Raw genomic sequence first — 496,031 nt, 5'->3', positions numbered from 1 at the left:
CCAGATAGAGTAAATTCACCACTGACCGACTGGGAAAAAAACCCCCAGCAGGTAAAATGACATACGCTAATATGAGGATCTATTCCAGGTGGTGCAAGAAGAACCATTTGCGACACAACTGCAGTTAGACCAAGAAGCTGGGAGGGCCTCATCACCCAGGATGATGAGTTTAGTCACCCTTGTTCCTCAGGCTCACATCAACACCTCACTGACCGAGGCTGATAAAGTGGAAGCGATGGACAAGTCAGAGTAGACTATCTGGGGGAGGCCGGGGTCTGCAAAAGATCACTCAATGTGTTCAATCAATCAGAGGCGGTCGACAGCACCCTTCGGGTTTGTGGTGGGTTGCTGAGGGGGAAACATTAACATTAATATTAACACAAAAAAAAAGAAGCGTCTATCGCAGAGTTCCCATCAATATATTTTTGAAGTTCTGTATGATAAAAGTTTTTGCGCTCTCTCGAGGTTGTTTTTGCCCTTCTCGAAAAAATTATTGATTTGCTCAAGGTGAGACGGGCACACACAGGACTGATCAGCTGTTTCTTCTCCAAGGGAAGAAGTTGTCGTTTCCTTCGGCGGTCAGTATCTTACCAAATTAGTTATGAGACCTCAGCCATACGTAATGCAGCCTGTATCGCCAACTTCTGATGAAGCTACTGGTCTAATTCTTTCTCTGTGGCAACATTCAAAAAGTTCACTTCAACAACAATCAAAAAGGACATAGAAACACAGCTAATGTCAGCGCGACCCATGCTGACCTAAAAAGGTCTTTTGACTGACATTAAGAACAACCAGTGACAGACTTTGACATGACATTGCACAGAGGTTCAGTTCAACTTGAAGTCATCACAGCTACAACAAAGATCCTTTCAGACACAGCCATTTACTGTTGGTCTTCATGCCATTCTTTATTTCAATTACTTAAATAATTTGAATTATCCATCATGTACCAACTACTGGACTGTTAGGGCCCCAGTATGCTGCAAGTAAGTGATTGTCAGATTCAAATTCAGACTGCCTGAAAGCCCCTTTTTCATTGATAGGGGGTCAAGGGGTTAGATGTGTGAAGTAAGGCAGGGTTTGAACTTCTCTCTTAAGCTCTGCTTCTGTTTCTTCCTTGTATAACCGAGTGCAACACAACGAATGCCTTCGGAGAGCCACAGTTCATTGGTACGATTTATCACGTCGAGACTACAAAGACATGCAAAATACAGAATTCTTGGAGAGAGATCCGAGATGCATCTTAAAGGAAGCGATCCCGGCAGGCTTCTTACAGGCATGAGTTCTTGATTGTACCGTATATGTGTGCTGGCACATAGACTTTGTTCTATTGAATGCAAAAGACAAGTTTCTCCAAAAGGAAAAAAATAAAGGCCAATAATATAATCTAATCTAGTCTAATTTTATCTGATCTAATGTACTCGGATGTTCATTTGAAGCATACTGAGATCTTAAGTTACTGTTCCAGCTAATGACACTTTTCACTGCAGTTGTGCTGGAAGATGGGTCTTTTTTCATTAACACTTTTCTTCAAGTCACATTTTTTGCCTCAAATGTCCAGCTATGCATCAGATTGGTCTCACCAAATGGCATATAAATTAACACACCGACGTCTTAAGACATTTTGAACACATTACAGCCCACTTTTTGCTTTTCATTTGTCATTTAATGCCATTAGTCCTATAATGTGTAATATTAGGTGTAAATGTCATAGACTAAAATATGTTGTAGTAAAGGTGATGTAGTGTAAAGGGCGAGACAAACATACACAGGCCTTTCAACCAGGACACTGGTGTTTGAGCCCTGTGTGAAACTAAAAGTCAATGTTGACTCCCTGAGTTAAAATGTGTAACATAAGAAATGTGAGTTTACTTATTTTGACCCTAACCATGATTGGTTCGGGTTGTCCTCAACTAAATAAAATTTCGTGGCCTGAACCTAACCAAAAAATATTTTTTATACAATGTTTTTATTATTGTTAACAGAAAAGGTCACCTGACTATGAACATGAATGACAAAGTTCATCTCTGCACTTGCAAAACAGATAAAATGCAGACAGCCTTCGACACTTGAATGCTATGCATGCTATATGCCCTTCCATGAGATTACTTTGTACATAGAGCACTTTCATTTGAAACATATTGTTTTTTCTCATTATCAGAGTCATGTGAATACATTAAATTAGTTTTATGTTGGTTTTGAACATTGTTTGACAGACTTGATTCTCCTGAGAGATTAGCAAATTTTAATGTTTTGAAGCTTGAAAAGGTTAGGTTCGATGCAAACCATTGTCTTTGAAATGCCAATTCAAATGTGGGCCAACAGGAGGAGGACCTGTTTGTCGGGAGCCACCATGGCTGACCGCGATAGGCTGAGACACAGGTCAATCGAACTTGTGGATCAATGATTCTTACAGAAAAGACTCACATCAGAAGAAAATTTACTTTGCCAACCCATAAATTGTTTTTACCAGTATTATTCGCAACCTCAGTGTGTGAATATATTTCCTTACACAATACAGTCCCGAATATCTGCAATATTCCTTTGTCCTATTTGCAACTATAGCACTCACCTACTTTGCCACACCAAAATTATCAGTGTTTCTAGTCTTTCCTCCAAAATAAATTGAGGTTATTTTGACAACAAAAGATGTTGGTGCTAGACTGAAAAATCAGTAAAATCTCAATTTAGTTGGACAAAATGGAATCCATTCATCCATTCTGGAAAACAAACATGTTAATGTTGGTCTAGATTAGGTGTTAAAGCAGCTGAGATAATTGTTTGCATTTAAATTTTTACTTTAATGGAATACAAAAACAGGCATCCTTAGCAAAATATGTTGATTAAAAATTCTGTCTTCCTATTTATTTTAGTTTTAAAACAGCAACAGGCCTGGGTTCTTGCACCAGGTTGTTAGTAGTCACACAGTTTGTAGCTGTTTCAAAATGGAAAGCATAGGTTGGAAGGGGGCTTTCAGGGAAATCTCATTTCCTTTAAAATACAGTGGTGCTCTGGGAATTTTTAGATTCATCCGGGCACGGATCACAGAGTGCTTCATTACCTTTGAGCTGCGTGCTGTGCAGGCTTACCCAGGGATAAAGAAAAAGGCACTCCTTAATCTGGCAATAATCCACCGTTTTACGGAGGGAAAGGAAGATGAGGGCTAAATTATAAAAAACCAGATCATCACTGCACTTTAAAATAATACCAAGAGTTAGAAAAAGATGGGTTGCCTGGAGGAAGTTTTGGTTTGGAGCTGAGGTTAGAAATGGGGCCATTAACTCTCAGCGAGTCAATGGGGGCTCCTGTGTGATTCAGGGGTTTGGTTATACAGCAGGCTGTGTGTGCTTCAGTTGTGGTCCCACAGATATATTGTATTTTGTTCTGTGGATGAAAAAGCGTAATCAGTTGGTAACGCTAATATAAATTCTATATTCAATGGTGTTCAATTTAAAACTAAAGGAACCTTGAATGTACACAATTACTAGTAATGAAATATTCAATTTCTTTCTGCAGATATCTGTAACAATTGAAGTTTGACTCACACCATTTCTCCTTAACTTTCTACATTAATTAGCTGTTTTCCTACTAATGGTAACTGTTAAGGTCTATTTCAAGATTCCTACTGTAGTACTGAAAATAAATAGAGTGTTGCAGATTTGTTCTGAGGATGTTGAGGGAACAATAAAGACTTGACAAAAAGAGTCCCCCGAATATGTGTTAATAATTGAAAAACAAAATGAGGATAACATGCTTTTTAAACATAAAGCTATGAATATTCCACATTTTCTAAATGTTTTAGAAAGAATTGATCCTATGAACAAGTAAAGTCTGTGAAGCCATCGAGCTCTATTGTCCAATAACTAATAAAAAACCCCATCACTGAGCCACTGGGTGACACGTTTCTTCATTTTCATGAGCACAAGTAATGTAGTTTATTTCGAGTTGATCACAAATGCAATTTCCCGCTTCTGCAGGTAATCGAGCACCAAATGTGTATTAATCCACTGCTGAAAACAGTCCCCAACAGATTGCACTATTTACTTTGGTTTACATCTTCAGCAGGAATGAAAAGGCTTGAGGCCAAAAAGCTAGAGACAGGTATGAAGTTGGGAATTATTGATAGATGGACTAATGTATTGTTAGTTTCTGGTGTTTTTTAACAGGATAGGTTGACAGTAACAAAAAAAAAACATGCACACTAACACAAGAATAATCTTTTACATTTTGTGCGCTTTCACAATGATTTGCCTTGTCCAGTCAATATCAAGTTATGCACTGTTTATTTCACGCATCATCTGAATTGTTACCTTTGTGTTTTTGTCCTTCTTACATCGCTATTTATCCTTCATCGGAGTGAAGCACCATGTCGCATTTGAAAAGCACTCTATGAATAAAGGTTAAGTTATCAGATGATAAAAAAGGAGGAATTTGTCGTCCATTCTTGTGTAAATTGCAAACAAAAATGTGTTTGAAGAGGCAAATCTGGGTGACATTTCTGTTCTAATGAAGGAAAGTATTTCAGGTTAACATGGTGACCAGAAACCCCCTCATTGTCTGTGTCCTGTGTAGGCATGGCGCTTGGAGGAGGTGTGTGTGTGTGTGTGTGTGTGTGTGTGTGTGTGAGAGAGAGAGAGTGTGTTTGTTGGGGGGGTATAGGCCCCACACAGTGGACCTTTGTGAAACTCTGCCCATGCAGCCAGACTGAATGGACTCTTTTTACACTTGTGTAAACCTGGGGGCGTCTCCGGCACTGAGGCCACGCCTCTCTGACCCCTGACCCTCACCTCTGACCTCTGCTGGATTTAGTCGGGAAGTAGTCTTTGCTCGCCATGTGCTCATGGCTAAAGCCAAAACTCACACTGTTAGGATCTTAGTTTAACCCCCAACCACTCAAATACATCACTGCAAATCAAGTGTACATTATGTTGATAGTAATAAAGTTTGTAAGAAATATTTTTATTAAGCAAGAATTGATAAATTCCTACAAAACCAAAGGAAAGGTGAGAGTAGGAGACTGAAGAAAGGGATGAAAAATGTTGGTGCCGTCTGATAAACAAAAAAGAAAATGACTGTAAGTGCTTCCTCCAATCAAAGCCAGTTCAGTTCGAACTATCCTGACCCCTGAATGACCAAACTCTTTGTGTTTACCTAGTTACAGGTTTGCCCACTTCCACTCTCGCACTGTGTAACCTCACAGAATGGCCAAACCTGCTTCAGGTTAATGGGTGGACTGGTCATGTTGACCTAGGTGTTGTATTTACCAAGTTCCTGTTTACTTCTTCATTCCAATCCTTCAGCTGCTCCCTCAGAGGACAAACTACAGCGCTTAAGAGAATCCTCCGGATCAATACTCCTCTTGTCTTGAATGGTGAAAGAATGGCAGCCCAACAAACGGGGTTTGTGTGGTCAGTTTCAGGTGAAGAGTACCTTGACCTGAGACTCATTGGTTCAATCATTTCTTAGCTAAGCAATCATAGACCGTTACAACATGGGGAATCTGGGTTGTGTGAAAAGGATGGCTGTTAAGAAGGTGATTATCTTGCCAATGATAAGACAATAAACTATCATCTGAAGATATCTTTGAAAGGCAGAGTGCACTTTTCAACTCAGAAAGCAATAAAAAGATGTCATAATTTCATGATACATTCTCATACATACATGGCCAAACATATGAGATTTATTCCCCCTCGACACAGCTACAAAAACAATCTTTCAAATGCTGATTTAATTAATGAAAGATAAGAAAGGATTCTTCATTGAGAGTCATTCTTGGATTAGAAAATGTCTACTGAACAGGGCTTTAAGGAGCACTTTAAGAGCACTCGTATCCAGTGTTTCAAAAGGTTTTTTAAGCAGCCCAGTATCCCGAGTATCATACTGGAAAGTTGTCCTGCCCTCTGTTCACTTTCACGTCTGGGGTCAAAGCTCTAAAATGAAAAGGGACGTCACCTTATAAGAAATTCACTGGTATTTAAATGTGCACATAGCCAGGGCTAGGCATTACTACGCATCTATCCTGATTGCCAGGGTGCCATGGCAGCGACACGTCATTTACATGCCAAAAAGCATACCCTGCTTCACTGTCGATTTCACTCTAAATAGGAACATAATTTACAAAATGAGCATCTCAGCTATTGAGACTATAAACTGACCATTTTACACAGCCTGTGCCATTCTGTAAAATGGTGAAAGGTAGGCAGGTACTAACTGAGCTGTCTTGCAGGCAGCCACACCAGATGGAAATACTGTTGTGTTACACACAACGTCTATTTTGCTTCTGAAACAATGACATGCTATCCAAAATCACACACTGGCACCAGATTATGGTTATGTAAAAAAAAGCAGAGCTGCCAAGATGACGGGTCTTTGTTGCAACATTATTGTTGGATCTCGGTGTAAAAAGGACTGGTGAATTCTATACAGCCAGACTTCTTCTAGCTACCAGTTGAGTTGCTCCCTGCAAGAAGTGGCTCTGTGTGGCTTCTTTTGCACTTAGGAAGCAAGGAAGCAAGACCTGAGCTGGTCTGGTTTTGGAAACCACAGCCCCCCTTAATTTCCAACCAGATGTCGCAAAACAAAATGTTCTTTACCCAAATTGTTAAGAAAACGCTGATCCAATGTTTTGCTGCAGTGATGTAGAAGTGTACTCTGTGACATCACAGACATCAGTTCTGGTATGTAGCCATTAAAAAGTCTCTCCAAAATAAAAGGTAACAACTGCTACCACGTTTCAGCTTTGTACCATCAGTGACCAGGTTAAGGTTATTTAATGTCAGTGTGTAGGTTGCTTGCTTGCTCGCTTGACAGCGGAAGAATTGAGAATGCAGCCTGAAATGGTCGCCCGATGGCAGGCTTATACCACAGCCTAGATCTTGTGACTCAGTTTAAATTATATATGTCCTGAAGTCTGTGAGGAGATTTAGATTAAGCCAAAACCCTAAAAAAAAAAACATGGCCAGCTCAAAACCAAACACAAGTAATTCAGTGAACATTCCAACACTGTTGGAACACTTTCTCCTTCTGACAAGACTTTGGGTCATTCATAGCAACATTGACGTAATGGGTGAGCCTTTGTTATATCCAGCCACGTTATTTAAGAAATATAGTCCTTGCATTGCAACTGGCCACAGCGCTATCACGAAAAAACCTGTGTGTATGTAGATATTCTGTATATGTGTGTGACAGGCTGCCACATTGAGACTGCTGTTTTTTAGGGGAAGACAAAATTAACTTGATGATTCATCTCAGCGCAAAGCTCGCATTTTCACTCCCGAGGAGATTATTCATAACAAAACAACAGAGCAAGAACACCAAAAGAATAAAAGCATCAGAAGAGACAAGGCGAGCAGAGGACAGAGAAAACGCTGTTTCTCGAGAAGCTTCATGTTTATCTATGGACCTTTGTATCTGTGAGTACACAGCCTACTCATCTCGTTTTTCGCTGTATTCTTTTTATTTGGTATTGGAGCCCTGATAAGGCTAATTGTACTAGAAAAAGAAGATCAGAGTTAATCGCAGCTTTTGTTTACCGATCGTTTTAATATCATCCCTCGCATATGAATTTCTTATTAAATTCTCAGGTCTGTTACAAAGCTTCAAGGCTTCAATCTATTCTGGTTTAGACAGGTAATACATATGAAAGGGAGTCTGACACAAACCTGCCCAGACAAACACAAAACCCCACATGGACTTTGGTGGGGTAATTTTCTCATTAATAATTAACGTATTTGAACCCATTTACACTCTCCACCGATGTGAGCCGATCTCCTTGGTTGAGGAAATCACAACAGAGAAGTGGTGATCTGAGAGGAGAGGGCCCCAGTTACAGTCTGACAGGAGATCAATTCTCTCCCATGCCTCAGGTAGTCCTTATGCCTTGTACAGTGAGAGTGGATGAGGCAGACATTGACCAAATAAATCAGAGGGATTTCACTGTACATCGAGTCTTTCCTCAGGGAATCCCGTCCCACAGCCTTCAAGCATGTGGGAAATACGTGGGCCTTTAAAGATGTGGTCTACAAAGAAAAAAGGGTTAAAGATACAAGACTAGATGTGCTTATTCACTGGGCAACTGTTTCAGACTCATCCGTTATAAACCTTATCAAATCATCTCCTTGAAAATCTTTTTTATTACGATTTAGTTTTTACAGTGGGGGCGGGGGATACAAAAAACATGTTCATTCTGTCATTTAGTACAAAAATAAAGATCATCCTCTTTCAGTTATACTACATACAATTTTTGTCCTGCACGATCAAAGGCTAGAGCCAGAAAACCACACCTTGTCAAAAACACACAACACATCCTCACACTGACTCAACAACAGGCTGATTGCCAGTGACGCCCAGAAAAAACACATATCACCATTCCTGAATCAACATGGTCGTCACAGCGTACCAGCGTCACAGATACCGTATAATATTTGTCGGAACATCTGCAGTTTTGTTAGGTTTAAGTAAGAAAACTACTTGGTTAGGTTAAAGAAAACATTGTGGTTAATGCCTTAAAATAACCACAAACTTCACTAACGACTGCTCTGAGTTACGTACATAACTTCACGCGTAGCTTTTTGACAGGCAGTGGGAAGCGCCTGAGTTATGTAGATGTTACACTTTTATACTACTTAAGAATGTGCACAGATCAGCCAGAAGTAGTCGGGTTGATCGGCACACATTCCATTTGCTATGTTTTCTGTGTGCACTGTGTTGAATGCACAGTATGTAACTTCTGCCTCATACTGTACATAATGTCTGACTTAGTTTGACGACTTCCAGAAGAAGCGTGAGATCATGGACGTTGTTTTGATTATTTTTAAAGACAACCACCGCTGCTGATGAAAATGTATCTGATGGACCCGGGCAGACATTTTCACAGATGCGATAATGTTTGGAAGATTAATTGTTCCGTTGAGTCACATTTGTCGAATTCCTTTCTCACACTATGACATATCTTTGTTGTTTCCCCTTGATGTTAGTGACATCAAGGGGAAACATTGATGCAGATGGGTCCCTTCTAATGACATTATGACAGGATGAACATACTTGTTTAAGAGATTTTCTTTCTTCACTGTTCAAATGTAATGTCACTTATATCAGTGATTTCATAGCAGTTATACCTGTCTGCACTTGGCAAATCTGCAAGTATCAAGTGCAATCGCATTTCTGTAATCCTACCTGTCATGTTCTGATTTGAAAAATTCTTGGTATCAAACACAGCTTGGCCTCAACAGTAGAGAGCATTGTTATTTCTCCTTTGTGCTGAGCTCAATCAGCAGACTAACTATTTCAACAGTGTGTTGTCTTTTTTCCCGCTCTCTAATGAAGCAGAAAAAATGTGTAACCCCACTAAATGTTTTCCGTGCTAGTAACTATACACTTTAGATATTGAATACAGGAGGTACTGAATTAAAATGGCAGATGTAAAGAAATACCATTACACAAGCACACACACACACAACCGCGCATCTCAATTTCTTTCCCAGTGTCACTGTGTGAATTTGTTTGTCTACCTGTGTTCAATTGCCCTCAGTTTGATTCCCTCCATCTTTTTCTTGAAGGGCTGCTTAATAGCCTCTTTCCTTTCAGAGGAGATTGCATGGACATCTCGGAAAGGGCCAAAAAGCCCACAGATAGACTAGTTTAGTGCGAAGTCCGCGTACTTAAATTAATCTCACATCACTGTAATGAGTAAAGGAAGGACTCAATGGTGAAATGGTGGGTGAAGAAAATAAAGGTGGTAAGACAGGCGGTAAGGAGAGAAGAGGAGATTGAAAGGAAAGGAAAAAGATTAAAATGTAGCTCCAATGATCAGTATAATGTTCTTTTAAATTCAATGTAATACGGAAAAAACAGTGTCCAATAAAGCCCCTTAACCAGCAGTGCTATGTCGAGCAGTCTGTGATGCTTCATAATATCCAGTCAGCGCAGTAGATACATGGTGACTGAAGAAAAACAGCGACGGAACCGAATAAATCCATCATCTCGGTTATTATTTATGAAAGGAAAATGATAAATAACAACACATCTTCACATATAAACGAGACTGTCAGATCAGTGTATACCCACAGCCTCCTCCTCATCAGTCTAGTGTGCTGCCCAGCGCTTACTCTGTCTTTTCTTCCCACTCCAGACATGGCCCTGTGGTGAAAGAGACTGGAGGCTTTTCCTTTCCTCTTGGACACTGCGCATAGTGAAGTGACCCAGTTAACACAGACACTGAAATCCTTTTAAAACTGGGAAATCTACAGTTCCCTTTCAAGTTGAATTTTTGGGGTAAAAAAAAACAAAACAGAAAAAGCACATGATCATGTTGTCATTAGTATTAGAATAATGTATCTTTCCTTAAGTCATCAATCAGATATGGTGCAATCAGTGTGATCAGCAGGGCGACCATGTTTCAAACGTGTTCATGCACGCGCAGTTTGGACAGAAGACCATTATTTCTGCGCCTCTTACAACTACTGAGTGTACCTTTCACACCATGGACATCGTGAACACAGCATTTTTTTATGTCAGATACATTGCAAATAGAGGAGTAAGCCCGGAGAAAGGGATCTTGATCTTCTGCAGCTAACCATTAGCATGCTTGCATATTCTGTGTGTAAATGAGTCCCCATCTTCGGCGTGATGATGTTAAGTGTTTCTGACAGCCTCTGTAGTCTCATTTAGGCACTTGTTAGCAACAGCCTTTTTTAACAGACGTAAATGCTTTTGAATTCTTGTGTGGGTTATTGATTGACGTATTGTGTCGTAGAACCGACTATATCTTTAAAAAAGAAAACGTGTATGCACTTGTATTTTCTTATTGTTTGCACTTTAATCATAGCACTTATGCACTTAAGGTGTACTTAAAAAAAAAAATGTACTCATTTGATAAATAGCAGCTACGATTAGAGATGGTGCCGATCGATCGGTAACTGATCGGATTGGGCCGATATGGTAAAAAAACGATCGATCGGGAAATCCGATAAAAGGTTAAAATCACCGATCCGATCGCATTATACATATATTATACATGTGCTTGTGTTTGTTACATTCTGGATCCAAAGGGGGCGGTAGTGCGCCAAACCGCTGCCGCTTCAAAACAAAGAAGAAGTGTTGTGTTGTGGTCACACTGCCTGCATGCACTGCTAACATGTCAGTTATATGGAAGTTCTTTGAAATATGTGAAACAGATGTCACACACGCCAGCTCTAACGCATGCAAGCGTTTAGTGCCTCGTGGGGGAAACAAACCAAGTAGTTTTAATACTACCAATTTAATTCGGCACTTGAAGTCGTTTCACAGCAAAGAACATAACGATTTCCTGCAACTAACTAGCGAATAGAAAAAGACAACGCCGACCCCACAGGCACTGCTGCAAACAACATTGGAGAGCACGCAGCCCTACAACCCTTGCGGTGAGAAGGCCATGGGAATCACAAGAAGAATGATGGAATTCATCTGCCTGGACGACCAGCCTTTCAGCGCGGTGGAAGGTTTCGGATTTCAGAGACTAGTCGCTAAACTCGAATTAATGGGGGAAAAAGAGTAAAATAATATAAATATTAATAATATCGTTCCACGTGATCGATCGGTTCTGATCGGTAATCGGATCGGTGAGGCTTTAGGTGATCGGTGATCGGTATCGGTCCCCAAAAAACCTGATCGGACCATCTCTAGCTACGATGCTCGGATGAGGGCTTGACGTTTGTTTCTATTTTTTCTTTTTATCTCAATTGACGGTGATATGTCATGGTTTCTTTTTTGTGAGAAATATACTTATTGTAACTGTTGTCACTTTGGACAAAAGCATCTGCTAAATGCTCTAAATGTAAATGTTAAGTTTGTGTTGACTGCAGGCTTTATTTCAAGCAGTTCACCCATTAAAAAAAAACAACAAACAAAACCCTGTAGACAATTGTGTTGTTATAGCTACTGTTTGACCACACTGTGTTGCCGTACCTGGCGAGAGTCTCACAAGAGTAAACAACGGGACTTGATGTTTTAAGTTGTTGTACACATGGTGCCTGTACCTATGTCTCTCTGCCGGCTCATACGGTTCCTGTGAATAAACGCCATTCGACATTTCATATGACTCACAGTCATTAAACAGCATGGTGTCAGAAGTCGGCTGAGATAGTAACAAGTCAAAGATCATGCCATGCTAAGCTGACAAGTGAACAATGGTGGATGGATTTCGACATCCAGACCCTCTCATCTTCGATGGAAATGTGGCAGAGAACTGGCAGAAGTTTGAACGAGAACATGAAGTATTCATTGCTGCCACACACAGTGATAAACCTGCTAAAACCAGTGTTTTCCTCAATCTGGCGGGACCCGAGGCTATTGAGAGAGAGCGGGTCATTCACATATGCACCTGTCGGAGCAGAACAATGTCATAACACCGGCAGAGTCCAGGGAGGATCCTGAATGCCTAAAGAACAAGTTTAAGGAGATATGCAGCCCAGAGACTACCAGGTACCAAAACCCGGTGAAACAACTGAGGCATATGAGAATGCATTAAAAAGCCAGGCTAAAACCTGCAACTTTGGAGCATTGCAAGACGAGATGAGGGATGAGACAGAGTTGTTTGTGGAATTAGCAGTGACAGTGTAAGACGTGCCTTACTCAAAGAGACTAACCTCACACTAGCAAAAGCAATGCGCATCTGTCAGATAAGCGAGCTCACTGAACAGCACAGTAAAGCCCTCTCTGCACCAAAGCATGCGACTACTGCCAGTGTGGATGCCGTGCAGATAAAGCGCAGTGGCAAATTCAAGGGCAAAATGAAACATGAGATGAAGCTAGACAATTCATCAACAATCATTTCAACATGCAAAAATTGTGGTGGCACTCACCCAGCCAAACGAGAACAATGCCCAGCTTTTGGACAGGTGTGTCACAAGTGCAAGAAACAGAACCACTTCAGAAAGCAATGCAGATCAGCAAGACATGGCACATTTAGCAAACAAGTGAATCATTTAGCAGCTGAAACATATTCTGACGGTAAAGACACATTCACTATTGAAGGCTTGTCACTACATGATGATAGTGATACCTATGTTCCCCGGGTCCTATGTTCCCCTTTTCATGTTTTAAGACTAATAAACCCTAACCCTAACCCTAACCCTTTGGGTGAACAGTGGGGAACATAGGACCCGGGGAACATAGGGATGATCCCATAGTGATATAAACTCAGCATAAGCCAAAAAGAAGGAAGGACATTACACAGTGAAGGCGAACAACGAATCCCTCAAGTTAAAAGTAGACACCGGGGCTAAGTGTACAAGCCACACAAGCAAGTTGAACTTGTTGCTTTTGGAGGAGCCCTGATCAATCCAATTGGTGCAGTGAATTTACAATGCATGCTAAATGAGCAGTCATACAACCTGCAATTTCAAGTTGTGAAAGAAAACATGCGTTCCATTCTAGGTCTAAAGGATAGCCTAAAGATGAAATGGGTCACTTTCAGTAAAGAAGTACTGCACATAGACACTGCTCAGCAACAAACTCCATCAGAGAAAGTGTTTGAGGACTATGCAGTTCTATTTAAAGACGAAGTTGGTGACCTACCTGTGACCTGATCAATGAAAATCAATCCAAACGTGGTACCAGTGGTCAGCCCCCCACACACATCCCTGTGCCGATGCAAGGAAAAGTGGAAAAAGAGCTCCAGAGAATGCAAGCACTAGGAGTAATTGAAACTGTGGAAGATCCTACACAATGGGTTTAAAACATGGTTGCCACACATAAAGGGACTGACGATGTTCGCATCTGCATAGACCCGAGAGACCTAAACAAGGCACTGATGTTCCCTCACCATCCCATGCACACAGTAGAGGTCGCAGCACAAATGTCAGGCACTACTGTCTTCTCAGTCCTGGATGCTAAAAGCTCTTTCTGGCAAATCAAACTGTATGAAACCTCATCCATTCACATTACATTCACAACCTCTTTTGGCAGATTTAAGTTACTGAGGATGCCTTTTGGCATTAACACTGCCTCTGAAGTCTTCCAGAGAGCCATGGAACAAATATTCACTGGATACCCATGTGCCATAATCATGGGTGACATTATCGTTGGTGGCAATGGAGTAGCGGGCCATGGCAAAAACTTAAAGAAGGTGCTGGACCGAGCCAGACAAGTGAAGCTCAGGCTCAATCCAAAAAAGTGCAAATTCAGGCTCAGAGAGGTGAACTATGTTGGACACGTGTTTACAGACAAAGGACTTAAGGCAGATCCAACAACATTCACAGCAATCAGTGAAATGCCACCCCAGAGGACAATACAGCTCTCCAATGCTTCCTCGGGATGGTCAACTATCTGGTGAAATTCATCCATGAGTGAACTGTCAACACTGCTACGCCAGCTGCTACACAAGGGGGTAGTGTGGAACTGGACACAGCATCAACAAGAAGCTTTTGACAAACTCAAGATGTGCAGTCCACCTGTGCTTCACTATTACGTTGTGTAAGAACCAGTGATTCTCACCTGTGATGCATCCCAGCATGGTCTAGGAGCTACCTGCCTGCAGGATGGCGAACTGGTGGCATATGCATCACGCACACTGACCCAAACAGAGGTTAGATATGCACGGATAAAAAAGGAGTTACTAGCAATGGTTTTTCGCATGTTACAAGTTCTATGACTAAATCTATGGTAAGCAGTTGAGATTGAAACTGACCACCAGCCTCTGGTTACAATTCATAACAAATCCTTTCACACAGTCCGAGCACACCTGCAGTGCATGATGCTATGATCACACGCACCAAGGTGCAACATCTGTCCTCATAAAGAGGAACTGCATGAGTTTGGAGTAATGGCAGTTCAGCTGATCTCCCCACAGCGGCTTGAGGAACTCAGGAAACACACATGAGGACACGACCCTTCAAACAATCTCTAACTTCATTCAGAATGGATGGCCAAGATGCTCATGTAGCATTCCTGCGCAGGTGAGACCATTCTTTGGTTTCCGTGATGAACTCTGTGTTGAAAACAACATGATCATGAGAGGATGCAGAGCAGCCATTCCCACATCCCTACATTCTAAATATCTCAAAACATTGCATAAAGGACACCCTGGCACGGACTGCCCAAAGAGGAGGGCGAGGGAAAGTGTGTTCTGGCTGTCACTAAATGACACTAAATGATGCAATTCCCTATCTGCCATGGCCTATTGTTGCTACAGACATATTTGAATGGAACAACCAACATTATCTTGTGCTTGTGGACTCAGGATGGTTTGAAATCGACCAGCTCAACAGTTTATCATCCCTATGTGTAGTCAACATGCTAAAACGGCATACCACAGAAGCTGTACTCAGACTATGGCACCCAGTTCATGAGCCAAACCTTCTGTGACTTTGCCAGATCTTGGAACTTCCTGCACGTGACCAGCAGTCCTGAATACCCTCAGTCTGATAGTCACAGCTAAAGAGCTGTGAGGAGTGCGAAAAAAACTGTTAGAGACAACAAACTGAGACAGAACAGACTTCTATCTGAACCTGCTGAACATAAGGAACATGCCACGGGACAAGATCCTGGGTTCACCTGCACAGAGACTTTTGTCCAGCTGCAAAAACAACGGCCAGCATCAAAGCCCAGCTCACAAAGAAGCGCAGAGTACAGAAACAATACTATGACCAAACAAGTAAACCAATAACCCCCCTAACACCTAACCAAGTGGTAAGACTCCAAACACAAAAAGGACACGACAAAGGAGGAGTGATAAAGAGACTCTGTGGCGATCAACGCTCATACGTAGTAGAGGTCAAAGAGAAGGAGTGCAGACACAACTCACGTCACATTCTTCCAGTGATGGAGCCCCAACCTCCAAAGCCTGTCACACATGCACGTGACCCAGATGTGTTGAGCCACAAATGGACAAAACGCAAAAGACTGAAAAGCCTGGTAATGTTGAATATACATCATCAGCACAAGGTCAGAAACAGACAAGTGCTGTAAAGACTCTTAATGGACTGTCACAGAAGTGTGTTGAGACAAGAGACAAAAAACCTTGCTCAGCCTACTACTTCTATGTATGTCACTAGATGTGGTCGAGTGTCTAAGCCGAATGCTTGATACTTAAACTAAACAAGACACAAGTCATCTACTGAATAACCATTAGAACATGCATCCTTTTGTTTTGCATTAATTAACTGAGCTGATGCTACTGCAGTGTAAAACTGTGGTGATGATGATGCACTTTAATTTCGGACTTTTCATTTCTTGGTATAAGCTGAATGCAGCCTGAATTGTTAATGCATCTTGTTCTGTATTTCGTTCCATAACATTACCTTCTATTACATTAATTTGGTCAAGTACCAAAGCTAAAGAAGAAGGATGTAGACAGTTGTGTTGTTATACTGTTTGACCACACTGTGTTGCCGTACCTGGCGAGAGTCTCACAAGAGTATACGGGACTTGATGTTTTAAGTTGTTGTACACATGGTGGCTGTACCTATGTCTCCCTGCAGGCTCACACGGTTCTTGTGAATAAACGCCATTGAACATTTCATATGACTCCCAGTGATTAAACAACAGCCACTGACTATGAGGCAAGGGAACCAGAAGTGCAAAAATGCGAACTTACACCTCGGTTGTAGGACTCATTACTACAGCACTCTGATTGTTTAGGTTATATTGAGTGAGGCAGAACATGATAAAACATCCATGTAAGTGGTGAAAACAGGTCAAATATTATTACTATTATTTCACCTGTCGAGAAAACGGTAACTTTTCAACGCCTAGACATCTGGTAGAAGTAAGTAGAAGGGGTAGCAACAGGAGGGTGACTGCTTTTACTATTACTTTGTGTGTATCTGCATAGCCAGCTAGGCTAGCTGACAGGCTAAACTCGCTAATTAATAATTAATAAAACAGCTACTTCATTGTCTAAATGTTCAAAAAATGAGATGCAGATGAAAAAAGCACTCATATAACGTGTATTGTCGAGTTGGCACTGGAAGCCAAAGGATGTGCAGTTTGCAAAGCTACTTGATGTCACATTACATTGTCCAAGTGGAGAATATGGTAGGACTACAACCATTAACAGTAGGCAGATACAACCAGGGCTGTATGTTAACTTTTTTAGCACATAGCACTAGTGCTACAGAGGCTGACAGTTTTTTAGCTCAGGACCGGAGAGTTGTAGCACACCCTAAAAATGCCCGTCACCTCTACAGAGGACAATTAATGCAGCTCATCACTTACACAGTAACATCAAGTGTAATTCATATATACATAATGTAATACAATTGTATAATAATTACTCGAAATGTTTTCAGATACAGAAGAAGGATCTTTTTTACGCTTCAATGCTGGTTGTAACGCTGTTACTGTGATGATAAATTACACTTGAAGCGAAACTCTCGCCAAAAAGCAACCAAGGCTTTATTTGGGATTGAATACGAGTTAAACCTTTGTGTAAAAGCATAATTACAACGAAAGAGGCACTTTTAAGATTGACTGTAGTTTCCGTTTTGGGCACGTTAATTTTGAACGGGAGAGCTAGGGGCATGACACGCTAGCATCAAAATCGCTATTTTTAGAACAGTAAGAAGGCTCGACACAACATGAAACTTTGCTCGTAGCATCACCAGGGTCTCTACTCATTAACACAAGCATTGAGAACATTGTTTGTGTACACAGAGTTTATGAAAAAGAAGGTTTTTGAACTACTCACGTTAGCTGCTGCATCTCCTGCGCGTCGCCGTCATGGCAGACAAAAAGTGTTGATCCCCGAGTGCGACCTGACAGGCAGGAGAGTAATGGTGAACCGCTCCTCAAGCGTGCCTGTCAGGTCGCACTCAGGGATTGACACATTTTGTCTGCCATGACAGCGACGTGCAGGAGATGCAGCAGCTAACATAAGTAGTTCAAAAACCTTCTTTTTCATAAACTCTGTGTACACAAACAATGTTCTCAGTGCTCGTGTTCATGTGTAGAGACCCTGGTGATGCTACGAGCATGGTTTCATGTTGTGTCGATTTTGATGCTAGCGTGTCATGCCCCTAGCTCTCCCGTTCAAAATTAATGTGCCCAAAACAGAAACTACGGTAAATCTTAAAAGTGCATCTTTCGTCGTAATTATGCTTTTACATGAACGTTTGACTCATATTCAATCCCAAATAAAGCCTTGGTTGCTTTTTGGCGAGAGTTTCGCTTCAAGTGTAATTTATCATCACAGTAACAGCGTTACAACCAGCATTGAAGTGTAAAAAAGATCCTTCTTCTGTATCTCACACAAGGGTGTCTGGCATCTTCATGACTTGGGCTGGTTTTTAGTGGATTGGGCGGGTTCTAAGATCTGATTGGGCTGGAAACTGTCAATCCGATCTGGCAACACTGCATAGCACCCATGCTACAGGGCAGATTCATTCTTAGCACAGGCATGTTTAGATGTAGCACGTGCGATGTCGCACTGTACAGCCCTGACAACTAGAGGTAATATTCGCAGTAACTTTCAGTGCAGTAAGGAGATGAATAAATAGTGTAAAAGTAACAAGTTGAAATTCTTACCAGGCTTTGGAGGGGAGCTTTTCATCTTTGTGTGCTTTGTTGAGATGTGTTAGCTTGGCTGGTTAGCCTCTGCTAACAGAGGGAATAGCTTTCCTTCCTGCATCTCTGTTTTTGTTCACATGGCCCGTCCTCTTAGCTAGCTAGCGCGCTACTTTGTTGAGAGTTGCAGGGTGTTTGAACTCCATGCCACACACGCACTCACCGCGACCAAGCTAGTTGACTCTCAGTAAACAGCTAGCACCAACGGCAAGTGAAAACTGCTAGCTGCTTACTGAGAATCAACTACTGCAATCAGTTACTGCATTGCAATGTCACAGGAATGAACTTTGCTCCGTATTATTATCATTATTATTATAAAATCATAAAACTTTATGCGACTGCAACTTTCTCAAGATGAAAAAGTGTTATTCATGGAAAAATTCAAATGGGATCAAAACAATTGTTTGTCTCTGCATTCTCTACCATACAAAATTTTTCTGAGTTAAGGTCCCATGGAGCAAACCGGAAAAGGCCTGACTTCAGCTTTCTATACAATTAAAGTAAATGAATACTACATGCTTTTTATATCATACTGACTGTTTCAAATAATGGTAGAGCTTGAGATGGTGTTTTTATACAAACATGACTTGGATTACTGGCTGTATTTAGAGTGCTTTAGTAGGTAGTCATTTCGAACACCAGAGCGCCTGGACTGTTCGTAAGTGCTGCTGAAATACAGGTGGCCTGCTGTTCGGTTATTTAGAGCACCGCACTCTCAGGGCAGTGCAACAGAACTCCAAGACCAGTCAGCGCTTCATGAACAGATATAATGGCAGACCTAGCTACATGTAGCAGCTGTGGACTGATGGGTGGGTGAGGAGAGAAGAGTGATCTGTTTGTATGTGTACAAATATCTAACTGCTAGCTGTTACCCGGGGTTTCTTTAACCTATTTTCATAGATATCTTGTTGCAGTAGCATGTCTGATCATCTCTTTCAATGCAGTCCTCCTCACTGTTGCACAAGACACACTACATTTCGTATCAATCAATAGTAAGGTTTGTCTTTCATCCAGTTTCTGACAGTCATCGCATTTGTTAATTTATACAGAAGGAGCAAGGTCTACTTCCGTCAACACTTACATTCTTATTTAAACATAGACCATCAGACTAGATTTACAATTGCACCTTCAGTAAACTTTTTGTCAGTAAAGCATCATACATTGCACAGCTTCATGCAGTTTAGGCGCAGTGTTTGTGTGTGTGTGAGTGTCTACCTCCACCTCTTGTCCACAGCTGGCTTTCATTCAGGGAAAACAATGAACCACCTCTCTCCTCCACATCGCCAATTTCTCCATCTTTTACCACAACAACAACAACACACACGTACACATACAATACTCTCGTTTTTCCTCTTACATCTGCTAAATGAAAGGCATGTAAAAACTCTGATTCCCATTGTACCGAGCGGAGGCAGTCAGGCTCTTGTGTCCATAGTGCTTAACCACTGGACCGATGGCAAACGACACAGTAATCACCTTACAGTGTCCGTGGTGTTCCTGGGAAAAAGAAGGCCTGCTCGCCACAGGGAAGCTCCTCACAGCTAATCCTTCAGCACATCTCTCTCTTTCTTTTCCCCCTCTTCTCCCTTCCATCTTGTTCCCAATATTTGTGCGAGAATCGTTTAGGATAACCTTGATTCACTTATCCTCAAACTCAATTTAACGTGAAACTCCTCCATCATACTCCTGTCACCCCTCCCTTATACCTGCATTATGTTAGGTGTTATGGCAGGCTGGAGATGGTTTTAAAGTCTCAAAAAAACCTAGCTGAATTTAATGTGAAATCTGTCTGCTTTATTACAACTCAGGTTTTACTGGCGTAGTTCTTGCCTTGATTCCTGTCGTTGGTGACAATATTGCACTCAAGCAGCCGAATTGCTGAGACGTGGCTAAAACGGAGTCTGGCATTGCAAGTCAGGGTGAATGAATGAATAGAATTGATGGACAAAATTGACTTAAATAGCTCACAGTTACTGAGCCACACTGATGAAAACCAAGTGCTGTGGCAGAGACCAAACAATTTCCAACATTAGTTCATTGAGCTACACAGCCCAGCTTCATCAGCCATGTTTCTTCATCGTTTTTAATTGCCATTATTAATGACTTGGACTTTACTTAGTGTAAAAACCCTGTTTGTAAGGGGAAAGGGAGGCGACAAAAACCTGTTATGTTATTGGTTACCATCAGACTACGGAGCAGCTTCATTCTACAGATTAGGAGGCTCGATACAACATAGCTTTCTTTTTTGAAGTCATTGTGTTGGGAAAAAATGGCATTAATTTATCCAGTAACCTCAAAACAAAGTTATTTTTTACCAGGACCTCAGAAATGGCCTCAACCAAAGATGGGTGAACTGCAATGGAAAGTGCTAATGGGCGCTGTTTAAAACAAAGAAAATTATGAATATTACTAAAGGAGAACTCTTGAAGAGTCACTGTCTATTCTTAAATTAAACCAGCTGTGTTAGTAAAACTTCACTATCTGATCTAGTCAATGTGGAACATCAACGTACGAGCAAGCTCTCTACATACATCACCAGATGTGAAATATAACCATTTAGTCCTTCATGCATAGCCCTTTATCCACCAAGTTGCTATGCGACGTAAATGACTGGACTGGACATTGTGGGCTTTGTTATATTATGTTATACCTTAATATCCAATAACTAAATTTTCCTTTGTGAGTTTTCAAAGAAAACATCATACAACAGAGACACAAAGAGGCCACATCTGAGCTTTAATTACAGATGTATTAATCAACAGCATGTCCTGGTCTGTCAGTATCAGCAAACTGATTCGATGATGAGGTAGAGCTTTGAAAAACCCTTCGAACCAAGGGTAAATCCAGACAATCAGCTTCAGTGGAGCCACAGCAGTGCATAAGTGGCTGGCAAACGCTGCTAAATGGCTTGCAGTATCATGTAACTCATTCATGCAAACATATTGCAACCCATTGATTACTATTCAATGTTTACTATTCAGCACACATTTAGAAAAAGGAAGGGAACAATGGATCAGTGAGCAGGCAGAGAGCATGGTCTGAGTGGTGAAGCAAATGTGGATGTGCCTTAAGGCTGTGATCACACAGGCCAGAGGTGCCACAAAAACTCTGAAAATAGCTCAACAACAGGTCTGATGACACAGTGCATCTCTGTATTCCCTTGACTTGCTTTAAGCCAAAATAGTTGCCACCACCTTTACGTATATACTGGTCTAATAGCCAGGACCATTGCTGGGAATTCTGTACCAGCAAAACAGGAGTTTTAAAGCTGGTGTGTTTCAAACATGGTGAACTCATCTGTAGTTTTGCAGGAACATACTTAGTTAACATTTATTCTGGTGATTGGACTGGTTTAGTTTGTCATGTTGTCAGAGTACAACCAAATAAATGTAAAAAATAAAAATAAAAAATGCTACAACAACATATCTGACTTTAACAGTCATGGTCAGATACAACAAGGGGTGAATGAAAACTAATATTTTTTGTGATTTTGGTGGATGGACCCTTTGTCAGCTACACCAAGGCCTCCTACAATATCCTTATATACAGTGGATGATCCAGCTTTAATAACTGACATAGTTAGCAGCAAGCCATGAATCTTCTTCTTACCTTTCAGTCTTCGTCATAGTACCTGAAGTGTGTATGTCCATGTCAATATATCGTCAACAATGACATTGTATGAAACAGAGCAGTAGCAGCACAACAAACCCAGGCTAACTTGTCACTTTGTTGGACATAGATTTTACAACTACAAGTTGTCTCTGCTCACTTGTCAGAAACAGTACTGATAAGTCACCGCACCCTTGGATGCTGAGAATGTGTCCTATTGTGCTGTAAATATGGTTTGACCGTGAGTTTGATATTGAAGAGCAGCCTTTTTGCTGCACCGCAAGGCCACTTCTCACAAAGGAGCGGTCCAGGTGAAGAGATTCCATCTCAAACCTGCGGTAAAGGTACTGTAGCAACAACACTTGACCCCACATTCAAAGAGCTGACATGCCTACACCGAACCAGTTGAGATGAGTTCAGGAGACAGATGGAGGTCAGAGGAACAGTTGACGAGGAGCAGCAGCAAAAAGAGAGCAGGGCTTCAGTTATCTATTTGGCAATTTACAAAATACAACCTGTGACTGGAGGTATATCTTGGGAGACTGAACCTTTGTACAGACAACCTATAGTGGTATCAGACCATAAAACATATGAATCATTTTATAGCAGTCACTTGTGGTGATGGAGTGGTGTCCTGCTGGCATGTCGGCACATTTTTAAGTGCTAGTGGGTCATTTTTTGAAAGCATTGACGTGTGTTTCATGATTCGGTTTGGACCTCAGGCAAGTTGCCAGGATATGATATAAGCAATTAACATTTCTGCAAACCACAGATACTTTGAACGTTGACGTTTGTACCAAATGTGGCGTATCAAGCGCCCTTAACATCAGGAGCAGGAGGAGACGGTGGCTGCGTTATTCCAAGCCAACAAGGCTGCCAGACAGCTGACATTAGTTCGAGTCACAACACTGGATATTCTTGAGGACACCTGAGGATGTTTCCAGCCATTTTTGTGGTGGCAAACAACAGCTATTTTTCACCAGAAGTTGGGCAATCTTCATCTGTGATCATCAAACAGGTATTTTAAGCCAAACGATGATTTTTTTCTAACCCGAACCAAGTTGTGTTTTTTGTGTAAACCTAACCGGAGCATAAGCACAGCGTTGTGACTAAAGAGGAATAGAACAATTCAACCATGACAAATGAATTTATCTGTAGTGATGCAGAAACTAACCCAGCTGACATTTATTCTGGCAATTGGGTTGAATTTATCAGATAACATGCAGTGTACAATGCAGCCAAAAAAACTTTTTTTTTTTTTTTTTACCTGCAAACACATTATAGGAGTAACACTGGTGGTTGCCCTTTAATTGAAGAGCGTGGTAAGTGTGGCCACTGTAGTAATTGACCACAATTACAAGTTTTTCATAAGCAACATTTTCTGAATTCTGTTTGTGTTTCTTTTTATGTTCACACCTTTATTGATGATTAGTGGCCTGTAATGCTATTCAAACATTCTGTGGTTCATTAAAGCAAAAAAGAGAGCCAAACATCAATTCTTTGGTTGGGCTTTTTATCCCAATGATTAAAAAAAAAAAAAAAAAAAAAAAAAACACATGGAAAACACGCCATTCTGAGAAATTAAAGAAAAAAAAAGAAAAAAAAAACAATCCACCAACACCTTGCCAAGTCAGACACTGGTGTTGAGTAGGAGCGAGGACAATAATTGCAGTCGTTTCATGTGTTTGTACCTGTTGTGTCAACCCCCTCTATTGCCCTTCATCCCCAGTCTGTCTGTTCTGTGGCCAGAGGACGAGAGTGGGCAACAATACTGCCAGCTGCGGCCACAAGCTGTGAGCAAAAGCCATTCATTTAAGAGGAGTTTTTGTTCAGCTTAAGAAGTGAAGTGGGAAGTTATTTCTTTGAAGAAGCCCCCTTCTGAAGATTTGCTGATCAAAAACCGAAGGTCCTGTAATTTGCTGGAACTCCTGGTGCATTTCTTTGAAAGGTCCAGTGCATTAAGAGAATGGGCCGTCTCAGTGAAACATCTGTGGATACACTAAATATTTACACGTGTGAATTTTTTCGTCACGTGGACTATAAACAACCAACTTCAATGTAAAATGAAGTTTTTCTGAACACAGATAAGGAGTCCATCTTGAAAAACAGTCAAATTAGTTATCTTTATTATCATTATAGTATGTTGGGTCAGAGCCTACACTGTGTACAAAAGCACATAAGCAATGGCTGCTTACACCTAAAGGAGCTTAACAATAATGAAAGGAAAACTGAAAAAAATAAAAAATTACTGTGCATTAATGATCTCTTTTGTTTATGTCTCCTTCTTTTTGATTAAGTAAGTAAAAATGTACGGTCATCATCAAGCAAAATACAGCGGTAAGCAGCGTTTTGCGTCATTAATTTCAATCATTATGGTTCTGTTTTCTCTTTACCCATCTATACCTCCTTTATTTATTAGGTTTCATTCATACGTACCAGCTATATAACAATATGTTGAGCCTGCTATCTGTGAGTGTGTACTTTTATTTCACTTGTTTCATTTGTTAGAAAAACATTCAATGGCCTTATCTTTCTGTGTTAAATTGTTTGTATATATATATATATATATATATGTATATATATATATATATATGTATATATATAATTAATGTAAATGCTTTTTGTATATATCCAGTTATACACTTGAATTTGATTAATCAAATAAAAAAGCATAATTTGTATATATGCCTACCTTAAAATACAACTACTATAATTGATAATAATTGAATAATATAACTTTTTTTTAATTATTATTATGATTATGATTATGATTATGATTATTATTATTATAAGTATTACTATTAGAAATCTTATTATTATTGGTGTTGTTGTTATGTTCTTATGTTGCTTACTTATTACGCATTTCTTCCAGTTTATATTACATGTGCTTCATAAGACGCTGTATAACACAGCTGGTTTTATATTCAGGCTTTTAGAGTATCAGCCATTGGATAAGATCATAACATTTATTGTACAGGGGAATAAGGCCTGACCGGTGTCAAACACATGTTACTGATACTTTATATCATATATATTTATTAATGGCACGGGTGGGTGCAGATTACATGGAAAAGTTGTGGATTGTCCAAAAAGCATTTGTAAAATGGCCAAGAGAGCTTTCTTGATTTCTATCAACACCTTTTAACTTTCTCACCACAGACACTTTAAACACTGGGCTTCATCCCATGATATTATTATGTCTCGTTATTAAATCTATCAACTGGCTCCAGATTTCTTAGCCTTTAGGCCTCGCTGAATCGGCACCATCTGTAAATCTACTAGTGCTTACTTACATACTTAAGGCGAAAAAAAAAATGCTGATTGTGATAATTATGATTATGACCAGGTGTGAGGTAGTTTTTTGTTACATAAGCACATTTATGGATGTTTATCCTTAATGGACATCGAAAAATGGGAAGGATGAGCTCCTCTGAGTGCAGCAGTAAGTGATGTCAGTGTGTTCAGACTGAGCTGTGAGTTTGCAAAGAAGGACAGAGAGTGTCACTGTGGTAACATGGCAACTTAGTGAGGAAAACAAATATACAAAGAAACAAAGAACCCAAATATTACTGAACAAAATTCGATGCCGCTCAGGGAACATCTTAATAATGCAATCATATTTGGTGAAATCCTCACTAGAGACATAACATACGGTGAGGTAAACAAAGGAACAACATTTTTAAAATAAACCATTTTAAAAGGGAAAAAGGTAAATAGTCCATCATATCTGGAAAAAGTTAACCTAGAAATACGTTAACATTTGTTAATAACCTACAGTTTTTATTGATTGCTTTGACCTGTTTAAACAAACTGGAATCCACTCGGTTTTCATCATCACTGTCTCAGCAGAGCACAAGACACCTCTTGCAGATGTCTTAACCCTTTCTCATTGGATTGACACATTTTCCCCACCCTTTTGCAGAACAGTTAACACGGATGTCATTCAAGCAGTTTAAACTCCATTGTTTTAGCTATGGTAACCAAACAGAAACCATTTGTTCCTAACTATTAGAAACTACCTACATCAGTATGAAATCACTGAAGCACCTGTTTGACCCTCCTAAACACAAATAGTCAATGAACAATCTATCTGCAGGCCTTAAAAAGTGCAGGGTCTGTGTTGTTCTTTGCCAACATGGATTGAAGAGGTCTAAGGCAGATGAGAGTGAGAAATAGGTGCAGAGGAATGTCAAGGTTGGATGGCATGCAAGAAGATTTTTCCCTTGGTGCATTGCAAGAGAGGATAATGAATGTGATGTGGATGAGGCCATGTGGCCCCATCGTCAAGACAGAAGAGACTGAGTATCAATAGTGGCTATTTCACATACTCTACAGTAATAGATTTTTATACTTTACTGTAATATGTTATACCTTTAACTTCTTTTCTATTTTTTAAAACAGGTCAGTTGTTCAGGAAAATGCTTGCTGTGAAGCTGCAGAAATGTTTTGTGAACTATGAGACTACCAGCTTTCTTATTTTCTTATACTCTAATAGATTTTATTTTGGTTTCCATGTATTTTGTGTAATATTTACAGTATTTCGGTTTTCAGCCACAGTTCGAAAAAAAGAATCAATGGAATCAAAAAATGCATCAAAAGAATTTCTGAGTGCTGTATTTTGTATTTTGTTGTCCACTGTGTAATGGTTGATTGGAAGAGCTCATACACTTGTTTGCAAGTTGTGTTGTTTGAAGGCAAAATTAGCTTTTGTTGCATATTTTAAATGTTTTGGCACGGTTAGAGCCTTTTGCAAACAAAATGAGTCATTTTGACCATGAGTGCCACTGTTTCGGCCTGTGTGTTAACTGTTTTGAAAATGTGGAGTTTGAGTTGACTGCTGCATCAAAGCAATCAATAAAAACTGTAATATACTAATGCATTCTAGTCTTTGTTTCTCATTTTGTTTTTAATGAAGGCTATTTTTGTGTCATTTATGACTATAAAACATAATCAAATAAGTCTGCTGCCACGTGAACATAACATCCCAGGGAACCTTCCTCCCAGTACATCGAGGAACCAGCTCTCTGTGTCCATCCAAAATATCTTATTACATGCAGAACAAAAACGTCTGCAGCAGAACAGTTTCTTCTTGTAGGATAAAAAGATGTACATGATGACTCCGCAGCCGAAAGAAGAAAAATAGAGGGGAAGAGATTGTTTGAAGAGAAAGTTTTTGGCATGGTCATTGCAGTAGGAAGTAAGTATGAGTGTGTTCTCTCTCTGTGTGTGTGTGTGTGTGTGTGTGTGTGTGTGTGTGTGTGTGTGTGTGTGTGTGTGTGTGTGTGCCTGTGTGTGTGTGCTATGATGTAACACTGATGTGATTTAAAGGTTGGGAAGCACAGATGAAGCAGAGTGTTCTGGATAGGAATGCATGGCTGGCTGGCTCTTTTGCTGAGGCAAAAGCAAAAAAAAAAAAAAACAGGGATGAGACAGGAACAGCCTGGAAATGAAAAAGGCTGAAACGTGGCTCTGCATGAAAAAACAAATATTCCTGAACAATGTGGGGGGGGGGGGGAAGGGGGGGGGGGGGGGGGGGGGGGGGGGAAGGAAAGAGAGAGGGAATGTGTTGTGCAAACATCAAAACAAACTGCAGCTCAATCTCAGGTACATTCAGCCTGCACTCTAATCTTCTCAACAAAGCTGACCCTGATTAGAAGTGTGCCGTCAGCTTCACTTAATACACTGGACTGTTTATACCAGTTTGCAGGCTTTTATTGTGGAAAATTATTCCACTGTCTGGCACACAAATATTACCAACACTGTACTGCAGAATATAATCATAGTGCTTACAGAGTGTGCACAGATCCACCTAGTGCTGAAAATGCACCCTAACTGACAGGACTACAAAACTCTGCATTAATATAAATAAACTGGAATAAACAATTTCTCTTGTTGAAAGGACATTTCCACCTGTGTTCTCTCACATTAAGAAGATATTTTAAATCTAAAAATGCGGTACCTCTTCAAAACTTGAACATCCGCTCACCTGCGGAGAAACCTGCTCCACCTTCAACCCAATCACCAGGTTAAATGGTAGCTTTGTGCAGTACATTAATGCAACTTTACATTTGTTTACATGGGATTTTCTATTTTTCTCTTGTTAGAATGCTGTGCTTGTGCTCTGCTTAGGTTTACACACAAAAAACACTGAGGAAAAAAAGCATGGTTTGGCAATGAATACCTTGTTTGGTCACCATGATAATGGGTGGTGATGGTCGGACTTCCCTTGATAAATAGCCAGTTTTGGTCGCCACAAAAGCGGCTGAAATTATCCGCAGTTCTCCTAAAAACCACCTGGTTTTAACACCACAATTACGTACAAACTTGCATAGTGGCGTGTTAAGCGTCCACCCACAGTGTATGGCACATGGATTTGTGAGGGAATTACAAAAATGGGTCATAAAAAGTGGATTATATGAAGACACCAAAAAACTCAAGCTGTGTGTTGAAGGTCTTTGGCAAAGCCAAGGAATCATAATCAGTTCAAGGTAAGATGCACCACTGATTCAGCCCAGTCACCAGAATAAAAGGTTGACATTGTACATTTCATCATACCACGCAAACGTTAAATTCGCATGAATCTCATTCATCATATCAGCTTTTGAAGCGATACTTGTCATATTAGATGTCTGCCAAGTGAGAAACCACTCAGACAGTTTCCCAGCTATGTAAAAGACAACAGAACTGACTAATTTTGATGAGATGTCAGGAAAACTTGCAGCAGAATACCTAATATTTATGAATGAAGACCACTTACAGACATGCTCGTGCTGACCATACTAGGTCAGCCAACACATCTTTTCTTCAACCAAGTGTTTCTTTTGGCCTAAACCTAAGACCTGAAGCACAGCATTGTCACAACATAAATCTGAAAATTGAACATGAAGCAGTTTCAACATACAGTATCTGAAAATTGCAGAAGCGCAATGTCCATATTTATTGGCGTCTTTTAGCATTTATCTAGCGATTGGTTTGACTGATATCTGCATGGCTGTTGACTCACCCCCTAAACTCTTGAATGGTCCATCTCAGGAAGTTCCTGATGTTATCACACAAATGTCAGTTCTTAGGGAAGTCAGTGAGGAAATGTTGAAACAACCCTTGAAAAGAGGAACGAAGGTGTCATGAGACAGATTATTGCAAATCCCTTGGCCATACAGTAGTTTCTTGCACATTATTTACGCAAGAACTTTACTCTCAATCTTATTGTGCTAAAAGATCATCTTATTAGATGACTGTTTGTGTTTGTTACCCCGTTGGACTTCATCATAGCAATTAACTCTGATGAGAACAATGTTATTATTATTATAATTGATATAATTGATGGCCAGTGATCCAAATGTAACAAGCCAACATTATTCTTTAATTTTAAGATTGTGATCTTTGACAGTGAATACATTTTACATGCTGAGACACAAAGATCTTCAACTACTAGATATCCTCAGGACCGACCCTATGATATATTAAAGGAACGCTCCACCAATTTGGCACATTAAAGTGTCTTTTGGAGTACTACGGCATATGTGGAAAAAAATAGTATAAAGTGTTTTGTGGCTCCAGAGGAACCTGTGTGTAATCCCATAAATTGCGTCCAATGTTGTCACTCAGTGGTGAATTTGCATTGTGGGCAATAGACTGAATGCATGAATGTAAAGCAGTCCACTGGTCTAGCATTGCACTCTTATAACACTGTTGGACTCATCATGGACACCTTTTTCATTCAACAAAGTATTTTTAACTTGTAAAACCTGGTCCCTACATTACCCACAATGCAACATGGCTGCTGAGTGACATCACCAGACACACATTTATGTGCAATTTATCTGATTTAGTGCAGCTTCCTACAGAGACACACAAGGCTTTATACCATTCTTTTCACATATGCAGACTTTCTACCCAAAACCTGTAAACACACTTTAATGTGTAAAATTGGTGGAGTTACCCTTTAAAGATGACAAAATGGGTGTATAAGAAGGCCTTATTTTTGCTTGATTGACAGGTATCTTACCTTATCATTCTCAGCTGTATTTTGCTTTTTTTAATTTTCTGTCTCTAAAAGAAAATGTTACTTTTCCTTTCTTTTCTTTTCCTTTCCTTTCTTTTCTTTTCTTTTCCTTTCTTTTCTTTTCTTTTTCTTTGTTTCTAGTCCTACAATTGCATCAATCCAACGGTGATTTAATGCTTAAAACGAGCTGCACATGGCATCTTTGATGGCGACAAAAGCTAGACAATAAGCCACATAAATGGCACAACCACTTTACTCATTAACTCATTACCACACATTGACTAATGTCCCCTCTAAACAAGAGATAGGTGAGGTGTGTACCTAGCAGCTTAACACAAGGCTTCACTGCAGGCTGTGTGTGCGTGTGACTGCACAAGTAAATGTGTGTTAAGACAGGTAATAGCCATGAGGCTGGACTCTCTGCCTTCAGCTATCTGTGTGTAGGATCAGTCCCAGGCCATAGAGGATCACACTGGACCATTGTTATAGTATGGGGGAGGGATGGCTCCCCTGAAAGGGACCCTAATCTGGTGTGTGTAAAGTTGGGGTTTGTGGTGGAACAGTGAAATGAAGTCTACCGCAGAGGGGAAGAGGAATGACACGAAGCTTTGAGGATGTGTAAATGGCAAACAACATTTTGACTCTGAGTCGGATCACATTTACTACACAACTTCTGTAAAGCCCCATAAATATTTCAGCTGACATCTTTTGAGTCTAAACACGCTCAAAAAAGTTCTGTAAATGTACATAAGTTTTGGCAGAAGAAAAGAACTCAAACATCAAGAGGAGGAGTGCTTTGGTGCCGTGGAATTATTTCTTTCAGAATACTAAATTATTAATGAATTTGCGCACAAACAAATGAATGTTCCAGTGACGTCCTATCTCCTCTGAACATGAACATTCTGAGCATCATACAGGATCACATGAGTTTAGTCTTTTTCAAACACATTTCTCTTTGAAATTTAGTGGAATAAAGGAATTTGATGATTTTTTTTAATTCAAAGACTTCCCCCTTTTTAGATTTTTAAACTGAAATTAACCAGCAGTCATGGCTCAAGCTATCCAGTCATTCAGATAAACATGTGGAGAAGATCCAAAGAGGCGCTTCATGGTGCTCTCTGGAAGTCTTTTAAGGATGAAAAACCCTTCAAATTGTGTATTGTTCTTCTGTGACTCATTTGAATTTAAATGAATATAAAACTGCATGTATAATCATATCCCTAATTTAGAGAGACGCAAAACCAACATTTGGTTGCTGTTCCTCCACAGAACATGTGAACGTTTCTGTTGAATTGACTTAGTCTGCCACCTTTTGGACAAATCGGACAACTACTTTAGCTCAGTGGAGACTTTTCAGGAGGTCTTTAGGAAGCTCTGATTAAGCACAAAGATGAGTTCCACAGACTTGCGTGCATCACATCCAGGGATCCATGCACTCATGATTGTTAATTTAGTATCAAGCTGTGTGTAATGTAAGCTGGGAATGTTGCTCTGCTCAAAAATCTGCAAGTGGATCCTCTGAATTGAATAACTGGTGGCTTGTAGTTGCTTAATTCATAATGACAGAACAATAATAATGGATTTAACATCATATGCATATAAAGACATGAGTCTGCAGTCTGCTAATGCAGTGATGGCCCTTACTCCACGTCAGGTTCAGTCTGTATCTTGCACGGGAACATGCTGCACTCTAGTGGTCAGTTACAGAACTGCATGATAGTACATGATGCATAGAAAATACATCATTTGATAACATGGTACAGCATTCTGGTCGGCGTAATTAAATCACTCATGACCTGGGTGAAAATACGTCTTTGGATGTATACAGCTTCTATTTGTATTTCTCTCCATGCAACTGAGAAGAAGAAGAAGAAGAAGAAGAAGAAGAAGAAAAAGAAGAAGAAGAAGAAGAAGAAGAAGAATATAGAGTTTCATAGTAACCACAAAGGGAAAACTATCAAATAAATCATGTTCTATTTTTCTTTTACCAATAGATAGATAGATCAGGTTCAGTGCTAACATGGAATGCAGAGTGGGTATAATGTATTTCATTTCACAAAGTGAAGTGAGTGAGAGTGAAGTTCTGGAAGTTTTGGTGTTGAGTTATTATCCCTCATCCAAAGCTGAAGCATGAGAGAAAAAACTTATTTCATAGCTTCTCCCGGTGTGTTCAATTACTGACACAAAGCCTGAATAACTTTCACCCAATAATGAAAATTCTGCCATTATCTCTCGAAACTCCAAGATCCCAAATTATTATAACTATTTTCAGACCCACTTCCGACATTATCTGTTTTTCCCATTTTTTCACTTCACTTGAACTTTGAATGAGTCTGAGGAGATGATGACATTGACACAATTTTTGGTGAACTTATCCTGAATGGAAGTTGTGTTGCCCATTATTATTGTATTCTATTACATACAGTATTTCAAGACGTATTGATGTGTATATGCTGCTGTCTTCATCGCAGCATCTTACTTAACATTGTTTAGATCTGCAGAGAAGCACATGAAGAACAGTTCGTGGTTGAGATGCGAGCAGCGTTTGTTCTTCCTATTTGTTATTCCTATGAACTTATGTACTCTGCATATAATTTAAGCACACACTATACAGCAGTATTTTTAAAAGTTTTATCAAAGTATTAAGTAATAGTAGATATGCTAATCCTGTTTGTAACAGATTCTCTATTCCTATTTTTTCCAACTGATTTAAGAAGAAATAAAGCCAAAATATTTATGTTTTTTCCAGTACATATAAAACGTGTACTGTAAATTATTTTCATTACTGATCTGATGCGAAAAATGGACTTTAACTGCAAATATTCATGATGCTGAATTTTTTTTACTGTAAAATAAAAAATACAATGCCTTTTAATGTAAAAAAATATATAACATTATGAATTAAAAGTCGTTATATGCTAGAAAGTATTGTCAAAAATATAAATGTATTGAAAAATATCTATTCTGAATGGTTTGAATACTCATTTTCAGTAGTATTGACCAGGACCAGCTGTGTTTCTTTTGTTTTCTTTCATTATAAGTGGTTGATTTTTACTTGTAGTATCGTTCATTGTTCAAATGTTGATATTTTTCAAGGTGCTGTATAGTATTGTATTTACAAATTCAAGTAGGAAACCACACAATCTTTGTAACTGAAGAATAAAAGCCTTACAAAGTTTTTTTTAATTTTTCTTTACCTTTATTGAACACAAGAATTTCTGGCAGAATGCAAGGTGTGTTTTCCTTCTTTCCTCAGGTAGTAATCAGTATTTACACCGGTGACAGTGGACAGACAGACAGACAGACAGACAGACAGAGGGAGGAGTGGCAGCCAACCAATGTCTGAGCGACAGTAAGAGCTCTGGATCAAAAACAGTGACAAGCTGCTGTCTGACTGAATGTGAAAGCAGAGGGGTGTTTTATTATTACTGTTATTATAGGTGGGTACACAGTTGTGTGTTGGTGTGAGACACAGATCCTTGGCAGGGTGTTTTTCACTTTTTTCAAACCCTGAAAAATTCATGTTGCTTTGTCTCCATGCAACCGCGGAGCAAGATGAAAAATCCGCTGGATGTCTTTTTTCTGTCTGAATCAAATGGCAGCCTCAAAGGGAAAAATACAAGGCTGCGTCTGTGTCATTCCTGCACTTTTGAGCTAACTGTACAAGAGAACTGAACTTTCTCACACGGTGTCCTCCACAAATGAATTTTCGGGAGCCGCGAGTAGAGAAAGTTTTCATGTCAACTTGCACAAGAACTCGGTCCCACATTTGCAGTTCCGGAATACATTGCCAGCTTGATTTCTGGTCAAAACAAAAAGGCTCACATGGTTCTTTTTGTATATTTTCACACTGTATTTCAGCAGAAACAGTAAAACTTGCGTACGACACGTCTCCCTTTTTGTTTTCTTTATTACATTTCAGAGCTTTGTGAAGCAGAAACAATTTTCTTTTGAAGCAAAAAATGAAAAGTTGGGCGAACAGGACACAAGTTACACAACACTTGGAAAAAAAAGGTCAAATACAACACATGAAGCTTTCATTATTTTTTTCCATATCGAAAACTGTGATGATATTATCCTGATCTAATATAGTTTGCATGCTTGCTCTGACAAATCCAACAATTTCAGATAATTTAGAGAATATGGGACCTGAGCAAAGTGTCATTGTGTCTTAGATGGAATGGTTTGCTGGATGTTGTTCTCACGTGATGCCAGCTATCTATGACATGTTAAGTGTCTCCAAGTGATTTACTTTAAGGGTAATTCTGGTTTATCACATATTATTTTTTTATTTGCGTCATTATTTTTCTATTTGTTTTTCTAACACTGTTCTTACCAACGCAAGCAGTCAGAGAAGTTGTCACTTTATTTCAAAATAAAAGTGAAAGTGAGCGCGCCTGAAATATCGGTAACATATCGGAGTCATGTCCGTAACTATAGTGGATGGCGATGCTGATGAAACCAATCATTTCGCATTGCTCTTCCTCAGGTGTCGCACACAATACAACTTCAGTTATGACCAGTGGCACGGCAGACGAGGAGCTTGTGCCAAAAACAGAGAAAATCCAATGTTGTTTTTTGAAAGTGTCCAAATTGGGAAATTGATGGGTTATTTCAGGTCCGGCTACAGTTGCAAATTTCAAAGTTGAGAAAACGCATTGCATTTTACATCGTCAGTCTTAATTGTGATTAAATAGACTTTTGGGGGGATTTTTTTTTTTCACTCCTTGTTCATGTGTTGTTCTCTGATTAACAACACATTATTTTGCATTTTGAGGTGACAGGACTGAAGTTCTTCTAACAGTCTCTTCAAGATGACCTCCAAGTGGGGAAACACAATAACTCAGATTTGGTCAAACTCAATGAGAAGCTTAAGAAAAAAAGACTAAAATAATTTGTGTTTTTATTTTTTCTACCAATTCAACCAACCCAAGGTCTAATTCTCTAAGTTTTTCTGTTTTCTTCTGCTGAAAATATATTTATGCATGTCGGAATTTGTGTACCTGGGTGCACTGGCTCTTGTCCACTAGACCACAAAATGGCTGGAGGCTTTCTTTACAACCTGTCTGACTGCCAGGCAGGAGATGGCGGGGAGGACGGCGGTGGTGTTACGGCTAGGCGAGATTTTCCAAACCCTAGACGACAGCTCGTTCACAACATGAATTTGAAAACTGTACTCAAAGATAACTGTGGTATGCAGAGTGGTAAATGCCAACATTTTTTCTCGGGCAGCCTTTAGGAGATGTTTCCACTTTCTCAGTTCTTAAGTAACTTTGTGAGAACGCTGTTGACGAAAAAGATAGAAAATGATGAAACAAAAAAAGATAAACCAGAATCATCCTACACGGACAGTGTGAAGGACCCATCATCGATAACGGAACACACTGTGAAAATACGACACGATTCTAACAATTTCTTTTTTTACACCTGTGGAATGTAGTGAATGGTAAAGAAAATTGGCAGGAAGGGGGAGATGTGAAAACCTTTAATGGACAGACACTGAGAGGAATGGAATGCATGCCATCATTTTTCTTATTCAAAGGCACTGTGTCTTTCCAGTTGGCTGCTGTCAGACTTCTGTACGTTGACGTCAGGAATTCAAACTAACGGCTACATCTTTTCACAATCAAACTATTTGCTCAACTCTATGACAAAGGACACAATGGATTCACACATTCACAGTGTACTAGCTTGCAGTCTAAAGTAGGAGGAACACTGTACAAAGAAAAGATGGTCGGACTTTTTTTTTTTTTTTTTACCTTTTTTTTTTTTCCCCAGACCTTTCAAATCCACAGCAGGGCACTATGGCTTGCGAAAGAACATTTTGAAATCCTTTCATTTTTACGTTCGATGCATAAAAAGAAACCTTTAAACACCACATAGCAATTTTCCCTCCTCCTTAGTTAAAAGAGGCCACATTTCTTTCTTCATTCATTTTTGGACCACTGAAAGGCTGTGATTAAGTGGCTTGAGAGTGTACATTCATTTACAGACACAGAAACGGTATTAGCCTCTCTAATTTAAGCCGAATTTATGAGTTATGTCAGTCAGCACAGTTCCTCGGTGAATCCTCAGAACCTGTGACTTTTTCTTAAAGTTTGGCTGAACCTCATCATGGTAGTTTAACTCGAAGGTAATCGTACGTAGAGGACTGGTAACACGGTCACCCCTGTGTTTCTGTTCAGTGTGCATGCTGAGATGTTAACATGCGCTAAATAACCATAACGAGCTGATCTTCACCGTTATTACAAGAGTACAGAGCGGACTAGTTGGCCTTCTGTGCTGGTCTGTGACTGGTCCTAGCTGGACAGAGATACTCTGCTGCTGGTGGGAGTCACACGTAAGATCACAGCTGTTGGGAGAAGATGTCAGCATGTGCTCGGCTTTACCCTGATGATCAGAGCAGGACTAGCATAAGCTTCCTCCACTGGACGGATGGTTACACATCAGGCCGATGATGACGAACACCTGACTTGCCTACGGAGCATTTTTGGCAGTGTTTTTGCTGGTGAGACAGTTTAACCTGACTTTCGTAAGTAGAGAAACTACCATGAAAAGAAATACATTTCTCACAAAGTGTTCTTTTTTTTTTCCTTGGGTTATGCTTCATTTTTATTCCATTGTTTCCCCTTTGAAAATCCCCATTTTAAACGCCTGGAGGCTTTTAGACTTTAATGTCTGCATCGAAATTAGGTAAGAATCCAGGATTAGACTAGCCCGGCCAAACACGGATGCTGCAGGAATGCTAATCGCCGCCACATGCACAACTAAATTCATTTTCCTGGCCCCGTTTTTCCTGGTTTTAGCATTTTCATGGTTTTTTGTTTCAGCAGTAAAATGATTACCTGTATTTACATGAAATTAAACACACTACAGCTGCCTAGCATGCTACGTTCAGTTACACTGCTGTATGAGGGTACTGGACATGCACAATGAACAGACACAGTTAAAGGAGACACAGACGATGATCATGTAATCAGTCCTCTCACTGAAAGAAATCAGAAAATCCCTTAAAATGATACTGCCGAAGTCAAACTTGTCCAATTCCTAAACCCATGTTAAATAACACAATGTGTGTGCTCGCTTTGTGGCTTTCTTTAACTCGACGAATCGGGATTTAAGCGTGTCTTCAATCACAAAAAAAGATCAACATCTGTAGGCCAACTGTGGCTCGTTTAATAACTTCCAGACTTGTTCCAGAGAATTTCCAGTAAGTGGACCTTGTGTTGAGAGTATGTTGACACGGTGAATGCTGAACAAAGTGGTCAACTGTACTAGACCTACAATACATGTCACATCACTGCAGGCACGAGCTAATGAAAGACGGAGATGAAAGGTGGTGGAAGCAGTGGTGACACAAACGCACGCTGACAGCAGTCGTGGTGAAAGAGAGAGGACGACGGCCGAGGGCTGTCAGACGTTTGGTGTAGAAATCTCAGCAAGCCGAGCCCTCAGACCGATCATTTAGAAGCAGTGAACAATAGTGGTTAGCACAGAGAAGGCAACAATGGCTATGAACCGGAGAAGAAGGTAAATATGGTTAACCCCAGGAAACAAACGGAATAGGATATTCGAGGCCAATCGCAGGCAAGGGAAACCGATGTGTCAAGATTTTAACGAGTTTGCCTTGCGAGGGGCTTGTTTACTTTCGACAAACATGTCTGCCTCTCAGTCCAAACCTGCTGACTGAAATTGTTCTGGCAGAACACTTACGGCCCTTCGAGTCACTGTTAAAACCCCCAAACCTCAGGTAAAGAGCTGGTCCGGAATGCTTAAAGGAGATATCTGGAAAGAGTGAGTTGTACGCGCGTGAGAGAGAGAGAGAGAAGGAGATAAAAGCGTGTTCTCGCAGTGACCTAAAGAAATTACAATATAAACAGCTCACACATTTATAGTGTGGTTTATAGTTGGTTGGCATTGAAGTCTAGCGAGCTCCCGAGATTAGGACGGACTACAGAGGATTCACATCAGCATAATTTCTAAATTCAGATCGCGAACTTCACACGCACCATGACTAAATAGGTGGTCCTCATCGACTTGGGAGGGCAGAAATTACCAGCAGAATGTTGCCCTCGAATGCCCAGGAAGGACACAGTTCAGGCGTTTCATTTCATGGCAAACGGTGTGCCATGTTAGTGGAAAATCTATCCATATAATTTGATTAACATTTACTCCAAGAAGTGCCTGGCTTCCTTTACCGACATTCTCCGGCATCTTTTTAGATTGATCCTGCTCACGTAACATACAGCGCTAGATTTGGTCACGTGATCATTTTCTGACTTCACGAGTTGATGAGGACAGAAAGCAGTGTGAACAGTCGACTGGTGGATTTTTAGGATACATAAGACACACCAGAAGTTTCCATCAAATTTAGGCAGAATAAGGCAGAATTTGTCCTTCGGAATTTAAAGCCCAAGCTGACCTGCGCTGAATCTCGATAATTGGGCTGTAAGGGACGTGGCTCCCTTAAAAAAGAAACACAGCTTTATTCTTCAATGTGACCATTTCTTTACCCGAAACCCAACAAAACCCTGTCTCCTTCAAAAAAAAAATATGTTCATATACAGCTCAGACAAAACAGCAAATACATTTTGAAAAGAACTTAATGTCATCCTGGCTGCAATGTTTGACATCACGTTTTTAATGAACGCATCTGGTGACGTTGTATTTCATTCGCTTTCCTGCAACGTCCACTGGGGCATGACAGGCGGTTTTATGGAGATGTTTGTCCAAGGCGTAGGACTTGGCTAAGGGCTAGGGAAAGATCTGGTTCAGCACAACTTTTTTTTACAAGATCAAACTCCACAGCACGGTGTCCACAATCTAAGAAAGGTCTGGCTGCACCCATAACCACCCGGGTATGGGGGGGGAAAAATGCTCTGACTTGTTTGAATTCCGAAGTCAGGAATGAAGCACTGGTGTCCCTGCAAAATCTGAACTTGTTTTGCAGGTGTCTGGGGCATGCGAGCCCTGGCATCAAAAAAGACCCACTGTGCTGTTAGCGACCGGGTTGCGGTTAAGGGCAGCTTGCCATTTTTAGAATTAAGGGTTGTCAGCTTTGGAGATCGTCGTTGTTTTCCGTAGCAACGGGGATTATAAAAACGGAAACGGCTAGATAGCAGAAAGGGAACAGAACGACATCATCCTTGTTTCCTTCATAATGTATTCGCTGAAAGCATTTACCGATATACACGTACTGTATAAAGAGTACTTTTTAGGGAGACAGGGTCGAAACCTCTGAACCTTGATTCTTCTCTCCTGTGTCTTCTTTCGCTTCTCATAGCTTTAGGCTAAAGGATTTTAAAGGACCAGAACCATATGGAGACAACATTTAAGGAAAAAAAAACAAACAAAAAACAAACAAAAAAAACGTCTAAAGAGGAACCAAATGACAGCAACATGTACAGAAATACAGTAACTTTGCAAAAAACAGGCATGCTAATGTTCTAATCTCTAGCCCTGGAAATAACACATTAAAAAAAAGCTAAATAGGCAGTAACTTCTGCACATTATTTAAACACAACAAAATATCGACAAAGGAATAAAGACCCATAATCCATTACCACGATGATGACCATACTGCATTAAGAAGAGTAGTATTGGTAATGTACCAGTCTTATATGTGTGTGTGTGTGTGTGTGTGTGTGTGTGTGCGTGGGCAGTAATCTGTGAAGTAAAGCTACAGTCCAACCATGTTCATCTAGAGGAAAATAGTATAGATTCTGCTCTGTATTAAACAGCTGATGGATTTAATATTACATACAGGATAGAGGGTGAACTACAAGTATGAATTTCTCTTTTTCATGTGACGAATAAACAAATAGAAATTGACGTAAAAGGAACTAAGGCATGTGCATGAGGTCTTTACATTTTCCTGGTCAGAAGACACTGTAGAAAGAGACCCATGATTTCTTTATTCTTTTTTTTCTGTTGCTTTTTGTTGGTTTTTTTTTGTTTTTTTCTGACGGGTGGTGTGTGACATTGCGTTGAGGTTTCAGTGACTGTGACCCCCCCCTTTTTTCTTTCAACCCGAAAAAAAAAACAAAAAACCCTCACACCCGACCACCCTCCCCAACCCCCAACCGCCCTCTTCTTCCCGCTGCTCTCGGACGGGGAAATTACGCTTTACTCTCGTTGCCGTTCGTTTGGGGAGCCTCGTTGGGAACCGTCTTCACCTCGGCCGTGGCGTTCTTCACCTCCGCCTCGCCTTTGGTCTTATCGTCCTTCACAGCCTTCCCGCTGCGGCAACAAACGCAGGAGCGAGGAAGAACCATAGGAGAGACAAAAAAAGAAGAGAGAGGAGATTCTGTTAACGGCGAACCACTAAGTCTTTCTCTCACAGCTAAACTGTCTGCTCTGAGCTGGCTTTTGTGTCATTTTTCAAAGAAAGAAAGAGGGGGAAAAAAAAAAATGGGGGGAAAAACATGCAGGATGCTTTGAGGGAATTTGTTTTCCCTCCTGGAACTGAATGCATTTCACACATAATGGGATCAAGCTCACTATCCTAGCCAGACATCAAATAAGAGTACATGGATGTCACAGCTATTTTCAAGGAACAATGGATGGCGATGTGGAATGAGACGGGGCTGGTACAGTAGGCACAATGCTTGAAGGAATGAAAGACTGAGGCATAACCTACAACACAAACTACAATACACAAGAGGATTACACGCCGTCTGGACTGAGCCAAGACACAATGGAAAGAGACTTTAAAGCTGTACTTCACTTAAGTCGAACATTTTCTGATGTTGGCGTATGTACGCCTGGAATATATTCTCCAGTAATGTGCTGCTGCTGCTGCTTCCATTTTGAAAATGATGCTTCACCGCTGTGTCACACACAGTCATCTCTTCTGCCCTCAAATAGCAATTTTAATCAATCTACTTCTCTCTCTTCTGCTGACACACATACACGCTCTCTGCGGGCCCTACAGAGTTAGGCCAGGAACTGCCCCAAATACAGGATCCATAAATACATTTAAACCTCGCAGCCTACAGACTGAGACAGCCTGTGTGTACATGTCTTCATGCTAGAAGTGATCTTTGAAAAACTTTGGTCCCCGATGTTACTTTAATAATGCATTATTGTCTATACAAACAAGCCTGAAGTCTGAAGCTCACTCCACTAGCATCCCCTGGAGGCTGCGGTGATCATTACACCCCCACAACAAGGGCGATGTGAAGCCAGGCCCGAGGGTTGAAAAACACGGAGTCTGAAAAAATACATTAATTCCCTTGAGAGCATTGTCAGCATACTTAATGGCAATTGCTGAGAATTTTACTTTATACCTGTCAAAGCTTTTTTTTTTTTTTCCCACAGATGAAGCTTAATTCAGTTTGTATTAGCTGAACTATGAGATTAGATTTATAATATCAAAGTATGATGGACTGGTTTAGAGAACAAGTGATAACACTGCACATTTTTAAGGCTGAGAGTCTGGGATGATCCATCTCCAATCCTCTCTTCTATGACAGACTCGCTGCAGCGTCTGACCGTTAAAGGGACATTCACCTTATTTATCCATCTAAATTGTTTTGGTGTGAGTTGCAGAGTTTTGTAGATATGGAGGTCTACCCTCTTTCAATTATCAATTATTAATCTTCAGAAATAATGACCCGGTTACTCAAGATAATGTACAAATTATTGTATTTCTACTTGCAAAAAAGTATTTTTGGGCCCAAGTGCAATGTTGTCATTACACTGTTTGGCCACTACTGAAGTTGGCTTCAAAGCCTGATGCAGGAAGCAGGAAGAAAACCTCAATGGCTTCCTACTTAGCTGAGCTGTAGGGTTGGCTAGCTCAATGGTGACGCACTCTGGATAGATAAATAACACTACAGACACGAGTGAAAATATGTATTTTTGTGATTTGCAGTTGAAGTGTCACTTTAAACTGTAAAATGCTTTCACTTCTATGTCGATCTAAAGTCAATGGGCACTACATTGCTCTCATGGAAGTGAATTATACTTCTAACTGATGCACTGCAGCAATCCAGGCTATTTGTTCTCTTGAATGCTCTCACATGTTCGAGAGCCATTCAGAGCTACTCCTACCGACTGAAACCTGCTTTTGAAACTTTGTTTTGAACCTTCTGGGTAGCGACGTCATAAGAGACATTATGTGTGTGATCTGAAGGCCCCCTATAGTCTGCCGAAAAAAAATCTACAAAGATACATCTCTACTCAAGAGAGAGAAATGGGTCTTGAGGAAGAGCGCGTCACTCAGAAATCCAATAAACCCTCAAGAAGCCTGACAAGACATTTCAGTGCTGGGATGCTGAAGAAGGATCACCACATTGATCAGTGGGAGAGCTCTGCTTCAGTCTTGTCAAAGAGTTATGAAGAAAAATCCCCCCAATGACAAGTTTGGTTTTATCAAGGTGATGTTGAGCTGACAAGAGCCCTGCTTCCAACTAGCTCTCAACTCCCCATACTTCATCACTGACATCTTCCTCTGGCCATCTGAGTGAGCAAAGTATAAGACGAAGGAGGCGGAGAAAGAGGACTGATTGTCAGTAAGCCTCTGTAATTTGTCTTCTGCCATAGCTTTCTCATCATCCTCACAGGGTGTCAGAAATCAGGAAGATCTGCACACTCTGTTGGGGCTAAAACCTACAAATAATAAGCCTTCAAAGCGCCTCGTATGAGGGCTTTCTATAGGACAGAAAACAGAAAACAGGAGGCGTCTTTGTGAGATCTTGAGATTGGCATTTTAATTGGCTTTCAGTATCCATTATCCTTTATCAAAATGTAGAGGACACAGAGCAGTGAAGAGGCACTGCTGGAGGTCACTTCGTGACGACTATTTAATTTACTTGAACAAGCTCATTCAGCCCTGCACAACTGAGAGGGACTGTGTTCGTCTGAAGAGTCCTCCACGAGAAGGTTCCTCTTCACCGTTAGTGAACAGTAGTTTGCCTGTTTTTGGTGTGCAGAGAGACTCCAGCTAAAACACTCTGATTTTTTGCAGCCTTGTGGTTCTTTTCATCTACAGTCAGCTATACATTACATGCTGTGGTTCACTTACTGTAGAATGGCAGGTAAATAAACCGAAGAATGACTGTCTTAAGTTTGTCAAAACAAACTGAGGGCATAATGGACATTTGCTTACACTATGTGGACAGGCATATGATTTGAATTTGAGGTTTATTTGAATGGTTTTGGCCATCAGTTATATCCGTTATAGTAACATTTCAGTCATACAAGTAACTTGGGATCACATCACCGAGCCATCATTAAACAGAGGCTAATGTGGCGAAAGAAATAAAAAGGAGGATAATCTACACAACTTTATTTGGAGATCTAAAATTTGTCCAAAATATTTACAAAGAATTACATGCGAAAGAAATGTCACAATTGGGTCAACGACTCAAATACTAATTTAAGATGGACAATAATCTGGGGTCACTTCTTATCAAAGAGTGCCTGTGATGTGTGAAGTTGTATTGTAAAAACAAAAAAAGCATCGTTCTGCTACATGTTGCCCAGAGCGATGCAGCATCATGTTAATCAGTGAAACATAAAGAGGCTGTATGGCAGGAGAGAGGTGGACTCTGTGACGTGAGCAAACAAACAGGTGGAGGGTGGAAGGGTGGAGGTGGCGGCTGCATGGAGACAGACATGCGCTGGCGGCATCCCGACGGATTGTGTGATTGCGCCATTTGATTTATGAAATGTTGCACAGATAACATTTGCATAACATTTGGCATTCTTAAAGGAAAAATTCCACCCTATAATGTTGCTACGATTATCATCAACCTGAGGAGGCGTTCAGTAATGAGCGATGCAGATAGCCTACTTTGGAGTGTGCATTTCTTTCATTTTCTCCAGGTTATTTTTTTGAATAGGCATTTAAACCCCCCCAAAATACTTAAATGTTTCCAATAAAAAGTGGATGTATGTAAAGCTACCGTATTACTGGTTATTCATGCAGCTTTTTGAAAACTGGGTCAAGCCACATTCACAGCTGTGCTCCCTCTTCAAACCGATTTTTCGGTCTCTCGCTGCATTTCATTCAGGGATAATGAGGCTTTTGTTAGTGGGAACATTGGTATCTCTGCCTCTGGATCTTTTTCCTAAAATATATATATTTATTGAACGCTGATGCCAAGCCCACGGCCAAACATACCTTCTGTGGGTGATCAGGCAACAGAATGAACTGAAAGGCAGCGGCGCTCAGAAGCGCTGATGAAAGTCGGAGAGACTGACACATTTTGCTGTTATTTTTAACTTGTTTTGGAACACTCCTTCAAAATATAATGGAGATGAGAACCCTTTTGATCTGAGCTACATGAATGTTTGAGGCTGACAAGCAAAACCACTGTGTCTATATTTCAGGTCTTTAAGTCTGCACACATACAGACATTAATGAAAACAGGTTCCTCCCCTCTGTGTTTTGGCCTCTCATCCAGACACAATCTTTTAGGTCACTTAAACGGAGATGTTTGACAATGCCTTCTAAGTTGCAGATTTTTCAAAAACTCTGGTTTTGGGGTATGTTTTCAGTGTGTGCATGTGTAACAGATTGTTTGGGTAATGATGGCATCATCACCTCAATTTACACATGCTGGTTGTTGCTTTGCATAAAGAGCCTGTGCCTGAAGCAGCAACAACACAGGAGCCAAGTCCTGACACTGCTGGTGTTCCCCCACGGGACCTTGTTTCTGCAAAAAACTACCGTCAAGGGTGAGAGGCAAAGACTTTTTTTTTTTCTATCTTGCTTTAATTGTGCCATGATTTACACATATGAGGTTTGTCAATTTAGAACATGATTTTACCAGGCGAGAAAGTCACAGTTTGTCATAAGAATAGTAAGATATCATTTAGTTTGTGAAACCATTCAGAGAGGTATCGTCTCACTCTATGTACATCCCCGGCACCAACATGGCCGTCAACGTGGCACAGAAAAAGCATCATGAAGCAAATCTGACCGTAAATCTGACCGTATAAAGAGTTAGAGCGTTTAAACGAGACATCAACGCTCATGAGACTGTCAAGTGTGTGGTCTTTCCAAATACACACTTTCGCAATCTCATACTTGATTAGACAAACTGTGGCTTTCTTGAGTTCTTGAGACTTTAAATTGACTAACATGTGTAGTTTATGGCACAATTAAAACATGATAAAGAAGATGTCTCTTGCCATTCATTACCACACATATTTTCTCTGATATAAGGTCCCGCAGTGGTCAACATGACTTAACCTCTCTGTGGTGGACCACTGATTTGTTCACGTTGGGTTAGCACTGCTCAGTCGTGTGCAAGAGAGTTGTCAAATAAATCAAGGTGAAGAAAAACACTACAAAAGACTAACTCATAACCAGCATGGTTCAATCAGAATGTTTATCTCTAGGATTTGAGGCATTGCTGATTTAGATTCAGATTTTATCGTCACCTATTGCTCCAGAGTTTTTGGAATAGTTTCTGCATTGTCATGTAGACACTTGTGGGGGATAAAAAACACCTTCTAAAAACATTTGATACGTATAGACAAGACTTTAGGGTGGTTTTTTCCTTTAAAAATGACACACTTCCAGCTATTGGGATGCTACCAGGGCAGAAGCTGAGGAGGTTGAGGAATGGGGACATGGCAGTGTTCATACTCATTTTGGGCCGGTGTGGTCGAGTCTGTGCACAGGGCACTGGGCGCATCCTTGGCCGGGCCGTCTACTTGTAAGTCCTTACTCTGGGTGCTGTCAGGGGCTTTGACTTGGTCGCACTGGCTCTGCTGCGCGTCAGCATTAGCAGAGGGCGGGCTGACTGGCTCTGAGGGTGTAGGGTTGGACGAGGGGGGAACTTTAGGGGTGTCGCTCAGGTCAACCAGGGGCCCAACATCAGGTTGGGTGTTAGCTTTAAGGGAACTGGGCTGGGCAGCAGGACTGTTTTTGGGGGAGGTCTTGGCAGGGGCGGCTTTGGTTGGGCTGGAGGCGCTGGTGGTTAGCGTGGTGCACTCACTAGCAGGACTGCTCTGTGCCGTGCTAAAGCTCTCGGCAACTGAGTTAGTAGCAGTGGAGGGGAGCAAGTTTACCACCGGGGAGGTGGTGTCTGCAGCCGCAGGCCTGTTTGAGGGGGAGGAGCGGGACAAATGAAGGAGGAGGGGGAAGGGTGAGGTGAGGGAAAGGTGAGGGGGAGAAAGAAAAAGGATAACGAGAGAAATATAAGGGGGAGAGTGCAGGTTAGGGCATAAACAAGGCAGAGTGAGTTCTACTGTGCTGCTGTGAAAAAGTAAAATCTACAATCAAAGTGTTAGCAACAAAACATTTGTGAGGGAGTAAACTGAAAATTACACAATAAATTATAGGAAGGTTGGAGGGATTAGGGTGCTAATAAGGTTTTCAAAATAAAACAAAGACCCAGAAGATAGCAGGTTTGTCTCGGTCTGAATGGGTCTAAAGTAGCTTGGTAGCCCCGTAGTGACACTGCTACATTTTGGTGTGAAAGGACAGACAGGTATCTACAGAAATGAAAGGTTAACTATAACGTCTTATAAAGTACGTTTTTACTTTTAGGCCTTACAGCCGAACCCCTAAAAGATAGGCCTAAGTCAGGGACGCCTCTCGACTGAAGAACAGGACCTGTTCCATACTTACTCAGGTTCTGTCAAAGGTGTGGTCTCGTTAGGCTCGGTAGGACCCCCTCCTTGGTTCGGGGTGTGTTCCTCCTCTGTTCTCACCTCAACAATGGGCTCCTTAGACTCGTCTTTCCTGTTGTCAGAGGGCAGCAGACAGTTAACGAGCTAATACGCTGACTTTATTTGCTATTAATACGTTACATTGCATCACAGAAGGGAGTGTGGCTTGCTTTTCTAGGTCAGACATGGGACTCGAGGTGTCCCACATACACGGTGACGCACATGTCTGCCCACCCCACACAGAAAAGGCTATTTAAAGCAATGTAAAAGTTGTGGTTAAGGGCCTATAACATGCAAAATAAACCATTGGAATAGTCCTTTAAGCTGTCACACATACTCTTTCATTCCAACATTTGATCACCCTCCACCTGCATCCACCTGCAGGCTCTGATTGTAGCTTTCCCCAGGGGGCTTGTCTGTTATAATCCCGCTGCTCTGTGATTGTGCCGAGCTTTAAAGTGTTTGCTTGCCGCGAGTGACAGCTCGGTGCCGAATATCAACTCGGCACATACAATGATTCATTTCTCAATAAATCTGTTTCATGTGAGCTGCCGGCTTGAAATATTTATTTGTTGTGCCGTGTTGTGGAGTTTGCGGCTGGCACAATGAGAGACAGTTGAATGTATTGAACAGAAGTTTTGATCAAACAGTGGCTGAAATGCAAAATTGACACGATGAGATGTTTACAAAAGTTATCTGTGAGATACAGAGATACTGTTTTTACTGGAAAAGCCAACCTCTCTGCTTGTTTTTCCACTGTTTGTATTTACTTATTACACATATTCAACTTCTTGGTAATTGTGCATGAAAAAAATCACTGCAGATGGACTGGGAAGTTTCATAAGGTACTACATTTTCAGAGATGAACCTGACAGGTGATCCTATTTAACGCATACATCTATTACTTTACTGTTTTCTTGAACATTTATCAACAATAATATATCGTAATTCACATAATTTTGACTGTAAAATCTAATTTCTTTAGAGTTTATTACAGGCCATTGTGTGGTATGGTGATACACAGGATTTTTCTGTTTTGACTTATTTATGTTCACCTTTTTTTTTCTATGAGAGCCTGAAGGGACTTCCTCAAATCAATTTTTTCGTCTAACATTTTAATCCCGCAAAACTCTTCATTTACTATCAAAATTGAGAAAGAAAAGTGGCAAATCCTCACATTTAAGAAGATGTTTGTCTTTTTTTCTTAAAAAAACTTCAACGGTGAACAGATTATAGTTGGCGGCTCATTTTCTTCCGATCGGCTAATTGACAATTCGAGTTATCTTTGTAGATCTGCTGTGGTTTGGTACTGGGTAGGTGGCAGTAGGGTTTTTGAGCATTTAAAAAAAAGAAAAAACAGCAACCAAAACAATGAGCTGAAAGACACTAGAAAGCTCCATAGAGGTACCGAGGATGAGTTAAACTTACGTGAAGGCTGCCTTGCCCTCCTCCATGTCCTTGCTCTTCGCCCCGGGCCCGGCCTTCCCACAGAAGTTCACAGCGATGCACATGAGGAGTCCGCACTTGTTGAGGAAGTAGCAGGTGACGTCCACGCCCACCAACAGCAGGAAAAAGACAACAATGAGGATGCCTACGATGGCTCCGGTGCCCAGGCCTGAGCCACCGCTCATGGCGTCTGAAGGGCGAGGACAGGGGGAGAAGGGGGGAGACACAAGCACAACAGGCAAGAAAGACAGGGGGGAGAAGAGGAGAGAGGAAAGGGTTTAACATGAAGGAGAGGGGACAGAGAGAAAGTTAGAGAAGAGAGAGGGAGAGAGATGATGAGGAGCGCAGTCAAGCTTTTAATACGCCGCCTCAGGTTTTCAGTTATCGAGACCTCGAGTGTGTCGTTCCTCTAAAGGTGGAATTTGGAGACAAATGGTACAACAGTAGCGGGAAACCAATACAGTGAAACACAATAAAACCCTCATCTCTGCTTTTCACTTTAGCAACTCGGTATTTACTCTCCGAAATCCTCATGGCCGACACACTTGAGATGTTCAATTTCACACACAGTCACATCACTTCCGAAGATTAAAAAACACACTCAGAACTTGTTTGTGAAGACAAACTGGATTCACGAAACGTCTACGGTTCTATACTGGTTTCTTTAGTACGAGGTGGGTGATAGCATACTATATACAGACCAATTATATAATATATCATTGTAGTGCTATAATCCTTCAGTGCTAATACCCCTGTTTGTCACATGGCTTTCATTGCACTTTTGCGGAGGCTTGCGACATGTTTTAAAGGCCCAGTGCATGAGATTTAGCGTCATCTAGCGGTGAGGTTGGAGATTGTACCACCACTCGTCTCACACAGGCGGTCTCGAGCCATCGTTGGGTTTGGCCATTCTGGGCTACTGCAGAAACATGGTGGTGAAACATGGTTGGACTCGGTGGAAGAGGATCAGCTCCCTCATGTAAGGTCACAAAAAAGTTCAGATTTTCAGGTAATTAAACACTGAAGAAAACTCAACTGCAATTAGAATATTCTTCTTCTGCCAGTGGTTCCCCTAAATCCTACACACTGGAACTTTGAGGCGATCATGTCTTTAATGTATATAGATTTCTGTACCAAATTTGATGACAATCCATCCAGTACTTGTCAAGACGTTTGGCGGAAAAAGGAAGACATCAGGATCGATCCTGTCTACTATGAATTATGTTTCTATACGACTCATTTGTTTTGTGGGTTAGGTTTTGAGGAGGATGCAATTACTACCAGGACTATGATTGAAGGAAGAGTGTTATGTTATAATGGCTTATATTGGCTATTAGTTAGTGAATGTTTTAAAAATATCTTCATCATTACACCTGTGCTGCATTGGAGACACATCTTAAAATGTTTGAAACTTGATGAAAGAAAATGGAAGACATCGGTGATGGAAACGTTCCCAATCTTAAACAAAACAGTGTAAATACGTCATACTGTATTTCCTTGATAATGCATCATTTTAAAGATTTCTTGGCCTTGAAACATAAGCCTGTGATAAACAGTACAACATTTTAGTGGAACCTTCAGTTTTAACATCCTGTGTTGGCTTGCTTTAGGAAATATTGCCTTATATAAAGAAAGATCCATGTTTTTACCCACGATTTTCAGAGGCAGACCACTGGAATAAACATGAGTTGTACTAACTATCAGCAGGGAACACATCAAAGATATGTGGTTCATAGGGCAGCCCTCTACTTACAGCACAACTCGTACACTCCCCATAAAGAGAGTTCCCAAACTAATAGCTTTCTGATTTTTTTTTCCCGCAGTTCCCATTCAATCTTTTCCTATAGCCTCTCCAAAACTTTCCTCGGGGAGCAGAAAGGTTAAAAAGGGTTATCTGAGCAGCTGTTTATCTCAGCGTATGCAAGCAGTCATCACATTAATTATTTCCACTATGAGTGCAAAGTGCAAATGCAGGTTATTTTCTCCAACAGATTATTCCACACAAACAAACGCTCAAGCAGTTTATAGACAGGATGGAGTAAACAGGATTTGGAGGTCCAAGGCAGCTCAGGCTTTTTACAGCTTTGCATTTCAAGAACGGCTCTCTCCGCTTTCATCATTCGTTTAGCCATTTGATGACATTTCTACAAACTATTAATTGGTAGCCACCTTTACGTCTTTGCATGCAAGCTGCAAGTGCATTTTCAATTAGAGATTATTAGCAGAGCAGTTTTAGGGGGAAAAAACAGAATCCATGCAGTCTTTCAGTGTCCAGTCAGGCAATCAATTCTTACTATAAGTGGTTACTTATAGTATTTTTTTTTTTTAAATAACACAAGCAGCAAAACTTGTTCTGATGCCATCAGTGGCCATCAAGGATGACTCAGTGCCCGGTAGAGCTGCACAGAACAGCATGCACTCCATGATTCACATGTTCTGAATTTAATTTTAGAAAAGCCACAATGACAAGCCATAAAAAACTCTTTTAACATCAGGCCAGACTTTTCACTCCACACAGACAAAACACAAGCTACTTACCCACAATACTTCAAACAGGACAAACATCTATGGTACAGTGTTTACTTACTCAGTGCTAAATGGATGTGCATGGACCCCAAAATGCAAATAATCACAGAAATATGATTACAAACAATCACATCAGCATGCCAGCAAGTCTTCACTGAGTATGCCCTTTACATACTTTACTAATTGGGTAGTTATTTTTGCACATTTCACCGTACAGGCACACATGGAAGTAGTTTTTCTCCCTCAACTATGTGTTAATAAGAGCTCATTTAAAGGCAGACTGAGTAGGATTTTACAAAAAAAACAAAACATGTACAGACTCTTGATAATGAATAGTGTATGGCAGGTCTGCATCTGCAGAGATCCTGCCCCTCTGTCTGCATTTTCTCATTGTACTGCATTCTGGCCAAACAGCACACCCCATGAAAATGTCAGATAAAGAGAAGCTGTTGAGCTGAGGAGATGGGGCCAACTTTGAAATGCTTTTACAAACAACAACTGACAAATCCTACTCATTCCACTTTTAAAAGAAGTCTTAGAGACCTGGGAAGCCATTAACCACGACAGCCCTGATGTTTTATGAAGTTGAGCGAGTAGAAAACAACTTTCTTTCCTTTTCATTGGAGAATCAGAATGGTTGTCACCGGGCTGTTAATCCTGTGTGTCAAGAGGAAATCTGCATGAAGTTGAATCTTTCTCGACTTACCCGCATTTTGCTGCTGGGCGCCATTTGAGTCTGCGCTTTTAAAAGTTACCGTGATGTTCTCCCATGAAAGGACATGAAAGTGGAACCGGATGGAAAGCCCGCTTAAAAATGTTCCCTCTTTATCAGTGGGTACAGTCCAACATCCCCAAATAATATTGCCTGATTCATCCTCTACAATCACTGGCGATCATGGCACTAAATACATTTACCATGTCAAATCTTCACAACCCATCGCCTGTCTGTATTAAACACTAAATCAAAACATTTATAATGTTTAAAACTGTTGCTTTTTTTTATTTTATAAAAGTTAATCACATAATAGAGCATTACTGCAGCACTTAATCATTTCAGAACCCCAATGAGACTTTTGGCTTCTCATTAAAATTAAAGACTCTCTTAGTTAGTGATGCTCTGCTTAAGGCAGTGAAGATTGTGGTTATCAATTGCTGGTGTCTGTTCAGGATCAAGTGCTCATCAAGCTGTCTGCAGAGAGCGCGAGCAGTGAGTACAGTCTGAGGGACGTCTTGAAGTTTATGTAAACTGGTATCATTAAAGCACGGATAAGGAGCAGGGAATAGGAACACTGCAAGTGTGATTTACAGTTTTTACTCACAGATTTACTGTGCCACTGGACCTACTGACTGAACCCGTATATATATAATGGCCTCTTCATAGCCCACAGCATACCATAGAAGCGTAGCGGAAATAAATGACAAAAAGACATTAGCACAGTCAGGAAAATTATAAGTCATGTACCTTACAATGCTGTGCCCATTGTGTTAATTAATGCTGTTATCTCAGAAAAAATAGGCCAAATGTAGACAATGCACTGTCACATCAGTACGTTTCCTGCAGCGACAGAAGACTTTGATCTAAACCATCAACTGTAAAAAAAATAAAAAAATAAATCAGGATTTAGTGTCAGTTCTGCCAAATTAATGTGCAGGAGTGTCTGGAGCTGCTATTCTGCACCGCTGATTGATCACATAGACGCACATTTCTCATAGAAGGGAAAAAAGCTTCCAGTTTTTCCACCGAGAGTTGCCTCCAAGGACCTGACTGCAGTGAAGCAAGTGGTTTGTTACACTCCCGCGTGTGCACTTCAATATAATATGCATAACCAACTGCGCTTCACGACTTCAAGATCCGGTGAAATAATACTACTAATAAATGTTTCCAACTTCCCACTCTTTGTGTTAAGGATTCTGCTATGTCTTGGCGCCATCACATTTTCATATAAGCGTATATAAAATGTTTCTTTGAGCATGTATAGATGTCATTTCTGCACCTGTGGGATTATAAGTACACACTTACTTAATTATACTTTCAACTGTGTCACTCTTGACTTTTAGCAATTAACTGATTTATTACTGAGGTTGACAGTATGAGTTGACATTTTACCTCATTACATGACTTCTCTCATAATATCTGGATGGAGGGATATAAACAACCTATGTAGCGAAAAGAATGAATCCCCCACTTCCATAACTCACATCCTGCAGTTACTTTGGTCCAGTTTATGTGACACATTTACCATTCGCATGTAAAATTTCCAGACAACTACGAGTTGTTTTGCCCTGAACGCACCATCAAACAAGCGCCTGACACAAATGTTGGCCACATCTCTGAGACGTAGAAGTGGGACAGCCTTAATGACACATATACAGGCTTAAAGGTGTCTATTTTGAAGTCTACATTTTAAGTATCCTATAGACGTTTGGCCTTCAGTGGCACGTGATTTGCACTCGCTTACACGTGTAAGCCACTGTGACACTGCAGTGACTGATAACTTTTCTTGGAAATCGTTTCCTACACCTCCACCCCCAACCTGTTTTCGTTTTTGTTTATTGCGCTTGTAAGACAGATACATTTTCCAGTGAGCGCACGGCCCATGGTCAGCCGAGACATTTCATTTATTTTCATTGTTTTCCCCTCCTTGGCTGCACAGTAATATGCAATCCTTAATTTCCTCTGATGGCTGTGATCAAAATAGCAGGAGCGTGCCACGGCTCTGTGTACTTATAGGCGACTTCAGTGTAGCAAACAACACTTGTTTTTTCCCTTTACCCATTGCTTCATTTGCATTTTAACAGGCACAATAAATCATGTGGCATGTACTCGCTGCCGCGGGGGGTTTCCTCACAGAGTGCTCTCACTGAGTGAGAAACCACAAATATATGTGTCAGGATGGACTGCACAAACATTTCTCTTTACAGGCTTGTCAGGTACAGTACTGAGCCAGTTCCCCAGAAGACTGCTGATAACAGAGTGCATGTGATAAGCCTCAATTTCACTGAAAACCACGGATGCTGAGGAATCAATACTTGGTCACCATCCAGCATAGACTATCTGCTGGACTTGTGCACCATTAAATTGATGAAAAACCTTTATATTGGCAGTCAATTTACATGTCATTACAGCACTGGAAGATGCAATTAAATAGCAGCTACTGATTTAAACGGAAGGCATACAGCCGGATACATACATCCTCTCTCTTGCCTGTCAACACCATGGCTCTTTCTTTACAAGCTGAGCTTCTAAGGATACCAAATATGCACGGCAGAGTTTGAGGGAAATAGTTATACATGGATGTCCAACACATCCACGGCATTTACAGGTGACTGGAGCAGCCATAAATAACACGGTCAAATCTAAATTAAACTATTCACCAGACTGCAGAGGTAGAGTTAAAGATGCTTTGTGTGTTACTAGGAGTCATCCTGGCAACCCATCCTAGATGAAACGTCAACAGCACATTCTCAGTGCTTTGAAGTACAGTGAGAATTGTGCAAATTCCCCACATGTGTGAGACGAGATATTGTAGAGGAGCAGACATAGTGTTCAAACATCTACAGACGAGGAGACACAGTTTTTCAGGACTAATATTTTCATATCCTAGACAGAGGGGGCATATGGTTCGACAAAGGTATAAAACAGGCTATTAGCATCCAACAAAGCTTAACACAAGTGGTGGTCGACAACACCACCCGTCCCCACATTTCTTTAACACATTTAGTTTAATCAGGCTCAAAAGGCGCTTAACCATTAGTACGTCCCGTTCTATACAGCCGCATTTTGTAGTTATTTCATACTAATATTCATATCATTATGTCTCAGAGGCTTCAAAAAATCTACTTTGCAGCAGCAGGTTATACCAGGATGTACAATAAACAGGCATTAATCATTTTTTTTGTTGTTGTGGTTTTTCAATATTAATTTTTTTCGAGCCACTTCCGCCTCACCAGCAAATTGTTTTTAATCAGGCGTAGCTGCAAGTAGCTCCTCTATTTCCTCTCAGCTTTGCGTAAGGGTGAAGAAAAATCGAGCGTTTTTAGTGTGCATCACCACCGCATACTTAAATTCTGTACGCCAGTCGGTCCTGTTGACACTCACATGACTGCCATATGACCTCAAAGACTCTCGAAGAGTTGTTCCTGGCTGTTTTAACCCATACAGGTTAATTCCACAGCTCCATTACTTCCATTTCAGTCTGTTGGTGAATGAGAAAAATCTACAGAAAATGAGAACATGGTGACCTGAACTTCAATATTTGATTCATTGAATTATACAAATATACATTTATAGTGCTAATCTCACAAAGTATATAAATTGGAGCAATAAACAAAATGTCATGATGAAAATATTTCTAAATTTGGAACATTACAGGAGGGAATAAAAATGTTTCACATCTATATTATGATTTCAAATGAGTGATTAGACTTGTAAATAGACCAATACATGTTGATAACATGTGACGTAATCCATATTTTAGTTTGTTGAAAATCTTTCAATCAACCACAGCTGTTCATCTGTGACATAACCGTGGGTTGTTGTTTCACTGTGTTCCTTTTGTTCTCCTGCTTCTCCTCTCCTTTGGGTGCCGCACTGACCTTGTTTGGTAGATAAAGTTTCTTCCATAATTTCCATGTTTTTGTACCCTGCATCAGAACTCTGCCACAGTGTGGCACTGCACCACCATTAAAATAACACAAACTTCAGATTCATTTTTGGGCACAGGGAAGCAGACTGATGCTGACAACTGACTCCCTCTGTGACTGATTAAGATCTTCGGGGAACTCTTCATGCAGGAAGGAGTGTGTGTGGCTGGATGAGATTTCAAGAATTTAAATGAAGATTTTCAGTCACTAGTGAGGCAACAGGCACTGCAAACTGATGTGTATATTGGCTCGAAAAGATATGAATTCTTATTTGTGAAGTTGAGGATGAAGGGGGGGAAGCATTAGGAAAAAGTTGAACTCTGTAATACATCTAATTTAATACAGACTGACAATATTGTTAAACCGAGATGATTAGTGTAGGCTTTCTGATTGTTTTATGCTTTTGCTGAACGCAAACTTCTTCGGTCAGAATTATCCCCATCTGATTACATCTGATTACTAAACAAAAACAACGAGAGGTCTTCTGTAATAAAAAAGCTATGTTGTGGAAAACGACAATTAAAATGATAGAAGACATGAGGAAGTGTGGAATAACATTAAATTAAGGGGCAAATACAACTTGCTTGATATCGTATACAAATCTTCTGATTTGATTTTAATTGATTCTATTCATATAAACATCTCATTAACCACATCAAGCTAACAAACTGAGAAAAATGTTTTTCGGCTGTGCAAACAGCGTGAATCTCAAGTTCCTGAACAACAGCAGCAGCTCTTGCTGTAGTCTGTATGCAGTGGGCGACTGCACCGTTCGCTTCGGGGGAAGAGAAATGTTCTGTTTGTATGCAATGCAAGTCAGTCTGATGCACACACTTAGAGGAAGATCCTGATTAGCAAAAATGAAAATCACTCAGCACTGATCAGCGCTATCATTACTCAGTAGGCACTGATGAACAACAGGAGGGACCAACAAGTGACAGAGAACACCTCAAGGGTGTCGTAAGCTCTTATTATCCTTGTGACAGAATTTAGTTGAGATTAAACAGCAGTGCCAGAGATAATAAACTGAAGGGATGCAAGTCTCATTTCAGATCCAAACCCAGGAAGGAAGGAAGGAAGGCGAAGATGGACATTTTTCAGACACAAGAACCGCCCAAAGGAAACCATGAAAAAGAAAAAAAAAAAACTATTTTATTTTCCTCTTCGCCAATATAATTCTTCATCCGACTTCTCATTCCTGTTTGGGGAAACAGGGCTTTACCACATATCACATGTTATTCTATCTCCAGGTGCTTCTACATCCTGAGTCACAGACAGAGAGCCTCTTGAGCTACATTCACCAGAGCATTCCCTCCAAGGGTTTAATGGAAAAACCTTTGACATTTGTTTATTTGGAATTTAAGTGCTCTATACTACGGGCCGATGCTGCTTCAGATGGAACCATGTCGGCCCATGTCCATGTTCTTTTGCTCTGTTAAAACACTTAAAAACCCATAAGAACATATTTGATAAGCAACTGACTGAAATAATGACTGATTTTATATGTTTTTGAATTTTCAACACCATGCTGAAGTACAAGACAATCTCATATGCACCACATCATTTGGAGTAACTTACAATTTTAGGTTTCAACCGCTAAAATTAAAGTAAACGACTGGATGTCTTTAGCCTTGACAGAAAACAATCTTGAAGTGTTTATCAGTGTTGACGATAAAGCACACTCGCCAGTGGTTCAATTACCAAGACAGAGAAAACAATCACCATTCACATCTGTCTGATTACTGAAAATGTATCAATGCTTTATTAATTGTCTCACATTGAATTGTTGTTGATCATGGCCGTAGGTGAGTATAGACTCTTCATTTATGCATTGCATCCTCTCACCTCTCATGACTCCGCAGGACTCAAGTGCTGAACAAATGTTTGAACAAATGGAAACTGTATAGAGGTCTTTGACTAACCTACACTCCGGTGGACTATTTTATGAAATCTATAGCTCCTGGATGTTACAGAAGAAATTTTGAGTTTGAGTTAAATGTATTGCTTGACTACCTCAATGGCATGACTGTCGTCATCTCAGGAAGAACGACAGAATCAGTTTGATCAAACACATAAAATGTCGAGTAGGAATTCTGACTTTCAATTTTGCCCAGTGGCCAACTGTGATGAAACACCATTATAGAAGAGAAGTCTGTAAAACCGGACACCTCGAACTAAACAAAGTCAATTATTACTCTTTCTATCATCAATGTGTTATCCATGGATGTTTCATGTTTGTAAAACTTTACTTGAGACGTGGAAAACAACTTAATCTGCAACGTTAAGACAATGTAAAGTCTATTTCTACTACACATATTCGGAGGTACACCTGGAAGCTAGAATACTAATTTGACATATGCACCATGAGAGCAGTTCTCATTAGACTGAATGGGCGCCATCTTCACAATCATTATCTAGTTGTATTTAAATTGATGTTTCCACCAAATACGAATAACACACCATCATTAAGATTTTTTGATTAACTCATTTTAGGAGCGAATGTCATAAAAAAAAAAAAAAAAAAGAAGTCAGGTGATGTAGCAGAAGCACTGAAAACGTATGGAGAAGACTGGGGTGGAAGGATGGGTCAACCCATGATGAGGCAACCTTTGTTAACTTACTTCAAACGATGATCTTTTCCTAGACCTTACTGAGTATTTTGGTCAATCCTAAACCTAACCTCACAACATTGAACATGTGTATAATTTTTACGATGGCGACAAATGTCTCCTGCATTGATACGCATGGTAGTAACTGACCAAGGAAAAGCTTAAGAAATATTTCTTAAAAGGGGCGAGCTATTATACGTCGTCCCATGAGATCACACTGAGCAACAAAAGAAAGGTCAGGCTGGATGTAATGTATGGGTGGACAAAGCATGCCTTGTTAACGCAGAGGGCTGCTATATGCTACCTGTTTCCTACCTTTCCGACTGTCACCACTGGTTTCTGTTAACCATGACTGCCATCTCTACTTTACGTTAGCTGCGTAGTTGTTCTTTTAACCGTGGCGATAAAGGTTCCCTAACCTTATCAGAGTTGCTTCACCCAAAACACGGTCTCTCAGTCAACCTAGCTAAGGCAAGGAAGAGCCTAACACTAATGAAACCCTAATCATAGCAGAGGGGTTATAAATGGCTTTGGAAAAACAACGTCATCCCACCGATATGGGTTTGATCAGAACACTCTTGGGTAGATTTGGAGGGCAATTACAAACATATATGTTGTTAAGTTAGGAGTAAATTTATGGCATTTATACTGATCAAAACTTCTGTGTTGTTTTTGACGGAGTACTGAACACACTGATTTCATGCTTAGATCATGTTAGCTTTCCAGCTGGGTATAGCAAAAATCAGCTATCAATATGGTGCTGCTACACATCTGATTTGTTTTTTTTAATGTTTGTTGCATATTAAAATCAATCCATCTTCTGCTTTATTAAGCAGTGTTTTTTATTATATTTGATCTATTTTTTAGAAAACAAACCCCGCGTGCAAAAACTAATTGAGTAACAGAAGCTGAGGTAGCTTGAACGTTTCTAGTTTTAGTGTCATAAAAAAAAAATAGTCATGTGTAATTTGCAAAGCCTCTATACAGTATATACTGTTTACCATTTGTTCATTTTTGTTCAAAATGCATATTGTAGGGCCTATCCTGTTCAATTAGGCTATAGCCAGGCTTCTTATCTTTCAACATCTGGGTTTAACAGTCAGGTGTGGTGTTATGCAACACTGAATGCAGAGTACAGACATTTTGTTAAAGCTCCAGGGGAAAAAAAGGGCTGAAATTAGCTTCACAATCCAGGCCTTGATCAGTCAGTACAAGACAGCACTGTGTCACACATTAGAGTATGTTTAGTTGCTAAAGCTTCAGAAAGCCATTACTTTCATGAAAGAAAAAGAAACACAATTTATTTCAACCCTACAATGGTTACATGGAAATACACTGATATGTACTTACAAAAATGTCAGAGAATAATTTCACATTATTGAAAATGAAATTTTTTAGTGTTTGACAGCTGTTGCATTTCTGTTTTTTTTAAAGACATTTCTCTGCTTTCAGGTAAAAAGAGAACATGATTTGTCATAAAAGAAAAAAAAATACAGCTGACTTCTTGTAGATTTCAATTTGAAAAGAGTATGTACACTTTGTCACAAAACATGATTAGTTTTTGTTTTTTTTCTGCACAACCTCACTTCCTTCTCCTAACAAGGTGGTTACATAATAATGAATTTGAAAGTGAGCATACTATAATGTCACAAAGAAATAAATTCTCTTGAAAAATGAATACTCTGACCGTAACCAATACCACATTTTTTCTGCAAATGTTATCTTTCCTCATTATGTTTGGCAGGACATTTCAAGCTTGTATCCAAAAGACAGAAATTAGGCACAGCATTTGTTACTCTGCAGTTAACACATTCATAATGCTTGACTGGGGAGCTTCAAAGCAGCTGCATAGCACATTCATGAATACTGGATCATGCCTCGTGTCAGCTTTCATGCAGTGTTCATGCTTTTACATGTCATTTGTGACATAGCAGTGGAATGACGTGTCTGTTTAATAGGCAATAAATTCCAAAATAAAAGTCTCTTTAATATTGCCATTTCTGGTTAGCGCATTGTAGACACATAATCAGACAGTGTGAGATAATTATTCTTTTGATCACCCCTCTAAAGATCACATTAAGGCATTATGAATGTGTTACTAATCATATCTAAAACAAAGCCGAAACACTTTGTCTACATTGTATCCCAATAGTGCACCCGAGTCCAACTAGTAACAGTGACAAAACCCTCTGCAGTTTTCCCTTTCTGAATCGATTCATATACAACATGAAAACGGATGAAAACAAAATATAACAGAATTCAAATCCCCAAAATTTGAGAATGACACAAGTACTGAGCACCCTGTAACAACATCATGAAACCAATGTCTTGACTCTTCTCTCATCTTTTTTTTTTTTTTTTTAAATCTTGTGTGTGGCTGCACAAGGGTCAAAAGGCATAGAAAGCAAAGGAGTCTGCGCCCAAAGATTTCAAAGGCTCAGACTATCCTCTTTCTCCTTGAACAAACTCAGTTTATGAGAGCCAGAGCGCAGTCAGCATGGACAGCAGAAGAGCTGCCAGACTGCACGACACACATTGGCAACCGAGGGTAGCTGAGGTTTTTGACCAACCGCAGGTGACAAATTAATATTTTCGATATCCACATCAGAGTTTTTTTTTGGGGGGGGGGAGGTGTGTGACAAGAAAAAGAAAACAGAATAAAAGCAAAAAACAGAGAAAGGAAATTTGTGCATATGGCAATGTCATGGTCCATAGGTGCCCAAGAAGATCACACATGGAGACAGGAAGAGGACACGGAGAAAAAGGGGAGAGAGCAGGAGAGAAAGAGGGAAAAAGAGGGAGAGAGATAGAAAAATAAGGTCAGAAATACAGAAAATACAAGTCTGGAAGGTTATTAGAGACTGAATTGGGGGAGTAAAAAAAGGAAGTCTAAGTTAGAGGATCAAAGTAAAAAGAAGTCATAGCATGTTAGCAGCACGGCAAATGACACATGGTTCATGGCAGGCATGGGTGGAGGGTCGCAGACATGAAGGTAATGAGAGATGACAACAGAAAGGAAGACATTTCAAAGACACGGCAGTCCGACCGCTCCGCTTTAAGCTTCGGTATAAACAGGACAGTTTTTAATAAGTCACGGTGCAGATTAGTAGAGTTTAGGATAAGATAGATGACGACCTGGATGCAAGAACACATCCACAAGAGTCAGGCTATAATCTCTCATTCAGAATGGCCAGTGGTGTAATGTAAGGTAAATGCAAGTATGCTTACTTGCCACTGATGCACAAACCTGGTCTAAAAGCCCCATTCATTCAGCCATTAGGTCGTTAATGGAGAAACTATGGACAGAAATGGGCCTCTAGAAAAACAATCGTTTCAGTCTCCAATCAGCAGCTTCCTTCTTAGCTTAAAGAGCAGCAGTAGAAATGGGTTTGTTGCTGCAGCATCAGCTGCGGACTTAATGTGCAAAAGCATCAGCACAAGCAAATATATCTTGTAATTAAGAGACATGGATTTTATTCTGATTATTTAGCTTTTTTTTATATATATAAAATTGGAACAGCTAATACTCACCTAATACTGACAAAACAGCAGCACTTGGTTAATTAGGTGCATTTCAGTTATGTTTTCCATTTTTCTAAACTTTGCAGACTCATTAAAAGATTTCCTCATTATGCTGAACTAATTTGGGCAGCATTTTGTTTCCTTCAAGACAAACAGATTTGCTGTGGCAATCTAGTGTTTTGGAGTACAAATGTCATTTTTAGGAGACAGTGTAGGGACAAAAAACAGGCATCTCCTGGATAGTGCACGTATTATAAAAGAGCAGAGATCATCAGGTCAACACTTTCTATAAAGACTATATCTATGGCTCCTTATGGGGGCATTCATGGTGTATTGTAGTGTATTCATAATACTTTAGGACTACACTCAAAAACACAGATAACGCTTTCTGATGCACTTTACCCACACATATTATAAAACAAAATAGATGTGATTAATAATAAATTATAAGTTCACTTGTCTTATGGATGCTGAACCTAAAATTGTCAAAAGCCTGCGAGAAACTGGCATCCATATTGAATGCACTATGAATGCACTCATAACACACGATAGATGTGGTGCAGTCATACTGATTATTATTTTGTGGCGATATTCTTTGTGTTTGATGAAAGGTAAACATTATTCTGACAAACACCTGTTTCCCTCTCATGATTCTCCAGCACTGAAAACACTAAGGCGTCTGCTGCCGTGGTACAGTTCTTCACCCGACAGGTGGTCGGGTGTGATTGTGCAACACGTAGAAAGGACAAGGCGGGGCAGAATTCACAGAAGAGCCACTTCTTCGGCTACCATTACACCACTGGTCATGGCAGGGAGAATGGCCCATGCAAAACCACACATCCAAAAACAGAAGCTGGTTATGGAGGTCAAGTCTATGGCATGGATGGATGGGTGATCTCATGTTACCCACACTGCAAAAGTTAATAGCTGTTTCTTTTTTGGTAGTTTAACTCCAAAGTCAACCTTAGCTGGGGAGATTTGGATGGATCAGTTGACGACACCTGCCACTTTTGTGTCTGTCTGAGCAAAATTTTGACAAAGACTGCGTTTGTTTTGACCCATGAGAATCACAACGCTTTACAGTATATGATACGGTTTGATCTCTCTTCAGCCGGGCAGCATTTTGCCTCCTCTGGGTCTGTGGGATGCAAATGCTGCCCAGCTCACCTGCAGAGAACAGGAATTATACAAGCCCAATTCTGAGAGGGGTTTTTGACACAACAGATTCAACAGAATACAATCCCAAAGAGGAAGTCACTTAGCACTAGGATGTTTTTTTTGGAGAGCCTTCATTTTGAAGCACATTCAAATTGGTCGATATGTTTTGTTTTTTTTCCCTTTTTTTTGTTTTTTTGTTGTGTGTGGCATTTTGTGAGTGTGACCGCTTCCTGAGCATAAGTTTGCAAAATGAAAAAGAGGAAATATTGGCACGGATTGAATCCGAAACCTCGAACCAAGCCGGCATTTACAATTTGCGTCACAGTGACAATTTGGTGCACAGGAACATTATATACTTAACAAAAAAAAGCAGCAGCTGTTTTAAGCCAATATTATCCCAAAACAGCTGTGAAACCTACTGAAATCAAATGCAGATGTCGCAGCTAAAAATAAACCTCTGCGAATTCCCTTGTGCTTTGAAGTGAGGAGAAAACAACAGCCACTTTGAACCAATACTAAACACTCCAAAACCAAAGAATTTCATGAAAGTAATTAGGAGAATTAGCGGGGAACTGACTCGGATAAAACCCATGTGGAATTCTGCTCTGGTGGTATTATAAGTGATCCAAACCTCCCACTGCTAGATGGCTGTTACCCAGCAAGCGCATGAAAACAGAAACATAACTGGTTTCTTTATGAGCCATGCACTGGCAGCGTTTTAAGGGGTCTCCGGGAAAGAAACGGACAAAATTAATCCAGTTGAAGGTGGCACCATGCAACAACTGTGAAGGGCTGCTTCCCCACCTAACTAGGCCACACAGTGTATATTCAGGTCAGAAGTGGCCCCTGAACTGTGAGAGCCACTACACCTGGCAGTGGAAGAGACAGAGAGAGGCAGATAGAAAGAATATAAAGAAGGGAGAACGAGGAAAGAGTTGAGAATGTGTCTAGATTTTATGTTTTACTGGTGGGAAGCCAGTGAGGGATAATGTCTTGCTAACTGTCTATCTATGCTGGGGGGAAAAGAATGTATCTCAGTTTTGCCTAATGATTATGCCATTGCTTAAACGATGGAGCTGGTGTTATTCCATATTTTTCATATTGTCACCAAATCCAGAGCCAAAATGTGTGCTAATTTGTCCGTAATTTGTCTTTCCTTCCAATTCTGTTAGTCTTACTGAAGATGCAAATATTTAAAAACAAGTCATAAATATATAGCATTATTTATACAGATGTTAATACATTTCCTGGGCACAGACAGAAAATTCTGCATTTTCTTTTTCTGTATTTTTAACTTTTTTTCCTTTCGCGAATGCATGTGCCGGTAACATACATGGCTAATAAACTATATACAACTACTTGTGGACCCTTCTTAAATCTATGTTTTTTAATCTGTCCAGCCCCTCCAGAAATGACCCTTGAGATAATGGTGAAGATTATGCCTTCCCAACACTGATCAATAATGATTAATTCTACTCTCATTTCTTCTCAGAGTTGTGTCTCATTTCTCACATGCGAGACACCAGTTCATTTATAATAAATGTTTTGTGTCGTTTTTTCAACTGATGCCTCGATGTTAACACTGAAAAGTGAATTTGAGTCGGTCGAGATCTCTTTTGTGAGGTAAATGGGCGGAGAGGAAGGTGAGGATGAAGGAAAGAGGATGATGCAGAGAGAGAGAAACTGGACTTGAGGTCTTTTTCAATACAATATAAAAATGTATTTCCATGACAAAGAAGTTTCACCTGCTGCACAGCTCAGGTATAGCGCAATGGGGAGGCAGCCCAAGTTAAAATGTGCACCGCACACACAACACAACAACAGAGCAAAGGCCGGCCGTGACCACCTGGGTAGAGAAATATTTTATACAAACTGGACAGAATGCTCTGGGTCTGACTGATATCTGGTCCTTCTTTATTGCCCACTGAACTTGAGCAGTGGCAGCTGCTTTATAGGCGCTACTGAAGAACCAGGAGAGCAGAGTGCCATGATGCTGAGTGTTATCAGCAGCGGCAGAGCATCAAGGAGGAGAAAAAAAAATACGGTGAGGCGCCTCTGCTCTTCATATGGATTCAAATATTAACTGCATGTCTAGTGCAGCCTGGAAATTTTGTGAAGTGAGCACAATGTTTTAAAATGCAAATAAGGTGGAAGGAGAACTCTATGTCTCCACGAGGAAGGGATTTAGTGTGGGAGACATACGTGGTAACAAACAGAAGTTTGGCATCAACAGTGGAAAGTAAGACAGTACAGGCCAGGGGTACATTTACTTTTCAGTATTTTAAAGAAATTCCTTGCATTCTTAAACTTACTACCCACATAATATTGTTTCCGATCTTGATTTCATTCAGTCTGCTGAAAATTAAATTTTGTCATTTTGTGAATGCTGTTTAGTCTAACAAATTATTCTGTCTTACAGCAAAAGTCTTTGTATTAAATACTGCACATAAAACAGAATCTGAAAATCTTGTCATTTCTACACCGAAATGAAAACACATATGTGGGTTTTTTTAAAAGTGGGTGAAGTTACTAAGACAAGTTGATTGACTCCCTTTCTCGCTGCCGATGAACAAGATTTCCTTTCTATTTTGATCCTGGTGTGTTGTTTCTGATGTCACAAACATGCCAGAAGACATGGCGCAGGAGAAAAGCAGCAGATCATATGACTGATCAGACTGCATCCAGAAGAGTAAAAACTGTTTTTTTTCCATCGCTGACGATAGAAGTAGTTTCAGGGGTGAGACATCTCACTTCTCTTTCATCTCTGTTGAGAGTTGCACATTACTGTTCAGCCAGTTGGCAAGGATCTGGTGCTGACATAAAAGGCCAGTGATAATGTGAGGGTGTGTACTTTTTTTTTTATATATTCTTAGCTCAGTCTGTCTTTGTATAACTCATTGCAGACTTAACAATGTTGGAGCGTTTCCTGGATGGCAGGAAAATGGCAGTGACATTTGCCGCAATGTATCAAATCACACCACAAAAAGGTGTGAAAATTAGCATGTTCACCCTTATTGCTCCATAACAGCCAACTGGAGGTGAGGCCGATGAAAATGATTGTATCCTTTACCACTAAGGACAAAAACAAATTAGTTAGTGGGTGTTAGTGGGGGTTTTGTCCAGTTTGAAAGGAGCTTTACCTCATTCTTAAACAACAGTTTTAAATGTAACTGTAACTTTAAAATGTCATAATTTCACATCCAATTCATATTATTGTAATGCAATCCTTTAGCAGCATTCTTCTGATTGTCATTGCCTACAATACCTCGTGTGCATTCTGGCGTTAGTGCTCACTTCACATAGTTTCATGAGACTGTGCTGTGTATCGTATGATTGTATCATACATGTCCAGTTTGTTACCAGTCGCACTAATACGGACAGTAGAAAACAATAGACCTCCCTCATGTGAAAGATGGAGACAGATGATTCATGCCAGAAACTACAGCCAGCAAGCTTTGCACAAGGACCTGGTAATAGTCAATGATCTAAGTAATACCGCCTTTTTCTGGTCACGGTGGAGGCCTTTTGAGCTCTGTGGCTCGTGTGTGTGTGGATGCTCGGGGTGGGTGGATGGGAATAGTACCTGGGATGGTAGTGGGCTCTGAAGCTGTTCTGATGGAGCGGATGCCGGGCTCCGACCGTCCCTGCTGATTCTCTGCCACCACGTGAACCTCATACTCTGTATTCCAGTCCAGGCCGTTCAGCACCACATACTCACTGTCATTGGGGAGGCGCATCTCTGGTTTCCAGTCAGATACATACTTCTGAGAAAGGAATGTAGAGGGACAGAACTCAAAACCCAAAGCGTTACTGTGGTCGTTCTGCACAGGCAAACAGAGGAATGATCATCTATATGAATTAGAAAAGAGATCACAATCTCAAGCTGGTCATTGTTCAGAGAGGAGTACATTCCTCTTTAATAATGTCACAAACTCCACAGCTGCAGAGTTCTTTGGCCCAAAGGAATTTGTAACACAACAGCACAAAACATTAAGCATATTTAACTTGACAATAATCATACAGTCTCTAAGACTAAAAATAATTCATCTGGGCTCATCATTTTTCAGTATCATGTCAGGGATGGTCTGAATTTATAAAGTTTGGAAAACCAGCTAATACAATACCAAATTCTGGCGGAAAAGTAAGGAGTATATTTACCTTCTCAGGCATTAAGGAATGATTCAAACATTTTGGCAGTCATTCACCCGCTGTATTCAATGTACAGCTATGCTTTATGAGTAGCATGTGGCATGATTGTGCTTTGCCAGGCAGCTATCTTTAAAAATACAAGGACAGTGGTGGATAAGCTAAAGCAGCAGATGATTGGCAGGCTGGGTGTCACAGAGGACAGGAGTCAATATTAAGTGGTGGGAAGCCATTGAGAGATCATGGCTCACTGATTGGTCTGTCTAGGCTGTTGACAACTTTTCCTCAACGAAAAGGATTTATACAGGGTGACTTTACAACAACCCCAGAGATGTTAATCGCACAATGTATGCATTATCTGTAGAAACATAAACAAGGAAATGATAACAAGCAGTAAGCCTACGCTTTGAAAATGCATAGACGTTTATACTGTATATTTATAGTTATTAAAGTCAGTTCAATTAGCACAGCAATTGAGGCTGGGTGTTAGAGGGAAAAATGTGTTGCCCTCCAAAAGTAGGCTTAGGCTCTGGTAGTGGTCCTTGTGACTTGGTTCAAAGTTATTGGTACTCAACTGTGGGAAACCATTCAGGGATAAGGGCTTACTGATTAGTCTGTTGACTCTGCTGATTTCTGTTAACAACTTGCCCAATAAAAAAACAGCTTATTCCAAATTGGTAAGAGAAAAATAAACACTTATGTGAATGATTATGTGGCTGCTTCAAAGAAGATAATTGGTCACTTGGGGAATGTAATCATATTTAAAAGGTACAAATTGTAGGAGCACAAACGTGGACTTGAAAGTTTGCCTAACTGGTCTTGGGAGTTATTGTACTGAGCATTAACAAGCACTGTTCATTACCAATGTTTTATGAAATTGTTGCAAGATGAGAAAAAAAGAAATGGCAAAACAGCAAAGTGGTACTGAGTCTCCTCCTCGCTCTGTATACTCACAGCCTTGTATCTGACCAGGTAATGTTTTATGGGGGAGCCACCATCGTCCTGCTTGATCCAGTTGACCTTCAGACTATTGCCCTTGTTGTGGACCTTGACTTCTATTTTGGGGGCACTGGGTTCCCCTACACAAGACAAACCAATGCATCACGATTAGTTGACATATACATGCATGTTGCATCAACAGCATCCTCAGCCTGTGCTTCTGACCTTTCCTCTGTGCTCAAATGTGCTTGGGTCTTCAAGGTCAACTAAGCTCAAACTTAAGTTGATTGCCAGATCAACCTATATTGTTTTGTGATTCTTTCTCTTCAAGCCGTAACAAGCGGTGCAATCAGGGGACAAGGCAAATGTGGAAGTAGTAATCACAGTGTGATTGAGGCTTTTATCCTGTGTTGGCCTAAAGTGACACGTACAGCTTCTGTGCTGTCACACTGCTCTACTATGCTGTTAGAGAATAGGAGCACAGACAATTACACGTTCAAATCACTGCAGATTACCAGTTCTCGTGCTCCATGCTATTAGTATGTAGTATTATATCATAGATATCCAGACATTTAAAAGGTTTTTGCCCTATCTTTTTTCTCCAAATTTACACAAACAGCTCCAAACTTGGATAGGGTTAGAGGGGTAGCTCACGGCACTGTTAATCAATATATATAATAAGCCCTATTCATAGGTCATGAAATACAACAGCACTTATTACCAATTATATAGTATTTGCTAAAGGGTTTTCATTTGGTTGGTGCAATACTAAAACCTGTCTTTTGATCAAGCTCTCACCAACTGCAGACTCGGAAAGCCGACCTTTAAAAACAAACTCATAGCTTCGAGGATTAAGATTGAATTTGCATATCTTATATATTGGTTTGACAACATGTAAGGCATTTTGATGCCTGCCACGAAAACTTTTGACTGAGTAGCAACTGAGTAGATCGCCGTTGATGAATGTGTTACGAAGTGTTAGACTAATACAAAGACTGTTGTTAGTTTTCATTTTCTCACCCTCGCTGATGGTTGGTTTATTCTAACCACCATCATAATCTTTTCCTAAACTTAACAAAGTAGGGATATTAGCCCAAGGAGTGACAAGGAATGTCCTCCTGCCTGTAGAGATGTACGGTCAGATAGTGATAATGCGGGTATTTTTTTTTTAGGAATAACAGCAGACTTTCATAATATTGATTACAAAAAATAAATAATAAAATTTGCAACTTTTAAAGCCTGCAGTGTAGTATCTATGATTAACAAAAATACATTTTGGTTGGAATATGGGTGGGAAGCCTTAATTGACAGAGGGCAGTGTGGTTGCCTCAGTGCCTGTGGCTCACATGTTGAGCCTCCTCATTATCTGCTCTGCCCCCTGAGTAATGGCTTCTGGGTTGCTGGATAATGACCCTGTAGGCCTTGGTTGGACATGTTACTCGCTTACATCTAATAATATATACATAGTCCTGTGGGACGGAAGGTTGAGGTGTTTTGTGTGCACGTGGAGTCATGTTGGCGTTTACCCTCACGCCACCCTGAGGGCTGTAGGGGAGGAGACTAACAACTCAAACTCATAATTATGTACATGTACCTTGTTAGCCTTGTTATTATGTTGACCACAGCATGGTTTTACAGCCTTCACCCTGCGCTTACTATCTGATAATAACCGAAAACCCATTACATCTTATATGAGTGAAGACATGATGCAGATTTGAATGCCTTTGTTGGTTAGTCATTGAGTAGGTAAGGAAAAAAACTACATAGCATACATCTGAAAGGGTCACAGAAAAAAAAGAAAGAAAACGCATTCATGTTTCCAGACCCAATATATAGCATTTCAAACATCAGTGTTAGTGGTTAATTAAATGAATATGCATGAAGGCACTTCTTTCCTATATGTAATCATCAGAGTGCAATCCCTGAAAAACCGCATTCCACAAGACTGGAGTGAGCATGACAGATGCTGCAAGTGAATCAGACAGTGTTAGTCAGTAACAGCGGCAGCAGCAAGGTGGCAGGTAGATATTGGTACGTTCAGAATTGCTATTCACGATCATCATTCTGTGTTAGGTGAACTTTTCTGAGGCTAAAAACAGAGAACAGGGTGGTTAGAATGAGAAGCTTCTACATGCAGGCTGGAAGTTTTGGGTGCTGCTAGACAGTTGGACAGGGAACATGTGGAGCGTTGCTCGTGACCTCACACTGACACATGTGTAGGACGTGTAATTCCACATGTAGCCTGACCTTAATGCAGTGCCCTCCCTCATCTTCCAGCGAACATTGAGAGGTAAGTGGATAGAATCAAACAAGAGTTATTGAAAACATGCCGTTGGATACAAAAATCCGTCATTTATGTTTTGTGGTGTCACTTGTGTGGGTTTCATCGTTCCGCTTAACACAATAGTTAGTACTATTTGTGCCAAAATTAATATTAATTGTTGTGAAGACTGAATGTGACACTAATGCTTAGACACTTAGCTTTTAAAATCCAGGATTGTCAATGCAAACTCATTATCAAACTGTCCAACTAAGATCAATTTAATGAAATATACATGTTCCCATACAAACACTGATATAACTTGTTTCTTGTTTCGTCTTAAATTCAGACCACAGTCAGATTATATAAAGTAAATGTGTTTTTGTCTGTCTCATAAATAAAAATGTGCATCATTTATTAGCACTATTGCGTTTTGTAAATTAAAGGCAAAATTATTTTAAAATATTGTTTAATTTCTTTGTGTATACCGCTTGTAGAATGCAAGTTCCAAGAAGATGTGACACTAAAGACAGACACATGCAGACAGGAGTGACATTTTCATTGGGAAACAGAAGAGGAGGAAGAAGACGGATGCAACAAGAAACAGGAAGTAAACTTGCATGCTGCAGTAATGCAATGGGCTGCAGTGAATCCAATCAGTGCAACACTGAGAGCTAGAAGCTAATTCGAGGGAAATTATGTAATAAAGTATGTGAGTACGAGGGCTACATTTAACAGTGCGAGCAAAGCAGATTGCAGTCAGTGGCACTTTGTGAGCGTGCTCCTGTGATGTTTAAATGCGACTGAAAACTCTGTGGTAAATAACAAAAGGGTAAAAAAGGCTGGAAGCTATTTTTTTCTAAGCACTATACAAAAATACAAAGGCAAATCTGTTGAAACCATCTCGTTTCTGATTAATATTCTGATCAAAGTTTTACATAAACAAGAAGGACAAGCAAAAGCACAACAGGGAGTCTAGAATTACAAGAAATAAGTGTTTTCTTTTAAAATCAAACTATTATCCTGTTTTGCCTGATTCTTTGTGTATCACTTAACAAATCAAGGCTTTATAATGCTGAATGATCTTCAATATTGTCATCCAGATAATACAGTTCTTCATTTATAACCTTGGTCTATTTTTTTTCCAATAACTTTGGTTTATAAAGGAAAAAGACATGAAATGTTTAAACCAGCCCTCATATGATGTGTGGCAGAGCACTTTGGTTGATTGAATATATATGTATATGAAAAACCTTAACAATCCCAGCTTCTAAGGGAACCAAAGTGAGAGAAAGAAGATGGATGAAATGTGTGAGCCCAATTAAAACCTGCAGCATATGTTTTGCTGTATCTTTGCAACAGCAAAAAAAAAAGGGTCATTGCAATTTAAAAAGGCCCAAAGGAACAGGTGTTTTGGTGCATTTCCAATAATACATGTTTTCTTTCTTGAAAAATATGTTGAGCAATCCATCTAACTTAAATGACCGGTGTACTGGTGCCTCTATGGAAAAGAGCAACCAAATGAGAAAATTACTTCACAGATGGGGACCATTAAATAAGTCTTGTACAAGATGTAGTTCACTTTGAATCAAAGTTGAAGAACATGCAGTGGCAAATAGCTTTAAATGTATTTTAGGTAGCTCAGAGGAACTCAAAATAGAGACCCTGTTGCCACTTGATATTAACACACAATCTGTATCTGGGCATCTTATCTGGATATGGACTAACGCATGTAAATGCATGTTTAAATGCAAGTAGAACACATAGGGTCGAAGAGTTAACAGCCCTGGTGTGTATTTCCAATATGTTTCCACTCCCAGCTTGTCATATATGGCATCTTGGTCGATGGCCTTGAGCTTTAAACTATGATGCTCTACTCACCTCTCTAGCAACGTCTGGTTAAACTTTCAGATTAAGCTTGCTGACACACAGTTCACATAATGATATGATAAATTATGACTTTTGGACTGTTATTAACATTGTGAAAACAGTGTGATTTGATTAGGTTTAGGCACCAAAAGTACTTGGTTGGGTTTATGCTAAGAAAAACCTACTGGATTAAATTTAGATATAAAAACTATTTGGTATGGTTTATTGACCAAAACAACTTGGTAAGTTTAAGGTGCAAAAACTGCTTGGTTAAGTTTAGGCACAAAAGTTACTTAATTTGTTTTTGGAAAAGTTGATTTCTGAAGTTGACTTTTTTTTTGTTAGTAGTACTAACTAAAAGTACCACTAAGCTAGTAGCCTATGAATTGAGTACACTAAGTTTCGTCACTATGACCCATAACCACCCCAACCACCCACAGACTCTGACTGACTATTCTGGCATTTATACTACTGCACTAGAGAGGCACTTCATGAACTGATGCTAGAAGGATACAGTGTCAAAGGTAGAAGCACAGGGCCATTGACCAGGCTGAGTGTCTGACATGTTAGGAGTGAGAATGGCCTAGTATTTCTTGAATTATGACATACTTCAAATACAGAATTAATATTTAAGGCACTACGAGGAAGAAAGTGTTGCATTGTTACTTTACAAATGCAGCGGAAATGGGCTGTGATTGTAGTTGGCTGGAAGAAAGAGAACATCTTAAGATGAATGGAGATGATGATATAATGTGGTGTACTAAATACTTACTTTATATCTACAGGATAGTCTAAGGATGGATAGAGTGTTCTAATGTCTCACCTATGAATCTCATCTAAGAGTCTGTTTTCTGAATGATCACTGCTGATCTTACGATCTCAAACTAAACAAACAATAAAAAATTACCTTCTGTTGGCCAGCGAAGACGACATCATCAGCACCATGCAAGAGCCATATGACAAAGTCACATGATGTGCACGCACATGATTGGTTGAAAGAAAAACATAAAGGAGGAGGCGGGGAGAGGCGGGGGGGCACATGGGAAACATACAAAACATTTTTGAAATGATGAAAACATGTTAACAGAATAAACAAATGAACAAGAATGGTTAAGACAAAATGACGAAAGGAAAACAAACAACCAGGAGAAATACATAAATTGATAAACAGATACTTTGGATACATATAAAAACATGTTGCTAAATGCATGAAGCAGTTGCAGACTTTTAGTTTCGTTTCTTGGAAACATGTCGCATAAATCAATAAACAATGATTTTAAGTTATAGATTTGAGATACAACCGAAACTATTTACCCAGAACTGCCTCATGCATCCAGATAATAAACAGCTTTTCCTCTGACAGATTTTCTTCAAAGTCTAATATTTTAAGAAGTGACATTCATGCCTGATCTGAATTTGAGATACGGTCGGCTTTAACACCGTGACAGCCATTAAAGACAAAAACACAGTTAGTTTTCAGGGAGGCAAACGAGAACTCAGGGTCAAGAAAATAGCAGAGGAAACTCTGCAGCTTTGAGCATACAAACCATGCCAACTAAATATGATAAACAACACAGCAGACAACAGTGTGAACACATGAAATTTTGGGAAAAAGAAGGTCTGCATCAGATGATAGTCTAAAAGCAATTTTGCTCTGAGTGATGCAATTGCAGAAAAACACAGGGTAGTTGCTGGAGCATAGATAACAACTACGTTGTTGGTCAATCTAAAGCCAAGGCTGCATAAGACAAACGCTGTTAAAAGTGTCGTCATAAGGAGAGATTGAGTTAGGGAACACTGCAAGGACACAATCATCTAAAACAGTACATCAGGATCTCAAAAGAAGCAACAAAAGACATGCAAAAGTTACTATGAGAACCTTGTACAAACACACAAGAACACACAAGTTATGTTTGGATACAGACTGCACACTGTTACCTCAAATGTAACTCTAAAATCTTTGTAAACCCCAAATTAGAGCAATATGCAGTCAGATATAGTTGCTTTAAGGCGCTAGAATTTGCATAAATACTGACAAAATATCATCATGGGCTTACAAAGGCTGATTTGTGTCAGTTTAAACAGGCAAAGGAGGCCTGGCTCTGTGCATTGCCTGGCTGTATTGTTGAGGGCTCACTGTCTCAGGAAGTAGATGAGTTTCCTTCACATTACTGTCTGCATAGACATGCCAAATCCTCAAGACTACTCTGCCATGAATGGCAGATGATCTGATACTCTGTCTGAGCTGAATGGACACAATGATGAGAAACACTGACGGGTTCTCAAGTAAATTCAGCATCAACAGTGACAGAGGGGTTGAGATTAGAACTATCGCAGAGAGGCAAATATCGGTTTGGCAGTTAGGAAGAAGTAAAAAAAAGTATTTTTACAGGATAGTACCGCACTCTTCTGTACAATCACTCATTAAGCTAGACTATCAGAGGGATATTACAACAAACCAACATTTAGATGAAAAAAAATAATACATTGACGAGCCAATTACAAAAAGCATTCTTGCCATCCCATAATCAAAAGTGGCAACTGCAAATTTTAAAAAAAGGGAAGTCTGACTTCCACACTCCAAACACTTGGTGTTTAGAGCAGACTTCCAGGGTGTAAAATAGTGTGTTTGACAAAATCTGTGTTTAGTGGCCTTGAATGACAGACTGGCTAATTAATCTTCCACAGGGTAGGACTTTTTAGCTGAATTTACCAGTTTGATGTTGACATTAACGGTGAGAGGCCAGGAAACGGCACCCACAGTGAGTATCATATGACACACACACACACACACACACACGCACACACACACACACACACACTCCATACTATGGAGCCAACTATCACTAAATGTTCATGCCAAATGCCATGAACGTGTTGTGTCTACCATCAATCAGCAGGCCACACCAAACATAGAATAAGACCAATTTAATCTAATTCATTCCACCACAATCAGAGCATTAAGTAGTCATAATAAAAGGACACACTGTGTTAAACACGTCACACACAACACTACAATCAGATGGTTAGAATGTGAATGAACCTTCATTTCTTTGACAAATGTTAGTAAAATCATAATCCATCAGATTTCAAGACTGTTAGCATAGCTAGTAAACTGCCACACTTAAATTGCTGTTTTGCTGTGGCTGTACTCTACAGGAGGGTGTATGACCTCGCCTATGAGCCACACCAGAAACACATGAACATCTACACTAACTGTGAAGCCAAGCAGGTAAGAGGTGAGGAGAGACACAGTGCACACTGTGTGACTGGCATACTCACTAAGGGCCATACTGGTGGCAGCGATAGGGGGTGGGATCTCTGATGAAACTGAAAGATGGTGAAAACATGGTGAGAGGAGCTGGAGTTCTCCTCGACAAGAGCCACCGGGTCAGCACTGGGTCACTTTAGTTTTTATACTGTCTCAGTGATAAAGAAAACTCCTCTGGAACACTCCTGTAGAACAATGACTCCTTTTGTTCTTCAGTATCTGTAAGCATGCTCACCCGGCTATCCACTGTGACGCAACAACACGGACATCTTATAGATTTTTTTGTGTTACATCATGTGTAATGGGAATAAGGGCCTTTTTCTCAATACAGAGTTTGCAGAGTTTAAAGTTGTGTTCTTGGGAGTTCAAACTCAGAGCAGAGGATTCAGTAACATCAATAAAGTTAGGATGCTTAAGAAGTTATCTATAACAGCAGCTCCAATGTTAACGGTAAAGTACCTTTACCAAACTTTATCTAGACTCGAGATTGTGACTCTGAGAATGTTTATTATCCATATGGAATAATATATTGTGTATAAACAGCAACAGAAAGGTAATTACTTGATATGTAAAGAACTATTGACATTGCCGAGGAGCAGGCCACAGCTCTTACTTGGGCTGTAGGGAAATTCTGAGGACGGAATTCCCCAAAAATACAACTTAAGGTTGAGAAGGAAAAGTTTTTCATTTCAGAGCTACTGCCTGTAAGCATTTAAGTTTATTTAACGCTTACTGTACAGAAAAGAAACAACAATGACAAACAAAGATAAGCAAGAACAATGACTGCATTCTTTAATCTGTTTTGCAGTGCTTGTAAGGCTTATCCATCCTGCGCTGCATTATTTGTTCAGCAGTGAGTGTACGGCGTCAGCTTCCTTTCCTTCCATACCTATGCCAGCTGCCTTTTTGGTGCCAGTGGTTTCGCTTACAGTAACAACTAGCAATTACTTCAAGTTGTCAGATTTCTACAAAGGCTAGCCTACACTCGTTGGGAGCTTCTTACAAGCACAGCACAAACATTATTATTCTCCTTAAAACAATAAATGCACATACATAACTTAGTGGTCCAAAACTGAATGATATCTATTAACAACAAAGATACACCTGTGCTATTTTGAGGGGTTTTCGTGAAGTAGAAAACCTGAATATTCATGCTGGTCATTTTCTGAATATGATCCAAACCAGGAAAAGACTCTTAACTGTGATCAGCCATGTCACAACAACAAATAAGCGACAGGGGATTTAAGAGCAATTTATAAAAACCTTTTCCTGTGAAGCAGTAAGCGTTTGGTCTGTCCAAAGACAGCTGCAGCTCCTTCCCCAACTGCATCTAAACACAAACTAGGAAGCCGGACTTTCTTAATATGCATTCTTGTGACCTCGCAATTGTCATTAATGGCCAATACCACAGATGCGAATACCTTACAGCTATCTGGGAATTGAAGATCTGCACATCTAGACTGTGTGGTTCCATTCTGGCAGATTTATGTGCAAAGTTACCCAACAGTAAATATTCTGATTCCATTTTATTTCCATAGATTAATACATTTTATTCCTCTTCCCCGTCTCTGAGGACAGAATACCTTCCTTAAAGACCTGATATAACACTCATTGGCTGAACTGCTGCAGTGCACAGGTGCATTTTACTTAAAAAACAGTACTAAATAAGCACTTACAACTCCAGTTCAGGTAAATCACTTGCTCCAAGCTGTAAGTCTGTCAAATTAATCGATACCACTGCTAAACAAACCTGAAGCTACATTAGTTACTAAACAGACTCCTGTCTGCAAAATTAGTACAACGGGAAATGAAATGAGAGCTGATTTTTGTTTTCTGTAATAATTTCTGATGATTTTTCATCCATGGAAGACACGTTGTGATCATTGTGACATGACCTGTTTCTTTACAAGGCTGTGCAATGGTGAAATCAAAGCAAATTAATGCAGTGGAGATGGAAACAAGTACAAAGGAAAATGGATAAGAGAAGACAGGGAGAAAAGAAACTTACTTGTCAAAGAATACCCTGAGAAGTCCAATGGAATACAGAACAGATGGAAAACCATGATGAGAAAACAATGGAGTAAAAAGAGTGAACAAAGGCAATGAAATGAGAAACATGAACAATAAGAGAGGGCAGCTCTGTCCGGCCACATCATTAACCCACCGTCACACAGCTACTGGGCCTTATTGGACTTGCTGTCAACAGCAAGTCGTGCTTCTGTTTGCTCTGCAGCTAACTTTCACTTTGATAACACTGGTACTGTATTACCATCCAAATTAAAAATGGGTCTTTTGACTTCAAGCTCGGATGCTACTTTGGTCAGAAAAGGGATTCAGTCTTTTCTTAAAGAGACATTGGGTTTATGGATGACAATCCTCCAGTGCTACTCTCAGCCCAGTCGCCAGAATAAAATGTCGGCATTTTCCATTTCTGCAAACCACGGACAGATTCAGATGTTTATGGTTCATACTTACCATAATGACATGTTCTACAATATTGCCATGCCCCATCAAATGGATATGAGCAGACTTTCAAATTGTGAGATTCAGGGGTGGTGGTGTTAAAGCTTGGTGAGATGGCTAATTTTAATGAGACAACTTATGAATGTACCTGTGGCGCTGAACCAGGCGAGCCTAAACTCAACCTTTTCCTTTATCTTACCCAGTGTTTGTTTTTTGTGCTTAAATCTAACTAGACCATAAGATTCAAATTTTTACCTAGCATTTCAGTGGTTTGCAGAAAGATGCATTGCGTTTAACTGATACAATCTAGTTAGGCTAGAATAAACTCTCTAAACACTGACCTTCCCTAAAACATCTTGAAGTAGGACAAAGTCTCTCTCTTCAGCTTTAGGGAATCAGGCCAAATGAAGAGGATGCGGAGGGGAGCTATTTCTACAGAAGCAGTGGGGTGATGAAGCACAGATGGAGGCATGACATAGAGGCGGGTACTAACTACAACAAAGATTTATTCATGACCCTGATTTTAAATGCTGAGTTAGAAATAGGTCTGCTGTCTAATTGTAACCGGGATAAATATGCTCTGCAGAGGATGGTTGGAGAAAAGGAACATTCTGGTTTAATACAGTTTTGGTATAATATATTAGGTATTTGGCTTATCATTTCTATTAATAAAAACAACATGTGAAGCTTCAAGGTAAATTGGAACACGGTCTGACAGGATGAGAAACACAGTCAGACAATCAGAGAACAGAAACTGGTAAACTACCACCAACTGTCCACTGTTAACATCCTGCAGAAATTACAGATTAACTGATTACATTACTGATCGTGTTTCCTGGCTTTGATGTAACAATGGAGCCATGTCCCAAATCACGGATGTTGCTTTGGTGATGACAATGGTGATGCTTTGGTGCAATCATAGCTGACTAGAATTACCACTTTGCAGTTGTATGACTCCACATTCAAGTCAAGTTTCTATTCCTGGGGTATGGCTTAGGGCAAGAACAATTTGTTTTCTTTACATAATTTTATTATATCACAGTGAAGCTAGCCTCTGACGTTTTTGTTATAAAATTTCATAACTTATGGACATCTATGTACATTTGTATTCTTGAGCAATGGCCAGGAATGGGTCTTGTGAGGTTACAGAGACCTTTGACCTTTGGCCAGCAAAATCTTATCAGTTCATTCTTGAGTCCAAGAGGATGTCTGTGTCATATTTGAAGAAACTACCTTAAAGTGTTCTAAAGATATGGCATCCACAAGAATTGGAAACATCCACTTGGACTCAACAATGAACTGATTAGATTTCGGTGGTCGTCGGTCAAAGGTCAAGGTCACTGTGACCTTTGGCCAGCAAAATCTAATCAGTTCATTATTGCGTCAGGGTGGATGTTTGTGCCAAATTTGCATTCCCAAGATTGGGACGGCAAACTGACAACCCAAGGACAAAATACCTCTGGCCACAGCTATCACAAGCACAGAGGCAGAATAAGACTGATTTGAGTTATGATGAAGCAGAATTATCCTTCAAACTCTTTGTGTGGGTTGATTAAATGTTTCTTATATTGCCTTGTTGATGACTTACGTAGTGCCTTATAATAATAAAGAGTGATTGTTTGCAACTGCTCAAGAACTAACACCATACGCCCGCCATGAGACATATGGAACAAGGACTGTCAAAGGTTCCATTATCACACTAATTATTTTGAGGAAGTGAGAGCACCTGTGTCACAATGTGATTGCCACTACTTGGTATTAAACACTTACTGGATGAATGTAAATAGATTTTTGAGATGATTGGGCCTAAATTATTCTTCAAAGAGAAAACATTATCTAACATAATTGCACATAAATAAACAGAGAGTTGACACATTTTATGTCAAGCTGACAGTCTGATTGGTGATGACAGGTGTTGTGCACCTGCTCCTTGATGTAAGGTTGCAAACGATGCCATATGTCTAACACAGCTGTGAATTTGACGCAGGACGATTCACCAAGAAAGACTCCAACGGCTTGTACAAGACACAGCAAGTCGCTCGATAAAATCTAGCAAACTGCTGCGGGGTGTCGTGGTCGTTTACAACCAAATGCAACATGGTTAAATCTTCCTTCATCTGCCTGACAAGTAGGCATTCTCCATGTATCTACCGTGTGACTCTTTCTCCTGCCATACTTTCTTCCAAATAGAAAATTTCCTCCTCCGCCAGCGTTTCATCATGCGCTGTCACGAAATATAAACAATCTTCGGCAGGGCTTGACCTGTGGCTGCTATATTAACAATGCGCACTGTCACTGAACTAGAAATATAGAGCTGACACTCCACACTCAAGTATAAATCAGCCTTAAGAATGCACAAGTAGTTCCCAGAATGCTTTCACTAAATCATCTGAGTTGAGAAAAGGCAGGACTCTGCAAAATGGAAGGATGCACAGTCCACACTCGTGAGGGAAAGACATAAAACACTGTTCAGTGATGAAGGATACACAAGTTCTACTTTTCAAAGTTAATTAACCACATAAGATCATGAAGTGGCAGTGGCATCGTGAGTTATTGTTCCTTGTGACCTAATAAGGACTGCACTGGGGCTTGGCGTGAGAATAGAGGACTGTAGGGGTGAAAGCATCTGGGCTCAGCTAGACACGAGCAGGCGGTGGAGGGAGCAACAGCATTAGGTTCAAAGCATTGGGGTCAGAGGAGCGCTTACTGGAAGCAGGGACACAGGCGGTGAGGGCAGTACTTACGGACTGGCTCCGTCTTGAAAGGTTTGGCCGGGGAGCTCTCACTTTCACCTTTGCCATTGATGGCGGAAATCCTGACCTCGTAGGTGGTCTCTGGGTTCAGGCCGAAGATGGTGATCTGGTTCAAATCTGTTGGAGGAGAGGTGGTGTTATTCCACGCAGGAGTGCAGGGAAGAAGTGCTGAATAAGGAACAATATATGTTATGGTAAGCTGTGCAAAGGGTAATTTTCTTCTGTAATAAGGTAGTGTACTCTGACTGCAAACATAGACCTTATTAGGCATTTAACCAAATACGAATGCAGTCTGCAACTGATCCACCTGCATAACATTAAAACGCAAAAAAAGTCCCTGAAACAAACACCAATTGATCTAAAATACATGCAAATTTGTTTTAAGTATTGTTGTGGTTTTCAGATATTTTTAAACCTTGTCATTTTTCAGAGGAGTTTTCTGGTTTACTCACTCAGTTTTCCTTTGTTTGTTCCACTGATTCTGTCTGATCTTATATTGCTGACAATTTTTATTTTTGTAGTTATTCCAAGGAGACTAAGAACCCCTTCGTGGAAACTAATTGAGTCTAATTTTGTTTACACAAAGCCTTGTTTTCCACTTATAATCATCAAAATGAGAACATGACTGAAATATCTTACGTATACCTGTATGCACAAGTCTTCCCTTGGTTACTATAATACACCATTGCAATTAGCTTGTCATTATCTTTTTATTTGTGCTGCGTTTGCTGTGTTTGTGTCTTTGGCTCCTTACTTGTTTTCTCCTCCTAATTTTTCACATCCACTACCAACATGTGTACAGTACTAAATCATGTAATATCCTGCTGTCTTGTGTCAACCAATCTGTACTCTATGATGTTCCACTGTGGTTATTCAAGAAAGATTTTTCACAACTCCAAAAGGATGAAAAATATGCTCTTGGATGTCTGTCTAGCTTGAAATGTTACTATTCTAAAGTACTATTATTAGTAGTACTATATATAATTATATATAGTATTTAGATATATTAGCATATATTATCTAGAGACAGAAAGTCCATTCATTGAATCTTAAATCTTAAATCCGTTTCATGCAAGTCACATATGTCCAGACCAGACGGTAGCTGCTGGCTGAGACTCGTCATGTTCATTCTGTGCATGAATTTGTCCATGGAGACTCGATCACCAATGGAAGCAAAAAAAGGCAGATTGTGCTGACCTATGGTATACCTGCATGTAATAGTAGCCATTGAGCTCAAGGGCAAAGCAGAGCGTCATGATGACAAAATGCCAAGAAAAGGGCAGGTTCTAATTATAGTGGGGTTCTGTGGTGTATGAGAATAAAAAATTAGAGAAAAACTGTAACACAAAAGTGTGACATGTAGCACAGAAAGATAAAAGCTATCAGGAATTTATCTAAACCAGTTATCACCCGACGAGACACATTTTGATAACTTCAAATACAATACAAATCATGTAAATCATTTCTTCTAGTGTCAAAATGTGTTTTTTTTTCTCCAGCGGCAAAAATAATAAAATCTCCTGATTGAAATACACGAGACATTTCTATTTCTATTCATTAGTATTTCATTAGACAGACAGCGTTATTTCCATATTAGCAAGTCACCGTAGAGATTTCAATCAGGATATACAAACGTGTGTCTGACTTTTGTCATAAAATGATATCTCACTGTGTAGTACAAAGAACAGTAATTTCATGGATGAGAACAAATTAAGGCCCCGGTGCAAAACAGCTCAGAAATTTTTTTTCGATTACACTGACTCTTAGAAAATTCTAAATGTGTTTCGCATTAAGGTCTCAATCAGAAACACTTGAATGGCAGAATGAGCCACGCGTAAGTGACTGCTGTATGAATACAGCGAAAAAGCAAGAGGCCAAATTAATTCACAACTGGTCTTTTAGCATCGCCAACATCAGTAAAACTGATGTCACTGCTGAAACCACTCATGTTCGGATGAGATTTCCAGTCGCTCGGAGTAATTTAGCACTGATTACCACCTGCCGGTTTCCTCAGCTTCTCCAAAAGGTTATCTCCACAAATCATAACAATCGTTACAAACTCGACTGACTTTGGTGTGTGTTAATCACTGTGATGCTACAGTGAAAGCCAGCAGCAGCATCAAACACTGGGTGCTGCCGTCTGAGAAATCTATCATTGAAGGTATTGCAGGCAACACACATCAGAAATGACGACAGTTAGAGGCAAAATTGGAGCTTTCTTGTCAGCGTGCACCCAAACTCAATGGACTCGAATGGAATTTAAATGTATAGTGCTCAGAGCATTGACAAATTTTGTTCCAAAAGTTTAACAGCAGTGTTTCAAAAATCTCCCAAAGCAGTTAACCACCAATAATGATGCATATACCTCAAATTCAACAGTTTTAATGTCCCATTTTGTTTAAAGTCAGAGATCCATGTCTTTCTTGCTGTTTAACATGAAAGCTTTATCCGTAACACAAAATACACACAGCGGGGGAGGCCTTAAAGAGCCAGGCACTAATAGAGTGTTCAGATAGAAGGTGGATAGAGGTTCTGCAGCTATGACTGCTATAAGATAAATCATGTGTTTTTTTGCTACATTACAGCATGTAAAACATTTTCTAGTAAACAGCCAAAATAAAATGATTAACCTACAGATGAACATAACGTGGTACCTATGTTCGACCTAAGAAATACTCCCAACAAATGAAAACTTCTCTCAGAGAGACTTTGTCCAGAGCAATAGTGAAGCTAAAGCTATAATATGTCTTTGTGTCAAGAAGCACTTGGTTTCTGTTCGTATCAGGAGTCTTGAATGCTAGGATCATAGAAAAGAAGAATCTCATGAGCTCAAGCGCAATAATAAACTTGTGTTTGAAAAAAAAAGAGAAAAGTTACATATCTTTTTACCGATGTAAAAACGTGTTTGTTTGTGTGGATTATGATAATGCTGGAAAATATTCTTTTTATTTATTTCTTTGTCAATAAATCCCACAAAAATACCAAAACCAACAATGACAAGTATCATTTGTGTCAGCAAAGCCTCATCTATCTTATTTTTCTCCTGTCATAAAACTCAATCGATGCACAAAAACTATTATAAACACATCACTGTGGCACACTGACATGTTGCTTCATTACCATAAACACAGCGACTGTAATTTATTTTGAATCAGTCCCACATGTATCTTCCTGCTGTCTAAAATAGTCCCCAGCAAAGGCACTGTTCATTTTACCACAGCTTAATTTCTTGCTAAAAAATGATCATGACCAGCTTTTTTATCAAATTATTTGATCAGTTAATAATCTAAACTATACATTTGTCACATGCTTTTCAAAAGATTTACATATTCAGGAAGAGTGGGTTCGGGACTTTTTTTTGTTGAAGATCTCAAAAAATTACACAAATGACAAAACCCCAATGTATTCAAAACCCTCTGTGCACGCTTATGCCATATTGAAATTACATTAAGCCTACTGTCTTTATGGTTTATGGTTCTATTAGCATCATACATTTAGCCACGGTGTATTGATGTTTACTACCGACCCTACTGTATATGATCCAAGCACATATTCAATGCATAAAACATAAAATTTGACGCCTTAATAAACATGTTTACAGGGTACAGTTTAAAGCATGGCACATGCCCTTTTGACTTGTAGCTTTATAAACCTTCCCACTGCAGATGTAGATAATGTTTACATGGACCCACAGTGATGGGTGTGGTATCTATAACAGGCAGTACTGCTTTCAAACATATGATGGCAGCCCTGGTTCACAATATCAAGAGAGACACTTGGAACTCAACAGTCATTGTGTTGACTGACACATTTTTATATTCTCAATAATTCTGTATCAGTGACAAAATACTTCCTTTATCACTAAATTGTTGTTGCTTAATCACTAGACCTTCGGTATTCCTGATTTAAAAAATGAATGTTACAAAGACAAAATACAGTGCAACAGACATGCACTTCATTCAGTGCATGTGGGTTTTGGAAAGGCTTTAATTTATCAGATGTGGAACAGCTGATGTGGTTGAAGGAGATATTTTTGCTAACGTTTCCTGTTGATGCATGGCTGCATGTGTTTTGTTTTGTGTATCCGCTCGCATGACAGGCGGCTCCTGGGCCTTGAGCTGACAGCGGAGCCTGTCAGCCCTTGACTGATACGTCCCATGTGGCAGACAGGACGAGAGGCATCCAGATTTGTAAGAGCCACAAACCCTCAGTGGGACAGGGATATTATCTGGGGCCTGTCAGTGTCTGAGCTGACTGTCATTTAGGCTGCACTGTGTTCCACCTCTCCTCATGACATCAGCCACTGTCATGTTTGGATTAACCGTTATTGCTGGCTCAAATGTTTTTCTGCAGCCCCGGCCCATATCTTTTATTTCACGTACGAGATGCACTCTAAAGAAAAGGAATCATAATAATAATTATCATTAGCTGTAGCTCAGCGGGTAGAGCAGGTCGGCTAGTGATCAGAAGGTCGCTGGTTCAAATCCCAGGGGTGGGATTGAGATGAGCTGCATGTCGAAGTGTCCTTGAGCGAGATACTGAACCCCAAATTGCTCCTGATGTGTGGTTGGCACCTTGCATGGCGGCTTCTGCCATCAGTGAGGGCCCTGAGCTGGCAACTTGTCCAGGGTGCACCCTGCCCTCGCCCAGAGACTGCTGGGATTGGCTCCAGCAAAAAAAAAAAAAAAACCCACGACCCCATAAAAGAGATAAAGTGGTTACAGACAATGGATGGATGGATGGATGGATAAAAGGTCCAATATTTCCATTCATTCAATAAAACCTAATCAAGTATCAAATAAAATATTTTTTAATCCTCCTAGATCTGTATTTTTACTCTCATAGATCCATGCATTATTCCCCGAGAAGTTAACGAAAATCTTGAAAAATAAAATATACTAAATCTACTTTAGTCTAAATCGGACCACAACATGCAAAATGAACGTGATGTTGTATCGAAAAAGACTTCAAGCCAGTGACTAAGACCATAACCTTGTTAGGAAACTGTTCACCGGGGTATTACATACAGTAGGAAGTAGGGTTATTTTCATTTATTCATTTATTTTCTTACATAAAATCTGACCTCTTTCTTGAAACCAGAAGGCACACTGTGTTAGCCCAGTAGTTTTCAGACTAGAAGCTCCGTCCTTATTTTCATACAGTCAATGTTTCCAGACTGATTTACTGATGTATTTTGTCAACAGACATTGGATATTAATGAGAACTTTCTCAGAGAGCCGGAGATGCGTCACGATTCATGATGCGTCTAAAATGGTCCAAAAGATGTTGTAAAGGTGTAGCTAATGCAGGTGATGCATTCTAAGAGACGACAGAAAACACTGAGCCTGAGGAGAGAGATTTAATAACATCCCTCAGATCCGTTTTTGCCTATTAAAATATTCTTTGAGGCTTTCAGTAGAAAATGTAAGTAAGTGTTGATGACTCAGGGACATCAAGACTCATTCAACACCGAATCACGTCAGAGCAGAAATCTACGTCAAAGCAGGTGTTTTAGTCAGTTGTATAAATATGATGCATCAGCCCAAACCGAGATTTCTTTTAAAATTAAGTCAAGAAGTAAAACAAGGGAGGGGTTTTCGATTAGGAAAGAGGGGGGCTCACCATCCTCAGCGCTGTACTCCTTTTCAGTCCAATCCTGGCCAGGCAAACGCCACTGCACTCTGTACTTGATAATGGGCACACCACCTGTGGCTTCAGGTTCGCCAAACTGTATCACTGCTGTGCTGGAGAAAGGCTCCACCTGATAAAGCTCCGGTGTTGTAGGCACATCTGCAAGGGACAAAAAAAAAAAAAACAACAATTTATTTTTTCTTTTCTCAAGCTCATCCAAAAAATAGCTCTGAAATGTATTCATAAAACAGCATGGTACTCTGAATGGTAATGCTCTGAAAGACTCTATTTGATCAAGATGTGCACTTCAGCCATGTAAACAGGATGTTTACAAGAAGATTTTGAAAATCCAGGTCACTCTGACCTGGCAGGGGTTTTCCTCTTTTCAAAACTCTTTCGATTGATTGGCCATTACACTCACTGCTCTGAGTCGTTATGACACAGATTGACATTAGATAAACAGCGTCGGCATACCTGTGTTTCCAAAACCACCTACGTACGTAAATAAACACAACAGCAACAAGTTCTATTTATTGATTAGTATCATATGCTAAATTGAAATAGGTGCTGTATTTATCTAGTTAGAACTAAAGAGAGCCTATTGGATGAGAGGAGAAACGTCTTCAAGAAACCTAAACAAGTCACGTTGCCTACGATACCACACAGAGATCTACCATGACCTGGATGACTGAGAGCTTTCATCAACATTATGTCAAATTGGATTTCCTACATAAATAAAACTTCACTGACAAACTAAATAAAATAATAAACATATTTCCTTAAATCTTGCGGTAGCCCAATATGACCAAGTGAATGGACTCCTTTACATTTGTTGTTTATACCACAAAAAGAGCCGGCATAACTCCAGCGCCTGCATCCCCGCGCTGGCTGCCTCTCAGACACAGGATTGACTTCTGGGTTCTTTTATTTGTTTTTAAAGCCTTACATCGTCTGGCACTCCTGTACATTTCATAACTTCTCTGATCCGACTCCAGTTCGAGGCCTCTTAGATCCTCAGAACACCTGAATTTAACTGTTCCACGATCAAGGCTATTGAGAGATCGCACCCTTGCAGTGGTAGCATTAAATCTCTGGACTAACCTTCTGCTTTAAATCAAATGTCCCCCCCCCCCCCCCCCCCCCCGCCACACTGACACTTTTAAGAAAAAAAACTTGAGAGTTACATATTTTAAAACCCTTTTGTTTGCTCTTTTATTACTCAGAATATTTTATTTTTGGGAAATTGTTTATTGAAGTTGACGAAAGTTCTCAGTCATCCAGGTCATGGTAGTTCCGGGCTGTATCGTAGGCAATGTGACTTGTTTCAGTTTCATACAAGCTTATTTCATCTCACATTTCTGCTTTGTATTTTTTTAATTGGTTCTTATTGTTGTTGCTGTGACTTTTTATGACATTTGCACAGCACAAGTATCAACTGTTGTTTTTAAATCAATTACTTTAAAACTCAACTGTGACATTTTATGATAAGCTACTCACTGAAAGATAATGAATACACAGCTGGTTGTTATGTGAGAGCCTTCAAAATAAAACTTATGAGCCTTAAGAGTAAACATGATGACAAGGGATCTCTATACGATGTAGGGTTACAGGACTATACAGTCATGTGTGCCTTACCACATTGCCTATGTGCCTTGGCAGGGAGTGAATCACATTTAAAAGCCTTAGCGGAGCTAATGGGCTTGGCTCACATTGATACTGGCCGCAGCAGAGGCCACTGATAATGTACTGTTCCCAATCAGCGCCTTTCACAATTGTGCTGCTGGCAACCCCTCTGGTCACCAAATTGGTGAAGATCTGCAGGACATTCCTGACTGAGTCTGCAGCGAGAGATTGAAGTCCGGCCTGAGCTGCACTTTGATTCATTCCAGTGGGTCACAGAAATGGTGCACCCTACACAATTTAGTGCTCTTCTGTGGACAGTATGGGGCTGTTTTTAAAAGTGCTTCAGTGGAGGGGCCTAATGATGGTAATCATCCGTGTCCGTGGGTGTTATGTCCATCCACTGAAATTTTCTTTAATGCCTCGATTTATAACATTTGATACACTCTGAATTCATTATTCCCAGGAAAGAGTAAACAATGACTCCCTGACCTTTCTACTGGTGCTTCTATCAAGCTCAAACGTGAGCATAATCTAATGGGCCGATTAACAAGATATTTATAAAAAAATAGTCTACTGAAAGCAACACAAGATGTTCCTCAGTGTTGATGAACAGGTCAACTAATCCTCAATCCATTTATGAACACCTACAGGCCCCTCACTAGTACCCTGCAAACATTATCACCACTGCATATTATCCTCTGACTGTAATGATAAACCTGATAGCGTGCCATTTGTATATCACAGAGACTGTTTAATCACCCAGGAAATGGAAAATTGCCTCACGCTACGTGATTTCCTCATTGACATATCAACGTGGAGAATAAGGTGTGAAGAGATATCTGAAGGGTTCTTTTCGGTACCCTTTTAGTGCAACTGTGGTTTGAAAGGGGTGACGTTAGGCATACTGATGAGTTATGCACCAAATGAAAAAAAAAGCAGAGAGAAAACACCTCAAAGGGCATACAGTACAGTGCACATTGGCAACAGAGGTTGTTAGCACAATTAATTGGACTTCACTTTATTCAGACAGGGTCCTGAGTGACTAGCTCCTCTATCAGGTCCCACACTGTTCTTGTAAACCAAATTAAGCACACAAACCACATGCAAAGAAAATTTGACTGAAAAAAATACTTAAATTTCTTCTCAGGACCTGCCTGCGCTGTGAAGTGCTATTCTGAGCATGTTCAGACTTTATTTTTCTATTTACATGCCCTCTTTTCTCATACATAAATGCAATATCAGTTTCAATTTTTAAGCAGCCAATGAGCAATAAGTTTCTCATCACAACCCGATTATGTATGTCAAGAAAATCAGCACCTTCCTGAATTGTTTTGTGACAGCCATAAGTGGATGTTTCAGATCTTTCCACAAGTACAAACAAAACCGAGATGCAACCGAGGTGTAATGCATTTTCAATATGTTTTGACAAAAATACTTAATGTTGCTGTTTTTCATATATTATAATACCATATCTTTGACAAAAAATATATCATTAAGTAATCAATATATGCAAAATACATATCTAAGTATTAGATTTCTAAATACATTTCTGATGTACAACCAAAATGTACACAGATTTTATTTTTTCTTGAGGCGAAATGACAATATATTGGCATGTATTGTAACTTGGGATTTTTTTTTATATTATACATTTTCTTAAAACTGATGTTTAATATGAAAAAAAAAACCCCTCCATACATTTAGTTCAATGCAACACTTATCAATCTGTGAACAGACCTGCTTCGATGAGGAGGAACTCCTTGTACTCGGTGCCCATCGCGTTGGTTGCTGAGCAGTTGTAACTCCCAAAGTCATCCTGAGAACTGGGGGTAACCTGAGATACGGAGAAAGAGAGCAACGCTGACAAAACCGCAGCTGATGTGGCCAGGCACTGCACATGAATGAGGACAAGAATACCACGAGGGGACAAAAGAGACCTCTGAACAACTTGAATATGTGCGTCATTAATTATTGTCTTTGAGCCATTCAGTCGGTTTCTCATGGCCGATCACTGGTGGTTCATTTGGAGAGTGGTCAGTATGCGGCGGTACAGATGTCCACTGCAGGAACAAATTATTACACAATGGACCATTAACATAGTGTCTAGAATTCTATACTCAATAACATATCTACTGTTGTCCTTGATTCAGAGTTGCTATGAGAACTACTTTTTAGCAATTCATTATTCAGGACACTCGCTAATCTCCCTGGAAGTATGTTTTTCTGCTTCATGCTATGAATAACAAACAGAAATTCCTTTTAAAATTACCACCACATTGTTTTCTTTTCCATTTTAAATCACTCCATTAGAAATGGAAACATATACAAGAAAACCTTTCATAAAGCGATTTCATAAATCGAATCACCCGACACTGACGTGGAACATAAAGCGAGTGAGCGTCACTTCTAATGGTTGATGTTTACAGCTGTTGCAGACACAACATCTAATAGCGGTGACGCGCCCTGCCACACAGTGGCGGTTCTAGACCAGTTTTAATAGGGGGGCCAGGTTGGGGCCGGCTTTTTTGTTAGGGGGCACATACAACCCGGGAAAAAAGATTATTTCCTCATTCCGACAAAACAGTGTTTACAATTTCAGCATTTTTGATTGGGTAGTAAACTGCTGAGACACTTTATATCTGCCTTTCCCCTCAAAACAAAATCATTGCAAGAAATCTGTCATTGTATTATTGATGCAGACTCCCTGTCGGGGGGGCCACAGGGGGGTCCAGACTCAGAGTTACGGGGGCACTGGCCCCTGTTGCCCCCCCTCCTAGAACCGCCCCTGCTGCCACAACTGCTTTAAACATTCTCTTTGTCTTCTATTAACTGCGCCCCTTTGTGTGTGTCAGTACGGTGCCACAGACCTCCAGGTAGCTGATGGTCGGTGTGGTGTAGATCTTCAGGTTGGTGAAGTTGGCGGAGGGCACCGGGAGGCCGTCTCTGTACCAAACCACTGTGGCTCTGGGGTGAGCCTCCACCTTGCAGCTGATGTTGGTCGGGTTCCCCTCCCACGTGTACCACGCCACGTTACCCTGGAGCTTCGGAGCATCTGCAGGCAACACACAAGGGGAGGCAAACTTGTAAACATCCCAGCAGGCATGTTTGTAACCCTTTGCTGATTATCTCAAGCCTTTACTCCTTCAGTCTGGGTCTTCTGGCCACTAGAGAAGGATGTCTGCAATCAACTGACCACAGGGAATATTCCAAAAAGAATTTCTGATTTTTTTAGACTATAGTAAACACTGAACATTCGCAATTTTAAAAGGCAGACTTTTGCTATGCATTTAAAAACATGTCCTTACTTTCTCCTGGTTTAACCACTTAAATTGGAAACTGTCTTAATGTAAAAAAATATTTGATTTAGAGAAAAAAATTCCATGAACAAAAGTTTATGCCAATGCTGTACACTACATCCAGACATTACTGCAAGTTGCTACGCACATATACCAGACATACTGTCTGCTGCACCAGGTAAGTGCAAATAAAATGAAGAGAAAACAAGTCACAAGTTGAAGTGCTTCAATGAAAAATAAAGGAAGAAAATGTAGAATAGTGATACACAAAATTCAGACAGCACCATTGAGATGAGGATATCTATTCAGCACGACCTTAACCCCAACACCGTGGATGTTATTTACTATACATGTTTACTTCTTCTTTTATTTATTAAGTCACAGCAGACATTCTAGTTCAGCATGAGGTTTGTTTTGCATCAGATCCCAAACAGGTATGTGGGACGAGCAAATCATGGCAAACACCGAGCGGACTCCCAGGCTTTGGTTTGTAGACTTATTCCGCCAACATCCAACAGAGACTGAATGTAATATTGCCATAATCCAGTGCTGAATCTTGCATTGATTCCGGGGAAAAAGGAGATGCTCTATTGATTCTATATCCCTTTTTACACAAACGTACAAGTTATCATCAAACCCAGCAAATCTCTGTACGAAAATTCCCCGGGACTGATAAGAATCAGTCAGCCGCGAGAGGCCACACAGAGTCTTCTATTGCAGGAGCAACTCATTTGTAGGCCGACAATATTTTCTTCCCTCCCCGAAGCTGCTTTTTTCTTTTTTTTCTTTTCTTCCCCCCAGCAGATCTTATCTTCGCTACCGGTGAGATAGTTCATTTGGAAATCTTTGTAATCAAAAAAAGTCATTTACGACACACTGCCGAAGACAGCTGGAGCAATCATGGCAATGCTGACGGAACTTGCAAAGTTAATGGTAAAAAAACAATGCTCAGTGTAGTCTAATGGCTGCATTTGTTTTGCTTCTATACATTTAAGGCCAGGTGGTTTATGACATCCATTAAGGTTTTAAAGACAACCTCTGCTAGTTTTATGGAACATCAGATTGCCTTTTTGCCTATTTCACTTGTGACAAATAGTAAGACCATGTAACTGACAGCTGCACAGGCAAGGGAATTACAAAGACCATTATTGAAAGTACTGTGCAAAATCAAGGTACTTGTACTTTACTTGTATTTCCCTTTTTAATACTTTATACAGTACTTCTGCTCCACCTCATTTTTTTCAGAGAGTTTTGGTTACTGGTTACTTTACATTTTTCACTGAACTACCCAACAGTCATCCCTGCCCACATTGAGACCTCAACAATTCAGGGCCAAAGCAGGTATCCAGAGGACTTCCCCCTGTGCCATTGCCTCTCGGCGGGGAGTAAGGAGGTGCGACCCCGGTGATTGACAGAAAAAAATAGACCTGGCAAATTTTACATCTCATTTCCCTTAAAAAAACTTTACATAAGAAACGGGAATTCTTCTCTCCAAAGCGTCTGAAATGTTCTTCAATATTCTATCTCTTCTTCATTTTTTTCTGCCTGTCTCTCACTGCTTGAGGATGACGAGGCGCAACAGCACGAGCGGACTACATGCTGATAGCCAGTAACGGGTTGTGATGAATAAAAGGGGAAAAGTGTGAAAAATTGTGTTCAATCAGAGGAAACGCGGGAGAATTGTGACCCTGGGAGGAAACCGAGAGGGGGCTGTGAAAAACAGGAGTCTCCAGGGAAATCAGGAGGTTTGGCAAGTGTGCCAACATTATATAAAAGAAGCTAAAATTAGCCTTTAACAAAAAATATGCAACAGACACCTTACTGCAGCAGTGATATTAATCCATAAACATCACATATAATATCAGAGATCATACTTTTGCTTCAGTATGGTTTTGAATGCAAGCGCGCAATCATGAGTTAGCCAAAGCATTGAGTCAACAGAGATAACTGAGCTGAACACCGTCAAATTGAAAATTCAGCCAGACCAATTTTAGGTTTGAAAAATACTGCGACCGCTCCGTATCTGATACTAATAACACTGCTACCATTCACGCTATGGAGTGAGCCCTATTTAGCAAGCTGCTTTGACATGCTCATCGAGTTGAAGTGATACCATATGGTGGAAACACTTCACCCTTAGCCTCCATTTTTGCCTCCATCATTGAGAGGGGGCTACAGCAGGAGACGCCTGTTTTCCTGCATTGTTTCCTTTTATTATATCCTGCTCACATCACTGAGCAGTGCTCCTGAATGCACTGAAGTGTGCTTCGCCTTCTGAGTGCTGTGAAATGCTGCGGCCCCTGACACAGCCGGGGCTTTACTTCTGACCCCGGATCCTTGAAAACTCTGCAGTGTGCTGCCGCTGGGATTGATGGACGAGGCCGAGTCAATAGATGCTCTGGCGCCTGCAGCTCTGATTAGACACTCGCTCCTTCTATCAATTCTGCTTTTGGGCCTCATTGACAGCCTACAGTGTTTGTGCCTGCCTCTTTGATTTCTGAAGCCCCCTCGCCGGGTCTAGGTGGTGATTGTCAATATGTTTGCAATTAGTGGAACTGTGTCTGTTCATGCAGGTCTAAACATAGTGATGAATACAGCAGTATCATTTATTAGGAGTATGTATATACAGGTAAGGTAAGTGCAGTAATTCAACTAGGAACTTAGGAATTAAAGGACCCATATGTAGCTTTTTGGGTTCATACTATTACCTTTGGGTGTTTCAAAAAATTTTGAGCTGCTTTTATATATAAAACAAGTCTGTCGCTGCAGCACCTCTATTCATCCTCTGCCTGAGCTCTCTGTCTTAGTGCCTATACTTTAAGGTTCCCCACCCAAAATGTGCAGTCTGCTCTGATTGGTCAGCTCTCAAAGGCCTGCAAGTGTTTTTGCAATCACAGCTGAGGGCGGTGACTGTACAGTTGTGACATCATAACCTCACGGTAGTCCTGGTGGCGAGCTTATAGGCATAGTTTTTTAATACGGACTTGTTGCAACTTGTACAAAAAAGATGACAGTGACATGACGGCGCATCATGTTTCTAATTTCAACATTTTTCTGATATATTACATTGACCATCACATGACATTGCTCTTCATGCACCTCTCTTTTGCTGGCAAAAATTCTTACAAGGTTCTTTTTTTGCAAACCTCTTTGTGTCACTTGTAAATCTATTCTAAAGATTACTGCAACCTTCTGGTCTTTGTTAGGCACTGCTCACATTATTTAACTCTGAATACCCCATATAAGAAATGTTCCACATGTACAATATTTATCCTAGAAAAGTTTCTGCATGAATTACAATGTCAGTGAAAAGAGATAAAGATATAGCAGTGTGAGCACCTGGGTACAATCTGATATTAGCAATTTATCTTAAAATACGTCAAAGATTAAAATTAGGCCAAGATCAAATCATTATGATTAAGGCTTTTATGTGGTGTTCACTCGGAATAAACATTTACTGAGTTGTATATCCTATTTACTTTTTGATTTACAGATAAAAGAAACACATTCATGGATAATGTTAACGTTAAATGAATGCACAAATTCTGATTCTACCTGGTCAAGGATACCTTGATATGAAAATGATCAATATTAACAGACTGATTGGCACCAAACAACATTTCTCTGCAGGTTAGATTGTATGCTACTCCTAGTGTCACCATTGCCATCATGTGTTTTGAACCTGGCAGCAATCAGAAAAAGAGGCGGGTTTCTCACTGTACAGCCAGCAGGATGGGGATGAGTACATAGGAAGTGACCTGCTTCCAGCTCAAACAGTGTTTTCATTAGACTTTCATGCAAAGCAAACCTTGGCCGCTGACAAAACAGAGCTCAAACAGAGAAGATATTAACACTTTCCTATCAGTCCTTCAGCAGCAAACCAAGACACACTCAGCCCAGCTAATGGGATCATGCTGTGCCACAGATAGGAAGTTCCATGCCTAGATAACGTCTTCATTGTGTGAGTGGGTGAGTGGTGATAGAGAGGACAGAGAGTGAGAGCTGTGCTCAAGACAAAGCACCTTTTCTTATCGATAATTGCTTGGCAACAGTGAATCAGCAACGTGATTACTCACTGATTACTCTAGCTAACTGCGAGCCCTCAAACAACTCTATCAACGCTGCATTGTGATTATATCTGGAGCAAATTGCTGGTGCATTGAGAGCAGGGCATATTAATCCAATTAAACATCCATTGGCTTTATTTATCTCTTTTATTTTTTTTTCCACCTAGGTAACAGATTCGATAGATTTAAAAAAGGAGATATAGTGTGATTTGGCTTCCATTATGGACTTCCAATCTTTCCAAGTATATATTTTGAGTATGCTGAGTTAATGATGCTTGCCAAAACACAACTCAGCAAGCTTTATATGAAGATATACAGCCTCTTCTTCTTTTGTCGCTAAAGTCCAGCACATGTAAAAATTGTAGCTCTTTTCATACGTAGCCCAAAAAGGTAAAAAAGGACTAATCTCGTCACGATTCACTCTAAATGTCTCGCCCACCTCCAAACTATAAAAAATCATAAACATGGTTAGAGTTGAAATCTTAACTGTCCAATAAATGTCAGAATACTTACAGAACGTAGCTACTTTGCTGGTTAGTGGAAAATAATCAAACAATCAAAAGTATTTGCCCCTTCACAGACCCTCGCTGTCATGCAGTGTAATACATAGAATATATAAAGTATATAAGCTTTACAGCGTTTCTTGAAACTATAATTTAGGCATGTCGTGACTCCTGCCACTCTCTAGAATATATATAAAACCTTTGATTAAAAAAGGCAAAATGGTTGCATCAGCATTTTAGTGCAGCGTCACCATGCTCAAAGACCCCAGTAATTAGAAGGCTGCAGAAAAAGTAAAGACTAAGTCGTTTTAAGGCTAAAAAGCCACTGCACCTCAAGGCTATGTCAGAATAAGACCTTTGTTTCCATGGTAACAAATCACAGTGGTACCACTGACCAACCACTCACCACTCGTCCACTCTTTATCCCCCAGAAACAGAAACTGCGTGTTCACACACATCTCGTTCCAAGCTGGTGTGAAGCCTATGGGCCTCCTCAGCTACAGGAGTTTCTTATTTGAATATTTATCTCTTTGCTTCCAGCCGTGTGTTATTATATGCTTTTGAAATGCCCCTATGGACTGCAGGATTACTTGTGAAGTAAATGCTGCTTAAGCCACAGTGTTGAGTCGTAATTTCCCCAATAGACCTAACATAGCCATTAATCAAAACAGCTTTGTGCATCTGATAACAAGAACCGTGTAGCCTCGTTCCAACATAGCGTGGTTTATGCCTTTAATTATGAAGACTTATGGTAACGCTTACGCCTTCCCAACCAAGTGAAAGTTATTCCTGAGTAGCTGGTTCTGTGGTGAAACAGTTAGAAAATTGATAGGTGTGCTAATGCGAGGAAAAATGTCTTTGATATGTACACCTAGGTTAGACTACATCACTTTGCAGTCATGCTGACACCGATGTGCACGCTGTGTCTCACACTATACGGATACTTTATGCTGCTTCACTTCGCGTGTCATGGGAATTACCACCGGCAGCACCTGGTCGCTTGCAACAGACACGTGTAACTGTGGAGGTGGCAACTTCAGCAGCATATTTTCCTCCAGACAGAAGTTTTTCCTGAGACTTTTGTTGATGCTGTTATTACCTCTAACAATATTTATGTGTGATACTGTTATCATTACCCGAGGGAAAAACATCAGAGTGCCAAGGGCGATGAATAAAAGACCTTTGAATTAGTAAAGAGGCAATGTCAGTGCACTGAAGACATTTCATCTAATGTTAGCCACTTGACACTAGATACTTTTTTTAAATAAAATGTCTGTTTTGTATGAAATTTCTATCACGCTTGCATCAACAGTATCCCTCTCTCTCATTTTTGGGAATGCACCGACTGACGCTCTCTGAAACGATGTTTTGATTGCGGAGGCAGCTCGGTTAAATCAGTAGCAGAAACGGGGCAAATGATCAAAGTAGCACGTTTAATGTGAAACTTACTAATTACAGCCAACAAGTAAGTGTTGACCTGCCCTTGAATTTACACTCAACACATTTGAAGCTGTTGCAACAGACTGCAGAACTCTTCTGAAGACGAAATACTTGTCCAGTCTTGAAGGTTTTCTCCTGGTTTTTTTTTCAGTCCGTCCAAATCAGAATCAGAAATCGACACCTTCTGTCTGGAGCTGCTGTTTTGCACAATCATTGAACCATCATACAAGGAGAGAGCTCTTGGAGAAAACTCTAAAAAGAAAGAATGCTAAAGGAAGGCAGCCACACTGCAGGTTTAAATATAAGTGCATGAGTCTCCATCTTTTCTTGACTAGAAAGACGTGCTCTCTTGCTCTTACTTTTATATTGCTTGCGCTATTGATTTTTCTGCCTACAGGCAAAAGCAACAGCTAATGAACAAATCCCTGAAAAGTTCTCGGGGCTGCTGTCAAACAACAGTTTAGGAAACAGACAAAATCACTAGCTGAGCAGAGACAGACTAATTGAGAAAAAGGTCTAGAAAATTACTCCTGGAATGCACCGAACATCACAGACTGATGATATATCACGGTCAAAGGATGTAATTTTACAATCTATGAGTTGTCACTGGCATTTTTTAAGGGAAGTTTGATAACTGTGACATTTTAGTTGAAGCGTATCCTGGGCAGATGCAGAGACAGGAGCAGCTGCAGCATCTGTTCCAGATCAGTACCAACCGAAGACAGATGTGCGCCTCTTATAAAGTTTCTGCAGAAGAATTTCTTTGAGTCTTAATATCCTGACTTAATCATTTCAGTCTCTCCTTTAGCTAAGCAATGAGTCTGTCTAATGCTGACAGTTATTCTTTGACTTATGTCAGTCCACGATACTGTATGTGTGGTAGGGGCAATTCGTTAAAATAGGACTCCGACATTGGAGGAAAGTATTTAAGTAAGTTTATTCAAGTATTGTACTTTTTGAGATATTGAGGATTTCCAAGCCACAGTGAACTTTCACATTAATATTTTAATAGAGAAAAATATAATAAGCTTATAAAACAAAGAAACTCACTGTCACAGATAAAGCTGGCTGTTTCCAACCTTTTCTGCTTGCGAGCTCTCACAACTTAAATCGGTGTGTAATTGGGCCTCTTGTCAGATCTCTTTCTTGCGCTTCCACCAAAGAGTGATTTGCACTCTGAACTTCCCACTTGGTCTCATTCAAATCATTAACGAGAGATGCAATGATCCATTGTTTACCAAGAGACAGCTGAAATTGCTGCAGCAAAATGAGTTTAACAGAACTATTCTCTCCCCTAATCACCTTATGACCCCTTATATCTATCTTGTGACCCTATGAAGTGGCTTGAGCCCTATTTTGGGAAGCATTGCTCTAAACTACCTAACTGTGAGTGTTATAAGTGGCTTCACCATGACTAGCTACAGTACAACTGTGCTACTCACAATTGTATAATTGTCATAATTGAATAATGTCATATATAATAATAACAATAATAATAATCATAATACTTCTACTACTACTACTACTACTACTACTGCTACTACTACTAATAATAATATGATAATCAACACGTTCTCACTACCAGCTTGTCAAACATGGCAGCTTGGTTAGTGGCCTTAAGCTTCAAACTATGACGCTCTACAGCATTAGACCTTGAAGGTCTCGGTAGTCAAGTGAGCAATATTACATAGGCCTATGCAACGGCTAGCTAACCTTTCAACATAAAGCTCACGTATTATGACATAATGCTACTTAAGGACTGGTATGTGAAACTGAGGCATCTTGATCGGGTTTAGGCACAAAATCAACTTGGTTAGGTTTGGGGAAAGATCATACTGTGGTTTAAAATAACTATGTAAATAATGACACAAACCACCTGGCTTTGGGGATAAAGTCCTGTGTATGACCCACCTAACCTACCAAACTACCCCCCCCCCCCCCCCCCCAATTTGGAATTTTCTTGCTGCTTTTACAGAACTACTGCAGAGGCACTTCCAGAAATTACACTACAAGGGTGAATACAGCATTTACTTCAATACTAAGGGAGGGGGAAGTTGCACTGGTACTTTTATGAGCTGAATACTTACGCTGTGAAAAAAAGAGAAACAAGTCCATTCTGTTTTCAATTTTGCTTTTCCAGCAAATGACTCAGCATTTTAAGAAATATTTGCTCTATTCTGCTGCGAGTATAGGGGAAAATGTACAAGGTAAATGTCATTATTCACAACATCTGGGTGCCTTATTCATTCAGCAGTTGATTATAACGTTGGAAACCAAAGGTGATGACTATGACAGCAGCGTTAAACCGCAAAAGCAAGTGTAGGAAGAGCTGGGCGACTTACAGCGGACCTCCAGGTACATGTTCTGGTCGTCCTGCCCGATGGAGTTGCTGGCGGTGCAGAGGTACTGGCCGGCGTACGTGAACTGGACGTTTTTCAAGGTGAGAGAGGAGACCCGTGCGTGGCTGCGTACCACGATGTTTCTATCGAGGCTCTGCGGGGAAGAAAAGAGGGTAATTGTTTTCACTTGACTTTTATTTTGAAAGAATACACATCTGCTGCTCTCAGTGATCCCCCCGAGCTTGTTTATGAGAGCTTTTTTTTTATTTTCTTCTATTTGTTGGTCTAAACACTGAGAGCTTCCTGCTAACACAGAGAGAAAGAGAGACACTGATGGGGTTATGTTTCTCGTTTGTTTGTAATAAACAATGTAAAAATAGAAGATAAACTGAGAACCCAAATTTAACTAACTAAACAAAAAACCAAAGAAACTGTGATACTGGGATGAACGCAGTTTGATTCAGGGGTGACCTTAATCGTGGTGCACATCAGAGAAAGCAAAAACAATGGGAGAAAAGAGGATTATGTACAGACTGGAAGTTGTTGCTTTAATCGTTTTTTATGAAATCGAAGGAAAAGGCTGGTGTCATTCTATGTTTTTCTTGTGTCATTTTCTTAGAATAGTATAGTGAGTGCTGGGGAGCTAGACAGATCTGACAGAATGCCTAATGGGTGATTGTTTTATTATTTTCCTGGGATTTGCGACAACAGGAAAAACATAGACACGCCAGCCTCAGCCTTCACAGTGTGCATGGAACTAAGGTTAAAGTTCTAGGTCAAGTTAAATGCCTCGTCCTGGTGAAGGAATTCAGGTGGCCAGTGTTCACACAGCAGTCCTAAAGTCATTAAAACGTACATGATAAATAGAACTTTCACACATACAAACAGTAACACGGTGGACATCGTGGCTACGGAGAAAATATCCCTGCTAGAACTCAGTGAGCGCGACCAATAAACTGTTAAGTCCTACAATATGTCGATTACTGTCCTCTCCATTTAGCAGTCTAGTTGCAGGTTAACAGGCAGTCTAATTGCAGCTGGATCAGAGTAATTGCAGCCGGGACAAACAGCTTGTTAAAACGTTGCTTTAATTTTCCTTCGCCTTCATTAGCCTGCCCTACTTAGCTGAACCTGGCGTGTTTGTGGATATTCGGAGTCGCTGAGGATATCCAGAGCGTTCAGCTCTCAGCACAGGTGTGCCGCTGACGTCCGAGCACACCCAGTGACCTCACCTGCCTTACTTGATCTGTGGTACGTTACCGGACACAAAGGTGAGGCCAAAGGACAGAGGGGCTCCGTGCACCCCTCTGTTTGTTCTCGGCCGCTATTTACAGTCACCTTTGAGTATCTTCTTGTGCAGCGCGTTGCCAGAAAGCCGATACGACCTTCCCACCAGGACGATAATTAAGATACATTCTCAAAAACACGCTGCAGAAGGTGGCAGGCGAGAGGAAAGACATCAATAATCAAGAGGAGCCATGTAGCAGGCCTGATAAAACTCAGACTGGTAAAAAAAATACAGCCACAGCTTACTTGCCTCTGGGCGCCACGCCGTTAAAACCAACAGGGGATATACATCTTCCCCCGAGCTGCCATGATTCTCTATCAATATTTCAGACATTCTAGGAGCTCAGGCGTTTACGTTTTATAAATAATTGAACGGTATTTGTTGTATTAGCATTATGCCGTGCGCTGTTATCCTACACAGAGCAGGGGAATGCAGATGTGGCAGAACCATTTTTTTTGCCGTTTGCTGAAGATGTGAGGGAGCGTCCTGGAACATTTTTGAAAGGGCAGCATTAATCTTGTCTCGCCGCGGTGACACGGGAAGGAGCTGCACTGGGCGCACAGTTGGAATGTAAGCGGAGATAAGGTTAATGGAGAATAATACTTTAATGATACAACAGAGGAAGAGGCAGACCCTTGAACAGGATTTATGAATTAATTCTACTAAATCGTTTGAATCAGACAACTCTGATTTGTTGCCAAATTAATTAGGACGGTTAAAATTATCTTTCACTGTGTCCCCTGACCGCGTAGTCAACGCTGCTATGCTTTTGTAGAGCAGGACTGACACCCTGTTACGTAACCTGTCAGTACACATGTTGAGCTTGTCGTGTATTCTGTACCACAGCTGTTACATAGGAGAGACTGCCGGACCGAGTCTTCACAGTGATGCAGGGAGCGGGCCCAGTTCACTCTTTATTTATGTGTGCTGCGTCTCTACTCCAGCGCCTCTCCTCCACCTACGGCCCTACTTTCTCTATAAAAAGATTGTAATGCTGCATTAATACCATAGTCGGATTCCTGTAAGTACAAAACATGCCGACTGAAAACAGCTGTTCGTGTCAGCATCCTACAAGGAGGGAATGGGAGAGCTTTCTAGCTCAGCAGTCAGGATAAATGATCCAATAATCATAACAGCTATACAGTTATCAAATGGTTAGTGTAAAAGTTATTAACAAGATTGAAACTAGTTAACTAGTGACAGTAGTGGCTCTGTTAAACTGTGCAGACACTGTGTGGTGTTGAGCAAAATCCCAGGCACGTGGAATCCATTGGGACTCAAGTTGACTCGAGTAGCTGTTTTGAGAATCTGCAACTTGACCCTGACAGATAAATGACTCGAGACTCGACTTGTCTGTGTTCATTCTATGTTTTCAGTGTCTTTTTTTTTTTTTAATTTCTGGCTCAATTAATAAGCTTCAATACAGTTTTGTTTTTTTTTGTTTTTTTTTTAGTTTGATTTGGTTTATTTCACTTACTATTAATTTTCAATACAAATTCGATTCAGTGTCGTGATTTATGACCTGGTTAGATCAGCTGGCCTTTTCTTTTAACAAGGACCCGATGCTGCAGGTAAGACTGTAGTAATTGGGGGTGGGGGGTGATTTGACTTGCCCCGAAAAAAACATCACTTGAGACTTGCTTAAGTTTTGGATCAATCAACTTAAACATCCCTGATTGACATGGAATTTGGGGAACTAGATAAACAGTGCAGGGATCACCAAATGATTCTGCTTTGCCCTGTGCATAACATAGATGTCCCAAAGTACAGGGAAAATCAACAGTTGCTGAAGCATTTCATATTTAATATTTTACTGGTTATAGACTACAGACTTGAGTGACTGTGCCACTGCAGCAACCTTAGATCCTGTAAGCTTAAACTTTTAATAGCCTTGTGAGACAACCTCTCACACAAACCAGGATATTTTGGAGACAGTTCATTAAAAAGCAGGGACATATTTTTTATGTGCTGTTTTTTATAGGCGAGGTAAGCGGTTGTGGAACAAAGGAGCAAAGGAGCTGAACTGATAGCGCCATCCGTTTATTGTATATTAAAGGCAGAATGCGTCGGATTTACCTGGGAAAACAGTGTACAGACTCGTACAAAAATAACCCCCCACAATCTGCAGCGCGCCCCGCCTTATGCCTGCAGCCTCTGGGAAGTGTAGCCCCCAGACAAACACAGCATGCAGGGTGTGAGGTAGTGACCAGGTACCACAAGCAGGTCAGTGGCCCATAACGGCGTGAAGCACGGGAAGTACTTCATTGTTTTTGAGCTGCTGCACACATTCTGATCCTGTCGTGATCGTTTGTTTTTCCTCATTTGTGTTTTCCCCTGCTTTTTGTGTCGCCGTGTTTATGCCAGACTGAGAAATCATCTGGTACGCATTCTATTTTCTAATTGCTGACTCCAGCTCCTCTGAATAGTTTCCTCGCTACGATCATAAATAAGGGCCGGGACAACTTAATTTGTCCAACAAGCATTCTTGATTGTTCTCTCATTGCCCTGGTCGATGCCGAAGCTGTGGCAGAATGGTTGTTAATGCAGTGTTTGTTGTTGTCATCCTTGTTGTTACGTCTTTTTTTTTACTAACAAGAACAACGGCAGTGCTGGGAACCCTTGGGAGTTAGAGTCATCTCCTTAGGAGTGCAAAAAATGTATTTCCAGGAAATTACAAAAGCAGATCCTGTGACAGAGCTAATATCTACATGCGTTTAGTACATGTTTTATTATTGAGAAAAGGACAGTCAGCAGATGTATGTATCAATAAGAAGACCTGAGCTTGACATGCTAATCCACACATGTCCTAAAAAGGCCACCGTAGATCGCTAGGATAAAAGGCAATGATTAGCTGTCTCTCCGGATTCGTGGGCTGGATCCTCCTGCAGGATGTGGCACATGAAGTTGAACCTCCTCCTGAAACGAAACCTGTCTGCTAAAACTGACGGTGCATTTAAGTGTTCCTTGTCAACTTATGTCCAACATTTTGACAGTCGGGCCTTCCTGGTGGCCTTGCTGTGAAGTCACTTATCACGAGCTCACAAATCAGTTCATAATGAGGTTAACAGTGTACTGTTAAGCATTCAGTTTATCAGTAATTCACTGGCTGCGTAGTTATCCCAGCCTTGATTCCATTGCTTGCACCTTGCAGTAGTTTGTTACTGGACTCGTTTGAGTACTACATTCTCACTGAAAGACCTCGATATACGTTCGAGGTAAATAAAAGAAGGCGATGCAATCTTTCCTCGGTTCATGAGTTGAAGAGGACTGCCTGAATGGACTATTCAGCACTGCTGGAATCAATGGCATTCAGCAGCAGGTTATTACAATCAAACCCTGGTCTTGGTTCAAGTGTCAGGCTGCCTTCTAAAGTGCACCTCCTGAAATTAAGAAATACTTCAGTGAGTTCAGCAGTTCTCTTTAGCGTAATACTACCTTTCAGGATCCATCCATCATGGCGGCTAATCATATAATGCCTGCCTGTTAGCGGCTTAATTTAAGTCTATCAAAGAGTTGATATCTTTCAACAACTAATGGAAGCAAGGCCAGAACTGTTGTGGGGGACTACAGAGTAGTTTGATCAATGCTGTACAATTCATCAACAGCTGGTGATATTGTGTATAGTGGGATAAATCAAAAATGTTTAGGCAACATTTCTGTCTGCACGACAGAGCCACAAGCTGACAGTATCCTCTGGTGCCCTCTTTATCGAAGCTATTTTTTGGTTGCCTCGTATTGAATGTTGTTTTCCACACTGCCAGATACAGAAAGCAGGTTAATAAACACACTGTTTACCACTCTTACACCTCTCACCCTGTGGGGACAAGCAGTTTTAGAGAAACCAGTGATAAGAATAAAAAGGGACATGGACTGCAAACATCTCCCTGGGCTGGCAGTCATCGGCTGACAAAGAGAAAAGCTTAACTGGGGCAATAGGCTGCTAACAGTATCTAGTTGTCTCCAGAATCAAGGGAGGACTACAGGGGACACACCATCAGGGACAGAAGATTTTCAAACAGAGAAAAAGCTGATTTTCTCGACAGAATCATAACCAGACAAGTCAGCTCCTATGAGACTGTAAATTGCTAAATAACTGAAAACATCATGAGACCATCGAATCATATAAACACGCTGCGGCTGTGGCCTGCAGAGCCTTAAATCACACAACCTGAAGGTGACTGTTCAACAATGTGACGAAACACCGGTCACGTGCTGGGATGTGTTAAACAGACCATGTGATGCAGTAATTGAAATCAACTACACAGAAACAAAAAAAGAGCAATGTGATTAATTCATCGAACCAATCGGTAGCAAACTGAATGTTTATATGAGGCCAAGATGAGCAAGTTGTTGCAGAGTTCTGAGCTGCACAAATTCATTTATCCTTTATTTAGTTTTTTTTTTTGTTTCATATCAGGTTAACATTGGTCCACAGAGTTCTTTCTGTATTTCACAGTGAAACATGGTAAGACAAATTATTGTGAGTGTGTCAGTGAGTGAAGTTAGCTTGTTATATCAGACAGTTTGTATCTACCGACAGTAGTTCGGACTTTGATATGGGCCAAGAGTTTGCATGATTCTTTCCACTGAAACGCTACAGCAGGGAGCTTGTGTACAAAAGCTTTTTTTTCGATTCATTATTAGATAACCTTGCCGTCTTTTCCTATGGCACGCTCGGTTTGATTCTTGAAAAAAGATTTCCAAATCATCTTCCCTTGTAATGTCTGTACCTACACTGAGCGCACCGCAAATGGAATTTCTTCCGCTTGTATTATATTGTCAGTGCACGGAATTCTCAAGATACACCGCTATCTCAAAATCTCAACAAATAAACTAAATCTCTCTGCCTGGCTCAATACCACAAGGGGTAAGTGAGAAAACCTGTTTTTCTTTTGTAATTTGGGTGAACTGATCCGTTAAGACTATTGTATAAATGAGGCCCCAGGTGACTGGACTCCCCCTCTGACCGGAGACATCAGCTGCTGTAGTGTGCAGTCGAAACAAAACCATGCAGACTCCTGGCTTATGATAGCAGTCCACAATGTTTTAAAAACCACTCTGTTAAGATTAAGTACAGCTTGGTGAGTTAGTGCAATGGCCGGCCCTCTGCAGAGCTGACTGTGTTTTCTACGTGAGGTTGTAGAGCTGCTGGCTGCCCAACAAACCCAACCCAGGAATCTGTTTTCTTCCCTGAACCAAGTCTGAGAACTAACCAGACCGTGCAGCAGGAAATAACAGCATGCTATATGGTAAAAAACAAACAAAAACAAAAAAAATCTATCTATCATCTACTTTCAGATACTGTGACTGGCTCTACATCTTGAGATGGAAAAAAAAAACAGCGACAAGTAAATAGGGCAAGTCTAAATGTGTACCGGAACTAAATGGATTAAATGTACTGTACTACGTGTCTAATGGTCTACATTTTTAGTGCATACTAAATATAGCGAGCATTAAGTGTAGGCAGAGTGACAACACTCACAAAAACACACACTAAATGGGATGTGTAAGTGCTGGGCTATCACAACTAGGGGTCAGGCTACCGTATTTCGTAGCCATACCTCATATTTGTCTGGTCGTGTCCAAGAAGCCTAGAGAGGACAAACACACAGGAAGCAAAGACAAACAGCCACACAGTGGAGCAAAGTAAGCGTTTGTAAAGGATCAACACAGAGTGAGTGCAGACTGGATTTACCTGCGGGAGATGAGCAGTGATTTCATGTTTGAAGGACCGTAGAGGTGATTGTGAATGCCTTAGCTCACTGGCTACAAACACATTGCTGCCAATCATTTTCCAGGGTACACCAGAGTGCATTTTCCTACCTTCCAGGTAGGTTTTTGATTTGCATCCATTTTCAGTTGGCGGGGAAATTAACTTGGAGGGGCTCTGAAATTGCTAGGTGAGTATGGCAATCCATCATGGTGAACTTTGTGGCTGCTTTGCTATTGTTTTATGTATGCTAAAATAAGTCCAACATGCAACAGTAATACAGCTTTGATAAAGACTAATGCAGACATAATGCTCAGTGTGATAGATTACCCAACTCAAGTCCGTGCATTGATTTTCATTCCCAAGTGGAATAAACGGAAACCAATGTTTGCCTGAAAGGTGGGATAACACATTCCAGCATCTTCAAGGCCATACAAACTGCGGAAAAGTGCAGCAGTAATGTATACATGGTGCAAAATCAATGGGCTTGAACATGGAAAAGTACTGGTTTTGATCTCAAAAAACAAAAACCTACACAGAGTTTGCAAAATCATTGATGAGGATTAGAGGGATTTGGTGAATGAAGCTGTATTTAGCACAATTATGTTTAAATCTGTCAAACTGTTCAAAATTGAAAACAGAGCATACGCAGTGTTAAAACCCCGACATCATTAAGTTTAAGAAAACGACTGCTCTGAGTTCAGGATTTCAGGCTTGGCAGTTCAACTGTGTTCCCGGATTTTACAGAACTGGTCAAAAAGCCAAACTGGAGCATATTTTCCTGAAGCGACATGGGGCCGTCTCAGTCGCTTATTAATTAATGCACTGTAATAAGGGAGAATTTGGAGGCGCACTAAGGAAAAACAGGGCACTGAAACTAATTATGAGACAGCCATTACCGGTATCTAGGGACTTTGTTTTTCTAATCAGAGGCTTTCTCATCACGGCATTCAGTGTTTTGATTAACTCGTTCATTTATGTACAGAACACAGGCGCGCGCCACTTATCTCCCGTTAATAACGAGAACATAAAGATATTTCTAATCTCTCCGCGCAAAGAGTAATATGCTACTCACGTGCAAGGAATCACATCACACTCCCTTCTCAGGATATGATATAGTGAGAACTATGCTCTTTACAAGCTGGTGAAATTCTAAAGAGGCGGCAGCAGCAGCTAGTAAAACGACTGTTCTGTCATTTCAGATCATCATGAATATGTCGGTGCTCTGGTGTGATGTAATACCGGGACGTGTAAGGACGACGGAGCGTGGCAAACAGGAAACGGACCAGTGGCGAACGACGATCTGCTGAAAAATTAGTGACAGCGATTACCAAATGAACAGCCGGATTTTCTGATTACAGCGGCATTAAATCAAAATTGATCTGACAGTGATAGATAGGAAAGAGAGGGAAGATGACGGGCTGTGAATGAAAGAAGATATTCAGTGACAACTGTGAGTGGCGACAGGCGACTCTTGCTTGCAGGTGGCAGATAAGATTCAGTAAAACAGCCCTGAACGCACTGAATGTTTCCACTGATTGGCAGCAACAAACGACACAGTTAATGGGAAAAAATCTGGGGGCACCCGGGCTGAATAAAAAAAATATCTACTGATAATCCTCCAACACAGAGGTGAAAGAAGAAGAGTCGAACAATCAGCTAGCATTGGATGAAAAAAAGAAAACACACTGACGATTGTATTATTTGTAGAACTTAAAAATGGACGGTTTGGTGCTCCAAAGCAAACCGTGAGGTCATTCAGACCAAAAGTGTATCTGTGTGTATCTAGTGCAGCTAAGACACCCTCAACACACATGTTACCAGCATTCTGCTCTCGTTCTTCTTAATCCTGTGAAATTTTCACCAATGGAAATGCCATTATGCCTTCTCTTTCCTGGCATGACACCGAGGTGAAGAAGTGCGCTTTTTTCGCATGCATCTCAGCTTTTGGCACACCCAGCTCCACGAGGCTGCACAGTCAGGTTGAAGCAATATCAGTTTCTGTGTGCATTCAGTTTTTTGGACTCATTTCACAGTGAGTAAATTGCTTTTGATGACTAATTCTGCTTAAAACTGAAACGCTTTTTCGACGTTTCATACCCATTAATATTTCATTGTTGATTTAAAACAATTAATCTGAGATTAGCAAAGTGGTTTTCAGAGCCTGTTTTACTGTAAACATGCCACATTTTGATGAATCACTCCTTTGAGCAAGATTTTAAACAGCTAAATGCTTTCTTGGCTGGACTGCATTGAAGCTGGACTCAGAAATAGAAAGCCGAAAGTTTCTGGATTTAATTTATAGTGTCTTCTGTCGACAAACTTTGACAAACAACCACTCGGCTTTTCACAGAATCTGGTTGAAAACTGCATAATTGTTTATTGGCACGGAAATAAGGGCGCTGTTCCTCCCGAAAGGAATCTAAAAGAAGAGGGAGATAAACTTTTCAGAGGTAACAGCAGATGGCGAAAGGACTTAAAGTGTAAGTTATTTAATAATGTTTATTCCCTCAAGTAAAGCTGAGGAGAAACCCCATGAACAAAGAAGCAGCACAGATTGTGACACAAAAGCTATTACATCTATGGGGATGTCTGATTGGCTTCCAGGCATATGGGTGGAATATAGGATGATATTAACACTAATTAAACCATATTGGACATCATCATTTATAGGAGGTGTTAGGGATAATGCATTGCCATAGTGTTCCATCATTTTAGACTTCAGCCGTGTCTCTGTCCAGGGGCCACACCGTTTCGAAGGCCACATTTGAAGGCCGAATGCGTCACAGCGATGTGACAAGGCCGTCCCATTTCGAAGGCTCCTTCAAATGTGGCCTTCCCTTCCTGTGCCATGAAGGATGCAACAGTTAAAACCTTTGCGGCCTATGGTATCCTAAGATTCTCCATGCACTGGTGATGGTTGGTGATTTCGTTTTTTTCAAAAGACAGCTATGGTGGACACACGTAGCGAAACTGCAGCAACGAAGTATGGGGCTTTGAAGCCACCTGAATAGCTAATGATACAATTATCAAAAAAGTCATGGGACCCAAATACTGTCAAGGTTGCCAGGCGACAGGAGCGGCGCTTTGTGACGCAAGGGTAATTATCTAACAACGCTCAGCTCGGCCTTGGCGGTCAAGGAAGGCAACGCCTTTTCAGACCATGTGCTGTGAGAGATGCGACCCCAGAATTAAGACAAAGCTACTGACAGGCTAATTGGTCTGGTGATGTTCCCAGTTTTTCTGGTGATCTAACCAGTGGTTGCTAGAAATGTCAATGAAGACACGCTCAAAAGCTACAAGATTCATAATACAATATGGTAGAAGCCAAAATGGCGATTATAGGCTATGACTTTGAAATATAAAGGTTGCAACTGCCAGTCCAAATGTGTCACTGGTTGGCTGTGCTTAAAAGAAAAACTATTCTTTTCTATATTTTGTAATTTGTCAAAAGTTGACAAAGGCAAACAAAGATGTTCCTTCATCACCACGAGCCAGACATATTTTATATCATCCTGCTGTAAACACTAGTAAATTCATCCCAACACAGTCAACACTGTTGACACTTTTCGTGGATTTTGCTGGCAAACACCTCATTCTGAAATTCTCTTTTTATCATTGACAGAGATACTTTATGTCTTGTGCTCTTTTTAGTTTGGAGCTGAATAAAGAACTGTTGATTTCACAGAAATATATCTAATGTTAAAAAATGGCAGCTTTAAGACATAATTCATCACAGTCGCTGAATACAGCCGGACAGAGTTGTGAGGTAAAGTAGGACAGCATGGCCCAAATATTGTGCAACTGTGTCCCGTGGTGTCCTTTGGGACAGGCCAGGACAGGTGCTTTCGCTGCATTTGCAGTGTCTCCGAAAATAGTGCACCTATTGTTACATTTGTACAGCATTCGTAACATCCACGCAACAACTGTGTTCGATAAGGTAAGGGCATGGGGTTCCTGCGGATCACTTCCAATTGACAGGTCTGCTGTGGGAGAGTGCACTAAAGAATAGAGAGAGTGTGGTCGAGAATAAAAGCCAAACCTTACAGTTTCTCCGCATTTCATAACGGTTACATCAAAAACGCATACAGACCTGTCAGGATTACTGAGGGAGTGGCCTCGCAGAGGTTTCATGAATGCCGAAAGGTGATGATGGGCTGGTTACCTCATGCGCAATGACCTACTTTAATCACAAATTTGTATATTGCACATAACACGGAGTGATTAAAAATTCAGCAGACTGAGCTGCTAGCGAATTTCGGTACCAGTACCAGTCCATAATCCATGATTATCAGAAGTATTATGAAGATGAATTAGAATTTTTCGCAGTGTCTAACGCGGGCTGAGCCATTAACCAGCATATGAGGTGTTCCTCCTGAATCCACTAACCTGCTAGAGGCAGCAAGGTAATTATCTTAATACTGTTTACTGCAGTCACAGCAGAAAATTACCCTGTGAAGTGACTAATCCATCTGCTGCTCACATGGTGCATGTTTTTCAGAATAGAAGTTAAAGATGGATTTTTTCAAAATTATACCATTTTAATGAGCTGATAAGAGCATAACAATAGATTTGGGGATGCGAAATCTCTCTTTAGGCTGGCGACTGCCAACACGCTGTGACCACTGTAATGGAGAAAATGCACAAGGACATGTATTCAGAGCTCACACGTCTTAAGAAGCCAGCATGTTCTATAGCCAAAGCTTTAATCCAGTGTTATCTCCAGTGCTCCTGAAGGACACGAAGAGAAAAAACCCGGCTATACACCAAAAGCATGACAGAGATGGGTTAGGGGCTTCTTTATTCTTATATCATGTTCATCCTGAGAAAAAAATTGCCCACTCATTTCCAAAGTGGATAATCACAGCAGTTTGCCAGAGTAGCATAGCTGAGCGCAGAACAGTCTGATCTGGAGATAGAGGGGGACTCTTCTGGCTTTTAACACAGCAATAATTAAGTTAATTTCTCCGAAATCATTTGCACTTAATTTTCTGTGAATTTCCGATGAGCACTTTTCATCGTCTTTTCAGAAAAATATTCTCTTTTAAATGCTAATGATTAATAGGGAGTGAAGTGTTACATATACTCTTAACAGCGCTGGGGAATATCACGCAACAGTGCTGCCTGAAAATTGGTTTTACGACAGTCCGCACACCCTTGCCTCTAGCAGTCACGATGGAAACATACAAAATCATTAGTACAATTCTAGCAGTGTTGGAGAAAGGCTGCTAAAAGTTTAAAGAGATGGCAGAATTCAAAACTTTACCATTCAAGGATAGAATTCAGGTGGCAATACAGGATTTAATAAGAAGTCTGAGCTGACTGGACAACTGCTTGGCTATTAATGATCCAGGATTGGAGGGCTGGAAATAAAACACAACAGCAGTCATTTCAAGATAAAGAGCAGAACTGCAAGTCAAGGGGACGACGACTAAATAGCCGGAATATCCGTGTGAATAATGGTGGATGTGTCAGCTCTGTGATGGATTGAGAAAATGAATGATGATTTTAGTAGAGGTTTGTTCAATAAAAGCGATCCCTCCAGTGGTCCACATACATAACAGCATCTGCAAGAGTCTGCGCCGCACTGCCAAAGTAAGTGCAGGTCATCATTGACAGGTGGCACACATTATCTTGTACAACGTGGGGGTTTATTTGAGCTCTCAAGTATTTGAGAACTTCAGGATTCTATTCAAAAATCATTGTCACTGGAATCTAAACACATTCGAATGCGGATACATATTTTGTATTTGTTATATATATAGTGCAGACATTCAACATTAAACATTCAAATTAACTGGAGTTCTGTGAGGCACAAAAAATGAGATGTTTGAAAAAAACATCCTATGTGAATTATTGCCAAAGGTCATTTAGAAAGTCCTCTGTTGTTATTTAACAATGTCAAGACTGATTTAGACTCTTTGTGGCGTGATGCGCGAGGACATGATGATTCATCCGGATGATAAAAAGCGTCTGAAGAAGAGTGACTATTTGAAAGCGATATGTTCACTTTTGCTGTACAATAAAGGAAGAAATAAACCAGTACCTGCTCTCCTTCACTGAACACCCTGTTTTCGAAACTCCAGGAGATGGTGGGCGTGGGGTCGCCCGAGGCCTCACAAGTCAGGGTGACTTGCTCCTCAAACTCCGAGACGGTCTGGTTATTCAGGTAGGTAATTTTGGGTTGCACTAGAAACGAGACAAAACAAATGTAACTGAAAGAAAACTTTCCAAACAGGGTTCCACTAATCAGGACACTGAGGACATATCCAGACATGAGGTATAAATTGTTGCGGTTTGCTGCCAGAATCTGGTAGCACTGTTGTCCATTGAAGTCTTGTCGTTATCCCACTAATACTGCATTCATTATACGGAGTGCTTCATCTTAAATCAAGCAGTTACATGTACGGCAAACAATTGCCCATCTGGCCACTTCAGTCTACCAGCGACTCAGGATGTGATCTTTAACAGCTTGTTGCTAAACAACAATTTCTGTTAGACAGTGTCTTTATCAGAGAGAAAACAAAAAAAAAAACAAAAAAAAAACTGCTGCCTGAAGCTCCTGAAAATGAGGCTGATGACTGTGGAGTTTGTGGGCTGGAAAACAACAAACAGAAAAGCTAAAAGAGGTTACAGAGCTCAGCAGGGCTGCTGCGGAGATGGCTGACTATTCTTTGTGGTTTTCCATCTCGTGACGTTACTTTTAGCCGTACATATTTATTATTCGGGCTTTAAGTAGTTGTTACATATTGTTAGTGCTATTGTAGTAGAGTGCCCAGACAGGCTTCATTAGGGTTGGTTTCATACCCCATTGACCTATAATAGAGCTGCGAGAACATGATTACATAAGGCCAGCGCAAATGTCCTCATGAAGAGAAACTCTAGCGTGATATCTTTCAATGTCCTGAGGGGTGGCTTAATTAGTTTTCAATAGGACACGCTTTTCTTTAAACCATATGCTTCACGCTGTGTAACACTGCATCCAGCCACTGGAAAAGGCTGTAGACAGCAAATGTCAATAAGTACAAAAGGAAAGGCCAGAGAGAGGGAGAAAAAAAAAACAAGAGCTACAGCGTTCTTTATGCTATCGTAAGCGGATGGAGTTATTCTCTTACCGAACACGTTCAGGCTGACTTCCTCGGCTTTCTCCCCCGCCTTGTTCTTGGCGATGCAAGTGTAATCTCCTTCATCCACTTTCTTGACATCTTTTATTACCAATTCTGAACCATCCTCGTTCAGGCTGTACTTATCACCCGTTTCAAGGACAATGTTGTTACTGTAGCAGAGGGAAAAAGAGGAGAAAGACATGTTGGGGCGTTCACATCACAAGTGTTTGCTTACACAACTTGAGGGGCCTACAAATAACTTTTTTAACTCACTGACAATGATCCGTTTGGGGCTTTATTTCAGGAGGAGAGCAGCTGGCGCACAACAAAGGCTGGGAGACCAAAAAAAGCTGTCCTGTTCTATATGCCTCTGAGAACATCCCCGACATTTCCACAGCTTTTGTTTGCCTCAGCTCTCCCTTAGCCCTTACACCGTCTTTTTAAGAAGGCCACGCACCAATTTGATGATGATGCATGTTTTAAGAAAACCCCTCTTTCGCTCTTGAGGAGCAGAAGTCTTCACCGGAGGTTAGAATCCCGTTTTCTGGAGAATTGAGAATTGTTATGCACGGCGGTGGCAGCCTTCCTGGAGCATTTTGCAGGCAGACAGTGAATGACAAACAACAAATAGAGCTTTACCCCTCTTTTTTTCTTTTTTCTTTTTTTTTTTCCACTGCCTCACCCATATGTCCTCCCTACAACCTGTCTTCACTCATTTCTGGCCAGGAGCAGCATCTCCCCTCAGCCTCAACACCCACATCACACACCGGCTTTTGCTGCATGGAAGACAGCTGTGCGGATCATCAGAGTCTTCAATAGTCTTATTCACTGGTGTCTCTGCAAAACAGCCTTTTAAGAACTCTCTGCACAGCGGTGGTGCCACTGAGTGACAGCAGAAATGGTGCGCCATGAATACGAAAATATATATCGAGACATAAACGTCGGTTATTTGTACTTGTCAGAACTGAGTGGCGATAAAGCGTCACCAGTTCAAACTGAATTAAGTTACTTAAGATATATTGTAGTAGCTAAATCCATTATCATCTTTGTGTGCAGAGGTATTTATCATTTCCTAAGGAGTAGTAGTTATTTTGGATCTAGATATTTCAGGGCTGTTCCCACTGTTTCTGAGTCGAGTGTAGTTCCAGGTAGATCAAATGGTAGTTTTTGTTAAAGACAGACGCTAACGCATCGGAAAGAGGAACCATTCTGTAACATCGTATTCATCAATCAAGACCTTTATTGTGAAGCTTTGAAAAAAAAGGCTGCGGTCCCAAGATAAATGTTAGCGTCAGTCGTATGTTTGAAAGCCTACACCACTGTCTCATTTACCTCACAGACAACCTTCAGTAGCGACATGAATCACGACAGAATTTAAAATGTCATTAAAGCTTGTTTTAAGTAGAAATGTGTAATATGACTAATAAAATCCAGGCTGGTATCACTAATACAGCTATGATACCAATATCGATTAGGGGTGGTTAATCAGCCCAATTTCCCGATTGGATTCGATTCCGATTATTGAAGTCTCGATTCGATTACAAATCGATTTTCGATTATTAACGATTGTTGATCTTCCATTTAACATCAGTCAGCTGCTGAATTATTTTACTTCTCTTTTGGGTAACACCTCACAGCACCTTCAATATTGTATAGTGTAACTGTAATATCAAAATTATTATTTTTTAAATTTGTTTTAAATGTAGTGTTTCACTGTTAAAAGAAAGCTGCCAAGCTCAGCAGCCGGACTCATGTTAGAAGCATTGTTGGTGACGAGAACCAGGGCGTGTTTCTCTATTCCCCACTCGTCTGCCATTGCTTTGAGAAACTCACACATATTTGCGCTTGTGTGGCTATCATCCATAGCTTTCGTCTGAAGTACTTAGGACATTAGCTTCCATTAACTGCTGACATGATGAGCTGTAACGGTCACCTATGAGACTGTAGCTCTGGATGTCCAGGCATCGCACGTTATTGCTACCCTGTGAGCAGAGTTGAGGGACACTTGCACGGAAAGGTTTGTCTCCTTGTAAAGATTTGGAATCGATTTAAGTGTGAAAAAGCTCTGGGATGGAATAACATATCTTGGCTCCAGACTGTTGACCATGTAGCGGAAGCCAGCAAGAGGAGTACTCCAGTTTGTATTACTATTTAAAAAAAAAAAAAAAAGAATTTTTTTTTTATTTATTTTTTTTTATCGATTTTTGGAAATTTAATTATCAAATCATAATCATCAATATCATAATCGCGATTAATCAATAATCATTTTTTTTCACCACCCCTAATATCGATACTTTGTCCAAAAGCACGTTAAAAAAGTATTTGTATCCCGCTGTTTGAACACACCCGTTTTGAACATTTAACACACAAACTGAAGCCGAGCCAGGCGAACCACTTTCCCATGGTCAACGACAGAGATGACCGTTGCCAATAGCGACACCTTCTCTCACGCTACACCTGATTAATACCTGCCAGTGCCAAAGGACTCAGTGAGCGAAGTCCGTCTCACCCTCGCAGCATCTTTTTTTCCTCCTCTGCTTTAAATAGCCGCTACATAACCTCATCAATTATCTTCTGTGATTAAATCTGAGATACTTAACAAGGTTTTGCAGTGGCGCCACATTACCTCACACTCCCCACACACACACACAAATCACACACAGCCTCTTTGCTGTCCGAAGAAATGAAAAAGCTCCACAGATGAGCCGCCGTCAATGCATGGAGACGTACTTCACAAATGACTTCGACAGACGGAAGGAGGAGTGGTTCCTGTCAACCGGGTGTTATTTGATCTAGATCCTGCTGATGGTAACGTCACTTTTTACTGTGTCCCTGTTGATGATAAGTCTCAGATTAACCCAGAATGACTGAGTTTAGATACCGATCTTTTATTATGAAAAGTGATCAAACAACAGAAACGTTTGGGGTCGGTGGATTTAAGAATTTCTATTTAATTTTGAGATAATGACTGTAAACCGTTATGCCATCCTGCCAGATGCACATTTAATCAATGTTTCATATCTTATACTGCTCATCTTATCTTCAGCTCATATTCACAGGCTATGGAGATAATTAAGACTCCTACTGAAAAAATGAAAGGGTTTTGGTTTCTTTGCCAACAAAAGCTGATCACAGATCCCATTCGAATTTGTGATTTTTAGTTATTAAAAAGGTTAAATCGGAACTAAATAGTTTTTTGATGAGTGATTTGTAGAAACTAAATTGGGTTAAAAGCTATCAAAACACTGATATCGTGTGTAAATAAGATCCTTGGAAACACCCGCGTCAAATCAGAACACAGTCATCACGCATCACATATCAGCCCCCCTCCCGTGTGGTAAGCTTGATAAAAATTGTTTTTTTTTTATTCTTTGTGTGTGTGCATGCAGCAAGTCCAGTCAACGTTAGGTCCGTCATGCTAAATTCGGTAGTTTATTCCTCTCACGGATACTCTCTCATAATTTCCTCGTTGTCATTATTTGAGGCCATTGGCTGTTCTTATCAGTCACATTGTTAGCCTATCATATTTCTTAAAAAGACACAATTCTCACTTCGCCTTTATTCAGTTCATGCGGCTGTTATGCCTGCCCTCCGTCTTCCCATCACCATCCAGTCTTCTCAGATTTCTCAGCCTCATCAGTCTTAGCAGAGTCATCAGCCGCCACCAAAATCTCCTTGTTGAGTCTAAGTGCCCAAGTCTTTCTGCCAAGACTTAATCATCATTTTTACCCGCCACAATAAACAATTTTCGTCATCCGCTTGTCTCTCCTGATTCATTTCTCATTTTCGGTCTCTATCCAGCCATATGACAGCTCCATCTCATATGTGCGATGTAATGTATGCTATAACATATTTGTTGCTACAGCCAGGCAAAGCTTAAAGTTACAAGCAGCAAAAATTAAACCGGTTGCAGATTGTGTGTGTGTGTGTGAGTGTGTGTGTGTGTGTGTGAGTGCCTGCTATATAACCACACCGACCACATCAGAACAGTATGCGATTTAAATAATGTGTGGAGAGTGGAAACCTGCCTAATAATGCTCATCAAAGCCTTTTTTTGCACTTGTTACCGTCACGCAAATGTAAATGCATGTAAAACTAATCACATCTCCCACACGACTACTTACAGGCAAGGCCGTGCAAATTCATATTTATGCCCCATTTACAAAACACATTTACAACACCAACTCCTTTAAATGTATGTATGTTATGCATATGAAATCCTTCAAATGTGGGACGGCCGTTTTGAAAAAAGAGTTCAGCCAGAGAGGCAGTGAGAGGCGTGCAGCATCAGCAGCAAGGGAGAGAGTTTTTCATTTTTTTTTTTTTTTTTTTATCTCCCATTTAATCAGAAGGCGAGATTCATAAAAAGGCTACCATCTCCAGTGGATTAATGCTAAATCTGAAACACGTAATTTGAACTCTCAGTGAGTGTTGAAGTACCCTTTCTGATTCCATTCAAAGGATGCAACAAAAAATAAATAAATACAATAATAAGTTCTTAGTTCTGTTGAAATTCTGAATCTGAAGCTGGATATTTTTTCATCATGCCTACAGTGGACAGGTGAGTAAATGAGGACGTCTTTTAGCACTTAACACAAAACATGACTCAGATTTAGCACAAAGTCGAGTCAAATCAAATGAAAATGGAAAGTTAAATTGAAGCACTGTAACACTGGAGCTGTCAGGCTGAGGCCACAGAGACTGAACTCACCGCAAACTCTTCATTTGTTCAAATTAATTACAGACATAAGAAATAAGCTACTCTTTCACACAAGCTCATTGGAAGCTTCGAATACCAATGTGTGCATCACATACCAACTGGAATTTGGAGAAGTAATGTTTTTTTAGCATCCTGCTGGACATAAGTACAACAGTAATTTACCGGATGTAACCTGTACCTCTAGTGTTATGTCTGTGGTGAGCCACTGTCATAATGTCCAGCAGCTGGAGACAGAGACGGGCTAAAAATATCCTCGAAAAAAATAACTCCTCCAGATTACTACATGGCCCTTTGATCCAGGTGGATGTGGCTGATAGAGTGTATCCTGCACTGGAGGGCACAGCCTCACTAAGTGTCATTGATAAAAATAAACAGCCTCCTGAAAAGATAAAGCAGAGGTCTGATTTGATAAGGAAAGTTTGTGACTAAGTGAACTGACCTGGAAGTACACCCATTACAGTAGATCCTGGTGTTCTTTAAATACTGAACGGAGTGTTGGTTTTTGTGTGTTTATCATTTTGCCTTACACTGCTGTACATCATCTTTATACAACTTGATCTTATCGGTCTGTTTTTTGACTCCTTAGCGGATTGCTTCTAAGAAGAAAATAGTGTCTGTAGGAATATACTGTACTGCCTTGATGTATGTGCTGTATTTTTGGCTTAGCTGTCTTTGAAGTTCTTAGTGAGGCGACATAAGACGGTTCAGTCGGCACTGTGTGTGTGTCTCTTTCGTTCTTTTTCTTCTCCTTGGAGGTCAAGATAAGGGGTTTAGAAAAAGAAAACAACAAAAGGGCTTCATCTTTGTGACGGCTCAGATCTACCCCTCATCCTATACTCATCAAAATAGACCTATGACAGCGGTGGGTGACGTACTGTGCCCAGGTGACGGTGGGTTCAGGGAAGCCGTCTGCATCACAGGCCAACAAAGCAGAGCTACCGACGTCTGCTGTAGCGTTGACATCCGACTGCCTGGCACGGATGGTGGGAAGGACTGAAAAAGAGATGAAAGATAAGTAATGAGTAGATGCAGCAAGTGTATTGAAAATCTGACAGGGTTTACTGAAGAGACCTCATCAAGATATATGGACTTAAACTCGTAATACGCAACCTTTGTAGGTGAATTGATTCTGTCATGATTGACGTAAGACAGCGGAGGCTGTTGCCAGTTATTGAAAATCTTTACACATTAATGTGTAATGTTGTTGATCCTTCCTGGAAAATACCATAGTACACCACCTGCTTAAACCTAAATCTCACCAGTGTCCGTGAGGAGAGAAACTGGCAGTCGTCAGCTTCATAAAGTGAGATAGAAATTAAGCCTAAATAGAAATCAAAATCAAAATCTTTACTTTACAAAATCTTTACTACAAGCCAAAACGTCTGCTTGTGCCAGATTAAAACCAAACAGTAAGTGGAAAAAATGATTGTCCACAATGAATATTCATATTCATCTAACAATAATCTTGCTAGAAGTTGTTGTCTAACATGTAAGAACATGAACAACATCTCCTAATAACCCTAATCTTAACCCTAACCCTAATTTATGAATGATTCCCAAAACAGCATATACCACCATTGGAGAGTAGCAGAGACAGGCGTTTCAAACAGGCACCAACACTGCTTGGTTAGTTTTAGGATAATATCATGACATGATGTACGTAACGTAATGTTGTTAGAAAGTCAACCCTGGCATTTGGGTTCACATGGTACACAAACATCAATCATGGGTAAAAGACCTGTGTTTGACCTATCCACCCAGCCCGACCACCTCATTCAAGAGACTTTGTCGCTATTTATACTACGTCACCCGACATTCTCTTTCACTCCTGTCCTAATTACTACAGCCTAACACTTAACACAAGTCTGTGCCTAACACTTAACACAAGTCTGTGCCTAACACTTAACACAAGTCTAAACAAAGTTGTAATAAGCCGCTCGCAAAGACATCCTCTACAGCCGCATGAGGGCAGACAAGACTGACGGAACTAACACTAATCAATCATATTTTGCATCTTTCAGGAACGTTCTCTGGTATCTCTGGGTCATCATTACTGTAACCTACCATGCTGAGCACCGGCTCCTTTATGAGAATCAGGACCGGCAGGGAGCAGAAGGTGAAAGAGGTGCAATGCTTACCGTTAACAACGACCTTGATCATCCTGAAGTCAATTTCTCCCCTGGCCATGACGCGAGCCTCGCAGTTGTACATTCCCTCATCTGTCTTCTTGATGCCGCGGATCTGCAGGTGGCCATTATCCATGATCTTGTATCGCACTTAAACAGATAAGGAAAACAGGAAATCAGTGACTGATCACAACTGGTTGTTCGGGATTAGGAATTCATTGTTGTCACCGGATCACAAAACTCCAAATGTCAGATGCTTGGATGCAATTGTTTCAAACTGCCACAGGAATCTCAGATCTAACAAAAAAACCAAGTAATGGCTCAGGAGGAACATTAAAGAACTGAAAAACTTCACTTAAGTGCTCAGACAGGAAGTTGGAGCCAGATTCGAGAGCCCCAATTATCCCTGGTAATCACGCAAGTGGCTGGAGAAACACAGAGCCCTGCATGACACCCTGGCTGCACCAGACATATTTTAGCAGTGTTAAACAAAAATCATAGTCTGACAAACAGTCGCACCTCTAATTACAGCGGCCATAAACACACGGTAAGAGGTCGAGCCGTCTTAACTCAGACCAGGTGTTGTTTCTCACACGTTTCTGGGGAAAAGCACCCAGCATATTATTAAAATCCAGCGCTCTGACCACATCTGATTTGAGAGCTGTAAGATGAGGAGCTGAGTTATGGTCTGATAGTTTCAGTCCCCAATTTGGAAAGTTGTGTTTTGCATTTATTCAAAATTTGTGACTGGACAGCGTGCACTTTAAAACTCACAGGATTAGACATTGTGGCTTTATTTTTTTTTTAAGGGCGTAACTTTCACAGGCAAGTGGACTTGTTGTTTGTTTGAGAACTCCACTGCAGGACTCCAGTGCTCCAAGTCCTGTGTCCATGCTAATGAGTCGGTGTAAGATTTTTATTTGTCTTTGTTTTTATTTCATGGAGAAGACCGCTGCTTCAACTCAAGAAACCCTGTGCGCTACAAAACCTCGACTCCACCCAACTACAGTGTTGTCACCATAGCTCCTTGATGGTCACAGAGAATAATCAAGTACATTTACTGCACCTCTACACTGGACAGAAATTAATAAAGCTGACTGTGATTGGTTAATTTGAATGCTTACCTCTCAGCCTAATATTACAATTCCACACTGGCTCCTCTAACAGAGCCAATTCCAATGTCTGGCTTTTTACCCTATCATAGCAGGACGTATCATAGAGCAAGCTTTAAGGTAGCTCAACAAAGTAGTAGCTAATGGTATTAACAGTGATCTGATGCTTGATATGATAATGCCCCATGGACCTCTATGATACAGCCGTTAATTAATTATTGTATAGATGATAATGAAACTCACTGCCTTAAGTAGAGGTAGGACTATCACCATCAATCCTGATAAATGTTACCATCACATCCAGCATGTGGCTCCCTCACATCCACCAATTACTTGGATCCAAGGATGTAAACATGCTCAACATATTCATTCTTGTTTCATTCTAACATTCTATTGAGGTATTTGATGATTAATATTCATGTGTGATGTCCTGTTCTATTGAGGTTGCAATATGTGCACTATAATGGTTATATTGTTAAGCGCTGTAAGGCTGGCTGCGTGGAGACCAATTATCCTGGCAGCTGTGCTAGTTATGTGCAAGTTTGGCCCCGTTGTTTTTTTAAACAGATAGCATGTTGAAGAAGTAGGTGGAACAGTACAGCAGGATGGACTGGATGATACTCTGACAGCAGGTGTAAAACATTGTAATGCAGACAAAACTATGAACATATGTCCCATGGCCAATTTCCACAGTGAAGATGTCCGTTTTCTGCTTCCTGTCTGCGTGCGCATGTCAATCAGTACAGAATCCTCCACGAGCTGTGAGCCACAATATTCAGTGTAGAAAGGGAGTGCAAAAGTAATGTCATAATATTTCTTTTTTTCGAGCTAAGTGTGGTATTCAAAAATGAGCTGCGCAATTTCTCAACCAGCTCTTAATCCATGTCACATCGTCACATATTACAATGACAAAGCTCTCATAGGAGTTTTTGAACAATGCAACACGCACCATAGGGTTAGGTCAACTGCTGCTCTGAGGAAAATTAGATAAACAGTTTTCAGTTTTCAGTGTCGGTTACAATTAGTGGTTTTTCCAGTGAAAAACACATTCCTTGACCAGACTCCAAGAATAAAGGCGGCCTTAGCACAACACTGTGGTGACTCCAGGCTCTCCAGCGGTCACCAAAGGAGGGGTTACTGTAAGGTTAAAAAAGGCTCCTTCCAAGTGTGAAAAACCGAACCCAGCCTCACTGCCTCAGTCTTCACACAGCGGACTAAAAGTTTCAGTTGAAATCTCTGAGGGGAAGCAGCTCTGAAGTTGCCAGATGAACTCGTTTACAAAAATATACTTATGAGAATATCTACTACGCCGTTTAGACCACCCTCGTCTTATTGGCAGAAGGGGCCGAATACTGAAAAGTTTGTGACTTTTCTGTTGATGTTTTATGCATTATGAATAGCAAGAATTCAGCCAAAGGTGTTTCTGTTTCTCTAAATCTCCCAACTCCAGCCCCGTTCTGCTCAGTGGTCATGGTCAACTCCCCAAAACCTGCGTCTGCTGCAGAGTTTGTTTTTTTTGTTTTGTTTTTTGAGGTCAGATTTTTCATTGGCCTGTTTGCGATCTGAAAGCCTTATTGGATACAAAAATGCAGATGAAAGGTTTTGCTATTAATTCAAATTATACTCACTCGTCAAGAATGATCTTAAACATCACTGAGTTGATTACATGGTGTAATGCATACTCAATTAAGTTAACTGAGTAAAATTACAGACTTGAAGAAATACACTTCAAGGACAATTACCCCAAAAAGTGACTTGATTACAGTAATTTAAGTAGCTGTAATTAGTTACTTCCACCCCTGGCGTCACAATGATGCATTCATGTGTTCATTAACGGTTCACAATTAATGGTAATACGACAGAATGAGTACTTCTCACTACAGTTACTTTAAGTATATTTTGGTGCTAACAAATGTGTGCTTCAGTAAATGTTTAAATGCATGTATTTTACCAGTAGCAGTATTTCTACACTGTATTGCTTCTTTTATCAAGTACAAGATTCGAGTACTTACATCTTTGCACAGCAGTTGCAATAGTTTCACAGTGTTGAGTCACAACAGCAAAACGTATTAACATCTTCACTTCTACAGTGTTTATCTGTATGTTCCAAACCCTCACAGTTTGACAACAGCGGGGTAAATACCTTCGTTACGTGTCACGCTTCATGGCTCGGGAACGTGTTTACTGGCAAATCAACAATTGTTTAGAGCACCAGGATCAGCAGAAGAGAGAAAGCTTAGAATGCAGGAGTGGTTGGAGAAGTTTCTAAGGACCTTTTGATGTTTTTGTTTTGTTCTTTATTACCTCTCCGCTGTGACTGTGACTCACCATTAGGATCCATGGTAACAACTGCGAATGGAAGCTGATTTACAGCTTCCGTCCTCTGGTGGAGGGCGAGCTACATACTTTTTTAAACCTCCCTTCAAGCCTAAAGGCAGAAAAGTATTTGATATACTCAGAAGAAGGATTTTCCAGCGGAGCGAGCTGCAGTTACAACAATGAGCAAACTTGGCAATCCAAATGATGGGCACAGGACTACATCCAACTGTGAGCTGTCAAAAACACTTCTACCACTGATGTGCTCCTAAAACACACATTTCTATTTCTGCATGTGTTAAAAACCAAGACGGCGAGGAAAAGGCTGGCAAAAATATACATAAAGAAAATATAAAATGACACTGACAGTAAAATGACCTGTTTTAACTTGCTAAACTAGTGAACTTGGTAGCTCTAGATTGCATTTTTTGTTAGTGACAGCAGACATAAATTACATTGTTAGCCATTCTATTCCCCTTCCACTTTTCTCTCTCTTTCTTCAGTGTTTTCAGATTATTTCAGCCTCCAGAGTCGTTTTCCTCTATTTGGGGAACTAAAAGTCCAATCTGCCCCAAGACATCTTTTCTAGTGACAATAACCACTTCTTGCTCGGCCGGAAAATACAATTTCCGTGTCCGTGCATCATCTATGAGGTCTGAAAGTTCCCCCAGCTGAAAATGCATGGTTTTTGTTCATAGATGATGGGCAGGAGGAGAAGAAGATGAGGAAGAGGGTGGCAAATTGATTGGAAAGCATGAATTGGCTGACATCATTGGCAGGAAGCTAAGGTGACTGCTCAGAGAGTCAGGGGGATGAGATGGAACGGCAGGCTGAAGGTGAGGAAGTGGCTCAAGCATTGGGACATTTTTATTTGGACTGGCTCACCGTCTTTGGCGACCTGGATCCTGGAGCCTTTATGCTTCCAAATGATGGTGGGCGGCGGCGAGCTGACCACATCGCAGACAATGTCGGCGTCGTCACCTTCGTTGAACTCCTGTGGGCTGGGAGCGCTCTCGAAGGTGATCTTTTCTGTAGGAAGACGCGACACAGACACATACATTACACGAGTCTATAAATACCTCATCCTTTGGACTGACACTCCTATGTGGCATATTTGCTCTGCTTAGAAAAATCTAACAGTTGATTAGCAGTGTAACACGGCACCATATGGCTGAGCTTCTGCTTCTCTAATAAAACGTTCTTCTCTGGTTTTGCTTTTTTCTAATCACAGATGGCGTGTGGAGGTAGCCGAGGTAAAGGCAGTTAGACTCTTAGTCTGCGTTCCATTGACCATAAAGATGAATGACATGACAGCTCCCCTGAAGTGGAGCCAAAACATCTCGATCGCCCCCTGGTGGCTGGCTGCAGCATGGATTATAAACCCTGCTCTTTCTTTTTTTAGTAGTTCGGACATGGGTCAAACTAAAAACTCCCCCACATGCGTCAGATAACATTTTGATTTCTGTCATGTTAGCTACTTTTCATCACTGATGTAGGTTCAAGTGTTCATTTTCCAGCTTATTTTGGTTTTAATCAGCTTTTTGATGCTATAAATTTTTTTTTTCTTCAAAAAATGTGTGATTTAGTGACAGCAGAATCAGGCAGGAACCCACTACCATGGCTCCACAAACCAATCGTGTGCAGACTCTGGCTCCAAACGATGTCAGCAGAGTCATTTTTTACACAGTGGGATGAGGTGAAGACGCGTCCTGTTTATTCAGTGATGTCATTCAGCAGGACGCTGCAATGGCCAGTAAAACTTTTGTTAATTAAACCTTAGTTGATAAACAAGCATGTAAATGCTATATAAACCATCAATTAAGTACTGTGTAGTTCATCTATAATCATTATCTGGATGGCCACTCATTACTTAATTAATATTGACTTATTGTTATAGAGTGCTAGCAATTACTTGTGTTATGGATGCTGTATTTCTGTTGTTTGCTGGCAAGAGTTGTGAAATCCTCCCGTGTTAAATTACAAAAATGCAGTGGAGTGGAACTTCTAACTTATTACTTCCAAACAGGACTTCATATTTCACTGACCCGCCTGAGACAGCACAGGCCCAAAAATGCAGCCCAGTGCATTTTTTGTTTTTAACACAGGGCTGCTTTTGGTATGATTATGAAGAGCTAGGGTCAAATATGTGAAGTAAGAGCTTCAGTCTGTCAAAACAAACTTGAGGAGAACATAGCGGAGGACATTTTAATGAATAGTTTTACCAAGAAGACTAAGATATCTTGCAGGACATATTCATGTTTCATCTTGTTTAGATTCACTTTATAGCCTTTAAAGCACATACTTTTCCTTAAATGGCAATGCTTCTAGGGTTATTAAATCTTAAATGTGGTTATTCTAAAACTAAAGCGTACAGTGTACAGCAGCAGTCCAATCCTGTCTCCTAGAACTTAGATTTATATTGTACTAAATGGTTTTGCACTCAGACTTACGGAAGATCTTCACTTGCACTGTGGCCTGGGCCTCCTTGTCTCCGTTCTTTGCCACACACTTGTAGATACCGGCGCTGTCCACGTTGGCGTGGTATATGGTGAGGGTCGACGTGGTCTCATCGCTGCGGCTCACAAAAATGTCTTGCCTGTTGGGAAGGATCTTCTCCCCACTGGGGGCGTACCAGTCTATGTCTTTAGCATCTCCCACCACTGAAAAACAGAACATGAAGAAGGAAGAAAGTGAGAACTCTTTAAGAAGCTGACACATAGAAAAACAACTGCAGTATGCAGATTAGATATTTAAAAAAGTAGAACTTTGCTTTGTAGCTTTGCAGTTTTCAATGAGCCTAGCTATGTCTCCTGCCAATCTGGGATGGATTAGAACTTTGGAAACAACTTGCATCTTTTCAGAATGCATGTTCTCATGTTTGATTATTGTATTCATGTTCAGTTACATCCCTGATGTATTACACAACTGTGCAACAACATTAACATGTTCAAGCAAGACTCCGTCTCATGTGAGTAAACATGTAACGATGAAAGACGAAACACAATCTACAAGCCACAAAGGCTCATATCTACGCCCTATTACTCAACAATTCTCTGTGTGAAGATAGCTCGGAAACATTATTGTTAAATCAAAACCAATCTCCACACAGTGGTTGCCTTTTTCCAGATCAAACTCAATATGAAAATGAAACATGAAAAAGAATGGTATGAATAATTTCTATTTGCTCAGTAGGACAGAAGATTATTCAGTAGGACGCAGCTTGCGCTAAAAGAAAAAATCAAACATCTTTTCCCCGTCATTTATGTTTTATAAAGACCAGAGCGAGCTGACACACTTCCCTGAAACATGCTAATACCATCTCATCAGTTCAAGCTGAAGGCACGCTCCTTCAAGCCACAGAGAAGAACATCACTAAGTACAATAAAAAAAATAATGTCAAGGCTTACATAAACATGGCATACGTAGGCATCCATATGCACAAAGTTATTCAGCATTGCTTTTAAAGACTTAATGGTCACAGAAGCCTTTTCTGCAATTAGCAGGTCAGTAGATGGAGTCAACTGGTTGCTGTTTCAGTCTGTTTCTATAACTGTTTTAAAGGGTCAGTTCACCCAAACTACAGACAACATATATTGATAGTTATTTTAAGTTAATTTGTATTTTAATCTATCCCTGCAGATAATTGGCCATGTCTATGAGATATCCACCTCCGACCCCAAATACAATTGAAGTCAACAGGATGGATGCTCTGGATCTATAAAAGTTACATTTAAAAACATTGTAACAGCGGCACATCTTTCCAGAGACAGTGCCCCCATTCAGGGTAGAACAGTCTACTGCATAATCAAAAATCTTGCATATTTTAGAGCAATTGTTGTCATGGTGATGTGAGGGTAGAAAAAAAAAAGAACACAACTGATCGCAGTTGAGGTGTACCAATGAAAGGGTCTCTGCAACGGGAATGAGGAGATCTGTGACTGTTGTTTGCCGCCTCCCTCATTCCCCACCCTTAGTTTCCTGTTGCTTTCTCATTGGATACGGTTTGACCGCTGTCTAACACTTGTCTGCAAGGTCCTCCAACTACAAGCACATTTGATTGGTGTTTTCGACACCCTTGACAAGCAAGATTGTATTCATGTACTGCATGTGCTATAATGTCACACAGCTGACCAACCTCATGCGATACCAGCTGCATCTCACACAGGTTGATATCTGCACATGTACACTCAACACTGGAAAGAGAAAGTCGAAGACTTCTCTGTCATTATCTCTTCAGACTGCACCTCTCCCACACCTCTCCTAAGCCCTCTTCCTTGCCTGCCTCTGATCTCAACTCCTCACTTCCACCTCTGAGTAAACTGCTCTATCTATCCTCATGTTTTCGTCGTTTTTTAGCACTGTCTTGTCTTTTGCATTTAATTGGATTTCTTCAGTGCTGAACTTGTAATGAGAGTACACGAGTATCATAACTCGACTTGTATCACTTCTATAAAATTATCTCAATGTTGTTATATGAGGTGACATTGCATCAAGTTGTGTTTCATAAGGCATTTTCCAGATCATTCTTACCTTCGCAGAGGAAGAATTTCGAGTCTCCCACACTGATCTCTCCTTGTGTTGGAGTGATTTCCACCTGGATGGCAGCTGGGGAAAAGGAAAAAAAAAGATGGAAGAAAATGTACATGAGAAGAAGGGTGACACAGGGGCGAAGCACATATAAAGGCGAGGCTCAAAATCAAATTGTTTTGCCTGCGCAGGAGAATAACCATTTTTCAGGCATGCCCTCTATGAATGAAACTCTGGGATGAAATTTCCATGCTCAGTCGAGTGCGACATCTCCATGTGCAGATGGGTTAGGAGTCAGGATTTTCTTCACAAGGAGATAGTTGAACTGCCAGGTTGTTAGTGGGTTCACTTTGTGGGTATTTATTGTACAACAAAGTCATTTGTAGCTGTGGTGGCTGGAAATCCCGACTTGTTAACAATATGTGACACAACAGCCCAGTCTCCAGGATAAAATTGGGTCGGTAATGTTTCTGCAAACCACCGATATGTTCACATTTGAATGTATCATAAGCGCCGACCATATTGACATTTGTACACAATGTGCCATATCTTGTATCATTTATTGATCTGACAGTTATATGGGGGAGGTGCAGAGGGTCTCGGTGGAGCAGCTGAGAAGGCTGCTTAGCCAGTGACTGCTGTTCAAGACTGTGTTTGAACATTTGTAAATGTATGTTCACTATTCATATTCTAAGGATGAGAATCCACAGCAATTGATATACAATACAAATATAAATGAGCGAAACAATTACTTGTTTCTACAGCAGTGCACACTTAAGTTGTCATTTTAACTGCTTCTCCTTTTTCACTTACATCATACATTAATCCAGACTGGATCCTTTGACTGTGACTTTTGGGAAATGGTGTTTTTGCAAATTATCGCTGATCTATTTCTTTTTTTATTTACCATTAGTGTCTAGAAAAATGGACTGAGCCACCCCACTGTCAACATAAACTTATCAGTGTATCTAGAATAAACAACTTAATGTCAATAGCACAAGTTGGCTCTGCAGTAACAGAAAAACAACAAAATAGCAGAGATGAAGGAGAGTAGCACTCCATGGACTTGTGATTCGATTATAAGGAGCTATATATTTTGCTCCCAGCACTTTGAAGTTGTAAGCTGTTAATGAATGTTGTACCTGTGACCTTGTGACAATCAACTGTCAGCCAGGTGTCAAAGTCAAGGCAGGCTGTAGGTACCTCTTGATAGTGTTAAACTGACAGGAAAAGAAGAGAGGGCACAGTGCGGAAGGGGAGCAGCTGTCCGACAAATTATCTGACAATCATTTAACGTCCCTTACCTTACAAATAAATATTTATGCGTCTCTTTGTTTGTCAAGCAGATAAATGTCACATGTAAAAGCTGTGAAAGTGTCAAATTGCTCGGTCCATTGCGATTTACACAGTCTGCCTTCAAATGAGCTATTTGGACTTGTGTAAAGCTGTGACAACTGTTCAGTCACCGAACTCAGCCACGCCCCCAGCACAGTAGCAGCCTGCTTAGGCATGTGAGAGCTGACCAATCAGAGCAGACAAGGCTTTCTTGGAGCCGGGTCTTAAAGAGACATGAGCCAAAATGAAGCGTTCAGCAGAGGTGCTGCAGCAATGGACAGTATATCCAAAATGTGAAATGTGAACATTGAAGCGTGTAATGGAAGAAGAGCCTGAAAATGAGCATAAAAGTTCTTGAGACTAAAAAAAAGAATTAGGTATTTTAGGTGCTGTGCAATTGTTCAGAGTCGGATGATCTCAGCAAATTTAAAATATATTCACTAACACTTTCCTAAGATTCTGTTTCAAGGTTCATTTTACTGAGTGAAGCCACCTGACTGAGTCATTGGGGGGGCTATCATACTCGTTTTTCGGCATCTCTGCTGCTCCTGGCAGATGCTTTTGAGGGCATAATGCCGTAAATCAAAGAATATCCTTTTCCTGAGACTGTAACGCACTTGATCTCTCAGCATCAGCTAAAGCTTCACTGACACAGATGAGATTTTGTGTAGAAAAAGCACCTGGTGTTTGTTCCTCCCCGGGTGCTCACAAATTCAAATGAAAAACTCTTGCATATTCAATGAAAAGTGTGCAAATGTGTAATAATTTTCAAAGACTTAATCAGGAAATTCTTCTCTCGCAAGTGTGCTCCGAGATGTGATGATTGTTAAATGTGACATGGTTTAATTTGAGACTCGTATCTGCGGTGACGTGCCAGTGTGTGGCATGGAAGTGAGGCAGGAACACCACTGAATCGTGATCCGGAGCTTGACAGAGAGATCCTGCTGAGCCTTCAGCGTGTCGCCACTTCACACAAACGAGTGAGTCAGTCTCAGCCCAATTCTCACCAGGAGATTCGGGGGAATGGTTTTTGCAAGGACTCGCCATTCAACGTCAGGTAGCCAACCATCATCGCAGCACAATGAGACAATGGCGTTTCATAATACAACAATCTCACGGCTATAGAAAAACATCCGTGACTAAGACGACCGTCAGAGCAGTGGCCCTCGCTGTTCAATTCCTTTATACACTTGAAAAATGTGAAAATCTGTCATCATTATGCTCAAATCAAAACCTCCTCCACAGAAGACGTATACAGCATTTTGAACGGTATAGATGTGCACAAAAGGCTTCTGTGTTAAGAAGCGTTTAGAGTGTCACCATGTTTAGTTGTTTTCTGCTGGGAAAAGTGGACGCTCTCGAGGAAGATAGTCCACTGTCTTCCAAATCATACAAAGAATAAACAGGCATGTACAATAACAAACACAGTGTTCAAAAGCAAGCGATCCAGGAGGTTTTTGTGGATCACCTAGATGACAGATCGCTTGCCAGGACGATAGGAACATAACGTAAGCATTTCAACTGACAACAAAAGCTGTAATTTTCCTGGTTGGGGCACTCTCGTGTATTGATTTCATTAAACTATTCAAGGTGAGAATAATATCTCCCTCACGGCTCAGTCAAGAAGTCATACAAATATTGATTTGTAGTAAAACACGCTGCCTCTGCCACTTAAATGACCTGGCCATTGTTCCAGGCTAGCATGCAAGCTTGAGAGGCATGGAAAACCACTACCCACAGTATGTTTGCTTTTACAGGCGGGAGGTGGATACAAAGAAAACAACATATCCATTTCTTTCCCTCATCTAGTAAGATCACAGATACCACGCTGCAAACCCAAGCCATGCCTCCTAAGACTAAGACAACTGGCCAAAAAATCAACTGATCATATCTGCAACACTAAAAAAAACAAAAAAGGAGTTCAGGCGGTGTGGGAAAGATTGCTATTCCCAGAGCCATTTTCTCAGTGCAAGTCTCTAATTGGTTACTTGTGCAGTATGTCTCCAGGATGAACTGGAGGACAAGAACGTGAAGGAAATAAGTGATATTGTGTCTCTGCTGAGAGAATATTATCAGAAGTAGAGTCGTAGTGGAAAAAGGAGAAAAGTTCTGAAAAATGTGCTTTTTTGCTCAGTCCGTTCCTGTTTAAACAACATTTTCTCTTTAGATAACAGTTCTGGCAATGATGTAATGATGGTCGGTCATTTAAGATCAATTTGGATTGGTAGGTGAGATAGAACTTTTTGAAAACTTCTTCAAACTCCAATCTTATGCACGGTTCATTGTCCTAGGTTTCATTTTAACCATAAAAACTAAGAAAAAATTATAAATTGTCTGTGGTGAGGGACCATGTTGGTGTTTATAATGCATCATAGACAACAAAAGTTTCTCTTGAAAATTTATATTCTTTAAACCACATGGAGAGGAACCAGTGGCTGCCTGGGGGAAAAAAGTAAAACAGAATAAAACAGAATAAAAACAGAAACATAAATTCAGAACTTTTCCTAGAATCATCCGTTGTTTGAACATCCATGCAAACAGGCCTGTAATTCGTTTAGCCTACTTTAAAGGTGCCAGTTTGCCAAAATGTTACTAAGTATAGGTTAAAAAGACAGAGTTCAAGTTATGATCCATGGCAACATTATACTGCCTCATTATCTCCCAAATGAACCATAGCTCAAAAGAATAATAACAGGAATGACAAAATCCATCATGTCAACTTTTTAATGTTGCACTATTCTTTTTTTTTTCTGAAAAAATATTAGAATAGACTGGGAGCCTATTGTGGATAAAAAAAAAATTTGGTAACAGAGCGTGACATACAAGGCAAGGTCATGTTCACAGTGATCTGGCCGACACCCCACTGTGAAAACTTATGAAAACGCAAATCTAGTCTGTGGTGTGTGGTGTTCTACTTCATTCTTCTTGACTGCCAAGCACAGGCACCCTACATTTTGAATGCATCCTTTGAATATGTAAAGGTGGTTGGCGTTATATTGCATTTTCATATGTTGTCTACCGTAGACTCAGTGGAAAGAGACTTCAATTTGGATGGAGGAGCAGTCATTGAATTGTAAATTGTGTCGAATTTGTTGCATAAAATGCTTAAAACATTCAGAAAAACACCCGAATGATGCTTTTAAAGTTTCATCGAAGCCCTGAAGTTGAGAAAGACTTGACCTGAGTTACATGAATAAAAAGGTAAACCGAGACCCGAGAAGCAAAAGAGATTCGGTGGAAGGAGGTGTAGATTAACAGGATGGACAGGAAGAAGTGCTCGGCACAGTGAGCAGAGAGCTTGGATAATGGATGAAGCTATCTGTGCCCCGACGTGTCTGCTCATGACACCAATCTAATATCTATCCACTAAGCCTGTCCCTCACTTTCACTCCTCTCTAGAGACTCATAAACCTCTCTTTCTGCTCTCAAGAGTCCTTTTCTCTTCAATCCGCTGCTTAGACACCTACAGTCACAGCACCCTGCTCTTTAACAAACAGCACTTCTACTATCATTCAGATCGGCATCTTTTCACAGAGATGCTGGTAATTTTTTGGTACGCGGGGAAAGAAAAAACCTGCACATCTAGACATCGGGGGGAAAAGAAAACGGCCCATCTGCTTTCCTTCTGTTACGGCGGAAAAGCCTCTGAATATCTTTCAGAATGACATCCTTTGTTGTCATATGCATTGGCTGCATGTTCGCGTTTATTTCATATTCGGCAAAAATACTTCAGAACGTCTTTATTCCGTCAGCGATGTTGGTGTACGGCAATGGATCCATTTTTAAGAGAAACGTGTTCCGAAAGATTGGAGCTGTAGACATGACATGGTATCAGCTTCAAGTCACAGAAAGGAGCAGATGAGACTTCAGACTGGAATGAAACAAACTTTCACCAAAAATCACATCTACAGTCAGGAAGACATTGTTTGGCCAGATTATTAAACCTGCCCAGTCGGGGGCCGAACCTCACAATTATTGGGCATCACTCTCTGAGAAACACCACTATCTCATTACTTCAGGATCCTGACATGTATTAGGTTGGAAAGTGAGTACAAGTAAGCTTAGCAGCTAGCTTTGTGGCTAGTCTTAGCCCTGGGCTGAGGTATTAAGCATGACTGGCCCTGTCAGGATGGTGTAAATAGCTCTGAGAGAATCTGTCTCATATTACTCATTGAAGCAAAAACATGTGTGGGATCAAAGTGTTCTTCAACACGGGTTTGAAAAGTGTATTTCAGTCCAAATTGTTGGGAAGGCCTGTTAAAATGTAATCTGTGGATGATGTTAGTCAGTGAAACAGAGAGAGCACGACCAAATGAAAAGAAGGAGGTCTGGAACATCCAGTGAACAAAGATCGAGCTCCTGCTAAAGTGAAGTTAGCTGCCAAATAATGTAGAAAAACTGAAAATCAAAAGGTCCAGCGTGCAGGGTTCAGTGGGATTGAGAAATGAGGCTGCCGATTGTAACCAACTGAATTGCCTTCCGAGCGTGTAGGAGAACCTGCGATGGCTTCTAAAAACATGATACACCCTCTCGTTCTGCAGATGCAAAAGGGTAATTCTACGGTAATTAAACATAATAATCTCAGTTTGAGGCGATTACACACTAAAAAAAATGAATTACAAATATTACATCCTGCTGATGAATCCCCCTAAATCCTACACTCTGGAATGCAAACATTTCAGTAAGATACAATATTGTGCTAAAGATGGTCACTGACTGTAGCTAAGAAACAACAATGTGTCACTAGATTGTGTTATTGACAGTTGTACTAACTTGCTAACTTTGGTACAGCAGCTCATATAGTTTCACTGCAGAAATCCCTGGAACATTGTGGTTATCTGGTCCACCCATTGTACTTCCAAGTCATTCAAGGAGAATATTTCTGTCTGCACGGAAGCTTTGGCTCTGACAAATGTTGGTATAAATAAAACTCCACTCTTGACTCTTTCTCCCTGTAGACCTCCTCTGCTATGTCCAGAGTATCTCCAGGTTTGACGGGAGCACAGCTGTATAACCAGAGATGACAGTTTCCACCACCAAATCTTTCTGGAACTTGTTCTTTTCATCCTGGGGAGAAAAAAAAAAAAAAAAAAAAAACCCAAAAACCCCCCCCCCATAACAAAAACGGACAGGTTGTTCCCTGAAACCATCCGCACAAGGCAATAAGAGGACCTGCAACCCAATACAGCAGAAGTTATTTCACTGCATCCACATGGAGGCTGGCACCCAACAGCGTTTGCCAGCAGCTCCTCCTCACAGGCACTGTTTGCTCACTGATATCTCCTTACAAACCCCGTGTTCTAAAAACCACATATATATCTATATCTTATTTGCAACAGAGAACACATATACACCAAACATGTACCACATGAAAGATTTTTTTTTTTTTTGCATGTACTGCTGAGCAGGACTTTAGCCAGGATTTTAAAAATACTGAGCTCAAAAGTCTAAATCCCCTCAGACGGTTAATACATACCCTCCAAACAACACAGTAATTGTAATAATCAAATCACCATACAGGTGACCTTAAATAAACACGAGAAGCAATGAAACCACATATGAAACCACTTCACTTATTCTCCCTAATTCACAATTTTGCTCTTCGAAACGTCTAAACTCACTTTTCATAAGCATTTAGGGCAATAGGATCCAAACGATAGCAAACAAAGAGAGGTATGAGCCTTCATAAGAGCTCAAGGAAACTGAAAGCACTAATTAACTCCCCCTTTTACTCCACACAAGAACACACATGTTTGCCTAGTTAATAGCTTGGCAGCAGTTTGATTATTCAACTTATACATTCGACAAAATTAAAGACAGAAGGGAGATGGAAGAGCGCGTCCCAGCCACTCACGGTGAGCTCAAAGTGGTATTAGAAATGGCGTATTAATTTGCTGATAATCCCTCCGCACTTATGCCTGCGCGGTTTTAAATAACAATGACCAAAACCACCGAGTGAGGATGTGAGTGCCGGCCATTTTGTAGCGAGTGAATTATGGACAGGATGCTACTGTAAACAGGTGTTTAAAATGTTAGCCTCGACACTGCAGAGTTCCCTAATTCCTGTTATGTAGCGGCGCAGATTCATTCAAAGCACAAGGCCATTATTATTTCATTTGAGGGCGTGTGAGTTTGTGGAGCGAACGAACAGGAAGTAGTTGGTTCTGCAGCGGAGAACTTGTAGTTTGAGGCAGCTTCTTTCCCGTCTTGGATCAGGAGGTTTGCATGCCTAATTGGAGCCTGGCAGCCGGTGGTGACTGGCTCTATTACAAGGAGGCCACAACAGTCAGCTGTTGGTGCTTAACATGCAAGTCATGTCGGAGCAAGCACACACCATGCAGGAGCAGACAGCACTGTGTAGGGCCACGCCGGGATGCGTGCATCACCAGCACATACGCTATGAGAGCACACTGTCTGAGTACGTACTATAGCAAAAAGAGTATCAGACGTGCTATTTTTCATTTTCCCAGAGCCATACTTTTCTCTGTTTGTACTGTATGTTAATTTGACTGCTGAATACTAATGCTGGAAAATCCCTGTGGCCCGAAAAAGGTCAAGACATTATTGATGAAGACAAAGACCTAAGCAAGAAGCCAGATCCAAGCACACATCGACCACCTACGTAATGTCACACTTCCAACAGGAAACTCATTCTGCTAAAATAGTCCAATTTTTCCACCTCTTACTAAATTGGGTAGAAAGGTTCCCCCTTAATTCCCCTCAGGTAATGGAGAAATGAATTATTTAGACATAATGAAACAATTCTGATCCTAAATTGAACCTACTTCATTTGATATGGATAAAATGGAATCATTTTCGCTATCATTTCACAGTCTATCTGACAGTGAACACAAACAGAAAGACGCACATGACAGGTGACAAAAGGTCCCAGACTGCAAACTCACAAACAGGTGTAAATGTGACACGCCTTATTAAATGGAGTCATAAGGACTTCTTTGAATATAAGTTGCTCTTCAAAATGTGATCTATGCCAGACATTTTGCCGCACTCTCCCCTCGACATGCTGGAGAGAGATAACACACTTGGAACCCTTTATCAAATGACTACAAGTGCTGCACAAATACAGTCATATTTGTCTGTCTTTGAGATTTGCAATCTCATGCAAACGTAGACACACTGCTGGCATAACTCCACAACATAATTTAAGGTTGATTAGGCCTCTCCTATCAGGTGGGGTTTAGTATGAGCTGGTATACTATTGTTCCCTAAGAGCACTAGGAGAAACCCATCTCTGAGACCAGGTGAAGCAAGCTGTAAAAGATCTATTCTTGGATTCCAGTGGGACTTTCTAATGCAAGCTTTCACCTCACATGGCCTGTAATGAGCGGGTACTGAAGCACAGCTTGGTGCTTAGGTGGGACATAGCTGGATCTCTGAATGAATCAAGCCTGACCACTCATTCTCAATAATGCAAGAAAATAGCAAATACCTAATATCACATGTGATAAGACTTCAGATTTTTTTCCATCAAATTTGTTCCAGTCTCCTGGTCTGAACTCTTTTTTTTTGCTGCCCTAACCTTCATTCATTTGCAGCACACTCCTTATAGAAACCTGAAATAGAATTAACTCATATCGTTTAAATGGGTTAAACACGCTTGCACACAATTTTGTGTATTAAACTGTTTCCTGAGGATGTTGTTGAGCAGGCGGATGGTGAACACATGAAGCCCCTCTGTAAAGCCTTCTTCTACCACGTCAAAGCTACGCCAGCCAAGTCAAATCCACTTGTATTGCTTGGTATCGCACGGAGTTGAATATTTCAATGGACTTCACAGACCTCACGCTCTCCCTCTAACCCCCCTCTAACCCTTGGAGACTCAGAGAAGCTTCTCCACAAACCTCAGAAAAGATTTCTGACAGAGTCCTAACCCTAACCCTAACCCTGCATAAACACGGACACAGCACTCCCATCATGCCTTCTTGGTACCAGCTCCCTATACACTCTACAGCTACCCTTTCTCTGACCTGTAGTCAGTGCTCAGAACCACCTTGAGCTGCTCCTAGTAATTCGTTATGGCCACAACCTCAGGGGGCTCTACACAGAAAAGGTAATGACCTGTTATTAGTAGTGCGTTTTATATAATTCAGTTAATGTCCTTTTTTGTCCTTTAAAAAAATAAATGTCTCATCTGTCAGCAATTTCATATATGCAAATGCTGAATACATTCATTCTTTGGAAGGTCCCCTCAGAACAGGTTCAACTTGTATTGTCATAGATCCTCTAAGTCTTTGAAGTCGTTAAGGAACACCATTCATCCAACAGATATTCTCTGCTCACGCACCGATCCCGAAATCTTCCACAGCAGTTCAATTGGGTGGTGATCTGGTAGTCATACGGTCTGATTCACATCATTTTCATGCCCCTAGGATGAAGACATTATCCTCACAGAAGACAGCCACTCCCATCTGGATAAGACCATCCATCTGAAGGGAACAAGTCGACCCAAGCTACGCCACGACAATGGCCTCAATGGCATAAAAGAGCCCCCAATCCCCCTCACTGTAGGGCTCAAGCATTCAGGCCTGTACCATTCTCTTGCTCACTTATTGAAAACATGATGAATGATCTCACTCTATTCTTTGTGAGTGAAGCTCCTGCCGCATGTGCCCAAATACTAAGACTCTTGCTGTCTTGATCCAGATAACACAGAGCATGACATGATGTGAGGTGCATTATTCCATCATGTGGAAACACCTGTAGCATATGAAATCATCACTGTAATGACTACGAGTGTAGTGTAGACTCCCTGAACTGTTAAGTGCAGGACATTTTGTTTGGTATTCAATATTTTCAGTTTGGTACGCTCAAGACCCACATATTACCATACGAATATTGAATTTCTGTATATAGTTTGCACGTATAGAACAGAAAATCCTTAGCGCAGAACAGAAATCTGTACACTGACACTGTTCAACTGAGGTCAGGTATATCTGTGGAAATATGCCCTGTATAAATGAGGGCAAGATTCGGCTGTACGGGAATTACCAACAGGTCAGAGTCTAAAGATAAGGCAATACTGACATTCTTTCCTCATTGACATCATGCCAGTATTTGAGTGCCCTTGGGGGACGATATGTAACATTTTTTGTTAAAAATTCAGTCACAAATGAACTGAAATTATCAACAAACTGTTATGAAAAAAGCGGTTTTGAAATCATGTGTATGTACTCTGCTGAGATGTCTACTGAAGTTAGCATGCTAACCAGCTAGCTCCAGCCAGCCCCAGTCCAAAAATCCTACTAGAAGTTTAAACACCAACACTCCACATGGTCCTGAGCTCCCAGTCTGGAAATGCTAGCTGCATAACTCGCTCAGCTAATTGGCTAACGATAGCGACAGTTAGCATCAGTAAATGTTTACACTGGTGATATGCTGCCCCTTATCTGCCTTGATTATGAATTGAACAGATGGCCAATTCTTACATATTGCGCCTTTAACAATAAGAATTACTGCTGGTATACCACTGTTAAATGTTTACATTCTTCAAAATGAAAGTCAAAAATGATAAGAACATGACCAAAAAAACTGAGATGAACCGTGAATTTTGTGCATCCCTATTTCACTAGTAGTACAGGTAGAGAATAAACAGTGGTGGTATAATATCCGTGGCGATTGTGAACGCTCTTCTCTTTTTCACTTTAAAGAAAAATTCATTTGCAGGTGAACAGTGTTACAGTGAGAAGCAGCTGTTTTATGAACCTCTGAACAGAACTAACTTTAAGCATTATGTTTCTAATTTGTATTTCAGAGACACACAAATTAGCCTTTCAGAAGCACATTGCAAACTGTCTTCGCTACTTATCATTAACCTGCTGTACTACGAGAGACTGCACAAAGCACTAAGCAGCCGTTTCCATGTGCCGTGTGTGGGCGTCAGGCCTTAATCAAATTGACATAGACGCGTCAGCTCCTAAGCTCCTTCTCCTCACATCTTTCAGTCATTCACCAGCACAGCTTTGTCAGGATTACGGCTGTTGCCATCATTCCCCAAACCCGCGCCACTTCAGTTGTCATCCAAGTGTATCACAACTGGAGAGGAATGAATGTGGAAGAGCACAAATGGGCGCCGCAGAAATCAACAGTTTGAAGTGCTTTTTTTCCACTAGCTTAGGGTGTAAAAAAGTTTGAGATTAACTGAAAACTACGCAGTCAACCCTGAATCTTCCTCTTTTGATCAAAACTGCACTGTCTCACCTCATCCTCACCAAATAAACAACTCAACAACCCCTGATATATTTCCAATTTCTGCTCCTTTTCTGCCATTAATAATGTCTGTTTATCAAATTGATGCCAAACAGTGAAAGGTCCTGTTTTACTTTGGCTCATTTTGAGCCTCCTCATTCTGACAGCACCTAATTACAAAACCTGGAGAGAATGCTACACAAAGGGCTAAAAGGCTGAAAAGGGCTGCAAAAGGGGACTTATAAACAGCTACAGAATGAAATCTGGCTTTGAACAGTCTACATGTAAAACCAGCCAGGGTAAATGTGGTGATGACTCAACAGTATCAAATGCAGGGCAAAGATCTAAAACTCTACTAGCTGCCTACAGAAGCAGCTGAGGAGTGAGACTGTACTAAGGAAATTCCACGCACATTAGGTGTTACAGTGGGTACAAATTTTGGCATGGTAGTGACACAAACCCTACAAATTTCCACATGTGTAATTTGCTTTTTGTGACAATCACAATTTCAACTGAATATTTTAACATGAAATCATGAAACCGGTGAGTTCCACATTTTTCGCATGACATCATTTCACAATTACACTGGTATTTTGACAATTACTTCAAATTGTTCACATATGACTGATATTTTCACATTAATCAGATGCATTTATCAGCTTTAAATCAAATGTTGATTTGATTTTTGAAGTTCATTTTTGAAGTTCCCTCCACGGTCTGATCGCGTCGTGTCTTTTGATGAATTTACTTCACCGTCTGGCACCATGTAAAACAAAGTCACAGTGATTGGGGATTCTGTTCACCTGTTAACTTACCTGGCACCCTCAAAGGGGGATTGTATCCATGCATCTGTGCACACTGAAAGGCAGGATGGCTGAAAACGTTTTGTGTACTGCCAGATGGATGATTAAGTAAATTCATCAAAAAGACAGAGAACGTGACTCTCTTTTCTCTGTATGGACGTGAAAACACATTTTTTTTTTAAATTCCACATGAAGTCCACATTTTCCACACAATCTCGCATGAGATTGTCTCTTTCCACATAGAATTCCCGCGTAAAATATTGACATTTTCACATGCGCCTTACACAGGTTGATACGTGACTGATCAGTTTTCATAGATACTCTGCCTGCATTGTACCATCTCTCAGAACAAAATGTTCGATGAAGGAAAATTTTGATCTGACAAAAAGGGGGTTTCCAAAATTAGGAATCATCTGGAAATTGATGAATATTCCTAAAAAAAATTTACAATTTGCCTCCTCTGGCAGTAGCTTTGTAGAACTGTGAGGCTGCTGGTGCAAACACTGTGTTAGCAAGTTATTTTATAATTTATTTTGCGAACTTTGTGATATACTGGACTAGTGCTGAAAACTCTATTGAGAATATTCCAACGGTGATACAGCACACTGACACCGTTACAAAGTGCTCTGCAGGGCTTTAATTTATTGTCCTCTTACACAAGCCCTACTCACTGCACTTCACAGCGTGAGAGGATCATGGAACGTATTTCCAAGTAATTTGAACCAGGTCTGACCTGAATATGCTTCATCTCCTACCAATTAACTTCCTGCGAGGTCTTCCTGTCACAGGGTCAAATCCCCTGGTATATTATAATTAACAGCAATACATCTGAGGCCAAGCTATAATTTGGAAGAAAGAAAATGCAATATGTTTTAAATGAAGAGAAGACAGAAGTTAGCCAAAACAACAATCACATTAGCGTAACAAAACACTGCCTGGATATGTTAATTTTATATTCAGTCGCTGATGACTGTTATTCACCTCTAACTTTATACAACATACCAAACAATGTGTACATGCAGGAAGTCACTTTGCATGATTGCGAACCAGCCTGACTATTCTGGTCTGCGCTGACTCTAATGTTTGCTGAAATATTTCAGCTCAGCGCTGCCAAGGATAAAACCAAACTGCGCTGTGCTTCTCTTCTTTAAAAATTAGAAAAAGAGAAACATTCCTACTCTTCGAAGATGAAAAACTAAAGCATGAAGTCGAGTGCCCTTTTGTTCCTTACACTCTCACCACTTACTTCTCTGCCTCCGGTACGTCTAATGGCTTTTAAGATGCTTTCCTACTTGGTCGTAAGCTTAATGCATCTTGCCCAAGTTAATGCAAGGTGTTGGCTCTCAATTCTCGATCAGAGACCTTTACAGAAAAAAAACATATAAAACTGAGAAATGTTTATGCCAGGAACGTTTATCACGAGACACAGGCTTTTGAAGCGGCTGTTTCTGGAGATCAAACTGGATAAACATGTCACCCAATCAGAGCGTGACGCCAATTCAATTGGTAAAGCTGAAGCTTCAGGGATAGCAAAGTGTTGTTGATGTTAGAAACACTCGATGCCCTTTTTTATTTCCTAAGTGGGTGTTTGAGAACTGTAAAGGGTTAAAGCAACAGTTAATGGAAAAGTATTTAAGGATCAAAGGTGTATTTTATTTTTATTTTTTTCTGTTGATTGTCATGCTCCAAAAAAGTCCACCACTGGACACATTTGCAACAGACAGAGTACAAGTGATGTTTTTTCAGCCTTTTCCTTGGCTCCTGGAAGTCTTAGATCCTTAAAATTTCAGCAAGGGCTGATTTGGAAACACCTGTGGATACAGCTGGAATAATACTGATCCACAGACCTGTTTGAAATGACAAATGCATAAACCCCTGAGGGCAGTGTGCACATTGAGCCGCTACTATCTGAGATGCAACAGGAGTAAACTGGTGCACAGCAGCATGGACACACAAATAGAGGGCTGAAACACAAGTCGTGATTGGATGCCATTCGCTGCAGCATTTCAGATGAGGCTTTTTGGCTTTGGGATCATGTCCAGGCCCATTGCGTGCAGGTAAAGAGTACTCAACCAATAACTATAGAAACTGCCATGGAGGGATAATTACATAGAAGTAATTTCAGAGTACAAATACAGAGAATGACTGTAGTCATAAATCATAAATAGATATAATGAGAATCTCAAAGATTCTAACTAACATTACATGGAGATATATGATGACAGCGTCTAGTTCAATAACCATGACATCTAACCTTTGAATTGTTCTTTTCCTTTTTCTTTTCTAAACCACAGCAAGAGCCATTTCTCAGCCTTCAATTTTAGTGTTATGGCAAAATCAGAGGACCTGACTTAGATTAATGTGTTATTAATGAGTTGTTAAAGTTGTAAACTAATTTGTTGCTGAATAAAATTACCTGCTGGTTTGATTGGAGGAAAAAAAAATGTTTCGCTCTCATTATACAACGGGTGGATTTGAGGTGAATTATCAAAACACATCAAGTACATATCCACTACAACCTTTGGCGATACACATGGCCACCATTAGCTGACTTAAGTGTTTTTAGTGTTTAGACTTAAGTAAAACTCTCATGACAGTTAAAGGGAAACCTGCATACATAATGAGGGAGAGAAGGAGAGTTGGTTTTCTTTTTCTTCTTCCATTCAGCTTTTGTTTTGGTCCTAGCCTAAGTATCTTTCGTGTATTCTCTTTGCATGCTCGGAGGCCATTGTGACTGAAATTGCCAGTCTGCACCCTAATTAACTAATGAGGCCAAAAGGGCTAAACTGTTGCCCCCATCCGCTTTCTTTGTTTGACCCAGAGGTGGCCCTGCATCTCACCAAGCTGATAATCACTGCAGAGCTGCAGAAGACTCCCTGGCATACTAATGCAAGAGAAACTCATCTACCAAGCGCAGCAGCAGTCGGTTTAGATCATCCAAACTACATTTAGGTCTTGTTCCTCTAACAGAGATCTTTTCACAAGAGTATTTTCCACACTTCACAGGAAACACAATCACTATCTGCAACTGAGAGCTCTTCCTTTCAGATCACGTTCTATTTAGCTTTTTATGAATCATGAACTCCCTTCGCTTCGCCCCTTCGTAGATCTGCTGGATGCAACGCTGTCAGAACTTTGAATGAATCCCAAATCAAACCAGTGCATTGGAAAATGTTTAGGACAGAGTACACCAGGCTGTATCTGATATGCTGCAAGCTTTTTTACATTGCTTAGAACTCCAAGGCCCTGAAATAAATAATACATGGATAGATAATGAGGCCTAAACTGGCTAGGCTTGTGCTCAGGTTTACCCAACCTTTTCTTTAAACAATAAATCCCCTGAAAAGGCTGCAATATTTGTATTGCAAGTGTTGTAATTGACTCAATGATCATTGATATTGGTTGTGTAAATGAATTCATAGTCATAATCAGAGCCAACAACAGCCAGGCAAAGTTCAAATCACACCAGAGGATAGTCTTAAGGACACCTGGGGATGTTTCCATCAGTTTTGCTGCGTCAAAAGTGGGTGTTTTTGTAAGCAGACATACAAACATTCTCAGCGTTTTTTGTGGCGACCAAAACTGCTTATTTCATGGGAAGTAAAGGTATTTTAAGACAAACTATGATGTTTTTCAGACCCTAATCAAGGTTTCTGTGTGAAAACCCAAGAAGAACATAAGCACAGCGTTGTGACAAGAGAGAAATAGAAAATTCAACCTAAACAGATGTAAACTTGTAACACAAAGAACCATTCAGTTTTAACTCATCTGTGGCTTTGCAGAAACAAACTGGGCTAACATTTATCCTGGCGACTGGGTTGGAATTTTCATGTCGTGAACTCAAAGCCTTTGGGCCCCTAGAGGGCCGCAGCCTGCTGGTAATTTCTTCCTACATTATAATCTAGACATATAGGATCCTCGACCAAAGTCTACTCAATAATATGGATTTAACACAAGTATTCATTTCATTGCGATTTTGATGCGAAACTCTTCAAGTTGCATTCATTGATTTATCGGCCATAGGGATGGAAGAACTCCAAAAACTACTGCCTCTACATACATTAAGCAATCTTGTAGTAAGGTTTCCAAACTGCAGGTCCAATCATCCTTTTAGCTCATCACAAGCAGACCAATGTGCAGGAAGGCATAGGTATCTAACAGGGCTCAACACATTTTCATTGCACATAGTCATTTAATCCTTTTCATTACACAAATGTTGAGAAGTGGAGCTGTAATAGCTTAACATTGTATATGATAGATAGTAAAAAGTGTCCTCCATATGAGCGTAGGAGATACGTTAAAACAGATTTAGTTTAGAAACTCTGTTCTTACTGGCTCACACAATGCTTTCGACTAAAAGCTTTCCGAGCATGCTGAGTGTCTGAGGAGCTGCCATTCTGTTATCCTTCATGGACCAGCAGCCTCATCTGAATTGTTGACAGTGGCTAAATGACCCGAGAGGCATTTTTGGCACCGAGTGGGTTAGATAAACTTGCTGAAATGGAGTCAGTCAGAGCTTCCCCTCCAGGCACCTCAGAGAGCCCCTTAGCACCTGGGTCGAATGGTTATCGCATCTACTCTACCAAAATACCATTCTCCAGATACATGTCACACTTATATGTTTGCACAAGAAGTGGAAAGATGATGTGCATAGCTGGGTGCAATTTTTATAAGCAATCTTAAAACCAGATATGGCAGATTTGATGTTATGAAACCCATTCGAGTGGATCTGTCCTGACCACAATTTGTAGAAAAATATCAGTGGCGAACCGTGCCTATCAGAACTGGGCCTTCTGTTTTCATTATATGGTTGTCATGAAAAGGTCACTGACAATAAATCTGCGATAATATCATCTCCACCTGCTGTATCAATATCATCTCCACCTGCTGTATCAATATCATCGCCACCTGTTGCCATTTTCAACGTTGGCTATCAATTACAACTAGCTAGTTAAGCTAGGTCTCGCGTGACTGAGCAAGCAGGCCTTCTGGAATACGCCCATTAGCTACAAATCCAAATATGATTGGTTGATCAAATTTTTAGTCCAAATGTACACTCTCATTACGTTTAACGGTCAGGGCATTCTATAAAGGAAATAGAATACCCTGGATGTAGGATATTCTCCCCAGCGGCACCGTAGAAAAATATCTGATTGGTTGATTTTTTTTTTCCAACACAAAACCACTTATATGCGCAGTGTATGGACAGAAAACTACAGAAACAAGTCGACATAATTTTTATTTAATTTATATAATTAATTAAGATACCCTTATTTTTTATCAGAGGATTCCAGGGTCTTCTCGGAATACCTTGAAGGCCTTGAAGATTCGCCACTGAAAAATATAAAAGATTGCAGCTTCGAGTGTGTAAGAGAAACTTACTTTCAGGAAAATCTTTCAGCCTTTCAAAAGGTCATCCAAATTAAACAGCTGAACCAAACAGTCAACACAAAGGTATAATGACTAAATTATTTCTGTCGCTCTGCCAGAGGACAGTATATGCCACAGATCACCAGAGGTGGAGAGGGAGACAATGAATCAGGTTGATCTGAGAGGGGGAACTGACCTCACCTCTGATAGAGATTTTACCATTATCAGTCATTCATGAAGTGGATGGCCTTCTATTATCAGAGTCTGCCCTTTTGGGTCGATGACATCCTTTTTAATTTTTGTGTCTTTGCAGACTGATAATGGGCCATGCAGGCGCGGGGCATGTGTGTGTAAGGTACTGATTTGGTCGGTATTAATAGGTTGCGTGCGAGAAAAACAGGGGAAGAGGGTCTCACAAAAGAAAAAATTAAATACTTATACAATTTTAATGTGCATAATACTTTTTTTATTTCATTGATTACAAATCAGATTTGGACATATCTCACAGTGAATTAAACTTAATGACCTCGTTTGGCTGCCCCCATCTCTGGTTTGTTCAGCGAGTCGAAAAGACATGGCTCTGTTCTCACTGACTGCTGTTGAAGAAACAGTTGAGCAATCAGAGCTTTGTAGGCAGGACTAACGATGGGGACAACATGTTCCTTCAAAGCTTACAGGTTGTTTTAAGATCACACTGATAAAACCTCTTCTAAAATACTTTCTTAAGGGTTAAAACTGACAAACATTAAGTCAGCTGCTCCTGGCAGAGGATAATATCGGTCCGTCAAAAATGGGCCCAAAATGAATATTTCTGCCAACATGACAGGCCAATGTGAGGAAACTTTAGTTAATGAATTCCAGTACAGGAGAAACTAAAATATGTAAATATACCGGCAACAGCAATTCACAGAAATGAGTTGGAAAAAAAGCATATCGGCTATCAGGAAAATTCCAAAATTGTGCATCCAAGTCTAGCGACCTGATTGCATCTTCAATGTTCACAATATATGACAATACCTAAGTGGGACAGATAGAGGACCTGCTACCGGTTGGGATAGGGTAAAACAAAACAAAACAAAAAAGACGACCAATTGCAAGTAAAACCTGAACCGTGGCGACACAAAGAGAGTCTCTTTTACAGCACAAATCAGTGGAAAGGTGCTGCTGTTCCATTAAAAACACTTTGCGCTTCCTGTTTCCTCATTAGAATGCAGATGGGCTATTTCAGCTGTTATCCCCATCTTAATCTTTTAAAACAAACATGCCCAGAGCAAGACACGACAGGAGGAGAAGGAGGAGAACAAGTAGCAATGTTTTCTTTGCAACACGAAGCAATGTAGTTCATAGGAAGTGATCTTGATTTAGAGAAAAACCACCAATAACAATACCCCTGGTGTGAGAAATAGCCTCAACCATGTTCTCATTTGTTGCGGGTAATTATACGTAGGTATCGCAATTAATTTGACAGTGATATATGGGTGTTTAAATTATGCTAGGCATAGCGCTTTTGAGGCGAACTGGGGTTACTTGCTACTATGTGTGTGTGGACTGGTTTTGGGTGAGGGGAGGATGAAAGGTACAGGCACCTCAACCTATATAGCCCATTGAATCCAAGTGAGCCCCCAGTGAGGATTGGATATGGCGGAATCCATGAACAGAGGCTAACCTCAAATCCAATTGAATCTTTTGCAATCGTTTTACAGCCTCTGGCCAGTTCTGTGCTTATTCCTCACACCATCCTTCATAGGACCAGAGACACTTCCTCCTGTGAGCGAGCCCCCTCAGTATCATCCCCACACAGGCGCAGACACATACCAAAGTCTGATTCACATGCCAGCGGATGATATAATAACGAGCCAGAGTAGATACTAAGAAACAGAAACTGTAACCGCCGGGACGTGGCTATGGATTTAGAAATGATGGGGATCGCACACTGGCTGCTCGAGGTAGAATAAAAACTCCTTCGCATAATTGAGAATGGCTTGTTAATTCATCCCTCTTGAGCCTTCCCATTTGACCGTTGCTTGCCGTGATGGAAGCTTCCGCTGACAGCTCCATCCACAAACAAAAAGGAGATTCATCTGTAAGCGTTTACACACACCACCGGGGTATATCTGAGAGTCAGCTACAGAACTTTCTTGTAACCTTTCCTGAACCCTTTGCTGTCTATCACCCGGCTGAGTGATGATACCGATCCCCTGAAAGACGACTTGCTCTCGCTACCGAGGCACTGTCTATCACTTACGCACAGCTGCAACCGAGATACCCTTCAGCTGTAAAAGGGGGACCGTCCAATCCCGCTCTATAGTTCGGCTGAGCTCCCACAGCTCATTTGCAATCTCAATTAAAGACAACAGCAGCCCACCAAGTGAGACAGTGGAGAGTGTTTGCTGCTGCATACAGATTCGGTAACAAGCTCAACATTAGTTGCTTGATATCAGACTGAACTGTCAACCTGTTACACTCTTCGCTTCCTTCTTCAGTCTGACATAGCCTCAACTAACCAATTTCTGTGGGGTAGGTGAGGGCGAATTTCCCGAACCAATCACTTCAGGCCAACATCCAGCTGAATATGATGTGATTTAAGTTGGAGCTGATATGCGTAGTCATGCCAGCATCGTGCATCAGCCAGGGTTTTAAAAGTGGAGTGGAGCGAAGTAAAAGCTTACGACGATGTAATGGCGATGTCAAGAGAACACGCATCACACTCGCCATTGTTATCACCCCCGTTTTTTCTTTCCTGTGAACAGCTTGACAACAGCGTCGGTCCTGCCTGCCGCACTTATTGGCTAATCGTCAGTCTGCCCGCGGTACCAATCGGCTCATCTTCTTTTTCTGAAGAGAGACCACTCTTTTCGTGTCACAATGCCGGATAAATCAGTTAACTCGGTGGAATGGATGTGTACAAAGGTCTGGATACAGGCAAAGGAGTCAAGGTAGAAAAGCACAAGTTGAAAAGGTATTAATTCTACACGTATAATAAAGCAATAAAAAATTGTCAGTGAGAGAATGAATATGTGGAAATTTGAACCCCGAGCAAACAATTGCTTTTTGCGCCAAAGATGACACTATGTCCGTAATGAGTCAACGCTGAAAACACAGAGACCACACGTCTAGAGTCACATCAACACACTGTGTACTGTGACAGCAGTTTCTAGGATGCCATTTCAGGATAGATGTTCTTTTTTAACGGGCATCTATCCTGAAATGACATCCTAGAAACTTAGACTTAGACAATCGTGACTTTTTCTTACAGGTCAAGAACAATTCAGTTTATTACTGTCCATAACCGGCTACACAGCCATTCTCCTCTGCCCTTACTCATTCATTTATTTATATAACGAAGATATCATTGTCTGTACTGATAAAGTTTTCATTATTGCTTTCAAGCAATCCTTAAATGACCGACGAGACAGATACCTCGAACGACCGTCCTCATTCTCAGAGCCGTGATCACCACCGCACATCGTTGAGTCACGCGCTGCTCCAACAGTGTATAATCTCTCGCCGCTTTCACGTTTTGCACAAACCTGTCAACAGCCTCCATCATCTTTACATACGTTTATGCACAAACTGACCATGTCAATCCTGGAAATCAAAACGCTAAATCCAACAACAGTGTGTTAAATAAGAAAAAAACCTAGATGTGATTTGTGAGGATTGGATCATTTTGTCACAGTTGAAAATGCAAACGATGACGACAGCCGTGCAGTGACTCTCATAGGTGCTTGATCAGCTCTCAAAAGCAGGGCGTATAACATGCTTAACACGTAGAGTTTGGAAAGAGAACGGTACTTCAGCCATCCATTTTGTATTGCAGAGGAATTACAAAGCACCCTTTCAAATGTTATAAATCAAAGTAGCACAAATGGGTGCTGATCTTATCGCTGCTCTGAAGCGCGGCATGAAGTGCCACTTTCCACCGAGCACCATAAAACATCATAATCATAAAACATCAGTATAGCATCGATATTGAATGCATTAATACTCGAATACTTGAAATCACTGTTTTTAAATCTGCATCACTCATTGAAGCAGCTGAAAGGGTTCGAATTAGCCTGCTGCATACAGTTGTGTGATGAACTTAAGCTTGTTAGGCATTGACAACTGAACTGAATGAAAACTGTATCAAGAGCATTAGCGCCATGTCAACTTCATTAGCCATGCAGCTGCACTTAACTTTTGTGTAATCACTGTGGTCACAGCACTTTATACCCATCGCTATTATCCAAAGAGATTCTCCCAGAATGCCTCCGCCTTAAAATAAACTGCTCACACAGACGACATAGGAGGAAAAGTGGTACATGTACTCACCATGAAATATATGCTAACTAATTTATGACAGTGCTTAAAATGCATTAGGCGCATATTTCCTAGTCCCCCCAGCCCACCGAATCTTTCCACCCGCGGTGTCACCCAATAAATTTGTCTGGTTTAAACATGATTATGAACATTGGTAACGCATAACTCCTACAGCTGGCTGTTTCAACTTTGGAGGATGGCTGCGGGGCATTAGGCTTTTAAACAGGTTTGAAGGGAGGACACACAGGATAGATGGTTTGTCTGGATGTTTGGCGAAGAAAATGTGCGATTTGCAAGTTATCTGGTAAGTGTGCGATATGGAGGGAGAGGGAGTCTGAATCCCCATATTCAATCCAAAAGAGATTTTGTTCGTGGCAGATTCCATTTTAATTGGATTTCTCTGTCCAATTCTTTCCGGAATAAATCTTCCTCAAAAGGACACCTGATCTGATGCTCGTCACCGTCAACAAAGGCCAGAGACCCATCGATTAAATAGTTGATGGCTCCCGCCTTTGCTCTAAATGCACTTTCCTGAGGCTCGGTTATAAGGCATAAGTGAATATAGCAGCTGCATTTTTAAATTCCTTTTGCCCTTTTCATTTCGATGATCAGAACACTTTCCAGTATGTTCTCAAAAATAATTTCAAAAGAGGTGATACTTCCTAAAAATCATCAGAAACTTGTAATAATATTCTAATATTTTGCCCACTACCATTTCCATTGTTTCATAACAGATATTACTTATGTGCCTCTAAGCTCATGCCATCACATCAGTTTGTAGGCATGTATATTTTTTGTGGATGTTTTTCTAAATTTAACAAGATGCCACTCTCCCAAAGACGTATCATATAAAACTCACATCATATGTGCCAGCCCAGCAGCATCCCCAAAACGTGTAATTGACCTGACGGTCCAGTAGAGCATACCATGTTAGTGTTAGGTCACTTGTTGCCTCACCTTGGCATGAAAAGTACACATTGCATGCTGGTGCAGTACCAGCAGGGGGCAATAATGGCTGGAGCAATAGACATATGTAGTATAAGGACGACAAAGTCTTCTAGTGAGGAGGTCCAGGAGGATGGATGTCTCAAAAACTGAAATTTTCTTTTCTTTATGATGGTTTGTCTCCCGTGTGAAACCAATCGCAGCATTGATTGTTTCAAGGAAATTATGAAAGATTATATTTTACCAAACCGTGATCATAAAACATGTTATTAAGATGGTGGACCAGCAGATCTTTACCATGTTTAGGTGTGATACCTGGTTGAATGAACATGACGTCTGTGTGATTCTCAAGACCTGAGCAGACGCTATAAAAAGTGTGTTAAATGTTTTGTGACCAAATTGATGTGGCAGCCAGGACAATATAAATTATGATAATCTTGAAGTGGAGTATTTTTCAAAATTGTAGCTTCACTGAACCCTGAAGCCCACCAGGGACTGAAATGAATGGATATGTCATTTTAAATGTACAGAGTGATTCAGTCATAGTGTCCGACAGCACGTCAGTTGTCAAAAAAAGGATTTGCCTTCATCTGCTTTCTGAAAAGGAGAACGTTCTCTGGAACAAGATCACTTTAATGAGTGAAGTGATGCGTCAGTCCCTCACCTGTGTTAATTACTGTGTTTACCATAAATGGATCCATTGTGTTGCCAAAGGCCATAGCAGTGACAGTGACTGTTCTACACCTGTAGCCGAAGGTAATAATTACAGAAAATTGGTTAATAATAACAGTAATTAACACAATCATATGTATTAGTATGCTCACTGCATGTATGACAGATGAACTGGTTCCAACTGAGTTCCAAATGCGTGACGGAACGGTGTATGAAGATAGACATGTTTGTTGAAAATAGAAGAACAACAGTACTGTCAATTCCAGCAAGTCATATATCAGAACATCAGAGAAGGCTGAAGTGATTGAAGGAGCCACGTGAGGAGCACAACAAGGACAGCAAAAGCAGCAGGTCCTTGTCATGCTAAATATGTCGACGAAGACATCCGTCACAAGAAAAACAGATGACTTTGACCCTACATGCTCCACCGACGTGTCGCATAAAAGACCCTTACACCTGCACTTTGGACTGTATATTACAATGAACACGCGACTCTAACGAAACATGAATACCAATGAAGGGACTTAACCTCAGCACTACCATTCATGCATTCTTACTGACAGAAGACATGGCCTTAATTCACTGTCTGTTGGCAATAGGAGTAGGTTGGTGCGTATGTTTCTACGGAAGCTATTTCCATATGAATGCGGCATAATGCAGCTGTTTTTGAAGCAGGGGATGAAGGGACATTTTTGCTAATTTGCTGAAAGGCGTGGAGAGAAAGTCATTGTGAGTGTGGATAACAGTGGGTGATGATAGGAATATTGAAGATTATTGCTGTAAAGTGAAGTGAAGCAAAGGCACCTAACATCTTCAATACTGATGCAGGAGATCAAATTTGATTGGTGAAGGGTAAGGACAAAAAAAGTGAAGGCAACGTCTGAATTCTCATTTCCTATTATTCAATAAAAAAGAAAAACAAAAAAAACACACAGGATGAGGAATACAAGCTCAACAGTGGGAGCCGGAGACAAAACAAGCCGACAGGGAAGAGGGAGGGTTTGTAAACAGCAAATGAAATCAGATTCCTGCACCACCTCTATATCCCACCCTATCTCATTTTCGCTGCGAGTATCCCATGGTGAAACTCGTCCGAAATCCGCAATCTGTCAGAGGATGGTGTCATCCTAATGACACACTTGGCATACTGATGACTCCCATCTGCATCCCCCTACATCCAACAGAGTGGATGTGCCGCTAACACATACATTATTTAACCTTCTGAATGGGGCGAAGGAGATTGGTAAAAATAACATGTCTCTGTGGTCCAGCTGGATGCTGAGACACTCTATTATAGCATTTTCACTCTGCAGATTCTTAAATAATGTATGTACATAAGGCAACAGGGAGGAAAGACAGAGCCAGTGCCAAAAAGGAGAACAGAGTAAAGAGTTAGATAGGAATAGACGGAGAGAAAAGAGGAAGAGAATTGGTAACTGCAGCCCACTGGTGCTGGCGTGAGGCAAAAAAGAGAAAAAAGAAAAACATGCCCTTGAAAAATGAGGACGAGCTGCAAGAACTAGGCTGACTCCAACTCCCATGTGAAAAAGTACATATGGCGGTTCTGACTCATATATAGCGAGGGCTCGTCATATGGATTTCTTCAACCATGCTTTTTGCTGCTGAGTATCATTATTATCTGCTTTTGTCAAATTGAGAAGACTAGAGTCTGACTGCTGAGAACAGATCTCATCAATAACTCTGACTCTTAGGGCTCAAAGAATGTTTAATTCTTTTCTCAATGTCTCCGGAGATTCTCAGTCATCTCGGTCTGTCGGCTGAGACGGAACGTCTTCAGACTAAAAGTCCAGCCGCCTGCTGGTAAAGTCTTGCTAAAAAATTGAACAGGGTTACGGTATTGCTGACATTAAGCTCCTGTGCTACTGAGGTCCAGTGTCCTGGGAATTACATTCACAGTGGAAGATTCTGCAGATCACAGTTCAACTTCTAGACCAACTTCACATTTCTTTAGGTGCAATTTAAAATTTACCAACAGTGTGCTTGTGGTCCTGTTAGTTTTAGGCACAAAAAACACAAGATCATGTTTATGACTTACAATAACTGTTTTTGTCACCAGTGGACAAGTCTCCGTTTTATATCAGTTGGTTTTTTTTTCATCGCCACAAACGCCGCTGGTATCGTAGATTGTAAAAACATCCAGTGGTGTCAGGGTTGGCACCCTTGTCACCGATGTCCCTCATCTTCCACCCTCCATATAAAACTTAATATGACATCTATTGAAGAAAAGCCAATACGGTGATCTATGTATGACACGTACAAACGAACATGAACCTGTCAGTGGTTAGCTGACACTTCTGACGACTGGGCTTAGAACTAGTGTATCGTCTGTGTATCAAGTAAGCGCGTGGAGGTCGTGATAACATCTTTTCTTGGCTTAAATGTGAGAGCAGACAGATGAAAATGCTAAATTCGACTTTTGAATAGCCAAAATATAATTATGTGTTTCATTAAGCAAACATGAAAGGACAAAAAGCACTTTTTTTTCCTCTAGTAGCATGCTGGTGCATCAAGGACGTCATTAACATAATTTTCCTGTGCCCCCAAAACTGTCAAAAAATCCCTGTTGAAAAATGAATTTTATAATGTTGTGAAGCTCATAGTTCAGGCACGAAAAAAAACATCTAGTAAGGTCTACAGAAACATCAACAACTACTACTTTGCTCATGTCCGGGGGGCACAAACCGCAAAACAAACAGGAAGCAAATAACAGGCTCGTACATTTAAAGTCCACCACTTACACAGTCCTTCTGTCACTCTTACCCTTTGTGCCTATCAGAATTACCACAGCTGCTAGACAGCTTTGACAATGGAATATATGTATACATACATATATATATATATATATATATATATATATATATATACACATATACAGCTGCATCGACTAATGCAGTCTTTGATCTTGGAAGGACAGTCTCAGAACAAGACATACCAGTGCATCATATACATTAAAACATGAGGGGGCATACCAGAGAACCCGTGTCACCAATTTTTTATGTATCTTTATCAAATAATATATGCACACATACCTACAGACATAGGGAGTCCATGACTGGAATCTCAGAATGCAGCAAGTGAAGTCTTGAAGCAATATTTTAAATAGGAGTGCCATCCTTTGCCCCCCAAGCCAACGGTTCTGCTGCTGCCTCATCTCCTCAATCTGCTGTTTGCAGCCTGGAGTGCCAACCCTGGCTGTCTCCCCTGACCAGTGTTATCAACAAAGCAGCAAGCAACACGCTATCTGGCCGCTTATCCTCACGGGAAGATTCCGATAACAGTAACAGTTTGCGTGCAGCATGGCTCTTGGGGATAGTCAGACTTTATGAAATTCATTTCAATATTCTTAATTATCATTTTCTCTGGTGTTCTCAGCGCTATGCTAAAGCCGAGTTTCTTAAATGTCGCACATGCTAGTTAAAAGGAAAGAAATTAGCATCTTGTGTTTATTCTTTTAGCATGGATGTCAATACAAGGACGATGTACAGAGAAGGCAGGATCCCATGGCTTTTTAATACCCTTTCATCAGTAAGCCAGAGCACTTCCATGGCCTAAAACTATTCCTTCTTCCTGGTTTGTTAATGTTGTTTTTCAGCTCGGATAATTTCTAACGGGGTAAACAGCTTGGCTTCCACACGAGCCAGCCTGAAAATCATCATCTACCGCACAAATCGTGGGAAACAACTGCTATCTTTCTATCCAGTGAAGTCACATATGGTATTAGTAACTACTCACACAAACATATAGATAATCATAACACAGTACATGTATATTTTGCATCGGTCAGCGTTTGTTGTAAGCCATGTTTTAATGCCCTTCTGAATAAGGAGTATTAGAAGACGCTCTGTAATTTCATGATAATGCTACAAACAGCTTGAGAGGCTAAAGATCTACTTACTGTGAGCAGCAAAATGAAGGCTTTACTGTTTAGAGCTTAGAGCTTAGCACAGTTCAAAGCAGAGAATCTTGAAAAACATATTTCATTTTTTTTCACTTTTGTCCGAGAATAGCTGCTGATAGCAACTAAACCATTATATAATGGCGGTGGTGTTTAGGCACTCTCAGGACTTGGTTGTGGAAAGGCTACGGTCTTGGTTAATACTGAAGAAGTTGACTATGGCGTAAAAGTCCAATTTGCAAGAACATTTTCTGTTTGAGTCTCATTCCCGGAGTGTCGAATACTGACGCTTTGGGACGGCAGCCAACCTGACCTGAAATCTCAAAGCATCAGCATTTGAGCAGTTGGGAGTGAGACTCAAAAATCAACTTTAGTACAAGTTGGACCTTTGAAGCATGAGAAGGAGGTATTTACGTAAGATGTGAACTGCGGTCTCTAGTGAAACTGGTTGAACAGATTGCTCTAATATAAAGGTAAAGTATTCTGTTCTGATTTTGAGGAGCGATCGCAGTAAAGCCATTGGAGATTTATTCTCTTGTAACTGTAATAGTCTGGAAAGCATGCTTGTCTTCAGTCCCAAGGATCAGTTTAATTGGATATCAACTGGGAATCATATGCTGGAACCCATTCCGAGGAACCGTTGCCAAGATATGGTAAACAGGATTCAATTTTTTAAACTGATTTATACAAAAATAATGATAACAATAATATTGGCTTTTCTATTAAAATAAATAAAAGCTAATTAAATGTAAGAATCTGAGTTATGTGTGCAGGGCTCATTGCATAGACTGATCTAATGCATCTGGACTGGTTTCAGTTTGATTTTTGGTTTATCTTTGTACTGCCCTCGACCACATGTCTGCTATAAGAGGTCATTTGAGGTCTTTGTGCTCTTGATTACAGCTCGTTGGCTTGATGTTATAAACGAGGACAGAATGGCATGCCTGGTGTCCGTGCCAAGAATCTTTGTACATGAAGTAAGAGCGAGGATGAGAAGGCACGAGAAGAAAGGGTTGAGACGACGCCACCGTAGCCCCCATCAGATGTAACTCAAAGGAGCCTCCACAGTGGTGGAAGAGGTTTCTAGCAGCAAGAGGCAAGTGAGTACTTTGATTTACTTCGGTTTTGCACCGCTTGCAAAAGACTGCTAAAAATATGAAGCAAAAGCTGACAGAAACAAAAGGATCTGTGTTTGGAACTCCCCAAATGCTTCCAATCTCTCATCCTGTGTGCCGCATATCTGTGGTCGGCTGTGGGTGGTGTGTTGCAGAACGGGGTGTGCGTTTCTGTATTTTCTTTGGGTTTATGTTTGTGTGTATGTTTATGCACATGTGTTTGTACACACTACACACTGTGTAGGCCTATGTAACTCTGTGTGTGTGTGTGTTTAGTCAAAGGATTTAGATGTTGGCGAGCTGTTTCGCCTGTGGCAGTGGTGACCATTCTGGGCCCTTCAGCTTTGTCATGGTAAACAGACACCTTTGCTAGTGTGCTTTACCCTGAGTATCTATTGTCTTCCTCTGGCCGCAGAAACAAAGGGAGGCTCCCATGGGTCCAGATGTACATAGTAAAAGCAGCCAAGGTTTGAGAGGGGGGGGGTCTACATAAGCACAACCTGGAGTTCAATGGAGCCTACGAGCATTTCATCCACATCTTGTCATCATTGTGCTCTTTCTGCCTTTTGTTCTGTTTTTCAGACAACTGTCCAGTGAAAACAATTTCCCCAACACCGGATTACATTTGTCCATGGTGGTACAGAACTAAGAACGTCATGGTTGTGAAGTGGCTTCATTGGGTGGCTGGTGCGTAAAAGTGTTTCTTCAAGCGTTTGGTTGTTGTCAGGGCAGAAGACATTCTACATAACATTCATACCACAAGAAAAGACACTCTGAAAGTGACACTTATGGGTTCTTTTAGGTGGGTCAGCAGATCAGACGGACAGGCTGCTCCATAGAGGGAGGAATGGCTCCAACTGAATGTGTCTGGCAAGAGTGGCGAGAGGTATTTAAATGCACATTCGTGTACCATGTCCCCGAGTTCTGAGTCCTCACAAATGACTAGATTAGCCAGTGCCGTTGAAAATGATGCATTTGGCCGCTTTGTATGAATGGTTTCTGCATAAAACAGACCGTGGTAAAATATAAGGAAGTGCAAAAAGACTGTGAAATAACACAGCAATGAGATATAACCAACTTTTTCCTCTAGCCTCTAGCAGAAGTGCCCGGCTGAGTATGTGGGAAGCTGAAAATCCCACAAGGAGAGCTCAACCGCTACTGCGAGTCATAAAACAAAAACGTATTTTGTTGTATTTTTGTATTTTGAATTTTAATATTCCTATCTCATATATACTAACCTTTGGATGAACCCCTGTCATTTGGACACTGTGTCCTGACTCTGTTTGCTCTAGTTCAAGAATAAAATATCAACATGTCCCCATCCCTAAAAATACAAACTAGGTTGCTTGTCAGTGTCTGCCAAAATGAGATCTGTGAGCATTTTCTGATCTGCCACCACTGCATGACAGTTTGGTATACTGAAGGTGACTACTTGGTAAAGGTAAGTGAAAGACTGATATCCACAACCTATCATCAACTCGGTTATGCATGAGTGTGTGTTGTTTCGTTTTGCACTTTTTGCTCGATCCACATTACCTTCCTCCATCTGTCAGGGAGCACAGAGGTCCACTATCTACTTCACTGATAATGACACGTCCCAACGTGAAATTGAAGTCTCATCTTCATGGAGAATAATCTGGCTGTATCACTCACTCTTTTAGCACATCTGTGCGTAAGCTACTAAGTACCAGTTTTTCCTCCTGTGAAGAAACACAAGTTCTCATTGCTTCCCTCCGTTTTAGCTTCAGTTTCGAGCAGCTCTACGAGGGCAGCTAAATTTACCCCGGTTCTCTGCTTATGTGGAGTGTGCCCCAATTCCCAAAGCCATTTATTTTGACTGCGACCGCTGTCAGGGAATTAATCTGAGTTATAGTGGTTTCTATGGCAACACCTTACACCAATTATGTATGTATGCATGTGAAACAAAAGGGAAATGAATTTTTGTGCTCTTAAAACCGTCACTCCCTCCAGACATGAACATGCCCCTGCCATATACACCCACTGTTGATGGGGTTTACATTTCAAAGAGACAGGATGAGAAGTAACTTAAAACCATCAAAACACACTTTGATAGACTTATGCAGTTCGGTTTGTTATTTAGGAGGCTGCCTTCTTTGTTGTGTGGTTTTCTTTGGTGTTGTCCCTAAAAAACCTCGGTGCCCGGGCCAAAGTTTGCTCTTTGATCGGCATTAGTGAAGAAAAAAAACAAGCGTGGCTTCTGCTCATTTGCTTTAAGCTATTCTGGCTCACGATAGCTCGAAGAGAAACATTATGTGGATGGATACAGAATGCATAAACCACGCTTGCTCTGACTCGTGGCACTTCCGACAATAAAGCTAATCCATTTAAGGGGTCATAAATTCCCATAAACTCAAAATGAAGAGTTAGTGCTAATATGTGGTGAGTGGAAAAGCAGTGACGACACCTCCTGCATTTATATGAGATTTTGAAACGGGAGGCTGAACTTTCTCAAGCAGGAGGGAAGGAACACAAACACTAACACAACAGTTATTCTAGACTGAGTCAACAGCAGAATAACTCAACAGATTGAGATTATTTTTATCCAAGTGGAGCTCATATGACCAGGAAATGAATTCCATTCTGAATGTGTGGTCAAAGCAGTATTGCAAAAGATGACTACGTCCCATTGCCTGCAGGGGTGGTCCAGTTGGACTGGGTACGACATGTCTTGAGAAACTGTTGCAACAAAGGATACACAAGCAGTTAGACTATCTGGTTGCAAACAAACCCCAGGATAGCTATTTCATTTGGAGGAAAAAATTAAGGTGAACAGTTCAAATATAAAACCAAACTCTCTGATATAAATTTGCATCACCATTTACACACCAACTTCCTGGTTCAACAAGTACGAGTAACAACATTTCAGGTGCACTCACTTTCAGCTACACCTTGAAAAACTCCAACTGTCTTTTTATTTTTTTCCTTCACCCTGCTGGTAGCGATGTTGCTATGTTCCCGGATCAATTTGTTTACACATGTTCAATGGGTACAATGTCTATTAAGCCAGCTGAGGCTTGTGCGTAGGTGGTAGTAGCTACAGTAATGAGATGAAAAACATCAGGCTCTGAAAATGACCATGGAAATTATTGATTACTGCTTGGGATAAAAACAATTCAATAGGGTGCATCCTTCACAGCTCAAGTTCAATAATCACAGTCCTCCACAGCATAGAAAACTTAACTTGAAAAAGTGCAACAATAAAGTTTTTCATTCTAGTCCCTTTGAAAGACTAAAACTGAGTCTTTCTTTATCTTAAGGGAAGAAAAATGTTCTTATTTTTTAGACATTTGCATTCCTCTGACAATACTGGAGCACAACACAACACAAGCACGGGGTTTCATCCACCATCTCCGGCAATTTGAAGCTAGCGTCATCTTTAAGAAAGCCTGCCAATTCCTCTTGTTAACCGCTGAGTCTAACTCTGGAGGGGTTTCCTCAAAGTGTGGAAACACATGGAAAAAAATACCAAACAACTGCATGTACTATGAAATGTAAATTTCAAATCAATAAAAGATGGTGGATGGCTTTTGTAGTGACATCAAAATGTAAGAAATACATTTCAAAAGGAAATTTTTACCGAAAAACAAATGAACCTCTCCAAAGAAACTATACAGTAAGAAGCAGACAGCTGGTAGAATGTCTGGGTAATGGAGTCCTCGTTCACTTCACGCTAAGGGCGTCACGACTGAAATTAAGTAAAAATCTCAAACTTCGGATTTAAAAAATGGGATCGTCGATGCTGCCACACCCCCATGTCACGTCTGGTCGGCTTGCCAAGCGGAAAAAAACACACGGTAAGTGTTGAAGTGCTGCGAGTCAACCTCCTATAACTTAGCTACTAGCTAAGCCAGCAGCTATTAGCTATCAGCTATTAGCCCTAACCCTAACCCAGCCAGCCAAACGATAGCATGGTGTTACACCATTCCTGTTCGGCTCCCGGACCGTGGTCGGGAAGCACAGGGGAGATGATTTCCTTTGGGGCCGAAGTTTGTGTTTACTGTCGGTGAACCCCCTTTCACATGTTAAGCTGGTCGGGAAATAATATCAGGGAGCTTTGCTGTATCTTGAGGAGCCGTCGCCTTTATTCACAGCCAAACTGCAGACTGTATTGTACACTTTACTGCTGTCGCTACAACTGCTACTGCTTTCGCTTTTCCTTCCTCTCCTATTCATTCACTGTCTGCACGTATACACGCTCCCTCACTCTCGCTCGCCCACTCACACCTTACGCACACACCTCACGCAACACCCTATTCCTGAAAGGGGCTTCGCCACTCTTACAACAATGGAGACCCATCGACGGAACATGAACCCCCTCCTCTTTCACTGAAGTCGCAGGTGTGGAAGTATTTTGGATTTCCAGTGAGTTTTGTTGACAAAAAAGCCACAGTTTGCAAGCTCTGCAGAAACTAGATGGCAGGTTATTCTGTTTAAGTTTCTAATTGACTGAATATATAAGTTATTGTTACATTATGTTGTTAATAAATGTTTTTTAAATTTGACAATGTAGTGTGGTGCATTGCCAACAAAGATCAGATATTATATATTGCATAAAAGTCTAGTCTAAAAATGGCATAGCAGCCTGTGCTTTAAAAAAAATAATGTAAAAATCGAGAATCGAATCGAACCGTGACCTTAGAATCCAAAATTAAATCGAATCGAGGATTTGGAGAATCGTGACACCCCTACTTCACGCCTCTACTTGAAGCCAACAAACGTGCAAAATGTGCAGCTAGAATTATCCACCATCCCTTTGACAATCCCTTCAGCAACGGGAAGTGGCTTCTCTCCAGCAAATGATGCTGCCCTGTTGGATGATAATTAACTAATATGTCTTCTATATATTCTACCTATCCACCTACACCTTCCAATTAGCGAGTCTACTGAGGACTGTTGTTTATGCCGTTACGTTATGCTTGATAGTTTCGTAAGCTTGTTATCTGGACAAATCACACAGGCACTGCGAGAGCACAAACGAACATGCACTTAGCGTGAGTTAGAACATGACACATTGTTATACCTCAGCCCCGCGGAGGAGAGACTGCATACTGTAGATTTGTTCAACATGGCAACAAGTCTTTCTATAATTAAAACCATCTACTGCAGCATATGAGTTACTGGTTATGTTTTCGCATAAATACTTTTAATGTGTCAATAATGCAGTGTGATGCTTTAGGGTGCGTTTTGATGGGATGCCAGGAGTCCACAGATTCTACAGGAAGCTTGATAATGATACTACAGACACAAATAACAAAGATTCTTTCAGGCAAATATTACTGATGTTATACCCAAACTGCAGTCTGCAAACATGATGGATTTCTGATTGCAATAACATCGTCTATCACACCACTCTATCTCGCACAATCAGCCAGCTGTAGCGTACGTGGGCTGAGAGAAATGAGACTACGTCATGTGTTTGAGTGCAGCAAGCTTCTGAAAGGCCCCATTTCCCCGCGTGACAAATTCATCAGCGGAAATCTTCAGCGGCAGACACGTGACATTTTCTCCAAGTATCTGAAAACGTCACGGCAACTGTCCCTCAAGTCATTTTCTATAGAACATATTAAGTCACGTACAGGAGAAAGGTCAAACCCCTCGTGGTGACTGTGTGGGTAATGAAGCTGCCATTAAACCTCGCTCTTTGCAATACCTTCATCCAAAAACAATGAGCAGATTTCTCATAACCCTTGGTTTGTAGTGTGCCTCTGAAAAACCTCCATTTAGAGGGCCATGAAGCCCTGACACACCACCTAAACCCCTCAGCAACTACTCGTACGGCTACGCAAAATAATCAGTATCATTCGTTTTGGTGCAAAAAACGTTATATCAACTTTGTCTTACAAAACTGGCTTTGCATATCTCAGTGAGTCTCTGATGAGCTGTAGGCCTGCAGAGTGTTTGATGAAAGACAAACGTCACATCACCAGTGCAACCCAGTTCCAGCAGTCAGAACACAGTCAACCAGATGGCAGGTATGCCGTCTCTGCAAGGACTCTAGTACATCCTGTGTACACACCAACCGCAGCTTGTAGTCCTACTGTTCAGACTTCTGCTTCGGTGGCAGTGAGATCTTTGCGTGAACATAGCTTCCATGTTAAACTATTTTAACAATATTTAACAGACCCAAAATGCTCAGAGCTTTCTTAAACAAATGAATAACCAATAGCTCTGAGCACGTCTGTTTCAGCTTTTAAGTTGTGTGGTCAAAGGACTCACATTGTTTAAAAAGTACAATTTTAGCTTTTTGAGCTGGTGGAGGCTGAGTAAGTTTGTGGGGTCAATAAGTTGTTTGGCAATTTGTAGAGTCTCTCTGAGTCAGCACCATGCAAATTCATGCCACTGCCCATTGCAATTTTTCTTGACAACACTGACCTTTGAGGGAACAAAATGAACCCCGATTTGCAACATGGAGAAAGATATTTTATTATTCTCAGGGCAGATGAGGCCTAGTATGACTTTTAGAAGGCAACGCAAAGTTAAACAATGCGCAATAGAATGATACTGATTGATTTGAGGGATTTTTTTCATCCACAGCCTGGGCATTATTTACAGCGGCATTTGGAAGAGGTTAAAGGGCCAACTGTTAAATATGTGATTGCCACTTCAGTAGCCTGTGTTACAACAGCGTTATCAAACCAAGCCAAGACAACCACAACAACAAAAAAACGAGCTGGCTGTAATAGCTGCTAAAGCTCCTCACACCACCTACGTATCCCACAGTTCTGAGGAACCATGAAAGGATCAGGGATTTTACAAGTTCAGATCAGAGGAGATTCTCAGTGGGGCTTTGGAGATGAGCCACTGAGTCCCTAAGGGTTGGCATTTTTTCGTCTTTTCTGACTGGAAACCCTCGGTGTTGCTATAATTATCCTTATCACTATTCATATTGGTGTCGCTGCCTTCACCTACATATATTAGGCACGCTGTGAAATGAGCAGCTGCCGTTGATGTAGATGAGGCGCACTGTAGGGAACGTCTTGACATGAAAGCACATGATAAGTCTTCATCAGAAAGTGGCTCCTGGAATGCGCGGAACATCACAGGCCTGAAACCTAAGGGTGGAAGTGAGGGTGGGTGTAATTTTCCTTTTGGTCCATTTCACACCCACTCAAATAGCTGAAAAGCTGCTCAGTGGATACCTGATAAATAGATGCCAAATGGGTCTCCTTGCTAAGCAGCTCCGGCCCTCAGACTCTGCCTTTTATGTGGCGAGCCAGCCAGTTAACCCCGCCGCCTTTATGGAGCGGCCTCTTCACTCTGATTTATTGCTCAAACTCACCTATAATGCCAACACGGACCACATTCCACAGGCCCTGCGTGTTTAACCAATCTTAGGTCCTCCTCTTTCCTAAATTCAACCTGACCTGACAAAAATACAGTATGACGGTTCGGGTCGATATTAGCATTTGAGAGAAAGAGACACAGAGTACCTGCCATAAAATGATTTCTCTTCATTCATCATCCTTTTTCGCCCCCCTAATGATTTCTTTAATACTGCATTCAATATCCCTGCCTCTGCTCTGAAGTGCTCGGTGGAGCTATATAAGGTGAAGCTATTTTCAGATTTTTATACTAATGTCATTTAAACAACACCCAAGGGTACCTTATGACAAAATGTGGCATCTTCGTGCTGCAGAAAACCAAATTTTAGATATTCAGATTTAGATTTAGATTTTTAAAATTTTTTTTTGTTTTTTGGTTACTGGTATTTAATTAAAGACATACCAAAATCAAAGAAGTGAAAATGACAATACCTCATTAGAGTTTTCTGGAAAAAAAAGAATAATTTTTAGAATAGAAAACAAAGGCATAATGTCACGTTATTCACAGGCAAGCGATGGCATTGAGCACAATCTTTCATTGTATGGTGGAAGGGTGGCAAAAACACTGTTTTAACAATTCCTTTACTGTACATGTATTTTTTTTCTTTTAATGGTATATTCCTAGCCTTGAAATGTCCAAGGCTGTCCATCGCTGACACTTAACAGTTGATGCAAAGGTGGGTGGAAGATAACACAAATAAGGCAGCACAAGGTGAGGAATCAATCCAGAAAGATGTAGTTATTTGACCTTGTCATAATTCATATACATAGAATGACCTGGTCTGTTATCAGGAAGCAAAATGTCACGGTAATATAGCCAGTGAATGTTAGACAGACATAAAGCCGATGACAGGTTTGTGACCTGGTCACTCTGCTCTGCAAAATCACTATGCACCAACAATATAATTACATAGTTTCATAGTTCTGTATTAATGCATACGCCTGTGTGAGCAATGCGATTACTGTCAGCTTCTATCCAACCATGCATTCAGCAAAGGCCTTAATAATGCATTGCAGTCGTTAAAAACTAGAGCCTTACTTTACTTATCATCACTTCCTATCTGCTGGTGGGCCATCTAATCTCTCTGCTTCTTTGAAAGCGTCCCTGCTGAAAATCCACTGTTGGGGAGCAGATATCATCTCATGTCAAGAAGAATCTACCTCATTCATCTCATCGGGGGGTAGACAACGCGCCTCACGCTTCCACAGACAGTTCACATACATGCACTGCAACTTTTAATAGTGTAGCCCGAGGTAATAAACACAGAATATGATAAGAAAGTCATCTGTTGTTGTGTTGTATTTTGGACTGCGCCGGGATCTGTCACACCAATTGCTACTTTTATGGTAACAGGCTCATTTTTGGCAGCTGTGTCTATTCTAGGGCTCTTTGTGAGTTATTTTAAACAGTTGGTGCACAGGATAAACTTTGTCATTTTGATACATGATGACATTAAATGAGGGGGAAAAACAAACAAACACAGACGTTTGAGATAGAAAAAGCAGTATAGTGACTGGGGTTCAGCAAAGCCATTTGCCTATAGAGAACAAAACAGTTCCATCACTGGATCCCCCCTGTCTTCCAATCATCCATTGTCTATATACCCACCTATTTTCTCTCAGTCACAGAAGGCTGGAGCCTGTAAGGGCACAGTGTGTGGTGCATTTCGGAAAAGTTGTCATTCCTGAATAGCATGAGGACAAACATGTAACACACATGTGCATTTATATAGCACTTTTCTAGTCTTCCAAACCACTCGGTGTGTTTCAACAGCAGTCGGTATCACCCATTCACACACATGTTCACACACATGTGGCAACTTTTAAAAAACAGTGGATTCAAGTTTTTGTGAGCTGAACTTAACAAGTCACAGCCTTGCTGAGAGTGAGCTTGGGCTTTTAGGGATGCGCGAAAAGTGCTACATTGTAATGTCAGGAGTGCGGAGGATTTTGAACACAAGACAAAACAAGAGCAACACTGCACTATCAAATGCAGCACAATAATGGCTTTATCCCGATTGTCATGTTGTCATGAGTGTTTAAAGCCAAAGTCGTTTATAGAAAATGATATTAAATCAATCAGCCCTTCACATCATTACAAACGTTCCGATATGTGCTCAGCTGGATTGATATCTGGTGACGGAGACAGCCATCGCATGGAAGCATCAATGTATACATTGTTGGAAGGAATAAAGAAAAAGAAAGAAACACAAACACGACCGCCATAATGAGAGCATTGAAAATAATGCCAACAGCTTTGATTGTAACCGGGGTGGTATTTACCAGTGTACAATGATTACAACATAAAGCTGCTATCCATAATGATGATGTCACCCTCCGCTAATTCCCTGTATGCTCTGACAGCGTTTTCAGGATGGGGATTGTCTCAGCGAGTACACCTCTTTGCCGACACACTGCCTGTTTACTAAGGTGATTAACACCACACATTTTTCAGGATAATCCTGGCGAGTAGTAATGTCATCATCGGTCACATGGCAGAGAGCAACAATGGATAGTGGCGGCACAAGACCTCACTAACAGACTGAATGCAACGGCGCTAGAACACAAACCATACGGCTTAGTCCACCATTTACATACAGTAAGAGACAGCTTCTTCTCACTGCACTTCTTGCCACCAGTAGGAATGGTTACTGCGCGTGTGTGTACATGCTCTGTGTGCAAAGGGCCAAGAGCTATGGGCTGTTAACCTAGTTTCAGTTGTAAAAATGGACACTAACTCTCAAGTGTTTTTTTTTTTTTTTTTTTGTCTTTCCTCTCTTTCCATGTCTTTCTCGCTCGCAAATACTCTCAAACACCCACACATGCACTCATGCACACACATTACAGCCACCAGGCCCCACCACAGCCCAATTGCCACTGCCTGCACTGCAGTTGCTATGGAAACACCTGCATCTCTGGTAATCCTGTGAATAGGATGCAATGAGCAGGGCTGCAGGGGGGGAAAACAGCTTAACACGGTGGCAGGTGAAGACAGTAAAACTGAAGCATGTCACTCAGAAGGACACTTGACTCAGATTCGCTCATAATTTACAAACACCTGTTCTTGTGCTGATGAGTGTTGGTTGCGTTATGCCTCCAATAGATAAAATGTTTCAGTACTTGTTGCTATGAATCTTCCCTTATTGGGATGCTTCAGCTAACTAGCTAATGTATTGGGCCCAAAGAGTCAGCACTGTAGCCAGCAATTCATTCACCTTTTTTTAATGTCAAATATATATGACAAAACATTGTCTGCCAGATTGATTTGGAATAATAATAAGACACATACCCCGATAAAATGACAGGGCGCTGGAAAGAATCAGCTTTGGACAGAGACAGGCTATATGCTAAGCCAAGTTAACAGGCATTAGTGTCATCTTTAGGGTACACGCAGGAGTGGTATCAATTTTCCCTCTCTAGAGGAAGGCAAATAAGTGTACTGCTAAAGATGTAGAAATGTTTCTCTAAGGGTTTTGGCTTATGAGCAAAAATGAGAAAAACGTGGATCCGCAATCAGGTGCCGAGGATATGTGAGAAGGTGTGGAAGCCTTAAACAGCTTGCGAAATCTTCTTAAGTTTCCAACATATGCAAAAAAGCTGCAGAATGGACTGAGAGTGGAAGGAAGGCACTAAGCTTTATCAGCAGTAAATGTGTGTTAATCATGTACCCTCATGTGACACAATGACACCACAAGACTCATCCTTTACTAACTACATGGTCCAAAGCATGCAACATTTTGTTGATGATAAACACCGTTTCTGAATTTCAGTGTCAGTTTGCATCAGTCGCATAGCACCATGCAGAGACCCTGCTCGTTGCAGGAACCAAGTGATTTATGTTGTCTAAATGGATGATTCATTCATTCATGTATCCTACCAGTATAGATGGACAATTCCACAAGTATGTATGATCGAATATGGATGGAAGCTGGCTTTGAAATTTAAAACTGACAGCACTAAACATGTGTAACAGATGTAAAAATGTCCCTCTAATTTCTACTGGAAAATTTGCTGAGGCATGAACGCTGACTCAGACAACCAGGAATGGGTCCAGTGTGGATTAAAATATGAGGGCAACACAAAAAAAACACCCATAATTGACTAGAGACTTACAGTAGACTATTATTATGCATGCAGCCCGATCACTTAGGCATACTTTGTATAATTTTCTAATTTGCCTCCAGGGCCCTTAGCCTAACATTCACCATAAATTATGGCCACCACTGAGAAGTTTGAAATTCTTTTCTCACTAACTGTGACTGAGTATGACTGGAAGTTTTTGGAAAGGACATGATTTGGGAGTGGATATGTTTAATTTAGAAACAGCTCAGGAACATGGGACGATGTGAAAAACCCTCGTGGTTGGAGAGGTCTCACTTAAGTCTTGCCTGACATGCTAAGGTCATTTGAAGTGAAGAATTTGAAATTGTTGTTAAAAACGTTTGAATTTATGATTACACTTTCAATTTATAATCTGAAATTTTAAGCGAGCAAACCCTCTCGGAAGATCGGGGACATTTGGTTTTATAACATGTTTCAGATTCATATTCAGCTTTGCTCAATGCTATATTCAAGGGATTAAAGGGAAAAGCAGATATGAAAACTTCCCAAATGCAAGCACAAAGGCTGTGAGCCCTCAGATTGCTGCCATCAGGCCAAAAGTTTACAAAAAACTGCAGCATTTGCTTGATTCTCTTTTCTTCTCATCCCCCAAAATTGTTGACACGATGACACCCAGAATCCTTTTCTCAATACAAGCATAACAGATCCAAACACTCTCAAAAAATAGAGATGTTTCCAAGGGAGGACAGACTTTCAAATTAAAAGCATCCCGCTATAATTTACTGCCGTCATTTCGCCTCCATCTGCCTTTGGAACAGGTCAATGGGTTTGTCAAAGAAATGAGAAGTGGCGGCTGTTAATGCACTGCTGCAGCTGTACTGTCTCACTTCTTGTCTCTATTCCTGTATGGACTTGTGTGGCTGCGTCTGCAAGCCTCAGCGCAGTGTCCACTGTAAGACACCCTTGTCTTTCTGCTTCTCACTCGGCTCACCCTCTATAAGTCGACGTGAACTGGAAACACACCGGAATTAAAGGTCAACGGGATATGATTTCTTTCCTCGGCCGTGAGCATGGGGGAGCCAAACTAGAGGTGTGAAAGCAACCTTAGGAAGGAGAGTTATAGCTTTGTCAGGGAAGAGGGGAGGAGTGGGGAGACGAGTGAGCGTGAGAGATTAAAGCCTGAGGAGCTGTAGAAACAGAAGAGATACCACGTAGGAGACAGAAGGGGAGAGAGATGAGACAGGATGGCAAAGATGAGGGAGGAACATTGAGAAAGAATGTGAATGAGATCAAAGTTAGGGCTTAGGATGTTTTTAATTTGACTCAAAAGTTTGTCTAAGAGAGAGTCCTGAGAGGACTGGTCAGGTGTCAGCTGGTGATGTCAGCCCCTTATCTCTTTTGAGGCTGGTAGACAATGGAGTGTTTGCTATCAGCAGCACTCCCTAATTCCCATCATGGACTGCACTCACTGCTTGCTACCATGGCACCAATCAACGACCCTGCTGAGCATCTGCTGATGATCAGACAAGTAGAAATGACTCGAAAAACCACAGTGGTAATGGGCTCTCTGTTGCATCACCCTGAACAAGATGATAGAGGGCACTTTTAGAGAGGGATTGCTTTCAAACTTAACCAAATGTTCTGCTGTGTCACAGTGACACAGTGGTTAGCGGCTCCGCAGTGTGCCACTATTTTGAAGGTGAAATGCAGGGGAGAAAACATCTGGGCCATATCCATCACCGTGCCAAAGAATAGCATGGGTATTTTTATTTGTGACCAGAGGCATAAGTCACCCTGTCAGTAACCTATCAAAACTTAAAGAGCTTTACTGCAACAATCTGTATCACTGTGAGATTAGCTTATTTAATACAGCAAATGTGTGCTTTATCACACATTTCAGGTTCATTTTAGAACAGAACAGAAACAATTTGTAGATTAATAGAATAACGATAGAATATAGATAGAGATGCAATAGAAATGCATCTTTGATGCCACCTAGATTTATCTGAATTGACATTTTGAAACCTAGGTATGACTTCACTATACTCTTTTTCAACCAAGAAATTCTACTACTTGGTCAAAGTAGTGGAAGCCTGATTGAAGCCTTGCTGGGATAAATGAGCAGTAGTTGCAACTGCTTCCTGTTCTACACGAGAGGCAAATGAAAGTAAAAACCTGAATGAATAACTAGGAAACATGGCAAACGAGAATGCTTTCATGAAAGACACAGCGATCCTTGAATGGTTGCTGCACAGGTTTATCCTTTAATCCTGAAATCAGTGTACGGCTGAATATGATCTGTAACTGAGGATATTACGTGATATATTTCATGTTCATGAATGTTCAATGTTCTTTTATGAATATGTGCCATATATGCAGCTCTATGTCTAACCTGTGAGTTGACTTCTTGAGGGGAGCTGCCTGCAGATGCAAGAAGAATTTCCAACAGACACAAATGTTGTATCGTAATGTATTGTATCATATCGTATCGTATTGCATCATATGTATCGTATCGTATCATATTGTACTGTATCACAAGAATGGAGAGGGTTCCAGAGAGGTTTAAGTTGTTTTTTTTCTCTGTCAGGATAAAAGATGAGACACCACTACATTGAACCCTGGGTTTTTGGGCTGTCATAACGAAGACCGGCATAAGCGTTGCACCATAAAAATTCAGCCTTAACCTTCATTTTATTAATACTTGCGAATAGTGGGTCGTGAAACAAAGGGCTTCGGCATAAAACTGCCAAGTCGCCTGGCAAAAAGGAAAAGAGCAAGGCCCCATTTTTGCAACAAGGACATGGAAGCGCACATTCTTGGTACAATGCATTGTAAGAAATTCTTCACAATTATGATTCTGTCATCACACTCGTGTGTGGTGATTGTAACTGACAATTGTAAACTGCCTCCACTATCCATGTAAGGTCTTTCCAAACGTGCCTCAAGCCTGTGTGGATTGCGGCTGAGATGCTTTGGCTTATTCAGCAGAAGAAATGGCCGCCAGAAAACACCTGAGAGCAATAACTGCACTGTTTGATTTCTAACTACGTACATTCCAATGCAACACAATGCAGCAGGGAGGCGGCTTTGATCGATTTCACAGGAATCATTCTGTCCATTCCTGATGCCCCATGGTAGCTGTGGCGCTTGCGGGTTAGGGAGATGAATTTCGCCGCAGTTCTTTTCAGGAAGTGTTTTCTACCTTAAAGAGTAGTCCCTGTACTCTCCTTCTCTGGGGTTCTGTCCCGGGCTGCTGTTTGATCGAGAGCTCCGCACTGATGTGAAGAACCTGCCGCCGACTGTAGGGCTGCTACCTTTGCTGATATCATGCCAGTATGGCCTAAAAGCTGACATGAATGACATTTTTATGATTGTGCAACGGAAGAATGCAGCATCCTGTGCCAGCATCGGTAATAGCTACCACATTGCTGACCCTTCATAAAATCAATACAAACCTTTGTCAAGAAGGGCTTTTGGATCTTTCGCTCGACCCAAAGGCTTTTTCTGTCACCAATGCCACGCTCTACCCCTCCCCACGTTAAACAGCCGAAGGTGTTTTTGTGTACATTTCCCTGAATTTGAGATAAACTGAGCAGAAAAGGGTGATGGACACAAGGGAAAACAATGCCAGCAAAAAAAACAAGAAGGAGATTAGACCCAGGACTGCAGTGGCAGGCTCTTGGGAGATAAGGCACTGAGGAAAAGCCAGATTCTCCTTTTGTGTTTCTGGTTCCTATTCTCGCATGTGTCTAATTGAATCTGCTTTGTTTCATAATGACGTCTGATCCAACGGGAGCGGAAATGTGCTTTAAATTGAAGTGAACTGCAGGAATGAACTCTGTGTGGTTACTTTGTGTGGTTTCCAAGTGTTTTTTTGCGTGGGGTCGATGGAACACTGTTGTACTTGGCAGAGGTAGAGCTCCAGTTATTTTGTTTACGACTTCCTGTCGTCCTCCACCACAAATTACACAGCTATGCTGGGGATGCGGTAGGTCGGCGTTGAGGATACAGCGTGTTATCTTAAAAGCAAGGCATTATTTTACTATGTGCATATGTTACTCCCACTTTAGTGTTTAAGTTTTGTCTGTTTCAGAACTCCCACTTCATTTCACATTCAGTTCCATTCATGGTAAGAAACAAAGGGAGAACGGATTTTTTTTGTCTCGCTCCGTGATCTGTGACAGATGTAGAACTCTATGTAGAATGCCTAAAAAGAACAGCAGCAAGGAGACCATGACAGTGCACAGGATGAGTCCCACAGGTCCTCTGACTGCATGCTTTGGAGGATGGCTAATCATGTTCACAGAGGCTGATGAGGCTGATGCTGTAACATATTCCGATATCTTTTTAATTGAATAGTGTACCCACGAGTAAGTCATTACCTTCAAAAAGAAGGAGCTACTATCAAAAGGCCCAGATGAGAAACATTCAGACATGCATTTAATTTCACCCAAACAGCAGCGTCACAGGGATAATCGAGCCTGATAAATTAATCTGTGCAATTTTTTTTTTTTAGCTCAAAAAACGCAACAGCAACACAGGCAGAAGAGCAGCTTTGATTGTTTTCAAAGGCAGCAAGGCTGATGGCTGGTTCCTAATGGCTGTGGAGGAGCTCGGGGGTTAGGGAGATTAACTTCAAACCTTCCCAGAATTCATTTAAGAATGTTTCACTTCTTAATAAGGGGGGCGCCTTAAAAACAAGCGCTTGTTTCATCTCTGTCCTAGGGGTTTCATGTAGTAGCTCCTCGTCTGAAGTAAAAAGACATATTGGCCAGAATTATGGCCCAGGAGTCCTGGATCTCTGGTTGTTTTGCTTTTCGAGGAAGGTTCATCATGTTCCACCACTTCTGATTCAACTATAATGACTTAACTGAGCACTTGCATCCAAAAACAAGGATACATTATTATCATATATTTCAGTGAATATACTATATAGCAGCACCACAGACGCTTATGGAAGACAAGATTCTTACCTTTAAGTAGAAATCACCAGGCAGCAGCAATGGGAAAGCGGGGATTGGGAGAAAGAGAGAGAGAGAGAGAGAGAGAGAGAGAGAGAGAGAGAGAGAGAGAGACTGTAAATTTATCATAGAAAATATTTCATCTGTTCACTGAATACAGAAGTCAGTTGTTCGGTGTGTCTGAAATTGTTTTCAGAGATGAATGGGTGTGATTTGAGGCGCAGTTACAAAGAAACCCACATACCTATACAGTATATGAGACAGCACTAGCAACACACAAAGCGTATTCATGGAAGGGGAAACATTTTCTCAAAAGCCTCGGCAGGGCAAAAGGTCCCGTCTTGGAGCGTTGTGGTTTTATTTAGGATTGTTAAAAAAACAAAACAAAGAACCCCTTTCTCAGTGGAGAGATGGCGAAGCAGTGCGACAGAGGCCCGGTGATGGCTCAAAGCATAGCTGTGACTTTTGAATATCCCAGTCATGTTGAACATCAGGATTGCTTATACTCTTATATTATGCATAATCATTTTAATGGATAAATGGACCAAGAAGTGAACAGAGAGGGCTCAGTTATTACCTGAAGGACAAGTACAAATGCAGCTATTACCAGTGTTGTAGCCAAGACCATAATTACTTTATTTCTGTGAAACATCAAAATCTTACGGGCAAGTTGACATGAATTTTGTGTGGGTGGCTACACCGGAAAGCATGCTGCACTTTGACATGAGGATTTAAAAAAAAAAAAGTCACAAAGGATAAAAATGAAAAGAAAACCAAGTCCAAAAGAAATATGTCTGCCCTTAGGAAAAAGAAAATGCCTATCAGTTGTATTTTTTTATGGAATTCTTCATGTTGTAATAACAATAATAATAAAAACAATTAAGGATTGCGCATTCTTGTTAGAGGTCTGCACTCTCTAGGTAACCTTGTATCGTCTTGGCTTCACATACTGCCCCAGTCCTGATCTCTAAAAATTGGGCTTTTGAGTATTTTCCATCTGACTGGGTTTTAATTTAACTGAAGAGAGGCAACAATCTACCTTTCTCATTTTACTCTGAGTCAGAGTTCTAACACTGCCACCATATATCCAGCGTTAGCTTATCCATACAAAACTAAGGCATTATATAAACCTGAAATAAAGCCGAAAACAGTGTGTTGGGGGGTGCGCTGATAAACAGCTGAAGACAAAAGGTTATTTAAACATTTGTCCCTGTATGGGAAATCATGACTTGAAATCCTTTTTTTTCCCTGCATGAAAATGTAGTGTGAACCCCTGGGGCAATCTCAAGTGTTTTCTTTAGAAAGAACAGCTATTTATTTGCACCAATAAAACAATTTTGACGCAGAGTCTGCTTCTAAGACGCTGCATAGAACCTTCACCCTTCTTTCCAGATGAGTAGCAGATATTAATGGCGAGATGTGGTGGCGTAGAAGTGTGTCAAACTAGGAGAGCAAACACGCTCAGCAGGGGAAAACCACAGGAAAGTCAAGACAAAAGAAACTTCTCTCTTCTAAGAGCTCTTTATGTGGGATGCCTACGGGTCAGAGATGAAGGCTGCTAGTTTGAATCCATTGCTGTCCTGGGAGGAGGTGGGTGGGAAAGGCTCATGAGTAACGCGCTCCCCTCTTTCAAACAGCATCTACCGCTTTGAACAAAGGTTCTTAAAGGATAATTCCAAGTTATTGCAAACTACGCACTTCATCTCACAGTTTTGGCCATCGTATCCACCGCATTTTATGACATTTCAAGGATCATCTTCGGTGTCCCCAGAGGCTGTTCTCAATTTGCCAACACTACACTTTTGAACTACGCACCCTGGGTTTTGAATAACTCTTGAGATAACCTACATCTAGAATTGCAGCCTTCGTATCAGGCATACAAACATTGCAAAAATGTTCATAAAGAATGGAAATGTTTCGTGAGCAATCTCTCTCTCCGAGGTCCTTTCGAATTTTGATACATTTGAATATATGGTGTATTAACTACTGTTTTTCTTTTTTGGCAAGCCTCTCTGGATAGAATGTATCCCAAGAGACTTCAAGGCCTTAAACAAAGAATCCCATGCCTCTTTACTGACCTGCACCAGCTGTAGATAAAGGTTGGGTGAGGTTTCAGCACAAAATCACTCGGTTAAGTAGAACAATTATGGTTATGGTAAAAAAAGAAACCGCTCTCGAACAGCTGTCCATTGTGTCGGAGTCACATGTTTCGGAAAACTGAGCGCACGCAAGAGGAGCATCAGACTCCAGTTGTTTTTCAGCCTCTGGATGTGTGCAGCTGATTTAATTTGCAGCGGGTTTCTGCTGGGAACGCAGGGCGCTCAGTCGGTTCCATACTAGAGGAAAATGTGCACTACATAAGTTACGCGTGTCTGGATATTTATCCGATCCGGTTATTTTATTCAAGGATCAGAGTGAAGCACGTGGAAAGAGAGTGTGGATATGAGGAGAGGAGGCCGACAAATTAGGAAAGGTGCAGTAAGCATTGGAAAGAAAAGGGAAATGCTAAAATAACCACCGCAGGCCCTCCCTCTCTCTCTCACTCTCTCCCTCTAATACAGCAAATTAGCACTGATGAATTGGCCATTGTCAGCAGCTCCTTTGCATGCTCTGGGCTACAGTTAATACGGAAAGCTGAAATTTTAATATCACTTAGGCAGCATTCTGAAACGTTCTATTTAGTGTTTTACTGTTCAGGGTCAATGGTAGAACATGTGTTCTGTAAGTTCAATGTCACCTTCAGAGGGTGCACACCTTCTAATTAGAGAAATTAGGAGGTAAAAAAAACGTTAAATTAGTTTTATGTTACTAGATTTGAGAGATTACAGTCTCTGTTTTAATGCTCAAAGATTTCAGACTTTAAAGACTGTGTCTGGTTTTTAATATCCAGTATCCTCTTAATAAATGCTGAGCAATGATCAGGAAGGATTTTGTGATTAAGAGTTCTGACAAAAACAGTCACTGTTAAGTAAGAACACAGTACAGTAAACTTCACAAAAGCTATATTTGTGCTGCATGCCGGCATAAATTCACACAGATGTACTGCATCTGTGAAAGAAAAACGACATCACAGTAAAATCTGGCTGCTGATATTGCCCTGATTTTGCTTTCTAGTCAGTTTGAGCAGCTGTTCATCACGTTAAGAACTTTGTAACAAAACTATGCAAGTCTGTGAACTCTGGACTGAATCAGCAGTGTGGTTTTTGACAGTTGACTGCAACAGCTGGAGTCTAAACAGAAAATCTCCTCCATGCGACCCGGTGAACAAGAAGAGAAATATGAACAGAACTAAGCCAACATCGCAACAACCAGAGCCTACACAGAACTCCCCAGTTCAAAAAAGTATACAGACTGTGCAACCCTCTGTTTCAAGTCAATAAAGTAACTTAAAATGTTATGTTTTCTATCCGCTATAGTGATAACAGATGGCACAGTGAAAAATGTCGGAGTAATTGGAAGTTTCGGTCATAGGACCATTTCTAGCATGCAGGTCATTTCTATAAAACTTCAAATTGGCTGTCAGACTAAAAACAATGTACAATCAGTAGAAAAGGGTGTTTTTCCCCAATCTCAAGTACTTTTTGCCTACAAGGACATCAGCCCTACAAGGACATCAGTATATACAACACGTGTACAGCATGTGCGTGAATACACTCATGTGCCACCTTATGGAAACTGACACAAAATGTTTATCCCGTATTCAAATATTTCACTGTGGCTTTTGACACAGTTGATCACATTATTTTATTTGACAGGTTGGCTAAGTGTATATCATTCTCTGATCCCACAGCTCCCACTTGCGGTAGAGGAAAATCAGCAATTTGACTTCTGAGCAGGTCAGCATGACCTGTGGAGTACCACTAGGATCACTACTTGCCCCCCTTCTATTCTATTCATGGATGCCTGCTATTTAGCCAGATCTTTCAAAACAATCCATTATCTAACCATTAGCTATGGCTGGAGCTGATCCCATTGACATTGGGCAGAGGTAGGGTACATAATGGACAGGTCACCAGGAGTTTGGACTGTGGAAAGAGGCCAAAGCACCCAGCGCAGTAAGGACAGAAAAGCACTAGAAGTCTTAACAGCATTGCAGCATGAGTTATCATGTCATAACATGATCTCTGAAATGACTCCACAAATTCATCTTGAGCAAATCAAATCATTTTAACAATAGTTTTCTCAGGGCTACCAGAGAGCTTTCAAACTATAGCGTCTCCAAAATACAGCTGCTGGTCTAAATATCACTGATTTTATTATTATTTTTTTCATTTATTATTATGCAACTGTAAGAATTTTGAATGAATATATTACCTCTTGGACATGTAATATATCAGATCATCAACCTTGACTGAAGTGCGTAAACCTTTCAAGATTGCTTGTCCGCTGTGGAATTATTTTTAATTGCTGAGGCAAGTTTTGGTTAGCTTTTTCCTGTACCAAAATGCCACTGCTCTATTTGTACAATGATAACACACTGCTCCGTTGAAAAGATAATGACAGGAATTAAAACCAAAGTGAGGAATGGTCTGAAGTACTGAAGTATATATATATATATATATATATATATGTAGGATGTAGGATATATGTAGGATATATATGTAGGATCATCTGGTTTCAAAAATCCCATAACATTATAAACAATGATTGAGCTCATACTGTGTGTCTGCTTCCCTTTTGCCACTACATATTTAGTGGGAGTTGCACACACAAAGTCGAGCACAGTTCTGGCCTTCGGGAATCTGTTTTAAACCAAAGTGTCAGCCCGAATCTGTCAACCCTCAACCACACAGTGAGAAAATGGAACGAGGGGAGTCAGACAGAGAACAGTGGTCAGTTAGCTGTAATTGACCTACATGCGAAAAGGGAGGGAGAGACGCCTCATTATGGCAAGAATGTAGTGTCAAAATCAAGAGCTTTCCAAAAAAGATATGAGGGAGATGTTGTAATGGTGCAGAATTATAAGTGAATACAACACTTTTACCCACAGGTATTTTTTTTTACCCCATGAGAAACAAGTGAAGAGACAACAAAAGGTCTTAATTCCGTACATTTCAACATGCGAGTCAAACAAACTTTCTGTAATGTTTCATCATAATGTCATAATATTTAATGTGTACAATTTTCTTTTACGCATTGCCATACTAATTACCATTCGTACCACGACGCACACCAACATGATTCATACGCAATGATTCATAAACATTCTGCATGAATCACTGAATTATGTACCAGAATTGGCTCGGTATTTCATGCACATACAAGGCAACAAATGTGTATGCACACAGAGCACGACCTTGCTTTTGTGCTCGCTCTCCCTCTCACACACACATTGCACACACATACACACACACACACACACAGATGGCGGCGAGTGACCTTGGAAACAGCAGGTGATCCATTTGGAAAAGTGGCAAAGTACTTTATTACTTGTTGAGCCCTGGACGTGACAAACTCGCTGTCTGCCAGCGGATGGAGGAGGGCAATTGATTTTTCAAGAGAGTAAACAAAATCTGACAATTGAATTTTTTGTGCACAAATGCAACCCTTACACTCACTCCCACCCTGATACATCAATACATGGAGCCGTGCCAAACATGCTGAATAATACAAAAAACAAAACCTGAAATCAACACACGGACCGTAACATCATACTTCTTTCTCTGACCCTCTTTTTCAGACGTCTACACCAAAAAATACTTGCCAGAATGTCAACTACGTAAAAAGTTAGTACTTTGATTTGTCACGATGCCCGGCAGCAGCCCTACAGCTCAACAGTTTGCCCTTGAATCACATGCAATTTGTATTACATTCGGCTCTGGTGTAAAAGCCCTGAGCTAGCGTATGAGCCCATCGCTGTCAGTCTCATGCCATCATCCCACATTCTGACAATGCGCTAGATGCTTCGCTAATGTGCTGACTGTACCCAGCGAGCGTCAACACCTCATGGGCGCGCTGCAAGATACAGCAGAGGGAAAAATGGTACTTACAGTTAATTTAAATGATTAGGTGTTTATAATTTAAACAATTGAAGTTTCTGATAGTAAAAGTTTATATTCTTTAATAATTTTTCGGACAATTCAAGTGAATGGTGCCGTCCCTCGCTATGTGTGGCCTCATTTCAATAATTGTTGTCTCGTGGGCAGAATTTGGTTGGATTTATGGGCAGAAATGTTAAATAATATATATCAACTATGCTTCAGTGGTCTTGTGTTTATCTGAAACTGAGAATGATAATAGTTTTTGTTACCTTTCAATGATACAAGAGTATGTCTGTGCTTGGCAGCGGACATATCTAATGATGATGAATGGCCCGACTAGCTGAGTCATTCAATGATCACAGGAACAGAAGGAGGGATTTAAAGGGTTGCATTCGACCCGCCAGTTGAATAGGTCTGTCCTACAATCAGTTTGCTCATAAACTCAAGGCCGCTGGCTTTTACCGAGCAGCGAGAGCATGGAATTGAAAAAAAAAAGGCAGAGGCAAGAGAATCACTGTAAAATGGAGTAGCATATAAAAACAACAAAAAGAATACAAAGAGTACATGTACCACTCAAGGATATCTATCATTCATTTAGTTGTTTACCTTTCAAATTTGATATTGCCGGAATAGCACCGTATTTGATTCGGTATTTAGTTGAGGCGTAACCTGTATTACTTGCTTGTTTAGAGGAGTGAAACACATTGACTTGATTTCCTTGTACACATTTGCATGCTGATCAAATTACTGCGCAGGAAGCAAAAAAAAACAAACAAACAAACAGGGGCTATGATGATACATTGGTAGAGATTTAGAAGCACCTGCAACATTTAAATGCCAAGTCTAGTCGCTGCCAGCAAAAGAATAAAACAAAGTCTACCATACGTCACGCGCTGCAGCACTCAAACCAACACACAGGAATGTCACGCTTCACACCACAGGGACGCGAAATGATCATCTGGAAGGCAATATTTACTTAATAATTCTACATAAAGTGCCTTTAATTACCCAGCAAGTACAGTGCAGTGCTCTAACAGTGCAGCTGAGTGTTAAAAAGCCTTGCTCAAGGGTTCTTCAGTGAGGAGGGAGGGAGTAGACAGTAGGCGAAGAGAGAGACCTTGTCTCCAGTCAGTGTGTTGATTGGAATCTTTGACCTTCTGGCCACAATTTCATCTCTCTATCCGCTAGATTTATCTCCTCATCCTGTGTACATTTTCATCACACGGCTGCTTCGCGCTTCTTCATATTTACCCCTCATGATACACAGCGTCTAGAAAATTGCAGGTCTCTTGTTGAGCTGGCTGTGATGACTGTCACCCCCCCCCTTCCGCATTTTCGAGTGATTATGGCCAGCACACTAGATGCGTCTCCTTCAATTATCTCGACTCCTTAACAGCAGACTGCACTCACTGCGCTGCGCTGTCACCCACAAAAGTCAAACTCCCTGACTCGGAGCTCACCAGATTGTTTTCTTCTTGTGCTGGCACACGGCGCAGCGAGTGAACTGGCACTGAGCCGAGAACGCAGCGCAGGGCTACAGCTGAAAATAATCCCTTTCTTTAAGTGGGTAAAGGGTGAGCGGACAGCCCGACCCCGCCGATGTAAACCGACGCTCTGACTGATGCGCTATTAAGCCAGATGTTGAATTAATCATAATTCCACTCCATTCTGCATGCGGCTGATAGTTCTTTTAAGTCATAATACCCTGAATTATTCACATTCCCCCTTCTGAAGAGTAATTTTCTCTCTGAATTATTGAATTCCACGATTCTCCCACACTCTGCCCGATTGGCCAGTTAATAAAGCAACTGTGCCTTCAACATCTCGCACATTACTGTTCCCTTTTTTTTCACATAATTGGGGTACCGCGTTCCTTTTTGAATTGCTGCCATTCTGAATCATAGTATGAGTCATCGCTCTTGGGATTAAGCAAATATTTCACTTCGGCGTGGTAATTTTTCAATATGCTCACCCACTGTGGCTTGTTACTATAGCTGTCACCTGCTCCATTGTGTATCATTAATATTATTTCCAAAAAGGGCAGCCAACACAGTAACAGTAGAGTGCTCAAACTGCTGGGACATTTTTGGCCTTTGTAAGGGACCACATTTGCCACCGTTGCTACATAATTGTTCCCTTTTAAGATGTAAATGTACGGCCGAGCCTGCAATATTCCGCCCAGGAGTGGTTATGCGAAGACGAAATCTGCTCTTTTTTGCTTCCTTCATTCCGCACAAGCTATTGAACTGAGCGAGTATCAAAAACGTTTGATTCATGACAAGGGGCCACCAATTTCCAAAGTTTGAATCGCACTGCCGAATATTTTCCAAGGCCATCAGGGAATGTTTCCAGGTGTTTTTGTTGCATCCATCACAGGATATTGGACTGTTTCTATACGTGATTGTGCCAACCAAAACAGGGTCGCCAAAGTACGATTTTCCCCTAGCCCTAACCAAGTGTTTTTCGTGCCTCACCCTAACCAGAGCATAAGCACCGCGTAGTGACGAGAGAAACAGATAAATCAACCTGCCTACCTCATGAGCTGCCCTCAATACCAATTTCAACTTTGCACACAAGATATAATATAACCCAAACAAGCATATTGTTGTGAACATTACTTTGCAAATTCAAGCTTTAAGTTGATAAATCGTCAGCACTGCGCATCATCAAGACAAATACTCACTACTGAAGCAGTTCTAAGTACGACAAACTCCTCAGTTTGTTGTTTGTTCCATCAAACATCTTCACATCGTGGGGTGTAATGAGCGTGGCTTAAATAGAGGAGGCTAAAAGGGCTTTTGACTTTTAGTTGGGGTTGTCATAACTTGTCTGACATCACTGTGGCATTATGAACCTGCACTGGAGTGGAATATTGCCAGAGCTGAGCTAATCTCAGCAAATTACTGTTAATGGTCTCTGAGCCAAAACCCTAATTCTCTCCCTGACATTTCATGCCAAATCACCTTGATTAGCACTCACATAATTTGTTTACAAATCTCTGTTGTGGATACCTCATTATACCTCATTTTTCAACTGCCGCGCCCCCCGTGGAGGCCTGGATGGTGTCCTGCACCCGCTGCTGCTTAGCCTCGTATATGATCGTGCAAACGTGTAATATGGATGGATGGGTCGGTTGGATGTGACTTGGAGAGGGCGCTGAAAATGTTATGCTTACGTTCAGACTTTACAAATGTTCTACTTCTGACACAGGATCAAGCTTATGCAAAGGAAAAGGCCTGACCGAGCTGGCTGTTTGAGTGACGGTTGCTCTTTGGGAAATGCATTACAGAAACAGAAAAACAATGAACAAACAGCCCTGATGATGGACATAAAATTGATGAAACAAGGATTACAGCGAGCATAACATGACTGCGAAGAGTGCCTCCTTTCTGGAAACATCGGCTTCAGAAAATGAAACGGAGATCGAGGCAGCTCTGAAGTATTGATTTGGCCTTTTCTAAATGCAGTTGTTGAGCTGTTGATTATTTCCATGAATTTCCCCATAAAATGTCTGAGATTGTATTGGTTGCACATCAGCGGGGCAAAAAAAAAAAAAAGAGATGTGACATTCTGTCAAAAATGTTGAGCGGGAAGGGACCGAGGCTAAAAAAGCCCTGCAGTTGTTTCACAGAGTGCTCGGCTCCCAGAAGCTCTCTAACATCGCTCTCATGAATATGAATGATGCTTAACCCCTGGGAGGAAAGCTGCCTTGTCAGACACAACTGCAGCATTGGCAAATTTCTCCAGACAGATCCCAGAACCAGCCTTGACAACAGGGTGTCCAGCACAGGTGATTCAGTCTGTCTGCACTTTCACAGCCATGCACACAAGCAACCACTGTTTTCCCAGCCAACGGTATTCTTTTATTTTCTCAACTTTGTGGGAGATTGATAGTACAATGAGGGACAGTGGCAAACGGAGTCATGGTGAAAAAAAAAAAAGATACTCTTTGATGCATCACAGATGGATCCCTCTAAAGGGCATGGCGGAGAATGTAACGTGTAAATTCACCCAGAAATCATGCTTCACAGTCAGGGTTCAAGCCCGATTACATCTCCCTCTGCAGCAAAACATAAATTGCTCCCATTACTTCAAGGATTCTGCCAAATTTACTGACCTGTTTTTCTGGCTGTTTCCCCATTTCCGCTGGGATTTTCCTAGTTATTCCTTTAACAATCACAGGAATAAAAATAAATCTACATAATATCTTAAATTATTTTTTCCCCTTTCCCTGGAGATCCTCTTTGTTACTTCAGTGGGTAAGTAGGTAATAGATCAGCTGGCCTCTGTGAAGTTGACAATCCAATTATTTGATTCTTTTTTTTTTTTCTTCTTCATATTCCAGGTTCTTTTCAGCGTAACCTGGCAAATTAAAAACCGGGGAAAGAGAAAAGGGGGTTTCGGTGGTGCCTCTCCGGAGCCCTGTCAGCTGCTGTCAGTTGAGCAATGATGTAAAAAGGAAGGTAAAAGAAGAGGGCTAGCGTAAGTGCAGGTACAGCCGTGTGTTCTTGTAAAGCTGGAGAAATCTCTTTTGTCATGGAGCTTCCCTGACACACACCATACCTTGAGCGAGGTCTGGAGGAGACCTCTCTGTCAGGAAAAATGATGCTAAGCAAGCAAGCTCAGTCACAGAGGCATAGGCACGCCTCGGATTCACAGAAACACACACCTGCCACACTGTCGGCGCCCTCGGGGGTACCTGCGAAAGTTTATAGCGACAAGACTAAAGCAGCGCGTTCCCTTAACCAACGCTTTGGTCTCAGACGGTTTTGAGGAGCAAAATGTGGACAGATCCTGAAACCTCGGAGGCAGAATGAGCGACTCAGAGGCTCGTTCAGCGTGTACAGTGTATAGAAAGCAGCGTACAGCTACATACTTATAGATACAAAATTGAATCTGGCTCTTTTCCTCAGTATTTGAGTGAAATGTTAGTATGTTAGTGCGATGACTCACTGCCACAGATGACACAGATGGATCTAATTAAAAGAATAATATAACATTTAGCTTGTGTTTTTATTTTAAGCTATTGATCTATTCAGAACTAGTGTTTGAAGGGCTTATATGAAGAGACCTAAATATATATATATATATACATGTATCTATAGGTATATCGATGTCGACATAATTGCATGGATGAAGGGCACAATGACATGAACATAGTATGCCTCAGCACAAACTACCGGGCAGAGATGGTTAATGTTCGCCCAAATCTGAATTTGAATCTGAGGTCCACTTATGCTGTTTTGGACAAAAATACTCTGCAGAAGCACACATTGTGCTTTTCCAGGACCATAACAGTGTTTTTTAGCCCATTAACTACAAATCCCATGTGCCGCTGACACTGCCAACTTCCCTACGTTCAAAAGGAGCTTGTTATTTAGGTTATTATGAAATAGATAATTCACTTGACAAGAAATCCTTCTCAATTTTTCTGTTTACTTTGTCTTTCTTTTTTTTGTTTTTTTCTTTTTCTGCAGCACAGAACTGTAGGGACAACATCCAAATCCTTCCTTAGCGGTGGATTTAAGAACATTAGAAGTAGTAGATGGCTGCCAAAAAGCATTGCATTTTATTGCATTTTATAATTTTTTTGTTCCATTAATAAAAAAGCAGCCCACACTCAAAGATTTTGGTTTGTCTATGAGAATCTTAAAATGCTCGGGTGAGGACATGTTCCATACATTTGCTGCTATCAACTGCATTATGCTAACATTAAATTTAATACAAACTAATGGCAAGTCACTGTTTTGTGATAGATTAGCCATTTGACCAGCGCATCCTCGTCAGTGCAACGACCACACAGTTCCACTGTAAAAGCAGCTAATTACCCATATTTGCATTTTTTGTTAGGCAGCGAACTCCCGCGCCCATAGTAATTATTACAGCAGCAAAGGAGGAAGTCAGACGGAGTAGTATAAAGAGCAACAAAAGCCACTTAGGTAGGAGGTCGGGGTGGAGCCAGGAGACCCAAGTTCTTATCAGAGCCTGACCAGTACTCGACTTTTGGGGCCCAACCAAAATTAGGAAGTAAAACTTATTCTGATATAGTATATCGGCAGATAATGTGGTCGTGCGTAAGTGGTTGCGCAACCGGCTCGCGGCCACCGGACATTCGCGGAACTGAGTACAAGATAAAAGGCACCTGTTGGCAATCCGTCGCAGCCACCGTACATTCGCGGAACTGAGTACAAGATAAAAGGCACCTGTTGGCAATCCATCTGGGATTCTTGACTTTGTTTCTACGGAGGGCTGACAATTTGTTTTAGAAAGATCCCTCAAATGTGATATCAAAACACTTGCAAGACAATATGTAACAAAAGCAGGGTATTTTCTTGCAAAGAATTAACTTAATTGTTAAAAATGGCACCAAAAACAGTAAATTTGGAGGGAACTTATTTATTATTAATGACCCCAAGCATCTTTTCCTTCAATATAATCTCTACAAAACAGAGTATTCATATCGACGCACATTTGGCAACACATACACCAATATGTTTGTTGTAATCTGGTAAAAACATCCAACCAGCAGTATTAGCCCCACCCCAGGCAAAGAACCGCTACACACTATTCTAATGTTGAATTGTAGCAGTGGTGTATTAGTGTACTTACGAACAGCTCTGTTCTGACATGTTATGTCTTGCAGGTTTCTAATCCTGCCACATGTTGTTGTAGCCCCGTTCACGTCTCCCCCCACCCTCAACATTGGCAGAGGAGCTTAGGATCACTTGCGTCTCCATAGGCAGGAGGCAGGTAGAATTTGCTGAGGGATGGAGGGAACGGAGGGATATGAAGTGGAGGGATGTTTGTGCAAGTGAGGGATAAGCAGGGCTGGATACGTGACAAGAAATAGGATCAATGGGAGGAAAGAAAGAGATAGGGAGGAAGAAAATCCCGAACCTAAGAAGAGACAGATGCTTCACAGCCAGCAGTGCTCCACCTCCAACACAAACATGGATGAGGGATAATGGTTAGAGGGGAGGCAGGGAGGCTAGCAGTTGGTTAAGAGGCTGACTGTACAGTGAAAAAAAAAAATAAATAAAAGAAAACTTCCCTGGCTGAGTTGTTGTCCATTGTCATCATCGTTGCGGTAGCCCATTCTCTCACACGCGCATTGCCCATTTTGGGTAATTAAAAGAGCTGCAAAAAATAACTCCAATTACCTAAGTAAAAACCTTATTTTAGCTGTGAGCTTGAAGAGCAGTGGGAAGATAAAAGACAGAACAAAGTCTATTAAAGCCGCGAGTCATGACGGTTTAATGAGCACATGGTATTTTTGTTTTTGATAACCAAAGGTTTGTTTATTTCAAATTGTCCCGAAGCACCGGAGGAGTAATAATCTGCCACATTCTCATGCGTTGATGTGATTTAGGTGCCCGACGTGTTTTGAAACTCATCATAGCTCACAGATAAGTTTCAAAACCTCGCTTGTGAGCCGGGAGAACATTTGCAGGATTGCAATGAAACGTGATCATGTACCAGGGGCGAGTGTCTGAATATTGTATTAACTACTGAACTGATTTAAAAAGTGACCCCTCACGAGACCCTGTTCAGACTGTATCCCGTATTTAATCCGCTCATCTCAAATCCTTTGGATTCTCTTATGAGTTATGAAGGTTTGGCTTTCAACATTTCTAAGAAACTGGAGTTATATTTTGATATTGAGTTGAAAGGCTTAAAGGATGAGTCCGACAATATTCTATATTATATTGTCAACAATTCCCATGAAACGACCCAAACCAAAAAAGCAGTCCTACATGTACTGTTTGTGTACGCATCCCACTGCTGTAAATACTATTTATACCAAATCCGCAGCTGAAAATAGTCCCCAACAAATGCATTATGTATGCTAAGTAGTAGTATTCATGACTGTAATGTATTGCACTCAGAAGCAATGATTGTCAAATATTTAAAAAATTATGTGGAAAAATGAATAAATATTAAAACACAATGAATTCACACTCAAAACAAATAGAGGGCAGCATATTGCTAGGGTAACCACTAACTGCTGCTAACTGTAGCTGCTTTTAGATAGTTAGCTCAGTCTACATAGACATCATAATGTGGAAGTCATCCACATATATTTGGCAATACATTCCAATGTATACTGCCATTTGACTTCAAGAATATACTACAAAATAAAATGAATGTAAAATGCAATAACCCGTTGGTAATATACCAAACCCATTGGTAAAAAAACTAAAATGTTAATACATATATGGAAAACGTGAGTGTGTACCAGATATATAATCAGAAACAGGACAAGAAGTGTGTGTTTCTATGTGTAGAACTATTAGACCCCTAAAATATTCTAACTTTGTTCGGTACTCATAACAGATTTGCCTTTCACGGCTGTCTGTTGGCAACTCATACGCTTCCACAAATAGCCACCTCATCAAGGCTTTGTGAAGTCAGGGAGATCCTCCTGGTGAAAAATGCTTTGGTGCACTGGAAGGGACGTGTTTAATGTCTCTGGCAGCAGCAACAGCGGTTTGTTTGGGCTGAACACAACGAGAAAAAATGAGGCACTTAGCATGAGCAACAATAGTCACCACGGCTGAGCAGACGAAGAAAGACAAAGAGAGACAAAAGGCGAAGAAAAAAGCAAAACCTTTGCTCTGAGGTGCTTAACAACAACAAGCCTTCAGGACAGGCAGAAGAGCTCGACTACAATCTCTGCTGAATAAAGCTGCTGTTCCATTATCAGCACACGGCTCCCCCCCCCCCCCTTTTAATCTGGTGAAATCTCATCGCTTGGAGGAAGCACCCGTCATCACCTTCTGTTTTTCTGCTGCATGACCACTTCCTTTGCAATTTAACAGATAGCTCCATATGAGAGGGGAAAAAATCAAAAACACCAGCGAGTGCAAATAAGGAGATGACAAATGGCGTCAAGCTTCATGATCTCAGCGCTCCCAGATTGAAAATTTCATTTGTATGACTATGAGATGTCCTGCTGGAGTATGGCTTTTGGCAATGTTTCTTCCAGCACTCAATCATAAACTGTTTGGTGATTTTTATCAGACTAAAGTGGCTTCTCCTCTCAAGCATCAGGAGGACACAGAGCCATGACAGGCTTATTGTTCTAAAGGGGACTTTTTCATTTAAATCGTTCTAAACAAGGGCACAGTGTTTACATAGCTGGGTGTGTAAATGACTAATAGGTACGAGATGTTTTAGAATTGGTCCAGTGGATTGCCTCAAGTTCGCCCACTAGAAACGCTTGTTTTCTGCCACTGACAGATTGAGATTGTTATTTCAAGTGTCTGGCAACTTTACAAAAAAGCATCAAGACAGAACATTTGTTAAAAAGTGAAACCCTGTTTAAGCAGAAGCAGCCACTATGTCGATCTCGCCAAATCCACCAGACCCCGTTTAAAGAAACAGTCATTTTATCCTCATACAACACGTTTCATTAAAAGTCATTCAAACCGTCTTTGTTCATCTCTCCACTTCTCCAACAACCATGTTGCGGTGGATGTAATAATATTGAGAGAAGAGCGAGAGGCTGGACATCAGAGATGCGGTGAGGGGCAACGGTGTGGAAAGCCAGAATATTTAATTTGATGGTCTAAGTTTTTCCTCGAGGATTAAATTGCAGCCATTACAGTCCACGTTGCAGCTGCAGGCTCAGGCCGTCTACTGAACTGATTCCAAAACGTATTTTATAACTTAAGCCATTTACACACCAAAATATGCAAACATAGGGCCCTGGATTGAAAAGACTGGAATGTCCCGTCAATGTTGACACTGTCAGGAGGTATGACACTCAGTGCGCAGTGATGTGCGCAGCGAGACTCGATCAACTAATTGAGGTCATTTGTTCGACAAGTAATACAAATAATCTGTGTACAGAATATAATGGAGTCTTGTTCATAAAAATGAAGCAAACAGGGTCTTTGATGTACTGGACACAGATGATGACTTATTGATAAAGTCATTAGGTTGTCTTCCATTAGTCAGGCCATGCATGTTTATGATAAATGACATGATTCCAAATTGGCACAGCCTTGTCTTTGGCTAAATGATGAATGGCAGGAGCCATCTTCTGTCCAATGTGTCTCATTATCTGCTGAATCAATTCACTCACATTGTCAGGTGGCTCTGCTATGCTTTGAGCTCATAATTTAAACAGCACTGTCAATCCTGCTCTCAAGCATAGATTTAATTTGACAAGTGGTTTTCAAGATTCCTCAGCCAGCACTTCTGAAATATACATATATCGATGCAACTTCCTTTTTTTCTATATATAGTACATTTATGACTGATGTGTGACTGACATATCATCATTAAAATTAGCCAAGATAGTTCATTCGTGTGTAACAGTGGAAGCTAAATGTAAAAACTCAAAATACTTTTGTGTATCACGATGGAACTGAACCCACGGAACATTAAATTTTAGTTTCGTCTTTATAGAGCTGGGATTTAGATGATGTTATATTTTTAACCTCTATTACAAAAAGTGATCGCAACACAATCGCGTAATGTGAAATATAATTGTCGAAGCCGCCAACAGCACCGCACACGATGATTACAATGTTGTGTATCTCCAGTACAATGCCGGTGAGTTCAAATATACACCTGATATTGTTACAGGGCAGAATATCAATGTCAGCTCTAGACTGTGTGGAGTTCTACAACACTGTACAAGGAGTACAAGTTAGCTTGAAACCATGGCTAGACTATGAGTCAGGGCAAAACTAAAAAAAAAAAACTCCATATGCATTTCCTAATGCTCATGATACTTCTGGTGCCAGAGATGGTAATGGGAAAACCACAGATGATAGAAAACTCATTCATAGCACATTCACTGACCTGAACTCTACTATGGATAGAGTGGGATGAATCCTCTGTAAGTGACACAAACTCCTTGGGCTTTTTATTCCCATGAAAACTGATGGTGTACTACAGAAGTTGGTACTGTTATTAAGGCAACAGCAACAGTCCTCTATGCCACTATTACACACTTTGAGCAATTATGCACTCTTATTTCCCCAAAATGAAATGAAGAACACATTACTTTTCCCGATGAAACTTTAAAAGTTCCGTTCTTTCTGTTCTTTACCCCGATTACTTTTTTTTCTTCTTTTCATCACTCAGGAGAATAAATTGTGAAATCTCCGGTAAAAGTCGACGCATTCCAAACTGTGTCTTAAATGTTGCGCTACCCACATCTCGTGCAGTGAATCAGTCTACCTGCACATCCAGTCATTGTGATATAGTGTGGTGAAAAGTCCTCTGAGCCTTGTTAAAGAGGGACGTATTGGCATTCTAATAAAGAGAATATTTCTCTGAGTGTGAAATACGATGTGGGGCACTCTGCCTAATAGCACTTTTTCTTCTGCTAAAGGTGTTTAGAGACCTGGGGACTGCTCAGCTCCCGTATTCCCATTGTCCTCCTGGGGAAAGTTCAGTGTTCTTTAGTTTCATTTATTTTAACAGCAAAAAAGTGCAAATGATGTTAAATTCATGATACGCTACGGGGCTGACTCTGGCTGGGAATTCAGGGGGAAAAAAATCACATGAGAGCCTGAGAGCTGATAGATTTAATGCAGGGAAGGCTCGCCATGTTATCATAATCAATAAAAAAATAGGCCAGTATAACCAGTGCAGTGCTTACCACTGCTGACTGGTTAACAGTGACTAAACGTACACAGCATTACACAATTTACAGATCTGCATGTGCTGCTTTGTTTCCAAAGCAGACGAATGCTGTACGCTGTGAACGCCGACTGACTGCGGGAAGGATCTCATCTTAAAATAGCCCCGTGGAATAATTAGCGAGTGATTTACGAGTTGCTGAAGGTGTGATATGCACATTTGCGGCGTAAACTGCTCCGGCGTCCTCCTGAACTATTTATGATGTGTAACACAACCAGCGGACGTCTGCATTGCACCAGGGTGACGACACACACGCGCGTATAAATTCTCACCCTGCTGAACATATCTGAGGAGCAGCTTGATGGCGTGGGAGAGGGCTAACGTGTGCAGAAATAGCATTTGTTGCAACGTGTTGTCACATGAAGATAAAAAAGAACCACCAGCTAGCCATGAAAAAAAAAAAAAAAAAAAAAAAAACCTGAGGAGGGAACCGTGTTTATGCCAGGAGCCTCTTTCTGTCCGAGTCCCAACAGCAGTGGCGGCAGTCCAGTCAGAGCGGCGGAGCTCTGCACACTGCACCCATGAATACACTGATAAGAGTCCCCCACTGAGGCCGTCAGGTTTCTTCTTCACTCCCTCTTATTTCCAAGGAACACTGCAGTTCATGTAACGGGTCAGAGAACCAGACGGGGATCCTTAAGTGCCATAGCCGCCCAGCTAATTACACGGGCAGGAACGAGAGCAGTTAGAGTTCAAATATGTTTGCTGCTGAATTTCTGAGTGGGTCCCATAAATTGTGCATGGTCTGTTTACCATAATAGCAGTAATTTGAATTGATGTTTTTCCGAGCTCATATTTGCGATAACTCTGGGTTTTTTGGGCGATAGCACAATCGGACCCTCATATTTCTGCAGGGCTTCATCAATACTGCACTGATTACTTATCAGTGAGAGACATGAGCAGTCAGACGGTCTGACAGGTTGTAAACAAACCCTCTGGCAGGCTCATTTGGAGCAGGATAATAAGTGGAATTGTGAAACTATTTCCCAAACTTCCTGCTACTTCACTGAGCACAATGTCACCATAATAGATAGACTTAATAGCCAAAACTTCAAAAACACACAACCCAAATTATTCCTTCAGATCTTGAAGTAGAAATCGTAGACAGTGGTCGCACACAAAGAAAAGGCCGGCTGCAACCGCACGTTGGGCTTCGACCGTCTCAGTGTGAGCAGGCCCGACTGGCGAAAAGGAGATGAAATGCACAGCTCTGACATACCATTATGACAGTCTACAGCAGGTCAGCAGTTTCACATGATTGTTATGTGTCCACTGGATTTTCTGGTCCAATTTCCATTCCAAGTGCAATCCGCACATTTCTTTCTCCGTCCTCATTGCTAATTTCCAAGGTGAATCAGTTTGAGGCTGGAGTTGTGGTAACAGCGAGAATGCACCCATGTGATCCAGAAGGGACGATCAGGACGCAGTGACTCTGCAGCCACCACGTGTGCACAGTGTCATTAAGAAAAAAAAAAGAAAAAAACAGTGCTGCTGACAACATTTCAGCCCTCAGCGGGGACTGATCTTATTTCCAGTGTATTGCTGTCTTTACTCTTCTAGTTTATTGTTTGTGTCGATTACAGGCGATTAGATGAGAGGCTGGTCGATTCCGTCTGGTCATATAGACGTCAAAAACAGCTTTGATACCTCAGTGAAAAGAGAATGCTGATTGAATTAGGAATGTTAATCAGAAGCATATTTTCTGTTGATGCGGACATGAGCGGAACATCTCCAACTATGATCTGCATGTACGACAACATGTCTCATTTATTTGTGGCCCATGAGAGCTGCGGTCATAAAAGATTGCGGCTGACGACCGGGCCTTCCCAAAGGCGTCGGTCTGGCCGTGGAGGGTTGGCGCGTTATGTGTGTCGACTCTACATTCCTGAGGCGAACACAAGCATCGCCCGGGTGAATCTACAGTACATCTCTGCTCTCCACCCCTGCTGGGCCTCTGCCCCATAAAAATGAGACAACTGCCTTCATGACAGACTGAGAAGGAGCAGAAGGAGCTTCCTGTCGTGACGAGGGCGTGTTATTCACCCGTGGATGCTGTCAAACAACTGCAAAGTTTATCACTTCCTCCAAGGGTCCGCTTGGGCCATCTCACGCGGATACGCTGATGAAAGGGTTTGCCTACTTAATTCTTAAATAACCTTTGTGCAATATTAAATATTTCATCTATCAGCATCGGATCACATTCAAGTCAAAGCCACAGACACAATGGCAGAGAGGAGGATGGGCACTTTGTGAAAATAAACTCATTAGCAGACTGAATGATAATCTGTGATCACTGTGCTCCCAGTCTGGCCTTAGGCATGAGTATTAAGTGATTATCACAGGCAGAAACCTAGACCCTGGGGGAAACCTTTAAAATACATTGTGTCGAAGGGATCCATTCATTAAAAAGCCTCATTCAGAGGGAGGCAGGGGAAACGACTGCGGTTGTGTAATAGAGGGAAATCAGCAATTCTGCTCAGAGAACCCCTAATGCTACGTTGGGTTGACTTAAAAGATGACTAATCGATTCCTCCGTGAGTTTTACTACTTGCAGCGCATGTCCGTGGTAAGTCTGTCTGTGAACACTGAAAAAGGAAGGGCTCGACTCTCACTTTCAAAAAGTCAAGAAGCCAACTATCTGTTGCTGAAACTGAAAATACGGCTGCCAATTTTGACCATGTTGTATTTAGAGTAATTAAGATTCTTCGTACGTACGCTTCACAATAAAAATGTGACATTAAAGATTGTTAAAAGCTTTAAAGCAGGAACCAAACACAACTCTTTGAGGTTTGTGTCTTATCTGATGCTTTATCATCGTCTTGAAAACACATCTAATGTCCGGGTCTGGTTCCATCGGTGACAGCAAAATAACTAATACAAATGTATTATTTTTGTCCCCCATATATCTTATATGTTAAAAATGATTGCCACTGGCTGACACCATTACTGCAGAGTCCTCGAATGCTATAAAATGCTCATAGTTGTTCCATTTTTGGAACTTAGGCAGACTTGATCGAACAAAAACCAAAATCAATCTGGGGTTTTTCCTCCTCTTGCCTAGAGCTTTAGCAAAGTCATCAGTGTGTTGTTCACCCCATCCAACACTGTCGCTTTTTTTAGGTGCAATGTATCGCCAGGCCTCTGGTTATGTAGTCTGCCAGCTCAGGTTTACATGTGTTGTCTCCAGAGAACAGAGAATGTAAAAGTGTCATTCATTTCATTTCTACCCTGCTGTCAAACTGAAACTATATTTTTCCGTAACCACGGCCGTGTCATTTCCCACCTCCTCCCAACACGCAGGTTGCAATAAAAGTACAGCGTTTGTACTGAACGCATGTCCTATTTGTTTATTTGCTTGTCTGGGAGGCGAGGGTGATGGGTATGACATCTGTTAGTCCAAATCTGCCAAATACTCAACAAACTAGAGCAAAAAAATGGTGGGATGAACAATTATTGATTGGCTGCTAACATTTCTAACATGGATGATGGAGCTACTATTAATGTCTCTGTTTGTTTACTGACCAGAAAATGTTTAGTTGTGCGACCGCCGCTGTAGACAGGAGTAACATATTTCAAAATCTCTGTAGTCCTTTGGTTGTTTTATGCCCACGACTGAGTACCCCCTCCCTCCCACGCTTGTTTTGCTCAAAGCGTGGTTTAATATACTCCATATCATCCATATTTATCTGCAAAATAGCCCCATATTTTTGTGGAAACCATTTCATCCTGTGCATGCTGAAGGGATTACTCTCCCCAGCTAACATCTTTCTTATTAAAGCAACGCTAAACGGATGAGCTATCGCCAGGGGTAAAATGCATGGCTGATGACGAACAAAAGTGACAAGTGAACAACAAATAAATTACAGTTTAAGGAAGGGTGCTGCCATCAAGGACAAAGTGAGGCCGGAGGTAACGCACTCCTTCAGTGACTGCGTAATATATCTCTGCTATGATACTGTCAAGGCAATATGTTGAGATTTAAACACAGCAATATCAGCGAGCAACACAACGACCAGAGAGATGATGTACTGCACAGATCTCAGATTGCACTGCAAATGTAAGTTGCTCCTTTCAGGGAAAGAAAATGGGGAACATGACAAAAGATCACCGGCATGTTCCATCTGATTTAAATAATAGTTTCACTATTTTCCACCCCAGAGCTTATTAAATATTGTTTCCCATCATTTATCATTGGGAATTGGACTAATGTGCTGATAGCTGTGGATGTTTGAACCCAGTCCTTTTCTGTGCAGCTTCTCACTTTCATAGCGGTTAGTTATATCTTTTGTTTTTAATAAAAGGAAGCTGGAGGCAGCCATCTTCTCTACCCAAATAAGACGTCGCACATGAAAACCCTGGCCTAGCTACAGTTCCAACCTTGTGGTGAACATTTACAACACCATAATAGATGGACTCAGGGCCACACACCGCAGAAATGGAAAAGTAATATAACATGTACATGGAGTCAGAAAAAACTCTCAGCACATAAAAAGAAGAGATCATTGGAAAATAATCAGCTTTTGTAATATTTGGCTTCTTTTCTCAGTAGTCAGTGTTTTTTTCCTCCCCATTTGGAAATTCAATTGCTGCAAAACTGATGCTACCCGAATCTGTTGGCACGTACCAACATAGTCTGAGGTGGTAGGTAGACTTACGTGGGCACAACATGTTTGTTCTGGCACATGCCTGCCCTCTGATGGGCCATCTAGCCAAGCCTCACCCCAGTAAGGTGGGGTTCATTTTTTGTAATTCAAAAGATGAGAATGTACAAGCAACTTTAAAACACAGCCAAATTACCTTTAAGAAAGTTTCTAACTCTGTAGCTGTGTCCTACTGGCCTTATTTCCCTTACAGTTTTGCTTCTCTAAGTACATGTACACACAAACAAAATAAGCCGTACCCAGTGCCAGCCCGGTAGTCCTGTCAGGGTAAAATAAATACTCGCTGAATAGGGAGCTGAATTAAGAGCCTGAGCTGGTAATAAGAAAGCAGGAGATGGTAAAAGTTTTAGCAGCTATTTTCTGCAGTGGCAGCTTTCCAGACTCCCTCCTCATTTGCAGCTATTAGGGTGTTGCATATTCATTATATAGGACTAGAGGCACATAATTCGACTCAGATTAACTAATGGGAATTGTACCTCGAAATACCATGATTGTTGGAACGGTATATACGTTTCAGCACACAGGTGGTGAACAAGTACCAGTGTCCATGATTCAGATAAACGAATACATTTTAAACTCCCGGGGGGAGGGGGATTTTATTGCAACAGCTGTAGACAGCATTGGTATTATGTAGAGGTAAGAGACAAATAGAGCATATGGAAAGTTTTTTATTTTTTTTATTTATTTTTTTTTACAATTCAATTATAGTGTTTCGAGGGTACAGATGGAAAACTGTATATTAGTTTTTTCAGTCCAGCCACCAGGATGAAATATTGGCAGTTAATGCTTCTGCAAACCACTGGTACGTTATCATGTGTACTTTTCACATGTACCAATGTAGTGCTGCTATACAATGAGTCATATGAAGTTCACATTACATGTTTATTACCTGACTTTTATATCTCGACGGTGGAGGAGATGGATGAAGTTAGAGGCGAGAGAGGTTGCCAAGCCAGGGACCGCAGTTTGAGAGTTTCTAGAGTCTTAAGTGTGACACCACCAGCTATTTTTAAGGAGACCTAGGGATAATTTCCAGCCGTGTTGAAAGAAATAAAGCTGCAACAAGTCTGTGGTTGCAGAAATGTACACTGCCAACATTTATTTTGCCAACTGGGTTGAGTTTTTATGCCCCAAATAAAACTGGATGTACAAAATCCTGAATCTTTAAAGATGACTCATCTTTACGACCCCCAGAAGACAGTCAAATTTATATGTAGTGAAAAAAAAAGAGCTACGTAGCATACTTAGCCTATTTTAAGTGCATTCAATGTGCAAATGAGTTATCGTAGAGTGACGTGATGTCTCTGTCATGCCAACAGCTGAGGTTTTTAAATAATGTTAGTGTCTCACTGAATCTTGAGAAACCACCTCACATGCTCCAACAACTTTTCAGCCCTGAGATGCCAGTCATTCAGAAATGACTGCAATTCATGATTCAGATGGTCCCTCATACAGGTTTTGGTTATGCAAATGCACATAGCAGAATGATGAGAGCACTGGCTCTGGCTGAAAGGTTTGACCACTTGCGGTAACCACGTGGAGTCCTCAGATTTCCAGAGCACTCGTTTTTCCTCTATGACTGGAAAAGCCAACACAGCATAAAAGAGGAAAGCGGAAATTCTAAGTGAGGATGAGGTATTCCAGATGTAATTTCTCCTCTGCTTCTTCTATGGCCTCACACGTTATTGGTTCCCTTTGCCCGAGAGGTTAAATAAAAGTTTTAGCCCTTCGTTGTGAGTTCTGCCTGCAGGAAAACTCTCAGAATTCAATATCTATGTAAAAACTGATCTGAGTAAGCCATTCAAAATCACAACACCATCCCGGCTTCCGTGCCACAGAGATCTTCAAAGTTTCCTCAAAATGCCTTGGGTAGCAGCACAAGAACAAGAAAATACAGCAGAGTGTTTTCCTAATTCCCTGAGAACTCAGTCCCAACTCAGACCGACAATATTATGACTGGAACCAACAGAGCTACTTTCCGGCTTGTGAGATTTATTTGTCTTTGTTGCAGGGAAGTGGAGACGATGTAAAATTCAACAAGAAAATTGATGAACTGAGAGAATGAAGTGACTGAACGCTGGTTACAGTCTGGGGTGTTTCATGCGAGACAAAATGAGCCTACACTAATTTTGGAAGTTCTGAGATAGCTCCGTGATCTCGGGCCTCCGGCTTACAGAAATAACTTTGTGATTGGAGCTGTGTGTGGCGTTACGTAAGACTGTGAGGCTGTCCCTACCAGAAAAAAAGACAACATTGGTCCTTTGTTCAGATGTTTTAAACAAATGACTGTGCTTATTTCTGACATGACACCTCTTGTGGTTGTGCGAGAATCATCTTTCCCCTCTAGTTTGCTGGTGGGTGGCGTGAGGGAAGTGTGTCAGCTCCGTTCTATTCTCCTACAGACGGTAAACATTGATTTTTGAGCCATGAACTTCATCTTTCACGAACATTAACCAAGTAGTTTCCGTTGTCGAAATGCACCTTAGTTGTTCCAGATCACAAAATGAAATGTTTAGAAATGCATGACCTACTTGTTTTATTACAAGGACTTAGAACAGGGTGAGGACAGCATACACCTGTTTTATAAGCCTGATCACACCATGGGACTCCACCGGAGAAAAGCGTGAGAAATATTTTAGTCAGCATGGTCACTTCCCCACCCATAATTAATTGAATCTTTTGAGTGAAATACAGTGCCTTCAAACCAGCAGTGACTAAGCACTCTGCCCAGGGAGAGCTGGACCGGTCCACACGGTTTTTTTGGAGGTTTTTTTTTTCAGCTCTTGGCACCCTCAGATATCTGAATCATGGACTGCCTATGAGTGTGCAGTTACAGTAACTGTTGAAGTCAGAATTTTGATGTTATTTCTCACTGCCATGTGGGGCCACAAGCATGCAAAGTTGGCAAATGCAGGGGTTGGTTTTCATCCTGGAATCAGCTTAGAAGGATGGAAAATTGGTCATGTGAGACTCACTCTGTCATACCCTATCACCCCCAAATACCTCCATTTAATTCTCTGCATGTCCCTCCTGAGCATGGTTCTCCATGTTTACTTGATCCAGTGCTACTGGGATCATTGTGATACTTTGCCAGTGAGCACAATTTTAATTAATTAGAAATGAAAACACATTTTAGTATTCAGGTTATACGTGGGTTGAAAACTGAACTGCAACTGTATTTCACAGTCTTTATTCAGTAAATGGAGCCGGCTCAAGTGTCATATTGTAACTTTAACTTCATCCTTTGGTTATGTTATAACAAGTGGTCATATAGTATATGGGGGAGATCGATCAACACAATGCTTTTTAGTATTGGAGGGAATAACCTTGTTGATCTTTCTACAGCGGTCTTCTGGGCAAAGACTGTAACACACTTCCATGAAAGGTTGCAGCCGCTTTTGGTGTTGGTGATGATGTTATCTGCTTCCAGTAATACTTCAATCCTGCAAATATATCCAGCTACAGCCACAGCACAAATGTGAAGGAGGCTGAAGTAGGTTGATCTTCCAAATACGGAAGAGGCCACAACCAACATTTCCCAACATTTGTTTTGAAGTTCTTTTAAGGAGGCAAATTACCAGATGTAATAGATGTAACTTACATACTAACCTAAATTACAAGAGCAAACGTAGTAATTTTAACCCAAATTATAATCCTTCCCTAAACTAACCAAACCTTGACCAGTTGTCAGCTTTAACAACAGTCCAAAAGTCAAAAGCGCTTTGAGCGGTCAGTAGACTGGAAAAGCGCTATAGAAATGCAAGTCCATGTACTATTTACCATAATATGCCAAAGAAGGTGAACTGTCTAACAGGACGTTGCATATTGCCTAATGTTAACTTCACTGTTGAGCTGTTCGCATGCAAAACTGACTCTAGACGGTTTAAAGTTTAAGGCCACTGACCAAGCTGCCATATTTGAATGGTTGGGAGTGAGAGCATGTTGAATATTAATCACATCACCTGCACTGTATATACCAGACTCCTTTTTTCTACCTTTGACGATAAGGTCAAGGACAGATATTGTTGTAGATCAAACTTTTTAAACCCTTTTAAATTTCATTTTGATCTGCTGTGATTTATTGTCCTCCTCAACCAACTCATTCTCCAGTTTCACAGCAGGTCAACATACACACACACACGTGCTTGTTATCATGTGACTTAAAGACCAGCTGAAGACTGCCAGAGGTGGTTGAAAGCTCTAAAAGTGAAACTTCCTACTAGAAACTGTAGCTGTTGTTTAAGCAGAATTTTAACGACTGAATTCCAAGGTTATCTAAATATTTGAACATACCTATTAAAATGTATACAACTATGTTCATGTGTGACAAAACTTTTCACTTTTCCACCGAACGTAACCCCGGGACTTTAATGACTTACCTGCAAGCCTGTAAAGTTATGACTGACATCGCCAGATCCCAGCCAGATGTGGCTGTTCAAAACTGCAACAGTGGAAAATAGGGTTTTCTGGAAGTGAGTATATTAAGACTAAGTAGAGCCACTGAACCAAGATAAACAGTGAATAAGGCAAAGTGAGACCTTGGAATCTTGAGGGGCACCAGATATGGCAAATAAACACACCTCACACGGACTACATGTGTTCTTAGCTGCAGGAAACAAAGACGATCCAACCCACTTTGAAAAATAAATGGTGCAGGGAAATATACACAAACACACTACACACTCACACACCCAGGTACTCGTCCTAGCCAATGAAAGCCATTCCCTGTCTCTGGGATTAGGGTCCACTCACATCACAGGCTAAACTTAAAGAGCTGTCCCCCAGATTTCATGAACCATTTGTTTCTAATTAAGAGGATCTGTTTTTTTAATATGATGGCATTAGAGCAACAGACGTCTGCAGCAGAAAGGAACCTTCCAGGACCGTATTTTAACAGATGGTTGCATTAACTTGGTATTTTCAATCTACTGGAGAAACGGTTGCCAATGATGGCCCTTGGGAACTCCGGTGGTCTTTGAGACTGTTCCAGTGAGTCAGTGGCATTATTAAAATTAGTTTAAATATTTACTGAGTTTTCTTAAAGCCACCATCTGTAGATTTTCTGTGATCAAATATTGATCCCGTATATTCTGACGGCATATGGTTTTGTTGTAGGGAAGCAAGACAATACCAGTGAGAAAAAGACTTCAGTTGTTGGGGCTGTAGAATTGCTTGACGCCACAGGGTGTTTCTTTGATCCAACTACGAGGGGCACCAAAGTTATACGTTTTCAAAGTCTACTCTAGGGGCTCGCACAATTAACAAAGAGTTTATCCTGATCAGAAGTTCCATTCATGACACTGTTATCTTCCTATCTACAGTACCTGATAGAAATCGTTTCCAGTGGGCACTATTTGACTGAAGGTTTCGGTATCTGAAGCTTATCTTAACGGGGGTCTTTAATGTGGAAAGTTTTAGGAACATCTGTCTGTCCCAGAGCACAATGTGACTGAAACGCAAGAGCGAAGCCCCAGAGACAGAAAGAGAACAGAGAACATGTCTCCTTTTTTTTTCGCACCAGATCACTGAAAAGCAGATCAGTAAAGCTGGTCGGCGCCCACATTTGTGCTCATTTCAGCGACAAACTTTAATTGAGACCTGGGGGGGAGATGACCATGCCTTCTCGGGTTGATGAACAGAGAGAGTGTGCAGTCACAGCTTGCACTGGTGAATCCAGTCTGCGAGCTCTCCCCCCTTTTTTTTCCCAGGACGGCTCATCAAGCCAACATTAGAGGCTGATTTTTTTTCCCATTGTCAGCAAATGCCAGCCTGCATTTGCATCAGCACACTGCCTCTGAAAAGACACCCAGGCTTCTTCACTGCCACTCTGCACTAGTATGCGGGGATTGCGAAATTAAGTGTTGCTCCTATAAATGGATTGCCAGCCTTTTACACATCAAAAGCACTAATTAGGTAATCCTTTGAAATTCTCATTATCATCATAGAAAGTATAGAACTGGCACTCAGCATAATGTACAGTTTTTTTTTTTCTGAGGCTGATGAACTAACTTTCAAATTACGGTTTCTTGCCTGTAATCTAGTTTGGAGCTGTCCATTGCGGTTTACATACTGAGTCAGACAGTAGGAGCAGAGTTCAGCAATAATGAAGCCATATGTGGAGTTAACTTAAATGAGTTATGTGAGCTCTGATAGGCTGTGACTTCACCTATAGCTACCCGAAGAGAAATGTTCGAGCCCGGGCTGCATTTGCTTCAGCATAGCACATTATCTTCCCTCGATGCCTTCCCTTCAGTGAGCACTCAAGAATTTTGTTAAAGCAGCAAGGTACTTCTGGTCCTTAACAAGGGGACAAGGGCATGCAATCAAAGATGAAATTTAAAAGGCATTCGGGAAGGAAGTTCCTCAGAATGAGCAAATTAGATCATCAACTTTGGGAATGTTTTGTTTTCTGAGAGATAACAGGCCATAAGCATCGAGAAAATAAAGAAGAAACTTTTTAACCAACTTCATATTGATGCACTACATTACATAGAGTTCTCTAATAGACACCACCCATAACGTGACATAAAAAAAATCCTGATTAATATCGAAATGAAAAAAGGGGGAGAAATATCTTTACATGTAGCATAAGACAATGTTTTGACAAAACATCCCATAATACTAGAATGGCACTAAGTAGACCGCATACCTTCATCAGCGCCAACTTGTACTAACTTATAGATACGAGCCACCTAAATATGCCTGATTTTTTCATTGAGAACCATCCTTTATTTCCTGAGAGATTAACAAAAATCTCTATAAAGGTCCTGTCTAACAATGTTAAAGAAAGTGAAAAAAAAAACAACTTTAGGATAATGGATCTGTACCAAAGGTTAATGGGGTCTATTCTGGGCCAAGACCCATCCGCCATCAAAGTTTTGTGGGAGTCGGCTCAGCAGTTTTTTTGTGTAAACCTGCTGATAAACCAACCAACCAACCAACCAACCAACCAACCAACAAAGAGGTCAGAGGAAAGCTATGTAAGAAGAGGATGTGTAGACAGAGTGTGCCACTGTAAAAAGAAGCATATGGTTCCCTGCAATAACACACTTACGGCAATTCTGTGTTTTGAATTGCGACATACATTGCTGGAAACGAGCTTTGAGCATTGCTGGAAGGGGAGACACCGGGGGAGGAGACTGCTCCCTTTACTTTTCGCATAAATCAGACAAAAAAAGTATTCACTTTGGCAGCTGTCTTTCATCTGGGTATGTCGGGGATTCCCCTGTCGCTTCATGGGAAGACAACATTTGAAAGCAAACAGTTTATTTGGAACCCTGAAATATGGAGGAGATTTAAAAGATGTGATGAATTTAAAAACTTCTGCCACACACATACACACACACACACATACACATACATACACACATACACACATATACACATATACATACATGGAGTCAGCAAGTCAGCAAGTCTATCTGAGACGGGATCAAACAGCATCAGATGTTGGTTTGTTTTTTAATTCAAAGTGAGCAGAAACCATGCTCATAAACTTTGGGTCAAGTATTGGCCTACGCACAAAGGTTTTTTTTTTTTTTTTTTTTTTAGACTGACAATCCTACAGAGTGACTGGACACAATAACAAAAGAAAAAAAAAACTTACTGTGTTCAATAATTCAGGATATTCTAAAAATGCTGCTGTTACTGCAGGGTAAAGCTTTTTTTGTGTATCTGCCTCCGCTCGTCCTGTTCTTCCTTCTTTTAATGGATACATCCCCATTGAACTTGGGGGGGGGGAGTTATTTGATTAGGCTGTACATTTTGAAGAATTCTCAAAAACAGAAACTGAAACTGGGCAGAACATGCTCTGATGACATTACAGGGGTGTTCCAAGATCTTTGTCCTTTCATTTATGTCATTTATCACTGACTACCAGGCACTTGACAAACAAGTGGCCTTGGCTGTTGAAGACAATAAGAAGACAATGATGAACTCTACAGGTCAATCATCTTGGATATGTTCCAACTCATCTAAAAAAAAACACAAATATGCAAGTCGAGATGCCTTTAACTCAGAACTACTTAACTGACTGAGAATCTTCATTGACATTTTGATTACTGTTAAGAGGCTATGCGAGCATAAGAACCTGCTTCCAAATGCTTTTAAATGAGCTGTGGAAAACTGACAGATTAAGACACTAACTTTCATCCAAAAGGTCTATGAGAGAAATGTTAACAGCTCAAGTCTCAGATTTCAACCTTAGCTGCCCTTTTAGTGGACTACTCCTTCCATTGGGCCTGCTCCAACATGGAGCTCTGCTTTGCTCATGGCGTACTCCAGGATGTTGGCTGACAGCAGCCGGATATAGACAATTATGCAGAGAACTGCTGACCTTCGCTGACTGGATTGAAGTGTTGAATACCTTTGCACAAACAGGCTGATGTGCACAGAGGGCTCGTGATGGGAGAGGATGCGACAGGGATACCAACCATCAACAAAAAACAATTAATGTCCCTAATATTACTGGAACAACATGGTGAATGTCGTCGCGATAATATATCAGCCTTAGATGGTCAGAAAAAAAAAACCACAATAACAATGCAAGCAGATATCGGCTGTTTCTTGTTTACTTCAAACAGAATAAAGATTTTATGTCTTTAGAGTTTCAATGGAAAAAATCCTGAAAAAGACATTAACATACTACACAGACAACCAGCAAATAACAGATAATGGCAAAGGTAGTTAAGCAGTACTTAAAGGATACAACATTTGTTGGCATTTGTTGCTGCCTTTTCAAAAACACAATTGTGCACTTATGGCATGAAAATCTAAACGTGATTGCAGCTGACAGAATGTTTTTTTTTTTTTTTATCTATGGCCATTGAGGACACTCTAGTGACTTGCGAATGATAATAGAGATTACTGTCATTATGTAAAGATATTTGTTTTTTCGATCGCTGTTTGTTCTTGTTCTTCCCAATGTGATAGCTTGAACCCTACATCCACACACCCGCTCCCTGCAAATGAAAACGGAGCAGAACACACCAGACATAGGCCTTGTGCCCGGGGCTGATAACATCCATGACAAAGACGGTTTACATGCTGGAGGTTTCAGTTACATCTTATTTGTCCCCATTGGGCAGGATTAAAGGGCTGTTGTCCTGTTGGCTTCTTCTGTGGCTGAGCAAAGCTGATAAAAAAAACCCCCAAAAAAACAGACCAAATAAATAATGTTGAATATGATCAACTCAAAATCGTCAAAAATGACCAAGCAGCATCTTTAACTCTATACTGAGGAAGAGTCAACCCAAAATTCTTTAGTGGCTTTCAAACGTATGTTCACTCTCAAACAGTCTGCTGTTCACTGCCAAGCCCTGAGAGGGAGAGTGTCTCTTCTATGTATTGTGGATGCTTGCAGGAGATGGCTTCACACCAGCATAAAACTTGAAAATGTGAAAGGTTGTGTAGTCCGCTGTTATACAATTGGCCGGTTTGATAATAGCATTCTATTAATGTACCTCATAAATATTCATGTAAGGATAGAAAACAGCTGAAGATCCAATCCCTGTTGGCCCAGTGGAGTATCCCCAAAATAGAAATAATAAAACCCTCTTAAGGACCAAAAAAAACAAAAATCTGTGCCTGTCGATCAATCCCATAATACACCACTTAGCTACTTATATGTTGCGTCCTCCTTTTACAGAGATATGAAGACAGATGTGAACCACTTTCAATCCTCATGAGGCCTCAGTGGTTCCTCCCTCCCTCCGGCGGTGTATCACATTACTAATCAGATTATCTCCACTCTTCAAGAAACTCGTCACCCATCCCACCGCACCCCCAAGACTCCTCATTGAATAGGCTGGATGACACGGTTTGGCGTTCTCCTCTTTTGTCCCGATGACAAGTACCGTTGCATTATATGAAGCCGTTGATGGACGGTGAATGGTGATCGCCTGAAATCCCTGTTATACAGCTCTCGTATTGTGCATTTCAAATCCAGGTGCCTCATTAAGAATACAATTTGCTCTTCATTCCAAAGTGAAAGCATTGTATTCACACCACAAAGTCAAACAACTCGTACATAGTGATGGACAGCATGCTGAACCAATCACGGGGATGCCACAAATCACGACATAAAGTCCAACCAAGCAAGTACTTTTCTATGGATTCCTTTTAATCTTCCAATTATTAGAATTGATTCTCCAATATTACAGTAGAGCGAGGCAATCTGAGAGAATCTGAACAATGAAAAGGGGCTGAATGATTGGGTGGAGAGTAGTAAATATTCAAGGAAAAATAATTACACGATTCTGGAAGTAAACACTGCTCAAAGTGCCAAGAGGAAACCTTTCTGCGCCGGAGAGAGCTGGCAGAAAAGGCATTCTGGGTGAGAATGTTTATTAGGATACGCATCTTACACACTGTACCACATCGTTTTTCTGTCATCATTGTGAGCACTGCTGCAGCTGCCGGGATTATTTTAAGACACAGTGAGGGACGCTCCAAATATTGAAGGAAAGGGTTGATGCAATGCTGCAAATCATCATAAGAGGGCTTGGGGGATTAAATTGTGGTCTTATACTGACAATGGGCCTGCTTATTGCTTTCTTTTATAAATTTCATATATTTGGTTTCTCCTCTCAATGGTAACTCTGTCTTCTCCCTATGCAATGTGTGTATATATAGAATCTGCCTTGATGTATACATGTGTGCCCTTGAAGAGAACACAACAAAAGTACCTCAAATGCTTGATGCTGTGTACTTCGGCTTTCCAAAGCCCAATATTGATTTAAAAACCAGCACAATGAACTATGACCGACAAAAATATTTCCTAAGCCTGAGATTGTTTTTCCTTTGACTTTATAGACAGACATGCCTCTCAAGTTTCTGGTCCTGGTAGTATACCTAAAACCACGTAAAGAATCTTCAGCAGAAACTATCTCTCGGCTCTTGAGATTATGCTTACATGCACGCAAGAAACCAGGTGATTGTGGGATATAATGTTAAGGTAAACAGATCTTCATGGTGCCTTATCGTACTTCCAGTAGAAGAATAATTGTGTTGTACATTGTGCAATGACAATAAAAAGGATCCTGATTCTGATTATTCTTCCAGTAGCTGAAATGCATACCAACAAGTGTGGTTAAGATAATTTTCTATTGGCTATGATAATTAAAGCTTGTTAAGATAATTAAGAAATGTGAAATTGTTCAAGTGGCCCATTTAAACTTCCTCAAGTTTCTTTGATTGCATTCATTCTTTTCTGTGGAATTAATGCATACAATAAATTAACCCGGGAAGACATCGGGGGGGTAATGCGAATATTTTGCACAAGTCATTAATCTTGTAGACTTTTTAGGACCAACCACTTTGCCATTAAAGTGAATTAATCCTCTTATTTCTCTTTTAATTCTTCACCGCTACTTTACTAGTATGATGTTTTCTAGCAGAGCATGACTACTGTGTGGTTCAAATGAAACATTTTTATCTGCCTTTATTCATAGTTGGGTGTGGGAGATCGCCTGGATTTTATCACAGTTTTTTTCACATTCTGCCCAGCATTTATTGCCTTTTAATATCACCGTGTTTTCCACTGGCTCTCTGAGATCATAATGAAATTAAGAGTGCACAGAATATCTAAACTCGGTGCCGCTTCTTTCTTGTTATGTTAAAAAAAAAGGCTTTCCACAGAGGCAGCATTTCTGTTCGTCATAGAGATGTCACACCAACCTTCGCTGTTCTGGTCCTCGGGGGGGAATTAAACCAAATATCTTGTAATTAACTAAGTGGCTATAGCCGGTGCCCATTGTTTTGCTGCTCACCCATCTGTGACCATGCAACCATCCAATCTCCACGCTGTTGCTAATGGAAAGATATTGATCCTGGCTGTTCCATATTCAGAGAGAGAGAGAAAAAAAACACGGCTATGCGAGAGGTAGAAGCGAGTCAATAGTGCCCGCATTTGCTGCCCTGCCTTTGTTTGCGTTGACAGATGGCAGTATTGATCTGATGTACAGTTTTAGTCTATAGGAGGGGGGAACTAGCAAAGATTAGAAGCCAAAAGCTTATAGGTAGTCCAAGTTATGACGGATGATGTTAAAGGTGGAGCTTAACAAAAATGCTTTATTCAATCACTGATCTTGATGACAACTATGTCCACTCCATGACAAGTGAGCAGGTATTTTACTCTAAGAAGTCTTTTCCATCTCAGTAAAAACTTTCAGCGCTGATTTGACATTTTAAAGTTGCTCTTGTCCTTTAAACAGCACACTGAGTCGTCGGGCCTTTCATTTATTGAGTGAGAATCTGTTTAACCTTGACTGCTCTTGTAAACTTTCTGTCAAACTCTCCCCGGCAGACCTTGGCACGAGCGCCACCTCTTCATGTTTTCCTCCGTGTCTTAGCAATGTCGTTTCTCAGAGTCGCTTCGTCATAAAAGTGTAACCTTTTCAAAGTGCAGCAGAGGCGAACAGAAGCGAGGGAGAGGTGATCGATGCAGCAGCTGAACCCTCAGAAATGACATTGTTTACTTGCAGTATGTGCTAATACATTTGCTATTAAATTGAATATACACAGACGGTCTAGTAAATCTAATGGACAATATGCTTTTTTCATCAGAACAGTTGAGTTAACGGCAAGGATCGCTCATGTCTCAAATATAAAATCTGTGACAAGAGGACTGAAGTTTCATCCAAAGAAAGCAAATAGACATATTAGGTATATAAGAATATATAGATCTTTATTGTATGAACTTTATACAGTACTGAAGGAGGAGAATGCCAACTGAAGCTTAAGAACCAGAAGGAGTTGTTGTCAATTCAGAGTGTTGAAATAGTTCAAATTGGCGACTGGAGTCTAAGCACAGGAAGACGTAGAGGTGTCACTTACAGTGTCATTGATTAAAGCAATTGACATGAAGTTGCAGTGTAAGTACTAACAAGTGAATCCCTGGACTAAGTCTATGGGAAAGAAAACCACACAGTCATATATATATATATGTATATATATATATATATATATATATATATATATATATATATATATATATATATATATATGTACATATATAGCTGGGCTGTCTAGGTCTAAGGGCTGACTAGTACCAGTTCAAATCAATGTGAGTACTTTCCATTTAAAGCTGTTTTTTGTCCATTTTAATGGAATTTTCACTAAATAAAATAAAATATTGCCAAAACTGCTTTGAAATAAATAATGAAAGATCTGTCACTAAAGGCAGACATGAGCTCACAAGCCCTAGAGTACAATGATGCAATTAAAGATAATCAGAGACTCATGATGTCATCCTTTGTTTTACTGACGACATCTTGGATGTACAGTTTCTCCTCTCGACACAACTGATTTGCCAGGTGGACTCTTTCCAAGCTTCTGTCTGCATCTGATGGGTGACCATGACCCACTCAGTGGCCTGGTCTTGAACTAGAGTACAAGCCAAACATGAGGCCAGGAGAATAAACAGCTCATTGTCTCATCTGTTTGGGCGGCATTTACAAGGATGCACAGGGAACTGATTTGACAATGCGACGTTAATGACATACATTTGCAATTATGAGCACAACCTCTGGGTTTACACCAACTGTTCCACAAGGGGACAAAAAATAAATAGCCTTTTCTGTGTTCTGCAAATCAATTTTGGCTGGATGCATGTCATACAATGCTTCTAGTGCAATGCTGCTCTCCGGTGTAACAATATTTATCTGTGCTGTTAAACTAACAAAGAATGTACTGCAGCGAAATAATAAAGTTTGTTTGCCATCATCTATCTGACCTGAGTCTGTTGAATCGAGTCTTATCCTAACAGGGTTTGGCCTAGCTCTCTCTCCATCTGTCTTTTCCATCTGAAATAATCACGCTACAACAAATAAAACCTTCTGTTGATACAGAAATTTCACAACTAAATTCAATAACTTTGTCTGGATAGGATATCACGGTATTTCAGACTTTATCATATCATCATTTCAGGTTTGTAAGAAAGTTATCTCATTCAGTCGGCGGCTGAGTGCAAAAAAATTTATCTGAAGCAGATCCTCCCCTATATTGGATAGTTTTTGCATAAAACGGGACTGTATTTTATTTTTCAAAGAACAGCAACTGAACGGATTTATCGCTACAAGCAAGGCAGCCTTTAGCCAGGTATTCAATCAGTACCAGGTTACAAGTCCAGGTCAGGAACCTGTCGGTACCCATGTTATGTATGCAACTGCGGTTTAATTATGCATGTGATGTGACTTCACCACGTTAGGGAGTTAAAAACTCACTGCTGACTCAGATATGAAACCGCGGCCTCCTGGGTGAAAGTCTTGTGCTTGTTTGACTCATGCATCCATCACTGCCTTCCTCCCTATGTGGACTGTCTCACCCTTTATACTACTTTACCTCCTGCACTGACACCAAAAAAATGTCAACAGGGTCATAAGCTGCTTTCACTGTTGACCAAACAAACGGTTTTCTGATGGGCTGCTGTTAGTTTGTTTTCTCAATTGTGCTGTTATTTGCATTTTCTTAGCTTAGCATCCTCAGTAGCTAGTTGTCTAACTTTGTTTCAAGGCTCTGAGCTGGGCAAGGTTCCAGGAATGTGGTGCAGAGACAAAGTCCCTTTTGAACTCAGCACATGGACGCATGTTGGATGCGCGCCATGTAACAGTTGGGAGATGGGAGATAGTTTTCTCGGCTAGGTGATAAGGCCTACCACAAATTCAGAAAACACACAATAACCCCCCCCCCCTTCACACACACACGATGTCATCTTCCATCGAAATGTTTCACTGTGAACATTCATATGCTTTTTTGTTCGACATCGCCCAATCTCAGTTGGCATATGGATGGCATTCTCCAAACAAAGTTGTGCCAGTGTACAGAGGCTTTGTGCTCACTGTAAACCCTGGGTTTGAGTTTTATTGGCATAATTTAGGGACATTTGCCACACTGTGTCAACTTTGAAATACAAAGTGTGTAAACAGGCAAACATGGCAACATTAAAATACTGTATTGTTAACCTGTTGGCAGCAGCTGGATATTTTTTGTAGCACTCGCCAATGCTCGGCCAATGATAATGTAGTCTGGCCAGCTAGTTCTGTCTTGCCAGCAACTGAGCTTTTGCCTGTACAGACCATAATCCCACTGGCCATTAAATAAATCAGACCATCTGCAGTCAAAAATTGTACCATTACCACTGTAAAAAAAAATAAAAAATAAATAAATGTTTCCCTTATTCCTTCATTTCCAGGTGTTAACAATAAGAACTAATGAGTGATGTGTTAAGAAATTTGCAACTACTGCACTTGCCTACATTAACAGGCTACGAAAAATCCATTCAGTTCAAACTGGAGAGGCTGAGAAAATAATATATACAGTCAGACTGAAAATGCCTATAACCATGTATAATGGTTAATAATATATATAATATAATTCACACCTGATCACCACAGGTTATCAAATTTCGTGCTTTGTACTAGGATATAATGAAGCCCAGGCATCACTGGGGTGATGAGGGAGACAGCAATCTAGCTCAAGAGCTCTTGGAACTAATAGCTACATATTTTGAATTTCTTTTTTTTCACAGCCGTGTGGAGAAAGTTAGGGTTTCTGTCCTGCTGTTTCTCTGAAAGGCCTTCGTAGCTTTCTGTTAATTATCCTCACTAAAGCGCTGAAATTCGAAATGTCAAGGTATTTTTAACACTTGTGATCATACAAGGTTTTTCGAAAAATGTGCAGAACATCCACACAGACTTCAGACACAGCCGTGACCCACTGTTCATTTGAATGGTCTCACACATCCTGCTCTCCTGCAGCTCCCAGACTGAAAGGGATGGAAGGTGTGTGTGTGTGTGTGTGTGTGTGTGTGTGTGTGTGTGCGTGCGTGCGTGTGTGTGTGTGTGTGTGGGCGTGTCTGTGTGCTTGTGTGGATGGATGATGATCAGTGCGGTTTTGCTATCAAATCAGCAGCTATTGATTCATCTGACAGAGCAGATAAATAAAGCTGGCCATTCGTGAGGCGCGTGCGTGTGTGTGTGTGTGTGTGTTTGGGAGAGTGTGAGCCTAGAAAGTGTTTCACAGTAGCTTGAAGCTGCAGTGATCCACTAATGGGCTTGTGCTGCCTTGTTCCTCATTGATCCAGTCATTGGAGGGCTTGCCGATGGCTTATGAGCCATATCCTGCGGCCCAGACACCAGCATTTATGTTAGTCCATTAAACCTCGTAACACCTCAAAATGACCCCATATGGGAACATCTCAATTATTAGATCATCAAGGTACTGGTTCCGCTTTTTATGTTATTTGCCTTTTAATCACTCACCCCGATCACAATGCTCCCGATGCCTCTCATGCAATTACGAACACAACAACGTGTTGGGTTCAATTTGCTGGCTTTATTAATCAGAAAACAAAATTAAATTTGACCAGACCAGATGTCCTTCCGCTTAACAGAGCTCCGTATTGCATTAACTCTGCGTTATACGTCAGTCACAAACCACTGAGCAATGTGCAGCAGAGGCAAAAAACCCCTTCTTTCTGACTGATTTAATACACGGAGGGTCATGAGCGTATCAGCAAGCACTGTATACGTGTTCACAGGTTCAGAGCTTAATTTACCAGATCACCTCTAAAATGGCATTACCTGGCACATATTTCTCAACTTACAAGAGTGTGAAATGAAGCAAGCCAGGCCCCCGCCTCCCCGTCCTGGAAAGGTTAGAACCAGCCCTAGCAGTGTTAATCATTTGCTCAACGCGCTGTAACAGTATGTGTCTGTTTGCCTGACGAGAAGCTCTCGTGGCCACATGACATATGACTCTCATCTGGTTGAAACACAGGCAGGAGAACGGTGATATCTTCATAGTACCACAAAACCTCTCAGGGAGGAGGAGGGTGTGACACTGAAGGCCACTGTCACTATTCTGTGTCCAACCAACAGTCAACACTGGTTTATTTTACGCGTGATAAAGCAGTTGTACTTAAATGTAAAAAAAAAAAAAAAAAAAAAAAAAAAAAACTCAACTATAGCAGCTCGGTCTACCGCTGTACAAATCATCTTTTTTTTTTTTTTAGATCAGTGAAAAGTCCCTGACAAACAATATTGTCTGGTGTTGTTTAATGCTTTCAGATGCTTGTTTAACTGCACTGTTGACACACTGGGAGGTTGGTACCCGGGAAGCAAACGGAGTACATTACTTGTCAACTGGATTACCAATTCAAAATATTATTCCAACCTCAAATAGAGCAACAGAACTCAATCACACTTAAAGTCGACACTGTTTATCTTGGTAGAGAGAAATGAGAGCACCATGGCTAAATTCACATGGGCTGAGTATTTCTAGTTTTACCATCAGTGATGGTCTTGGTCTCATATTGCAACTAATAAAAAAATCACGTATTATTTATTTATTTATGTTGTTTATTTCGGGCATGTCAATTCATAAACATCACATTTCATCATTGTTCAAATAATACAATACACATGGCCGAAAGGGAAAAGCGGGAGAAGCCAAAGCTTATCAAGTCTCGCCCCCATTACCCACAGGATAAAATCTTCATCCTGATCTTTTCTTGTCATTTGCATTTTACATTTTCTTTTCTCTTTTTTTTTTTTTTTTTTTTCAACTTCTTTTGTTATGACCTTTGACAAAACATATTACAGCAGTAGCATACAGAGCTGAATTCAAGCTCTAGACAGTACATACAGATTACATGTGTGTCTACTGTTGTGTGCCGATTTACAGGGCTAGTTGAGTTCTTCACAGCTCAGAAGAACTTGTGATAACTCACAGTAGTGTCACAGTGTTCGTACCTAAGTTATCTCACATTGTTGATACACATTATAACAACATCCTGCTATGTACAACTGGCATTGGCCTTGGACCATACAATTTTCTCAGGTTCAACTTATTGTTTGGGTACAAATGGTATTTGTTATGCTCACATGCCGTCTCAACACAGTGTCTGCAAAGTGTCTGTTGATTCGTGCACACATGGGTGCACACATGTTTACATACACTTACAGCGCAGTGTTATGGTATTGCAAGGCACTATCCATGTTCCAAGAATAAAATTATTCTGACGACTGATTTATAATCTACAGTAAATTGTTGTTGACAAAGACGGGTTTCTAAACATTTTTCAACTACATATGATACTTAAAATGTTGACATTAGCTTGGATGTAGGTTTTTTTCCATCAAGTAAATTTTCGCATTGCAAGGAGAATAGAACAAATAAACCATGGCTCCACCTACATCTCCCTCACCCACTGCTTTAATCTGTTCGGACACACAGATGCATTATTTCGTTTCTCTGCGACCACCTGGGTACACACACACGAGATCAAGACGTAAGATTCAATTATCCATCATTCAAAGCCTAACTTCATGCCGTCTACTCAGCTGAGCCACATCCATTGTCTTCTCTGCTCGCCTGAACCCCCTCCCGCCTCCCAAGACTTCATGATTTCAAGGCTGGGGGAGCAGTAAATGTAAACTGCTTTTGCTATTATGGTTTCAGAAAACAATCTGGGAGAAGTGGCCTGTGTCACATGGCCATCAGTTTCAAAACCCACATAGTGTCATGAGGGAAGCCAGGTGAAGAATTGCATCGGGAGCGCAACACAATGTCACACCTGTTGTACACAGCGAGGAAGGAAAGGCATCAGCAGAAGTGAATAAGTGATGCTTGTACTTCCTTAACCTTCATCCGACAATCAGTCGGGCCTTGGCCTGAATGTTTATGTGTCTGATAAAAAATATTAAAAAGTGTCTAGCAGTTTTATTCCCAAGCACTGTTGTGTTGTCAACTTGGGTTTAGCAAGAACAATCTTGCTTGAGCTGTGGCGCGATACGTCATTGCTTCAATCCTAGTTACACAAGAACTACTCAAACGGGCAACCTCAAACTGCCTCACATCAGCAAAAACGTATGAAATTAAAGCAACACATCTCAAAACAATTGTCACGGTGTTTCAGGGAGAAGGATGCCTCTTCCATTTCTACTCTGCGCCTCAAACGCCTGTTCTTGCAGGACCTAACTTTGGTGAGCAGGATCTCCCATGTAGAAGCGTGTATTGCTTTACAACACTGCGTCACACATCGCCAACTATGTTCCCTAAAAATGGAGCGTCAGATTTTGGACATAAAAGGGAAAAATCCTGGTGGTAAATCTGGGAGAGTTTCAGAGAGGTTGAGTTTGCTCTCTGAACAAACATGTGATGAATCATCTGATCACTTGGCAGATCCCCGTAAGTGTATTCCAGCACTTTGCTGTTAAAATGTTGGATAAATACAGGGCCCAGTTAAATGGAACAGAGTCAGTCCCCGAGCGCTACCGTCCTCTTCATGTAACAACGAGCAGCTCCAAACAGGCCTTGACATTAAAAAAAAAGGCGCAATTCTGTGGGTGACTGTTAATTGCTGCGGCACAATAAATTAAAACCGATACAGAAGCGATCTGTTTGCCAATGCTTTCTAGATAAGTGGCTCACTTAAAGATTATGAGCCAAGCACAAACAATTCCGAATGCAAATGTATGCAAGACATCAAACTCTCCCCCGGTGTACTTTTTAGCGATTCAGTTTTTAGATCACAGACACATTACTGCTTCAGGCAGGAGATAGCAGGCCTCTGTTCTCCTTCCATGACGTCTTCCTTTTCAAGAATTAATGATCCTAAGCTAGGTGGTGTGATTCAAATGTTCTGGGAGGCCTGGAGAAAAGAAAAGGGATGTTGCATTATTGTGATTCAGTGCGTCATCGGCGGTTTGGATGACAAGCCCCCCGAGGTCGGCATCTCCAACAGTTAGACATCAGACTCACCTTTAACACACACACACGCATACACATACACACACACACACACACACACACAAACACACACTCATACCCAGATTGGTCTCAATGAACGTCAGAAACAACAGATCTACCAGTTGCTATGACGACTTCTTCAGCAGCTGAACACACTATGTGAATAACAATATGGCCCGTTACTGCTGCTGACTTCAGAGAATGACCAGCGGGCCTCTCCTTGCTGCTAATCATTTTAAGTAATGACCGTGGGATCCGTACCCTCCACAGACAGACCTTCATTTTCACCAAATGCCCCAATTTGTATAACTGTTTGTAAATCTATGGTACCTACGTTCTCAGTGTCAGAGCTGCATGATGTGCCATATGATGTCTTTCGGAGCATAAACACTTAAACTATAAAAGCATAGTAATGCTTATACTAAATTATGTATATATATATGTGTATATATATATATATATATATATATATATATATATATATATATATATATATATATATATATATATATATATATATATATATATATATATATATATTATATATATATATATATATATATATTATCTGAAGATTCCAGCTTGCATTACCAACCACAAGGATGATTTCTATTCCCAAAGTTTCCTGAATGTGTACGAACTGATTTTGTTCACACCTCATTTGTCATCATTAATCGGTCTCTGAAGGGACGCACTGAATCATGCTTTCAGGTTTATTGCTCCCTGTCGCCACCTTTTTCAGAAAGATGATCATTTTGGCAACTCGCTGACTATCATAGTCTGATGCTCTAAGCAAACTCACTCTCTCCGTCCTTGAGCCATCTACTTCAGACTTGTGTACACTGTCCACACCAATCGATGTGTACACACAGCTACTATAAGAGATTTGCCGTTGCACTATAACACAGTAGTTTGTGCTGCAGACATAGACTGCTTCACAAATCATGACATCCCGGCAATTCAAGAGATGGAATTTGGCTAAACGACCACAACTTCCCCCCAGCAGCTGGTCGCATAGTAATGAAAACACATGAATGCAGAATCCGTGGTCAAAGGATAGGAGTTTGGTATCAAAAGCATTCTGTTTTCTGTTTGAAGTCAGTCTGTGGTCTGAGTAGTATTGACCAACCATGTCTGAGTGGGCTTTGGTTGCATGCAGGAGAACAGTCTCTGTGGAGAGCAGAAGAGGTGGAATGCTTTGGCCAGAATGCAATCTTGGAAGCCGTCGGCTATCGCTCTATCTTTTAGATAGCCTTTTTAAAAATGATCTGCGTTCATGTGCAGATATCTGTTCAGAGAGATCAGCTGAAATGTCACCTGGACCCAGAACAATCACTAATTATACTGTTAACAATGAACAATGCGCAGAAGTGGAAGTCATAGCCTGAATGTAGAGGTTTCCAGTATTCCTGCAAGAGCTGAAGACACCTCTAGCTGTTACATAAATACTGGGCACTCACGTTATAATGACTACTTAGTCATGGGTCAGAACATGAAGATGTTGACAGGCATTGTAGCTGGTGTGATCCCCTCTCACGATGGTCTCTAGTTTATATATTCATGTATTTTTTAAAGCCAACAGTTAATGGCCATTTAAAAAAAAACAAACTGCACCCTAAGGCACTTCAACAGTCACTTTACCGCTCTATAGCTATAGTAGTTGGTGCCATTTCATTTCATTATTCAGTACCTGGTCTTAGCGTCATATTTAATACATTCTGACGGGCTAAAAAAGAAACATCGAGGCAGTGTAGGAACGTAAAAGCCTCTGTGAAGAAATGTTCAGAAAAGGAGAGTGGCGCGGCGTGTCGGGGCTGGCAGGGCGGGGTGGGGGCAGAAGTTCGCAGATTTGTAAAAATGAGGAGCTCTTAACTTGCCGACACACCTCGACAGAGTTGTGATGACATGCAGCACTTAGGTTAATCAGAAGTCACTGGTGTTTGAAAGGCAGAATCATGGTTTAGCTGAGTGAAGAATTGCCTCTACATGTTCTCACATCCGGTTAAACTAACTCAATAACAGGGTCAATTTTGCAGGTAGCAGCCCACCGCGTACCTCAGCAAATGAAGGCTGCTGAAAGCCAATTTGCCGAATATCGGACCCCCCTCTTTCTCAGTCTACATCTCTTTCATTGAAGATCTGTAACCAAGAAAAGGTACATTTTTCAAAAGTTCGCAAATAAACCCACAGCAGCTAAAATATTAGTATGAGCGCAACCACAAGCGGCTGCCTATGATGATGATGGAGCGCTGCTGTAAAAGATATGAACTCTTTCCCACCAGATGGCAAACTAGCGGGAAAAAAAATGTTCCTGCGCGGCTCCCACTGTGCTTCCAACCATCCTTTTTATTAACGTGAAGTATTGTCGCAGTCTGGCACCAAAATGCCTCTCTGATCCACAACTCCCCCAGAGAGAGGAAACGAGGGGCAGGGAAAACGAAAGAGAGAGGGAGAGAGAGAGAGAGAGAGAGAGGGTAGAAGAAAAAAAACGCAGAGGAAAGAACAGAACAAAGTCTGAGTCAAAGTCTGGAGAAAGAAAGGTAAGAACAAAGACAAGGAGAAGAAACTGGGCAGTAGGAGGGAGGAGGGAGGGATTGCAAGGCGAGGCTATACTGTATGAGCAAAGAAAATGATGATAAAAGAAAGGAAAAGCAGACTCAGGCTCTCAGATGTAGCTTTCCCTCGAAGAAGAAGGATTTCAGAGCAGCCAAATTGCCTTTTTTTTTTCCCGCTTCTTGCTTGTCATAGGTAACAGGGGTATGCTGCTGAGCCCTTGCAATAAACCCACTGCATGCAGCATTTACATATGCAATTCATTTACAAAGGAAGTCTGTCAAAGGGATAGGAGGAAGACGCCAAATTAGAGCATATCACAGAGTGGGACGGGCGCAGGAAGTAACATGAAAGGAATGTTTTCCGACCCAACTGGCAACCACAAGCAGAGTGGTAAATTAAGTGAGTGCCTAATAGGGTGCAAGGACAGGTACGTCTCCAAATCCACCTGGAAATACAAAGTCGCTAGAGAGAAATGTAAATATAAATAGTTAATGTTGCTTTCTAATTTGTGCATCGGTAGCGTTTCTCTTTTTAAGTCGCTTGTACCATGGGGACAAGGACCGTCAGCAGAAGGATATTTCCCACAAAATCAATTGCATTTAAGCTCACCTATCGACAGATCATGGTGTGTTAAAAAGAAAAAAAGCAAAGTGTTCGATGAGGAAGGTAATATATTTATCAGGTATGTCAGGAGAAGCTTTGTATGTTATATTTAAAGACATAGTCAGTCATGGTGAGCTCTACGAAGCTTTACTCCCCTTTCAAACAAAACAATATTTCCCAGTGACACCCACTTACATTTGACTCCTGTCTTAGGCAGGTAAAGGATACAGCGTTCATTCCCAGGTCACATGACTCTGCAGTAGCGGGAATCCTGATTTACTCTTATTATACTACTAAAAACAGTGTGTTTTCAATGTAAATAACTCAAATGTACACAAATTAAATAGAAATTACCTTAAATTAATTGAGGGGACAAACATATTTCCTCAATACTGTACCGTACAGTACAGTAAACTGCATCAAAAATATTTTGACTTCATCATGTCTTCATACAGTAGTATATTTTGTGTTTTTATGGGTTTCATTGAATAAAACATGGTCAGCTCTCAGGCAGATCCAGAAAAGCCTCCCAGTCCAGGCAGAGGTCAGCTAAGAAGGCTGTGGCTAACGGGGCTAGCTAGCTAACAGCAGCTACTGTTAGCAGCAGTTAACAGTCACTCTGGTATTATATGCAAATAATATGAATCGGACAGTGGCTAACTCTGACGCATTACACCTTTAATTATGATTTCTCAGGTCTGCTTCTTTGCAAAACAACAGTTCACCTGACACATACAAGTCGTTCGGGAACTGCTCGGCTCTGTACTACGGGTGTTTGTCGGCTTCAGCTCCGATTGGCAGCGATGAAAACATGACGCCTGAGTCGGAATTGCCGATTTTTGCGCCGACAAGCGTTTAAGTTGCGAACGTTGCAGCACCTTCTATCCGTTTCTGTTAAAGCGGTGCTCAGACATCGTTCCGTCAGCGTTGAGTTTGAAAAATAGAAAACGAAAAATATTCATTAAAAAAAGTAAACACTGCAATATTGTCACTGGCCTCAATGCTGCTTCCTACTGCTACCTGTTTTTCTGACAAACAGCATCAAAGCAAAAATACTGGCAATAAGCCTATATACAGGAAGATAGTCAGACTGCTGAAGCCTCAAAAGCTTTGGCTGATAAAGGACGAGAAATCAGATTAACTGTTGGACAGGCAGTGGGTCTTGAAAGACTCACACAAAAAAAGGTTATTTTTGATTGAAAGCTTTTTGTGCCTTAAAAGTAGAAAAGAAACGGTGACGTGAAGGGGAATGGCAGTTTTCATTGCCCAACAACGATCTCGATATTGTGCCAAATAAACCTCATTTCCTGACGGCATCCGTGGTTAAAGCGCCATAGTATTCCTCAAACACCACCTTGTTACGGTCAGACTTTCACCTAGGAATGATAAGCTCAGGCATATTGCTCTCCTGGACAATCCATCACTATTGCTTGAGGAAAATGTCAGAAGTGCTAGCTTAGGACAGGCAGGGGTTATTTGCGCACACTGCTGTCAAACAACATCAAAGCGCTCCCTGACCTTTGGGGAGCTTGAGAAGGATTTTTATCTGCATGCAAAATTCAACCTTGGAACAAAAATCCTTCAAAGCGTTTCGCAGCAGAAGCTGTCCGAGGACATGGAGGATACAAAAACAAAGCCTTAAAAGGAGATGGTTACATAAACAAAAGCGGTGATCAATTTTTTGCTGTTTATATGTTCTGTTTATGAGAAGAGAGAGCATACCCACCGGGAGCGATTACTTACAATACCTCACACGGGAAGCAATGATAAACAAAATATTGCCTTTCCACCTACATACTGTAAATCAGATACACAGACTACACTGTGTTCCCCACAGAGCCTAATTTATTCTGGTCCCCGGCCAAAAATCATTCACCGCAAATGCAATAAATCCGCTCATACAGTGAATTGATCCCCCTTACGGTGGTGTCATCAATTTTTCAAGGACACGAACTTGCTTCATCTCCAAAATCTAATACTGCGCTGTTCAAAAGACGGGGCAAAGTTTGAGTTCATCTACTTTCACTTATTTCACAGATCTGCCCATCCATATTTCATATCAAAAGGCTTTAAAAGGCATATGTTGAATTGGGATGCTGCTCAAGTGGATAAGCCGTTAAGGGCATTTAGGCCAACATCAAGAACACCCTCTTGGATGCTTGCCCTATTTAAAAGGAAAAGGTTTGGAATTGTTGAAGTTTACGGTAATAAGACACACGCATTCCATCTTTATGTTGAAAGACCAAATGGAGACTAAACATTCCCCTGGACATACACTCTCGGTCAGGTAGGCTAAGCGTTAATTCACCATAAGAGATCGGGGATGAAATTCACAGGACGGTGTTAAAGAAGTGGACGAAGACACTGTTACATCACCCACTGTTTTTTGAGCTACTATTTTGTAGAATTGAGTTTGGCGTTTTGGCCAGTGCCATCTCGTTTTTTGGGTTGTTTTTTTTTTTCTTTTGGAGTCAGAAGTGACCATATTTAGACAAGAGGTGGGGAACTTGGAGGAGTTAGGGTTGGATCTGACTGCAGACACTAGGGCGTGGTAGTGACTTGTTTACTTTAAGTTATAAATTAAGTGAGACGTAAATGCATTCTCCCATAGACTTCCATACAATTGTTCCTGTTTTGCTACCGAGGACTTGCCCCCTGCTGGCCATTAGAAAGAATGCAGGTCACTTTCACATTCAGCTTCACCCTTCAGACCTGGAGGCTGCAGTACGTCCTTTTCCTCTTTATTGGCTGGACCGAAGTTATTGATTTTTTGGAACGAAATTTCCTCTGTTTTCCCCTGACACTATTTCCTTGTAGAGACGCGGCTGACTGATACTCTCAGGTAATAACAACACTGACAGCAAACCTACATGTGGGTGCCAGGTCTAAGATAAGCACTTGAACTGACAACCCAATATTGCCTCAAAAACTTCAAACAAGGACTAGAACAATGGGAGAAGTAGTCTGTCCACTTTTTTTTATCAGTGTCCACTTTTTTTATAATGCAGTGTTGCTCTGAAAGGATCATTTTGTGGCCTCGGGTCGCAGAAATCAACAATTCTGCTAACGTACACATGGCACGTGAGTGTTATATCAAGAACTTTGGTGAGAGGTCTGAAATTTTCCAATCCTATCCTTAAACATTCTTCACTTTCTAAATATCATACCTAAACACAGGATGCTTGAGCTTCCAAACTAAAAATAACATATCACAGTAAATAACTCTGGCAGGAAACCACTCAAGGATGCTTAGCTGGTGTCCCAGAAAAAAAGTAATTTTAGAAACCACTTCTAATCAAACTGACCCTCCAAAAAAGTTCAGGTGAATTGAAAATAAAGTGAGGGGGGAATGGCACAGAAAATTGCCCACGGTCTGGTCTGGTGGTTTTTAACCCTCTCGGTAACAGCTCTCAGATCAGCCGAAACAGCGGCACTCAGAAAATACGTCCAACAATCTGCAAACTGACAAAAACTTTGTAGCTCTAGTACTCCATTCCCAGTTAGTGTCACAGAACACCATGTGATGGAAGTGCGCGCAAATACACATACACGGCTGCCTGTTTACACTTGGGGGATGATGTGTGATTGAAAGATTTATACAGCTCCCTTCTCTGGTGTGCAACAAGGCAAAGATGGCTGATAACTCAATCCAGTTGAACACCAGCCATGCCCTACAGCCACGCTACCAAAATGAAACGCTCCATTCCTCTGTGAGCACTAAAGACGAACTCAAATAACCCGTTGCATGTGAGGCGAATGCACAGGCCCCTCTCGGCAGAACAGGTTGAAATCTACAAAAGGATGCTGCCACTACAAAAATGCCCAACGGCTCGAGGGACTGGTCTTTCTTTCAACAGAGATTTACCCAAGCTGCCTTGAAAAACGTAGTTTTTGACCAAATATTCTGGCGGGATAGTTTGTTTTTTATCAAGTAATTGCCTTGAAACAAGTTATGATGTACTCAGCAGGAGATCTATGTTAGAATTATGCCTCAAAATCTGCCCCTGTTTATCCAACACACACACACACACACACACATACACACACAAAGTGTTGGATGGAACAGACAAACTCACAGCTTTGTTAGAGCCTGACCAGATAGTTTGAACTCCTATGCATACCACTTGGAGCCGCCGTAGTCAGAAATTGTGAAAGGCACATGGGTTTTACTCACCAAAGCCAAATGTCCCTAACCAGTTTGAACTGCTGATATACCAAGTGACCCGATGCCAGTTAATCATCAACAGTCAGCACTGGTTAGCTTGTCCAGATGGACTGTCACAGGTCTTATTATAAGGAATATGGCACGTTTTTCTTCCAGATCTAATACAAAGGGGTGAAGGGAGTTCACAGGAAGTTTTAAACATGGAAACTTCCAAGCGGAGGTGGTACAGTTGTCCGGTAGTCAGTTCTTTGTCTTTAATCAAGACTTGGGCAGAATAATGATCCGGGGTGTGTTTGCTTGTTTGACAGACGCTTTATTATATCATCGTCAGCCATCCAGCCACACATACTCCCACATCCCACCTCGTTTCCATTAGAACCTCCATTCCTTTGACCAAGTGCGGATGCTCTGTTCAAAGTTTACTTCAGAAACGTATGGCTGACATCACAGACGCTCCATACAGGCTTTGATGTTCAAGGAAAATGTAGTTTATTTTAAGATTAAAAAGACCAGACGGTCATTGAAATATCAGCATACATTCAAAGTAATGAGGTAAAGAAAAAAAGAAACATGAACCGGTGCAGGCAGATGTTGGCTGCTGTGGGTCCAGACGGTAAAGGATGACCTTTACATTATGTGAAATGTCCTTTTTGACCGTTGATTTGATCGAGCTTGGACCTTTTTACCCTCAGTCTCCAGTAAAAAAAACCCAGCTCTGAAGCCTTGCTGCTCTTACTTCCCACTCAGAATAATGAAACAATTGGATTGGCAGGGTGAGCATCAGAGGGGGTGGAGGCCTTCTCATTAAAAAGCCCTTTATTCTTTCTTATTGCATTACAGACATCTTTTGTGCCGCTCCCTTCCTCCATCCGTCTTCTAATGTATTCACCCACTGGTTGGAGGCCTTGCAGAGGCGCTGGGTGGTAGAGAGAGCTGCCGGCATTATATATTGGTAGAGAGCATGTGTTTCTGTGTGAATGTTTTTAAACTATGAAGGATGGCATAATCGAGACATGATGTAACTCAAAATCATTATAATTCCCTCGACATCGACCGTTCTACTGAGCACGTCACAACAGCGCTTTTAAACCGGGGAACATATAGTTCTATAGCCCTAGTTTGTTTTGCGAGGCCTGAGCGATATGTTTTCTAATTAAGGTCGCAACGGGGAGCCTGAAAATGATGCACTTAAATCGAACTATGGCGCCGTTCGGTGACAGGCGGAAGCATACTTTGAGATCATCTTTTCAACGCATGCTTTGATATGTAATGTTAAATGTACATTTTCGTTGAAAGATTTTTCCCAAATAGGTCTAAATGGGTCTAGTCTCTATAAACACATCTTGCTGCGTGATTGGTTTGCATCGTAAACTGCAGAAAAACATGCCGCATCTGTGATTTCATCCATAAGTCTCTGAAAAGATGATGGAGTCTGGCGTGCTTTAAATTCCAAGCAAAACAGCGTCTTTCTCTTTTAAACTGACAGGAAAAAAAAAAAATAAAAAAAATTGTCTGAATGAAAGATGCCTGCCAGACAAAGACAAAAGAAGCAAGGGAAGTGATGTCCTCCCTCAATTTCCCTCCAGCAACGGTATAAAATGTTTGCTTGCCTGTAGTGTAAACGTGTGGGTCACTCTGATATTCAAATTCAAACGAGTTTATACTTCCACTCTTGCTTCCATTACAATGCGGACAAGCTGCGTCCACACTGAAGAATAGCCTGGAGCATTTATATCATTTTAATAAAAGAGAAATGAGGAGCACTTCTCTGAACACACAGCAGTTACGTAAATGTTTGTGGACGTGTTTATTTCTTGTTTAGCTCCGTGGCCGTGCGCCGCTCTGCCTTTTAAAGCACTTCATTTGTATTCCCTTTTGCATTCATTCAAAGCGAGAAGAGTTTGTCCTGTACACTTCTTTTCATTAGTTGTTCGGTTGATCTCTCGCCCATGTTTTCTTGATGACAACCTGAAGGGCTCTTGTCTTTTGCATCATTATTTTTATTCCGAGAGGCTCTCTCATCAAAAAAAGACAAGCTCCTGGAGCGAGAAAAGCCCAATTAGGGCAAGAGGGTCGAGCCTGGGTGGACCTGAGGTGGGAAAAGTGGACCGCATGCTCCACAGTTGTCTCGGCGCCTAAATATTGCCACGAATGAAAAAAGAAAAGACTAAAAATCATTACCACGACTCACATTAGAAGAAAAATAGCATCTGAGTCTTGAAGTAGATCAGACTGTCCTTGAAGCCAGCAGGCTCTGAGTTCTCTTCTAGATTTTAGGTGAACAAAACACTTCACGGCTGACTCTCTTACTTATTTCTTGAGGGCTGCAAAGAGGAATTATCCTTCTGACACGTCTATGAATACCATCAATACACCTCTCAGGTCACGTCATGACAAATTTAAACAGAGGCAGCCCGTCTGTCTGGCACCTGGATAAGTCCCGGCAAGTGAAACACTTGAACACTTCCCCAGTGATGGCCATGAAATGCCATCCTGTTCCACTCCTTCCACGGTGACGTGAATCTGGCATTAATTCAGCCCTCCTCCTCCCCTCATTACCAAATCTGTATCAGCTAGTCTTAGGCCTGCATTTATATCTTGTCCTCTAAGCCTCTGTGGCTTTAGAACAGTTTGCCACAAAAGGCACAGCTACAGACTGTTAATATTTGCAGTAAGTTCTCCTCAGCCCTCTTGGACAGCTGTGGAATATATTCAGAGGAAAGGAAGACAGAGGCAGAGAGAGAGAGAGAGAGAGAGAGAGAGAGAGAGAGAGACAGAGAGAGACAGAGAGAGAGCGCGAGCACACTACTCATCCATGTCAAACAGAATCCAGCCTATTGTTTCTGCAAGAGCGCGGGAGACGGGAGGAGAGATATTTGCATTTAACATGTCCTCTAACCCCGCTCTCTCCTTCCTCAGCCCTCCCAGACAGAAAAGTACAAGCCAGAAAGTCACCCGCACAGCTCACGGGTACATTACAGCAAACACACCACTGTTCTGCACTCAAATATTAGAATTCTTAAACAGCCATGATGTTTGCCTACTGGGGAGATTCATTAAACCAGAGCACCACGATGATTATCGTTATGATGATTCTGAAGCAGTGAAGATTGCAAAATAATAGAAGTGAGGGAAAAAAAATATGTGGGATTCATGTTTCTGAGAATGTGTGTGAGATGGAGGTGGATATTGTAATGCAATACGTTCCAGCTCCGCTGCCCAGTCAGTGTTGCAATATTATTAAACCGACAGTGGCCTTGCCCTGCGCGAACCACGAGTTGTTAGGCTGGAGACAATGAATCCTCACTTGCCTTGAGCCAAAAGCAAACCTAACCTGAATTTCAATCTAACCTTTTGAGGATTGGAAAGGAGGACAAACAACTAGGTCGCGCGAGGCCATATGTGCACTCACACATCTCTTTCAATCCAATACTTTTCCATGGCCTTGCTCACACGCAACTGGCTTTACTAAGCCTTTTTCCTAAAATAAACCTGACACTGATTCTAGTGGTGCCCATTCATACAGGTCTTAATCTGACATTTTTGTAACTTTTGACTCTGAAATTCTTGACCCATGTTAAATGTCCTTCAGTGTTAATAGCCCCACCAGTAACAGACTTGTGCAATTTTTGTTTTAAGCATAATATTTGACATAATTTGCACACGTTGACATGATATTATATTGATTCTTTGGACAATGCATTGGACAATTTGCCGATATCACTACTCAAAAATGCTTTCAGTAGGCATGGCAGTGTTACAATACTGTCCTTGGATATCTATTTTTTTGTAGGTTTTTTTTTTTTTTTTTTTCTGTCAGTCCACAGAATTTAAACACACACCCAATAAAAGTAGATGATGTAACGTTCCAAAGATTTCATAATAACATAGATATCTCATCTGATTTCTAAGCAGATGAGATATCTAAGCCCAATTGCCAGAATGAATGTCGGCAATGTATGTTCTGTAAACCAGAGATAAGAAAACATTTGTATTATTTTTAAGCTGCTGGTGGCTACAAAAGCAAATATTTATGTCAAGACACAGCCGCAAAAAGTGTTTCAAAGACTGAAATCAACATGTCCATGTTTTGCAGAAATATATATTGTCAACATTTATTCTGACGCTGGGTTGTGTTCGCTAAAAAGATTACGCTGATTCCACAAGAAGGTGTATGATATGTGTCTTGGTTTCTCGAGTCAAGAGTTGTAACTGAGAAAAAGGGGCGATGACATTTAATGCAAATCGCGTCAGTCTGGTTGAAAGGGTGACATTAGCTCCAAACATAGATTTTACACAACTGATTTAGCATTTTTAAAACTTTAGCTTACTTTCCACAGAAACATCAAACAAAGTCAGTCGGAGCGGTTCTCCTGAGACCTGAGAGCTCTAACCTAATGACAGACATTCATGGGTAAACACAGCCACCCCAGAGTAAACAGGCTTGTTATGCAGCATCTGAAGCTTTCCACAGTTTTAGGAAAAAACTGAGTTCAATTGAGGCAGTCCTAATCAGAAAACATATACAAAAAACACCTGCTCTCAACCTCCGTGGTCAAAAAGGGCCCTTATTTTACAGCGGATGAGACAAGCAGAAGAAAAAAAAAAAAAATAGGAGGAGGAGGAGGCTAGATGTCTGCTCTCAGCTCAAAAGAATGCAGGAGAAGCTAAAACTAGGACTCCTTTGAACGTCATAAATTCCTACAGAGCCAGCAGGATGAAGATACTCAAGGTACAGTTTTCTTGTAAGGCTGAGCCCAGCACGGAAACCACACAGAAATGCCCCTCTCTGAACTTACACGAGCTGGCTTAGAGGCAGATTTGGGAACAGAGACAATAACCGTTTTCCTCAGATAACACTAATATTCATTGAAGACGCTGCTGCCTGTACGGTATGTTCAATAGCCTTTGTGTGGTTTCAAGGACATCTTGGAGCAATGCATACTGAGGGTCAGCATCGGAGGTTGTGCAGTGTTCTCGTGTAACCGTTCGCCTTCACTCAGAAAAGCTACCAGGAAATTACTTGTGAATTCTTACAACATAAAACATGAAGTTCTCTTACCTTGATAAGACGGAAGAGAAAAGGGCCAGTCCAGGTCACCACATGGGAAGAGGGGAGAGGGAAAAAAAGTACATTAGTGAAATTACAATCTTTACATACCCAGAGATTAGACAGCCGCAGCGAGTTCTAATCAGAGAGGTTCAGACGTCAGCGATGTTGTGTCTGCAAATGTGGACTCTAAATGACAGAGTGTTAACTGGGTAAATGGGGTGCAACTGAGTAATGGCTCGGCCCAACACCTTCCCCGGGAAGGGAAAAAGACTTTACATTGATGTTTTATGGTGAATGCAGACAAGTTCCTGTGCCAAGGATAAGAAAAGCTCTTATAAAATGGAGTGTCGGTAGAACTGTAGAAACTACAATTTCTACACGGTAACCGAGGGAGCTTCCTGTTGATTGTACTATTTAAAGCATAACCTTATATAAATGCTTCTGACAAATGTGTGCCTGTTCCAAACAATGCAACGTCAGCCCAATAAGTGTCAGGAAGAAGAATGAGAGGCGGGTACAACAATTTGTCTTTTTATCCCTTGTATTGTGTCAAAGTGGAAGACAACCGATTCTCACTAGGACACTTTATGAGACCACAGCGGAAAGACTAGCATACCTGAGAGTTGTTTTCCTCCCTTTGCTCGTTTAGATTGATGTCTTACAACATGCCCCATGATATTTCAGAAGGAATAGTTGTTGACTTTCCCTTAACTAGAAGTCTGTCTCGGGCCCCTCGTGCCCAACTTTGCACTTAATGTTTGTCGAGTGAGCCCGCAAGCCAACAACTCTTGGTCATGTCACAGAAACAATTCGAGGCATCACTTTGTAGGGCATCCACGGCATGTAGTCTGCAACTTAACAAATGAATTAAGCAAAGTCTTCACATTTCTACCTTTAAACACATCTAAATAAGGTGTGAGACCACAACGGAACCTAGAGGGAGAGCTTTGGGTTTTTCGAGAAGTGCAGCTCTGCTTTGTTGCGTTTACTGGCTACTGATTTCCTTTAGCCTTTGGGTGCCATGCTGGCCTGAATCATTCATCACTATTAGGGCAAGCCATGAAACCATCCTATAGCTCATATAGCAGCACACACTCAGACATGGATACAATCTGGCTGAGTCCCTTCACGGTATGGGCTGTAGGTTATGGTACATGCACTGTGTAGATTGAAACACGAAGGTTTGCTATATAAACAATGTGAAAAAATAGGACCGGTAATTTTCCATGGTTCAGCCCATTAACTGCAAATTAAATGTACTTTTCAATACTGCTGAGACTTTTCCGAAGCACACCTAAACTGTTTTCTCAATTGATCTGCTTACCTTCCTAGCAGCTCTCCAGGGTTTGGTTTATTTCAGCAACAAAAATCAACTTGCAGAGACTTGAAACTCATTGAAGCTACCTATTGTTACAAGGTAATGCATTCATCATTAGGAGTGAGCAGCTGTGAGCAGGGACCATATTAAAGGCTTCTCCTCTGATGGTGCATTCAAACCCACTCTGACGCTGAACAGCAGTGCAATCTTTTTAATGAAAGAACCTCATTCAGGTCATTCTCTCACAATGTTTCCATTCGCTTGCTCTTTGTTTTCCGGTGTTTGACTGTCTGACATCACAGCTCATGAATGCAACACTTTTCCAGTAGTTGCTTTTGAAAACATTTTTATTCATGAAATAAATTATTCACCATGACAGATTACTTATCGCAAGCAAGTATTATAGTTGTTTTTTTATAGCATCGTAAAATTAATAGAAACCACGGGGAAATCACAAAAAACTGGGTATGATTTGGAAAATAGTCAGCAGGAATGTAAATTATAAAGTACGGGATTTTCTAAAAAAAAAAAAAAAAGTTCTCAGTGCAGCTTAATAAATTCAAATGAATTCCCTTTCACTGAAATTAAAAACTGGTGGATGCCTTACAATTCATTCAAACGCCACTTTGTAAAGCAGAGGTTCATCAATAAATCTCCGAAGCAATTTGCATGTGTCAGCCCTGCCTCTATCCCTGACACTTGTGCTTTTTATAGGGTCATCATAAATCAGATGGATCTGGGTACTGAAAAGGAGGGACATAACATGCAAATGAGTCCTTTAGACCTTCCATAAGTGCACAATGGTTAAAAAAAGGAAAAAAGATGGCACTCAGAAAGGTCTTTATTTTGTTCTTTTTTCCTGCCTGTGTGCAGATGCACACATGGGCAAGTGGATGGGGGTTAAATGGGTGGAGCAGTGGGTGGTGGTCAAGACAAAAGAGTAAGAGATGCAGCATTTACAATCACAGACTTCAACCACCCACAGGTCAGACTTAACACCAAGACATTTACTAATGCAGTTTCTGCGTTGAACTTGTGATCTTTTCCAGATCTTATGGGGAAAGCTGCCCTTTTGAGAGTGCACTGTTCGAGAGGGTTACAATTTGCAAGGCAACAACATCAAATTAAGTGGATATCTTTTTCTGATCATTACTGTACGAATAAATAATACATCTTAGAAATAAGACTGCCTTGGGTAATGAATACATTTCTTTTTCCAAATGCAATTAGTGTAAAATAGCTTCAGTTTTATAGGTGCTATTGGCTGATGTAACATAACCTGGCAGACAAAAGACTGCGACTGTTGATCATTAGTGACAAGCGAGAGGCATCTAATGGTAACAACGATATGAGAGCAAGTATAAGTGAAGTAAATGTACAGGACTTTCCCAAAGTGCTTTTGAAATGAGGAGAGCAAATCCAGCAGAAATCTGCCAGTCAAGAAGAGAGGACTTGCTGTACTGGTTGAGCTAATACTACTCAACAAAATGGAATTAACATTATTTGCTGGGATTATTATTGTAACAATGGAAATGTGCGGAAAATAATGATTCAATAAGCGTTGTCGTCTTTTCAACAGCTCAGTGAACACATTAATTATTAAGTATGTAATCAACCAGACACAAAGAACAACTCAGACTTGGGGGACCACTGAGACAAATTCAGAAAACATTCTGGATTCACAGCAAAATAGTTAGTCACCACAACAAAGGAGTTGATGTGTTAATGGAGTTAATGTATTAATGTGTTTGGTCAATTTCAGGGCAAAGTCAAATGTAAATTTTACATTTTTTGTGTATATTTGTAGATTTTGGTGTGATGAGAGGAATAAAGGAAATTGCTGTGGCTTCATAAAGTCACAAAGGTCCATCCCCCAGGGACTATGACAATCCAGAATGTTTTATTGAATTCTATTTTGTCATCAACCAAAGTGCTGGACAAAGGGACATCTTGTCCCAACAGTGACACTACAAAACGTCAGGGGTCACAAAAATCTAAATGATTCAGCCAACACTAAATTAAATCTTGTCATTTTAGTCTTGCTCTGGACAGACAGACTTGAGGGCCACACAACTAATGGGAGGAAAACATTTCAGTTTTAAAGGACACAGATAGATAAGATTGATCTAAAGCTTCAATAAAAATGTTTTTTTCCCTCAGAGCTCGAAAACAGGAGTGCCACTTCTTCAGAAAAGGAAGGTACAGGAATAAAAATAAAGGCCATTGCCATTGCAAAGAAAGCATTTATGCTGTTCCTGCGCAGAGCTCCCATGCAAAGCAAAGTTGTCTTTATTCAGGTTGGATCCGAGGTTATCTGCTTCATCTGTTGTTTTTGATCTCTGGAATGTGTGGACCGAAACCACTTTAATATCCTCCGAATGTACCGGGTGTTGCAAATATTATGGTAAATGACGGTTACTTTGAAGTCAGCTATTGATTTTGCCTAATATTCCAGTGAATGTCAGAGAGGGGTTATGGGGATTGTGGTGTGCATGAAGTGTTCAGTGGCAGTTGGCAGACACACACACATATTGTTTAGCAATCCTGTTGGCGGACTCTGCTCTGTGTGGTCGGTTTTGGAGGGAAAACACTACCCTGTGGATTTTGGAATTAGATTAGGAATGCGGTGCGAGGTAGCAGGGTTCAAGGGTTCAATTGCTGCCTTTTAACATCAAAGTCCATACCTGGTGTTCAGATTTAAATACTTAAGATACAAACCTGCACATACTGGACGAGTATGGAGCAGATTTGTGGGCCGTCTGGCCGTACAACGCATGAAAACAACTGCTTGAGTGGGTGCAATATCGTGTAAGGCTTTAAGGTGGCATTATTCTCTTTACACCAGAATCTTTTTCTTGGTTTCGATCATAATTCTTATGGGTGATGGTACCATTAGAATCATCTATTTAATTGCTGATCAGGGAACTAGAGATAGGGAAAGAAACACAGCCTCGGGTGGGAAGTTCAGGGTTAAAATGTCTGCAGCGACGGATAGGAACACCTGCACCTCATATGTCTCAATCTGTGCAAAACTGTGCAAATTCCCCACATGATCAGGAGGATTATGAGCGACATGAATGTGCATATCTGCCGAGTTTTCCACCGAGTTCTTTTATGAGACGATTCTCGCAGCTCGAAATAATCTTCATCAAGTTTATCCCATCAGGGCTGTTAAATCCGAAAAAGGAGCCGGGACTTTTGACTTACAAGGTGATAGCGCCTCTAAATTGAGTTCTTCAGGTTGATGTAATTTTGCCTTCAGTGTTCACCGTTTGTAATGAATCGTGGGGGAACGTTTTGTATGCAAAAACGGTGGCACGTAATTGCGGGGAAAGGCCTTTCAGTGCACCCGTCTGTTTAATAAAATTATCAATAAATGACAGCAATGCATTAATAACCTCATTATAGAGTTCTGTAATACAATCCCATACTGATTTTTCTTCAGTTCAATCTCTGTACACTTTTGCCCAAAAGTAAGTTTTTAAACTACAGTAGAGAGCTACTGCCTGAACTGGGTTATAGAAGAAACATATGAGGTGATTTTTTTTATTCTATTTTCTTTTACCATCCTAATTTGTCGAGCCCAGGCAGTAGCACCTATGCAGGAACAGTGCTGCGAAACCGAAACTGCGAGTTCCCACTGTAGTTGGCAATTCAGTCATGCAGCCTCATCAGTCATGTGGTCTCCTGTGCCAACTTAATCACCCATTAACCAGGGAGAAGTGAACTGTGGACAAACAGCATCAATTCCACAGAGTGGGCAGAATGAATTCCAACATCATGACTTACCCATCCAGAACTGCCTTGTCAGAGGAGATGGATCAACTGACTCTCTGAGACAAGTCGACATGTTGATAGCTACTGATAAGTTGTTGCTCAGTGTGTTGATGTATTGCAGCTGACAAGTAATGCAGATTCTTATCCGCCTGCTGCGCATTTGCAAACCCTCAGGGGGGAGGGGGGAGGCAGATGCTGCTCAAACATGTTAATGTTCAGTGTATAGGTGGGTCTCTCTTGTAAGGGCTTTATACAGCTGCAGGTGTTTTATCTGTCGGTAGGAAGCATTAAAGAACTGCATTATTCACTGAGTGTAAAACATCTACACCAATCAACATCTGGTATGTGTGCAGACACTGGTGGTTAGTGCCCTCTGCCCACAGGGAGAGACAAATAGAAACTTACAGGTTGGTAAACACAAATCTGCTGTGTGTAATGTGAAGAAACCAGGCGACCAGTTGGCCATCGCTTTCAGTCTTTGTGCAAAGTAAGAATAAACACTTCTCAAACCTATCACAGCACTGTACAAGAAAGAGAAAACTCCAATTGATCCTCTCAGAGTATTTCTCGGAATGTATTCTTGTTTCTCTGACTATCCGCTGGCTTAAGGCTCAGTCACACAAGAATTTGAAAGCGTGAACTTTTGGACTGAGATCAAATCAGTCCAGTGGAATTGCTCACGGACACAATGCAAATGTGCTCAATGCCTCTGTGAGGAGCAGAGCTCGCGTCTTTTGATTCATTTTTGATAGATACAGCAGACCTAAGCATGAGGCACAAGTAGTCACTGCGTCCCCGAGATTACTGCAACACCTTTTCTTTTTATAAAGACGAATGTTTGAGGTCACTGCATGATATATTTCCGTATCGCATATCTTAACATACTTCAGAGATTAATAGGATTTAACAAGGACAGATCTGATCCAATATCGCTATCAGGTGCTGACCCATTGATCCATTCTACAGTTTGATGTGTTTTATAGATTATACTAATGCAAGTCTGAGCCCATAGCCAACGTGAAGGTCTGCATGCTTTTTTTCTCTAAGAATTCTATGAGCCAGACATGCAGGCGGAGCTTGAACTCGCTGTAACATAACATGAGATCGTCTAAGTGCGCTAGAAACAGTTCCGTCATTACTGTGATATTGATGCAAATTTTGGACAATGACATATTTTGATTTGGCATAATTGCTGTCTTTTTCAGTTTTAAAAGGCTGGATTACAGTAAAGTGATTTTTCTGAACTGACCAGACTGCTTTACTTTACCCACTTAGTCACTATATCCATGTACCAATTTTGGTACCAATAATCCACCACAATATTGCTGTAATATCTATATCAAGGTTTTTGGTGAAAATATAATGACATTAGAGCCTTAAAATATATTATTTTATGCCATGTTGCTCAGCCCTAACTGACGGATATCTAAATTCAGGAGTTGGATCCGATCTGAAAAAAAAAACTGCATTGTGTATACACGCACAACTACTACGTACTGTATTAAACTTGCACATTAATATAAATGAGCCCAGGTATCACCACTTATTCCTGCATTTGGGCTGCGTTTCTGCTTCTTGTCCCTTTGCTTCAACAAACACACTTGATGGAAAGGTCACTGTACACGCCCAATTAGCTGTGACGTTTACAATTATGATTGCTGATGACAGTTAACAAGAGTTCCAATGGGCCAGGGGATCACTTAATCCAGAGTTTGGCAGGAAGTATTGAGTAATAGGTCATCCGTCAGGGGAATAAAGTCAGAGGAAGCAGGAGGTAACTCAAGAATAGTTGGGTTCTTAATTATGTATATCAAATGGACAATAGACACGCATCAGACTTTGGGTAAACACAGCATGAACAGGCAGTAATCAACCATACGAGTTTATTTACCTCTCGAGGATAACACAAAAGAGGAACAAAAACAACAAGATGTGATTGCCATTTTAAAACATGCCTGTGAAAAATTTGGTGTAGGCCCTGCCATCCTTGTGTGGATTCCCTTCACCACCTGCTAAAGCGAGATAAATTTCACGACCAATGAACAGTCGCTTAGATTCACAATGCAGTAAAGGATGAAAGCAATGATGTATTTGTACTAAGAGGCAGAGAATAAAAACTCTCAGCACTGGCAAGCACAGTTCAACCCCAGAAGAATTTAAGGCTCCCTGGAAAAAAAAAAGGCGAGGTTTTCTTCAGAGAAAAATTATCTTCTCTCTTCTTGGAGTCTCAGCACTGGCACAACTCTACACTGGTGCAGCAGTTGGATGTTTCTGGATATTCAGTGTTGGCTGTTTGTCTGTGTTTTTTTCCGATGTTTCCCCGGTTGGTTTGGGAGCGGTGCCCAAAAGCTTCAAGTTCATCCCTGCTTAAAGGTCTTCTGAATTGAAGCGTGTTAACATCCTGGTCAGGCTCTGTACTTCACACTGTGAGGCAAGAGAAATCACATAAGAAAATCACCCAGAATTCACCCTGCACAGCCGCTCAGCCAGACAAGCCCTCACAGGGGGAAGTACTGACCAACACAAATGAATCCACTCCAGCATAAAAGTCGGGGAAAAAAAAAAAAAAGAAGAAATCTTTCCAGCTTGCAGACAGGTTCGCCACAGCTTTGGATTCGAGAATTTCTTCGTAGAGATATGTCTATTCCAATAACCCAACTGCTCGCGTGCCTGTGCGCTGCCCCTGTTGTGTTCCTTACAAGCTGTTAGTGACACATAGCTGTGGCCCAAAAATCAACAACAATTGGAACCTCGAGGGGAAGAAGAGCGAAATAGATTCCCATGGCAAACACATGTTCACCCAGTCACACAACCAATTTATCTAGTGTGGCAGCCGACTAACTGAGGACTACCGCTGCCCTTCCCCCAGTGACAGACAGGGATTTGTGTAGTAAAAACTGGCCAACCATTCTGTGCGGGCTATACATGCTCAGCGATGTGAAAAAAAGCCACATAGCTGAGTCCCGCTCCCGATTAATGAGGCAGATGATCTGCATGGCACTGGCGGGAAGTGGCCCAACTTCGAGAACACTGTACTTTAAATTCATTGTTAAAGACTGTTTGCCAAAGATCAGAGAGGGCTTACCCTTGTTTATTTTGCTTAGCTTAGCAAAATTACTTGAAACAGCACCAAAGAGTTAAAGCTACCCAGTAATTCAACAAAAATGAATTAAAAAAATAATTCAAAAAAGGGGTGACAGGGGGAGAGTTGGAAAAGTTTCAATCTTTCGTAAATTGTTAATCATCTCATGATCCCTCTGATTTATCTTGCGCCCCCTTGACCCCCGCTTACAGATTAGAAAAGAATGCTACAAAGGTTGTTTCAGAGGCATGCATGGGTACAACTCCAGGATGGTTTAAACGCTTAATTTACGTGAACCTTTGGCATCAGAGAGAACATGAATGAGAATTAAAATAAGATATCAGTACCTGGCATGTTTAATCTACAGACCCCATAGGAAGTTCATGTTTAAGATCAGCTCTTCCCCGACATGTTTGATCACGAGGCCAGATTAAACCCACCCGATGTGATCGATCATTCTCAGCCACGTGTGCACGCTGTGTGTTTCTGTTCATTTACAACAGGTGCCAACACAGACTCTGAAAACCTGTGAAATGAGAAATTGAGAAATGCACCTGAGATGCTGGTGCCAGTCTATTCCTGTCAAACACAGAGAGATTTGTGCACTCACTTAAACAGGCCCATGAATTTGACTCTACGGCCTCTGCGAGAAAGAAGACATAATCGGCGTGATTCACTTGTGGGTCGAAACGGTTGGTGCTAAATGTACCATAGGTCAGAGGTGAGATGACAATCGGGCCCATTGTCTGGCCTTTCAAATGACCAAGGCATCCATTGTACCACTTTCCCAGAGATTGTTGGCGCCCTTCAACTCCGCAGGTTTCCACGCTGACCTCCAAACAACCTCTCATCATAGGGAGCTCATAGGGAGCTTTTGCATTGCTGCCTCTTAATTCTATGCCAACCAGACAAAAGTGAATGAGAGGAGTGTCAGAGCATGGGAAGCTTTCACATGCTGTTTGACAGGGCTCTGTCAGGAAAATTTGTCAGGACAACAGGGTTAAGTGTGACAAGAGCTATCGGCCATGGGAACTTTGTTCGCGTCTCGGGTGTCATGATTTGTTATTGTTTCATAACGCCTTCAAGAAGGGGAAGGCTTTGAAAGCGTGCCTCGGGGAGTCTTCTCCAACAGAATACTCTCCCCTTTAGAAGTCGACATGGAGATTATGGTTACATTGCTGCGACTTGGTCTTAAAATCCATTTCTTAGCTAAACAGTTTAAGATAACACACAGCGCAAGGCACTGATTTTCAACATGAATAATTCAAAAGGCAGACTCCCCTGTGTATGAAGGCTAAAAATATTCCAGTTTCCTAAAAGATTTCCAGATGGAAACCGATGATCCAGTTCATCAGGAATGAGCCACTGTGAAAGCATTTTTTCAATCAAGTGAGCAAATCTTCAAATATCCTCTGCAGCACATCGAAATCCCAATTAGAGCTTGTGTGGCAAACACATATATTCCAGATGACACTCCAGAATTGTTAACTCTGTCTAGACAGAGGTTAGGAAGTAACCAATAACTTTTCCAAGTGCTTCCAAAGAGCAATCGCTAACCCCCTCCCCATGTCTTTTTCCATCCATAACTTGCTCCAATCCCTTCCCCTTTCCTTTTCCTTGCCAAACTCAATAAAGCCTATGAACACACCAGTTATCTATCTGGCCTGCATGTGGGCAAATGGAAGGTTTGAGAAATTCAATGCCCCATGAATAGTTTATCAGTCACAGCGTATGTTGCTCCAAACAAATCAGAAGAGGTAAAAAGGGCAAGGCTGCATGTGAAAGGGAGCTAAGTGTCTTACTCTGTCCTGATATTTGCTGAGCTGGCTGAGCTCGTCGGATTTTATCTTATCTGGAGAAGGACAAATATCAGCATGACTACCAAAACTTTCTGTTTTAAACGGAGCTTACAGACGGACTTCCTTGTTCAACTTTGACCGACTGATCTCCTTTGTAATGAAAATGTATGACCGCCGTTTTGTGTGCGCTCCTTCATTTTTCACATTCTATTAAAGAGGTTTAGACTATCCGTTGAATTGTTCACAACCTGTCCGGATCAATTAGTTTGGGGCGCACATCATAACTGATAGAAATAATGCTAAATCCAAGAATAAGACCGACGTCGTGTGATTAAATCTTTGGATCCCTGGATTCTTACAACGACTTTAAATAAATGTGTGGTAACATTAGCGTGGAGGAGTCTGCTTGTCTGACCGATGGACAGGCACGAACGCCGTCTACGCATGACTGACCAAATGACAGCCGGCTACAGCGCTGCAAAGCACATGGAAATTGGTAGCAAGCGATGCTGTATGAAGTCAACCCCATCCCCCCCAACTCCCAGCAGTGTCTACAGGTCCGATGGAGCAGACATATATTTCATTTCTATAGCGTCATCTGTTAAACTCTTCACACTACGAATTCTCTCAAGCATTTCGTCCCCGAGGACTCTGTCATGCACAATATAAAAAGCACGACTGTTGGGGTCCGGTGAACAAATGACATCTCTCAAGATCCTCTTAAGTGTACACAGCTGCAAAGATGTGCAGGAGGGTGAGGGGAAAATGTAAAATATCTTTGCAAACAATACCCCATTCTTGAAATTCAAATGGGAGTCTTGGGGATCTATGCCGACCGCAAGCGGAGAACTGTGGGTTCGGTGTGAGCAGACGGTGGCTTCAGTATAGAAGCGTGTACATCAAAGCCAGGGGTCCATAATCTTTTCATCAAGGAGAGCTGGTACTGAGAGTGGCCACAGCTGGTTTCTATATAGGAGAGCTGTCGAGGCCTTGATACAAAAGCAGAGCAAAGGCATTTTCATTCAACACCCGTGGGTGCTCCTCTGTGGATTTTGCATTCCAGTCGGTGCTGCTCTTTCAATATACATGAAAATCGTTCCAGTGTGCATAATCATGCCCCTCACCACCACCACAACAACAAAAACAACAAAAGCCTTTGGACTGATATGTAAATAGATATCTGCTTGTTCTGCTGAGGCCAGCCCGACAGTTTTGGAAGCTTTTGTGGACTCGGATGAAAGTGTTAACAACACACAACACACACTTAGCCCTGTGACCCGGGAATAGTCACACCCCCTCGGTGTTATGGTATTATGTCACCTCTCTGTGATGCCACATTAGACAGTGGCTAAACAAGCCCGAGTGCAATTTTTCCACTGGGTCAGTGAGACGGTGGATGCGAGTAGTTGGGTGCTTGGAATCTAATGGATCTGCTTTAGAGCCCCTCCTGGTAAAGAGGAGGGAAAACCTATCCGAAAATAGTTCAATACTTAACAGATGTCGGTCTGCTGTTTGCTATATCAGGAGCAACTAATCTCCATCTGTGTGCCAAATGCACAGAAAAGAAAGAAAGGAAAGGAAAAAATCTATACAGCTGGCTGGCCCTAACTTTGTTGTTAATGTCGGCCCGTGGCCTGTGATATTAAAAACAAATGGAGTGAAGTTTTAATTTTCATTCTCCCTCCGCTCGCAGAAATCAAATCACGTCACGGCTGGGTTATTAATAAAAGCTTCTCTCTGCTGGGATCATAATGTCAATCATTACAAAACATTGGTTTTATTTTCACCATTAAAAGTGCAACATGTAGGAGGGTTTCTTAAAAGAAATGCCTGCTCTTTGTCCATTGTGAATTGCTACGATTTTATTCTTGGGTAAACAGATGCAGCTGAAAGGGTAACAAAAGCTTACAACTAAATATGGCATAAATCTCTCCAGGGCTACCAAACAATTCAACGATCTTGACCTCTAATCCTGCGCACTACAGGTAGAGGCTGGCTTTTTATGACTTGGAACTTATTTTTGAACACAGATAAAAGGCATTTTGGGAAACTCTTCCAGGGTGGACATAGTAAAAACTCAATTTATGGTGTTTATGACTGGATGGGCTGCAACAGAGATTTTTGTAAATGATGATGCAGACACCCATGGTTCCGTGGTGCTGTGGTTCTTATCACTGATACAACAATGGAAGAGGGACAAAAACGGCTGCCGACTGTTCTTTAATAAAAACATAATTCAAAAAAGAATACTAAAGGAGGATTGTGTGAAAAGCAGCCACATTTGCTCGTTCATAGTATTTCCTGTAACTAAGTAACCATCTACTTCGTGTTTACACATGAATGGTGATGTAATATGCATTTTCAGGTGTGTTGTATGGACAGGGATTCATTTTGAAACTCCGCTAAAATGCTAGTCTCAACGGAGATTGTTTCTGTTTTAAAACCATGTTTCTAAAATGACCCCGTGCGAGGCCATTTATGAATGTTCTTTTGTAACTGTGATCCATAACAATTTACAAAAGGGATGATCCTGTCAAGACCTGAAAACTCTCACAATGTACATTTTAAAGCCAGTGAGAAGTGACACCTTTTGTAATGTAGTTATAAAGAACTTGCTGAAAATAACACCATAGATGTGATAATCAGAATGTCCAATAAATGATTTACTCCGATCTAAAGCCGGACTACAATGCAGTACAAAGCAAAAAGAACAGCATGTTGATCAAACAACTCCTGAGGCACTTTTCGTCCACTTGGAAAAAAAGGAAACAAAAATATTTAAAAGTGTTAACTTGTTTTGGACCTTGACCCGGACCAGACTAATGTGCTCTTTCCTGCAGCCATGAGTGAGGAAGGTCTTAAATCCATCGTGGCGGGGGGGAGGATTGGACACCCTATCCACCCCATGTGTCTCAGGTTCATATGCTCCTTAAGGGGCCCGCGCGGGGATATAAATTAGAGGGATGTCTTCGACCATAAAGCAGCCTCTTAAAAGGGAGTGTGGTTGATGCAGCTGCACCTCTTTGTTACAAACGGGCGTATTCAACCGTATATGGGGCCTGCTTCCTTAGGCAAACAACATACTGAATATAAGTAAGCCTCGAGGCTAGATTTTGCCTTTTGCCGAGGAGTGAAAGCGAGCCGATGAATAAATGCAGAACAAATTTACGGTGATGGTGATAATTTCTCCCCAACCGGTGTTACTGTTATGTACGTTCTATATACCTCCGGATGGCAGGAAGCATTTCGGAACATTATATAACTTATAAGGCAAATGCTCAGATGGCCCTTTAATTCACTTATGGCAGCAGCTGAGATAGGTTTTCCCTCCTCCTCAGTGGGTTCAGTTACTGGCGGCGAGAGCAAATGTGTCTAGCAGCTGGTAGCATATGGGGTCTCTCCCCTTCTCCGCTTGTATGGGATAAGAGCACAAAGACGCCAGCAGTGCACAGCTGTCTAGACAAAAGCAGGCGAGATTTGGAGGGAAAAATCCAATGAAGTCAATGAAGTTAAACTGGACACCAGGACAGAAGGATATATGAACGTGTGGCAAACGTGGCCCCTTATTCAGTCCGACATGCTGCGAGCTATAGCCATGCTGGCCTGAGGCAAAGTTCAATAAGCACTGAGGAGAGTTCTCTGGTGTGGAAGGCGCGAGGCCTAAAACTGTAACTTTACTCCGCAACACATGTTTCTAGGTTTCCTCCTGCTGTACGGGGGGGAGCCGAGGGGTTGGATGAGGATGGAGAAGTGCAGCTAGCCTGTGTGAACAACAACACGGCACATGAAAAAGAATAGCAAAACACTGGACCGGCTACCAAGTATGCATCCCAAAAACAGCAACCCCCCCAGCAGCGAGCTGGAAATATGGAACAGTGTGTTCTCTGTTGACAGGAAAAAGAATAATGAGACAGGAACAAAGGTGCAGATCAGTTTTTTTGCAGTGTGAAGGCAGAATATGCTCAGTGGAGGCCCATAGTGGAATTTTAAAAGGTTCAAATTGAGGTTTTTAATGATCTTTGTACACGGTGAGGTCAGGGTCGGTAATCAATAGATATTGAGATTACTGGCTTTCAGAGCTCAGTCGCAGGCCTGCGAGTGCATCCTGATTCTGAGCTCAAACTCAATTATCCCAGGCTCTTATCCACATGTAGTCTGCGCCACCATTTTGATCCTATTAGTTATGGACTTTGAGTGCCTTTCATTTTGTTCGTCACAAGGCAGAGGGAAATGTAAACATCAGTAAAGACCACACACGAGATCAATGGCTGCAGTAGATATGAAAAAAATAAATAAATAAATCACATGCATTCACTCAATAACTACATGCACAGTGCATAAACGAGCTGATCTGGGCAGCTTAGGCAGCGCAGCCACTAAAGTGGATAATGCATTGAGCCTGTTTATCTCATTAGCACAGAAATGCTCAAGATAACAAAACATTCACCTGTGTCTGTGGCAAAGTATTAAAATAATAGCCCAGAAGCCGGCCCATTCCGAGTTCTTACAATTTCTCTAATTAGTTTTAATTACTTTCTTTCCCACAGCTGAGGGAAAATCATTACTGAAATCATAACAATCTAAATTTGGGCTCATGAAAATGAGTATTGTCAGCTCATTTTGTTTTAGCTATCCTCTGGGCTCGGGAGTCATTTTCAGTGTTTATCATGTGCCCTATCATCCCCCAGCCTTTGGGAAACTGCACACTTGGAGCCAGCTAAGGTTCCTTTGCGCTTTGTTCTTGGAGCCAAGCGGCGGGAAGGAAAGCCTCAAATCATCTGCTTGTCTTCGTTAGTGTGGAAGAAGAGAGATCTTATTCCCTTTTCAAGTGTGATGGCATTAATGCAATCACACTGACATGTACTGTAGATGACCACTGAACAGAAACCGCAGGAACTTCAAAAAGGAGCCCGAGTGTTTGTAGAACAGAGCGGACTTAAATAATCCAGTTCTTTGGTGCAGACGGATGATTGAAAGCAGGGGATTGCCAGTTAAATTAATGCAGTTTGTTTAAGGAAAGGTCATTTTTAATATTCCGCAGTGATGGATAGATGATATTATTGTTGGCAAGGCTGCAAGCCCTGCTTGTTGATTTATGAAACAATCCTTCACACTACGGTCTCAGAGATTACTTCTCTAAAATCCCTCCCTTTAACCCACCAGCCAGCACTAAAAAAGCTATCAGCCTTTTGCCTTCCACCTAAGCTCCAAGGCTCTGTTCGAAATCAGTTAAGTAAATCGTGCATAATAATCTGCTCATGGTGATATTTTGCTAATCAGTCGTTCAGTGAAGTTCCTAATACACTGGGCTGTTACTTTCTCTCCTTGTTTTGGGTCAACGAGAGTTTGCTTTCTCACATTAAGGGGAACACGTTCAATGGTCAGTAAGCAAGCGCTTGGATTAGTGTTTACAATTCTTCATCTTAACCGCAAACGACGGATTGGAAAGCTTTAACCACCTTCTAATCCCCACAGCTCCACACCAAGCCACAAACATGCATAAATGGTCCCTCAGCTAGTGGTTTCTAACAACTCCTATTGGGAGGAAACTAATCCTGGGTGGGGTAACAATAAGATTGGAAAGATGTTTTCTGCCTCACTAATTAAAAGGTCAGTTTCAGCAACAGGAACTTGGGCTTCACGGCAGAGTGGTGTGGCTTTATGTGCTGGGGGAAAGACCGGTAATGGTAACGGCTGCTGGAATCATGAACCTCATCACGGCGTAACTTCCATCTGCAAATGATCATTTCGCCACTCAGATCCATCAGCCTCCAGACATAATAAAACCTACAGTTGGATAGAGAGGGGGAGACGCTCGCTGCAGGTTTTAATGGGTTCAAAATGAATGCTGCATTTACACGTAAAAGTAGCAGAATTAAGTATCATCTTGCAGAGAAGAAACTGAAACCACAGAAAATGCGCCTCATTCATATATCACAGTGTCTGATGTAGTGTCTCTGATGTCTCCCATGCAAACTGTAAATGGTTTGTTTTGAAGATGGGAATCGTTTTACTGGCCGCCACATTTCATCAAAACGAGAGCCAGAAAATTCTGTGTTTTGTCAAAGTGAAGGAAAGGCGGTGAGACCAGCGAGTGGTAACCACCACAGCTGAGAGTGATAGACTGTGACTGTGACCAGTCAGTCAGAGAAAACATGCCGCAAAACATTCTTCTCTTTAATGTCATAAAGGGACCATGTTGTAGTAAGTGAGCTTTCCATGCCTGTTTTACATTATGAAGCAGATCGAGGTGCTAAATAAACACTGTGCATGGCCACGATTGCAAAAACACCGGGAGAGGCATTGCTGAAACACAGTGGGCGGGCCCTCTCAGGCATGCGAGAGCTAACCAATCAGAGTTCAGACAGAGGACAATAGAGCTGCTACAGTCACAGACAGTAGACAAATAAGTGAAATGATGGATAAAACATTCTCGAAAGCAACTATCAAGTTAACAATTTGCTTGAATAAGAAATCGAGTGCCCCATTTTCATTGATGTTCATTACATACATTACATTTCAGTCTTGTATGTTTGTTAAACATTTTCTGTTTAATAATGATGACAATAACTGCAAAGGTCGTCCTGCAAACCTCACAGCAAAAATAATGTTGCTATACAGCATTCAGCAACATCATGAGATAAAAAGGCTCTGCCTTTGACAGTTTGCACAATTCATCTGAGATAGAGCCCCAATATTCCCAAGCTTTGGTTATCGGCTGAACATCTAAATCCCATTCTCTGAAAATGTAAATCTTCATCTTCTGTTTACAGTGTCTGTTACAATGACACATTGAAAGGATTCTGCTGCCTTGCTGCAGGTCTGAGTGATTTTAATAACTATTGTGAATGCAACTTGTAAACTGTGATTTTGTTGTTCATTTCCGTACATGCGACGCTGATTGCATGTCTGTCCGTGCTGGGAGAGGGATCCCTCATCTGTGGCTCTTCCTGAGGTTTCTATCATCTTCTTTTTTTTCCCCAGTTAAAAGGTTGTTTTTTTTCCCTACACATAGCAAGTTTCTCCTCACTGGAATCGAGGGTCTAAGGACAGAGGGTGTCGTTCACTGTACGGATTGTAAAGCCAATTGAGGCAATGACATTGTGATTCTGAAATAAAATTGATTTGATTTAATTTGATTTGATTTGATTTACTACACATTAAGCCGACTCTCCCGGCTATACATGTCCAGTGACTGATTAGAGATCGCTGATAATAAGCAAACTGGTCATTACCATTACAGATGCCAAGTCCTCAGCACCATTCTACGTACATAGTCCTGAATGTTTCCTATCCAACTATGAGGTCTACTCATCTTACTAAAGTGGTGAAAATGTTATTTCTTTTTCCAGCGTGATTTATTGTCTGCGACAGGTTTTGTATCTTTAAGCATTTTTCCAGCTTCAAATAACTTTTCACCTCTCTACGCAAACACCTCCACAGGAGTTCAGGTGCAGTCTGTGCCTGACATGAGCTGCCCTGGGGATATGCTGTCACTACTGGCATCTCGCATATTTCCCTCAACTGTCAAGATCAATAATTGTAAAGACTCTTGAAAGTGAGGTCCTGAGACATCAATGGACTTTTCTAGCTTGTTTGTATGTGCAGCACTGCAGTCTTTAGTGCGTTTTCCTGAACTTTGTTTGAGGGTTTATCCTCGTACAGATTTTTGGGGATACTTGACGATTCTTCTGGCGTGCACAGACAGAAAAAAAAAAAAAAACCTGAATAAATAGGTTGAGAAACTTAATGAATACAGAGCTTGAGGGCTCAGCGAATTTAATGAGAATGAAAATCGTATGAATCATATGCATTGGACCTCACGGTCGTCAAATCTAAATTTTTCTTCTTTGGATCAATATTTCAAACGGTGATCCCCACCATCATCAAAACTCTTAAGTAATGGGATTCCAATTGAACTACCCGAGTACATATAACATGTTAGCAATTTTCCCTATGTGTTGATTTTTGCACCACATACTCATGTAGTACAGATCAGAAATGGAAACGACCTTACTCAGGAAATGTACAGTGCATAAAGTCTGTCAAAAATAGGGATGAGGAAGCTTTCAGCTGCTCCTTGAATCAGAACTTTGAAGAGGAATGAATAAGGTCATCATTCCCTCCATAACCCAGACCAGACTCACTCCATTTCAAGGCCATCTCACTCTCGAATTTCCTTGTGCAAGCCACAGCCTTCTGTGAATTGAGTCAGCAAGCCACAACACCGCGAGCACAGATATTGAAGAGGAGGCAGTCGGTGCAGGCACACAGACAAGCGCCAATGGAGCAAACAAAAGTAGATGGTTTGTTGTCACCTCAATCTGGATATTCAAATATTTAACGGAGCAGATATCTCGACAGCCGGGAGACAATTTCCTGTGCACAGAAATACCTGACAGTGGAAAGGCGGCCAGCCTCAGAGCACCTTTTTTGAGGAGAGGGCCCGTCAATTTCTACCCTTCAAAGACACTTCCAGCCATTACAGCTACAGTGGCAGACAAATTTAATTTCAGCACGAGGGCAACTAGCTCTTTCTTCCTCGCTCAATTTGACTACACTGTATGAAGCTCTGATTATCTGCCATCTGTTCTTATGGCGGCACCGACTTGGACTCAACATTATCATCATAATTACTTTTAACTGAATCCATGGCATTATCTGTAATACGCTGAAATGTCTCGCCATTGGCCATCTCTTGACAGCTAATTAATAGGCCTACACGTATGCCCCTGAAATTCGACTCATGGAGGCACCCAGCTATGTTCTCCAGACTGTCAAGTGCTGACGCTGAAATGCCCAAAGCCACCTGACAGTCAGTCACAAAATGGGATACATTTTGTGAATGGGAAATTAAAATTGGCTCCCTTCAATTATTAAAAAGACCTGAGGTCGTGTTCACAAACATTCAGATAACACGCTGAGCTTTGGAACTGAAAATTCCATGTAAGTTGTCCCAATTCAGAAGCAACTCAGCGACATTGTCGGTGACACCAATTTGGCAGACTCCAATACCTATGTCTACATGTGGGCCTATCCCCATTACGTTAACAACTCATCACAAAAGCAATATATTATCAACTGATAGATATATGGTTATGACTAGGGGTGTCAACATTTACAATGTTTTCTACACGTGTAAACGGGGCTTCTAACCGACGTGTAACCGGTTACACGTCGGAGATTTATGATCTCTTTCTATTGCAGTTGCGGTAGCACCGATGCCAGCAGCAGTCTCTCCCTCCAACTTGTTCGGGTGTTTCCATCGCAGGTGGTTTAGCATGGATCCCGTGCTGTTGTTGTAAGCCAGCTTTGCCTGACATAGCCTACACTCAACTTGATTTCCACTGGCAGTTTGTTCAAAAAACACACAGTGCTCCACTTGTTGACCGCCGCCATCGTGTCCCCCAGTCAACTTGAAGTGACGTGACGCGACATTGGCTGTGGGTTTTTTTTTATTTTTTTTTTATATCAACGTAACATTGTGCCCCATTCATCTAACCTGCGGATAACCGCGCTAGTGGGAACATTTAATTGTATATTTAGTTAATGTTATTATCTGACACTTTCAGGCAACATAATCTTACTTTCACTTTTAAAAAATTGCGTCCGTCCAATTTTCCTTCGGCCGTCGGTATCAATTTATAGCGGGTCGGCTCTGGTACGGAATGTAATCTGTGCTACTATCGGAAAACGGGTCGGATGCGGTGACCCGTGCAGGACTCCGCTCTAAGTGACCATTTTAATCCTCTAGCCAATTATCAAGCTAAATATCCAACATGCTAGTTAACGTCAAAGACTGTGGTGGAAGACGACGGTAAAATATTTCCACTAGATTTATTTATGCCTGAATTTTTAAGGTGTGGCGGCTTTTATTTTGCCGTGGCGGTGCGCCACAGTAAATTACATGTAGAGGAAACCCTGAATAGTATATATATTGATGAGAAATGAACGAGGAGGAGGAGGAGGGAAAAAAAAGACGTGTAAACGGTTATTGATTTTTCTAAACGGTTATGATTTGTTATCCGTGTACCCGTTTACACGTGTAGACGTTGACACCCCTAGTTATGACCTCGACCATTTTTGCTGACCTTGATTTTTCCTGTTGTGTTCACAATTAGCTTTCCTTTCCTTTCCATTTCTCAAATCGGATGTCTGAAAATGTCTAAGAATTAAAAGTTTACGGCTCGCTGAATGTATGTACTAGCATTATCATGCTATCACATTAGCATTTTATCGGTGGCATAACATGCTCTTATAATGTAAGTAATATAATCGGCAATGATATGGTTCATGGCTATAATTTCCGTGAATATGTCGTCCGACAAGAGTGACACGACAATTAATTTGCACAAATTATTTCGAACCCTAACCCTAACCCTGTTGGGTGACTATGACAATACTTGTACTAACCAAATAAAAATGAAAATTCCACTAATGTTCCTGTGAACATACAGTCGTGTCATGCTCCCATTAATGAACACACACGCACAGCATCTTTCATTTCTTCAGCCACCATCTTGAAAAGATCAGTCCTTTTGTATCCAACTCTGTATAATGTTTGGGTATCATTCCCTTTCTGACCAGAAATGTGGGCTTTTGTTTTGGGCATGCATCTCTACCCTCGACTTGGAAACTGTTTGCTAGTGTGTTTGTGTACAATTCATTCATAACAATGCAGAGGTAAGCTCGCAAACTGTGGCAGAAACCCTGATTGAGACGCACAATCCAACTGTGCTGTACTTGGACTTCTAAAGCCATGTAAACTTATTTTTTTCACTAAATCAGTCAATCCATAATAGTAGAGTGGAGAGAAGAAATAAAAAACTCAAGGAAGAAAATGAAAAGCTTATTTCCGTACACCTGATTAAAAGTCATGAGAAGCAGTTCAGCCCCAGGTTTTTTGCAAGAAAACAACTATCTGACAACCTCCTCCCAAGCACTCTCTTCATCCACAGGCCATGCCCGTTTATGGGATAGAAATTGTCGGGGTAGCACAGAGGTTGAGTGGTGGGGGGGGTGAGCTAGAGCTTCCTTAATGGCTCAGAGCCAATAAACACATAAATAAACATTATAGCAGCAGATACTTTTACAGGGGCAGGTGGTGAAAGGCTGGTTAAGTGGCACAGAAAGCTAGTAAAACGCCAAGAGTCCAGCCTTTAATCAAGTTTCGGTTGGGCTCTCAGCAGAGATCTGATTACATGCAGACACCGGGCTCCCTGTGATGAATGTGGGTGGGACTGGGTGCACCAACTTTCCCGCTCAACCGCCTAGCCCCCATCCTCCCCCCCCCCCCCCCCCCCCCTGCTTCCTCCATCCCATCACTCTTGGAGGTGCAGGCGCGAGATGGCAGCTGAGCAGCTTCCCGAGCACATGGATTTCCAACGGTTCGCCTGGATGCACCATATGGCGGCGGCTATCAGCACGGCTCCTGCCAACCTCACAGCACATACTCATAAGCAAACAGAGCGAGCTGATTAGCTCATTTCGGTTGCTTCTGTCAAGGTATTCAGAAGGAGTTTATCTGTTACTGTTTTCCTGAGATCAGATAGAAATACAGTAACTGAATAACTAAAAGGTCAAGCGTCGCTATCAGGTATTTTTCTAGGAAAGAAACAGGGTGTTCTATCTAATAATAAACAAACGAATAAAAAGAATTTGATTACTCATCCCTCACAGACAGGTAAATGTGGCTTACACTCACAAACTGGCTGGCTGAGAAAAACTGTATCATGCACATAAAGTGCTTACATGAATCCCCAGTAACAACTACACGTTATGCAAACTGGGCAGTTTAGTTTTGGCCTCCCATCACTCCAACTACACTTGAAACCTTGCAGGTTGCCCAGCACAGAACAATTTTGCCTCACTCAAAGAAAAAAACCTTAACTAATCAGGGATCAAATGGCATTGTTTCGGTCAGATCTCGACCAAAGTGAACATCCGATCCCGTGGGAGAATTTGGCAGGACGTGTTAGGCGGTGCTCTCCACCACCACCACCGTCATCCAAACTAAAAGGGAAATATCTTTTAGATGATTGATGTTCATTTTCCGTCAGAGTCGCATCCAAAAAACAACTAACACCTGCTCACATCTGTCTTTTTTCATCAGTGACAATTGGCACTCATTTCAAGGTCAGACGACTGCAGTAGTCATGGGTATTCACCAGCTCGAGCTCCAATCAGATCTAAGGGAAACATGACACCAGGTCGGACATGCCAAGTGTCGCCCCTTTTGCTGGTGCGAAGCTATGAAGTTCATTGAAGTTCCAGACACTGGTGCCTTAATAGTTTGTGTCCGTTCAAGCAGCGCTCAAACTTTGTTCAGTTTTAAAGAGAGACTGAAGTGAAAGAAAAAAGAAAGTAACCACCGTAACACTGTCGCTGGTCTTCATGCTGCTTCCCATTGTTCCGTGCATGGTTTCCGGCGTATTTGGAAAATAACAAAAAGGGGGCAGACCCACCTCTTGGCCTATTTTTCAGGGAGTTTACCCAAATGTTAAAAAAAAAAAAAAAAGCTGCATACATGCTCAGATTTTTGTATAAAATGGTATTGGATCATGAGCACTGGAACCGTTCTGGAGGCTCATGTAAAAACAACTAAAACATTTATTTTGTTTCACTTCTCTCATCTGTAAGCATGAATTAAGGATAAAGCATAAATCTTTTCATGGATCATACTGAAATGTTTCCTTTTTTGTTGAAAGGAAAATATATCGTCTTTGGCCTTTCTGATGTCCTCCCCCTTGATCCGATGTGCTCAGATTAATACTACAATACATCCTAATATAGAACATTATGTCTTGCTGCTGTGCAACAAATAATAAAGCATTATTCATTTGACAGATAATGCACTGCCAGATGTGAGACGGTAACTGAAAAAAAACAAAAAAAAAATGGAGAAGGAAATATTCTGGAAAGCAGCTGTGGGTGGGAGGATTCCCTCTGCTGCTACCTCTAATTTTCGCTGTCGTTATTTTAGCTCCTCGTGTCACGTAATGAGTCTTACAATAAGAGCCGACAAGGTCCCAGTGTACTCTTCAGCGGCTGCATCTCACATTAATGTTCGGAGTATATCTGACGAAGCAGCTACCTTGTACTGCCTTCCTGTCTGTCAGGCCTCCTGGCAGCTGTTTTCCATTAGCCCAATATTAGCCTTCATGCAATTAAAGTGTACGCCCACGCTTAGAGGAATCTGGTGTGATGTGCGCTGAGCAGCAACAGCATTGTCTTGAAGACCGTGCTCTCTGCCCTGGTCAGATCATTCTCGAGTCAATAACGCATCTGGGGGCAGATGTCCTGTTGTGCCTCCTTTCTGTGGATTCTTGCTAAAGACAGTCATAAATGGATCCCTCTGAAAATCCCTTCAGGTTGCTCTGCTGAAACCTACCGTCCTTAGATAGAGATGAAAGTACCAGGACTACCAGTGGCTCAGGCTTTTTATATTCATGCGTCAGTATCATTCCACTGTATTCACGCTATCAGGCATGGCAGGGCGCATTAAATCTAAATATAGCTGACAATTCTGACATTTTATCTTTCTGACTGCAGATTCTCTTCTTTTTTTTCCCATTCAGGTTAAGACACCACTTTGTTGTACATGCTACGAGATATTAGAGAAGGGCTGGGCGATATGGCCTTAAAATAATATCACAACTTTTAAAGGCTATCTAAAGATAAAGGTTTTATGTCTAAAAGTGCTAAGAAATCTCCACAAAAGCACTTCATAAATGACAGGACCGAGTGACAAAATAGTACCTTATGTCAACACCACAACACTATTTCAGGGTTGATTATCAGTTCTTTCGCAAGATATCTACACAATGAGATTTTTGATGAACAATCATCAGTAATCTGGATGAAATGAAGCGCTGTGGAGGCAGGTAATAGACCTAGGGATGTCAGTTTCAGCTTCATTTTGCTTTCGACAAACTGACACTAACCGGGTAGCTATTACAAAAATAAAACGAAAAATGACTTAAAGTACAAGAGGGGCTTTCTGTTTAATCCAGCGTTCAATTTACTCAATGAGCTCCAGCAAATCGGGACAAGGTCCCAGTGTGCTCTTCAGAACGGCTGCTTCTCACATTAACGTTTGGAGAATATCTGACGAAGCAGGCGAGGCGGTCTGACATGTGCTGGGTGGAGAGGCTCTGATTAAGGAGCACACCACTCTCACATAACTGCACCTATTTCCACGCTTTGATTTGTCACTGTGTCAGTAAGGAGCACACTGACTGGACTGAATCTCTGAGTCAGCGCTGGTTGGTTTTTGAGTTACCTTTTCATTGGAGAGCCAACATCCAACAGTTGCTTGTCAGAGCTAACGTTAGCCTATCCGTCCTGGCTATCTCGACCTTTAGATGATCATTCTGCTTAAAGTTTTCCACACGTAGCTCTCAATGTCAGTACGCACTCGGGGCTCGAGGTAACTAATTTGCAGCTTCTCACACTTTTTCCCTGCAGCTAGCTGGCGGCGGCACTATCTATGGTTGCTAGCCATCCTCAGACATGTCAGCAGGGTGCTTATCTTAATGTGGCACGACATAGTTCTCACAGTAGTACACCTTTAATAAAGAGGAGCGTCACACAGTGTAACTTACATTTGACTTTGTTGCCTTTCTGGAGGAAGTGTTCCCACACCGAGCTCCTTTTAGCAAAGCAGTTAGCAGAAAGTGTGTGCCATTTAACCAGCAGGCCGACAACCATAACCAGTCCAAAATATTCCTGGCAGTTAACAGATTGGTGGTAAGTAGTAGTCTGGCCAGTTCTGAAAATGATATCACTTCTCTGTAATGCAGCCTTTAACACCAGGGAAACAACATGCATGCCAAATCACAATAAAACAGTATCTAATACAATGACAATACAGTATATATATATATATATATGTGTGTGTGTGTGTGTACATATATATATATATATATATATAATATTGATATTTACCCCAGCTTTATATCAGAGCCCACACATATTTTGTTTTCCAGAATTCAAAATGTTCTCAAAAATTATTATTTTTTTAGATAAAATTCTGATATTTGCCAAACTTCATCAACCATGACTCCAACATTTTGATGCACTGTAGGCTTAATTTTTGATAAATCAAAAATCAGAGAAACAAGTTTTGTGGAGGACGGTCTGAAGATGCTCTCTAGCAAGTTTGGTAACAACTGAGCAAAAAATTGTGGGAGGAGAAAGATTTTATAAGTTTTACAGGTTTTGAAAAAAACTGAGTGATGGACTTCATAATTTGCAATAATGAGTTTAACTGGACTAACATTTCAGCAGTATTGGGGCTACAGTTTGGTGAAAGTTTCAAAACCGTAGCATGTACTGTTGATTTTGTAGGTATTTTTAAGTTTTTAAAATTTAAACGCTTATTGTGCCACCCCAGGAGGAATATTGACATGTCCTTGGAATTAAGTAAATCTGGCATGGGGCCGGACATTTCTGTAAAGTTTGGTGAGTTTTGGCCCTTGGGAAGTATGACTTCCTCGCAAGAAAGAAAGAAAAAAGAAGAAAGAAAGAAAGAATTCCTAGGAATACAATAGTGTCCTGGCAGCTTAGCTGCCCGGACCCTAATAAAAGCATTCTTAACAGTCTGTGCTGTTGCAACACGTCAAATGCTGAAAACACCAAATTGCAGACATGTTCTATAGCTTCTACTGTTGTGCTGAAAGGAAATGCTTTTCTGTGATTAGAGTCTTTGTCCTGCGGCTGAACACTGTACGTCACTGTTCTCGGTGAACTGAACTCGGGTCAGGCTCTAAAGTGTGGTAAAGTAATGAAACTTTGAACGCCATCAATCATTATGATGACAAACAGCAGGAAGATTAGGGCTTGAAAATGACTAGAATTATCCATTTACACGGCAGACACAAAGACTTGAGCTGAGCTGTAATCTATTTAGAAGAAGAGGGACACAGTTCAATTTTACTTGTCTGAGGCGTAAACAGCTTTCAGTGAGTCACAGTGAGAAAAGCCCAGAGAGGACGAGCCCGTGTCGACTCAGACTGCAGTGGTGATGCATTTGGCTTGTAGTAGTTTTTGCACATTACAAGAGTCAGGGGATTATAACGACAGTGAAATAATTAACTCTGAAGCACATGTGATGAAGACACTTGGCAGAGTGTGCGGTACAGTTGTTTATAATATATAACATCTGATCCATCTGTCACAGTTAAAACAGATTTTTTGCGATCTCAAAGGTTGCTTTAAATTAGGAGCGATGACGAGCTCTGTGTTGCTTTTGGAAAAGAAAACCTTTGTCTGCTGTCATGTGAATTCATTCGGTAAGAAATGTTCCGATCTCATAATGACATGTTCTTTAAACTTCCAAGATGAAAGCCCCTCACAGCAGTCAAATCCTTGACTCACCCACATCATCTGACCCCTTTCTGTGAAAACCACTCCTCCTCCTTCATGCTGGCAGGCTCAGCCATCCTCTAAAGGTTGTAATTGTGGCTGCTTAGGGGGCAATTTTGAGGGCAGCAGCCCATGTTCCCTTTTTTAGAGGGGGGCAGTGTGAGTGTGGTCGTCTTTGAAAAAAACGGGAGCCCGGCAATATGTTGTTGGAAAATCAGAGGCCTTTCGGAATGTCTACAATATTCAGGCATGTTGTTGTTGTGACTGACAGCTGGGGATGGGTGTGCCAGCACTGTGGGAGTGACTTGGAAAATGATCTGGATGTCTTTGGGGTAGGGGAGTCATTACTGAGGCCATGGCTTTGAAGGGGTGGGGCAGGCCGGTGCCTGGTGGGTGGGAGGGATGTTGCGAGTCGACCCGCTCTGCAACAGGCTCAGCACGCTGGCGACAGATGGAGGGGAATGCCATGTGCCGCGAGTAGCCGACGCAATCCTTCACAGCTGTCCAATAGGGCGAGGGCGTGCAAAAATAGCAGGGCAGGCCCATAACAGCTCAAGGTGGGTATGTGGAATGAGGAGTAAACATTCTCATCGCTCACTTCTCCGGCGGGGCTTCCTCTGCGCTGTGACCGCGGCTGATTAGACGGGCCTCCGAGCGCTTCCACACAGGTGGGGGGTGGGACTGCCGACCCCCTGCCCGGGCACCTCAGGTTTTTCCGCCTTTAAAAGGCACTATCTCTAACTCCTATTTTCTGCCCAGCAGCGTTGCCCTGACAGCCACACCTCCTTGTCACCCACTGTGAGCTATTCACCATCAAGAAATGTAACTCGAGTATAGGCTGTGGAGGACAATACCAGCAGGACACCCAACGATTGTACAGAATTGAAGGAGTCAGTATCATGGGATATACAGTGCAGCGTTATAAGAATAAATGAATGAAAATGAGAGAGGACTCACAGATGTGTTCATATGAGCAGGGACTGAAATGACATAACATAAACTAAGGATGCGACTAACGATTATTTTCACTGTGGGTTTACTCTTTGAGGGCTTTGTCCGTTTAGGTGAATCAGATATCCTTGATAACGTAAGAACGCGTTGCATTTTTTTACTTTCCTCATTTCTTAGAACACTGTACTACATGTACAGCAGCCGTGGATCACAGAAAACTCCTCCTTACAGGCGCGTCAGCCATCACAACCTTTAAACAATGCGCTTGTCATCCATCTCGAAACATGAAAGGAGAAAAATGCCAAGCTGTTTTGATGCGGTAAAGTGTTTTTCATCCCTTCCTTAGTTTTTCCAACACGTTCTCCTCTCGGGTTTTACCCTCCCTGCAATTATCCTGTCTGCCAGCCTACCACCGAACACACAGGTGCACGCTGCCACGATGAGTAGGTGATACAGTCCTGAAAGGAAGCCGTCAATCCTGCCCCGGTATGACAGCATGCAGCGATGCCAGGGGCATGTGATCCATCTTCAATTAGAACTGCATTTGTTAGCCTGCTCGTGCGCATCGCTCAGAGGAGAGGTCGTCTACACATGGCAGAGAAGCGCTGTACAAAGAAAAATGTTGTGCTCTAATTACATCAATTAGAAACACAGTTTGGTGCTCAGGTGATGGAGGTGACGGCTGAGGCTTACATGGACTTTCTTCCTGGATTTGTCTGTCCAGGAAAAAAAAGCTCAAACCAGAGAACACGTTCAACAAATGCCGCCTCGCTTCAAAATACAGATGTGAGCGAGTGACTCGGCAGAATTAAATTACACTTGCAAGTGCAGGTTTGAGAAGTCAGCCACAGTAGCTGTGACTTTACTTTTACGACAGTGAAGGCAGACATGATGTTTGCCGTGATGGATCACCTATAATGCAGGTTTGAAGTCTCTGACAGTGTATTTTCGCAGCACGGTAAAATGAACGGAAACGGCTGGATGCCAGGAGGAGAGAGAAAACACATTAAAAAGAAACTACAGCATGCTTTGGAGAATGGTCAGCAGTAACGATTTGTGATTTTTGATTTGTGTTAACAAGTCGGTTCAACATGTTTCTAGTTTTAGCTTAATTTGTCCTGGTTTTAAAAGATCTGTCAATGAACTACACTGGGCTATGTTCTGACTGACAGCCCAAATCCATTTTTTGGCCTATCCAGATGTTATCTAGATTGATTTTAGGAAGTCTAGACAGCAACATTTGTTTTGGTTTTTTTTTGCAAATCAGATGCCAATGGTTTGAAATGCCATTCAAGTCAGATTTATGCGGACGTGTCTCAGCCTGCATGCTCTGGACACTCATCGGATTTCAAAGTGTCGTCGGTGTCACTCGCAGCGGGAAACACAACAGCGACGTCAAGTTGAAGTGCATCAGAGTGGCTGAGCGGAATCCATGCTGCGAGCAGCAGAGCAGTATGAAACAACAGTCTGCGGAGTCACGCTGAAACGTCTCCTCTGCGACTTGACAGCGAGATTGTTTGGAGGGCACGATGATTGATCTCCATTTCTCATGCCTCCGTGTGGAAAAGCTGCGTCAACGGCGTGTGCGATGAATCACAGCCACGTTATTGCCGCAGCAACCCATGCAGACATGTTGGCATTGTCTGGGCACGTAAAACGGATCTGATCACTTACAAATAACAGAAGATAGGAAGTCTGTCTTTCAGATCTGTTATTGAGAAACATTTACCAACTTTCATTTTTCACGCTTTGATTAAATGACAGGCATAATCGATAACAAAATTAAATGATTGAGCATGTTATTTCAGTGTGCACTGAATTAGAAATGGTCAATTAAGCCATGTAATAAGATGCGATACTAAGCCAGCGTAACAGACACATTTCTGTCAGGGGCTTTAGGTGCATTCATATTTGTTTGCCTTCTATGGTGATTGACCTCAGTGGTGACCTGATATTTCTGTATCATATCAGCATCAGGGGAACTTCACGCAGCTCATTATTTCTGCTGGCCCTACCTTTTTTTTTGTCTCTTCATCATTTGCTTGGCACATGGCTTGCAATGGTGTTTTCTTTTTTGTGCCAGCTCAGTCTACAGTACCACCCTGCTGCGAATCAGGCTGTTGCATTAGAATTCTTCCGCTGTCATTCTTTAAGTGCTGTGCGAACCGCAAATGAGATTCCACCTCCACCTCACTTGTATATTGATGGAAGCAGCAATCTGAAGAACAGATTTCTCAAAACCTGAAATATTAAAAGCATACCACATTTGCAAGATGCTGGCTTTGTGGTTTTGGTGAACTGAGCCTTTAAGCGGATGAAAGTAAAATAATAATAACAACACATTCCAGGAAGGTCCTTTTCATGATTCCAAATACTACGCTGGGGAGCACTCCTGACTGGAAACTCAGTCTAAAATAGCCTTCATGTGGTCCTGTGAGGGCTTCATGCAATCCAAGCTGTGAGTAGTCCATGATAAATTCTGAGCTGAAACCTTAGTGCTAAAAGCAAAGCTCCATCATGGATCACCTCATGGAGCAGAAGGTTGACATTGGATACTCCCCATGGAGGGGACCCTAGACCCTGGTACAGTGGGTTTAGCGGGCTGACGGGGGCCCCTCTCTTTTGAATAAATGCACAGTGGCGGACGGCCGGCAGCAGACGGGAGCGTTTAAGGAGGGACCCGTGCAGCGAGGGGCTTGGCGGACATCCAGAGCCTCTCGCTGAGCAGCTTAATCACAACCAGATTTGGAAATTTAAGATGAAAACAAAACTGGGGGAAGCTTGTAAAATTTATGAGGTCTTTGGAAGGTGAGACTGCAACTGTTTGAGGGGCTGTGTCTGCGAGCACGGCCTGTAACTACACTTTATTATCTGCAACATTATCACAAGAAAGTCATTACAGTCATGTCTTATATCCTACACTAGCTGTCACGCTCAGCAACATACCCAGCCATGACAGAAATGCTGACAGTTTAATTTCAGCATTATTTACCCCTGTGCATTGATGTGTGCCGTATACTGGCACGTATCCCATATTCCCCGCCCTGGCTGCTAGAAAGCACATTTATACGCAGCTAATTTTCATAGGCAAATGCCTTTTAAAAAAGCACGCAATTGTGGCAGGGATTATTCTCCACATTTGCGGTTAGGTTTAGGCAACGAAAGCATTTAAGATTAGGGAACGATGGTGGTTTCCTGACCTCGGGCACACAGGTGCTGTAAAGGCCTGAACATAACCATAAAAACACTCATCGTGATTTAGTTGCTACATGGTAGCCCTGCTGATGCGGGAGGACTTTCGGTGGAAAGCAAATTTGATATAATGGTGAAATTTTACAAATACATTCAGTGTCAACATCTTTGCAAACTGCCAGATACTTGAATTAACGGCAGTTTCTTCTTTATGCTGACTTTCAAGGCTCAAGGTGAAGTTTCGAAAGAGCTTGTTTTGTTCTGAGAACAATCAGTTAGTGAGAATATTGCTCGATTCACAGAAGTGCACAGCATCATCTTTTTCGAAGTGAGGAGGAGCTCAAATGAGACAGCACAGGCAGAAATCTCTTCAGACCCTGTCACATGTCCTGTTTGTCTTGAAGATAGTGGTAGTGGAGGGGCCACGGTGTGCTCGATTCCATAGCAGAGCTAAACTTTAGCCTAGTGGTGGCATGAGAACAGTGGCTCTCATGTTCATTGAATATGGTCTATGCAGTCCTGTTGGAATTGTATGTTTCAGTAAACCATGGTAACATTGAAATTTTCACACTAGATGAGATGTTGGGACATTTTCCAGCAAATATATATAAGTGACGTTAAGTAATGCTAAGTTTCAATATATGGGTTTCAACATACCTCTGGTTTGCAGAAACATATATTGACAACATTTACTCTGGTGACCGGGTTGGATTCACGGAGGGAAAATGAAATACAGTTTGCTGTTGATGTTACTGTACCGACCTTACTTTCATCTTTTTTATTAGTTGCTTCCCCTATCATCGGTAATAAGTGATAAAAAATGCAGTGTTTGAACTTCTTTGGGCTTTTAAATAGGGACATGTCGGGAAAAGTCTGGACCCACTGCATTAGAGGAAAGTTCAGACATTAGAACTTATCAAATGAGAACCATGAATGTTAACAGGAAAGTTCATGGAAATCTTGCCATGACTTCACAAGATACCTTTTATGAAGGCATCTGGCTTTGGACCAAAGAGTTGGATGGCTCACAGCTTACGGACCAACCTCAATCATAATCTTTAAGACCCATCGGTAAATGGGCAAATTGGCTGTTCGCAACAGACATATAAATAACGTCTTTCTATTATTTCCAGAGTTGAGAGTCACCTTGGATTTTTTTTTTCTACCCTTGTTTCAACACATAGTTGTCCCCCTGGGGCTTCTCTACTGGTTTAGTGAAAATACTTCGATAACTCACCTATTGAAGAAGACATGAGAAGAAGAAGCCACCATTTGATCCAAAGGAGCAGAGAGGGAAGAGAAAGGAAAAAGAAAAAAAAAGAGAAATTAGTTACATTGTCAACAACTTTCATAAAGTACATATAATACGATGCACAAAGTCACACTTGAAAAGCCCTCCAGATGCAAGGTGAATGAAGCCAAGAAGCCTCTCAACAGAACAGCTTTACAAACAACACTGGATCATTTCCTGAAGAGGAGAGGGAGAAAAAAAAATGCATAGCTATTTTCAGCTGACCTTTAAATAAAGTCAAAGTTTGAGAGTGAACCGCAGCTCGGGTGCTCACTCTTTACCACATTTTAGTCTGTACAAGGTTGATCGTGTTTTTGCATTAATGATAATGATGACAAGCCAGCGAGGGCATGGTAGAGTAAGGCATTGGTAAAAAATCATGAAGGTGTGCCCTTTTAAAACTAACTTTGAAGGGTGTGATGTCAGAACTGCTGTGTTTTTCTAACTGTTAAATCCCTGCAGCTCGGGGTGGTATTGTTTGCTTGTATAATTTAAGTCAGCTTAAAGGATTAACACTGTCTCAGGTTACATCACAACCTTTTACAACTGAGGTCGGACTATTATCAGGGTTTCATACTTTACAGGGCATTAAATATACATTTGCTCCATCCCTACCGTCTTGGTTAGGGGTCAGTGTCTTATGCTGCTATTAGCTGTAAACACTGCACAAATGGGGGGAACACATCTCATTTCCACAGTGCTTTAGTCTTCTTTTTTGTTTTTTTTTTTGAATTGCACACATGATTTAGAGGCCATGTAAAGACAAAATCCGAGCACAAAAATGACTGGACTTCTTGCGTGTGCCCGCCAACTTAATGACAAGTTTCCTCAATTCCATCATCTAATAAACCAGCTTAAGTTTTTCTTATTAGCAAACTACTTTGAGTCTGTACCGAGAACAGAATATGCTGGGTTGAGCCAATAGCTTTCCCCTTTTCATACGGTTTCCTCCAACGGAAATCACCATAAACCACTTTCTTCACTCCCGCTCCCTAAAAGCCAGCAAATCGCGTCAATTTTGCACGAGAGAAAAGGCTATGGAAAAGTGAATGCCAAGGTCAACTTATTAATCTACCTGAAGAAAAGCCCTGCTGTCCTTTTACTTTCCTAAAGTGGTAATCATCTCAGCCCTCTGAGCGCTCAAGAAAGGGGGTCAGGCAAAGGGTGAATGAAAAACAGAAAAAGTAACTTTGAAGCGATAGGAGCGTAAGCAAAGGGCTGAAAAGGTCAACGATATTCAGAGCAAAATGTCTTAATAAGAGTCCGCCCACAGCTTTGATTACACATTGGCAGCATCGCTTGGCAGCATCCTGAAAATAGCATTTAGAGATAACATTTATCAACAATTTCATCTGCTGCCCCTCTGAACCCTTTCGAATTATAATCTTGTAAGGGTGCCACGCATTTTTTCTTTTAGCTACAAGGAACACCCACATGAGGACAGGGACATCAATCAGCTGACACCAACAGATTTCATTTTTAGTCACTTAACGGTAATGTAGTAAATGATGTTTGGCAGAAACAGCAGCCTCAAAGTCTCTATGTAGGAACATGAGCACCTCAGCGTCTCGTCTGCTTTTGGATAACTGCTAGTGTTTAATGTCAAGGTTCAGTATCAATGAACCAACTTCAAAAACATACTCAGCATGGCTGTGAAAAGAAAAGGTTAGGTATATCCTGTATTATTGTTAACAATTCCTGCAAAAACACACACAAAAAAGAAAAAAAATTCCAAGACCTTCCCAGTCTGTTCGATCACATTCATGTGCATGGTAAAGATGGGACAATTTATAATGGTGTGACTAATTAATGAAGATTTAAGACTTTTTCGACCATAATATTGGTACACAAAAACTGCTCAGGGTACTCATGGAGATCAATTCATCACTGATTTCTTTCTTTTCATGGAATTGTTTATAAATAAAAAGTAGAATATCACCAGGTTTAAAACAAAAGAAAAGGAAACCAGCCAATAATAATGACAACCCAATAATAATTTTACAGTTGACTAACACCATCAACAAAAATGACCAATGAAGCATTTATTGCCACTCTGCAATTTTGTCTTCCTATACAGTATTCAAAACCATTTCTGAGACAACCTGACATCAGCTGATGATTTTGGCCTGCTGATGTATGGTTCAATCTCCAATAAAGTACATTTTGTCTGAATTTCGCAGACAAACACTGATGCTAAAGTGTTACATGCTTTGCTTCTTTTGCTTCCGAAACATCAACATGTCATCGAAAGTAACACCCTGCAGCGGCATTGTGCTTGTTTTAATTGGTTTGGTGTAAAAATCAAAGCCAGCGCAATGACAGGTCATCTTGTTGAAAGTATTGTGAGATCTCTTTGTAAAAGGGGCTGAAGAGAAAGTAAGTGGCACATTTCATGGGGGTGGAAAAAGATTGGACATTTCTGAACATTTGATAAAGTGTTGTCAGGATTTCAAAAGATGCCCTTAATAAATTATCTTATAGTTGTCACTATGAACGCCCACCACTGTTTGTGATCTGCTGGCAGTGAGTCATGTTCTCCAAGATAAACGCATAGCGCTCAGAGAGGAGTTATCTTCTCCGTTTGAGCAATCTGAGATTGACTGTTGGGCTCTTTCATAGCTGGCAAACTCATGGGCTCTTATGAAACCAAGATCAGAGTTGTTTTGTATTGTCTGTCAGGGCAAATAAATAAATCAATGAATATTTTTGGAACATGCCCAACCTTTGTTGAAAATGCACAGCTTGCAAAAGCAGAGTGTTGTAACTAATTGCGGTCAGTGTGCGGTCTAGAAGCTGGTTGCTCACATCTATGCGGCCAAGAGGAAATTGGCAGTGTTAAAGGCTGCTTAGAAAGTGACTCTCATTATTACTGAAGACATAAACAAATGAGGGGTCCTGTCATTTCATTGATAGTGCCATTTTAAAGAAATAAACCAAATTAAATTATAATTGCAAGGCCAAAAAGTTAAGGACAAATGTCCTCTTCATGTCAACAGCGACATAGCAGGGAACCATTTGGCCATCTTTTCACTGAAAGATGAAAAAGGTTTTTGTTGAAGTGAATCAGTCCTCCCCCCACTTTACACTGCTCTGGTTTCACACATTGACCATTTCCTCACAGCGACACTTAACACAGTCGACAAACAGCATGAGCATCTGAATTACCCTGATGTTCCAGTATAGCAGGTTTTATTCTATACTCGAAGGCAGTGCCCCTGCCAAACCTATAATTCTAGGTGACCTGGTGGTGTTAACCTACCAAGTGGCTGGCTCAGGTGGGTGCTCACAGGCTGCAACTGAGGGATTTCAGGGCAATAAATGAAACCAGGTGGCAGATATTGAAGGTTCTTATCTGTAGAGCAACCTAACTGGACATGTTGAATAAACAAGAGTCAACATGATTTTATCACATTTGACTGTACCACTGCTACATCTGAAAAACACTTAGTTTGTGTTTAAGTTATAATAATAATAATAATAAATAATGTGAAACTTGTGGTAACTGTTGTTACTGTATATTATTGTGTGGTGGTATATCTACAATGACATGTATACCCAAGTATACCAAGTGCATACTCAGATGCAATCGAACAGGAGAAGAGCAAGCGGTGAATCTGTTAACAGCGCAATAACAAATATCTAATGAAAGGCACGCATCATCTTTTGTCTTATGCATCACGTACAGTGCATCAGGGCTGGTTCCCTGTGACTCCGTCGTGCATTGGTACGCAATGACAATCATTTGTGCAAAAGGCGTACTCCACCAGTAACAATGAAAACTATCAGGGAACATAAATATGCAAGTACATTCAGTTGGCTAATGTTGTAAATCTTGTGGATTATAACTACAGCTACAACATTTAATTGATACGCTGATCGAAAGTGAATCACTCACTGACTATTTGGATATGTTTGTTCTAAATCAAAAGACTGCTTTCCTTCATCAGTTCTGGGAATTTGTCCCTTTTACTTATTCTTTTTTTTTTTTTTTTTTTTTTTACATTTCATAGACTAACGATAAATTGCGAAAAAACTGCCTGATTAATCCATAGTGAAAATAATCATTAGATGCAGCCTCAACAAATATGCAAAAGATAAATCAAATGGATTTTCTAAATGGACTCGAACTTTTGATGAATTTAAAATGTGTGATTTTTCATTAAATAATAAAAACGTCATTCAAAACAATTACCCAATTATCTTTCATTGCATCCCTGTTTGAACAGTCATACGCAGCCTGAGTGATTTCGGTACATGTTGCCAAAGGTAAGACCAAATTAATGAGGCTGGTTGTTCTCCCAATTTATCTGTTTTGCCAGCGCATTAATCAGAGCTGATAAGGTGTTATCAGCTACTCCATTTGCCAATGTGAAGGCTAGCCTGCTCGTTATAACATCAGGCTGTGTTTACAGCAACTAGTCATGAGTCAGCCCTGCCCGCCCTAGCTGGATGCTGCCAGCAAGTAAATCAAAAGCTACGGAACTGAATCTTCGTCTATACTGCTCTTGCCTCTGCCGCTTCCGCAACAAAAGACGAGCTTTTGGCTGTCTGTGTTGTGATTTGGAGGAGTCACCACCATGTCTGCCTCATACAGCTCCAACTAACAGTGCTGTGGCGTCTGAGCTGGCTGCTGAAAAACAAGCACAAGAGAGCAGAGTGTGTGCTAGTGGCAGAGGACACAGGCACAGATAACAGGATTAAGCTCTGGCTGAGAAGTATTAAGACCACAAACTTTTCCGTACTCTGCCAACAAAGCCAGCGAGTTAGTACCAAACTGCTCCACATGGACCACTGAGTAACCCGATACCTCTGACTTGAATCACACACCGAGTCCACAGCACAGAACCACGGATGCACATATGGAAACAAATACGATTAACACTTGAATACTTCAATACTCTTTTTATTCCTGCGACTATATCATTTGAGATTTTTGATGTTGTTATATTGGATATTGTATGAAAGTTGTCCTGGTTTTTTAAGGCTGCATTCAATTAAAGTGATGTAATTTTCTGAACTAACTGTAATACTTGCCTTTACACCACTCACTGTTTCCAAATATTGAGATAAACGCTGTGTATGGCAAATGCAGCCTAGAGATATTTTGATTGTAAATTAAGGCCATATTGCTCAGCTTCAAGTACGAGCCTTTAGAGAGATTTCAACAATTGTAACCTTGGTTATTGCATCTGTACTGTTAGCCCAACTGCACGGCTTCGTGTCATCTCAAGCTGCCTTTCAGAATGCCATGTTTCGTGCATAATTGAAATCATGCTTTTTAATAGCAGCTATAAACGCAAAGGTCCGTGATCAGGTGTCAGTATCTGGATGATGTCATCAGATACAGCTCACAAGTGCAGAAAGGGTCCTCGCGTACACTCTGATGAAGATGCATTCCTTTCTCTATCTCTTTGACAGAAGCACTTGATTCATCCTCACATTGCTCGTAGTCCCGATCTATTTTCCCCTCGACAATCACGTTGTGTGTCTCACACCTGTCATGCTGTCCTGGTGGCTTGACACTACAGAATGGGATTCAAGGCCCGCAGTGCACCACAAGTTGTGACCAAACCGAACAGCAGACACCGTGAAACCGAAAGCATCTGTCTGCTACTAATACTGCGCCTAAACTCTGCTCTCACCCTTACCTCTACAACTAAGCAATTTGAGCAAGGCTGGCCAGTCACAATTCAGTCTCTACGCACATGCCTACAAAAGTTTTGGAAGGACAGGATGAAAATGACTTGACACTATTCAGGCGAACTAGTAAAGGCTCGGAGATCAATGAGGACAAGGACATCAGACAAAAGTCACGTCAGTCCCTCTGGCCAAATAACATGCCAGACTGAAATAGAAGCAAGTAAGCTGCAAAATCTGAGCCTGCTTTGTGCCTGGTGTCTCAGCGAGAAGACGAGCTGAAAAAGAAAGCCCACAAGTCCGACATCCAAGGTTTTCCGCTGGGAGGGAGAGCAAAAAAGATCTTATGAAGGAAGTTCTGAACAGACAGCATGTTGCCCATCATTAAATATTGATGCCTCTCAGTGGTGGACTGACACATTTTAAATGCTGTTTATTAACTACCATCAGTTAGAGGAACATGCCAGAGCTTTACACAAACCCCCTGCTACTTCCTGTTACACTCCATTTACTTGTCAAGGTGTCTCTGTGCCTCCACTTACTGTATGTTAAATGCTCCACAGCTAGTTACAATTCATGGTCAGTGTTGTCTGAAACAAGGCTATTTGAAAGATGCATTGTTGACACAGTGCTTTGAGACAACATTGGTAAATACTGAATTGCTAAATATTATTCTAATGCTGTCACATCATGTCCCACTGCTGTGCAGGTTATAGAAAGCTATCATGCAATTACAGTTCACTGGGTGGAACTGCATAGGAATATGTCACAATAATTTGCTCAGCTTTTCTCTTTCATTAATGTTTTACAATCAGTCAAAGCTAACAATAATTTTTTTACACAGGGAAGGCAATTTTCAATTCTCAAATTATAGTTGCAATTATCAAAGCAGTTGCACTCACAGTCAATCAGCTTTTCCTTCTAATGAGCTTGCTGTTATAACTCAGGAGGGGACAGTGAAGTCTATCAAACAACCATGATGAGTGTTGTTCAAACAACAAGCCAGGTCTGATGTTTCTGGGAAATTAGTGTTTTGTTTTGTTTTTTTTTATAAGCACAGCACAAATACTGAATAAATCTTTCATGACATAGTTTACCCTGTTTAAAAACTTCACTGTGAATTTTCCTGTGTCCTAACTGGATCATTCTTCACTAATCTATGTTGACACACTATTATACACGGTGGAGGATAATTATCCAAGGGTATTGGAATTATTTTTTTCATCCGGTAATTCATACTTGTGAAAAATAAAATGTAAACTCATTCAGTCTAGTTTATTTTGAATCCTCTTTTCTGCATAATAATAAAAACATTAATTGCCTATAACTTATTATTTATATTGCACTTTTCAAAACCAAAGTTACATTGTGCTTCACAAAATACAGTACCATACAGTACAAGAGAGACACACTGAACAAACATGGTCCACCAGCTTCAATCACCATTGGCAACAAGAAGAAATCAAAACAATGGAATATTATTATGTTCTACCTCTTCTATCTTTTACACAAATCTTATAGACTTCACAGTCAGTTGCATACCAATATTGCTAGAAACTACTCTATCAAGGTCTGGTTTATATTTCACAGCATCATTGCACAACATTATACACTATGTATTCCTCTATTTTCCTACTAAGTATTTTAGTGTGTCATTTTAGTGTGAACTCCAAACTTCATAGTGTCTACCTGAATGTTTGAAGATACCCACAGGCCTATGCAAATCATTATTGTCAAAGTAACTACTCTAGTTACTCTAATAAAACAGAATGTAGTGGAGTAAAAACTACATGATTTGCCTCTGAAATGTAATGGAGAAGAAGTATATAGCAGCAGAAAACAGAAATACTCAAGTTAAGTACAACTACCTGAATAACAGCGCATAACAGTGTGCCTATACGATCCTAATTTTCTAATATATCCAAGACTGAACTGACAGAGGGGCCTGAATGAGAGAAAATGGTCTCAGCTGTCAGTCCGTGTTGCCTTAACTATCCTACAACACATTAAAAAGGAAAGAGCAACCAGAGATTGAACTTGGATTAAGTAGATCACTAAACAGAGTCGAGCTTCCCAGGAGCATAGTGTTGGTACCTGTGATCATCAGGCCATGCACATGTGGGAGGAACCTACCGGGAAAAAAATGTATTGGTGATAGTATCAGGCAATGTCTACAGAATTGTTGTATAAAAATGTCTGCAGCGAAACATCAAAATGGACAATGATGCTGTGGTGGAATATGAACTGGAGGTCCAACCAGTAACTACTACTCTCAGTGAAAACACCCTACTGGCCCGTGATTGTTGAGGTAGAATTTTATATAATCTTAGTAGAATCTGTACAAACTAGATATATCTCAATAGAGCACTGGGGTCTATTTTGGGGTCTACAGTACAGTATGCTCTCATGCTGAACAATGGACTTGACCAAGTATAGAATGAGTGCTTTGCTTCAAACGTAATAAAGATCAATATTTGCATCACAACGGCCCCTCTCTGGCTCCCTTTGTAGCTGTTAAAAATGAATAAGCTGAGAAGAGATTCTCATCTGCTCTATGCGATTAACAATAATCTATCCCAATCTTAATATTCACACTATAAACATCTGATTATTCATGTTCACAGAACTGCCAGAGAGAATAAAACACAATGCAGGGTACTCAAGCTCTCACGGGTTTGTCTTTTTTTGGTGTGGACCGGTGGTGGCGCATGTGGTTCAAGGCCTGAGTTAAATATTGCTGACACTGAACACAGTTCAAACCCCGGAACATAATCAGCCATCACAGATTTCATCAGACATTGGTCAGACATCCTAGAATAACTCTCCAGTGTCCATTTTGGAGTTCTGTTTGAGCTGACCTTTAGAGCTAACAAACCTGATATGTGATTCATTCGGTTTGCGCTGTTCTCTCTTTCTGAACTACCACCCTGAAGCCCTCCTGGGGATTATGAAATATGCAATTATTTTTTATCAATATGACAGCATAATCAACTCATACCTCAGCAATCTCATTACACCCCAGCCTGCCAGATGCCTAATCGGGACCTCTTTTATCTCTACCTCTGTCTTTTGTCCTGTACCCAGGCGAATTCAATTGTAACATCATTAGTGGCTTTTATAGGGGCAACGACCCTTATGTCTTCCGATAAATGATCTGAAGCTCCTACGGTTGAGCTTATCTTTTACATTAGGCACCACAAAAGGTCTTGATAGGGATGCAGATAGGATGGTTCCTAGAAATATACCCATTCATCAAGCTGGTGAAAGATCTTTTATGCGAGTCAAAAGTCTCTTAAACATCAGCGCACCAAATGAAAAAAAAAAAAAGGCTGTCTTGACCCATTTTACAGTCCAAATAGTGTTTTTCAAAATGTTTCCATTATGCTTGCAAAGATCCACAGTTATTTCCTTTCCATTACTGTTCCACTCTGTAGATGAGATAGTGTGCATTTGTGTTGTGCTGGACCAGAACAGCCCTTCCTGCAATTGCTGATGTCTGAGCATCGCCACTGGGCTGTCATTTCTGCAGTAAGCCTTACAGTCCTGATATGACTGAGTCAGGGGGGAAATACAGTGTATTGGAAGCAATGCACAATAGGACCGCAGCCCGGTGGAAAGAGAAATCCTCTAAAATATTAAGCACCAGGGGATATACAGTGAAGAGAATACATCTGTGCAGTCGTGCAAACTGGAAAAAAAGTGTCCGACACTAAGATGATCATACAGAGCGCACTTTCTAGCAGGGCTGCAACAAACGATGATTTTCATCATCTTTAATCTGCCTGCTATTGTCACAACTAATCAAATAGTCATTATGTCCATATAGTATCAAAACATTTGAAAAGTGCTCAGATACCAAAATTAGGTCTTTGAATTGCATTTTTCGTCCAACCAACAGTCCAAAGCTCAAAGACTCTTCATTTGCGATCACATATGACGAAGAAAAGCTGCAGACCCTGATATTTAAGAAGCTTTTTTGAGCATTTAAGACTAACATAATGATAATCAAAATAGTGATAGCAACTCATAGCAGTATGTTGTTTTAAATTAAATTAAATAATTTCCCCCAGGGATCATTAAAGTATTTCTGATTCTGATTCTGATTTTTATGATTGACTTATCAACATACTTGGAGTTGAAGCTCTATAATCGAGGACTTGCGCTTCAGCAATTAGTCAGTTAATTGGTTATCATTAACAATTCTGTCAGTCACTTAATTTAAATGCCAGATTTTCTCTGTTTCAATCCTCTCAAATGTCTGTTACAGTTTTCTTTGCTTAAGCTATCACATTGGCTCAGATGGACTGTCAAAGCAAGTAATTTAAAGATGTAACTTGCTTTCTGAAAACATGATTGGCATTTTTCGAGCAGACTTCTAGGGTAACAGAAATACTTTAACAAAAGATGAGGAAATATTTTGGGTGCTATCTGAATTGCTCTAAAGGCCATATAAGGGAAAACCTCAAGTGTAGTACAAACATTGTGTTTGTGTAGTGTTAAATAATAACATAAGATTGAAATCAATATCTAAAAAGTAGTTCTCCAGCAGTGCTCACAAACATTGAGGTAGCAGCGCAGGGCCCAGGATGTTTTCAATGTTAGCCGACACCCTTGAAATCTGCTGTGTTTGCCTGCTTTCTGAATGGTTTGATTATGGATGTTTCAGGATGTTCAGGAAATGAACAAAGTTAGAAAATAAACAGCACCGGTTTCAGATGTGGTGAACATTTAGAGGTCAAAAGACTCAGATGTTTTCCTGTAAATATGGCTCATAAGGCTTTCACATGAGAACTAGGGATAACACAGGTTAAAAAACAAAGAAGAGGCCTTACATGCTGCCTTAACACTTGCTTTCAAGAGCAGAAACAAATGCTCTTTGTCACTGCCACCTTCACAATCACTCTGGGCTACTCTGACCCCTCCCACCAAAGAAACACATCCCTGTGGGGAGAGGACAGGAAATAGTTGTGATTCTCATCAGTAACCTGTCAGGAAGCAGTGAGCGATGGCTTCGGAACCTCTATTTAATATCATTTCCAATACACCTGTCACATTTAATGGCATGTCGCTCTAAAGGTACAGAGTCACTGGGCTTTGTTACAACTGGTTTCACCGTGAAAAACACAGTTGCCACCACTGCTGGGGCTGGAAATGTAAAACAATAATGATCATTCCAGCGGCGCAGTGATGGAAATACAATGAGACAGGGCTCCGAAGTCTTAATCCCAGCGGTAACAAGAGTCGGTTCCCTATTTGCTTCCTTTGTGCCTTGCAGCATAAGTAGCGTCCACTTGGAAACTTTGTCACTTCTTGTGGATGTTGTGCTAACAAATATATTTCCTTTTTGGTGTGGTTGGGTCAGACTCTTATGTACTGTGTCATTGGAACTCAGTCGCATGAGAAAAAAACTGCATTGAGAAGGTTGAATAGGCAGATACTGCTAGGATGTGTAATGTGGCCAAATCTCATCCCCAGATACATGTACATATCACAATAAATCTCTGTTCAAATGCCAATGTCAAAAACATTGCCTACTGAGAATAGACATTTTTCTATTGTCTAGCTCGGCCTGGGACATATTTCAAAATTATGATTATTTATCAAGTAACTCAATGTGGATATGCTTTGGGAAAGTACCACTGATCATCCCTACAGTTTTGTCCCAATATCGGTATCAAGGTGTTTGGTCAAATACATCATAATATCTTGGCATTTATGAAGTGCTTTTGACAAGACATACAGTATATTTTATATCCAACAAAATCTCTAAATGTCATGATATGATTTTAAGGCCATAACGCCCGGCTCAAAGTCAAAAAGTATATATCTTATTGAACAGCACTCTGTACAAATATCAAACTCATGCTACTATTTTGTTGATAGTGAGAATCCCAGGATGTGATCTCCTGAGGAATCCATAAATTCATTTCTGATGAACCAGATTATGAGATAGGGTTTAAAAAATGCGTTTGTTGTGCTCCCCAGTCTGTATTTTAGCAGTTCCTCATTAAAAACAAAGTAAAATGTACCAACCGCACAGCAATACCCCACAGCAACCAAGAACCCTCATTTTCAGTGAGTTTACACCCGTCTGTTAGTATTTATGGAAGAGGTTTGATTGTCACCCAGGTGTCACTACAGGTGGGAAATGATAACTGATACAGGGCGTGTAGTGCACATCTGCAAACCTCTGAGACATTTTGTTAGATCTTTTCCAATTGAAAATTAAATTGAATTGCTTGTTTATGCCATTGTCTCTTGGAAACACAGTAGAAGGTAAATTTTTTCTTGCCTCCGAACCACTTATTGACAGAAAGATTGGCTGCTATAATCCCTTCATCTTTCAACGCTGCCTTAAGCCTTTCACAATATCTCTATCCATCTGGTACACAACAACGTTTGGGTCCCTTGGCTTATCATGTCTAAACTATCTCATGCCTTCTACCTCATAGGCAGACTTAATCGCAACCTTGCTTTCTTCCTTTCCAGCTGGCCGGTAAACAGATAGAGCCTCCTGCCAGTCTGAAAAGCTTTGACAGCTAATACAACCGCTGAAAAGTCTTCCAAAACTCAGCGAAGATTCATACTGGCGATGATAGGAGAGGGATGCCAAAGAATACATCTGCCTGTGGTGAGGTGTGAGGGGTACATGAGCAATGTTTTGAAACATTGCTCATGTACAAGATCTCACTTATTTAATTACTAATCTGGCCTTCTGGCTCGATTGTAGGCCCAGAAATGTTTTCGTGATCTTTCGAATCAATCCCCATAAAAATAATCCACATAACTGATTACTTACCTTATTTTTCAAGCAAAAATGACAAAGATTTACAGGTCCCCACCTCTCAAATGTCAGTACATTTATTTTTGTTTGCCATTCTTTGTCTTATGTGACAGTCAACAGAATATCTTTGACTTTTTGCAGACAGACAAATTACATTCAAGATCACCCAAAATGTTTTTTTTCAGGGCTTAAAATAAAAATGAAGAATTCCCCAAGCAATGGGATATCAGAGTCTGTTGTGTCTACATCTTTCCACCACACCAGATCAAGCTGTACAGGAGCACTCATTGGGCAGATCTCGTGCTGAGCTGATTATGCATGTACGTGATAGATGCTATTTGCTCACATGAAGTCAAAGTTGGTGGACCGAGTTGACCTGATGTCAAACTTTTAATGTGATCCTGGTGTTTATGACATCATCCCCATTCCACTGCTGTGTTTACATTCACCTAGATGCAAATTTTTAAAAATTGCGCTACATAGTGATTTCCTGGGTGAATACTTGTTGCATACATGTACAGTACATAAATAACTGTATATATGTTCCATGTTTGTTTAGCATGAAGGGGTTACCAACTTTCATTTCATCATGCAACCCTGCCTTGTGGAATATCAAGTAAATTGAACCTCAGCCCTCGGACTTAATTTATTAGTGGCAGCATTCAAACCTAACAATTATTGCGAGCTGTTAGCACAGCCCTCGTGGCAGAAAGAGGGCTCCTGTAGAGAAGCAGCCTAATGTCAGTGGCGCATGCCATGAGGTCCTGTGCTCCTTTTGTCTCAATTGCTCACAGATGTTCCTCGCCTCAGATCCCACAATCCAACATACTGTAAATAAAAGGGCTGGCTGGACACGAACCAGTAAATCTGAAACATACTACTGGATTGTCAATGGAGCCTGAAGGCCTGAGGCATGTGGTGCCAAAGACAACACGCACCATTTGATTTAACATTTGCAATGAGCTATCAAAGTCTGCGGCTTTGAAGCCACTTGTGCTGCTGAAATGTGTTTGCAGTTGTATGGGCAGGACGGTGCCTTTGAGCAGGAGCCAATTAATGACCAGCAGGTGATGAATTCAAATGTTCAGTCTTTTATTAGCTTGGAGTAAATTCCATTGTGTTCTGTTTATGATGTGATGTATCGACGTTCAAAGTCGCCTCTGTTTTCTCCAACCCTATACTGCCTGAATTTGACCATGGCCTGAGCTTGCCTTACTTGTGCTTGCTCAGAGATAATATGGAAGAAAATGAGACCAAGACTCTCTTCTGTTTCAGCGCGTTTCACAGCAGTAAGTCTCCCAGGTTACTGTAGCATGCAGCCTACAAAATCCTTAGACTGATAGAGTAATTGCTTTTTAGCAATAGCAACTGGCTGCCCAGGGTTTTCTCATCTTCAAATCTCATATTTTTAGACGTGGCAAAAGTGCCAGCCTTTGTGACGCTGAAGAGCATGACGTACCATTTGGAACAGTGATTAAAGATACATTTACATTTGAATTAGTTTATTTTGGCAAGTGTATATAGCTTGAAGATAATAACTCATCCACAGCTTTTGTACAATTTGTTATCAATGTGTTCAAATGCACATATTACACCGTAAATACATGTTGCCCTGTGAATTTTCCACATAAATGCTCACTGCCAGAAGTGGCTAATGGATTATCACAATCAGCGCTGAAGAATGTGCATTGTGGTTTGACTCAGCTCCACAGCAATGTTCACTAAACGGTAATGGAAGTAGGACATGGCTGACAGTTCTTTGTCTCTAGCTTGAAGCCCTACTCAAAAGAAACAATTAATGGACTATTAATGAGCTAAATGAACCCCTTTTAGGTGACAAAGGTAATGAGGCTTTTCACAAGGCCTGACATTGTAGCCCATCCACTGATAAACGTGAACCTGAATAAGTGAGAATAAGTATTTAATACATTCTAAATACATCTTGGAAAACTGTGTCCGAATCATTGGCCCAGACTTTACTCTGACAAATCCCAAATACAAAGTCTGTATGATGTGTCATGTTCCAGAGAATAAGCGGCTAGCGGATGGGATTATTGATTACTTTCCACTCTTCTCTTGATATTATCATATATGTATATATACATATTATATACGTATTATCAACAACAATGCCAAAAACAGTCATTACTATGGATCAACCCTCCTCCAGCATGCTCAAACTAAGCACCACCTATTTTCTGTAAGTGAGAACACATCTGACTCGTACAGTCTTCTTTTGTGTGCTGTATGTGTGAGCGGACAACTCCAGACCTGATCTCCAAAGTTCATATGTGAAAATGTCTTCAGAAATATCAATAAAGAATGAAAAAGATGGAATGGAAAAGATTTCTTCAAACTCCTTAGAGTGAGGTGCACGTAGATGCACTACTTGGCCCTTGTAAAACAGTTGCCTCCAGAGAAATCATCCCAAACCAACCTGGTTCTGTCAACAGCACAAGATAAAGTCACATTCTTTTTTCACTGTGGTCCTGATAAATCCCAGGATTGACCTAGACTTTCACTTGACACTGTTCTTATAAAAGGCCATCCACAATATAACAAATATATTTTTCAAATTATAACACTCATTAAAGCCATTTAAAGGAAAATAATGCCATAGTCCCTTGGCAAGTATTGGTTGTATTTTGTTTGCTCAGCATCTCATCAGCTTGTGAGAGCCTTTCCCATTTAGCGTTGCCATCTACTGTAGATGGCAACTGGGTAGGGTTGCTGTTTAGGCCTGTCTAAGCAGGCCGATAGCTGCAAATTGACAAGGGGCCAGATAAGCCCCTTGGTAGAACCCTGCCCTGATTAATTAGAGCCAGGGAAGATGGAAAAAAATATCTGGAGCTTAGTACTTCTGTAATCCCTCTCTCCAGAGATCATGTGCTCAGAGCTTGACCAAGCAAAATACAAGAAGATGATTTGGTAAGGCAAGACAGTGGATCCCCTCTCTGTTTATTTCAGTTTGTTTATAGATCTCTGCTACTCCATCACCGGCAGAATTAACTGCCGGCAACCCGAGAGAGTTCTAAATATGTTATTTTATTCAAGAAAGTACACAAAGCCTTGAGAAACTACTGATGTTCCTTGGGCAGAGATGAAAACCACAGAAAAGGTAACTTTCGTGGTAATAAGATTAAATGAACCTTGAATGTAGTATTTTTGGGCAAACCCCATGAGAGTCTGGCTTTGTTTAGCAATCATACTATTTTCTCCCAAACCGCCTGCCTTTAATAAAGTCATTACACATTGTGCCGATTTTGTGCACTCTGTCCCTTTGCAAGAAGAAAAACAGCTTATAATCAAACCAACAGGCCATAAAAAATGACTGTGACAGGGATAAAATAGCAGAAAAAAACAAAACACAACAGGCTGTTCAACAAACACATAAAACCAGAGGGAATTGAGATTATAAATGAGTTTGTGAGCGATTAAAAAGAAACTAAAAGTGTAATTCAAATTATAAATTGGGTTTTATTTGTGTAGTTTTGGTCATTATCTTATCATTGATTACAGTAATTACTGAGAGCTGGGGGTATGGGGAGGTTCTTAAGACAAGTCTCAACAGGGCCTCGCTTTCAGTTTCAAACAACCTGTCCGATCATCTGACTGCTCATCTTCTTATTTATTTAGTCTTTTATTTAGTTGTACAAATGTTGCCATTATTCACTTTGATGAATAATACGAACAATGATGAAAAAATTACAGCCTTGCGGTTGTATGTGTTCTCACATCAGTCAAGTTGCAGAATTAGTCCATTTCTGTCTAGACTCCTAATGTATGTGGTGCCTTTCAACACATTTAATGAAAGGTAATAAGTGTAGTTTGTTGGCGAAATTGGAGTGACAGGCTATCATCACTGTTTTCACCGAAGACTGACTGAGCTTGATAGCACAGTGAGACAGCAATCACTTGAAGCTCAATATCAGCGAAAGCCAATCAGCTTGTGGTGAACTACAATGCTTCGCATATGGATGTTGCTGCAAAGACGCTACATATACAGAAAATGTGGATGTCTCCCGCACACATCCAGCCGAACAGCACAGAAGATCTATAAAATCACTACAGTTTCAAGGTGGCACCCGAGATTATTGTCACCAATTCAGTATCTGCATGTGAAATATGGTCTCAGTCTCCCCTCTGTTCCTGAGTTATGGGGTTGAATAACGACCAGAAAAGTGTTTCTGAGGAACATTATGACTTCACTGTGAAGTTGACGATTGACCTTTTGAATGTAAAATGTCATCACCTTTAATTTTATCCTATTGGACATTTATGTGAAATGTTGTCATAATTAGGGTATGAATATGTCAGTTATAGCTAAAAGCCGGTTGTGTCGTGTCAAAGACACCTTGACCTTTGACCACCAAATTCTTATCAGTTCTTCCTAAAGCCTGAGTCGAAAAAAAACATTTGATACATTGCTTTGACAACCACTGCATGTTTTTCTACAGAAATATTTTTTTTCTTTTTGTTTCACATCACACAGCTGTAAAAGAATAACAAAAACAAAGTGATGATTCCTGATGGGGAAAAGAACAGATAAACAAGCCTCTGAAGAAGTGTTCGGTGCCTATTTCCAGCATTTTATAGAATTTCAAACTTGCCATTGTGGAGATTGTTTGGTTAGTACTCAAAAAGCACGTTGGTTCTACACCAAGCCCTAGTGATGTGTGAGTGTTTAAGAGTTGGATGTCTCCTTGGGTTCCCTGCTTTGTCATGTGTCTCCTTTCTGATCTTCAGAAATGAACTCCCCACTAGGAGGCAAATAACTCCCATTGACTTCTGTTTCTGTCATCTCGGCTGGCTAGAATTACTCTTCAGATCTATACAGAGCATGACCCTGAAAAGTGTTTTCAATTACTTGCTGCTGATGTCAACCTCTTGTGCTGAGCCTATTGAAATTGAACACACCAAACTTTAAACAAGGCCACAAAGTTACGCTATGCTGCAGCCACTACCAACAACACAAAATTACATATCTTAAAAATGCCTCACAGCGCCATGTATGGTGTCATTTGAGAGCAGATTGTATTCAATACAATGAAAGATCAGCAGAGGCACTTTGCAGAACTGCTGGTTCAGTCCAATGAATAAAATATCAGAGTAACATAGCTGCTGTTAGGTCATGATCACCCACATTTGTGTTGTGCCAGGCTACCTTGCCCGTGGAGGTCAGGGAACACACTGCACAGGCACCGCTCCCACAAGCCATGCATGTGAAGTGCGCCTCCCAAAGAAGGACCGTGAAATCAAGGTTTACAGTGGAGAGTCACGTGACCAACAGCAGAAGGCAACCTCGCCCGAATCGATGCTGTAGGTTGTGCACTGATACTCTCAGGAGCTTAATGTAGGTCACCAAGGCAACAATGACATCCTCGGGAGTGACGACTCTGTGGAGGGGATTGAATATCACTGTGTATACATTGTGCATGCACAGGCAAATGGAGGCTCTCCACTCCTCTGAGTTTGTGATGGATGTAAAAAACACTACTTAGAGTACTGTGTTTCAAACCGGTATGGCTGCTGCCTAATTTTCAGTTCATCCAGTTCATGCAGAAAGAGACAGTGGTCCAAGGGTTTTTCTGAGCGATTTTGCTTCTTTTGGTCTCACCTTTGGAATCAGTCTGGAGTAAGTGAATTCAAGCTGAGGAAACTGAAAACATCTTAGAGCCTATTTCAAGCCAACAGGGGGCGAGTGTTTGATCCTCAAAAAAAAAAAAGATTTCGGCAGGGAAAAAGTTCTGAGATCCTTTGCTTGATTAAAAGTAGCAAAAATACTCTGTTACAAATACAAGCATTGAAATGTTACACATGTACAGAGGTGTCAGTATCAAACGTATTCAAATATTATACTGCTGGATAATGATCACTGATGCACGCAGCATTTTAATGTTGTTGCTCAAGGTCGAGATAATTTGGTGATCATAGTGTTTGCAAAATCTCAATGTCAAACCCATGGATACAGGTGTTTTCAATTACTGCTGCTCAGGTCCAGACATCTGCTAAGGTGTCGGTGGGTAGAGTTACCTTGTTTACATGACGTCACCAACTTCATGTGCGACTTAATATCCAGGTGTTAAGCTGTACAGCCCCAGCAAGGTGGAGAGCAAACTGTATGCAACTGAAGCACAGTAAACAGGCGTACACAGTCCTGTTTAGCAAGTAAGTCAAATGTGGACTGCTATCTATGTATATGTAAATGTCTACTGAGGCATGTATTAAACACATAAAATGGAAACACTGTATAATTCTTGAGGCAATGTCCTTAATTACTTTGGGATTTGGATGGAGTCCTTTCAGCCATGTGTCTTTGGTGGTTCCGCACACACTGCTTGGACCAAACAAATCCCCACACTAATTTAGAAGACAATACACAAATTCTTCCGGAAACGAGTGCATCTATAAATACAGCATGGCCGTTTGCTTTAAATGTGAACTCTGGGTGAACTTTGCAGGATTATAACTATATTTCTGCAACACCAGTGTTTGCTTGGTTGAGGTGTGCTGTGCTTGTCCCCACGGCCCTGAGCTATTACAGCCTTAGCTGGCACAGGCGTCATGTTGTCAAGAGTGACGACTTTGCTCTTATATATTGTGGGGGGTGTAAACTCTGCTCACACTGATTTGCAGTGGCGCCGATAAAGTTCAAATCCTCTGCCCCCCTTCATCCCCTCTGTACCTCTCGCGGCAGTCCTTGCCCTCGGCTGTACGCTGTGACACGGTGCTAGGCCAGGCAGGACATTTCCATCAATCACACTTAGGGGAATGAAGTGTGGATGAAGGTAGTGATGCGGGATGTGGTCGTGATAATGGCCTTGAAAAGTCAGAGCCTGCCAGCCTTTACCACGTCGCCATATCAGAGATGGAGTAGACCAAGATCTCTGGGGAGAGGAGGATCCCTGGCCAGGGAATACTGGGGAGGTGAGTCATGGAACATTCCTGTGACAGATCCCTGTAGCGCGGTGATTCAGTCTTATCTGAGCTAACCCACAGGCTTCATACAAGTTGCATGATTCACCCAAGATACATTCTCATTTTCATGACCCATGAGAATTTTCATCAAAACGACCGCACCAACAGGTCAAAACTGAGTTTACCCTATCTCTAATTTAACACCTCAGAGCTGTTTCTCCCAAATTCTACAACTTCTAGCTCTCCTTGATGACATAATCCTATGAAATCGAGCTACTACTGGGAAAAACTACACATACATTCACCTCTACCGATATCTATATTTTTCAGTGAGTCAAACAGTTGACACAGCTGTACAGGTTGTTTTAAGTTGGCCTGCGGATACAACAACTTACAGAGATAACGACGGCAGCCGTCGAATGTGTTAATTATGCACTGCTTAAAGCCGTTAACACAACTCCTGTGTGGACTGAAAGTGAGATCAAAGGATGGATGTGCCACTCTACTGACTGGTGAGGGTAAAATAGGGTGAGTGAACAAAATGTCAGGCTGAATAATAAAACCAAATGGCAACAGAGTCTGATATTCAGACTATGTTGCCTCAACCTCGCCATTTAGATTTGTATGGACAAGCACACTACTCAATGCCAAGTCCAGGCTCCAACTGATTCCAGTTAAGCCCAACAGCCCAGGACTGTCTCCCCTGGATCTCTAATAATACAAATGTCAAGGCTGGTATCTGTGCTGTTTGTCCTGAGAGTGGGAGTTGCCTACCGCTCCAATGAAACTGCATCAACTCCTAAGGGCCTTATAAAAGTATATTACATTGCTGTCTAAGTATGTTTACGGATATTTGCTTGCAGAGTCGTATCTATGAGGTCTAATTATGGATAATAGAAGGGATGAGGTCGGGACAGCGGTTGTGCACAAACCTCTGAGTAAAGTACGGTCGGGTAATAAGGAGAAGTCTCTTCTATATATATCGATGTGATGTTTCCAATCTTTTAAGTCAATCGATGCAAAGACATCTACCCATGATGCTATTTATTTCTTTTTATATAAAAAATACCAGATGTCTGTAGTAAGGAAAAGGAAAAAAGTACAATTTAAAATTTGTATCAGTGGAAAAGCAAAGGAGATTTTAAGCCATTACGTGAATAATTGCAATATTAGAAAGCTAATCCATCTATAAGGATCAAAGGTGAGCATTTAAGGAGCTTCGCTTCTCAAAGCGCCTGTCTGACGAGTCAACGCAACTCATAATTAAAACAGAACCGACAGGCTCGCTCATCATGAATCATTCAAGCAGTTCCCATGTTCCATGAGAAATGAACACGTCTGAAAATAGACGTGTTTAATTTGTTGATGAGCAGATGTGAAAAACATCTATTCATCACTGAAGAACCCACTGCAGTACTGGCCCCTGCAGACCTATCAGCCGGCAGACTGCATCTGTGCGACAGGAACAATGGCTCTCATTCATCCATCTCATGTTGCTCATGTTCCGTTTACAGTAAAAGTCAGTTGTGATATGTATTTACAAGGGAAATATCTGCGATCTCCTCGATCAGTCTCACACAATGGATTCCTATTTGTTTCAACAGCTATAACTCCAATTAACTCATCACAGCCATGGAGCAAACTGAGAAACCTGCCTGCATTTCCACTACGTGAGCAAATCACTCCAACATGGGTTAAGTGTATCCACCATTCATGCATATACTTGTAGCTTAGAATACCTGTGAGGTCTAAACAGGCAGTCATAAAAGCCTGAGCTGATCTGGCAACGTTTTGCTTCCCAGAAAATAAGCTGTGCATTTTTGCACTTTAGTGCTTACGACTTTGTGGATACGTGGTTCAAATATCTTACACCAACAACTCTTGTCTATGTTTATACATATGTCTTCCCAGGTATTCTCCAAAACAATGTTATACCACGCTTGATCAATTTAATTTTGTGAGGAAAGCAGCCAATAACGTCCCTAGACCAAATTTACTTCTGAGTAACGTTTCAAGTTGTGCATGAAATATGATCACTGACGACCTTAAAATTGTGGGGAATCGAACAGGCACTGAAGCAGAGATATGAAGATGTGCTCTGAATTCCTATCCTCCTGAAATGCAGACGAATCTGCAGGAGGTCCACTAAGCCTTTCAACATCCTACAAATTGATGCAGAGGTTTCTGACCTAAGATACATTGAAGTTTAAATACATAAAAGACCACTTTTTTCTCCACAGATATATATCAAAAATTAAGTTGCACCGAGGGCAGAAAAACAGATCTGACACAAGTACGTCGAAAATGGGCAGCAGATTGAGGCGAGAGACTTTTGCTCCAGACAAACAGCTCCAGACCAAAGGAAACATCATCAGTGTTGGAATTCCAGCCGTCGTCTAGTCAGACAATAGACAGCAGCTGCACATAGACAAGTCCATTTATCTGGACCCCCAAGAGGCTGCTCAGTTGAGCTTTTTATTTCCCAGCAGCTCAAACAGACTCATGCCGTTTGTTCTCAGTGCTACAATTGTAAAGTCTGTTCACTTACAGTATGATAGAGTTCTCGAATGAAGCGAGGGCTAAACTGACATATACCCACCTGTTTTGGAGCACTATATAATATGTCTCCTGTTGCCGTTTTATATTCCTCTTCTTCTCGTCTTTGTCTTTGTCCAGTTGTTTGTCAGACATCTGTATAGCTGAAATAAAACAGTTTATTTGAAATACCGGGTCTAATAAAACCCAAACAATTCAAGTGCGAAACTTGTTTGCTTTCACCAATGACTGGTGGGAAAAAGAGGAGTTATAATAGCAAAGAGCCCAATGTGGTTTTATGTCTCCCACTACCATATGATTGCAGTATTGTGGTGGCAGTTGAAGCTCACTACACACTGCTAATTCTCATGGAAAAAGAAAATGCCTGTCTCAGGGCTCAGAAACACAAAGCTGATAGTTCGTATCATGGCATGACAGCGCTTGGAACTGCGCAGGGGTACATGGACAGGTTTACTAGCCTTACTGAGAACATAAATGTATCAACAGCGCATTCCTCAGTCAAATTGAATTCCTGCCACTACAACAGCGCATTCTCACCCCCTTTACCCCCACACGGACTCCGCGTTCCCAGCACATACCCCTCTCATTCCCATATCCTCATGGCACGGACCACCAGCCGAAGCTCTCATCTCCCGTTACGACTCCTGACAGTTATGCAAACGGCGCAGGCAAATTTCACAGGAGAAGGCAAGGTGGTATTTTTTCAATATCAGCTCTGTGTGCTTGTGGAGGTCCTACACAAATATACTTTCATCATGGTACCTCTCCTGCACTGACAGGGTCCAAGGGCAACTTTGGCTTTTCTTGCCAGATTCCTGGTGTTTGACTGAGTGCAGCGTCACAGTGAAAGGAGCGCGTTTGGCTGAGGCCCTGTATGAATTAGTGTCCAAGGTACAAAGAGCAGACAGACACATACAAGCACTAACAAATTGCTTTTGCTTTACGTATCTGCAGCGGTGCAAAATTAGCAGTCTGTTCGTAAGTTAATCGAGCTCTGTGGAAAATAAATGCTATCTTTTTTAGAGAGACAGACTCTGTTAGATGGAGGGTGCCAGCCATCCCAATGCTTTGACTCCACTCTTTTAAAATGGGATGCACATCTGCTTGTCTTTTCTCCAAATTCATTTTTAATGGAAAAGAGGTGCAACTGTTATCCCTTTTAGGTTCACTGGACTGTGTCAATCAGCTCAGACAAAATGTTCACACAGTTTTGTTTTTTTTTTTCTTTTTAGCACAAAAAAAAGAGAGGATGTTATGAGAACAAGCAATTACTGTAAGCTAGTGTGACAGTACACACGAGGCACTGTCTGAGGCCCCAAAACTGTTGACAACACTCAGGAAACAGGGTTGTATCGATGGGTTTATGCAGTTCAATGTAAAGTTAATAAGCGGTGCTGTGCATTATGTTTACGTGGAGAGCATGAAAGGTTAAATTGTGCCTCCTTGTAGCTGGAGATAACGAGATCTACTGTGAAAGCGCATCTGCCGGGGGAAACCAGAAACCTGGCAACACCACATACATCTGGTCATAAAAAAGAAAGGCAGACAGTCATGGAAATGCTCATAAGGATACAGAGCTACCGAGGGACGCAAAGCAAAGCAACTCCAGCGGAGCAAAAGTAGCAATTTCACTGTCAGCGCTGCAAGCGTCATGAGGGCTGTAATACGCAAGGAGGATTCAGAAAAACAAAGTTTTTATTTTGGCTGTTTAAGAGCTCGGAGAGGTGTGGAGATGACTAGCTAGACTCTCCGGAGAGACGGCGGCTAACACTAAAACAAAGATTGTGATTCCTTTTTCCTCCCACACACAAATTCCAGTAGATTAGAAACTGCATTATTGTTTCTGTTTTCACTTTAAAACCAGTTATACACCTGTTTGAGCTTTAAAACGTTCTTCAGAGACGGCTTTTTGAAATTGCTGTTATAAACCTCCATAGACAGGAATGGATAATCCTGCTGCAGTTTCACAGGGTTATTCTACTTTATTACAATTTGGGTCACCATTTCACACTTTTCACAATTATTTCTATTTGGTTATAATGACACTGCACTCACAAAAAACAACAGAAATACGGCACTGTGTTAAATCACATACGAGGTAGAATTTTGCGGGGTCAGGTGATAAGATTAAGATTAAGATTAAGACAGGTAAGGTAGGTCACAGTTGAGCTGTGAACTGCCATGGGAAGTCTAAAGCAAAATATGACTAATACTGTTCCAATGTGGGCTTTTCCTTCCCCATTTGAGTCTAACCTAACCTAGCAGCATTGCAAAAGCCTGTCTCATCAGGAGTCTCATGCTCTGTCTGACTTCTTTTTAGCGATATCAACATGTTTCTCAGATTTCAACTGTTAATTGGGGGGGTAAAGTGTGACAACCACCAACAGCAGTGTCGAAAATTCTGAAAATAAGACAATTGTTGTTATAAAATGATATCATTCAACAGAAATCCACCTTCCTCTGCTCTGACTCGCGAAAATCGTATGCACAATTGTGTGTTTGTTAAGGTGAAACACAAAATAACTGATCACAGAGGAGTTCAAAGGAGACAACAGAGCTTTACCCTTCTGATACGCATCACTTTCCCAGTGCTATCAACATCTCTGCGGAGGTGTGAAAGCTCTCGGGGACCACACCCAGTCTCATCGAGCTCATTGTGCGGATTTACACTGGTACAAGCAGCGCAACGACAGCAGATTGATAAAATCAGTGATGTAGCAAGCAGAAAATGCATGCAAAAGAGACAAGCAATGTGTACAAGGCCGATATGAAAGCAGGCGCGTCTTGGATACAATTTAGAGAGGTGGAGCTTTGACATATTCCACGTCAAAGTTACATAGAAATAAACAGAAACAATCGCCATCAATGACAGAATCCCCACGTGCATCAGTTAGATCGACAAATAAAACGTAAAAATGTGCTTTTTGCCTTGAAAATTCAGGAAGTAAGAGCTTTCACTCTGTACCGAAAAACACATTTTTGAGACGCAGTTGTTTTATTACTGTATTTTTGTATTGATGTACCAAAAGCACTGTGAGGGATTTTGCAGGGAAGGACAGTACGCAGGGTGGTGAAGGCTGCGTGGTGCATTGCACATTCATTGGAGGATATAAAAGAAACAGATGAGGCCAGAGATACCCCACAAGTGCGATTCAACCTTTCCACGAACCACTGATAACTCACATAACCTTGTTTTACAACAATGTGCCTGTATCATGAGTGTCTTCTTCCAGTGTTGAATCCTCTCACACGCAATTTGTAGTTTTGTTTTCGTCCGCATATGCTAGGGTGGCAGTTAGAGTTAGGATTTTGTCTCATGGGTACCCAAGCAAAGGTCTACATGGCAGAAGCACAGTGAGAGCAAAAGCATGGATGCAACAGCACGATGTTGCTTATTTGCATTAATTCACTTAACAATTTAGCTTCTAGGGGCAACAGCCAATTTTTCTGGGACTTGAGACGGTGGAGTAGAGTTTGAGTTGCGAAACAGCCAGTCTCTACAAATGGATACCTGCATACGAAGCAGGATAAATTAATAAACGAGTGATAAAAGCTTTTCGGACAATGCGTTCCGCCTCCTTTGCTCTGCACACGGATCGTTAACCTCCACATCAGAATGCTCCCACGGCCAAAATCCTCCCTTCCCGACACATTGTGCCTTCATTCGCAGACATCCGATTACCAGGTAGCATTTTGGCGTGTATTGTATCCATTGAGGCGTCTTCCTAATATCCTTAATTGTGATAAAATCAAATGCTAGCATCATGCTTATTGGCTCAACCTGTCTCATGATCCCAAGGGACACACATAACCGACCAGCACGCTTTCATTGCTACCAATACAGATGGAGTTCTCAGCTGTGGTTCACAGTGTGAAGGTGAATTGTCAGACTTTTTCCAAACTGTCTAGACTTTCCATCCTTCTACACCAGCATGGGATCCCCGATAGTGCAAATCTATTCTGCGAAATGCTCAGAAACTCTAATGAAGAAATGAGGCGTGGAGGAACCATGACGGACCACGGCCAGGGGGGAACCATACTGTGAGGAAAGAGGGCTACTGAAAGAGGGATGGTTAGAGCAGAGGCGGTATGAAAGAGTACAGAAATAAAGAAAGTAAGAAAGAAAAATAGGGAGGGGAAAGACAAGAGAAAAAAAAACTAAACAAAAAAGAATGAAAATATGTAATAGGCCTAGGTTTATTTAAACTTGTTGAACTGTCCTGTCTGAAATGACAGTAATCTTGACAGACAACGGACCGTAATTTGCTACTCATGCTGATACTTTTCATTTCAGTGGCAATGGAAAATTAATTTCTTTCATTTGACCAATTTGTACAGTTTAAATAGGAAAATATTTGACTTGCTGGCAGACCATTCAAGTTTCCCCATTTGTAATGAATTGACTCCAGTCCTTTCAAACCCTTTGACGCTGAATAAATGTTGAAATTACAAGTGAAAATGGAAGAAAAAAGACAAGAGAGACCACCAGAGAAGCCTGTTTATTATAAACTGTGTTGAAGATTGTCAAATGTTTGATTGGTTGACACGTTCTGTCGGGATACAATGACTTCAATCAATACTTCTTTCAAAAACCTGGTTAGAATTTGATGAAATAATGATAGAAAATTAGCACAACACTCAGCATTAAACACCAGACAAACTACTGCAAGTTTACACATAGGAGGCCATGTTAGTCGTAACCAGTGTACAAGGCGATTCATGTCGGGTGTGTGCTTCCATCAGATTGTTTTGATGTTTGTCTGCTCCCTTGTGACTCTAAATCGATTAATGCGGCTTAAGAACACGCAGCACGAGGAAAATGTACATCGCGTTCTTCTACGTGCAAGTGTTTTTAGTCTTCTCGGCTCAGCATCACCTTTAGCCTCCCTTTGGCACAAATCTGCCAGGCTGACTCATTGTCTCAGGTGAAGCCAAGCAGAAGACATGGCGGCTCCAACCCCTCGGTGCCCCACCTTCCCCCTCGCACACATCCACCAACAACAAACCACCAAACCCCCCCCCCCCCCCCCCTCACACTCCAGGGATTCCCATTATTTCACCCTGTCTGCTGAGGGACTTCAGGGATCACATCGCATATCGTTCTGGCGCCTTGCCTCCTGCCACCATCTACAATCAAGAGGGAGGGTGGGGGCACACCCTCGCTCAGCATGGCTCAGCACGGCTCCACTTACAACACAAACCAGTCACTGGTCCTCATTATTTATGACATTTTCTTCATGATTATTAATTCATGAGAATTGTATTATATTCCAGACGTAGTCCAGACACCGTCACATCTGCGGCGTCTCTGGAGCCCAGCGGGTCCTATAGGACTCAGCCACGCCCACTCCATCAGTCCTCTGCCCCCCCCCCCTTTCTGTTTTTCAACATCTCTAATTGGGGTTTGTTTATGTGTTCTGTGATCAGTGGCGACAGCATGATCAGTGCTGTTGCCTCCCAAAGTCTAATGGGTGGGGAAATCTGTCAGATTATCTGCTGCCTGCGTCACTTTTACTAATCACACTGTCATCTAGCAAACAATGTTTTCAACAAAGACGCATGAGCAGCTGTAAATATTATGGTAATCATAGTATTATACTGATACAGTATCGTTGCACACCTTCCATTGATTAGGATTCTTATTTCCTCACATTAACTCACATTAGAAATACAAGCCTGGCAAATGCGGTGTTGGTGTCCGTTGAGAGTTCACTGGGCTGAGTAATCAAGAGTTAGGATTACAATTTCTAAGGGACCATTTTTGAAAGCTCCACAAATCAATAATTTCTGGGGATCTGTAGTGGGAAAATACTGCACATGTGACATTATTTAAGTGACTGACATTTTTGACATCACCTACCAGGCTTGCATGCTATTTGGGATATAAGACATAACACATAACCTTGGTGCCCATATGGACATGGGTAAGGAGTTATTTCTAAATGAGTTCTTGTTTCTTATGTTACCATCCCACTGTCTTAGTCTTGGCTTGGATACACAGAAGGTAATCGTGTCAAGAGTGACGATGTATGAGCTACTGGTGTTTGTGAAAGTTTAGGGTTGTGTGCATGTATAAAAGCGAAAACACAAGAAGGCATTTCACGCCTTCAGCCACAGCATTTCATGTTGATGGTTGAAGCGTCCACTCGCAAATGTCTGAAAAAAAACAAAGATCACTCTCTCCTGTGTTCAGTCCTCTGTTTATCACAAATGACCACAGCAGGATCCAATGAATAAATGGTTGCTCATAGTGAATTTTGGTGTCCTTTAGCTCATTGTTTCGGTTTTATGGCTCCTATTTCAGCCGCATTTCAGTTGTTTTCAGCATAAAAGCAATTTTCAACATGAAAACTGTTACAACTTGATTAGGTGATAATATGTCTGATAGTTCTCTGGCCAAAAAAAAAAAACAAAAAAAACAACAAATTAAGCTTTTATTGTAAACCTATTTAGTGTTTATCTAGAAAAAAAGCTAATTAAACTCCATGCAGTTTCTCAGGAGTATTTTCATTCACACTCAAACGGTTCCACGTATTTCACAGTGGGAAATGCCCACAATGAACACAGTTTCCTACTGTTGACAGAGTTTCCCAGCTGGACCAAGGATTCAAACCTCCAAGCAATCACTCCTTGAAATCAAAAGGGCTCACTTGACCCAAACCTTGATCGCAGTAAATCTAATACGCAACTCTCTTGACAAAACTGGTGACAAAAGCAAAGTGAAATCCGGGAGATGGTCTCAATTCCCCTGAAAGTGCCCTGAAAGCCGGCTAGTGTGGAGCGATCCTGAGGTCCACTGTTAATTTGTTTGATTCTTAAAGTTGTCATAGTTGTTTAAACTTAAGAAGTTAAGTGACAGCACCAAAAGAGGACCATAGTATGTGCTACAGAAACATTTCAGTTCTTAGTAAAAAGGTCTCATGTTAGCCCCAAACAACGGACTAGGAAATTATACCCATCACAACACACATTTAACTTGTGCTGACATTGGTGAAGCTCTGCTGAAATGTGTCATGCAATCACAACAGTGGTTTGGTTTCTCAAAATGATTACTATTTCTCTCTTCGCCACATATAATCCAAGTTACTGAGTGGCATTGCAATCGTTCAATGGAATATTTATTCTATAATTATGGCCGCAAATTGACCATAAAGCACCTACAGGGGGATAACAGGATTGTCGATCAATACCAATTAAGTGTGGCTGAGATTGTTGCCTCTCAGATCGTGCTTTTAGCCACAAGCATTGGGAACAATAATACCTATCAATGTAAAACTCACTGGTGGATATTAAGACGGATGTGAAGAGTGTCGGATTTGCAAATAATTTCAATATGAACACAAAAATAACCATTGTTCACAATCTTGTGAATTCATTCTTCAGTTAAAACTCTGTGTAGGTCAGTCCCAACGCTTTAACAGTTTCATCAGCATGGAGGATCAGTAGTCTTACATGTTGGTCAGGGTTCAGTTCTGCGTTGTAGCCTTGTCACGGTGGCCCTTCAGTCCTAATGCGCATCATTATCGACCACTACGATAAGCAGGTTTAGCTGCCAGTTAATTGACATTGACATGTGCCTGTTAAATTACTATGGGCCTGATTCTTACTTTTGGTCGTAAAACATTGAAACATTACGACTGTTCTGTGCACAGTGAATGTGCTATAAGCTGACAAAGCATCTGTCTTGGTGAGGCTTTTGTTCAAAGCTGGTGTACACACTTAGAAAACCTCGAAACTAAAAGCTGTGAACTTAAGTTAGAAAACAATATTCTCTAAACTTGAAGTCTGCGGAGAAACCACATTTCATTTGGTAATGAAAATGGCATGTCTGCTGCAGCTTCTGTATCTCTCATTAAATTAATCTCTCTCGAAAAGACACTTTTGTCTCATAAAGTGGTAATGAAATTCCTGTGGGAGTTTGTTTTTCCCAAATGTCTTTCATTTTGAAAAGCTCTTCTTGAGAAATGACTGGCTGAGAAAACTTATCAGTGGCCTGGGTGAAGAAGGAACAATAGAAAACAAATCTCTCCGCCCTAAAACAAAAGTCTCCAAGCGGCTCTGATCAGACAATGGTGGTACACAGAGAGACAGCAGTGTGTCGTATTCAGAAAGTCTATCAGGAAAGATAAACCCCTTCAGCAAACTCACGGCTGATGTGGCATAACTTCCATGTAGGCTAATGAAGTCCTAATTTAGACCTTGATGAGGATTCAAAATGTCGAGCCAAAAATAAAGCGCAGAGGTCAGGTAGCACACTTTCTTATTCAGCCATTTTTCCTGGACACCAACTGGGATGCAGGCTACAGCATCTGAGCACTGCATCAAATCCAACACAGAATGCTCCAAACATAGACAAAGGAGCCCCTCCACCCATGGCGAGCGAGGGGACAGTGATTAATGAGGCCACACCAGTGGAGAGAGGCTCCGTTATACTCCACCTCCAGTCTTGTCTCTGCCTCAGCAGTAAGAGTGTCAACAAGTAACTAATGACTGCCAAGATGTCCTCTGTTATACATTTCCAGAAAACATCACTCTCCTTATCACCTCTAATGCTGCATTTGTGGTGGTGGTACATGGCTGCAGGCTAACTGGAAGTTAATTATTTTCAACAAAAGATTGGCATTAGTCGAGCAGTGCTGCGGTAAAGTGTAACTTGGCCAGACAGGTTGGATATTAATGTGTTTTGTTCCTGTAATCACGGCTATTTTAATCACAGAGTTCTGTACAGCACTATAACCAGGACCCTGAACCTTGGCCATACTCATACCTTAAAGACCCAACCCAGCTTAACCTTACTTGTACTGCGAAATTTGACACATATGTGCTAGCAATGTCGGATAATCCTTAACTGCACCTGGGAGCGATGATTAGCAAAATCTCCCAAACCCAACCCAAGAAACCATACTTTCCTGGAATTTTTTAGTCTGGGTCAAGTAACAGACTCTACTATAAATGAATGGATGATGTATAAAAATCTATCTTGTGCATGATTTACCAGTGTTGCAAAAACTTGCCAAAAATGGTACTTAAGTGCTTGTAAAGATATTCTGGTAACATTTGATTTTGGTGGAAATAAAAATAAGTCCCATATGGATAACACTTGAAAGTCCTATTGAATTACTTAAAGCAATCAAAAGAATTGTTTTGGTAGTTAATGTATACAATAAATCTAACCATTACCCACAAAGCTGATCATCGCATCCAATATTGAGCCTTTTTCTGATCATCTGGACCAGTGGCGTTTTTTTGTTTTGTTTTGTTTGTTTGTTTGTTTTTTAATCTGATTCCAGATCAACTTAATTTGAACTGATGCCACATGCATTCTACAAAGTAACAAGTAACTACACTTAAACACGTATTTACTACACTTAATAAATGTGGTGGAGTAACAACTACGACATTTGACTCCAAAATGGGAGCGGAAGTATAAAGTAGCAGAAAATGGAAAAACCCAAGAAAAGCACCTATATTTGTACATGATTACAGTTCTTAAGTAAATGTATTTAGTTACATTTCATCATTGCAATAACTGTCACCAGAAACAAGTGAGGCTCCATCCTTCAGGAAACAGTGGTAGCTTAGAGAGAATTTTCATGGCAGTGTTCTTCCAACAAAGATTAATAAGCGAATAATGTTTTCTTATTTGAATAATGTTTTCTTTCTTTAATGCCCCATTTTGAAGTCAACGATGAAATGATGCAACCGACCCAAATCTAAATCAATTCTATATTTTGATAGTTGATAAAAAACGGTGAGGATAATGATGCATTTTTAAAAGAAGTGAACTGTTGACACAGAGCACTCAAACTGTGTTTTGTTATTGCATTATGCATACTTAATGAGAAAACTTCTTTCATTTCTTAAAATTGCCATGCCAACCAGTTTGGCCTTGCACTTAGCAGACATCCCAACGAACATTTTATTTTAGGCCCCAGTGTGAAAGCGACATAAAACTGTCATCCATTATTCAGACTCTCCTTTCCGCTCTTATGTCTGACGATATTTTAACCAGCACCTCCTTTTTTTCTGAAAAAAACTCTCAACGGGAATCAAAGTTTTTTTTTCTCCTCATCTCTGTTGGTCAGAGAATCCCTCGAGCCACTGATCGAACTGCAATCTCCCTGTTCAAACACAGCTGCATCAATGGGCTTTTATCGCACCGCAGCCCCCCCTGGATACAAAGATATGCACAGCTGCTGCTCTGTTGCCCAGAAACTGAATGTCATTTCAGGAATACCCCCCATTCCACAAACAGGATAGTGTTACAGGAAGCACTGCAAACAGCCCGAGCCCCTAAACTTGATTTCCCATTTCGGCCCGAGCACTCTATACTACTCCCAAGGATCCATTTTCTGGAGCTCGTCTCTCTAATGAGAGTTCAGATGTCATTGAAATCGTGAAGATAGGATGAAAAGAATTACATAATTGCACCTTTTCTAAAAGGAGGACCTCGTTGTTATTGAGTTTTTGGTATCATTTTCACATCACTGGAGACCTAAACCTCTGTTCAATCAATGTATACTGAGTTACGAGCTCTGTAATTTAAAATCACATTATAGGATGCAGCTCATTTAGTTTGAGAGTCTCACCAAGAACCCCGCTAACAGACATTTTTGTCAATTTGAGGCCAAAAAGCACTCAGCAAATGCATCTCAAGGTTGTTTGCTTACCAAAATGGCTTTTCTTGTTCCTTTCAGACCCTCAGTTCGGGAAAAAAATACCTCCATACCCCTAGTATTAGGCAGTTAACATACATCTTACCTTTTTTATCTTTAGGTTCATGAATATATATGAACATTTTAATATTATGAAACAGTGTAAGCAATGTATTATTTTATAAGTTGAAAACCATAACAGCCATGACTGGGAATTTCTCTTAAGGAGAAATACGGGTTCAGTTCGGTAACTTAATTGGTTTTATGAAGGTATTCATTAAATTAAACACTGTTCCTTCACACTGGACCTCATTTTTTCAACCCCATGCTCTATTTTTAGTCCCTTTATGCAATTTAGCTTGTTTCGTGCAGAGCAAATCAAGACAGGAGGACAGCAGTGCTAAAAAGATGGTGATGGTGTATAGGGGCATTCATGAATCGAGTATCATGTCATCTTCATTTTCACTTCTGCCACTACAGTGCCACCGCGAGCCCCTCCAAGCAGGTGCAAATGTTATAAATAAATGCAGGAAGGTTGCTGGGGTTCTTCCTTATTAACCCGACGGATATTTTATATTCTGTACAGTTTGAGGCTTTTCTGCAAGAGGGAGCTGGCATTTAAGGCTCTCCAGAGGCACTAAAGCCATTGGGCTAGTAAGGAGAGCCATATCCGTGAATGAACTAATTAAGCTCCTCAATGTCCTCGGCAAAATGGTGCCCTGAGATTGTTCTCTGCAATAGCAGTAATGAGAAACAGAGAGACAGGAGGGTGAAAGTGGGGGGCTGGGGTAGCTGGACCTCATCCCCAAATGCATGAGGAGCGCGTACTGTTCAGAAAAGAACGATTAGCAGAGGAGGCAGGATTTCAAGCTCTTTCTGTCGCTGTCCTGCGCGAGCGGACCTGTTACACTTTTGAATGCAAAGTCCGTATTTTCTCGTCTTTGTTTTTCCACCCTTGGTTGCGGCAAGGCTCATTAAAGTCCATAAACAATGCGAGATGTGCTCTCTAATGAGCGAAAGCTTCTAAAAGGGCTCTGTCCTTGGCTATGTCAGCTAAAACTGTATCCAAACCCAGTCTCATGCATCTCAGGACTAACAACCGGTCCATTCTCACCAAGCTCATTTGTGTCCTCATTCTCCTTGTTTTCATTGTTCCCTCATTTTCTGTACTCTACTTCCCATGGAAATGATCGCTCGCTTTACCTCCTGACAGGAAGCGCAGAGACACACTTCATGACACTACTTCATGAAAATCTGTCACTGATTAATGAAGATTTGAGACTTCCTACTCAACTCTGCTCCTTAAGGTTTGCATCCAAGGAAGTGGGAGTCGACAAAGTCCCAGGAGGTGTCTATGGCACAGGGCGGCTAACTAAGTGATCAGCTTGGCCGGCTATGAGTGCAGCGGAGCTGAATGAAACAGCACAGTCAAAAAACAACAGCAGGCTTTCACCGCGTCGGGCCATAACAGAGTATGCTTTCTTCAAGACAGAGAGAAAAAACATCTCAGCGAAACAAACAGTGGAAAATGGAAGCATGATTTGGCATTTTGAATTGCTCTTTCAGTGGTGTCAGACAGTGATAAGTGATCTACCTATGGCTCACTAGTCACAGTGATTCAGAATAATGATAGCAGCAACCGTGAGATAAATCATCATTATTTCACAGGCACAAAATAATACTGTCACAATTTCCACAAATGAGTGTACAGATGAGATAGGCATCGGCAGGTAATATTGGTGTCTTATCAAAGAAAAGTTGGATATTTCCCTCCAGAGGCAAATGAAGTGAGGCAAATGCAGAAAGCCACAGCTAGGAGACCCAAGAGGCTACAAGGTTCATAAGACCAATATTAGACAGTGTCATAAAGTACCTTAGAGCCTTGTTATTTGGGGCTACAGTTCTAGTAATCTTGAGGGTGCCATTAATGTCAAAAGTGTTCTGCTTCTGCCACGTTGGAGGCTCATGAAATTTCACACTACCAAGTCTGTTAAAAAAATACAAACCCCCATCTAAAATGGCAAGGGTTCATCCTATGACGGGCATGAATATGCAAGTGGGGGAAAAAAATCTGATTGGCTCATCAAACGCTTCAGAAATCATTCTTTGTGGACGTATCCAGACCAAAGCTCAAGGGTCTCTTGGCAGTTTTTCTAAGGTATCTTGGTTGTTATCAAAGTGTTTGACAGACAGACAAAAAACAGAGGAAGAGAGATTAAGGCTCTTTCATGAGGCTACATTTTCATCTGAGTAAAGCAATAACTCAGCGGACACAATTATTGCATTGCTTTAAAAAAAAAAAAAAAAAAGTCAATCTTGATGGATGTCTACCAACTTGGCTACAAGCTACATGTGTTCCAAACCCATTAAAACTCCAACAAGGCAACATCTGGTCGCAGATCCACTTATATCAGACTGGTTAGAACAGAAACATCTCTCTTTTTTTTCAGAAGCAAGCACATGTTATCTGAATATGTTACTCATAAAACAGTGGAGTTTTGCCTTTGATAACCATATTCAAGTAGTGAACTTCAAAAGAAGATATTACTTTTCTGCTTGGATCTTAATCCCACCGCTGGAGACATCAGTGCATTGAATTTAACATGCATACACATCACAGACACTGTGAATGTAATACAAATTCCCCAGGTATAGTGAAAAATTGAGGCAGGAATGGGAAAGAAAATGGTTGCAAAAAAGACCAAATTTAGAACTGATTCGCTCATCACCCACGCCAAACAGAAATCACCGTGCTCAAAGATTTTAAAAGTCAAGTCTTATTTTCAACACTGAAATCTGAGGAACTGTTTCTGACTGTTTAGAACATTACATGGGAATGTTGTTGTATTTTATCCCCTAATACCAGAACACCAAACCATGCGAGTAACATCATCAGACCCTTTTTTCCCCAGGATTGCGAAGCAATCTCACTCATGGCAAAACCGAACCGACCCATCAAACAAAGGCAAACGAATACTAGCCAATCAGAAGCGGTCATGACTTTGAATCTGCAATCTCACTACATACAGGAGACAGAACTCCCAGTTTTGGCACCAGACTTTGGAATGTGACATATGATAATATTATACATACATACATATATATATATATATATATATATATACATATATATATATATATATATATATTATACATATATATATATATATATATGTATATATATATATATATATATATATATATATATACATATATATATATATATATATATATATATATATATATATATATATATATATATATATATATATATATACATACACACACACACATAATATTCACTATATACACTTGGTTGGGCACCCTGATCTAATCTAAACTGTATGTACCAATATAGTATCTAATCAACATTGTCCAACAGTCTGTGATGTAACATGTGACTCTGATGAACATGTTACACTGCTCCTCCAGTCTATATATACTATAGGACGCACAGATTCAGTGCAGTGTCATCGAGGTGAGACCGCCATTGATGCATGCCAAGCACATTATACGTCTTTGAGTCCGCGCCATTAGGCAGCACAGTCTCACAGGGTTCTGTTGGCTCCTGTAAAAAGGCCGAGCCCTCAACCCCTCGTGTTGAATCATCTGAGCTCAGCCCATCTGGCTGCCTGCGCTGCGAGCCAGTATCAATCATATGCAGCATGACACGCTCCCTTTGTTCCTTCAATGTAAACATATTTTATCCTTCTGGTGTTCAGACAGAGAACTGGTCTTCATTTGAAATTTACCTCCTAGTTTATGAGAAAACATGAATAGGATCGGAGTTAAATGAACCAAACAGCCTCAATCTAAGTCTCAGTGTCTCATAAGAGGGCATGAAGCGGGCATTTTAGGTGAGATTTCAATGTCATAACTTGAACGTAATTGGTCTGATTGTTTTAACCTTCAGGCTTCAAGGTATACGAAGGCATGAAAGACTACAAATACCTTTTGGTCTGTCTTCCTCATTTTAACCACGAGGGCAAAGACAGACGTGTCTATACGCTGGTCGCGTTGCCCAGCAGGGGGTGAAAGTAGACGCTTCTGGCATGAAATTAAAAATTTAAAAAGACTTCAGAGAGCCTCGCTGGAAGTTTATCGATTTGTTAAAGAGTGCATTATTGGCCCAAGTGCAATGATATCATAAGACAACAAGTGAGGGCTGCACATTTCGCAGTGTTTCTAATTCATATGCGAGGGATTTACATTTAAATTTCAAGCATTTACAGTAAGTCGTGCAGTACAAACCCTGCCAAATAATATAATAATATGGGGGAAAAGCTAGAAAAACACTGTGCCAAGATAGGAGAGCCAAAAAACCCTGAGAGTGTTCCTTTATCACCTGTCAACATTCACGTATCATCAACAGAACAAATTTTGTCCTCCAACCCAAAGTGTTAAGGTATCCATTTTCATGTGCAGGCATAATTTCTGAGCCGTCAATAGAGCGAAATAATTACAGTTACGGAACTTTGCAGTGATGGTGGCTTATTAAAGCAGCAGAGCAGCACATTAGGCAGAAAACGCTCGCAGATAAAATGAGACAGCTGTCAGTCAGGAGAGCGGCTATTCATTCCAGAGACATAATCAGGCCACGATACACAAGCAGAATTTTTTGCTCCTCTTGCAGCACTCATCTTACCAGTAAAGGTTCAGAGCCTCGTCTTATTTTTAGACATTAATTTGAGAGAAAAACACAAGAAAAAAACGCATATCACACAGGCTTATCTTTCAAAGCACGTGAATGCATTTATTGAGTACGAAAGGACAGTAAAGGGAAAAGAACCTAAGAAAAGAAACACCAAGCGGTGTCCTAGATCCTGCCAGCATCTATAGCAAATGAAAGAATACGATGTTGTTTTTTGAAATGAAATCAAGGAATGAGGAATTTAAAACCATCCATCCATGTCTAACACTGTTATTGCTCTCAGTGAGCTCTACTACATGAAAATGGGCCCCGGCGACAGAGCGGGAAACAATGAATCCAGAGGTTGAAGTGCCCTGCCCACCCAGTGGTTCCTCCTTGATGACACTCAGCATTGTGGTCCCTCCTCCCTCTTATCCTCCGCCCCTCCTCCCGCCAGCAGCCCTCTATCTTTGTCTGCCTCCATAGCTCACAGCGAGCCACTCCTGGGGCTTTTTCTTCAGGAGCGGCTCTTTTCGACAATGCTGTTAGTGTGAAGGCCTAATAAATTACAGACCTCTCCTGATCTCATCAAACACAGCAGCCGGGCCATAAACACATAATGGAAAAGGACCCACTTGGAGGGGTCTGCGGTGGGTCAAATCGGGGGTGATTGTCTTCCGAGTTTTCAGATTAAACTGGGTCGGTTCTTAATTTGAAAAGAAAACAAAGGACTCAAAAGAAACGTATCACAGCCTTTGTTGTCACGTGTGAGGTTTGTATTTGGGCCCACGAGGCGTCATATGTAACAAATACTGACCTTAAAAAGCTTTCAGAACTCAAGAATTCGATTTTCAAGAGCACAGACCGAGGTTTCGGAAAATGTAAAGGCAAATGTTGTTAGCACAGTCCTTTACTGTTCAAGCACGGGTTAATATTACATATCAATAATGATAAAAACGAACTTGTCCTCGCTTGAGGTTGATGTGTGTGATGTGATTTTTACATTTATTCGAATATTTAGATGGTTTCAATGCTAAATCTCTCCAACATGATCCCGGCCCTCACCCCTTTTGTTCTGAAGGTCCATTCTGACAGTCCCGTCCTTCCCATGAGTACATTCATGAGTGCCCTCCTTCAACTACTTTTCTTCCATACACTTTAGCCGTACACACCAATTGCCAGACTGTGTGCACAGCCTATTAATCTGCGCGCGCGAATTAGTAAATTAATAATGAATCTACAACAGCACCCTCGCTGTAGTAATCCTTTTGTTGATTTACCACTTCCTTCGCACAGATCTCAACATCAATACTGTTTTCTACTGCATGACACTCAAGAGGTTCCGCACAATACACTCAGTAATTAAGAAGTAGTTTATACTGAAGATCATGTTTTAATCTGAACTGAAAATTGGATTGTGTTGAATCGAGTCACAGCGTTAAAATCGAATCAGTAATTCGAATTACCTTAGTTTAAACCCTTTTTTTTCCACCCACAGTCTCACACAGTGCTCAAAACATGCGCTGCCAATGTCCTTGAGGAAATGTTCCCATCTGTGAACAAAGTCTGTGTTACAAACATATTCATCAATATCTGTAGAGCGCTTACTTTGAAATTTCATTCATGTTTAGTTACATGTTACGTTACATGTAACTAAACACACACACACACACACCATCCCTAACAACTCTGGCTGATGTCTGCAGAAAAGTTGTGAAGTTATGATTATATCAAGTACAAATTGGTTGTAACAATAGCTCCTTTTCAATGAGAGGAGAGGACCTGGGCACTGACACCAGAAAATGAACTCAATATGTTTTCTTTCTATTTGAAAAAAAAAGCAAAATGATGATGGCTGACTACCGCAGCAAGCCTACTTTCTCGATGTTTCCTGCGGTTTCTCGAAAAGTTTAGCGGTTTGGTACCCGGCCCTGCAGGGGCTTCGCGTAATCACCTTTGTTTCTGATATGACAACGGCCTCTCAGCGAGCAGATAATGCTACCCTGCAACCACCTGCTACCAACCCAATGTAAAAAAAAACACCATTTATTTTGATCAGTCCGACCTCATCATTGTTCGCATGTGATTTCCATATGGGCAGCAGCAGGGGGCTCTGGTTATCTGCAGCTCTGATATTAGATTTGCAGGCGGGATTTTACCAGTTAATTAGATGATATTTGACACACCAGTTTGATCAAACGGTCCGCAGAGTCTGTGCTGCATCCGCTGTCAAGTCAACAGCTCATTGATGCGTCTGGGTTTGGCTCCTGTTTCCATAGCATTACCTCAAAGATCTCGGATCACACGGCACTATCAACACACACTGCATTACAACTGCTGAAGCTTGCCTGCTTTAAAATCTTAAGTGCAACAAGAAACAAGAGTATTGTCTCTGTTTGAAGACAATACACTGTTTTGCTTGCACACAGGAACACAGTAGCCTCCCTATTACGGCACCATTACAGGGACAAACAAATGCAATATTGTTTTATTATACCACAAAATGAAAAACGCAACAAAAGGTAGTTTTCAACGTGTTTTTCTCCGGCTGAATTCATTAGCAGGCCTGGAGTCTGCTGTCTGCGCGCACAGCCATTTGAATGCACGGCGATGCTGCTTAAAAAGAAACTCAACAAGTCATGAATAAGAATCGTGAACTCAGCTTCCACATAACTCATCGTGGCCGAATTTCAATTAAGACTAGACAAAACTTACGACATGTGGCATCAAATATATGAGACGGCACAGTTCGGGAGAACAGTTGGGAGTTTATGCCACCTCAGCTCGGGAACGGTGTGCTGTGAAATAAGTCATTCTGGACTTTTGCTGGCACCGACTGAAAAACACCACGGAGCCACAGAGGATGCTCGTCTCAAGAATGTGCTCACCGACAATTGTGCCAATTTAGCGAGTAAACAAGTCCACAGAATACTGCACATGCTGCACATCCCGCCTTGTTCCCATCTCCCAAAAGACGCACTTGTTTTGTTTTTCTTTTTTCTTTTTTGTTCTTCACACAAAGGCTGAGGTCGGCTTGGCACCTGAGGAAGCCAGCCAATCGCAGAGGCCCTGGGATGAGCCAAGTGCCATTGCTAGGCATTACATCATGATGGTGAGTCACTCCCTGGGATTAAGAGACTGTAAAAACACAGATATACTACGGTCTCGCCTCTACGCGACAGCTCAGCCAAGGTGAGGTGAGACGATAGATTTCCCGACTTTGAAACACACACAGGAAGCCTGCGCCGTCTTTGTGCTCATAACGTGCAACAAGTAAACACAGTTTGTCACTGAGGCAGGGAATAATCCTCAGGTTTGTCTCCGAGCTGCAGCGGTTAAATTGTGTCAGACAACTTTAGCTCAGGTAAACTATGTCAGTGCCAAGACATCCCAGCAAGTGATACTGAAGGGATGCTGAGTTTACAAGGTGGAGCGCCAATCATACGGCGCACGGAAAAAAAAAAAAAAAAAAAACACAAAACAGCCACACTTCCTGAGGCAGCCTAAACCGCAATTATTCTGAGTGGCGGCCAGCAAGCGGAGCGCACGTGTGCCATCTCATCACGCTTAATATTTTAATTACTTTAACATTTCCAAACATGCTTTTACATTCTTAAACATTTTGATGTGAATTAGTATAATTATATCATTATTGTATCATATGACTGTGTAATTATATTATACTGAGTGCATACGAACAATGTTGCCACAGTATGCAATTAAATTCAGAATAAGACACCATGTTGTGCTCTCCCATCCTGATGGGCATTATCCCAGCTTTGCCGTACACATTGGCTGTGGTCCATTTTGGCAAATTTCTCGACGTAGCCGTGGCGGGAAAAGCTGCTTCAATGGAAGGCATGCTAAAGCCCAACCGATGTGTTGGCTGATACTAGCACCGATATATGGTATTGGCACACAGGTGGCACCTAGGATAATTCATAAAAACATAAATATCAGCTCAGGCAACCATATAAACGTGTTAAACCACTATGTCTTAGGTAATCTTAGGAAACCCAAATGTCAACATTTTTTAAAAAACCTGCTGGTGTGGGTAAAAACAGAACACCATCCATCTGGTTAGGAATCAGTGATGCCAAAGCACATCAACATTATGCCCACCAGTCTCTGCAGTTTGCCAAGCAGCTGGCCTTCGTGAAGTTTTTTGTGTTTAACTGATGCACATGCCATCTATTCAGGTCAGTTTAAGCCGCGTGCGCCGCTTGTGTGCTGAATTTAAATGGTGTGCATTCAACGTGTCAGTTGGGTTTTTAGTACATCTCCTCTGTTTATCCAGCATCCATCTAATGCAAGCAGTACGTAAACACAGGGATTAATGAGTGATTACCTGGGCAGCCAATCAAAGGCTCAAAGAACAAGTAAGGTCATGCAATCTTCCCTGATGACACACTGTGTCACTGCAGCGTGACCTCCAGTTAAGGACATTAAAGCAGTTTCTCTGTCTAAAAAAAAACAAAAAAACAGACGTAACCAGTGAAGACAATGGCGTGATTGAACAGGCCCGGCCGTAAAATAAGATTATCAAGCTAAAAAAAACAAAAAAGCATTCAGTGAGAGGAGAAGCAAACATTTCAAAGGCAGAGACACAATCGCAATGAATTGTGTGGAAAGAACATCACTTCATGCATCTTAAATGAGCAACAATTATCCCTGTAGACACCAGGTGTACAGGAAAATGAGCTGCCTCTCCAGGTGGTTTGAAAAGCGGGATTCGAGAGCAGAAAATCCTCTCCGAGTTGAAGACAAATACAGCAGGTGTGATATGAGTGAGGCAGCTGAAATCCTGGAACAAACTGCCTAAAACTGTCTTACACTTTTACTTCAATGACTCCCTAAGCCGCAGCACCAGTGACTTAGCCAAAAGAAAATTCGGAAGAACTGGCACTCTCGATCTCTATAACGCAAATGCCGACAATTTCCGTTACCCAGTGGTGTCCAATGTGAGTAACGCACCACAAAGACGGATAATGAGTCCAATTAGAGTCACAAGTCTGCAGGTCACTCTTTTTGACTAAAATTAAATTTCCTGCGCAGTCTTACTGAACATTAAACACACCTCAAACCGCCAAATGCCACTGAGGAAAGTAGCGATGTGACCATGAGTCACATCTGTCTGCCACTTTCTCAGGCACACCATGGGGTACACAGTGACAAGAACTACGACGCAGTGGGATTGAGGATATATAAATGTGAGGGAAAAGAAAGAAACTCGTGGCCCAAACATCTTAAGAGCAGAAACAGAGGGAGACAGCAGGGTGGCCAGCGGACACACAAGCGTTTCTGTTTATACTACACTGGGTGTTGGCCTAGGTTGGGATGTTGGCGCGTGTGAGCCCACGCTGTAATTATGGACAAAGCTTGTCATGAGCCAAAAAACGGTTGACAAAAGGGACGAGGATACCTGGTGGCAGCACTACAGGAAAATGGCAACATGCCTGTAGCGTACACCAAACATGTAACACAGACATGCAAAGTCCAGGTACAGTAGCCAGGATGTGCCAAACCAGGAAGTGGAGATGTGACGCTGGGAAATAGGACAGTGTGTGAAGTTACCGCCTGTGTGTGGGCTTACATTGAAAACAACGGGTGTTTTGATGCGTGTAATATGCAGCTGGTATGTGTTGCCCTTTAGTCTTGTTATAGTGTATTATGCAAATTCCAACAGTCTCTCATATTAAGCTGCTACATCTAGCCGCGTATTACGTTACACTTCTAAACACTTAGCCTCGCAGCAGATAACGCCTGCAGTCTACCACCATATGCGGTGAGTGCTGAAGCATCGACATGAAAAATCTACCAGGTACACATTGATGAATTTGCTCTTTTTTCATCACTCGAAGGCTTACAAGTGCAGAGAGTAGAAGGCTTTTTACTCAAGGCCGCCTTTGTTCAACTAAGGTTACAAAGTTACAGAGAAAATGTACTGTCATTTTTCATTATTGTCAATTACGTTTCAGTCTTTGTGCTAGATATTCTACAATAGATGTAGCACAAAAGATTCAGACAAAGGTTTGTTTTTCAAACCCCTCCGTTTAAAAATGTAGCACATTACCAAAAATAATGACAATACGTTTACCTAGTAACCTTGTAACCTTAGTTGAACAAAGAGACAATTAAGTAAAACCTTCAACGATGCGCACTATGTGACCACTGGAAGAAAGGCTGCCAGCGATTAAGGTTGTTGCAGTGGCTGGCGCTCTCACTGACGAATAAGCCAGGGATAAGACCAGTAATAACCGGTTTTACAAAGAAAAGATGCTCACTATCTGTCGAGCGCTGTGTTCATTTACTGCTAATGAAAACAAGCGTTTCCTACTGCTGCAACTTCACATTCAAAGCATTAAGCTGGATGAACAAGATTTGTTTCTTATTACGACGTAGGCTTCACAGGAAACGCAATGTGTTCAGTTGCAATCGTTGTTTGAAAGTTTGAGGCAGCGTGTCCCCTGAATCTCCAACTGTCTCACCCTGCAGAGGAAACCATCTCCCGTTACGACCGACATACATCCCTGTGCCAAGTTTGAAAGCGTCGTCATCTCAGCACCACATGTCCGTAACTTAGCTTTGTTCAGCCTAATATGGGTAAAACAACGTTGGCCGACTAGCCAAGGAAGCTAAGCTAAGAGAACTATATATAAAAGCTAAGGGGAAACAGCGGCCCGCTGGGAAAATAAACACTGCTACCACAAATTGAACCGAGTGTCTTGGGTTGACCTAACTGAGTGGTTTAATAAAAAAATTATAAATGGGACATGGAGACGTGATGTTAGTGCACTGAGCAGCAACACACTTCCTTTCATTTCCTCTCCGCACATATCACAAGCAACAACAACTCTGAGGGGACACACCACTTGTTTGTGCTCTCTGGAGGGGAGCCTTTTGAATCACGATGTTACGATGGTCAGGTATTACTAGTCGATGGCTGTCAGCCATCGGCGATGGACAATAGAATCATTCTTCGGCTCAACCATATCCACACGAGTCTAATTTGTAAACAGATTTTTGTGGTGAACTGTGAATGAAAAGCACCACTCTTTTTTTTCGATTATTAACACAAGACAACTCAAAAGTGTCTTTGACTTTCACAGACAGAAGTACCATCTGTTCACCGGTCTCAGTCCTGAGGGATGTAAGTTAGACTAGTGACAGACTATAAATAACACTGGGCCCCATGCTGACAATAAAGAAAACTGGAACATCAATACAAACAGTATCTATTCCAAATAAAATCGGTGCTTGTTGTTCTCAAGGCAGTTCAGGGAGGACAGGGACATCATGCTGGGATTCTGTTACACAGTTAAGCAGTCCTTCGTCACCTTGGGCACCCTCACCAGACTTGGCAGCTTCACTTAAACAAAGCTGAGGAACCAAAAGAGCTGCGTGCCAAAGTAGCACAGATCATTGGTGCTGATGCAGAGATGCTAGTGAGGCTAAATGACTCTGAAAATGGCAAACTACTGTCAGTCCACCACCACCATATTCCCGATGCGTGGCTATTAGCCTCAAGGCACCTGCAGCTTCAAAGTCTGTTTTGAATCAGAACCACTCCCAGAGATGTTTTACCTTGCTGCATGTGATCTCGGGGCACACATTCACATCAAGCATGGTTTAACCGAATCCATTAGAAGCTGATACCAGGTCACCCTGCTGAGATGCCAAAGTCCTCTTTGAAGAGAACTGAAGAGTGATTCAGTGTAAGAGCCGATGCAATTCAACAAGACGGGAAGCGACCTGAACATGGAGGCCTTGAGACACGCTTGGATGGAAAATGAATGGAAATGAAATATGTTAAGACTGCAAGACCATTGAGCTTCAGTTCAGTTACAGAGACTGAATACTGAAGTCATGCATGTTTTGATCATGTGTCTAAAAGTTACCTGAATTCTAAACAGAAATGACTTTCTGACATGACACTATGATGTTTTTAAATAACTTAAGACTTCTGCTTTTGAATATGACTGAAAGAGTGCTGGGTTTGTCCTCCAGGTTACATGATGTTACTGTTTGTAGGGCTGTGCAATCAGATACATGGTGTGATGAAAAATACCTCTCGCTTCATTTTATGCTCTATTGTTTGTTTGTAGATTATACTCTTATAGGGCCATATGTTTCTTCGTTTGGATTATTCTTTTCACTCTTCCACATCACAGATGGAGGCAAGAAATCTGCATGCGGGCCACACAAACAAACATGGAGGAAAGTGAATGTCACGCAAAGCGGGGTCATTCCATACAGGAGGAGGACTCAGACAAAACAAGAGCTTGTACATTAAAAAGGGTAAAAACTGCAAAAGCATTTGCAAAGTACGTTTTTGTGGTCCTAGACTTTTCCATGCGACATATATACCCCTCTTTTGGTGGTGCCTTGTGTTTGTTGATTAAATAATTAGTAAAAAAGTAGAAAATGTGCTATATTGTGATATGCAGCAATATTTGGATTATTTTACAGACAGGTCATTGGCAACTAGCTTCGTAGCTGTCGGGTGAATACAACTAGCTTGCAAGCACAGTGTAAAACAGATACATTTGTAACTATTTGTAATACTTTGTGGACCAATACAGGCTGGGGGCTCACCTTGTATTGTCATATGCAACACTGTGCGCCTTGTGGAAAAGGTGCAGTTCGTCCATATAAATTCCCACTTAAAATACCACAGTTTACAGTTTTACTTCTACTGACTTTGACGTCCAGTGGCTATAGGCATAATGCAAACTATCAAAGGCTGTGTTGGTTTACCAGCTGTGCAGCAAGCTACACACTGTATATACTGTATTGAGTTTTGCAAAGTAATGATGTGTCGATAAAGAAAAGAAGCCCATTCAAGAGTTGGAGGGTCGGGGGAGGGGGAGCCCCGATTCTGCATAACAAACCCATCTCCTTTTTTTCAGTTTTTTTTTTTTCCTTTTTTTTCCCAACATTCAATTCTCTACAGGACGCCTTCATTGCTCACACAATGCAAATCACTCATGGTCCCTATTCATGCACTGATTAATATGCAAAGACGGCCCATCCTCATCTAACAGTCAGCAGAGAAGAAATGTAACGGCCAGCCGAGTCATTCTGAACTTATCTGTCGGAGCGATCTGTACTTTTTTCACTCCGAATGAAGAGGCGGTGTGAAATGACGCGAATTTACGGACGATTAATCAAAACCCTCTCCCTTACACTGTGTTTCATTCTGAAGTTTAACAACTGTTCAACCACTGCGTGACGTTTTATCCACAGATCTGCAAACAGCCACTGCTGACACGACGAGTCTGTAATTGTTACTGTCTGTGTTTCTCTGATCATTTGTCATATCTGCAGTGAAAAACTACAACCTCCTTTTGGATTATAACTTTAAAACCATATAACACATCATGACCAAACTGTGTGATTTGGTGTCATTCAGACAAAGGGAATGAGGCTCAAGGCTGCGGAATGCTAACTGTTGTTATCGTTCAGTTATTTCTACTCTCTCTGAGGGGTTTTTCATTTTCATAATTCATACTTTGTTTTTTCTTTCGTTCAGAGGCAGTGTATATGTATTACCGATGTGACCAAAAATACCTTGACATTACTGTGTGGTCCAAAATTTTCAGAACTACACCTTTAACAATTCATCTACTTCAATCCATTGGTTTCATCTGTGTGTCCAAAGCAAAGATGTGGAGTGTGTTTAGTTTGGCTCCCAGAGAGAATACATAATTTTGAAGTTGTGAAGTTATTCGGTGTTTTAGACATAACAAAGACTAAAATGACAGGGAGAAGAATGAGCAGCAACTGTAAATGGAAACAGAGAGAAATGAATGCACAATAATGAATGAGGCTTATGTAAGCTCACATCTGGCAAATCGACTACACTTGCAATCACGGGAGTCAATGAAAAGTCATTTTCTGATGCTGTCTTTTGATTTGAGAACTGTACAGTAGCAGCAGTGTGCAGCACGGAGCTGAATCCAAAGGGGGGTGCAGCTGTAATCCGAGCGGCTCCTGTGCTGATGAGAGTTTGATCAACATAAGCTGTGATAAATTGGTGCAAAAAGCGCACATGTCACATTGAATGCACCGTGGGTCTCGTTTGAAACTGCAGAGCAAAAAAAGTTCTGAAGATCCCGAATCTAGTTTTATTCCGAGAGCGGACTAAAAAACGCCTTATAATTTTCCCTTGTTTGGCTGCTTTTTCCAGTTCCCCTAAGTCAAAAATAGCCTGTATTATTTTCATAGTGGCTTTGAACTCACCACAGCAGTTAAAGTCCCATATGTTAGTCATTTAGGAATTGTGTATTTTTTTCTCTCCCTCAAAATGCTAAGTCAAACTTTTTCTCCTTTTTTTAGGAGCAGCCCCACGCTTGACGCACGAAAACGCTTTTGTATCCAGAAGTTAATTAAATGAACTTCACAGTTCACTTTGTCGTGACATTCTAAAGCCCATGGATCTGCTTTGTTCTTGAGGTCAGTAGATCCACTTTATGAATATGTATAAATGGAGAGGCAGGTGCACAGCAGCAACTGGGAATTCAGCAAAAAGCAGCATTTGAAAAAGCACAAAACAGTGCTGGCTGTATTTCAGTGACAAAATAAAAAAAAAAAAACATTAAAAGTTCAGAGTTTCAAAGTATTTTATAGCTCAATGACAATAATTGTATCTCCCATCTGCCACTGAATGAGTAACAATGAATTTACCAGACACACAGCAAAAGGCTCAGGCCGGGACCTGAACCCTGAGCAGCTGCAGCGAGGACAAGGCCACTGCACATGGGATGCCCGCTCTACCAACAGAGCTAACAGTCGCCCCAAATTTGCCAGATTTTTGTTGAAAAATTTTGAATGCCTTCTTGCGCGTATTCGATTGAATAACGCTGAAGCAAAAAGCGAGTCAGGGTCCAAAAAATGAATTGTAGAGCCCTTTCTATAATGACCTCCGCCTTGCTAATGCAGTTTCATCGAAATGAATGGGGTGGCTAAATTTTTTTCCCCAAATGGTGCTAACGTCTATCTGAACACAGCTGACAGCGAAATACATCAAACGGGAGACAAAAACCTGTCTCCACGTCTCAAGGCCTAGAATAGGTAACTCATTGACAAGCCACAACTCGTTATCAGGCCGCGTAACTGAGCCGCCAGTCGTCGTCAATCTATCAACAACAAACGTGCTATGTACGGCTTCATTTTCGAAAAAATTTGGTTGGGTTTCGGAGATGATTGTGGTTTCATTTTAAAATACCTACCTCTGTAAAACAATCACCACGGGACTGGAGCCCCGGCTGTCACGGTGGAACTGCCCAACCATCCTCGACCTTCGACCTCCTCCCAGTGCTGACTTTCTGTCTCTTTCCAAACTATTTGTCCGTTGTTCCCGTCATTATTGCCCTGTGCTGGTAGTGCACCTTCATAAAATGTGTGTACTTTTTTCGCGCCAAGGTGAGCCAAAATCGTCAGCCTCACGCGCTCTAGCAGATCGGCGGGGGTGTATTAATAGGCTAGGCAGCAGGCCCAAAGCCTGAAATCACATGGTCACAATCATACAGAAGCATTAGCAGCCATCAACTATCGCTTTTTCTGCAAACCTTAAAATGATGATTTCACATCCATACAGCAGTAATACAAGGCGCTCTCATTTTCACTCGGGAAGTGGTACAAACAGTTGAGTTACTCTTGATTTGCATCCATCGCTCTTCCCGGATACAGAATCAGGACCGCGCTTATAGTAGGTCACTCCAATAACACCATGTCTGAACACACCAGACTCAATCCATCTGGCTGCAGACAGACTGAGACAAGAAGGGACACCGTCTGTGTCCACTTCTGAAACCATTTTCAATTTAATCCGGCCATTATTCAGTCTTTCCTTTTGAAGGTGGTGAGGCTCTCCATGCTAATGTTTGTTGCGATCCTCAAAATTTAATTATCACTGAACTGGAACAGGAACTGGAAATCAATAAATGTAATTAAATTGCTCAGCCTTCATACTGTGTGATGCTATCGTTACCCTCTTAATACCCCGGGCTTTTCAAATAATATGATCAATTTCTTTGAATTTCGTGCCCTTTGTGCGGAGGGCAGAGCTAAAGAACAGTCGTCTAATTATCTCCTTCTTGGCTCCTTTTCGCTCTCCCTCCCATATCAGGTGCAGAGAGTTGCGGGGGCGTCAGAATACTTGGGCAGGATCATGAATCATATAGAAAAAGAGGAACATATCCCCGACTGTTCCTGGTACCACGCCGCCCCCTACACAACTAACAGTGACAGGTTGACAGTGTTTGGGTGTTCGGTGGCATGAAATACTGTTGATTTGAAAAAAGAAAAGAAAAAAAAACATCAAAAGGTAATCAGCAGAAACCAGAAAAGCCTGTTTTATGAGTGTGTAAGAGAGTGCAACCAGCTCAGCTGCGTGTATATCAGAGGTTTAGAAATCAGAGATGGAGAGGTCAAGTAAACGGTGACTCGGGTCGACTCGAGACACCGTTTCGAGGACTTGCAAGATGACTTGACAGGAAATACTCAAAGCTGCTGTAAGCGTTGTCTGGGTTTCTGTCAACGTCCTGTCTGTTTGATAACCTTGTCTGGCACTTGTTTTATAACGAAAATAACGCTGACAGCAGCTTCTAGACTCAACTTGGACTTTCAGACATGAGGACTTATGTTTCCAGTGTTTCTTTATTTTTGCGTGGCTGTCAGTGTTTCACTGTTTAAGAGTGATGGGGGGGAGGTTTCTTGGGGAGAAACTCTGAAATAGATAAACTTTATTTTTTGTTTGATGACAATTATTTCAATGAATATCAGTTATTGCAAAACAAGTTAAAAAACCACTGTCTGACTTCTTGAACAGGTGATATATGTGATGTTATTATCAGACGGTAGGGCTTCACAAATAATCGCAAAATAATCGAAATTGCAGTACGACTAAGTGCAATATCCAAAACACAAATGTGTGTTTAACTGACATTTTGTATTCCTGCGGAGTTCTCTTGCAGCTCTGGCCTATAAAGTTTGGCAGAGACCGGGAGAAATGCCACATCATCATGATTTTTAATGTTTTTTAATGACAATGAAAACCGTGATGTAAAACCGAATCATACGTAATAATCATGAATTATATCGCAATCGCAATATATGTCAGAAATAAATCTCGACATCCCTTTTTGGCCACATCGTGCAGCCCTGTCAGACGTGCACTAATACATTGTCTTTTCTCTCCATAAAGACTGGACACTGCAGAGAAGACTGCAGTATCTTGGGGAGGAATAAGTGACTTGACTTGCCCAAGAAAAAAAAAGAAAAAAAACACTCGGGAGATGCTTGAGTCAAAATGACTTGAACCTTGTGTTTTTTTGCAAATACTGTAAAGTGTGCAAGCTGACACTCATTATTCCCACATACCATACTTCGATCCTGACCGATATATCGATCAGGCCAACAATATTGGACAATTTTAGCTTGTCACAGATATATTTAATAGTTCGTCCACCAGAGGGTACTGACACGTTCACTTTCCACTTTTAAATTTCAGGTTTAGTTATTAGCTTTGTCACAGCCTCTTGATAACAAAATCTAAGTGACCTTAAGTTAAAATGTTGAATACAGTACGTTCAAATGTTTATGTTGATGTAAATAACTACCATTTTCACATGATTTTATATCTCAAATATCAGTATCAGTCTCTGTATGGGCTTTTTCTGTCCGAAAAAAGTTACACTGAAGGCAAAAACAGAGAACGACTGTATAAACAGGACAACTGCAGAAGTGCAGAATACAGAGGAGGAATGGTGAAATCAACCTGAGGTTAGAGTAATCATCCCTGTACCTTCTAAATGGGAAAATGTCGACTGAATTGAATTATTACTTAATCAAACTATTCTTCCCCTCTCCAAGGACCCCTGGGGGTCCTTAAACCCCACTTGGTGCACACAGTTGCAGTCTATAGAAGGAAGGGGCAGATGCAGGGAGGGGAGGGGGATGTGAGGAGCAGAGGAGGTGGGGGTTTTAGGGGGGAAACGGGTCCCCTCCCGCCCTATATAACCATGGGAGCTCTGGGATTGGATCCTATTGTATACATTGAATGACTATTCACTCGCCCCTCAATGGAAGACGAATTTCCCCCAACCAACCAACCAAATTAGAAAACTACGATCAAATCTGTCAACATCATTTTGCGCCTAAAACGCGCCGCGCTGTTCAGTTGGAAACTCCAGTCCCCTTTAGGGACGACCGGGGGGAAAAAACAAAAGAAACAGAGTTTATGCCAAATAAATAAGGTCAGAGGCGGTTAACCTACAGGATCAGACCGGTGTTAAACTCTAAAATCCCACATTGACACATCCGCGCAGAATACTGTTTGCGTGCCAAATCCGATGATGGCCAGAGTCGAAATGTTGGACGCGTCTAATCCACCCGACGCAAAGAGTTTCAACCGCGTGGTTATGACCCACAAAATCCGCATTTCTTCCTGATAGAAACGTCCTTAAACCTGTTCTTTATCGGACTGAAACAAAGCATCCTCGCGCAGAGCGAGCGGCGCTCCTCGCTCTCCATCCTCGGTGCGTCACAGCTGACCCTGCACAAGTGAGGGAGCCGAGCTGGACCTGTGCACACGAACATATGTCGCTTAATTGAGGTTATTTGGCATTTGGAAAACGGAAACTGTTGCCCTGCGTGCAGACACAGAGAGCCGGTGCAGAATCTCTGCTGGCATTAGAGAGACCAGAGAAAAAAAAAAAAAAAAAAAAAGCGTCCCTGCATCACCGCCGCCAGCCGTAATCTCCGCCAGCATCCACCAACCTTTCCCCACACTGATGAACTCACTGGCTCAGCTCACGTTAAATAGAAGCACGTGTGGTGACTTTTCCTCGAAATGACACAAACGGTACAGTAAAGGTTTTAACTCAGGGGGGACAGCCGGCTGAGCCAACCGGACCCGGAGCTGGCATACTCCTCCGTGTTGCGCGGAGAGATTCAAAAATGCACCGAGGCGAGCGGCTCCTGAAACCAAACTCGGAATAAAAACAGCTCGAGAACTGCATTACAGGCGCCCGGGTTTCTATTCCGAGCTTGGATCCTCTGTTAAAACTCTCACTCTGTGTAGAAAACTTTTGGCTCGATCGTGGCGCAATTTATTTCCAGGGGGCACCCGCTCCCAACCTGACGCCCCTGTCCGGAGTCGGTGACAAGGATGCCGCCAGCGGGACCCGGAGGATGCTGCTCCACATTCAGTGCAGCTCGGCCTTCGTATCTGCTGACTTTTTTTTTTTTTGTGCTTTTTTTTTTTTGCTTTTGGCCCCACAGCCTCGGAATTAATCTCCACACAAGCTCATACGAATAATAAATCAACTCCAGCTTCTTACCTGCACAGCCAATGAATAGCAATCCCCAGATGAGGTCCCTTATTTGGAGCATTGTAATGTGTCACAGATATTCTCCTCGAAGAAGCAGACGCACTTTACACAAGCGAGGTGTCTCTACTGAGAGGGGCCAACAGCTATCAGCCTCTTTCTGTTCTTTTCTTTTCTTTTCTTTTTTTTTTTAACCAGGAGGACAACAACTGCTACCGGACGGAATTTTGGTCCTTGTCGCTACCCGTGTTCGCGGCACAATGAGTGACAAGCAGCAGCCGTAGCACGCACCCGCGCACACACACGCATGCACTCGATAGATAGCAAACGCGAATTACTCCGCCCGGTAGGCTATACCCGCACACACACACACACACATGCAGACACACACGCACACACACACACACACTCCGAGGGGGCGGGCTGAGGTGAATGCAGTAACAAAGTAGTGCGCGGAGCGGAGCCGCTGGAGGAGACGGCAGATGGTCGCCAGAGGCTCTAACACGGATTACTGAGCTTAGAAACGGGCTGAGGAACACATGAGCAAGGCACTTATTTTAAACCGGCGACTTATTTAAAGTTTGGATAGATTTTTCTAATAAATATGATGATAGATAAATCTGGCCCAAATTATTATTTTTTTGACATTTTTTTATATGGTGTTATTTTTGACACAGCATTCATTCATTCATTTACTGTGAATGCAAAATTTTAAAGTGAAACTCGTGCCAAAATGCAACCAAGGCTTTTTTTTTGTGAATGTACTCAAGTCAAACCTTTGTGTAAAAGCATGATTGCGATAAAAGAGGCACTGTTAAGATTTACCGTGTTTTCTTTTTCGGGTTAAACTCATTTTCAACGGAAGTGCAAATTAGCGATAGCATCAATATCGGTATTTTTAACATTAAGAAGGCTCGGCACAACATGAAACTTTGCTCGTAGTATCACCAGGGTCTCTACACATTAGCACAAGCATTGAGAACATTGTTTGTGTACACAGAGTTTACTAAAAAGAAGGTTTTTGAGCAACTCACCTTAGCAGTAGCTTGTTCCGCTAGTTGCCGTCATGGCAGTGGAGAAGTGTCGATCTCCGAATGTGACTAACATGGAGGAAAGTTAAGGTGGACCGCTACTGTCTTGCGGGAACAACTATCCACGCGAGATCTCACCTGACTTTTCTGGGATTTTATTTTAGTATTGCTTCTTATATGAGACTCCTTTTTCAACTTCAAGGTCAATATTGTTTTAAGCTAATGACAAAACACTAAATTATCCGTGCATTTATATGGAACTAAGCTTTAGGAGCGGTCCACCTTAACTGTCCTCCATGTTAAGTCACAGTTGGCTACGTTAGGAGTTATGAGAACAGATAAAGTAAGCATAAATTTACTGTAATTTTAAATGAAATATCACAAAATAACAGCTTCGTTTTATTCGCGGTGCTCCAGTCTGTCAGTGTTCAACAACTGGCAATAAAATCCAACCAACACCGAGGTGACTAAATGGCTAAAATGTGATATCAGCTTGTTTCAAATTTCTTTTTGTATTTTTTACTTGTGTAGATTAGAAGAAGATTATTTTGTAAGAGTATTTTGTGTTTTATTTGGATATATTTGAAGATCAAGCATCTGTAATGTCTCATCTTTTTTTATTGTATTTTTTCTGCCTGTGATTGGCGATAACGACATTTGTGTTGGCTAAATTCTTAACGGCGATGAATCGATTAATGATTGATCATTAACATCCCTTTTCCAAACTACATTGTTGATTTATTGTGTTTAAATCACATAATATTGGCAAAATGTTAAGTATTTTTGTATTGTGGGAAATCAATATAAAGTTTACTTTATGGGTCCAGTATATCCAAATTAATTCAAAATAACTATTTAAAGGGACTCTATGTAGTTTGAGAATAAATTAAAGTTTAGAATTTTCATGTTGACAACATTCATGAAGTGATAATACAAACTCAGACATACAGTGTGTGTTTATTCCATATCTGAATAAATTAGTTCTTCTCAGGGGAAATTGAGGTCCCCGGAAAACTGCTTGAAGCTAGGAAGGTGGCAGAGTCCGCCACATATAAATGTATGTTTCAGTGTTTTAAAAGTAAAACAGTGTGAAATTGTATTGTAATTTCAAGGTCAGTATGTTTTTTCAGTTTATTATGTCAGGAAACTAAAGAGAGGCTGTTTATTTAGTTTGTTTAGGCATAAACCAAAAAAAAACCAAATCAGAATCAGAAGATTTTTGTCTTCTGATTAAAATGTCTTCCACAAAACTACAAAGTGCACCTTTAAAGGTGCTGTAGCTATTTTTTTTAAATCAAAATAAATGTTAATTAACTCTATATCCAAAAGTTATTGTTTGGTTGGTAACCCATGTCTCTCCTCCCCCTGCTCATACAATGAAAAAGAAAATAGATTTGTGGTATCCCTGGCCCCTCTATCCAATCAGGACAGAGAACTCCATAAAGAGGCAGTCCTGTCTGCTCATGAACGTGTAGAGAGCACTTGCTTAATGTTTCCTGCTGTGTCTGGGGATTACCACTACACCTTCATGTGGTGATGTACAGTAGAGAGAAGGAAGGGGACTGTTAAGTGCAAAACAGACAGGAAGTTCACTAAAACCACAACAATGCTAACAGCCGTTTAATTAGTAACAGTGTCATTTATTATGTGTTTGTGTCCTGATGATGAATGTGGAATCCATACTTTTTTTAGTTGGTATATGTAGAATGAGTTGCCATGGTTGCAGGGCCACGGGGGATCACTCCCACAAGCAGAATACAGGAAGTTGTGGTTATTAACATGGGTTAGTGTGAAGTTAATAAAGACAGTAGAAAATAAGTTTTGCAAAAGTGCCTCTTGGATTTATTGCACAGTTACAGTCTCTGTCAACTCTTGAGGGAAATATGCTGCCCTCTAGCTCCAAACGCTCCACTATAGCCTTTTTCACACCTTCATCAGTTTTTACATCATATAGTGTTTGTTTGTGAGACGTGCAGTACATACAAATTGTAGTTGTCATTTTCACTTTCACTCAGTCGATCTGTGCAGAAGTCTTTGAGAAGACCTCCCGTTTGCAGCAAGCGTCCAGGTTTTTTTCAGGCAAATGCGCACTTTTAGATTGGAAGTCAGAAATTCCGACCTCCGACTTGCAATGGAACGCACCATAACTGAGACCTATCAAGCATTAACTTGCATGAAGGTAGGTTCAGAAAAAAAGAAGTTGCTCCATGGACTAATTGCTGTCTGCTGCCCTCCATTTGGTTCATTGAATCCTCTGACCAGGTTTTTGCTCTGACCGACTAGTTTCAACCTAGACTCAGATTTCCATATGAGCTTTATGTCATCTTAAAATCTCAGGCATCTGCGTGTCGGTCTTCGGTGGCAGACATTCATCTTCCTGCCCACCAGGTGCCCTCAGTGTGTTCCCTGTGACCCGCACACCTGTGGCTCATTCCCTCATCAGCCCTCCCTGCTGCTGCCTGCCTCACCAGCTGTACCTCGTTAACTAATTATCTGAGCTGCTAGGTATAGAGCTATTGTTTGTAAATCAAGATACACACTCATCGGATGATTGTAGTGAATTTTGAATGATTACTGATATTTAGGGGGTGCAATTTAAATTCTAATAAGGATTTTATAGTGGGGATATCTACGTGACCATCCACATAGTCAAAGGTGATCAGACAGGCTGGGGCGAGGCAGCAGGAGAAGGACCCAAGTGACAGTTCTATGATTTAATGACCAGTTGAAGACGCAAATAGCCTAGCGGACAGACAGGTGCAGGTGAAGGTACAGGTGGCTCCAAAGCAATGGAGAAACTTCAATGATGTGACAAGTGACCGAGGAGAAGGGAGTGGTGCATGTGCTGCAGGGCAGATGAGGGAATGAGATGCTGGTGGGGAGACGGGCTGAGAAGCTCGAGTGAGGTGAACGAGGCGATCGGAGGTCAAATGGGAGTTAAATGGAAAACCAGAGGGCATCTGGTAGACAGGTAGGTAATAACCAGGTGAAATGAACAGGTTTTGAGGAGCGGGGATGTGGCTGGAGAGAGGGCCAGAGAAGCAAATTTGAGATCACCAGTAATGGATGCAGGCTAACATACAGTTCAAATATAGAGGTGGTTTCTGACTTCTTCTCAGTGGTATACAAAAAGTAACATGAATCAGATTTCAGAAATTTAGAAACAACTGAAACAAACGTCATACTTTCTCGTTTGCAGACGGAGAATTAGGAATCATTAAATATAACATAATGCAAGGTTTTTCTTTGATTCTTTCAGTTCTGGGTGTTCAGCAGTGGTTTAGCTGCTGTTTTGAGAAAGCTAATGTAGCTAATTCAGCATAGCACACAGCTGCAAACTACAAACACTGGTTTAATTTTACCTTCTCCGAAGCTAAGCTAACAGTTCAATGCTAAGAGACAGCACAGCAGTGTCACAGAGCTTAAGCTATGTCTCATGTCTAGCCAAATTGCCAGAATAATGTTAGTTTAGTACGCTACGTTCCTGTGAAACCACAGTTAAGGTGCATTTTTCTTTAGTTGCAGTTTTCGGCCACAATCACACTGATGTCCCGACGTCCCATCAAAACAAGTCCAGTTTTTGCTGCAACGAACAGGCTGAGGTCTGCTTAACATATCCAGTGGTGGTGTCATGCATGCCTGCAAATGATGGTCCACGTGGTCCCTCGCCTCAAAACATCCAGGTGTTTCACACTTACAAATGCTGAAATGCAGACTCAACTGCGGCCTGGCATCCCATTGCCCGGGTAAACCAAGCCAGTTACAGCTGTAACTGCAGTCCCACCCCATCGAGTCTTCAATACGAAAGTCAAGAAATAAATATTTAATGTGGACCTGATATGACTCGTTTGTAGGAAAGTCAACATAATACATAGGCCGTGACAGTTTGCAGAAATGTGAACTGCTAACATTTTGTCCTGGCGTCTGGACTGGTTTAGTTGACTGATTAAATAAAATGTGTTTCTAGTCTTTCCTTATCAATATTCACCCCCCCTTTAGATCTGTTTTTTTTAAAAACACAAAGGTTGCAGGCCTTTAAGCGAACACTCCCACTCTGCTTTCAACTAGATGCTAGTTCTGTCTTCTGTCTGTCTTCTGTTTGGTTCTTGCCTGATAGCCTACAGTGGGATTATCAGAGTGTTTACGCTGCCTGCTGTTGTGGGAAATGGGGGTCATGTAGTTGAGGAAAGCAAGAAATCAAGAAAATAAAGGGAGCAGTTTAAAAATCCATTCAAAGCATGCTTTAAGACAAATGCAAATATATTGCTTCTGTATGTTTGATTGTCCCCCCCCCCCCCCCCCCCCAAAAAAGAAAAGTTTGAATTAATTTCATAAAAATTACATCAACTTGTTCAATATACAAATTTTAATTTCTACATTTTAATCAAAAATAATATGTTCCTATTTTACTGGAAAGAAGAATTTCAATCAAAGTGCCCTGGAGACTTGATGACACTGGCATAAGTTGCACACTGGACCACAACTTGCTTGACACAAAGTGCTCTTAAATTCAGATTTACGTTGAGCACAGCAAAACTTCCCCCTTCAGCAGCAGCCTCTTCAAAACTCTGCACATACAGTGTTCTGAATAATGAAGGTCAGAACATCCCCGTAAATACAACAAGCAAAACACTTCTTTCGGAATTCGGTGTTTGCGAGTCCTTGGAAGGGGCAGAATCACATATATTATCACTATAACTTCAACATTAAACTGCAACAGCTCAAACAACCACACACACACACACACAAATGCCCGCAATGCATCACCTGGCAAAAATAAAACTAGTCTGAGTTTTTCCTTTTTTTGTGGATATGAGGTACTGAAAAGCTGATAAATGCCGATCCATTTCAGGCCGGGGTATGAAACTGAGCCGGAGTCTTGAAGAAATCAGTCTCACCATGGGCTTGACAAAAAAAAAAAGGCAAAAATCCACAGCCTAATTAGCGCACTTCCTCTAAAAATAGGACATCATCTGCATTGTGATGCCAAAGACTCCTTGAACTAAAAAGTGCACAGTTTATCTCTGCTTTAACAATCCCTCAAAGGAGACTAAATACAGCTGCAGATTTTTGATATCATGATCTGCATTAATGCTGTGAACAGCAGAGAAGACAACAGGAAGTAGTTGTATATATTCAAAACATACAGACTTGGATATAACGGGACAATATACCTGAGCCAGAGTCTTTCTCGAAGCAGAATCAAAGCCTTTGCCCATCATATGTCTTTGTCAAACTCTTCATACGGTGTCATTGAATTGACAGATTATGCAAGGGGCTCTGCAGCACAGCGAAACCGACTAAATTTGATATGAAAAAGTCAGGATTATGAAAGCGCCTTTTCTTCTAAACTCAGATTCCGAAGAGGAAGGAATGGCACTCTAAAGGTTGGAAAATATCTAAGGGTCTGAACTGGCGAAAAAGTGATTGTCCATTGTCAAAGAAGAGCCAAAGTGTGCTTTAACGGTGATAACTATAATCTTCCCTGCAATCACTATAGAACTAGAATCTCTGCTTAACAGGAAGCCGGGGCAGCGAGGCCAAGATTGTTGTGGTGTGTTAGCAAAAAATAAGGAGAGGAGGGAGAGTGACCTTTGACTAATGTCAGCAGGGGAGAAAGTTCCACAAGTCTAGCCGGAGGAGAAAAAAGGAAAGTTCAGGTCACCAAAGGATGTGAAATAGTCTGATTCTTTTTGGACGTAACTCTGAGCCGAAGAAAACGGTGATGTCCTGACATGTGGTTCAACAGTGAGGTCTCAATTTAAAAAAAAATAAAGCAGCAAGATTTCTGGCAGCGGGGATTGATTACCCAGAGGGGTGCCAACAACACTTCCTGCCACTCTTTTAAAGTTTGAAAAGTTGAACAGTATCATTTCAGATTTGAGGTTGTCAAGTAGAAGGCAGAGTTGTGCCATCCAACAAAGATAATAAAACAATCTACTTGGAATTTTGCCTTGTTGAGAGCATATCCCTGAACAAATGAGCATGAAATCAAATCAGATGCATATTGAAGGGGAACTTGGTTTAGAATCAAATGTACTCAATGTTTTGGGCCGGATGAGCTTTTAATGACCTGAATTTGAAATACAACTGGACACTTTTGCCAAACAAGGGACAAAAGCTTGTTTGTACTGAGCGCTGACAAGCAGGGTTGCAATCAAGTCCACCTAAACTAAGACCCAGTCATAACCGAGACCAGAGAGCATCCAGACTGACACAAGACCAAGACCCTGAGGGGTTGTCCCACAGTGCGTGGCACGCTTACAAAGAAAGGCGGAACATGCAAACCACAGGCTCGCATAACATTGGTCTGAAAGATCTGCAAACACATAAAAACACCCACAGAAGACAAATGAAAATTCCTCTTCATTCACCCCTTTTATTACTAAATGAGGTATATGCGTCTATATATAAGCGTACCATGTGAACTGGCTTGATAAAATAATCTAATAGCGTTGCAGATGTGAATTTTATGTGCACTTTGTTTTCTGTGAGCAAACAAGATGGATCTGAAATCAACTCTGCCATCTTTATTCAACACTCCTTTTCCGTGTTGTACCAACAATTCAGTGATGTCACTGCTGCCAGAGTCCTCTTTATCTGTGACAGAGACAAGACCCAGTAAACATGTGGTCGATTCTGGGACCAGATTAGACTTTTTAAAAAGACCGATCTCAAGTAGTGCAACACTGTTGACAAGTGTAGATATCTGAGGAATGAGACAAGCTTGTTTTGTTTAGATGCACAAATAAATGTTACATAGACACAAAAAGAGAACAACTTCACGAATGAACGCATGTACATGCAAAGCAGATAGAAGAGTTAATCTAATGGTGCTGACAAGCTGTTACACATCTGCCCCAGTCTACAGATTTAACAGTCAAATAAGTGTAGCAGGGACAAATGGCTCATTCATAGTTATTCAAACCTTAACTCTTAAATTAACTATACATTTACCATTCATTATCAATAGTTATTTTAAAGCATTACGGTATGGAATCACTGCAAAGCCTCCGACACTGACGTGTTCACCAGCCTTCGGTTTTCAGTTCTGGCCATTACACAGCAAGATTGTTTTTCTAAATCACTCTGAATAAGGTCCTGTGAAAAATACACATTATATACTGTACATGTTTTCACTGTTTATCACTCCACAGAAGTCACCTTCTCCCTACACCAATTAGCCTAACGACTGTCAATCAGACATCCAAGGTGACGCCCAGGTTCTTTCTGGGTGTGATGAAACACCGGCCAAGTGTTTTAATAACCCAGAGTTTCAATAACAAGGAACTATAGATAATAAAATTTAATTAAAGACATTACAGGCAAGTAATTAACAGTAACTCATGACATTTCCAGGAGCTGATGGTAAGACAGCCAACGCAATTACTGCCCTGCAAATTCATAAGTCCGAGCTTCCGGTATTTGAAAGGCATGTCCTTGTTCAAGTCTCATCCCATTAAGGATATACAAACCAAGATATAAGCTACAGTCGGGTATATGTAATGGAATACTGTAGGATCGGACAATCTGCATTATACCTGCTGCAAGCATCTACAATGGACTCCAACCCTCACAGGGAGCCCGGGGGCAGGTGGCTTAATTTGGACTTCGGCCTCGGTAAAAAATCCATCCTAATCTTTAATGGGCCCTTATTATGTGTGCGTGGGATGTGTTCAACAGAGCAGTACAATAGGCCAAACACTGTGTGTCCATCTAAAAGCAGCAACAACTAAAGCAAGGCTAATTTAATGACTCAATGAGGGCATTGTGTTTTGAAGAATCAAATTGCATTTCGTTGAGGAGATGTACCATTTTATCAAAGATATGTCATCATGTCACCCAGCAAAAAGCATGTGCTAGGTGTAACTTCAATGGATCAGCAAATAGTTTTATGAAGCCCGACTCAAAAGATAACATGGAACCTCAGTGTCCCAAAAGGATTCTGCAAATATTCATAGATAAAGCCAAGATGTGTCAAAGAGGTGGCTGTAGCTCAGGAGGTAGAGCGGGTCGTCTAGTTCGAATCCGGCCCCCGCCCCCCATCTGCATGTTGAAGTGTGCTTGAGCAAGATACTGAACCCCAAATTGCTCCTGATGAGCAGTTGGCACCTTGCATGGCAGCCTCCACCATCAGTGTATGGATGTGTGTGTGAAGTGTGTTGTAAAGCACTTTTAGCAGTCAGTAGAATAGAAAAGCATTTTAAAAATGCATAAAGACGTGCAATGAGTGATCAAAACCAACATAACTAATGAAACAACTCTGGAGGCAACTGCGGAATCTACAGTAACAATAAACAATATTGTTGTGGAGGTTTGTCTTCAGTGCAGAGACAGAGTCTGCCATAAAACGGAAAGTCCCTATGTGTGAGCTTTCCAAAGATAACAAACAATAGAGTAGGTGAATGCACAGCGTGAACAGCGTGTAGTGTAGTGTGTAGCATTTTGATGGCACACAAATATCTGTGCACAGTGTGAAATTACATCCAGAAACCCAGGATAAACCTTGAACTTCAAGTTTGTTGACTACATTAATTCTTACAGAGCGCCTTCCAAAGCCAACACCACAACAGTGATCTACAGGATGCTAACAGCCCGGTCCCGAGATCCGTGAAGGAAACAGGATTTCATTTTCTCTAATGTGTTTTCTGACTTGTTCTTAGCAGGAAACAAAAAGTAATCATCACAGTGAATCCTAATTGAAAACTGCAGAATATACAGGTGTAACTGCTGGACACAACATGCCCCCTCTTCACTATGAAGTCCATTTTCACTGTGTGTGTGTGTGCACTGGAGGCTTCAAGTTTGTACATCGCGTGCTGAACACTGGATCAGATTTGAATGATTTGTGATGTTACAAATTGTGCTCAACCCCTTAAAAACAGACTTTCGATGAGCACAGAGGAAAATCAACACTGTGTTTTAATGTGTCAGAATGTGAAAACGACCTTGTGGTGTCAAACTACACATACGTCAATCCAAACAGTTAAGCTTGAACATTCAAGTGTGGGAACAAGAGGGAAAACACATTTTTGACTGGAGGGGGACTTTAACAATGCTCAACATTTGGATCCGCGGTTAACATGCATTTTGGTGCTAATGCTTTAACAGTCATCACAGCCATATTGCAGTGGAAAACAAACGGTTTTCTTTTGTTATTTTGAAACCCTTTTCGTGCTGAAATGGAAAAATAAGCTGCCACAGCATCCAGACTGACTCTACTGTATGAATCAGTCACAGCACGGTGTGCGTTTGGTGCATGCAGTAGGTAAGAGCGGACCTGAAAAGCTGCAGCAGAATCAGGTCATCTAAGTGATTTAGCACCAGTTCTCAGAGGCATTCAGTCAGACATTTGGTGGATGTGCTCGGCTGCGGAGGCAATGATGCAAAGATTCCATCTGTGGGATTATGGCCCCACATGATAAACTAATTATAGTAATATACAGGAGCAGACTAATAACAAATGTTTATTTATAAAATAATTTCTCAGAATGTGACATTTTAGCAGGATGTGACACTCTCCTTCACACACACACACACTTTCACACATGCTGAATAGGTGTGGGTAAGCTGAGTTTCTGTTCCAGGTATAATGGAGGAGAATGAGATCATGCTCACACATAAATGGTTACATCATTCACGTTCTTTGGTTCACACTTAGTCACAGTTTGTCACAACAAAACAATAGAGCTTTTGCGGTCAGCGCTGGCGCTGTTTTGCAGACACCATATTTAGCCACGTGTTGGCATGTGTGTCACTGAATCCTACACCTGTGCCAGTGTCCTCGTGCTTTCTGACTGCAGTGCATAGCTATCTGAATAATGAAACATCAACTGAAGCCCACTTACTTTTACATGCCATATGTTAAAGCTGGTTGATTTGTTAGAATTTCAATTTAATAAAATAATTGAATGTAAATTTCATTTTCCTTACAGTAAGTTGAATTTACTTATAGAAAAAGTGAGCCAATTTAGCCCATGGCTAGTAAGACAGCGCATTAGTGTTATTGTGATCCTTATTCAATTAAAGAAATATGTATAACATTTTTCACCTCTTTTGCACGTTTCGCATGTTTTTTTTTTTAGCACAATTAGCCACTCAAAAAAATGATTTGACCTTTAATGATACATCTGATGTACAAAGAATGTATTATTCCTGTACAATTTGTTTTAACTTTTACTTGAGGTACTTCTGCTTTCCTTCTACAGTAAAATGAAATAAGCCAGCCATGATTTGTCCTTGGCAATAAGTGACCATGTAAGTGGGGCAGCTGTGGCTCAGAGGTAGAGCCGGCGTCTTGTTATCAGAAAGGTGCTGGTTTGATCCCCCTGGTCTGCATGTTGAAGTATCCTTGGGCAAAGATACTGAACCCCAAAACCTGTTCCTGATGTGCTGGTAGGCACCTTGCATGGCATTCAGGGCCATCAATGTATAAATGTTTGAATAACTGTATGTGTATTGCTTTGGACAAAAGCATCTGCAAAATTCCCTAAATGTAAATGTAAATGACCAGACTTTGTACAATAGCAAAACAATACAGCAGCCAGCAGCCAATAGCAGTCCTTCCCTCCCTTTGGTTGTACAACGGGAGTACAACAACGTTACTTTCCCTGGAAGTAAACACACTGCCTGGCTGTTGCAGCTGCAGTGTCTCTGGGCTCATTAGGTGAAGCAGACAGGCAGGGTGGTGAGAAAAGTAGGTCTTATGAAAACGTGTCCATCCTCTTGAGCGGTATTAATGCGCCCTCTGCTGTTGTAACAAAACAGTAAAATGCAGTGGTGAATCTTCAGGGCCTTCAAGGTATTCAGAGAAGGCCCTAAAATCCTCAAATGAAAAAGAAACGTATCTTATTAATTTTATAAATAAAATAAAATTACGCCGACTTGTTTCTGTAGTTTTCTGTCCATACACTGCGCATTTGAGTGGTTTTCTGTTGGAAAAAAATTCAACCAATCAGATCTTTTTCTACGGTGTCTCTGGGCAGAATATCCTCCATCCAGAGTATTCTGTTTCCCTAATAGAAGGCCCTGACTATTAAACATAATGAGAGTACATTTGGATTGACAATTTGATCAACCAATCATATTTGGATTTGTAGCCAGTGGGCGTATTCTTTAAGACTTTCTACAGCTCCAGGGTATTCTAGAAGGCCCGCTAGCTCAATCACCCGAGACCTAGCTTAACTGGCGAGTTGTGATTGATAGCCGACGTTGAAAATGGCAACAGGTGGAAATGATATTGATACTGCAGGTGGGGATGATATTATTGTGGATTTATTTCCAGTGCCCTTTTCAAGACGACCGTTTAATGAAAAGATGGACATTGTTAAAAAAGGCCGCCCAACGCACGAACACCTCAACCTGCAAAAGCAGGCTAACTTATGTGCGCCACTTTCAGGCTAGCAGCTGGGAATGATACACTTGGCTTACAGGCTCGGTGAGTGGAACTGATTTTTTATTGCTGGTTTTGCTAGTTTTGCATCTCGTTGAACTGGTTGCATTTTGTTTCCACACATGATTGTTCATAAAGTATGAAAAGTGACGTGCGTGTGTGCGGCTGTGTGTGTGAGTGTGTGCGGCTGTGAGTGTGTGTGCATGTGGCTGTGTGGGGCTGTGTGTGCGGCTGTGTGCATAACTAGAACAACGCAATCTTGAAGATGGAGCAGTAAAATAACACCAGGTATTTTTCGTTAGCGATTTTTTTTGGGATGGGGGGTTACAGAAGGCCCAGTTCTAATAGGCACGGTTCGCCACTGGTAAAATGACAAGGGGAGATCTTAGAATGCAGTTATACTGATTTACCTTGTTGGATTTGTGAGCTTTACAAGCACATTAGTGATACACACATGTTGGTAAATAGCATTACAGTCCCACAACGGTGTAATAGCTAGCCTGCATATTTTTTGCGTCTTTCGTTGCTGCCCATACGCCTTTAAACTTTTCTCCTCGTCAGTGGACACTCTGGATTCTCTCTGACAGCCTTTTGAACCCCTCTTGACATATTTGAAATGCAGACAGTAGTAGTCAGAGTCATATGAGCAGAATGCAACTACCTTTTGCCGAGCACAGTCGTACTCCTCAACTGATCGACCTGTAATGACCCCTAACTTTACTTCTTTTTCCAGGCAAACATTTTTGGCTATTTCGTAGTCGAGTCAAAATTATTTTCTCAACTGCTACTTTCTTTGACATCTCGAAGTTGTACTTATTTCCAACCTGTCTTGTCGAGAGGCTGTGAATGTATGTACACTGGCTTTTTGGGTTGCAAAGGTTGCACACAAGCTCACCAGCAGATTATCAAAAGTTTCTCTCTCTGGGTGTTTTCCACAGCCTCTGCTGGCTTTACTGAAGAATTGCCTTTTAAAAGAGTATTCAGTCCATAGCGAAAAGAGAGATAACGTCGAGAACAGGGGATTTAACAAGCCACAAAGGTTCAAGGACCATGGCCCCTGCCCCTTTCAGAGCCTGCATATAAAAATGATTCACCTAGTATTTCTGACCATTGTAGAGGCATCTCATAGGAAGCACTTAAGGACCACGTTAACCACAAATGCAAGTACTGAAACAGATGTGATGAAACTCCTAATTTTATCTTGCATAATGTAAAATAACATGGCTTTTTATTCCCACGACAACTGCAACAATGTGGTCTGTCAATAATGACATTTAGAAACACTATGATGTTAAAATACAGCCGCAATGCTAACGGCAAGAGACAACTGTGTCACTGGATGACATGGAGAGAAAAGGAGAAACCACGGGAGGTGAGAGGAAAGCTTTTCCTCGAGCAGCCTTAGTCGACTTTAGGTGATTAAAACGCGCAAAAAAAGAAAAAATAATAAAAAAATGAAGACGGATTAAGAGAGTTGTCAAGCAAAAAAAAACAACAGGCAAGCCCGAGACAGAGACAGGAACAAATCAAAGTCTTAAATGTGACATGCTAGAATTGCTACACTGCAGAAGAACCTCATTTACATACTCCATGAATTAACTCTGGGCCACTAGTTTTAGTGATTCAAGTACAGTGTGCTTACTAAGCAGAAAATTATAGTGAGAGGCGTCTGACAGATGCCCCCCTACTGTTGGAGATAAAGCTCGAATGGGATTGGAGTCTCAGAGGAACAAGTCCGATGTTTGCCTATTTCAATACATAGTATAAAGATATCTCTACGTCTTTGCGCTGAACTGGCTGTGAAAACCAATCTTCCTCTGGGACAATAAAATCTAAATCTAATCTAACCTGAAACGCTTAGTCAATATGTATGTGGTGCTTTACTGATTTCTTTGATATTGCTTAAGAACTTTAAAGTGCGCCGATAAAGAAATGTATGTATGCGTTTTGGGTCGTTCTTCATCGCAAAACAAGCCCTCGAAGAGGTTGTTTGTCCGACACAGACACACTCCCTCCGCATTATCTCACTTATCATGTGAGCGCTGAGCCAGGGCAACAAAGGAAGGAAAGTACACGACGTCTTGTTTTTATGATGAATTTGTTTTTCAATAAGAATAACAGAATCCTGAAGGACTTTGGTGCCATTTAATGATGCCAACCTCTGCGACTTCAACTATATTATATTTATTTTTTTACTAGGATACATGTACATTAGGCTCAGTGTTGTGGGTAACGCACTGCAAAAGTGAATATGTGACTTTGAGCATAGTACTGCAACGTGTTTCTTAAAGGTTTTTGTTGATATCATTACAGTTACTATTTTTCAGCTAGTGCGCCACCAGTATAAATATCCTGAAGGAGAATCCTGTTGGCGAAGTGAGGAAATGGCTGTGGAGTATGCTGGGAGTATACTCCCATTAGAGTTCAAAAATGGAAACATCTAGTACAGTCTATGCATTGGAGAGTTGTCTAATATTCATCATTCACCATCCCTGTGTCAAAGGCAATTTGTGTATTTAAAAAAGGTCCAGGCAATTAATTGTTTTCTTCTCTTGCAACCGGGTGATTTCACTTCATAGTTATTACTTCTGCATGTGATAACATGAATGGGCCAGAATTGCGCTCCAGAGTAGAGCCTGGTCAAGGAAATTATAATCCAATCATTCACCCATTGCTCTACACAAACAGTTATATTCTAAAATAACTTTTAAATGACAGTTACTAGTGGTATGTAATAAATCACATTTTGGAAGTAACTGTCCGTACACTGGTAAGGGTATAGCTAACAAATTGCTTGGTAACAGTAATTTTGTTGAGCTATAGCTAAAGATATCGACATTCCCTAGTGATGTTATATCTTCATAGTAATAAGCCAGCAGTAAAAGAAAGCTTTGTAGACAGGCCAACATAAAATGTTACGTTATATGCTGCTGTCTGTCAACAGAGAAGTATCCGCTGCCACACCACAGGGCTAGAGAGTGACTTCTTTTCTCAGGCTGTAAAACTGAAAAAGACAGTTTGAATTTTGCTGTTCCTAATTTTGCTGGGTTTCAAACCTGGTGAGCAATTGTCTTTCTGATTGTCTTGCTTGCTTATGTAGGTCTAAAAACCATATGTATTAAACTGAGACTGTTTCATAACCAGTTAATGACTCCTCGTAGTACATTTAAGACTCCCAGATTGAGTGCATGTGTACCATTAGAAAGCCGAGAGGTTGTCATTGTATTTTCCAGTGCACATGAATGCGTCCTTCTACATCCACTGTCTGCACACTGCTTTACTTCCATTTTACAGCACATCTGAGCAGCAGCTCCAGAATACCTCATTAACATTTATAGCGCATATAGTTTACCTGTTTTATGATTGTCCTTTAAAGACCTATCTTTTGTTTATCTTAATATGTTTTGAAAGTTCCAAGACTTCCTTGTAGGATTGTCTTGTTTGTTGTCTCGTCCCATTAAGAAGAATAAAGGAAAATAAAATGATGACTGATTCGATCAATTTGTGGTTCACAGGGTGACAGAGAAGAAAGATTTGAAAAGAGGGATGTGGGATGCACCCTTGGTTAAGCCTCCCACCTGAAACCACTTGAGGACTCAAATTAATAGATGTCATCTGGCATCTGGACAAACAACCCTCCCACTCTTCACACGTCCAGTACCAGTGATTTGTTTTGTATGGTAAACTCCAGATACTGGCTGGCAACACAGAAAGTGCTTGTGACTAGTTTTGTGGTGGCAAATTGGATACAAAAGAGGAAAGTATGGATTTTCATTTGACAGAGTAGTATAAAAGGTTGTTATAGACGGTCAATATGATAGCTCCTTCAATCTTGGTTCTCTACATTCCTCTAAGGTCATTACAATCGAGGCAACTTGCTATTTGTCAGTGACCAAGGGTGTCACTTTGTGTTGAAAAGTGGTGCAGACATGAAGGCTTGGATGAAATTATGATGTGGAAGGTTATGTGGGGTAAGCGTAGTTTAAAAAGAAGAGCATAATGGCACATTAAAAGGATCTGAAATGTATCAAATGCAGACTACAGATTTGCAATGGCCACATCGGTGGCGGGGCCACTCGCATACAGAATAGTGCCGAAGAGATGCTATCTTTTTTATACACGGTCAATAGATGAGGACAGAGAATGGACCCTTGTGGAACACCTAAACTAACATTAAAGGGAATCAAGTTGGAGCCGTTGGAGACTGCACTCTGAGTCCTATCCGACAGATATTCTCAAGCCATTTAATGAACTGTTAGCTGACTCCAACTGAGCAAAATTAATCTGATAAACGTGATCGACTGAATCAAATGCAAAATGAAAGATCTGCACATTGTGGATTGATTATCTTTAAATTCCACATAATCAATTCATACATTTCAAACATTGAAACTCAAATCCACCACAGGATAATCAGTCTCCGTACACTAGCTTGCTTCACATTTAAAGAATAAGTTTCCCCGGTTGCAAGACTAGTAAAGGAATTCTGATTCTTAAGTTCAGTAGCTTAATTAACAGAAACCCAAACTGTGTTTAGAGAGCAGCCCTGCTGCCCACTATCTTACATCACATACGATGCAATGATTTTAATGTTTTCATACCTTAGGCTTTTCAAGCTAGAAAGGCTATTCTACTACATAGCCAAGTACTAATACTCTATCTCAGTCCATTCAATGTATCAAATTATTATTTTACAGTAGTACCGCAGACTCAATTCATTTTTAAATCTGGATGATTACATTTCCTTAACTTTCTATGCAGGAGCACAACAACCAATGAGAGAGGAAACATTCAATATTCAAACATTCAATCCCAGAGACCTTCTTGGGAAGCTTGAATGCATGGGATTAGGTAAAGCTGCTGCGTTCCAGGTTGTAAATCGCGTAAATGTTGGTAATCTGACAAATTCTTGTTATTTTACCGCAACATGTTTGCTCATTAACTGATATTTCAACAACTTATTAGCTATCATTACCATCTGATTACATCTGCTTCACTTCCAGGTTCAGACAAATGTCTCCAAGATGTGTGGTGATATTTCAGAATGAATATACTCCTTTCCCAATCGTATCACATCAAAACAGTATCGTAACAATTGTTGGCTGCCGTGTGAATATGTTCTGTGAAGCCATTCCCTAAATTCTACCATAAATCACCATGCAAAAAAATAATGTAATCTCTGAGCAAATCCACTAATCGGGATGATGTCACTAGTCCAAAGTTGCAGTTTGAGGCTGAGATGCAGGAGCTGAAGAAGCATCACTACAGTGTGTGCATCATGGCAGGCGAGGAAGTGATGAAATTCAAAGTGTTGTCGATTCCAGCCATGCTCGCCCAGCAGCTTCCTCCCAGAGCAGCGGGGGAATCTCGTCCGGCAGCTGAAGCTTGTCAACAAGCTGTCATGGAGGCTGAATGTGAGTCAGTAACTCACTCTGCCCACACTTCAAAATAACCTCTCTCCTTCACTCCATCTCTACCTCCTCCTCTTTTAGTTCCACTTCGCCGCATAGCTGCCAGTCCCCTGGTCTGATGTGCCCTCTATTATGTAGGCATCGGGCCAAGATGCAAACACATTGTGAGACGTCCCTCAAGGTTCTGATCTGAGTCAGGATGACAAGGGCGTCCAGGTTATTTACAAGAAAAGATATTGCTCTCCTGTTTCCTGGTGTCAGTCTCCACTGGACATTTATAGTTTTTCTTGGCTGTTTACTTTCTCTTCAGGAGTAGAGGGAAGCCCGGAGAGAAGGTTAAAATATTTGTTTATGTCTGCATGTCACTGTGTTGTAAGAGGTTGGTGAACTCACAGTCAGAAGTTTATAGGTTCTCTCCCTGTCAGCTGGCATGTGACAGAGAGTTTTGTGTTAACCATGACCTGCAGCTTCTGCTCTGTCTGCCTTTAAGTTTTATTCCAACTATCTTCAGAGGTTAAGCCATCATTCCTTCCCTCCTACATTAAATTTACGATGTTAAAGGCTGAGATCTCAGTGACATTAAAAGAAGTCGGACAGGGGAAAGCAGCTCTTGAAGGCAGACAATTTAGACAGTTTATTTATTAACCTTTTATCTATCATAAGCCAAAGTTATTAGGAAGAGAAACAAAAAATGATAGAACCATAATTCAAACTGTCCATTATGATTGTCTGTCAAGGTTTGCAGACTAACTCTAGATTAACTGTTAAGCATTGTACTTCACAGCTTGTGCAATGATGAATCATTACTGACATTTCTGGTGCACTCTTTCAGTTTTACCAATAAAATGGAAGTGAAATGTGGCTAAACTGTTGTTGTGTCTGACTGACTATGTCACCACAATCCCGGATCTCAAAAGTTACTTTCATAAGCACAGATAAAGGGCAAAACCATGAAAATACAGCCCAGTTACCAGAATAAAATGTTGGCATTGTTTGTACATTACTGCAATCCCTTAGATACATTAAAGCAACATTGTGTAGAAAGGATAGCAGTGCGGCTAACAGAGCTAACTGGCTGATGGCAGCTACAGTCAGAACACAGTCCAGTTAGCAGCAGTTGGCAGTTACCTTGGTGATATACTTCCTGTATTTGTGGGAGTATGAATTCACCAGGTTGCCAGTTCTTACATAAAGCACCTTTAGATCATTTTAAAAACCCTCTTAGAGATATGTGGTTCTCATGGGACATGTACGCTTCAAACATATAATTATCTTCTAGAATATGATGCATTGCTGTAGATTAAACCACCCAATGCAACAAACCCATCAATGCAGCAGTAATATTTATCCAAAAACACTGACAGCAACCTTTTTTTTTTGCATAATGCATATTTTTATTTTTGCTGATAACACTGTAATATTTAACTTTAGAGATGGATCTGTATACTTCTTGGACACACCATTGTTTTCTACATATTTAAATGTTTAAATGACGTTCTTCAAAACAGGCCATAATGACAGCATTCTCCAGGGACCGTTCCGCAGTGCCCTGTTGATGGCCATGGTCAAAGTCATCATTAAAGTATTTAATGACAGTCCTCAGGAAACCATTATCATTCGGGGAGTGATTCATTAAAAATTAATCTCTTCCTTCGACCCCTTATTATCGCCACCAAGGTTCATTACGGTGTTGGGTAGCGGTGGGAGCTGAACCAAACCTCAGCTCTCACCGGGAGACAAGGGGCTGACCTGATGAGATATGAAACGAGCCCTTTCAAACACTGAAGTGGAGCCGAGGTCAAATGAAAAATAGTGTCCTGAACGCCTTAACAATTATAAAGAAAGCTATTGATCTTCCCAAGTTTTGACGCTTATGTTTGAACCGAGGATTGGAGCAAGGGCAGACCCTTTTGCAGTGTCTTTACTGGCTTCAGGCATCAACAGTCTATAATTGTTTTGATGTTATAACAGTAATAAGTTAAGGCCTATTTAAATCTCTTTCAAGTTGCTATGTATCTGAGGCGCCTGTTTCTCTTCAGTCTGAGAAAGAAAGCATGATGAAACTGTCAAGTACTGAGCAATCCAGGCTGAATGCACGTACACTTCACTGGAGAAGGCTTTACAACTGAGTCAAACTATGAAAACTGATCTGCTTCATTTCAACTGTATCAATGATATAAAGAAGACATTACCTGATTCAGACCTCTATGTAAATGCTTTTAAGGATTGAACATGTTCCCTCCATTCGATGAATGTATTTCTTCAGAGAGAACAGAGTGTTTTCCTAACCCACAGGTACACTGGGAGCTTTATTTAATGACTTCCATGATGATCAGGCTTACGTAAGCAAATTAGCATGATCTGTTATCGTTAGATAATGATGAAAAAGGCCAAAGTCAAGATCAAAACACTTTTCTTTCTTGAGCTAGCATGCCTAAAACGTAATCATCAACTACAGCTTGTCTTGACGAGTAGAACTCATTGGAAACTGTCACACATGGAAGGTTTAAACTTCATTTATTTGACTGGCTATGTTTTCCCAGGCTCAAAACACCACTACATGCTGTTTACAGTCTCCCATCAAGATGCTGGATTGAGTTGGGGAACAGACGGTGTTGTGATTGTGAGGAAATAGTGTTGCAATGTTGGCCAGAATGTTTATGTTCCAATCGTGTTCCCACCATAAAGCAAAATATAATATGCAATGGCATAAAATAAAATAAAAACTCTAAAACACAAAAATATGGACTCTGACTTCGACTTAGACTAAGACTTAGAGTCTAAAATACGGACTTTGAACTGTCCACTTGGATTTAATTGGTGAAATGAAGCAACAATTAGAATGAATCTTTTTGTACTCTGTTTTGCAATTAAGTTAGACATGATTACCACTGGATGCTCATGAATGTATTTATGGTATGCATCTTTAAAATGGTTGATAACGACACCCCTGCAACCACAGATGTCCTTTACACCATTGGTTCCCAGCCATTCCTGTGAGATGCACCCCTACAGCCTAGTCTAATACACTCCAGTATCAAAACACCCATCATATTCCAAATGTCTTCATTTGAAATGATTTCAGACTAGAGGTTATTTAACTATTCATCATTAAAGTGGATATGATAGTAGATGTTACAAAAGTTTCATATATATATATTTCTACAAATTGATAATTTGTTTGGTTTAGTCAAGTTTGCTTCATGAAGTAACAAAAAGCTGAAGCTCCAACTATTCATCCATTACCTGAACTAATCAATTATCATCATACAGGTCATCCATTACTTTAAGGTTCAATGGATTAATTTGTCATTATACAACACAGGATTGTGTAAGTAAGTGAAATTCTAAACTCCTCCATGCTTCACAAACAGAACTATTACTATTATTGTATTAATACTACAATTATGTATATATGTATATATACAAGCATGAACATATAGTGATTTTTTTTCAAAAGTGCATTATGGTGAATGTAACCAGCAACAAGATGGTTATGATATAGCATCTTCATATTAAGAGTTTGACGTCTGGGAAATATCAAATTTTGTGTTGGAGCACCAACCATCAATGATGTAAACACAGAGTCCACCTTGTCCTCATCTTGGAAGAAGCATCCCCCCCACTGAGTACAACAGCTTGATGTCGGCTATTGTGGTGAAGACAGGTCCCTGTAAACGCGTAGGCCCAACAGTCACTGATGTCCTCTTTATTTAGTTTATTTACCCAAATAAGTTCGACTACTCTTCAGTCTCTACACATACCCCCTGGCAACAGCAAAAGTACACACTTGAATACAAGTACCCCTGCTTTAGCACTGCTTTACAATATGTATTTAAGCACTTTTCATAGTTAAATTCTGGCTCATTTGTTGGTTCGAAAGAATGAGAATTTTATTCCAGCATTTCACAGGGAGAAGATGGCAACATGCTGCCTGGCTCCTGCCGAGAATTTGATGAAGAGAACAGCACAGACTACTGTGGGCTGTAGCCAACAAAAAATAATCCCATCCACATTAACTATCTGCCAACAACATACCTCACACAAACCATTTTCATAGAGAGCTGGAATGACTGATGGGCTTATCGGCTTCTTCGCTGACAGCATGTGTACTGGCATGATGGAAATCGCAGTAACCGTACTGCACTGGACTGTTTACCCACAACTTCTGTATCTGATGCAACATTTATCGCACAAAGTGTTGCTCGGCTGTAAACTTTACCCCAGTCTGTTATTGTATATTATGAAGGGGCAAAAAAGAGAAAAAGGAAACTGATTGACATCACTGGAGATGCTCGATGGAGGTCAGGAGGTTGAACCCTGAAACATTATGGTACACTGTGTCAGCAGTCTATTTAGATGACAACTAGTTAGCACCTTTTTGTGTTTAAGCTAAACCTTCATTTAATCTCTCTAACCTCACTTGCGCCAAACATTTCCACAGAGGGATTTCCACTCACCTCTCCTACATTACTAGCTAATAGGAGTTAGACAACTAATTCAAGGCAATTACTTTACTGCACTCTTTTAATATGTAGACACTTAATTAAAAAAGGCTGGGCCCAACATGACGAACTTAAGTGTCACATTGATGATTAACAGTGCTGTAGTTGTCCAGATTGGTCTTGGTCTGCTTTTTGAAGGTCTCATTCTCGTCTCGAAATTTTACTGCATTTTTGCTCTGTCTTGTCTTGAGTGCTCTGACATAGATGACTCCGGAAAGTATTTCAACACCGATAGAGACCTCGGCTGCAGGGATATCACTGTATTGTTTGACACATACTGTATTTCCCACCCAGAAACACTTGTACAAGAAATAGCTGTAGCAAATAGACAATGGTAAAACATGGAAAAGCAGGGTTGAATAATGATGGTTAAGTTGATTTCAACTTTGTCTTTGTCTTTGGTCTTTGTCTTGACTTGGTCTCAACCAGTCAAAGACTTGGTCTTTATTCAGTTTCCACACACTCTAGTCTGGGTCATGACTTGGTCTTGGTTCAGATCGTCTTGACTAGAACACTATTGAGTAGTCATTATTTTTCTCCAAGAAGGCAACATTTCAGTAAGTGAAACTGATATTCTCCATCTGAAAGGAGACTGATATAAGCCAAGATAACACAATCCCAGTGAAGTGTGATGATTTGCATACGCTCCAACACAAGAACATATTTCCTTTGCTAAAAGTTAGAGGTGCAATCACTACATACAAACACGTTTCTACCACTGATTGTTTTGCAGCATGAATAGTCATTGTGCTTGTTGTTTAAATGGCAATCCTGTTACAGGAATACCCAAGAGTTGACGAGGGCTGTCAGAAGGGCTGCTGGGTCTGCTTTTCTCAAAATCTGCTGCGTGGGTTGTGTCCTGCCGCCTTCAGTTTATCGCTTTGTCTACTTCTGCCTGTTGTTTTCCTTCTTTTGTAAATTCATTAGTTCTTTTCCTCCCCCCATTTCATTCAGTACTCTTATATGCTGAAATCTGCATAAAACAGATGCTCCATTCCACTGCCTGCAGTTAATTGAAGTTTAATTGTAGAGCCTCAGTCTCTGAATGAAGACATTTTGGGATGCGAGGCAATATGAGCACCAGCCCTCATCTGGTATTATTGTGACTGTTGATGCATTCTGTGTAAATAAATGCATGTCATCTATCACTGTCCTCACACTCGCAGCCCCCAATGTGACTCTTTCGCAGGATCTCTGTGACAGACAGTTATACAAACTAGAAATGACAACAATCAATATTTCCTGACAGAGAGGTCAGTTGCAAACGTTCTCTCAAATGGTTTGGACAATGGCGCCTCATTATGTTGGAGGTCAAAGTTTAATCGGATTGAACTGCGAGAGGCAAAGGAGGAGGAATGATTTCGTGACAGGAACTGAATACATTTTCTCCTCCTAATGAAATGAATGGGCAATGAATAACAGTGTGACTGCAGGATTTTTATGATTATACCAACCACCTACTTTCTATTTGATCGCAATTAGCTTAATGATGGGAAATATCTCAGCTGGGTTTTTACTTGAATTGGCTCAAACTCTGGAAGAATTCTGGAAACCCCTGCTCTGACAGCCAATAGCAAAAAGAAGAAGAGGCACCTCCACTTGATTCAAGGTCAGTTACCGGGATGGTTCAGTGGTCAGGGTGAGGTGATGGTGGGCCAGAAGTGCACTCACGAGGTAACATGGGCAGGGACTTTGGTCAGAAATAGAACATTGAAGTGTTCAGTTAGGGACAGACAAACCTTGATTTTTAAGTAAAACCCAACAATTCTGCACTATGTTTGACAAAATCTAACATTGCACCATATGATAACGTGCATAATTTGACAATTTCAACATGAAAAAAATAACAATGGTGGATGAACTAATGTAATTTACATAAAATTATTTCACACATTGAAAAAAAAAAACATCTTTATTCACATGTGATAAAAGTGCCACTATCACACATTGTGGTGTGTTGTTTACAGGTCTTGAGGAGTGCAACTGAAAATGAGGAAAGGTTGTACAAGGTCTTTTGTGGCTCCAGAGGAAGCTGCATGTAATCTGATCAATTTCCACCAGTGATGTCACTACAGTGATACCGACATTCCCGACAAGCAACCCAAGATGCCTTTTGGGTAATTATGAAAAGCAGTCAACTTGTCTAGCATTGCACTCCTACAGCACAACTGGATTCATTATGGACAGTTTAACCACCTTTTTTTATTCCACACATCCTTTTTCCTTTTCAAAACCTGGCACCTACATTAACAACAATGGTACCTAGCTACTGAGTGACATCACTTGAGGCAATTTATTTGTTTTTTTGCAACAAAAGGTTTTATACGATTCACACATAAGACCTGAAAACACACTTTAATATGTTCAATTGTTGGAGTTACCCTTTAACAGTGTGAAAATGTGGAATTCACGTTATGAAGAGGCAAGTCTCGTGTTATGTCATGTGCCATGTTTGTTCTCCACATGCAGGAAATTCTAATCCAAATGTGATAAAAGTAAATCACAAATGAATGTACTTCTCATGTGAAAATGTAAATTTCTCGTGTGTACATTTTCGTTCATATGTGAAAAAGCAAACCATTTAACCATGTCATACGTGACATTATGTTCTTTTCACATGAGGAATGTTTTTAGCTCACACATGCAAATAGCCAATTTCATGTGAAAATAATCCATTTGCATGTAAAATTGTTGATTTCATTTTACAAGGGTTATACATTAACTCTATTTTAATATCTTTTTAATTTGGAAAATATCCATTTATCCTGAAAGACTTGTGATCTTCCAGCTAGACAACATAGCAGTTAGACAAAATAAAATTAGCACTCATAGTTTTGAGGCAATAATTTGGTTAAAGTCCCTGTTTAAACTCTTTAGAACTGTATATTTATTTAACACAAATTAAATGGGTATAGTGGCTATATATTGTCAAGGGAAATGCCTCACTACTTACGTATTCAAAATGAGTCCATACTTTGCTGAATTGGTCCTGATCAAATAACATTTTGTGCACCATGAAGCTTAAATAACAGGAAGCAAGAAAATGTCTTTCTTTCTTCCTTTTTTTTTTTTACCTGACTCTGTTATACAACCACTTTTCTATTCTGCAAATGGAAGAATAAAGGAAGAAGACATGGGGAAATTAAATGAAAAGGAAAAACAATGACGCAGAAGAAGGAGAACAGAAAGTTATTAAGTGAAGTGACAATTCCAGACTTTTCATTTAAAATGTAGCCATGTTTATTCATAGGGAGAAGATATTCAACTAACTTAAACTAAAGCCTATTTTAAACATTGTATTTGGCTTTTTATTTCTTCTCGAAGCTGCCTGTCTGTTTCCATGTGAGTTTTGTTAAATGTAGACGTGCACTCATGGATTTCAGCTCTGAATCTCGTGCTGCTGTTTTGTAATATATCCTCTAGATGGTGGTGCAGGACAACCAGTCGGCTCTCATGTTTCCTGCATGCCTGTGTCTATACAGTATTGACCTGATCAGTGTGACCCTTTGACCAGTTGGTGGGGTGGTTAAGAAGTCAAAAAAGCTAAATTAAAACAAAGGTCGATGTGGTGAAACACAGGGGTGACTAAGCTTGGTGTGTAAATATTTGTTTGTTACAACAGTGACACGCTACACAGAAATGTTGAATCCAAACCCACATCCTGACTTTTTTTTTCTTATCACAATAATGTGACCTTCTCGACTAAACGTGCTTGTTGAGTACTTCACCCCGGAAACTATGGAAGTCTTGGACGACCTTTCACAATGTTGTGGAACCCAGCTGTAAAGATTTTCTTCCATTTAGAGCATTAGAGAAGTCAGCCACCGAGAAAAAAAGGCCTGGCTAATAGTCTGCGCTCTGATTCATTTGTGTCGGAAGGGTTAAAGTCAGAGCTCTGTGCAGTCGACTTTTTCCACACCAAACTGGGTAAAACTATTTCTCTATGGACACGGGGGCTTAATCATGTTAAAACAACACATGGACTCTATATTAAATCACTGTTAAAACAGACGTTTAGAACAATGAGCAACACATGTGCGCTATTTCTGAGTTCATTCTTGACCCTGGGAACAGCGGAACCACTTACTAGCTTATTATAGATTTTCACCAATTACACGTTTATCATGAGTGGCACGGTTACTCTGAATGTTCATTGAACTGCAGATGGAATGAAGGTTGTCAGGGCTCAACATGTCCTTGAGAAAAATATAATGTCTGAACATGGCAATCGACAGTCACTGAAGAGACTATACAGAATGGCTAAAAGCTTTGAAACAAGTCAAGACAGTTTTATTTATATAGCGCAACATCATAAATTTGCCTCAAAGAGCTTTACAATGTGCGCACCCTTTGACTTTAGACCCTCGATTCAGATGAGTAAAACCTCAACCCCCCAAAAAACCCTTAAATGGGGAAAATGTAAGCACAGAAGGATTGGCCACCTGTGTCTACAGTAAGCTATGTGTTATTTAGAAAGGGGCAGGCAATGGATGTGATTCTTTTATGAGCAAAATAAACCAAACAAGAATATTGATAAGAAAAAAGAAAGAAAACTTAGGAAGAGCAGTATTGGAGGGATCCCTTTCCCATAGATGTTGTGTGTGTTGTGTTTACAAAGATGTTGGGAATACATGTGGACATTACGAGGGGTAGGCAAGGTCAGGAACGACCACTTCCTGGAAAAACAGAGAATTGTCCTCCTATATAGCCTATATCATTGTAAAAATGTCATTTGAAATAACACTTGCTTGCTATGAACACGAAATGTATCTACACAAATCTGTGGAGCAGTGTCTGGGAGTGTGTTGATCCTGCCAACTGAACTCTAGCAAGTAGCTGCTTTGCAAATCAATGCTCATTCCCCTATTCCCCTATAATTTAATAATTCTTTAAAATGTCTAATCAGGCAACTCTAACCCTAACCTTTCCATTTGTGTGTGCTGAATATGTAGCTTGGTCATAATTAGAAGATTTAAAGACGTTATTATTAACCTGTGTTACCACCATGCCAACTCCCCTGTCATTTATTGGGAGAAAATAAACAGAGGTTGACATATATGCACAGGGAAATGAGGCACATTTAGACCAAATTAATGTCAAATACAAATTGCTGTGTCATGGCCGTTCCTTTTTTTTTTTTGGCCTTTTATTTTCCCTAATCATCAACTCATTGCAGTAATGTCTGGGCATTGTAGTAGCCTTGATGTTACACTAGGGGGAGCTGCAGTATAAGGCACAGGCCTTTCCAGTTTCAGAGCCAGTGCACTAAATTAGACGGGAACATCAGCTGTGCAAGAATTAGTCTTAAAAAAAACACTGAGGAGGGATGGATGGTGTGTGTTGGATGGTGAGGACTTAATTTTCCAGTTTAATGAATCAATTTTGCTTGCAGGAGATAAAAATTGCATCATCAGACTGAGAATGTGCACAGAGCCGAATCTGTCGACATGCCGCGGATTAAAGCGAAGCGGTGAACGCCAAGAGAGAAACACTAGGAATGAGGACGATAAGCACAATTGTATTTGCAGTTATATGTAAGATATCCATGAGATCAAGGATCTTGGACTTTCAGTGTTTCAGGAATTTAGTTAACAATTTTGCAGACAAACAGAAGTCACATAAAGCAGAATCAAATCAGACTGCTAAACTAACTAAAACTTCAAACAGTCAGTTTTAGCCATTGATTACAGTTTCTAGATCAACTTCCTGCTTGAACTCTGACCAATCACCCTTGGATCAATTGGTTTTCCACTTTGTCAGACAAACAATCTTATAACGATGGACCACACCTCAAACCAGAAATACCATTTAAGCATAGCTTAGTTTGCAGAGCATCCTGTGTATTAGAATGAATGCCGTCAGTGAGACATCAAAGTATAGTCCACCAACTGGAAAAATACTAATGAAATCCAAATGAGAGATACTTGGCTACAAGATCAAGAGAGTGAAAGATGCAATGTCCTCCTTTGAGACTCTGACTGGAAGCCAACATAGAAAGTTTGTTTGAGATGAGTCAGACCTGCATTTCTTTAAGACATACCCTGACTTGACTTGCTGCCACGAGCAACAATGCAACCCCCATGACAGGAGGCGGATGCAAAGCAGGGGAAAGAGTTAACTTGATTTGAAAGCGTATTACAGCTATCAAAAAGGACCCACATGCTAGACTGCACAGAGGGCAGTTAGACAAACAAAAAGCAAGCTTTGTAAGATAAAGCTGAGAGGCACAAAGGCAGGCAAAAAAACAACAACAAAAAAAACAGTCAACAAACCCTAAATACAAACCAGTATAACGTGAGGACACATGCTTAAACACACAAGGTGTTGGTGCTGGTGAACCGTTAAAAGGGTTGGAAAAAGGCAAAGAAAGGAAGTGTGTTGTATAATGTAACACACAAGGATATACCCTACAAAATAAAACAGAAAGTGGCTAAACCTAAAACCCAAGCAGGAGTGGATGCCTCCATGTGTTGCAGTCATGCCTGGGGGCTATGGGCAGTGAACACATTTCCTTTAGCAGGCTAACCCAGTAGCACAAGAAGACCAGTAATTGCAGAGAGAGGCAACTGGGAAAACACTGTTAATCCCCAGAATATGTTCACATCTAACTCTGTGAATTCAGGGTTTACATTAACCAAACCAAAGTTGGCGATTGTTGGAATAGGCAAAAGACTAACCAAGATAATTTGGTGATTTTTGTTTTTGTCTCCGTTGAGTGTGTTTTACGGTTGTATTTTTCTGTTTAATATAAAGACCATACGTGTGAAAATATTCACTTTTGTTGATTTATGAGACCAAAACAAAGCCGAGAGAGCTTGTGGAACATAGGTGAGATGGCAGTTCCAAGACATCTCCAAGCTGCCAGGAAAGAAGGTTATTAAAAAGCTAACCGGCTTACCTTCAAGAACTAGACTTTTCAGCACTGCTTTAGAGCCACATGCTACAGTTGCTCTTGACCGACTGCACAAGTTCAATGCTTGATGGGACTTCACTTGCTCATGACTAAGTGTAGCACTCAGTGGCTGAGCACCCTGACAATGCTGTGATTATTACAACTCTGTTATCCCCTAAACACAGCTCAGTGTAGAAAAGTGTAGTGTTTTTTTGTTTTTTTTCTCTATCCACAAAAGAGAGTAGTGGATAGAGTGGAAAGTATGTGGAAAAACTGCATATTTACACTCCCTGACATTGTACTTAATCCCTCAGAAATAAATCTGCAATGCCTTGTACTTGTCAAAATAGAAATTTCTTAGAAAATACAATCAGATATCTTGGGAATTAGCCTCACTAACGCCTTCATTTCGCTACAAATTAAGCCCATTATTCTCCATGGTTAGGGAGTCATGCATCACTCACAAGAGAATGAATCATCCTACGTATGCCTGTCACACTAATTGTCTCGTACATTCAATGCTATAAATAGAATGAAAATATTAACACATACACATATGTGACATGTGATAAAAGAGTATAGACCCAGGAGATGAAGGGTTAACTGAACAGACTGTATGAAACTGATATCAATTATAAAGACCTACACAGTCACTATATATCAAACACAAACTACCAATTTGTGTAACAAAGTTGCAAATGAGCCCTGGTACCTGCAGGAGTTAAAAATGTCACCTATTATTGGAGGTGACTCATTACAGTACGTATACAGTTTATTACCGCAGCAGCATACCTAGCAAAGTTTAAAAGGTACGCTAGTCAGGGTGAGAGACAGCCAGAGCTCCATCAATTAGCTGGTGAGCAGTGAAATGGCTGAAAGAGTGTGATGAAGTGTGATACAATAATGAGTGGCAGTCAGTAGTTATGTCTGCATGCCCAGACAAAAGCTTCTCTTCTATAATGGAGCAAGTCAGAGATGCAGGAAAGAAGTCAGATACACACTTATCCCATGCACAAAACAATGAGTTAACTAAATTGCTTAATCTATTGCGAACTAGCAAGAACAGTTCTGGAACACTATCCATATCCATGGATGGGAAACCAGAATAAGACGGGAAGTGGACTGTAAAACATATGCCATATGAGGAGAAACTTAACATAAAACAGGAAATCAAAATGCAATGCAACACAGTACATGAAATAAGCAAGGTAGAAACATTGGGTTGCTGGTACCATTGTGTTTTATTATATATATTTAAACATTACAGTAACAGCTGAAAATGCCAACGGAAATTAACACATATTCCCAATTTCCCCAATTGCCTCCAGTAAAAACTTCAAAGGCAAGTCACTGTCTTCAACCGTTATTTGAAACAGGTTTAGATCGCTGCATCGCCACCAAAATAATCCGCCATGATTATTCATCAGCGGTTCACATTTGATCTTCAAACCCAGAGAAAAAAAGTGCTGGAACACTGGATGAATGACAGTGAGAGTGTGCGCCACATTTATTTCTAGACTAGCTCTGAAGACATTTAAATAAATGTATTTCAACAGAGTTTTGAGGTCCTTAATGTGAAACACCTGAGCATTCAGCTCTCAGTATTCAGTGCCTCTGGCTGACAGTAAAGTCTTCATCACTTATGCAAAAGCTCTCATAAACTAAGGCAGCAGAGGGTGTGCCAAGAGCTGGGCCTGTAGATCTTCTTCGGCTTAGTCGAACTCTTAGAGGTGAAAGGCTTTTGAATTGTGCCAGCTACCAGGGTGGCCCACACCCACGTGACATAACATAAGCAACTATGACACAGCCCTGTAAATATAGCTGCTTCCTATTCAGTTTGGTCTATTCAGGATTCTCAGCGGGTGGCTTCACAGTGTGGCATCTATCAGCTCCATGCTACTGTTATAAAATCCTGCTGTTTGAAATCAAACTGAGATACATGCAGGGCTTCACCCTGTGTGACAGGAAGTGTTATGTGACAGATGGGTGTCGTAAGAGAACATGCAAGTGTTTTGGGAAATTGGATTTAGTGATGTAAAAATCAGTGTGCCACCCACCATACTGAGTTGGACAGTGTCCACAGACGGGCTGGGACACCGTTTCTGAGTGGCTCTAGTGTATGTCTTATTTATATACACACAAGTCTGAGGGTGGTCTTAAGATCCTTCCAAGCAAAGATAACAAGGAGGAGACAAGATTAATGAATCTGATCTGATTAATCAAACATAGATTAAAATATTATGTACATCATGTGAATGTGTCACTGTCCATCACTGTGAGGGATTTCCATTAAATCTCCAACAGAAACTGAAAAATTGGTCTGACAGTAGCATCCATTCCGTGCAGGACAGGAGGAAGAATGATAGAGTAAAAGGGGAATTGTGATCGAGTGAAGCATTAATTTTGCAATATTTAGAAAGACCAAGGATCGCACAAGTTCACGGTGATGAATTGCCTCACTGTGAAAAATGTTACGTCTCTGCCAGCTGAAGGTGCTCCTGTGAACCAGAAAAATTAAGCTATGGGAGGCAACAGTATATTTCCTGCTCGCTGCGTGCAATATTTTTCATCAAACAGTTGCTACTCAAGCGTTGACTTCCGAGCAGTGGCTCTCAAAATCTTCAGAAGCCATCGGAAAGAGGCACCCACATGTTCTAAAAGGGCAACAGTGCAGTTCACTAACAAGACCACGGCAAGTTGAACGGTTGAAATAGTTTATTATGTATTGAGACGATTTGGAGAGGACGGAACGAAAAGGGGGGGGGTCGAGGGGGTTGGATGAGGAAGAAGGGTCGGGGAGTTGGATGAGGAGGAGGGGGCCGGGGTCGGTGGATGAAAGGGGGTGGCCGAGCCATCGTGTGGCCGAGGGGGGGGGGAGACGATCGAGACTCAGGGTGGGGGTACGTCTCGATGGGCGCGCGTCCTTACGGGCGTGGCTTCATCTTCCCCCCCGCTCGTGTGCTGGATGGCCCGGGTCCCTACTCTGGTGTCTCCTTGCCGTGGAATGGTGGTGACGAAGGCTGGGCTGCCAGTGGTCCTGAGAGAAGGGTTGGTGGAGAGAGAGAGGGTCTGGGGGGGGGGGGGGTGTTATCAGAACGTGCGACGAACGGGAGAGAGATGGTTTGGCTTACCTTATGTAGGCTGGAATGGTGATGAGATCGAGCGTGGAGGTGGTTGGGTTGATTGGGCGCAGGTGATTAGATTGATGAGGCGCAGGTGGTTAGGTTGACGAGGTGGCTGGACCTGGGTGGCGGGTCGGCAAGTGGATTGGCGTGGTCCTGTTCCTGAACTTTAGTTATAATAACTCCATTTCATAGAGCAGGCCAAGACAGAACGAGAGTGTGATCTCTCATTACTATACAGTAGTAAGTAAAAAACTTTCAACTTTGCAGAGCTAAACAAAATGAGTGGAACAAGCAACGGTTGGGAACCGGTGGCACTTTTAACAATGTATTGTGTTTTAAAAGCTAGACTATGTCTTTGAGTGTCACATATTACATTTAGGGCATTTAGCAGACACTTGTGTCCATATTAACCCTACATCCCTTTATAAACTGGAGCCGTCAGATAAAAACTGCTTTAAAGTTCACATTTCTTGGGGCAAGCTATTTTTTTTTTTAGCACATTTTGAAGTAATTGTGCTTTTAAAAAGATCCTACGTGAAGCCAAAGTGGAAGCCAAACCGTGCAATCACAACGTCAGCCGATAAACATTGATGTGAATGAAGCAGCTTTAAAATGCTGGATAATTTTCAGAATATGACCCATTCGGTATCATAATATTTGAAAAGTCAAGAGGCGCTGCACCATTGATTTGTTTTTACGCCCATTCAGTTCAAGTTAGAGTGCTAACCCTGAACCTAGCGGGTCGGCACGTGGCAGCCTGTAGTGCGCACCCCTCTGTGGCCTGGGCAATGTGGAGGCTAAGTGGAAGATCCTGGTGATTTTACACATAGAACATAGAACTTCTCAGGTTTCATGCACCATTGAGTAGCTTTCACAAAGGAATGAACCGAACTCCACCGCCGTAACCCAAATTTCCGTTACTAGATTTACACCACCTAATCTACCTGCGAAACTTTGGACAATAAAACACTCATAACATTATAACTTCAGACCCCATGTTTTGAAGCAAACATGCATTCTCAGACCATTTTTTCAGTCTGAGATTGTGCAAGCACCGCAGAGAACAGAAACAATAATACCTGGCTAACATGACATGCTACCGGCTAAATCTATGTCAAAATTGGGTTGGCTAATGACTGGACACAAGTAAATTGACAACTTTGCTAACATAGCCAAACATCAAGCAAGTGCAAAAACACAGAATATATTGTTTAGCGAGCTGGCTAAGATTACCTAGCCATCCATCCAATTGTCCAGCTCGACATCTGTCTTGCGGCCTTAGTGCAACCTGTTGGACTGGAACCTTGATCAGTGCTGGTGTCGAAACCTAGTTCTGCAAATAATAAACCAAGCTTTATTACTTGTCCCTGACCGTAACAGTTTTTCATTTTACATTGAAGTTAGCTTAGGACTGTTCAATTGGATATCACTGTTTTTTCCATCCAATTATATGTTACACACTGAAGGTGATTTAAACAGATTTAATCACAAGAATCAAAAGCGCACACACACAATCGCGGGCCTATCTTTACTGACTTCTTCGCCCAGCAAGCTGCTAGACCTGAGACCAGGGGCTGAGGCTCTTCCCTCCCGTCCTTCTCCCTTGAGGTTAATTATGTTCACTTTACCAGCCGTGACTCACTTTCTATCTGCCTGAAAAAGCTCACAGACTACTACAAGCCCCACCATGGCTGCTGTTATCTCTAACAACTAGCCCCTCCAAGCAGTCTCTGCTCAGACGTGATATATATCGCAGCCATGCCAAGGATGGCTAATTAAAATGACTGACTGAGAGCAGCTCTGGATGTGAAGCAGGTAGTGGGCCTGTTGCTGTGCTGGTGTTTAAACTAAGACTGACACTCTCTCTTGCTGTATGTTCTCTTCCTTTTGGTATCCAGTTAGAGCGCCTGAGTGTATTTGAAAATGCGCCCTCGGTGCCCGTCTCCTTCCGTCTCTACCCTATGTCTCTTAAGAAGTGAGGAGTCGAGTAGTGGGATTCCATGTTTTCCCTTTGTTTCTCTCTCTCTCCTTTGTTACCCCTCATTCCTGTCAGAATTCCCTCTTCCTCTATGATTGAGTCTGCGGAGAAGTAAATGTTATTCCAAATGAATTATACATTGCATGCATGGGAAATTTAGTCCCACAACAGAAGCCGCGGAGAGATAATCTTGCTCCCGCCTTATTTGAACCCCCCTCATCATTTTTAACATTAACAACGGTCATTGATTGTGTTCATAATTACTTCATTCCAGTTCAAGCGCCGCCGTCCAACCAATACACACCCAAAAGAGAACGCACCCCGCAAAAAACAAACTCAAAAAGTAATGAAAACATTTCCCTTCAGCACTCGCGCTGCATTGAAACATGTCATGAATTCAAAATCGCCCATCGGAATCCGAATACAGCTGATTGTGGAATGCACTCTCATTTGCTGTTGTTCCTGAGAGTGAGATGTACAGTGGCCTTGAGAGCTCGGCAAGCCGCAACTTAAGGTTTAAAATTTGCACAGCTTTCCCCGAGCAGACAGGGCTGCGGAGGGAAACATGAGGACAATATGCATCCCCACGGCACAACGCAGATGCAAACCTGGGCGATGAAAACTCTTACACGATGAAAACTATAAGTGTTTTTTGTTTTGTTCGCAGAATGCACAGCAGCACCATTGTTGCGAGTGCGGCACGGGCCGGCGAAAGTGATTGAGACCGGGCTCGTTGACATTTTCTGATGGTTGTCAGTTCAGTCCACAGTGCTTCATTCAGCTGTATTCAGTAACACAATGGCTGCTGCTGCTGCTGCTGCTGCTGCTGGTGGTGGTGGTAATCATGACAGTGACAGAGTGGCCCTAAAATTACTCTGACATCACATAAAGCATCGGATACACTTGCACGGCCACACATTCACAATCAATACTACGGTTAATCGTGTTACATGCCTGCGTTAACAACTTGTAAAGTCATCCTGCTTTCAAAATGTGACACCCTTCAGTTATTATGTATTCACTACGGAGCCCCAGAGTGGCCATAGAGGGGCAGAGTGTGTTCCCATGTTTTGAGGAATTCGCGGACACAAGGTTACGGTTCGTTTTTGTGCATTTCCATATTTGTTCATCTTTGCAGGGCGGCAGGGCGGACATGTTAGACTGCCGTTTGATGCACATTTTCTATGGCAGTATTTCATCACAGTCCACTGAGGCTTTTTATGTTCCAGCTCTGTATCCAGCGGGGAGAGCTGTACACTCTGTGTCACTGGACTGATTCATAGTATACATTCAGTCATTATACACATGATCTGAGGAAAGTTTGTGTCCGTGCCTACTTTATTTGATTGTTGCCCACCTACGTATCATTATTTCTTACCGTGAACCACCACTTGCTAATGAATGTAAGTTATGTGCACGCTGGTTGTTTGTGTTAAACTACTGATGCGCAGACCAGCCTGGAGAGGCAGAAAAACAAGTTCATGTTGTGGCGTTTTTTATTATTAAGGCTCAGAATTTATGTACACAATGTCTTTTAGGGTCCAGTGTGTGGGATTCTGGGAGATCTGTTGGCAGGAACCAGGTGTAATGTTCATAATTATGTTTTCATTAGCGTATAATCACCTGAAACAAAGACAAACACTGTTGTGTTTTGTGTTACATTGCTGTGAGCCTTTTATAAGCGCGGAGGGAGTTGGTCCTCTTCCGCAGAGCCGGCCACGTTCCAGCACCATGATTTTACAGGATGGAAAAACCCAACACCGACTCTGGCGAGGGCCTTCACCTCGCCAATGTAGAGTAGAGTGAGAATCCTGAGGGTCAAAAATGGAGGATTCCTTGTAATTTGCGATCAACCGACCTGCCCGACAAAACACTGATATGGACAATCATGCAAAACCAGCATGGTTTATGTTTTGCAATGACCTACCACTTTCCTTTCTAGCTTTATAATAATAATAATAATAATAATAATAAACTTTGTGTTTTTGAAAAGTGCTAAATAAATAAACTTCTTCACAAAACCGGATAAAAAGACAAAGCGAATATAGCAATAAAAACAGAATACACGAGAGAGGGTAAAACACGCAGTAATAAAGCAGATAAAAATCACAGGAAGGCAATTTTAAACCCTGATCTCCTTGGACAGGTCAATCTGAAGTCTTGGAGCTCTTACTGTGAGGGCCCAATGTCTTCTGGTAATTAGAAACAACAAGGAAAGGATGCGTCTGAGCGTCTCAGGGCGCCAGAAGGAACGTAGAGCAATAAAAGATCAGTTAAATAACTCAGAGCAGGGCCTCTAAGGGCCTTGTCAGTAATCGATAAAAACTTAAAATCAATTTAAAAAGCAACAGGTAACCAATGCAAGGAAGACAGGATTCTGTGTGATACGGCTGTGCTTTGTAATAACAAGGTCATAGAGGTGATTATCTTGACAGCAACATGGTTATACTGATCAATGAGATGTGGACAAAAACACATAAGAGAAGCACATCCTGTACCTTTTTTGTTTACTTACAGTTTCTACAACGTGACCCGGGGAAGACAGTGCTCTGCCAGTAAAAGCTGAAGGTTGCTGAATGGTTTGTATTTATCTGCATTTTTCAAGCACTTATCCTTCTTATTCATTCTCTCTTGTTGAAAATATGAGGCTGAAATTATTGGACTAGCAGAGGAAGTCTGTGTGCAGACGTCACTGTCACACTGACAAAACCTTCATTGCTTTTTTTAGTCTTCATGAAGTAACCGTAACCCAGACCAACAAAACGCATTACACTGACCAAAAAAAGACAAGACGGGTCAGTTTTTACGTCACATCTTCGCATAACATTGAGCCTGTACGGTACCAAACAAGCAAAATGTTGATATAACCAGAAATGGCAGAATAATTCCACTTCTCTGCTGCCCCTCTGTAGTTCCAATTTCTCTTTTTGCAAGCATGAAATAACATTGTAGAAAAGTTTTTTCAGTAAATATGTTGTGGAAAATGGGTATTTCTATTCTCTGAGGTGGCTGCCAAACAACAAATACACCAGCCAGGTGTGCCTGAACAACAACGCTGTCCATTTTTTAGTAAATTTTGAGGGGAAAGAAAAGAAGTTTCCATCAAAGTTGTGTTATCGTTGTGTTTCAGTGTGACCCTCTGTCACGGAAATTCTTGCATGACAAGGCTGCACTCCCAGGCGTCTGCCGAGGACTTGCATTCAGTTTAGGTATTTTGTAAGTCAAACTTTGTCCTCACTGCGTCCTTGGGGCTTAGTCTGCTAAGGCAAATACTCTGCCTTGTATGATTCAACACATAAGCGTGGCTTGTGTCATTCACCGCCTGTCGATACCCACAAACACACACGCGCAGCTGTGTTTAAATCGAACTTCTGACTCAATCTACTGGAAAAAACCAGAGAAAGTAGAAAACGTCAGTAAAAGCAGAAATTCAGCTAGATGTTTGATGTCCAAGTACCAAAGATTGTTTCAAATGTGACCTTTTTTGGCTCGATATTTTTTTTCGATAATCAGCGTATTGTGTTCCTTCTGAGGGTGAAATTGGAAGTTTGATACCGCTCTCATGTTAGAACGCGTGAGCTTACCGTGGTTAAACCAACACAGTAGATGGCGGAGGAAACAGCTGAATTACCCGGTGAATCTAAATCTCACTGAGTTCTTTAATCTGTACGCAAACAGGAGTATCAAGATCAGCAGTTTATGGTTTTAACCCCCTGATGACCTGGAGTCACACTCAGTAGAGCTGCTTTCCCCCTGCCTCCAGTCTACTACAATTAGTTGAGTCCTGACTCCATGCTTATGCGGGGTCAAGGTGAAAGTCTGAACAGATGAGTCTAGAGTCTTTTGTGGAAGATGGCGAGTGATTCCACTGTCCTGACACACTGTTGCTGACTGTTTGCGACCGTTTGAGTTTCTGCATGAACATTTCCCCTGTCTTGGCTGTGACCCCACATTAGACTTGTATGTTTAAAAAGTGTGTAAAATAATCAAAAGATCATATATTTGCAACCTACATACTGATCTAATAAAAAACTTGCGAGTTCCATCTTAAGATTACTAACTCAACCCAGGAGAGTGGTGTGGTGTTGTTATTGTTAAGTATTGTTGACTTGCAGAAACTGGAGTGCACTGTAACCAAACAACTGCTGCACTGCACCGGGGGAATCCTGTGTATATCAAAACTCTAGTTCTTACAAGGCAAAGTATAAACACACGTATATGATACAGCAAATATTTACCCAGCAGTACATATGCTGAGGAGCAAACAGGGATACAAGGTTGAAATCCTGTGCATACGTTATGATATAAATTCTATGAGAAATCTTAAATATGTCTTGTGCACAGTAATGGTGGTGTTCAAAAAAAACAAAAAAACATCAGGCTTCCATCCTCTCCAGACCCCAATTATCATGTCGATTTTATCTTATTAGTAAACTACTTATTTGTCGGGAGTGGGATTTTTGACCTGATCGCCAACATTGTAAGGAACCCTCCTCCCGGGACCATGATGATGCACAGATATTAGATAAAATATGTTGTTCAGTCGAACCAAAGCATGTAAGGGCCAACCAGAACCAGTTCATACAACATTTATCTGACCATGCTGGAAATCAGAAGTGTGTGTAGTTTCTCTGAAATGCTTCACTCAGATGTGAGGTGAAAAGCCAGCTGTCCAAAGGGTGAGGAAATGTGATATTGTTCATTCTGTTTTAAACCAAATTCTGTTAACATAATGAGAAAATGTTTTAAGTCAACATACAAGCACTGGTGAACCCTGGAAGGGTGCAGCGTCCACTTACTAATGCCCCCATGTTAAAAACATCATATAGGGCTCCTTTGGGTGCCCTTTTTATTTTTTCCAACCCTGTCTCTGCCTTCAAGTCCCAAATATTCCCTATTTCAGACCAATCACAACATAAAGTGGGTGTATGAATGTTGGTTCACAGAAATGGTCATGGACGCCCAGAACACCCAAACCCCAAGGAGTTCTGGTTATTCTATCCTAGGACAACTATGAAGTTTGAGGATTTAAGACGGACCCAAACTGCAGAGACTCGAGTAAAAGATTCATTCAAAGGTGATTTATTGAGGCAAACAAGTCGATGCTAGGAGCGAGGAGGGCTGGCAGACGGGATGGAGTGGTATGTAGCAACGAGGAGGGAGTCCAGGCAGATGGGGGAAGCTGCGAGCTGAGGTGAGAGACGCTGACGATCTAAGCATGTGGCGAGGGAAAAACATAGGAATGAGATGGCGCCCAGCCATGGGAAAAAAGAAAACAAAAACACTGGAGCACTAAAAACCTGGTAAACAAATCACCAGATAATAATCAAACATTAGCTCACTATTTTGTAATCTTTTTAGTGCTGTATCTTAATATTGTTTTGTTGTGTTTTAACATTGTTATTTTATTCCTGTTGTGTTGTATTGTGTTTTAAGAGTGTGAAGCCATGTTATTGTTGTTGTTTGAAAGGCTGTTTGTATGATGAGTTTTTTTTTTTTTTTTTTTTTTTTATGTGCTTGTCTGTGTTAGATTTATGTTATTTGTTCTTGCCCAGGGACTACAGATGAAATTTAGCGAGGAGCTAATTCTGGTACGGCTGAGAGCCGTGCATTGTCCCTGTTAAATAAACTAAATTAAATAAATATACTGAGGTTTAGCAAGTACACAAGTACAATCACCAAATGTGACGGAACAATCTGGCACTGGGGTGGAGGAGAGACCAGGGTATTGTAGTCGCAGATGATGAGCTGATGATCATCAAGTGCGTCTCTCCACTGCAGCAGGAGCCAGTAGCCACGGCCATGAACACAGAGACATGAAGAAGGAGCGGGGCAGAGAGATATAAGAGGGGAAAACAGATAACACAACACAAAAACCTAGACGGCCACGGACAAAACGTGTAACTATTTGAATAGGCACAAGGGTCCGGCTACCTTCAAGCCTAACTTTTTTCAAGGACACAACAGAAGCAGACGGACTGAATAACTCCTCTGCACATTTTTTAAGAGCACAGAGTCTTCACCGCTTGCTTCTCCCTCTGTATAGCACAACCCAAAATGAGATTTTCTTTTTCCCCCACAGGGGCCAAATAATTAGGAAACATCACAGTGGTGAGGATTGATCACAAAAATCCGCTCTGAAACCTGTGGGGGTCACATTACCCTGCAGTACATTACTTCCCTATAGTCAGCGGTGTTGGCCTGTTGTTATTTTAAATAGACTAGATCCCAGGACACACAAGTGACAGCCGACACTTCTGGGATCATTTAAATTACCAAGTCAATAACTTAAATTAAGACTCGGAGGTACACAGGATGTGATGAGGCTGATACCCAAATCCCTCATCGCCGGAAAATATGGTTTCGAGCATGTTATTTTAAATTATGCCCATGATGCGTCTGACTGTCAGATCATAATCTAATTTTATGTCTTCAGCCGTGAAGAATAACTCTGGTGGGACTATAAATTACCGGCCTATGTCTACTTGCATTTGCTATTCCCTGGTATCCAATAACAGCTCTTTCTTGTGCCTACTCACTAATAAATCTTTATGACTTGTTAAACATCGCAGAGGGGAGCCGGTTTGCTACACAGAGCTCTCGTGTGCTGCTAAGCGCATTGTGCTTGAGCGACACTACCGTTGACGGTATATGCATGAGAGCCGTGTTTTTCTGAATATATCGGGTATGTGCTGCTGCTGGTTGGTTCGAGAGTGACAGCAGTGCAGCGCTGGCTAGTTTAAAAATGCTAAAGTGATTGCAGAAGTTCTCCTTGTTGGCCAGAGCTCTTGCTGGGTGAGGCTGCCTTTTCTTTTTGACCTAAGACCTTTCTCGTCATGACCTCAAATGTTCTCAGATGTACTTTTAAATTATTCTTTCTTGCCGAAGCTTTATTTATTTATCTATTTTCAAATCAGTGTTGATTCCCTTTGCTAGCCTGAGGCAATGTCACACGAGGTTTCTGCCAGCGGATCTACTTTTCCTACGCCATCCAGACCCTGTTTGTCAAAGCTGCTGTCTTTCTTCTCGCTAACAGGAATTCTTACACGGTACAAGCCGCGGTTTGCTTTCTCCATGCTGGACATCATCCAACTGACCCAAGCCGACCTCTCAAGAAGTATTGATTAGTTCTCGGTCCTTGCATCCCTCTATCAAGAATCCCTTCTTAACCTGTTGTGTTTTGAGCCTGAGGAGGCGACGCAACTAGAGGCAAGGTCAAGCGCTGGTCCCGAGGTGAGGAGAGGTGAGGGCATGCTTGGATTATTAACAGGGCATGTTAGATCGGCTGAGTTTAAAGACGACTCTGAACTCCATGTTGATGTGTGGAGCAATTTGTCATAATTTATATTCCAGAATGGTGTAGAGTTTCGGATGTCGAGTTGTATTCTACGTTATCCAAATGGTTTAATGTGTCTAATGAGAATGAGCTGTCCAGGACCAGCAGACTATTTAAAGGGGGTATGCCAGTGCTTTTTAAAACACACTGTGTTGGTGTTTAAATGATTTATACTTATCCAAAGTAAAAAAAAAAAACAAACCAAAAAAAAAACGTCTCGCTCAAGGAGAACTGTAAGCTCCAAACTCCTCTCTTTAGCTCAGAAGTGCGCCGACAACTCGCCTCTCGTGAGAGACTTCAGCGAGACTTCTCCTTGAGCAAGACGCGCATTTCTGGTTACAGAAAAATATCTTATTTTTTGGAAATTCTAAGTTTGATGTGTTGAATTGAACCCAGTTTCCAGTTTCTGGGTTTCAAATGGTCCGACATCGTGTTGAAAATATGCAGTTTTGTTGTCACTAACAGGGCTCAAAAATGTAAAATGATCTGCCAGTTTGTTGTCTCTAATACTGCTGGAAAATGTTCCAATGTCTAGTAGTTTGGAAAATTCAAACACTGTCTTGAACAGTGGTCTTTTGCTTAGTGGTCTTCTTACATAAGCTTTCAGGCCACCACATCCCCTCCGCCTCCTTGAATGCGGCCTGTATATCTGGAAATACAATTTATATGACTGCAAATGGAATGTATCCCTTGTTTTCCAGAAATGTACATTGTCAAAATTTTGGTCCACAATGTGCTGCAAGGTTTAAGTGAAAAGCAACCTTTAAAATTGCCAATACTCTCTTTGCCTCTGCTTCTACTTTTCCACAGGAGTTTATAACAGAGCAGAGCCGGGTCAGGCGCAGTGCTTCCTCTGTTTTGAACTCTGTGGTTCTTCGTTCCCTCAGAGGTCAGCAGTGTCAAGACAATTGTTCAACAGCCGAAATCTGCGGGACAAAGTTCACCATAGTTTGAGGAAATGAAGAGGCTCTGTTACAGATTTACTTTAACTCTGTGAATTAATCCACTGATGGAGGGGATTCCATTGAAATCAGTGACTCCTGGAATTAAATTGACCTGTTATTAATGCTGGAATGACCGAACCATTAGGACTCAACCCCGGAGTCAGGAAGTCGTGTTGTGTCAATTAGAATGACTCATAACGGAACATCAGTGCAAAATGTCGGCGGGGTGATTTCCCTGAGGTTGTCAACAAATCTTGTTGCAACACATCTCTGTCTGTGCTGGAGCTTTCTAAAAAAAACAATTAACATTTTCTGTTGTTGGAGACGCTGTCTGCATTCCGTACCTACCACAGATGTGCCTCCACACAGTTTCCAGCCATGAATTATTGTAATAGGCATTTTTGGGGGCACTCACTCACTCACTCACTCACTCACTCACGGTCTGGCTTAATTGTGTGTCTTGATTACAACCTGTTTGATCGGCCGACTCCCCCCTATCTGCTTGGTAGTAGCAATTTCTCTATATTTCTAGATCTCTGAAATTGATAAAGTCAAAATAAAATTAGTTATTTTACGATTAGTGTGAGTAGAGTTGAATACGAGGGAAGTAAGAGGTGTTTAATTCCACTGGTTTTAGCCTGGATTTGTTGATATTTTCTCTTTCCAGTGCTACAGGGTTGTAATTATGTCGACAAAGGACTTTTTTCATCCTTCTTTGTTCTCTCGGCTGTGCGCTCAGCCAGCACATCGTGGTCTACAATTGTTGTCACTTTGTTTCAGGCTTCGAGAGGCTCCTTCATTCCTGCTGCACGTTGCATTCTGACAAACGGGCACTGAATGTACATCACGTTCAAATCAGGGATTTTTTTATTCCAACCATTGTTTGTTTTAAGTGTGCTCCATTGCATCATGCTGTAGTCTAAACTCAATACATATTCAATACACAGAATCAGACTCAGCCTGACACACCTGTGGCCCCATTGATTCAGCGGTCCTCCCCGCTGCCTGTCTCACCAGGTGCACCTTATTACCCAATTTGCACTTCTGCATGCTTCATTCAGACCTGGCTGTCATGCAAATAGCTACAACTTGAAACCAAATGCAGACAAAGAGAGCTGAGCTGTATCAGTAACAGTTATAGCTTATGCTCTATAAACCACTTAACTACAAATGGGAGATTGTGCCACATTTACACTCAGCTCTGATGAAATTATGAATAGCTACGCAACATCTATTAATTCTTATCAAGGATGTTGCTGCTTTCTGTCTTGTTCCTCTAAAGCTGTTGTAATTTTGTACTTTTTTTTCGTTAATAAAAGGCCATCAAAAAGAGATGAGAATGGTTATATAAAGCTGTAGCCTGTAACTATATTTTGGTTTTGTTTGCTAAAATTGTCATTATGATCTGACAGTAGAATAAGATACAGGTCAGCTGTGTAAAAATCCACTGTCTATGGTTGCACCCAGTGCCTAATCTGATTTGCAAGAATCTACCGCTCCGGTAGGATACAACCAATCAGAGCCAGTACAGTAAACAATGGCGGAGAACAGACAACAACAACAGAGCCGAAAAATGTCCCACCATTGCCCACGTCAAAGAGAAGAAATAAGAAGACTGATGAAGAAAAGCAGTGTAAAGAGAAAGAATTGGACCGAGCCAGAGAGAAAACAAGGATAAATATCAGAGCATCATTTCAGAGGTGGAGGAAGCTGTGGGATTTGTAAGGACTCAAAAGCGACGCAGAGTTAGCTGCTTTTTTGCTGGACAAGTAAGGACCCCTGCTAGATATATGTTTGATTCTATGTTTTAGCCACAAGGCTATGGTGGCAATGGTCACAGTAATACTCACAATAGCGCATATCACCATATGATTTTGCAGTCGAGCTATGTAGCTTGTTGCTAAGTATAGCTTGTTAGCTTGTATGCTAACCCCGATGTTTAGCTTTGTGTGTACCACGGCTAATGGTTAGCATAACTGTCTTTCAAGTGACCGGGCAGTCATAATAACGTTAGTTTGTGTTCAGGATGCTCTGTAGTGGTTGAATTGGTTTAGAGAAATGACGTCACTCATGCTTCAGAGAAAAAATGTTGCATTGGGTAATGATTAGCTGGTAATTTCATCTACAGCGACGTGAGGAATAGTGTTTGTTACTTGGTATATCTGCAGTGATCTGCATGAGGCACTTCTCATTGTAATTTAGTTGTATAGATCAGAAAGAGAACAATTAGGGCTTATGTTGTTGTTGTTATTTTGAATGCGCCATCTTGGTTATCTGGCATCCTCTGTTACTGTCATTACAAGCCTGCTCGTGCACAGCAGGCTCCTCTGTGGGGAGGGGCTTTGAAGGCAGGGCTGCAGCACAGCAGACCTGGGAGCTGTGCTCATTCAAATATTCTGGCTAAGTCCACCTTTTTCTCAAAACTTCAGACTGCAGCTTTAAGTCCTCCCCTTTGAGATATACAGTACTGTGCACTGAATAATGTGTAGAAAATGTTTGACCTTTCAAAAACTGAGCTAAATGAATGTGCCAGATGAAGAATATATATACACGACTGTTTCCATAAACATTCAGATATGTTTCAGTGTCTTTGTTCAGCAGGCCCATCTTGCTGCGAAGGTAAGCAGCAGCTTGGTAACATCACTGACAGAGTATTTGCATCCCTGGGAGGTTGCATATGGAGCTGTTTAAAGCTGTGCAAATCAATACTTTTATATGAGCGTTGGGTCAAATAACTTGTAATGTCAGAGTGGTTACTCGGGATGAACCCACGCAGTGACACTTCTTCGAGAGACAAGGTATATTCTGAGGAAATGCTACAGAAACTAAAAAAGGGAACTTGTCATAAAATTAATTTGAGAATTTATTTTAGCAACATGATAAAAAAAATATACGGGATACATTTAGCAACTGGAATTAATATCAAAACTTGGATTAGCTCTGTAATGCAAATTGAGGTACACACCGCCAGGTCACATTCCTCTGAAGAGCTGAAGGGCTTAACAAGGATCAGTTTTGCTTTGAGATTATACTCAAAACAGTGATGATGAGGATTTAAAGTGGATTAGGCTCTGGGTCTAAAATTCTTGCGTCTTCATCTTCATTACGTTGGCAGACCCTGAGAGGCACCACATCAGTAATGTTAAAATAATCATGTGTGGGTTTTTGTGGTGTAAAATGGGTAGTATCACCGAGGGGTGCAGCTTATTTTAGGATTTTCTTGTGGCCATGTCAACGATTAATGAAGGTGTGGACCACAAATGTTGTGTGCGATCAAAGTTCACCAAGAAAATACCAAAGAAACTAAATCAATTTCATGTTATTACTGAAAATCGTGCAGGGGTCCAGACCACAGGCCTGTATCGCAGGGTCAGATTCTAGGTTCTAACAGAAGTATTTGTGTTTAACTCTAACATGGCAACCCACATGAGCCTACATACTGACATATGACTTATAGTGTCTCTCGCCCTGTCTGAAATGTTTTCAGTTTCTCCAGATCTCTTCAGTTAAATTGGCGAGTAGAATTTTGATGAAAATAAGGTCCCAGAACAAAAAACATAGTTTTTATTTTAACTGATCCACTTGAAACCAAGATTTGTGTTCCGTTATCAAGTGCCATGAGGATATCTTGTATCATCAATATAGGTTCAATGAAGCCTCAAGGTCCCGACAGTTTTCTGTGTTGAACTCACTTCCCTGTACAGTTCCTTTGTAAGCTGAAGTAGGAGAAGATGGGCTGAAATACTATGAACTGTAGAAAATATGAAAGGGAGAGTGTGGGTAATGCTTTAACGGCCCCATTAAAATGGCATATTTGTCTCCTCAATGAGCATGGCCTCCATTAGCCCTGAGTACATGTCGAACACGAGGTTAAGCAGCAACAACGTCTTTAAAGGAGCCACTTCCTATTGCACTTCCTATGTAGGGAGGTCCAAGAACAAACAGCTGCAAGAAGCTTTTCATATTTATTTCCACCAGGCTAGAAAAAGAAAGTCAAATCGCACTTAGTGTCTTAGTTTCGTCAGAAGTCATTTTGGAAGCCCCTTGAACCTCTCAAATACATCTCTGTAACTGTAGGAAGGCAACACAGGAGTGCAGGAGTGGAGAAGGTATCATGGACGAGAGAGAGGGATTCATCACGGGTGTGAGGAAGGCAGCCTGCCAGGATGTTGAACCAAGCAATCCCAGAAAATCCCTTCCACAGAAATCCCAGAAAGCCTGCTAAGTTGCACATATTTGCAATGCCGTGTCTGCGCTGCAACCGCACGGCAGCGACTGTCAGCGACCGCCAGAGACGGCGAGGAGTGCAAGTACATAATGAAGGGATAAAGAATGCAAATCACGGCGACATTATTCATACATGAGTAAGCAAGGAGACGGATTGGATTGTCACAATTTGACATGGAAAATAATTAAACCGAAACCAGGATATTAGGATATTTAATAAGAGACTGACAGGTAAGTGCGTTTGCCGAGCTTCTCCAAATGCCATTGGAGAGGCTTGCACATACATACATACACATGGAGGCTGGCAGGAGGGAGCTTGTGAACAGGCAGCCCTGATTCCAGACAACAGCATCAACATGAGAAAATTCTGGGAAACCCAACGTTATGTTCAAAGCTTTTGACACTTTCTAAAATTTTAGCACATGGCTTCCAGATAATGGCAGAGATTAGAAGAGGTATGCGGTTATAGTTCATCTAAAAGCAAACATTATTTACAGGTGACAGGACACAGACTTCAGTCCTCTACATAGATGTCAGACATGCTACTCACACAAGCACTGACCTTTTATTTCCACCTCAGAAGATTGGAAAAACAGTATTAAATCACTTTTTGAGTGGATAAACATCTGGGTTCCTCTGAACATTGTTGCCACTGCTCATTTAAAGCCAATACCCCATTTTAAATAATACAATTTGAGCAACAAGCAACCTACCGCTCTTTGCTTTGATAAACATACCTGGAGTTAATTAAGGAGGCAAATGGGTTTTTTTCACCATTAAAAAGCTCACCGAAAAAACAGAGAAGCTCGAATTCATTAAACAAATGTTTTTACACACTGTTTACAGCTTCTGTTTTATTATTGCGGCAAATAAATGATAAATGAGCTCATTAATTCTGACATGTTGTTTGCTTTTAAAGGTGGAAAACAATTGTCAAGTCATTAAAGAGATAGTTTGGTTCTCTTGATGTTGGGTTGGGTGAGGTAATCATCCCCAGTCAGTGTTTTACCCGCAGCGATGACCGTCGGCTCTCACCCTGTGTGGAGAAGCAGCGCGTAGCACCGCCGTTCTGCTGGACGGTACCGAGAGCAAGACGCCTTTCAGCCACCTAAAAGGAGGCACACCTAAACACATTTTTGTCACGTTGGTAGGTGGAGGGGATGATGGGGGTGGGGGGTTGCAGACAAGAAGGCGGCCAAGTCAGTGTTCAAGACTGCGCTTAAAGCTTGTAAACCATCGGATGTTTTTGATATGGGGGCCATGACCTTGCAATATCTGTAAGTGTGACACCACTCGATATTTTTTTAAGCATACAGTGGGACTTCCTCCAGCTGGCAAAAAACAGATATTATTTACAAAAAGACGCAACGTCTGCCATGTTTGTAGCAACGAAAACATGTATTTGAAGCAAATCTTATCCTAACCCTAACCAAGTATTTTTGGTGCCTAAACGTCAACTGACCTCAAGCACAGCAATGTGACGACATCAAAATATGAAACTGAACTTGAAGCAATGTTACGCTTAAAGACATAAAGGAAGTTTCAACATACCCGTGGTTTGCAGACACCTTCGATGCCAACATTTATCCTGGCCACTGGGTTGTATCTGGGAATAGAATTCTGAGGATCTCGGGCTGCGCTGTGAACCATTGCAAATTAAATGACCTTGTCACTTAGAAATGATGCAATTAATCTGCAATAGCAAATACGTATTGAGCCAAACATTATGCCTCAGAATATATCTCAAGGTTGCAATGCCTTCACTGATGACGTACATCGTCGCTTTTTTCCTCTCTACTCTTGAAAGGCAACAGAACATGCATCCTGTTTTTACTTTGCTCACAACTCAACTTAATGTCAATTTCGGTCCCATTTGAACATATGAGCGGCTGCTAAAAGCTGTTGATCTGCTGAGCCGTACTTCGGTATGTTCATATGTGATGAAAATGGTTCAGGAGAGCTCAGAGCTTTTAAAAAAAGACCCTCTATAATCTGTCTTTTGTAACTAGAAATGGAAATCACAGCGAATGCATCTAATATAAGTTGAAGGTATGGCATGCAGTGTTTGCCTCAGTCAGCGCTGCAATAACAAGGGGAATGTGGGTTTAGAGATCTTTGTGTGGAATATGTGTGGTAAATGCAGAGCGAGTGATCCTGCTGCTGTGGGTTGAGCTGCTGTAAACAAGTTGCAACGACAGGTGTGTATCAGAGAGTGCATGAAAAAGAGGCTTGTGAGTCTTCTCAAAAGGGGAGTTACATCTTATGAGGGAAGAAACACTTTTGTCATGTTTTTTTTTTTGCATGTGCTGGATTCAGTCAGATTCAAAGAATGACGGCAAGCCTTTTAAATGCTGCAATGCCAGTTGAGTCGCTTCATCCTGCTGTCAGGTCACGTGTAAATGACTAATAATCATAAAACTTTTTCGGAATCTAGCAGATCATGTCAGCTGGCAGCTGCTACATGGGCTGCAATGGCTGCAACATAATTCTGGTGGGCAACTTCAGTCACTGAAATACGTCCACTAAAATGTTTGTTTTTGCCACTGACAACTCAGACTGTTATTCTAACTGTCAGACATCATTAGAGAAGGATTCTTACAGAGAAAGACCTTTTAGTCAGCGGATAACATAATGTGTTAAAGACAGAAACAGTTGCTATGTCTCTCTCACCAAATCCACCAGACTCCATTTAGAAAAAGGGGAAGATTGTTTCAACAATCACCGACTCCGAATGGTAGTAATTAAATTCTTAATCAGAATATTTACCAGTCCAGTCACGTGCCAGATCGTGGGAAAAGAGCTGCTGATCCACAGGAGGACAGCGTGTGACAGATTGCCTCACCTAGGCTCGAAAACTCCACCCATGTATCAACATGCATTACCAGCAGGGGGCGATGATGACAGGAGCAAAAGACAATGCTGTATGAAGAGCTAAAAATTCCATGCTCAGGTGAGGCTGGTGGTCCACTCATAAGACTTATACCATGGGAAGGATTTGAGTTCTGAGTGAAGCAGTTATTTGGATCCAGGCCATCCTTGTGAGAAAGAATACTTTTTGGTTAACTGTGAAAGCAGCTTATTAAGACCCATATTTAAGTTTCTTGTTTGGCGGGGACCTCTAGTGGCCATAGCAGTTATTGGACACCAAAGACGGTAGTAAGATGAGGCTGACAGCGACAATTCCACATGTGGAGAAGGTTGAGGCGGATGGTTGGGACAAAACAAGCAAAGAATTTCACCGAGGGGACAGCTTGTTTGTGTCCAGTCGGAGACCCAAAGTCAGCGTTAAGTTAGTTTAACTTATAATGTAGTTCAACTACGTTACGTATTTGTGTAGTTAAAGCAAGTAAGCAACCTACAAACATTCATAACTGAACTCACATAGTTAAAGTTCTTGTTTTAAGCCAAACCACAAAATAACCCAAGACTTTTTTTTTCCTTTCAAGTTTTCTTTTGTTTCTGTCAAGTTTGAATTTTTTCACGATGATAAAACTACTGTTCCTGCAAATGGACTGAATTTGGTGAGAGCGACACAGTAGCTGGTGGAGGGCTCCCGTCCATAATGTTGTCAGAACAATCTGAGCTCATCAGTGGCAAAAACAAGCGCTGTGTGCACTTTCTTTAGTGGTTGAAGATGCCCATAAGGATTACATTGCATTCAGAGCAATCTGTGTGGCGCCGCTGTAGGTGATCTGCTGGACCATTTCCAAAACCATTTATTAACAACAGTCACAAACAAAAATATGTTAACATTGGGCCCAGGGTTGTTTTTATCTTATTGACCAATACTTTTTCCTTTTCTGCGGGGAACATTGGATATCTCTACCAATTTAAAAGTGATCCATCCATCGTAAAACCTGTGAAATAAAAATCTTACTTGCGATGCATGCGAGGGAATACATATCGCTGTGGTACTGGCAATTACATCAGGTCTGTTATACTGTAGGTGGCATAAATCCAATCCCTTTAGTAATAAATGATAGCATTTTGATGGGGCTCAGAGAAGTGCTAAGCCAGCAAAGATACATGTGCACTAACTACCAAATCTTTAAATAATTGATGCCAATTGTGTGTGTGAGAGAATAAAAGTTAACAACTGCCTCAGAGCAAGCCCAAGCTCCTCTCTTAGAGGTAGGAGTCGGATAATGAAGGAAACAGCAGTGTACTGCGGTGAAAACACCGCTGTGCTTCCCAAGGAAAGCACCTCGATGAGATAATGAACTCTGGGTGTGTGTGAGACTTTCTGAGTATGAACTGCTCGTCATTTCTGGGGCCTAGCCGTGCCGTACATCTTTAATCCCCCACCAGCATACAGTAAATCTGTTAGCGCTCACATTAACATTTCAGCCTCCTTTTTTGGAAGACTTTAGAGCATCAGTGAAGAGGGATGGATACAAACAGCTTGGACTAATCCCAATACCCAGGACAACAAAAAATAATTAATTGTGCCTAATTTGCTGCTGTCTAAACAGAGATTGGATTTCGTTTAATGTTAAACAGGCTAGTCCAGGAAATAAACACATTCCTAATTTAAAATGCTCCCCAAAGTGTTTCCCGCTTTTCTCTTTGCTCTCAACAAGAAATATATGCAAATGACAGCATTTAGGTTTCATTCCCTGCGCTGAGAGGAAATGGTGGAAGATCCCCGGGAGGGTTTCAAGTCTTAAGCGAGCCCGCTTCATTCTCTCTTCAAAGCGCCATCCTGGAGCTACTGCACCCTCTGCCCCCGTATAGTGAACTTGTTTGGAGGGCAGAGACGTTTGAGCGACTTACGAACTCTGTCACGGATCTGGCTGGACAGTGGCCTGAGCCCTGCATCGAGCTTTCTGATATATTTTTCTCGCCCATGTTCAATCAAATGAGAAATTTGTGAGTAAAGCTGGGTGGATGCTTCAGAGGCTCAACAGCTGCTGCTGCTGCTTGTCTGAAAGTGGAAGGGTGAACAAAAAAAAAAAGTGGAGAGCTTATCTTGAAACCTTCTGATCAGTGTGGAGTAAAGACGGATGGGTGACTGACAGAAATAGAACATGGATATCTGACAGCTCCCGGTTTATTTGCATCATCTCCTACACTTTCACAAAGGTGTTGTGATGTAATTTGATTGACACTTTAAGAGGACTATTTTCCAACAGTCAGTGTGATGACATATCTCACCGAACATATGCTGCCATGAGCCATCAGAACGCAAATCTTTTCGAGTTGCCATGTGTTAGCGCCTAGTTGCTGGGTGCACTCTACCTATGTAACACATGGAGTTCAGTTTACGTGTCATGAAAACTCAGCTGTTGAAAATAGCTGTGTGATGTAATCTGTGAATCACCCTCACATTATGCATAATCATTCGAGTGAGTGAGAAACTCTTTCCTACCGTACAAAATAACTGAACAATGAACCATGTTCACAAGTAAAAGACACATTCAATCTGAATGTCCAGCCTCTGGACTTTCAACACAATCTAAACCAGAATAAATGTTAGCTAAATGTTTCTGCAAAACCACAGATGAGTTCAAACTGAACGTATGTTAATATCAAATTGTCTTTGGCTCTCTTTGTCACAACGCTGCCATGTTTAAGGTTACACACAAAAACCCCTGACTACAAGGATTGGCTTAGAATACCTGTTTTGGTCCCCACGATCTCGGATGGACATGGTGCGATTTCCTGTGAAAAATAGCCGGACAAAATACTATCTGAGAGTGTTCCCAGGCATTCTTGAAAATATCCAGTGGTGTGCCTCAAGCTGGTGTTTGCTGTTTGGCTGCCTTGTTGGCTGTAATAACGCCACCACCATCCCCTCCAGCTCCCAAAGTACAAGTTGTCTTAATAACTCTATAATTTGAACGTGATCTGCCACGTTTGGTACAAATGTCAACGTTGGATGTATTTATGGTTTGCAGAAATGTTAACGGGTAATATTATATGCTGGGGACTGGGCTGGGACTTCAGCTATACATACTATGATGTGTTCACAGTCTTCAAAAAGAGTCTGCAAGAGGTTGAGAATGCGTCTTTATTGCAACCCTGTTGTGAGTTGTAGGTAAGTAGACTAATATCTTTAAGTTGTTAAAACTTTTTAGATCGCACAACTTACATTAAATCGTCTGCTTTACTTTATCATTCTGAGGTAAAAAGTCAACTTTTAAATAAATAATTGTGGGTAATTAAATCAGTGAAGTCTGGTGATGTCTGTGTTCCAAACTGACGCTTTGGAAAAAGTCTGCTCGGGGGGGGCCCCTTGTGGACCGGATGAATCCTAGGTTTGGACAGCCCTCAGCATTCGCAGACCTCTGTGACTCAATCCACGAATCGTTCCTGCTTGAGAACCTCTCATTGAAGAACCACAACCGGTCGGCCTCTTAAATTTATATTCCAGATTATTCAACAGGCAAAGTGACTTGAATGTGGCTTTGTAGATGTACTTTTTATCTACAGGCAAGGTCACAAATGTGGAGCTGGGTCCTTGAGGCATGTCTGCTCATCCCAAGGGGTCCAGTTCTCAAAAAAAGATTGAGAAAAGAGACCATTGTTCATCATGGTGACGTTTCCCTTTTCCTTGTTGGATTACAAAGACTAAAAGAATTTACCATAAGCAAAACGGGTAAAGCGTCAGACTCTATGAGCATATGACAGGATATTACCTTTTCCTGATGAAGGCTTTCAAAAGCTCCAGTCTACTCAAAACCCACCTGAGTGTGACCTCTTGTTTGTGAATCGCAATGCGGAACCGTGCAATCAGCGTCTGTGTATGGCATGTGGGACGCGAGCCACAAAAAGACTTCAAGGCTAATTTAAAGTCACAAACGCTTACTCCGACTGGTTAGCTGAACTGACAGTCCACAGGGCCAGGCACACAGCAAGCTCACCACTAGTCATGAGCGCAACAAATAGCATTTACCTCGATACGTCCCAAGATAGAGAGACACTAATCTCACAGGGACAGGTGGTAGCAGGTGGTAATTTGAGCAAGCAGTTGTTTGAGAAGGAGAGGGATGCTTACTGGACTTCCACTCTTAATACAAAACAGCCACATAAACCAAATGCTCCTCCAGAGCATTTCTAAAATAAGTGGCATTCCTGTGTTTCCTCTATCGGACATTTTTTAAGTCAGCTTTGGTCGTCAGCTTTTACTGTGTTAGATAAAGAACATAAAAAATAAATATACACTGCTACATTATGAAATATAAGAATACTGGAACACAGAAATCATTTTGGTCACATTTTGAACATAATGCACCTTTACTGATGTAGTACCACAGTTATAAGCACTCATGAAGAGGGTTCAAATGTTATGATAATAATCACAACTCAACACAACACCAATGTCTGGAATGCATTAAAAACTGTGTTACAGCGTGCCTTGAGTTAAATGCATTCATACATATTGTGAATAGTTGACAACATTTTGTACCAGTCTTCTAAGGTCAAGCATCAACACTGCTCGCGGATCATAACGTATTACAGTTGTCATTGTTAGAATACATTAGAATCATACTACAACACATTATAATCACTGTTATAATGCATTATGATGTCATTACTGTAAGTGCTTTGAGTAGTGTTGAAATCCCTGTGTGACATGAGGTTGTTTTGTATTGTTGTTGTTATTGGTTGCTTTAAGTAAATTAAAAAAAAAAAAAGAAAAAGATAATACAACACTATAGGTGTGTTAAAATGCATTAAAAGTATGTTCATGATATGTTATGATGCATTACAACCTTTGGCTTCATAGAAAGTGTTGCACGTTTTTTTTCAATAAGCATACACTGAGGTCCAAGAACGTCTGGTGGGATGCATTCAAACAAAAAAAAGTAATGTTATTGACAAAAAAAACCAATAATTAATTAAGAAGAGGGAAGTATTCTTTTCACCAAATCTCATTCCATATTTTTTCCTTGGCCATCCACGCCCTCCCTTGAAATAGCTCTATGAGGCAGAGAGAACACTTAAAATTTGGCAGCGTGCAAGTGATTGGCTGAGGGAGAGTGTGCCAGGTACGGTTTTGGATGGAGAAGAGAATCAGCCTGTGGAGATTGGGCATAGCAGGAGACTGTGCCAGTGACTTGGAGGGCATGCATGAAAAATTCAAAAAAATAAATAAATAAATCTTCCTGACTGAACTTTCACTGAGCTTCATTTATATACTGAAAAATTTGCTTCGCCAGTTGCCTGTACTTTTTGGAGAAAGCATCATTTTGGCATACTGTTTGGGTGTCAGATCATGAAACAGTCATTTTCCCAGCAGTGTAACTGTTTTGGAAGACACTCACAAATGACGTCATCCTGCCGAAAGGGGCATCGGCACATCAAACGCTTCTATATTTTGTTGCTTAATTTGGTGATAATTGGAACACACGCCTTGTAATGAAGCATCCGCAAGCCTGACAGATGTAGACGGCAAAATATGTCTTCCTCTTGGTTTCACCCACATACATAAAGAAATGTTAAGAGTAAATAGCTGACTTTTGGACTGTCATTTCACTCTTTGGAGTGTTATTGATATGTGACGGTGGGAGGTGTTTTATCCACACACTATATTTTTCTCTCCTATGCCCCCGGGGCTTTGTGACCACTCCTGATGACATTTTAACAATATGCTCTTTGTATAGAGCAGCAAATAGAAAAAAACCACAGGTACCGACACCAATTGACTGGGATTGAGGTGCTTCTTTATTTGAGAAGAAAAATATGGCAATAATCTCATTGTTGGATGAGTGAGATGAAAAGCCTCCACTATCAGGAGGATAGGATTTGAAAGGAGGGGGAAAAGGATTTGAGAAAAACTTTTAATGATTAAGGAGTGATGAAACACCAAGAGCGTTTGGGTGAAGGAGTCAAGGGTGGCTAACAAAACAGTGTTGAGAGAAAATGAAGTTATGTTCCCCGGGGATTAAGCTGACAGATAGCGGAGGTAAAGACTGCCTTCTTTTCCAATCTGTCTGCGATATCGGGTCTGATCAGGAATAAGGCAGCAGAAGCCAAGAGCAGAAAACAGGACAGAGTCAAATACCGGGCTGCCACTCAAGATTGAAGAGATTTCCAGAGTCTGGAGTACAAAATAAAACATTTAAGATTGGAAACAGAGAAGCTGGAAACAGTCTATCTCATACGAAACCTGTGGGAGAGCTGGCAAAAGAGCTATTATTATTAAAATGCATTACTCAGACAAATGTTTGCATAAGGATGCTGCGGCCGTGTGAAAGATGCAAAGATGGTATCCAAGGGTGAGCCGGAGCACAGTGGTAACGTGGTAGCAGCAGGCTGGATTCTTATTCAGCCGAATGAACTGGGGAACAAGTGACAGTGGCAGTAATTAGAGGAGTTAGTCATGCAAAGGCTGTTAAAAGAGCCGACCACTAATACTGGATATGGAATAAAAGGCAGCACAGAGATCAGGGGAGCGGATAAAGGTAGACCCATGAGCTTTAACGCTCAGCCTCATGTCATTTTTGGATATTAATTTTACGGGGATAACAAGGTAGGAAATTGCAGAGTGTCCAGCCGGAGTAACTTTGCACCCTCTTGCAATAAAAAGACAGTTTACTTTACCGAAACTGCTCGGTTGAGTTTGGAGCCGAGCTGGAATTAAACACTGACTGACCATTTTACACAGCGTCCAAATGGTGGCAGTAATGTAACGCTCTCAAAGCCTTTTAACTGCAGGGAGACAGTGAAGCTGGCTGCGCCAGTTGCTGTGTCACCAGCTGTTGCAATGCTCTGGCAGCATCTGTGCATTCAGTATTTATAGCGAGTACAGTAAGTGACATCATTCACACTAACAATGAATCCATACGGCTGCTGAAGCTCCATTAATCTTTACCTGGATGAAGCTTTTGTCATGCGGCACTTTTCTCTTACTCTGCCGGATATCAAAAGAAGCCACAATCTGGCACTTACAGCACTTTGCACACTGGACAGGAAAAATAGGAATAAAACATTGACCTGCTAAAGTGGGCGGAAGGTCGCTGAATAATCCTCCCCATCTCCGTCTTGTCTTCTAGTGGAATATTTTCTGCGTGGTCAATTGATCAAAGACAAATTAACTCCAGAAGAAGCACCATGTAAGCACAGTGTCAGCTTAATTAAATTTTGTTTTGTTTTTTTAAATTTGATTTTGATAAAGAGCCTCACTTGAAAACAGTGCCTCCTGGATGATCCTGGACCTGCTAGTAAAAAAAAAAAAAAAAGGACCAACCTGAAGGGCCATATCATTTCAGCTGATATTATGCTTCAGTGGCAAATATTCTTATTCTCCCAAGGTTACTGTTAAGTGGTGTGGTGGTCTGGTCCGCCGGTGCACTTGGTATCTTTGTCAGCCTTGCTCACAAGGCCGTGTTTATTTGTTATTTTCCTTCATTTTGGCTCAACGTGACCCTGTTTCTACTCTGACTCTATTCACTGCACTGATAAATAACAATCTGCTTTCCCCTCAGAGAGTGTCATTTAAAAAAAAAAAAATTTTAACATAAAATTGAGTGGCGAATGAGAGTTGTGTTGGGACCCGAATTATAATAACCCCTTGCCCTTCACCTTGGTGGAGAGCAATGATGGGACAGCCACACTGTTAAGACTAGAGTTTTGGTTATTTTTTTGCCAACATCTTTCTAAGTTATGGACCATAGGTCAAGCTTTGAACGCTTTTTTCTCTGAGTTTTCATCAAACTTCACACGGTTTTCATCAGCGGATGGAGTTTTGTTAATAGGTTGTGTGCCGTGACTCGGTTCCAAGGAGCGCGACATTCAGTTGGAGGGCTAGAATGAAATGCAGGATGGATGAAATGGAGGAAAGTTAATTAGTCGTCGTTGCTAAATATTGTTGTTCAGTTACGCAGTACAAACTCCAGCAAAGTAAAGAAAAAAAATTTAATTGCAATGCTTCGAGGTAAGGAAACGGCTTTAACGTAGCCACAAAGTCACAAAGTTAACTCTGACGAAGTTTTCACTCCACAAGCGACTATCCGACTCCCCTCGCTCAAACACTAGACAAAGGAGTGGGCTGCAAAAAAGTCCCTAACACATCGGGGACATGACCAATAAACGACACAAAAATGTGAAATAATAAAAGCTGACCACACCTTCGTCACATGGTCGCAGTTCGATTAGATTTTGCCCAGGAAAACACTTGCTTAGGCTTGGGAAAACATGATGGTTTGGGCTTGATTAACTATAATACTTGTGTAACTTCCATTTCACTAGCAAGGACCACACCATCAACGACATGCGTTTAAGGATTTATTAGTGACAAAGGAAAACGAAGTGTCGAAGATCTTGGTTCTTTTGAGTTCTTCGAGTGCGTTGTGGGGATTCTTGCAGAGAATCCGCCGCCGCTCCCGGGCAGCGACGGACCCCCTCATGGACCTACGAAGGAGAGGAGAGAAAGAAGAAACAGACAGAGAGAAATGGGGTGGGGGGGAGGGGTGCAGAATACGAGAGCGAAGCAGATGAGAGGGTCAGGTGGTTATTTATAGAAATGCGGAAGTTGGCGCTGTTGAGGTGTGGTCCTGCTCCTGAAACTTCGCCAATTAAGCTTCAATACAAACGTACCTGTGTAGCCTGAGTAATTTATGTTGCCTTGTGTTTTTCACGCTAGACACTTTCATACTTCTTTTTTATACCATAGACCTCTTTTCTTCCTCTATAGCTGTAATAAATACCACGGGAGCAAGAGGTTGCCGCCTAACAACAATCATGAATACGGTTGGTTAGACGCTGCTTTTATGTTTTTTGCCTGTGTGGTCGTTTTCCTGAGGAGGACAGGCTCCATATGATACAGGCCGACGACAGACATAAACATTCAACAGGTCCACCATAACTGAGAAGTGACGTCCATTTCACAAATTAGACGCGGTGATGCCCTCATTTTGCACTGTGATGATTAATAGGAGAATAACTGATCATTTTTATCAAGGGACATAGGTTTGGGTTTGGAAGAGTGCGTGTGAGTAGTTTAACATTTACAAAAATTGCTGCATAATCTGATTTCGTTGATTTGATAAATACTCGATGTTAAGTGGTAGATAGATAGAAAAGAAGAAGGAAAATCACAGCGGACACAATGCTCTTCACCTGGGTACAACTCTGCTTTATAAACTGGCGAGCAGTGATTCATGCCCCTGGAAATACCCAGCAGATGGCTAAATGAAGCTCCAGGTGTATTACACACACTGACAACCCGTCACTGAACATTACGGACAATCATCTTTTTTGTGAAAATCTTAAAAAGCCACCTTTTATCGTGAGCGGTCCTCTTCTACCGTGAGGCTGTCACTTCAAACACGCCTCTTTAGCTCCAGGTATAGAAATGCAATTGAAACCGACCTGTTTTTCATAGCACACAAATGAAAAGATATGACAAAATAAAAAGCAACCATTACACGCTCACACAGCCATGTTGTCTGCCTCACAAACCGGCCGTCACTGCAGTCTCCATTGTGCCCGCAAGAGCCTCGGACTGCCTGCAGATACGGTTAAATGAACACACACAATCTTGCGAAACGGAGGATGCTCACTCACGAATACTCAGACGTTTGAAAGAAACCTATCATGAGCTGAGTGATCTGAAGCAGTCAGCACACAGAGGACACAAAGAACTGAGGAAGGTTTGTCTTTTCTCACTCCCTCTCCGTATTTGTTGCGACTTGTATCGTCCTGCTCCTCGCCTTATGACCGCGTTTAATTTGATTAACAGTATGGAGTTTTCATCCGTCAGATATTCACTGCATTGACTCCAAAGCATTTGGATTAGAAAAAAAAAAACACACTGATGCGTGTTTGGACGAGAGGGGCCGTGATAGAAACTCTTGTTTGAAGAACCTCGGTGATGGAGAGATTCGCTGATAGGCCAGTGCAGTTCAATAGCAAAGCAAGCAAAGCCACTCTTCAAACACGCTCTGCCTGACTGGATGTGTTAAAATCACTGCGCTGTAGTTATGTGGACTGACAGATTGCTTTCTTTTCACCAGTGCAATTGATTTTCCTAAGTCTCTATCTGGTCTCCAATCCCACTCCTCCTTTTGAACGCGAGTGTTAAAGTAGACAGCGTTCACTCTTTAGACGAGTTGAGAAACATGTAGTGTTAATGACGGGAGCTGCACATATGTTAGAGCAACAGTCTGTAGGGTAGAAGTTTTAAATATGTCAATGTGTTTGCTTTCAGAGCTTCAGATTGCATCTCGCTGACTGTTTGAAGCTCGGATCCGATCTCACTGTACAAAGGCTTCCAACTAACAACTGAGGCTGAGGTTTTTCACGCTTACGGTTGGATACACAGCTGAAGACAACAAATTAAATGGAAAAAACAACGCAATGTTTGTGGTCTGAAAGTCGTATTGGCAGGACGACAACATTCCCAAACTGTTACACCTCGCTGTTAAAAAATAAATCTGTTTTCTGATTTGACAATGCTTTTGTTACAGTTTGTTTAGGCACTGGAACAACGATGAGTTGGTGACATTTTTATATGTACCGTATCAAAAGTTCTACAATACATGTCACACCATGTTCAGATCACATGTACAATGTGTGAGCTCACTTTGATGTTACAGGCGGGAGGAGACGGTGGTGGCATGACAGATATAGGCGACCTGGCTGCCGAGCCAAGATGTTTTGTTATTCATACGCGTTAAACCACTGAATATTTTGAATATGATGTTGGGACAATTCCAACAATCTTTGTGGCGACAGAACCAGGTATTTGAAGCCAAAATATGATCTTTTCCAAACCCTAACCGAGTGTTTTTTGTGTCTAAAGCTTACCAGTTGTCACAACGTAATATCTAAAAAATTAAAAATGCCACACATGAAGTTTCAACATATACAATGTTTGCAGAAACATACGTTTGAAAGGTTCAGGGAATTGATCTTGGTTTGCATTACAGTGAGTGCTTTGTTAGTAAGGGGAACTTTTACAATAATAAACATGTTATCAAGTCGCCCAGTCACCAGGATAATATGTTAGCATGTAACATTACTGTGAACCACTCATATGTTCACATAAAGGCTAAAGACCATATTGACATTGCATGTCATATCATATTTACATTAGATTAGACCCTAACCATAACCCTGCCGAGCCAATGGCCAATGTTCGAGTCTGCGTTTCAACATTTGTAAGTGTGACACCACAGGATATTTTTTAAGGGAAGTCCGGCCACCTCTAGCTTGGTTTGTGGAAAACAAAACAGGTATTTTGCGCGGAAACATGATGTTTTCCTCACCATAACCATGGAACCTTTACCCCAGAGATGTAAAGTTGCAACTTGAAAAAAAAAGCAAGAGCTTTAACTGGTGTGCAGAAATGTACTTTGCCAACATTTATTCTGGTGAGTGGGTTGGGTTCATCTTGGCCATGTTTAAAAAAAACACAACTGTTGACTGTTGAGTTTCTTCCAGCACCGCAAATGTAATCCGATTCACCTAAATTGTTTTGGACTGACAGATAGATATCGCAAAACCTCATAAAGCCACCATCTGCAAGGCTCATTACCATTATAGGTAGAGAACATCTTTTTTGTTGCCTTTTCTACTTTTTGGTCGTCCTCTAAATGCCTTTTGTAATTTGGATGATCTGCCCCTTTAAGTGTAGATTATGTGCCTCTTTATACAAGAGCCCTGTTTCAAGCCTCTCCAGCAGCTCTATGGCAACGTGTCTGCACCTGGATGAAAGACACTGGGCCTGAGCAGCCCCCTTTGTTTTGAATAATCTTTGTGTTAAATATATAGCAACACGCTGCAGCAGAGCTCGGCTGATCTACCCTCCGGTGTACTGAAAGATTAGATTTCATTGCCTTGCTTGTTTTAACCGCACCTCTCAGCAGACGCTCTCTTGAAGTACTGAAGGACAAATACCAAGCAAAGTAGTTTTTTTAATGCAGCGTAACCATCTTATTACCGAGCTGTGTAATGCACATTATTTCATTTTTGACCTGCCTTAAGAAAGTTAAGGATTAGGAAGAAGCAATAAATGTGGAAAAGCTGAGCAGAAACACTTAATGATGCGTGGAAGGGAAATTATCATATTAATAATCAGCTGTGGCCGTCGCGTAGTGTCTTGACAACAGTGCTGAGAGCTGGCAGTAAGAACCGCTCGAGAAGTTATTCAGAATCAAAATCCCATTTATTCCGAGCAACACTTTATTTTTCTCTTCTGCCATTTTCTGTTGACTGACTCAGCTCTCACATCTCAACACTTTCGGGATGGGCGGAAATGCAACCACGGAGCAGCCGGCTATTTGCAGGCGGCAGATAAACCGAGAGCCATAATTTAAACAGGGGGTTTATGAAAAGCTTTGGCAGTGAATGACAATGGTTACACAGTCAAAGCAAGTTAAGGGGAGAGAAAAGAAAGTTAAATTAGACTGGCAGTCCACATCACTTTTCTGGAGCATTTTCTTTGCTTCCATATGCTTCCTTGTATTTGTGCCTGGGGCTTCCTGTATATCTTCACGAATTAGCATTTGGCGAAAGAGTACAAATTAAAGACTAAAGCCTCGACTCGAGCAGTGAGAAGACTCCGCTGGTTCTCAGGAGCCAGTCCTCCGCTGCCGTGCCCCCATCATTGAGAACTGCACAGACACTCCGGCTGCCACCACAACTATTCTCCTAATTAACTTAATTGGTCAAGTGATTATCATCACCTCATGAACACTTTGTTTAATGAAATGATGGGAGTTTCAGCAGTGGCACATGACTCCAAATTATCTTCTGTCAGTGCTCCGTTGCTTTATGTATTTACTTATTTAAAAAAAAACAAAAAAAAAAACCCTTGGTTATAATTAGCGAGTCATAACAGTTTCTTCTGCGACTGCTGATGTTGATGTCATTGAGAAAGTAATGACAAACAGTGGCTTTAACCTTCCAGCTGATAGCATGCTGTTCGATTTGTTTGCGAAAACCCTTGAACGCAAGTTGTGCTTAGTTTTCTTCACAAATTTAAGTTTTAAAATCAGTGTCATTAGAAGAAAACTGAGATGGAAGATTTGTGTTGTGCCCAAGAAAACCTTGGACATGCTTTTCAGAGGGACAGACAGAAAAAAATAGTTGCAAAAACAATTTGTGTCTGATATGGAGTTTCCACACAAAAGTTCATGGTTAGAAATGCTTGAAACGACATCTATTCCCTATCTTTCAATGAGAAATCCGAACTTTGTGAACACACAATATGTTTTACCCTGAAGGTGCACTGCTTAGTTTGGAGAAGGAATTCAACTCAGTATTTTAGTATTTACAATGTTAATGAGGTAATAATACACACTCAGAAATATTTTTTTTTCCCATTACTGGACAAACAAGCTGTTCTCAGAGGAAAATAAGGTCCCAGCAGGGTCCGCCACATATAAACAAAGTAAAAACAGTAAGAAGTTGTGTAGTCCTTTAAGGTCAGTTTGCTAATTCAGTTTATTCAGTCATAAAGAGAGTTTGTTTGATAAAGCATTAAAGAAATATATCAGTCAGTGAAGATGATCATGTTAAATGTCTTCCCTGAAACTAGGGGTGTCAACGTTTACAATTTGTTCTACACGTGTAAACGGGGCTTCTAACCGACGTGTACCCGGTTACGCGTCGGAGATTTATGATCTCTTTCTATCGCAGTTGTGGTAGCACCGATGCCAGCAGCAGTCTCTCCCTCCAAATTGTTTGGGTGTTTCCATCACAGGTGGTTTAGCATGGATCCCGTGCTGTTGTTGTAAGCCAACTTTGCCTGACATAGCCTACACTCAACTTGATTTCCACTGGCAGTTTGTTCAAAAAACACACAGTGCTCCGCTTGTTGACCGCTGCCATCGTGTCCCCCAGTTAACTTGAAGTGGCGTGACGCGACACTGGCTGTGGCTGCGGGTTTTTTTTTTTTTTATATCAACGTAACATTGTGCCCCATTCATCTATTATGTATGCGGATAACTGCACTAGTGGGAACATTTAAGTGTATAGTTAGTTAATGTTATTATCTGAAGCTTTCAGGCAACATTATCTTACTTTCACTTTTAAAAATTGCGTCCGTCCAATTTTCCTTCGGGCGTCGGTATCAATTTATAGCGGGTCGGCTCTGGTACGGAATGTAATCTGTGCTACTGTCGGATAACGGGTCGGATGCGGTGACCCATGCAGGACTCCGCTCTAAGTGACCATTTTAATCCTCTAGCCAATTATCAAGCTAAATATCCAACATGCTGGTTAACGTCAAAGACTGCGGTGGAAGACGACGGTAAAATATTTCCACTGGATTTATTTATGCCTGAATTTTTAAGGTGTGGCGGCTTTTATTTTTTGCCGTGGCGGTGTGCCACAGTCAATTACATGTAGAGGAAACCCTGAATACTATATATATTGATGAGAAATGAACGAGGAGGAGGAGGAGGAAGAAAAAAAGACGTGTAAACGGTTATTGATTTTTCTAAACGGTTATGATTTGTTATCCGTGTATCCGTTTACACGTGTAGACGTTGACACCCCTACCTGAAACTACATAGTGCACCTTTAAAAAGTTCAACCACTCGAAACAAATGTCTCAGTGATTGCACATTGGGGTTTTTTAAGTTGCACCGTCAGACGAGTAAGCTGTATACTGGCTTCTAAACTTCACTCATTGTGATTGCACAAGATCATATATAATCTTGTGCAATCACAACAAGTGAATAGACCATTGAAGGTGAACACAGAGAAGCAGGTCAAATATCCATGTTTAGTAACAATCAGCAGAATGCTCTGTTGAACAAAATCAAAGCTCACTATAAGAAGTCACACATCACACATTTCAAAATGGAGTCTGATTTTTAGCACAAATTGTAATTTCAAAGGGAAATCCTACAGGCATATACTATACCATTCATACTTCCATCACAGCCATACGCCTCTTGGATTCATTTCCACAAACTTTCAACTGACACTGCTCAGTATTACATATTACATATACATATTATTATGTTAAAATAAAGCCAAAGGCTCAGTTTAAGAGAAGAGCTCTTGACCCAGGACCTTTGAATTCTCAGGTTCCCTCATTTAAAGGCATCAGCAGCATTATGATGTGTTTAATCTGATACTGTTGCTCCAGTGCCACGTATTGGCTTAATGGCACCAAATCAGCGACCGTCACTCAGACGTCATAGCTACAGATCCACAGATGTGGTTTTAAAAGCACGGAGTGTTCAGCAGATGTGACAGTTTCTATAACGTGTAGTGTTTGTGTTTGTGTCACACAGGCAGTTCTGAAGTGTGAATGAAACCTGAGGGTTTGAGGTGGCTCACAGTCAAGAACAGAGACAGAGAAAGAGAGACATGTCGTCTCAGAAGGACAGGGTCAATCAGCAGATTGGAACTGTACGTGTGTGTGTGTGTGTGTGTGTCTGCATTTCATTCACCTTCAGCTCTACAGAGAGTTGCCCTGAGCAGGATTCGAACTCACGTCTTTGGTTCGAACAGGGTCCCTGCATTCACAGAGGTGGCTTTGCGGAGACATGACTGTATAGCATATTTTTTAACATACAGCCATTGTGTTTGTCAGTGAGTGTAGCTGTCACATCATTCATTCATTCATTCATTCATTCATTATTCTGTTGAAGCTGCTGTAACGAACACATTTCTGATAGTTCAGCTAATTAGGAAGTTTGTGGATACAGTTGGACTGTATTCAGACCATTTCTTTGTTTGCTTCTATTTTAGCATATTTCTTCCAAACTCGTAAGAATGCCATTGCAGCTTAGACAGTCGCGGTAGCTCTGTTGATTCAGAAGTTTTGTCACAATGAGGTTGTGGAGTGAAATCGTTTTTTTTTTTTCCCCATCTCTTGTAAAAGACAAAAAAAAATCTTTTCCCGAACCTGGAATCGAATCCAAGAATCCTGAGTGAAAAACTACCAAATATAACCATTAGACCATTACTGACAACAGTATCTGAAAGTGTTGTTTTACACTCAAGACAGTTCGACAACAAAAGTTTTTTAAACTCAAAGCCAGACAGAAATACCTTCCATCCAAGGTTCTCTCTCCAAAATTGGTCGAGGTACTTTACAGCAGATTCTCTCTTCGAGCTGATCTTCTTTGTCACGCTGGTTGTTGAAGTCTGTTTTAGCGGGTGAAGATAATCGAGTGGGTAAGGACGCTGACTGCTGATCTGGAAACATGGGATCAAACCAAGGACAGAACACACTCAGGTATGTGACGAAGGTACAGCGGTAGTGTGTGAGTGAAAAACACAGAAAAAAAAATGAAGAACAATGACAAAAATCTAAAGGCAACAAAAGAACTGGAAAGACCCAGCTAGCAAGACCCCAACTAGGGGTCACCAAACCCTCACGTTGGGAGTCACAGTGCCCTCTTGATTTTAACTGGTTTATGAATTCTTCGCAAGCTAGAGAAGGAGAGAGGTTAAAAAGGCTTGGAAAGCAGGTGAAGCGTCATCATGCTGGGATTTAAACCCAGGGCCTTTGTACCAGCAGATTGAGAGCACGTGTCCGTGTCTGCATTTTTTTTCCACCTCCACTTCACTGACTGCTGCCCTCAGCAGGATTGAACTCACAACATCAGATCTGAAAGGGCTTTGAGTCCCCTGAGAAAGGTGACTTAGTGACTGAGCCACCGGGGGAGTCACGGCTTTTTCATACACCGCTCTCACAATACGAGGCAGTGACAGGACATCACATGTTCCAAACTGGGCTATCTCTTTTTGTCTGTTTGAACGGTCCAAATGTTGGTGCGAGAGTGTAAAGATTGGGTGTATTGTCAAATATTTAGGTGACATTTGATCCAATGATTTAATGTGTGAAATGTAAAATGTCTAGAGATTTAGATTTGATGTGCTAGACCGCGGCCTTTGTATCCGTCAGTGCTAAGTTATTATGCCTAAAATGGGCCACGACTCTAGAGAGTAAAAACTAAATTACATAATAATCCATGCGGCCGATTAGGAGACATAAACTTGACACACTTGGAGCGTGAACTGTCATGGCAGAACATCCCAAAAAAAACTGTGCATCAAAGCTCAGACCTAGCATCCAAACAGGCAGAGGGATAGAAGTGTCAAAAATACAAAATATATATATATATTATTATTATTAGTAGTAGTAGTAGTAGTAGTAGTAGTAGTATCATTATTATTATTATTATTATTAGGTGGAGCAAGATAAATGAGCTAAACAATTTGATTGTAGAAAATCTTTCCATGGCCAAATGGTTGTGGCTTATATAGATAGTTCTGTCTGTGTCAAGATAATCGTGCAAAAAAATATGTTTGTTTCTGAAATCTACGGACAACACTAAAAGTTAATTGTTAAAGCGCCATCGGACAGTGGGTATGTATACGTAATTGTTTTGTCTGAGCAAGGTGAGATTTCTGATCTAGCCGTTTTCCTACGTTTTGGGATTTTCAGAGACCAGACACATTTTGGCGAAGAAGAAGAACATACAATACTGTTTCCCCTTGTTTGGTGTCGAGCAGACTGAATACAGGTTCCAAACAGCGAAGCCTGCTTGTGAAATGACATCTACTCTGCAGACATTACAGCCATCATGAGCATGCCTTTACTTCCACTCACAACTCAGCTACTGCCAGACCGAATGTCGATATCAGCCCCAGAGAAGGCTCAATACCAGCGTTCTCAAAACCTCTTTAATGTTGAGATGCAGTTAAGGTTAGGCGACTAAAATACTTACACAACCCATTCACCATCCTGTCCTCGACACCCTTACCTATCTCCACAAAGGACAAACCTTTATTTCAGCCGCGGCACTGAACGTCAGCAGTGGATGCAAATCATTATCCGCACAATTGTCCGACGTTAAGTGTGAGGACGCCGGGCTGCACAGCTGACGGCACATACCTACGAGCAATTAAACCCCCGAGAACGGCGTGGCCTCATGAAAGATGTAAACCGCCTTTAAATGCGACACGTGCTGGCAAAACATAAGCATACATTATGAGTGATGAACACGAGCAATAGACGGCGCCTTTACTCAGGATGATTTACAGCAACCTTGCCACGGCGGGCAAAATCTTGCGAGATGGATTGCTGATGGTCAGATCTGATTGTCTGTGTGCACTGCTCACTTTGGCTTTAAAATATCAAAACACTCTCCATTTCTATGCAGGCCTGCTTATCCCTTTATTTTTTTTTCTCTCTCCCTCCCTTCCCCGGTGTCCCTCGGGAGAAAGCATGGGTGTTTTTTTTTTTCCCGAGCTCTGCCTTTGTTTACCTGGCTCTTTGTTCTGGGCTGTCACATTATCTCCCTAAGTGTCGACGTAGCCTCCCTGGGGGCTCATAATGAGGAAGTATTGGTGGCACGCGGCCTTGTTTCTCTACATCGAGGGTATCACCGCATGTTAGGGCACGCCATGGTTCGAGTGTGAACTTAATTGGCAGTTGACAGATTTATTCCAGCCTCTATGATAACGGTCGGTATTTATTCAAAAAGGGAGCAGATCTTTGTTTTTGTCTCTGCAGAGGAGCCGTGCCCAGAATCAGCATCACAGGATCTGGAGCCCTCTCTCCAAGAGAGAAAAAAAAGATTCAGTCCAGTCATTGTGCAATCACCGGCTGCCAAGTTTTTACAATATCAATTAGGTTTTAAGCATTAGAAAGTAAAAAGAGTAATCCGTCCGACCAACGAAACACTGCTCCTGATATAAAGCCAAGCTATCATAGCTCTCGCCGCATGGGGCGAGATCAAATCGAAAGCATACCCTCGCAGACGTATTGACTTCCACCCTGCGGTGCGTTCACAGTGTTCCCATCTCAAAGCAAGTTCACTCACGGGCCTCTGTGATGTTAGGCCGCTCAATCAAAATTTGTGAACACATCCCTCAAAGCAGACAGGGGCAAGATGAAATCGGAAATCGCTTATGACGTCAAGATATAAAAACTTGGATGACATTCCCCTGCCAGATCTACGTGAGCTTTTACATCCAAATTAGCTGTAAACTAGCTGTTAATGACTGAATGTGCCTCCCGGTGAAAACATTCTGTATTGACCCCCTGTCTGTGAACACCCTCCACAGACAGTCGGTCAATTTGGATGATGGTCACAGTTCGATTTTCACCCTTATGCTACTGAATTTTTAGGCGATGCAGGTTTTGACTTGTTTTCATGTTTTCACTGCATCCATGTCCGTACGACCAAAGTTCATAAACACGGCCTAATAAAGGAGCTGCTCTCGAGACAGAGATCCTCTCATGTTTGCTTGCTTGAGAACAGATCGGGGTAACGTGTTCCATAAGACAGCCCATTGTTTTTCTCTCTGGAGACCGGCACACCGTTGCTGTGATCATGGTTCTCGCTAAATGAGATCATTATCAAAGCATTCTCAATTTTTTTTAAATCAGGGTTCACCTGCTTGTTTTACCAAAAAAAAAAAAAAAAAAAAGAGAGAGAGAGAGAGAGAGAAGAGAGAACATTGTTAATATTCAGCGATTGCACTTGCACTCAAGGTGATTTCTGTCAGCAGCTCATAAGTAAACCTAATCGGGTTTTCGCTGGAATCCTTGAAACATCTGCTAACTTTGATTTTCTTCTTTTTTTGATCGACTCTTTTCGGAACACTGCGGTTATAAAAACCAACTATACTTCACAGCTTTCTCCAGATTTCCCAGAAATCTCCATCATGTCTGCAAATAATACAACCCAGAAACCAAATCCATGCCTGGATTAATGTTCAGAGAAACGTTTCTGAGTGAATGGATCAGATATATGCTCCCCGCTGTGACACCTGACTGCACGGTTTGTGTCCTGTCCCTTACGTTGAGGTAGAGAAGAGAACGGATAGGAGGATAAGGAAAGATCATGATTGCGGTTAAAGGGTAATCACATATCTTATATCTCAAATCACTGCTGACCTGCTCTGCACTGAAACAGACCCTGATCTTACCCTAACCTTGACCAGTGCCGATACATAACCATGAAAAGGTTCATAATGCTGTGGTCAGTATAGTACTGTTATTTTGGTGGAAAACAAATTACATACTTTTACAATCAGTACCAATGTTTTTGAGGGATGTTAATTAAAGGTGCAATATGTTTGATATATACTTGAGTTCCCACGGTAACCAGCTTGCATTGACTCATCCTCGTCTAAAGCTCCTGCAGTGGAGCAAATGCCGACACTGCACCGTTTCTCAAGGTCCAAGCTACTAGCTGCATGGCTAACTGAGCTAATTAGCGGATGGCAGCTACAGTTAGCTACAGTTAGCAGCAGTTAGCGGTTGCTCTAACAATATGCCTATTTGTTTTAAGCATGCAGGTCAGTTCTGGTCAGTTTTTATATTTTGCACCATTAACATTTCCTCTTTATGATATTGGGAACATTATTTGAATGAATGTTTTCCTAAAAACCTTTTTTGGTAAATTGATTTCTATAAATGTATTTTCGAACAGGGCTGGACCCTGCGTCCATCAGGTGATGTAGAGTGATGTTAACGTTTCTTAATGAAGCGATGAAGCCCATTGAATTAAACCCATTCATCATTGTAGGATTACATAATCAATCATGTCACTAAGCCCTAATATTGTCACCATTACTCATACTATTAACATTTCCACTGATCCTAGAGTTATTATACACTTTTATATAAAAGTCAGCAAGATGCTTCGCTTAAGGGCAGTGGAAACTGCATTATTAATGGTTTAAATAAAATAAGAAAAGGTCCATTCCTAATAAAATTCTATTAGGAATTGTTAACATTTTGTCAACTTTGGATTCATTTACATACATATACAGTATATATTTCTTCCTTTCCTCGTGTCTTTGGCCATGAGTTCTGTCAGTTAGAATAGCATTCTGTACACCATATTTTCTTTTCATATCAGAAATCCAAGAAGAAGGAAATACGGGCCAGATAATAACACGACTCAAACCAATCCCCAGTTTGTCAAACCTGTTTTAAAGAGAAAACAAATAAACAGTTCTTATCAATCCAGCTTCTTGGTTCAACTTCGACGTCAACTTGCCGCTAAATAAAGAAGCTAGACCGGCTGAACATCAACTTGTCTACAACCTGTACGACAGTCAAATGACTTGCGATTGCTGCCTTGATTGAGTGAAACCAACAAGTAGATAGAAAATCCACGTTGTCAGACAGAAGTATTGCTTGGAGCACTTAAAACAGGGTCTGATAAAAGAATATAAATGAAAGTCCAAAGACTACCCCCACTAAAATCTACAGTGTTCATCTTTCTCCTTGATGCAAAATGATTGGCCTTAAAGAACATAACCCTGACAATTAATCCACTGAGTCATATGCACAGGCCTGCGCTGTTTCCTTTGAGGCTCCAGAGACACTGCTCCCTGCTCCGCTTCCAGTTCCTGAGACCTGCAGGACGTAGCCATTGTGCTCACATCAAACAGTCCTTCTCTAATAGCTCTGCCCCATTAATTCTACTTTCATAGCATCAGCTTTCCTTTATGGTGTGGGAAACCTTGGCAATAGACCGCGGCAACAGGGCCTTCGTTCCCCATATAATTAATGTTGTGTCACGCCACTTTAAAATAAACCATAATAATGATTCGGCTAAATGACAAGAGGTGCATTTTAATGGGTAAGTCAGATTACTGCATGTTCTTAGATAGCCCGGGAAATCACCGATGTCACATAGCCTCAATTTTTCACATGAATTTTCGGTGAGACAACGGGTGAGACGCAATCCGACTAAACTCTGACGAGTATCACCGATGTCAAGCTGATTCCCTGTTGATTTCTCCGAGCCATGCTTACAGTTCTGCAGCGCCGACAGGACGGCAATTTGTCACCCCCTTATGCTGTTTGCTGGCCGCTGAAATAAGTGCGAGGACACGTCAGGTAGCATGACTTCCAGCGTGTGCTCTGTGCAGACGCTCACAGACATCGAATTTCCCAAGCTTTGCTTTAAAATGATCTGGCACCGAGCCACCGCGCACCGTTTGGGCATCTGAGAAGCTTTCCAACTGGGTCGGTTCGTATTTTATCCTCGCACCAGTAGCTGTAGTAATGCACCCACACCAATGCAAACCCCTCTCTGGGCTCTGCTGGAGGGTTAATGTCAGTCTGAGCGTGGCGTAATACGTGATAGATACTGTAGTTACACTGTCACTACTGTAATATTTTCTTTTCTTTCAGAGTGATTAATTACGGGCCTGGATTAACAGTCGGCTTATATATTAAAACACATGGCGCCGCTAGTTTTTCTTATGGGGGTGTGAACACAGCACATATTTTTAGCTGCTCCGCGTATCGGCCCAGATAAATCAAATTAATGGCATACTGTCTAAACTGTGGCTTGACAGAAAAACACAAAGTTTAATGGCTGAAACGTCCCTGTTGTATGCCGCCTCATTTATTCTCAGATTTGTAACTGTGCGTCACGCGACTCACGCCCCGTGTTTCCCAGCAGAAAACACAGCTGCACAAGTTTAATCTCTACATCCCATCGACTCCTAATTAGGCTTAAATGTTGTTGATGCACGCGTTTGACTAGTGAGCTTATTGCTCAGTTCAATGTATTATTAGCGGTTACACTCAGTCAGATGTGGCAGAGTGGCATTCAGACTGCTCAGGAGGCTCGTTGTAGCCCACCCTCTAATTAAGCCAATTCACTCTCTGTCGGTGTTTGCATTTATTTGCCGTGTCTGTGCGGTTGGCGAGCATCAGGAAAACGGAATGAAACCACAAACATCCATTACCAAAATGACCAAATATTTGCCTGAGGAGCCACTGGCATTAACATTAACAGCTGAGATTTCCCTTTACAGTGTTTCGCTAATCTTAAAAATCAAACATACTCATTTCATACTCAAATTCCACTAACAACTCTGAATTTACTGCCATTGAATCCCCGATCAGAACACCCACATGTTTTTTTCAACTAATTAGAGTCAGGTCGCAGCACTCCTCCGCACTTTCCAACTTCCTCACTTCCTAAAGCAGTTGTGGCCTCGCTGCTACCTCAGGTGAAACCGCAGGATTAGATGGAGCATCTTGATGCTCGCGACCGGCATAGAAATTGTTTTTTTATTAACTTTTTCTCCACAAAGTTTTCTTTCTGTCACCACTAATAAAATGTTGCCCTCGCCTCATCTGGTCTTTATTTAAAATTCCTGCATGTACTGTGAGTAATTGTTACAATCGCACTTTTCTTTCATCTTTGGCGGCGTCTCTCCGTTTGAATTTGTGAGATTATGCATAGCTTTTTTTTTTTTTTTTTTTTTTTAAAAAAGATCCCAACCTCTATCCCCAAAGGGAAGTCAGTGCAGATGCTTGAATGAGAAACCGTGGCACCAAACTGCTCCTGCGATTTACTGCCAGTTTATTATCGCGGCTTATTTCTGGCTCTCCTTCTCATGTCATTAAATCTTTTCCTACATTGGACTGCTGTTTGAGGAGGGCCAGAGCAACAATTAACCAAATTTGTTACCTCCTCCCCAGCTAATTTACCATCATCTGTCCTTAGCGGCTCATCTGCAGAGCCATAGATTTGGCTCCTGGCAATTTGATGCTTCCTGCACAAGGACACCGCTTTCCTCTCGCCCCACGCTGCAGTTTGGTGCAGCATGATTATACAGAGAACAGTGAAGAGACGTGGCACTGAAACATGCACAAACAGTGAGAATGCTCAAACATCATGAACATGTTAGGTGCATGGTGTGTGCGCATTACGTTCAGCATACATACACACATCTGAAAAACGTGTATACAAAGCTCTAGGCAAGATTATTCCCTCTGGTTGTTACTCGGTTTAGCTGTGCGTGCATGACTGCTTGCAAAATTTAAACCAAATGTATCTTTAACACATTCAGAGGAATTCATTTATTTGTGTGCTACAATGTGTTCTTCCTCTGCCTCTGGTGTTCCGTGTTTTTGGTGTTTTACCATTGATGTTTTTTTTTTGTTTCCCCGTGTGTCTGTAAAGGATAATGGCAGACGAGATGTCCATTATCATAAAATAAGGACCTCCGCTGAGTCCATTCACTCCTGCTTATGGACACCTCAAAGGGTGTTATACCGTGGTCGCCTGCCAAAGGAAAAAAAAAAAAAAGACCATTCATTTATATTTCGGTGCATTTTGATCACAATCTGAAGTTCAAACTCAGTCTCTCTTACCACAATCCCAATCAACAATAAGAGTATTCACCCAGACCATGGAATTTGACTTTGACTTAAATATTTATGATTAGTGTTGAGGGCTAACATGTTACGAAAGCAGCGCGTTACTGTCATGAATTACAATTAGCGGTAACGGGGTTATATAACAAGTCACTACTGATACTTCAGTAATCCATTACTACAGTTATGCCAGGTAACACGTTAAATCTGTGTTCGCGACCGAAGTGAAGAGTATATTGTTGTTTTTTAAAGAAACCGTCCACACCAACATGGCCGTGTTCACAGAGGTTCTGTGTGTGTTAAACACAGCCAGGCCTATACGTTCTTTCAGTCTGTGTGACTGAAATGAGCCTGATCCTCCGAGCGCACTTTAACTTACATCCTTGAATCCCATACGTCCATGCATTAGGCGTACACAAGGAGATTTTTGTCCTATAGGCTACTTTATAGAAGGTATGTTGTGTTTTATATGACTGAGCCTACAATTAAAAAAAAAATCACTCCTTACTGTGATCCTTTGTCTGCCTGCACATCGTTTCTTTCAAAAGATCTCAGCTATTTAATTGTTCTATATAGATTATTTGTTGTTGTTTTTTAAGTAATAAAATAGTACTGTAATAAGTAATGTATTACTCTACACAGACAGTAATAATATAATGTAATATATTACTTTAAATTAAGGTAATTAGTAATATGTTATATATTGCATTTTGAAAGTAACTTGCCCAGCACTGTTATTGATTACTTATATCATTAAAGTTTTGTGACTGACGGATCACAGCAGATTCAGGTGCAGGCTGCGATGAATCCATTGAGAAACCACCACGTCGGCGCCTTGCTGGAAATTCTCAAGTTTAGCTTCTCCGTTCGTCTTATTGACATGTCCAGAGGCTGATGGAACGGGCCCGTATGTCAAACAGCTGGAGCAGAGCCTGTCTATGCGCATTCACGGTGAGAGCGGAAGTCGAGGTCAAGCATGTGGGCACAGTTTCACGGCAAATGTTACATGTGCAGCTTTACAAAACAAAGAGTGGGTGTGCCTCTGTGCGCCGGTGTGTGTACAGAGCATTAGTCTTTTACAGCTGGAGCTAATGGCCTTTGTGAATATATGTCTGACAGTTAAACGCAGTGTAGATGTTGGTGTTGATGAGACAATAATCTGCTTGTGCTGATGATAATTGTTCGGGTCATAAAAACTAATGCGATGATGGCACACTGGGGTGAAAGTGTAGGAAGTGGCGCGTCTTGAATTAAGGCTCTGCTGTATAAAGGTGTCAGCTGGCGAGGGCAACCGTTTTCTTGGGATTTAAATGTTACTGATGAATTTCGTTTTTTACTCTCTCCAATATTCGCCCCTTCCTTTGCTCAGCACCAAACGAGCGCGGGTGCTTTGAAGAACCAAATGTTAGTGCTTAACAAAAGCACGGTCGTCACATTAAAGTCAGCCTTTGGATGATCAGTAAGAATAACATTAGAGCCACTTTAAAGTTCTCCTCTCCTGCCTAAAATTGGAAACACCTGAGTCTTGCTTCCCTTCAGTGTATGGGCCTTTTTCGGGATGAATCCCTTTGGGGGACTGAAGTCAGAGCGGAATGAGAGAGAATTCTGCCCTTCCCCGGGAAAAAAACAACAACCCAGAAACATTACACTCAGCACATCACTTCAGTGATGTGGCAGTCATACTCTAAAGTATACGCCACCCGTCCCCGGCTACAGGCACACTCTGTGTGGCTGCCTGGCTGTTTGGAAGCAGTTCAGCTGTCTGCGGGAGGAGGAAGAAATATTCCTGACGTTTTTGCATGCATCCATTATCTTCCTTGTGGGAAAACAGCACGAGTCCTTTCGGGGAAATTGTTCCCTCAGTTCTAATCCTCGCGGAGGCATCAGCAGTAGACTGATGTAGTTCTCTCTGAAGTAGCAAATGGAGCTGTGCTGTCGTCTCTCGGCTATAACCCAATGCAGCACGGAGAATATGAAAAGGCTGACGAGGGGCTTTAATCCTGCATTGAGAAATCAATGTGCTGTATGGCTAGCACAGTGACAGCAAAACATGTCCTTTAACTGTCTCACCAGTAATTGCATCTACAGAGAAATCAGAAGGTGTATTTATTTTTAGTAGCTGGTAATGATATGACTTTGGACCAAAGCATAAGAGGCATGAATATCACTGCTCTTCCTTTTTTTTTTTTCATCCAGCCCCAAACTACGAAAACCAACAGCACAAAAACAAGATTAAGGCTCGAGAAACACTTTTGGACAAGCTGCGACATCGTTCACATAACTGTACACGCACTTTGTGTGTACCTGGAAGATTACAGAGTGTATTCGCAGATAGGGGCCGGATCAGTCCTTGTGGTATGTTTGGAAACCTCTGCTTTTTCATCTCTTCAGGCTTTCCAACTGTTGGCTGCTTGCTAAATGGTTTAATAATGACTCATCTGGCCCTTTCTGGTCAGACCGCACAGAAAACAATTTTCAGTAGTTTCCTCATTGCCGGGCTCATGTAATCGCTTGAAATGCTGAATGACGAGGCGCGCCATAAAATCCAACCTTCACAGAAGTATTTCTCAGGAGATTTTTACTGCTGCCGGGAGTGGTTTGCAAAGAGACACATGGACCGCTGCTGTGAAGATATTTTTAATTTCAGCTGTTGAACTGAGTGTCCATAAAATGAAATGAACAAGTCAGCCCCCTTTGTTATGAGCACGGCGGACTATAACGCCGGTTTGATATGCATTAGTTTGATAAAATAAGCATTTATATTTATGAATGCTTCTCGTTCAGAAGCCTCATGTATAAGGAAATGACTTCAAAGTGCCTCCCAATCCACAGGCCGTTGTCCATGCGCCGTGTCGTCAAGAAGCCCCTGATGTAGCGGCAATGAAAAATGTTCATTTCGGCAATGCTATTTTCAGTGGCTGTGTTCATATTTTCAGTCGTCGCTGTAATAAATCATGAGGTCATCATGCGGCGGAGCGCGGGGGGAGCTCACAGTAACAATAAAGCAGGTTCTGGTCCACACTGGACATGAGACAGTTTTAATAAGATGGAACATGTGGCGCTGCTTTCTTTTTCCTCAAGGCCTCTTTGGGTCTTTTCTACATCAGACACCTGGTCCACACTCAGCGATTTGAAGTGCACACAAAGTTATAGTGAATGTCAGCTTGGTCTATAGATTTTAACCTGTAGAGTATTGAATCATTATTGTTTGATTGATCTCATGTGTATTCATTAATCAACGACTTTTTTTGATGATACTTTACACGTAAAGTTGGTTGAATTAATAGGGGATTAGGATTTTTTTTGGGCCACTTGTTGGCAGCGGAGCACACTGAAAGCAAAACATTTTCTAAATCTCCATTGAAGTCCCTGTTTGTCCCTTCACTCTCTAAGCAGTGATTCCTGTGATGGATTATGGTGTAACCTCATATTTGCTGTTCGGTTTGTTGTCTGTTTCATTATGAAATAAATATCGAATGCACAATGTACGGGCTATAGAATGACGACAACACTGGTGTTTAGATTCCCTATCCTTTCTTTCACTTTGCTTTTATGTCGGCCATCAGGCATGAAAGGCTATCTCCTGGGACAATTAAGGCTGCCAATCCAGCCAGACTGGCAGTTGTAGTAGTAGTAGTAGTTGCTAGGAAAACAGAAATGACCCAGTTATCTTTGTGACAGTGGTGCCATCAATAATTTCACTTGGAAATTCTATGGGGGCTAAAAGCTGTCTATCTCCACTTTAAATACAAATACATTGAAGAATACGCAACAAATAAATGACAATGACACACAGACCGTCTTATACGAACGAGGCTGCAAGACGAGGGAACAATGTAGGCTGCGCCTCGACGCACAGTCTGTGATTTCTGCCTCAATAGATCCCTCAGTCAAAAGATTGAAAACTCGTTTTTAGTTTGAGTTTAGCTTGATGCTGTTGTGAAGCACTGTGGGATCATGGGAATTGTTGTCTCCATTGCTGAACCGCCACCGTTGCCGAAGGAAATTTATCGTGACTCAAGCAGAAATGTTCACTCGCGAGGTGATGGATGTGAAGGAAGGGAGAAGGTTCGGGGGACTCAGGTGTTAAACATTTATTGACGCTCGATCGAGGAGAATGGCCGCGAGCATTGCAAGTGACAACACCGGGTAGTGTCTGACCAGTTCTGAAGAGAGCAGTATCTAAAGCCTTTCCAGACCCACTGGACTTACTTAGTGTCCAAACAAGTCTACTCTTCACTCATCAATGTGTATGTAAGGATTTTATTGGGTATTTGAATCTAAACAAGATCTATGTTTATCTAAGTTTATCCTAACTCGCGTCAATCTACAATTTAATACAGGCCAGTTTGTCCGTCTGAAGCCCAGTTCATCTTATCTACTGGCCTTGACTGCCTTTGAACAACATGCAGCGTTTCCCCTAGTTAGCTCCCCTGACCATGTCATCCTCAGGAAACCAAAGGGTGAGCCAGCTCTGACGAGAGATATTTCACCTTTAATCTTGCAAAGAATTCCCTAAAGTTTTATTGTTACGTTAAGGCACATTAGCTGACTCATCCCTCCCTCTCTGGCATGATCACCTGGTGTTTCCCCCAGAAGTTACAGCGACAGCCGACCAAATGACACTCACAGTTCAACAAAATGTAATAACGCCAGTGGAGAAATGGCGCATTACACATCGCTTGATAATGCACTTTAGCCGAGCGTATTTCCATATTCCCAAACATTGTAATAATTAATTAAATGACCGCAAACTTTTTCCACAAAGTGGCCCTGGGGCTTGTGGGGCTCCTGTGGTTCTGGGGCAGTTGCCCCTCTTTTCCAATTTTAAAGTACAGCCTTGTTCATTTGGAGTAGTGTTTCTTGCCAGTAGATAAATATAGATCAACTCTTCTGTTTTTTTTGTTTGTTTTTTTGTCCTGAGGAGAAATATCTGACTCTTAACATGTTCTTCACCAGCTACACTCTTACTTTGTCTGTCTGCCATTTGGTACTGGGCAGGTAATGAGTTTATTGGAGCGATTATGCTGTAAGAGGCTTCCTGCTGCATCTGGAAACATGGCTGATGAGAGTAGGAAAAGGCTCCAGAGGTGGAAATGGACTCGGATTCTCTGCCAGTCTGGTGAGCAACCCCTTTCACACTACATTTAGTAATTTGTCTGATTGTTTTTATAGAAATACGAACAGCTTCTCCAGTAAATTCCAAGAGCTCAGCAGCAGCAATGCTCTGGAGTGCAGGCGGAAGTCACGTGGAAAAAAGTGGAAAGTAACTTTCGTAAAGACAGATATATCAATCTCAGAGCCCTCACTTTCTAACCAGCCTTTGATGTAATATTTTTTCAAATATGTCATCTGTCAATAACAACTGTGCTTAAGGCCCTGTACCTTTGATGAGCAGCCAGTGCCTGCAGGCTACAAAACATACATTACCAGGTACTTGAAGCGAAGTTTGCAATTCATATTTGCACTGAGATGCACGTTAAAATTTATAGCGAGTCTCTTGATGGGAGTTAAATGCTTTACGAAGAACAAGATATCCGCTCTGCGCAAACCTCGGATGAACTTGTCTTTCGAAGTTTGAGATGTCTGACATCAAGCTCCATCACCGACTTCATCGCGAGGCTGTTTACTCTGCAAAGAGATGTGATCTGGAATAGCTGCGAGGATGAAATTCTTTGTTCTGAAAATAATTGGACCGTCCCTTTGGGGCTGTTGTTTCTTGTGGTGATTGGCTCATTGTTTACAGTAATTACCACACTATCAGAATTAATTTAACAATATCACACTGATGCGAAAATACTGCACTCAACACATTTATTGAGCTGAGAAATGTGTTTTAACGTCAAGGAAAAGGAACTAAACCAGACATCATCGTGGCAGTTGCTGACGGGGAGCCCATTCTGTTTCGCCTGTTAGGCACTCTGCGTGATTTCTGTTTTTCCTGGAAAAACCTTTGTCTCGGACTTAAACTTACAGCGCAAGCAAGGTCCTACGAATGCTCTTAATTAAGTCAACAGTACCTGTTAGTGTCTTTAATATTCTTACAACTCCTTTGACTGCGCTTTCATTGGTGTACATAAACATTTATTTAATGCTGTGCTGCTCAGTGGAGACCGGAATTTTATTTTGCAGTGAGCTGAGGTGTATTTAGTTTTTACTGCCACATAACCACATGTCTGAATCTGCCTTGTTTGCTCCCAATGCAGTTAATGATTCCGTAAAAGCTTTCAGTGTATTCATACAGATAGATAGATAGATAGATAGATAGATAGATAGATAGATAGATAGATAGATAGATAGATAGATAGATGTACACATAGGTATCACAGTGTGCTGGAAGGCAGTCCCAGGTGCTGATTGTTTGATGAGCTGCTGCCTTAAATTAAGCGCTAATTACACACAGATTGCGTGCACAGCACAATTCTGCCTTGCTCTTTTTCACGTATGCAAATCTGGCTCTTATGTGTAATGGAGAAAGCTTAGCACTGTGTACTACCCACATGTGTTCGTCTGCCTCCTCAGGTCAGCGGAACTGCGGCGCGGGGAAACAGGGATGCCAAATTGGGAGAAAAACTATAGAGGAGGCAAAATTTAAATAACCATATGGGCTGGATCTTTGAAGCAGGCACTTGGACACGCCCCAAGTATGACTGACAGCACGGGAAACACCTGCTTTGAACTCGCTGATTGCATCTATTAGTAGCACAGTGAGCATCCGCCTGAGCACCAGGGCTTTCTTCATATACCAACTTCTGCACCCTTTTGCACTCTGACACCTTGCTTTATCTTATGATATATGTACAGAAATATCAGCGCAGCGCGGTGAATTGTCGAAGGTCTTGCTGAGATAAGTCTGTCTTCACTGGGGACCACGAAATGTTGTCTGGCTTCTGTCTTCAAAGACGCTGGGCTGCTAGCTCTTCAGATCACAGCATAGTCTCCTCGTCTGGCAGGTTTGTGTGTCAAATATCTAATAGCAAGATGCGCCCAAGCAGACTAGCTGTTGGCTCCGATCACCTATTGGGTTGTAGGGAGAGACAACATGGATTTAGGTGGAACACGGAGTATAAATGATGAATTCTCCGGAAAATGACATGCTGCTGCTGGTGGTACATCGTGTCAGTGTTGGTGTTTTCTCTCTGTTTGAGTTTGTTCGGATAGTCTGCGTTTTGGATCACATCTCAATATCCTGTGGTCTTTTCTGATCATTTTCAGTCATCTTGTCCTCCACCCCCCTCCACCCCCCTTCGAAATTTCATTCCTGAGCGTCTGGTTGGCGTAGGTTTTCCAGATCCCAGATGGATTTATGGAGAAGTCACACGAGCACGAGCAAACAAACTTGTGCCGCAACTTTTGAACATACTTGACAAAGACACAGTTGTCTTTTCATTTCTCACTGGAACTTGAGACCACAACCAGGAGGTTATGCCATTGCGCACTTGTTTGTCGCTCCAAACCACCATCTTTTCAAAACCCTGCATTTAGCATCCTGCCTCTTCAAATTCTTACCTCTGGACACACTGAAATATGCGTACTGCTGCACACAATGAGATGTGCGTCTTTTGGAGCAGTGGGAAAGCCACGCGAACAAGAGCAGATCGTGGGAGCTCCACACAAAGAGGCCCAGTCGATCCCGGTGGGGTTCGGCACTGTCTCACTGTGAGGCGGCTCTGCTAACCCCTGAGCCTCTATACGAGCAGAGGAGCCCTGTGTGATCCAGAGGTGATTCACACTGGTACACTTTCATGAAGTGGGAGGACTTCTCAGAAATACTCCGTAAAGTGCTATCACTAATTTTTCGCTGCCTTACAAATTTCCATTTTCCTCACAGCACTCTCCACTTCAGCCAGAAATTGTAGCTTTTCAGCTGAATCTCGCTGCCCTCTGAGAGTCTAAAAACATTGTTCACCACACAAACTAACCCCAACAACTTCAATAAGTAGGAGAAGTGGGAATGAGGGACCTTGGGACACATGTGTCTGTGCAATAAATCCTCCACTCTTCACACACAAATGACTAAAGCCATTATGACTGCCTGTAACACTATTTCTTTTTGCTCTGCAGCACATATTTTAGACCATGATTGCACTGAATGTAATATTAGGGTCATTATTTGAAATAATTTGTATATAAATCGTAACATGTCAAATCTGCCAAGTATTAAATGATCAGATATGCAAAGTCAGAGTAAATTGAGAGATTGTTCTTCAGGCAGTCCAGCAGCTCAATGCATCTATTATCAAACCTCTATTATTCTAATTTAATACCCTATTTGAATGGGACCTCAGGACATCCCATGATTTTTAATAACTGCAGAGATTGAGACCGATGTTAATGCTCTTTGAATTCTCCATAACTGTGCTGTACAGAGTTTGAAATTAAATGGGCACTACGTTGCACATGTTCAACCTGAATCCTTTTGTTCTGACAGGGGGAGGACGCAAGGCTCTAAATTACAGTGAATATCACACTCTGACCTGTGTGTTGAGAGCTCCCAACCGTCACGTCCCTCACATGACTGGATGTTGCTTTTCACACGAGAGATCATGGATCTGTTTCACGGTAAACTGCAGCCTGCAGTCCCTCATCTCTGCCGGGCCGCCTTCACACTGTATGTGCTAAAATTACTGGAGCTGCTCTCATCCTGTCACATTATCATGAGACAGAGAAATATGCTAATTTCGGTGTAATTTCCTGTCAATGCAGGTAGCGCTGGGTAAGAGGAGAGAAAGTAAAATCTTGAAGGGAACATTCAGTTTCTCCAAAAAGCAACACGCTCCCTGTGTTCTGCCAGCACCGACTGCTTTAATCTGCGTACAGCTACGCCAGTCCTTCCCATTAATTTTGGTGGAATACAGATGTGTCCAAATGCCATCATCAAAAATGTAAAGTGACATGTTATGAAGCGGGAGGAAGGTGAAGCAGAGAAAAAGTATTGGCTGATGGATGGGTCAAACAAACACAGGACAGGAATTAATTATTGACTTATAACTAACCTCCACCAGCTAACTGAATTGACGTATTTAACCTACGACACGTATGTTACGTAAGTTGTTTTGTTGCTTTATTCTAACCAAACGGCAAATGTTAGGTCTTTGTTTTTATTACTATGATCAAAGGTCACCTGACTATGTATCTGCTCTCTACAAAAATTGGAGGTATACTTTGTTGAATCTATTCAAAGGTGTCTCCAAAAAGAGTAACTGACAACTGCTGATTGCTGCTAGCTATCCTTGGCTGAATTAACTCATGGGCTCAGTTGGCATTGGAGCCAGCGACCCGGTAGTTTGGCTGGATCGGAACCTCGGAATCACAGGGGGATTCACCACGGTCGACAGGGGCCAAGCTAAATTGGATGTGAGAACTAGGCTGGATGTCGAACTGGGATTGAACACAGCCTCGGAGGCCAACTGAGGTCAGTTTGACAATAGGGGATACGGAACGGAGGTGATTTACAGTGCCACACGACCAAGACGATTATTTCAGGGATGACAAGATATGGCTGGCGTGGACAGGAGAGGTGCGCAGCGAGGGTGACAGTGGCAGGTGGAAATGGAGTGTAGAGCCGGATCTACACTCTGGATCTGACTCTGTGAGGATTTATTAGGAGGTGATTGTGATGAGACAAACCAAGACTGTGTCGGTGAGTTTTAGTGTTTATATCAAGTTTGAATGAAGTGTGTTTTATGATGGGTTACAGTAATGAGGCAAACATGCTCATCTCAGTTGGGTAAAAAAGGGAAGAAAATTGAATTTAGAAGGCATACGGTTGTGTTTCATATCTTATATAGAACCTTGTAAATCCAAACATAATGAGATACAAATGAAAAATGAGAGTGTTTTGGCGCAGAGTACTATAGAATACTGTCCTTATATAGCCAAAGAAGTTATGTTATGTGTGGTATTTGGGTATGGGAACAGCACATACTATATGTCTGCCTGAGACTAAACAAATGAAATACCACCATCCATCTGGGGACAATTCTTAGACTACAACATTCCTCAAATGACTGCTCTGGAGGAACACCGTAATAACTCACTTGTCCAAAGAACTGTAGCAAAGTCACTTATTAAATATTGGTAAGAACTATTCCTGGGGAGATTAAGGAGTGAAATGACAAGGTAGCACAGTGAGAGAAAGGATTAAAATAAGGGATAAACTTGGAAAAGTAGCTCTGCTGGCAGGTACTGGATGTGCGAAGCAAACCTTATTAAGAATCCCTTTTTCCCCAGTTCCCATGCCACGACGGGTGAACAGCTAAAGCATTATAATCCGTTTTGTTCTAGGTCCCTTCTGGCCCGGAAAGAAAAAAAAATTGGACAGACAGTAGACAAAGAGTTTAGCTTTGTAGTGAAAGGCTGTCTCCTGGAACTCATAACCGTCACCAGACTCCTGAAGTCTCATTTCCAGGCTTTCTTTCCAGTGTTTTTGCATTTCAGTCTATCCCAGCGTGAACCTGCCCAATATGAACCTTGCATAGACATTGCACGTGGCAGAGCATGTGGTGGTTGGTTCAAATGAAAAACTCGATTCAAAGGTTTGAGTTACTGCTCCAGCCTTACACAGTAGAGATCCACTATCGCTTTGAAATGCTTTGAACTACTCACCAGATGTTAAAGGTTCATTTCAAATCAATCAAACAAATAGATAGTAATCCAAACACATCAAATGACAGTTACAAAATCACTGTACTTTCTTCCCATATGGTACAGGGTGTAAATAGAAATAATAGTGAAATACTGGATTTGACTCGAAGTAAGACAAATTTTTGGGTCAAAGATGCTCTTTAATAATTCACTTTCAGTAAAGGTTTTGGTGATAAAATGTGGGCTTTAGGCCAATAATCTTCAGTTTCCTCGAGTCAGAACCTGCAGTTTGTATTTGTGTCTCCTTGGTGTCTTTTCTTTATTCAGAAATGTTCCAATTTCATTCATCCTTAGGCAAATTACTCTCTATACAGTATCTTTTACTAACATTTCCGTTTAATTTTCAGCATGCCATGATTATAAATCTGTCAGATTACGCTTTGGTATCTTATTGATGTTCATCAGATATTGGCTGTTGGTCTAATTCTGCACTGGGCGCCCTGTTGTTTGCAACAATCATGATGACAGTATTAATGTCAGAAAGACAGTGGCTCTTTTGCATGGATTTAGTGATTTAAAATGCCATGTCTCGCCTCACCGATGTCCTAAGCACTGCCCAGCCACGATTGTGATTGGTTTGAGGAAAACACAAGTCAGAATTAGATTATGTTCAGCCAGACCTTTCATCCAGCACTGACAGCACTGTGGAGACAGGTCTGGTTATGTAAGAGTACTTGATGATTCACCAGTGGGAGGAGAGGTGTGGTACAGGGTGTGGTGATGCCAACTCAGTGAGGTAGATATGATCCATCAAAATATGTTGTAATCTTCTTGCAAAATACAAAATACTAGTGCCAGAAAAAGTATCAAATTTATGTTTGTTAAGTACAGGAAAATATGACAATGGGCAGTCTGAATTTGACAATATGTGTTTCACATACACAAAAAACCTAATAAGACTTTGAAGCCTGCAGGAAGGAAGAATAGAGCAGAACGTAATGTAGCAGCAAAACTGTCCAAAAAACAAAACAGTTTGTCTTAGACCCAACCACTTCAGTCAGCACCCTGTTTAGTTGCCTTGAAATTTTCAAATGTTTCTGGTGTTAACCAACTCCTGCGCAGATAAAATATTATTTCAGTAAATGAGAACAGTCTCTCAACTGGAATTGAAGAGGGGAGGCTTGTGTTAAATCGACCACAACGAAGCCTGATGAATGGGTACAGCTCCAGAGGAAGCAAAAACCCTTCTCGTGTCCTCCAGAAAATGAAGGGTCTCCATCAGACTGTTGCTTTGCGGTGAACTCTGTTATTTCAGTTGCATGCGTCGGTTTTATCAATCACGGAGAGAGTATTTTGAGTATTTCAAAAATACAACAATTCTCCGTTCCAAAGAATTTGGGAGGTTTTTTTTTCAGCTTTTTCAAACACCATTTACAAAATTCTCAAAAGTAATTGAAATGAATATTTCAGACACAAGTAGAGTAAATAATGCCCATATCTGGTGGCATACCACAATCTTGGCACCAACAATGGGTGCTGCATCTCAACTGATGACAGCGAAGAGGATTAATTACTCCGATAACCAGACTTTCTTCCCATTCAAGACAAAGCTTGAGACTCAATTTTAAGTTTCTTTGTGTTGCTTTTTGTGTGCATTGGAAAACGATGTCTTGTCACACACCACTGGCAGCTCACCAGTAAGATGCTAACAAGGGAAAGTCAGTCGAGAAGTTTCTGTGTTTGAAAATGGAAAGCGAGAGCTCCTATATATATAGCTGTGGCCTTAAAAAAGTCCCAGTCCCGACTGTACAGTATAACGACCTTAGATAGGTTAGCCAGTGCGGCCAGCAGGGTCTAGCAAGCATGATGAAACCGGAGCAATGCCCCGCTTCCAGCATATGATCAATGACAAGAAAGTATCAGTGTGTCAGCGAAGGACTGCACAGCATGCCAAAGGAGGACACACGCTCCCGGCGGACCTTGCTCAGGACCGTGCGATTCAGTCGAGGCAGAGGAGGTTAACATGCTTCGTTCCACATAAGGAGACAACTTGCGGTGTCATTTGTCAAATTCAGGTTCTCCTTCACTCTTTATGCACTTAGCTCCTCTTAGGAATCTAACAATCTGGATGTTACAGGGCTGTATCTCCACAGTGCGGGTGAGGGTGGCATGTCAGTGCGGTTCTGTGACTGTCACAGATATTTAGTGTCAAATAAATTACTTTCACTGTTTATTTGATAGTGACAGCGCAATTACCAGGATTACATTCCAGCCTTTAAAACAGAAAAGATGTGTTCCACTGACTTTATAGCTGCAGATAATTTTCAGCTCAGGTCCATTGTCGGGCTTTCAAATTGATTACACGATCTTGCATTAAATTACATCAGAAATCTGAAAAGTATCCTCAATGAATCAGCCAAAACTTAGAATATCTATAAAAATATCCATAAATAAGTGTTATTTCTTTGTTCTGTGGTTTGAGGGTTTTGTTTCCGTTCTTATTATTTTGTTCATCTTTTGAGAAGTAATCTCATAGATCCAATGCAATAATTAAATTTTTTGGTTTTATGAGCAAATATCTCTGTACATCTTGCCTTCGTCGAGTGGAACAACACTGATACACAAAAACGAAAACATTGCATCAGACTTACGGGCAAGTGGACAATAGAGCAAGTGTGAAAGTTCTTTTCAGTGCTTAGTGGTTACTTTCCATTCTGCATTCATCACATTTTAACAGTTAAGAATAATTCTCATCTCGTTCTTTTTTTAATTCGCCTGTTTTGGTATTCATAGAGCGACTGTTTACACGGAATATGACTTTAGTACATCTCGTCACTAATAAGCAAACACTGCACCATGTGGACATTAAGTGTAGTTATTGGGGTTGTGCTACCCTCCTCAAAACTAATTGGGAAAAAAAAGGTCCAACGCAAATAAGGTAACAAGTCACCCTTTTTACCAAGAGTACATCTAGAAATTATTCCTGGATAAACAAACTAACTAATGAGCGGTAATTCCAGGGATGCTCTTTTAATGGTTGCACCAGGAGAGGCCGGTGTGAGCCCAGCTAATTGGCACCAGCGTTCAGAGTTGCACAATGAAAGGCGAGGCATAGTAACATATGCAACAGTTAATAAGGTTTAGCTTGTGAAATAACGGCAGTGGTGAGCTCATGAGGGGGGCAATTATGACAAAGCTGTGCACATCCTTGATAACCGTCCGCCTGACTCAATCTGGCTAAGCCCCCGGGGAGGCGGCTCGCAGCGGCACCGGAGGGGCTGCAGGAGCTAACAAGAGGAGGAGGGCGGGAGGAGAGCAGAAGAAGAGAACGCAGCCACAAAAACAGGCGCCTAACAAGCTCGGCACACACTAATATTGAGCACGTGTAATGTAAAAGCCATCTGGATTACAGCGGGGATGCGGATTACACAAAGGCATCGCCACGTGCCGGATTCACACACCTACGCGCGAAATTGATGTGCAGAATCCGGGAAATGACCTTTTAAATGTGTGTAGACCAGCTTTGGATGCTAAGAAGAGGTCACTCTTCCTGGAAATATCCTTAAAGAATAAATTCACATAAAAAAAAGAAAATTCAGTAACTATCCACTCATGTGGATGGAAAGCCGAGTGATGCTTCTCGTGTCCAAAAAGCATTTCTCTTAGCCCATTTGAAAATCAAAAACAATCAGTTTTTTTTTTATATAGCCCAAAATCACAATCACATTGCCTCAATGGGCTTTAGAATCTGTACAGCCAACGACATCCTCTGTCCTTAGACCCTTGATTGGAGTGAGGAAAAGCCTGCCATGTTGAGAAAGAAAAAATTTTAACAGGGAAAAAATAAAAAGATGGAAGAAACCTCAGGAAGAGCCACAGAGGAGGGATCCCTCTCCTAGGACAGACAGACATTGCATGTACAGAAAAGAACAACAAAACCACAATTCACAACTTGCACTAGCAGAATATGATTCAAATGATAATATATGTAAAGTGTGTGGATCCAGGAGATGACGGAGCGGGCCGAGGCATCATCAAGTGGTGCTTGACCAACGCGGCCTCCTCTCCACCCTGATGACCTGGAAGAGGGCAGGCCACACAAGATGATAAGCAGCAAAACAGAGAAGATCGGAGTGAAGAGGCATCATATTCATACAGAAATACAGCTATAAGGTTTACGTTGCTGAACAAGCTGGAATAGGTAGCATGACTTGCATTAATGTAATCTTTTTGAAACAATTTCAGATCTGAGGGCTTACAGAGACTTGGGACGCACCAGACGAACTGTATATGGAGCCGTTTCACGTAATATAGCTGTTTTTTAACATCTAAAAAAAATCGAAACATAAAGAATAAACATCTTAATAAAGTCCCCATCCACCTAAGTTATGCGGACTACGAAACTCCTTCATTATCATCGACTTCTGAAAAAATTGTGGTCTAAGTTATAATTTCATTTTTCAAAAAAACTGAGCCAAATATAGACTACATGATATTTATCAATCATCTCACACAAAAGGTTATGACAGTAGATGACTATTTACATTGTCCCTTGGGGTAAAGATATGTTTTGGAAAAAGCCTCTAAAATTGCCTAAGTCACTCTGTCTTGTGACTTGGGCAAAATAAAACGGCCTCTTTGACATAGGCCTTTATTCTACAAGGGTAGGATTGAATCATCTCAATTGAGGATGTAAGTGATTTTACCAGAGGTGGCCAGCGTCACAAAGATCTGACTTGGGCAAAAAAAAAAATAATAATAATAATTGTGCTGTGTAATGCTCGTAAATGGTCAAAAGAGTGTTTCCCGGTGACAGATCACACCCACAAAGTGTCAAAGAATAAATAAAAAGCACACGAATGGGTGACGGCTACATTATAACGTGCATCATACACTTTCCCCTCCATAGATTTAACATGCATTGTATGTGCTTCATGAATGATTAAACCTGAAAGGGACTTGAAAAATCTTGCTCATGGCATTTTTGCTATGCATTAGTCCATACTGTGAATGTTTCACTATCATATTCCATGAATGCACAGTGTCATTAATGCATAGCACTGCTCTTACCCAGAGCCCCTGGTGCTGTTTTGTTTGACCAGGCGTTTGTATAACTTGCTGGAATTCCTAATCATATTATTTCTCCCCATAAATGTAATGAAAGGCTGCTTTTATTCAGACGTTTAACAGCAGTGTTGTTTTGGATGTGGTTACCTGCTACGTTGGCAGCCGCAGTAAAAAAAAAAAAAAAGTAGGAATAAGTGTTAATTATTTCTCTTCACATAATAACTCCCTTTCTCCTACTCTTTTATCACAGCCGGCACCTTCACTCGCACACACACACACACACACATGTACAGCCGCACACACGTTAACACACAACATGCATAAAAGCTCCTCTGCGCAAAATATCTGAAGCATCAGTCAGTTGTGTCAGGCTCATCATGAGTCAAGCTCTGGAAAAAAAACAAAAAACAGCACAGAGCGTTTCAGCAAATAGCTGCGTGTACAACAAAGTGAGTGCGCAATGAAACGAAGCGCTCCTCGTCTGCAGCTTCAAAGCCGGCTCACTGTACACAACGCCGCAATTGGAATATCTGTGCAGTTTTTAAAGATGATAACTATGGGTTTGTCTTTCAAAGCAGAATCTCTGTTGGTTCTGATAACATTATACTCACCTAAGTAATTGCTGTTCTCTGCAACCCAACTGCCTGAGTAAATGTTATTTAAGTACATTTCTTCAAAACAACAGATAAGTTGAAGCTTATCAAATTATGACTTTGTTTCGATTTTCTATTTCTCTCTTGTCACAGCACTAGGGTGACCATTTCCATAACACCAAAAAGGAGGACATTATGCAACATATCAATAAATTACAACGGTGTACATAGGACTCTGGTATACTCTCATTTATAGTACAATTTTGAGTGGTTTAAAGATTATGTTTGTGTAGCTGAATAGGAAAAAATATGAATGAAAAGTCAAAAAGTGTTTGTTCACAGTATTTGTATTTATTCAATACATTATGGTGTTCAAAAAGTGACCACTGAGATTAATCTTTTACAGTGCAGGGTGCCACAAAGCATAACGTGTGGACTTAAATGTAAAAAACAATTAACAGGTAACATACATAATTAAAAAAAAAGCTTTTTAAAAAGCCTTAATAACCTTTTATGAAAACAACAAAAGAGATTGTAAAAAAAAAAAAAAATACATTCAACTGCTCAAAAAGTATAGCATTTCTAAAGTGCTTCAGTCTTTTGGGGACTTGTCTTCAGTGTCTGTGTGTGTGCAGCAGACCTGTCTTTAAGCAAACTCCACATTCACCCTCTGTAGCAGCTCAGGATCAACAGCCCCTCTGTCACCATGGCTTCCAAGCCCCCACTGCCCCTCTGCCTTTTTATATCCTGCAGAGACTGGTACAAATAACAACATAGCAACAATATAGTTATCAACCTTCCAAAATCTGTATTGTTTTCAACCCAATAAATATACATATTTCATGTAGCCCATCAGTGAAATCATAAGATTAGTGTACTCACCAAAATAGTTGATCTGTTGATCTGATGTCTATCTGCAATACTTCTGTTCTTTCCTGGCTGCATCCAAGAGTTTTTTGTTTCCATTGAACTTCTTGTACATCTCTGTGCAGGGATAAGTGAAATTGACACACACTTGCAGCTCAGCCTTCACACTGTCCACATCCAGACGATTCCTCTCGTTTCTCCATGCAGTTGTCATCAATGAAAAGACACGTTCTGTGTGTGCATTGCTGCATGGGATCGAGAAAATATAGGCGCTGACCTTCCTGAGATTCACAAGTGGTACATCTGCCTTGGAAAACAGTTTCAAATATCGTTCCTCACTCTGGCAACCTTCCATTTCTGGTGAACTGAAGGAATCTTCCACCATGGCATATTCCTCATACAGTCCATCCATATCAATGTCCAGATTGCAGGCCTGGACAGCAGCACTGTAGTCTTCAAACGGCACAGCAGTTGTGAGGCCAAGCTTGGCCACTTTGCTATGAAAGCTTGTGTCGGAGAAGTCATATCTTTCACTGATGTATTTCTTTGCTCTTTCATAAAAAAGCAGAAAATCGGCCTCACATTTTTTTGACTGGCAAGAGGGCAGCTGCTTCAGTTTGGTGTTGACAGCAAACCCAAAGAACCTGTCCTTCATCCTTCTTTCCAGCTTTTGTTTTAGTTCAGTCATTACCTTAAACACCGATGTAATGCTGAAGGATTTTGCCTCAAGTGCTTCGATCGTGTCAGAGAACACCTTAAGAACATGGCTGAGAAACAGAAAATATGTCTCTGACACCTCATTTCTTTCCTCTCCAAAACATCTCCACACAACTCTGGCACATTCCCCATCACCCGCACTCTGGAAGTAGCTGGTCAGGGCCTTCCAATATTTCAGGATTCTGTCAATGGATGGCAGCAGGGACAACCACCTGGTGACAACATGCCGCAGCAGGTTGCATTCTTCCACCTCCACAAACTCACAGAATTCCTTCAATTGTGCTGTTCTGCTTGCTGATATGCTGAAATGGCTGTAAACCTTAAGCACAGCATTTTCCACATCAACATCAAGGCTGCTTGCTGCATATCTAGTTGCATTATGCAGTATATGGGCCAAACAGTTTGCAGGGAGCACATCTTTTTGGCTCAGTTTCAGCTTCTGATACACACTGTTATGTTTGCCATAATTGACACTGGCATTGTCTGCTGCATATGCAGACATGTTTTTCACCTCTAAGCCAGACATCTCAAGTTTTGCCAGCAGCTGGTTTGTTATGGCTTCTGACGTTTCGTTGCTGTCACTATAAAAATCCAACAGGACATGTTGGATGCCTTCATCAAAGTGAAAATACCTTACCACAATGGGAAAACACTTGGTTGTTCCTTTATTTGAGGCGTCGGTTGCCACGGAAAAGGGTAGGTTGTTTTCTTTAATGTAGTCGGTATGTGACTGTACCGAATAGGGAGCGATGACGTTCTCACACAATGCCTTGGCTTTTGTTCGGCCACAGGTCATCCCTTTAGCTGTGGGCGAGTCACTAAAAATCTCCCGGTCCACTTTCACGCCGCAGTCTACACTTCTGTAGGACTGATGATGTTTAACAGCATGGTACACCTTGCACAGCTCCGCAGCGGTTATTTTGTCATCCAGGGGCGACGAAACTTCACGAAAAAATGTCCTCATTGAAGAGCTTCCTGCTGCACGTTTATTACTTTTATGTTTATCCGTACCCGCATGCCGTTCAATTGCAGCTTTCCCCTGACTGCTTACGTCGACATCGCACCGACAAAGTGTGCAGAAGCCATGGAATGAGTCTCGACTACTTTTCGTTATAAATTCATGCTCTTTTGTCCATTCAGAATTAAACGAGGTCTTGCGTTTTGGCATGATGCTCACTTTCTGTCAATGCCTATGACGTAGCAGCACATGGACCCGTGTTTACTTTTTTAACCAATGATCAGCAGATTGGCTCTTAGCCAATCATTTGATATGTTACTGCGTTGTGGATGCATTTTTTACAGTCTATGATTGGCTATTGTGCTGCAGCCCAGCAAAGATGAAAAACTCCGCTCTTCAAGCCTAGTGCCTCAAAAAGGAGGACAAATACGCGTCCGGCGCAGCATTGATGCTGCGCCGGACGCCGGACAGGGCATTGAAGATCCGGACTGTCCGGCCTAAAGCCGGACGCCTGGTCACCCTACACAGCACTGTGTGTTTGCTCTGGTTAGGTTAAGGGACAAGAACCCCTTGGTTAGGGTCAGGAAAACATTGTGGTTAGGGTCAGGGTTAGGTCCTGAGGTCTACTTAAAAACACCAGGTTTCATCACCACGAACATGGCAGGAGATGGCCCTGACTTTGGGTGAAAAGTGTTTCGGTTGGTACAAACAGGGCTGCAAGTCGACCGCAAGTTCTCCCTAAAAATATCTGGTGCTTACATGTTTAAAAAAAAGTTCAAACACTGTTGTCCTGCTTTAAAACCATCCAGTGGGTTCATATTTACAAATGCCGAAACGCAGACTCAAACTACCCCACCTCCCGATGTGAAGGTCAAGTAACAGACATATAATATGGCATATTTGAGCAAATGTCACTATGATATATAATGGTACATAAGTGCCTATGTGACATACAAAGTTGGAATATCTGCGGTTTGCGGAAACGTTCATTACAAACTTTATTTCCTGGCAACTGGGCTGCACTGAGATCCAATATGTGGTAACTTTGCAAAACAAAAAAGAAAAGAAAAACCGAAGCAGCTGGCTGATCAGACAGGTTAGGTTATCAAAGAAAAACTGAAAAAACAAGTCCCCAAACTTATAGAAAACATTTTGTAAAGACTGATAATGTCTTAAAAGTAATCATGAAATAAAATGTTCACAGAGACATTAGTCAATTTTGTTACTTTCTGTCAGGGCAGAGAAGAACAGTGATTCATCGACCGGCCAGTTCTTGGTGACTGTTAAATGAAAGCTTTTGCTTATTCATGCTTTTATGTAATAACAATGATAATTGTTATTTGTATTTCATACAATAGATGTCTGGATGCTCCACACAAATACATCTGCTGCACAGGCAGGGGGGAAGGATTTGTGCTTCCTGCTGGTGTTGATTGAAGAGAAGCAGACCTCAGTCGTTAGCCTAAGTGGTGTGATTGACAAGTGATAGCTGTGAAAGTAAGTGCACTCATGCTGCTGAATCTAGTGTCTGTCAACAAGAACTGAAACGGACAAAGAAAACAAAAAAAAAAGTTGCTAGGATCTTTCCACCCCTCCTGATCTCGGAGATTCTTACTTGGAAAAAAAGCCAGGAGTGTCAAAACGAACTCTAAATTTAGAGCCAACTGTGCCTCAAGAACCTCTCTTTTCAACATCATCAATGGGTGAAATCACACCATGGTTGTCACACAAAACATCTGCAATTAGCTACCTCTATTTTTGCCAAAACAGGTTTCTAGTGGTTAATGGTGTTGACTACACAGATATGCCATGCATGTAAAAACACATTAGGTCTGACGAGTTCTTTTGAGTATCAGGCTGTTTGCACATTTTTAGATCAAATTTGTGGTGGTTTGATATAGGTTGGGGCGCCCATTCCTGTCATCTCTAAAGCTGTCCTATCAATAAAGCTAAACGTAGGGCCAAAAGAATGGTGGGCAGAGGTGGACTTACAATGTTTAAGTTGGGCATTTACTCTCCAAAGGTCATGTCATTTTGGAAAAATAGTCATATGCTGTAAAATCTGTCAGATCAAGAAAATTGAGGAAACAGATTACCCCAAAGTGACCAAGTAAAGTAGACTCATAATTTTGGCTCGTGCAACTTAAATGTAATAGTCTACTTTACTTTGAGGTGTTGGTTTCATGAAACGTTCAAGTCAACTTTTAAAATTTATAGTGTATATACAGTGTTGGGAAGATTACTTTGGAAATGTAGTTGGTTACAATTACAAGTTACCCTGTTGAAAATGTAATAGTAGTGTAACTATTTCAATTACTTTCTCAAAGTAATGTAACTAATTACATTTGATTACATTTTGATTACTTTTCTTAATTTTGAATGAAATCTCTCAACTGCTAACCATTTTCACATTTTAAGACCTATAGTGTGATAAACCTTTCAGTTCAAAGGTTTAACCATATATTATGAGTCTGACCTTCGGCCTGACCTGCGAAGGAGGCTCACTTCCTCACTAAATGGAGCGACAACGGGCTGATTTCAGCCAAGAGGAGCAGGTTGTTTTAATGGAGAGAGTATGAGGATACAAAAAAAGCCTGATCACAGCCTGAAGCAACAGTGTTGCTGCAAATATGACAAGAGGAGGCTGATTTTAATTTCTGACAGCTCTACATTGAGCTGCTTTTAAATATGAAGCTTTAGAGCAACAACAACTGTTGTTTTAAACTGTGTTTTATATTGTTTTCATATATTTCACTGATCGCAATTATAAAATGCCAGTGTGTGTTTTATTGAAAGCAGCTGGGTGTGCGTATGAAAATAGGTTACAGTGGGTTTTTTAGGTGCTGTAGCTACAAGCAAATCTCATGTTGTCTCAGTACAAAGACCTTTTTAAATGTGAGAAAACAGAGAAGACCTACTCAAGATTTGCGTTTGGGCAACACATAACAGGCGAAACAAATAATTTATTCATGGCCACATTAAGTTAAATTATCTGTCCTGCTGCGAGCGCACAACTTCTTTCAGTGGTGACTGACTGTATATAAAGTAAATAGGCTATAGCCTAATAAATGACCTCCTGACGCGAGTCGGATCAACAGCTGAGCAGCGTATCCCCTCAGCTGAACATCTGTAGGCGGAGACACTCAGAGAGAAAGTAAACAGCAGCGGATCAGCGCAATCTCTCCCTCCGTACAAATGCTCCGCTCTGATCCAGCTCCACTGGACTTTCAAAGTAAAGGTGACGCCAGCTGTAAATGAGTTAAATCGTGAAACAGCGGCGCTTTTACAGCCGATTTTAAGCTGAAAGTCTGAACAGAACCTGGTCGGGACCAGGTTATGAGCTAACAATAAGTTACCATGGTGATCTAGCCAGGTTAAAAGAGAGCCACCTTTGTAATACAGGGATACGATTTTTCATATGTAACTTAAGTTGTAATCATTGAAATTTCCAAAAGCAACTGTAATTTAATTACATATTTTCTCCCAGTAATGTAACGGATTACAATTACGTAAATTTTGTAATTAAATTACGTAACGTCGTTACATGTAATTCGTTACTCCCCAACACTGTTTATATATTGTTTTGGGAGTCATTGCCAGATGCCCTTCTCTGTCATTAATTTTGTTTCTGCCAACCTCCGGTGGGTTCAATGATGACTTTCCTGTAGTTGTGGAGAAGTGTACTCCGTGGTGTGTCAGCACAATGCAACATTACTGTTGGATGTGGTTACAAGCGTAACAGAGAACACATCTGACCACACACAAGTCCCAAGTCAGGTCTATCACCAAATTCAGTGTCATTCTGAATTCAGATAGCTCTCAAAAGTTGAAATTAGCTTATTAGAATAATAGAAATGAAGTCATTCCAAGCAAAAAGCATGAAGTTTCCAGTTGGTTGTAAAGTCAAAGTCAAGGTGTAAGTCATTTTATATATATATATATTTTTTTTTTTGTGCACAGTCATCTAATGGATTGAGACCAGCCCATTCTCACTCCAAAGCATTTGACCTGCCAATCCACAAGAGTGGAGTGGAGTGTGCAGCAGGGGGCGATAATGACAAGAACAACAAAATAAAAACACTATAAAGAGCCAGAAGTTCTGCATCACGGAGAGGTCTGGATTGGTCAGGTGGTTCATTCATCGGGCTAAAACCATTTAATGGTGACTGTTAAAGGGAGCAATTGTTTGGGTTTGGTAAAATATTGTGGTTTTTTTTTCAATCAAGTAGTTCTTGTGCCTTATTTTGAAAGTGTAACCAGATGTTCCCTAGTAGCTATTGCTTAGTTGACCGCGAAATGAGACCATGCTGTTTTCAACCTTAGCCCATGCCAAAAGAGTCATGTGATTTGCGTACACACCCCTGGTAAGATTAAGAAACTTTAAAAATTGCTCTCTCAACCGAGGACTGATGTTCTTATAATTGGTGCTCCAAACCTCTCGAAACTGCTGGCTCCTGTCCTGGTCAGCTTGGGTTTAGATCCAAACCCAACAGGGACCAAAAACAAGACTTCCTTGGCAGAGGTAATTAACATTTTTCGGTCCTCTTGGAAGTGCTAATATCAATCTGCTCACGAGCTCCAGTTGCTAATGTGTAAGCCTTCAATTAGCTGTCAGGTACGCTAAGGCATCTCATCCATTTTTATTATTCCACATAATTAGGCTTCTGGCCTCGGTCCTTTAAAATTTTGGCAATGATAACGCGTTTGTAAGCCCACCACTGTGAGCAATTATCATCAGTCCCCAGATGTACAAGAGAAGCAAACATAAAAACTAGGAAGTTTTCACGTTTGTCAAGGCAAATGATTATGATCATTAAAATAAAAACCCAGTGAAGAGCAGTAAGATGTGCCTCGACTTGACAAAGTTGTCGATTTATTTAATAACCTTAGAGACGACTGGGCAACTTTATTTTCCACACATGAGTAACAGATCTTATAATAATTTCGCCTAATATCCTGTTTATGTACGAATGTCTTCTATATACATTTAGACATAGGGCCCCTCTCGAAAGCAGGTAAACAAGTTGGGTAAAAATGCATGACCAACCTTAAAGGGATGGTTCAGACTTTTTGAAGTGGGGTTGGATGAGGTACTTCTACACTATCAGTGTATTACATACAGGAGATTGTTTTCTATTTTATGTTGTAACAACTCTGCGCTATTGGTCTGGTTGGGTAAAGGCACAAAAATCACTTGGTTAAGGTTGGGAACATTATGGTTCAAAAAGTACCTGCAGTGGTCGCCGCAAACATGGCAGGAAAAATGTCCCAACTTCCTGTCAAAAGTGGGGTTTTTTTGTCACGCCAAGCTCAGCTGGAAATTGTTCCGAGGTCTCCTTAAAAAATCTGCTGGTGTCTAGCTTACCATTGCGAATCTTACCATTGTGGTTTCATATTTACAAAGGTCGAAAATATAGTCCTGTCACTAGCTTGGCAGCCTTCTAAGCCAACATTTTTATCCCGGTGACTGGTCTGTTACCATTGACACTTCTCTGTAAGAAAAACACAAGCAGGCACCACCTTTGAAATATTTGAAGAACAAAATGTTACATTTGATTTTAGCCTGATCTCGCAACTGCACTTTCTCACCTTGTGAGAGTTCTTCTGCAGCGCTCACGTGTAGGAATACGAAGGTTACTACAGCTGATAAAATGTAGCTCCAAAAGAAAGGGCGATCTAAAACCAATTATTTGAAATATAGCATACAAGCACAAATTGATTAGGCATGGTTGTCATTTACTGCCTTTAAAATACAAGTATCTTACATAACCCCACTTCAAAAAACTATCCCTTTAGGCCCTTTAGTTTCAATGGATGATCATGGTACATATTGCCAAAAAAAATAATTAAAGTACTAAAAACTTGTCAGATCACTGAAATTGAGCCTTTATAGTCTGAGGCCCAGGAGCCCATCATGGTGCGTCTGACCCTCAAGGACACCATTTTGACTCCTAAAGCAATTTACTGTACAAGCACTCTGTTCATCTACGTCCGTACTAATAGCCACACCGCCTCCTGCATTAAGCGTCGCCCCTTCCTCTCCAAAGTGCAGTGGGCTGCGGCAAAGATATTGATATGCAAATCAGTATTTGATGTCATTTGGCATCTTCCAGCGCCTTTTTGAGCAGCCAATATGTACTTTTGTGGGAAGAGGGGATGCAACACCGGGAGCATGCTAATGGAAAACAGTGGCCTGCCAGCTTTTGTATCTCCGTCTCCATCTCCATAATTTTCTGTGCTGACTCTTGAAACGCTGCAACTCATACATTCACCTCTCTGTATCCTCCTTCTCCCCTGGCACACCTCATTTACTATCATTTTGATCACAAAGTCAGCTCCAGCGATACATGTAGAAAAACGGGGCTTATTCGCCAGAACCCACTCCAAAGGCAACAACCGGCTTTTCAAAAGCACAGCTGCCAGCTGACAGGCTGCCATGTCTGCGTGTCATATTTTTTTTCCACAACCATTAGACATGCTGAAACAGGGGATGCATGTGCAATCATTGAAGAGGACATCAAACCAAAGTCTCCTTGCTGGATTCCAGTTTGCTAGGGATACATCGTAACGGGGGATTTACTACTATAAACTTGAAAAGAACTGGCTGAACGTGGGCGTAGCAGCATCTCCGTCTGATGTGCGGCTCATTTCATTGTATCTTGTACAAAGTTTTCAAGCACAGGCTTTAATGTCTTTCTAGAATAAGCAGAAGAACATAGGCCGGGGCTATAGCACTTGAACACACTGCTTTCTGGCACTCAGCCGTGCCCAGTTCTCTCTCTGTGCATTGGCTAAGCTCACCTGATACACTCTGACTAGTAGGAAGATTACTACAGGGAGTCACATTGGACTGTGGAGTGACTTGAAGTATTTGTTTTTATATGTATTTTTATATTTTCCTCTCAGCTACAGGGGATAAGCCTTTTTCGACCAGCCTGAAGCGGCACACAGCTGACGATAAGTTTCATTACATATTCGCAGCACGCAAATTCCTTTAAAAAAATAAATAAATAAACTAATTGTCTTTTTCTTTATTATTATCATTTCTCTCACTAATTAAGATTGAAGTCTCATTGCTTTAATTTGTTCTCACACAGAAGTGCCAAAACAAGAATTTGAGGTTTTAGTGGGAATTATAAGCTGTACTAGTTCTTGATGGACAGCAGTTTACTCAGTGTTTGCTGCAGCTTGCTGGTGGCAGAAGTGACAGGGGTAGTTGGAAAGATGACACCAGGTAGTGGCCCCGAGTTACAGGTGACTGAATTTTGAAATGGATGGTGATCTTAACGTTATTCAGATTGTATGTATTAGATGTTGGTTTTGACAGGAGCCAGACGAGATCACGGAGACGCAGAGAAAAACTTTCATCTTCGATGCATTTCAACTGATGAATTACTGTGTATGTTCCTGTGCTAGCATTATGGCAAAATCGACAAAGAGCTGAAAAAAAAAATCACTCTGGGGGTCAAATTTAGAAGGTTTATCACTACTGTTGGAGCAGCTGACAACAGGAACTTCCTGATTTACCCGACATCAGTGTCAAATTTTAACTTTTACATTTAGGGCATTTCAGCAGACGCCTTTCTCCAAAGCGACTTACGGTAATTCATACATGAAATGAAGGCAGTGGCTGCCATGTAATGTACTGACCAGCACATCAGGAGCAGTTTGGGGCTCAGTGTCTTGCCCAAGGACGCTTCGACATGCAGACTAGGGGAATTGAAGCAGCGACCTTCCGTTAACAAGACACTGGCTCTACCCCTGAGCCACAGCCACAAAGAAAGTAAAGGTAAAAGTGAAAGTAAAAACGTTTTAGTACAAACTGCATTTAAATGTTCGGATACTGTAGGAAGACACCACAGTAATGGCAGCTCGCCTACTTCTGGCACTCCCTGTACGGGTCCCCAAACGGGTAAACAATGGAACCAAACGTGTCATTCTCACTGTGGTGACTGGACTCAGTGATGCTGCGGACAGTCTCTGCCTCCTACTTTCGTTATTGGCATCTTTAAAGACAGAAAACAAGGGGTAAATCCCAAAGCATTGGATACGAACAAACTTTAGATGATAGTAAACAAAATCTATTTGCTTCCAGTGGAATCTGACTCCGGATTTACCATAAAGAACTTGTTTAACGATATCGTTTGTGAAGTGCATCACGTAGATGCCTAACATGAACACTGATCGGCCAGTAAAAGAGGCCGTTTCAGCTCAGCATATGTGCAAAACCTTCGCATTAAACATTTTCGTGTCTGTTATCTAAAAGAATAACAAAGTGTGTTTTCTCCACAGAAACAGCATCGCTGTCAGACTAAATTAAGCAAACATTTTGTTTCTCCCGCAGCTCGTCGTGTGCTCGGACAAGGCAGGGAACTAAAGGGCAAAATCAGACTACAAGGAAAACAAAGTTCTCATTGAGGCAATAAATAGGAATCAGGTTCTCTGGGGGATTTAGAAAAGTACTTTTCAAAAAAACAGTGCTATGTTCTGAGAGCAGGGGCTGCGTTTTATCCTCTAAATGTACTGCATTCACACTCTCACACACACACACGCACACAAATGCACACGGACATTGAAATTATTTATTCATGTATGCACAAAAAGACCAGAGAAAAATCTGCAATCAAAAGACATAAAAAATATAAATTCTCAGCCGGTATCTCCTTATAACGCACACACACAGACACACAGACACACACACACACACACACACGATGCCTTTAATGCCGTCCTCCTTTCATGCTTCGATAAAATAACACAATAAATTAGTTCATCTGATGCAAGGATTTAATACGAGCCTTTTGTCGAGTGAAGATGAGCAAAATCCAATTCGGGGCATTAGCGATCTGCGCTGTCCCGGATTGTTCCCACACTGCAGATGAAAGCTCGGCCTTATTGATAAATCCTTCAGATTTCAGCCAAACTTGATTTCTATTTTTAAGTTGTCTCTTGGACATTACAGAAAGTGCAAATGGAAAGGGAAGAACACTGATGATTTCCACACTCAAGGGGGAGAAGAAAGAGAAAAAAAAGCACATTGTTGCGTTGATTCCCAAATCAAATAACCCCTGTTTTGCGCACAACTGCAGAGTACCTGAGGCGAATCAATAAGAAAGCTGAGAGATTTCATTAAGTGAAGAGCCCTTGTAGTGACTTTCTTGGAGAGCTGCGCTGATCCAACAACCTGTCAGGGTCTTGTAGTTGATTAGAATGGGGATTTCAGAATTATTATGGGTTCAGGGGTCAAATTGTACACTGCTGATCCCATCTTTTGGGACTTGCCTTAATCTGGAAGCAGTTTAGGGCTGATTGCATTCCTCCTCATTTATTTTGCATGCCGCTTGGGACTCAGGAGAATGATCTACACAGAGCAAAGAGCAGTGTCTTTTAATAGCCAGAGCTATTTATCAAACAGTTTACAAAGGCATGAATTACCTTTTGTTCAACTGGAGTCAATACATTCTTTAAGGACAGATTCAATAATGAGGGTTAGTCTTTCCATCAAGTTTAGGAATATAATAATCTGGGAAAAAGGAAAACGTACAGTTTATCAATTTTAATTATTGTTATCTATGTTAATAAATTTTTTCAAAAATGTATGCATCACTGCGTATGCTCATGACAAATGTTTAAAATGACACCTTACTGAGTGTACCAGGGGTAAGGTATCTGGTTTTTATTCAATATCTGCAATGATTGATAAATAAACTGCAGTAAAACAACTTGGAAATGGTCAGAGATGAGCTACCGTGGGATATTATGGTTGTGTCTGCTGATAAATAGAAATAAATTATTCGGACATTGGGCCTCATTCACCAATATCTTCTTAAGAATCTTCTTAGATTCTTTCTTAAGTTGTTCTTAAGAGGTTCCTTAAGAAAATTACCAAAAATATGAAATGAATAAATAAATGAATAAATATGACAGAATTATCACTGTAATATTGCATTTTATTGAACTACACAAGAGAAGAAAACACAACCATGCCAACATTGCGGCACTGAAATGTGCGTAAGAGTACCCCTGAGTGTTCGTAGGATTTGTTCTTGCCTAAGAAAAAATCCTAGATAAGAAAACATTTATGAATGCCACAATCTTCGTAAAATCTTCGTAAGTGGGACTTAAGAACAAATTTGTTCATAAGAACGGTTCATGAATGAGGCCCATGTTATTATTCTAGTGTCTAATTATCAAAACGCGCTGTACTGAAAGAACACAAAAGCTTATCTAAAAAGGTAGGACTATGTATTTCACAAAGGAAATTATGAAAAAAAAATAGTATTGATTTCCGAATTTTCCTCAGAGCAATTGAATGCACCACAACATCCCTGTTGGCATCCATGCACTTCTTCATAGAGCTTTCTTCCAGCTGCACCCTCTGTTCACGTCATTAGCTGTTTAATGATTAAAGCTAGGGTCTACAATCCTGGAGAGCTAGCAAGAGAGCTGGAAAGATTTGAAAGCCACTCCCCCACAAACTTGAACGCGCATCTGGCAGTGGGACTCAGCAGGGAGAAGGAGATGCCGGAGCAAGACGCAGCAGTTCAGCTGAATTTAGCAAGGACAGACAGGAAGTTAAGCGCTAAAATAAAAAACTACATCCGGTTACTTTTCAAAATAAAACACTCCGTGTTGACACCAGCAGCACACATCGTGAGGCCAGCTGTCTACCGTACTGCGCCGTTGCGGACTCAAACTGCAACCGGTGGGGATTGCCGGAAGGCGGAGCAAAACCGGATCGGAGCCGCAACGCAGCGGACCCCTATCCAGTGGAAATTGGGCTGACTCATTAGCCATTCTCATGGCTAAAAACAACACACAAAGAAGCTAACGTTAGCATTGGGCTAATACGAGCTACAAACGTAGCCAAGTTGGCAAACCTCACATATTTCATGAAAATTACAAATCCCCCTAAAACAAACAAATAGGCCTAATTACCTATCCAACAGAAAGAGAGCAACTTCTGCATCACTTTTCAAGCCCTTCACATGCCCCAGTTGTCTCCACCGATAGAAACGCAGCACCGATGTTGACTCGGTCTGACTTCTTTCTTTAGAGCCTTTTTCGTCGCAGCCTTTTCAGCCTCAGGCTTTCTTTTCCTTGCCTTTTTAGCGGGGTGAGCTGTTACAAGTAACGCTGGCTGCATTTTCTCTGCCATTGTAACCAAATGAACGTCTTCTCCTGCAACTCCATATTTCTGCAGAGGAGTGTGCTGAATATTTCCAGCATCAGTCAAACGTAACGTGTGCACGCGCGGAGGAGGGAGGGACAGAACGAGACATGAAGGCATCTGACCAATCCGTGCATCTGACCAATCCGTGCTGTTCGGGCAGTATAGCACAGATTGGTCAGCTTTTTCTCAGTCCTGCAGCTGCCACAGAGGTCCAATTATTTTCGTTCCTTTTTCTGAATACATAATGTATTGACTACTCTCAGGATAGCAGGATCATTTCACCCAGTATAACAAAATATGTTTCTGAACCACATTACAGACCCTAGCTTTAATGATACATAATGTCGCACTTCATTCAACTTGTGTACTTGTGGTGTGTTTGTCTTTCGGTGCGGATGCGAGCCAAAGTCCAAAATTTGTGAAGCCCTGGAACCCACATAGACAAGTAACAAAACCAAAAAAAAGTGTATTGTTGGATTTGGTGACACCTGTGGCAACTCCTAATAGTACAGAAAAGCACGATATTTTTCGTTCTCTCTAAAACGCGTCCAGTATGGCTCCTTTATCTGTTCACTGCAGAACAAAGTCAAACACGGACGACGATGTGACACGGCATCAGGAAGCTTCCACCACAGCTACAGTCTGACTGCGGCAAACATCAAAGGCAGAGGTCACGCTCGAGTGTCGGGCCCTCCATATCAAAGACTTATAACTTCTTTTTAGATTTAAAATGTTGCTCCAACATTATCCAAGGGAGGCTTTTCCTTTTAAGTCCCTGAGTTCAGTTGGCAGCAGGTGTGTCATCTCCGGTTAGAAAAGTTTGGAGGGAAGCTGCACACCGCTGAACATCAGAAAAACAAAAAAAGACACAGAAAATTATTTCTGGCACTGATTCTCCAGCACTTATCTGCTCCTGAGGTTTGACAGTACTAGAGAGATGACAAACTTTTCAATAAGACATCATGTGTCATTTTTCCTTTCAGATATAAAGCAAAGAAAGGGAGTTTAATGGCTCAAAACAGTTGATTATTATTGAACGTCTTTATTGGGAGGTGCTGAAATAAAGGCTACTGAAAACTCAAAGCTGTCGGTGAATAAAACTGTACACTGCTTGAAATGATTCTCTGTACTTTATCTTATCAATATCTCTCTGTCTAAATAGCACTGGCTTCACTGTTGTGCACTTGCATGTCATTTCTTTGATTGTCTGAGAAAAATAACTGAGAGAAATATTGATTTGCAAAAGTCCTTCTGTTGTTGACCTCATCAAAACATGAATGTCATGTAATTGAATTGTTTGTCTCCATGTTTAGCACATCAGCCTCAGGCAGAGACCTGTTCTGAAGCTCTGACAGACATGGTTGAAGGCTCCACCATTGATTCAGGTCCTATCGGGACAATGAAAAAAAAAATGATAGAAATAAGGCTAGGAAAGAGACCTAGCAAACCATACTGCTGCCTCTGTTTATTACTCCAATGCAACATTCAGAATTGAGTCACTGAAAAATTGTTATTGTGTTGTAACTGATGCCACCAACAATAAATAAATAGCTTTTGACATCTGTTACGTGTGATTATGTGTTACCAAGACACTACAAAGTCACCAGAGATGTTACCCATAAACATACTGAGGAAGGTCCGCTCAATAACTTTTTCAGAAACCCAGAGTCTCGGTTTAAACTCTAATTTAAACATAAAACTAGCAAGATGCTGAGGCCCCTCCTGCGCAGAGCAGAACATCTTGACAGTGACAAGGACGACGTAGGAAGGTTAAGCCGGTCCAAACAGTAAAGGGGGTCTAGGATAAGAATCCCTGACTTAATACCAGGAGGGACACTGTTACATAAACAGCGACTGTCAGAAGTATCCTGGTTGGGCATTAAATTGCCCCTCTCAGGTGCAGTATGTGAGAGTCAGGAAGCCACACTGATACTTCTAATGGTACATCAGTGCCACAGAGGACACACATGGTGTTAAAATGTGTCTTGTGTGATTCCATTGCAAGTGGTCAACTCTAAGTACAGATGGGAATGCATCCCAAAACACACTTTGAGCACACTGAGATCCAATCGTTCAGACAGGCCCTTTTCACTACCAACGCGTAAACTACAGCAGCCTGGTCAGTGGCCTTGTGCCTCAAAGGTTGACACCATAGCTACCCCTCTGGTGACACTTATTAAAGCGCTGCTCTAGTGCTGTAGTTGATAGAGTGAGAAAGTCTGAGTAATGAGGTGGATGGTGTAGTTTGGTGGATCATCCAAAGGACTGTGAATCTCCTCTAGAGACAAGGGTTCGTATCCCTTTGTGACCGAAAGTATGTAATTGATGTCACCAACATTATGTGAGTGACATCGGGCATGTTACATGACGTGAGTAACGTCACTCGTTAGTTATTTTAACCCAAAGTCTGATCTTTAGGTTAGGGTTATGGGTCAGCCAAGAAGTTTGTCTTTTCCAACCCAGACAAGTAGTTTATTTTTCATAACCCTAACCAAGTCACTACCATTTCACATTTTAAAAGTCATATTATGTTGTAAAATGCACATTTTTTGTGGAAGAAAATAAGCACATTTTGAAAGTCAAACTGGATATAGCAAGTAACATATGAGTTGTAACTTGACTGCAGAGCCCTTCGCATGCAAAACTGACCCCAGAGGGCTGGTTAGAGCGTCATAGGTTGAAGTATAAGGGCACTGACCAAGCTGCCGACGAGTCTGGAGTGAGAACATGTTGACTCAGACCAAATTGTGAGGTGAACTCCGCTGCATATGGCCACATTCTTTCAGCAGTGTGGACAGCCTACTCAAATGACGTCCTCTCCTCAAGCGGCAGTAGGTACTCAATTGCCAGCAATGGATGCATACTGATAAAGTTCAAAACGAAGAAGAAGCCACTACAGGCAAACGGATTCTCTTTGATAGAGTGCACAAGGAACACAGGCCCTGATTTCCATTTAGCTCGAAGAGTAAACAGAAATGGAAATGATGTGTGTGATTATTTGCATATAGAGCGGGTAAGTGAGATATTACAAGTGGTCCCTCGAGATGCATGTGGATAAGCATTCCTATACAAGGTGTGAACTGATGGATTTAGAGGTGTCCACTTGTGATCAGATCACCCACGACGCATGTTAATCAAAGGTGTAAACAGGATCGACAAGACACAATCCAGTTTCCATCTATGTCAGGCATCAATTGAAGTACAGTCTGAGCAATGGTCCTCTTGATCTAGCTCCATCAACTTGTGTATGCTGCTATGATAATGTATTTCTAAAGTGAGGCCATTGTTGTTGATGTGTCATAGTGAGCAATATCAGGTTAACTCATAATTGAGAAAAAAAATGCCTTGTATTTATTAGAAATAACAGGTTATCATCATGAAACAGCAACAGCAATATTATTTTAAAAACAATCTCAATACATTTTTTTATTCCCATCTGCGTGGCTGTTGCTCATCATGCTCTCAGGCAGCAGGAGGGACCTAAGCAAAATGATTCTCCCTAAAAGGTATTGACCCAGGTTTTAATTAGTAGTGCAGCATATAGAAACACACAATGTTTCATCTTATGAGAGCACAATGAGCTGAAAACTGGATGGCAATAATTAGTAAATATTATCAGCTGGCTACCACACAGGTTGAGATCAGCAGGAAGCAAAATCCCCAAATGACGGTATTGGCCCACAGATGTTTGCTGTGGTAGCAGGCACAAACTGCGTCTGTGACAGCTCTCGCAGACTGATTTCAAAGCTAACCATGCACTCCGGTTGCGCTTATTTTCTTCCACAACTGCTCTGTTTCTGTTTCTGTTTTTCACACTGTGCTGTGTGCAGAAATGCACTTATGTAACGCCAGCAATCAATTGTTTCTGTCGCTGAAAAACATGCAGACAGAAAATGGCTGAGGCCAACGATGTTTTATTGAAATCAATAAAGCAATAAAGTAACTAGACCTACCTGTCCCTAAATATTACAAGGGACACCCAAGGGGGAAGGTCAGCAAATAAGAGTTAAAATAGACTCATCTTTTTCACCACGGCTGGAGATGAATCTCATCATGTTATTGAAGCACCTTCTTGGCTAATGGGTGAATGAATGAATGGGAAGTGGTTCAATTTTCAGCAAAAAATCCATGCAGAAATGAAAAGGGTGGCAGGACGAGAGAGGAATTTGTTTTCAATGAGACAATATATAAAATCACAAACAATATTCCATGCAAAAGCAATCTGTTTTGTGTGCTATACACATTTGCATTTGGTATAATTTCCTGTCATCCTAAAATGAAATAAAATCTTAATTTTCTTATCATGCGTCCTGTCAACTCTTATTTCAAGAGCTCTGAGTTGGGCTAGTCTTTAGTGGTTTAAAAACAGATTTTTTTTTCTTTCTTTTAAAAGAGAACAAAATATCATCTGAGGAGCACATTTTCAAAGGGGTGTTCCACTTAACCTCTCTGGCAAATTTGGGGGGAAACATGCCCTTTTTACCCCGTACCCAAGAGTGCAAGCATGCAATTAGTTGAAATACTGCGAAATCTCCATGAAAACACACACACACACACACACAAAGACAAAGGATAAAAATGCAGGAAAATGCACTTAGCCTGAGGGACTCAAGTCACATTTGTTTGACTAGCATGAAAATGTATCATCAGAAGAAAACAGGATGTGCGTGTTTTTTGATAATATCTCTAAAAATCCTTATTTCATTAAACATGAGGATCAGGAGATTTATATATATGACGACACATAAATACACATTTGGAGGCACATAAAGGAAAATCCCCAAATCACTTCAATCATGGGACATAAACATGCTTTAAAGAGTTTAGTGATATGTTTTCATTCATGTCAGTGGATGCACTGGCATCATCGCACATACAGATGAAGGAGGGGAGTGATCCTTTGAACAACACGAACCTCACACCACCCCTGGCTCTTTTCAGGGGGAGGTGACTAATGCTTGGCTCGTCATTCTCCACTCCTGCCAAGCTCTCGACAGACCAAAGGTATGGACGGTTCACAAACAGAATGTTTAAATCTGGCCTGCATCAAAGGCCTGAATAGGAAATCACAATCAACTGGAGAGAATGTCAATGAACTGCATAATCCGCAGCTATTGGAAAACACAACATCAGAAGATTAAAGAAATGCAAGGCTGTAGTTGCAGCATTCTGCCCTGTGTGGGTTTATCAGAAGGCTTGTTTTCCAAAGACAGACCGTAATGTCCACACTTCTTGCAAAACTCACATGTTAGCCCAATGTTTCTGGGTTGTCACAACTCCAGGTACCCAACATGTTTGAAACAGTGTCCAGTAGATGAGGAAGGGGCAGACTTTGGAAGAAGGTTGATTTTCGAGCCTCACAACCAACTTGTCAAACACTGACGCTTTGGGATGGCAACTAACCTGACCTACAATCCCAAAGCTTCAGCATATGACGAGATCAAAACCCAAAGCCTCTGTATTTGAGTCAGTAAGTTGGGAATGAGGCTCAAAAATCAACTTTTTTACAAAATAGACCTTTAAGTTTAACCACGGCCAGCTGTCGCTGCCAGGTAATAATGCAACACTTGAGCCATTAAAGGGGTTGGATAGATGTATTCAGCTGATTTTGTAAAGCCCAATAGGTTTATTTCTCCAGCAGGGAAGGTAATCGCACCAAACACTGTCATGAATGGCTGTGAGCAGTCAAGCCGTTTTTCCATTGCACAGCACAGCAAGGTAAGTTTGATGATGTATTGGAGGCTAGTAACAAACGCAGTAAGAGTCTTTTGCCGCCTGCAGATTCTGTGACTCACTATAAATGTTACTGTTGAAGTATTCCTCTCTGCAATACATTTCCACTTACCAAATAGCCCAGAATATGTCAGTTTGTGTTAAATCATATATCTGTCTGCTAATGAAGCTCAGCCAACTTGGTGAGAAACACATTGGAGCTCCTGTCTTCAGCAGTATGAAGCAGCAACAGCAGGATATGTTCGTCAAGAAACAGCAGTAACTTCAACAGGGCTATCAGCTAAACATTAAATATCAGTATAAGGCTGATATCTGAAATTACAAACAGGTACAAACAGAAGACATTCAGGTAGAAACAACAAAAATACTGGGCAAAGCTGGGCACATATCATGTACAAAGTGGACTGAACCAAGCTCATGTAAACATCCTAGCACAGGATGCAGGTTAGCCTTGGAGGTTAGACTCAACCCAACCCAATCGCCAAGATCCAATGCTTGTTGTTAAAATTTCAGCAAACCACAGATAAACCAAAGGTTGACATTTGAACCAAATGTGGCACATCACGTTCACATTATATGGTTATTAGCTGACTTTCACATTAGGTGGTGGAGTGGGACGGTGGTGGCAATTATTACAAGCCAACAAGGCTGCCAAATGACAAATGACAGTTCGAGACTTGGTACAATTTCCCACAGGCCTTGTTGAGTCAAAACCAGGTGTTTTTAAGAAGACCTGCAGACATTTTCAGACATTTTTGTTACGCCTTTTTGGACCATCTCCATCCATGATCGTGGGGACCAAAACAGGTGAATTAAGCCAAACCGTGATGTTTTCCTAGCCCTAACCACATGGGTTTTGTGTGTAAACCCTAACCAAACCACAAGCACAGTGTTTTGACAAGAGACAGATAGAAAATTCAACCTGAACAAACATGAAGTTGCAACATAAAAAAATGTTCATGTTGTTTTTGTGGGGTTTTTTTTGCAGAAACATACTTAGCTGACATTTATTGGGTTGACTCCATTATTCCTGGTAAGGCAATTCAAGGTTAGCACCTGTCCATCCATGCACATTAAAACATTTTTTTGAGTATTTACTAGTTTGACAGAGGTAGAGAGAACTCTTAAAGGTCCCACATTATACTGTTTATCATCAATTTCACTCTCAAATATATATTATTTTGCTATCAGTGTGAAAACATTTTCTCTTAAAGGGTTAACCCTAGGTAAACTTGGCTAGCAAGTGCAAAGGTAGAAACTAGCTCACTACTCACTAAAAAAAGAGTGAAACTATCTAAATCAACATATTCATTTGGCATTTGATTTAAAAGTAGTATAAACCAGGGGAGTTTTTAAGTTTACCTAGCAAGATGGTGGTGGAGTGGGACGGTGGTGGCAATTATTACAAGCCAACAAGGCTGCCAAATGACAAATGACAGTTCGAGACTTGGTACAATTTCCCACAGGCCTTGTAGAGTCAAAACCAGGTGTTTTTAAGAAGACCTGCAGACATTTTCAGACATTTTTGTTACGCCTTTTTGGACCATCTCCATCCATGATCGTGGGGACCAAAACAGGTGAATTAAGCCAAACCGTGATGTTTTCCTAGCCCTAACCACATGGGTTTTGTGTGTAAACCCTAACCAAACCACAAGCACAGTGTTTTGACAAGAGACAGATAGAAAATTCAACCTGAACAAACATGAAGTTGCAACATAAAAAAATGTTCATGTTGTTTTTGTGGGGTTTTTTTTGCAGAAACATACTTAGCTGACATTTATTGGGTTGACTCCATTATTCCTGGTAAGGCAATTCAAGGTTAGCACCTGTCCATCCATGCACATTAAAACATTTTTTTGAGTATTTACTAGTTTGACAGAGGTAGAGAGAACTCTTAAAGGTCCCACATTATACTGTTTATCATCAATTTCACTCTCAAATATATATTATTTTGCTATCAGTGTGAAAACATTTTCTCTTAAAGGGTTAACCCTAGGTAAACTTGGCTAGCAAGTGCAAAGGTAGAAACTAGCTCACTACTCACTAAAAAAAGAGTGAAACTATCTAAATCAACATATTCATTTGGCATTTGATTTAAAAGTAGTATAAACCAGGGGAGTTTTTAAGTTTACCTAGCAAGATGGCTAATTAGCGATTAGCTTTACTAGCGATTAGCATGCTAATAATATAATACACATTCATGAATATGAGTGCTATTCTACGGAAGAGGATTAGGGCCACATGTGAATTTTTTTTTAGTTCTGACTTTAAAGTCAGAATTGTGAGATTAAAGTCAGAATTCTGCCTTTTTTCTCAGAATTCTGAGATTAAAGTCAGAATTCTGCCTTTTTTCTCAGAATTCTGAGAATAAAATCAGAAGTCTGCACATGTAAAACATTTTTGAGTTCTGACTTTAATCTCAGAATTCTTACTTTAATCTCAGAATTATGACTTTTTTCTCAGAATTCTGACTTTAAAGTCAGAACTAAAAAAAAGATTCACATGTGGCCCTAATCCTCTTCCGTACTATTCTTTGTCCATGACAATCTGACAAACACATCAGTAATGGCAAACTAGCTTACATTGAGGATAGCCTATTTAATGTTTAATCTTCAGTGATGTTAGCTGAGCTGAACTCCACATTACTAACCCGTTAAACATCCTTTAATACCTCTGATCTGTTACTCTCTAACCTGTTAGGGCTAGACAGTCATTCCTATGATGGGAATGATTTTGATTACGAAGTTGCTCAGCTAGTTTACCCATTGAGTTGTGTGTGTCATCATCTTACCCAAACATTGGAGTAAGGCAGCGCATCTATGCCGGTGAATCAACAATGGTGTAATGATTCAGTTCGACTCCCAAGACGTTTCTCACCTGACTGGCCAATAGGAACGTGGCCCCGCCCATGACATTATTTTCACAGTGAGAGCAAAATCCTGACAAGAGAGCAAGAAACTGCATCAAGAGCAAAGACTTTTGAGAGAGACAGGAAAAATGTTTTGAGAGAAACACATTTTATTTGAGAGAAAATGTTTTTACACTGATAGTAAAAACAATATATATTTGAGAGTTAAAAAAAAAAGTATTTTGAGAAAGATTTTTTTTCTCAGAAATAATTTTTAAAAATTCAAAATTATATTTTTCATGTTCTATGGGAAAATACTTTCTCTCAAAACTTTTTTAGTCTCAAATATTATTTTTTGCTATTGGTATGAAAACTTTTTCTCTCAAATTATAATTTTTTTCCCCATAAAATGCTTTTTTGCTATTAGTGTGATACCTTTTTCTCTCAAACATTTGTTTTCTCTCAGATCATTTATTTTCTCGCATGTAATAAAGACACTAATCCACTCCGCCCATGACATTATTTTCACAGCGAGAGCAGAATCCTGACAAGAGAGCAAGAAACTGCATCAAGAGCAAAGACTTTTGAGAGAGAGAAGAAAAATGTTTTGAGAGAAACACATTTTATTCGAGAGAAAATGTTTTCACACTGATAGTAAAAAATATATATATATTTGAGAGTTAAAAAAAAGTATTTTGAGAGAGATTTTTTTTCTCAGAAACAATTTTTAAAAATCAAATTTATATTTTTCATGTTCTATGAGAAAATACTTTCTCTCAAAACTTTTTTAGTCTCAAATATTATTTTTTGCTATTGGTATGAAAACTTTTTCTCTCAAATTATTATTTTTTTCCCCATAAAATGCTTTTTTGCTATTCGTGTGATACCTTTTTCTCTCAAACATTTGTTTTCTCTCAGATCATTCATTTTCTCGCATGTAATAAAGACACAAATCTAACTCCATAACAATCTGTCTGGAGAATGTTCAATGCACATCAGGGGACTGAGGTTTTAAAGATGTTTAAACGTCTATCCAAAGGGTTTCTTCAGTCATGAGTGATGGCAATATTTTTGCTCAATGGAACACACTTACATTTCATGCATGCGTGCAAGAGACTGGCCACCCAACTGGAAGCAACCTGTGCTTCAGTGTCATGTTAAAGAAACAACATTAGTGTTAGGGTTAGAGATCTGGGACCTGTCGTTTACAACAGCATTGTAAACAACAGACACACAAATGTATAAAAACATGTGTGAAACAAAAGTAATTGCTCACAGTACTACTTGAATGTGTTTGACCAGACCAGATTTCTATATCTAAACTTCAAAATAAAACATCCTCTTCTTTCTTTATAGCAGTAGTAACTGACTTGTGTCAGTGTCCTTCTTTAACAGAGGGCTGTAACTGTTATAGCAAAAAAAACATTCTCTCTACAAAGAAAAAAAACAAAACACTTGTTATCCAAGCAAACCATTCAGTCACTGAAATGATAGGAACTACCGAGCATATTTCCTCGAGAACTGAGCTCTAATGACAACATAAATCAGTTTCAACAAATGAGAAAAAGTCCCAGTTTTATAGGGTTATAAATGTATACTGGGGCTTTAACACAGCCTCACTAGAAAGCCCATTTCCTCTCCTCTCTCTCTGCTTCTCTCCTTCAACCGTTTCAATTACTTGTATTCTCCTGCCATTATTTAAACCTTGACAAAATGCAAATGTGCAATTGTCATTGGTGAACTGTAAAAACTTCCTGAAACATTGTTTCATGTTTGGTTTTAATTGAACATTTTGAGCATTACATTTTTGAAACCTTCTTGCTCTATCTTTCACATCTCTCTTCCTGTCTGTATCTCTCTTCAACGCCAGTATCACTATAAGTTCTGCTGTGTGACGTCATTCACAAAAATTATTAGATCAAATTAAATGGCAACTGTATCCTTTTCTTTCTGAGCTTGCAACCACAAACTAGTACATCAGCTTTTAAAAAATGGAGGTGGCATGGGGGCGTCTGATTAGCTGTGACCATCGATACCCAATATCTTGTAATATTATTTTGAAAAGAGCACACATAGCGCTTCCTGCTGCAAGCTGCAAACAAATTCGGGTGTAGCAACTGAATCTTGCATAAAAGATAATGCAGCTGCCAGTAAAAATATAATTTTTACACGTGCCACAGCTACATACACGGGACAGGCATAGCGGGGAAGCATTTGTAAAGCATAATAGCAACACAGCAACACACTTAAACTCCTACAATGGTGACAGCTGCAAAAGGGTGCACCTAAGTGCCCACCTGGTTACTTCAGTATAAAGGGGTAAAAATTGCGGCATGGAAACATGTTTCCTCTGAGGTTTTGGGCGATAACCATCCGTGCAAAAGTACACTTGCATCCAGTTGGGGTTACATGTTATCTGTCATCCATCATTGGTTTGGTTTCAAGTCAATGTTTAATTATAATTCCATTGCAGTGTTATGTAATTGTGACATGAAAACAGCAAAAAGAAAAAAAAAAAATTCAGGTGCTCCAACTTTAAGAGTCAACAAGAGGATAACTGGAGGTTTCTACTTCAATCTTCTTATGTTCCATAAACCAGTTGTTTAATAGAAAGTAGTTTAGGTATACATAAGTCCAATAAATCAAATGAATAGATCTGCATAGTAGACAGCAGTGTTCTAAAAGCCTGTAAAATGTATTTTGTGTAAGTAGGACATTTACCACTTGTCCATCATGTTGACCATTGCATCAATATGTATGTTGCTATTTCCACAATTAACCAGCAGGCTTTCTAGTTTCTAGCCAAATAATATTAAGCTAACAAGCTAAGCTAATAAGATGAACTAACGTGAGAGCCATCATTAGTGTAGTGTTTGCATGGAGAGTACCTATGCAAATGTTACATGAATGATGGCTTACATATCAGTTCATCTTCCTTTGCTTATGTATATAGGTGTGTCTCTGTAATCCCTTTCTCTCCTGTTTGGCTCACGTTTCACAAGCCTCCTTTCCAAACCTCTTTTTATCCTCCCTTGCCTTTTTCTTCCATTACAGGGACCATGGGGGGGCGGGGGGATGATGAAGCTATGAGGCTTCATTGAGGAATTGCCCCCAACCTGAATCACGCACCTCAGGTTCCTTTCTAAAACACCTACAGGCTGTCATTGATCCTCATCGGAGCGCCTGTTCATCCTCTCGTGCCGGCCCGTTCTTACTCCCATCGCTTCCAATACAGCACACCAGTCAGTGGCCCTGCACTTCAAAGTTTGACGCTGTAGGTACCCATCTAATGTAATTTGTGGATGCAACCCACTATCCGGATGGGGTGGTTGGGTGGGTCATACAAATGAAATTCCCCCAGGAGACTTGAGTTAGAGTCCTGTATGTTACCAAGTGTAAAGATTGATTTATTTTAAAGTTACATAGTCAAGTTGCGTGAGGAAGAAAATACACATTTGGAGTGACAGGGCCCTTTGACCTCCAGACCTTAAATGGTGATTCCTGTCAGTCTCCTATCCCTTAATCAAAAGACATCCAGGGCCGATTTGATCACTATGTTAAATGCGATCAAACTAATGTGATCAGCTGTGATGAGCTAATAACACTCCCCAAAGTGCCCCCCCCCTTCCTTTCTTTTGTATTCCCATTGATTGAACCTGCCATTTTGTCTCCTTTGTTCTTACTGTATAAAATGCTGTTGTTTCATTTGCTCTGGGTCGACTCACCGGCTCAGACCCACTCTGTGCCTGTCGGTTCACCAGTTTACCGGTATTCTTTGAATAAACACATCACCACAGCAAACTGCTCAACAGGACTTGAATGATTTTCTTCAACATACGTAAATCACTTAACATAAGTTATTGTGTAATTTGACTGAACACAGTTAATAAAAGTTTTGGTGAATAAACCTAACCAAGTTATTTCCATACCAAAACCTAACCACGTATTTTTGGTGCCTACACTTAACCAAAATGTTTTATTGCATAAACCTAAGCAAGTCTTGTTCGTGCCTTGACATAAGAAAGTTGTTTTTAACTCACACCTTTCTTTAAAGTGCATGGGTTAAATCATAATGGGCTTACACAACAACATTTATCCACTCTCATCATCAATCATGTAATCCCCCTTGACCTAAGATTGCAGGACATTTGCCACTTTACTGTCCAGAGAATCAGAAAATCTGCAGGCAGCAGACTGTCTTCCTCCTCGGGAATCAACAGCCCTTATACGATAAAGAAAGCACTGACTGTGGAAACCTTCAAATTGAAACTCATAGCCTATCTATCATTCATTGTCATATGACCGACATCACCGCTGTCTAGCTCACTGGCGGCAGTCTCTGCTTCTGCCCCGACCCAGGCAGCTGTTATACAGAAACAGGCCAGTGGGAAGTGAACCCAGCACTACCTCCTACATTCCTGGTTGCTGCACCACCACACTCAGTCGCACTGCTATCTGTGTGTATTTGGCAAACTGTGTCTGACTCTGTGAGCCATGTATGTGTGCGGCTGTTTATCTTTTCTCTCTGCACACTGCCTTGGCGTAGTGTGTCTACCTGGTAGTAGATTGAAGTTTTGAAACTGAAAAGCTGGGGATGCTGACAATGGCCACCCATCCATTAAAATATACATTTATCTGAGTCATATGCCTTGATGTCACTGTCCATTTTAGCCCTTTGTATCGGCATCTTTCACTCGTTCTTGCTCAAGGCTTCTTCCTCACTTTCTCTGTGAGCAGTGGGGCCAACAGATGGCAATGTTGGTAAATCAGTTGGTCATGTCATGATGGTCAGTTCTTCCAACACTTCTACAGAGAAAGATGCATTGACAACTACTCAAGAGTTTGCCGAGAGATTTGGTGGAGTATTTTCACCGACACAGGTCCTTATGATGAGGCTGATAGTAATAAAATATGCTGAGTCTCTCTCAGACAGTGTGAGCTGGAGCTGAGCAGATGAATGTGAGCTGGGGGAGCAGCTGTTGCAAATTCAGCTTCTGGGGTTTTAAACATAGTCTGCGTCTAGATTGCGCTCGCTCTGGCTTACCAGCTGACCGCAGAGGTGCCCATCAATATACAGTTTTTCAACAGGAATCACTGCTTTCCTTTTTATTTCAAGAAAACTGCCTTGGGAACAGAATTAAGCTTCTTCCAAGGATCTCCGAGGGAAATTGATCGCTGGAACTTTTGTAATGCTTGCAATTTGGAGGATCTTGACCAGTTAAGGTTTCTTTTTTTGTATTTTGCTCTGTTTGTTTGTCTATGCCTACTTATCATTAGGGCTGGGCGATTAGGCTAAAAATAATAATCACGATTATTTTGATTGATATTGAAATCACGATTAATAAACACGATTATTCACTGATTTCAAAAAAAAGGATTTATTGAGCCACCAAAACTCAACTTTAAAAATAACTTTTAGAAAAACAACCAGATAGATTAGTAACAAGTAAAAAAGTAAATGATAATAACATTTGTATGTTTGCGTGATGGCAACACGTACCGCTTGTCCAAAATCTTGACCAGTGTCTTGAAGCCTGGGTTGCTAACTGTACTGATAGGGCACATGTCCTCAGCTAGCATGAATGTCACAGCCTCCGTTATCTCTCGCTGTCGCCGGGAGCCGGTGGGATATGGAGCGGCATTGTAAAGAGTGTCATCAATAGAGGACTGTGTTGCGGTGGCGGTGGCTGTAGCTGAAGTTGACGCTCTTGCACTTTTTTGGGTCTTCTGCTCCTTCAGTACTTTGTCATAGACCACTTTATGGTTAAATAAATTTGTCGTATTGCCCTGGGGTGCAGACACGACGGTGTGACAGACTTTGCAAACAATCTCCTTCTGCTCCACGTCAGACGATTTGAAGCCAAAATGTCTCCAAATGACCAAAGTTGTCCTACCTTTCTTTTCAACTAAAGGCTCAGGCTGCTTTTCTGCCATGTTCTAAATCTCTCGTTCGAACAATTGATCCACACACTAACTGCTGCAGCTGCAGGCAACACAGGTGCGTTCACCGTGCTTTTACAGGGCAGTAATCTGCATACACGACGCGCGGCGGCACGTTAATCATTTTTCTTCGATTACAGTGTTTTCATGATCGTGAGAAGCCAAAATCGAAATCGCGATCAAAATTCGATTAATCGCCTAGCCCTACTTATCATTTACATGATGAAATCTTAGTTAACAATTGAGACATTTTTACTCTGAACCAAACTGTTGGAGCGTACGGAGCCCTGGAGGTGACATGGATAGGGTTTTTTTTAATCTCGCGAGTGCGAGTTATTATCTCGCACGCGCCAGTTACTATCTCGCACACGCGACTTACTATTTCGCACGTGCGAGTTACTATCTCGCACGCGCCAGTTACTATCACGCACCTGCGACGTGCTGTATCTTCTGCGCGTGAGATAGTAACTGGCGTGTGCAAGATAATAACTCGCACTCGCGAGATCATAAGTAAGATGCAGTGGCACTCTGGCTCAAATGATTGAATGAAGGGAGCGTTGTGGTGTTAACTCAACAATGATGGGACGCTGGCATCATGAACAAGTGCCGTTTACTTTAACAACTTATACTGTAACATTGTTCTCAGTAGCAGCGTCGTATCGTACATAGTCGCCATGTTGTTGCACTCTGACCTCTCTACGTGCAGCGTGTTAACTATGACCTGTCTTATACAACAGCGCCCCCTTGTGGTATAAAGAGCAATAGTATATCTGTTTTATATAATAACAGAAGACAACAAACGTGTTTAATGCACTGTGAAAGACGAGAGAATGTGGTCTGTGTGAGAATGTCGTGGAAAATTGAAGGTCTTTTAGTAAATGTAGGTTTTCTGTCACAACTTTCACATGAATATGATACTATATGCACTTGCATCCACTGTTAATCGTTTGTCCTGATTGCCAGTTGTGACTGCTGCAACGTTATTTCCTAAATTAATGATAACCAAACTACTGTTACCTTTACAACTCCTCCATCATGGCTAGCCTAATAGCCATTAGAATAGCTATTAAAACACCTGGACATTCATCGTGGATCATCAAAATACCTGTTACATGTACCTCTTACCGTTACACAATAACAATAAGAAACGTTATTAACTTTAATTAATTAATTAATCAATTAAAATTCTGAGATGGTCTCGATCCATGATAATAAGCCTGCATTTAACCGACTGCACTATTTAATTACGTGAAAATGCGCTTGAATTAATATCTCACACGTGCGAGATACAGTAAGTGGCGCGCGAGATACGGTAAGACGCGAGTGCGAGATAGTAACTGGCGCATGCGAGATAGTAACTGGCGTGTGCGAGATAGTAAGTCGCACTCACGAGATGAAAAAAAACTCCCATCCATGTCACCTCCTGGGCTCCGTAGGAGCGACCGACTGAACTGTTGGAGTCACACTGTTAACATGGATAAAAATAGGAAAAAGGAATATAATCCTATGATTATCTTCTGGAGAAAAATCCCTCTGCAACAAAGGTAATAGCATATACAAAGGGGGGGATATGAACATAAATATAGCATGCTAAATAATGCATGCTTACATAAACATATTGCAAACCTGCATTTCAGTTACCCTATCAGAGGAGGTGCAGTGCATGATTTGCTTATATGCACACAGTTGGTCATTAGTTTGATTATGTTTTAAAAGCTATATGAGAAACCTAAGTGCACATAGAATGCCATATGGCTGTTCAGCTTTTCAAGACTGATCCATGCCCACTAGGGACCCTACTAAACTATAGGGGTTTAAAGGGGTTGTTATATTATTATGTTAATTGTACTTCTTTGACTCCACCTACTTGAAAATGTGCATGTTGCAATAGTCACACCCAAATCAGCTGGGTGTTTTGCAGGGTGTGCTTTGTAAGAGCAATGTAGTGGAAGCTTTCTAACATACTTATTTAACACTCATTTAGGAACTGCAATCAAACAGTGTCATTGTTTTTTTCTGCTATGGAAAGTTGCCAAAGTCGGGATAGAGAGTTGGAGATGATAATTCACGCATTTATTTCACCTCCAGTCTCTAACCACAAAAATTATGCTGAGCACTCAATAAATGGCAAACCCCTTTGAGGTCTGGTTCTCAATTTCCTTTATGTGTATCGGGAGCCAAGGTGGAGTTTGGTTATCACTTAATGAATGACCATCTTAATGCAGTAAAGGGGTTTGTATACCGCCATGCTCATGGGAGCTGGATTTGTTGGTTGTAGGGTCACCCTTGGCAAACTGGTCTGAAGTTACTGGCAAGCATCTTGTGGCTATTCAAAACTTGAAGAGAGATGACATTGGGCCACCATCGCGTCGATCTGCCACCTGCCAGGCTGGATGTAAGAGTTGGGCGAATCCCCAGTGGCGCAGCACATTTAGGCGGGACCACTGGCGCTCTGCCTCCAGGCTACGAAAACCCGTTAGAGGTACAGTACAGAGATCATCATCTGTTCGGTGAAGTATAGCTAGCTCTACTTTTACTGGATGGTCCTGAGCACAGCTGTGTCAGGGTTTAACCCGTCATAGTCACCTCTTTGTGACCGGGAGCAGAGATTTTGACATGTTGTAGCAGGAAAAACAGGTCTAATTAATAACATTAACTAGCTGTATGACTTTTACTTTTGCCTGTTTCAAGGCTGTGCTCTTTCACTGTCATAGCTTACCGTGGGGTTTGGGAGGGAAGGCCTGTCTGATCTGAAGCTGATGTTTTGTAATTTGATTTCTTTCTGGTGCTTGTAACATCACGTTCTATGCAAAAGGTGGTTCATAAGTTGTACTACCTTGTATCAGAACCTGAAGCCAAAGTTTGATCAATGACTTTGTAGCTATCAGGGCCCGTATTCACAAAGAATCTTAAGGCTAAAAGTAGCTCCTAACAGGCGAATTTAGAAGCAACTCCTAAAAATAATGGGCGTGTCAGTCGTAACTTTAGGACTCCTAATTTTTGAAAATAAGAGTCATTCACAAAACATTTTAAGCCTAAAAGTAGCACCTAAGTCTGGGAGACCTTAGAAGTAGTCCAGAGGACTCCTAACTCGCTAAGACCTGGTCACAGCCGAATGTTTTGGAGACGCTTAATGACAGGGAATTATTAAAACGATGTCGGATGGACTGTGAAGGGATTGAAGTTGTGGTTGAGTTAGTGAGGGACCCAATAACTTCCCCAACCAACTGAAACAATCCAATAACGCCGGAGTTAAAATGTTTGGCAACACTCCGGTATTTGGCTACGGGGAAAATGCAGCTCTTCACACGGGACTAGTATTACCTGGGGATCTCAAGTGATTTAGAAATTACCCCACCACGTCTGTGTTTCGCGCGGCGCATTCGTACAGGATAAGCAAAGTCTGTGTTTTAACTTGAATTTACTGACATTATCCCCCGGGTTGATTGCACCGGAGCCCTTACTGGAGCAGCAGAATGGTTAGATATGGATATTTTTAATATAATAACTGGTGAGCCTGTTGAAAGATGGGAAAATGTTCCTTACCGCATGCTGTACCGCATCTTTCGAGATTTCGCTCTTCTGATGAGCCTCCTGAATTTGCACCCAAAAAGCTGTCAAAACTTTCATTTATAATTGCCAACGCAGCCTCCATAATTCTCGACCGGGAAAAAGGCAGAAAAAGGTGTGGAAAACACAAAAAACCTTAAGACAAACAAAAAATGACCCCAAATCACAAAGATGCCGATTCGCATGGGACTAATATTATCACATGACCTCTGTGTTTGGTGAAATACAGTAGATAATTTGCGGTGGAATTTTTACTTTACAAATTACGGACATGGCAGATTCGCACAGGATTAAGATCACAGACGATCTCCGCAATTATTACAAATTACTGGAGGTCCCCAGGTTATACTAATCCCGTGTGAATAGGGCTTTTGTCAATCGGAAAAAGTTGCATTCCATCAATACACAAATTGTCTTCGACGCATGTTACAATTTACTGGACATTGTTGGGAAATGGCCCGGATCAAAACAAGATTCCCGAATTTTAATGGAGAGTTGTTTGACGCAGCTTTTCGAGCAAATGCCGGTTTTATTAGCAATTCCCATTTTTCATCACAATCTTCTAATTTGTCATTTTTGTCCGAAGCGTTTTTGTTGGGGGGGGGCACTTAATTCTCCTCATAAATACATTTCTTTATCCAAAATCTTTTCATAGGCTTTGTCATGGGCTTGTAGGCTACTTCCTTATTTTCACTTCATGCATTGCATAGCCTAAATGACTTTTCAATGGGCTGCCCTGTCACCCAACAACCAATCACCGTTGTCACCGCTTCTAAGTGCGTCCTTATAAAATGACGTCATCCATAGCAACAGAGAGTTAATTCTAGTTTAGGAGTTCACTGTTTTCATAACTAAAAGTAGGTCTCAGCGGCTTTGTGAATTACTTTTAAGAAACGACTCCTACATAAAAACTTTTAGTCCCATTTAGGAGTACTCCTAACGTTAAGATAAAAGTCTTTGTGAATACGGGCCCAGATCTGCAGTCATTTGTCATGAACACTTAAGGAGCATTACACGTAAAGAAAGGAGCAGTGCTCTCAGTAGATCAGTGGATCAGGTGGTGGGGGAAGCTGCGACACAGTAAAACTCAGTAAAGTGGTGAGGTTGAACAGGGAATGTCTGGATTAGGGCCCCTCCCCACAAGATCTCCAACTACAGCCTTGTGGTCACTGTTTTTTGTTTTTTTTTTGTTTTTTTTAAAAAGGGGGGACAAGACAGTGTGCTCCAGGTTTCATGGTAGCACACTCTCGTGAGTGAGGATAAGATTGGATGTGAGATCGACAGGCACGGTGGTGCCGCATCAGCAAAAAAGTGGAAGCTGTAACAGACTGCTTCGGTGAAGAGGGACCCGAGGCTCTTGATCCAAGTCGATCTACCTCCAACGATCTGCTTTCAACTCACAGCTATATTTGCAGCACAAAAGACGTGAAGTAAATATAGCATCTGTTTGTCATTTGTATTTGATGTTCATATTACATAACATTACATTTTAATCCAGGCAGGTTTGGATGTGCAAATTATGCCCGAGATAGTAAACTGAAATAAAATGCCTCTTGTAGTATAATAAAAACCATTGAAAAAGCTCACTGGTGTATGTTAATTTTGATGGCCATCAATGACAAAGAGTTTATGACTTTATCAGATTAGTCTCTTTTTTTTTTTTTCTGTCTGTCTTTGTAAATTATTATTATCTTAGCTTCAGTGTAGGTGACTTCAGGGTCACACCAATGCGTCACAAGCTTTTGTGCTGTCCAAACATATTGAACATAAATAAAGGACAAAACTGGCTTCATGTTCAGTTATGTTTGCCTTGCGCATCGGATATTTGCTTCTAGTAAACAGAGCTTTCAGAACAGCCTGCTTATTTCACAAACAAGGTTCGAGAGCTTCAGCTATGAACTTTAGGTCAGACAGGTACATGTGGTGATGTTGATAGAAGCTGGATTTACCATAAAAAAAGCAAAAGACAATCAAAAGGTTATGTATGTGTGAATTAAAAACTAGTAATTGATTAATTGAAATAAAACTGAAAATGATCATTTCAGCCTGTCAGTAACCTATCATAATGTTGTTTAAACCTGTATTGTATCTCTATGTTTTTGCCTGCCATAACCTTCCATGTCTGGTCCTCTACATTTTGAAGTGTGGCTGCAGTATTTTTAGCAATTTGAAAATGGCCTACTGACCTCCTGAAGTGCTGTATGGCTATAGGTACTTCTGGTCAAAATTTATCAGACTTGAAAACTCTGTGTCCTAAATATTGTTTTGAGAGGATGGCAGAATAATCATTATAGCATGGAGCAGCAGCTACTCTATTTTACATTGTGATGCCAAATTTGGCATTCGATAAAAAGAAACGACTAAAGGCATTTAAACAACATTGGATATCGACGACCCGTAGCCTTAGCTTTTAAAGAAACATTATGCAGAAATTGGCATTTTCAGCCATTTAGCGCCTCCACCCCATAGTTTTGGAGCGGAACACTACTGTCGTAAATTCAAATCCTGGGTCTGTAAGAATATGTCAGATGTAATGTAGATGCTAACTACAAACAAAACTCATTATGTCATAACGATGTTATGGGATTGTAATGTCTATTGAGGTAAACATGTATGTAACGCAGTGATCCTTCCCTCTCATTGATGTTACATGGTGCAGAGAGAAGTGATAGGGGGCGGAGCGGCTGACACAGAGACACCTGTTACAAGACACGGCACCATCAAAATGAGTTTGAGGCTATTATTTTAAGGTAAAAAAGGTTACATAATGTTGCTTTCACCTGTAAAGTTCGTGTTAGCTTCTGCCCTGTGTTTTACCAAGCAGAAGGTTTTGGATATACATAATTGAAGAGGGCATCCACCAGGGTAAACTTCGCTACTGTAATGCACTGTTTGGTCGGTGAGTGCAGCTGTGAGACAGACAACATAGTGAGGCTAATATTGGCATTCCTTGGGAAGAGCGAACAAGATCGGCATCCGACCAGCTCTCCAGGTCGGCTGCCCCATAGGACCAACCGGATCCATTATCTTTCTAATCCATCATCAAACTGTCCCGATGCTTCATTCCCTCCTGAATCCGAGAAGTGCAGGCAAAGAAGGGTGGGGTTGGGTGCCTCGGGGCCTTAGGTCTGGCCCTGCTCATCTGAAACATTCCCTAGCTATTACAGGTGGGTGCTTAATCGGTGCAGTTTCTGGAATGTCAAAAAAAAAAACATGTACATGTATTCAGTGCAAGAGCGGGCACCGCATGAAAGGACCGGGACCATTTTCCCATGATGAGGATGGAACCCATCCAATTTCAACACACACACACACACACACACACATTCACACACAACCTCCTCACTCACCACTCCTGCTGCACAACACATCGATAAAATAAAAGCACTGAGAATCTGCGTTTCCTAATCTAAGAACACTGAAAGAGTTGTAGAATATAAAAATCATTACGAGCAACATGAGTCATCAGAAAGAGTTCATGAAATAAACATATATCAAATAGTACCCTCTTTTCCTTGCATCTGTCTGCTCCGATGCTTAATTCCATCCTGAATCTGAGAGGCACAGGCGCTGAATCATGGGGGTGAGGGTGAGGGGGCCTCAGTACCCATGTCTGTCCCTGCTCATCTGAAAAATATCCCTAGTTATTGCAGGTGGGTGCTTAATCAGTGCAGTTTTTGGGATGCCAAAAGACTTTTTATTTTTATTTTTTATTTTTTAATTTTTTTAAATCAACAGGACCTGGACGCTTTCCCCATGATGAGGATGGGACCCATCTAATTTCAACACACACACACACACACACACATACTCCTCACCACTCCTGCAGCACAACACGTCGATAAAAGCTAGAGAATCTGAGTTTCTTTTTTTTTGTCAATATAAGAACCTTGACAGAGTTGAAGAAATATAAAAAGAAGACACGTTCATCACGAGCGACGTGACTCATCATCAAACGGCGGTATTAAATGAATATCATAAACAGAGCCCTCCCTCCCTCCCTCCCTCGCTCGCATCTCATTAAGCGAGTCCCGCTGTAGCTATAGGTGAAGCCGCCTCTCTCTGCCATACTGAAGCAGGTGTCCAACATGGCGAACACTGGCAGCGGCTCTCTCGCGACTATTCTCTTTTTATTCATGTTTCAAGCGGCTCTTCACAAAGGTAGGACTTTTTTTTCTTAACCTTTGCTGTCTGAGCGGAAAACACACTGCCTTGGCGTATTTTCACGGATAAACATGCAGGAATGTCCTTTTTTGTTTTATTCTATGTTTGAACGTGCGCGGCGGACCGTTGGGATGTAGTCTTGACGTTTGCGGAGCAAGTAGGAGAAGCTAACTGTCCGTAAAGTTTAAAATACACAATTCAAAAGAGGACATTTGTGCGTGTGTGTCATGCAGGCTGTACAAACAGGCGTTACGGGGAGACGCTGCCGATGAATGCATCACTTTGGTCAGCTCATCATTATAAATCGCTTTTGCCGCCGCCACAGCTGCAAACTCTTAAATGCGCCCAGTTCCGCCGTGGAGAGAACTAATGTCGTGGTCTTTGGTCGCCACAGACAGATGCAGTTAACAGGTTTTAAATGGCTGTTTTTTGTCCCGTCAGTCCGCTAGCTTGGTTTACTTTTGTGGCAGGCTGCTGCGAATCACGGAGAACAGCGGTGCGTTGAAGTAGAACATGCAGCAACCCCCCCCCAACGACAACGTGCAGTTTTTGAGGATATGCTGCCGCAAAACTCCATTCAAAACTGCGTGGATTTAACTGGGCGTCACTGAGCCGAATGTTTTGCACACATTAGGACGGAACTCGAGAAAAAAACCCCACAGTGATAACGTGCCTTGTTGACAGTTCGGCTCTAAGACATCCCCCGAGTCAGCAGCTGTTTAATCCCAGTTTTTACTAGTTGTTCACTATCGTCCCCCCCTCTCGTGGATTTCGCTGCTGAGGCTGTTACGAGAACGGACGAGCCCGTTATGAAAGTTGCAATGTGAATGAAAGAAGTGCCACTGGTTGTTCTGGGTACACGCCGGAATGAAAAGCACCTCAGAGTGGTCCACCCAACGCTTTAAATGTCCCCCTACGAGATACTCTTTCCGGTGAACACGAGAAGATTAATTCGCGTGGTTTCCCCATCACGTTCCGGGGCTGTGTTTTTCGTAACATCGGGGATGGATTCGCGTTGGCACCGTGCACGGAAACATAACAAAAGGGGGATCGCTCGGGTGTAGTGGCCGAAATGTGAGTCAGATGCTCTCAAGAGGAGGATGGCTTTACAGATAAAGCTGCCGAGGAGTGAATCACAGCGACATTATCGTTACTTCCCCTTTTACGCGTGTGGCTTTTAAATGTTCGGCGATGTTGCGAGCGGGGTTGGTGAGTTGGCGGGCTGCGGAACAGGCACACGCGTTACATCCCCCGACTGAGACGGGAGAAAGTGTTGTGACCCACGCTGCCAGCGTATTATAAGGATGTGTGCTCCGTGAGTCGTGAACTACTCGGAGATGTACACTCGCCTCCGGGGTTGTTCATCTTTGCGCATTGATACGATGAAGATGTAGTGCAATAATAGTAGTCGGGGCAGCGCTGTATATATATAAAAAAACATTACAAATAGGTTACCCAATTATATAACTGGCTTTAAACTGTGGCTTTGCGGCGGATTTCAGCGCACTTGCTGCTGTTACAGCACACATTCATGTCAAGTCAGTCCCGTCATGAGCGCTTACCAACACAAAGTTATTCAGCGCGAAGCGGCTCCCCGTAAGAATATAAACCCTTTTTCTGCTGAGTTCGAGCCTCCCAACAGTGAGAATGACAGGGCGGCAGATGTCGACGTTTGTCACATTGTGGATTATCCTGCAGGCTTAATCCATGCAGCGTTTCCATCCATTTCCATTAAAAATGGACGCACAATGATGTTTTCTCATGCGCCAAGTCACTTAAACAGTTCTGTGAAGCGCCGGCGAACTGAGGGAGGCTTTGTTGTTCTTTGGGCATTGGGCAGCGCTGCTTTTACCTTCATTGAAATGGCTCCACTGATTTCAAACAAAGCTCAGGGATACGCTTGCACAAAGCATATCAATTATTTACCTCCAGCGCACACTGTGTGCTCACATCTCGCTAAGCATTGCAGGATGTTTTTTCTCTCCCTCCTCAGTACAAATAAAAAATGAAGTTGGTGCTATGCTGATCAGAATTGCACCGCAGTCACGCTGCATTAATTAATTTCACCCCAACTGTTAGTTCCATTTTGGCACTTGGGCTTGCCTCATATGGTCATCAAATCACACAAGTGTTCCAAATGAAAAATGCATTTATGAGAAAGCATTCACAGTTCACTGCGTTCGACTGCCACTGCTCTTGTTCTAGAGGACTTGGAGGATACAGTGGACCCCCCAGAGATCATGTTCATCCATTGGAAATAAGTTAATAAGTGATGCATTTGGTCAGTCATTGATGTACATATGTCCAGAATACATGCAACGGACTCAGCAGGCATAAATCTTCAAAATGTGCTTTTGTGAAACTGACTTAGGTGGTATTCTTTCTGTGAAGGTAAAGGGGCTCTAAATGAACTCTGAGATGAACTCCTCTCTATTTTGAGGCAAGAAAGAAATGTAAAATCACATTTTTATTGTGTTAATTAGAGATGACACCAGAAAACACATTATCGTATAATTACCAATATATGTACACACAGAGGTGTTATATATTCTCATATCTTAATTATTTCTGCTTACAATTATAAATAAGTCTAATTGCAGTCATCAGTGTAGATTCTACATTTAATAAGACTTTAAATTGGCCATGGCAATGAAATTTTGTGTGTGGGTTTTCTGCTTCTAATGAAATTGTGATTTGTTAATTCATACATTTTAATCAAGATATTTTTATAGTGTAGGTTATTTAAAAGTGAAGGCACTTTTCTGTAAAAGTTTTGTGAGGTAAGAGAGAAGAAATATCATACAGCTAGTACTGACTGCCATATCATTATCTTGTATCCTGTTGTAATTTAGGCACGCGTGGTGCTGCGTTATCAAAATGTATGTCTTATTCGATTCTGTCATGGTTCTGTGTGGAAATATTTAGCAAGTCCAATTGTAATGGTAGATTATACTTTTGGAATACCAGGGCCATGGCACTTCACAGGTGTTATAACGGAGTGCTTATGCAGCAGGCTCTGACCACATGCTTGCTCAGACTTGAAAACCTGCTCAGGCAATCCATCAACTAAAGTGAAAGGCATCTCCGCTTTCATTTTTGTGAAGTTACGCAATGGGTGTGATTGTGCATGTAAGAGCAGCGGCTGTTCTGTGAGTGCAGGACAGTTGCATGCCAACATGACTAGTTCATTGATAGGTATGTTAGTGTATTAGTAAACATTAGCTGTTTTTTTTTCACACTTAATGCAGTTCCTGTGTGATTGATCTTGGATACTGGTGATGTTTCTTATCTGTATCTCAGGAAGCTGCAGTTGTGGTGTATGTACGTTTGAACTTTGGCGGATGATCTAACATATCTACCACTGACAGTCTGAAATTTCAGGTCCTTTGTTTTTAGAGAGGAAATAATCATGCTCTCCTTAGACGATCGCCGGGGTGGATCCCTTTGGAGCTTATTACTTTGTAGTGGTGTAACGTGTTGAGTTAATTCACCTGTTTTCTTCTGGCATTGTTGTTACAGCTTGGTTGACTCAGGTACAGCAAAAAAGTACATTTTAGCAACGTTATTCCTTTTTTTTTATTCCATTCAACTCAGTTTTATTGTAATTATTCTGATACTCAGATGTAAACTGTGGTCTCTCAGCTGTGGTACAACATACAGGCACATGTACATAATGTACACTATAAAGCACAGCAACTAACAGCTCATTAACAGTAAACAAAGCATTTTTTTTCGAGGTAGTATATATAAAGTAGCTTTAAATATACTGCTTGTGAGTCAGTAGTAAGTCCAAAGTGCCGGAGTGCAGTATAGTAGCAGACAGTAGCCCTTTTTAGATAGAAAAGGTGGCACATTTGCTCCAATGTAAAGGCGGCAATGTGCCGCCCTGTCTTTCTAAGACGGAGGTGTAATATTCCTCCTTTTCCAAAAGCCGCCACTTGGCCGCCGCTGGGATAGGCGTAAACATGTGATGTGTATTTGTCTTCAAAATAAGAGCTTTACATTGCACCCCATTGGAGTTTAGAGCTGGGTTCTTAGCGGGGGCCTTTTAATTTGAAAATAGCGACCGTTCGTATCTTGTCGCTACAACACCAAGCGGACAAAACAGCTTCAGAGAACGAGGAGACACTAGCATCTCCTGGATCTCAGCGGCTGTCCAGTTGCTCATCTTGATGTGATGGACTGACTGCTGTGATCAGCTGTTTCCTGGTTTTAAAACTCCACGGCTGTGGGTCATTGACACCTCCGCCCATCTCATGCAGTTGCCGGTACATTGACGCCTCGTTTTTCCGAGGCGGCAAATTGGCGGCCCAAAACAGACCCCCAATTTGCCGCCCTCTGTCTAAAACCGCGGACCGAGCCGCAAAAAAGACGGCCAAATTGGCGGCTTGCTGCCCAGTATAAAAACGGCTAGTGATCAGTATGAATGTTGGCTATGTTCATTTCTGCAAACCACTGATATGTTGAAACTTTAAATTCCTTTATCTCGCAAGTTCCTTTAGGTTCAGTTTTCTAGTTCTTGTTGTGAAATATTTTGGCTTAAAGTACGTGTTTTTGTCACCATAAACACAGCTGGAGATGTCTCAATGTCTTGTCAAAAACCATATCCCTTATCCTGGTGAACGGGCTGTAATATAAAAGACCTTGTATTAATAATAATAATAATAAACTAATAATAACTAAGCATCTTTTTTTTTTTTACGCTAGTGGCTGTTGGCCTGATTTCACAGCTTATATTGCTTCGTCATTGATGATTAAACTATCCCAATGTCATATATCGTGACATTGTTTAAACATGGAAAAAATTCTATGATAATGGACCTGACACAGGTTTCATATTTAAATTGTCAAAGCTTTAGTGGGAGTTCGCCTTTGTACGCCTTAAGTACAGAACGGATCTCAGATGTAATTGTTTACATCCTGTCCTTCCAAGTGAAAGCTCATCTATGATTTGATCTCCATGCTGCCTTCCAAAGAGATTTGTTGGATCTTAAAGCCAAAAAGTGAGAAGGTGAAGCATGATATTAAACTCTGAACATCGAATCTGTTTACTGGTTATTGAGCAAGGTATACACATATATCATTCCTGTTTAACAGACCAGCATGTTGCTCACTCAGACTCAGAAGCTGAAATCTGTTGTGTAGCTAATGATGGATTTACGACCTGAAGTAGAAGTGATATAGTGGTTAAGTGTTGTGTAATAGTCCACACAGGTCTTCAAAGTGCTCAGATTTGTCACTTGTGCAAAATGTATAAAAAATTCAATAGCGAAGTGTAAAACTGAACCAGAGAGTACTATCAGAGTGTTGTTAAGTCTATGGAGTGGATATGATGCAGTTTGTATAATGTCTTACCTGTTTAATTTTTCAGTTTGAAACCCTGAAGCTGAAATGATTCTAATTACGGCTAAAACTAATGATTAATTTCATCCACAAAATTCATCAGCAAAAGTCCTCTGAGAGACATAGTCACGCTGCTTTGTTGCATTGTTTTGTCGGGCAAACAGTCCAAACCCAATTGTATTCAGTTAATGATGCAATTAAAAAGAGTAAAGTCGAAAATCCTCACATTGGTGCACAGAGTCAATGTTTTCAGAATTTGTCTGGTACTTCATGAAATAGACATGCCCAGAGTACTTATTAGTATAGCACGAGCATGCTGATCTTGGTTGTAGGCTATAATATGAAATACACCAGGACTGGGCAATATATAGTTATTATATTGTACTTGTGATGAGACGGAGTGTTGTCTTAGATTTGGGTTATCATGATATGTCATAAGACCAGCCCTAATACCTTTAATATCATTGTCCTCTGCAGGGATGGATGTAGCTGCGTTAGCTGTATCGTGCCTCTTTGTGATTGCTGCACAAAATGCAGTCCTACTTTATTCATCAACTTGACTAATATACTCGGCCTTAAATGAGGCACCCTTTCTGGCAAGTATCACACGCTGCCTGAAAGATGCAGGATTATGGGGCCAATACCGACTCCGATATTGGGGAATAAAGAAGGGTGGTAGTATCCAAGCATGCTTTTGTGCATTATATTGTGTAATATATTCTGTACATATATGGCATATGCCAATAACTGATATATTCGTAGTACTATTTATTGATTGTATAGAATATCCATGTTGCAAAATGTTCTCTAACAGTAGACGTTTATTCTGGCACAAATATCTGTTGTACCTGAAACGGATGAGTTAACTTGTTAATACCATGTTCACTAAAGTAATAAAAAGCTCTTTTGGTGCTGATATGCCTTCAGTTTCTTTGTAGTTTTAGTGCTGTGTAGTGACCTCAATGCACGGACTTTTCTGTCCTGACAAAAACAATTAAGTGAACAGTTTTATTTATTTATTTTATTTTATTTTCCGTCATGGTCTGCAAATGGACATTTATGTTACCACAGTGAACTGGCGCCAAACATTGCCTACAGGCACCTTCAGTTACATATCAGACTCAGTTGAATCCTCGTACCAAGGGGTTTGGCTTGGAGTCAAGCCGGTAGGAGCCCTGGTGATGGAAAACAGGTGTGGAAATGGACTTGTTCTCCTTCTGTACCCCCCAGCAGCCTGTGCTGCTGTAATGAAGAACAATGGCTTTATTCCTGAAGGGAGGGGACCCCAAGTGACCCCCCCTCCTCCTCCTCCCCCTCCTGCCCACGCCAGTCCACAGTGACTCTGCTGGCAAGCCAACAGATGACTGGGCTGGGTCGCATCTGGCCTCCGTGCACTTAGTGTAATCAAAGAGAGAAAAAAGGTTTATGGCCTACTTGTTAGTGTGCCGCCAACTGATGGGATGTCAAGTAAGCACCCTGCCATTCCAAATCTCTAGAGGGATTGGGGAGGGGTGTTGAGGGGGTGGGTGTGGGCTGCAATCTGCTGTGTTGAAAGCAACATACTGGCCTAGGTACAGTTCAACAATCTGGCTGCACAAGTGAAATGAGTCAAATTCGACTGACGTTTGAATATTTATGATCATTTTTACATAATGTTGATGCACAAAAGGCTACTGAGGTGAATGCAAATATTTTCTAAACATAACTTGTAGGAGTCTTGTCCAGCTGAGGCCTCAAGCAAGTGTTTAAAAAAAGCAGACTAGTTAAAGGAATCAGTAAATCACATCAAGAGTAAAAACGACAGAGAATGGTAGTCTAAGGAGCTGAGGCATTACAAAGCTGTGGTGCATTTACTCAGGGATTAAATAAACATGTCATGTACGCATTACTTTTTTAGTAGGCCTATATGTCATTACATGCAAAATCACCCATTTCGAATTTAAAGAGGCGCTTTACACACTAAGATATATATTTTTTTATAGTTATGGTTAGCGCTTCTTAGGCTGTGAAATAAGTTGCACAGGTCTTTTGTCGCTCTGGAGGAGCTTGTCCTGTTTGAGAAAGCAAACCCCAATAGTGTCATCAGAGTTTCCTCAGCTTGGGCTCAGACACTACAGGTTTCTGACTAAAAAAGTCAGTGCATCTGCTCTCTTGATTTTTGTAGTTTCCACCTCACTCCATACATGATGTGTGTGTGATGCATGCTATGTGGAACAGGTTTTGGGGTTAGGTGATGTCTGCTGAATTGGTAGATGACAATGTCCACATAATCCATTAATTCATAATGGATTAGTGGATCCAGCAGTATACATTTTTTTGTAAATTACCAATTGAGTCAAGTATTTTCAAATGAGCATTTTGATAAGTTTTTTTGACATTTTATTGACTAAATTAATCAGTTAATTTGTGAAGATAAGTGGCAGAATCATCTATCTATAAATACAAGGAATCTCTGTCTGTCTGTGTGTGTGTGTGTGTGTGTGTGTGTGTGTGTGTGTGTATGTGTCTGTTAGTCAAATATCTCTGCGGATCAGGATCACACTGACCTGAGACTTTTAACATGGCTGCTGCGTGGTTCAGTGGTGTGCATCTAAGCATTTGTTTGGACTGCAATGATACCGTGAATAAATTATTTCATAAATGCTTTACAAATTCCGCCGAGCATTGTCCACCGGAGCCACCACAGTCACGTGCGCACCAGAGCCAATCACTGCACACCGTGGCCACGTGCGCACCAGAGCCAATCACTGCAGAGCTCAAGCCCACGACATACCTGAAGAAACAAGCGGATTTATACCTGCAGCGGAGCGAGCTGGACCGGGATTTTGCCGGCGGTTCTGTCCCGTTCTGTTCTGTTCTGTGCATCTAAACTGGCTGTTGTGGATTAATGAGATTAAACGAGTCCGGACCGAATCTGTTCGGGTCTGAGGAGATCTGGAGACGCGCATACAACAAAGTGGAATCGGAATCTGGGGATGTTCGCCCACCTCCCGAGGCGATGGACCGGGCGCATCGGCACGTCCAAAACCGGACCTAGGGTAAATAATGTCCGCCACGCTTTTTCGCGAACATTGCCGTCACGTTTGCTTTGTGTCTGGTGCAGAAAGAAACGGTAAAAATGGGCTTTTGTCACAAAAGTGTCCAAGCAGCAAGTTTGGTTGTTGAGGAACAGGAAGTTGTGGGAGGGACCTAGGCGGATGATTGACAGGCAAGGACGGTCGGACAGCGATATTGAGAGTTGAGAGATTTGTTACATTTAGCGTGTTTGGAGTGTGTAGTTAGTGTGTTATGTAGTGTTTGGTGTAGTGTGTTTAGTGTGTAGTGGAGTCGGTTTTTCGTTTAATGAGTCAGAACAATGAGAAGATGCTGAATGTGGAGCAGGCAGTGCAGCTCTCAAGGAGCACAGGCAGACCTGAGCATTGCCTGCATTTAAATGTAAATAGTTACATATAACTTTGTACATTTTTTAAATGTATGCACAAATTTAGCACACAACAATTTATATTTGCATTATAAGTAAAAAAAAAAATGGTTTGTTGTAAATATGTTTATTTGTGGTTTTCACAGTAAAAAAATCTAACTTTTTCTACTCGGATTTTATGTTTTTTTTTGTGATTTTAGGTCCATTGTGTTAATACAGTTTGTCAAAATAAAAAAAATAACTGTACAGTCACACATGTAAATAGTAAACCAAGTAAATAGTTTTTAAGGTGAAATATAATGGCAAAATCAAAAATAGTCAAAAACAGCCAATTATACCCTGGAATATTGGATTTCACAACAAACCTAAATATCCCTGACGTCCCACCTTCAAACACAGCGTCATTTGGCCATCTATGAAAAAGCTCCTTAACCTCCCACTTTTTTATAGGAATACACTTTTGTTACGGGCACTGCACTAGTCTATAATAAAAATATTTGTTCGTTTCAACCCATCCTTACCTACTCACCCAGTCTTTCCCCATACATTGCTCTTTTTTTCCTGTGAAACTTTTATTGCACAGAAATAAGATTTTACTCATCCCACAGAAAATCTACCCATTTGGAGCTTGACAGGTGTTACTACCACATCCTGCTTGTGTGTGGTAGTGTTCAGCAGTTTTTACCCTTGGCGGGCAATGGCAGTGTTCTTCAGCCCAACCTTCGCTGGTTGCACAGGTGTTAGACATGGAGACCCCATGAGCATTTAGCTTTACTGATCTAGTTAATTAATAAGTAACTGTTTTTAACTCAGCATCTGTAATGACTGATATTGAGATGTTGCTGAACAGGGTCCACTCTACAGAAAGCCTCTTCTGTCAGCCTTATTTTGATCATTTCATATCAGGTGACAACAATCTTCAGGTCTTGTGTCATGTGTGCTAAATGCACACAGGACATCATCACTCCCTCCCTCTGACACTTCCCTCTTCCTCCTTTCATTTCACTCATTCAGAAAGAAATGAGCATGCTAATTTGAATCCTTCACTAAATAAAGTCAGGGCAGCTGTCATCTTTGAGCAGGAATGACTTCCTTTTTTTGGGGTGCCATTTAGCTCAGTTGCTAGAGTGCGCGTCCCATGTGGCGAGGCTCTGCAGCAGACCTGGGTTCGACTCCCGACCCAGGTCCCTTTGCTGCGTGTGTCATTCCCCCTCTCTCTCACCCTGTTTCCTGTCATATCTTCAGCTGCACTATCAATAAAGCCATAAAAGGCCAAAAAAATACTTTAAAAAAGGAATGACTTCCTTTTTTGAACAAAATGTTTCTTAGTCATCGCCTGCTGCTTTTCTCTCCTGTCTGTGTTTGTTAGAGCACTGCTACGGCTCAACTGTCACTGTCAGAGCCTTGCAGTGATTGGCTGTGCTGCACTACGTCACTTGTATAATAAAACAAAAAAAACCCAAAAAAAAACAAAAACATGTGATTGGGCAAAACAGCTAATTCAAGACAGAGAGAGTCCAGTGAGTTAATGACTTACTCAGTCAGTCAAGCTGTTGTATTTACTCAGGTTGAAATAATCAAATTCAGGCACCATCATACAGCTCTCAGCCATCACTTCTTTATTGTTTTAAGGGCTATTCCCTTTAGTCAGGTTTAAAACAAATGACAACCATGACTAGTTGGATTGAGGTAAGGTGATAAGCCAGGCAGAAGCAATCCACTGTTCCTGATTTTCAAAAAAACTGCTGTGCAGCTAGATCTATATATTCAGGATCATTGTCATGGTGCATTGTTATACAATTTTGGGAGCTAATATCTAAATGGGGCTACAAGTCATACGCGATTAACCTAGGGGAAAGGTGATCACCCTTCAATACCCTCAAAGCTGCAAGCATTCATTGAATTCACTAATTAATTCTCATAAACCTAGAATGGCTCTTTCTCACAGTGTTATCATGTCAAGTCGCAATAGTTTCATTAGGCTCTCTTTGCCCTAAATCTATACATTTCATAACTTTTGAGTTAATAATTTATTCGATTTTACTGTTATAATTAGGCATTCAGGGAAGATCAGGGGCGTCGCTAGGAGTGCAAAACTTCCGGGGCTTTCGCCCTGCAGACGGTGTTGCCTCAGTCACCTTGAAAAAGTAATCTGATTACTGATTGCTGATTACTCCTTTAAAAAGTACAGCCAGCACAGAGTGTTTAACGAAACTTAATATTCTCGACTTTAGTTAACACGAACTCAGAATAATGACTGTATTTCCAGCTAGAAAATGCGCATCTCTCTCCTCCCTCCATTGTTGTTTGTGTCGTGCGTGGTGTTATACATGAGTTGTCCTAATGCTGAAAACGTAAAATTATAATAATAATAGTAATGCACAGCGACTTGAATAGGTAACTTTAATGTGATTACTGGTTTGGAGATATTAACACGTTAGATTACTCGTTACTGAAAAAAGTGGTCAGATTAGAGTAACGCGTTATTGGCATCACTGCCCGCAGATAGTCTTATTTAACGGGGGGTCCGGGGATTTGGCTGTTAAAGATGCAATTTCAACGTAGTTTGAGAAGGAAAGGAAGGCCAAGTGTTGGGGTCCTCATTGTCATATTTTAATCACAAATAAAGCTAATTTTCCGTCACTATAGGCCTGAGTAATGTTTATGTTAGAGATATTATAGCCTGTAATAAGACCTGTGCTGTGTGCATAGGCTATTAGAGCAGGTAGAACATTCCCTATTACAATTTCTTTGCTTCATTGTCTATCTGCATTAGGCCTACAGTAGGCTTTGTAGGGTATGAGAAAAAAATAAAAGAATAACACTGATGTTGAATTTAAAACAAATTATTCTGACTCTGCCCATATATGGGCATATGCCATAAGGAAAGCCAGGTCAGCTTCTGCACAATTTGCGCTGGTGACGATGTTGCATTTGTGGCTGCTGGCCGTTCGATATGCAACCACACAAGCTTTCCTCTTGTGTTGCTTGAGCCCAGTTGATGTTCTACAGTGGAGCAGAGGGTTATATGGGGTCAGAAATTATTTGCAACAGCTGGGTTCCATTTAATTTCTTGCTGTCTGACAATGTCAAAATCACACAAAGGTGCCACATGTGCTAACTTTATTAAAACTTTAATATCATCTTATTAAATGGGATTGGTAGGCTCAAATTGGCTAACTATTTCATCAGCCAGCTTACAACTGGAAACACACATTTCAAAGTCTGCGATCCACCTTAAAAGAGGAGTGTTATCACTCAACATGAGATTTTTTATTCTCTCTCATGAAGAAACAATGAAAAAAAAAATGCTGTGGCCTTTTATTATGAAGCACAAGGAGGAGCCCCGGCAACATGAGAAAGCTGCCTGAGGCAGGTGGATCTTCCCCGACTCCCTGACACATGGAAGCAATCCTGACCATACACTCACAACAGTGATAACACACACCAACACACACACGCACACAGACATGTGATCACAAGTAAAGAAATAAAGAAAAATACAGTAAAAAAACAGGAATGAAAAAAGTGACTATATATAAGAACTCAAACTAAAAAAAATACAAAATACCTTTCTGACTAAGAAAAAAGCTCATATTCTTCATTCTAATAAGTGAATGATTATGCTGTTGTATCATTTATTCTCTAGAATCCTAAAAAAGGTAGAAATGAATACAGTCCGTGTATAGAAAGACACATTTAAATGCATCGCTTACCTTACAGAATTCAACTCCTGTTCATTATCCCTCCTACAGTATTAATTTAATATGCTATTTTAATCCCAAATTGGGAAATTCTTTTTTCCACTCACATTACACACAGGTGCGCTCACATGCAATGTAGAGGAGATGAGCAAAGGGGCAGCTACACATGCCCAACGAGCAGTGTTAGGGGTTGGTGCCTTGCTCAAGGGCACCTCAGCAATGCCCAGGATGTGAAATGGCATTCTCCAACTGCCGGCGCACATCGTTCTTTTTTTGGACTTGAACCGGTGACCTTTAAGTCCCAAAGCTATTGCCGCCCCACATTGCATTACATACATTAAACTGTATATATGCTAATGCATTATTGTTGTTAACTTTTTTGCCGTAAATTCCCAATATTATTTACTTAATATTATTACTTATTTATATTAGCACCAGAGAGAATCAGGTCTTTATTGTGATATATTCAGTATAATGCACACATTAACGTGCACTACTGTTTTCATTACCTTATTATTTCCACTGTGCTTTCTCGGATCTGTGTTAAGTTATCGCCAGTAAAACTCTACTCTTAGATGTGTCAATTAAAAGTCTGCCATCAGCTCAGTGGGTATAACCCCTCCTTATTTTTAGGGAGTTTAGTTAAATTGATTGTAGTGTAACATCAATAAAAGTGGCCAAGAGAGTGAAATTGGAAATAATAATTGAGTGAGAAGTCTTGCTGCCAACAAAAAAACAAACTCAGAGCAACACAGTGGTTAGTATGACGTGTACAGTGGGGGGGGGGGGGGGGGGGGGGGGGTGCAGTTTGGGTCATCATACTGTAATATTTATACTTATGTAATAGGCTACTTAAAAAATTTCATTTTTTTCACTGGTTATAATGCTCTCACACAGCCATCATGAACTCCCCTGCATGGGCTTGGAATGAAGATTCATCTACTATTGTAAAGAAATACTATTTTTATTATTTGTTTCAAGAGAGGAGTTATCTAAGTCAGAGTCCTGCATGGGTGAAAAATAATGTACTGTGTCGGACACAGATGCGGATTGGGTGGGACGCCTGGAGAGGCGGGTCGGGTTTTACGATTGCCATTTTCAAGGCGTCACTTATCATCAGTCATTATTAGCAACACAAATGATAAGCATTTATATTTCATATGAGCTCATTCATGCGTGCTTGCACCCCCCCAGAACTCCCATTCCCCACGCTGGCTTACTTTCACTTTTAAAAATTGCGTCCGTCCAATTTTCCTTAGGGCATCGGTATCAATTTATATTTGTGCTACTGTCGGAAAACGGGTCGGATGCAGTTTTAAGTCTGGTGGGTTCGGGCGGGTTTGCAAAATAAGACCCGTGCAGGACTCTGATCTAAGTGACCATTTTAATCCTCTAGCTAATTATCAATCTAAATATCCAACATGCTAGTTAACGTCAAAGACTGCGGTGGAAGACAACGGTAAAATATTATCTTTCTCTAACACTGGATTTACTTACTCCTGAATTTTTAAGGTGTGGCGGCTTTTATTTTGCCATGGCGGTGCGCCACAGTCAATTACATGTAGGGGAAACCCTGGTGTATCTATTATCATTCTCATGTGAATGTACTTATACCTCTATTATTGATTCAGTTAGTGATCCATTTTTTTTAATTAAGTAATTACCTAGAGCCAGAGCAAATTTGAGCAACAGCCTTGACTTCTATCAGAGATGTGATCGCAGAATGAAAGCAATTTGGCAAATTTGTTAAAAGGGAACCAGTAAATCCTTGAAGCACTTCCATGGATAAATGACTGAAAACAACGTAAAGAGATAAACTGACGAATCATTGCAGCCATAGACTGCAGGGTTACGTGAAGGACACTGACGGAGCCCTGATTATAGGAAAATGTGGAAACTGCCCCAATACTTGCATGTGGTTGGCTAATCTAATCTGTAGTCCCAAGTGGACCATTGTCAGTCACAGCGAGAAATGTTTTCCATTTGGGTTTTTGAATTTACAAAAGACAACAAGTGGCCTTTGATTGCTCTTTTCCTCCCAGTTTGAGGCCTTCATCATCTTGCTCTGCTGCAGAGTCACAGGGAGGCATCGCTCGCTGTAATTGGGCCCATTTTGCCTGCATTCATAGATACAATGCCGGGTTCAACAATGAATGAATAAGGAATCAATGCATATCATTTGTGCTTTCAACCAAATAAACAATACAGCTGGTGTTCCACTGTAATCATCGGAGGGGAAATGAATGCCCTTCTGAATACAATACAGGTATGCATCAGCCATCACGGCACAGTAGGCTTGAGTGATCTGGGTTCTCCCATCTTTCATTATACATAACACTCCAGCTTGTATTACATTTCAGTGAATTTGCTCCTGATGAGACCCTTCAGGCTGTTACACTGTCTCCCATGGAAGTGGATCACTTCTCCCTACTGTGCTCAGTTCTCGTCCTTTGTCTCATCTATTGTAACTCTGTCTTGACTGATATTTTCTGCACTAATGCCAGACAACTGCTGCACAATAAGGCACCATCTCATTTTCTTTGTGTCCTCGTTGGATGATGCAGAGGAAAATTTCACCTGCTATAGAACAATCGGGCCATCCATTGTGCAGAAGAGGACTGTGAGGCTGTGAAGCACCGCTTAATATCATTTAGTGTCACCATCAGATTTTCTTTTGTGTGGAAAAAGGACTTGTAGTAACAGAAAAACAATATCTTCCTGTATTACACTGGTTGTTATTCAGACCAAATAACACAGCATGTCTCTTCACCAGAGACGAAGATTTAGCAATTGGAAACATAGCATTTATGTGATTATTGTTCTACTCAAGCCTTTAGATACCCACCTTTCGGCTTCGATTAGGGTTGGGCAATGTCTACAGAAAATGGACAGTGAAGACTGTAAACTATGGCGATGGACAACAAAAATGTCATAGTATGTCGAACTTCCCACTCTGTGTCCATAACTTAGCTGTGTTTGGTCTCAGACGCTTGAAACAAAGTCAGTATTAACAAAGGCCTTTTAAATCATGATTGTACGATGGTACAGGGCTTATTAGTCAATGACTGCCAGCCATTGGCAAACTTATCATAGCACTAGCATAGTGTTTGCGTCCAGCGGATGTAACAGTTTGTAACTAAAGGTTCCTGTGTAGAGCAGAAAATAAATGAAAGTAGTAGAAGCAGTAGGAGTAGTTGCCTTTTTTGGTTTATCATTCCTTGGATCCTCCTGATCAAGTTGTCAGGTTCTGTTGCCTACCAGTCTGAAAAACAGATTTAGAGAGAAAATGGCAAGTTGGCATCAGAAATAGAGTCTCTTGACCACTGAGTCTGTTCAATATTTAGAGCAGCAAGAATTGGCAGCTAACAACTAATTTATGACGATTATAAAGAGGATGCTAAATGTGAACTCACAGTTTTCAAAGACTCATAAAGTCATATAGGGAAACCTTAAACATTTAACCTATTTCTTGGGGAGCAGTGGACAGCCACTTTTCAGGGGACAATGTCAGACATAAGAAAGTGTCCTGACAAAGGGCACTGACTGGACAATTTACCTAATATACATGTTTTTGCTTGGGACAACCTGAGTAGCTGGAGGAAATCCATGCAAGCACTGGGAGAACATATGAACTCCACACAGAATGTCCCTGCCCGATTGGTGAATCATACACTGGACCTTCTTACTGTGCGTCAAAAAAAGACCAAGTACACCTGTGCAATTTGGGGCCTCCATGGGTCTAAATTGCAGCACATTCCCCGGATGCTTAATTGAATTGGGATCTGAGAATATAGAGGTGACATCAATGTCTTGAGCTCTTTGTTATAGTATTTCAGCAAGCAGGACAAAAAATCCTCTGATCTGACAGACTTTGTCCTCTTGCTTGAAGAAGACAAACAGTAATATTTAAAGTTTCTGAATGTTTTATATAAATTACTCTGTAATGAACAGCAAAAACTCCTCACTGAATCTTACAATTAGATGCTGCATTTTTGCTGTTGTAGATTTATTTTTCTCCAACTGATTAAAGACCACAGAAAACCATTGTTAGATGATGTTACTCTATTTATATTCTACTCTGATATGATATCAGAACATTTTAGTTAGTCTGTATCTGATATTTGTGATGAGCAAGTTTTTGTTGACCCACTCCAGCCAACTTGCCTCCACCAAGCACTCAGGAAGAAAATCACATCTAGCAGGAGGTACAGATAACAATTTGTCTACCAAAGAGTAAGAGCGAGAGCAAAGTGTCTGACCACAATGCTTTCATCAAGCTTGAATGGATGGACAACACGTAGAACCCAGGCATCCTTTACCAGGTCATGGCTCTTTGCTTTTTGAGTTGTAGAGCAATTGTGTGTGGCCACTGTGATTTCGCCTTAGGCCAGAACTTTATAAGTAATGTTTCTATTTTTCTTCTAATTATCCACTAACAGTAGATGACACTAAATGCAGCCAAAAGCCAAAAGACGCTTTGCTCTGCGTAGGAGGTGAAAGACTTTCTGTGAAGTGTAGGATATCGCCAGCTGAACTTGTAATGAATGAGGCAGACTGAGAACAAGTGTTGTAATTGCAATAGAAAAACAGTTACATTATAAAGAAGGAAAAATGACAGATAGTACCTATGGATATTTTATATACATATCATATATTAAATCTCTTATTTATCATGGGGCTTGGAACATGAAATTTAAAGTAAATGTTACTCTTTAAAATACTTTATACTTTTTTTTTTATTTTTAGGGTTTAGTGAAAGTTGTTTGAAACTCCATGGGAAGACTGTGTGTCTCCCACTGAAAATAAGAGGCAAAGAAAATGCTTGAACCCGGCCCGTTTTCCAAAGCAGTTCCCGCTGCTTTGAAGTGTGTAGTATTTGTTGGGCTTCACTTGGCTGTCAGATTAATACCTTCTCGACTGAAAATGAAAATGGGTGAAGGAGCAGTTAATCCGCATAAGAATATTTTTTTGAGGATGAGAAGCCGCGAGTCTAGCAAACTGTCTGCGTATTGATTGGTTGTCTGGCATTTCAGATTTGACCTGACATGCCAGGATCATCCAATTCCCTCTACATTACTGATTGCTGAACAGAATCTTTGCTTATCTTAACACATTCTTTTGAATTACTAGTTGACAGTGAAACAGTACCTGTCACATAGCATTTCCCATAAAGCCGAATTGGATTCTGAATCTGTGCATTTCAGGGGCCACTGACCTTTTGAAGCTGTTTGCCTGGACACAACTGACTTTGCTGTTTTCCATTAATAATTGATCAGTGATTGAGTTATGTTAACAGAGAAAGAGGTAAATGTTGTCAGCTTCACCTACGTGACATGCTTTCCAAGTATAGTTATTTTTAAGACAACTGAGGTGACCAGACCTGATGAACCAATAATGTTAGCTAGTTATTAACATTGTATGTCCATTCCATCTCTCTGCAAAGGTAGCAATAGTTTTACACTGTTTTATGAGGGGTAGAGAGAGTGAACCACAATGGTAATATTGTGGGCTGCAGGGCTCAGCAATAAGCTGAAATTGGCTGTAAGGCTCCTCAAAGCAGGGGGTAATCACTGCAGGTCCATTGCTAAGACCAGCACCGGATAGGATGAGAGAGTCCAATCCTCGTTAGTATAGTGGACAGTATCTCCGCCTGTCACGCGGAAGACCGGGGTTCGATTCCCCGACGGGGAGGTTATTGTTTTCTAAACATATTTCCCGTTGGTGAGTAATAAATGTTATCTATTTATCTATAAAAGTAGCACACAAAAAAAATATCTATGTAGTCCACATGGCTTTTGTCTTATTTCTCAAATATTTTTGATTTTACACTCAAGATTGACCACAGGCAGAAGGAACCATGTCAGTTTGTATACATTGACGTCTGTAGTTCACGATCTAAGCATGTTAGTTGTCAAATTTGATACCTGAGACAATGCGCTCACTTACCGCCGCCTACGTAGCCACTTAGCACATTCCTGTCACTGTCAACTGTGACCTGTTGAGCAATACTAGCGGAGGATGGTGCTTGTCTCCATATACATAATATTACCTCCCACACTAGCATGATTGGCCAATAATTGTAACTTAGAAGGCTCTATTAATGCTTCTTGAAAGCCATCTAATGGCATTATACCTCACAGAGGAGGTCATTTTTTTCATATATCAGACATAAGCGTCTGTTAAGTGAGTTAAGAATGTGCTCTTGTGCCAAGTTTGTACTTAAAGTCTTACAGAGGCCAAAGTCCCAAGACCTCTTAGTGATTACAGCGGAGGCCACACTCATCTGGCTTTACTCCTCGATCTGATTTGTCCACCATAAGTTGGTAAACAATCAGGCTAATGTTAGCTGTTACCAGACTTTATATGTAGGTACAATCCAGAGACCAAACATCCGTTGAACTCAAACTACCTTTTCTCTTTTCTGAAAATCTCAACAATTAAAGCCTGAAATCAGGTACAGCTAAAGCATTCAGTTTAATTTAGAAACCTTCTTGCATTGTCTTGTTCTTTGTGCGGAACCTTTTGAGTTGTCTGACAATTGCACCCTTTTTTAATGGGATTGTCTTTTATGTATGTTAACACTCCTGCCTTTATTCCTGTAGTTCTTGTGAAATCACACCTTTCAATAACAGTTTCATCAACCACCATCCCCATATAAGCAACCTACAAGTTACCTGTGATATTCTGTCAGTGCATCACCACATATCCGGTTCCTCTCACTTCAATGTGGTTACATGGTTAGCAGCTGTGGGGGTCGCTGAAAATTCAATCTACCAAGGAGTATCAGATCACTGCTACAATTCAGCTTGAAACAGATGGCTCAGTGCATCAAGTTTGTTTTTTCCTTTTTTATATGGCATGAGTTTCCTACTCAATCTGATATGGATGGATAGATGGCTGAACAAATTAGTTTGAGGGATGACCGTCTTTTGAGTGTTCGCATTATTTTTGATACACTATTATTTTTTAACTGTCAAAAAATACATACATTGATTGAAGCCTTTTTGAGAAGCTAGAACCATCAAATGTTTGGTAAATAATTCTTCTGCTCAACCTATCATCAAAATGCATATATTTATATTATTTATTTGAAATTACTTTTTTTTAAATCAGCAGTTTAACATAACAGATATATTAATGTGTATTTCCAGTGTTCCTTCACTGTATTTGTTGACGTCAACAAGTGTGTTATAATCAGCACATTTACATAGAAGCAGCTGTAATATGTAGGGAAAATATGTGATTGCTGATGTCCAGTCCACCAGAGATCAGTTACAGCATAATTACAATCCACTCAAGGTTAGTTGTTACTCCAAATGGAAATGTGTTTATCAGGCCTGAATGTTTAAATTGGTAATCGATTGGTGATTTGTTTTCTGTTTCTCTATTTTTAATTTGGTAAAATATTCTGTGGTCGGTCAATAATAACTTAAAAAAAAAAGGAGCACAGTGTGGAGGAGCACATCAGACAGTAAAAATCAATTCATTGCGTCCTCTGTCACCCACAGATGGTGCCACTTCAATCTCCTTCCTATTTTGTCACGCTAATGTGCTGAAAGATGACAAGGGTGGGTCATCTCAGCGCAAAAATAGCAAAGGCTGCGTTTGACGGCCGTGTCAGTCTGCCTTCTATTTTGTCACAGTAATGCTTTGAGAAATGACAACTGTGGGTCATTTCAGAGGAAAAATGGCAAAGGTAGTAGACTGTGACTGCAGGTCTGGGACTGCTAAATTCTCTAGATTTCATCTCCTCTATCCTCTGTAATACTATTCTAAATCCTCAGCATTTCATATATGACTGTAACATATTGCCTATTAATCATATGGGGTCACATTAATAATTTGTGAGCTCTCTTCTTAAGTCTTAAGTACCATCTGGGCATTCATGCAATAAGAAGCAGATTGAATTTCGGTGTTGAAAAAAACATATATTCTTGAAAAATGAATATGATTATTTTTTTCTTATTAATTTTGCTTAAACCAACAATATTTGTGTCAGTGACAAGCGTGTTAATTTTAAGCTATACATGCACAAAACATTCTAATGGATCAGTCACCTATAAGTGTAAGATGTATAATAAAGGTCTGTAAAATAAATGAAACACTTGATGTCACTGTTGGTGTCCTACTGAGTTCTGCTAAAATGTAATATTCCAAAAGTTTTGTTCTCATGACCTTGAATCTAAGGACAGTGATTCATTAGTAAGCATTACCGAACCAAGCCGAGAAATTTTGCCTTTGAATGCATCGTTGTTTTAATTAAATATCAAAATGACCACAATTAATCAGCAGACAACAGGCTTATTGAGTCCTTGATTTAAGGCCCTCACCGACTCTACCCCTTACTTATTAAAGATGGCTACAACAGAGCATTAATTGAAACTAAGATTTAGTAACAGAACCTGTGATAGCCATGATATTTCCCCATCTTTGCCCAGTGCATGATGGGATAGGTTGTGCTAACACTCACCTCCAGATAGCTGTGTTTGGTCTTAAACTTCTCTTGTATTTTTCCAGTGTAAATACCTTTCTCTTTGCCTTACTGATAATGTCTGAGTGGGGTGGTATTGAACCCCAGCATTTTTTGGCACTGACTGAAATTTGCTTGGAGCAAATTCTCAGAAATGTCTTGTAATAAAACTTTTCACATTCACTGTCTGGTGGGATTAAATGTCTGGTTTTATTATTCTCATTTTGCCAATTTTCTCTAATGTTGCTTGTGTTAATACACTTTTACCAACATCTGCTCCTTTAGTTAAAGCAACAACTTTTTGGAAAAAGAAAGTTGATTGTCGAGTCTTATCCCCAGACTGTCAAAAACAATGTTTTGGTTTGGTAGCTTGGTTCTGATGCGAACCCAAACAGCAGTAGTTTAAGACCTGGAGACAATTCAACAATCAACTATCTTCCTCCTTGAAGCTACGTTTTATTGCTTTAAAAAAATGAAAAATAAAAAATACGTGTTTGTGTTTCTCTAAGGTATTGAGTACCAACTGAAGAACTAGTATTAAAAAAAATGTATAGGACGACCAGCCCTTGACTGAAGCTGAGTTTTGCCATTCTCATATGTCTAGATGTGTTTTTGTTTCCTTGATTTAACACATAGCTCTTTCCCTAAGTGACTACTCCCCTGGGCCCCCAAAAAACTCTTCAGTTGGCCCTGACCTTTGTATACACATCTGTGCCATGTTTCTGCTAGAAATGCAAGCAGCATAAGGCATTTATGAAACGCTGATTTAATTTATTTCGTCAGCTCTCATGGCCTGGGCACGGATGGGCTTGGTAGTGTTATTCATTCAAATGCAGAACATTTGAATGCCCCCCTGGCGATTGTGTCTGTAATTAAGTCCTGAAAAGACTTTATGAATCTATAAAGACAGAGATTTAGAGAATGAAAAAAGTTTGTTGCAACGGTTTTGATTGGTTGTTAAAGCTTACTGTTCGCATTAGTCAAATGGAGAATCCTGTCGAGCTGCACAGATTGAAGCTGCTGGGGCAAGAACCAGTGTTTTGCAAAAGCTGACACAGCCACTTCCTATATGAGTTTGAGTTTGTGCCAGAGAGTAATTTACCATGGCTTAGAGACTGACAATGTGGCTCCCACTGAAATTAATGAGCGGTTGGAACAATTGGACTTTGTTTAATGGAAGTTTAGCTTGAATGAAAAACTTGGAGAGTTTAGGACTTTAGTTTTGTCACTGCAGTTTATGTGGGAAATTAATGCTGACCTTTATGGGGAGGGCTGAACTTTTAAAGATGCTGATTTAGGTAGATGGGTAGGTTCCCCCTGTCTAGTTACCCACAGTAATAGTCACTGTATCATAAGCCATCTTTAGAAGGAGAGTATTTGAGTTTGTGTGGGTGCTGTTTGGCCTTACTGTTGTTTAGAACATGATGGTAGTTGTATAGTGTTGGCTTTTTGGTTTAAAAGGCTTATTTTATGGTTAAGGTCAGTATTTGACTTTAAACATATGTATATTATAGAGACAAATCCCTGGGAGTTAAGGTAGTTCTCAACAGGGTGGCAGCATACCATCAAGGCCAATGAGGTTATATTCCTTATGTTTATGGTTTTATTTCACTGAATACTTTCATTGTATTTGCTTATTTAATCACTGTAAATGTATGGGCTCTTAACCAGGCAAATATTGGAACCATGACCCTTAAACCTGATGAAAACTAGTTGGATGGAGTGAATGCCTTCACAGCAGTCAAATCTGGTTAATATTTTCACATTGGAAGCTCTGACCCTCCTGTGAGGTCATTGTGCTCTCGATACCTATCCGTTTTTCAGAAAAATAACCAGTTCACAAAAACTGCACATGCAATAAATAAATATATATAAATACTGAAATAAAATAAAATCAAGCACTCCAACGTACAAAGCAGAATTCGAAATGATCAATTTCTCTTGCTTCTAAAGAAAACATCAATGACAATTAAATAATAATTGAATTCATTAAAAGTAAAGATGAAAAATCCTCACCCCAGTGATTCACACCTGTTTTGATTGATGAAAAAATTCTGAAATTAAACATGTTTGTTATTTGACTGCCATTTGTAATTATTTTTGGGGGCTTTTTATAGACTTAAAAATATACAGATAAATCAGTATTGAAAATGCTGCCTTTGAAAAACTAAGCAGGTGAACACTTGTGTATTTATATCTACAAAGAAGTAGTGAGAAAATGTTGTTTTTGAGAATTTTTTTTCTGATGTATTAAGTTTTAAAAACTTTTATCCTTTCATGTCAATAGTTCACATATAATTCTTTAGACTCTGTTAGTACAAAACTGTTGGTTGTACTTGGCTGTAGTCAATATATCTTCATTTATTTAGATTTTGACACATTTGAATGATTCTCATCTGTGTGTAATGTTAAACAAAGATATACCCATAGATCATTCTTGCCCCCGCCCAGCCCAGCTCAGCCCCCCATTGCAGGCTTCCTCCGAAGTTTTGTCTTATTAAGGTTCCTACATGTATAGCAGCACAATCAGGCCCCCCATCAGAAACAAGGGGATTATGGTGCACCCAGGCTAGTCTTTGAGAATAATCAGTCAGGCCTGTGGAGAGACAGCCTGGTAATTTTCTCTACTTGCACCGCCATCAGTGTAGCATCACCATGTTCCTGCATGGAATAAATAGAGCATCAGTCAGCCTCATCTCCTCATGCTGTTTTTACTACCTGCCTCTGTGCATGCGTATGCGTATGCATAACCTGAAGCCATCAGCGATGGCAAGGGTAGTCATGGTGACTGAAACTTTACGGTACAGTATATCAAACCTGAGTCCACTGTTTCTCAGTGCCTCTGTATTAACCATAACCATAAAACCTTAACTTGTAGCCCAGTGCTTTTGATTAACGTTGAATCAGATAATGCAAAATCAACGCAACCCCATACCTGAATATGACTGAATATGACTGAATAGGTCGATTAGGTTTAGTTCAGGTTCTGGCAACTGCTATGTTATGTTTAGGAAAAGGCAATTGTTTGGCTGAAATAAGTGCTTATGTAACTCAAGTCATGTGTGTGTGTTTAACTTTGATAAAATTGTGTAGGTGACACAGGTTAACTATGTCACTACTGTGTTTGTTAAATGTAAGCTGCTAGCACAGAAGGCCTCGGCCTAAATGGTTGTTTTTCAGATGAGGACGGGCTGTGCAAAAGGGTTGTTAGTCTGCCAATCCCACTGAGAATCAGCCCTCGAGCTTTTAGCAGGTTTCAGCTCATTGTTTTTTGTTTGCTAGTCCACATGCTTGAGTCCCATGGAACAATATGCTTAAAGGAGCAATGTAACAGAAAAATGGAAAACCAGGCGTGTACATTTAGGGTAAAGGGGCTTACCCAATGGTCCTAACCTTTTCAGTATTCATAGTTATATAACACAGCTCATGCAATTTGCTATGCAATAATTGCATCATGCTTGAAGCTAAAGCTTACACCTCAGCCAGTCAAAGAAACCCCCTGTGTTTTTTAAGTTGCCTCTTTATTTTTAAATGCGGGACTGAGTTGCCCAATGGCCGGCACATTTAAAGAAAGATTAGACATAGGCTTGTGGTGATCTGACCTTTTTTAATCTCCACAAAGTGCCGCAAGAACCCCTGACATCATCTGAACTGCACTTTGTATGAACGTTGTTTAAATACCTCAGTCTATATGATATTATGGAGAGAGAGCCAAACATTTAGTATCCTACTGTTTCCATATTTGGATGCTTTGAACAGTTTGAGATTACATATTCTGGCGTGTGCGTGACTTGGATTAGGTTGGCTTCTCCACTCCCCAGGTTGAAATAAATCTATTACTAATGTGATCTGTACTGTTGCCAACTGATGAAATATTTTAAGGCCTGTTGGATTGTGCAGTGTGTCATTGCAATAATTAACTACATCAGTTAAAATGTAATTGTTCATTAAATATGAATTCACATCTTATTGGTTAATATTTCACAACCAAAAGCCAAAAGATAGTTGCTTAAAAGTTGTGAATTATTTGGTGGGCTCATTTAACTGCTTCACATACACTGTTCCAGCTATGCTATGTTAGAAGCAATACACTCTAAATATATGGACATAGTTGATCAGGACATTGCAGCGCCACAGGCACTAACAGCTTCCACTCTTCTGGAAGGGCTTTCCATAATATTTTGAATCTGGATGCAGGTTTGCTCCCCTTCAGCCAAGACCATTAGAGAGATTGGCCACTGATGTCGGCCGATAAGGCCCGGGTAGCAGTGTTCCAGTTTCTTCCCACAGGTGCTGGTTAGGGCTGGAGCACACTGTTGTCTAAAATATCATTGTGTGCTGTAGCCTTAAAATTTTCCTTCATTGGAACTAAGGGGCCTACCACACAATGATGAACAGCCTCACAAAAACACAAAACTATGTGGACAGGTGTTCCCATTCTTTTGGCCACACAGTATAGAAGGCGGTTGCCAAATTGGCTGAACTGAAATTGTTATGGTCCAAACTGTACTGGACATTTTTTTAATTTAGTTTAATGTATAATTAGCTTTGTTGCTATGTTTTGCTGGCTAAATTTTTTCAGCAATGCCCTCCTTGAGATGAGTAATACTACGGAGTGTAACTAAACAATTGCTGTGATACTTGTTATGAATGCACCCATAAAAAAAGGATTGAAAATAGTCTGTTGTGACCTACACTGATGCCAAACAAAGCTGACCTTTTCTCGCAGTCACATACAATTGCTCACACTTCCCCAAGCAGCAAACTAAACCTTATGGTTGCCTCCCTGCACTTAGCCTTCATCAAATATTAATCACTTCCAAGACATTGTGGCTTCGTTCACACTATGGTAAACTTATCCCAGCTGACAGAAATATGGCCCGAGTGGTGGTGCTTAGCCCAAAACATTTTTTTTTCTCCCTCTCTACCCAAATGGAGCGCTGTGTACACATTCATTAGCATGATGCTGCGTGCTCTCTCACATCTAGCGTCTGCTTTCAGTATGTTGCTTATGAGCCCATTAGAAGACATTAACTCAATCTTGTCATTTAATGGAAGTAAGGTCTTTATGAGAACAGAGAATAGGTGAATATGTTCTACCCAAACGTCTGAAAAGGTGGTAAAAATAGAATAAACCACATGCTGCAAAGTCTCTTTGTGTTTTGCCGGAGAAGAAATCCTGTGTTCTGTGATAACCCTGCTTGAATGCACAACGTTTTGGGATGGATGATTCCTTGTGAACACGAATAACTTTTTACTCTCTGTCATTTTGGCCCCAATTTATAGTGAAACGGCTCTAAATACTTCAGATGAAATCTGCATGATACTGGGTGAAGATGGACCATTCTCTGTGTGTTCAAAACTATTTGATGGGAACTCGGAGCAGCCTCCTAAACCCCTACTGTGGCGGGCCCTGTATTTGATATCGAACACGTTTCACATTACAGACTATCAAAGCGGCAGCTAATAGATTTCTTTGACATAGTTGTATTTTTTTGCTCTGTGCTAGGCCTCGGCTCAGGCAAGATACAGTGTCTCCAAAGAGCAGGCAGAGCACCACACCGTTTCAAGAGATTAGAGGTTGGTCAGCTAGAGGAACCAAATCGATACATCCTCTCAGGGAAAGGATTGACCATGCATTGATCCAGACCTAACAGGGGCTGGAGATGCACCAGACCACTAGAAGTAGAGGTGTGATGATAACAGTATACCCACCTCACAGCTTGATTTCTGAATCACAGAAACCAAGGGGGCATTTATGTGCTCATCAAAACAGTCATTAGGTGAGGTGTTGAGCAAAATGACTGCCTTGGAAAGCTTGGAAAAGGAGAACAAAGCACAGCAATGTCCTTAGAGTTTGTACCTCCTACTGGCTTTAGTAAATGTGGAAAAACAGTGGGCATGAATATCTAGGTTTTGGTTAATATTACTGCAACGAGTGAGTCACAGGTTCACAGCTTAATTGTGATTTTAATACACCAATAACAGCTGTCTGGGAACATTAAGACTGCTAAATACCAGATTTAAAAAGAGCCTTACTGTTGTGATCAACAATACTTGAACATTTAAGACTGCAACTGCAAGATTAATTTCATTATCGATTAATCCATTGATTATTTTCTTGACTAAACAAGCAGGTCTTTAGCTATTAAAATGGCAGAAGATGGTGAAAAATGTTGATCGATGTCTCCCAGAGCCCAAAATATTCACATTTGAGAAGCTTGAAACAGATATATTTTACATTGTTCTGTACTCATGAATTGATAATTTAAAAAATTGTTGATGATCAGGTGTGATCAACAGGTGTCAACTAATCAATTAAGTCATCAACAAAAAAATAATAATTCTGGAACATTACACTAACAGTAAAGCTGGTATTTATATTACTGGGAAACAGAGAGCAGTGGAGTGATGAGTGTGACATGACTTAATTGTTTTGCTGATGGAATTATTGCTGTGGAAATGTATTTCCTAAATCACGTCAACAGATAAATATGGAGGAAGATTTGAGTTTTCATTAATAACAAAAAAGCAGCAAATGCAAATAGGAGCAAATCAGAAAATAGGGCGTCTTATTGAAATCTGGCAAAATATATTTGAAAATTTGGAATTAAAGATTGGTGCTTCCTACAACCTTGTATGAAATATATAAAATTTATGATAAATGAAGAGGGAGAGTAAATGGGATGTTCAGCCTTTTTTTCTGTACGTTTATCACATTTCAATCTTCTCCTGCCTAAAACTTCCTGTAAGCAAATGTTCGAGCAGCGTTTTGTCAAATATAGTTGTTGGGTGGGCCTGCTTTGTGAGAAGCAACAATGTTCGTCTCTGAAAGAAGAGACACAAAGCGTGTGGGATGTGAATGTGAAGCGAGAACATCTCCAAGTCTCCAAGGAAACAAAAAAGCCAAACAAAACTGGATGTGGTTTCGTTCTCAAAAAGTCAAACAACTGAGAACTGGCATCTGAAAGCTCTGCTGTGTGACTCTTAATGCCAGCTAACTATTCACCTGAAGACGGACCTGTACTCGAGTTGTTTCTTTTGCTTGTTCAGTTTTTTCAAAAAACACACTTGAGTGTTCCCGTGTATTGTCAAAACTGAACTGCTGAAACACTGCAAGAGACAGATACCCGCACAATGTTGTTTCACTATACAGGAGACCCAAAGTGAATCCCAAAGATTTCACATTATTGAATTCAAGCATTATTGCACATGATGTCGTAAGCTTCAGTTCTTTTCTATATGGTAATGTTGTGTTATTTTATTTAAGTAGCTTCTGCGGCCCAATAAGTACTCACTTTGTCACTGAGCTTACAGAAAGGTCACTCATATTAATTTCACGGCTCAGTATTTCTAGGAATTATGTTGAGATTGAACAATACAGCATCTTCCGATTTTCATTTGTTTTGAAAACATTGGCAGTGAACTCTGAGTGTAGTCATTGGACATAATCCAGTATCAATGTCCTTGCCTTGAATTTTGCTGCGTCACTATCTGATATGACTGGGCACTAAGATGAGCTGCATCCTTGTGGTATCTCTGTTCAGTTTATCTAGATTCCTGCAGGTCAAATTCTTCTGAATGTTTGTGTTTCTTACCTTTCACTTGACATATTATTTCCTTTGTACCTTACATCTCAATACTCCTTTGAAAGTGTGAGTCATGATCTGACCTGAGCATGAACTTTTGTAAATTACAATGTTCTGTTTTTCAGGACACTTATCAGTTCAGCGTATGTACTGAGCTATTTTCAAGGCCACCTCCAGCTCTGAACCTCCCTTTTGTCCTATTATCATAGTATTCTATAAACTGTCCCTTTCTCTGTAGCTCTTCATCAGACTCACCCAGAACACCCCTGTGTGCAGGGCGCTGACCTTTCAGCTGAAATAGATTGTTTCTTTAATTCTGTACTTTTATTTTAAATAATCCACATGTTGATCCACCTTTTATTTGTTCACTTCTCTACACAGGGGAAATAATAATATCCAGTACACACACCATCGGATGTAATCTGCCAACATAATGACATCTCCACTTATAATGTGTCTTCAGAGCTTTTATATTCAATTGTGTTTATGTATTACTCTTTCCTCTGCTCATTTTCAAGATGATTTCCTTCGTTGATCACTGAAGTTGTGAGAGTAATTGTGCGTTTTATGCGTGTGCTAGTCACTGTAAAGTGCTTCTCCTTTAATCTTAAAGGTGACCGTGAAATTTGCAAGCTTTCATGTTCGGTGCAGTATATTGCTCATCAGAGAAAACTCATGTTGCAGCTGGTGCTTGTTGTATAGTTTCACAACAGTTCAGCAAGCAAGTCAAATTTGCATGACTGAGGTGTTGTTTGTTTTGACACATATTTGTCTCTTAGAATGAAATGCTTTATGCTCTTATACGTGTTCATATGAGTTGCAGTTGGTGCAGCATCTTGTTTTTCCACCACATTGTCTTTCCTCTCGCTTTTCCGAGGCAATAAACCTGCTCTTATTGGCTGTCTTTCTCAGGAGTGTAATCTCACCAAAGTTGAGCAGCATTTAATTGCTGTTCGTATGCTCCTGTTATCTTCCATAGGAAGGAAGAATTTAAAATGCCTGACAGACAAAATTAGGGTTCTGTTATGTGGAAATTTATCCTGTAGTATAGCTGCTGCCCTCATAATTAGCCCTGCCAATGACAACTGCAGGCTTATTGCAAAACAAAGCCAGCGGCCTGATGCTGATGTGTGATGTGGATTGGATTGTTTTAGTCTGACACTTCCCTACTCTCTTTTCCACCTGCATTATTACTGAGACTTTGAAAACTGACCTTGTCCACTGGTTCAAACACTGAAGACAGCGGTTCATTGAATTCAGCTCAATAGTTCTTCTATTGCCTTTCTCTGCCTGTTTAACAGAACCAATTAAACTGTTAATTCTGGCTGCAGTTCTGATCCACTGATAATGACCGTAGAAGAATGGAAAGCATGTGTTTAATTTTTATCCAGACGAGTCACAGGTACAAGTCAAGGGCCCATGCTTTTTCCAGCTTTGAGGGGTTTCTCATTCAGTTAGACAAATCAGACCTCAGAGCTTTGATGGGACCCTTTCTCATCCCCCTGGCTTTGTGAAGACTTGTTCATTTCAGCCTATTCAGGTGGGCCACATTGTGTGCTGCCTCTCTGCCCATCCAGTTCATTTGCCCGGGCCTTTGTTTTGAATTCTGCTTGAGATGAACCGGAGGCACTGAGTCAGAGCTAAGGCAGGGATTAGGACTACTTGTTTCACGCTTTCTTGGAGGTGGGATAACTTTGAAAATGTCAAGGAGGGGTGAGGTGATACAACTCTATTTGAATACAAAGGCCGGCCCATCACAACGATGATGTGCTTGGAATGTAGTCATCAAGTAGATGTGTGATTGACTAATGCAATTTATGCTACACAGTTTTACACAAACGTTTTAGGACACTCAAACAGTTAAACCCATAACTGATGTTCAACAGTTCAATTCTAAAACCACAAGCGATACTCTGCTGCTGAAACAACCTCTACTCTTCTGGAAAGGCTCTCCACCAGATTTGGGAGCCTGGCTGCAGGGATGTTTTTTTTTTAAATTCGACTTTCATTCAACCTTTATTTAAATCTTTCTTTGAATCATTGAGGGTATGCCTAACATTCAATGAAGTCTGGAGTGCAATTATGCAATCATTAGGCAATCTCTTGAATGAGTCAAAAGATGGCTATAGAACCAGTTTATTAAAGAAGCAATATATGATGCCAAATTGCCTTTAAGGGCTTTATGAATAAATAAAAATGTCCATTTAGCCACAAGTATTAGTGAGGTCAGCCACAAATGTTGGGCTCTCATTCCATACAAAGGTGTTGGATGGGCTTGAGGTCATGGCTCTGTGCAGGCCAGTCTCCTCCACACCAAACCAGGGAAACCATTTATTCTTGGACTTGGCACGGGAGGTACAGTATGTTGAAACAGGAATAGGTCCTCTCCAAACTGTTGTTAAAGAGGTGGAAACACACTATTACCTAAAATATCATTGTTTCCTCTGGTTTAAATATTTACTGAAACGAGGGTGTACACATTGTTTTGGCCAATGTAGTGTCAATTTTGACAAAAAATGTAGAAATATCAGGCTTTCATTATATCTTCGGTTTGAATTAATCCATCATCATCGTCAGTTTTTTCAAAAATATGTAATCTTCTCTTTTTTCAAGATAAGTAGATCTTGTTGGACTATATTGTTATAGTTAAGTATTCATTAGAAATGTCTCACTCGATGTCCTGCCCACAAGATAATCTCATCGGTTACACATCATGATTAATTAACACTGAATAATATGAATCTGCAAAGTAACTAAAGTAACTAAAAAAGTCTTCAAGTGGAAGTATGCCATCACAGAAAATGGAGATACTGATGTACCTCAAAAATGTATTTAAGTACAGTACTTGAGTAAATTATGGTTAGTTACATTCCATCGTTGATTATTCTAAATTTTGACACAGAGATTTTTATTTTTACTGCAAATGTATATCATAATATAAGTTCCAAATGTCAGTAATCGACTTATTTCATAATTTATAATTGCGGTATCAACTCTGAAAGAAAACACATGTCGATCCCTAATACTTCTATACCTGTTACACGTATGGAGCTAAATGTATGTAAGCCATTAAGAAGCACTCCTCAACTAATTACAGCCTTTTGGAGCTTCCAAATTTTAGTAAAAATCCCAGAATAACAAAAATCTACAAAATATGTAAAAAATAAAATGAAAAACAAACAAAACTAAAAACATTAATTTTTTTTCTTCAATTTTTCCTTAAAATAGGAAAACATTTAACCGTCAGACACTGTCTGTTCCAAAAGTGGCTCATCTGTTTTATTTCTGAGTAAATATTCCATTCAATTTCACATTCATCCAGCACGTCGCATCTGCATCACCTTTTGTTTCCTTATTATCCCATTCTTTCCAGCATGAAAAAAGAAATCCAAACACCAAATCAAAATAAAAGCCGAAAACTCTCATTTGCTAATCAAACTTGGGACAAGGGGTAATTAATTCTTTGGAATCAGTCAATTAATTTGCATAATAAGAGGTACCATAATTATGACTTCTGCTACTCAAGCCCAAAATTGTAATTAGAGATTTAGTCTGCATTACAGCAGAAAAGCCTGTTTTTCGGGAGCTGGTTCAGAGAGGAGATTGAGCATCCGTAGCTCTGGGATGGAAACGCTGGCAGAGCTGCATCGGAATAAAAGCCTTTCCTCCACAGCTCTCCTTTTGCTCGGCCCTGAGGGGAAGTGCTGGGAGGACTGATCTTCTAATCTGTAAAGAACCAAGACCTCAGCTTTCAGGGGCCCCAGTCTCTCTCAAGTCAACCAGGGCCTCTGTTCCTTGTCTTTTTCTCCCCAGCTTATTTTTTCCCATTTCCACTTGCAAGGAAATCCATAATTTTTACAGTCCGCACTGCTCCCACGAAAAAAGCAGGGGTGGAGCTGGAAGATGAAGGGTTGCATTAGTGTGGTGATATTAGCTCTCTGCTGCCTGCTCACTCAGCTGTGGTGCCTTGACAGAGGGAAAAAAATGAAAAGAAGGCAATGCAAAAAATAAAATAGAATAAGGGAGGAAATGTCACTGGGTATTGTGAGATGACTCAGATCGATGGCGGCTAATCATCCACTTTACTTTGCTACATAAGGTCAATTAAAAGACTCCAGTCATTTGGTGGATATACGGTGCTGGGCCACAAGACAAACAGACAGAACTTTCTTTGCTACCACTTTCTTTTGCATTAAGGCAATCTAAGCCTTATTCATGCCGTGTGAGGCTCTGCAGCTGGCTTTAGTTTTTTACATCCTGTCCTTATGCATATATGCAAAAAAATCAGGTCTGTGCAATAAATCAGAATTTTAGTATCAGGAGGCTTGAACACAGCCAGTAATTGAATTTCCAATGAGGTGGTAATGTGATTGAAAATCATAAAAACTTTACGGTGGGTGGTTCATTTTATACATCTACTAACATATCAACCTTGTTGTCATGCTGCTCGGGTCAGCACTTACACATCTCGTTTAACTACGGAACATCTATTCACAACATGACAAAGAAGCTGTTGAGAGGTTTTAACCAGGCTTAGATATACACTGTAAGCCACACTAGAGTGTGTCTCTCTGTCTCTCTCGTCGTATTACTCTTGGTCTTTTAGTCTGTACTTTCTCCTCTACTGTGACAAAGTTGTGACGCATCCTAATTAGATAATTTACTCCTAGTAGCAGAGGGGGTCCCAAGCTGTTGTTTTGCAAGTACAAAAGGTCTCAAGAGTTCAAGTCCCAAGTCAAGACAGAAGATTCCCATCGGATTTTTGAGTCCCAACAACTCATAATGTGTTCTTCACAATGTAATACCATTTTAAAAACACCATAGTAACTACTTTAAAGTGTTATTGCTAACATTCATCCTTCCATTGAATTTACAACAACGCTGTTGTTCCAATCATCTTCCCCCTAAGTGGTTACCGGCTTCTTGCACCACCTAACGTCAGTAACACTAGCTATCCAAAATAAACAGGGCTAATGCTTGTTAATGTTAATGTTGCTAATGTTAGCTCCATAATGGTAACATTGCTAACGCTAGCTCGCTAACATTGTGGCAGCACAGTACGCTGGCTGTGCTGGCTTGTAAAACTCAGACATTTTTTCCTTACAAACTGGCAAACACCACATGATACCAACGTCGTTATACTATTTTGTAACAAACTTTGTGAGACGCTGGAACCAAACTTTCAGAATTCTTACACTGAGTTCAATACAAATCTTTACAATGATTAATCATAATAAAGTTTTTAAGGAAACAAGGTTTTATTCTGCACCTTTCTACAAGCTCTATAGATGTTTTGATTTATTTAAAAGGATTTGTCTTCATAAAAAAATTTTATCAAGTAGCTCAGTCTTTATATTTGATGGAATTTTAGGAGCATGTTTCCTGCCCTGCTCTGCTGCATGACCAAAGCTGCTCTGTTACCCTGTGTGAGAACAACAACAGCATCCTGCACCTGAATTCTGATTGGTTAGCGGGCTTGTCTCACATTTAAGATCTTGCTGCACTGGACATAATGCGTGTTTCCAGTTAGTCTGACAGATTGTGTGTGAACAGGCCGCTGGGGATCAGCTGTGGTTCTTTAACTCTCTGTAAAAGTGTACACATGCATGGAGGTACACATAAAAAAGCTTTTGCATAACCTGCAGTATCTCCACATACTGAAAAAAATGGTAAGCTAAAAATGGGAGTACAATTGAATGATTTCCAACTTTCTTTTGCCTTTATACCAATCTTTAATATAATTTCAAGTGCATTTTTAAATCTGCTACAAATCTTTTGTCTTCCTGTTGAGTTGAACTCCCTTAAGCTGTGCTCATAACTCAGTCATTCATGACATAATCATTACACCCTGTAACAGGGATTTGTTCGTGTTTCTAAGTATGTAACTATGATGTTAACCTAATATGGCGATGTCATAAATAGGGCAAATTCCTTTCCACCACCCCAAGAATGTTGATGAAGCCAACATGGCACTACATTGAAGGAAAGCTGTTGGTGACAGTAGCTGCCGGCCAAGGGCTGCTGCTCCCTGCCAGGTTGGAGGGCGTTGTGCTGAATATGGCGCAGACTTCCTCTCATTGAGTATTAAACGAATGGTGGGAACAGCTGGAGTTACGTAATAGTTCCTCTGCATTTAGTCTGCTCAGAGGGAGAAAAGCTGTGGGTGAGGGTGAACTCAGAGATGCCATTTTTCAACTGTGTCTGTATGCCTGCTATATGTCTAAGTGTGTCCATTACAGGGGAAAAAAAGAAAGCATGCTGCTCGAAGATGCTGTGATAGTGTGCCAATGTTTATGTCAGCGTGCCTCTCTGTGTGTGTGTTGTTTAGTCTGTTATGTGAGGTAGCTCGCTTCATCGCTCTCCGGGACTGATGGGAACCTGCACTAATTCAAGCATGCACCCTCTCTGAGCAGCCACCCCCACCCTTTCATCCCCAGTCTGCATCCTGCTCACATGGTCACAGTCCCAGAGAATAGACCAGTGAGGAATTTCTGACACTGATACAGATAATTCAGATTTTAATTTTCCTATATTTGATTTGTTAGTCATTGGCAGTTCTTCAATCGAGAACCAGCACATTAGTTTTTCCCCTGGCATATACTGTTGCTTACTGCTTACTGCCGCATACTATTGTGTCATCAAGATCACTCAGTTTCTGCCTTTTTTTCATCATCTCTTTCAGAATTTTCAATTTTGTGAAAATAATTAAGGACTTAAGATTTTATTGCACACTGATTTAAGAAAATAGGCACACCAATTACTCAATTCAATCTCTACATTAACAAGTGCCTAGATTGGTATTTTATGTGATGTATTATCTTGGCTTGTCTTCAAATTGTTCATAGGCCTAACATCTATACAACCTGAGTTAAAAGGTTATGTAAGTAAATAAACATAATAAATCACAAAACATTGAAATTATGTCTATAAACTAAAAGAATATGTGAACATAATGTAGAAATATGAACATTGTTTTTCTTAAAACTATTTGAGCAATAAACATAGTTTAGTTTTAGAGATATGCAAAATGTTATGAAAACAGTAGAGGCATTTTAAAAACTCCATCTGCAATAGAAATATTTCCCCAGAGCCTAGTTTGATATTTTTTGTATTTTTGTTGTTTTTATTTTTGAGTATCTTAAAATGCTCAATATACTCACAACTACAAAGTACCCTATAATCACACCACAAGGCAAGTAACAGAACGAGATCATCACACATGTACAGCATGATGAGGTAAAAGGCGAAAGACAAAGCTTCCTGCTGCAACAAGAACAAATGCAAAAACTGTCATGGTTTTGATTTTGGATCGAGTCAAATGGATCATGTCCTCAAGAATCACAACAACCTTCTGTGGCCAGATTAAGGGTTTCACAGGGTTAGCTTATAGAAATAACTACTGTTTATTCAAGTAGTAGTGTATGAAAAACACATTTTAAAGGGAAAAGAATATAAGTAAATATAAGTAAAATATGTATTTCGTATTTTCACTTCTAATATTTTTTTAACTTTCTCATTTTGTTGATACCTTTTAAGTACAGATAAGCCCACGGATGGCCTTTCTGTACTTTTCAAAACTAATGTATAATTTAAGCTGCCTCGCTTTTTTTTATCTGAAGGTCAAAGACAGCAGCAGATGCCAAAGGTAATTAACCATGACAACACTGAGATGCTACGAAATTAGCTAAATCAGCAGTGACAAAGTGTGTGTTGGCAGCACCCAGGTCCACATGAGCACCTTTAGAGACGGAGAGTGTCAACCGTCTCAGCCCGCTTCAGTTTGTTTGTCACAAATGGATTCAGGGCCAGCTGCCATCATTTGGGTACATTTAAAGTGAAGTGGAACCTACTGTTCAATTTCGCTGCGTGACATTTGTGTGGGTGTTCAGCGGTCTGTGTGACAGACAGAAGTTTAAGCCTTAAAATAAGTATTTCATAGCTTCTGTCCACCGGCTTTGTTCACTAAGATGAATCAACATCCCACGGGCCTCGCTCTGACGAATGAAAAGCAGCGCTGTACAAAGGGTCAGTGAAGGAGGTTTACTGATGGCCTTGGTCGTCAAAAGGCAGTTAGTAATGGGCGCTGTCGTGCTGGAGACACACGTGTTGACAGAGATTCTCAGCTCCTCGGTAGCCCGCAGCGGAGGACCTTGGCCATTCAGGAACAGCAAGCACTTTACCAACTTTGAGCTTCTTTCCCCGCAGTTAGAGCAGCTCCATTCACTGTCAACAAAAGTGTTTAGTGAGGAGGAAGGGCAACGCGGGTCAAGGTGGAAAACCCACCTGAGCATCTTGAAATGAACCGTTGCTTGTTGCCCTTGGCAACTGTGTGTTTTTCACTGTACTGTCCTTGTCTCGAAAAGCAAACGAGGGTGATATTCTACAAGACTGCCTCCTGGCGCACTTTAGTGTGTAGCAATATTACAGAAGTATTAAATGAGATTCACTCAAATACACATAATGTATAAGGGTTGATGGTTAACCAGGCAAAACAATGAGAAAATAAATTTCATTCGGAAGAGGTGATATTAGGCTAATTTTCTAGTTCATATTTTTATTTTGGGGTCCTGGTAGAACAGGTTTTACATATTTTGATTTTCGCAAAGCAAATTATTTTTCTCACATGGTGCATTGCTTCAGTTGCATATGCCCATCACTTAATGGGCAGGATGTAGCCACTCAGAGGGCAGGTCATGCCGAGTTAGGTAGTGTGATCCAAGGACGATCCAACAACACCGCTGCAGCTGGTAAGCATGGCTGTGGTACGGCTGTATATGTGTGTATGTATGTATCAGAAGAGGCTCGTCCATAGAGGCAGAGGAGGTTGGTCCTCCTCTATTTTTGAGAGGCAACAGGAAGATCAATTTTTTTTAGTAACTGGTTGAAATAAATCATTACCAAATCTCAGTATCATTTATAAAATATTGTATATATATATATATTATATCATAAAAAACGTTTCTTTCTTTGGAAGAAAATCCACTTAAAACGGTTCAACAGCGACAGCTGCAGACGGAGGAGACAGAGCAGTCTGTGAGAGGAGCAGGGAGCAGGAAGGTGGGGGCTAGAGGAGGATGGAGGGCTTCTGTCCTCCCTTACCAATCAGCAACCAGAATACAAGATTGACAGCAGATTGGTCCAATAACAGTTCCCAAATTTCATTCTCACATTTATACAACCGTAAACAAAAAATACTTCTATGTATTTTACAGCTTTCACTGCCAGCCATGCTCGGACAAGAAATATGGAGTTTTCAGCGATATTGGAATCTGTTCTCCTCTGTTGCTTGTGTGTTGGCCAAGGATATGATTCTTATGGATAATTCCTTTAAAGAGGTCATATTATGCATTTGTTTTGTTTCATGCCTTTCTTTATTGTGTTATGTAGCATTTTTGTGCATGTCAAGGGTCTGCAAAGTGAAAAAGCCCAAAGTCCATGCCAAAGATACTCTCTCCTGCACTGCCTGAAATATATATATATATATATATATATATATATATATATATATATATATACACATATATGTATATTAGGGCAGCAAAGTTAACTTAATAACGCATTAATAACGCAACATCCTCTTAACGCCGTACATTTTTGTGACGCGCGATCAACACTCGGTATTAAAAAAAAAAGAAACGCGCATTGTTTGATGTACGACCATCGGTGGCAACTGTAGTCTTGATCCAGAGGGTGGCAGAAGAATAAGAAAGGGAATCAGAAGAACAAGAAGCAGGGTTGGCGTTCGGGAAAAACATGGTGGACTGAAAAGCGAAAGTGAAAGGAAATGGAGAAAGGACTTATGAACGGCAAATTCACTTTCAAAACACTGCCAGATGGTTCGGTCCATAAGACAAAAGTTATCTGCACATACTGTCGACATTAAATGAGTTACCACTGAAGTACGTTGTATAGTACATATATATTTGTATATATGTATATGTATATATATATATATATATATATATATATATATATATATATATATATATATATATATATATATATATATATATATATATCTATATATATATATATATCTATCTATATATATATATATATATATATATATATATATATATATATATTTCAGGCAGTGCAGGAGAGAGTATCTTTGGCATGGACTTTGGGCTTTTTCACTTTGCAGACCCTTGACATGCACAAAAATGCTACATAACACAATAAAGAAAGGCATGAAACAAAACAAATGCATAATATGACCTCTTTAAAGGAATTATCCATAAGAATCATATCCTTGGCCAACACACAAGCAACAGAGGAGAACAGAGAAAAACCAAAGCAAATAATGACTCGGCAGGTTACAGCTAAGGAACAACAGGCATCATGTGGATGACTGGCAAACAGCACAGGCAAACACAAGTGAGACCTAGTTTAAAGGAAATAAAACAAGGGGCGAAACAGCACGGTGACTGTCAGGGTAGTTATTAAACCGGAGAGCAGCAGCATGCATTTGGATTAATGTCTGTGATGGCAGCCTCAAAAACAGGAACAGATTAATTTGTCCAGTTGGAGTCTTATGCAACTTATTCCAGTCTCGGCCCATTGAAGTGGAATGAGAAAAAAGCCCAGGGGAGGTTTGGCTTCTGAGGACTTTATGTGTAACAGACAGCCCATATAGTGTGTGTCTAAATCAGCTGAAATCATCTGTAAATAAATATGCTCACATAGATTTTAAATAGCTTTGTATTGTTATTATCAGATCCTTTATGTTAAAGCTATAACAAAGGTCAATGTAAATTGTATATTGGTCTGCTTTAGCTTTCCCTTGGCTTTTGTATAATGGTCATCTGAAGCAGAAATATGTGTTGTTTTAACCAAGCAGGCAACACGGCGCAGTGCAGTGTCGTGGGAAGTGGGAGGCTGAATATTAAACGAACAAATGTGAACATATCGGGTAAAATGATTCGCATAATAATGGCCACAGATATATTAGATATGTGATGAAGTCTCCCACGTGTAAACCAGGCAAAGCTTCGGAGCTCTAAAAGTCTTGAAATATAAAATTTTGGTATCATATATGCATGAAATACTGAACCTTGTCATATCTTATATAAGCAATAAACGGTCCAGGTGCCTGCACACAGTTGATGTTGATAGGTTTTCAATGTAGTGAGTCCCCGGGACCCACAGGTGGTGAGTTGAGTGGGTCCCTGGGAAATTAAATGGGTCCTGACTCCCCAGTTAAAAAAATTTATTTCTTTCTTATATTATTCTATTTCTTAAATTGTATTGAGTGTTAAACTCCTTTGATGGTGGTATGATATGGTTATAAGAAACGGATATATTCATGTATGTTCAAAACGTATCTGAAATTAAACAAATAAAATTCCAAATCTGAAAAGTTCATTGCAAAACAACTGTCACAGTGGCATGACATATGACATTCAAATCAAACAGCATTTTTGTAGCAACATAAATAGCACCAAAATAAATTACTAAAATTCAAATAGTCTGCTGACCTGCACTAGGTTTTATCTTTTTCTTTGGTGGCATTTTTGCATTCTCCTTTTCCTGCCTACTCAAGAAAAAACGGGATCTCGTTGGAAGTGCGATGTATGCACAGACGCCGTTTGGGCATAACAAAATGGCGGCTGCCATTCAATGTAGTTTTCATCACCACCACCGGATTATGTTTTATTTATTTCGTTACAGCACGTACCCTAAACATTAAAATATATAGACACGAATGAGCACAGCATCAAGCAGTGGAAACGTGGGTTTATTTACTTATGAAGTTCATATTTTTAATTGTTGAAATCAAAGGTGTAGCAAGCTTTTCAAAAGTGCGGGGGATGGATGTGGTGGTGGTGTTTTTTTAAAACAATTTTGGGTCGGGGGTGATGATAAATGACACTTAAATATTAAATCTGTGTCTATAATAACCACACCCTGACATGTAAATGTCACATCTGTCTTGATTCGTTTAATTATAATATAATATTTATAATAAAAGCCTACTGCAACTGCACTTTTTTTTACCATTAAATGTTATTTTATACATTATCATATTGTATAATGTTCTGTCATGGAGTACATCACTTCACTGCTAACAGAAAAGAGAGCTGCTCACTGCCAGTTGCAGCTTCTTATCTTGGTCTGCAGTCTTTGTTAATTTTTTGTCATGATTGTTATTATTAGTACTTAGATTATCAAAAATCACAGTCACATGTCAGGATGTGGTTATTATTGACAGATTAAATATTTAACTGTCATATGTCATCACAGTAACAGCGTTACATACATTAGCAGCTGTAAACACATAAAAACATTATAAAACACATCATGTGGTTTGGTGTCGACCTGTATACTGAACGTATCAGGAGTAATCAACGTTTATAATCATCAGAGAACGTTACAGACATTGTTTTTGGTTGCTTTCCGTTTCCAGAGAATTCACAGAGAAGCTGGAGGAGTTTGTGACATTTTCATCCTGGATTTTTGTGAGGAGGGAATTAAACGCCTGTCCCAAATAAACGCCTGCTCTGTTAAGTGGTTGAGACAAATAAACGCCCGGCTATTATTTGGTATTTTACGGTAGATACCGCCTCATCAGCACGAGCTGAGCAATAAATCTAACATAGCAAGAGAGGCAGGACTTAAGGCAGAACAGCCAATCATTCAGTCCCAAAGCCGGTGTCACGTTTGAAGCAGCAACTAGGGGTGGGCGATACTGCAAATTTTGGCATCGATCCGATACCAAGTAAATACAGGGCCAGTGTTGCCGATACCGATATCAATACTGATACTTTTTACTTGAACATTTCTGATCAATGAATGATTTTGTACTTTTGCCTTTAATTAGTTGACCATGGTTATAATACCGATAAAACACAGGACAAAGATTTTAGCCAAATAAGGAAATTAAATTTAACATAATTAAATCTATAATCTGCATGTAGCCTAAATAGGAATACTAATGTTCCTTCAACAGATACACAAAAGGGTTATTATATTCTTGAAGTAGGCTATATATCTAAATATGAGTATATATTTTTGTGTTACAGTTACAGTGAACCTGAGTGAGCGGAGTGAGAGAGGTGAAGAGGAGCGCAGCGCTTAAGGACTGAGAGAGACTCTGCGCTCACACAAACTCTGAAGAAATACGTGTGATCTGCTGAATTTATAGAAGAGAAACTACAAAAAAATATTGATCTCATCACGCTAGTATCGATCCGATACCAATACTCACCTTGGTATCGATACTATCGATATTTGGATCGATCTGCCCACCCCTAGCAGCAACAGGAGGGGGAGAGGAGGCAGCTGCAGCGAGCGCAGACTAGAGCGGCCAGAGAAAGTGACTCCGGCCGCAGTAAGGCGTTTGTGCAAAACTGCAGAAAAACTGCAGAAAAAGTGTGGGTGTTGAACCCTCTCACCGGAAAAAGTGTGGGTGTTAAAACACACACATCCACCACAGGTGCGACGCCCCTGGTTTAAATGATATCAGCGGTGACGGGCTAGTTTTGGTAGCGGCTAAATTAGCATGTCGCGATACTTTGTACAGGGGATCACGTCTGCGCCAAGTAGATGCGCAGAGGGTTGATACAGCGCTTGTCCGGTCTGCTAACAACAAGGTTTCTTTTGCCAGTTACTGTGATTAAACACGAGTTGTTTAATGTTCCCAATGTATCGTTTTTCATGGGAAAAATGAGGTGCGTCACTGGGACGCATGGATAGTGAGTTTAGTGTGTCCTTTCAGATTTTAATGCTTCAGGGACGCAGGACGCGTACCTAGCAACATCAGTGTGCACATATGCTTAAAGGATAAGTTCAGCCAAGAATACAATTCCGTGATGATCTACACACCCCCATGCTGAATGAAAGTCGAACAAAGTTTTATAGTCCACAAAACATTTCTAGAGCTTCACAACAATGCATTCTCAACATACCACTTCACAAAATGTTCCTAAACAATGAAAGTAGATTGGGACAACTTAAAAAAAAAAAAAAAAAAAATTAACAGCTCCTGAAAGCTTGTTGGGTGTAATCCTCCCTGGAATAACAAAGTTCCCCAACTGTTTTGAAAAGACGTTATTTACATTCTTGACACTTCTCTTAAAATCTCGGGAATTATGGACACTTGGATTACGCCTGACGAACTGTACGAAGCCATTGTATTTTTTTTCTGTTGTTTTTTTTTCAGTTTTTTAAGCAAGCCCCCATTGACTTTAGTTAGTAAGAAAATTCACCTTACGTTCCATCACCATGGGGATGTAGATAACAACTGAATTTTCATTTTCGGATGATCTTTTCACACATTTCTCTGCTCCCCGCATGGTTAAGAAACATATTGTGTTGGCATCATACTTTTTTAGTACCGGCAGTTACATGTTTATGAAACTTTTTTTAATTAACATTGGTTGGTGTAGTCACTCATGGGAAGTAAGTGATTAACGAGCCCCGATGTTCCGTGTGCGTTTTCTTGTTAATGATATCTAGCACTCTAAAAATGCATAAAAATGATGCATCACCATGGAAGAAATGTATTGTTTTTGCAGCCTCCTTGAGGATTAGGACTCAGTACCACTTTAGTTTCGAAGGCACAGCCCATAAATTGCATCAAAAATACATAAGGCAGAGGTAGCTTCTTGTAGTATAATTTTGTGTCCCAGGAAGAATTTTTTTATGGAGGACAGAATTTAGCTTGTTTTTAGTCCTTCAAACAATTACAGCCTTCTGAGAGAAGGCCTGAATGATAGAAGTTAACAGCATATTCGCAGGGAAGGCATTACTGGAAACTTGACTTCTTCAAACCTTAAATGGAAGTTTGTGCCCCGCCAGAGTAAAATATCTGCCCAAGTTCCTGTGACAGTAGTTGTAAATCAAGCACAGAATAGCCTTAAAATCTACCCTTTTCTGTTTCCTTCAGTATTTCATTTGAAGGCAGCTGACTGAGTGCCTTAAAATGAGGTTTTGTGTATCTTCAGGAAAGATTCAATAGAAGAAAACTATCCTATTATACTCATGTCTGTAACTGTTGACCTGCTAATGGATTTATGCTACTCTTGTTCATGCTACGGGAAAGCTGCTGCACAAATTGCAAGTTGTAAATGACATGACAGTGTGACAGGAAGGAAATAAAAGGGTTTTGACTTTGGTGGCAGCATGTTGCAGCAAAGAACAGTGGGTACATGCTGCTTAACACACTCTTAGATAAAAACAAAACCCATGATTTTTACTCTTTTTCAACATTTCCTGTTTCCTTCAGAATCATACCATCTGACATAGTAAGAAGTTTACCCTTCAGTTATTAGCCAGTTCTTCCTGTCTGTTAACATAGCCTTTTTTCATATTTATGAAGACAACCTAACAGTTCGCGTCACACTGGAAAAGCAGCTGTGACAAAGCCCTCCCTCTACTTCCCTCTCAGTCTGCCCCAACCTTTTTTTAGGGGTCGGATCACTTGAGGATAGCTGTACCTTAAATTATCTAGCTGCTACTTTTGGTGCAGCCTGATTTCACTTCCTACTGATTTGTGTCAATGATGGACCAATCTGTGGGTTTTGAGAGCTGGGCCCTCTGCCAGGCAGCATCTTTGTGATTAAGCAGCTTGGCTGAACTGCTCTCATATCCAAAACTGGGGGTTATTTTTAATTTTTCTAGCTCCTCAAAGGATGACACCAAGTTACATATACTTTCTACAACTGTTGATTATGTCCCATAATGTCCCAATGTCAGTATTTTTGGTGGTTGTGGGTTGTAATTGCACAGTCACCTAGCTAATGCACCGAATACGATAATTGATGCTCCAATTGTAATGTAACTGTATTTTTAGAAGGCTAATGTGACCACTTAGAAGGCATATAGACCAAGCAACAATGGATAATTGACCACTCAAGTTGGTAAAAGCTGCCGTAGTGTGGAATAATGATATTTGTGATGGTTAGAACAAACACATCTACAGTACAGATGCTTTTAACGTAGATGATGTAATTCTGATTTAGCTAGACATCACTCACTGAGCTTAGCTCTCAGTTATCTGCCAATTAAATGGTAATCTCACATCCTGATGTTTTGGCCCTTCACTGCAACACTGCCAGAAAAATCCAAAAGATAAAGGCACTTGGTAGAGCTGGTCGTATACCTCACGAAGGCCCAACAGTCCCTTTTAATTCAATTAAAACGTAATCCAATATCAAACTTGATAGCCCTGTCCCGCGGTCCTAGATACCAGACACCTAAACACACCTTGGTTGTTTCTATCAAGATCCATGATTTATTCCCTGTGAAATTAAAGAATGATGTGAAATAACTGCTTTTATCACAATGTTAAAGAAAGAAAAAAACAAAGTTCCTGGACCTTTCATTTCTCCACTCCTCATCAAACGTTACTGGGCTCTATTCTGGGCCAAGACCCATCCTCTATCCAAGTTTTGTGGAAATCCATTCAGTTGTTTTTGTGTGGATTGAGATACTGTTAAATGTTTTTTTGCTTTGCTACTATTATTATTCTGACTTTAGAAAGATTAAATGTTTGTCTTAAATGTAGGTAAGTATAGACAAAAAATGGTATTAAACTAGATGCCCATGTAACCTTCAGTTTTCTGCAAGTCAGGTGTTGACTTGGAAGGTTGGTAATCATGAGCACTATAAAGTGAAATGTAAATTATTGGTAATGGGCTAAACCATGAAACACCACAGGTGGTGCTTTTTATCAAGAGAATTAAAGAGACTAATGAGTAAATTCATCTTCAACGGGTATACTAATGCTTTACAGGAGGTAAATTTAGAACCCCTACTGTGCAATCATCATAAAGCTTTCCAGAAATCAATTAAGTCAGGGGTAAGGACTCAAAGCACCTTTTGAAGCAAACCCTTCAGTGACTTAACTTGGCTATTATGTCTAAACAGTGTTAATAGTGTTTCTCTGTTTCTTTTTGAATAATCTCGTCATGTATAACTGCATAATCTTTGCACAAGTTCAATGCACCTGTAAACACAATTAAGATGTTTTCACAGGAAACAGGATAATGCAATTTATGTGATTGAAAGTCATAAATCACCTTGTATTATCCCTGTCAACATAAACCGAAGTAAATGGTTAGTAATTGGTGTTTTTATGGCCCAGTCGTACGCTGCCAAAAGTGCACAGGCAGATTAACTTTTGAGAGTGTGATTTGGAAACAATGAGCTATAATTAGGAGAATGTCATTAGGCATTAGCGTACATTCTGGGAGCAAATAATAGCCAGATATGAAATTTCTAACAGTGATGCATTTTTAAAGGGTAAGCTCTGAGCCAGTATTTGTACTTCTGGGAGGATTAAAGCTGTAATTTACATCAGAAAGACAATACATCTCCAACAATATTTAAGGTTATGCAAAAGTTTATGGATAGGAGGATATATGCTTTGCACTGTATATTACATTTCAGTATGTGTCATCACTAATTGGTGCAGATATTAAGACATATCAAAGTTAAGTTTTATATTACATATTGCTCTGTTAATGTTAAGTTAAAATTTTCCTTCATTGCATAATTTTCTGTTTGTTTTTTTCTTTAGAATATAATTACATAACTTGTAGTCATTTTAAAGGATATCTTTGTTATGTATAGGGTAATATGAAGATTTTTTTTATGTGCCAATATGCAACATTTTCTAAGCTCTTCCTGTTAAGAGATTTAGCAGAACATATTGTGTTAATTTGCCGAAGGAAACCCTATTGCCATGTTTATGTCATATGGGAATTGCAGTAATTGCCATTTCCTGGGTAAATGCAGTTGACATCACCATCCGAGTTGTAATTTGGCCTGGAAACTCTTAAGTCACTGATGTTTCTGCCATTATAATAATTGTTAATGATGCGTTAGTGCCCAAAAGACAAACAAATATGGGCGACAACAGTCCGCATTATTTTTAGACCTCACACAACCAACTCAGTTCAGTCATGCAACTGTGTTTATCAGATGATATTAACACTTAGAAACCTAAACATGGAAAACTTTCCTGTCTCGACCATATGATGTGAAAACAGGCTAACTGTTGTACCAAGGTTGTGTTGTTTTGTTAAAGTAATCATATATTCTTATCAGAAAAGGAAGTAAAAACATACATTTTACATCGATACAACATTTTTGTCAGACTACAGTGAGATTTCATTATTTTTGTTAATGATAATATTTGTGATTGGATGTCTTTGCAGCCAGTGGCGAGCCATTACATGAACATGTTGCCTTGACATGCCTTGTCAAAATTGGTTATGTTTTCCCAGCAATGTTTTAAAGAATATAAGTGACAGTGCAAACTCATGACAGTGAGTTCATCATTAGCATCTCAAGGGGAAATAATGTGCCTCATTCATGCTGTGAGAGCAATCACAGCACACATAGGGGGAAAAAAAAAACAGGGTGAGAAGGATGCTGTGGGAGAAGGAAGGAGGAGGAGGAGGAGGAGTGGAAAGGTCTCTGAGGTCGGGACTCAGGCATTGTTTCCTTGCATGCTCCAGTTCCAGCCGTCATCCTAGCTCTTTGTTTGAGCCTGAGCACAGGGGATGTCTGGCTCCTGGGCACCATTGCCAGAGGCTGGAAACTCAAGGGTCAGCGCATTTTCCAAACCACTGCTTTACAGTGGGCTGCCATTCAGGAAAAATTGCTCTACTGTACTCATTCAACAGGCGTCAAGCTCAGTTTGGGCTGTCACGCTCAGGCTCTGCTGATGGCCAATATGATGGGTGAATGAGCCGTCAGGCAGTGATGGAACAAGTATTCAGATCTTGTGCATAAGCAAAGGTACCAGGAAAACAATGGAAGATACCTCCTAACAAGTAACATCAGCTAAATATAGATAGAGAATATCTCTCAAAATGTTTGAGGAGTGAATATGACTCTTACGTTAGGATAGAAACAAATGATTCCTCTCAATCTTAACTAATAGCCTAATGTTCAATATAGTTACGGTGTCCTGGATTCAAACTTAATGCTAGGGACAGTGGGTTTCAGAATGAAGATATATGTGCATGTAAACTTACTGATGTCTCACTGATTTGGCATCAGGGAACAGTAGCTATATAATTCATCTGTCTGAGGGTCCATCATTGTTATCAGAACAAATGTGTTCAGCTCTAACAATCTGGCTTGCGGACTCCATCACCAATTGCAGTCGCGTAGCCGCAATCACATTGACAGAGGCTTTTTTAAAAATCCATTGTTGTCTCTGTATGAGCTGTTTTGGTGATATTTTGGTGAAATACTCTGAAGGCTATTTTGAGCAACAGACAGTGAAGCTTCCCCAGCATGCAGGGGAATGTAAAGTTTAGATGAGAGATGGGAATCTTAAAAACATGTTTTTTGTGTGGGAGGTCTGGTGCATAAAGCAGACTGGAGTTAACATCTGTGGGATTAGTTTATTGTTGGTTATCTCTTGCTATGCTTGGACTACATTAAGTGACTCTAACAAGCAGAACACTAGCTTGGTTTGAACGTCAAGGCCGCAAAAAGGAAAAAGTTTTCTTGGTAGTAGCAGACGATTATGAAGATTGGTAAACAGTCGTTACCTTTGTACCCCAGCAGCGTGACCAGGGTGATTTTCATCCTGTTTGGGTTGACACTTTTTCTTGTTATTATATAAAAAAATCCTGAGAGCCCTATACCTCTGAGGGGACACACTACCTCATATGCAGAAACACATCGTAAACCTACCCTAGAAAATGTTTCCATTTTCTATCATAATGGTTCCCTGTGGATATCATCATATGGGTGGTTGGCGTGGACTCAAATCCAAAGTGGAAAAAAATATATTTCTAAAATGTATGTCAAATGACATATGATTATATTGCTTAATATGTCAATGACTCAAAACTGAATGTGTCCCTTTCTAATTCCTTTTTTATTTTGCATTTTATAAACTTTTTTGTGTGGTATTCCTAAATATTGTCCACCGGTGTGACAACACTTTCAATGTTAATATTTAATTCAGAGATTGTGTGACAGATAAGACAAATATGCACAGTCCTTATCAATTTGTCCTAATTATATTTCCACATAAAAAAAAAAAAAATTCACAATTGTGTTATTATCCTACTATAAGATGTACACATAGGGACTTTACCCAAACTTCTGGATTATATTTATTATAATTAGTATAAAACCTAATGAAGCTTTATTCCATCCTTATATATGCATAGTGATGATATCATTATTATACTATTCAACACTTTTTTACATGAATTTGTGCATTAAAATGCCTTTTCCACTTATAATTCAGTTGGTCACACCACAGGACATTCCGTCACACCATTGGACAACAAAGTGTACCGGTATGCCCCTGTTTTGTACAAAGTCACATGTATTATTTCTTATTCAAATTAATTGAAATAAAGTTACAACTTCAAGTTCAAATGTTTTTGTACAATAAAGTCAGAAGAAAGAAGAATAAACCAACATTCCCATAAAAAAGACTTGGGAGCCATCGTAACATTTAGCAACACAACATGAACACAAAATTGAACTGGCTTATTACTTTTCTTGTCCAAATGTATTATAAAATTGACTAAAATAAAAACATAAAAGTTTTAGGTTAAAGTTTATACAGGAAAAAAAAAGTTGAAACTACTGTTCTCTGCATTTAATTCAGTCACATTTTTAGTACAACTCAAGTAAAATCATTTTTCGAAAAGCCATAGGGCCTACTTGTCACATTCATAACCATAAATGGAATTGACCTAAAAAAACAAACTACTACTTTATTCAGCCTCTCCCTACACTTCCTGGTCCTTTCCTTGCTTGTCATCTCAGCCTCTCACTTTCAACGTGGATCTCAAACTAGCCTTAAAGTGAAACTCTTGCCAAAAAGTAAACTAGGCTTTTTTTTGTGAATTAATATGAGTCAAACCTTTGTTTTCAAACTCATTTTCAATGGTAGTGCATGGGGCACTTTTACGCTGGCATCAAGGTCGCTATTTTTAAAACACTAAGAAGGCTCGACACAACATGAAACTTTGCTCGTAGTATCACCAGGATCTCTACACATAGCTCAACTGAACCACATACACTCTACCCAGACGTGTCGATCCCCGAGTATGTCTAGGCTGCCATGACGACGGCTAGAGGAACAAGCTACTGCTAACGTGAGTTGTTCAAAAACTTTTTTAGTACACTCTGTGTACACAAACAATGTTCTCAATGCTCGTGTTCATGTGTAGAGACCCTAGTGATACTATGAGCAAAGTTTCATTTTGTGTAGAGCCTTCTTAGTGTTTTTGTGTTGTCCTTCAATTCTGAGAGTAAGAGAAAAACGCAACATTTTAAAAAAGAAAATGCAAACATCACTACTACAATTAGCTACTAAAGGTTGGGAGGGAAGTTAGGAAGGGGATAGGAAGCAGGGAGGTTTGGAGGCGGGAGGAAGTTTGGAGCGAAGGAGGTGAGAAAGGGGGGAAGTTGGAAGGGGGGATTGATAGGGAGGGAGGTTGGGGGGTGAGATGGAGGGAGGTTCGGGGAGGTTAGGAGGGATGGGAAGGGGATGGAGGGAGGTTTGGGAGAGGTTAGGAGGGAGGGGGAGGGAGGGAGTTTGGGCAGAGGTTAGGAGGGAGGTTGGGGGGAGGTTAGATGGGACGGGAGGGAGGTTAGGGGGAGGTTAGAATGGAGGGAGAGAGGTTAGGAGGGAGAGAGTGACGGTTTTGTACCACTTGATACAGCCTTCATCCACTGGTGTGACAGCCATTTCCACCAGTGTGACGCTGATTTCAAGTCACACTGTAGGACAGTGCTGTCACACCAGTGGACGTTTTCAAGATCAAGGCCAGTTTACGGCCTACCTATATGAGAGACAGTCTTCAATCCTGACTAACAGTGTTAAGGTTTACACTATTTTCAATAGTCAAGCAATATAAATTGATGAAAAATTTCAGATCAATACTTAAATTACGTCACACCAAAGGACTGCATAATGGATCCCATTTCCAACAGTGCACGGAAATAGCAATATTATGAAAATATTTGAGACAGAACTCACTGTGTGTGCAGTCCATGTGCTCCAGTGAGGTCTGCTGTACTTCCTGGATGAAGAAGGGCCCCTCTCAGTAATGCAGTAATTAGTAGGGTGCCAAAATTAATGCCCATTTTATATCTACAGAATGGCGTCACACCAGGTGGACACCAGTTTTGCGGACAAAATGTAATATGTCATAATTACTCTTAATGGGGACCTTAAGACTTATAACCTGTAGTTTCATTACGTTAACACTACCATAACATCTATTCAAATATTTTTATGTATTTAGACTTATTTTTCATTTAATTACAGTAGTTTTAAGATAAGCAACGCTACCCCGGACAGTCATGTCAGTGGACAAATATCATGTTTAAAACAAAAATGTTTACATATTTGAATTATAATGCTCATTAATTACAGATGTATTAGTTCTGGAAGATTAAACTGTATATCAAAACAGATATTTTAATGAAATATTATACATTTTTATTTGTATTTGTCACCATGAACACAAAAATGGAGCGTCACGTCAACCACCCATATGCCAAATCGCCCACTGCCCAGCCCGACCTTATATGAGCGCGTTCACTGAAAATAAGCACAAAGTGATATTTATTAGAGTTGGGGCAAGCTATTATGGAGAAATATCCCAGGTCGTTAAATTTTGACACTTTGGGTTGGTGATACATGGCATCAGCAGTCACTGAATTGTTTTTAAGCTCAATAAATGATAATATTTGACTGGAATTTCTCTCACTTGTCTGGAACACTGGAACCTTTCAGGACATAGGGGCCAGCACCATTCTTTTCTGGAAATCCTGCTTTCATAAGCTTATTGCAGTGGAACAATTTACCACAGTGACACCAACAAATACTGGTGTTAGCAACTTCCAAATGACTTCCCTGAGGCTACAATGAGCAGATGCTATGATGCAGCTTTGCTTTACATTCATGTTGTAATGTTTTATGCACAAACATGCAGTTCACACAAACAAAAATAGATCCATTCGCAGTTAACATTGTAAAATAAATAAGAAATATGTGACTACACTATAAACTTTAAATCTAACAACATAAACGCTCCGTCTAGACTCCTTGGGTGTAATCAAAAGAAAATACAGGCCACACAAACATTTGCATTTCCCTGACACACTCAACAAGCACTTGCCCATGCAGATGGGGCGGCTTAATGCCGAATTTCTGTGTTGACGTGATGCATCTTTGATAACCCATTTCTCTTCGACAATCTCATTGAAATGACAACATCTCCCGCTTCACATGTCAGGAGAATTTAACCTCCATCTCTCCCATTGATAGTAGCTCCTTTTTGTCACCATCACATTTGTTTTTTAATCTGTCACTGATCGTACTCTGGTGCCACAGTCCCCCATAAATCACCTGACAGCTCAGATGACCGACAATAGGAATGCATGTTTATGGGCAGTATCTGACTAGTGGTAAAGCTGACAGAAAGTAAGTACTTATTTTTCTTACAGCAGTGCTTGTATTGGCTTTCTACTTATCCACTTCTGATCCGTGTGTCCTGTCTTTAAATATAATGTGCAGTTTGGTTGGTTGGACAGCTGGTTAGAAATGTATGTTTGTATTTTGATAAACGTCTAATTTGTTTAATTAGTAAAAGTAAAAGATGTCAAACATTTTCTGCTACTTAAATTTAAGAATTTCTGCTTCTTGTTGTCTTTTATGATAGTAAATGATGTGTCTTTGAGTTTTGGACTGTTGGTTGGGCAAAAGAAGCAATACGAAGACGTTACTTTGGTCTCTGGGAAGTCGTAATGAGCTTTTTAATTTTTTTTCTGCATTTTATGAACTACATTATTCGATTAATCTGGAAAGACAATTGGCGTATTAATTTGGAATGAAAACAATCATTGATTCAGCTCTTTGAAATTGGTGGCATGAGTGAATTTTGGTCCACAGACGATTCATAATGTTGGTAATTCTTTAACTTCTCTCACTTAATTTTCCAGCCTGCGTAGAAAGCATCATAGTTCAAACAGAAGACAGTGCTTTGGCTCTGACTCAGGAAGAATAAATGAAAATATTGAGTGTACAATACCTCATACAAATTGTACAGACATTGCCAACAGTCTTCTTACCCCCCGTGTTTTCTCCCCGCTGATTCTTGGACAGGGAGGGTTTTATGGATTGTTCCACTACACTATGAAGCCAAGGTTACAGTGCGGCCCATCATGTCGACTTTCGTCAGCATACTCTTCAACTGCTCCAGTTCATGCCCAGACTGACCCCACTGCTACATCCAGACACTCAGACTGTCTCAGTGCCCGCTGCAGTGCTTCACTCTACTATTAACATTCTGATTGCCGTCTTGTTTCATTTGCTTGGCCAAGCACTTTATTTCCAAAAGGAGGCCGGCCTCGGTGCTGACCTTTCCATTTGCTGAGAACGGAGCAATCATTCACAAAACACACTACTAAATGTAAAATATCCAAACTGTTTGATATTGCAGGTCTAATGAAATGACTCACTTCTTTGCTGCAATTATAGGAAAAGGTCAGTGCCATAACTGATGTTGAGCTTCAACATGATTGTCCTACTTCACATTATCCAGTGTTTGGCTCATAGAATATCAGTATAGGCCATATTGTATGACATTGTGTCAGTGCGGTATTTCACACTATCAGAAATAACTTATTTGTGGAGAATGCTCAGTTTGGAGTCTTCTTTGAAATAAGTATGTTATGGTACATTTGGTTATAATTCAGACATTTATGAGATTGAGGGATATTAACGGGCCTCAGACTGTGAGTGGGAAAATTACCTTTACTTATAATTTTGTATTTCTTTGCAAATGTAGCCCATGAAATCAAGGAAGAGAGGAGAGTCGGAAAAATAAATCACATTATAAACAGCAAAAGAGTGGCATTTACTCAAGTCTACACTGTCATTTCTTATGTCCTGCAAAACTATATTCTATGTCTAGAAAAGACAACATTAGAACAGATAGTAAGATATTTATTTCAGCTGAAGTTACTCCCCGTTAAACATTTTGAAAGGGACCAGATGTCAGACTGTATGGTTTCAGGCTTCGTTTGGTGCCATGCTACTTCCTCCATGCTGAGCCACATATGTATACAGACAGTGCACTTCATGTGTAAGGAAATTTCTGGACATATTTCAACATCCACAGACTGTTGATTTTGATGGCCTTTCAAGTGTGCTCCTTCCGGCATCACTGCTTTCTGCATTCACTGTGGCCACCTGTTTGTTTTGTTTGGCCACCCAGCGGTGGAGAGGCGGGGGGTCCTGCATGCCGCAGTGGCGACAATCCACACCGCCAGCACCGATGGCTGTCAGTCAAACCATGGAGATAAACAGTCATATTTTTAACATCATCTCATGCGGGCTGTGAGAGAAGTCACAACATTTTTCTTCACTTACATTATTATGATCAGCGAATACTACATAGTCAGACCACTTAAGCCACAATACAGAAGATGTGACAATGAGAGAAATCTATGTAATTGTGGGGTAAAAGACCAGAGCAGACTCGAACAGAATACAGCTGTATTGTCTACAAGGGAAGTAATGAATTTTTAACTCACTTAGACATGAACATGGGGAAATATTATTTTATTAACAGTAGTGCAACATCCAAGAAACAGGGCACAGTAACATACCAAAACCAGCAATGAAAGAAGATGGATCATATACCATAAAATAGGGCAGGTCTTGCAGACATTTCAGTGTTGTACTCAGAACTGTTGAACTCTGCAGCGCCTTTTGAGAGATCAAAGTCACAAACTGAGTGAATAAAGAATGCAAACTGTCTGTCAAGATGTTCGTAGCTTTGCCTCTTGCTCTGACTATACTAGGCCCACACAAGATCCCTGTCAGAATCACTTTGTGTCGGCATGATCTTTTTCTGCTATGCAATTGCATGCCAGTTGCTGCTAAGATTTTAAAGTTTGAATTGATTGACCTGAATACACTTGAACTTGAAATGATTACTTTTACTCTTTTATCAGTAAATAGCAAATCATTTCCCAAGGTAATTATAGTCACATATCGAGGCTCATTCATGCCCGCTGATTGTTCCCAAGTGATGTAACCATAACTGCCCTAACAGACCCTTTTCAAAGCGGACATTTTGATGTGTCAATGCAGGAAAAGCACAGCTGTGACCAATGATGTTAACGATGGCTCTATCCTTTTGCATGTCTCTTAAGCCATGTCGATGAGTAAACTTGCACAGTAGCAGAGTCCTGGAAGTGCAGTCATCATTAATGTTATTAATTCCACCTGTGCCTTTTCCTGCTTTGACAAGTCAAAATTTCGACTGTGAAATTGGTCTGTCCTGTCATTGGGCTTTTACGTTAGCTGTTAAGCAATATATCCACTAGAGAGCACCTCAGAGTCTAGAGTTTCTGACAACTACAAACACCGTGGCAGTGGAGGAGGATGATGTGAAGTGCCTGTTAAGACAGGGGCAAAAGCAGAGGTAGTGTTGAAGATGTTGTTGGTCTGTGAAGGAATTATCACATGGCGACACGTGGACGGAGATTCTCTTACCAGTGCGGGAAGTTGATAAAGAACGTAATTTACATTACTTTCGGATGTGCGCTATTATTCAGATTTCCTGGTTGTGTCCTATGGTCATCTTGCTTGAACCATTGGCTACACTGCTCCCATGTTTTCAGGTGGTACTGCTCCATTTCATGCACATCTGTAAGCTTTCAAAAAAATTTTCACAAATATGGAAGAAACAAATGAAGTGAGTACGGACAGAGGACTCCATTCTTATCTGTATCTAACATTGAGCCTCTAAGGATTAGGCAGTTGAGGCTTACAATGTGGGGTACAGTAATATCTCTTGTACACAGTTATTGGGTCAAAATGTTTAAATGCTGTCACATTCTCAATAGCTGGTGCAAATATCCAACGTTCTAATCACTCAAGTCCGGCTCTTGGCAGGCTCTCTGATGACAGTTTCTTCTATTATAAGGAATGTAAGTTGATCAGATAATTCACTCATCCACTTAAGAATGTAGAGTATGTAAAGCTTCTTTTAACTTGGCCATACGTTAAATCATATGGGCATATAAGTGTCAGTCAGGATCTAAGTCTTGATAATAAGGAGTGAAATTGCCGGTGGCCTATTATCAAACAGCTTTAAGTAGGCTCACAGTCGCTTTAATATTCAGCGAGCAGAGAGTCTCCAGTGTGCAACCCGGTTTCATAAATATTCATCTGCTTGCATCGAAGTTGAGCGGTGGCTCATTCAGTATTTAGTTATGCACAGTGTTAATACATGAGATGTTTATAAAGAAGAGTGATGCAGGTCATAACTGTCAAGTCCAGGACGATTTCATCCTAACAAGACAGGTTTAGTTTCAGTGATTATTGCTGCTGTTATCATTAGTAGGAGGCGCAGTGGTAGTGGCGGGAGCTGTGTTGACAATGTTATTTCTAAAGGTTACTTCTAGAACTGAATCACTGGCTGCCTTTGTGTTTAATATTCACATACACTTTTTCCTTTTGTCACAAAAGACAGTTACAAATGTATTTTTGGGATGTTTTATTTTAAATCTGTCATTGTCTCTTTTATTTGAGTAAAAATCAGTGACCCTTCCAGAGTACTTCTTTATCATATAGTTCATCTTAAGGACATTTCTCATACAGTTTCAGTTCTGAGATTCTCCCATGGCTGCAGTCCATTCAACCAAATTGTAAGACATTTCTCACTTTCATCCGCAGCATTTCTTTCTTAAAAACACATTCTTATAACTTTTGGTAGCCCATGAAGTTTTTAAAGGGAACTCTTTTTTGGGGGGTTTAGGGTCAGGGTTACATATGGGACACAGAAATCTGTAAGAATATATTAAAACACAGACAAATGAAAACAAAACCATTTGCAAAGGTAGATGAAACTATTTGCAGACGAGTAATGTGTCTGAACTGACATTAGACATGAGTCCTTGTGGTTTTAAATATAAGCTCCAATTTAAAGGATTCTCTATTTTTACCTTGGTAATGACAAATAACTATGGTAAAAATATAGAATGAGAGAGTATTTAGAGTAGTGCTGTAACTATAGCTCATCCAGATTTTGCCTTGCTTATAGTGACAGAATGTATTTACATAGAAGCCAAGACGTGCGACAGCCAGCAGCCCCGTGTTATCCATTTGTTCAAGGCGGTGTAAGACTTCATCTGCGATAAACTGCGGATGACTCTCAGCTGTGTCATTCGAGCTGCTCGCAGTCACCCAAGGTGTTGCTGCGGCTCATGTCTGGCTGTACAGGTTCATTCGTGGTGCGAGAGTGTGATTATGATGGAATGATTGACGTTTCACCTGAGTGAAACGTGGGCTGATGCCGTGTTCCGTTCGCAAATGTCCCTGTTTAAGTGCGAGCTAGATGGAGGAATGCAGAGAGGTGACATTAATGGATGATGCTGAGGCAGAGGCAGACTGACAGACGTTGATGTTCAAGCTGTCCATAAAGTAGGTTTGGCTTAACGTCTTCCACCTGTAGGATTTGTGAGGAGATGCCAAGGGTTGTGTATGTGTGTGTGAGGGACTTAGTTGTGTATTGAGATATTATTGCAAGGAAATGCTTGAAAAATGCAGCTCTGTTGTACCTGAAAATTTGATGTTTTAATCTGATCAGATTGATACTCTATGAGCCTGTTCCCCAGGGTTAATAGTAAATACACCTGTTTTTTAAGTATTATACTGTAGATTAGGAAAGTAAATTAAGATTGCTTTCATTATTGTTGAATGTGTTATTTGTTAAGTCAATAAAAAACAGAGATTATGCCTTAAATTGCTTTTTTTAAAGCTGCATCAGATTTTATGCAGTCACAGAAGGCTTTAACCCACCTTTCACATATTCCATAGTACCCCCAGGAGACCTGTAAACACACTTTGATGTGTCCAATTGGTGGAGTTGCCCTCTAATAAAATACACTACTACATTCTTAGACCATAGGTTTTGTTAGGGAAATGATCACTAGATATGTTGAGTATACATGGGTCTTAGTGAATTGAAAACTGGGGTGGCCCTTTCAGTGCTATCCTAGGTCTGGTGACATTTTAATTTGATATACACTAGGATACATATGCTTTAAATTCCCCCAAAATAAGACAAGCTCCACCACACTGGTCAGTTAAATTTGGTTGAACACTTTTGTGAACTTTTACTAAATAGTACAAGTGTCTCCCACAGCAACACAACCGGTATTCTTACTCACTGAATTAATATTTCATTTCAAGCCACCAGCAGCATATTGGGAATAGTTCTCTGAAATACATGCATGGGAAAAGGCAGGGTGTTTCTATTTAAGGCTCTATAAACATGACCCTGTTAAAGGCTAAGACTACTTTAGGAAGAAGTTCCCAGGCTGTAGAAGTTGTTTTTATGACCAGAATTTTCATTCCTGGGGGATTACATTCCACTCTTGATCTCCCAAAGATGGATTACACACCTCAAAGAGAGAGTGTATTTATTGACAATTCTAC

General features: G+C 40.9%; 2 protein-coding genes, 1 long non-coding RNA gene and 1 other non-coding gene across 16 annotated transcripts in view; 3 read left to right on the top strand and 1 right to left on the bottom strand.

Annotated features, from left to right (window-relative positions):
• Positions 1 to 34,046: 34,046 nt before the first annotated feature.
• ncam1a (neural cell adhesion molecule 1a) lies at positions 34,047 to 312,272 on the bottom strand. 10 transcript variants are annotated; one of them, XM_030438912.1, is made up of 22 exons: positions 311,949 to 312,272; positions 128,197 to 128,271; positions 126,117 to 126,326; positions 124,552 to 124,695; positions 120,251 to 120,388; positions 118,988 to 119,105; positions 113,402 to 113,562; positions 112,333 to 112,475; positions 106,138 to 106,167; positions 99,292 to 99,442; positions 90,511 to 90,695; positions 89,381 to 89,477; positions 86,012 to 86,179; positions 80,381 to 80,506; positions 75,185 to 75,232; positions 72,810 to 72,812; positions 67,789 to 67,913; positions 66,272 to 66,452; positions 48,212 to 48,419; positions 46,743 to 46,856; positions 45,756 to 46,211; positions 34,047 to 40,393 (listed from the first exon to the last, which is right to left on the bottom strand). In XM_030438912.1, the coding sequence occupies exons 1-22, from the start codon at positions 311,998 to 312,000 to the stop codon at positions 40,273 to 40,275; spliced, it is 3,054 nt and encodes a 1,017-aa protein (XP_030294772.1). In that variant the 5' UTR covers positions 312,001 to 312,272; the 3' UTR covers positions 34,047 to 40,272. The 10 variants fall into 10 exon arrangements, with proteins under 10 accessions (XP_030294772.1, XP_030294774.1, XP_030294773.1 ...); XM_030438914.1 differs by lacking the exon at positions 75,185 to 75,232 and having other exon boundaries at positions 311,949 to 312,271; XM_030438913.1 differs by lacking the exon at positions 106,138 to 106,167 and having other exon boundaries at positions 311,949 to 312,271.
• A 3,251-nt stretch (positions 312,273 to 315,523) lies between these two features.
• Positions 315,524 to 316,800, top strand: LOC115594727 (uncharacterized). Its single transcript, XR_003986544.1, has 2 exons — positions 315,524 to 315,938; positions 316,487 to 316,800. It is a non-coding gene; the product is annotated as an uncharacterized LOC115594727 (long non-coding RNA).
• A 121,085-nt stretch (positions 316,801 to 437,885) lies between these two features.
• Positions 437,886 to 496,031, top strand: part of cadm1a (cell adhesion molecule 1a) — a 442,188-nt gene continuing 384,042 nt past the window's right edge. For all 4 annotated transcript variants that reach the window (XM_030437926.1, XM_030437924.1, XM_030437923.1 and 1 more), the window contains exon 1: positions 437,886 to 438,049. In XM_030437926.1, the coding sequence (XP_030293786.1) occupies positions 437,977 to 438,049 (73 nt within the window). In that variant the 5' untranslated portion in view covers positions 437,886 to 437,976. The remainder of the gene's footprint in view (positions 438,050 to 496,031) is intronic.
• Positions 456,140 to 456,211, top strand: trnad-guc (transfer RNA aspartic acid (anticodon GUC)). The gene has a single exon. It is a non-coding gene; the product is annotated as a tRNA-Asp (tRNA).

The sequence above is a fragment of the Sparus aurata genome, chromosome 13 (genome assembly GCF_900880675.1).
Source record: "Sparus aurata chromosome 13, fSpaAur1.1, whole genome shotgun sequence".
Taxonomy (NCBI): domain Eukaryota; kingdom Metazoa; phylum Chordata; class Actinopteri; order Spariformes; family Sparidae; genus Sparus; species Sparus aurata.
The sequence above is the reverse complement of the archived record's forward strand: the minus strand, read 5'-3'. Positions and strand labels throughout refer to the sequence as shown.

Bases quoted from the DNA above. Each gene is read 5' to 3' on its own strand.
- ncam1a (XM_030438912.1), bottom strand. From the start codon at position 312,000: ATGCTCCAAATAAGGGACCTCATCTGGGGATTGCTATTCATTGGCTGT. The intron at 89,478-90,510 runs GTCTGTGGCACC...TCCGTATCTCAG, and splicing joins CGACCATCAGCTACCTGGAG to GTTACCCCCAGTTCTCAGGA. The intron at 46,857-48,211 runs GTAAGTTTAACT...CTCTGACAACAG, and splicing joins GAGGGCAAGGCAGCCTTCAC to GAAAGACGAGTCTAAGGAGC.